This window comes from Botryllus schlosseri, chromosome 12, assembly GCF_051294905.1.
Source record: "Botryllus schlosseri isolate E-star chromosome 12, Bs_hap1, whole genome shotgun sequence".
Taxonomy (NCBI): domain Eukaryota; kingdom Metazoa; phylum Chordata; class Ascidiacea; order Stolidobranchia; family Styelidae; genus Botryllus; species Botryllus schlosseri.
Window position 1 is genome coordinate 15,630,717 of NC_137247.1, and position 514,705 is coordinate 16,145,421.

Sequence of the window (514,705 nt, forward strand, 5' to 3'; positions counted from 1 at the left end):
GTTGATCCGGAAATTCGTATCTGCATATCGAAAACTTGTGCACAAACATGAGCATAGAAGTTCACTTCCTATTCAGTCATTTTGATCTATTTCCTGATCATCTCTTTGATTAGTAAGGGAAGAGGTTCTATACTGAGACATCGGAACAACTAAAGAAAGATATCAGGACAGATGAGATGAGCAATTGAACATAATATGTCAGACCATTGCCACCATTGTTTCGAGAAACTGCACTAAATAGCTTACAGGCGAAAATCGTACAAAAAACAATTATGATATAAAATCTAACAATAATATTGTATTCCAACTGATTATTTCAAATTCACAATAGGTGGTTGACGTAAAACTGATTGAATTAATGCCACGTTATTCGAGTATCTAGGTAAATACTTATATACATGACTGAAGTTTATTTATGTACATGATATCCGTGAAAGTCTGTAACTAGGATAAATCTTATACCCTAAACATAGTGATGTTGCTGTATTTTGATTTAAAAGAGTCTTCTGTGTGTAAAAATAACAAGTAGATTGAATTTCTAAACTTTACAGTACGACTGAGCAGATTTTATATCTCGTCATTACCGCGAAAATAGGAGATTTTGGTCAAAATAGCCCCATGGGTTATCTCCACGACAAGAGCCCATTTTAAAAAACTAAGGTCATGTTCGGAATGAGTGCCCTTCAGAACCCCCAAAACCACCCTTAATTTGTCTGCCCAAAAATATGAGTTGACCAGTGTAATTTATCGGTTTGCCGATATTATCGAGTCGATATCTCGCTTTGAAATAAGTATCAGTATCGACAATTTTGTGATAGTATTAGGCAGGGCTATCGAGTCGAAGTCGGATTCGGAGTTTGGCCTAATGGAGTCGGAGTAATGAAAATTATAGTGGCTGGAGTCGGAGACGGAGTCGTGAAAATTATAGGGACTGGAGTCGGAGTCGAAGTTATGTATTATGAAAACTATTGCTTTCAAAGGTATCTTTAAATGACTAAAAATAACTAAAATAGGATTTGTATGTACCATCAATCACTGTTATTAGTAACGATATAGATAAAATTGGATATTATTTCAAAATTAGAATTCAGTTGCAGAGGAAGAAAATCTCAATATGCATCTTTGCGATGCAGGCACAAATTGATGCAATTTTTTTGAATTATGCCATGATACTGTGACAGAGTAAATACATCGTCTGGTTAAGTAAAAATGTAAAATTGATGTAAATATAGCCAGAGCCGTAACAGCACTTCGTCAGGCCCCCCAAAAAACTTTGGTCTTGGGCTCCCATAACGCGATAAACTGACCACTCCCCTCATCATTTTGTTCGCTTTTACCACGAAGTTCGATATAGGCTACTCTTTAGTGAGCACGCGTGAAGCGCAAAAATTTCAATGATTCATAATAAAATCGGTCAATAAGATCGGGAATTGCATATATATTGCTTTCAATTTCTTGTCCTCTCTGCTCGTGTAATAAGATTTAACGGTAGAGCTAAGTGAGGTGTCTTGGAAACTGTAGGGCCCGTAAATAGTAATTAAACATCTTCGGGCTGGCGGACCCGTTGGTATGACTTCGTTACATGATGTTATTTCGTGACCTCCAGTTTGCTATACAAAAAATATAGAATCGCATAAACCAGTGGTTCTTAATTTAAATTTGGTTTAAAATTGGTATTTTTTCACTGGCAAATAATTTTTTTCTTATGGATGCTATTTATCCTCTGGGGTGCAGACTGCGACGACATGATAATTCGGCACGAGCGGTTTAAGCATCTATGAACAATTGGACTTATCTACATCGAAGTTTACGGTCAACATAAGGGCAATCCTCTTCGGCTAAGGTTTTCACGCTGACTATCTTTTTGGCACACTTCTCGGAGTCCCATATTGGTCGGAACTCCATATGTCATCATCGTGCATCGTGTCGTAGTAATGGCCGACGCCGAAATGCCTATTTCTATTTTCTATATTTATGCGTATTTTTCGTGGGCGAGTCGTCAAAACATGTGTAATTTATGTTCATTCACGGAAATAATTTAGGGCACCCTTCGAGCTCATTCCCCTAATTTGGGGGCATGGGTTGTAGCAGTTTTGGTTCTGGTAAGAGGTCAAAGTCCAGTCGGTCTTTTCCGGACTTTCGTAGTGGAAATATTTCGCGCTTTAATCGCACTCGAGGACAACTCGACTATAATTAACCATATAATAATGGTATGTGGTATATTCAGGGTCAAATCAAGGTTGTTATAACAACAATCGGGTACGGTGTCATACCCTGTGGTTTGAACCATCCCGAATTCGCATCTGCGATTGGCAATACGGGGAAATTAATGGTTGAATTTTGTTTTAGTGCTTTGTGTGACTAAGTAAGTCAACTGAGAATAGGATGCATATATCTGCTCACATTGAATTTAGTATACTGTACCCAGGTAATAATCTTAACATGAATGTATCCCAAACAAAGCAACTCATATTATATGACGTTCATGTGAGGTTGTAGACCACAACACTAGATGGTATCATCCTTTATGATACGATGAAAAATATTCTGACGATTTAATTGTGTATCTCTCCAATACAAGTAGATTTAGTTATTCATTGCGTGCACATAGCTTCAAAACATATTTAATGTACAGGGGACTCTCACTTTCGAAAGTGATATACAGTGCTTCCCTCTTCGATTTCCACACGCTGTTCGCTGCTGGATACAATACCTAGTTCAAAGTACTTTGTTGACAATAACCCTAGGAAGCGTAACGGCAGTGATTTAATGGGAAATTGGCGATTTTAAAGTACGCCCAATTCACTTTACATGAATTATAATAACCCACTACGGTTATGAAAACATAAGTAGCAAACATCGTCGGGATTGGACATGTTTTCTGGACTGTTAATTTGCTCGGAATTCTCATTAAAGATATTTTCTACAACTACATCATCTACTGCGGAGCCATTTTTTTCAGCGCCCCCCATATCGCCCCCCTGAGCCCAACGCCCCTATATCGCCCCCTAATCGTTTCCGTCCCCTTCAAATTCGCCAGCGCCCCTTAGGGGGCGCTGGAAGCAAGGTTAAGAACCACTGGCATAAACCTATACTATACTAAAAGACGATGTGAAAAGGGATGGTGTGAACCTCTGCAAGGTTCAGGTTCGCGTCAACGCGAACCTTTTTGAAGGTTATGTATGAACTCGAACATGAATCTCATGGCATCACGTGACGTCATTTTCCTAATTCCAACCCTACAGTTCAGTGAAGTGATAGCCTTTCTTAATGTACATGATACCTAGCGACGGCTTTGGTCACATAATGCCACAATGCTGAAATACATAACGACGTCTTAAACGTCGCCAAATTTATCAACTGGCGCAATCAAATGATATAATAGTCCCATGAAATGAATATCTTCCGTCGCTTTGCCAACAATTCCGACGACTACTTGCAAGGGAATATAAGCTTACGCCTTAACGATCCACAGGCCAGACCAGAGAATGTATTCGGAGTCTGAGTATTACTACGATGATATTGAGCAGAGTGTGAAACGGGTTTCCATACTTGCTACCTATATTACCCCATTAACAAGTTATACAGCAGTAGCCAACACCCCAATCGCACGGATTTCGTTTATATGGCACAGATGCAATGAACATATGAAGTGAAGATTGGCCCCGTTAGCCTGCTAGATCTTTTACATCCGATAACGATATCAATTTCATTGATTGGGTGAATAAGCATCATTCGCTGACTATCTAGGACATGTAGTGTATTTCGCTCTTGATGTTGTGCGATTGGCGGTCAAGCTCACAGCAGAGAGTCACTAAATATTCACAAATGGAAAGCTGGATATTTCAAGCAAACTTTTGTAACAAAGCAAGTAATATTTTTGAGATTGTCAAGGTGCATGCTCGTTAAGTGTTGATTTTTTTATGCTGCCAGTGCCATGCATATAGCGGCCCGCAGTTGAAAGCAATAAATTTCAGTTAAAGACGTTATAATGAAGTGAACATTGTAATATATGAAAAAGGTTCACAGTGCATAATCTACCTGGGTTCGTTAGTGAACGTGAACCTCTAAATTTCTGAGGTTCACACACAGAACGCGAACGTGAATCTCACGTTCACCCTTCACACCATCCCTAATAAAAACGTCGTTAAAGTCGAGTCTTGCGTCAAGAGATAAATTAAAATAGGTTGAACAGTGGTAAGTCGGAACAACAACAGAGTAACAGGTAACAATAATAAAGAAGTAACAGCATAATTTAATACAATAAAAACAAAAGATAAATATTAGATGAATAAATGTACAGAGCTGTCAGTTCAAATTCTAAGAAAAAGCAATTTGGCCACGTAAGATTATCAAATCCAATAAAATGGCAATTGCAATGCAGAGCTAACTAACATAAATATGGCATGAGTAAATCAGATTTAAATTCGCGACCAACTGCTGAAAAAGATATTTCCTTCGGGGCTAATGGAATGGCATTCCATATTTTTGGCCCATGATATAGGATTGATCTGCGGCTCTTATTATTTGTGACGTGTGAGATGAATAATTTTTTGGAAGTCGAAGTCTTATTACGGTGTGAATGTAAGACACTGGATGGCGTGAACATTCCGCTAAACCAATGATATATATAAACGTTTACCAGGTATATTTTGAACAAATGGGAATTGGTAGAGGTTTTTGCACATCCCGGTGTAGAACATTGCCTCGCCATGCTGACACAACCAGCTAGCGAGAGGAATACGACATATCACGCCAGGTCGATGTGTACAATACCAACTATGGAGTGATTATCCTTAACGTAATTGTGGTGCATTGTTTTGCCGATGCAATATTGTTCGGAGCAATGGCGATTCTCATTATTGATGGCGATTCAACGTCCTGACTCAGAAAAATGTCGTATGTATTAGCATTTTAGCCACCAGTTCAATGATAGTTTTGGTTAGTTCCGATTTTATAGCGCCAGAAAATTTTCAAATCCTCTTTTAACAAACCTTTCAGGTTCTGCACATCTATGTTGACGCTTACCCACAGTCTCTATTAATTTTTTAGGCTGTGTCGTACATGCATGTGTGTTATCGATGCGAAAATGCTTAGCAGCTATAGTCTGTATTCTAATAAATGTGCATCGTCAAAAGTTATATTACATCCTAGTATGAAGCATTGCATCACTATGCTCACAAAACCAACTAAAACTTAACCAACTAGTAAAAATAAGTGAAATAGTACACCAGCAAGGTCAATTGCATCACTACACCACAGTTGACAAAACGCAATCGCGTACCTCCGCTCAAGCATATCCTGCGACGGACTGCTTTCGCCGAGAACCCATCTTATAGCGTTAAGGGGCGTCACAGTTCCCAATCATTGTATATGTATCATTTGCTAAACCAAACCCCGAACTACTGCTATCTCCGGCTAAGCAAATTTGCGTGATCACCATGGACAGATGCATTGTGGGTACAGTGCTAAGTGATTTAGTACAGGGGTTCATGGAAAAGCGGTCAAGGATTAGATATATTTGATTCGTATTGGGTCTGTACTATTTTATACGAATAGAGCTTTTAATAGATAATTATTCTAACATCCAGGATTTGCTTCAGCTCTATATCTCGTGTTCGTATATTGTTATTCTGTGTAGTTCGACGTGTTGGAGATAGTCCGTTCAGGTTGTCGTGGTGTCTTTGCTGTGTATTGGGTGCAGTAAAAGGCGGAGAAAGATCCACAGAATCGAATGTAAAAAGCAACAGCAACGGCAGTAGTGATGAAGAGCTGATAGTAGAACGTTGATATCCTAGAAGCAACAGAGAGCGTCGATATTACAAATTTTAGGCTCCCAACAAACGGCAAATGAGAGCTGCTGGCTGTTGCAACAGTTCCTGATGGGAAACGTCCAGAGGTGGTCAAAATGGTCAAGAAAGCTACTCAAGTAGAAGTAGAAGTAGCGATGAAAAAATCTACTCAAGTACGAGTAGAAGTACTTCTTTCATGAGCAATCTATAACTACTTGAAGTATAGAAGTAGAATTGGCCGACTCAAGTAAGTAAGTAGTGAAAACGACCGTAATTCGTTCGTATGGCCTGTCAAAAATTGCAAATTGAGCTATGCGAAAGGTGCAGAGCTTGATTCATATTGATGCATACCAGAAGGTATCCAATCGACAGCATAAGCATTCGTTTGCATCATGGGATGCAGATTATAGGATTGATATGGAAATGCGACACTAATCCTTTGTTTACTCGAACAACCCGTTTTAGAAAGTGTCATGGTATGGCGCCCACCTCCATATTATAATTCCCGTAGTTTTAGTCGAAGAGCAATACGGTGAAGTTTTATTGGATACGGTGTAGACCAGCGGTTCTCAACCTTTTTGCTCATGCGCCCCTCTTGGCGATGGTCAAAAAATTGCGCCCCCTCCCCCTGACACCCCACTGCACTTATCATCATGTCTAAGAGAGCATATCATCTAATACAGAGGTAGGCAACCTTTTTGCTAATCACAGCCGCATTTCGATTACTTATGTAGCCAAAGGCCGCATTCCAGGGCATAACCTTAATGAACTAACTAGACGAGAAATACCCATGTTAATCCGTTCATATCCATTCCCAGTGAATTCCGGACTATTCTACTTTTCAGAACGGCCTATTGTACGCACCGAAATAGCTAGTGGCAATGTTATGAATAGTTGCTGGGATTGCATATTGTCGCGTGAAGCACTAAAATTTTTCAGATTCACGAATGAATTTCGTAATTTATAGCAGCTAGCAGTATCACATATAACTATCAAATTTATCCTTTTCAGCGTATGTGATCAGATTCATTGGTAGAGTTTAGGGAGGAAATGCTTTCAAATATTAAGGGCAAGTTATAAATAAATGAGATGCCTCTTCGAGTGGGCCAATTGTTATTAGTCACTTTGTTGCATGCTGTTATTTCTTGGCCCCCCATCGAGATTGTCGATTGTATCGGTAGTGGAAATAGTGGAAATATATTGAAATCGCCCAAATGTACCATAAACAAATTTCTTTCGTGAAAAGCACACGATTCCGATTCCGGTTCAGATTGAGATAGGGAATTGCTATTAAAATCGAATAATGAAGTAATGTGGAATTGCGCGGAGCGCAAAAAAAAGTTAAAGATTAATTAAAATCTCTCAAAAATTCAGGAGTGAATTCTTAATTTCAATTTGCATGTCGACGGTCGCCAGCACATACTAATTGAATTAATTGTCTACGGCCGCACAAATTCCCTTATACGACCGCAGGTTGCCCATCCCTGATCTAATAGTATACATATGGTATATCGTCCGCCAAGTTTGAATGCGCATTCCACACTGTAAATCCGCAAGGTCGTATTGAACACTTCATAACACTTTCTTCTGCGTACAGACACACTTTTTGGGCATATAAACGCATTGGGCCATTATCGTCGCAACGCTTCTGCGTATTTCTCCGTTTACTTGTAACACTTCGCCACTGCGGCTTATTTTCAAGAAAATTTATACTTGATAATGTATCATCAATTTCGCATTGATAAACCATCGGTACGCTTGAAGATCACACTAAATTTTGTTATATGTAAAATAATATTACTCACTTGACCCAGCACTAAGTTTAAGGGTAATATTTCATTGAAATATACATATTCCCCCGTGACGCAGAGGGGTCACCACCTTCGTTACGGTAGAGCGCGCTCGATTTCAGTTTGGATTTGAATTAGTGGTTCGTCAGGCTTCAGGCAGAGAGTAGGGTACACGATAAAACTTGGCGAAATGGATATATTGGAGCAGTTTCCACTACCTGATGGCGTAAAGGATCGTAACATCCATGTACTGTAAGGTATGGAAATGCGGTAAATGTTATTGAATATATGTAACGTGAGAATAGTCATAAAATGAACTCGTTTTGACATTGCAGTAAGGTCGTTTATTTTAGATGTTTTAGTAGGCTACTGATATCGCTCATTCATATGAATGTTCTTTAGATGTTTTGTAGTATATGATTCGTCTGATCTTATTGCTGGATGATCGAGCTTCGAATATGATAATATATCATGCTGCGACCAGGTCCAGTACTACGGTACTGATGGGAAGCTGCTATAGAAGTAACTTTTTTGACATAAGGATAAAGGGATGTTCTCTTTATCCACACTGAAATATCCCTATGTAGGCGATATTGTGGTCCATTGTGGACAAGTACTGCAACGTCAGCAATTGAATGCCGGTATGACAGTCATGCAACGGTTTTCATTGTTTTTCAACTGCAACACATTATACACTGTCCTGTTTATTCTAAGTGGTAAGGTGTTAACTAAAGCGATTTTTTTGACATGTCAAAATGAGGTCAAAATTTTGTCAAAATTGTACCGTTAGGTCAAAAATTGCCAAAATTCTTTACAAAATGAAAATTTTGTTGGCAACTTGCATTTCTTTTGTATCATAGATGATTGCACTATAGAATGTAAACGTGGAATGGCAGCGACCGATTTTGCAGCTTCATTCCGCTTCACTGAAGCTTTACTCAGACTTATTTTACGGCAGCTACTGTAGGATTTATGACAATCCAAAAGTTGTCTTCCAGAGCTCAGAATTTACTGAATCTGGTCTTGATCGAAAGCTACTGTCGCACGGATTCCGAAAATATCAATCAAAATAGGGTCAGGCTCCGCACTTAGATGACAAATCACCCTCAACATCTAAAATTTGCATTGTTCAGAACAATCGGATGAACGCACAACAATGACCATAACAATGACCCATTGCGGCTCTTCGATTGTTCGGACAATGCCGATAATTCAGACTTGAAGGGCGAATTCTAAGCGGTTCAGTGCCTGATCATATTTTCATTTACATTTTCTGAGTCAGTGTGACAGTAGCTTTCGATCAATACCAGATTCAGGTAATTCTACGCTCTGGAAGACGACTTTTGGATTGCCATAAATCCTACAGTAGCTGCCGTAAAATAAGTCTGAGTAAAGCTTCAGCGAAGCGGAACGAGGCTGCAAAATCGGTCGCTGCCATTCCACGTTTACATTCTATAATTGCACTGTCGGTGAGCTTATCATTTTACAATTTACATCTTGTAGCCCACTTTATAGTCCCACCGTTGTAGACGGACCATCGTCTGGTCATTATGAATCATAAATTGTCAAATGAAACAAATACTCAACATAGCCTATTGCACTATCCTAACTGAAGCAAGACTGCGTGGGCATTGGTTTTTCTATTAGAAACCGTATGATGAAAAATTGCGATGTAGACAACTTTGTCATAATGAGAGAGAGAGTGCAGTGGACGCACAACTTCAGTGTAGCCGGCCAACAACTGCTGCTGGTGAACGTTCTTTCTTAATTCTTGCCACGCTACTTAGTTAGGACAGACACTTTCTACCCGAAAATGTAGGAAAGTATCTTTCGTTGTACTACAACAAATTTTTAATTATTTCTACCATAATACGAGATGTAACTAATACTAGAATTATTCATGAGTCGAGATTTCGATAAAATAAGTTCTTTTTCATGTAAAAATTTGTCAATTTTCATGCTAAAAGATTTTTTTCAGGTCAAATTACTTCGGAAGAACAGACAGCCCCAGTCAGAAATTAGGATAAGTTCCGGTAATACAATTCTAACACTATGTGAGAAACACCTAATTTAAGTACATGGGGTCAAAATTAAGTTTTTCATCATCAAAATATGTGTGAATTTGAATTTTTTACTCAAAATCTTACCTTTTTAGGTCCAAAAAATCGCCCCAATAATAGCACAGCCAAACAAACAATCTTTTCAACAAACCATGGATCACAAGGGGTAGTATTTGTTTTGCCCAATCCCCCATTTGACTTTTCTGAGTTTATTGAGATACGGTAACTGAACTAAACTCTATTTTGCAGGTAGTATGTATTGAACTTGGCACCTTTTTGATATGCATTTGCTGTATGGAATACTGGTAAGCATCACGGTGTTTTGTAAAGTGAACTGGTATATCCTTAGAGAATGAATTTGATTATGTTGCAATCGGTTATCTTTGTGATAAAGATTTTTATGAACGTTTGCTGATAAAATTTCACAGAAATTGTTAACAATTCAGGAAGTATACTAACTGTGCCAGAGTAAAATTGGTGGTAACGTCATGTGCAACTTTCTATTCCATTAAAGACACCCTTCTGTCACGTACAACTTATTGCAGAAAAAAATAACTGTATCCAGTATGATATCTGCGTGATTACTGAGCAGTTCATTTGTATTGCGAATTTTCACAACAAGTATTTTCTTTTCAACAGTCTTAGATTGATCCTCAAATTCATCCAACTGATGTCGACTCTTTTAAAAGAACCCTGGTTTCACCGTGCCTCTGCTAACAGACAATGTTGATAGTGACGTGAGCAGTCATCTGAACAGATTTTGTACCGGTGCAGTCATCTTTTGTGATACATACTTTTGCCTCAAGAACCCATGGAAATATGTGATTATGTAAGTCTATTTATTCATTTCATATATCACCATTGATTATGTAATGTGCCGGTTTTTGCAGTCCCAATTTTCTCAAAAAACTATCTATATATGCTACATTAGCTGAAGAGAGGCTTGATCTGTGTACATTGAACAGAGGTGTTGTTGAATGTGAAGAGCTGGTGTAACTTGTATTTAAACTACCGCTTACTGAACTATACTTGGAACATCAAATGGAGATCATTTCCCATGTCGTGCTAATTCCAATTAATTTTGTTAGTTAAATTTTATCAGGAATGAAGGATTTTGAAAGATTGAAAACAGTTACAATTACCGCAATGAAGGAAAAGTATTCAACACCTTCGATAAGATGTCTCAAAGTTTTCGTACTAAAGACAATCAATGTGTCCTTTGTCTGGTATATTTTCTCGTCTCAATTCGAAGCACCTATAAAATCTTGGAATCAAAGTTATATGTAAAGCCTACCGTATGTCAATTGTAATAATGGAAAACCGAACCCATAGGGATAACAATTCTACTACATTTATTGTCGGATCTTGTTTGCAATCAATTACATTTTCAGCGAAACGAGGTTGATGAAGTCAACTGCCATCTCAAAGCCAAATTGAGAGACAAACGAATATAATCCAAGACCCAAGCGCATGTCTTATTGAAACAGGTACCGTAATCTTTCTTTTTTGTGGACCATACAAATTTACATAGACCTGCGACGTTCTGCTATAACTGTCATTTTGAGTTACAGTTCTGCATTCTCACTGTTGCCTGTGCGTCTGAATGTCAATGTAAATGTCAAAATGGCCGAATTGAAAAAAAACGCAGACCTGATTCAAGATGTTTTTATTAGTCGTTATGCTAATTTTAGTCCTTCTTCCTGTCCAACTCTACAACAATTGATAGGCCTAGATTGTTCTTAAAGTGAATCAGTTACAGCAATTCAGCTATATAATTCATATATACCTCATAACTGTATGTTTTGTTGAAGATGATGATTTTCATATCACTTGAGACATTGTTAAACTGTTTTATATATTATACATATTGTACAAGCTGCTGTACTCATCTTTGGAATATTCTAGAACTTTGATAGTCAACCTCGAGTCTTCCAGTAAGATTGATGATGACTCATTTTGAAAGTGTTCCGGTTTCTGGTGTATCTTGGAGTTGATCATGTAATAACTCTTGTATATTGGTTTCAAAACTGACTCCACCATGCGCAGTGTCTTAGGCCGCTGGCTGTATGAACAGGTCACTGCAATACACTCTGCTATGTCTGTGAATTGAACTGTCATTGCCTAGTAAAAGTACAGATTCAGAATTTCATCATGTTCGACTTACAGCAGATTGTGGTTTATCATATGTACAAGTAATTGAAGTAATGTTAACAAAAAAAGATCCAAGACTGTTGTTGCTTGCAAGAAGTTGCACAGTGGTGAAACTTTTCTAGGTGGTGATGGTTTTCCTTCTGGTAGACAGATAAAGAGAGTTGTTTGATCACAACTAAAGTGATCAAAGTTGAGCATACCCTCAGTGACTTGTCTTTTAGTTGGGCGTATTCCAGAAGGAAAACCATCAACACCTTGAAAAGTTTCTCCAATATGCAACTTCTTGCAAGCAACAACAGTCGTGGATCTTTTTTTGTTAACATTACTTCAATAACTTGTACATATGATAAACCACAATCTGCAGTAAGTCGAGCATGATGAAATTCTGAATCTGTACTTTTACTAGACAATGACAGTTCAATTCACAGACATAGCAGAGTGTATTACCGTGACCTGTTCATACAGCCAGCGGCCTGAACCACTGCACATGGTGGAGTCAGTTTTGAAACCAATATACAAGAGTTATTATATGATCAACTCCAAGATACACCAGAAACCGGAACACTTTCAAAATGAGGTTATCATCACTCTTACTGGAAGACTCGAGGTTGACTATCAAAGTTCTAGAATATTCCAAAGATGAGTACAGCATCTTGTACAATATGTATAATATATAAAACAGTTTACCAATGTCTCAAGTGACATGAAAATCATCATCTTCAACAAAACATACAGTTATGAGGTATATGTGAATTATATAGCTGAATTGCTGTAACTGATTCACTTTTGAAACAATCCAGGCCTATCGTTTGTTGTAGTGTTGAACAGGAAGATACCCGTTCCACCAAGTTCATGACATAAAGGTTTGTGATGATGTACTATGATGAAAGTTCAATCATTCTCTCTTCCTCATCATAATTGTGCTACGTTCATATAGAAATTAATTGATAGATCCCGCCGACCATGATTTTGTTGTTAAAGCAGCAATGTAACAAATTGTAACATGCAAATTGGCATTGCAAACTGGGTAAAACTAACCAACATTTTTAATGGCGCTATAAAAATCAATAATTTGCTTATAACTTTTTTCTGTACATTTTCAAGACAAAGTTCTATGGGAGTGAGATAGAAACATGGTGCTTCCGCAGCTTTTAAGCCCAAAACTAGCTTTCTAGCATAAGCGGTTATTGAGATATGGCAAAATCAGCTATTTTCGGCTCGTTCGGTGAAATTGCACGGCCACTAGAGGGTGCAAAAACCTGAAATTATGATAGAAGTGATTCATTTGAGATTTGGGACCAAATATCAAAGGCACTTTTTGAAATACAAATTTTTCTTTTTTTCACTCCACCTTATTTTACATGTATCCGAACGCCTTTCCTAAGCTTGTGTAACCTGCGTGTGTGAAATCTTTATATTTATTTCTGCATAAAATTTAGAATTTTCATTGACATATTCAAAACTTTGGAATTTATTCACATTTTCAAGGAGCACAACTTGAAATCGACCAGTAGAAAAGAAACAAACGCCATGGCACGCCACGAATCAGAGATTGACCGAGCCTGGATTGCAGCTGATGGCAAGAATATAAAACTGCTTCAGTGAAAATGGAGTATTCAGAAGCATTCTTGACGTTTTGAGCTGCTACGCATTGGATTGTCATACCCTAAAGGAGTGGTTGTCAAACAGGAGAAAGCATTTGAAGCGACGTGAAGCCTCTGTAAACTAAAATCTTTTTCGCACATGCATGCATGGCAGCTTGTAGTTATTTCTCTGTGTATGGTCAGAATTTAATATTTGAATATTCTCTCATCAACAACCATTACCGTCACTGCCATCCAACTATCCGTTGGGATTTCTAGCGTTCTGGTTGCTTTTTTAAATTTTATTATACGACAACAAGGAGTGTGTGAAATGTTTTGCTATCATATGGGAGCGTGTCCAAAAATTTTTAAGAACCACTGCCCTAATGACTTCCATATTTCATATTTTGCAGCAGACTGGTAAATAACAACGAAATCTTTTCTGTAAATCTGCAAAATTTGTATGAACTCAAAGAAACGATTTCTTTGTTATTTAAACAAAAGTGATTGGCATTAAGCTGATATAAATACTACTAATGCAAGCCCTACGATATTTTTAGCAGGCCCAATTTCATTAAGAGTGAAAAAATACTTATGGTTGTTTATCGTGGTAGTGGTATTGATACTGATACATTCATTGTTTGTTTGTTTACAATAAAATTAGAAATTCACAAGCCGTAATTTGAACAGTTTTAAATAAGTTGTAATGATTTGTGTTGATCATGTTTTCCGCTAACGGGCGTAACCAATGAATTTGATTCCATGCCCCTGTTACGAAAGTTCAGGATACTAAATGATATTTTTTATCACTATCCCTAATTCCCTGTGCATTCATTTTCATCATTGAGCGATTTGCATGATATTTGTAGTAAGTTTGCTCTTAAGCATTTGTGATGTTCGTAATTTCATCGACTCTTCCGGGAACGGTTTCAACTGCTGATCTGAATTTATGAAACCCTGTCACAGCAGCTATTGGAAATTTCAATGTTTGCACGTATTTAATCACCCAGGTTGGGTATTATAAGCGTCATTTATTCATGAATCAATAAAATCTGATTTTACTTTCAGCCCTGCGTTCCGGTGACTAGTCAACCAGCCACTTTGAGACTGAACACTTTTTAGGTAAACACCTTAAATTTGAACACTTCGCAACACTTCTAGGCGTTCAATTTTTGGATCACGTTTCGTGTTCAATTTTCCGGGTTGAGCAACACTTCAGAATTTACAGTGCAGCTGTTGAGTCTTTAACATTTCTGACAAATTTCCCCAAACTCGTTTGAAAATAGCCAAAAACATGGAACAGGACATCAATTTATTTCAAGGTAGGTTGCACTTAGACTAATTCTGATGCTGGTAGTGACTACAGAGAGCACGACGTCGTTCTGTCCTGCCATGATAAATTTGATCAGTTTTGGAATTGAATTAAATTGTTTTCATTTAGGGTAGCCTAATTGAGGGTGAAACCGGGTAACGTATATGGCATTTAAGTCCGTCTTGGGCATTGCAGTTCGCCAGCTTAACAACTGCTACCAGGCGCACCGAGCTTTAGACCAGTGATTCCCAACCGCGGCCCCCAGCTAGCCTTCTTGCGGCCCCCAAACATATTAGGAAATCGAGTTATGACAAAAAAGAAAATTTATATTTATGAAATACACTTGCTTGGCTTGGAGTCTGGAGTTTTTAATTAGGATTGCAGGAAAATCGTGAGTAGACTGCTATGGTTACGTCAGTGTTGTTTCAATGCAATGTGTCATTACTTTCAAGTTGAACGAGCAGTAGCTATAGATATAGGGGGGTGGCGAGCTCGAACGAGAATTATTTAGAAAATTTATGCATCTTTTTCAATTTTTTTTTGCTCTAGACGTGATTTCATGCTGCCAAATATCTTGATTTTTTGGTACTCATCCCCAAGAATAATTGCGCTAGATTTATAGAAATGGGCACTGGGCATATCGGCGTTGGCCATTGCTGCGCCCCAACGCACCAAGACATACTAAGTTTTCGGCCATGTATGCGACTCCAAGAAGTGTGTCATAACGATCGGCAGCGAGAAAACCTTGGCCGAACAGGACTGCCCTTATGCTGACCGAAAACTTCGTTAGTTATACGAAATACTGTCTTGGCAATCTGAACCTCACGAGACAAATACCATTCCGCAGGGAAAAGATATATTCCAGTGAAGAAATACCAACTTGAAATCGTGTGCGTCTTCTAGTTTAGAAGCCTACGTTTGGGCATTCTATATTTTTTGATATAGCAGACAGGAGGTCACGAAATAACATGTTACAGAATCATACTAACGGGCCCTACAGTTTCCAAGACACCTCAGTCAGCTCTACCGGTAAATCTGATTACGTGAGCAGCCAGGACAAGAAACTGATAGCAATATATATGCAATTCCCGATCATATTGACCGATTTTATCATGAATTATCGAAAATTTTCGCGCCTCGCGCTGGCTCACTGAACGGTACACTTAGTTTCGTGGCAAAAGCGAACAAGGTCATAGGGGTATGTTTATCACCCTATCGGAGCCCAAGACCCAAGTTTATTTCTATTTTTATGTTTTTAGGGAGGGCTGACGAAGTGCTGTTTCGTTCCTGCATACGGGTATACGCCTGAAGATGTTTGATTATTATTGAGGGGCTCTAAAACTTTTCAAACACACCTCCCTCGGCTCGACTTGTAAAACTGATTACGTGAGCAGAGAGAAGATAGAAATTGATGACAATACATATGCAATTCCCGATCATATCGACAGATTCAATCATGAGTTACAGAAAATTTTCGCGCTTTGCGCGTCTATAGGCGATAGCAGCTGACTTACTGAATCGTCCCGAAAGCAGCATAATTGGTAGTCTTATACATCACGACCGAAGCTTCCGAATAATTTGATGGGTCCGGTCTTTATCGAAAGCTATAGTGTCACACTGTTTCCAAAAACTAATTGAAATCTCGCCAGGGCAATAAAACTACTCCGAAATAGTCTCCAAAGGTCGATTGTTCCGAACAATTGGAGCGCAGCAACACAATGACAATAACAATGGCGAATGGCTTCAACCGATTGATCGGAACAATGCCATTTTCATATTTTGATGACTATTTTGGTCATTGCCCTGGTATTCGTGCGGCCCCGATCGTACTCTGAAATTCTAAATTTGGCCCTGAGACCGAAAAAGGTTGGGAACCACTGCTTTAGACTATACAGCCAAAGCTTTGAAGTAATGAATGACTTAGACGTGGGAAGTTCTGTGGGAGGTTCTGAGAAACTCTTGGGTGATATCAAAATGAAGTACTTTTTCTCACTCTTAACCTATCTATTTAAACCAGTGGCTTTTAACCTTGCCTCCAGCCCCCCCCCCCCCCGCCCAAGGGACGCTGGTGGTTTTGAAGGTGGCCGAAACGCTTAGGGGGTGATATGGGGGCGCTGGGCTCAAGGGGGCGATATGGGGGCGCTGAAGAAAAATGTCGTTGCTGTAGATGATGTATAGTAGTAGGACAGATCCTTAATGAGTATTCAGAGCAAATTAACATTCCACAAAACATGTCAAATCCCAAAATTTTTGGTCTCGCTATGCGCCGATGTTTGCTTTCATAAATGTAGTGGGCTATTATAATTCATGTAAGACGAATTGCGTGTACTTTTAGATCGCCAATTTCCCGTTAAAACACTGCCGTCACGCTTGCTAGGGTTATTTTCAACAAAATGTTTCGGATTAGGTATTATGACCCGCGGCGCACAGCATGTGAAAATCGAAGAATGAGGCCCGGTAGATCAATTTTAAGAGTGAGAGCCCCTTGTACATAGAAGATGTTTTGAAGCTTTGTGCATGAAATGAATAACTAAATATACTTGTATTTGAGAGCTAAAAATTAAATCGTCACAATATTTCTTCATCTTATCATAAAGAATGATATATCTAGTGTTGTAATTCACAACCTCACATGAAAGTTAAATATTATGAGTTGCTTTGTTTGGAATACATTCCTGTTAAAATTAATAACTGCTGGGTACAGTACTAAATTCAATGTGAACAGATATATGCATCCCCATTCTTAGTTGACTTACTTATTCACACAAAGCACCAAGACAAAATCCAATACCATTAATTTCCCCGTATTACCAATCGCAGACGTTAATTCGGGATGGTTCGAACCACTAGGTATGAGAGCGTATCCGATTGTTGTTATATAACAACCTCGATTTGACCCTGAATATACCACACACAATTATTATATGGTTTATTATAGTCGAGTGGTCCTCGAGCCAGTCGAGCGTGATTAAAGCGCGAAATATTTCTAATACCCAAGTCCCGAAAAGACCGACTGGCCTTTGACCTCTTACCAGGACCGAAACTGTTGCAACCCAGACCCCCTATCGGTAAGCTCGAAGGGTGCCCTAAATTACTTCGGTGAATGAACATAAATTACACATCATGTTTTGACGACTCCTCCACGAAAAAATACACATTATAATTATGGAAAATAGAAACAGGCATTTCGGCGTCGGCCATTACCTCGCCACGATTCACGAAGACATATGAGGTTCCGGCCAATGTGGGACTCCGAGGAGTGTGTCAAAAAGATCTTCAGCGAGAAAACCTTATAGCCGAAGAGGATTGCCCTTATTTGCCAGTGAAGAAATACCAATTTTGAATCGTGTGCATACTTTAGTGTAATACGTTTATGCGTTTCAATATCTTTTGACTATGTAGCGGACAAGAGGTAACAAAATAACAACATATAACGAAGTAATTGTACCAACGGGCACGCCCGAATATGTTCAATTATTATTAATTACATGGCCTTCATTATGCAATACAACAGCTCATCCAGCGCTACCGGTAAATCTGGTTACGTGGGCTGAGAGGATGAAAAGTTTATAGCGACATATATATGCAATTACCACCTATTCATTCATGCATTATAGAAAATGTTGGCGCCTGGGGCGACCAGGCCACACAGTTTTTTTCTGACCATCGAAATCACGTGACGTGGTTCTTGGGGGAGAAGCCCCCAGAATATTGGTTTATCACGATATGGGCGAGCAAGACAATCGTTCTTTTAAGGGGTTAACAAAGTTTTGTTACGGCGTTACATTATGAGGTGGGGGGCGATAGAGCACGATAATTTTTGAAAGGGGGCGCTGGAGGAAAAAAGGGTCAGAACCACTGCACTACACAAACACACTGTCCTATTTCGCGCTCCAGGCCTCCAATTAAAGAGATTATCACGGAACAAACTCAAGAATTGTTTTCTAAACGAAAATGGGCGCAAATACAATTTAAGTAAGAGAAGGAGAACGTGAATTCGCTCGTCTTGTCGTGAGAGAATATGGTGTTTCTCAGCACAAGCGTGTCGAAATCGATGTCGTGAACGAGGTTGCTTTGATTGTCTGGTTACTAATCACGGATTACAATTTATTGGGGCGTTTTAAGCACTAGTTCGTTGTTGCCAACGAAGCTGCCTATTCAATTATTCGCGCGCGTATCGGTTAATGGCAAATAGTTGGCATTGACGCGCTAGCTCGGACTCGCTAATTGACAGCGCTGATGATTTGAAATCACAGACAGCGGGCGTTTAATGATATTGTATGGGGTGGCCGCCTATTTATAGATTGTTAACTGGTGAAGTTTCTTTGAACAAGTGATAAACTCCGTACCAATATTCCCAAACCCGGTATTCGCTTTGGTCTCCGAATGAAGGCGTGGGTTCGAATTCCACTTCTGACACCAATTGATATGTTCTTGATCTTGTTTGAACAATAACTCATACGACGAGGTTGCAAATATGAAATCAGTATATTATCAGCAGAATAACTTTAAGACAGCCGACACAATCCAGAGTGCATTTAAACGAAAGACCTTATTGAACAGAACACAAGGGTATAAGTACAAGCACGACACACAAGAAAATGATGATTGGGGGTAAGTCGTACAGAAATCAAGAGTTGAACGACACTAAACATCAATGCACGAACATGGCAGGAGCGTTTTAGATATGTCTCCCTAACCGATGCAGTCGTGACCAGCACAGAAATGTCATAGAATAGACAGATTCCAAAGATCGAGACTAAAATCGTAATTCAAATTTAGCGCACGGCGTCTCGACCAGGGCTTTGGAGCAGCCGTAAATTTGCATTACTCCAGCTCCGGATCCGGAGCTTTCTTCTATCATACACTAGCTCCGGCTCCAGCACCGGAGCTGCATTATTACCGATGCTCCGGCTCCAGCTCCGGCGCCGCTCTGAAAGCTATCGACGGTGTCTGTCTATATCAGGGGTGGGCAACTCGCGGCCTGCGGTCAATATGTGGCCCGCGAGAAGGTTTTGAGTAGCCCGCGAGCTAATTTCCCATTATATTATCGAAATCCTGTTATATTTTCGAAATTGAATTGCTCAGATTGTGAACTTGCAAGGCCAACCAGAAATATGATTAGTCCGGCCCCGACACTTGGGATATTGATGAATAAAATATCAGTTTCGACGCATTGGCATATCCAGGGTCCAGTCACATTTTTAGTAAATCGCCGTACATTACAATAAACTAAAAGAGCAGTAAATGTTTTCTTCACGCTTCGCGTCTTTAATTGTCACACGATTAAAAAAACGCCTGATTTAGCCGATTGAGTCCAACTATATTCGCAATTACGAGAGAAAGTCTTTTCGCGTTTGCGCTCGCAGAAAGATCGTCGACCATGAAATGTAGGCCCAAAATGATTGTCGTGTATTAGCTGAAATCTTTGATATCGATATGTCCAGATGCCGAATAATCCTGTCATTGCAAACTGACCCCAGCGGGTGGTATACAGTCGACCCGCAATATACCCAAGTAATAATAATATTAACTGGCTGGCCTGGCTTGTGAGCAGCGCACTCGTTCGTCAATTTCATGTGACCCTTTAGCCGAAAATGTTGGCCACCCCTGGTCTATATAGATTACTAGTTTACCCGTAGGTTAGTTATCTATAGCAGTGCTTTTCAACCTTTTTGAGCTCTATTCGCACTTTTTTGTAAAATAAATTTCATTCGCACTAACTAACCGAAAATTATTATAGAAAAGAAAGATGAAAATACTTAACAACATTTGTTTCAGGTGTTCGAGTGAAAAAGGCTTGCTGGCAGAAATCGATTTTTAAGAGCTGACACAAAGGTCCGGGAGGCTCCAGTTTTTGGAAAGGATGAAAAATCCACATGTTTGTGTTGAGGCCTTATGTCTTGGAAAATAAGGATCAAAACGATCAAGGAGTGTAGGCACATTAGAGCTCGCTATCACAATTCTACCCAACGCAGCTCCACAAAACATGTCTGACGCCGCTTATTGGCTACAGTACCCAACACAGTGACCTTGGATATGTAAAAACTATCGCAGGATTTTTGGAATAAATTCAACAGATATTACATACATAATAACAGATAGCCCGGGCACCGTCTTGACCCAAATTATACCTTTTGCTGTCCATACTTTAACAACCCCCGAATAGGTAAAAATTTGCGTTACGATAACTTGCAGATGTGAGTGTGTAATGATGGTATTTACTACTATCCTCCTGCCTCGCGCTAATCGAACAGTTGAAATATAATAATATATAGAGCGCCGTTTAGAGCAATATATCATTACTACACTAGGGCGCTGTACATAAAAGACAATAAAATATAAAAGTAAACGATATATATAAAAGACGGAGTGCATAGTTGTTGGGCGGAATGAACACTGCTGTAGTTCGAACGCTCGTGTGAATAAAATGGTCTTTATTTTGCGTTTTAAAACATATAGTGAGTCACATAGTCTGACAGAAAATGGAAGATTAGGTACTCTCGCCGTAGGTCGATGTTCTGAGTCTGACAAGACGAGTTTTTACGACTGAGAGCGTAGCGCTCTTCAAGGATTGTAGAATATCACTAGCTCACGAAGATACGCTGGTGCACTTCTCTCCATGCACTTGAAGACGTACAGAATATGATGATTGCTTAGCGGAAGAAAGCAGAAAGTCAATTCGACGTCATTTTTTCCGCTTTTCGCAGGCTCAGATGGACTGATATACCGTATGTGTGCCACTATGCACCAGCTTCCAAACCAGGCTTTTCGTTACATAAGAATTATAGTGCTGTGAGAGCTACGATTAGTGGTGCGTCGTAAGTTAAACAAGTTTTTATAATTGCGTCGCAACTACAAAAGTTACACTGCCCTTGAATTTCTTATTAGGTTATTTCAATTATTCCAAGTCAGAAAAATCAACAATTATTTACGACTTTCATTCGCACTCAACCGGATTTTTCATTCGCACCATTCGCACCAACTCCGTCATTCGCGCTGCAATTTTTTTCATTCGCACCAGTGCGAACCGTCACTCATGTTGAAAAGCACTGATCTATACTAATCTAGTCTCTCAGCCGTCAGTAACATTGGATGCACAACGAAGACATAGTGCACCGTCTCGGCTTGTGGCGTCATAATGAATACTTGTCAATTGTCGACAACATAGTGGAACTAGAACGCACTTTACTCCATGCCGTTTCTGTACAGTATGAAAATTCTGATGCGGCGTTTTAACACTGGCACCGTACTCGTTAACATTAAGCCATACAGCTCAATTCAATCTTTAAATAGGCGATTATTATTCAACTGTAATTGTAGTAAGAGCAATATGGTCGGACAGCACGACCTGATCAATGGAAATTCGATTTGTACCAAATGGTCAATGGTTTGACGTTCGATATTGGTAAACTCGTTACCAGTCCACCCGATGTCGATTAAGTTTATCGGACTATAATATTTTCCCGTTGAAACGAATCGAATTAAACACTGTGCCATGCACATTGCGCCATTCCCATAACGAATTAAACTATGCTTAATGCACATTGCACATTTACAAGTCACAGTGCGCGATGATCCGGGAATACTAAAGTATCAGGCAGACATCAAGAATGAATTTACGAAACAGATCATTACAAATTGGAAATCGCGTATCAAATCAGTAATTTGTCTCCATCATAAAATACCATGAGGTCCTAACATCGCATTGAGTAGCTCGCACCGCAAAAATTGTTCGCTCAGTGTTAACGGCGTTTTGGGCTACTCTTCTGCCATCCCCTATTCACGCTCGAAAATCCTTACTGGAGTGAATGACGATCATGCGCAGTAATGAATTCCAATTCGCATGCAAAATTGCATACTCAATAACACTGTCCAATTTCGCGGCCCGATCAAAGAACTATCACGAAAGAACGAGTATTTGCTCATCCGATTCATAGCAACGATGAGATGGAATTTCTCGGCTCGTGCTCGTCATATCGACATGTGCAACAAAATCACGTTTTTATCCTCTCTCCCATTTTGTGTAATACATAGTGGTCATTATTTTCGAACCGTACAATTGGCCAACAAGGTTGTGCTGATGATGAAATTGTGGGTAGGCTATGTCGAACACCCACAATATTCACAGGCATATCTGGCATAACGAGGTTCGGCACTCATGTATGAAAATTGATCGTTGAACATATGACTGCTCTGTTGTTAAATCCCCAGCAACATGGTTAGTCGGAAAATGTAGCGCCAAAGAGGAAAAGATTGTGAATTTCGCGAAGTCCTGCTGTTGAATTATGTTAACTCAGCAGATGTTGTTGTTCCATATATATTATATAATAGCATCTTATGAAATGCGTCGGAGCCGGAGCTACCCCTCAAATAACTAGCTCCAGCTCCGGCTCCGGCTTAATTTTATGTGGAGCTCCGGCTCCGGCTCCAAAGCCCTGGTCTCGACACTTTTCCAAACTACTCGAGTTACATTGTTTCAAATAATTCAACACCAGATCGTCGTTGCTGTCCTTCAACGCAACTTCAATGGCCGGGGCCGCGATACCTTGTTAACGATAAATACAAGTGCTTTCATGTACCAACTGCTGAAGCAGCTTACGTCGCAACCACATTTACATTACAAAGTATTTGTACTAGTGCGGAGCGGATCGGCTAATTCTCTGGTCCAGCTCCGATCCGGTTTTTCAGTTCCTCGGTTCGGCTCCGGCCGTATCAGGAAAAAGTACTGATCCGGCTCCGGCCGGAAATCCTGCCCAACACGGTACGGTGGTTCCGTGAATTTATAAATATGGCTCGTTTATTTTTGGACTGGCTCGGCGGGCACTTGCGTGTGGCAGGTCGGTAGTTATTTAGTTAGTTACAAACGTCATGATCCTCCGTAAAGGTTCTGTCATTATCAAAAAGTACTGATCCGGCTTCGGCCATATCAGAAAAAGTACTGATCCGGCTCCGATCCGGTCCGGCCAAAATTGAAAAAATTCGGCCGGATATCTAATCCGGCTCCGGTCCATGCTCCGCACTAATTTGTACACGAAGCGGGAGTTGGAAGTCAGGGTCTGTAGACCAAGCATGCAGCAGTGAAATGCGGTAAGGTTGGTGATGTTCTGACCCCTTTAGAATCCGATATACAGATATATAAATCAAAAAGGTTTGCTCATATAGTTCGAGACTTGATTCTTGTCACAATAGCGAAATAAACTATACAACATATCCACCACATGTTGACACTACATGTTGGCCACCAACTCTACGATTCAAACTATATACACCGGCTGTTTGCAAGCTCGATGGCGCATGTTTTCACTGCTCCTCGGTGATCTTAGCAGGGCTCTGATGGTGCCCTGGCATTGTTATAATTTAGATTTTCGAAATAAGTGCAACACTAATATTCGATTATATCAGTTATTATGTATTATGAGCACTTCGTGGTGAATTGCGATATCAGAGGCGTAGCATGGCCGGTCTGTGCCTCGCTTCTCGTTTTGACGCTATATTTTCGAACAATAAGTAGGAAAATAGCGTGAATTTGGGTGTAAAAATTTACTGATTCATGAACATCGATATGAAATACCACTATAATCATTGACAGTATATCCACAATTTACTTTTCAGACTTCAGAAGTATTTAAATTGACGGGCCGAATCGGGCAATCATTTTTCAAACTGTTTTGATAACTTGTTTAGTAGACCTATCGTGTTTGAATTCTGCCACTCAAAGGGGCGGATTAACATTTCTACGCTCGTATCTTCGTTGAAATTGATCGGCCTATAACTAAAGGGATCGTGCGAACGTGATTTTCACGTTCTCGTTCGGTGTGTGAACCTCAGAGATTCTGAGGTTCGCGTCCGCGAACACCGTTAATATGTTCTGCAATGCGAACCTTTTTTAATATATTACAAATTGTTACGGCATTATAATATATTTTCTTCAAATTCCTTGAATTCCTCTTCAGACCACTCTCTGTATGGCGATGGCAGGATGGAAGGAAATTCAACACTATAGGAGCATACATCTTGTCAATTTCAAAAATTACATTTGCTTTCATAGAAAAGTTTGCTCGAAATATTCAGCATTTTGTTAGTGACTTTCTGCCGTGAGCGTGGCCTGCAATCGCTCAGCAGTAGGAAAGAAATATACTACATGTATAGGCAGAGTTGCCATCGACGAAGATCCAAAATAAGGACTGTCGAAATGGTTTACCTTTACTCATGGCCGAAACAGCACTTCGTCAGCCACTCCCTCCCCCTAAAAAAACGCTGCTCTTGGGTCCCCCATAGGGTGATAAACCAAACTTCTTCACCTTGCTGTGATTAGAGGCGTCAACCAAGATGGAAAAAGACCGTACACCAACTTTGGACAAAATGATTTTTCGAGCGTATGAAGCAAGAACTCCAGTAACCATGCTTGTAGTCTTGGTCCTGGCCGAAGCAAACTTCTTTGCTATGCTGGAATCAGGGAGTATTGCTTTGAACAATTGCGATGTGCAATCGTTGGTGAGGAATGATTGCTGGTGTTTGACCGTATGGAATGCCCAGGTAACCTCTGCAGCATCTGCCTTGTAGTTTGTAGTCGTTGGTGCTGATCGACTTGCGGAAAAATTATTCATCGACTGACTCGAATTATTCATTATGACACACTTCTTCAGTTTTAGGGTATCAATATGAGTTGAAATAGCGGTTTTTCCTATGCCATCCAGGTTAATATCACAATTGCAGATATTGCAATGTGCGAAACATTCACATCTCCTTTGAATTCACCTTTGAATTCACTCTAATAATAGTCATGAAAAACGTTTATACGCCTGCTCATTTGAACTAATCAGACTTAACCTTATTAGGAGCCAACACTATAATTTAGATAAATTTATCAATGATTTATAGCGTTACTACTTATAACCCCAAATGTCGACTGCACTGAGCATCTTTTCACTACGCAATAAATGCTGCCTTCCCCACAGTTCTGTAGTGGTTAAAAAAAGATAAAATTAGGACGCAAGTCGAAAACAAAGACATATCGTAGAAATAAGGACAGTTGAGTTTTCTAAGACGTGTCCCTTCAAAATAAGGACAAATCTTATAAATAAGGACGTTATGGCAACCCTGTGTATATGGGTAATCAGCGTATTGTGCTTATCCAACCAATCAATTTTTGACGTCAATGAAATTTGTGTAAAGAATGCATCGTTGTCTAATGTAAAAAATCAGACAGGCGCACGGATCCATCTTGATTTGATATGTTTATGTATCATAAAAAGAATATGTCCGAATTGAGTGTTTGTTACCGTATGTCTTGTTTATGAGGTGATATCGGTAGCAAGTATAGCACTTTTCCACCAGCTTACCTCCCCTGATATGTTAATATACTGTTTATGAACCCATGGCACGCGAAACTAGAACCTACTAATAGGCGTATGCCGCGGTATAAATAGAGTACAACATTTTAATCGATGATTTATGACTCGCTTCTATTTCGATACCGTACCACTATAACAGCAACTAATACTAGCTTTGCGTGGTTTACCTATGGCGTGAATTCGAACTTTGAGCTCCCGCGGCCACACGATGGTCACGATATGTTTGTAACTAGAGCCCGACCGATTATTGGATCGCCGTGCATGGTAATATCGGTATCGGCCATTGGAGGTAAAAAAATATCGTCCATTTTCGTGACGTCACACACTTGCTGGCGGCAGTGCTAATCGGTATGGCGAGGACGCATACTTACATGCCCGTAACGTCCTACATGATAGCTTTGGCCGAGACTCCTACGTTATTGACGCTTTCATTGATGAACTGACGCATGGTGATGATGTTAACCCTAATGATAATCGTGAACTGGCTGCAGCATAAGATCACTGATCAGCTTCGGTCTGCAAACCACATCCTCTCGCAACTTGGCGCAATGGCCCAAGTAAATGCACCGGCAGTCTCTGACGCAATAATGAAGCGTTTTCCCCGCCACTTCATACAAAAATTCTCGAGTAAGTATGAAGAAAAGATGGAAAACGGGTACGAGCCGCAGTTTCCGGATTTTGTCGCCTTCGTTGGTAGACAAGCTGGTACGTCAACAACTCGACTTGGAAAATTCGTGTCGAGCATGCCGTTCGCCAGAGCTACCAAGTTTCCACCTCGAAAGACGCAAGTGAATGCAACGTCCGTCGATCGTCCCGTCGCTGTCTCCAACGAACCAAGACAACGCTCTTCACGTCCGAAGCCAACTCCTCGCTGTCACCTCTGCGACGACTCGCACCCGCTCTACCAATGCGACCTCTTCCACCAGAAGACTCCAGCCGAACGCAAGAAGTTTGCAGAAGAAAAGCCGGTCGGGCTACGGGCGCGAAGCCCGTACGTGCAAGTCAGATCGCAAGTGCTACGTCAGCGGCTGCGGAGCGTCGCATCACACCCTACTTCATGGGGGCTTTCAAAATAAAATAACCGCAGACGTCAATACGATATCGACTTGGCTAAACGGGAAAGTAAATTCCGTGCGGTTATCTGTTGTACCGGTTGTAATCACTTACCCCGATTCAAATGTTAGAGTGGTCACCAACGCACTCCTAGATCCAGGCTGTGGCCATGTTCCGTGCACACACCGGCTGCGTAAAAAATTAAATATCTAGGGTGACCGTATGGTTTGCGAAACGTCGACTATGTGGCGTTTTCGAAGGGGAGGTAGAAGTGATTTCTTTTACTGTGCAAGCCCTTGATCAAAGCACAGTTATCGATATAAAAAATGTGCTCGCGACTTCTCATTTTCCCGATGTGCAAAATCATACGCCAAATGTTGATACTATTTCTGAATGCGATCACCTCAGTCACATTAACATACCGGTCGCCGATACGAATGATGTCGACCTCGTCCTAGGAAAAGATTTCCAAATGCAATACCCAAATACAGAAATCATAAAGCCCCAGAATGGCCCGGTGCCGAGCTCTCGGTTTTCGGTTAGTCCCTTGCTGTCGCCGACCGCACCCTTGTCAAATCTGGCTTCAAGCCCAATAGTGTGGATTTTATCGATATGAATTTCGTGCATGCCGAGAATACCATTTTTAACCGACTTGATTCGCCAAAATTGCCAATTTGCTCTAGTTGTAACGCTGATTTTTCGGACGTTTGGGTTTATCCCTATGAATCGCAAAATTCTATCGAAGACGAACAAGCGCTGTCGACTACGAAAGAAACCGCGCACATATTGAACGGCCGTTTCCGAGTCGATCTTCCATGGAGAACGAAAGAAGTGAAGCTTCAATATAATCGTGGAGCTGCCGATAAATCACTCGAAAACCAACGCTCGAAATTCCAGAAAGATCCTGAGTTCTTCCGCAAGTATAAAGAAAAAATCGACGAATATTTATCTCGAGGCTATGCACAGGTAGTCCCGCGCCGACCTACTTCCTTCATCCGAAAGGACTTTCTATCTCATCCATTTCCATACCGGACAACAGAAAATGCGAATTATATTTGACGCTAGCCGCAAATTCTCGGGCATCAGTTTGAACAGCCAACTGCTCAGCGGGCCTGACGTAAACTCCTCTCTAATTGGAGTACTATGCCGTTTTCGTATGGGCAGGTACGCTTGGGTTGCCGTCCTCGCCCAGATGTTCTCGAGAATTCAGACCTATCCGGAAGACTCTGATAGCCTACGCTTCCTCTGGTTTGAAGACAGCAGACTAGATGGAAAAGCGATCGATTACCGGATGACGTCTCATGTCTTCGGAAGCACGTCTTCACCATGCATTGCTCAATCCTGTCTTCGTCAGATCGTTCTTTTGAACGGCACCAGTGCTGACAAGCCTACGCTTGACTGTATCTTACGCAACACACATGTCGACGACATACTTCATTCGTCAGACGACCTTAGAACTTCGATCAAAGTCATCGAAGACCTGCGAACGCTTTTCGCTCACTACGGTTTCAACCAGGGCTGTGGAGTCGGTAAATTTTACCACCGACTCCGGCTCCGACTCCGACTCCCGAGTCTTTAAACGTACCGACTCCGACTCCGACTCCGACTCCTGGGTCTTTAAACGTACCGACTCCGACTCCGACTCCCGACTCCGACTCCAGCATTATTACCAATTTACTTCCAAAATTATATGCCACATTGTCGGTTGAATGACTATCATACAACCATTAAACATATGCAAACATATGATTAACGGTGGCATGCTAAATTGTTTCATTGTGGCACAGCTCGAATTATCCACTATGCAATTAACATGAAAGAAAGATTTGCTAAATATCCTTATTTTTTCAAGTTTTTATAACATGGACTCTCTAATATCCTGAAATGTATGAATCGTTCAAATATGGCAGATATCCAATCCTGTATAATAAAAATGTAGATTAAAAATCCAAGTGTAGCTCTTGTGTATGAGTCAGCAACTAATAAAGAAATTGAACTAACTAATTTTGTCATTGCACACTATCCTGATTACAAACACAAACACACTTACTACTAATAGACATGGGTCACTCATCAATGGAATTCAGTTAAGTAGTCAAAGACCATAGCCTAGTCTAGTCCATGTCTAGTCTACATGTACTTTATCAAGTATTCAAGGATTTGGACTTGCAGTCTTTCTTAATCATTTGTTCGACCCAAGCAGCTAAGCTACACTACAAATATTTTTAATTCTGTCAAGTAGGAAGCATCGTTTGGTCATATTTACATAATTTTTACAATTTTACAAAACCAGCCGATGCATTTTCTCTGTCACAGTATCATGGTATTCCAAAAATTACATCAATTTTGACTGCATCGCGAAAACGCATCTTGCGATTTTCTTCCCCTATGCAACTGAGTTGTAATTTGCAAGTAATGTCTAATTTTATCTATATCAGGGGTGGGCAACTTTTTAGGCGAAAGGGACACCTGAGATTTACGAACCATTGCGCGGGCAACTGGAATGTTGATAACCTTTTTTTAGTCGTCGATAAGAGCGAACCGAATTAGGTAACAATAAAAACAAGACTTATATTAATAAGCTCTAAAATTGATAACAATATGTCATGCAACTGTGCAGTGCGCAATCAGGCCCTGGTCGCGCGAAGCGCGAATTTTTTTTTTGCAAGATAACGACTGAATTAGGCTATATCAATAAATATGTCACAAACATACATTGGGGGGCGCATTGTATACCACTGGGCTCATTTGGCAAGGACAGGATTATTCAACGTTTAGACATAGCAAAATCGACAGTATAAGTGAACATGCCTCTATCATTTTGTGCAGTTGTTTTGTCGATGATCTCGCTGCGAGTGCACAAGCTAAGCCGCATGTTGGACGACACGTTATCTCCTAATTGCAAATATAGTTAGACTCAATTTTGTGAATAATGTGTATTTATAATTTTCAGAAGGGGGCTTAAATACTGAATGCAAGAAATCTAGTGACAATGAATCATGCGAAGTACCGAGAAAAATTTCAAGTCAAATAAATCTGCTATGAAATATTCTACTCTATGGTCATATACGAAGATTTGGGATAAATATGGCTGGCCCCTGGATACGTCAATGCGTCAGAACTGTTGTTTTAGTCATCATCAAATTTCGCGGTCATGCTAATCAAATTTTGGTTGGCCTTGCAATTGTACCTGATGTCATAAATAATTTCGAGAATTACCTTGCAGGCCACACCTAACCTTCTCGTGTGCCAAATTTGGCCTGCGTGCCACGGGCTAGCCGCACCTGATCTGTATGGTTATTAATAACAGCGATTGGTGGTACATAAAAATTATATTTAAAATTCTTTGAAAGCAAATGTTTTCATGATAGAGAAGTTTGAGTCGGAGTCGGAGTCGAAGTCAGGGTCATTCTCACAAACTCCGACTCCGACTCCAGTCAGTATTTTTCCACCGACTCCGACTCCTGCTATTATAGTTTTCACGACTCCGACTCCGACTCCGACTCCATCAAGCGAAAATTACCCCGACTCCGACTCCGACTCCATCAAGCGAAAATTACCCCGACTCCGACTCCGACTTCATCAAGCGAAAATTACCCCGACTCCGACTCCGACTCCACCGACTCCGACTCCGACTCCACAGCACTGGTTTCAACCTTACAAAATTTGCAAGCGGAAGGACCGAGATCATGTCGCGGATTCCCGAAGACGCCCGTGCTGCCAACCTGGTGGATCTCGACTTCACGAATTCCGGTAACGAACGTACGTTGGGAGTTATCTGGAACATGAATGAGGACTCACTTTGCGCCCGTACTAACATCAAACCTAAGCCTTTTACTCGAAGATGCATCGCCAGCCAGATCGCTCAGATCTACACTCCTTTCGGATATCTAAGTCCGTTCCTGCTACCGACAAGACTGCTCCTACAGGAAATATCTCGTGACGACCTGGATTGGGACACACCGATTGACGATAGTTTCAAAGCAAAATGGAAAAAATGGGTCGACTCACTCCCAGAACTCGAAAAACTATCATTTCCCAGATGCTACAAGCCGCCTGGTTTCTCGCCAGTGGATATTCAGCTCCATGCATTTGCTGATGCCAGCACACATGGGTATTCTGCCTGTTGTTATACCTCCGTTTTGAGGATCCTGACGGACAGGTTCACGTCTCTTTCGTCAGAGGAATCTCCAGAGTCGTGCCAAAGAATGCTCCAAGCATTCCCAGACTGGAACTCACGGCTGCCGTAACCTGCACCAAACTTGCCAGAGACGTTATCAAAGACGTCGACTACAAGATCGACTCCGTCCACTACTGGACCGACAGTACCGCTGTACTCCAAAGCATTCGGAATACTTCTGCTCGTTTCAACACCTTCGTACGTCAAAGACTGCTTAAGATTCGCGCTCTGTCTCGTACCGACCAATGGTGCCACATCGACTCGGCAAATAATCCGGCTGATATTGGATCGCCTCAGCAGTGGCAACGCGCAAAAATGTGGTTCGAAGGTCCCGACTTCCTATGCCAGTCCTTCGAATCGAGGTCTGGACACGAAAATGCACACCAACCCGACACGCTAATGGAACCAGTGCTTTCGACTGACGTGTCGCCGACAGAAGTGTCGTTCAGCGACTACTTGCGCAGTTTCTCATCATTCACAAGTCTCGTTCGCTCGACCGCTTGGATTCTTCGGCTCCGTTCTATGCTGCGCTGGAAGATAAAAGGCTCTCCAACGGATCCGCTCCACAAACCACGCTCTGGTTTCCTCACCGTTTAGGAGCTTGAGAAAGCGACGAGGGAAGTTGTCAGAGTCGTCCAAGCCGAGTCGTTTCCCGGTGCTGTTGAATCGCTTCGTGGCAACGCGCGCGCCGACCATGCTCTCGTTAACAAAAACATGCTCCCAATTCATTGGCAAAGTTGATACCTTATGTATCTGATGACGTCATGCGTGTCGAGGGTCGTCTGAACCGCTCACAGCTACCCGATGACGCAAAAAATCCCATGATCTTGCCGTCTAGTCACCATGTTACTCAATCGATTATTCGTCAATATCATGTGGCTAATGGTCATTGTGGCACCCGATAAGTTCTGTCCCTACTCCGTGAATAATTCTGGATCATGAAAGGACAAACTTCCATTCGCAAAGTCCTAAATAAATGTGTGTTCTGCCAATGCCACCGGGCTAACCTAGGCTCCCAATACATGGCTGACCGCCCGCGTTACCGTCTTACACCACACAAGACTGTCTTCAATAATACAATGGTCGACTATTTTGGTCCTTTGACCTGCAAACGCAAACGTACTGAGCTTAAACGCTATGGTTGCGTATTTAACTGTTTATGTACTCGAGCCGTCCATTTGGAAGTAGTAGATTCACTTGAAACTTCAGCCTCTTTGATGGCATTTATTAAGTTCTGTGATATTCGGAATAGGCCCTCACACATGTTCAGTGATAATGGCACGACTTTCGTAGGTGCTCAAAAAGAGCTAGCAAAGGCGCTGGGAAATTTATACTCTAAACAGGTTACCTCCTCCCTAGCGGACAGGGGTATCCAATTGGCATTTCTCGCCCAGTCTTGCACCGCATTTCAATGGATGTGTTGAACACGTCGTCGCTTTGTGTAAACGTACTCTGTGCGCTCTCAATAATGGTGCTGCCTTTCAGGATAATACTTTATCTGCGTTGTTTTATGGAGTCGCTCGCATTTTGAACGAAGGCCCCTGACGCCCATTTCGGACGACCCAAATGACTTGCCGTGTCTGACTCCTAACTCTATCATTCTGGGGAGTCTTGACACTTCCGTCCCGACTCACAAGTTCTGTAAAGCTGACGATTATGCAAAAAATTGGCGCTATGTCCAGCGTAAACTCGAACTCTTTTGGGAGAGGTGGTTGAAAGAGTACCTACCCTTGTTGCAATCTCGTTCGAAGTGGCTCGATAAATCGCCCAACTTCAAAGTAGGGGATATCGTTCTCATGTCTGATTCCTCTGCACCCCGTGGTAAATGGCCGAAAGCCATAGTCGAACAAACATTTTCGGATGGCCACGGGTTGGTTCGAAAAGTTACTGTGCGTACTCCCACTGGTACTTATAGTCGCGACATTCGCAAGTTGTGTCGTCTTGAGCTTGAATGATTTTGATTTCTTTTATTGCATGCTCTTTGTATCTTGCCAATTTCGCACCCCACTTGCCAATGTTGTACATTTTCTTTTCGTACATTGACTTCGCTTACTGACACTGTATCAGCGTTCTGTACAATTGCTTTTGTTTTACATATTTCTTCACTCCCACATTGTCTTCATTAGCCGAAAACCACCATTCCTTTATTTTTTTGTCGCTCACCGATAACCGCCTTTTGCAATTACGTTTCGTCACGGGGGCGGCTATGTCACAGTGGTTTTCCGCCCGTATTTCTACGGTTCGTTACACATGACTACCTCACAGAACGAGGCCAGGCATCGAGGACACATGGTCATTCTTTTGTCTGAGAACGTCGCACAGTTAACAGGGTGTTCTTATTGCTCTTGCATTCTAATTGACATTATTGTAATTTGTCAGAGTATTGCCAGCGTATTTTTTAACGGTATGTTATTGGACCAGACTGATTGACCTTGATTCTACAATACATCGCAACGGGGATATTATTGTGTCTGTAGTCTGGACTTAGAGCAGTCAGTTGAAGATACTCGAAGTCCGTCATCACTCGCAACGGTACTCTAGTCCGGCTCAAGCTGAGCTGTTTCAATCCTGTGAACAATTGCTTTCGCAGTCCCACGGGACAATGGTGGTAGGGAGTCAGATAAGAGGTCTTCACTGCATGTCGGTAACTTATAAAAATAAATGGCGAAGTATCATACAGGGCGACAGGCCAGTAAGCCTATGAGAAAATATACTTTCAACGTTAGGCAACAGCAGTGACTTTAGTGGGAATCCCCTGCGGTGATCAAACACCAGAGATCAGGAGCAGAGATTAGCATGGATTAGGATTAGGATTTAGGAAAACCGGATTTGGGAAATTTTGGCGGATTTGGATTGGATTAGGATTTGAGATTTCTTATGAATGGATTAGGATTAGGAGTGGACTTACCGATTTTCGAATGATTGATGTCCTGCAGCGAATGTATTTTGGTACTCATTAAGCGTCTTATTTATATTAACAGAATTATAAACTAAGATATTTGCTTTCTGAATGGAATTCCAAGATAGAATCAGATTAGGATTAGGATTGGAATATACAAAATTTCTGGATTAAAATTGTTAAGGATTAAGATTTGAAGCTTCGGATTTGGATTGGATTAGGACATAGACATTTCAAATTCGCTCTTCTCTGACAGAGAGCAGACATCGAGTGAATGGATAGTTGTCTGTCGAAGATTTCTATCGATTAGAGATCTGAGAACTCCATTCAACCAGGACAGAGAAAAGCGTCGCGTGGAAACATTTTTCTGTAGATAGTGCTGGTGATATCTGTGTAAGAACTAAGAAGCTCGGTGTGTGGGAATTATGACCCGTCTGCAATCTTTGGTTTCCAGATCAATACTACGAACCATATATTTTTCTCTTTTCCACTCTCACCTGCAATATGGAATCGTAGTATGGGGAAGTGCAGGCAAAACATTTCTGCGCAGAATTCGAACCCTGCAAAACCGTGCGATACGGCTGATCTCATCTGTACCTTTACGTACCAATTTATCGCCTTACTACCGTAAGCATCGAATTTTGCGAGTTGATGAGCTATATCGCTTCGAAGTATCAAAAGTTGTTCACAAATATTTTTCCAATAGTCTGCCTCCTGTGTTTGATGACTTTTTCATACCTGCTAAAAATGTCCATTCCCATTACACGAGATCCTCGTCAAAGGGGAATATCTACTTACCCCCACCCAATAGCAACCTAACTAAGAGATCTATCGACTACTCGGGACCTATCATTTGGAATGCATTACCGCCACATATCCGTGAATTGCCTTATGATAGATTCAAAAAAGCCCTACTTGATCACCTCTTATCGTTACACTAACACTGTTGCCCTACCTCGCCCAGACATTGCTTCATTGATCATTTGCTACCATCGTTTAATTTTTCTTCTATTTTATTTTTTTAACTACTGTAACTTTTTTTTACAGCCAGACTGTTTAGAGTCAAGTGTACCTGTTTGATGCTGGTGTGATCAGACTAGATGACCCTCACGGTCTTATCGATCATTCCTATCTAATACCGAATACTGTGCATGCATATTTTCTGTACCACCACCACTGCCGTGTGTTATGTATTTTGGTTTGATGAAAAATAAAGACTCTCTCTCTCTCTCACAAGCCAAATGTGGCCGTTCTGTCTTTTGTTCCTCTAATAATCTATATACCTCACAGAAGATGATGCCACTGTCTTTCAGGTTCGAGACTGAAATGAGAGGTTCCACCGAATGCGAACTCACAGTATGTATTTCGCAAAAGCCAGCGCAGCAGAAAACGAATAATCCTAGTTCCTCATTTTCCCGCCGGCGTGCTCTCCTAACCGGAGATCACCCAGCTTCCGGATCCGAGCGGTTACACCTCCCCACTCCCTAATTGAGTGAGCTAGGAGGAAAAAGATCACTCACAAGCGGCAAGGCCGTGCAAAAATAAATAAAAATGGCAATACGTACAAAAAAAAACAATCACATGAAGTAGCAAGATCAATTGAAGTCAGTTACATAGTCGTTTAAATATGCAGGTCGAATACGATTACGCCTGGGCATGACATTTATTTCACAGTTTGAAGGTATGACAACAGTTTCAGAATTTAAGGACTCTGCGGGTGACTGACTGGGTAAGTCCTCTTCACCCTCAACAATATAAGGATGGAGATTATCAACATGGGTTATGCGAAATTTGCTGGTGTCAACATTTTGAATACGATACACAATATTTTCCAATTTCTCGACAACTCTCCAGGGACCATTCCAGCCAGAGGACAATTTCCTATGTTTAGGCGGGTAATAAAACCAAACGTAAGAGCCAACTTCAAATTCGTGCGATTCAACATAACGATTGAAATATGTTTTCTGTTTCACAGCAGATCTACGCAATTTCTCACGTGCAAATTTAAACGCATCAACACTGGCCGCAGAAAACCATTCAACATAGTCAGTGTAACATTTGCGCGGCGTACATTTCGGAGGTCCACCATAAACAATATCACTCGGCAAGGAAACTTCACGACCAAGGAATAACTTATTCGGAGTGTACCCAGTGGAATCATGAACACTTGAACGATAAGCTTGCAGTAAATATGGCAAATGAACATCCCAATCAGATCTACTCTCATTCACATAACTGGTCAACATCTGCAAAATGGACCTATTATTTCGCTCGGTTAACCCGTCAGATTGGGGTCGAAAAGTAGTAGTTCTAGTCTTGAAAATTTCATACAATTCACACATCTCTTGAAATAACGTGGATTCAAATTGCACTCCTTGATCAGTGTGTATAATAGTCGGTGCGCCAAACTTACGAAAAAATTCTGTTACAAGAATATCGGCTGCTGATGCAGCCTAAAGGTCCTTCATTGGGTACGCTTCTACCCACTTACTAAAATAATCAGTAACCACCATCAAGTATTTATTGCCCAGTTCAGTATATGGCATAGGACCCACAAAATCAAGAGAAATCCTATCCAAGGGTTCAGAGCAAAACATCTTTACCAATTTGGCGCGCTTTTTCCCATGTCCAGTTTTACTTGATGTGCAAGGTTTGCAAAATTTTACCCAATTACTGACATCTTGTTTCATGCCAGGCCAATAAAAGCGATCTCTCAATTTAGCGTAAGTTTTGTCCCGCCCCAAATGGCCACCTGTTCGCAAGGTATGATATTCGGTAAATAGTTTCCTACGCAACGACATGGGCATAACAATTTGAAAAGTTGAATCACAGCCGGGATTGACTTGCAAATATTCACGATACAAAACACCATTACGCAAAGATAAAAACTTCCAATGAGAGCACAAGACTCTGACCATGTGAGAATGCAATAGCAACTCTTCAGAAGAAGGTTTACCACTAGCGGATTCCTTTAACGATATTACCGCCCCAATATCCGAGTCGGACATCTGCAAATTCCGCAACTCTTCATTTGACAAAGTATGCAACCAGTTCGGCGCTGGACGATCAACCGAGTTTGTAACACAGGGGGCGCGGGGCAATCATGAGAGCAACAATTGCATGACAAACAGAATCAAGTTCATTACAGTTGAGGCATTCTGTACGGCTACACTTCCTTCTGTAACGCCGAGACAAGCCATCAGCATTCCCATGCTTCTTTCCTTCTCTATGCTCAACGTCATAATCAAAGCTGCTGAGGTACGTTATCCATCGAGCAACCACTCCGCTAGGATCTTTGAAATTTAGAAGCCAACGCAACGAGGAATGGTCAGTACGTAACACAAATTTCCTCCCCCATAGATAGTGGCGAAAATGTTCCATCGCCCACCGAACAGCGAATAGCTCTCTGTATGTAGCGCAATAGTTCTTCTGCTCCTTGTTTAACGCTTTACTGGCATATCCAATCACTTTCTCTTCACCATCTTGCAATTGAGACAACACGGCTCCGGCAGCAAACCCGCTACAATCAGTGTCCAAAATAAACGTACCACCATCCCGTTGAGGATATGATAAAATCGGAGTCGAGGTAAGGACTTTTGTCAACTCATCAAAAGCAGTCTGACATTTGTCCGTCCAGGTGAACTTCACACCTTTTCTCATCAGGTCCGTCAATGGACTGGCAATAGAAGCGAATGAAGGAACAAATTTACGATAATATGTTGCGGTCCCAAGGAAGCTTTGCAACTCCTTCAGTTTTGTAGGGACCGGCCAGTGTCGTACCACAGCGGTCTTATTTTCGTCGCACTTTACACCATCAGCTGATATAACATGTCCCAAGTATTCGACTTGGCGACGAAACAGTTTACATTTCTTCGGCTTGAACTTCATCCCAGCACGACGTATCCGTGAAAAGACGCCACGGAGATTTTCCAATTCACGATCAAAATCATTACTATAAACCATCACATCGTCCACAAAAACAAGTGTAGTTTTCCACAAAACGTCTCGGAGAATATTCTCCATCAAGCGTTCGAAAAGGGCCGGAGAATTAGACATACCCATAGGCAGAACTTTGAATTGATAGTGATTCCGACCTGGCAAGGAAAACGCGGTTTTATGGCGATCTGCTTCCTCTATTTCCACTTGAAAAAATCCACTATCCAAGTCTAAGCAACTGAACCAAGATGCTCCACCCAACGAATCCAGTATATCGTCAATCCTGGGAAGGCTGTAAGCATCCTTTACAGTAACAGAGTTCAATTGGCGGTAGTCCAAAACGAGACGATGTGAAACACCATCCTTCTTGGGTATCAAAATCAATGAGGCATTATAAGGAGAATTCGATTCTTCAATCACATCTTGTTCAAGCAATTTGTCAATTTCTTTGTTTGCGGCGTCCCACTTTGCCCAGCCAAGCCTACGAGGAGGTATTTTCACAGGTTCCAATTTAGTAGTCTGGATGCGGTGCTTAATGGCATCAGTTCGACCAAGCCTTCCACCTGGTACCGTAAATACATCTTGAAACTCACGTAACAGGTCTTCAACTTTTACCCTATGATCGACAGTTATATCCTCAATATCATCAAGCATGGCCTGCAATGACCCAGGTAACGGTGTAAGTACTCCACCAGAACTTTCCTCGAAAACCTCTGTAGGTATGGATTCTTCATTCACGTTTTTCATAATTTCCTCATCGCCAGTAATTGAATAGACAATTTGCACAGAACCACTATCATCTGGACGCATCAAGCCAATCAAGCAGGAGTCAGGAATAACAACATCCTCTTCCGATAAGTTCGCCAATAACAATGGCACTTTTGCGCAATCTGGGTTCACAATACCAGAATGAAGAAACACACCTCGAGCACCAAATTCAGAAACAAAAGAGCCAACTGGGTCAACCACAGCTGTCACATTACAGTCATTTTCAGTCCAAGGACAAGAAATGCTGCCCCAAATCAACTTCTCACTCCTTTTCGGTATCACGTATGATTGTTGGGTACTAATACGACAACATACAATCTTTCGATTGGGCTTAACGATGGGCACCATTTTGCCAGCAACACTTATACACTCGTCTCTCGCGTACAATACTACATCAAAATCACGAAGAGCATCAAGGCCCAAAATACCAACAGGAGTGCCAAGTTTAGCAACGTTAACAGCCATTTCTTTACACACATCATTAATACAAAGTTTTAAGCACAATCTACCAACAACGTCTAGCTTGTAGCCATTTGCCACAGTAAAGTCCCTCGTAATGGGCTCCAACATATTCCAAGAATAACCCAAAATATCAAAAAGTTCGACGCTAATAAACGTTTCGGGACTACCACTATCAATCAAAAACTGGAAAAAATAACCATCAACACCGATACTCGCATACCAGTTTACCTTTAAATCAAGCGCACAAATCAACTTCTCCAAGTCGGGGGCATACCAGTCAGGTGCCAATTGTTGGTCACCTATCGTCTCTCTAAAAAATCCTTCGAAGCAGTAAGTTGTTCGGTAGAGGTGTTCCTTTGACCAATCCCGTCATTCATATTATCGTTTGGAAGTAGTTCCCTGCATTCATCCTCCCAGTGTCCATTTTCCCTACATCGAGCACATACAGGCACACGGCAGAACTTTGCGGAGTGACCATACATTCCACAATGGTTACAATTCCCTTGGAACCGTCTTCTGTGACCATAGCTGTCTTGCCTACGCGCTGCAGAAAATTTCAATTCCTCCATCTCCTTTGAAAACATATTCTTCAGTTGCCTCATTTCATTTTCCAAGTCGGCTACCATCTTTGTAAACTCAGGTTTTCCACCAGAAGTACAACCGTCACTGCATGTCTTGCCTGTCGCAATCGGGGCAATCATGGGTTTACGTAGCACTGAGGACTTTGTAGTTTTAAGAACATCCAATACATCTGTTGCTCGGTCAACCAGGTCCCATAGCGAGGCTTCTTTGTTTTCAATCGACAAGGCCAAGGCAACGCTTGCATCTCCATAGCCCGTAGCAAATTGTCTTTTAGTCAAGCTCTCGACTTCCATTTGGTCACGCCCAGGAAACGCCTTCCTCGCCAACTTCTGTAGTGCGATAGCGAAATCAGCAGGAGACTCCTGAAGGTTTTTCTCCCGAGCATAAAATTCACGAACATAGTCCTTCTCATGGGTTGATTTACCCAATCGTTTCTTCAGATGCGACACCAACTTATCATAATCGCGACGATCTTCTTCTTGTAGTTCTAAAGCCAATTTTTGAGCATGGCCTTCGAGACATACTTCTAATTGCAATGCAGCGATGCCTCTATCCCAATCATGTAGTAATACCATGGCCTTGAAATGTTGCAAGTAATCGTCAAAAGGTTCTTTGCCATCACTACTGAAGTGTCTCGGTGAGGTCACACCGATCGAATGAACAGCCAAACCACTTCGATCAAGCCCTAAACGAACCTGAGGAGGGGTGCTTGCCCAAGCAGACTTCCCAATATTGCTTAACTCGGGTACCGTACCGGATGCTGCATACGCTTGCTGCTTTGATGATATCTTCTGTTCCACCCGCACATCATTTTCTGGTTTCGGAGCACACAAGGAAGTTGAATCGACCGACTCATGTTCAGTGTTCATCATAATTTCTTTCTTTCCAGTGATATGAGCATTCAACAAGTCCAAAATTTGCTGGCTCTGTCCATGTAGAGCAGTGGTTCTTAACCTTGCCACCAGCGCCCCCCAAGGGGCGCTGGCGATTTTGAAGGGGGCGAAAATGCTCAGGGGGCGATATGGGGGGCGCTGGGCTCAGGGGGCGATAAGGGGGCGCTGAAGAAAATTGGCTTCGTAGTAGATGATGTGGTAGTAGGGCATATCCTTAAGGAGTATTAAGAACAAATTACCATCATAGAAAACATGTAAAATACGACCAATTTGCTACATATGTTTTCATAAATGTTCTGGGTTATTATAATTTATAGTGACATATATATGCATTATGCAATTACAACCTATTTCCTTCATGCATTATAGAAAATTTTGGCTCCTAGGGCGACCAGGTCACATAAACTTTGCTGACCATCAAAATCACGCGACGGGGTTTTTGGGGGCGAAGCCCTCACGAGTTTGGTTTATCACACTATCGGTGACCAAGATAATCATTTGTTTAGAGGGACTGACGAAGTGCTGTTACGGCCCTCCCTCTGACCTATTGTCTTTATTACGGTCCTTACAATATGAGGCGGGGGCGCTGGAGCACGATAATTTTTGAAAGGGGGCGCTGGAGGGAAAAAGGTTAAGAACCACTGATGTAGAGCGTTCATTTCATCACGGAATTCCTCTTGATTTCTATGCATAATACGCAATTCCTGGCGCAATTCCTTGTTCTCTTCACGCAGAACATGCAATTCATGGCTCATGTGCTGGCTTTGACTGCACACCTGATTCTGATTTTCGAGCAAAGTGTTCATTTCCTGGCGCAGAATCTTCACCTCTTTCCCCGATTCAACTGCTACGATTCTTGAACTCTCTGCATCATTTTGGACCTTTGCAAAAGTTCTCAATAATATAGTACCGGTATCAATTTCTTTGTTCTCGCCGCCTACTGCAAACGGTTCATCTCTCTCATCTTCAGAGTCAAGTCCTGGCGTGCTCGCCATTGTGGCCGTTCTGTATTTTGTTCCTCTAATAATCTATATACCTCACAGAAGATGATGCCACTGTCTTTCAGGTTCGAGACTGAAATGAGAGGCTCCACCGAATGCGAACTCACAGTATGTATTTCGCAAAAGCCAGCGCAGCAGAAAACGAATAATCCTAGTTCCTCATTTTCCCGCCGGCGTGCTCTCCTAACCGGAGATCACCCAGCTTCCGGATCCGAGCGGTTACACAAAGCTCTGTAGTAACAAAGCGAAAAATACCATGGATAGAGTCAGACTGGGGGCCACCATGATAAGGAATATGCGGGCATAGAGTGCAAGAAAATGCGAATATTTTTGACTCCATGATGACATGGGCCAATTCTGACAAAAGAGCGTAAAAGATTGATCAATTTATTATTGAAATGCTGATCATGGTCAAGGGGATGGATGGGGTGGAACAGACGTGAACAATATGAGTTGTTTTGCACATTCTCTTCAGCTAGTTGGTAAAGATGTGCTGAAGGCTCCAGGTGCACTACCGGGAGAATATTAGTATTTGGTGGAACCATTGAAGGAAAGAAGAGAAGGATCTCCTGTAATGGTGAAACTATGAAGAAAGATTTCCAATTATTGCTGTGCCACCAACTACGGTACCAAATGTAAGACTGTTCACTGTGTTTAGTACTATATACATCATAAGACCACAGACAGTGAGAAAGTGACGAGAAATTATGCTTCGTGAGCTGTAATCTGCAACTGCTAGACTGGGGCTATTGATATTGATATATTTTTGTAGCCCTCAGATCATTTATTTTATGTTAAGGCATAGCAATGGCTGCAAAGTTGTTCAAATAAATACTCTGATGGAGGTGTTAAATTTGTGCCTTGAGCTAGATTACATATCTTTTGAATATCGGCCAAATACATCGGGGTTATCGGTGAAGGTACTGGATATCGGTTTTATCGGTATCGGCTCCAAAACCCAATATCGGTCGGACTCTATTTGTAACCGCTTCCTCAAGCCGAAGGAGCTCTTGTTCCCACAAAAATGCACAGCGTGCGCTTGGCCAATGGCCATTGAGGGGATGAGTATTTCTGTCTCTTACAACTGTTGTAGCATAATCCCTAAGCCCGATCGCGAGCTGAGCTGCAACGCGAATTGCCCATTCCCATGCAACACCGATCGCATTTAAACTTTGGCGTAAGCCGTCTTGTGAATTGTGATACTATTCCAAAATGACTCTGTCCTGTTAGCGGGCCTAATGTATCCACGACGTATAGATTACTAGCTAAAATTGCTGGCTTTTCCATACATTTCCGGTCATCTTCGTATCCATTCGTACGAGAATACTTATATAGATTTCCCGGATGAAATATTGAAGTATTGAAAGATATATCCTGTCTTGGAAAAGATATTTAAAGCGTGATATGAAATATGTTTTTAATTGATGATTTGTTACCGCATCATGATCACAACACGTCGTTGCAGCTTCCGATATACATACTCGATATCAGGTGGCGGTCCAGCATACGTAACAATACCCTTCGTATAATTTTCGAATCATAGGATGGGCTATATGTTTCGTCATTAAATAATTACGAGACTCGGAAAGATGAAGTAAGCTCACGACGGACAAGATCTGAAATTATGAAGTGGGCAATATTGCAATTTAGACGTTTCGAAAGCGGTCACGCCCTCACGCATAGGTCAGTCACTTACACTGCACAGTATCGATACGGAATATTTGTTTATCAGTATGATCCCAGGCTGTTTGTCGAAAGTTAATAAATTTAATTGGATTACAGTTCAACATAGAACACATTCGTTTCATAAACATTAATTATAGAATGAAGCATTCTAAAATCTAAATCATGACTCATCGTCGCGTGTCTTACTCAACGTTTCAGTGTTTCATTAGTCCGTAACCACAAGAAAAATTTCCAAGTAGATGTGGTAATAATCATGTTAGCAATATCACGATAAGCAAATATACGCTGTCATTATATCAACTTATGTTATCATTCTTTGCGGGCGCGCCTGTGATCTACATTACAGTTGGCCTATATGTAATTTTGTAAAATAATAAACTGCGCTATTGCGTTTGTGATACCGTTAACATGAATGTGACTTTTAGGCCTCCGTAATTCCTATATATCTACTCACAGAATGTAATCGTTTATTTTAATTTAGTAGTTTAGAGGACGAATTAAACTAATATCAATTGATCTTACCCATCTATTAAATTCTGTTCACTCGTGATATGTGAACTGTAGACAATGAATAATAATTTGTTGTATCGTTGAAGCCTAAATCATAAACCAGTGATACTTTATCAGAAGATTCTGAAGAGACGCGATAGTATAAAAATTGTTTATCAACCACGTTGATGAAAAAATGGACAGACATACTCATATAGTGATCCGTGGCCTCCTAGGAAATAACTTATGTATTTTCGCGTTAATTGAGAAAACTGTTCATAATGACATAGGCTTAATACTTTACCCGTGCCGTACGTATAGTATACGCCAGATGAGCATGGATTAGGATTAGGTTTTGAAAAAACAGGATTTGTGAAATTTTGTCGGATTTGGATTGGATTTGGATGAGACATTTTTTTCAGAACGGATTAGGATTTGGATTGGATTTACCTATTTTCAGGGAGATTGAAATGTTGTGTGGCGAATGGCGACAAACTTTATTCAGATCAGTACTTAATGTACTTATGGTTACTAGGTTATCTTGAATCAAGTGAATTGTTGGTTGTGAAAGAAAATTTTCGAATCCCTCCATTGCATAAATTATTTTTTTTAATGAATTTCCTGTTGGAATCGGATTAGGATTGGACATGGACTTGAATATGAAAAAGTTATGGATTAGGATTTGGATTTGAAGGTTCGGATTTGGATTGGATTAGGACATAGAAATTTCAAATCCGCTCATCTCTGGCTATACGCACGCAGCATAATTCGTCAATGACGTAATAATAATAGCTCGTGAGCGGAGTCGCAAGCAGTAGCAAGCACCCTCCAATCCGACGGATTTGAATTTTCTGATACAATAAACATATAAAATCGAGATGGACCCCGTATATACGCTTGCTAGCTTTTTTACATCAGACAACGATGTAAATTTCACTGATTGGTTGAATAAGTATCATTCGCAGACTATACACCTACAATGCATCGTATTTCGCTCTTGATGCTGTGTGATTGCGGATAAGCAACAGCAATGAGTCACTAAATATTCACAAACGGAAAGCTCGGTATTTCGAGCCAACTTTTGTAACAAAGCAAGTATATTTTTGGAGATTGTCAAAGTTCATGCTCGTTTAGTGTTGATTTTTTATGCTGACAACGCCATGCATAGAGTGCATGGCCCGCAGTTGAAATGCAGTAAATTTCAACCAAAGATGTCATATTGACGTGAAAATTGTAATATATGAAAAAAGTTCACAGTGCAGAACCTACCAAGGTTCGTTTGTGAACGTGAACCTCTAAATTTCTGAGGTTCACACAGATAATGCGAACGTGCACTGCGCGTTCACTTCGCACCATCCCTAATAAAAACACAAGCAATGAAAATGATGTGGCGTGTCTCGGAATGCGAAGTATATATATGTCGGTTGTTATTTATGGTATTCACCGTGATTTTCGACGTCAATGGTTACAGGCCGACATTCCTTTTCATGATTCCATATTTCGGTAACCTCACGCTCTGACCAATACGTTTTCAGTAGAAACTACTTACCATTGACATGCCAATCAAAAAATTCACTCCGATTCTATTCCGACTCCGGCTCCAGAATACGATGATACGGGGAATATAAATTATTAATATCTTACGTTAAATACAATGGAAATATCATATCATAAAGACATAAACCAATAAATGAAGTTTCCAACAACATCAATTAGTACAGGGGTGGGCAACCTGCGGCCGTAGACGGACATTTGTGCGGCCGTGACACGTAATTTAATTAGTATGTGTTGGCGGCCGTCGACAGGCCAATTGAATTTTTGATTAATTTAATTTTAAATAATCTTGAAATTTTCTTCGCGCTGCGTGCGATTTAATGCGGCCGCTCTTTGCAATCTGAGCCCCACAGCAGTACAGAGGTGAAGAGCAGATAAAAATGATGCGCCCCATATAGACATACCAACTTGGAATAGTGTGCGTGTCACGAAAGAAATTTGTTTCTAGTACGTTTAGGCCAGTGATTTAGTCCAACTGCGGCTCTCAGATCCACATGCGGCTCCAAGCAAGCCTTCTTGCGGCTCTGATTGGCCTCTAAATATGCCACAAAACTATAATAGATGACAGTTGCTGTTTGTTTCTATGAATATCTATACACGATTTCTGTATATGACCGCTAAAATGAAGGATATTAGTTACGTCTAAAGCCGCCCAAGGCCGCTTCTGAAAACTGGGAATGAGAATTCTTGCAGACTGGTGTCAAACGCATGGATGGATATACCCGTCGGACAACGATGTATCTTGAGTTTTGCGGGTCATAGACCTTTATATATCCTCTCTGTGAAGAGTAAAGTTCGACACAATTTTACTAACACCAAAATAAAGGCTTAAGTAGAACTTGCAATAACTCAAACATTGCTCAGCGCAAATGTGTGCATTACGTGCAAGAATTTGGGAAGAGCTATCACATCACGGCATAATAGTACTCGCCAATTTGCTTGTATCAATGCCATAATAACCGATATAGAATTTATAGGAGTCCATGTGCAATATGTGCATGGTTTTGAATTAGCTGGATGGCGAGAGCAGAGGTAGGCTAGCTACCTTTATGTTTTCGTTATAAGTAGCCTATACTCCAGTGTTTTCATGCGTCTCCATTCGTACTCAGAAGTTTAAAATGCGGTCCGGACATCCAAAAAGGTTTGGAACCACTGGGTTAGGCGATTCCAATGTATTTCCGCTGTAGCCTACCGACAATCCTGATGCTGGGATGTCAAAAAATAATAGCAGGCAACAAAGTAACTATAGTAACTATTATAGTAACTATAGTAAGTATTATAATAACATAGTGTGCAACTTGCCCTAAATTCCCGAAGATACTACCTCCATCAACTTCACCAGTGAATCTGATCACATGGGCTGATAAAGGATAAATATTTGATTGCAATATGTGAATATACTAACACTAATGACGAAATGCATTTGTGAATCTGAAAAAATTTTCGCGCTTTGCGCGACCACAATGTTTCCTAGTTATTGTTCAAAACATGGCCACTCGCGATTCCTATGTGTATATAGTAAGCCCTTACCAGAAAGTAGATTAGTCCAGAGTTCAGCGGAAATGGACATGTTGAGTTTAATATGGGTAGGCTATTTGACGCCCAGTTAGTTGATTACGGCTTATCCACAGGAATGCGGCCGTAGTCTACATAACTAATCGAAATGCGGCCGTGAATAGCATAAAGATTGCCCATCCCTGAATTAGTCGAAGGAAATACGTCGGAATCGCCATGACACAGGTCATGACAGACTCTCGAGTGTATGACTGTACGCAATTACACACTGTACACAATAATCCACCGAAACCACAAGTAATATATGAGTAACGCAATAATCACTATTAATCCGCATAACCACGCTCGATTAAGGTCTTGAAACATCTTGTTATCTCCCGTTTAAGATAATTATGTTATTTTCACTGGCCTACATCATTGTCGCCCGTTCGAGGCAATGGGTAATTTCGTCAAATTTGCTGCCTGACCAGCGATGTATGTCGAAACAGTAATGCGAACACTCCGCTTCACAGAGCGAATGCACGAAAGCTATATAAAGCTTCAGATTAAGCGGGTTGGTCTAGACTCCAGACAGATAAATACGAATTCAGGCAGGTAAGTTACTTAGCTAACGACTGTGATACTGTTATTAAGCACTAAGTAGGCCTGCTTAAGTTTCTCGAACCTTTCATTCAAATTTTTCACCAACGATTAAACAGTACCGGCTACCCAATATTGAGAGTGAAAACTGTTACTTGCAGACCTTTATTTACAAGCCATAGGCAACCATGTCGATAGCGGGGAGGAAGGAGTGGATTACATTTATCATGCTGATAATTACCGTTCTGTCAGAAGGATCAGGTATGCTGCTTTTTTCACGGCATTAGAGATATAGAGATAGTGTTGCGAACCGTCCTGATTTCTCAGATTTGTCCTGGTTTAGAAGGGCGATGTCTGATAAAACTACAATGTCCCGATTTCTCAGATTTGTTCTGATTTTGATTTGTGTCCTTATTTTAGTCTTCACTTTCGACAAGTGTGTCCTGATTTTTAGCAATGAGGCCATGATTATTTTGCTTTTGCCCCGTGATACTGAAGCATTATAAATGAATGCTACTGCCTTCGTACACGTCACGATGCGTTGTTGTTGTAGTTGATATGTTATGTTTTAGTTTACTCGGTTTACGTTGCGATGGTACAATAAACTCACCGAACCGTGAAGACAGGTATTTGTAGTATAAATGATTGATAAATTTATCTGAATTAGATTGCACATAAAGGTCCCTTTTGCTTCTGATAAGGATAAGTCAATTAAGTTGATATTAATATGTCGGCCACATAAACACATGAGTTGTGTCATACAAATGAATTGAAACAGAGTTGTTGGAGGTGGAGCATTTTGTTTCTGGCAACAATTATGTGTTGTGACAAAACACCACTGCTCATATAAATTGGAAGTATACGTCCAAAAAGTTATTTTGATGCAAATCTAATTTTTCAGCCATGTTGGCTACACCATTCAATGCGCATTGCGCAAAGCAGTTTCGAAACACAGCGTTTGTACACCGACGGTGATCATACGCCGTAAGTGCTTGATCTGGCGAGGATCATTAGGTGCGAATACAAAATTGCGAAATCCTCGATAGAGATTAGAAATGACAGCGTATTTTTGGAGTAGATCTGCGACAATCGCATTGGTTATATGTTTTAAGAATGTATCGTTTTTCGTGATCACGGCGCGTTCACCACCATAGACGCTTTCACCACCCTCCTGTGAATTATGCAATTCAAGCCTAGAACACGAAATGCATCCTTTAAATTCGGATGGGGGTAAATCGGGACGAAGCTGAATTTGGCTAGGGTTAAAATACCTACTTCATTGTGTCTCAAAACCACAATCGCTGTTTCTTGACATACATTTCGACAATCGTAAGTATAGCTATGATAAAATCGCAGTTTTGTGCTATTTACTGATCATTATTACAGGAAATCATCGTCGGCTGCTGTCTTACAACTTTCCTAGTTTCAATATTGGATTCAACGCTGATGGCCTTGTCAGCATTACAACCACGGAAGAGTCGTTCCGCATCGTGTCTCCGGGATTAATGGGCATTCCGTTAACAGTGTCGTTCGAGTCTGTCCGATACCCGGGCCGATATTTGAGACACAGGGGTTATATCTTGCATCTCGATACCTTTACCGAAGGAAATCATCTGTTGTTTAAAAAGGATGCAACATTTTATCCACGCCACGGGAGGTATTTTGGGGTAAGTTGGTTAATTTATACATACACACGACGTCTACGCTCAGTGAGCAATAATACTGGAAAGCGAATATGGAGTCACAGTCTTCCCTAATCGTATTCTGACATGTAACAGAATCAGTTGATCAATTATCTACGTAAAACAACGGTTTTTATACTTTGAAGATGCGATAAAGTCGATTATTGGGTAAAATGAAAGGGTAATGTCAAAATCTCTGACTTGATTTCCGTGCAATTTCTACCACTCTGCCGTTGTTGCCATTTTTTATAACGTATGACACTGGGTTCGGTAAATTTTCCGAGAAAACTCTGATCCCGCTTTTTAGAAACATACCTCTAATCCAGTGGTTTTCAAACTGTGGTACGCTCAGGACCTTGACTGCGCGATTTCATGTTGCCAAATATCTTGATTATAGGGTACTCTTCCCTCCTGGAAAACTACGCATGATTTATAATGATAGAAATGGATATTTCGGCGTCGGTGATTACCGCACCACGACTCACCAAGACATATGAAGTTTTAGGCCATGTCACATGCGTGTCTGAGAAGTGTGGCAGAACGATCGGCAGCGAGTAAACCTTGACCGAAAAGGACAGCCCTAATGCTGACCGAAAACTTCGATATATATACGTATACATTTATGTTCATTTGTCCATAGGCACATAAACGACTGGCGCCGAATGTTTTTGTCCTGGCAATCTGAACCCCATAAGACAAATGCAATGCCGCAGAGAAACATTATTTGAAAATTTACGAATCTGAAATCCGTATGCGTCTTTTAGTTTAGTACGTTTGACCGATTTCAATATCTTTTGACTTAGCAGACACGAGTTCATGAAATAACATCATGTAACGAAGTCAATATACCAACGGGCCCGCCCGAATATGTTTAATTATTGCGTGCCGTACATTTCCCAAGACACCTCACTCACCCGATATTATTGGGCGAAGATATCATGAATTATGGAAAATTTTCGCGCTTCCCGCTATTGAGGATAATAAACCACCCCCATAATTAGGGGGTAAATGTACATGCACATGCTTCGCCCCAGAAGTGCTGTTTCGTCCCTGGGCACGCGTAGTGTACGCAAGAGCTTTTTAGGTGGTACGCGACGAGTGCTGTGGGTAATGCCATACTCGAGATTGAGGACCTTCTGCATAAGAAACAGTTGCAATTATCTCATTAAATGAAGTTTTCTTGTTATCCATTGTTGTTGCAGTACAGTACTAACAGGAATAACCAACAAATACCGGCGCATTCAGATAACATAAGTACTTCAGGTGGTAGACCGAGGAGTGAAAAACAAATTAGTGGTAAGCAATGGGAAAAAGTTTTAGAAACAAAAGGCTAATCCGACTAAAAGATTCCAAATTCTATCGAGACGCACTCTAAGTTCGGATTTAAGGCCACACTATACCACTGCACGGGGTTTTCGAAAATTTCCATAGGTCGTTTTAGTCATTCTGAAATAACGAGCATGGTATGATGACCAGCAAAGTCTTTAACATGGCAGGGAAATCATAACAAGACGTTTCGGCCTTGATTGTAAACCATACCCAATCTTGATCAAGGATCGCAAAAGCGGATCAGAAAGACTGTTGGGCTAGTTCAGGGCTGGCCAACCTTTTCAGGCAAAAGGCCAAATTCGATCAACGAAATATTGCGCGGACCACTAGCCGCGTCAAGCGCGAAAATTTTTCGAAGTTCATAGCTCAATGATATTGTCACTTGACTATATTGCGAACCTGCAGTATATCGCTGGGCTCAGTATGCCAGGACTGGACTATTCAGCACCTGGTCATATCAATTTCGAAAGCTTCGACTAACATGCGTCAATCGTTTTGTGCCTACACTGTAAAAAATAAAAACCTCGATTTACCGCGAAATGTTTGGAAGCACGGTAGCCAGACATTTCGTGGTAATCTAACATTACCGTTGGTCAATGCAAATCCAACTTACACTCGTCCGGTAATCTCACTTTACACGACAGACTGTAATGTTACAGTCCCCTCCGGGTATATCCAATCTACATGTTCTCCTGTACATTTGAGAACGAGACCGCCTACCTACCTACCTACCTACTTACATGCTGTCCCTGCAAATCAGGATACATACCGGCTTGTAAATTCACGTACACCCATACCTATCGCAAAGCAACCCGATGCTAAAATATCGCAAAATTTTCTTCACACTCCCAAAACGACATTGGAACAAACTGTATATTCATTCTTGATATCACGATGAAGTGGTAATCGATGGAAAAGAATTGCTGCTGGAGGTCTAATTCTTCTTTAGGAGACATGCAGTAACACGAGCGGTCGCAAGAAAAGGTGAATTAATTCCACCACCGGCGAAACTTCCAATTGTTTCTTTTTATCTTCCTCATTCCTTCTGTGTAACTATAGTATCTTGCAGTTCCACTAAAAAGAATTCATGAGTAAGTCGCTATATAAAGCAAAGTTCCTAACCTAGACATGACAATATAAAGACTACCAAGACAAATAGGCAAACAAAAATACACGGTAACATGTTTTGAAGTACCGGTACTGGTACATTGTGTGATGAAGGCTCCGCCTTGTACATGATATAGCAGAGATTCATGACTTACTTTATCAATGTATTGAAGCAAAAGGTTCCTCATCCTCACCAATTCCACTCTGGATATGAGGTGGCATGTGTGCCAAACAAATCCAGCAGTGGATGAAAACATCTCTATGCTATGGCCCGAAAATGACATAAACAAGCCAACAGTTTCAACTCCTCCGCGGCGGAGTATGTGGTGTCACAGGTCACTATATAAGTCGACTAGTATCCCAAAATAGAACAGAGAATGCGGAGAATGAAATATTTCAATCATGAAATCAAAGTGGTGTGCACATTGCACAGTCGCAGACATTCACGGTAACAAGTACTATGTAGTACTGTACCTTTTACGATGCGTATCCCATTCAGCGTTCCTAGGAATCTTCCACGATCGTGTCCACTTTCTTCAAGCACAACAAGCTTCCCATCACCCTTTGCTCAAATCTCAATAATGGTCAGATAACGATACGACACTCGAACGATTTCGAAATAAGTCGTATTCATCCGCTGACATGCCACCAATAATATTTGCTGGCCACGTTATAATGTTTGACTTAGGTTATTTCTCTTTCATACAGAAACATTTATCAGTACATATAGTTCCTTTCTTTTCCGTCTAATTTCTTACAAATTGATATTTATCCCAAGTGTTGTTCACTACTTTCTGTAATTACTAAACGAGACGCTCCTTGTGATGTCACAGTTGTGCGTTGGCTGTTTACTACAAATCTCAGAAAACCAGTAACGCGTAACGGTAACCTATTGTAACCTATTACAGGTCGCCTTGTCCGCCATTAGCAAATGGTCAACTGAGCATGCGGTGCTGATATTTCTAGTTTCCCGAACAATATTATACATCCTAAACTGATTTTCTAACTTATCAGCCGTATCCGTAACAACGAATGTAACCAGCGAGAACGGCCGTATAGCCATATAGCCTTATAATATATTATAATGGCTATGGTGTAACTACATTAGCTACGATTGTCAGTTGTTTCTTGTACCCTACTTACTATGTACTATACTGAAATTGGTACTAGGGCCAACAATTTCCGTACGACAGACCCCAGTTTCGCGAACGAGGTTGAATCAAGTCAAATCACCACGAGAATGATATATCAGTAACATTCATTTCCACGTATATATTGGCTGCAGCGATTATGAAGCTAATCAATCTTCCCAATAGCCTTGTAAACTGCAGTTACGAGTAACTGTCAGTAATTTTGCGAGGAAATTCTGGCAACTTGACTTCACAGCTAAACTAAGGTAATATCACATATCAAAATGTAAAATTACAAGCTACGCACAGTTATTGGCTGCGATCGGTAATTCGTTGTAAAATTTACAGAGATTTCCCAGTAAATCTACCAGATTTTTTACAGTGTAGGTTTCATAGTCGACGGTCTTTCTGCGAGCGCAAACGCAAGGTCGCATATGTTGAACGACACTTGCCTCGTAATCGAGAATATAGTTAGATTCAATCTGATGCATTATAGGCGTTCTTTCATTATCACAAAGGGGTAACAATATTAAAAGCAAGAAATCGAGTGACAACATGTTGCGCGAAGTGTGTAGAAAATATTTACTTTTGATAAATTTATCGCAAATTATTCTGCTTTATTGTAGTGTACGAAAATCTACCAAAGTGTAACTGGCTCATGAAAATGCCAATGCGTCGTAACTGATATTTTAGTCATAACATCTCAAGTGCTGCTTCCAGACTAATAAAAGTTTTGGTTGGCTTTGCAAGTTCACGATCTGTGCAATTCATTTTTATAACATTACCAATTTCGGAAATTACCGCGCGGGCCACTCAAAACCTTCTCGCGGGCCACGGGTTGGCCGGCCCTGGGCTAGTTGAAAGCGACTATGCCGCACAACATTTCCAAAACTGTAGACTCATGTATTTCTAATTTTAACGTCTTCGTGCGGAGTACCCTATGCGGACCCAAGCTCTGCGCTTATGCACACTGCACACTTGCACTCTGCACTGATTAAATATATCACTCAATAATCTAACAAAATGACTGGCATAGTAACCAACCATATTGCGGTGGTTTAATATTGAGTTTGGCATTGATAACTGGGAATCTATTTATACAGGGCTATACCACGTACGAGTCTTACAACTTTCCCGGTTATTTCGTTCGACATCAAAATTATGTTTTGCGAATATCTGCATCAGGAAATAATCCCACTGAGCTGTTCAAAAAAGACGCTAGTTTCTTGGAATCCGAAGGTAAGAATGAAGCACGTAATATCACTTATTACTGGAATAGTTCGATGTACGATGAATAAATGAATGTACCAGAAATATATTCAGGTGTGTGTGGTCACTAATCTCTGAATCCGAATGTGATTTGTTCGATGATCTCGGCATCCAAATCTGACAAATCTCAGATGAAAATTTGAACATCAATCGGCTGTATATCAGCTGATCGAAGATTTTCCGAATTTTCTTGCATCCCTAATCACACACGTATATCCTAGAGCAGTGTTTCCCAAACGTTTTTACACAACGTCCCCATGGCCCCCAAATCGGGTATCGACGCCGCTAATCCCTTCCTACTCCTGAACAAAAAGCTTTTGTTTCATTGCACAGTCACTGCACTATTTGGTGTGCTGCATAACAATGAACATTGGCGGAGGGCTTTAGTAACGGTTTTCGATTGAATACACTTTGGCTATAGTGCTCACTTCGACAACCACTGTCCTAAAGCATGATCCTTTAACAAAGTGGTATAGTGAAACAGTTGTGTGGGATGAGATACGTAAATATACCAGGTGTAGATGGTACCGCGATATAACAATCAATAAAAATGTCGAATTGGGAATAAATGAGGAAGACGTCAACTGATGGACTCGCACGGTCGCTCAGCGGGCGAACGGTCGAAGCATGTCCTTCGAGGAATGTTTTTCCCTGACAACCATGCTTCACTGCACGGCATATTCATGGCACTTTTGTAGTTGACACATTTCCCAGCCGCCTTAAGTTAAACTGCTTAATAACGGGAGATGTTTTACGTTTTTGCGTTACTATAGTACCATTCTCTCATACTTAATTTACAGTTAATACGTTATCGCTACGCTCTGTATACGTCATTTGTCACTTCAACCCAGTGACGATTTTGAAAAACAAGCGGGCGAAAGTACCGAAGGGACGACTGGGGGGCGAAAATGTTGAAACGTCTTGTGAGATATATTTAATCAACATGGTCTAAACATTCACGTGAAGAAGGCTAATTCAGCATATGACGCGAAAAAATGGTCAACTCAACGGGAATTCTACGTACAAAGCGGTTTTCCAAGCACCTCCAGACCCAGACATAATAAGACATAAGTGAAGTCGAGACTTCGAAGATCGACAGTAACAGATACTGACGAGGACGCATGGAAGAGAGAGTGAACGATGATGAATGGAAGTCGTTTGGAAAAGCGGACTAAGAGTTAAAGGCATACGAACGATCAATATTCATGATCAGGGCTCAAATGACCGAGTAGTCGATAAGCGCCGAAAACTGTTCAATAAACACACACCTACCACATCGAATAAAATGGCATTTCCTAGTAAATTCATCAGCGATGAGAGTGACGTGCATAAATTTCCCGATTATATTTACTTTTTCTCGCATCCGTAAATATTGGGTGGGTGGGAGGGGGGAGCGAGAATTTGTGTCAAGTTTGATGAGGGGGAGATGAGCAGAAAAGGGTTGGGAATCATTGATCTTGATTGATTATGTCGATCATGCAAAACTGGTGATGATAGACATAAAATTATTACATGTAACTTCTGGATGCAAATAGATTTCGATTATGCTGTTATGACATGGCATTTTTCAGATAACACCGTGATTACGAGAACTTCTCCCGCGGAGTTCGTTAGTGCCAATTTTCCCACGATGGCCATCGGTTTCACTACATTGAATTTGCCTCAAATTGCATCTGAATCATTGACGGAGAGATTCCGAGTTGTATCTCCTGGTTTGAACAGTCAATGTGACACGGTGTCATTGGAGTCTGAGAAATTCCCTGGCTACTATTTACGGCACAGGGGATTTTTAATTCATCTGGATGCATTCGAAGAACAAAGCGTGTTTTTTAATGATGCTTCATTTTGGATGCGAGAAGGGATCCTAAAGCAGGTAAATGGACAGAATAATTTTACTTAGCACATGAAATTTTTCGTGGCCTGCTCAAAGCTTGCAAATGTCGGCAGTAAACTGACACTATATAGGAATATTCTTATAACGATATGTTATATTTTTGTGGTAACTGGATAGTCCTCAATTTGAAGATGTGGAATTATTTTTCAAGGATTCGAGTTACGCTTAAATACGTTTTAGTGGAAGGATTACTGTGTTAAACTTGCCTCTTCACGTAGCCCACCTTGGCGAGGACGACATATTTTTTACCTCATAATTTGATAAATTGTGCCTGTAAATAGGATGGTCGGAATCAAATGGTGTTTCAAATTGCAGCAACTAAACTTTTCGCTGTTTGTGCTGATTTGGACATCTTATTATGAAGAAGTTCAGACCTAAGTTATGAAGGATTTACACGTAACTGCGCATAGAGGACCAATCTACAATATACTCATGAATCGTGTTTTCCAAGTGCAGCATTAGAAGTTGGGTTTGCAATCTGAAGTCGCAATTGTGATCCGAACTAAGCCCTATACTCAAGCACATGAAGAAGTATAGATTACCAAGACTATAATTTAAGCTGAAATAGAAAACGGAGATATGAAAAAGTAAGTAGTTTTAGAAAGGTAACTATTATCGAAAGTCGTATACTTTGGCAGTTAATCGAAAGTCTCAACATCGTAGTTACCAGCAAAAAGGATTATTGACACAACAAATTATAGTTTGATTTTCGAACGTATATTAAGTTTCAGTGATACAGGGACTATCTGACTAGGTAAAGTCTACTTGACTACTATACAAAATAGAAGTGCTTCGTTACTGACCACTTCTGATTGCATGAATATGCCTACCTATGATGTAGAACTGGTAAATATGATTAGGAAATGTCGTGAGTATACGCCGGATATTTTGTTGATTTTACGGTCAATCGACATACTGTCTGTTCTCAGGGTTATGTGTCTTTCGAATCCTACAACTATCCCAACCGTTACATTCGTCACCAAGGGTACAGATTAAAACTGCATCCCTATGATGGTTCGACGCTCTTCAAGGCAGACGCCAGTTTCATGCAACATTCCGGTATGCTCCCGCTCTTCGAACGACTCGGCTGATGTTTACATTACCGCCGCAATTTCAGATTTAATCTCGATTAGAAGAGAAGGACCGTACCGATTTTCCTCCAAGAACTTCGCGCAACACACCATAGGGATGGACAATTCGGGATTACCGCACATCGTCGGCTCGGGAGACGACATGTTTTACATTGTTCGCCCCGGGTTAACCGGCAAGGAAGGGACCGTTTCATTGGCGTCGGCATCGTTTCCCGGTCACTATCTGCGCCACAAGAATCTCCTGATACATCTTGATCCGTTCGAAGAGACTGCTGTGTATAAGCCGGATGCCACATTCTATCTTCGGGAGGATCATTTCTTCAAGGTAAACGCATGGCAATTTTTATAACACAGTGTAAGTGGTGTCTTCTAAAAAGCCTAAAAGTAAACCGTGTTGCAAGTCGGCAGCTACGGAATGAAAATGAAAAAAATGGTCTGGTGTAAATAACCAGAGTAGTAGACAAACATCATGAATTCCATAAGAAAATAACGCAAGCTCAATCAAGACTACATGTAGAAACACATATAAATGCAGATGATTGTGGATTTTGCGAAATAGACCATCTAAATATACAGGCATCCAAATTGACAAGGTTAGTAGCAAGCTCTAAACAAGTGTTTCTTAAATCTGAGGTCCACGGGAGCATTATGAGGTGGACCACTGAACACTAAGTCGATAAAAACATTACCTTTGTGCTTGTATTACTTCTTTACACCTCCAATTAATTCAACCCCAAATGAGTATAGCATTGAAATAGAAACCTTCCATCCCACGTTACAGGCTCTTCAATGTATCAAAGATCTCCTGTATGGGGGGTCAAGGAATTCTTATAAAACGCAAACTGGGCCACGGCAATAATGTTAGAATCCACTGCTCTAAATATTCTGAGCTAATACTGAAGAGATTGTCAACCATGTACTCGCAGACAACATGTAGGGGTAATTCCCTCAGGGCGGGAAAACCCATAAGCCCATACCACCATTTTCTAGCATAAGTGTACGAAATTTTTACTAGATATTGTAAGTTCAGAACTGTTTTTTTTTCTGGTAGAAGTTTGGCCGCATACTTCGATACGGACATGTAGTCCACAACCAATCATGGCCCCATGGACAAGACAACGTATGATAATTTTACTGATACCAACCCACTGACAAAAATATATGTTTTATGCTACAGGGCTATTTCAGTCTGGAATCGACGAACTTGAGTAAACATTTCCTTCGACATCAAGGCTATCGTTTGAAATTACACGGCTACGATGACTCCGATTTATTCCGACTTGACGCAAGCTTCAAATTTGAACTTTAGCTCTTCTACAGCTGATGATTGCTATTGCTGCATCTCCACTAATTTTTGTCTGGTTGTAATGGTGAAATCGTAAACATTATAACACGCTGTATAATGATATATCAACTTAACTAAAGCATATAAATACACACAATTGAGTTTGAAATCTCGGTGTTGTTGTTGTTGTTGGTGTTGTTGCTATTCGAATCCACGTTGCATGGATATTAGAGATAGTGACGCATACAACGCCAAACGCGGGTTTGGTAGAATGATTGAAAAGTTATGTTCTACAAACAACTAAGGCTGATTCTGTCTGGACAGAGCCATTAGGACGTTCGGTAACAATGTTCTCCATTCGACCAAAAAACGATCACTCTGTTATATAGGCAGGGCTGCCATCGACATGGACCCAAAAATAAGGACAGTCGAAAAATTAGATAAGCATGAAAAAGCGTTTTTGTGCATACTTTGCATTTATACGAGCCGGGAATATCACAGTCCATACTTTTCGCCAGCACCAATCTACTTCAGCAACTCCTTGTTATTAGAAAGTGCTTCAAGGTTCTCACGACAGCGCAGGTCTAGGTTTACCTTTACTCAGGGCCGAAACAGCACTTCGTCAGCCCCCCCCCCCCACACACACACACACCAACTAAAAAACGTTAGTCGAGGGTCCCCCGTGGGGTGATAAACCACATTTCTTCACCTCGTTGTGATTAGAGGCGTCAACCAAGATGTAAAAGGCCGAACACCAAGTTTAGACAAAATCATTTTTTGAGCGTATGGAGCAAGAACTAACTCCAGTAACAATGCTTATAGTCTTGGTCATGGCCGAAAAAAAAACTTATTTGCGGTGTTGGAATCGGAGAGTATTGCTTTGAACAATTGCGATGTGCAATCGTTGGCGAGGAATGATTGCTGGTGTTTGACAGTGTGGAATGCCAGGTACCCTCTGCAGCAGCTGCCTTGTAGTCTGTGGTCGTAGGTGCTGATCGACTTGTGGAAGAATTATTCATCGACTGGCTCAAATTAATCATTATGACATACCTCTTGTGTTTGGGGTATCAGTGTGAGTTGAAATACCGGTCTTTTCTATGGCCTCCAGATTAATGTCACAATTGCAAATATTGCAATGTGCGAAAGACTCGCCCTTCAAGCTTTGTTAGATAGGCTACCTTTGAATTCTCTTTCATAATCGTCACGAAAAACGTTTTTACGCCTGCTCATTTCAACTAATCAGATTTAGCCTTATTAGTAACTAAAACTATATGCGCAAGTGCAATATAATTTAGATCAGTGGTTCTCAACCGGGGGTCCGCGAAGTATTTTCAGGGGGTCCGCGAAGCCTCAAAATAATTGATAACCTGATTTGTATTTTTTTTAAATCGGGAAATCACGTGGCACAGTTTCGCTTCATTGCTAGTAAAACTCCAGAGCTCACATCAACAGGCCGTCTGAGATGAGATATCCTACTGTGCGGGCTCATTTTAATCCCAAAATAGCCAATAGCCTTCTGATACAAACATTTAGCTTTTTAAAGATGTTTTGTGGACTTGGGCCGCGGGCAGGATTCAAGAGTTTTAGTCACTCGCGGGCCGGACCAGTCAAATAATTTCAATATGCTACGTCGACATCCATATCTTTGCTTTTCACTGGAATGCCTTATTGATATCACGGAATATGTGGGCCCACTCTATTCCAGCAACAACGTTATTCGCAAACAATGGAAAAGGCAAAAATAAGATAATTGGCCGATTGAATACATTTATTACCTACTATAAGAGTGGCTGTAACGAGGATATGGTTGAAATATTTCTATGCCCTTTTTAGTGGACAATGTCACTGGACAACGGATATATGCGTTGTTGGTCCGACCTATTCGTGGTGAAAAATGTGCTGGATTATTTGCGTCAAATTATTTAATAGTGAAATCTCAACTTCTGTTAAAAACCTGTCGGATAATGAGATTAATTTTTTACAATTTACTCAGAATGGCCTCGCAGGCCAAATGAAGTGGTCTGGCGGGCTGGATGCAGCCCGCGGGCCGTATGTTTGACACCCCTGTGCTAGGTAGAAATGACCAGGCTTGACGTTGTATGTACATTGAAAAAATTGCTTTTCAATTGTGGTGTTATGTTTCTTGCGATCATACCCAAATGTGTCGTCGGAAGCGTTACGCGTTATTGTTACATTCGCCATAACCTAAAATGGTGGGAATAAATTTTCGGCACTCGTTCATATCAAACCGAAGGCGCGTATTTTCAAGACACCACCACGTATTTCAGGATATCCAGTTGCAGAATTTGCTTTGAAATATTGAAAGTCATCCCAATTTCCACAGGTGAGGGTATGATCTTCTTTTCAAGAAAAGTCATTTTGTTGCTCTTTATCACTAAGCCTACAGCTATCATTTGCGCAAGTCAAATGGCGATTGCATAATTGAGCTAAATTCGATCTAAAACTTCGTGGGGGTCCGCGGGGTCCGTGACGGTCCGGAAGGGGTCCGCGAAGACAAAAAGGTTGAGAACCACTGATTTAGATAAATATATCAAAGATTCACAGCTTTACTACTGTTTAATCAACGTGTCGACTGCACTGCGCCTTTTTTCACTACGAAATAAACGCTGCCTTCCCCACAGCTTGAGCTTATTCTGCTGTAGACCAAACAGCAGGAACCTGGGACTGGTGTTTACTGCTAAAATGACGTCCGCTGCGGTAACTTGGTACAGACGAAACTGCTATACCACCACTCACTGCCCTAACTATCTCACAAATTAGAAGTCAAATCTTGTGGTGTGTAGGCTACGTCACGAGAGTTTCTTTCATTTCTGATGTCATGAAATCTCGACGCAAAAGCATAATTTTAGAATATTATGTAACACAGATACCAGAGGAAAACAATCGAAGTTCTGTAGTGGTTGAAAATAAGACAAAATAAGGACGCAAGTCAAAAATAAGGACATTTCTTAGAAATAAGGACAGTTGAATTTTCTAAGACGTGGCCCTTCAAAATAAGGACAAATCTTAGAAATAAGGACGGTATGGCAACCCTGTATATAGGGTTACCACACGTCCTCATTTAGAAGTATTTGTACTCCCTTTTCAGGAAATCTATTATGTACTCCGAGGACGCCGGAATGTCCGCCATTTTGTCATTTCGTTCTTTATAGCTTTGACATACAGGCAAATGTACAGTAGGGCTGTTCAAAAATAATTTTTTTTCCTGAATCTTGCGGGTTACGTGATTAAATCGTTAGGTTGCCTTAAAAAACGACGCACACCAAATTTGAATTCATTCCAACCAATATTCGCGGATTTCGTAGAGTTTGAAAATTTCGAATTTGCCTATGGATGCAAAAAAAAAATTTTTCAAAATTTTCTTCCAACCCCATAAAATTGTTGCGCTGTCTTCAATAACGATGCAAAACAAATTTGACTCAATTCCAAGCCGTAGAAGCGGAGTTATTTGAGTTTTTCGATGATAATTCTTGGATTATCCTTGATTGGGGGATAATCCCAGAATTGTCATCGAAAAACTCAAATAACTCCGCTTCTACGGCTTGGAATTGAGTCAAATTTGTTTTGCATCGTTATTGAAGACAGCGCAACAATTTTATGGGGTTGGAAGAAAATTTTGAAAAAAAATTTTTTTTTGCATCCATAGGCAAATTCGAAATTTTCAAACTCTACGAAATCCGCGAATATTGGTTGGAATGAATTCAAATTTGGTGTGCGTCGGTTTTTAAGGCAACCTAACGATTTAATCACGTAACCCGCAAGATTCAGGAAAAAAAGTTATTTTTGAACAGCCCTAATGTACAGGCACAACTAAAACGTCATGAATAACCCGAAATCTGCACTGTTTTCAGTGAATGAACATATTTTACACTGAATTCAGTTATACTACAGTGGTAATTACAGGGTACCGTCCACGTGAGAAGCATTATCAACAACTTAAATAAATAACCGTGGCACATAACACGTCTCATTCGTTTTTGAATGACTTGGGAACAATACAGCCTTAACAATTACGTGTGTGCATCTTACGTTCACTCATCGTTATGTTTAAATATTTGATGACTTGAAATTGACTCAAAATCATTAAATATGTTACGACTTCACTAGAGTTATCATGATAAAATGCATGACTTCACTCCTGACTTGAGTTGGAATTTTTTTTAATGACTTGAGTCGAAATTTGCATTGACACGAAGTGCCTTGCCAGTCGCATGTTCTGTGACTTCCCGTGACACCTACATTCATATGCTCATTTTATTCTATAAGTGGCAACGTTTTGAGGAAATAGTTTTATCTCATTGCAGCACTCGGATAACACTTAGAACAGAACTATTATATTTAATTGCGAAGATAACCAGCACACCAATTTATTTCAGAATTTATGCGAAATGTTAAATGAACAAATCAGCTCACTTGCAGCGGACGCTTTTCAATTTTTCCGTTGTGTCATAAATATTGTTTGATTGGCGGGATTCACGGCTGTATTTCACAAACACCTCCCAAAAGTTTGTAGGAAGATGGCCATTCATCGAAATATCCTTGCGTATCACTTTCGTTGTCAAGTTGGATATGCATCGCAATATATGGCGCTGGCGAGGACGAAGGTCGATTCGGAAGCCATCTGGTAAACGGGGCCCATTCTCCGTTTGACAGTTTTACTCTTTTGGTCTAAACATATAAAATATATTCGAAATATGTTGTGGTTGACAAGACCAGTCAAGCAAAATCATGCTTAGCCTTCGGCGAAGATCAAAATTGGTAATAACACTGACAAGTCAAGATACAGTTTTAGTTAGTTAATTATGTGCTTGTAACAATAATTGTATATTTGCACATGACAAAATCTTCCAGTTCTAGAATCCGTAACAGTAATTACTTCAGCCATCGCACTATTGACAACAGTGACACGGCAATCTTGTGGTTGTGCAAGCCACTATTGCGCACTAATTTAGAAATAGCGAATTTTTGTCTATACTGGTGGCTCGACACACCCTCCTTCAAAACCGTCATCTTTAATTTGTCATTGTCGTAAACAATCGCAGGGTAATGCGACTTAGGAGTTGAGGTGTATTCGCGGGACGCGGGGCGAAGCTTACATCACAACGCAGGAACGCCAGGAATTATCGAGTCGCCAATCATGGACCTCACCGCCACTTAATCCGAACTATTACCCCAACATATAAAATTTAAAGCTTAAACAAAAATCGATTGTCGTATTGCAATGCCTAAACATCTCTCATGGCAGCTTTGAGCATCGCAAATGGCACCCTAGAACAGGGATGTCAAACTCAAATTGCGTCGCGGGCCGGATTCAAGCCTTGAAATCGCTCGCGGGCTGGACCAGTCAACTGATTCCAAAATATTACCTCATGTCTTGCTTCTCACGTGAATACTTTAATTATTAATATATCAAGCATTTAAAGATACTAGCAAGTCACAACACCCTTATTCGCGAGCAATGCAATTGGCAAATATGATATAGTTACAAACCGCTAAAACAGTGGGGCTAACGACGACATAAGCTGGCATAATTCCATGCTCCTCTTGCTTTAGTGGTAATCCGGCGTTAGCCCTGCGTATGCGTTGTGATGAATACAAGATATTTAACTGTAAACGAGGACGTTGGAATTTTGCTTATTAATAACAAATCGCGAGTCGGGTCTCTCTAAGTCCTTGGACCTATTGGGTCAGAAGTGACACGGCGGTGCGACCGTAGATATTTGAATTAAATATATTCGCATAACTAATATATTCTCTATGTAAACTGCATATAACGGTTCCCCATTGGCGCTTTCGCTTCAGTGAATAACTACTTTTTGGTCCATTTTTATACATAACTCAGAACTCAGTGTGCTCTTTTTCCTTCTTGAAACAGTGTCACTGACTTGTTCCCGATGGTTACCAATGTGAAACCACAATGCCGCAGTCGGGTGGCTATGATGTGACCTATATGAATATGCTCGAAATTTGCTGTATTGAGGGATTATTTAATGGAAATATTCTCTTTGACAAATCTCCACATTCGTAACAAATGTGCTGAACATAAGCCTTTTTAGTCCATGCAACATAGCTTCGGTGGCCGGATGAAATCGCTTGGCAGGCCGTATGCGGCCCGCAGGCCGTTTGCATGACGCCCCTGCCCTAGAGTGTAGGGAGCCACTGTTATAGACTACGATCAATCTAGGCCAGTATTTCCCAAACATTTTTCAGCTACAGCCCCCTTGGACAACGAATAAAGTGCAGGAGCCCCCCGACCCCTCTCAACACGCCTAAATCATAAAGCGAAAATTGTTCTGCATTTATTACAGCTAATAATGAGACGTATGAAGCTGGTGTAATATTATCGTCAGCCTCGACATATTGGGTTTGAGTTTTGACAAGAACAATTCTAAAATCTCTAGTCCCCACGTCCCGTACTCTCAAGTCGGTTGCTGCTATGAGTCAGAAACTTGGAAACGGCACTGAAAACACGTTCTGTCAAATATGAGCGGGAAAGGGCAATGACGAAAAAGTCAACCCTACTGCAGTGAGAGTATTTCTATTGAATTTAATTGTGTATCCAGAACGAGGCTTTCGGTTGTTTTCACGTCTAACGTTTGAAAATCACTGCACCAGAGCTTCGATCAATTCCGAACAAAACTCAATACGTTTAATTTATTGTGTATGAGGCAACTGTTCGAAAACACTATTTCTTCACGTTGTTGCATCACTCCGATAAGATTTTCAAAGGCTACAAGCACATTGATAAATCCTAAATCGCATTTATTTCAAAAATTATATAGTGGGCGGCACGGTCTGTGAGGCAATATGCTGAATATGGCCCGAATAGATAGATTTGGACACCCTCTTTTAATTGGTATAAATATTTATGCGATATTCAGCACATTCTAATTTATGTGTTTCACAATTAATTAGGCTAGTTACAATCAGACATGGGGTAATCGCGATTAGTAATCGTAATCGATTACGACGATTACAGCATCTTCAAGCAATCGTAATCGCAATCGATTACATTCGAAAAAAAAACAATGTAATCGTAATCGTAATCGACTACTTCGCATATCTAATCGATTTCTTTGTGAGGGAACGATTACTTTTTATTTATACAATGAATATGACATAACCGAACATTCGTGAACTAGGAAGAGATAATATACCAGGTTGTTGATAGCGCAAACGGTTGATTTTCAAACACCACTGCTCATTATTACGTCAGAAGTATTAGCTTTGCTCGTCCTTGCGTAAGAGGTATCCACACGTAGTAAATATATATTCGATGTACATCGTTTTGTGATTGTTAGAACAGTGTAAGTCATGCTGTATATCAGGTTATCAATACACACCAGACGCCACTTCCTCGCCGCAAGATAATAATGTCATCACCACTCTGCCTATAGTTGCAAATAGTAACTTATGTATTGCTGTTTGGTTATGCTTAGTTAAACGCAGTTTGACCGTTGCTGCTTGGCAAGCAGTAGGCCTATCTATGTAGCATACGTATGTATTGTACGCACACCGGACAAACATTTGAAATTTTGTACTCGTCAAATAAAACATTACGATGGTTAAAATCAACAGCTGCTGATATATATCATAACCGAGACGTTCTTTGGAGTTTCTCGTAACGGCAGCTTGCAGCATCTGTATTAAGTGGAAGGTAGAATTTTAAGTTCACTATATTTTATTCTCATATGACTCTACTTGAAACGGGCGCCGATCGTTATTTCACAATTCTTCACTCGACATTTATACCTGTCGCCATAGCCATCTAGTTATAGACCACGTTAGCGTGGGTTGTAGGTACAATCAGGACCAAAACAGCAATTCGTCCTCCACTCCAAACGTTGGTATTGGTAGGGTTGTAACCTAGTCACAATGTCAATCACACTTTTATAGTTTTGACTCGAGTCAAGTCAAGTCATCTTCAATTCATCCCCGAGTCAAGTCCGAGTCCAAGTCAGCTAGCATAGGGTCGAGTCCGAGTCATAGTGTTTGACTCGAGTACGAGTCCAACTCGCTATGTTCACAGATCAGTTTTCAGGTCAATCGGGTTTAACCCACTTTTTCCAACTCTGCTCGAGTGATATAGAATGGCTCGTATTCATAATATAGTAATCTTCATCAGTTTTCACAGTTTACGGCCCTATTTCCAATTATCAGAACTGATAGACGAGATACAAATCATGTGGTAACTTTACTATTCTTCGAAGTTACATGGGATGTCTGTCTTGGCCGTTCTAGTCTCGAGTCATATGACTTGGTTCGATTCATGCAAAATGAATCGAGTACATGTCGAGTCAATACAAAATTTGGCTCGAAACGAGTTAATTTACGCATTTAAAAATATGACTTGAGTCAAGTCTAGTCACCGAAAAATCGCTACTCGAGTCGGACTCGAGTCGGACTCGAGTCGGACTCGAGTCATTACAACCCTGAGTATTGGGGCCTCGTAGGGTGTAAGTTTTCAAGTTGATGACTTAATTTCGTCAATAACATTGGTAATTGCATTATATTGCTATTCATTCAGATTTACCCGTAGAGCTGGGGCACCTAATTCATAACTATAGCATCTAGTATGTTGTTATAATTACTTTATTGTATGTTGTTAATTCGTGACCTCCCGTCTTTTATATAATCAAAAGATACTGTAGTCGCCCAAACGTAGCAGATCAGTAAAAAAAACTTTCATGAGACGCACACACAGATTCTTATGTAGGCCTATTTACTCCTCTGTGGGTGGCATTTGCATTGTTGGGGCTCAGATTGGAAGGACCGGACTATTCGTAACGCCCACAGAACGCGGCTACTGACACCGAAATGCCTATTCCTATAAATTATGCGTGCTTTTTTTCTTGAAGGGGAGGAAAGCATTTCAAAATCAAGCTATTTAGAGACATTAAATCCCGAAGCTCGAAGAAAATTTTCAAGTTGATAAACTCTCTTGAAAATACTCTATAATAATTTGTGTTGATTTACGAAATACTTTTGAGTCCCCTTGGAGCTATCTTCCGGTCCTATTGGGGAGTTTGGGGTTTTTGAGTTACGGACCTGGCAAGATTGCAAATCGTTGGGTACGACGAATAGTCCTGCATAGAGTTGGGCAATGGGTGCATTATGACGTAACAAGCAAATGACTTATGATATATAAAGAAAGTTGTTATCTCATTAGACCTTTTCATCGCAAGCCTTATATTGTCTTCCAATATGTCTTCTGAAATTAGTTCTTCAAGAAGGAAAACAAATGTAATCGTGAGTAATCGTGATTACATTTGAAATGTAATCGTAATCGTAATCGACTACTTCCTGATTTTGCTGTAATCGTAATCGTAATCGTAATCGCGGGATTCACAAGTAATCGTAATCGCAATCGATTACATTCATGAAGTAATCACCCCATGTCTGGTTACAATTAACGAAGACGGCAAGATTTTGATACAGGAGATTAAACTATCGCCAATGATATGGAAATAATGTGTGATACAAAAATCATTAAAATATATTCGTACCGGGCCATCAAGCAGCATTCCAAGCCATACGTGATTGTAAGCATATTTAATCGGCGTCCGTGAACGGACAAGAGCTCTTATTAGATGGAAATGTTCTTCGCTGTATATATTAGCCAATGTCCCCTTAGCGCCTCTACAAGCAGATTCAGCTTCAGATATACCCATTCGCGCCATTGGCATGATCAGTATGTAGCACTTTCCGCCATATAGAACTTCGCATCGTCCTGGCGAGAAAAAGGCCATCATCCGATTTCATTCAAAGAGCATGTGTTAGGGATTACGTACCCTCATTGCCGTGTGCAAATGTGTTGTGACCTAGGAAACCGACAGACGTTTCGTTGCGATTGGATATGTCGTTCTCTGAAAATTTAGACGTGAATAGATGTCAGTTGGAGAGTCAAAGTGAGGGGTAGTGAGACACAAATTTAACCTATAACGGGGAATTTGCTGACATCGCGTGTTTGTCCGAGTACATGATGCATCTCTCTGAACATCGTAAAAGGATTACTCAATTTGATATGACCTATCTTGCATCGATTTTGAATGAACTAACTTGTAATGATAAATTTAAGTATAATCCCATATAAAAAACTAACGTAACTGTTACGAATGGTAACACATAACAAAGCGCATAATTATTTATTCAGTTTAAATTAAGCTCATGCACTTCATTATTGTAACCGACCTTCATTCGTCGTTGCAGTTGATTCTATTCTTGCGATAACACTGGTCACCAGAAAAATAGCAACACTGAAATTGCTCATATCCATGTTATTTACAAGTATACCTATTATGCAGATGATGAATAATGAGTCTTCGAAGAAGTTGAACATAAAAGATTATCCCATATGATATGCGAACGATTGTTGTTATTACATAAAATGGAATCATCCCGGCATGAATACAACTGTTAAACTCGTTTGCGTAATACATTGCAAGCAGACCCTTATAATTTCGGGGAGTGAGGCATTTGCTTTGAGTGTGAATCGCAGTCCTTTTCAATAATGATCAAATGCAGGGAACATAAGGCCTGTGCCTAGATTTCATAGTATCATCGTGTTGACAACATGTCATGTCGAGAATATAAGCAATGAGCATGTGGGCAGGAGGCTGTTTGATGCAAGAGCCCATGGGGTAGGGAGCCTTTTTGACAAAAGAGCCATATTGAGTCTAAATTTTAATTTGCAATTCCCAAAGAGCCGTACATTGATGTCAACTGTTACGTCGCAATCGAACATCCGTGACGTCATTGAGACACGAAGTTAACGACATGGAGTTCGTCGTGTGTATATTTTCTGCGTAAACACTGATATGTTATACCGCACGCACTTATCAAGCTGTTTGCCGGCCACAATGAAAACGACAGTTGATTAGGGTTACCATACATCCTCTTTTAGGAGGATTTGTCCTGTTTTTTCAATGAATTGAAAGTGTGCTCGGAGAAAGCCTAAATGCCTAAATGTCCTCTTTTTGGGGGAATTTGTCCTCTGTTCCTCTAAAAAGGATGAAAATGCCAGGAAAAATACGACTCCGACGCAGCGAACGTCAAAGTTTCGTCATAAAATCGGGTAAATCGGGAGCCGAGTCAAACTGATGACCTATTTTGTTTGGTCAACAATCCGTCGAAAAATTGTCAAAATCACCACTTTTCTTGGTGATTTCAGAATTTACAAAAAGTGTCCTCTTTTTAGAATCTCAAAATATGCTAACCCTACAGTTGACCATGTGACATTGCAGGGTTCGGGTATCTTTCGCAAGCTACATATTTTTTATTTATTTTTCGTTAGAGCAATGTTAATGCGAATTTACTGCATATTCTTCAGTAACACGACTTAACAAGGAATCCGCGCAGCACGCGCTAGGATAGCCGTACGTCAGTTGTTCTACTGATAGTGCCAGTGACCCTCTTTTCAATGAGTCAATCAGTTGTTCCAAGCTTGGCAAAAGCTTCAGTGACGGAGACCATTGTTGAGCGATGTCATTTGGTTACCTTTACCACTCAATTCTCAAATTCTTCGTCGGTATCATAAACCCTACATTTTAACGGCGCTGCGAGCAAGCTACCTCTAACAGTGGGGATTTTGGATGACCATATTTGTAAGTTGAATTTTTAATTAGAAATGTCACTTCCTATGGAGTCCATTCCTCACCGGTGATTAGGAAGGCAATGTGAATTTAAATTCGTCATAAAGGCGTCGTTAAGTTTGCTTCTCTCTTTGATTAATCATCGTATTCTAAAGTCCAAGATTTCAAGGCGTGCGATGTTTTGTACAGCGAATTATGCTAACACATGATTGCCTACGCGATAGCAACTTCGTTTTTGCAACTATGTAAATTTTCTATCGGCCTCGACGGATTAGATTTGTCCGATGAATACCCCGAAAAAATTGAAAAAGGTTTCATAGAAAAAGAAACTATATTGTATGGGACAGGTAAATGAGCAATTGTCGCCCGGTGATATTTGTAAAAATTTTGTAGACATCGAAAAGAGGGGTTACGAGCGTTTACAACCCAGGAATCGTATGCCTTTGGTCACTTTTCTTCCCGTTTCCTTGTAGCATAAGTTGTTGTTCTTTCATAGCGGCAAAATCGATTCCTGGTATCTTTATATGTGTATTTGAAGATCACCCCGACGCCCGACCTGCAAATTGTATCGGAAGGTAGACTATATGACCCACGTATAAATATGCCGTTCGGATAAAAATAAATAAATAGTGCCGTTTGGATTTCAATCGAGATTTACTAAACGTCGATAGCTCCGTAACCACTATTACCTTTTACAGAGAAGCGGAAATAGGTAACCGATGAGGGGATGTTGTTGTAAGTTTTGAGAACTAGTCATTTAGTATGTGTGTTATACTATTTCGCCATAAGCGCCATAAGCGTATACTTATACATAATGTCCGTATTAATCATCCTGTCATGCCCCGCATATACGCCGATATTGACAATCGCCGACAACGTGCCCAAAACCATTCTTAGCGAGATTGAGAATGATTCTCATTAATTGAGGCGTAGCAGGTTGATGTTTGGGCGTGCATGAGGTTTCGGCTACTATGGTCATTTTACACCAAACCTACATTCTATATCATGATCCCTGATTTGGCGACTCGTAGCACGGCCAACTTTCTTTATACGCTTCCGTAAAACACCGCTTAAGCGGATCATCTACACCTAAATGCAGCAAGCTAGTTGTATCGGATATATAAAGCTGGCAACAGCGCGCGTCTTTTATTTTGCGATAAGAGAAAAGTGTCAATATTTTTCTCCATTATTTGGCCATTTCCCAATCTTTTGTGGTACGCCTCTCCGGTTGAAGTACTTTGTGTAAGCTTTCGCGGGGTGATGTTAGGGATTGACCCGTATGTAATTAGGATATATTTTTAAATTTGCATCAACATTTCAAGAATGGAATTCAGTCCTTTGCCACAATACCACAATGCTGCTGTCAAGTTATATTGTTGTCACAGCTATTTAAACCCGATCTGTTAGAAATTCGCCAATGATGATATGCGTTTTAGCAGGGTAGAGGGACATATCTTCCTAAAGGCTGTATTTGAAGATTTCTGGTATTTTTCCCGCCCTAGAAGCGCATTACCATAGATTGGTCTCTGATGAAATGACTCGTCGAGCAAGGGATAAGTCATGCCATGCCGCCACCACCACCACCAGCAACAACAATAATAATAAAAACAACAACAACAAATAACACTTATAAAATCCAGTCAGCCGCTTGTTCACTTACCGCTTGTTTACCCATGGTTTGTGTCATGGGATATCTCCTAGCGGTGTCGACAGCAGTCTGATATTCAGATATTTTGATTGACGCGTGATATTGAAAGGGGAATACAGCAGATAACACATTGGCGAAGGTAAAGTAAGATCTTTAGATGTCCACTTCATCTCAATCATGTCCAATCGCACACGAAGAGTGAAATCATGTTGAGACAAGTTTGAACGTGAAACAAGAGCTTTGCTCAGGGAGTCGCAATCTAAGAAAGTAAATATTTCTCAGCGAAATAATTCCACCGGGTATTTGCTTTATGAGCAGTTTGGTCCTGTTGCTAGGAATGGCACAAGGTTTCTGAAAAGTAACCGAATTAGCGCTCATTAGTATTTTTATGGACATGGCTAGCCTATTCGTATATGGTCAAGATATGGTGCTGATTGCTTCAAATCTTTACATAATAATCGATAGCAGAAGTCAGCGATTACCACCTGCTGTGGCAGTGGCCGGGAACCTATTCCACGAAAAGAGCCATATTGGCCCTATATTTTCAATTGTAATTCCCATGGACCCATTCACCGATGTCAACCAACTGTTACGCCACAATTGAAGATTGGTGACGTCATGATGGCACGAAATCCATGTTAACTATATGGGATTCACAGTATAAAAACTTAACAGTTTGCCCCGTTGCCCGGCATTTGAGCTGGCGACACAATGTAAAATGACAGTTGAGCGTACTAGTTTTTCGTACAACTATTACAGGGGTCGGGAATCTTTTTGCAAACGGTATAATTTCGATTGCGTTTCCGCGAGGCTCATATGATATTTTTCGAAACGTAAGGCAAATAACACGCGGGCCTACGTTTTCAAGAAAAACCAACAATCGTAGAGTGGACAACAGAAAACTGTTTATCTACTATTTAGTTTTCGATAACACGCTTTCTACAGTCAAGCCGAGCGCCTTTCTAGGGAATATGTATAACACGCACGGAGAGTATCCACACCTCAATTGTTCGACAGGCTATCAGTTACTATGAACTGGGATAAAAAGTTCAGCTACGGAGAATATTGTTAACTGCTATCATTTGATTAGCTTTGCTACTCAATTCCCACATTCTTTGGCAGTACGATATCGTTGCGTTGCAAGCCGGCACTTGACAGCAGTGTAAACAAGCTACCCAACAATCTGGAATGAGGATGCTATGTTTGTAATTGGAATCTGTAATTGGGAATGTCATTTCAAACGGAATTCATTACTCTCCGATGACCAGGAAGACAACATGGATTTGAAAACATGATTGTCATACCGGCGTGACCATATCTACTCTTCTTCCTAATCAATTAACGCATCTTGCAATGCAAGATTTCAAGTCGTGCGATGTAGGCCTACGGTGCAAGGAAATATAATATTTGTTGCCGACGCGATATCAACCTTATTTCACGCATTACACAAACTTCGTGTCGAACTCGACGTATCGACGTATTGTATTTGTCCTGTGTACCACTATGTACCTTAAAGTTAACGTATTTGCCAGATTATAGAAGGAAGACTATTTATTAATATACAGTATTACACATTATTTTATCATTATACTATATTATTAATGAGCTAATATCACAAGTCATAAGTTTTAGGATTACGATAATGGACCTGCCGAGTCCGCACAACCTCCCGTCGATATACCGCTGTGTTGACCTCAAATACTTTTCTCAGCAATCACGAGACAACGATTCCCGTCGTTATGAAAATTTACAAAAACAAATTGCAGCAGTATTGATAAACATGGTGTGAATCAAGTTCCAACTATCAGAGAGTCATACCTAATAGCGAGTCATAGGTTCCCGACCACAGTGCTATAGTATCACAGAACTGGGATGGACAACCTCTTGGACAAGCGGTCAAGATCTAAATAGCGCAGTGAAGCCGAACGCCTCACAAATACTTTTAGTAGTTGCCAACTCCGTGATCCCGTCAGAGACTTGGTAGCCGTGATGTTGAGACTTATCAGATGAAGTTCAATGTCGTATCACACCAGGGCTACTCTATCCGTGTTGTATGCGACTCCTTGCGCGACGATGATACAGTGCCCGGCGTCTTCGTCAGCAGGTTGTTAGTTAAATCTCCGGTCAGTCCAGGCCAAAGACTTGATCGTAAAACTGGTATCGATGCCTTCACAGGTAATACCTTGAAGGGGCAGACGAAACCTTATTTTCTACGTTCACCTTTTTACGTTAACGTATCGGTTTCTGATTTTCAACTCTTGCGTCACAGTGTAACCAGTTACATTCGCTATACCAATAGTGTCGTTAGCAACGCATACCCATTTGTCCTTGGTAGGCCTATATTGACGGATCTCATTCTGTACCAAATTCTCATATGCCATTTTGCGTAAATGCATTGTAATTAAAGGGCATTGTGCGCAATCCAGAGAATATTGCAAATTAGGCGCGGAGGTCGAATGAATGAAATATTATCGATGGAGAGTAAGGTGATACTATAGCAGTACCCTTACTCGGTGAAAATCATCTTAACAGGTCGAGTTCACTGGTTAATAGCTGTCTCGACACGACACGAAAATGCTGATGAGTGCTGATTTCTCAGGCGTCGAATTCTGCCTGTTCAGCTGTAACCCGATTTTGGACTATGCCGATGTTGCCTATCGGTATCGGTCTTAATTCATCTTAAGAAATCAAGCAATCCAAATCGAAGAATAATAGGATTGTATTCATTTTAATTAATACACAGATGCTTATGCGGGTTTCGCAGGGCTTCATGGTCCCATGCTCGTAGAATAGAGAGTGTGCAGAGATTGAAGTAGGCCTATACAATATGAAGCGCTTGCGAAGAGCCAAGTAAAACAGTCTATCATGTGCAAAATTTTTCATCGCCGACCATCTTTCGACCGACAAGGTAGCGTAATGGTTAAGCGTCCGGCTTCTTGGTCGGTAGGTCATGGGTTCGATTCCCGGCCGGGTCAGACCAAAGACCTGATTAGTAACACTGGTATCCATGGCTTCCCTGCTTGGCGCTCATGCATTACTGGGATAGCATGGAGGGGTGGTGCATGACTTAGAAAGTCGTGAAGGCTATATCTGCACTTACTTGTCCAGCGGCATATGCACATCATGCACTCATGATGTGCATATGCGCAGATCGTGTGTACTTCTATCATGAGTCGGTGTATATGCCGCAAAAACATCAAGGACAAAAATAAACTACGTCCTTTCCCTTCCTTCCTACGAGTCCACACGCGAAGTCGCATGTTGGACGACACGTTAAGTTCCAAGAAAAATATTAAGTCTAATAACTCTGCCGCGAAATATTCTACTTTATGGTCATATACGAATGTCTATACGAGAATGTGGCTGGCCCCTGGATACACTAATTCGTTGGAACTGATTTTTTAGCCATCAACATCCCAAATTCCACGGTCAGGATATTCAAAGTTTGGGTGACCTTGCAAGTTCACAATAAATTACCTGGATGATTGTTTTTTCGACTATAAAACTAATTTCAAAAATGACCTCGCGGTCCACCCAAAACCTCTACGCGGGCCACGGGTTGGCCACCCCTGGTTAAAATGGAAAGCTGATACCCTGAAAACTTGAGCTGTCACGCCACGATATCAAGTAAAGGTGAATAAACAACATGCGCTACCGTCAACGATAAATAGTCATCCGGTTTGACGCATTTCTACTCATCGGCGTACCATGAGTTTTTCAGTAATGAGCAACGTCGACTCTGTGCTAACATGTTTGTATTTACCATATTGCATGCTGCAGGTATTGGAAGGTCACGTTCAACTAAAAACATGAAGATAACCATAGAGCGATTTCAACTTTTATGTTGATCGCAATGGCTTTAGCTATCTAAAACCACTGGTGCTAGATTTGATTCCGAAGCGAGACCAAACACGCCGATAGATAATCAGTCATTTTTATTTTAGAATTAATGATCCAGGTAAATTAAAAATCAACCCTCTGGCAGCGTGATTCAGTGCGGTATTTCACATAGACCGCCCAAAACTCTGTGAGATGACCATTCATCGAAATACCCTTGCCGATCATTTTCGTTGTCAAGTTGTACATGCATTCCAATAAATGGCCTTGGCGACGAGTAAGGTCGATTCGGGACCCATCTGGTAAACGGAGCCCATTGTCCGTCTGAGAGCTTCACTCTCCTGGTCTGAACATAGAAAACAGATTCGTAATATAATGCAGTTGATGAGTCCATTTAACCAAAATTGCGCTCAGCATGAGCTGCAAATCCCAACTGACAATGCAAACGCATGGGAGTTTATCAAAGCCGAAGAATTTTCAGAACTTACAACTAAAAATGAACGGGACAGGGCCACTCGGTTGCTGAAATCCATTGGATACACAGGTTCAACATTTAGCTATGACATTGAGTAGAAATTGGATCGACGCAATCAACGAAATGATGCAAATCAGGATATTCGCCGCCGATTCGACGGATGTATAATTGTATATATACCAAATGGGAACGCAGCCTCGAAGGCAAGCAATCGAAAGTATTGTAGGGCATTTACCCTGTTTAGACCTATATGACGATATAGAAACTATAGGGCCAATCAGCGGTCGATTTGTAGGCTGCGACCCAATTGGATTTCGGAGAATTGCTTAGGAAACTATATGATTTTAGAACTTTGTACTATAGAAAGAACAGAAGCAAAAAAAACGCATAATGGCAATTATAAGCGAGGAGAGTCAGAGAGGTAAGTTATCTGATATGGACAGGGAGTGGAGGTAGATAGCGATTCCGCCCCACCCTACGATTTTTCACTTGGTGACTGTGATGTCATATGTACTTCCCAGGTCCCAACGGATCTGTGATGACATGGAAATATTGAACATTGGCACTCCGGTTAAAAATTTGAATTCTCGTTTCGCGTATGCTCAAGGATTGTTCGGTTCGAGCGAAGAGTGACGTGAAAACGGGCAAATGACGTCAAGTTATGTTACAATTTCTTCCTGTCGATGTCGGTTGCAAAATAATAGTATAAGCATAAATCGAATTACGCCAGGTGTCAGTGAAATGTCATCTTATATGATCCCATACCAACTTGTTGCAAAAATTCTAATATATCTCTATTGATAGTTTCTAACCGAAAAGGCCTCTGATTCCCACCTAGTATTGTTGGGTCGCTAGTAGAATCTTGGAAGTCATGAAACCATTGGCGGTTACACCGAACGTGGTTAGCTTGGCTATACTGCGCAGATAGATGTCGGCTTATGATTTCGCCCCAGCCCGATATCGTTAAAAAATAACAGTGGCGGAGGTGAGCCAAACATTTTTTATTCACAGTCGAATAAGTCCCGGGGATCCGTATGTATTTTGCGACGCTACATGCAAGATCTATCTCGGATTTCTGTTGAATTCCCTTTCTGGCTGCCATATCTGGCTGCTTCGTGGAAGTTGAAATCCAAGGTTTGTGATGCACCATGTTAGTATTTCTGTAAAATTGTGAAAGTTCGCAAGGACGGTCACACTATCGTACAGTGATTCTGAAATTGCATGCCGCTACAAATTCTCAGGTGTGCGACAATTCTTATTGGAATTTTAGTAAAATACCTAAATAAATATTTAAAATAAAGGATGCAAAAAATGCGATTTGAAAGTGGTCGAAGGGTCTCAACAACTGATTATTGAATAAATGTGACGAATAAACCAATTATGGCACATCGATAGAATAGGGTGAGTGTTACGTCATGATAGGGCAGTTCGACGTTGTGGAAAATCTGGGACCAAGGTCTTGACGAAAGGCTTTTACTCATTTCTCGCCCATCTCTCATGCTAATAAACTAGATTTGATTTGGCAATTCATGAGCACATTGACTGGACTTCGCGTGCACTGCATCATTACTTTCTGCGTAGCATAATAATTTCTTTGATATGCCACATGTCGAAAGAATTCGGAAAGTACTGCTGTAGAACCGACTGAACATCTTTTGAGAACGAGAACCGCTGACTTGTCGATGTTAGCACACGGAATAGGAACGTGAACATAGTGTCACGTACATCCCTATCGTATGCACACACACGTGCTATAGTAGGGTTACCATCTTCTGGAATCGGGAAAGGAGGCAAAAATGGTTAATATTTTCCACTTCGTGGTCGCTTGACTAAATTTAAAAAAGGTAAACTTTCACGCTCAGCGCCCAAAATACTGTTTTGTCCTTCACTTTATCAGGTGATTGACTAAAATAAAAGTAAACTTTCGCTCAGCTCCCGAAATACCCGACTGAGCGTTAGTTCAGTGCTATTTTATGGTATCTCGGTCGCATTTTGCCCTGTGTTTAACTGAAATTCACAAAAAAGAGGACAAAATCTCAAAAAGGAGGACATTTAGGCGTTCTCAGAGGACATTTTCAAAAACCTGAAGAAGGAGGACGTATGGTAACCCTAACTATAGTCAATGTGACAATGTGGCAGTTATATATATATAATGTGCGGCCAGGTGTTAATGCCATTTTCCATATTTAGCCCGACTCCAAAAGTTGGGATACACCTGTTTTAAAAGGTATACTAATACAATTATGAAACCTTTAGTATACTTCGTCATCTTTTTGTCGACTCATTAATCTAGTTTAAACTGACGTAGACGGTAAGATTGAAAATCGATATTCGCCACTGATACCAAGTTCGGTACCTCCGAGAAGCTCTGATATCAAATCATATTTGAAACAAATTAACGTTGGTACCTCGACATCAAGCTGTAGTCCGGTCCATACGTGATTGTATACAAATTTAATCGGCGTCCTTGAACGAATGAGGGCTCTTATCAGATGAAAATGTTCTTCGCTGTATATATTGGCCAATCTCCCCTTGGCCCCTTGGCAAGCAGTTTCAGCTTCCGATAGACCCATACGTGCTATTGACATGATAAGTACGTAGCACTTTCCGCCATATTGAACCTCGCATCGTCCTACACAGAAAAGTGACTATGACTTCTCTGCATTCATAGAGCACGAATAGCGAACGCGTACCTTTATTTCCGTGTGCGAAACTGCTGTGGCCGAAAGACGTTTCATTATGGTGAAATATGTCGTTTTCTGAAAATTTAGACTCGTATTAGGTCGGTTAGAGAGAGTAAAATTGATGCATGGTGCGGGCTATTACAGGTTTGTGTTCTTATTGGGAACAACAAAGTAATCTACGTCTTTGTAATGTTAATTTCAACACCACATATCCAAAAAATCGACACAGCAGGGTTGAAACCAAGTCACCATGTTTATCCACGGATCGTCGGCGTTCATTACCCTATCAAGTTAAAATTTCCTCAACATCGACTTGATCATCGCAGTGACGTCAAGCTGCGAATCCACAAAATAGTCAAATTACAACGCTGAAACGAACGTTAAACTCATGCTGGCACTATCTCAGTCTGCAGGCATGATTTGAATGACCAGACCAATTATCGACACCATATCCGGGCCCCACAAGTGCTAAATCTGTCACTAATTTTTCTAATGTCGTGTCGATACGTCACTCCAGATTTCGTAAACGGGTTACTCAAGTTTATATGCCGATCTTTCTCTCGCATCGATTTTGAATGAGAAAGATTTTAAAAATAAATTTATAAATATATAAGCTTGGATTCCTGTAACTTTTACAAAATGCAAAATAAATTGTCTTAATTTATTTCATTTCGTCATTATTACAGACCTTCATTCGCCGTTTCGGTTGATTCCATTCTTGTGATGATACTGGTTATGGTTATTAGAATAATAGAAACACTCCACTTGCTCATCGCCATGTTATTCACAAGTTTTAGCAGATGTTCAACATCGAGTCTTTAAACATATTGAACATAATAAATTATTACGAAACATGAAAACGATGCTCATAATAATAAATGGGGTTCGGATGAATACCATTGTTAGATCCGTTTGGGTGATGTATTGAAAGCAGTTATACGGCTATGATCTCATCATCTCAAATACTTTCGAGACGTGACGCATTTACTTTAGGTATGAATCACGATAGTACTTGTAATGAAAACATGATCAACTTCATATATCCTAATTCATATAATTCATAGCGTTACTTGGGTTGACAGCATTGTCCATCGCATATATCCGCAGAGAACTTATGAGAATAAAGTTGTTTGAAGCGAAAGCCGGTACTCTGGTCAATACAGCTGAATCCAACCAGGAACCTTATGATTTGTTTCAATGCCGTTTAGTTTCTTGTAGCGTTGATCGTTATTTTTCAAAGCGGCAAAATGCCTTGCTGGTATCTTCATCTATGTATTTCAATATGACATTTCTATTTTCATCTTGTATCGCGAAATAAGCCTATATTACGCACGTCTGACTCTACGCAGTAAAATAAGATGCCTCCATCGCATTGATAAGGCAATCACCACAAAATATTTTCTACAAATAATGCCATTGACATTTTCGATATCGTGTTGTTGTGTGATTGCTGGTCAAGGTCACAGCAGAGAGTCACCAAATATTCACAAAAGTTAAGCTGGGTATTTCGAGCAAACTTTTGTAACAAAGCAAGTAGCATTTTCGAAATTTTAAAGGTGCATGCTCGTTTACTGTTGATTTTTTTATGCTGCCAGCGCCATGCATAGAGTGGCACAGAGTTGAAATGCACTAAATTTCAACCAAAGATTTTATATAATGAAGTGAAAATTGTAATATATGAAAAGGGTTCACAGTGCAGTACCTACCAAAGTTCGTTTGTGAACGCGAACCTCTAAATTTCCGAGGTTCACACACAGAACGCGAACGTGAACCTTACGTTCACACCATCCCTAGTAGCGTTACTAAATGATGATATTTCAACTTGAATTGCAATCTATTTTAAGGCCGTATCAGACATAGCGGCGACGGCGTTGCGTTAGTGTTTGTTTTATAAAAGTTGGATACGCCGGAAACGCCAACGATTTCAATTGGCGGTGTCAATTAATTCAGCGTCACCGCCGGCGGTGACGGAAGATCCAAGGCATTGAGAGAAGCAGTCATCCATGTCCACATATAAACAAGATCACAAAATCAAGATTCATTTGGTATTTGTCCTTCTGGAATAACGTTCGCCCTGCTTGCCTTGAAAGTAGACTTATGCTACCACATTCCGTGTAGGCCTATTTCACGGTATCACATAAGCAGACTTGGACAACTAGATAATTCTAATTGTCTAATTTCACTAAATTAGAGCGAAATGTACGTAATATAGTTCTAATCTCGTTTTTGAAATGTGTCTACGGTCTAATTCTAATTCTAATCTAATTTGTGAAATGTTTCCATGCTCTAATTCTAATTCTAATCTAATTTGTGAAATAGTCCTATGCTTTAATTCTAATTCTAATCTAATTTATTGTTTTCCTGAGGATGCCTCGTTGTCCGCGGTATTTTGCAGCGAGTTTCAAGAATATCCCACTCGCGCAGGGAAATCGAGTGCCAACTGTCAAGCAGCCATCGCATTACTTACAGTACACCGTCCGTACGATCATATCATAGTATAGTAATTGTGACAAATATTAATGGTTTAGTTAACCATGCTTTAGTACAACGACGAAGCCGTTTCTGCTAGTGCGGGATAGTGTTGTTAGGCATAGGCGAATAGCTTATTTTGAAGAAAAAAACAATAATTTGAAACTGAAATCAAGCTCAGCATTTCGAAATGCTTTACTTCGCGTTCTTCCAAAAACACAAATCAGATCGCCTGCCGCATGTGGTCCGCGTCTTGGTGAGCCCTGGTGATTGCAAAACGAGCCAAGCTTGGTGCACATACGCTAACCATTCTCATGCTAATGGGAACGCACTGCGATTTGATATGAACTGAATTTGATTTTCGCTGTATTTATTTCCCATTCACAATTTCATTCAATTTCCACGTTTTTGCGAATTCACTAATTCTAATTCTAATCTAATTTGGAAAATGTTTGTTGCTCTATTTCTAATTCTAATCTAATTCGGAAAAACTGTGTAGCTCTAATTCTAATTCTAATCTAATTTGGAAAGAACTGTGTAGCTCTAATTCTAATTCTAACCTAATTTAAAAAAACTAAAAATTTTCTAGTTGTCCAAGTCTGCACATAAGTCAAAATCGTGTGGATTTTGGCACATATGCCCATGAGCTACAGGCCTATGCACTATGTGACATTCAGCGCAAAATATACATATACATCTCATGATACAATCTCATGATTTCAATACACGACAAGATGTCAAGACTGCGATACAATGAAAGATAGGAAGGTGTCGAAACAACTTGGAGTAGTCTTCGAAATCACACTTATAATTCTTATTATACCAACACCAACATGTAATGAGATCACTCATGACGGAATACTATCCTTGGTCTTCTTAGAAGGAGGGTTTCCGTTATGGTGGCTAGACGTCCGGGACAATGGCAAAGATGCAAGCAAAATTACTTTTCGTTAGCGGAAGCCGTAGCAAATTTTAAATCTATGTGGGCTTTGCCTAGATATTACGTATTTTTTAGCCGTACAGCATTACCTGATATCTTTTGATACAGACTCATGCACTACAGACAATATTAAGTTTAGTACCATGTTTCGGAGTTTTCTGTAATCATTGCTGCTATACAGTACAATGAAATCTATGCGCTAGCCAGGCTGGTTCGCTTCCTAACGGTGATGTCAATCAAATCCTTGTGAGACTCACTGTCTCTGGAACTTGACCGTACCAATGTCATTCTGACGCGACAATGCACCGATCTCATGAAGCCATGAAGTCGGCGCTCTGGAACCTGGCAACGCCGACAACGTTACGTCTGATACGGAAACATGGATACATGTTGCGATGAAAACACGGATATATGTTGCAGTAAGTATTGGCTACTAGTATCCATGATGTGCCCTTTCGAATCAGGAGTTCATCAAAAGCGTATGCTCCATTATCGTATTACCCGTCCGGTTATACCCCGCTGGCATAGACCGATACATCAAATCACCGATTACATGCACAAAGCCATCAACCACTATATAGCTGCCTTTTATTGAGGTCTGTATAGTGAGTGTTCAATATATATATAGCTGACACAATATTAATTTTTCTAAAGGAAAGATAGGCTACCTACATCACCTTCTCTGCATTTGAAGATTACAAGTGTACTGTACACTATACGTTATTGCGTGCTCGAGTATTATATGATAACAATGTCACAACAAAGAGATTTATTTGCAAAAATTATAGGTTTCATTTCGTTGTCCTTGTTGAATTCCAGGACATTGAGGGGTGGATGCGGAGCACCACACGTATGAGCATGTGACACCCGTGAACGCACAATATTATTGCTATATAGGGTTACCATATACGTGCTCCTTTTTGAGGAAATAGAAAATGTCCTCCGAGGACGCCGAACTGCTCATCAGGTCTCATCAGTGTACAATTACGTACCCTGCATTTTCAAACTCATCATATCCACCAGCTCTAACGCTCACTTTGATCACGTGGGCTTAGCGGGAATAAAAAAAATTATAGTGATATATGGAGGAACCAGTATTATTGACAGAAATAACTCACAAAATTTAACAGCCAGGTGCGCATAGACACCAGAAGTTATATCGATCATCCTATGGTGGACCACACACCAATGATTTTGGGGCTGGAGTTGACTTAAGAGTTTTGTTTCGGTCGGTTCGGGCTGTCAAAAACACGGCCGGTGGACCAAGAAATTTCATCCAGCCCGTGAAGAAGTGTGTTGCAGACCAAATGAGAATACCGACCCTAGCAATCACCAGAGCTCGAATTCGAGATGACTCATTAGTCTAGTTAATTCACGACCTACGTTAAAGAAAAGTCACACCTGGATACAATCGATGGGCAAGGCATTGTCATTGTGACGTCATAGGTGTTCCTACCTCATTTTAAAACCCGCTGATGAGTGTCCGGAATTAGGGCCACGAAAATATGGTAACCCTAACCTCGGTCGGACTAGAACCCGCAACCCATTGGTGTTGTAGCTGTGGATTATACCACTGCACACTATCTCGCCACTTCATTTTGGGTTAAGGATACGTTCTTGATCAATAGGTTTCACGACTTCCTCGCTAAAATTTTGGCATTCCGGTATTGCGTGTATAGAACAATGGTGCCGGTTGATTAGCATCTCTACCGTCTATATACCCCGATGTTGCAAACGAAGTTAACTGACTTTCTTCATCTACTAGGTTTTTAAACGGAATCACGATCTCGAGATGCGGCTTTGCGATAGAAAATATCATGCAGCGCAGGGCTCTTCAACCGGGTGTATCGTACACCCATAGGGTGTACCACTCGAATGGGGTGTACTGGGGTGTACCAGATCCGCATTACAATGGACCAAATTCATTGACAAACTAATAAAATAAATCGGCATGATTATGCTTCTAAACAGGTTGACCGGATTTGTAATATCGTACAATGTTCATATCAGCTGTATGCAGCTTGTAAATTACTTTCCTTTTGGGATGGATGTCATAAGCAAATTTCTCTCTACTTCATTTAACCGTTGATAATGGACTTATTGGTTTCGGAGTGAAACAGGTTATCTTGCGATATCTGCCTATATAATTGTTCTCGAGAAAACTGCTGAGATACCTTAGATCTGTTGAATTGGTACTTCCTCAGAGGGTACTTCCTGAGAGATGCTTATGAATAGCGCAATGTACAATTGTAGATATAATTGCAGGGGCGTAGCCAGCGGGTCTCAGGGGTCGAGTTTGAGAAACACTGTGTGGGATTGTGGTGCGGTTGCCACGAGCCGTGATTAGTAATTAGCATTTCCAATAGATTGCAGTCTTGCTCATCCTTATTTCGATTGAGCCAGGGCATCTTGCCGTAAAATAATAATTATGAGGCCGCATGCAGACGTAATAATCATAATTATGCGGCCGGCCGTCTTAATATAAATAAATTAGCGTGTGATGGGGACCGTCAACATGCCATTTAAATTTACGAATTGGCTCCCAAATCGTTGAGAGATTTTAATTCAGGGTTACTCGGATTTTTCGTTTCTAATATAATAGTGTCCGTGCAATTTGAGCACCACCGTACAAATGCGAACTGTAGAGGAAAATGATGGGCCCCATAAAGAAATACCAAGCTGGAATCCTGTGCGTCTCACGAAGGAAGGTTTCTGGGGTACGTTTGGGCAATTCCAATATATAATGTACCCTCAATCCTGATATATGATGGGAGGTCAACGAATACATGCAACAAATGATTAATAAAGCCAGAAGATGCATCATCAGTAATTTTGTGACCAAACTTTTCGAAGACCCCCCTTCATCAGCTCTACCTTTTAATTTGATCACGTGGGCGAAGAATTGATAAATATTGGACAGTAATATGTGAGACTACCAAGTACCAATATTATCGACAAAATTCATTCAAGATGTCGAAAAAATTCTCGCGCTATGCGCGACTGAAAACCAAATCCCAATAAATTACCTAACATTTTTACTCGGGATTTTGGGGCATACATAGTAGGCCTTCGGAGATGTTCTGCTTCTACGAATAAAAATTTTATACGCAAGGAAAATCTCAGGAAATCAGTGATAGCATATATAACGCCAAGAGGGCTATCAGCTGTGGAAAGTTCCCATATAGTCAATTTAACATGAGTATTTGTCGTGTAGAGATTAGGCTTTACCGCGAAATCGGTGTAATATTTGGTTAGGGGTGTACCAGTTTTGAGTAAACGTTAAAAGTGTGTGTCATGACGAAAAAGGTTGAAGAGCGCTAATGTAGTGGCATATAAAGTGTGCGAAATCAACATGCACGTCGTTTGTAAGTTCAGTGTTGTGCATTATGAGCAAAATAAATTTTGTAATTCCGTTTTAACATAGCGATATCTCGAAATTTGTAAAATGTTAAATTCATGGGGGCAAAACTCGTATATCTCTTTATATATTCGTAGACCAAGCGAGACGTCGACAATAGACATGTTGAGACTTGCGTATGTCGACGATTCCATATATGCATCGTTCCTATATGTGAAATGTGCATAGCGACGCCACAAATGTTGACTGATCACAAGCATAGCATTAGGTTATCCCAATATCACGATTGAAAAATAGAGGGTGGAGATTATTCTATGGATATCTGTATTTATCATCTCGATGGTCTTCTGAGAAAACATAATACACGAAAGGAAAACTAATTGAATGACGGCATGTTTGCTTGGGACATTTTCGATGGTCCGTCAATATATGAGACCATCCACAACGGATTGTTATGAACGAGCAATCTGGATTTAAAGTAGGTTCATTGATAACGACGGAAGGCGTTCGAACTGACTTGGTGGTGTTTGAGAGAGAGAGAAAGAAAGAAAGAAAGAGAGTAATTCGGGGTTTCTACAGTTTCGAAACATTTCTCGGTGATATGCATAATGATCTGACTGAAGTTTTACTCCCAATGCGTTCCCTCTTGCAACCCTGCCCGTTTGCCATGGCTTGGCATGAGCACTTGTATGGTAAGTAGCTGGGCTCTGGGGACAGCTACGGTAATTCCAAATCATATGAGAGGCCATGTGTATAGATCAAAACTAAAATCATACTTATGTTTTACGCGCAACCATAGGGCTGGGTTTGAGACAATGTGTATTGAACACGGTTCAGTATTGTAGACGACTTTTCAGCTTCTTCCCTTTGAAGGGAACTCTTATATGGTCGACATAAATCAACTTAGCAATATACAGACGACATAAGATGGTACGAAACCCTGAAATGCTCTGTTTGAGTGAGACGAATTTTCCGTAAGGTAATAGATGTCTGCGGGTACAGTAATTGATAGACAAGTTAGTTTTCCAAAACGTGATAACACTGGATTCCCATTGTGGCGTTCGGAAATATGATGGTGTCACACTGACTTGACTTCGTCTTAGCGAGTCTCGACTTCCTTAACTCCCTCAACTAAATTTGATTATGTACAAATGTGCGTTAATGACACTGTGTGCAGTTAGTCAGTTATATTGATGGATATTGCATGCTTGAACACGCTGGTCAAAATTAGCAAAGACTTTCAATTACTCTCTCATGTCTGGGTTGTGTTCGGACTATGTTGCCACCCGGACATCGTGTCCGGGGGATATGGTGGTGCTGCGACTGATGTTATTGTGAATACAACGACTGCTCTTATTGTGAACATGAGACTGCTCTTATTGTGAACATGACTGCTCTTATTGTGAACATGAGACTGCTCTTATTGTGAACAGAATTGCTCTTATTGTGAACATGAGACTGATGTTATTGTGAACATGACTGCTCTTATTGTGAACATGAGACTGCTCTCATTGTGAACAGAATTGCTCTTATTGTGAACATAATCGAACCAACCCTCCTCGCTTGCGACGCCTCTGACAATCCAGTTTTCGAATACACGATGTCATCATGATCACCGTCGATAATAGAACTCCTTTGGATGTGACAACCCAATCGCAAATTCAAATTACAAGTAGACCTAAAAGCTAACTACATTAATTATCATTACTAGGTATTAATAATATTGATTGACATTTTACAGTGGGGCTTCCCGCCTTTTCAGGCTATGTGCATCACACGAATTCTTTGTAATGTTCATATGTCTATGTATTTGGTAATCTTTGGTAATCATTATTAGGTATAGCTTGCTCGAAGTGCCGTTAAATTTTAAGTTTGCTACTCAACGTTATGTTACCGCCGAATAATTTGAGAAGTGAGTATCGTGAAGTTTACATAAAATGATATCAGCTAACAATATTCTCCGTCATCATATGGCCTGGACGGAAATACAATAAATATGTAGTTTGCAAAAGGTGCCCGATCCCTGTAGGTAAGCTAACGTGTCGCATGATCAACTGACGTTTTTCATCGTGCGGTATGCTCAAATGTCAGACATCCAGCTTAATTAGTCCGTATGTTATATTAACATCACATGAGTATAGTGATGAACTTCGCTTTCGGGCTACCGTAACGTCTCAATTATAACGTAACATTGAATATAGGTCGTTGTATGGTACTTGGGAAATGTCAATTGACAATCTATAGTGCCTATATCGATTTATTGACGAAATATCCTCTCGACCCCTGGCGTAGAGCCTCAGCCAATGTGCTGGAATATGGGCTCAGTCCTTACGCAATGGTTCCCAATCTTTTTTTCGCCCGCCCACCCTTTTAGTCCATATTTAAATAAAAATTTCCCCGTACAAATTCGGTTTCCGAAAACAACGTTTACATAAATATTTTGATGTGATTCTGCGTACAAAACGTAAACTCACACTAGTTATCAGCTATTTAGCCTTTAATACACCTTTTTGTCTTGAAATAGATATCGATGAACTTGACAATATGAAAGATGGGAGAAGTTCAAATATGCACCTTCTATGCTGCCACAAAGAAGATAATACATGATGCCTTTTCAAGCTAACATTCGATACTTATTACTTGCTTATTATTTCATTGCACTTTGTGACAATGCTGTGAGTTGATCACGACTTAAAATCACATAATATCATTTACACTCATGTGCATAACTTCGTACTACATATTCCGTATGCTGCGATACTTCCAATCGAAGTTTCAAGGCTTCCACAGTGGAAAACCCTATCGAAACATAATCTTCGCTGATCAATTACAAAATGCTCCTCAAGTAGATAATTTTCCCTTTATTGTTAGGAACAACTGCTTTAACGTCTAACTCATTTATTTGGCCAACCACCTGGAACTGAAGGAAACGAGTCACTTTATTACCCCAACACAGAAGAAACGGATATTGGAAGGGAAAGTCTCAAAGTTGGAGGGATATGATAAAGTAGTCGACCCAAGTACCAAGGACTTCCAATAATAATTATATGAATATTAAAATAAATAAATATATCTATAATCTTCGACGGTACATATCATTGTAGCTATAGCATACCTTTCTGTAAAATCGGTTTCACTTCGAATTATCAGTTTTTTTATTTTTGAAAATTACCAAATACATGCCTTGAACAATCCTGTTCAGGATGTCTCTAAAACAGCATTTGCAAAAGATAGTGCATACAGCCACAACGACCTTTAACGAAACATTATCCGTCATTTTAATGCTTCCAGGGAACTTTTGCTTCGCATACGGTCCCTATAAATCCATTAGATGACCACTGGTCCACATATCCTTGACGGTGATCATTCAATTGATGGCAATTCAAGCCGATGTATGGCCTCGGTTCTTCATACGGTCGGTCAGAATACCATTTGCTGTACGGAGCCCAATCCCCGCTTGACAGTTTCACTCTTCGAGTCTAAACACATCGTATGCAAAAATCTCAATATTTAACGAATTGTATTGTCTGAACTAAAGTCGATACGAGAGTTATTCACCATCATCGGAGGTGGCAAGTTAGTCAGGTAAGTTAAGATCGTGGATAATATCTCATTTTGTCACCGAGATCGTCAATATAAAGCAGATTAAGCATGCAGCGATAAGAAAAATTTGCATATTTCTGGTAAAGTCAGTTAAAGATCGGCGGATGTAACGATACGAGAATTCTTTTACTCGCATTCTTCACAGCGGGAGAGCATTAATATTTACGCTCAATTAGTGTTAGTTAATCAAAGTCTGGTTCGGAATCGGGTGTACTCTGCCCTAACAATGACCAAATATATACTATGTGTGCAAGTTTTAATATCCTGTTACCTGTAGTCGTCTTGCAACCCGTCCGCTGCGCTCATATCAGTGGACGGCAGCAAGATGACCAAGGGTGTCGTAAGAGCATCATCGAATACATTTTTTTGGTTTGAGATGTCACCGGGCCATTCACAACGACGCCTTTGTAAATATTTAAATATGACCGTCATCAACGCGAATAACAGTTTAAAAATCAGATTTAGGTTGCTTTCACACCATATTTAACGTCCACTTGCAAAGTAATGATTATATTTATTACACCAGCTTTCGGAGCGCCGCTTCTTCATCAGGTGTTAAAGTGAAAATAAAGCAAAAGACATCATAGACAAGAGTACTTTCAGATCCAAAAAAGTGTACATTTACGACGTCTTACATAGCATAAGATCGAAGTTCGCATTGTAAACGACTACAGCACGTTGTGGCACTGAAAATGAGATTTGATAGATAATAATTATTTGCAGTGATTAAATGTAGACCTGCCGAATTTATCAACTGCAGCTTCGCGTGGTGTAGTGTGACATACAGCCTCGGTCTATACTTAGCCTTTGATGGGGCTTAATAAATCGGTCGATGTATGTTTGTTCTGTGGCCTTGCACATGGTTGAGTTATCGATGTTCCCGGCTCTGAAAGCTTAAGTAACAAATATAATTATTCAGTTTAAATATTGGCAAACTAAACATGTCATCAGAAGAGTGCAAATGTCTTCCAGCAGTAGAATCTGGAAACAATGACCAATGAAAAGTTTTGCCGCAGTATTTCACTAACCGATAGGTCCAGGGTCATTCCGAGCCACGCAGTTATCCAATCATAATTCATTGGTATTCTTGAGCGAAGCAGTGCTCTTATGAGATTAAAGTGTTCTTCACTGTAGATGTTAGCCAGTGTTCCTTTAGCTGCATTGCAAACCGATTCAGCTACTCCAAGAGTCATTCCTGCCGTTGAAACGATCAAAATATAGCATTTGTCGCCGTATAAAACATCGCATCTTCCTGAAAAGGAATGATTACCTATGAATTATCCCTTCCTATAACTCGAGAAGGCTTACTTTCATTTCCATGCGCGAAGCTAAACGGGTCCGCCAGTGCTGCACTCTGGGAATTATTACTGGTTATGCCAGGCTCTGAAATTGCATCGTTATTAAGTTTATGGAATTGATGAGGGCGGAAGTTCTGATGTATTGGCGTTGGTAAAGACGAACATAATGTTGTAGAACAGTTACAGTCATTCGCTATAGTCAGCTACCAGGTGTACCCATCCAAAATATAGTAGCTGGTTATCATTGACTGAAAACTCAAATACAAGGTTGAATTGCGTAAATTTTCAGAGATTCTTGACTCGTTGGGAGGTTGGTACAAGTAGTGTCTACGTGACTTTTGTACGGTGAATTGTCGAAACGACGAAGTGACTCTATAGTTATAGACAAACCATGATAGCGGCAGTTCAAAGGTTTCACTGCACTGTCGTATTCGTGTTGCTACAGGTGTCTATACGAGTCGCCACTGCTAAATATATATAGCACAGTGATTCACAACTTGTGGGAATTCAAGGGTTTCTGGTGTGCGGCACACCCACTTGCAAAATATATACATACAACATATACTCATATATAAGAAGGCATCATACCACGATAACGGTTACCAGTTCCATGGTCTGAATTGTTTGTGTCGCTGTATGTTGTTCTCAAAAACTCATCTAGAATTCCAGATAACCAATATCAGGGTTAGAAACACGTTTATCACGATCGTATGCTGATCGCATCGCATGACGTAGGCTACAATAAAGCTATCGCAAACTTTTGCGTCACACCAGTACACAAGAAGTTTTATGTTGCAGCAATATGCGATTGTTTATGTCAGGGGCGGGTAACTTACGGCCCGCGACGGGATTTTGAGCGGCCCGCAGACACTCTATACCAGTGGTTCCCAACCTTTTTCGACCCATCGCCCCCTTTTCAAGGTCAACACCGATCATCGCCCCCCAAATTTTTTTGTACCGAAAATTGGGCATACAAACTGTAATCACCGGCGGGTTGACTATAAAAAAACGTCAAATTTTTTGCTCGATGTCTAATTTGACACACTTTTGTAACTAAATTTCCGTGGGTTGACTAAAAAAAAAAAGGTCAGCCGTTTTGACGCGTCATCGCCCCCTTCGCTATTTTCGCCCCCCATCGCCCCCTTTGTCCATTTTCGCCCCCCGTCGCCCCCTTCGTCATTTTCGCCCCCCTGGACCTCCAAATCGCCCTCTGGGGGCGATATCGCCCACGTTGGGAACCACTGCTCTATACCCTGAAAGAGAAATTCCAAAATCCTGAAACATGGACATTTTTTGCGTCACTGAATGAATCCAATTTTACAACCTATGAGAAAGATGCCGTTAAAACTACTTGTTCTGTCCGGGTCTACATACATTTGCGAGCAAATATTTTCGATAATGACCATCATCAAGACAAAGCTGCGTCCCAATCTAACTCATGTTTACGTGCAGTCTTTACTAATGGAGCCAGAGTTAAAAGAACTTGTTGACAACTTTGATCGACACAGGTGTCTCATTGACTTCAACCACTATTAAAATCAAATACTATTTTGGTCTACTCTATATGCTTTAAATTAGATATGATTTATGCCGTGTTTAGGTGGATAAATATGCGATTATTTTCCAATTCAAGAATCTGGCCCGCCAAGTACTTCATTTCCGCATATCCGGCCCGCCGACTGGAGAAGTTGCCCGCCCTTGGTTTATGTCTACTGTTGTTCGGCGCAGGGATAGTGGATGTACTCAAATAAACAAATCCGTAACACCCGACATATCACACTGATGAACTTAAAGTTTGATAAAACGTATAATGACTTAAGTTAAAACAAAACACAACCATAATTAACTCGACTTCTGATCCACGTTTGTTCAGAAAATGTGCACTGTTCAACACACATTTTTAGTCAGACAAAGTAACAATTGTTTTGGGGTTCTGGAGGGCACATATTGCCAGTATGATGACCCCATTTTTCAAATAGGCTCTGGTTTTGGAAATAATCCATCGGGCTATTTTGACTAAAATATCATGTTTTTGCTGTATGGGCTAGATAGAAAAACTGCTCAGTCGTGTTATAAAGCTCAGAAATTCAATCTACATGTTATTTTTACACGCGGAAGACTGTTTTAAATCCAAATACAGTAACATCATCATATCTAGGGGTATTAGACATATCAGAGTTTGAGACTTTCACGGATATCATGTAAATAAATAAACCCCAATCATAGATATAAGTATCTACCTTAATACTCAAATAACGTTGCATTAATTCAATCAGTTTTATGTCAACCACCAATTGTAAATTATCAATTGGCATATAATATTATAATCTGGTCATCTCATATGTCCTGATATGTTTCTTTTGCTGTTTTGATGTCTTGGTGGAACCTTTCCATTGTTCTTCACTCTAATCATCAAGATGACCGGGAAATATATGTTGATCACTGAACAGGAAGTGAACTACAATGCTCATGTTTCCTTCAAGTTTTCCGTATATGCTACTATGCAGATACCAATTTTCGGACCAACTGTTTGTAGTTGGTGGCTTTGTGATCTCCCAAAAAGTTTTTATTTGCCACATCCTAGAATGAATTCCATGTAGCGAGCTCCTTTCTTAATATGAAATTGAAATCTTTCACACGTATTCGAATCTGAGATCCATCGAAGATACCAACTTCTAGTTTCTCGTTTGATAGCGATACCATATTTATACCAACTTTGTTGGCTCAGCAGAAAATTTTCCATTTGCAAGTCGAAAGAGATGAGACGCATATGAGTATTGTAGTTACGCTTTACATGGACATATTTGATAGCTCTATACTTTTTTCATCATAGAATGATCATTCGTTACGGGGGAGGGGGGGGATATCTTTCCATTGTGTAAAAGTGCAATTTTTAGGCTTGCCAGTAAAGATCTCGCATCATATCATATTAATATTGATTGAATAACCGAGGATGACATGAGGGCTCTTCATAGCGAATTATGTAATATGAGAAGTACAAACGCAAAAAATCTTCGATTTTTTTCCTATCAAGTGAAATATTTAGGGGTAAATACAGTAATTTGGGCTCTTTTAGGGGTATACGTATCTTCCAAACTAGAGCCAATCTGAGAAAACTAATGTGATATTCGTAATCAGCAACACTGAAAACTGCTACAATGATTGGTTTTATTTGCTCGGGTAGTAACTATCAATCCTGGACCGTCTCAACTTACATCAATAAAACGTCTTTACGAAGCAAGGTTATTATTGGGGTGAGTGTTTTCAAGGGTTGGATTAGACCAGGGGTTCTCAACCTGGGGGGCGCGCACCCCTTGGGGGCGCGGGAAGCTCTCAGGGGGGAGCGAGAAATTTTTGTCAATTTTGTCAATGTATGTATAAATTGTGACTAAACATGTGTTTCACAACCATTCTGAAGAGACAATTATTGAGGATTAAACTTAATTCGTATTCTAGAAAGCTTGCCAAACTCAAACTCCAGCAGTCGCGCTCAACGGAGTATAGGCTGACTTCAACTTCATTTGAGCAAATTTTTGATATTCTTTGAAGATTTAGTGAAATTCCTACGTGAAAGTCATTCATTACTTTATAGTTTTGGCAGTAGCCTAAATCTTCGTGCGCTAGGTAGCTGTTGTTGATAGCTGGCGAACTGCACTGCCTAAGACAGACTTAGATGCAATATAGGTTGCCCGGTTTCGCCCTCAATTTGGCTATAAATCAACACAATTCAATTCATTTCCAAAACTGATCAAATTTAGCATGGCAGGACAGAACGACGCCGTGCTCTCTGTAGTCACTACCAGCATCAGGTATTAGTTTCAGTGCAACCTACCTTGAAATTAATTGATGTGCTTTCCAATGTTTTTTTTTAAATATTTTCAAACAAGTTTGGGGAAGTTTGTCAGCAATGTAAAAGACTAAGCAACTGGAATGCGGATTCAAAATTGGCATAAGATATACCTTATGTATACTATTAGATCATGGGTGGGCAGCCCGTACGGCCGCATGCGGCCGTAGAAGGGAATTTGTGCGGCCATCGACGCTTAATTCAATTGGTATGTGTTGGCAGCCGTAGACATGCAAATTGTGATTACGAATTCACTCCCGAATTTTCGAGAGATTTTATTTAATCTTGAAATTTTCTTCGCGCTCCGCGCAATTCAAGGAGACTTAATTTTTCAATTTTAATGCAGTAGCGCCCTTCTTAATTGGAGGAGAAATGGGAATCCTCAAGAAATAACAATTCATTCGCGGCTCTGAAAACTTTTCGCGCTCGGCGCGACAATATGCACTCCCAGCAACTATTCATAACATTGCCACTCGCGATTTCGGTGCGTACAATAGGCCGTTGTGAAAAGTAGAATAGTCCGGAGCTCACCGGGAATGGATATGGACAGTTCACCATAGGTATTTTGCGTCCAGATCGTTCATTGTGGTTATGCCCTGGAATGCGGCCTTAAGCTACATAAGTAATCAAAATGCGGCCATGATTAGCAGGAAGGTTTCCTACCTCTGTATTAGATGATGTGCTCTTTTTGACATGACGATAAATGTAACGGGATCAGGGGGGGGGGGGCGCGATTTTTTTTGACCATCACCAAGGGGGCGCGTGTCAAAAAGGTTGAGAACCGCTGGATTAGACGAATGTTAGGTATGGCGGAGAATGAAGGACCGACAAAAATCAGAATTGGGTAATGAAGGACAAAAGGTTGGGAACCACTGATATTGAAGAACTACTGAAAGTTAAAATATTCAAGAGTTATACTGACCTTGATTCCTTAGTGGGATTGACTCGATTCCTGATATCATATAAGCCAAAACGCACGCAGCACTCACTGCACGCATTGCCATATCGATTATTTTATTTCAAGCTGTTTTCGAAAACTTGGTAATTTGAGCAGGGTATGAACTGTAAATTCATGGGTGAAGAATAGATGTATTTATCCGATTTTCACCACAGGGCGTCGAGTGACATCAGAAAAACGGAACTTTCAGATATATGGACTGTGTTTTCATGCTCATTTCAATGTTTAAAAATGATTGATACCACTCATTATGGAAATGCATTCCAGGAGTGACAGCACTTACGCGAATCCCGTGGCGGGGGGGAGCCTAGATAAACCTCCAATGCCAAGGTACGAATTATAGAGCTGACCTCGGTCGGACTAGAACTCGCAGCCCATTGATGTTGCAGCTGTGGAACCTACCACTACGCTATCCGGCCACACAAAAATCGATGATTTTTCTCTAATTAATGGAAAAGCGCCGGACTTCCTGCATTTTGGATTTGAGATATCAAATTCGAATATATCTAGGAAACTTGCCATGGACCGGCGGTTGAGAACCGCTGGACTAGATCACAAAAGCATCTGGGTCCACGCTTAAAAATGTCAGAAATACCCAATATATTTGATAATTGTATGTACTTTCCCGTTATAGTCCTACTACATATACCTATATACACAATCACCAATCCCGCACAAAAATGCATGCAGCGACACTGCGAAATGAGGTATACTTCTACACAGTCTGCAGCTGGCTTTAATTAAGGACTGTGTATCTGATATTCAGCATATATAGCTTTGGCAAAAATAGGTTTCATAAAAGACACAGACAAAATGAACTACACCACCTGCTTTTGATTGAACTTTACAACTTTAGTGTACACGATAAGTTATAGCTTGCTGGAGTATGTTGACAGTATGTGTCTAAATAATAAATTTCTTTGTCAAAAAATTTATAATACATTTCGCTAAACCTAATAAAGTCCAGAGTATTAACAAATGGAATGACCCGCACACGCAAAACCATGTGGCGGCACGTGTTCACACACGACATATAGTCATATAAGTATCAATGCATTTGAACATCGCCAGATATGAGCATGTGGGCTCAATAAGAACTTTTCCGCATGGCGATACTTGAGAATGATTGGCAAGTACGAAACTAAAAATCTTCATGAAATAATCTAAACATAGGTACACTTGAATGGAGTGGAATAGTTGTTTTACGTGTGGCATATGAATTCATGGAATATATGAGCTTTCTGTGTAATCAATAAAGATAAATAATTGCTGTCACTGACTACTGATGTCAATAACGCAACAGCTGCACGAGGGTCAGGAGAATTTTCGACTAACGTCAAGAATAAAAAACATTCTGGACCTCTAGTGTCGCTGATCCATTCGAATTGAGACATATTGGCTGCTGTTCCTGCACAATACTGAAAATAATTAAGTCATTCTATCCGGCCTCTGAAACAAACGGTCCAACTATAGTTCTGGAACTACAACATCCGTGATGGTGGTGTTTGGTGTCAGATATGATTTCCTTTTGTACGCATGATCGTAATATCTATGTGGGGTCACACCATTTCAACTACATATAATTTGACCATCGCTTGCCTTACATTTGGTCACCATTCGCATTATGCAGTACAGCATACCAGCTCACGGTATAGACCAGTGGCTTCCACGCTGGCTGCCGCGAAGACTCGAGAGAGTTGTTGCGTATTTCCAAAGGTGGTCTAAGTAGACAGCATTGCTACTGAAGTAGAAGTACCACTGTCGATTTCTATGCTTCATCACAAGAAGAAGTAGCGATTTCCAAGATATATCAAAACTACCTCAAGTATATAGACGTAGGTAATAGGAGTAAGAATACGGCTATACCGCTGTACGGAGGCTACTTCGTGTACACTTTACAATTATTTCACTCATAAAAGTGATGCAACAAATGCTTTCTCACTTTTCAATAGCGAAAACTATAAGAAGTAAGTGCTGCTGCCAGAATAACTTATAAGTAGAAGTGGAAGCTGTCTAAATACCAAGTCACCTGACTAAGTACGGCGGCCAACTCAATAGTAGAACGCCTATACGTAAAAAGTATTAAATTTTTCCCACTTCGTGGTCGGTTGTCCAAAATAAGTTCAACTTTTCGGCTCAACTACCGAAATACAGTTTATCTTTCACATTGTCCGTTGGTTGACTAAAAAAAGGTCAACTTTCCGGCCCAGCTCTCGAAATAGTCGCTGTAGTGTTACTTCAGTGCTGATTTACTGTTTCCCGCTCCAATTTTAACCTACATATTTATGCAAAATTTAAAAAAAGCGGAAAAATCTCAAAATATAGCACATTTGGGCGTCCTGCGAGGACACTTTCAAAAAAGTCAAAAAAGACGACAAATCCTCTTAAAAGAGGACGTATGGTAACCATACCTTTAGTTGGTACTGACTTCATTTCCGGCTTTATTCATATTTGTATAGTAACATAGCGCGAAGTGCTTGTAATTAGTCGGTAAAGTAGGGCCGGTAAAATCGGTAAGTTATTCAATTTAGTTTTTGGGGTTAGGTTGTGTATTAATATTTGTATTTTTGTTTCAGTTTACCGTATTCGTGAGGCATCGTAATATTTGTTTGTTTGTTTTGGGGTATTCGCGGTGTTTGTCGACTACTCTGGTCATTTACATCAGGCCGATATTCTTCTTATTTTCCGTAACTGACGACTTATGGCACGGCCCACCTCTAGGCTTATTGTAAGAGACCGCTGACGCGGATGAGGTGGCGAGGAGGAGCCTATGTAAACTTCCAACACTTAGGTATCGGAATTCGGAAGTCGACCTGGATCGGACTCGAACCCGCACCCATTGATGTTGCAGCCGCGGATTATGCCACTGCGCTATCTCGCCACCCTAGCATTGTAATAACTTACTAAAGACTCAAGGGACCCAGACGGAGATGGTGCTTTTGTCTTTCATTGCGCGTTAAACACTGCCGGAAACTCTGTGTGACCTCTCAAAAAGAAAATTGCCTGGAAACGCAATAGCCTAAGCGAGGGATTTGGATTTTTATTCGAATTATCTGATGTGTCTTTAGAATGGTTGGATTTTCTAGGCAGATGATCAGACGACATCACTTCGCCGTTTCAGGCTTCATAACTTGCCCCGTGGCCATCAATAATGACTGGACGAGGCTCATTTAGGCTATAGTATCCGGAATATTCGACATTGTCTCTTTTCCGGTGGTAGGACAACGGAACAAATCGAAGCATGGGCGCGCAACCTGCGGGGGGAGGGGGTGTAAAAAATTCTGCGACCATAAATATACGCCTCTAATTAAATGCACAATAGTCACAAGTGAAGCTCTTCATTTCTGGAAAATTCTTAGCGTTCTGCGAGTGATATTACCATATTTTCTTTGGTATATTATTCAATGGAAGGCTACATAAGTAATCAAAATGCGGCCGCGAATAGCAAATAGGTTGGCCACCCCTGGCCTAGAGAGTGTACCGTAATTTTTAAATGGTTTACCACTCGGGTGAGGTGTAATGAGGTTCACCAGATCCGCATTACAATGGAACGATGATTAGCTATCGCAATAAATAGGCAAGTATATGCTGCAAAATAGATTGACTGAATGTGAAATTTTGAATTTATTCAATTAGCTCGAGCGAGAACCTTCCATATTCCAAGAAACTTCATTGCTGAACGGACTCTATCGGGTGCAACCACATCCGGTTCGAATTTCAAACCATCGGGATTTGTATTTCTATTGACAAGGATGCGACACGTGCCCATATTGCTCTTGTTGCAATAACACCTGGATAATTAAAATTTCATGATCAAATTCGACTGGTTGATCGGGACCTACGTAGGCTGTAGGCCCCGGGCTGAAATTAACCAGCGCGTTGTCCGTATTAGAACACAAAGTGCATAGCCAGTGAGTTTCCAATTTAAGACTAGAAATCCTGTCCTTTTGAAATGCTAATTCACTAATTCGTATTAACGATGCTGGGTACAGCAAATTAGAGAGAATCATTTGTATGCTAAATGGGACATAGACATCTGATTTGCGCTCTCGTCTTTTATTTGATGTAGCGCGTCTGTATGCAGGCCTGCACGCTATAATCGCTAGCATGAACTATCAGGTGCGCCAGGATAGGCCTGATATCGTTTCAAGCCTGAAGTATCGAGTCTACAGTAGGACTGGCGTATGTCATAACCAATGTTCCCTCTAAGCTGCGCACGTGCGCAAATGCGCAGTGCTCAAACGGTCTCTGCGCACAGAAAATCTAAGCTGCGCACAAAAATCCGAAGTGACGTTTTTTTAGTCGTTGCGCACCATGTTGTCCGATGGACTACGAATTTTTCAAGAATTTTTTTCGCGCTATGCGCGATTTAATATTGTCAGATATCTTGGTTATTGGGTACCCTTTCGCAACAAAAAATACGCAAGATTTATAGAAATAGACACTTGGGCGTCGGCCATTACCGCACCACGACGCGCCAAGACATGAAGTTAGAGGATATGTAGCATGCGACTCCGAGAAGTGCGCCAGAACGATCAGCAGCGAGAAAACTCTGGCCGAGAAGGACTGCCTTGTGCTGACCGAAAACTTCGATATATATACATATATGTTTAATTGTGCATAGGCACCTAAATGGCTGGCGCCGAATCTTCCTGTCCTCGCGATCCAAGTCCCACAGCAAGACAAATGCCATATCGAGGGAGCATTATTTTCTAGTCTTTTAGTTTTGTACGTTTGGGCGATTTCAATATCGTTTGACAAAGCAGATGGGAGGTCACGAAATAGCATCATGTAACGAAGTCATTATACCAACGGGTACGCCCCAGTGACGTGCGGTCCAATGAGGCAGGTGAGGCAGTGCCTCACCTGTCGTCTGGATGATTTGGTGAAAATTGTGAAACCCCTCCATGAGTCGATGATTATATTGATGTAACACATCCACGTTCATAAATAACAAAATTTGAACATTTTTTTCATCCAACATCATCAATTTACATCATTATAATCAAAAATACACCGCTATAAGAGAGATGAGGCACAGGTGAGGCACGACGGGTCGTGCCTCATCTGCAACAATGCAATTGATCATGAATAGCTCGGAATTCTTAATAACTGGTATCAATGAAACGCTATGGTCATACTGATTCCGGAAATCTAAATATTAACAGTATCAGGGCACCAGAACCCCAAAAAATCGCCAAGGAAGGTGACCTTCGCCTTTATTACAGACAATGCCATCGTAGAGAAACAATGGCTAGGTGAGTCACAAACGAATCTGCTTCATGCACTATTCGCTAACAATTGGACAATCGAAACATTTTGAAACGCGCTATCGATTTCGGAATCCAACAGTTTTGTTGGAATTATATAACAAGCGACGGCCAATGCGTAATGCAAAGCTAATACACTCCCTTACTTATGTAGCTGTTATGTATTTTGCATCCATAGCTACGTTAAATTGTGGTATGTGATCGCTACTTGCATAGGCTTCATTGTCGTTGTTCGTGTCCTCTATGCTGTGTTCGACTGTAATCCCTTCAACCCCTTATTGTGGTATTTGATTATAGATAACTAACCTACGGATAGATGGGCAGCACGAGAGTCACGGTCGAGTGATGCGACAACGGCAGATTTGTTGTCGCTTCATAGCATGAAACGGGAGCGTAATTGCTAATCCCATAGATGACGACCCGAGCGCTCAAATTAAATGAAGTTGATCTTATTTGAAAGCTACAGTCGCGCTGATTCTGATAATATACATTAAATTTTCATCAAGGCAATGGAACCACCCTGAAATAGCCTTCAAAATATGAAAATCGGCATTGTTCTAAACAATCGCAACCACGCACGGGCCGTTGTTATGGCCATTGTGCTGCGCCGTTGCAATTGTTTTAGAACAATGCCGATTTTCATATTTTGAAGGCTATTTCGGGGTGGTTCCATTGCCTTGATGAAAATTTAATGTATATTATCAGAATCAGCGCGACTGTAGCTTTCAAATAAGATCAACTTCATTTAATTTGAGCGCTCGGGTCGTCATCTATGGGATTAGCAATTACGCTCCCGTTTCATGCTATGAAGCGACAACAAATCTGCCGTTGTCGCATCACTCGACCGTGACTCTCGTGCTGCCCATCTATCCGTAGGTTAGTTATCTATAATGTGATAGCCATAGCCATAGGGTTGTCCAAAATTTAAAAAATCTCAAAAATGATGGGTATCAATATCTCATTCTATAGATTATTGATGAAAAACAACAATGAGCCTGAAATAAACTCACAGGAAAGTCGTTAAGATTTGTCGCAAAGCGTTTGAAAGTAGCTACCGACGAGTGGGCGTGCCAGCGACCATAGAACGGCAACAAGACTGGTAATCACGAAATCACGGCTCTCGATTGGCTAATCGGTTATGCTTCAATGATCACGACGGTAGTGGATTGCTGATCAGTTGTTAAAGGAGTCTGCTAACGGCGGTGATTCTGTAAGCGCATTGCAGGCTGGTTGGCAGATAATGATTTAAGATTAATTCAGGACATGTTGAGTTACTAAATACATGAAGATGAGCAAACAACAGCTGCCCGAAACAAACTTAAAGCCGACGTAGCCGACATGTCTGTTTTGACCAAAGGAAAGCACAGAACATGCGGAGACCGATTGCAAAGGCGCTTATGCAAGTGGCGAACGAATTCCTTGTTTCAGAAGGCGATGCAACATCATTGAATACAAATATAAAGCTTAACAATGACACTACTTCGTCTTATTAGATTCCAGTCGTGGTATATAATTGAAGTCTTGAATGCCCTAATCATTGGCTGATTCAGCCGTATATGCTGGGGACTTAGTAGACTCTTACAGCAAAATGAATTCACTCGTAAGTGCTGTTAAAGTCGTCAATGATGCCTGACAAAGAGTTGAAAAAATATAAGCACAGACTATGCTAGTATGACCATTAAAAAGACAGTTTTCTTGTATAGCTTATCCTTAGAAAATTGAAGGCATGACAGAGGTTAAACGGCGAATGATTGTGCAGGTGCACTTTTAGAACTAAAAATACCTAGTTATGGTTGCAATTACGTCATTGCTTCTACTTTTCTGGGCGTGAGTAAAGTAAATTAGTCATCGCAAACTGGTGCAGCAAACCATATGTGAGATGGATTCCGCACAAAATTTTATCTGTTCAGAAGATGCTGTATGGGCCGACAAGATAGCTTATATATTGGAACCCCGAAGAAATGTAACTATCGCACCGCTTCAATGCATTTTAAGCTCGTTTTATATCCATGTCTGGTTTGATTCCAGCATTTGTAGTGTTGCAGCCGGTAATGATTCAAGATTCATTCAGGACATACTAACATATACCAGCAAGCTGTCTTTCTGCTGTTCATACCAGCATAGTCTGTGCCTACCTTTACACCTCTTTCTACGGCATCATTGACGACTTTGACAGCACTTTCGAGTGAATTCATTGTGCTGTAAGAGTTTAATAAGTCCCTAGTATATACGGCTGATTCAGCCAATCCAATCCAATTTTTGAGATTTTCCAAATTTTGGACAACCCTAATAGCCATATACCTACAAAGCCTGCGTTGTTGTTTGTGGTCAGTGGTGCCACTCCTAAACACTGGATCTAGTGTATTTTGACTTGACCAAGTGCATTTTCTTTCGAAATTCGGCAAATCTAGTGTTTTTTCACTGAAAAAATGTAACTGAGGATGCTTTTTTGATGTTCTTCGAATAATTTATACCGGAAGGCCTACTTGAAGAGATAGTAATTATTATTTGTCTAAACTTGCCCATTTAGCACAATAGGACCAGTCCTACATGTATCATAGCATGTGGAATTGCAACGGCTATCAGTGTGCAAAGAAAATGCTCTCTATACCCGCTGCTGTTGTTATTCACATTTAGGTCTATTTATCAGGTGCTTTACGTGCTTGCGTGCGTGTTGTGTGTGTATGTGGAGGGGGGCGTGCCTCACCAGCCATGAACCTCACCGCACGTCACTGGTACGCCCGAATATGTTTTATTATTATTTAGTGGGCCTATCTATTCCAACACACTTCACTCTATCAGCTCTAACGATAAATCTGATTATGTGAGCAGAGAGAGGATAAAAATTGATAGCAATATATATGCAATTCCCGATGATATTGACTGATTTAATCTTGAATTATGTAATTTTTCGTGCTTCGCGCGTATAGGCCTCACGACCACTCAGCGGGTACCTGAGGTAGATGATAGGTACCTGAAAAAAACGCACAGCACGCGGGGGTCTGGGGGGCTTATCACCGCATGGGGGGGGGGGGCTGGTTGCGCACTGTTGTCCAAGGGCCTGCGCAGTGAGTTGACGTGTTTGCGCAGACTCTTGAAAAATTAGAGGGAACATTGGTCATAACTACGCTGGCCTAAACTATAGCGATTGCTAAAGGCCTCGCATGATTTGCCTGATATCTCTATACTTGTGCGATTGTTATGTCATACTGGCTTCAGACTGCAGACAGCGCGAAATTGAATAACTTTGAATCCGCGCAATTGGCCACGAACAGGTTCGTACGAACGTAATTGATTAGCGCTAATACTAAAACAACAGAAGATGTGTGTCAAGGCCGCGTTATCAAAAGATACGATAGGCCTGAATCCCGTGAAATCGGTGCCATCACAGAACAGATTTCACAGCAGACTACAATCGAATTAATTTGTGAAATTGTTCATCGTCACCGAGGTTGCGTAATTGTTCGCGGGCGTGTTGGTGGAGAAGTGAATTGTTGATATTGGAGCGAGATCGAGTAATCGCCAATTAACCGCAAGACTCGCTGGCAAGCTTATACGCGCTTATACGCGTAAATTCTTCATCACGATGAAGCTTGTCCTATCCATGTATGATGAGCATTTACGCATGTACTTGACCGTAATAAATTAATCCTGACCTCATCTGGCCACCCCATGTAAAAATAAAAGTAAGTGCCTATCATCAGAGGGGTCTAGTTTCCTGTATTCCCGAGCCGTGATTAGTATTTAGCATTTTATATATGTTGCAGGCTTGTGCATCCTTATTTCGATTTGACACGGGGTGGCCACCCTGCGAAGGTATCAACTTGAAATTGCGTGCGTCTCAGGAATGAAGGTTTCTCTGGTACGTTAAGGCGATTGTAATATATCTTGACTACACCGACAATCCTGATAGGAGGTCAAAAAGTAACATCATACAACAAAGTGTTTCGATATCAAAATATTGTGGTCACTAAAGTGGAAGGTTAACTCTTTACCCACTTTCAGTTGGAGACCCCTTCCTACTGCCATTGCAAGTCTATAGCCTACTGCTTTACCCCTACGTTGATTCGCTCTCCCCCACGCCTTAATCAGTGCATCAGGAAAGGCTAATCACGAGGCTTTTTGGGTGAGGTGTTGATTGAAGTATATTACACGTAATCGACCCCGATTAATACCATCGTCACAAACTATCGATTGGCCATTAGGTACTTAATGGACTTTAATGGATTTTTAGTTTCCACGAAATAAGAGCGGGTTCAGACAGATATTTAGACGTTATGTGGGTTCGATTCAGACGGTTCAGAGGATATTAGGTAAGGCTACTGTGCAACAAGCGTCACTGATCTGATCAAGATAGTAGCCATGTCTTCACCCACGCATAATATGACAACGGTAATATCAACCGCTGAAACACGAAAAGCGTCTGATATAATTCAAAGCCTGAGCGGATTGGAATTGGCAGTGATTTGGACCACATTTGGATCATTGACCACGGCAGGCGTGATCGCCAATTCTCTGATGATCTTGACTTTACGCCGCATGGACAAGAGCGTGTTTCATGTCATCGTTATGGGGCTATGCTTTTCCGACATCCTTTCTGCCTGCAACAGTCCACTTGTCATTCAGTCTGGAATGGAACTCTCATTCGGCATGCCCTCCATAGGGTGTTTTGTTCCCTCAGTTCTGAATATTGCAACAACCATAGTCACAGTGTATCAGGTACTGCTTCTTAGTGTTGTCAGATATCGTGGTGTAGTTTATGCATTGGAATCTCAAGGCGAAATGACTGCTGACAAATGCACATCGATTGTTCTTTTAATCTGGATTATGTCATTGGTGGTATCGCTCCCATTTGCGTTCGTGTTTGAGATTGGGGACATAAACGGATCCTTTAGTTGCAGCATTAAGGCAGATATCTATTACGCCCTAAAATACCTGTGCGCATTGTCAGCCACAACCGGAATTTTGGTACCAATGCTTCTGATTGTCGGATACAGCGTGGCCATCATGACCTTACTATCTTGTAGAAAGCGGGTCCCCACTACGCGCTCCGAAAATTCTCCTTCGAGAAGAAAACAGAAACAAGCCTTAAAGCAGCTTGGCACCATTGTCGGCAGCTTCTTGATAGCATACACCGCAGATTACGGCATGACAATCTATCTAATTTCCCGTGGCCTGAATGATCAGACCTTGCTGGTATTCGCAATGATAGCTCATGGAATAACGCTTCTCGGAAGTTCTGAATCCGGTTATCTACTACTTGGGATCTCACGAAATCCGGATGGAGTCAAGGCGAATGTTGAGAGATGCGAAAATGAAATTCGCATGCGCCGCTGGTGGCTCTAGCAATGACCACGCAGTTCATGCGGTGGCCGCATCACGGATCCCCAACGTGGGAGTCATAACCCGCTAGGTAATAAATAAAATAGTGAACTCTTGAAGCTGCAAGAAGAGACAGAAACCCGCTTGAGCCGTTAGCAGCGAATAATATACAGTGACACGCAACGGGATAGTTATTTACTGAGCATTTGTATAAATCTTACGTTTCCTACTTTTAATTCCAGTACATTTTTTTTTGGAAATTCTCTACTATATACTTACTTGAAAAAAATTAAAAATCGTTATATTATACTTTTCGTTTTACTTGAGTATCATTAATGACAATACTTTCATCATCTATAATTACAAACTGTGAATAAGGACTAAGTATACGCCTACTATGTCGCCGGGCTGTTAAATGTACTTTTGCACATTGTGCATTAGGGTTGTTCAAAATTAACTCTTTTCGAATTCCGGAGATGCACTGATTAAATTGTTAGGTTACCTAAAATGCTGCACACCAAATTTCGCTTCATTCCAGCAGTACAAACCGCCGCAGAGCGATGATTTTTGAATTTATTGCAAGAAATTATAATTTTTTTAATTTTACTGTCAACACCATGAAATTATTAAGTTGCCCAAAAGAACGATGCATAACAATTTTTGTTCGCTTCCGACCGTTAGAAGCAAAGTTATTGTATTTGAAAGTTTTGGTTTTGCAGAAATGTAGCATTGATCGTGGGTAATACCAGTGTTGGGATGACTCGAGTCAACTTTTTCGTATGACTTGACTTGACTCGAGTCACTTTGCAAAAATGAGTTGACTTGACTTGATTCGGCGCTTCAAAAATGCGGATTTACTCGTGACTCGGAGCAAATATTTACGAGTCAATTTCAAGTCATCAAGTAAACGGTATCAATTAAATCACTGTATTTTGTATATGTTCGTATTGTTCGGGATACGCCTGTGTCACTTGTGAGAGTAACCAGGCATTCACTGAATGTATATACGTTTGAATGATCCTCCATTATTGCATCACAAATACATTGACCACAAACGAAATGATCACAGGTTACGTTGTCGTAGTAGTAATAGTTGTAGTAGTAGAAGAAAAATATAATAGCAAAGTATCTATGTTTCTTAGACGGCCCAGTGATCACCTTTACCAACCCTCTTGTATGATTTAAATCTAGCGAATATACTTGATGCGTTTATTTTCTCACGGATATGTAGATGGTAGTGTACTGTACCATATCAATTTGTTACAACATCTCGAGGCTTCAAATTCGATCCTATTGGCTGATAATAACAGACTGTAGCTTAGCTAGTCAGTCGCGTGTTTTATTTGAGGTTCTACGTGTGCGTGATAGGCACAACGCCTTTTTGCATACATACTCAACTTTTCATTCGGTATTTGATGCAAGATAAATGGCAAATTATTCTGTCTTTCTCACAGCTAGCAAAATTTAATGACTTCAAATCGTCACTGATACTTCGAAAATACAATTTGACTTGAATTGTGACTTGAATCGTGACTCGACTTGACTTGACTTGACTTGACTCGAGTCACATCCAAAAAAAACGAATGACTTGACTTGACTCGAGTCAACATCGAAAATCGATTGACTTGACTTGACTCGAGTCAAAATGTGCAATGACTCGAGATTACTCGTGACTCGAAGGTAGTGACTTGATCCCAACACTGGGTAATACCAGAATTATTGATAAAAAACTCAAACTGCGCTTGTACTGATGGGAATTGCGATCAGTTTTTTTTTAATCGTAAACAACAGTAAAAGTTGAAGAAAATACTTTTTTCCAATAAATTCAAAAATTTCAAATGACTCTGCTGGTAGGAATTGAGCCAAATTTGGTGTGAAGCAATATTTTCAGGCAACCTAACAATTTAATCAATCTTCAGAATCCGGAAAAAAAGTTATTTTTGGACAATCCCATTGTGCATTTATCGGTGTTCAAATATCGTATTATGCTACAAGCCGATAACCAAGCATCGTAAAAACTTAAGTTATCCCTTAATATATTTGTGGAAATAATTGACTAAAGTAGGGTGACTATTATAGCAATATTTTCATAGCTTTCCTATACGATCAATATACGAACACGTCATAAGTCATTAGCTTACTCTAATATACAAGCTCCTAAGATTTAGTGCCGCTTGATAATGGGACACGACATTTTGCAATGATAATTGGCTTCTATGTACGTCATGCGGCTTCAATCGGTTGTTGATAAACCTTCACCTTCAAATAAAGCTCGATCCCTTCAGCTTTAACCCAGTTGTAAGTAATGGGCGTCTGTCTGTCTGCCGTTATTGAAAGACTTGTGCTGAATTTATCAGTTGTACTTCGAGTTGAGTGTATTATACCAGGAGTTATTGCGTTGAGACGTGAAATCGACAGTTAGGTTTTGTGGGGTTGGAGAGACATGGAAGGATGGGTCGCGGCCGTAAGGAGTACATGGGAGCGATCATGAACTTAATTATATATAGCCTACGTCGATTTCGCACGCAATGCTTCTTACTGTAAGTTCGAGATGTTCTGGATTCCTGCATTGCACCACGAATTCGAAGGGTAGGCTACTCTATAGCAAACTGATAGGCATTGCCGGCCGTATGATTAGAAAAATAGACGACCAGAGGTGGTAAAATCCGCCGTCGTCGGTACTCAAGTAGAGGTCCAAGTAACGTGAATAAATAGGCTAAGTGTGTATGCGTATTCTAGGCCCATAACATCAGTAAGTAGTGGTGCAGTTAGGCAAAACTTTCAGTACAAAATTTAAACTGTTGGTAGTTTTAGATAAAAATCATAAGAAGAAGTCGTCTAAATATGTTTGTTTGTTTATTTATTTTATCCAGGAGTGCCCGGAGTTTGATGCACGAAAATATGGTAACCCTAAGCTAGCGTTCCTTTCGAGGTCGCCGATTAGGCTGATATGACAACAAACTGGTGTTGAACACTTCCTCCAATTGGGTCACAAATGTACTATGTTTGGGCCGGAAGATATCCCATGATACAATGAAAATTAGCTTAAGTAGTTGTGTCAGCTTCCTTGCTGAAAGTTGTCAATAGTTCATTCAAAAGTCGAACTGCGCGTTACCAGTCCGTCCGACGGCAATCTATTTAGTGGCATATAATAGGTTCGTGTTTAAATGCATCGGATAAAATCGGAATTTATGTCACTGAGAATTTAGTATTGCATAGGCTTACCATACGTCCTCTTTTAAGAGGATTTGTCCTCTTTTTTGACTTTTTTGAAAGTGTCCTCGGAGGACGCCCTTTTGTCCTCTTTTTTGAAAATTTAGGTCAGATTTAGAGGAAATCGCGAGTGATATGCCGTAAATTAGCGCAGAAGTGAAGCTCCGGCGGGTATTTCGAAGGGAAAAGTGGTGATTTAAGCCCTGAGCGAAAAGAAGACCTATTTTTTTTTAGTCATCCACCTGGCAATGTAGAGAGAAAAACGTTATTTTGCGCTCTGAGCAGAAGTGATGACCTTTTTTTTTTTCTTTTTTTTTTTAGTCAACCGATCTCGAAGTGGGAAAAATTTACCGGTTTTTGAGGATTCTTCAGTTTTGCATGTCTGAAATTTCTGAAAAAGTGTCCTCTTTTTACATTTCCAAAATATGGTAAGCCTAGTATTGCATCAATGTAATTCACGCACAAAGCGCCGAGTCAGTAACGAAACATACTACGCACAGGCAATTTCGCAAATTATACGGGACATCTCTGGAATACGATGTTTCAAGCAGACATGAATGATGATTACAAACACGAAAGCGCGCAACCAATCAGTAATTGTTTCTTACGGCCAACACAATAGGTTTCTGACAACGCGTTGAGTTGCTCACATCATTTGAAGATTAAAACAGCAGCATTGTTGCAGTTCCGTATTTACGTTGGGAAAGCATTCTTGGAGTTGGCCTATATCGGTGTGTATATGCCGCAAAAAGATCAAGGAAAAAATATACAACGTCCTATTCCTATTTAATGTTGCAATTATGGGCTAGAGGTAATTCCGATTCCTGACGAATTTCGTGATCTTTTCAATAGAAATCCAATGTCTACCAAATGCCCAATAGTTTGGAATTCGATATTGTTTCTCTAGATAGGAATCCGTCCAGCAATCAAGTTTATTGGAATACAGTGGCGGCTCGTGACAATATCGGGTGGTGGGGCACGGGCTGCGAGCGACTTTTATCAACATGACGTCACAATGGCGTTTTCCAACGTAAAAAAGTAACTTTAATATGATGGTCACATGAATTTCCCGACAACAGTGATTTTAACGTAGGTGCCGCGAGAGGTTTGCCGGTGAGCCGTGACTTGAAGTGTGGTAACAAATGTTTTATTCATTTTTTTTTTAATCAAAGGATTATTTTACATAATGTACGTGAACTAAGAATCGTCCCTATGCCACGAATCAATTATCAGGTCATCCTTAGTAGCATGCGTTATGATTTCATGGTAGAGTTAGAGATTACGCAAATCGATAGGCCGTCCGAAAGTGTTTCGTACACGATCCTGGTGTGTTACGACCACTGAGCTGGTGGTTACGAGTTACGACCAGGTGATAGGCAACCAAAGCGGAGGTACCCGGCGTACGATTGGATCAATGGACTGGACAATTTCTATCATCATCATCATTGGTTTATTAGCAATTTTATCAGTTCAATACACCACAAAAATGCGATACAATGAAAAGACAGGAATATGTCGAAGCGACAAGGAGTAGTCTTCTAGACCTTTAATTTTCGCTCTAAAGGCAACTGCGTAAACTAGCCTACGTACGGAGCAAAGATTCAATACGATTCATGTTAGCACTTGACTTGACCAGACTAATTCCAATGACTAGAACTCGAGAGATTGCGTAAGCCTAACTGCAAAGGTCAACGACTTCGGACACATACGCAATTGTTATCTCATAGATTGGGCCTGTCATATTGAATCCAGAACATCAATTTGAATGGTCTTTGAAGAACTAAGGACAGCAGCCTCGGAACTTCGGTCTCGGAACAACATAGTACATTTTGGCCTTGAAACTGGAGATTGTGACGCAACACATACGGCTTACTGTCTGCTGCCAAATCGCCGTTGGAAAATATATTAATCAATAAATACATGAATGAAAGCCGTAAACTTAGCATACTGTTACATGAAATCATCGAGAAGTAGCATTCGCTATCTCATAACCCATTCCGGCATGGTACACTGTCAAAATCAATACAGACGAACACCGAACTTTGAGTAAAATAGATCGAGGAATAGGCTGATCGAATGATCAGCTGTTAGCCGACATCGAAAATGAAATAGCTATCGCATTTGACAGGGGATTGTAAGCAAATGGTTTGAAGGCCACAATTTCACAGTGAAATGCACATTGGCGAACATAAAATTATGTGAATATTTGAATGCAAACCGAGAATCTTAGTTAGCTGTTTCATGCGATCATCGAGATATACCATTGGAAATATCATCACCGATCTCGTTATGGAACGCAGACTAGATTAGCACAGACAGACACCGGCTTTTCCGTGAGATCCGCAATGATGTAGGTAGGCTAAGTATCAGATCAGCGCGCATCTCTACCATACTCGATCTCGAAAACGAAATAACTGCCTCAATCATTGAGCGTCAACTTTAAGACTTGGCACCGCGTTCGATACTAAAATCAAGACATACCGTGCAAAAGCTCATGACAGATCTAGGTATGGAACATCGTTAAAATCAATAGAGACCAATAACGGCTTTTGCGTAAATCTGTTAGCGATAAATGAAGAGTCAGCTCTCACTCGACTTTGGAAACGAAATTACCACCCACATAGTTCAGTGACGAACTTAAAACTTATTACAGCGGTCGATACTAACATTAAGACTTACTGTGCCAAATATCATGACCGATCTCGGTATGGAACATCGTCAAAATCAATGAAGACCAATACCGGCTTTTGAGTAAAATCTGTTTGCTGTACAATGTACATGATAGATCAGCACACACTGAACTTCGGAAACGAAATTACCACCCTTATCTTTGAGTAGCAAGCCTGAAACTTGGAGCAGTGCTAAATACTACCTTCACGACATATCGTACCAAGTTTCAAGAATTATCATGGTGCGAAACACCGTCAAAATCGACATATACCAGCAAAGGTCGAGTCAACGCATATCACGGTAACCGAGTTCAGATATAGATACGATTGTTACATCACACCTTAAGGGCGACAGGCATAGTTGCCCCACTTGCTCGGCCATTTTACGAATAGGAGAGAGTAAATCACCGTTTCTTTATTGTGCGCGGCTTTGAGAGAATAGATAGTGAAAGCTTGTTATGAGCGCTACCGGGGCAAGCCCCGGCTAGGCATTCACAAAGCGAAAACACATGTGAGAATTCGATTTTCGCAGAGACTTCGCTATGTATGGGCATTTGTTAGCGAAAGCACAAGAATAATGCGGGTTTCGCCGTGATCTCGGTATATGCTGATTGCTGTGCGTCTATAAATGGTTAAATTGTTATTGAACAGAATTTTAGGTGGGGCAATGCCCCAGTTGCCCTATAGGACGAGCCGCCACTGTTGGAATATAGAAGGTTGCCCGTTCAGACGCCTCGTGATGCATCAATATTTGAAAACGAAATTCAATGCTGTGCACAATGCACAGTGTTCATATCGAACGGAACACTCACATATGACATATTGTGCGATAACTCTGGAATGTGAGTTAACTTAGACTTTAGAAAAGGAGAACGTCATTTTGGTCGAGAAAGTAGATCGGGAATCAACGCCGTGTTCTAACGAGGTCGCGTTGATTCGCCTCATTACGAATTACTAGTTACACATTACTGTGGCGTTTGCGTATTTATTACGAAGTCGCCGCCACCTCGTCAACATAGGGACTGTGGCTGCGCAGTGCGCATCCTCGTAACCCGTAAGTTGGCGCCTTTGAATGCAAGCTCTTGCTCCCATTCTGTTTTAAAAGTTTATATTTCCATGAGTCGTCTGAAAATATAGATCAGTGGTTTTCAAACTTTTTCAGGTTCGCCCATTTGATGATAGTGAAATATTGCGCGCCTCCATATCGTCATATAAAAAATATTAAAAAGAGCAACCGGAATGTTTACAATCACAACGCCTAGTTTGATGGCATGGAAGGTATATTCCCATTTCGTGAAATCTACATCGGCGTGGCAAAAGACACTTCCACATAATTATTGACCATCATTTGCGACTCATATTTTCCTGTATTTTAGCTCACTTCATATCCTCTTCGCGGTTGCCACTTTCAGAGCCGCAAGAATTTTATTTGCGAAGTATATCATGATCATTCTAACAGGGCTGTTTGAATGAAATCGACAAATCTTAAACTATATATAGCCAGTGTCATCATTTTCCCAATAATTAACGGAGTTGATGTCGAAATGTATCAGACAATAGGTGCAAAATCATCACGTTCCCTTCAGGCATATACCTGTAACACGATGTTTTTCATGGGGAAGTGACGAAATTTCCAACCGTAGGCTATATCCTATTATCTAAAAAATGGCCGAAATTTCAATTGGGTGTCACTCTACTTTTACTGGTTGGAATTGAGCCAGATTTGATGGGCAGCGTGTTTAGGCAACCTAGCAATTATGTTAGAGAATCCAAGAAATCAGGAAATAATTTTTTTCAAACACACCTATATTGCACAATACCCCAGCTAGCACGCCCACTTGGTATCCAGGTGGAATTTAAGTGGTTAGGTGGGATGGATGATCGGAATGGGTTAGTAACATGTAACCCACATCGAAACCAAGCGGGATTTCCATCCATAAAGATGCGTGGTTATACCATACCAATCCCAGGTAGATTGCAATAAGTCTCTTCTAATTGTACCTATCAATTTGAACTCGGGGGAGTTTTACTTGTTGAGTTTTTGATATCAAACCATCTTGAAACATGAGAAATCCACTTATGGAGGAGCTCAGATTTCCCATATATCACCCACACAGGAACCAACCTTATTTTCCATCAATGTTATTTGGTTTATTTCATCGATTATTAAAGGTGGTTCCATATGTAGTAAAGTTTTCTAGCTATTATGCTATCCCTGTTGGTTGCTCGAACCTCGAACATTAAAACCCCTACCATGCTTTACTTCGTCAATGTGATTTGAACTATTTAAAATTGACCGTTTGTCACACTGAAGTGAACTTAAATTTCCGTTGCTAGAGTACTCAATTCCTCACAGCGTGCGGTATAATTTTCTTGCGTATATCCCATTACCTTGATTCCTTATCTGTATCTATTATTTTTAACTCAGGATTAATTTTACTCGTAAAATTTCTGTGATCAAATAATTGGAACTTGTTATTTTCGTCAATGAAGAATGGTCGACTTTTCATACGGCTCCCACATGTGAACGAGTAGTTTTCCGAAATAGATGATTCTATTATATTTTCCTACAGCAAGGTTTGTTCATCTATATAGTAAAGTCATATTATAATCGGTTTCCGATTTATTCATTTGCGATGCTGGTCGCTGGGATATTTCCAAATTGAATTCCACCACCATATGAATTGAATTCGGGTACTGGTGACGATAAGCGCCTAAGAATCGGGCGGCCTCGGTTTGACTCCCGTTGGAGGTTTGTCCGGGCTCCTCTTCCTGCGACATGAGACCCGAGAATGACTCGACGAAAGAATGCACTCACAAGTTATGGAAATCGCTAGCAAGGGCCGTGGCCTCGAAAATGATCAACATCGAGAGTAACTGTGACGGCGGGCACTCTAAGCCGAGGTAGATGTCAGGCATCCTCCTATCTGTTCATGACATCGCTTTGTATCTTATCGCATTGTACATTGTGTGTGTCTTGTTCAGTTGAAAATATAACTCAACGATTACACTTAAACAGTGATGATGGCCTCACTCACCCACCGTAATGGTTATTATATACTCAGATTACCGTATATATTGTTTGGTGTAAGTTAGTGTTGGTAGCAGGTATGTACTGTACAGTATACAATGTTAAAGTTAACTAACGTGTAGGGTTTACCTAACATCGCCTTAGCACATGTCTACTTACACTGTCACTGCTACTGCCACAAGGACCGGGGTCGTAATATTGTCTTCGCTATCAGCTTGGTGGGTTACCCACATGGTACCCCAGAAAATACCTCTGTAATATGGGGCCAAAAATGTACGGTTCCCGATTGGTTTCACCAGCTGGTTACCACAATTCATCTCACCTTGATACCTTGTGGTACCCAAGTAGGCGTGCTACCTGGGTACAGGCCCTTGTTATATGATACGACTATACACAGGTGGCAATTAATAGCGACACATAACTCGCTGTGGGCACTGCTATTGGTTAATGTATAGACATTTGAGGTCACATGCCCTGAAATATATTATCACATTAGTAGACTATCCATTTTCATAAACGTTACTAATGAGCCCTCATTCGGTTTGCTTTTCAGGAGACAAGTGCTACTTATATAGCAACGAGACCAAACTCCTCAAAACTCCAAACATATTCCCGGAATTGCTACGGGAATAGACTTCTGCTATCAGTTAGTTTATAAACATTTGACGTCACATGCCCGAAATATTATCACATCAGTAGACTACGCATGTTCAAAAAACTTCCTAATGAGCTTTTATTTGGCTTGCTGTTCAGGATGCACGTGCTGCTTCTATAGGAACATGACCAAACAGATCAGAATAGCAAAGATATCCGCGGAATTGCTATGGCATATACCTCCGCTATCGGTTAGTATGTAAACATTTGAGGCCACGCGCCCTGAAATATTACCACCTATAAGTAGACTGCCCAAGTGCCCATGTTCATAAAAAGTTACTAATGAGCACTCAAATTGGTTTGCTTTTCAGGACACAAGTGTTGATTCTAGGAATAAATCCAAACTGCTTTAAACATGAAATATATTGCTGGAGTTAATTTTGATTACTTTTCAAATTGTGATTACCTGAGCAAAACCGTTGATTTACGCCCCAACATTTTTTCACATGCTGTGTGTGGGGCACGGTGGCGAAGATTTATGACTACCTACGTGTCATAATACCTTTCTTTTCCTTTCATCACAGTTGTGAAAATTTTAGGGTGCGAGTGAATTTTGTTTTATTTTACTTCTTTGTTGCTATCGCGCTTCAAATAGAATATCTGAGCAGACTGTTTAACAGTGTTAGCCCACGTCTCATGAAACAAAAATGGGTAAGCGTCAGTAATATTGGAGGACTGCAATACAATCTCGAGCTACACTTTCTATAGATTACTAACCATACGTAGGTGACTAATCTATAGTTATTTTTTATCAATGGCTTAATATTTATTTTTACGCATAAATGTCTTTCCTTTCAAATCTGTAATTTCAACAGAAGTCGTCACAGTATTCAAGAAGGCTACTCAAGTAGAAGTAGAATTATCAATTCATAATTATACTCATGTACGAATGGAGGTATAGTGCTTTTCGAAGCGGCTCAACATTACTTCTAGGAGAAATAGTGTGTTCCGTACAGAGATCTGGGTTTGTGTTGCTACATTATTATATGCAGGATATATATATAAATATTCCAGAGCATATACGGATTCGACCACATAATGTGATGAAATCATAGCTTGTCCAGTCGATAGGATAGTGATTCTATACCTTTTTCACCCCAGCAGTACCCTCTTTCAGGCGACTATGAGGCCTGAAATTTAAACTACGCTGCCTCCACCTTAATTATATTGACCGAGACCTTCGTGGAAACAGATTGGTCACTTCATATACTATTTGTGTGAGCTTTGAAGAAAACTGCCCCCAAATTTGTCTGTTTTCGTCTGTCTCTCTCTGTTATTAGAAGAACATAGTATAGGGTAGGCCTACATCTACGTGACAAACTGTGAATAAGGAAAAGTAAGTAAGTCACAAAATTTTACGAAGTAGAAGTAACGAAAAATTAGACTCACTTGAGTAAGCACTACAAGTAAATGAACATTACTTAAGTATACTTCGCAAAAATATAAGTACTTTGTTACTGGCCACCTCTAAATATTAACAGCTTGTTTCTGTCGCTGCATACTCACATAAAGGTTTGAGCCTATATTAATTTATTTCATGGTTATATTGATGGAGCTTTGCAGAAAAAAATATTTCACCAACATCAGTAAAGTCGTTTATTGATGCATTGCCACACACCGATCAGAGCAATGAATTTAATAGAGGTCTATGACTATCTCAAGAGCAGACCCGGGCAAACTGCGGCCTGCGGAACGATTCTGAGCGGCCCGCGAAAAGTTGCTTGGAATTCAAAACATAAAACCTACTTTAAAATGTTGCTGTGTGGACTAAAACTGTAGTCTATATAAACTGAACCGGAAATCCGTTTAGTTTGAAGCAGTTTCATTGCGCACACTACGTACCTCGCATGCGTAATTCAGATTAAAAATAAAGTCAATATAGCAAAGTTTGCCATAACAATTAAAGTCGCAAGAAGTCACTCTTTCCATATTGTTAAGTTCTTTGTTGCCATTTTCGCATTACGAATGACTCGGTCTGTGCTTCAAATCCCTAATTCGTATAACAAGTCAATCAGTGCTCGCGATGCAAATGCGTGCATGTAAAAAAAGTCGAAGCTGAAATGCAAAGACGGTTTGAAGCATTATATATTTGTTTACTGGAGTAATGGGTAAGCCCGTCCTTTTAGTTTGTGCCGAGCAGGTCGCCGTGTTTAAGGTTTATAATATAAGTTATGACAAAAACACGAATACAGACTTCGGCCAAGGGCGGAAGAATTTCAGACGAACTGCAACCTTCGCTTTGTAACCAAACTGAACACAGCTCGGAAGGCAGCGACTAAGACATTAAGGTTAGTAGTCTCCCTAATTCATTTTAATGTCTTAATAGAAAAATGTGGATATGGGTTCAAAGATAGTTTCAATTGTATCATGTTTAATATTGTTTCGAAACATGACGGCAAATAAATATTATTTTTGTTGATTAACTGTCACTTTTTCATTACCTAGTATCAATACAGCCATTGAGAAGCATTTACTAGCAATGTAATTCACTGCTTTCAATTTAGAAATAAGATTAATACGCCACAGAATATGGTTGAAATTTTTGGAACGGCCCGCCAACATATTTTTGCTTCACATTCGGCCCGCGGAGAAAAATAATTACCCACCCCTGCTCAAGCGATTGTTTATTTGTTATCGCTGTGTTCAATGACACGCAAATGCAAGATGCGAACACTTGTGTGTATTGAGTCGACTCGAGCCATTGTACATGACTCGAACCGAGTCGTATGAATCGAGACAAGGACGGCCATTGCACCTTCGAAGAATTTTGTTTTGTGGTATTCATGGTGTTTGTCAGCTACTATGGTCATAGGTCATTTATAGCAGGCCGATTGACTTCCTTTTGCACTCCGTAACTGCCGACGGCACGGCCAACTCCTTGGATTTTTGTAAGACACCGCTTACGCGGATGAGGTGACGCCTAGATAAACCTAGAACACTTAGATATAGGAATTCGCAAGTCGGCCTCGGTCGGACTCGAACCCGCACCACTCCAATAGCAGTGGGGCATTTTTGGTCATAAGTTGGCAGTAGTGTTTGAGTAATATTCCATATTTTTGCTTCATCGCTAGGGACATATGCAGACAGGATTTAAATTGTTATAAAAGCAATATGATATCACAGAGGCGTTGAGAAATATATATCAAATAAAAACCCGCGATGGGGTGGGGTGGGGGGATAGATAGGGGTCTTAGGATGATAATCCGTCGAATTATGTACACATTGATATTGTAGTAAATTTCATTCTTCAGCCGTCAAGCTGCTCACTGGTTCCATTAAGATGGAACTTTCAAATTCCAAAATAGAACTTCAATTATACACCTGCCAATCTTTGACCCCGCATCACTAAAGCATCCTAAGAGAAAATCAGTTGAAGAGAGGTACCACAATAACACTCTGGCAAATGACCAAATAATTGAAACAAATATTGACGCTTTTTCTATGATCGCTGACAAACTAATTTGTTTCAATCTTTATAAATCAGATACAACTCACTTAATGCTCTTTGGTGTAGAATCTGTAGATGATCGTACTACGGATCTACATAACCTACTGAGATGAGAGATAATGTAGATATAACGAAGTGGTAGGCTATGATATGTTCCGTCGCTCAACGACAAGGGGATGCGAGTTCGAGTCCGACCGAGATCGATTCTAGAATCGCTAGAGTAATTGTTGCCATCGTTTTAGTAATAATGATTATATAATTAGTTTGATCATTCTACACCGGGTCCAGATTTTTCATGATGATTCCCGAGCTACCGACGTTTGGCACGGACCACATTCATCCAAGGCTTTTGTAAGACACCTTTGAGGCGGATCGCATGACAGGGAGGAGCCCACTACTCGACATCTTGTCACACTCACCTATATGTAGGGCTGGGCACAATGATTCGAGTACTCGAATCTGAATCGAGTATTAATTCTAATGATTCGAGTCGAGTAGTAAAAGAATATTTTTTCGAGTACTGAAATTATACTCTCCTCGTCACTGCAAGGTAATTTGACAAAGAGAATTATAGTTTCGATACTAATTTTCACTGTCGAAGCCTTGAAACCTTGATTGGCCGTATCGTAGCATACAAAACATATAGTACAAAGCTACGAACGACACTGGAAATAACTCATTTCCGAAGTCATGATCATCCCACAACATTGTCACCAAGTGCAATGAAATCGGCATGGTCGAAAAATACAAAAGTATCTTTCATGTGATGGATACCAGGAATAATAGTCTATGTCGTCGCCTAAAAGGGACATATTGGAACTTTGACATATTACATTCTGTTGTGACGTCATAATGAGTGATACTCGATTACGCGACTCGACTCGAAGCATTTTACGTGATTCAGAATCGAATCACTCAGGTACTCGATTTTGCCCAGCCCTGCCTATATGTAGGAGGTTTATCTAGGCTCCATCTCGCTATTCCATTTCGGGTTAGCCAGGGGTTTATTACATATACGCCATGGGGTACGAAGCAGTTTGAAATTATGCGTTGTTTAGGCTATTTGAGAAGAAGGCATAACAAGTAACTTTGTTATAAGTCTACAGAACAGGCTGCGGTTTTGTACCAAGGCGTCATAGCGCGGACTACAAATGGATGAACTAACAAATGCCATGCCGCGTTTCAACGTGGCCATTAACAAAAAAGTTTTAACGTCGAGTCGAGTGCTTGACGTATCCCTCATTATGACATCATCAGAGCATGTCTTATGTGGAAAGTTCAGATAGATATCTCGGAGCGGCAACAAAGAAAATAATACCAGATCGACTCGAATCAATACAATTGAAACTGGGTTCGGATTCGAATTTCTCTCTGTGTTTAACCCTATAATTGTAATGAATGAAGACATTTCCGAACCTGCAGCAAAAAGTACCAAAAATATAACATGGTTCTTTTACGAAAATATCGCAAAATAAGCTCTTACTGTGCTCTTCGCCGAAGTCTAATCGTACCGTACAGTGCCCTGCTTAAATCACGATATTTTTGATAACAGCTATCAATATATTCTAGAAATAATAGACATGGTAATGCGGACAGTAGTTATTGCGTGCGCTTTTGCTTATATGATATCGGGAAGCGAATCAATCCCACTGGGGAATCAAGGTTAGTATTGTGGGTGAATATGTTATCTGACGGTAGAATATCTATTCATGAGACAACGTCCGTACTAATCGTCTGTTTCATGTCATGTGCGTCATCATAATACGTGATCCCGTCTTCATCATTGGTTCTGCTCGACTTTTGTACATTTCCGCGACTTTTCCTGTCGCACTCTATCACTCTTAGGTATCTCTCGCTCTCATGCGTCCGACTCTGGTTATATGCTGTCGATTCGAAACTTGACACGAAATCTGTTATTATATCAATACAATGTGAATCCTATGAGTCCCGCGTTCAGTATAGTCCAGATAAGTCAGCGGTTCTCTGACTTGTTTTAACTACATACCCTTTGCAATGTATCTGCATTGTGGAGTACCCCTTAAAATATAGCGAAATGTACGCAATCGAGAAAAAAAACACATCAAACTCTGCATTACGCTTTCATACATGATTTCACACGTATGATGCATGAGCTTGACGCTACCAAGTAGCCTAAATTTATTCCAAGAATTGTTTGGAAAAGGTAGGCTTACACGCATAAACTGTGTCAAACCTGACACGAAATTTGTTCTTCATCATGCACATGCACATTGCACATACTTGTTCACAAGGTAAGGGAAGTGACACAATTTGACATTGCTGGTTACTATTACCTTACCATATATCCGACCGAATCTTCTGCCGGGAAAGTGACCCTGGTCTGGTTCAATGCAGAATCAGTTTCTCAGAAAACCAGCTTCACAATTATCGTCGGCGCCATTGCACACAAGCAAAACACTGAACATTGAAATGGCGCCAATCAACTGCCCTTCGTAATATTCAAAGTATAGAACTAGTGGTAGAACTTATCCAATATCTGCATTATCTGCCGCGACATTATATGGAAGTGTGCGAAGTAGTTCCTGACAGTGTTGGGATCTAGTCACTACCTTCGAGTCACGATTCATCTCGAGTCATTGCACATTTTAACTAGAGTTAAGTCAAGACACTGGAATTTCAAAGGTAACTCGAGTCAAGTCAAGTCCCCCTATTTTTGAAGGTGACTCGAGTCAAGTCAAGTCGAGTCAAGCCAAGTCAAGTCACGAGTCAAGTCACTAGTTGAGTCAAGTTGAATTTTCAAAGTAGGAGCATGATTCAAAGTCATTGCATTTTGCCAACTGTTTTGAATACAGACGGAGTCCCCATTTATTCCGAATCTAGGAACGAAAAAGAGTTGATTATACGCGAAAAAAGGTGTTGTATGGCTCACGCATACTTATAACTGCTAAACTACACAGTAACGGTATAGGCCCAGTCTACAATTATCAGCCAAAATACAGGATAACATACGAAACCTCAGAAAGTTCAAAAAGGATATGGTGCAATGCCCTACCCACCTACATATCCATGATATGCGATTATAGACGTATGGACGATATTCGTTCTATTTAAATCATACAAGAGGGTTGTTTATGGTGAGCACTTGGCACTGTGAGCAGTTTATAAAGCAGAGATGCAGTGCTAGTATATTACTTTACTACTAGCTTACGACAACGTAAGCTGTGAGCTCCGATCACTGCGTTTGCGATCAATTTATTTGTGATGTAACAATGGCGGCTCGGTAAAACGCACAATCGTTGAGTGATTGGTTGCTCTCACAGGCCACACTAGCGTATCGCTAAATCGTTAACTTATACAAGATACAGCGATTTAGTCGACATCGATTATACTTGATGACTCGAAATTGGCTCGTAAATTTGGCTTCGAGTCGCGAGTCAATCCGCATTTCTGAAACGTCAAGTCAAGTCAAGTCAAGTCATTTTTGCAAAGTGACTCGCGTCAAGTCAAGTCATACGAAAAAGTTGACTCGAGTTTGACTCTAGTCAAGCCATGACTCGAGTCATCCCAACACTGGTTCCCGGGCTATGAAATTTTTATGAGCAGCACTTATATTTGGTGCAAATGTAAGGCCTTGTGCGATCACATATTTCACATGGATTATTTTAATCAAATATGCTATCTTTTAAAAAGTTCATTAACTTCTATTTCATGTCCGTACAAAATGATGTTTACAATAAATACGACCGATTCCCGATTCGAGAGACTTGCTATCAATTGTCATCCAGCATGATGAATAAAGTTTCCTCACTCCTAGAATAAATGTAGGCTAAAAAGCCGATACACTATTTCCAGTCTATATGACCCACATATGGGCGGACAATTTGACATTTGACTCGATATCGTAACATTTTTAATTAATGTAGCGATGTAAAATTTCAATCTGAAATATATTGTAATAAGACAATATCATTGTTTTATGTAATTCTATCGATTGTATCTCAATATAACTGCTGACAGTGCGTTCCCGGATCAAGGATAATCCGAGAACTATCAACGAAAAACTCGAATAACTCCGCTTCTACTTGTTGGAATTGACTCAAATTTGTTTTGCATCGTCTTTGAAGCAAGCTCAACAATTTAATGGGATCGACAGAAATATTTGAATTTTTTTTTTCAAATTTTTCCTAATAAATTAAAAATTTTAATTGGATCTGCGGAGTCGTATAGGCTACTTGTGAGAATTGAACCAATTTTGTGGTGCAGCGATTTTTTGACAGTTTAATCAGTGAATGGCTGGAATCCGGTAGAAAAAGTTATTTTTGAACAGCCCTAGTGTACAGGTCAGCATAGCAGTGTACAGGTTGTTGCGTACTTGTAGTGTCTATAGCTCAGAGATTTTGTTTTGCCCTGTTTGTCTTCCTGTGCAATGAGTTTGCAGTGAATGTTATCGCTGTTGTGGATGTAATGAGACAAGCCGATGATTTTTGTTTTATTTTTTAATTCAATTTCTTGTAGTCCTCGACCACCTTTTGTCTGGGGATGTACAGTCTTTGTGTATCAGATTTTGGGTGATGCATGTGGTGCATTGTCATCGGTTTTCTCGTCTTCATGGGGTGGTGGCTACTGTATAACTTGTTTTTGAGACAATATCTGGCACAAACATAAAAACTGATGCTGTTACACTCTTAAAAATACATCTGTCCGGTCTAGCCGATCGTCGTGAGATTGTTGACAAAATGATGTTGTGAAATTACTATAGCATTTAATTGTTGCATTTAGTTGGTATATTAGGTGACGTTTAAAAAGTCAACATGTGGCCCTACTTCAGCATTGTGGCATTACATGGCCATAGTCGTCGCCATAGTTATCCTGTACATTAATATATTACTTTATGGAAATGGTATGGTTCGAGTAAGCCATATGAAGTCACGCGACGTCATAGGTTCATGTTCGCATTCACACGAATCAGAACTTTTCAGGGGTTCGCACCATCCCTTATACAAGTGCATGTCCGAGGTCACTGTTTTGGGTATACCATACTCGTCGTTCCCACGATATGGTTTGATCATGAATATGTTACGACCTTTATATTACATAATTTGGATTGGATTCATGATAAGATTTGTCCGACATTGTGTTGTCTGGAAAACACCGTCGGATACAGTCGGGATACTTCAGTGTAGCATTGTACAGCGAACAGACATGGGGTAATCGCGATTAGTAATCGTAACCGATTACGACGATTACAGCATTTTCAAGTAATCGTAATCGCAATCGATTACATTCGAAAAAATCCCGAAGTAATCATAATTGTAATCGACTACTTCCCATATCTAATCGATTTCTTTGTGAAAAAACGATTACTTTTTATTTGTACAAGGACTATGACATAAACTGAACATTCGTGAACAAGGAAGATGTATTATACCAGGTTCATGATAACACAAACGTCTGATTTTTAAATGCCATTGCTCTTTATTACGTCAGAAGTAGCCTATTAGCTTTGCTAGTCATTGCGTAAGAAGTATCCACAGTAAATAGATACTCGATGTACGTCACGTACATTCGCGTAATTGTAAGAACACCCGCCGTGCTGTATATCAGGTTATCAACCCGTTCCACACGCCGGTACCCCGGAGTAGGATAATTAATCACCACTCTACCAAGTAACTTGTGTATTGATGTTTGGTTATACAAACGCAGTTTGACCGTTGCTGCTTGGCGAGCAGTAGGCCTATGTAGTGCGTGCGTACACCTGACAGAGATTTGAAATTTTGTACCCGTCAAATATAACATTACGGTTTCCACAACGAAGCAATAAAAATCAACGGTTGCTGATATATACGACAACCGTGCCGTTTTTGCCGTTTCTCGTAGCGGCAGCTTGCCGTACATTATCTGTATTAGGATGAAGGCAGAATTTTATGTTCTCTTCATCTTATTCTCATATTACTCTACTTGAAACATGCGCTAATCGTCTTTACTCAACATTGGGACCTGCCGCCATAGCCCTGGGCTTATATATCATGTTAGCGTGGGTTGTAGCTATAGATTCAGGACCAAAACAGCTATTCGTCCCCCAGTCCAAACGTTAGTCTTTGGCCCCCATAGGGTGATAATTTCAAGTTGAAGACTGAATTTCGTCAATCAATAACATTGGTAATTGCATTACATTATTATTAATTTTTATTCCTCTCTCTCTCTGCCCCCGATGGTCAGATTTACCTGTAGAGCTGGGGGCACGTAATTCATAATTATAACGTCTGTTATCTTGTTATAATTACTTTAGTGAATGTAGTTAATTCGTGATTTCCGGTATGTTGTATAATCAAAAGATATTGTTGTATCCCTAACGTAGTAGACTATAAGAAAAACTTTCGTGAGACGCACACACAAATTGTCATGTCTTTAATGCTCTGTGGGTGTCCGGGTGGTATTTGCATTGTGGGCTCGGATTGGAAGGACTGGACTATTAGTCACGCCCACCCAGCGCGGCTATTGACAATGGACACATACCCTCAGTTTCGGCCAAGGTCTTTCTTTAGTAGCACACTTCGTGAAGTCGCGTGTTGGTCGAAATTGCATATGTCTTTTGGTGTGTCGTGACACGGTATTGACTGGAACCTAAATGCCTATTGCTATAAATTAGGGTTGCATTTAAAACAAAAATAATTTTAAAGAGAGCATGTTTACAACATGCCCTTGTTTAAAACATGATTTTTATTTTTTTTCATGTTTTTTAATTTTTTTTCAAGTCTTGACGTCACCAATGTGGATTGACATTGACAATTGAAAATATAGGGTAAATATTGCTCCTTTGACGAAATATCTGTACTATAACTGTTTAACCGAATATTTTGAGGGGTTCCAACCATCTCATATCGATGTACGTCGGCCGATTCGGGTGGTAATTGTGGAAAGCTTTTACACAATTATGGCATAATTTTACAAATGAAAAAAACACAATTTAGTTTTTTTGAAGCCTTTGTTTAAAACACTGTTTTAAAACACAAGTTTTAAACAATGTGTTTTAAACAACCATTTGTTTCAAATGCATGCCTACTATAAATTATATCTGCTTTTTTGTTGAGGGGGAGACGTATGCATTCCAAAATCAAGCTTATCTAGAGAGAATTTTCAAGTAAATTAAATCTTTCGAGAATACTCTATAATTTTTGTTGGTTTACGAAATACTATTGAGTCCCCCCCCCCCGAGCTCGCTCCCCACCCTATTGGGAAATTTGGGGTGCGGCAGTCATGGACCCGGTAAGAATGCAATTGGTTGGGTGCGATAAATCGTCCTCTATAAAAATGGGCGTAACAAGTAAATGACGCATCTTTTTTAAAGAGGGTTTATTATCTCATTAGACTTTTTCAGCGCAATCCATATATTGTCTTCCAATATAACTTCTAAAATGCAAAATAAATGTAATCGTGAGTAATCGTGATTACTTTTCCAATGTAATCGTAATCGTAATCGACTACTTCCTGATTTTGCTGTAATCGTAATCGTAATCGTAATCGCGTCATTCGGAAGTACTCGTAATCGCAATCGATTACATTCATGAAGTAATCACCCCATGTCTGACAGCGAGTAGCTGTCGGAACAAGGTACACAGATATTTCGAGGCTACAGTGCCTTCCACGCCAGGACACATGAAGACACGAAGGTTTGGATAAAATACGGCGGGTAAATTGGGTGATAAAAAGATCGACAGCGATAAAACCTTGGCCAAAATTGGCTGTCGCTAGTTGGCCAAGACCTTTAGCTCTTTCTTCATGATTTCGGATTTTCAGAATTTTTACGCCCTCTTACTTGAACGGCGTCTGCGCGACATCATTCAGCGTTGTCTTCTTTCTCGTGGATGTGGATATACGGCAACGAAATTTACATTGCAACGTCATAGATTCTATTGTTTTGCTTTCACAAGAAATCGAACCTTTCATTGTTCCCTTACCTTTCAATTTGTCTCTATAATCTATATTGTTCCCATTTATGGTGGCACAGCTACTGAATAGTAGTGACGCAAAAATCATTGTGTCGATAAGCGTCCCTCAACTTGTTTTTAGATACAATAATGATCAATAGTAAAAATTCGACTTGCACCATTCATCAATTCGAATATCCCCTGCCGATCTATATACAAGTCTAAATTTTCAGAGAACGACATTGCCAATCGTGACGAAACGTCTCTCATTTTTGAGGACAACAACAACTTTTCGGAAGGAATTGAGGATACGTAAAATATTCACTTTTCAAGCCTTATGAGTGAAAGGAGATTTGGACTTTTATCTATTACATTGCAAGGTTCTAAGTAGGAAATACACCCGTTCAACACAGAACCTTCCAGCGTCGTGAATTACCACAAAGTACTGAGAATCCTGCTCGACATATCACATTGTGATGGCTTCGAATAATAAAATGTCTCACTGCCAAGGGATCCATGTCCCGTGAAAACGGTAATGGTATTCGTAGTTGGGCCAGTGGTTCAATTTTATTCCTCGGACATGAAGTATTTCCGATCAGTTGAGGGACATTGGTTGCGAATTCAGGACTTAGTCCACCACAGATGTCCGATGAGCATCTATTCAAGTACGCTATCTTTTAACAAACTCATCAAAATCTGTTTATATGCTATAAGAATTGATTTTTACAATAAATACGACTGATTACTACACTTCGTGGAGAAGTGGTCGAGTGATAATGTAATGTTTTCGGAATCTTGCCCGCAAGACTCATTTATCATCATCCAGCAGGGCGACTGAAATACACAGAAATACACTATTTCTACTCTTAGCGAGCTTGTACTATATCTAGTCTCCATATTGATCTTCTGCGTTCTCATTGCCGATAGCGAGATATCTCATGCAAACCTAATCTGATATTGATCTCATACTACGTGTATAACATGTATTTCCTGCATATGATGTACGGCAACATAAGCCAGCTCTCGTCAACTTCCACATATGTCAGCTTCCAGCTTTTGACTGTCCCTGATGGCGTATTCATGAATGCTTTTCAAAACGACTTACTCACTTGAGTAGTTTTCAAAGAAAACAAATTCTGCTTTGGCTTGTAGCGGTTTTCTACTGCTTTAGAAAGTACTACTTCCACTCGCACTTGAGAGTAGAATTCTGCCTGGTTACTTCTATTTCTCATAGTAACCTCTTGACTACTTTGACCACCTCTGCTGGTTGGGAGCTTTAACGGCTTCCGAACTGTGGCAAACTTTCAATGGTTACAGCTTAGAAAAATGAATGACCGTAGTTTTATGTATGACATATGTTATGGCTAACAGCGGTTTTTACAATTTTCCTGATACTTCTGATTACAAAGTAATTTGGTTTGTCATTCCCGCTAACACAATAAGCGTCCCTCTATATCTGGTGGGTGTGGCGAGATAGCGCAGTGGTATAATCCGCGGCTGCAACACCAAAGGGTGCGGGTTCGAGTCCGACCGAGGTCGACTTCCGAATTCGATACCTAAGTGTTGGAGGTTTACCTAGGCTCCTCCTCGCCACATCATCCGCGTCAGCGGTGTCTTACAAAAAGCCTAGAGGTGGGCCGTGCTATAAGTCGGCAGTTGCGGAAAATAAGAAGAGAATCGGCCTGCTGTAAATGACCATGGTAGTCGACAAACGCCATGAATACCCAAAAACAAACAAACAAATACCTGGTGGGTCATGGTGTTTCCATTTAGCATATTCAATCAAGATTCTAGAAATGCAGAATTATAGGCTAAAGATCCCTGGGCGTCCTTCGAGCGTCAAGACATCAGAATTTTCAGCACGCAAACATTGTATAAACTTGTAAATAACGGACGCAATTTCAGGTATAAATAGCAGAGACGTTCAGAGCGCAGCACTCCTGGAGCCGCGGAGCGTCTACCATGGGAATGAAAGTAAGCCTTCTCTAGTAATATACGAATGAATGTTTTTTGAGTAATTATTCCATAACAGGAAGATGCGATGTTCTATACGGCGACAAATGCTACGTGTTGATCGTGGGAGACATGACACTTGGAGAAGCTGAATCTACTTGCAAAGCAGCGAAAGGAAAATTGGCTAACATCTACAGCGAAGAGCACTTTGACCTAATTCGAGCACTGCTTCGATCAAGAATACCGATGAACCACGACTACATAAATGCGTGGCTTGGAATGACCCTGGACTTATCGGTAAAGTCGTATGTTTGTCTATCATTACCCTCCGATCCATTTGGAGACATGCACGTTCCTATAATGACATGTTGAATGTGTCAACAAAGACTTTATTCAGAGACGCTATAAATTTGCTAATCAGTGGTTATCAACTGCCACTCCGCGGACCGGCGTTGGTCCGTGGCAAGTTTCCAGCCAGCCCGCCAGACATAACAGAATTTTATATCTCAATTCCGAAATGCAAGAAGTTGAAAGCTTGTCCAATGTCCATTGATTAGAGAAACAAAACATCAAATAGTAAATATACGTATTTTTCTGTAGGATGTCGTAGCAGAGAGTACTTTGGGCGTAGGCTACGTCACAATTGTGTAAATGCTGTACGAAATTGTGAAAAAGTAGCCTACAACTCGTTTGAACAAGTTATATGTGAAAGCTTATAAAAATTTTGAACAAACTTCGTCAATTTCAGAACGTGCAATCGACATTTTAAGGTATAATAGAGGCTATTTCATACAGCAAAGTCTCATATCTAAAATTACGACAAATGTATCCAATTCAAATGCAATATAACGGACACTTTAGTGATTCCATTGAAGTTTCTGCAACGCAAAGCTCGCAAAATTCCGTGAAAGACCACTAACTTGATTGCAAAATTCCGGTATCTCTTTAAACGTAGGGTTGAATTTGATTTTCGATGGTTTACCGGTCCGCAACATTCATTTCGAAGCTCTGCCGTTCCCGAGATCAAAATGGTTGAGAACCATTGCGCTAGATGAATTTAGCTCACACGGTGTCTCTGTGATATCAAGAGCGACAAGCTCTTCGTTGCAATTTGACGATATCGTGACGTTGACGTGCTGTGCATATTTTCTGAATTGCCCAGGCGTGTTTACTATCTATGGACGACTCGGTAACACCTCGAGCTTTGAAAAAGGATTTGAGCAGGCTCATCCAGTATCCAGGTATAGACGGGCCTATAGCCACGCACTCTCGGCCTGCTTGTCACCATCCACCGATATGAAGGCATCAAGTTAGCCATTATACAAGTATAAGTCACGCACAAATAAAAGGTGCACAACTGCACATATAGCATATTTCATGCCAGAGGAATATAGTCTTAAACTGCATTCGTTTTAGTTCTCTGGTTTGCTCGCAAGAAAGGTGCTGGTTTGAGGGTCTCCATCACAATAAACCCCTCCTCAAAGATTCCTCTATGGGAATTTGACCGAATGAATTCATTTACCCGAATATGTCGGGGCTAGGAAGCTTAATTGTTACCAAGTTATTGACGTCGATAAAGAAAGATGCGACATATAGCTTCTCGTGGTGGTATCTGCCGATCTTTTCGTAACCCTACCAGAGATATGCAATTTTTGATTGGCTTCATGTCGATGATGTCGATGACATATCATGTCGATAAGAATGACATATCATCCACGCCTTTAGCTTACCTAACTAACTTTTTTTTAAATCCAGCGAAACTTCTCATTCAGTGGATGCTGGCAGATATTTACTTCTGTTTTGTCAGCGCAACTTTCTAATGAATTCCGTCAAATGTTGGGGAATAATTGTGAGATCGAAAAAAGAAATTATACAGGCCTACGTCTCTAGAGAATTGGCAAGAGACGATGCAGATTCGCTAAAAATTGACATTTTTGCATGTGATTTGTTCAGACTCTAAGAGTGAAACTTTCAAACGGAGATTGGGCTCCTTACAGCAAATGGTATTATAATCGACCGCACACGACGCCGGGACCGTATGTCGGAATGAATTGCTATCACTTGAATGATCACCGTCAAGGATATGTTGACAATTGGGCAGCTACTCAATTTCGGGGTGCTGTGTGCGAAGCAAAAGTTCCTTGGATGCAATAAAATGAAGCAGAAAGTTCGATTAAATTTAGTTGTTGGAGTAGTATACCTTCTGGAAACGCTGATATAGATACATACTAAAATTGATTATTCTGGCCTAGTATTTGTTAATTTTTCAGAAATAAAGAAAAACTAACAATTCGAGGTCAAACTGCGATTTTGAATTAGCAAAGTATTCCAGGTTCAGCGACATATATATATAGTCTAATATTATTATTATTATTGAAAATTCTCTTTGACTAATTGCGTTGAAAGGACAATTTTACACTTTATCTTCTATTCCCGGTCGCATTCCGATTAGTATATGTGCAGCAATGCCTGATAACTAGGGCTGGGCAAAATCGAGTACCTGAGTGATTCGATTCTGAATTACGTATAATGCTTCGAGTCGAGTCGAGTATTCGAGTATCACTCATTATGACGTCACAGCAGCATATGCTATGTTGAAATTCAAATATGTATCTTTTATGCCACTACAAACAACATAACGCATGTTATCCATCACGTTAAAGATACTTTGGTATTTTTCCAACCATAATGATTTCATTGCACTTCTTGACAATGTTGTGGATTGATCATGACTTCGGAAATGTGTTATTTCCAGTAACGTTCGTAGCTTTGTACTATGACTCGTATGCTGCGACACGGCCAATCAAGGTTTCAAGACTTCCTCAGTGAAAATTAGTATCAAAACTATAATTCTCGTTAGTAAATGACCTTTCAGTTGCGAGGAGCGTATAATTTCAGTACTCGAAAAAATCGTGTTTTACTACTCGACTCGAATCTTCAAAATTAATACTCGATTCAGATTCGAGTACTCGAATCATTATGCCCAGCCCTACTAATAACTTCACGTTAGCATACGAAAAGCACTTCTACGATAGTGAATTGAAAATGAGTATCACTGCTGTGCTCACTCCACGCGCAATGCGAATCAGGTCATCAAACGAGAAACTGCACGTTTCTGTCGAGAACAAATTATCCGAGAGATGCGAGGATAATCAGGGATTTATTGCAGTACAAATAACTGGAAATCAATTCGTGAATATAGATTAGTGTTGTCAATCCCTTTGAGCTTGAGGAACCTTTAGCAAGTCAAATTAACCCAAAATGTAATTACGATAAATGTAGGCAACGCAAACGCAAATATTGAAAATGCACCGTTATTAGAGATGTTACACGTGGCTCTAATTCAGTGGTTCTCAAACTGCGGGGCGCGCCCCCATTGGGAGGGGGCGTGAAATTATCTGAAGGGGGACGCGAGAGTGCGGTTAACTGAAATTTCTTTGGCGCTTCGCGCGATTGACCTTCATTCATGGTTGTTGCTTTGTGTTTAGTCCGAATTTCATATTGCACAAATCTCTCATCAACAGGCATAGCCTTCCACGCCATCAAATTATCCATTAGAGATTGCCAGCATTCTGGTTGCATTTTGGGATATGACGATAAGAGGGGCGCGAAATTTTACATTATCGTAACGGTTGCGTGTCGAAAAAAGTTTGAGAATCACTGCACTGATTAAAGTTTCTGCAAGGCGAAGTTTCGTTGAAAAATACTAATTTCATTTTGATTGCTCGTTTTCTTTTTAGGGATATGCGACCTCAATGAATTCCGGCCTCTTTTATAATGCCAAATGTCGCTAAATCGTATCGTCGAAATTGAACGAATGTCGTGTAAACGTCTTTTTAGCTTTCATCTAGATCTGGTCTTTATGTAGATGTAGACTAATTTGAAACAGTTTCGTACAACACTTGGAGAGATGTGACGTGCGCAAAGTCCAAAGTACACCATGAAATCTATTACGACGCCACGCTGAAAAATCAATTTCAATTTTTTTAATAAAGTATTGATGTAGGCCACTTGATGTTCCATTTTTAACTTATGGACAAGCACCCAATTGTTTATCTCTCAGAATCTATCCTGTCGATTCGAAAGTCTTTAGTTTTATGAGTAGCTCTTTGACATACCTACTTCAAATCTTGATTGCATGTTCCAATATTAATCAGATGTCAGTGGCTGCAAATATTGACGCACTCTTGAAAATGTCAAAAGCGGAGATGCCGCCTTCCAATTATATTTACTTTCTTGTAAGTTTCGCAGAAGACCATTGAATGAATACTGCCGATACCTGAAAAGTAATCTTTACCATCCTTATCTAAAACTGGCTATGCTAGAACGATAATGCCGTTTCGTTCTTGTGAATAGTCAATATTTTATAGTGTCGCTATATGCACATGCACACACACACACACACACTCAAGTGCCATATATATTGAATCGTCCCCACGCGCAAGTCTCAGCATGTTCATCGTTCACGAGTGTGCATGGCCCAAGAGGGTGAGCGTTGTCACCGATTTAGTTTTCAAGAAAGATAAACAAACCTGTTGCACCACACTTGAATGCATTAAAAACTACTTGAAAGGGTCGTGTTTTTTTTATTCTTAGTGTTCGGACACCTATGGTCATATATACACCATGTCGATATTTCTCATTATCATTTCTGATGTGCTTGCCGACTTGAGGGGACGAACACCGTGTATCATTGCTGTAAATAGTGACACAATACCCTGCCTTGTGGTGCGTCATTTTGTAGCAGGGGTTCTTAACCTTTTTCCTGCAGCGCGCCTTTACGAAAATTACCTTGGTCTGGTGCCTCCTACGTTTTAAGGACTGCAATAAAAAGGGGTAAGAGTTCGGAGTTGAGTCGGTCTTTTTGGGCTGGGACTTTACTATTGGAAATAGCTTGAATCGCGCCCCCGAGGACCACTCGACTAATTAATTCTAAGATAGTTGTATGCGCTATATTCGGGATCAAATCAAGGTTAGCATAACAACAATCAGGTACGGGCTCATACCATAGTTCAGTGGTTCCCAACCTTTTTCTCATAATTCCCCACTTCCGATTTATTCTGAGCCTTCATTCCCCACCTAAAATCTCTATATCCATATCTACCCTTTAAAGTGCTACCTCCAATAAAATTTTGCAAGACTTTGCTTAGTAAATATTACGTGATATTGGTGATTGCTAAGATCCCCGGAATTGATCAGCATACAATACAATTAACACAGCAGTGAACTGGTAAGCGTAGACGCACCTCCGTAAATATATGTATCTACCCCGGCGCGCAGCCAACAGAAAAATAGGATGGGTTTGAAAAATTTTCAAATGTTGCGGGGTAGCATCACTTTACATACGGAAATGCCGAATAATACATGGGTCAGATAAACTTCCCGATGTTGACGAACTCATGAGTGCGATATATAAATAAGCCGCCGTAAACTACACTTTCGCACAATACTAAAAGAACTTGAAATAACGTAAATATGTAATTTCATTTGTAACGAGCCCGGATGTGCTATAAATTAGCGAGTCCACGATCTCCCTTGAATACATGTTCACTGTTCAGCAATATAAGCTCTTATTACAACGAATCAGAACTTTTCTATCACTATGTTTCGTGACCGATGATGGTGCACAAATGAATAAAAACATTTCTGGAGATCGCGTGTTGCTATCCAGGCGATTCTTGCTAATTGAAGGCACTGATAATATGAATCGCTGAATTGCAAATGAGCTATGAAATATTCGGTCGGCATTTCAAAACTACTTTTAATAAAGGAGAATATTACTGTACAGATTCTTTTTAAAGTTAGTCTATTCTCCACCAGAAATCCCGAAATTCCCCACCAGTTGGGAATTCCCCACCATTTGTGAACCACTGCCATAGTTCGATTAACTTTAAAATGAATGTATTCCAAATAACGCGTTCATGTAAGGTTGCGGATCACAACGCTTAACAGTATAATCCTTTATGATACGATGAGGACATATTCTGAAGGTTTAATTTTGCAGCTTAAAATACCAATATATTTAGCAAATCGTTTTGACCAAAAGGCTTCAAAGCACCTTTAATGTACAAAGGGGACTCACTGTCGTTCTTAGAAGTGGTACAGTGCCTCTTTATTCGACTGCGACACGCTGTTCGCTGCGAGATAAAATAGAATAAATTTTTTTTCAGCCCCCCTCCATGCCACTCCCTGAGCCCAGCGCCCCCCATATCGCCCCCTGGACGTTTCCGCCCCTTCGCTGGGGACAAGGCTAAGATACTGTTTTATAGGCTGCCCACACCAGATGATTTCTAATGCGAATTATATATAGTCTCTAGACGAGAAAACATTTGATTCACCCCAACATTTGGCCTTTGATACACAATTGCGATTGTTTGAACAGCCGGGGCATGTGGGGCAAACCTGAGTTATTTCGGAAATCAACGTAAAGTCAACTGCACTGGGCATATGCTCTTGGATTCATGATCAAACAGAAAAAAATCCAATGCAATTTAGCCTTATCGCCAATGGAAGTAGTACCATCCAGCTTTGTACATTGGGCTCGAAAACGAAGAAGATTATTATTGCGGCTTCATTTGATCCCGAAAAATATAACTCTTAATATTGATATCGATCCTTATTAGTCGCATGGTCATTGGCAGGCCGTGTTATTTTTGGCATTTCAGGAGCCAGATGCCAAAACTGTCAAAAATAAAAATTTGAAAATGCCAAAAATAAGCAATTTTTGGCATATGCCAAAAATAACACGGACTGCCAAATAGTGTATTTCGTTCATGGTGTTGTGTTAGCAGGACCTCGTTACAAGCGAGAAGAGCGTTTGTGAAAGGCAGGTTTCTTAATCTGGGTCCAGCCCAACCATTAGGGGTGAAAGCATGGTGTCCTAAATGGTGTTAGCACAGCGAGATTGAACGGCTGACTGCATTTGGTTTGCGTCATACTTTCTACTTGTCCAAAGGCAATTTTACAACCATTTTTGACCGGCTTGTCGAGCACTAAATTTGATAAAACGGGTATCAATGAGAAGCTGCCGCAGTACTGATCATTAAAATCTAAATTATATTCTGCACATTGAACTGGAACCCCCAAAATCAACCACAATTTTTGCATTGGGATAGAGTTGAACGTTGTGACGCAACAAACTATCTGGCTATTTCTGAGCTGCATAGTCTCGTTTTGCCAGACAGTCTTGTTGCGTCAATGTTCTTAAACAAGCTAACCTTCCCAGGACCCTTCCATGCGAGTTGGTAATATTAAAGCCACCTGAAGTGACAAAAGTCCTCCGAAAATATATCGGTAGACTGAAGGAGAAATGATAGTCGGGCTACTAAATAGAATGTGTTGAGAGACAACACAGGAAACTCCTGGAAAAGGATCGGGAAGAAAATTCTTTCCGCGATGAGATCGATGGCACTGGCGAAGTGATCTCTTTTTATGATGCATGGAAGCCAGTTCGGCCCTCCAAAGATTTTGAAGCTCTGAAAACCTTTTGTGGATGACTGGCAACATTCTTTCCTTCATTGGCTGCTGTTGAAGCCGATATTTCCCAGATTCGCTGTGCGAGAAAAGAATTTAGGAGAAACTTAGCTGACTCGAGTTTGGAAGCACTGTTACAGTGGAAACGATTTAAGTCTATTCAACAGCTGTAACAATCAGCTGTTGAGCGTGTTTGTTAGGCTTTTCTTTCTTTTTTTTTTGCTTATTGGCACCGATTCCGATGGATACTGCACATTTTGTAATTTTGTTTGATATTATTAACCTATGAAATCGTTAGTTTTTTTTCTTCTTCTTATTGTTTGTTGGCACTGATTATACGTGGATGCTGCACATTTCGTAGTGTCTTTTGACAAACTAGCCCAAATAAAGCGTTTTTGTGACTAATTCGAGGCTGAAACTATCTATTTAGAGCAGTGGTTCTTAACGTTGCCTCCAGCGCCCCCCAAGGGGCGCTGGCGATTTTGAAGGGGACGGAAACGCTCAGGGGGCGATATGGGGGGCGATGGCCTCAGGGGGGCGGTATGGGGGGCGCTGGAGAAAGATGGCTTCGCGGTAGATGATGTGGTGGTAGGACATATCCCTAATGAGTATTCAGAGCAAATTAACACCGAAAACTTCAACATATACAGGTTTAATTGTCCATGGGCGCCTAAATGACTGGCACCGAATGTTCCTGTCTTGGCAATCTGAACCCCAGAAGACGAATTCCATCTGGCAGGGACAAATTACATGCCAGTGAAGAAATCCCAATTTGAAATCGTGTGCGTCTTTTAGTTTAGTACGATTGGGCGACAGGGATATCTAAAGCTAGATACTCCTGTTGGGCGATATCCCTGTTGTGCGATTCTATATTTTTTGATATAGCACACAGGAGGTCACGAAATAACATCATGCAACGAAGTCATGCCAACGGGTTCGCCCGCCCGAATATGTTTAATTATTAGTTACGGACCCTACAGTTTCCAAGACACCTCACAATGTTCGCTCTACGCTTTGACGAGTCTACGCACACTCAACAACTCACTGCGCAGACCCTTGGACAACAGTGCGTAACGACTAAAAAAAGGTCATAACTTCGGATTTGTTGTGCGCAACGTAGATTTTCAGCACTGCGCACGTGCGCAGCTTAGAGAGAACATTGCACCTCACTCAGCTCTAACGGTAAATCTGGTAACGTGAGCAGAGAGAACAAGAAATTGATTGCAATATATATGCAATTTCCGATCTTACTGACCGATTTTATCATGAATTATCGAAAGTTTTCACGCTTCGCACTGGCTCGCTAAACAGTACAGCTGATTTCGTGGCTAAAGCGAACAACGTGATGGGGGGCGGTCGGTTTATCACCCTATGGGAGCCCAAGACCAAAGTTTTTTCGGGGGGCCTGACGAAGTGCCGTTTCGTTCCTGCCAACGGGTATACGCCCGAAGATGTATGATTATTATTGAGGGGTCCTACCTTTTCAATCACACATCACTCAGCTCTACCGGTAAATCTGTTTACGTGAGCAGAGAGAGGACAAAAATTGATATCAATATACATGCAATTCCCGATCATATTGACCAATTCAATCATTATTTATTGAAATTTTTCGCGCTTCGTTCTTCTAGGCGAGAATAGCTGGCTCAGTAAACGGACACCCAATGTAGATGACTAGTATCAGCAAATAGCGGATAGCCGAAGGAGGGTCTGGGGCGAAGCATCCCGGAAGTCTGGCTTATCACCCGATGGGGGGCCCAAGACCAACGTTTTTTTGGGGGGGGCTGACGAAGTGCTGTTACGGCCCTGGTAACGAATTAATTGTACCTACGGGCACGCCCGAATATGTTTAATTATTAATTACGTGCCCTTTATTTACCCATACAACAGCTCACTCAGCGCTACTGGTAAATCTGATTACGTGGGCTGAGAGGATAAAAAGTTCATAGCGACTTATATATGTAATTACCACCTATTCTTCCATGCATTATAGAAAATTTTGGTACCTACGGGCGACCAGGCCGCACAAACCTTGCCTACCATCGAAATCACACTACGGCGTTCTTGGGGGCGAAGCCCTCAGAAGTTTGGTTTATCACGCTATGGGTGCGCAAGGCAATCGTTTTTAGGGGGGTTGACGAAGTGCTGTTACGGCCCTCCCTCTTAGTCATTGTCTTTTTTACATTCCCTACAATATGAGGTTGGGCGGCGCTGGAGCACGATAATTTTTTAAAGGGGGCGCTGGAGGAAAAAAGGTTAAGAACCACTGATTTAGAGGATGATGCCAAAACTGCCAAAAATAAAAATCGAAAAATGCCAAAAATAAGTTATTTTTGGCAGTTTTGGCATATGCCAAAAATAACACGGTCTGGTCATTGGTCATTCGGTACGATTCAAATTGTCACGTCCGAATAAAAAATTCCGACTCGTCTTCAACCTCTCCCCGTCATCTTCGCAATGCACAGCCGTTAAAATCTGGTGGCACTAGTGGTCTAACAAATTTTTTCCAAGATGGCGGCAACGGAAAAAGGTTAAAATACTACTCGAGATAATAATAATCCATAAAAGTGGTTCCAGGAATTCTGGGTGACATTTGGGATGCTCAATGGCGCCACGAGAAATTTATTTCCAAGGACATGACGTTAATAATCTTGATTGGTGGATAAATGGTTCTTGACCCTCCGGCGTTACGACGTAAGGTTCGTTAAGCTTCACGGGAATATAACTGATCACTAGGGAGATTATTTTTTGACCTGATACGCAGAATATTTTGCCTGAAAAGTGAAAATTTTGACATTTTTTACATTAAAAAACTTAATTTTGCCCTCCAGTACTTTAATTAGTTATCGTTGGGTATAATGTTACAAATGTAGTTCTTTTCTGCAAATCTGGTTGGGGTTTTCTGTCTTATGCGAAGTAGTGTGGCAAAAATAAAGAAAGACGCTCAATGGCAGCAGTTGTTCGGTGGGCAAAATTGAAATTCAGTGTATTCAGCTGGAATGCTAGTAACACACAGAGGTGGTCAAAGTAGTCAAGAAATCTACTCAACTATAGAAGTAGAAGTAGCGGAGAAAAAATCTACACAAGTGCGTGTAGAAGTACCTCTTCCATAGGCCACCTTAGTAGAAGTAGAATTGACTGACTTTAAATCTACTCAAGTAAGTAAGTAGTTTTGAAGACAGTCTGAATTCGTTCGCATGGACTGTCCAAAGCTGCAAATTGAGCTATGCGAAAGGTGCAGACACCTTGATTCGTATCGATGCATCCCAGGAGGTATCAATTTTCGATAGACTAAGCATTCTTTCGCATTATGGCATGAAAATTATAGTATTGATATGAAAATGCGATACCAACACTTTGTTTACTAGAAGACCCCATTTTAGAGAATATCATAGCATTGTGCCGTACCACATATTATAGGGCCTCAAGTTTAGCCAAAGAGCAATACGGAGAAGTTGTATCGGATACGGTTTCGACACTTTGCGCGATTAGTATACCTTAATAACAAATATTGTGGATCGCAAAAGTTATATTTAGTGTAGCTTTATTTTCGGAAAATAGAGGCATTACTGCACTTGCTTTTATGCTTCAACATGTATCTTCTGCAGACAAAGAACTGAAACTACAGTTAGAACTCAAAGTATGATACTCGAAATTGAAAGTGAAATATAAGTACCACTTCTAAAATGCCGAAAATATATTTCATGCCGTTTGTCCATAATGCTTCAAAGGTGATCTGCTAAAATAAGTGTAACTTTCAAAAAAGCCGGATTTTCAAGATTATCAGGACACATCATGGGCTACTAGATTACGATATGATGGGTAATTGCTAGATTGCGATACGGTAGTTTCAAATCTTATGGTGGGTCATATTTACTGTGATGAAATATTTGATATAGGCGGCAATGCGGTGTGAGCGGAATCAAGCAACCTGGTACCTAAATAATAGTCACTGATACATTCGTGAAAATATATTTGTCGCTCCTAAACTACTGTGCGCGAAGTGCCACAAAATTTCTGGGTTTTACTTGATTTTTACGAATATTAAATGTTAGTAGTCCGTGATAACAGCCCCGAAATTCCTCAGGCCATCTTTCGTATTGGGGGATTACACTACTTCTACTTGACAAACTGAAAATAGCGAAAAGTAAGTAAATAAATCACAGAATACTACGAAGTAGAAGTAGGGAAAATCGGTTCTACTTGAGTAAGAACCAGAAGTGGAGGAAAACTACTTGACTACTTCCAAAAAGTAGAAGTACTTCGTTTCTGACCACCTCAGGTAACACAACCGTTACATCAATCGACAATGTTGCATACAATGCAAATTTTAAACCTCAATCCAAATCTGAGTTCTATTAACATCGCGTACCGCACCGCCCAAGCGTTGAGAACCATTGTGCTATAAGAACAATGTCCAACACGTATACTCAAGTTTCAGATTCAGATTTGATATATTGGCTCGAGTCTGTAAAATCTTTGGACCTACTAATAATTTCACCCGCTTTTATGTGTGTTGGTCATCACGCCATGTCAACTTATTTGTTTCATTCAATGGTTTATGATTCACAATGATTAGGCAATGGATCTTCTACAACAAGAGGCCTATAAAGTCGGCTAATGTGTCGAACGTCAAATGTTAAGTTCAACCTTTACGACACTAACGAAATGCACTGTACAAAATAATTATGACAATTTTTTGACCTAACACTACAATTTCGCTTTATTTTTTTCATGTCCAAAAATAATCGCTCCACCTATCACTAAAGTATCATTGCGCTACGATTGTTTGTAACAATAGCAAACGTCAGAGCATGATATAGGACAGTTTCGTTGGGAATGTAACGTCATGAACAGAAAAAGATTAGTAGCGGCTATATCAGGGGTTCTCGATACGAAGCCCGCGGGCCGCATGCTGCCCGCTGACACTTATTTTGCGGCCTACAATATCTTTCATTACGACAACAATTCCTAATGATATGGTGTTGTTACATATTAATTTAGTTACTTGGCTCTTTCATCGCACCATCTCTCTTTTGTTTATTGGTGACTCGTTCTTTGAATGTTACAATCAGGACTCACCATGACTGGCCTAAACAGATCACGAAAAGGAAGGGGAAAATCAACGACGAAAACTGCATTTTAAATTCTGCGTGGAACAATGGATTTCCTTTCGCAGGGATTTAAAGTTTAAGACGACACCACTGACAATTCCATCTCGAGTTTCAAAAATAAATATCCACCTGGTCCAACTTATTTCAAGAAAAACGTTGCTAGTGTCGTTATTTGCGTCTACTTCGATCAATCGACAGAATATATTTTTATTTGTCCAAATCACACACTCAATGTAGAATGCGATAGTCAAGACATACATTGCGATGTAATGATAATATGCTGTCATAGTTTTTCTTTCTTCGTCATTCCTTTCTAGAAACTATTTCTTGCTCTTTTGCTTTCTTGATCTTTTTTCTGGGCTTTTTTGTTATCACCGTAAGAACAACGACACGGAGAATGATATTGAGGAGCCTAGAATAAGCTCCGGCGGAAGGAATCGAGCGCGGGCCGCCTGCTTTGATGGTGCCGAAGCTGAACACTACCGCTAATCCACCATACGCTATCTCCCCATGCAATCCACATTTCGAGGCAATAGCGTTACAAAGGCATTGTTTCAAATTGCTTGAAAAATCACTAACGCCAGGAAGTCAGTTGGAGAAGATGGAATTTTAAGAAAGATAGTGTGAATTCGCTGTTTCCGGAAATGAATTTAGCAAAGAGGACAACATCACCTGGGAAATGTCGCAGTTATAGTTGTCTGATTTAACCGTGACCAGAAGAGTAATAGCATCGTCAGTCAATCTTTTATTGCAGTTTCTGAAACACGTTGCCACGCTGACTACTCTGACCTAGCATTGGATGAGTACACTGACTCGCACACATATTTTGCATATCTAATAGCCTGGCTCAATATTCTCAGAGTGGAGACATTTGCAAAAGAAAGTCAGGGCAAACGTGGTAGAGGACAGTTGTTCTGCAATGGGGAGCTTTTATCGAGGACCAACCTGAAACATCAACTTGATAAAGCTGACTTGAGATCACTAATTCACACAGAAAACAGTAACTGCAAACTTACGAACGCTGTTCACTAATGCTTTAGAATGCATAACAAAGTTTTGAACGTTCGTATAGGATTAGTAAATGCAGTGAATTTAATAAAGCCTACAAATACATGTTAATAATGTTATGCGGCGCGCAGCCTGTTCTGCTGATAAAATGCGGCCCGTGAAACTTGGGAAGTTGAGAACCCCCTGAATACATAGTAACTTTTTCTTGATACCAGATAAATTATCAGATCGCATCGTCGGCTTCCAAAAACATGTATTGTATACTTACGCCCTTCTATGGCTCGTTGCGACAAATTAGCCTCATCCTGCAGTGTATAGGTTTATCCTGAATCAGTAAAATGAATTAAGTGATTATCAACATTGGCAAGACGGTGGAGAATCTTCAGATTCCCGAGTCAAATATTTTTGTTTTATCGAAGTATCATTGAACATCAAATTTTGTGTGTCGCAGATATCACCGACAACATTATGCAGAATCGCTTAGCTCATGATGACGTCATAACAGTGTGAATGATGCAGAAAGTTCGTATATGTAACTTTCATGGGATTACAAAGAAAATATTTCCAGTTCTATACCAAATAAGGATAATTTAGTACTTTCTATAGATTTAGCACCGGGGCGGCCAACAGTGGCACGCGGGCCAAAGCTGACCCGCTCGAAGGTTTTGAGTGGCCTGCGAGGTAATTCTCGAAATTATCAGAATAATTAATTACCCAAGCAAGGAGAACAAAAGTTTGATAACCCTGACGGCTTAATTTAGGATGTTGATGCCAAAATACGAGTTCCGAAGAATTTGCGTAGCAAGGGGCCAGCCACATTTTCGTAAACCTTTGTATATGACCATAGGGTAGAATATTTCGTGGAAGATTTATTTGACTTGATATTTTTTTAAACACTTCGTGCGAATAATTGTCACTCGAATGTTTGCTTCTGGTATTGGTGCCCCTCCAGAAAATTAAAAATACCCTCAATTTACAGAATTGAGTCGAATTACGATAGAACGCATCGTCCAAAAAGCGACTTCGCTTCTATATGCACTCACAGAAAGATCGTGGGCGATGAAACCTTTGCACAAAATGATAGACGAAATCTTCGATATTATTATGTCCGAGCGCCGAATAATCCTGTCCTTGCCAAATGAGCCCAGCAGTATACAGAGGTGACCCGCAATATATATGCAAGTAACATTTGTTTTGAGCGAAATACATTCATAAACTTTTAAAAAATTTCGCGCTTGGCGTGCCTAGGGCATCATTGCACATGGAGTTTTCATTTGATGCGTAGTAGCCTAATATACATTTTGTTTTCAACGCTTCGCAATCCGGCTCGCTCCTATCGGACAACTAAAAAGTAGGGATGGTGTGAAATGAACCTCTGAAAGCTTCAGGTTCGTGTGAACGTGAACCTATTTGAAAGGTTCTGTGTGAACGCGAACGTGAACCTAATGGCGTCACGTGACGTAATATTGCTAATTCCAACCCTATATTTCAGTGAAGTGATAGCTTATTTTAGTGTACATTGTACCCAATACCTAGCGACGACTCGGGCCACATAATTCCACAAAGCCGAAGTATATATTAACGTTTTAAACGTCGCCGAATGTGTCAACTGGGGCAATCAAATGATTTAATAATCCCCTATAATCAATATCTTCCGTCGCTTTGCCAACAATTTCGACGGGGACTTGCAAGGGAATATAAGTTACGCCTTAATGGTCTAGACCAGACCGGATAATGCATTTGGCGTCTGAGTATTGCTACGTTGATATTTAGCAGACATTGATGAATTCTTTATATCAATATCATTGATTGCTTGAATAAGCATCATTCGCTGACTATCTACATGTAGTGTATTTCGCTCTTGATGTTGCGTGATTACGGGTGAAGCTCACAGGAGAGAGTCACTACATATTCGGTAAACTTTTGTAACACAGCAAGTAACATTTTTGAGATTGGCAAGGTGCGTGCTCGTTTAGTGTTGATATTTTTAATATTATATTTTTTTAATATTTTTAATATATTTTTGTTATAACGAAGTGAAAATTATAATATATGAAAAAGGTTCAGCATGCAGAACCTACCAAGGTTCATTTGCGAGCGTGCACCTCTAAATTTCTGAGGTTCACACACAGAACGCAAACGTGAACCTCACGTTCACCCCATCCCTGCTAGAAAGGTTATCAACATTCAAGTGGTCCATGCAAGGGTTCATGAATCTCGTATGACCGGTTGGTCAAAAAGTTTGGCCACTACTGTTGTAGCACAATGTGGCGGGTCGTCACAAAAATGTCATTTCCACAAACGTGCGTTGGGTGCATAGCTTTGTACTACATGCCTCGTGTGCTGCGATACAGCCGATCGAGGTTTCTCGGCTTCCACAGTTTAAAATAGTTTCGAAAGTATAAGTCTCTTTCATGAAGTAACGCTTAGTAGCAAGGAACGTGCGATTTCAGTACTCGAAAAAATCTTCTCTAACTATATACTCAACCCGAATCATTAGAATTTATGATCGATTCTGATTGGAGCAGTCGAACAATTGGGCCCAACCCTATTAATAAATAATTGGTCTCCGTACAGCCAGGTAAGCCCATAGAAGCGGTGTATAGATACAAAAGTGGGGCACAGATCGAAACCGGATTGGATATCGCGCCTAATTTGGCCGGAGCAGGATTGAAGTCGGATCAGCACATTTTCTGATGCGGCCGGAGTCGGGATGGGAGCACGATCGGTACTTTTTCACACAGAAAAAGCAGCCTTGTCCTCTTCCGCCTTGGCATCGATAATTACATTGAACAGCTCATGGGGATAAACCGCATGCATTTTACAGCGGAATAGGGTCGGGCTTGATTTTTGAGTATTCAATTTCCTGATTGTTTCGTTCTGTGAGTAGATGATTTAACGGAGTTTTTCGGACCGGATCACGGTCATTTCCAAAATCCGGCCGAGGAGTCGGACCAGAGAATTGAAAAACAGGATCGGAGTCGGATCGGCGAATTTGTGATTAATGAATAAATGAATTTCGTCATTGATATTAGTAGTTTATATATTACTATCAAACATTCATCCTTTCTTAACATATGCGATCAGATTAGATTCACTGGTAAAGTTGGTGGAGTGGGTGTTTTCTAAGGTTTAGGGCAAGTTATAAATGATGATGCGTCTTCGGTGGGCCAATTGTTATTAGTCATTTTGTTGCATGCCGTTATTTCTTGAGCTCCCATCAGGATTGTCGGTATAGTGAGGATTGCGACTTTGTATTTCCAAGTGGGGCGAATCTGTACTGTGGGCGCTGATTGGAAAGGGCTTTACCAGATATTAAAATCCAAAAATGATGTGTCAATGAATCGCGCGCAGCGCGAAGAAAATTTCAAGATCAGATAAAATCTCTCAAGAAATCGGTAGTCAATTCGTAAATTTAAATTGCATATCGACAGCTGCCAACACATACTAATTAAATTACGTGTCCACGGCCGCACAAATATTCTTCTACGGCCGCAGGTGCGTGTATTTTCCAGCACTTTTCTAAAAAAATGTTGAGATTTTTAGAAAAAATACTTCCACTTCAAGACAGAACACGTCGAGTACGTTTAGAGGCCACATTATAACAACCTGACTGCGGTGTAGTAGTTTCTATTCACCATTGGGAGCGGTTCACTGACATTGACACCCAATTCCGAGAGGGCAAGAAAGCGCTAATTGATTTCACTGATTAAAAGCTCATTATTCACAGCATAAGCCAGTGGTTCTTAACCTGGGGGTAATTACTCCCAAAGGGGTAATTTGCCATTTTGTAGGGGGTAATTCAAAGTGATGTTTTTTATGTACTTATAACGCTGCACTGAGAGTATTTTCAAGCTTAAATATGAATGTAGGCTGACATATATTTTCGCGAGATTATATATATTTCGTTTCACTTAACACACCATGCCCGCTGTGATATCATAGTAACTATTATTAGTGAATTAGTGCGGATCATATATTGTTGCGCATGCTGGCAAATTGAAACACAGCAAGGGGCGTCTAAGTTTAGCTTTACACTTATAATGAGGTAAAAGTAAAGTAGAAATATAGTTGTTAGTACTGAAAAGTGTAGTGGTCTAGTCTAGTCAGTAAAATTAAGTCTGAAATCATCAAAATGCCTTCGAAGAAACGAGGGGAGGATTTTGGAACCTTTGGGTTTGCTTTCAAAATGAATAACCAATCTTTGTTATTGTGGCATTGAACTTTCTGATTAAATTTCCTTCAACTTATTGCTGTAAAGTAGGATTTTCTGCAATGGTATCTATCAAAACGAAATATGTTTGCGATTGACGATTACGTGAGATGCTGTTTATTACCTCACCCTTTGTATAGATTTTACCACTGGATAACACGAAAACATTATCAGCCTTCCCAATGACTTGATATTTTCAACAGGCCTTTCAGGGTACATTATGACGTAATATTTGTGCTGTTTTACAATTAATTAAATGTAATCTGTAATTTGTTATTTTTTGAAAAGGGGCAATTGCGTCCCGTCATTTTCCTCCTGGGGGTAACGACATGAAAAAGGTTAAGAACCACTGGCATAGGCGAAAACGCCAATACGAAGCCCTTATATGCAGGTAACATGAAAAATGTAATTAAGTCCTCCACAGCCTTGAGATGAACCCAAATCGCGAAAAATATTATGAAGCAAATTCCAACGTCCGCGTTTACAGTTTAATCTTTTGAATTCCTCACAACGCATACGCAGGGTCGATGCCAATATACCACTAAAACAAAGGTAGCATAGAAATATGCGAAGTTATGTCATCGCTAGAGCCACTGTTTTATCGGTTTATAGCTGTATTCAGTCGACCAATCATCATATTATTGCCAATTCCACTGTCTGCAAATAAAGGTGCAGCTATAGAATAGAAGCTCTATGATCCGTGATATAGTGTAATATACTATTATGTATAGGCTGGTTAATGGCGCATTCAAAAGAAAAACAACAGCATGGATTTTGAAGTTTTTTGGGTTGAAGAATTTTGGTGCGACCCGCGAGCGATCTGAAGCGTTTATTCCTGCCCGCCACGTCAGTTGAGTCTGACACCCCTGCATTGTTACTTCGCCTTATGCAGTACAGCGTACACGCTCACAGGTCCAGACTCCCAATCTGGCAGCCGCGAAGACTGAAATTATTTTCGTATTGCCAGAGGTGGTTACAGTAGCCTATACTATAGACAGCGTTGCTACCGAAATAAAAAGAGAATCGGACGATTTCAACCCGAGTGCTCTGAGAAACACCATCTCCTCTCTCCTTCGGACGGGCAAGTTCACGATCCTCTTCTCTCAATTGTATTGTTTCTGCACCTAGAAGCGTCGCATTCCCGTGTTCGAAAAAATTCGTGAGTGATTTTCCTGTTAGTATTTCTGATTGGAGTTCGAAATTGTTGTCATTGTGTATGCCTGCGAATTGCAACTCATTACTGCGATTATTAGTTACTCAACAAGGCTTTGCACATGTTGATCGTGAAATGCTGCAACTGTGCAGTGTGTAGTGTGGGGTGTTGAATTACATCAGCTTCTCAGCAGAAAAACTCTGATTTGATTCGATTCGTTTGGAAATCTTCTATATATTCCATGTAACTTGATCGCCACATGCAGCACTATCAAATTTCAACTAAATGCGTATTTGACAGAAACCGGATTTCAATTGATAAGGTTATACGCTCATATTGTTCTTGCTTCAGTCGCACTTGAATCATCGCATTTTAAATCTGACTGCATGTCTTGATAGTATTGAGTGCATTTCCGGTATCAGGATGTCACAGTAGTGTTTTTACGCAGAAGGCCTACACCAGGGGTGGCCAATTTGCGGCCGTAGAAGGGAATTTGTGCGATCGTTGACACGTAATTCAATTAGCATGTGTTGGCGAATTAATCTCTGAAATTTGCCTTGCGCTATGTGCGAACGGTAACGAGATAGCGTAGTGGTAGGTTCGACAGCTGCAATACGAATGAGTTGCGGGCTCTAGTCCGACCGAGGTCGACTTCAGAATTCCTGCCTAAGTGGTGGAGGTTTATCCAAGCTTCTCCTCGTCATGTGATACGCGAAAGCCGTGCTCCAAGTCGCTAAATACGAAACCATAATGAAGAATGTCGGCATGGTGTAAAATGACCAATGTAGTCGAAACATCATGAATATGAAACACAACAAAAACAACAACAACAGATGCGAACAACAGAGGAAAATGAAGTGTCACATAAAGAAATACCTACTTGTAATCGTATGATCCTCTGGAAAGACCGACGATCCTGATGAGCAGCGGTTCTCAACCTTTTTGGACATACGCCCCCCTTGTTGAGGGTCACAAAAATTGCGCCCCCTGACCCCCTACACTTATCGTCATATCAAAATGAGCACATCATCCAATACAGAGGTATAGGCAACCTTTTTGCTAATCACGGCCGCATTTCGATTACTTATGTAGCTTAAGGCCACATTCCAGGACATAGTCGTAAGGAACTAACTGGACGCAAAATACCTATGTTAATCAGTCCACATCCATTCCCGAGGAACTCTGGACTATTCTACTTTTCACAACGGCCTATTGTACGCACCGAAATCGCGAGTGGCAATATTATAAATAGTTGCTGAGATTGCGTATTGCCGCGCCGAGCGCGACAATCTTTCAGATTCACGAATGTATTCCGCAATTAATAGAAGCAGTATCACATATTACTATCAAATATTTATCCTCTCTTCACCCATGTGATCAGATTCACCGGTAGGGTTCACTGAGGGAGTGCTTCAGAAAATTTAGGGCAAGTTATAAATGATAATGCATCTTCGGGTTGGCCAATTGCTATTAGTCACTTTGTTGCATGCTGTTATTTCTTCACCCCCATCAGGATTGCCGATTGCATGTATGAAAAAAATCTACTCAAGTACAAGTAGAAGTACTTCTTTCATAAGCAACCTAAAACTACTTGAAGTATAAGTATAATTGACTGACTTTAAATCTACTCGAGTAAGTAAGTAGTTTTGAAAACGATCGTAATTCGTTTGCACGGACTGTCAAAAGCTGCAAATTGACGTATGCGGAAGGTGTGGAGAGCTGATTCATATTGATGCATTCCAGGAGGTGTCAATTTTTGACAGAATAAACAGTCGTCCATATCATGGGATGTAAATGATAGAATAGATATGGAATGCGATACTATTTCTATGTTTACTCGAACACCCCGTTTTGGAGAATATCATGGCATGGCGCCCTCCCCCATATTATTATGTCCCTAGTTTAGTCGAAGAGCAATACGGAGAACTTGTGTCGGATACGGCTTTAACATTTTGCGCGATTATTATGCGGTAATTAAAAGTATGGCAAATCGTACAAATGCCATATAGTATATAGCTTTATTTTTGGAAAGCACAAGACTTGCTTTTATGCTTCAACATGTATGTTTTCCAAACAAAAGAGCTGAAACTATGATTGGAACTCAACGTATATTACTCCTAATTGAAAGAAAAATACAAATACTACTTTAAAAACCGGAAAATATATTTCATGTCTTTTATCCAGAAAGTTTCAACGGTCATCTGCTAAAACAGTTCTAACGCTAAAAAAAGTCAGTCCACTTTTCCAAATTTTAGGACAAGTTGTGGGATGCTGGGTAAAATAGGTTATTGCTAAAGTGCGAAACGATAGTTTCAAACGTTATAAGGGCCATACTTACTGTGATGAAATATTTTGTATAGGTGACAAAGCGGTGTGAACGGAACCACGCAACCCGGTTTTTAAATTATATTCAGCGATACTTTCGTTACAACACAATTCTCACATCATATCTAAAGTGCGCGAAGCGAAACGAAAATTCTGTGTAGTACATCATTTAAATGACTTTTATGAAAGTCAAATGTTTGGACTACGTGAAAACAGCCCCGAAATTCCTTAGGCTATCTTTCTTATGGGGGGATTAATCTACTTCTACTTGAAAAACTGAAAATAGCGAAAAGTAAGTAAGTAGTTCACAAAATATTACGAAGTAGAAGTAGCGAAAAAAAGATCTACTTGAGTAAGTACCAGAAGTAGAGGAAAACTACTTGAGTACTTCGAAAAAGTAGAAGTACTTCGTTACTGACCCCCTCTGCTCACGCCAAATTTAAATCCACATTCCAGTTGTTGAGTCTTTGCCATTTCTGACAAATTTCCCCAAACTTGTTTGAAAATAGCAAAAAACATTGAACATGACATCAATTTATTTCACGATAGGTTGCACTTAGACTAATCCTAATGCTGGTAATGACTACGGAGAGCACGGTGATGTTCTATACCAGAGGTCTCAAACTCAAATGTGCTCGCGGGCCAGTTTTCCAGTTTTGACGACGCCGCGGGCCGCAGCATTTATAGGGGTATTCTATGTCTTATTTTGCAGGAATGAATTCTTATTGAAAGTGAGCCGATCCAGCAGACTGACAGTAAACACACATCGTCAAAATTTAATTTGCTCTTGTACCAATTTAGGCCTGGCACAAATAGAATCATCACATTTATAACTATTTGAATAGAATTGTTGTTGTACTTGATATATATTAATTATAAGATATAGACACCATATGGCGGAAAAATGTATGATACCATCATAAAAGCTATCGGGTTATTATTTTTCAGCTACTATGAATATTTTGAATTTAACAAATTGATAAGAGAGTGATCTGATGTCAAAACATTTTTAAGTTGAGAATTGTAATTCCAATCCATGATTCGGGTATACTTCTGATAAGTAGGCTATTACTCTCATCGCCAAATATAAATATAAAAATATAAATATAATATAAATATATTAATGAATGTGTCCTAGTGATTGAAATGTCGGAACGCCGAACGGCCCATTGCTGTAACATCGTTGGAGCGGCCCACTACGGTTCTCGATATCTTTAAGTGGCCTTAATAACATGGTTTAGCGAACAAAGATGTAACTAACAGATCGGCAATGCTGGTTGCCATAACAACTTGCTTAGTTAGCGAAATACGAAGCTGCGACCTTCTGATCTATTACTATCCCCCTGATACTCGATTAGTTTGTTGCGTCCATGGTTCTAACAAATTCACGGCATTCCGAGTCACTCCAAGTCCACTCGAGTCATTTTCATTTTGCCATCGAGTTAGCCCGAGTCTGAGTAATTTAGGAAAGGTCACGTTTAAGTCCAACTCACAAATTGCAGTCTAAGGGTCAGGATTTGTCATCATGAATTGGAAATGTGGCGAAATAGTGAATCTTCCACTGCATGGTAGCGTTTGCAATTGATGTGATAGTGAAGTTTGATGAATAGTTTGAGGCTTTCGGAGCATTTTAAGAGGGAATTTTTACTTTATAACCCGAAAAGATATATGTGACACTTATAAATTGTCAAATTAATAAAAATCTAAAATGCCGTCGCGGGCCGCACAAAATTCTCTGGCGGGCCGCGTGTTTGAGACCTCTGTTCTATACCATGATAAATTTGATCAGTTTTGGAATTGAATTAAATTGTGTTGGTATGGGGTAGCCTAATTGAGGGCGAAACCGGGCAACCTATATTGCATCCAAGTCTGTCTTAAGCAGTGCAGTTCGCCAGCTATTAACAACAGATACCCATCACACCAAGCTTTAGGCTACTACCAAAGCTATGATTAATGAATGACTTACATATTTTAATTGTGGAAATCAGCTGGAACTTGAATTTGGCGAGCTTTCTTGAATACGAAATAAGTTTCATCTTCAACAATCGTATTCTCAGAATGGTTGCGAAGCACGCGTTTAGTCAGAATTCATACAGACAAGAAATAACATCATGCAACAAAGTAACACATTTTAGCAGCAGTCGTTTTCCTCAAGCATATTACGTGCAATATCCACGATTTCAAGGTGTATCATCACCGCGAGCCATTGCTTCTTAACCCTTTGAGACACCGAAGAGTCTCACGTGTGCTAGTGTGCATATTTTGAAAATCTTTTAGCTGCAGTTCGAATACGGTGGCTTCGGAAGTAAATGGCTTCATAGGTTTAACTTCAACTAGAGACCACATCATGTTTAGAGTGCAGTTCCACTTCTTCACCCATAATGTGATTATCTGCTTTTGTGTACTAAAAAGAAATTTAAATGCTGTAGTTTGATTATATAAATAAATCATGTCACTTGAATAGATACACGCAAGTCACTGTTGTACAAGGAACCGCGCAGTGACTTTGAGTGTTTGCGCAGACTTGTGAAAAACAAGACGGAAGATTGCCCAGGGCCCTTGACTTTTTATAGCACGACCCCTCAATTTTTCGGTAGTATCTTGGACCTCCTAACAACATAATTTGGGATGCCGCCGGTGACTAATAAATCGGTCTGATTACCACTTGGAGCGCACTTGTTAATGTCAGGATCGTCGGCGTGGCTATTGCGACCTGTCATGATTGCTGAACTTAAAACGAAATAAGGGCATACAAGTCAGAAATAAGGGCAGATCTTATGAATGATAATGTAGTTCTATTGATGTAGTCTCTGCGTAAGCCTTTCGTTCGTCCGCGGTCCATGGAGCCAAGGCTGAAAAATCCTGCACTAAACAAAGGGACTTTATACAATACCACGCAACCGACAGTAGAGATAAGAATAAAACGACTCGACAATGTGCGTACAGTCAGCACCGTAACTGCCGCACCCCAAACCCACCCCAATTGGGGGGGGCCCGAGCTCGAAGGGGGCCCCAAATTATTTCGTGAATTAGCATAAATTATAGAGTATTTTTTGAAAATTTATGCAATATTTTCCAAAAATTTTCGCGCTGGGCGCGATTTAAAGTTACCAAATATCTTGATTATTTGGTACTCTACCCCCAAGAAAAAACACGCAAGATTTATAGAAATGGACATATCGGCGTTGGCCATTAATACGCCACTACGCACCAATATATATAACGATTTAGGACTTATTACATGCGACTCCAAGAAGTGTGCCAGAACGATCGGCAGCACGAAAAGCTTGGCCGAAACAGACTGCCCTTACGCAGACCGAAAACTTCGTTATATGTACAAAATAATAGGTTTAATTGTCCATAGGCGCCTAAATGACTGGCGCCATATGTTGCTTCCTGTCTTGGCAATCTGAACCTCAGAAGACAAATACCATCCAGCAGGAAAAAAATATATGCCTGTGAAGAAATACCAATTTGAAATCGTGTGCGTCTTTTAGTTTAGTACGTTTGAGCGATTCTATATTTTTGATATAGCAGACAGGAGGTCACGAAATAAAATCATGTAACGAAGTCATACCAACGGGTCCGTCCGAAGATGTTTAATTATTATTTACGGGCCCTACAGTTTCAGGTAAATCTGATAACGTGAGCAGAGAAGACAAGATATTGATAGCAATATATTAGCAATTCCCGATCTTATTGACCGATTGTATCATGAATTATCGAAAATTTTCGCGCTTCGAGCTGGCTCACTAAACAGTGCAGCTAATTTCGTGGCAAAAGCGAACACTGTGATGAGGGGGTCGGTTTATCACCCTATGAGACCCCCAAACCCAAGTTTTTGTGGGGGGGGGCGAGGCTGACGAAGTGCTGTTTCGTTCCTGCCAATGGGTATACGCCCGAAGTTGTCTAATTATTATTGGGCGGTCCTACGTTTTAAAACATACCTCGCTCAGCTCTACCGGTAAATCTGATTACGTGAGCAGGGAGAGGATCAAAATTGATAACAATATATATGCAATTCCCGATCATACTGCCTGATTCAATCATGATTTACTGAAATTTTTCGCGCTTCGCGCGTCTAGGCGGGAAAAGCTGATTAACCAAACGGTCCCCCAATGCAGATGTGAAATAGCGTCAAAAAGCGGACAGCCAAAGGGGGGTGTGGGGGGCGAAGCCCCCCAGAAGTTAGGTTTATCACCCTATGGGGGGCCCACGGCCAACGTTTTGGGGGGGGCCTGACGAAGTGCTGTTACGGCCCTGCGTACAGTAAAGAATATCGCAAAAGTAGGTGTCGTAAACTCACTATAATCACTAACGGTTAGTGACAATATAATCAGTTTAAGACACCTGTCCTTGTGACATGTAAGACATAAATAATTATAGTGAATGTGGCGGACAGAACCATTGCGGTAAAATCGCTGAACAAATTATATGCAACAGTAACAACCGTTGCCCCGATGACGCGAGCGAAAATAAACTGAATCTTCCTTCCTCGCGGTTTTTGGAATAACAGACATGTGCTACGGCTCTTTAAGTGTTCACATGAATAAGTTAAATGTTGTTCATTTTCAGCAAACGGTATTTTATAATGCCGTTCTACAACATAAACATATATTGAAATTTCTAAAATTTTGAATTCATTTGGGGGCCGCGAGATATGGTGTTGATGCGTTTTTGAAGGTCGATTTTATTAAAAAAAAAAAAAACTTTGGGAAACGCCCGTCTGTAGATTCTTCGGACAATTAAATGACATGTGAGCAACAAGCATGTTTAGACTTGTGTGTGGCCATGTCTCAATATATGTGTCACTTCATTTGCTATGTACATAGCGACTCCACGAAATATTGACTGATCATAAGCACATCAAATACTGTCAATAAGTAAATGATGGCAATACAATACAGTACACAGTGCAATTTTGTTATTAAAAGCTCAACACTCGTGTGATGTTCATTAACAGACCGTTCGTACTTTATACTCGCAAAGATGTGCTTTCTGCTCTTCAAACAAGTAATATTATATATGAATTTCAATGCTATTGTGATAGTCGGTGTGTGGCACTCTCGTCTATGTGGTAGTGCGGACGGATGAAGCAGCATGTTACCAAATTAGTCGGGCTGTCAATCAGGCAATATCGCTTCGTTCGTCGACGTAGAGAAGTGACCAACTTTGATTCCTTACTGAGTCCGAGTATTTAATCCTGTAATTGATCAACGTCTTATTGAATGATCCATATTACCCATTCATCACAATCCCCCATGTTCACTGCATGTGATTTAAAACGGCGGATCAGCTTTTCATTTTTCTGTATTGAAGTCGAGAATTATTGAATTAAATAATCCTGATTTTTTGCCAAAGAAGGAGTTTCATAACAATCTTGAAATATTTCCTTCATGTCTGTAGAGTATAGACTAAGATATGAGTCCGTCAAAAGTTTTCCGTGCCTTGTTTACTTAATAGTAACTACCGCGTAGTTACCGGTGCAACTGGCGTTCATTTTTGCATTGAATTCTTACGGCATGATATGTGACGCTGGTTTTCATTTCAAAAGCGGCACATGAAAAGTCTTCGAGTCAGGTATATTATACTGCAAAGAAGGTATAGTGCAGATAGAAGCATTCTGATATAGGTTTTGTTGATATGAGTTAGTACTGATGTAATCCTATACGATGAAACATCCGTGCGGCATTTTCAGAGCATCCAATCTTAGGCTATTTCTACAACATGTCGCGAATCGGATGGAAGGCGTGGGTTACATTCACTATGCTGATAACCACGGCTATGTCAGACAAAACAGGTATTATGCATTGTTTCGTTGAATTTGTCAATGTTTTAAATTTTATACCAGATCATTAACCACAGTTCTACAACATCGAATAAGACATAATCTTGGTCTTGCTTTGGTATCAGAGGTGATTAACGTAGTCGATGTTACTTGAGGAGATGTAGTAGTAACCCCGAAAATTTCGTGTAAATAGCAATATACAAGACGTGACAAAACTAGGCTATACAGTGTCTGAAAATCTGAAACTTAGCGAAGTAGTTTGAAAACGAAGATTTGGTCGAAGAATCGGATACCTTTCTTATGAAATTGAAAGATGTGACTACTCGACTGACCCAAAATGGCTAAACACACTGCAAGAAGATGCAATATTCAAATATGTGTTCAGTTACCGTGATAAATGGGCTAAAAAACCTTACATCAATTTTACTTATAAAACTGATATACTTAACGCAAAACTACTTCGCAATTTTCAAAACTCAAAGTCCTAAAATTTTATATCTAAAAGGGCATGTAGGCAAAAACTATACCTAAGCATTTCGAAAAAGTAAAAGAACTTCGTTAATGACCACCTATGTTTGTATCCATAATCGATTACGACGTTTACAGCATTTTCAAGTAATTATTATCGTAATGTAATGTATTTGGTAGAAATGCCAATGTAATCGTCATCGATTATTTCGCATATATGATAGATTACTTTGTAAAAGGACAATGACTATCACGTAATCAAGAGATATCACGTAAAGTAAAGTAGCTCTATAGTGCGATCACAGATATTGGCAGTAGAGGCGTCGAGATAGTGGACTTGACTGCTCATCATTACATCCCAAGTATAAGCTATGCTCAGTGGTCATCGAAGCCGCTTTAGAGAATTTCATCTATACAACAATCCATGGCAGAGCTACTCTTCATAATGATGGCTCGCACTATACACTATCTATATTATGTGGATTGTAGGAATACAAGGCCTATCGCTACGAGAAGTATAACTCGTTATTGTATAATTTCGTGTTCATATTCTCTTATTCTTCCATTCTTCTAGTTGAAGGGGGCATAAATCAGCATTTCACCGCTCCTCGATTAATATTTGAATATGCCGTCCACCATTCGCCGATATCTTGTTAGCATGTGCCGTAGCTAGAAAACTTGTGCGGGTGACCAATCGTTACCGATCAAGGTTTTTAATGGAGGTTATAACACTGTGCTGCTTTAATTTTGAGGTTACTAATGTATTGACCGTTCATAGTGTACTTTAGATGCTGAATCCAAAACTGTTATCCGTTTTATTCAATCAGGTCTAGATTTTCGGCATATTGCACTTGAATTTTCGAAAACTACAGCTTTCAGCGTATTGCGAATAAGAGTTGTGACGTTATAAAAAAGGATTTAGCAATGATATTTTGATGAAAAGTTTAGAACATAATTCGAATAGGACGAAGACCATTCCCTACAGTAGTGTTTCTCGATGTGGGGGGGGGGGCGATAAAGCATCTGAAAGGGGGCGCGAAGCCGCTGTTAACTAAACAATTTTTCGCACTTGGCATTTTTATTGTGTATTGTCTATTGTCCGAATTTAATATTTGAGAATTATCTCATAACCTTCAATGCCATCAAGCTATCCGTTGGGATTGCTAGCAATCCGATTTCTATCTTTAATATTTCGTAATATTACGAGAAGGGGGCACGAAATTTTTCACTATCAAAAGGGTTGCGTGTCTAAAAAGTTTGAGAACCACTGCCCTATAGCATACAGTAGTGAAATTTCAGGATTAATATCAGCTTTGGGCATATAGGCCGCAGATCTGTGAACTGATCGAAGATGAAGATTTCACTGCACACTGGGTGCAGTAGACAAATGACCATTGGCAGCTTTTTGAGTAGTCATTCTAATCTTCCCCAGAAAGCATAGTAGCCCTGTTTACGAAGCACAGGCCAAAGATCTGCTTGAAATCAAATCGAAGAAAATGGCGATGAGACCACAATCACAATATCGTCACCAAAGGCAATCAGTGAGCTTGATGTCTCAATTACGAAACGAAAAATCTGCGTAATGCAACGCCAAATGAATACAGCATACCATCAGTGTCGCAACAAGCAATGTGCCGATAAATAATGTTTTTATAGATTATCCTTGACATATCTCAACATAGCTGCCATTCTTGGTTTGACAAAAGTGTCTGTTTCCAATGGAGATTCTCCATACTGTATAAATTTGAACTTTTGCAGACCGTCCTCGTCGACTGATGTCACACAACTTACCAAGTTTCAATATTGGGCTCAACGCTGATGGCCTTGTCACCATCACAACTACGCCAGAGTTGTTCCGTATCGTGTCTCCCGGATTAATGGGTATACGGTCAACTGTGTCATTCGAGTCTGTGCGATACCCAGGTCGCTATTTGAGACATAGGGGCTGGGTTTTGCATCTCGATACGTTTACAGAAGGAAATCATCTGTTGTTTCGAAAGGATGCGACATTTTATCCACGTCACGGAAAATATTTTGATGTGAGATGATTTATGATACAGGAGTTTTTTTAGCTAACGGGGATCAAATATATTATTATTTAATAATTAGTGCGGAATGGTGTAGAATATGGTTACCTCGACGCCGCTTACTCGAAACATTTACAGGGGTATACCGCGTACGAGTCATACAACGCTCCAAACCGTTTCATTCACCACCAGGATCTTCGCTTGCGAGTATCACCATTACCCAACCCCCTTACTGACGTATTCAAAAAAGAAGCGAGTTTTATGGAATCTGAAGGTAGAATTGATCCCCTTTCCGTCGAAATATTTGAAACAAGAACCTCACATATATAGATTAATAGTTCACAAAAATTAGTGTAGAACTTCATTAATAAACCATTCTTTACTTAGTCACTACAATGACCAGTTACTATAGTGCAGGTGTCTGAACCTTTTTCGTCAAAAGAGCCATAATGGCTCTATAATTTCAATTGTAATTCCCAAAAAGCCATACAATGATGTCAATCAACTCTTGCGTCACAATTAAAGATTTGTGACGTCATGGTGGCACGAAATCGATGTTCAATACGAGGGATTCATCATATGTTGTTATGACACCCGCCAGTTTAATGACATTTGAGAAATGGACAAAATAATAAAATAAAAAAAAGTGGAGCATGCCACTCCTTAGCTTAGCTTTACGGTTTGGTAACCTTTTGAAAGCTACGGCGAATTTGAAAGTGATATTGGTTTCCGTCGAGTCTGCAACTACAAATTTCGTGTTGATTGACGGATTACATTTGTCCCATCCCTAAATAATTTGAAGATATACCATATATTTGCCCTATTATTGAAAAGAAAAATTATATAAACCTAAAAATAGTTCGCTTATAAACCTAAAAATGGACAATGGTGATGCACAAATTATGCGGTATGGCTACATAGGAAATGAGTGGGAATGTTTATGACTCCAACTGATATTTTGCAGATACCTTGGCGATCACGAAAACAGCACCCACAGAGTTCATAAGTGCCAATTTCCCATTGATGTCCATCGGGTTTACCACTTCAAATTTACCGCAAATTGCAACTTCTCCATGGCTGGAAAGATTCCGAGTCGTATCTCCCGGTTTAAATGGCCAATGCGGGACGGTGTCATTGGAGTCTGAGAGATATCCGGGGCACTATTTAAGGCACAGGGGATTCCTAATTCACCTGGATGCCTTCCAAGAGAAAAACATCTTTTTTCATGATGCTTCATTTTGGATGAGGGAAGGGATACTAACGCAGGTATAAACTGACAAATAATAACTTATCACTTACAAATACTTTACATTGTACGGTACATACTGAACCCACAAAGGCATTTGCGACGACAAGCAGACATGCTGTATTGGTATATCTAAAGCACCTTGAACTGAAAATGTTTTATGCTTTTGGCGACTAGGGCTGGGCAAAATCAAGTACCTGAGTAGTTCGATTTTGAATCAAGTCGAGTGTTACTCATAATGATTAGAGGTCGACCGATTATCGGCTTGGCCGATTATCGGCGCCGATATTTGGAACTTTCTCGAATATCGGTATCGGCCAATCTAGGCCGATATCGCGACCGATATTTTATATCTAACTACAATCTACCTTTTCTGAACTGATCTGCAATTCTGTATCATGTTTTGATTTTCGGGTTATCCCAAATTTCAACGAATGTTCACAATTAAGCAATAAGTCTTTTCGATTTAAGTTTTCTCGTTTGTTGTTCACCTTTCTGTGGCATGAACAAGTGCCACCTTGCCTAATATATAATATTTTTGGCGAAATAGTTCTCTGCTCCTTCCATATTAATATCGGCCTATGATATCGGTTATCGGCCTTGTGAGCGTCGAAATATCGGTATCGGTATCGGCCTGTAAAAATCAATATCGGTCGACCTCTAATAATGATGTGGTAACAGTATGGTAATGCTCTGTCTGAGCGCGCGAACGTGAACCTATGACGCCGCGAGACGTCATATTGCTACTTCTAACCCTGTATTTCCGTAAAGTAATATAGTCGTGTACATACACGTACATACATTATAATTAGCGAAGACTCGGGTCACATTATGCCACAATGCTAAGTATGCTGACTTTTTAACCGTCACCTAATGTATCAACTGGAACAATCAAACGCTATATTAATTCCATAAAATCAATATCTTCCGTCGCTTTGGCTGTTTTTTTATGATACAACAAGGATATCAAATATAGATAAACCCCGCACGCCTGATCGAATTTTTACATTAGACATCGATGCTTGCTTTCTATTGATTTCGTTGATGTAAATAATTGATTGGTTCACTAAGCCCAATTCGCTTAATTCCCACATAGTGTATATCCCTCGTGATATTTTGTGATAGTGGGCACAGCTCACAGCATAGAGTCACTAATTATTCACAAACGGAAAGCTGAATACTCTGAACCAACTTTAACAAGGTCCAAGGTACAATCTCGATTAGTGCTGTTTAGTGCTGCCAGCGCCATGTGGAGAGTGGCCCGAACTTGGAAAGTGAAGAATTTCAACCAAAAACGTTATATTGCCGTGGAAAATTCCAATACATGAAAACGGTTCACAGTGAAGAGCATACCAAGGCTCGTTTGCGAACCTTCAAATTTCAGAGGTTCACACACAGAGCGTGAACGCGAACCTCACGTTCACACCATGCCTAGAAAATAGTAGTTCTAAATCAGTATTTATTGGCCAGGAACGTACAATTTAATTTTAAGTACTCGAAAGAATAAATTCTAATACCCGACTCGAATCATTAGAATTAATACTCGATTAAGATTGGAGTACTCGAATCACTGTGCTCAGTCCCAATGGAGACATCTGTGAAATTATTGTTTACAGTAGGCGGGGTTGGATTGACGGCATTGAAGTTTAGCTTAAAGGAGTGTACTCTCTGTTGCCAGGGTTACGTTTCCTTTGAATCATACAATTTCCCTAATCGATACATACGACATCAAGGATACAGATTAAAACTACATGTCTACGATGGCTCGTCGCTCTTCAAAGCGGATGCCAGTTTTATGCGGAATTCCGGTATGCGTGATTTCTGCGAATGGTACCTTCAGGAAGTACATTATGAATATCATCACGTTTTCAGATTCAATCACGATCAGAAGAGAAGGCCCCTACCATTTATTTTCCAAAAATGCCGCGCACAAGACAATAGGGTTGGATAACGCCGGTTTATCGTATCTTCTCGATTCGAGAGAAGATAAGTTTCATATCGTTCGTCCTGGGTTAACTGGAGAGCCAGGAACAATCTCACTGGCATCGGCATTGTATCCTGGTCACTATCTGCGCCACAGGAATCTCTTGATGCATCTCGATCCGTTCGAAGAGACTTCACTATACAAGCCTGATGCCACATTCTATCTTCGACCGAACCACTTCTTCCAGGTGCGCCTAGGTGCTAATATTTTCGAATGTGGAATGTGTCAATTCTGAAAGTTCCAAGCAACTCTACAGCTTGTCAGTGCAAATACATTGAGGCTCTCTTATTTGTGTACTCACTTCATGCTGGTGGAGTCATATTATGTGATACAATTATTGATATACATGCAATGTTATTTCAAGTTCTCCACTTGTTGCTGACAATTATCCTCGTCTAGTATATGCCGAATATAATATTTAATTCATGAATATACGTTTTAAAAGTAAAAAGTACTCCGTAGGCTGTAAAATACAACGGTTTATCCAGTAGGGGTATTCAAAAATGACTTTTTTTCTCAAATTGTACTGGATACTTAATTATATTGTTAGGTTACACACCAAATTTGGTTCAACATCAACGAGTAGCCGCATTGCTACAGTAGATGAAAGATCCAATTTATTATATAGAATAAATGAAAATAAAAAATTCAAAATTTTCTTTTTACCCCGTGGAAGTGTTGGGTTGTCTACAGAAACGATGTTCACCAAATTTGGCTCAATTCCAACCAGTGGAAGCGGAGGTATTGCTATCGAAAAATTTGGATTGAAATAAAATAGTATTCAAGGCAGGCACACCTATTATCACTGATAACAAATAATTAAAGAGTTGGCCACCGTAAATACTATTTTTTTGATAATCCGAATTCTGCGTCCAGTTATTTAGGATCAGACGAGAATTCCCGCGCAGACGAATCGCTGAAAACCGTATCATCCGACTCATTTTTGTCAAAAGCCGGTTCAGTCAGAAAGGCGTATGACGATATTGCCTTTATACTTCAGGGTTACTTCAGTTTGGAATCAACGAACTTGAAGAACTATTTCGTTCGACATCAGTACTGGCGTATGAAACTACACCGTTATGATGGAACCGAACTATTCCGTCAAGACTCAAGCTACAAGCTTGAAATCTAGCTACCACTGTAAATCAAAAATTCGTGTCGAATAATTTAAAGCAGATTATATTGATCAATGCATCCGCAGAACAATAAAAAAGGTATCCGTACGTAAACTTGAGTATACTGCGATGAAATGTGTTCGTAGGTGATTCCTGTGACAGGCCACACTGCAGCACGAATCTAGACAAGATACCGCTTGTACGGCCTTTTCTGGCTGTGCGGAAACGAACTATTCAATATTAGTGCTGGGCCCGATGATTCGGTACTTCAATCTGAATCGAGTACGCTTATAAATTCTAATTATTTTAGTCGGGTATAGTTAAAGGCAATTTTGGCGAGTACTGAAATCATGCGTTCATTGCGACAGAGTTACTCGATGGATTACAATTATAGTTTCGGTACTATTTTCCACTGTGTAAACCGTAGTGAAACCTCGATAGGTTGTATCGCCAGAGGAGTTCGGTAACGATGTACTTCTACTTTTTCGAAGTACTCAAGTAGTTTTCTTCTACTTCTGGCACTTACTCATGCAGATAGAGTTTTTGCTACTTCTACTTCGTAATATTTTGTGATCTACTCACTTACTTTACGTTATTTTCAGTTTGTCAAGTAGAAGTAGTGTAACCCCACATTGAAAGAGAAGCTAGGGAATTCCCGGGCTGTTTTCACGGAGTTGTAACTTTCGCAACGACGCAGCACAATGACCATAACAACGGTCATTGCGTGGTTGCGATTGTTCAGAACAATGCCGATTTTCAGACTTTGAGGGTTATTTCGAGGGGGTTCCATTGCCCTGATCAGATTTTAATGAATATTATCAGAATCAGCGCGACTGTAGCTTTCAAATAAGATCAACTTCATTTAATTTGAGCGTTCGGATCGTCATCTACGGGATTAGTAAATACGTTGCCGCTTCATGATATCAAGCGACAACAAATCTCCGACTGTCGCATCACTCGACCCTGAATCACGTGTTGCGTATCTATTCGTTGGTTACTTATCTATATTCCCACTGCGCCTTTAGTTATAAGTGGAGCGATGTTTTTTGGCATGTCAAAGAAGTCAAAATTAGGTCAAAACTGTAGCGTTAGGTCGAAAACAGTCCAATTATTTTACAAAGGTAATACTTTTTTGCAATCTGCATTTCTTTTGTACCGTAGATTTTGCACTGTCGGTGAACTTAGCATTTGACATTTTACAGCTTGTTAGCCTACTTTATTAGCCTACCGTTATAGACGGCCCACTGTCTGCTCATTGTGAATCATGAAGATTTAAATGGGTTCACGTGGTGTTATGGTCAACGTACCGCAATATCGCAACTGAAACAAGACTGCCTGGACCTTGCATGGTTTTTATATCAAAAAGCCCGTGATGAAAAATTGTGATGTAGGAATCATTGCTATAATGAAGCAACCCTGTTTGTCACGAGCAGTGTGCACAAAACTTCGGTGCTGTTAAACGTTCTTTCTCAATTCTCGGACGGACACTTTCAACTCCAGAATGAAAGATGGCATCTTTCGTTGTACTTCAAAAGAGATTATTACTTCTACCATAATGTGTAGGAACAGATTTCGCTAAACTAAAAATTTTTCATGCAAAGATTTGTCAGTTTTTGAGACAAAAAAAAAGATTTTTCAGGCCCAACTACTTCGTAAGGACAAATAGTTCCAATCACAAATGAAGATAAGTAGTACAATCCTAACATTATGTTGGGAAACACCTAATTTGCATACGCTAGGTCAAATTTTGTCAAAATTAAGACTTCTAAGGTAAAGAAATGTCAAATTTTTTATTTTGTAGGTCAACATCTTCTATTTTTAGGTAACAAAAATTCCTATAGTTATGAGCTATACATACCCGCAACGCCTAACGTGCCAGGCTAAGCAGTCATTGATCCACCAATCACCATCCTACCGTCATTTTGCTTGGAAATAAATTTATTTAAACATTTCTCACGGCACCATTGAACATCCTAAATGTCACCTAGAATTCTGGAAGCAATTCTATGAATTATCATTATCTCGAGTAGTGTTTTCACCTTTTTACGATTCCTTCTTCCTTTTTCGAAATTTTTTTTGGGCTGCTAGCGTCACCGTATTTTAACGGCTGTGTATAGCGAAATATGGCGCGGTAATGATTGAAGACGAATTGGAATTTTGGATTCTGACGTGACTATATTTAAATCGTACCAATGACCAGTGTTGGGATCAAGTCACTACCTTCGAGTCACGAGTCATTTCGAGTCATTCCACATTTTGACTCGAGTCAAGTCAAGTCGATCGATTTTCAAATGTGACTCGAGTCAAGTCAAGTTACTCGATTTTTGGAGGTGACTCGAGTCAAGTCGAGTCAAGTCAAGTCAAGTCACGAGTCAAGTCAAAATTCAAGTCAAGTTGTCTTTTCGAAGTATGAGGCATGGTAACGTCATGGCATTTTGCTAGCTCGCTGAAATACAGATTGAGTGGTCATTGATTTAGAACCGATGAACGAATATAGAGTTAAATATACACGCAAGAAGGTGCTGTATCGCTCACATATACATAGAACTGCTAAACCTCAGTTTATAGTTACCAGCTAAAAAAAGAATAGATGCGAATTGGTAAGATGCAATACATTACGCATTTACAAATCGATATGATACAATTCCAGCCTGCGCCAATGATTGAGAACTGTATAAACTATAATCGTATTCAGTTTCAATAAAACAAGAGGTTTGGCTAAGGTAAAAACACCGAACAAAAATTACTTTACTATACTAGTTTACGACAACGTAAGCTGTAAGCTTTGATCACTTAGTTTGCGTTCAATTTATTTGCGAAAGAACAATGGAGGCTCAGTAAAACGCACGATCATTAAATGATTGGTCGCTCTCATGGTTTAAAGGCGTTTCGCGAACAATCCGAACATATATGCAAGATACAATAATTTTGATCGACACGGATTACTTGATGACGTGAAATTGACTCGTGAATTTGGCTCCGAGTTTCAACATGTTGCTGTTGTTGTTTCAAAATAAGCTATTCTCTTGTGCCCAATATCACTATTCGTCACTAGCAAAAACGGCTGTGATGATGGCAACAACATTCATCGAAGGAGAATCAGCTGATATGAATGGCAATATTGTCTTGACTTGCAATGGCCCAAACACTGCCAAGACCGAGATGCTTAGAAAACGGCTTGGGGCAGTGGTTCCTAAAACTGGGGAGCGCGCGCCCTCGTGACGGCGCGGAAGCATCAGAAGGTGAGGCGTAGATGCGCTTAATTGAAAATTTTCCAGCCCACACGATGGGTGCGAGCTCCCCAGTTTTAGGAACCACTGCCCTACGCCGTTTCAGCCCATTCATATAAGCTGATTCTCCCTCTATGGAATGTTATTGCTCTGTGTATAGTCCGGAATTCATCTGAGAGAAGTCTCTTCTCAACAGTCATAACCTTCCATGCCATCAAACTAGACGTTGCTATTGCTAGCATTCTGGTGGCATTTTGTGATATGACGATTTTTGAGTATCATAAATGGAAGCGTGTCTTAAAAAGTTCGAGAACCACTGGCTTCCGGTTTCCCCACTAGATCAAGCTTTACGTGAAGATGGTCTTTCGGCTAGTCGCGTATCTCGCTAGTCCCAATATTGATCCCTTATAGCCGCTGAAATTCGTTGCCAGGTATCGTGCACAGCTCACAGTTCAAAATTAAATTAAATTGATGATAATGATCTTTTGATGTATTTGTAATCCTTTAATAAAATATTATTTCGTTTGTGGTCAATATGCCCATCGCTTATGTTAGGTAGCTCACCGTCGTACTGACGTAGAGTTTCAGAACGTTGTTGCCTATTTTTCATCGATAATGAATTCATGCCAGTGTTGGGATCAAGTCACTACCTTTGAGTCACAAGTCATCTCGAGTCATTGCACATTTTGACTCGAGTCAAGTCAAGCCAATCGATTTTTGAAAGTGACTCGAGTCAAGTCAAGTCATTCGATTTTTGGAGGTGATTCGAGTCAAGTCGAGTGAAGTCCAGTCAAGTCACGAGTCAAGACACAATTCAAGTCAAGTGGTCTTTTTGAAGTATGAGGCATGATTAGGCCTATTTCATTTCGTTTTGCTAGCTGTTTGCAATTCAGATTGAATCGCCGTTTATTTTAAATCGAGGGATGACTATAAAGTTAAATATACACGCGAAAAGACCTTGTATAGCTCACGAATGTGCAGGCTAGTACTGCTAAACTACGTAACTGTGGTATACCCACAGTCGTGTTTAATCATCTGCCAAGTAGAGAATAGAATACGAAACCACAGATAGGGGAAACGAATTCATATGATACACCACTCAACTACATATCCATGGGATAGAATTTAAGACTACGCCAATGCTTGACTAGTAATATACACTTACTTTACTACTGCGACAAGCAGTCCACGTATTTGTGATAGAACAATAGAGGTTCAGTAAAGAGATTTGCAGGGTTGTAACCAAGTCACATTGTTCCGAGTCACGAGTCAATCTTACTTTTGTTGTTTTAACTCGAGTCAAGTCGAATCATTTTCAATTCATCACCGAGTCGAGTCCGAGTCCAAGTCACCGTTTTAAGGGTCAAGTCCGAGTCATAGTGTTATGACTCGAGTCGAGTCCAAGTCACATATTTGAAGTCATGTTCAACTCATGTTTTCAATACTGAATTAGCTTATAGCTTATAGAGAATCAATGAATTCATTCTACATGCTATCTGATATAGAACCAACGATTTCACTTCTAGATACCAGCTGATAGAGAATCAACAGATGCATGTTTATGTAGATGTACAGTTTTTCTTTTACATTATCAGGTGGTTGACTAAGAAAAGGTCAGCTTTCCTGCTCAGTTCCAGAAATAGCCGCCGGGAAATTTTGTATTGACTACAAATAGAGATTTTCGAATTTTACCGGACGCCTCATGATATTGTTATATTGTGTAAAAATACGATTCATAGCAAATTTGGCTCAATTACAACTAGAAAAAGCGAATTTATTAGAGTGGAATATTTTGGATATGAAAAAATAGTCGGCTTACTACTTGCATTTAATTATAATATATGAAATAATTTCTCACCAAAAACACTCCCTTTATTTTCAAATATAAAATTTTCCCCTCTCATATCATTGATTCTACTTTTTAAAATTAAGCCAGATTCAGTATTCTCTTCATGCAACATTACAATTTTACCAAGTAGCCACCCAGTAAAATAAATCAGAAGTTATTTTTGAACAACCCTATTGTACAAACATCACACAACATTAGCCATTCATTATTATTCACGTGCACAATGCACATACCTAACAAAACGAATGGATGGAGTGCATTGTGTGTTTTCCCTGACAGCAGATCAAATCAATGATGAGTTACTATTCAAAAATGGAAAGGAGATCCTAATATATGTTATAGCGACATGGCCTTAGAATAAATCCACATCCACTGAAACACGTTCCATTGGTGCACTAGCTACTGGAATTTACAAGCATTTTTGAACCACAGTGAAGAGCATTGGATGCTCATTATTTCTGGTCGCCCAATAATGCAAAAAATCATTGCCTTCAAATCTACACATGAGCTTATCAGTCTCTTCCAAGTACTTGACCATCTGAGTCATTTCATTGGCATTTAATTGAACGTTGCTTCGATTGTTTGCTTGTGTAATTGAAAAGTCTAGAGTACTTTGATTGCGGAGGATCTATTACCTCTTCATCACAGGATGATTTTGAACAATATGCATTGCTACTATATGTGCCATTGTCTGTTGTTTTTACGGAGACATATCTGATATCAGACGAGTGCAACGAAAGCAGTAGCGACAAATAGCGATATCGGCAGAATTCGTCATATGCGTTGATCTAGCCAATACGATTCGGAAGTTTCTTCATCTTCAAGTCATATAAAATATGCCGAAACAATGACTTGGGTCGAGTCATGCGTAATGACTCGAGTACAAGTCGAGTCAATCCAAATATTGACTCGAGTCGAGTCGAGTCATTTTCCCTTTTCAAGAAAGTCACGACTCGAGTTATCCCAACACTGATTCATGCGGCCCGTGGCCTCTACGAAATTTGAAAAGTGGCCCGCGTCTGTGTGTCTGTAGGCGAGACCCATTGGTCTGATTGCTCGTAACAATGACCTATTTCGAATTTCAAGAACGATTTCTAGGGAGCTGCACTGCTCGGTCCAGACTATGATATGTCTTTTCTGAAAAACACGACAGCCGTTTCGTTTCAATACCAAGTAATTCCGAATCCGCAATGTAGCCAAATTTCATCTCTAATTTCTGTCCTATTTTTTAAATTTAGGTCATATTTAGAGCAAAATGCGAGTGATATGCCGTAAATTAGCACAGAAGTGACGGTCCGGCTGGGCGAAAAGTTGACCTTTTTTTAGTCAACCACTAGCAATGTGTAGATAAAAACTGTATTTTGAGATCTGAGCGTAAAAGTTGACCTTTTTTAGTCAGCCGATCACATAGTGGGAAAAATTCACCGATTTTTGCAAGTCTCAAATTTCTGAAAAAGTGTCCTCTTTTTAGATTTCCAAAATATGGCAAGCCTAGCTACATTGAATCTCAAAAGTCATTGCACATATCATGTAGCAAATATACAAAATATCATGGAACAAATATATATTAATATCAAACAACGGTTTTTATTTACTTTCGCTTGCTCGCGAATTTTTATTTCGATAGAATCGCGAGAGATGAGTTTGGAAATACTGACACTGCGATTACATATTTTCTAAACCACGATTTGATCCTAGATTAAAAACATCCTTAAATATTTAAAACAGTCTGCGTCTTCCAATCGAACGAGTTTCTGGAAAATATTGTGCGTAGAAGGTTTTGAGGGCTGTAACCAAGTCACAAGTTAATTTGAATTTTATAGTTTTGATTCGAGTCAAGTCGAGTAATTTCAACTTACCACCGAGTCGAGTTCGAGTCTAAGTCAGGGTGCATGGCATGTTGGGATGTGCCTTTCAAAATAGGGTAGGTTACCCTTTCATTTCAAACGCTTCTTGTTGCTATCTAATGAGGTACCGGTAGCACTGAAGCATACATGATGGGACGAGGTGTTGTAATCATTGTTCAGTACGAGTTACTTTTTTATTCTTTTGCGAAACTTCATCTCCGAGAAGCGCAGGAGGTTACGGGAACCACCAAGTTCCCCCCACCACCAGATTACCTTCCTGTCTGTTTTGTTGAAGTTTCCGTTCAGATTACTATTGGCGCATCTCTCATACCACCAGCCTCCTTCGTGGATAGAAGCGCAATTTGCCGACCATTCATCCTGATCCGAGTCTTTTGTTGAGAATTGAGAATAATCCAACCTGAGAGCATATCGTGGGTTGCGTTCTCGGAGTATCCAGATATGTGCAATCTGTACTTGTCGGATCCGGGGCCGACGCGAAAGTTGCTGGAAAATCACAATTGTTACGAAATTGGAGTCAAAGGTCAAAGTTCATGATCAAAGCGGCGTGACAAATTTTCGAAAGATTGAAAAAAGCATTGCGAATTTCAAATTAATTTGATCCAAAAAATGCACGATTTTCATTTTTGCTCACGAGCGACGCCATTATGGCCAAGGGATGGCGGTCGGTGAATCTTGCTTCGTGCGCGCAGATGACAGTTTTGGAGTTGGTTTCGCTATTTATCTTCGTGAGTTGTCGATATGATGCAGTTCAGGGTATCGATGCTAAATTAAGATAAATAGCATGTTTATTATTAGCATGGAATCATTTTTTAGCGAAAATAAGCCAAATTCACCAGTTTTACGAAGTTTTCGGTACTGGTTTGTGACAACTCACGAGAAGTCGAGAACATCATTGCATATCAGCTTGACTTATAAGATAATAGTGCATATACATTTGTAAAATGGCTGGCCATAACGGATATATTTATGTAATATAAATTAGTGAATTTATACCTGTAATACAGTTTTCTGTTTGATATGGACAGGTTGATTTCTTGCAAAGAACTTTTACGATAAACAATCTATATATTATTAAACTCTATTGCCTGATAACAGACGTGAATGCATAGATACGGGATCGTGGACTGTGACAGGAAGATCACACTATGATTGTTGTGTTCTGAAATGCAACGACTCAAGAAAGGCCATGAATCTATCCTTTCACATGAAGAAATGGATATAAAAAATTAGATCTGTAGTCGGGTTGAATTTTGACGTGAGTAAATTACCAGAAGTGTTTCAATCCGATCATACTCTCTCCTGTTCTATCGTGATAATGTTGCTATTGACTTTTTTCTAGATTACTGGAAATACACGTGTTTGTGGGGAGGATTATAGACTAAAGTCTTACGGACGTCACTATTTGAAAATTTGAGCAGTTCCTGGGATATTCAAGTGGATGAAGTCAACAACACCATCCAGAAGGGTGTTGCACAAGCATCAGAGGTGAGATCAATGTAAACTGACATGATATGAGGCTACATATTACTTTCAATTCTTAACAATGACAGGTACATGGTAGATAGGTCTCTTATGTGTGAGAGATTCCAATATTATTTAAAACTATTTCGCGAACTCGGCACATCAATTGGGTGGAAGGGAAAGTCCAATAACTACATGATACTGTCTTTCCAACAATATGTAGACAGTAGAGTGGATTGCAGCCAAAAATACTTGCACAACTCAGTATCAGGAAATATGTCCAAGGTGTGCTTGTCCATTCTAGAATCGCGTAAAAGTATTTCTGGTTATTATGATTAGTGCAGCTAAATACCGAGCTCAATCCCAAGGTGTTGTATCACCTGAACAGCGTTAAACAGTGTGACCGAACATTATTAGTAATATTCGTATGTGGCAAGCTGACAGACATTTTATCCAATTCGGCTCATTTGTAATTCAGGTGATTGTTTACTTTATATTTTTTCTGTACTTGGTTATGCCACCAGCACTAATTATTTAGTAAAAGGAACTCTATTACTTGAAAAACGTAGATGTACCTGATTAACTGCCATTGTTAGTTGATCGTAAATATACCGTAACCATAAATGTTTTCATTCCTGTTGGCATGTTATTAATGCATCTAACTGTATTTGTAGTGAACATCATACTCCAGACGAAATTCCTGCTCCAGCACTGATCAGATTCCACATCTACAACAGCCATTGTGAAGATAAATCATCTAAATCAGTGATTCCCAAGCGCGGCCCAGTGGGCCGCATGCAGCCCCCCAAATAGCCGCCGTAGCGTTCCTACAGTGCTGACTTAATGTATATCAGTCGAATTTGGCCCTATATGTAATCAAAATCCTCAAAAAAGAAGACAAAATTTTTAAAAAGAAGACATTTGGGCGTCCTCCGAGGACACTTTAAAAGAAAATCAAAAAAGAGGACAAATCATCTTAAAAGAGGACGTATAAACCCTATGATAACTAGATGTGCAACACGTAACTCACGGTTGAATTCGCCGAGATGCATACTACTTAGCCCGCTAAAAGCAGCATAATTGGTATTCCTATAGTCAGGGCCGTAACTGCCGCACCCCAAACCCCCCAATTGAGGAGGGCCGAGCTCGAAGGGGGCCCAAAATTATTTCGTGAATTAGCATAAATTGTAGAGTATATTTTGAAAATTTATGAAACTTTTTTGAAAATTTTTCGCGCTGTGCGCGATTTCAATTCGCCACGTGTCTCGATTATTGGGTATACTCTTCCCCAAGAAAAAATATGCAAGATTTATAGAAATGGGCATATCAGCGTTGGCCATGACCGCACCACAACGCACCAAGACATATAAAGTTTTAGGCCATGTAACATGTGACTCCAAGCAGTGTGTCAGTGATGAGCGGACTGTGATATTTTTCGGTCCAAGTCCTATCCTGAAAATTTTCAACTCAGTCCTACTCCATCCTGATCCAAAAATATTTTTGAAATTCACAGTCCAAGTCCGGTCCTGAAAATTTTCAACTCAGTCCTACTCCATCCTGATCCAAAAATATTTTCAAAATCTAAAGTCCCAATATATAACTGAAAAAACAGAAGAACATATTACAGAGAATAATTAGGCTCTCTGAAATATAACTCTGGTCTGTGACAAGATCTATATTTCCAATGTTTGCCTTCATTCTAAACTGCAGTGGGCCTACATGACACATCCACTTTCATTTTATATTTTAGCAACACGAATGTAAATAAATAGACTAGCAAGATGGCTATCAATACCTTAACCATCACATCATGAGCAATGCGCATGTACAATGACATCAGGGTTGATCATAATAGGTTTTTAATAAATTTGACTGGCTAGTTGATAAATTGTTAGGTCGGTTTGAACAAACGCTGCACATCAAATTCGATTCAATTCTCGTCTGTAGAAGCGAAGTTATTACAACTGGAGAATTTTCAATATACTAAAAAGTAGACACACTTTTTCGAATTATACTGGCTGCCCGTCCCTATGAAGTTTTGTAAGAAAATGGTGCATTACAAATTTGACTCAATTCCAACAAACATGGTATTTACTGTGGGATATTCTTTCATCAATAATTATAGAGCTGCAACACTATACTTTGAAGAGCTTCTTGGAGGTACAGAACTTGATTATAAAATTGAATAGTATATTCAAATTGAAACGAACCCGAATATTTTCGGCAGAAACTCGCCAGGGGTAATCGTCAGCAATAAGTAGAGAATTGAAAAGAACATTGTATATCAACAATCGTATCACAAAATATGACAGCCGAAAATTTGTCAGTCGTAAATATCCGGGTTAATTCCAATATGAACATACTATTCAACACTATTTTTCCAACCCAAAATTTTCCACTTCAATGAATTCACCTACACCAGTAGGAATTCCATCAGTAGCATCTTTAGCCAATTTAAAAAAAGAAGATATATCTATCCGACCCTAATGTACTTACTACCCATACCAGACAAACAACTAATATATTCACTTTCGGGGTCAATACAGAACAAACTTGCCATAGTATTTTGTTCTATGAGTACATAAAATATTTTAGACGAAAGAACCAGCCAAATCACAATATACAACTACTACTGTGCCGGACATTAACGGTCAACTTGAATCAACGTCAATTGGCAACACTGGGAACAATTCTTGGGTCAATTCTTCTCTCCATCCGCCCGCACTGAGCTATATAAACACTGAGCTATTTAAAAATAACCCCGCACTTCTGGTTGCGAAATCAGCGTGCCCGAGTCCGGATTTTGGCATGCTCAAAGTCCAAGTCCAACCTCATTATTCAAAATCACAATCCGGTCCGATCCAGGTCCAAACTTTATTTTCAAAATCACGATCCGGTCCGATCCGGACCTAACGAAAATAACCCATAATCCTGATCCTGTCCAATCCAAGTCCAATCCAATGGTCATCTCTGCAGTGTGTCAGAACGATTGGCAGCGAGAAATCCTTGGCCGTAAAGGACTGCTTTTATGCTGACCAAAAACTTCGTTATATATACAAAATACATGTAGGTTTAATTGTCCATATAGGCGCCTAAATGACTGGCGCCGAATGCTCATGGCAATCTGAACCTCACAAGACAAATACCATCCCGCAGGAAAGAAAATTATATGCCAGCGAAGAAATACAAATCTGAAATCGTGTAATCTTTCAGTTTAGTAGGGCTAGGCAATTCTACATTTTTTGATATAGCAGACAGGAGGTCGCGAAATAACATCATGTAAAGAAGTCATACCTAGGGGTCCGCCCGCCCGAAGATGTTTAATTTTACGGAGTCTGCAGTTTCAAAGACACCCCGCATTCAGCTCTACCGGTAAATCTGATTACGTGGGCAAAGAGGACAACCATGCAGTTCCCGATCTTATTCACCGATTTTATCATGAATTATCGCAATATTCGTGCGTCGCGTTGTCTCACTAAACAGTACAACTTTAATTTTGTGGCAAAAGCGAACAACGTGATGCGGGGTTATTTTATCGCCGTATGGGAGCCTGGGGTCCTGACGAAGTGCTGTTACGTACCTCAACGGGTATACTCCCGGAGATGTTTAATTACTATTTAGGGGACCTATACCTTTTCAAACACACCTAACTCAGTTCTACCGGTAAATCAGATTACGTGAACAGAGACAGGATGAAAATTGATAGCAATACATGCAATTCCCGATCATATTAACCGATTCAGTCATGAAACTAAAGAAAGTTCTCACGCTTCGCGCGTTTAGGCGAGAAAAGCTGATTCACTCAACGGACAGCCAATGCAGCATATAAGTAGCGGTAAACAGTGTACAGTTTTGAAGTCTCGCCACGGCAATAAAACTATACTCCGAAATAGCCATGATGACTGTTTGGGTGCGTTTCATAGCCGTAGTATTCGTGCGGCCCCGAACGTACTCTGAAATTCTTAATTTGGCCCTCACACCGAAAAAGTTTGGGAACCACAGATCTAAATCAAAGGGAATAATTCAGGATTTAAGTAACGAGCTAGACAAGCTGATTTTGTGCACGATTCAAGGCATCCGATGATATATGTTTATTATTTTGGATTTTCAAGTTAGGGATTGGTTTTGAAGTTTTTGATATAGTCTCATCAGCAGCTGCAAGTGTTCCACTTTTATCAGCTGTTAAAAATTATGTCAGAAGTGGTATATTGAAGAATTTCAAGCAAAGGCAAATTCAAAACTCTGCCGATGTTGCAAGACGAACTGTTTTCATTTGTTTGTCGAATACACAAAGGCTTTGGAGTGAAAGGCCTTGGTGTTCGATTCAACTTGTCTAGACTGAACTCTGCTCTGAACTTACTTCATTTAAGCAATTTAAGCCAACCAATTAAACTATACTTCTGTAAAGTACAAATAGAAGTGGAATAAGTTTGTATCTGGCCAAATTAACTGTTTCAGAGTACTTGAGTAGGCTACTTTCCATTCATTTACTATACTATGAGCTTCTCCTGAGCAATAAATTATGACATTAGGTTTTACCCAAGTTCCAATGCTGAAGAATGTGATCTTGTCTTTCCTTTGACCTCTTCAATCTTATTAGCATGCTAGGTCTGCTGATGGCCAAGTCGTGACACTTTTGTTATTGTTCCATATTGTGTTATACTGTGCTGACTGCTTATGGTGTTACTATGTACAGCTCTAGTGCAAGAATATAAAGTTCTGAGATCAAGCTTGGCAGATGAAGATCATTATCTTCCTGCATGGGTGGGTTTTGAAGCTTGAAGTATGGTAGTGCTACACTCTCTGAAATCCATAACATTTTAGCACCCTTGGAAAAAGAAACTCGATCACAAAATTTTTAACGAACGTCGGAAAGTAAAAAATCCAGACGATCCGGTTCTCGTCGCAAATAGAATAAAGTATGGAGGACTTGGTCCACGGAGACGGCTTCATACTGAAGAATCTGACGCGAGCAGCCCTCGATGCAAGAAACCCCGAAGTTCTGGTCTTCCTGCTAACGAAGTAGGAAATTACTATTTTCGTGGCTTGTCGGTCGGGAGCCGCTGATTCATATATTAATTAAAAATTTCTGGTCTTAGAATCTTCGAACAATGAGAAAAGCTTGGCCGAACATAAGTCAATCATATTATCGGAATCAAGTTCATCTAACCCAGCCAAGGCAAAGCTTATGGAAGCAATGAAAGCCACTTTCAAAAGGCGTCGGTTAGATATAGAAGACGGGAACATGCCAACTGCTGACATTCTTGTGGAGTATCCCCTTCTGAGAAATTCATATTGGGTAAGAAGCAATATCATTGGTTTGATTTCTGTTTAACGGTAACTGATAATGTTTCAGCTATTGGAGGAAATGAAGCTGATTAACAATGGTCTAGGTCTAGATATTCTGGACAAGATCAAAGAAAATAAATTCTCCAAGCATGCAAGAAGAATCAAGTGGGATCGCTTGCCAGCCAACATTGTAGATGTGATAGGTACAATGCTTTGAATACACAAATTATTGGACAACTCAAAATAGGAATTTGTGTTTTTTTCATATTCTGCAGAACTTACTTGGATGCTCGGTATACCTTCAATGTTCAACGAATCCTATGACAAATTCTTGGTTATAAACAAGGTTTGTACCAAGTACATGTCGACATTGCATTGCTATAAAATATACTTTAGTGTGCTGATAATAGGCTCACAGCTAGATATGTCAGTATAAGTCGGTGGCGGCTAACCCGTGGCTTGCGAGATGGTTGTGTATGGCCCTCGAGGTAATTCTCGAAACATCGGGTAAAATAGCAAGGCCTACCAAAATTTGATTGGTCTGACCGCGAAATTTGATGATGACTAAAAGATCAGTTCCGACGCATTGGCGTATTTAGGGGCCAGCCACATTTATCGCAGATTTTCGTATATGACCATTAAGTAGAATATCTCGCAGCAGATTTATTCGACTTGATATTTTTCTTGGCACTTCGCATGATTTATTGTCACTCGATTTTTTGCATTTAGTATTGGAGCCCTCCTGAAAATTATAAATACGCGTCACTTACAGAATTGAGTCCAACTATATATTTGCAATTACGAGATAACGTGGTGTCGTCCAACATCCGACTTCGCTTGTGTGCTCGCAGCGAGATCGTCGACGATGAAACTTTACACAATGGGACGGAGGGATGTTCACCGAAACCTTCGATATTGCTATATCTAAACGCCGAATAATCAATTCCTTGCAAAATGAACCCAGTGGTATACAAAGGCAACCCTCAATACTTGCAAGTAACATATTTATTTATCGAATTCATTCATTGTTTTTGAAAAAATTTCCCACCTAGCGCGATCACGACATGAATGCCCATTGACTTCTCATGACATAATGTAAAATGTAAGTCTTATTTTTAAAGTTACCTAATTCGGTTGGCTCCTATCGGACGACTTGAGAAATGTCATTAACATTCAAATGACCCACTCAATGGTTCCTAAATCTCTTGTGCCCCTTTAGCTGAAAAGGTACCCCTGGTATAAGTGCTCTCATAGTCATAATTTTGACCTAATACATCAGCCATTATTACTCTGATAGTATTATTGGCTATATAAGTTCATACCCTCTTTGCCTTTCAGTATACAGTTGTGTGCCCTCTTTTTTCAGGATAATCCAGAATCACCTCACCCAGTCATACATCTTGACACTCGAGATACCAAGTGGACGGTGCACTTTGACGGGCTAGTGATAAATGACGTAGTAGATTTCACACATGCTTCAGCTCTCACTCTGTCAATACATTGGGTATTCAATATCCAGTTCGCATGTGGTGTGGATAAGACTCTACATTTCTTGTCCATCTGCATTGCAAAAATCAAAGGGCTGCATATGCCGTCTGCGGTCACTTCAATGTGTGAAACAAATTGATGTGCAGTTTTTAAATTCATTTGATCATTGATATACATGTAAATAGTTTTGCTTTTTTGGGAGTGCTGAAGTAGATTTTGCCTCAAGTGATTATATTTTCAGCATACTTCATTACTTGACAATTCTGACGTTTTTCAGTAGAAAATAGGTTTGTACTGGACCTAATAATACTTAAGGAACTACATGAGTGCTTGTCAAGCCATTCAAGCTGCACTCCTGTGGAACATGCTTGGTCTGCTGCAGGCTAAGTCATGCAAATATTTTTACACAATTTCTTTTTATACTGCTGCTGTTGATTTTCATATACTGTGCTTGAGCCTGCTGTATATTTCCTGCTGATCTGCTGCTGTTAATCGGCTTTAAATAAATGAGCCTTTTCGCTATAGTTTTGTGAACAATCATGGCCGCCGAATGCATTGGGTCTTTCCAGGGTTGTAATGACTCGAGTCACGATTTTTTTGTGACTCGACTTGACTCGAGTCATTTTCTTGAAATGGGAAAATGACTCGACTCGACTCGAGTCAATATTTGGATTGACTCGACTTGTACTCGAGTCATTTCGCATGACTCGGCTTATTTTATATGACTTGAAGATGACGAAATTTGCGAATCGTAATGGCTAGATCAACGCATCTGTCGAATTCTGCCGACATCGCTATTTGTCGCCACTGCTTTCGTTGCACTCGACTGATATCAGATATGCCGCCGTAAAAACAGCAGACATTGGTACATAGTAGCAATGCATTGTACAAAATCATCCTGGGATGAAGAGGTAATAGATCCTCCGCAATCAAAGTACTCAAGACATTTCAATTATACAAGCAAACAATCGCAGCAAAATTCAATTAGAGCCGATGAGATGACGCAGATGGTCAAGTACTTGTAAGAGACTGATAAGCTCATGAGTAGACTTGAAGGCGATGATTCTTTGCATTTTTGGGCGACTAGAAAGAATGAGTACCCAATGCTCTCCAATGTGGTTCAAAAATGCTTGTCAATTCCTGTATCTAGTGCACCAGTGGAACGTGTATTCAGTAGATGTGGATTTATTCTAAGGCCATGCCGCTATAACATATATGAGGATCTCCTTTCCACTTTAGTATTTTTGAAGTGTAACTCATTGATTTGATCTGCTGTCTATGAAAACACACAATACCCTCCGCCAATTGGCGTTTTGTTAGGTATGTGCATTGTGCTCGTGACTAATAATGAATGGCTAATGCTGTGTGATGTTTGTACAATAGGGCTGTTCAAAAATAATTTCTTTTTTATTTTACTGGGTGGCTACTTGATAAAATTGTTATGTTGCATAAAAAGAACACTGAATCTGGCTTAATTTTAAAAAGTAGAATCAATGATATGAGAGGAGAAAATGTTATATTTGAAAATAAATACGTATAATATAATTACATAGGCTACTTGTAGCAAGCCAACTATTTTTTCGTATTCAAAATATTCCACTCTAATAGATTCGCTTTTGCTAGTTGGAATTGAGCTCAATTTGCTATGAATCATATTTTACACAATATAACAATTTCATGAGGTAGCCGATAAAATTCGAAAGTCTCTATTTGTAATTAATCCACAATTTTCTCTGATAGTAGTAACGCTTCGGCGGCTATTTCGGGAGCTGAGCAGAAAAGCTGACCTTTTTTTAGTCATACACCTGATAATGTGAAAGAAAAAGTGTACCTCTACGTAAACATGCATCTGTTGATTCTCTATCAGCTGGCATCTTGACGTGAATTCGTTGGTTCTATATCAGCTATAAGCTAATTCAGGATTGAAAACAAAAGTTGAACATGACTTCAATGCTGTGACTTGAACTCGGACTCGAGTCATAACACTATGACTCGGACTTGACCCTTTAAACGGTGACTTGGACTCGGACTCGACTCGGTGATGAATTGAAAATGACTCGACTTGACTCGAGTCAATACCACAAAAGTAAGATTGACTCGTGACCAGGGCAGTGGAGTCGGAATCGGAGTCGGTGGAGTCGGAGTCGGAGTTTGGCTAATTTTCACTTGATGGAGTCGGAGTCGGAGTCGGAGTCGTGGAAACTATAATGGCTGGAGTCGGAGTCGGAGTCGGAGTCGGGGGAAAAATACTGACTGGAGTCGGAGTCGGAGTTTGTGAAAATGACCCTGGCTTCGACTCCGACTCCGAATCCAACTTCTCTATCATAGAAATAATTGCTTTCAAAGGATATTTAATATATTTTCTCATGTAGGCTACCACCAATCACTGTTATTTATAACCATACAGATCAGGTGCGGCCAACCCGTGGCACGCAGGCCAAATTCTAGACTGCGAGAAGCTTTTGTGTGGCCTGCGAGGTAATTGTCGAAATTATTTATATCACCAGGTAAAGTTGCAAGGCCAACCAAAATTTGATTATCCTGACCGCGAAATTTGATGATGACTAAAACATCAGTTCTGACGCATTGGCGTTTCCAGTGGCCAACCACATTTATCGCAGATCTTCGTGTAGTAGGATATTCCGCAGCAGATTTATTTGGCATGAAATTTTTCTCGGCACTTAGCATGATTTATTGTCACTAGATTTCTTACATTCAGTATTGGAGCCCCCTTCTGAAAATTATAAATGCATGTTATTTACAGAATTGAGTCTAACTATATTCGCAATAAGGAGATAACGTGTCGTCCAACATGCGGCTTCGCTTGTGCACTCGCAGCGAGATCATCGACGACGAAACATTTGCACAAAATGATAGAGGCATGTTCACCGAAACATTCGTTATTGCTATTTCTAAACATCGAATAATTCTGTCATTACCAAATGAGCGCAGTGGTATACAGATGTGACCCCCAGTTAGTAACATATTTATTGATAGGATTCAGTCATCACCTTTGAAAAAATTTCGCGCCTGGCGCGACCAGGGTGTGACTGCGCACAGCACAGTTGCATGACATAATTGTTACCAATTTTAGTGCGTAGTAATATAAGTATTGTTTGCAATGTTACCTAATTCGGGTCGTTCCTATCGGGCGAATGAAAATGGTTATCAACATTCCAGTTGCCCGCGTAACGGTTCTTATATCTTATATTAGGATATTACAGAGTCCATGTTATAAAAACTTATGAAATATGAAAAAAGAAGGATATTAGAAAATCATTCTTTCATTTTAATTGCATAGTGGATAATTCGAGCTGTGCCACAATGAAACAATTTTGCATGCCACCGTTAATCATATGTTTGCGAATGTTTAATGGTTGTATGATAATAGTCCTTCAACAGTGTGGCATATAATTTTTGAAGTATATTGGTAATACTGTTGGAGTCGGAGTCGGAGTCGGGAGTCGGAGTCGGTACGTTTAAAGACTCTGGAGTCGGAGTCTGAGTCGGAGTCGGTACGTGTTAAGACTGAGGAGTCGGAGTCGGAGTCGGAGTCGGTATATTGAAAATGTGTGCAGTCGGAGTCGGAGCCGGAGTCGGTGGTAAATTTTACCGACTCCACAGCCCTGCTCGTGACTCGGAACCATGTGACTTGGTTACGACTCTGGGTCTTTCTGCCAGTACAGGTGCAAGATTTGGGTATAATAAGAGAGAGAAAAAGAGAGTTACAAGATACAGCTTGTACTGAGTTTACTAGATTTAGCTTGTCAGCTTGTAACGAATTACAAGAAAAATACTGTAAACTTGTAATCGAGTATACCATATTTTTTCTTGTTAATTTACAAGAATAATTTTTACAGTGTACTGTTCCTGCTGCATGTGTTGCTACTGCTTCATATTCATTTGCTGTATAAATAAATGCCCGTTCCTTCTATTGATTTGTGAACAATTATGACCACCGTGCATAATGTCAGTTGTACTGTCGAGTACTGTCAGTATCAGGTGCACCATTATAGGTATATGAGAAAGAGAGAGAGAGAGTTACAAGCTTATGGTTGTAGTGAGCTTACAGGGTTATGGCTGTAGTGAGCTTACAGGGTTATGGCTGTACTGAGCTTACAGGCTTATGGCTGTACTGAGCTTGCAGGCTTATGGCTGTACTGAGCTTACAGGCTTCTGGTGTTAGCTTGTAATGAGTTTGCAAGCTTATGGTTGTAAGCCTGTATTGGAAGTCACCAGGCTTTTTGTCGTAAATTTACAACAATAATTTTTACAGTGTAGGCTACTGCATCTGGGTTATCGATAACTTTTTATATTTTACTCTTGGGAAATTGACAATTTGGCTGAGTAGAGAGAAAATTAGAGAACATATGCCCCAATCCTTCAGATGAGAAAATTATGGTAGCACACATGTTAATAATACTTGATTGGTATCCACATGGCCATATAGTGACTACATAAACACAAGTCGAGTCTGCTTGATATCGCTAAGCCTTTCATTTATCTGCTCAATAAACAAAACAAGTAACATTCAACAGTTCTGTTGGGTAATGTATATTGACAAATTTATCCGCCATTTGCTAGGAGCTAGCCAGTTATGCACAAAGCTATCCTGTACACAACTGGGAGTGAGCGGCTTGGTGTCCACCGTGGAGAACGAAGTCTAAACCCAGGTAAAATGAAAGATCTCCGGGTCGCCATGATCCTTTCATATCCCGCAAATGGGAAAGGTGTCCTTGACAGTTCTAGTTTTATCATCAGATTTCCGAAATTATCCTTGTCGATCATCGATGGTCCGTGTTGGGCACATCTGCACCTGGAACATAAAATACTGCAGCAGTACATGGTGCACTTGACAATCATCGAACTGCGGCACTGCAACTGGGAACATTGCAACGACAGCAATTTTTAGTCATATTGTAAAGCTTCGTATTTGTTTATTACTAAACAATTTGTTGACTAGTTATTTGATTTTAGTTGCCAGCATAATTTTTTGTTTTGACAATATTCAATATCAAGCATTGACCCCAACAATACTGCTGATACTGACATGCTCAAACTCATCAGGATCACAGATGATACTTGTAAAGTCACGAAGTTTATTTCTCAAAGCCAGTTAGGAGCCTATAATTTGAGTGCTAGAATAAATCTATCAAGGACCTCTGCTAGTATAAATTACAACATGCCTCTAAAATCTCACATGTAAGATTCAGCGAATAATTTATAGCCTTTGCTATTTCCATTACCTCTCGATTCACTGGCAATCCTGTCTACGTCGGCAAAACCAAACTCTGGTAGATCCGTCGACTAGTAAGAAAACACAAGCTCCATACATTGTTGTGTAAATTGTTACTGTTACTATAGTGACATCAGAAGAGAAGTCAGCAGCAGTTCAGTTAAAGCAAAATTACAGTCCCACGCTAAGGCTTCTCAAACAGCTATAATAAAGAAGTAGGGTCTGGATTTCGTTAGCAATGACATGAAATCATGCATTAGTAGTTTTGCAATAACCGACAACTCGTGCATTCGCAGTAACGAGTCGCCATAAAGGGAAAAGAATTGCAATATTTCTGCACACAATGGTAGCCTTATGGAGGCAATATTACGACCCCCATCCCTTCATAGGGGGCGCTAGAGCGGTGGGAATCGTCCATTCATTCAATTATTCATGGTGTTTTGCGATGAATATTTTCTTCATTTCTTTCTTTGTTTCTGGAGTTAGATTTGAACCCACAACAGCGGCAGCTGGTATGTACACAATTCATATTTACCTTATTTAACAACCCAATCAATTCCATTTTTATCGTGATGATTTTGGTTCACATCTCCATGTTTCCTCTCCTTGTCATATCGTGGATTGTTTCCATAGACCTGAAATAAATGAGATTGTCACAAATGAGGACAGGGACATAATACTAACGTAATACAATGGTACATCTGACAATGGGAGATCAATGAAAGAAGGAAAGAACTCTGCTTTATGGTGTAACAGAAAAATGTCAGATCCTGTCGATATTGCCCCAAATCACAAAAACTTGTAAAATTATGTGATGATTTTAATTTCATAGTAATTATAATCCAGCGATTCCAGTGATTTCGAATTTGAGGGTAAAATATTTCACCCTTATGCCTGATTTCTAACTAGAAGACTAGAAGTATGTTTCAGTGTTATTTTAGATACTCCGTTTTCCGCTGCTCTTCGAAACTAGCTCATGATCATGATAAAAATGCGAAATTTTTAGACATGTGTTTAATTTTTGTATTTCATATTACGAATTTCGTATAAATAATTTGGTTGTTTTTGTCGCTGGGAAGGTGCATCGTCTAAAAACCGCACTTCATCCAAGAAGACACATATATTTGACTTACAACCGTATCGTAGACAGCTGACAGTACGAAGTGGTCGGGTACCGAAAATATAGGCTTCAAAATATGCAGTTACCATATTTGTGACATTGAGCCACTATGGCGCATAGAGATTCAAGTGCCGATAGCTCGATATATATTCGTTCGGATTAAGAATCGTAATAAAACAGACATGATTTGAGGCTTGGCGCAATTCATGAGATATAGCAACAACAAAAGTTGTATTTATAGAGTAACAAAAAATTCTAAAATCATCTTACCGTGCCAGAAATCTCCATCACGATTCCCGAATCCGTTCATGTAATCATCCCAACCTCGGTAGAAATCCGCGTTTCCGTGTTCTCTTCGCTGAAAAACCTGCAACAGGATTAGGCGAACAATCAAAGTATCACAAATCTCGCGAATTTTCTTCTCTGGATTCGAGGTTATCGTTTAAAAGTTTTTTGATCCTCAAACTTTTGTTCGCATTAAAACGAGCTTGCTCATACGACATTGCGAACACTCTATGTTCAAAAGTAAGATCTACTCACAATCCATTTCTTATCTGCAATCCGTTTCTTCTTCTCATCTTATGTTCTGGATTGTTACCTCTGTTTGGTGTAATCCACTGCATAAAACACAGTTTCTATAAGACACAGATTCTACTCGCAGTCCGTTTTTTCTCATATTCTGCTTCGAGTTGAAGTTCCTTCATGATCTGCGACATACTTTCCGCACCCTTCATGAAACGTGCACAGAATATAACATTCATTAGTCACGTAAAACCACTTGCATACCGACCCCTTAATCTCTCTCTGTGATCCATTTACCGCCGAAGTAATTTCTCGATCAAAATTTGGCTAAAAATGAGCAATTTCCAACTATGATTCAAATTCAAACGCTAATTCTTCGTACATGACAGAAACGAGTGGATCACGTATCCCAACAGCAATAGACTACAAATTTTCGGCAACATTTTCAAAAAGTATGAGATGTAGCTTCACGTGATCGTTTTGGGAATTCAATATCGACGCTAAAATGTAATAATGATCGATATTAATTAGTAAGGCGCCATTATTAACTTTGATCCATGTTCACGTTCACATCCAAACGTCAAATCGAAGTGTTCTCAGCTATTTGACTCGGTTACTCTAGTTATACTGTACAGTGTACCAGGGTTGTAGCCAAGTCACTAGGCTCCGGTTCACAAGTCAATTTCACTTTAATAGATTTTCAACACACCACCGAGTCAAGTCCGAGTCCAAGTCATCGATCAGAGGGTCGAGTCCAGACATGGGGTGATTACTTCATGGATGTAATCGATTGCGATTACGATTACTTCTGAATCACGCGATTACGATTACGATTACGATTACAGCAAAATCCGCAAGTAGTCGATTACGATTACGATTACTTTAGAAATATAATCACGATTACTCACGATTACATTTATTTTGCTTCTGAGAATTCATTATTGAAAGACAGCAATCCGATGAAAAGGCCTCATGAGAGAAGGTCTTTCTTTTTAAATGAGACATCATGACGTCATTTCCTGTATATGACATAATATACCATTGCATGATTTACGCTGAAATAGGCATTTCGGTGCCGGCCAATACCGCGCCGCAACACACCAAGACATGCTACATTGACCGAAACATTGTGTATTTGTCCATAGCCGCGCTGGATGGTCGTGAAGAATAGTCTTCTCAATCTCTGCCCCTCAATACAAATGCCACTGGGGGCACCCACTGAGGAAATTGATGAACCACGAGTATAAATGACAATTTTTGGGTGCGTCTCACGAAAGTTTTTCGTTTAGTTTTCTTTTCGTCTGCTACGTTTGAGCGACTCCAATATCTTTTGACTATATAGCAGACAGGAAGTCACGAATTACCAGCATAAAATACAGTTATAGTTGTAAATTACGGGCCCAAATATTCGCGCTTGGCGCGACTTGACAGTTAGTACACAGCGAATCCATATCGCATCGCATCAAATCGTGTTTCCAGTTCTTGTGAAAAGCCGGTCGTTACAGGGGGTCTGAGGGACTTGGCCCGCCACAAGCTTTATTGATCGTCTTATGGGGGGGGGGGGCAAGAAAACATTTGTGAGAAGAGGGTGGCGAAATGCTGTTTCGGAACTGATTCTAGCTGCAATCTACGCTAACATAGTTTGTAAGCGCATGGCTATAGTGGCAGATTCTAATGCTCAGTACAAAACTGCGAAATAGCAGTTGGAAGCCCGTTTCAAGTAGGGCCGTGTGAGAATATGATAAGGTGAACATAAACTTCTGCCTACGATCTACTTAATAAAGATATTCCGAGCTGCCGTTAAACGAGTAACGGAAAATAGCCGCTCGGTTATGATTTTTTATCAGCAGTCGTTGGTTTTTAATGCTTCGATGTTGAAATTGTCATGTTTGATTTGACGAGTACAAAATCTCAAATCTTTGTCCGGTGTAGCCTATACACGTAAACATCAAACATCAAAACTTCAATACATAGTACATACGTTACTATTCCAAACTAGGCAGAGTGGTGATTATTATCCTGCTGCGAGGTAGTGGCGTTTGCAGTGCATTGATAACCTGACATGATGCACGGCGGGTGTTCTTACAATCACAGTACTACATGTAGCCTACATCGAATATCTATTTACTACGTGCGGATAATTTCGTTACGCAATCAAGAACCAAGCCAATACTTGTGACGCAATAATGAGCAGAGGCGTTTGAAAATCAGACATTTCTGCTATCTAAAACCTGTTTTACATCACGCTCTTCGTTGTTCAGGTTCACAAATGTTCAGTTTATGTCATGGGCATTGCACAAATGAAAAGTAATCGTTCTTTCACAAAGAAATCGATTAGATATGTGAAGTAGTCGATTACGATTACGATTACTTCGGATTTTTTTCAAATGTAATCGATTGCGATTACGATTACTTGGAAATGCTGTAATCGTCGTAATCGATTACGATTACTAATCACGATTACCCCATGTCTGGTCGAGTCCGAGTCATGGTATTATGCCTCGAGTCCGAGTCCGAGTCAATGTGTTCACTGCTCAGTATCCAGCTAAAATCTTGCTGAACTCACTTTCTATAACTCTGTCTGGTGATATTGGATGGTTTGCATTTCTAATATAGTAGTTTTCCTCACTTTTAGCAGTTTCCGATAGTATTTTCAAGTACTAGTACCAATAGACGCAATCCCAATAGGGGGGTTATTTCAATATTCTTCGAAATTACGATGAAATATCGGTCTTGGCCGTCTGTGTGTCGAGTCATATGACTTGGTTCGAGTCATGCGTAATGACTCGAGTCGAAGTCGAGTCAATACACAGATAGACTCGAGACGAGTCGAGTCATTTCCGTATTTTGAGAAAATGACTCGAGTCAAGACGAGTCATCAGAAAATCGTGACTCCTCGAGTCTGACTCGAGTCGAGTCATGACTCGAGTCATTACAACCCTGCAGTGTACAATTGTACAGTGTACACTAGGGTTGTTCAAAACAAACTTTTTTTTCCAAATCTCACTCGTCTAATGACTAAATCGTCAGGTTGTCCAAGAAAACGATGCACACTAAATTTGACTCAATTCCAACCAGTCAAGGCCGTGCAATCTTGAATTAAAATTTTTAATTTATTGGGAAAAGTTTTTTTAAAATTCTCAAATTTTTCTGTCAACCCCATGAAATTGTTGAGCTGTCTTCAAAGACGATGCAAAACAAATTTGAGTCAATTCCGACTTGTAGAAGCGGAGTTATACGCGTTTTTCGTTGATATTTGTCGGATTATCCTTGATCCGGGGATTATCAACGAAAAACTCAGATAGTTCCGCTTCTACTAGTCGGAATTGACTCAAATTTGTTTTGCATCGTCTTCGAAGACAGCTCAACAATTTCATGGAGTTGACAGAAAAATTTGAGAATTTTTTTTTAATTTTTTTCAATAAATTAAAAATTTCAATTCAAGATTGCACGGCCTTGACTGGTTGGAATTGAGTCAAATTTGGTGTGCATCGTTTTCTTGGACAACCTGACGATTTAGTCAGTAGGCGAGTGAGATTTGGAAAAAAAGTTTTTTTTGAACAACCCTAGTGTACACTCATGACCTCATGCATTGGCAACCTCGAGCGCTCTGTGACATCGGAACCGGGCTTCAACATTTATGCCCTATATTCGAAATCACTTGGACAAAACGAATCACAGTTCATAAATGCATTTTCTCGGAAGGAATCCAGTCACTTCCTATATCGTGTTGAATAATGGAATGAACGAATCGGTCCCATTTGGTGCTGTGTATATAATTCTATAGAACAAATGGGAAATATTGCTGACTCTACAATTTAGCAAATCCGACGTGCAAGGCGATTGTATTTTGAAGTGGCTCATCTTTTGAACGAACCTAGTCACAGCAAGAAGCAATCAAATTTGTTTTGCTGACCGAAATGGACATTCAATTGAACAATACAAATAGAATCGGGAAGCGAGTGGCGCAGTTGGTTAAACACTGCAGTCGGAGGTTTATCTGGGCTCCTCATCGCCGATCCCGCTGTAAATACAGCGCCTCGAAAAGCCCTGAAGAAGAGAGAGCCGAACTCTGGAAAGAAGGCAGCTAAAGACCAGAACGCAACAACGCAAAAGACCTTGTATTGATGCAATTTATGTGCTGGGCGCAAATAACCATGTAGGCGATAAGCGCCAATGTTGTGAATAAAACAAACAAAACAAAACAAATAGAATCGATCAGGTAAACAATGCCATTGCTGCAGAGCACCATAATTCAATACAACAACAACAACAGCAATATCAACAACGACAACAACAACAACAATAACAAAATAACAAGAAGCATTCACTCGTTCGCAAATTTCCGTCATTCAATTGAGTTCTATACTGATGAAAAGAAAAAGCTATCTTGCGACTCTGAGCGAGCATGTGACTCGCATGATAGGCTTTTCATACGCTAGAACAGGGGTGGGCAACTTTTCCAGTCGGCGGGCCGGATATAGGAAATTTAAGTTCTTGGCGGGCCGGATTCCTAAATCGATACATTATTCGACCATTTGTCCACATATAGGCTACAAGGAATAAATCGTCCTTAATGAAGGTACACTGTAAAAAATAAACCGTGTATTTAACGTGTTTTTTGCATGTTTTTTCCAATAACACGTTAAACGACGGAAAACGCCGACGTGTTTTTGAAATAAACAAGTTTAAAACCGAAAACGCGACGTGTTTTCCAATTAATCAAGTTCAAAACTGAAACGTAACATGTTATGTAAAAAACATGTTGCGTTTCAGATTGGAATAACGTTGCTCTGATTTGAAAGCTACTGTCGCACTGATTCCGAAAATATGCATTAAAATCTAATCAGGGCAATGGAACGCCTTCGAAATACACCCAAAAGTATGAAATTCGGCATTGTTCCGAACCACGCGTTATAGGGCTGCGTCGCTGCGATTGTTTGGAACAATGCTGATTTTCAGATTTTGAAGGCTACTTCGGGGTAATTCCATTGCCCTATTGAAATTTTAATGTATATTTTCAGACGGACACGGAAATAGTGTCAGGGACAGGGATTCTGCGCAATGTTGCTACAGTGGGATCAGATTCGGATTTTATTGCACCAATTGGAACGCAACATAATTGCTAATCCTATCGCTGACGATCCGAGCAATCAAATTAAAATAAGTTGAGCTTATTTATAGGCTACTGTCGCATTGATTCCGAAACATACATTAAAATCTTATCGGGGCAATGGAACCCCCTCGAAATGCACCCCAAAAGTCTGCAAATCGGCATTGTTCTGAACGATCGCAACAACGCAAAGGCCGTTGTTATGGTGATTGTGCTGCATCGCTGCATGATGCCGATTTTCAGATTTTTAGGCTATTTCGGGTTAGTTCCATTGTCCTAATGAAATTTTAATGTATTATTTTCAGAATCAGCGTGACGGTAGCTTTCAAATAAGATTAACTTTATTTAATTTGAGGGTTCGGGTCTTCAGCTATTGATGACCGATCATGCTGCGTTCAGATTGCTGAGCACTTCAGTAGTCAATTCCTCACGACGAGCAAGGGTGATGATGGGTAGTGCGAATCTATGCGTAGGTTAGTTATCTATAAAAAAAAAGACATTTGAGTATTGGTCTTGATTGGTTGAAAAACTGAGGTATAATTTCAGTTTACAGCTCACACGATTTCCGAATCCGTGGTTGGGAAACAGGAAATTTTAGTTCACGGTCCTCGATTTCAGTCTCCGTCGTGATTGGTTGCAGAACGACGGTAAAATTTCAGTTCACCACTCACACTATTTCACGATCCGACGTGATTGGTTAAAAAAACGGAAGTTCTACTTCACTGCTCACGTGATTGCCGTATGCGTTACGATTGGTTTGAAAAACTTTCAGTGCCGGGAAGCCACTTCCATCGGCGGTCACTACGCGGCCAGCAAAGTTGGCGAAACTGAGTGTAGAGTTTATTACCGGCTGACGGTTATTGATCGTATTTGTCCAGTTAGTAGAGGATGCATTTCACATCAGTTTTCATCGGGGAAAGTGTTTCCGATTCATATGCGCGCATACGGGGTGTGCATAGTTGGTGTGCTGCATTTAACTGCAGTACGGTAACGTGTGGCGTGTGGAGGCAGCATATCGGTTAGCACTTACCATATATAGCTTCAGAGTGCATACGGTAACCAGTCGATTACAGTATATCATGTTGGGGAATGTCTTAGCTTAACTATGTAAATAATGAACCTAAGAAAGTTGAGCCAGTTGATATATTAGGAGGATGTGTATACCATGCCAATATGTTGCATTTTGTCGAATGCAAGATATGGAGGGACAAGTTTGCTCTGTAAAATTATGTGACAAATACGGCAAAAAAGAATTCATGTTGTCAATCAGGATCAAGATGGTAAAATATTTTTCTATGAAGATTTTGACGGGCACTGTCACATTTGTGGTATCCTCAAGTCAGGCTTTGGGCGATATTTACACTGTTATTCCTGTGAGGCTATGACAGAAACCGGTTTCCTTTGTGTTTTACAACCTGGTGAAATATTTTACCAGAGACTCCATAATTTACCGGTATACTGTATTGGTAAATTACAGTATGGTGAGCAATGTTCCCTCTAATTTTTGACGAGTCTGCGCACACTCACAAACTCACTGCGCAGACCCTTGGACAACAGTGTGTAAAGCCTTAAAAAAAGGTCATCATATCGGATTTTTTGTGCGCTGAGACCGTGTTAGCACTGCGCATTTGTGCATGTGCGCAGATTAGAGGGAACATTGATGGTGAGATCGCTACATTAGACTGCATCATAGAATATGTTTCGAAGTTTAATAGTGAACTATATGCCTATAGAGAAAAGTGCCGGTAATTAAAATTGTGTAATTTTGAACATGACGTTCTATTTTTCAGATTCATCAGACAGGTTAGCGATTTATTACTCTTGTGCTATTAAATATGAAAATGCTGATCATCCATGATAATATTAGAAAGGTGATCACAGTTGATCACCTATCTGAGATTTATGATGTTGTGAGATGTGCAGTTCGTAGTACCATCTAGGACAGAAAATTCACTACGGAATATTACGACAAGTCGCTTGAATTGAACGGCGATTTCTATGTATTGTCTGCCAAAGATATGGGACAATATGACTGGTTTGACGATGGAAGTGAGTAATTATATTCTATGCATGTCAACAGAATTATCGTCATAAAGCGATGATCATGGTAATCATACTGTACTAAAATTATCTTGTCTTGTTCGATATCTGTAATAGAAACGAATATAGATTTTTAGCCAAAATCACGCCGTGTTATGCAGGCCTTTAGAGCAGCCGCAAATTTAAACTGCTCCTGCTCTAGCTGCTACTCCGGCTCTGAAATGATCGCATTGGCCTGTCTATATCAGGGGTGACCAACCCGTGGGCCAAATATGGCCAGCGAGAGGGTTTTGCGTGACCCGTGAGCTAATTTCCTATTATATTATCGAAAATGAATTGCTCAGATTGTGAACTTGCAATGCCAACAAAAAATTACAATTCTTGCTGCGACACTTGGGATGTTGATGACTAAAATATCAGTTCCGACGCATTGGCAGATCCAGGGTCCAGTCACCTTTTCAGTAAGTTGTCGTACATTACAATAAAGTAAAATAGCAGCGAAATTTTTCTTCACGCTTTGCGTGTTTAATTTTCGCACAATTTCTTGCTTGGTAGCCTTCCCCCTACTGAAAACGAAAAAAACGCCTATTTTATCCGATTGAGTCTAACTGTATTCGCAATTACGGGAGAAAGTCTTTTCGCGTTTGCGCTCGCATTAAGATCGTCAATGGTGAAATGGCGATATCGATGTGGCCAGACGCCAAATAGTCGTGTCCTTGCAAACTGAGTCTAGCGGGCGGTATACAATAGACCCGCAATACTCGAGTAATAATATTATTGACCTTGTTTCTTTATAAATTTTGAAAATTTTATCTGCTTGGCGTGGCTAGTGGACCGCGAACTCGTTCGTCAATTGCATGTGGCTCTTCAGTCGAAAAGGTTGGCCATTCCTGGTCTATATAGATTACTAATCTACCATAGGTTAGTACTTTTTTGTTTCCCGAATAGAATATGTTGGAATATGTTGATATGAACTTCTTCAACGAATATGTGATGTTCTCCTAGGGTGATTTTATTTTTATCTAAAAACCGAAGATTTTGACCGATAAAATCTGACATTCTGTCAATTTTGACATTTTTAACCCTAAAAATCTTAATTTTGATGAAATTGTGATCTCGTATATGTAAATTGCCTGTTTTCCCCCATTACCTTAGAATTTTAGGCTACTGCTTATCTTCATATCTGGTCGGAACTGTCTGTTCTTACGAAATAGTTAGGCCTAAAAAAATTTTGCTCTTTCTACAATAAATTGACTCGCTATTACCGGCAAGCTGATAATTTGCTGGGCTTTAATGAAGATATTTATTACAGAGTCAACCTGCATCGGTATATTCTCCAGAAGACGAGCGCAGCATCGAGGTACAGCAAAAAGCAATAAGTGTCAAGTGGACGAAAAGACTGCGTGACAAGAAAAGATTCAGGTTAGGATGAAAAGAACATTTGAATCGTGTCATGAGGCCATTTTGTATGGGATATCAACACAAAGTCTGTTCGAGATTTAGCCGATGTTGATCGATGCGCATTGGGCAGGTATAAAGCAGTGTTGGGATCAAGTCAATGATAATGACATCCCCTTACCACGTTCATGCAATAGGCTAGTCCTACAACGTATGCAATGCATGCACCAATTATTGACGATTATTATCAATGTGTAATATCATACAGCAGGGGCGGCATTACATTCCAATTTTTCAATTTTGGTGACACACATCTCAGAAGTTTGTCCAAACTTAATCCAAACCTTTCTTCAACTATGCCACATTGCAGGGATCATGGAAAGACAAGCTCTGCAACAAGTTGAGGGAATGGAGAAGACACCATGAAAAAGAAGTTCTCGTCTTAAACTTTGAATAGCAGAAGCATGGACGCTGCGGCAAACGGAAATCTCAGCAGCTTGTGGAAAAATCTAGTCAACGCTGCAAGAATTCTCGAGTCACAACATCCAATGTGAGCATTTTAGTATCTTGCTTTCTTGATCTAGATATATTCAATATGAATATTTTGATATGATACTGATAACGCCAACAGACAATGTTACGTCTAATTTTTCTCGTGTCTGTGCGCATGCGAGCAGCTTAGAAGGAACATTGGCAAGAAGTAGCACCTTGCACCGATAACCGGTCATGTTTTGATTAGGATCTATTTTGTCCTACAGAGTCAACATGTATACTCTCCACAGACGACGAGCGCAGCATCGAGATACATCAAAACGCAATAAGAGGCAAGTGGAGAATACCTCACAAGGAAACGATTCTGGATAGGATGAAAAGAACATTCGAATCGCGTTGCGAGGCCATTCTGAATGGGATGTCAACACAGTCTGCTGGAGATTTACCCGATCTTGATCGATGCGCATTGGGTACCGTAGGTATAAAGCAGTGTTATGATCAAGTCACTGACGGCACAATCCCTCGGCATTTGTGGCATGCGCAATCATTTTTCATGACACAACAAATGACATATATATTATAACTAGGGCCATTTTTATATGACCTTAGAAAATCAATAATATGACTTTATTTTTTGGAAAATATGAATTTATGTGAAAATGGGTGTATTTTTACATGCAAATATCGGCACTGACGGAACTAAAGAGTAAAACCTATGCAACAACAGTTATACACGTCCATTTTTTATTCTAAATCACTGTTGCAGTACAGTAGTAGTGTGAAATGTTAAAGTCTTTGAAGTTACGATTCGGACGTAAAATGACTTTGGTAAGGAAAGTGAGAGCTCCACAGACGCTGATGTGGGTTGCCACTTCTGCAGGGGTGCATAATATCTTGTATCTTGTATTTGCAGCTCCATTATTTGTTAAACCTCGTTTTTGTCCAATCGCTTCTTAATGTAAATTTTGAGCTTTATGACCTAATCAGGAAAATGTGACTTCATAGCTTTAATATAGCTCAAAGGGATACGGTTTTGTGTTGAAATTGATTTCACGACTTGCTGATGCATAGAACAAAATATGGCTTTGATTGGCCCTAATTATTACCATGGGTTAGCAAAAAGTGAAGTCAGTTTTCAAAATGTATAAAACTCGTCGGTGACCTAAAGATACTTTTTAAATTAACATACATTGTTCTTTTTTGGCAGATTTTAGTTTTCTTGAATTTTTTAATCGCACATACTTCCAGACGTAGACATTTCTTCCTTAGATATAAGGGCGACCAACCCTCGGGCTGCAAGGCGATTCTAGAAATTGATTATAATATTTATTAGTACTCGCAGAAATATTGTCAGCGGTGAAACCGCCACAACGCGATGTACGCAGCCTCGCCGCAACCTTGATATTCATATGTCCAAGCTTGGAATAATCCTTGTCAAATGAGCCCAGAGGTATACAAAGGCAACCTGCAACTCCTTGCAGGACATGACTGCACACTTGGTTGTCGTAACATAATTGTCATCGAATTTGCTGCGTAGTAATATATGTCATGTTTTCACCCTTGCCCAACCGTGTTACCTCCTGTCGGATGACTGAAAATCTTTATCAACATTAGAGGGGCCCGCGCAAGGTTTCAAAGTCGCTGATTTACTTTACGGCGTCGCAGTCGCGTCAAAACATACATTGAGTTGATTTCTGACACTTCTCGTTCAGGTCGTCAAAAACTGGGGTGGATGGTCAGGATCCCAACGATCTTCAATTCTTCAATGACAACTATGGCAGCTTCCTGTTTGTTGACAAAGTAAGTTGTTTGGTGTATGTGTAAGCATTATGTCACTGTGTTGTGGACACAAGCAAATCGCATGGCTCACTGCCATCAGGCTACATCATTCACATCATACAAAAAAGGCAATTTATGGCACTATTAACACTGTTTTGCTGTATTAACACTGTATTTGATAAAAATTGGTATCTCGAAAGGTCACTGTAAATCGAAAGAATGATGTAATCCAATATCAGTGAGTAACGAGATTTTCCCGTGTCCATGCTACTGTAGGACACTATGGTGAAATTGTCACTAGTATATGGCGTCCAATTAAAGAAGATGATGTGAAACCAATATTGGCCCCTCCTATTTCACTTAGAAAGTTGCAGTGTTACGACTGATGCTAAAATCATTCCACTCTGGGTACCATTATGCTCGCTCGATATCCTTGAAAGCACCATCACGTACGATCGTTTTCTTACCTCTTTGCATGACCCCGACTCGTGCGGTAATGACTTATTAGGTAGGCTTACCATATTTTGGAAATCTAAAAAGAGGACACTTTTTCAGAAATTTGAGACTTGCAAAACCGGTGAAGAATTCTCAAAAATCGGTGAATTTTGCCCACTTTGTGACCGGTTGACTGGAAAATTTTTAAAAAAGGTCAACTTTTCGCTCAGAGCTCCAATCACCGTTTTTCACTCCGAAATACCCGCAATAGAGTCACTTCTGTGCTAATTTACGGCATATCACTCGCATTTCGCTCTAAATGTGACCTAAATTTTCAAAAAAGAGGACAAAATCTCAAAAAAGAGGACAAAAGGGCGTCCTCCGAGGACACTTTTAAAAAAGTCAAGAAAGAGGACAAATCCTATTGAAAGAGGACGCATGGTAACCCTATTATTAGGCCTCATACTCAACTCAATTCATAATCTCAGACCACATCGATAGTACTAAGCTAATATCATTTTTATTTATCAGGAGCCAAAGAATTATATCCGACGATCAAGTACAATACGATCCTGAATGAATGGAAAGTTCTCTTCTATGGCAAAGTTATCAAAGGGGTCCGAAGCTTCCATCATGCTATGGCCATAATACTGGCAATATACTGGCTGTTCAACATCAAGTTCGCTCCATCAGCCTCTAATTCATGGTCCGTCGTCACGAACTCTCCTTCGAAACTTCCGAACGTTAAGTACACTGCGGCTGTCTCGAAACTTTGTAACGTTAGGTAGACTTTGGCTGTTCGTAGTAAATTAATTTGAATAATTCACCAAGGACAGGTCAATATTTTTAGCCGTTATAATTCTTGTGTCATTGCATTAGGTACTCGGCGCCTTTCACTGTGACAATTTGTAATAACTTGATTAATCGAGGACCGGTCAATGTTTCAAGCCGGTATATTAATTCTTGTTTCATTACATACGTTTCGAAACTTTCTAATGTTAGGTGTGGCTGACTGTGGCTGTTCATTGTAATTTAATTTGATTAATTTATTGAGGACGGGTCAATGATTTTAGCCGTTATTATAATTCTGGTTTCATTACATATGTCCAAAACTTCAAAACATTAGGTACTAGGCCGCTTACACTGTGGCTTTTTGTAGTAAATTAATTCATTGATGACGGGTCAATATTTTTAGCTGTTGTTCTAACAATTCTTCTTTCATTGTATAAATTCCAAAACTTCTTAACGTTAGGCTCTCTGCGGCTTACACTGTGGCTTTTTGTAGTAAATTAATTAATTTATGAGGGGCCAATATTTTTAGCCGTTGTTGTAAGAATTTTTCTTTCATTGCATAAGTTCCAAAACTTCTTAACGGTAGGTACTCTGTGGCCTGCTCTGTGGCTTTTTGTAGTAAATTAATTCATTGATGAAGGGCCAATGTTTTTAGCCGTTGTTGTAATAATTCTTCATTCATTGCATAAGTTTCAAAACTTCTTAACGTTAGGCACTCTGCGTCTTACACTGTGGCTTTTTGTAGTAAATTAATTCATTGATGACGGGCATATATTTTTAGCCATTGTTGGAATAATTCTGGTTTCATTACATATGTCCAAAACTTCAAAGCATTAGGTACTATAGGCGGCTTTCACTGTGGCTTTTTGTAGTAAATTAATTCATTGATGACGGGTCAATGTTTTTAGCCGTTGTTGTAATAATTCTTCATTCATTGCATAAGTTCCAAAACTTCTTAACGTTAGGCACTCTGCGGCTCACACTGTGGCTTTTTGTAGTAAATTAATTCATTGATGACGGGCCAATATTTTTAGCCATTGTTGTATATAACTCTTCTTTCATTGCATAAGTTCCAAAACTTCTTAACGTTCGGTACTCTTCGACTTACACTGTGGCTGTTAGTAGTAAATTAATTGCGCCATGACATGTCAATATTTTTAGCCGTTATAGTAATTCTTATTTCATTACGTATTATCCGAAACTCTCGCCATTTCAGAATTTTTCTTGTTTTGATGCATTTGTTCTCAATATACCATCATTTGATCCAACACTGAATTGCTTGTTTTAATTCATATCCTGGCTACAGATTTTGTGCCAGTCGGTCCAAGGTGAAAGGTCAATTGAAGTCTCAGGTCAGACGTGTTTTCGAGATTACATGACGGGCAGAAACATGTTAGGCAACAGGTCGAACTGAACCTGTCGCATGGTTTTACATGACGGACATGTATTAAGAGGTACCAGGTGTAAACATGTCTATGGACACCTTTATTTTTTACAGTGTATTTTAAAGACAGCAATGTCAGTTTAAAGCCATTTCTCGCCGATAATGAGGAAGACGATGTGCATTTGAAAGTAGCATTGCCATACATGCGCCGCCATGTCTGCTTCTTTCTGATCAATCAACACGCGGTGCAATCCTCAATTAAGATTTCAAGGCGTTCGATAAGCCCGGTACCCCAAATTTTCCAAGATATCAATTCATTAGGGTTGAGTAGGTGATGAGATAGCGTCGTTGTTCAACTGTGTCGACTAATTGTAATCTCGATATTGAATTCATGCGCCCCGCGTCCTCTACCGAAATTTGAAAAGTGGCCCGCGACTCGTTTTGAGTTGGCGACCCCTTGCAAGAGCGGTGTCTTGCAAAAGCCTAGAAGTGTGCCGCGCTACAAGTCGGCGGTTACGGAATCAAAAATAAGAAATATCAGCTTGGTGTAAATGACCATTGCATTCGACAAACACCATGATTACCACAAACGACATTAGGGTTGAGTTATCGGAAATGCCGATAAAGCAAGTCTTCTTGCTTCGACGAAGTTATACGCATAAGTTCCACTCTCTCACGCTGCGCATACACGTACATAATAACATACAATCATTAAAATTTGACCTAGTAAGCAGGTAGTGGTGAATCTCGGCAGGCTGGGGCCGCGGGCCACATTATCATGTAAGACGGAAAACTGTCCGCGGGCCGGACAAAATACCTTCGCGGGCCGCTCCATTAGGTGATATTAAAATTTGAAAAAGTTCGATGAAGTTTCAAAAAATACTCAATAATTTATGTTCATTCTCGACATAATTTTGGGCTCGGCCCCGCTTCAATTGCGGGGTTGGGGTTAGGTAGCTGCGGTCTCGCACAAAATGATTTAATCGAAAACGAATGATCGGGCAAACTGCGCGGCTTAGTGAGTCAGCTTGCTTGTACTTGTCGCTCGCATGTCGTCACGGCTTGAACTTCAAGTCAAATCGAACATGTTTCAAGACCTAATATTACCTCGCAAAGTTCTGATTCAGTTTGAAATATGATGCTTTATTCATTTTATCAATTAGACAAGCCTCCAACGTATTGTATCTTGAAATTTAGCTATGAAATTGTAATATTCCTTGCGGACCGGCAGGAAAGTCGTCGCGGACCGGCAGTTTCTAGGTATCCCTGATTATTTTCATTGTTTAAATAAACTTTTGTAGACGGGAAACATGGCGTTGTGATGGAAGGAAAGACATTCAGTTCATTTTTGAGGTGCTTTGATAATGGAGAGTGCAGACCTTAGGTTGGGGTATCAAGGTTTACCAACCGTATAATCTAGGGCAGGTGTTCTCATCGCTTTTTCGGCCGTGGCCCATTTTGCGGTTTGAAAATGTTCTGTGGCCCACCTGGATTAATCCTGCTCTATGTTTGGTAATCACCGACATGCTATTGATATTAAAACAGGGGCGGCCAACCCGTGGCCCGCAAGGTAATTCTTTAAATTAGTCCTAACTAGTGCGTTTTTTTTTGATACATCAAAATTGTAGCACAAGGTAAAAAAATGTCAAAATTGTTTACAAAGTTAAAACTTTTTTGCAACCGTCATTTCGTTTGTATTGTAGATTTTGCACTGTCGTTTGACATTTTTCAACTTGTAGCTTACTTTATAGTCCAACACACACACAGCAGAGTATATTACAGCAGACCTGTTCATACAGCGAGCGAAATATCGTTCTACCACGAGGTAGGCCAGAATCAAACCAATTATACCCTAGTATCAAAACATTAACTCGAACGTATACGAGATACAAGAACAGTTTCAATATGAGTCATTCAGACTCATGTTTGGAGACCAGTGGTTAGCTATCAAAGTTCCAGAATATTCTAAACACTAGTACAGTTACAACGAATATACAATATGTACAATATATACAACAGTTTAACAATGTCTCATGTAACATGAAAATCATCATTTTCAACATATAGCGCCATATCTCTTATATTTTGGTAGTAAAGCAGCGTCACTAACTCGCTGAGTGTCAAAACAACTCACAATTATGTGATAATAAATCAACTATGGCAGACCTGGTCAAAGTACGGCCCGCGGAGCCATTTTGTGCGGCCCGCAAAAAGTTCCTTGGAATCCATAACACAAAACCTACTTTCTAATGTTGCTGCGTAAACTAAAACCATAGTCTGTATGCACTGAACTGAAAATTCGTTTATTTTTAAGACTGCGCCGCGATTACGAAGCCTACGTAACTCGCATTCGTAATCCAGATTTATAATAAAGTCAATGTGGCGAAATATAGCAACATGTACGTTTCAAATCTTCGTTGGTCAAAAGATTTGAACTCTGTGGTTTCTACAGTCACAGACCGCGATTCGTCCATCTGACAAAACGCAAACTCCTACAGGATACTTCATCTGTCCAAGTTCAGAACCCCAGCTCCCAAAACTAGACACGTATTTTCCGTCGCCCGTGTAAATCTGAACCCGGCCGCTGTGGTACTCAGCGAAGATAATGTTGCCGCGATCATCTGTGGTGATTCCTCGCGGTTTCTTGAAATGAGACCCGACGTGGAGAAAACGGCGGCCGTTCAAGTCGAAACCTTCAACTTTGCCTTGGCCAGTGACGACCACCTGAAAAACGTCAAAGGTAAAAGGTCACGAGAGTTCAAATGGAGCTGACGACTCACGTACTCTGCCGTTTGAAGTCACGGAAAGATATTGCGGATATTTCAAACTTCCCGTGCCGATCTGCCGAACGAACTTTCCCTCCTCCGTGAAGACTTGAACTCGGCGATTGCCCGAGTCGCAAACGTAGATCAAACCTTTGTCGTCTGTTGCGACTCCGAGGGGAGAGATCAGTCTTCCCCTTCCTGAGACAAAAACTGGCGTCACTTTCACCGATCACTGTCACGACACTCAGGGCCTTATGCACCATTGTCAACCCAGAGTTGACCGTGACCTGCGTTACCGTGATCACCCTCACACGACACCTGATCCATGGCCACCGAACTTCCGAACGAACTTTCCTCGTTCGTCGAATATTTGGATTCGGTGATTGCCAAAGTCCGAGGCGACAATCCATCCCCGTGACGTCACACACACGTCGGCCGCGCCATTGAATTGTCCTCCTGCTTTTCCTTTGCCCCCGAAGCATCCCTTGACTTGTCCGTTCACGTCGAAGATCTGGAAACGCGAATGATGCGAGCATAGAAAAGCCGCTGAAACAAACCACGAACCTGGATCCGATGGTTGTGGAAATCTGCGACCACGAGATCGCCAGAGGCCGTCGGGCAAATGCCATGTGGACCGTTCATCTTTCCTTCGGCATTGCCTACAGTCCCGAAATATCTGCGAACGAATTCAAACAATCTCATTTCGAGCTTTATGACGAAACTAATACCGATTACTTCATCACTCGTCCTTTGTTCCGATATCGCTGCAACACTTCTGCTGCAGATCGTGGTTCTGAACGGAATCGGTTTGAGAGAACTTGTCAAAGATCGATCAACACGTCGTGCATCGATCTTGATTTCATATGTTTACTGTATCATGAAAACCAAATCCGTGCGATTGGTGTGTTGGCTACTGCTGTATAACTTGTTAACGGGGTAATATCGGTGGCAAGTACAGAAACCCGTTTTACACTTTGCTAAATATTAATGTAGCAATTATACTCAGACGCCGAATTCATTGTCCGGTCTGGTCTAGACCGTTACGGCGTAATCTTATATTCCCTTGCAAGTCCTCGTCGAAATTGTTGGCAAAGCGACGGAAGATATTTATTTTATGGGATTATTGTATCATTTGATTGCCCCAGTTGATACATTTGGCGACGTTTAAAACCTCAATATGTACTTCAGCATTGTGACCCCAGTCGTCGCTAGGTATCCAGTACTTTAATATAGTAGGGTTACCATACGTCCTCTTTTAAGACGATTTGTCTTCTTTTTTGACTTTTTGGAAAGTGTCCTGGGAGGACGCACTTTTGTCCTATTTTTTGAGAATTTTGGTCATATTCAATGTCCCTCTAATTTTTGACGAGTCTGCGCACACTCGACAATTTACTGCGCAGACCCTTCGACAACAGTGCGTAACGACTAAAAAAAGGTCATCACTTCGGATTTTTGTGCGCAACTTAGATTTTCTGTGCCCAGAGACCGCGTCCGCTCTGCTAATTTGCGCACGTGCGCAGTTTAGATTGAACATTGCTCGCAAGATATTTAGAATGCTGTTTTAAGCTGTTTGAAGGAATCTTATCTATAGTGCAACTTTTAGCAACTTTTATCCATTTTTTCATGCATATTTTTGCAACAATGATTCAACTTTTTCGACTTTTCATGAAAGTATTTTCGATTTTGGTGAAATACACGGCCAAATTCGACTGAAACACCGTAAATCAGCACCGAAGTAACGCCTTTACGGGTATTTCGGGAGCTGAGCCGGAGAAATTGACATTTTTTTTATCAACCGAGCAAAATGCAACTTCAGCAACTTTTTAACTTTTTCAAAAATAAATGCAACTTTCCATGGATTTACCTGCAACGAAAACTTGCCCTACTCATTAGTTAATATGCTCAGCTCACACAAGCCCAGTCCCATTTTGTGAAATCCATACTGATCCATATTTTTCGAAACGCACAATTGACCGTAAGTGTTGTGCTAAAGACGAAATTGCGAGTACGTCCCACAATAGAGTAATTACGGAGTATGCATGCCATATCTCGCATACCCAGGTTTAGGGCATTATCCATGAATAACTTAAACACACAAAGTTAAGAAAGGTTGCATCAACTAGGCAAATCACAAACATTCCTAATAATAGTAGGATGGCATTTTATGAAATACATCAGAGCCAGAGCTACTTTTCAAACATCCGGCTCCAGCTCCGGGTCTGACTCCATTAGAATTTCCTTCAGAGATTCGGTTCCAGCTCCGGCTCCAGCTCCGGCTCCGTTGCAAATACACAACTCCTGGACCCCGGCTCCAAAGCCCTGGTTACAACAGTACCAATTTGAAAGCCGCTGTATCAGATTTCGTAAGGACGGTATATAGGCCTATGCGGTGTATTCATTTCATACCGCTTGATCCCAGATGGGGCTAATAGTAAATTTAATGTCAGATAAACTGGATCCTGTATTCATGCTGCAGGATGCAATATTTACTTTTGAAGTTTTGACCATTCTCCTCCTCGGATGACGCGCAAAGGTACCTCCAAAAATCCCAGAAGCGGCGATCTATAATAAAGGTACATTGTTCACTACATAGCATTTAAAATGGGCGTCTCAATTCAAGTCCAGTCAAGTCAAGGCACGAGTCAAGCCATAAAGTCACGCCGACATTTCGACATAAGAGGCATGATTCATTCAAGTCATTGTATTTTGCAAAATGATTGAAGTGCAGATTTGATGGTATCAAACCTGAATCGAGTAACGAATATGGAGTAAACTATACTTCCAACGGGCGTTGTAACGGGCGCACATATAGGCCCTATGAATACACATGTCGAACCAGTCTTAATGGGTTAACTACCTTATAACTATCAGCCAAATAGATCATAGAATATGAAATCTTGTAAATTTGAAACAAATTTATACGACGCAATTGGGCTCGAAAGTCACGTGACTTTTCATCATAGCAACCACCGTCTGGGGCCAAGCGCGTTTCTGGTATCATCTTCTCTGCGACAGTAATGCATTTGTATGTCGCAATTTCTGCCACTGCGCTGGTCTTTGCTGTCACATTATGCGTTTGTGTTACGAAAGTGGCTAAAACAGGATTGATTTTTTTCTTGCAGATAGATGACAATGTATGGTATTCAATTAACATGATGGAGTAGATCAGTTTAAGATAGCCTATGTCAAACAAGTAATTCCATGGTTTAGTACCTTCGACTGGACCTACTAACTATTCATCGTTTGGCTGCAGCATTATTATGCTTCAAGTGTATACTTATCGACACGGAGATAGTGATCAGTCAACAGCGGTGATTAGTAATATTGTAACATTACCGTACCGTGTTAAATTTGATTTCAGATGGATTTGGTTAAGCTACTTTTACGATTTGCGAGTTCTTCAAAATTAATCCGAATCTGGTCAGAAGAAGTCAAAATGATTTAGACAACGACCATCCAATATCAGCAATATATGGTGGTGATGGCAGAGAATTGGGAAATATTCAGTTCAGCCATGAGTAGAAAGAAAGTTTATGATGCAGAGGTTGGTAACTGCAAAATTAGCTGAAAGATTGGTGAAGCGTTGGAATTGAGTTCGAATCCCACTTGACGCAAGTGGGTCGGAGGCTTATCTGGACTCCCCACTGCATGCTTACCTAACTACATGAGCAGCGTCATGTAATCAAGCCCAGATGGCCATAACTAAAGCCGATGAGGCTCGAAAATCGGCACCACTGACGAGGACGTATGGAAGCGAGCAAGAGAAGAAAGATGGTGAACGAATGGGTAACAGGAACTCATCAGAAAAAAGCTTATCATGAAGCAAAGAGACCTTAAAACTTTAAAGCATTTATGCTGTGATGCAGACAGACGATCATCATCATGATCATTGGTTTATTAGCATTGGCCTAGGCGATGTAAAGAGGAGGCATGCACACTGAATGAAAGTAAAGAAGATGGTATTCCTACCTTTTCAGAGTATTATGTAATATTGCATACTTGCTAGAGCAGTGGTTCTCAACCTTTTTGTCTTCGCGGACCCCCTTCGGACCGCCAAGGACGCCCGCGGACCCCCATGAAGTTTTAGTTCAAATTTACCTCAAGTATCGTGCAATCGTTATCTGTCTCGTGCAAATAAATGCCCTTTCTTGAAAATAATACCATATTTATGTAAAAATTGGGTTGACTTCTATTATTTCAAAGCGAATTCTGCAACTGCATTTCTTGAAATACGTGTTCGTTTCTTGAAAATCCGCTTCTTCGATTCCATATGAACGAGTGCCAAAATCCATTTCCATAAATATAGGTGGTGGCGAGTGTAATAATACCGCGTTACGCTTCCGACGACACATTTGGGTATAATCGCAACAAATATGGCACCAAGATTGACAAACCAATTTATTTAATGAACACATAACGTCAAGCCTGTTCATTTCTATCCAGCAGCTTATCTTGAAGTTATTATGAAAAAAATGGTTATGTATGTCACCGGGGAAAATGGATTTTTGTAAACATTACGAAGTTACTGTGATTGACCCTACTCATTCACTTTTTTTTACCCACAATCCCAAACAAAACATCTCTAAACCGCAAAATGTTTGTATCAGTAGGCTATTGACAATTTAGCAATTAGAATGAGTCTGCACAGTAGGATATTTCATCTCAGATGGCCATTCTGTTGAAGTGAGCTCTGGAGTTTTACTGGTACTGAAGCGAAACTGCCTCGTGATTTTCCGAATTAGGTTATCAACTATTTTGAGGCTTCGCAGACCCCCTGAAATTGCTTCGCGGACCACCGGTTGAGAACCACTGTGCTAGAGTGTTATATTTTTTAAAGTAGTTTTAGAACATGTTTGCGGCACTTTTGTGATGTGTGTATTGATCGATATCAAGTGTCCCTATTCTACCAAATCAAGATCATTAATAGACTTGAGCGTTTAGAAGAAAGTCTTCATTTTGAAATGAGTCGGTGATACCATAGTACTTGCCCAGCATCACAAGTACTTTGACAAGTGCAGGGCAGCTTATGCCATTTATTCGTTTTGGACCCTATGATACCCTAAGATTCTGAATAGAAGAACTACCTAATTCTGATATAATAATATTTCCACAACAATACTTTCTTAATCTTGCATACTCTCGCTTGATTTCACAAAATTCTAAGAGTGCTGACGAAATCAATAACTCGCCAATAAATTCGACAAATTCAGAACTTGAGAATGTATTTCCTTTGTACCGAGAATGAAACAAGTAGAATGTAGGTATTGGTCACAGATTAAGTATCCCTGATTAATGTTGCCAACTTGCCATAAGCGAATGCAGTTTTGACTTAATCTATACACTGCTACTGTGGAGGTAGTCCTAAACTGACGACTCACTTAGACACACAGAGTTGGCTTGAAAATGGAAAGGCATAAGCAATACAATTGAGAGGACTGTGTTGGTAGCAGCAGCAGGTATATCGAAATTGACGTAAACGAGAATAACACAAAGCAGTGCAACTGTGAGTACTCCATGGCAATCTGTAGTTATTGCGTTGCTGCATCGCGTTGACGTCAGTATCTTCCATTGACAAGCCAAGATCCTGAATGGCGTCTGTGTAAATTTAGGGTGCTCTGGCCCTGGCACTGAGAACGACGGTAAGGGATACAAGTGTTGTTGGGTCCGTATGGTTACGAGCAATATTCTCTCTAATTTTTGACGAGACTGCGCACACTCACCAACTCACTGCGCAGACCATTGGACAACAGTGCGTAGAAACTAAGAAAAGGTCATCACTTCGGATTTTTGTGCGCACAGACCGTGTTAGCACTGCGCATTTGCGCACGTGCACGTGGTCATTTATATAGCAAAATTCGACTTAGATGCCGTAAATCAGCACCGGAGTGAAGCTCCGGCGGGTGTTTCGGGAGCTGAGTGGAAAGTGGGCCTTTTTTTCAGTCAACACCAGATAACGTGAAGGAAATTAGTGTATTTTGGGCGCTGGGCATGAAAGTTGACATTTTTTTTAGTCAACCGACAACAAAGTGGGAAAAATTTACCATTTTTTGAGAATTCTCCTCCGGTTTTACAAGCCTGAAAATTCTGCAAAAGTGTCCTCTTTTAAGATTTCCAAAATATTGTAACCCTATGCTATAATATAGGCTATCACTTGCAATTAGCAATATGACGTCACGTGACGTCATGAGGTTCACGTTCGCGTTCGCACAGAACCTTTTAAAGAGGTTCGCGTTCACACGAACCAGGACCTTTCAGAGATTCACACCCAGCACCGTAACTGCCGCACCCCAAACCCCCGAATTGGGGGGGACCCGAGCTCGAAGGGGGCCCAAAATTATTTCGTGAATTAGCATAAATCATAGAGTATATTTTGAAAATTTATGCAATTTTTTCAAAATTTTTTCGCGCTGCGCGCGAATTCAAGTAGCCATTTGTCTTTTTTATTGGGTATTGGGCCATTACCGCGCCATGAAACACCAAGAAATACAATCAAATTTTGGGCCATATAACATGCGACTCCAATAAGTGTGCCAGAACGATCGGCAGCGAGAAAACCTTGGCCGAAAAGGTCTATGCCCTTATGCTGACCGAAGACTTCGTTATGCAAAATACATATAGGTTTAATTGTCCATAGGCGTCCAATGACTGGCGCCGAATGTTGCTGTCTTTGCGATCTGAACCTCACAAGACAAATACCATCCCGCTGGGAAAAATGTTATGCCAGTGAAGAAATACCAATTTGAAATCGTATGCGTCTCTTAGTTTAGAAGCTCACGTTTGAGCGATTCTATATTTTTTGTTATAGCAGACTGGAAGTCATGAAATAACATCATGTAACGAAGTCATATCAACGGGTCCGCCCGCCGAAGATGTTTAATTATTATTTACGGGCCTCCGTTTCAAGGCACTTCACTCGGCTCAACCGGTGAATCTAATTACGTGAGTAGAGAGGACAATAAATTGATAGCATATTATATATGCAATCGCCGATCTGATTGAAAGATTTTATCATAAATTAACCATTCCCGTCTCACCGTCGTCGAGTACGGAGGTCTCTCGTGAAGAATAATTATTGCTAGTCTTCGTTTGCCTCATTAGGTATCGATACTCCGCGAGGTTAGGTCTTCACGTAGTGTATATGCAGACGTGTCCCTTGGGATCTTGGTCAGGTAGTTAGTAGAGTGTATACCCTTACCGCCTTAAAAAGGGTAGGTGATGGAGGGTATAACCTCTAATCTTAAACGTAGAATGGAAGATCCAGATAGCGACGAGGGAGCTGTTGGATTTTGCGGGAATACCAAGATTCCTGCCAGGAAATTCGCGATCGTAGATAATCCCAACGCTACGACGACTTCTCAGCCATCGTCTAGCCAAAACTTTGATAGCTCTTCACCGAGCATTATCCCGAGTGGATCATTGGCCACTCCGGTGTCAGGTGGGGGATCCGCATTCGTGACGGATCCCGTCAATAGTAATACCGTTATAATTTCGGGCAGAGATAGGGTGATGACACGATATCACCCTTGGAAAGTTAACAGTGCTCTATACGCTATCATCGACAGCTATGCTGGTATCAAGCCACTCCCTTCGGGAGATCTTCTCCTTACGTGTCATAACCACAAGCAAGTGACTAAAATGTTAGCTTGCGTTTCATTAAGTGACACGACCACAAATACTAAAATTGCTATCTCAGTTACACCTCACACCGCACAGAAGCCATACGCCATTCGCGCAGTCATCAAAGGGGTACCCTTAGAAATACCGGAGAGTGAGTTGTTAGAAGACCTGGCTACCAGTAGTGTGTCGCACCTGAAACGGAGGGCAGAGAAAGGGTTTGAGCCAAGCATGTCCGTCTTGCTATACTTTAGTTCGCATATTTTCTGTACCACCATCACTGCCGTTTGTTACCTATTTTGGTTCGATGAAAATAAAGACTCTCTCTCAGAGGTACCCAACTACGTCACGTTCGGTTACCTTCGCTTCCGCACGAACACTTACAACCCACCGCCAACTCGCTGCTTCAGATATAACAAATTCGGCCACACCTCTAAATCTTGCCGCGGAAAACCGAGCTGCACAAAATGTGGCGCCATGGACCATGCATACAATGAATGCCAAAAGAACAGAAAATGTATCAATTGCAATGAAAATCATAGTGCCGCTTATGGCGGGTGCCCCGTCTATAAAGAAGAAGCAAAAATCCAAATTGTCAAAGAGAGGGAAAACCTCTCCTTCCCTGAGGCGAGGCATCAGGTACGTACACAGGATCTCGTATCGGACTCTTCGACAACGCCGCAGGATTCCATTTCTGCTTCGTCGACAATGCCAAAAGAGTCCTACGCACATAAAGTCACCGCCAAAAACAAATCATGGAAAGTCAGAAATCCCCTTAACAGAAATATACCAACCGCGCCATCACCCAATGAAGGGGACTTTAGAGAACTACAGAGAAATCAATCAGAACAATCTGCGTTACGAAACCCCACCGCAACACAGACTGATAATACCGCAGGCAACACGACAGTTCACTTGAATCAATTAGAACCGATGCAACTGCTGGTGATGGTAGCAGAAATCGTCCAGGTTACGATTACAGCTTGCCAAACTGGCAACGGAAACATATTTAACATCGTCGCAGAAGCGTTTAGAAAGTACTTTGGACAGCATATCGATTCGACCTTGTTGCAGAAAATGTCAAAAACGCAAACAATCAAAATTCGGAGGTACGAAATGAAGCCACGGTCCCACAAAATTGCGATGGACAATAAACCGCTAACCATATTACAATGGAATTGCCGTAGTTTATATAAAAAATTGCCGGAGTTCAAGCATTTTCTTTCGACCCTAGATCACAAACCAGATGATATTCTTCTGCAAGAGACTCACCTAATCGACAAATATACGGGGTTATCGGCTTTTCCGACGCGACAAGACGGTTCACAAGGGTGATCTGGCAGCTTTTGTTGCAGAATCTCTGAGTTGTCGCGAGGACGTTTCCGTGGCGTCGAATTGCTTCGAGTTGATGTGCCTGAGACTTGCCGACATAACTATATGCAACGTCTACATACCTCTCGATTGCACTTTGAGCCATGACGACCTCTCTTTCTTGTCATCTTTAGAGTCGCGGTCACTCATTTGTGGTCTTTCTTGTCATCTTTAGAGTCGCGGTCACTCATTTGTGGTGACTTTAATGCTCGCCATTGGGCATGGAGCCATCGCTCAAACCAACGGGGTAACCGACTTTATGATTATATTGACAGGCATAACTTTGTTTTGCTCAACAATTCGCACCCGACGTTTTGCTCAACAATTCGCAACCGACGAGAATCAACCTATCCGCCGATGCCATACATCGCTCATCCCTGATTGATTTAACCCTTGCGTCACCAGACATTGCGGCTTGTTGTCACACCAGCGTGTCAGGCCACCTCATTGGCAGCGATCACTTTTTAATGTCCATGACATTTCACTGCAATGTGGCATGTTCGCAAAAAATACCAAGATGGTGTCTGAAAAAAGCCAGCTGGCTGGATTTCTCGCAGAACGTGGACCGTGCCCTCAGCAGCCCCATGCCGGAAAATGTACAGCAACTCAATACTGCTCTCACAGATACCATAATCAATTCCGCCAAAATCACAATTCCCCGGACGCGAAACACCAACAAGATCCCTGTGCCTTGGTGGAATAAGGACTGTGAAAGGGCCGTTCGACGCAAGAAAGCTGCATTCTTGAAAATGAAAAGATCTTTTAATTACCGTGACGTGATCTGCTTTAAGCGACTGCGGTCGGAATGCCGCAAAACCATTCTGACTGCAAAGAGGTCGTGCTGGGAAGAGTTTTGCGATTCTATTAACCGAAAAACGGACTTCCGCAAGGCGTGGAAAATTGTGGCATCGATGTCCGGGGCCTCCGCACCTCGCACAATACCGATACTCAATGTCAACAACACTACATTGAAGGCCGATCGATCCAAAGCCGAAGCCCTCTCGGTGGCCTTCTGTAGAGTCAGTAGTAACGCGAATTACCCAGTGACCTTCATGCAGTCTAGAAATGAATCCGAAAGAATTGAAATGCCCACCGCAAGTTCAAATCGTATTGGAGGTGAATTGAACATACCCTTCAGTATGTCAGAGTTGGAATGCGCAATACACTCCCGGAAAGACACGTCTCCAGGGGGCGATTCAATCTGTTATGCAATGTTGAAACACCTTTCCGGCAACTCGCTGCAGCATCTACTAGGGGAGATGTGGTACCGATGGATCAGAAATAGCAATATGATCTCTGGCCCTTAAATCTTCAGCCGAGAATGACAGATCTTTTGCTGTCTCAACACTAGTAGTAGAGAAATGGTGGATATAGCCGCATATCGTCTTGTAACTTAAAGAAACTAAAATCTCTAATAAAATAAAGAAACAAAGGATAACGGACTTACGCATTTTGCAGAATTGCAGTTCGTGACGGATTGCTGCAAGCGATCTGATCGATATGTGGCTGTTTGATTTCCGTTTGAAATGAGTTTGGTGTAATATTTGTGACGTAATTCTCGCGGTTGTGGCGTGACTCGTTATTTATGAGTGGATTGATCACTGGTTCTGCCTGTTGATTTCAAAACCCGGCTGACCTATCGTGTCGCGCTTTCTGGAATTGAGTAAGGTTGCTATCTGCGTGTCAAAACTCGTTTGCGGTGAATATAATTTTATTATCAAGGCGGCTGGCCTATCGTGTCGCGCTTTCTGGAATTGAGTATGGTTGCTATCTGGGTGTCGAAACTCGCTTGCGGTGAATATAATTTTATTATCAAGGGAGTAATATCAAGGTTATTAACTATCAGTCAAGCGTGGTGCGATCAGATTCAAAGAAATGTTTGATTCGGAGGCCTCCTTGCTCCGAGTCATATTTTAAAACTCGGGATGGTACATGGCTTCTCTTGTGTACCTCTCAATCGATGATCCTCGGTTCAATCGAGTGTAACCATAGGTTGTGTGGAGTATCCGTTATTGAATCAGAATCGTTTTGTATGATTTGAGTTCGCGTGTATCGTGACATATCTGACCTGATTCAAGGGAAGCGTGTGTGATAATTGTCGTTTGCGGGTATGTGATGAATGAGTTTTAATCACGTATGGTGATAGTAGCTCTGTATAAATATGGATTCGTGATTCGTGTTGGTCGATTGATACGACGATTCCAGAATAGCGTGAAGTATAATTTCCGTTGTGTGCAGATTGTACAATGGGTATCGTTCGAGTATCCACCAAGCTCGTAGATCAATAAAAACATCTCACGATGCTGCATATTTCCGTTACTCGCTGCTGAGTTTCAAAATTCAATTACAAAACAGATCCATCTGAATATACTTTTATTGCATATACCACGATAAAAACATATAATATTTCCACGATAATAAACCGGATATATATATATATATATATATATTTTTTACGATGAAAGTGTTCCATAAATATCGATGTGCATTCATTCCTTTGATATTCGTGTATAATCCTGGAGAAACAACTCCCGCTTACCATCTCGAATTTGGATTTTAAGATGGGTCACGTCATAGTATTGGTCAACCTCAAAAAGAGGCGCGACACTCCAGTGTTTCAAAGCAATCGCTACATCGTTGTTTAGCATACAGTATGTGTATAGATGTCTGTTGGATTTTATTGACGAGAAAGACTCGAAATCTACAGATATACAGACTCCTCGGAGATTTACGACTTTGTCGTCGAATACACCTTTCTCGATATCTTTACCAGAAGCATATTGAAACACCATCACTTCCGGTGCAGTCAAGCGTGTATCTGATTTCTCGACGCTGGAATAATGACCGATGATAAGCGACGGGGAATCCGTTCTGGAATCTTTTGAAACTTTGATGTTGCGGAATCTCAGAGTATGACCTTTCCTATACCCAGCTTCGATAGATTCAAACAATTTTCCGTTGAAGACAACCCCGGAAACAGATTTGGTGCCATCGGTGAGCATGACCTTCATATACATCATTTTCGGTCCGCGCCTTGTAGTCGAAGCAAGTTGTATTCTGCCATCAAAATTAACTGTCCCATCGCAGAGTAATTCCAAGCGATCGAAGTTCTTAATATCGGATGCGTTGGTTCGCTTCAAAAACGAATCCAATTTTCTTTTTGGTGCGGAAATTGCGTACGGATTGATACCGGCCATGTTCTCGTTATTCGTTTTTTATACTCGAAAGAAGACGGTTTATGATATCAGATAGGAAATCAGTCTAATATTTATATTCAAGGGAGAGAGAGGAGGCGGAAACACGGCGAGAGAAAAAGGTCTGTGCTCGGAGGATAAAAAGCACGCTCGTGGTCAGCTCGATGTGTATTGTAAATTATCATGATGACTGAAAATGGTACTATCCGCGCTCCGACGAACATCGCCGAGGATGCTAGCTCCGGCGAGGATGATAATATAGAGACGACAACGAAACCGCGGAAGCGAAAATACTGCAGGCAAACCATCGAGCATTTTAAAATGACTCTGATTGAGGCAATCAAAGTCAGCCCTACCGAGCCTATATTCTCAGCGCTAGGCGAAATCGACGATATCTTATCAAAACACCCTTTCCCCGACCCTGAGAGATTTATTGCCGATTTCGTACGAATCGAATCGCAAATCGACGATATACTTGCGAAAGATCCTTCTCAGAAGCTGCGCATGGCAATACCATTAAATCGTTCCAAACGAGCGAAGAAAATATGTCTACGGGAAATGTCCGCTGCGCGGCCGACCATGAAATTCTATACTCCTGTTGGAAATGTTGTTATGTCCGATCTATCGAATATTTTTGATGATATCAGTTCTATCGAGGAGGATATCACGGACAACACGGCAAAACCTCGACAACGAAAATACGGCAAGCAAGCCTTCGAGCATATTAAAATGACCGTAATTGACGCGATCACGATTAACCCTACCGAGAGTCTATTTTCGATACTCGGTGAAGTTGACGATGTGATGTCGAAATTCCCTTTCCCCGACCCCAATAGATTTAAACAGGATTTCGAACGAATTCAATCGGAAATCGAGGACATCATTGCGCGAGATTCTGATCAAAAAGTCCGCATGGCGATGCCGCTGGATCGTGTCAAGCGAGCAAAGATAACATACCTACGGGAAATGAGCGCCGTACGATCTACGATTCAATATTACACTCCTATACCCAACACGTCTGGCTAAATAGATGTATAGTATGATTCGGTCGAATAATATATATATATATATATCTGTCTGTTTATTGAACGTATGTTTTTTGTGTGTTTTCTCAGCAATGGCTAGGCGACGAAATCTCGTTAGATTAGTATCTGACATAGATCAACCAGATATCACAGGATTATCGGCGGATTTAGCAACGACGATACAGGATTACTGGGGGTCAATTCGCACGTCAACACTACATCCACATCAATCCCGAACGCTATACAATTTCCGAATATTCAATCGAAATCCGAATGATGTGATATCAGATGTGGAGAAAATCTTCGATACGCAGCATAGCGCATACAGAATTAATTATAGTTTTGGTTTTATATTACACAACGTCGAGACGGATCAAACCCGATATTTTCATCCGTCTGAGAATGTGGGGGCAGTATTGGACACGCCTCGGATGATATCAAATCGTGCCGATTTCGTGGGATTTATTCAAGACATGGATCTATCGTCTGGCTTTGAGAGTGCACGCTTTCAACGACAAGATACAAAAAGCGTCGTTCTTGCAGTCACTAATGTAACGGTATATGTATACAAATCCAACGTCCGATTAATCGGTTGTGCGTCAACAACAATATCACACACAGCGCTGAGGTCGCGACATATTTTAACTTTATTGAAAAACAGACGCGGTCAGCCGTACGACGATAATTTTTGTGCATTTCGCGCTATAGCGGTGGTGCTATGTGACATGAATTACACCGATAACGAACTGCAGACAAAAACACTATCATTGGTATCGCAATATTCTTTGATATATCCTAGACCTGACTTAGGTGTCGCCATGTCTGATCTAGAGAACATAGAATCAAGTTTTAATATTTCGATATCGGTCTATACTCTAAAGGAAGGTGTCGGATATTTGTTGCGATGCGGTGGTCGCGATACAGCGAAAAAGATTCATCTCCACCTCGAGAAAAATCACTTCAGCCTTATTGTAAATATATCATTGTACTGTAAAAATTATGCCTGTGGAAGCTGCGGGAATTTGTACAGCCAGAAACATTACCTAGATCGACACACCTGTTCGACGATGGCAATAAATCACTACACCGGCGGGATATTCAAACCTGCCTTGACGATCTTCGAAGAGTTAGATGACTTGGGTATTAATGTCCCACAAGATTTACGCATATATCCTTATAATTTAGTGTTTGATTTTGAGAGTATACTAGAAAAAGGTTCGACCCCTCAAGACACGGCGAGAGTCAAATATGTCGACCGACACATACCCGTCGCAGTCGCCTATGCAAGCAACTACCCAGGATTCGAAGAACCACGGGTAATAATCTCAGACGGCGATCCTGAAATAATGATCGCGAGTATGATAACGGAATTTGAGAATATTCAAAGTCTATGCTTCGATTCATTGTCTCGACAGTTTCAATATGCACTTGATCGACTAGATTACATCGAGTTTGAAATGGATAAAGCTGAGCCGGATTGTAAACGTGCGAATCCCGTCACCAGGATAAAACAACGTTTTTTGTCGTATTTAAAACAACTCCCCGTATTTGCTTACAACGGATCACGCTACGATTTACCTTTGATTATGCCTTATCTCGTAAAATACTTGGGCGACGAGATTAACGTCATAAAGAGAGACTCTGCGTATATGTGTATTAGCACTAATCGTTTCCGATTTCTGGACGTGATATTGTACCAACCGGCTGGCACAAGCTACGAATCGTACGTACGAAGCTATAACTGTACATCAGGAAATAAGGCTTATTTCCCATACAATTGGTTCAGTGAATTATCGCTTTTGGATGTGGATTATCTCCCTGAAAAGAAACATTTTTACAATAAGCTGAAGCGATCTAATATCACCGACGAACAGTATAGCTGGTGCGTTTCAATTTGGGATGAACATCACATGCGCAGCTTCAAGGACTGGTTAACATTCTATATAAAACTCGATGTAGGTCCTTTACTGGAGGCTTTGAATAAACAAAAACAGCTGTTCGCCTCGAAAGGAGTCGATATCTCTAAAGACGGTATCTCTCTCCCGTCTTTAGCCAATCGTATACTATTCAATAGTATACCGCCATTGTTTACACTCCTGAATAAGCAATATAGCCATATTCACACTTTGATTCGTGACAACCTGCGCGGAGGATTAGCGGTGGTCGGTCAGCGTTACGCCGAAGCTGGAGTGACGAAAATACGCGAGCATATATATCAGGACGACGCCCTATTGGTCGAATCTGTGATAGGTATCGATTGCAACGCACTCTACCCGTTCGTACTTTCAGGAAAACTTCCAAGTGGCCACGCCGTGTTATGGTCTCCGAACGCAGATTTCAGTCAATTTACGAAGACAAAAACAGGGCCGATTTACGGATATATGGCCCTCGAATGGTTAAACTATATGTCTCATTTACTGGGTGTGCATATAAAACACCAATTTAACGGACCGGAACATCGTATTGGGAAGATATCTATACCGATTGACGGATACTACAGGTCACCGGAAGGACCAGTTGCACTAGAATTTCTAGGATGCAGGGTACACGCGTGCATCTGTCCCGCTGGAGATAGTCCAGATCGCGATGCCAAGGCAGAGGCTACGCGTAAAAAATTGGCGTACATCAGGCAAGTAGGCTATCGTTTGATATACATAACGGAGTGTGATTGGCGGGTAAAGCGTCAGCGCTCGGATATTGCGGCTATGATCCGATCTGCAGACAAGAGCACAATGATTAAATCTCGAACTCTGTCGAGATCTAGTCTTATAGAAAAAGTCGTAAATGACGAATTCTATGGCGCTGTGGAAGTTGATATACACGTACCGCAACATTTGAAGGAGTATTTCAGCGAATATTGTCCTCTATTCAAGCACGCCTACGTATCACGCGATGATATCGGTTCTTATATGCGCGAGTTCGCCGAGCAAAATGGATTTCTAAAACGGCCGCAGAAATATTTGATAGCGACGTGTCAGGCTACGAAAACACTCATTGTATCAAGCCTTTTGAAATGGTACCTACAACACGGTTTAATCATTACGAAAGTCTATCAAGCATTAGAATTTCAACCTGTCGAATGCTTCAAGCCGTTTGTGGAGAGTGTCGCTGCTGCGAGGAGACGGGCAGATCAAGATCCTTCTCAGAAGCCTATCGGTGATTTCTATAAGAATCTAGCTAATTCCGCCATTGGATACACGATATCGAATCCTTCTCGATATTCTCAGATAAAAATCGTTGGCGAACAGAAAGCCAGGTCTTTGGTGGCTAATCCCAGGTTTAAATCGATGATCGGATTAACATCTGGTATATTTGAAGTCGCAATGAAGCCACGCAAACACGTCTGGAAACACCCTAATCATATTGGATACGTAATATACGGTCGGGCCAAGGAGGTTATGTTAGATTTTTGGTATACATACCTTGCCAAGTGTATTATTCCGCGATCTATAGGTTTTCATTATTCTGATACTGATTCGATTTATTTTTCTTGCTCATCTGATAGCCTAATGAAAGTTGTAAAACCAGAATTAGCAAAGCAATTTTTCGAAAATTTTCATAAATACTTCCCGGCTATCGCGTGCGACAATCATCGACAGGAATTTCTCTCGAATCCTCTCTCGTTTAACGAGACGCGGCCGTGTTGCGTCTCTCGAAATCGATTTGATCAGCGAACGCCTGGCTTATTCAAAATCGAAGCACAATCCAAGCTTTTCATCGGTCTGTCTGCAAAAACCTATTATTGTAGCGATCAAAAATCGTCTTCAAAAGGTTTATCCAAGGCAAATCGCTTGACAGCCGATGTCTATCGCAAAGTTCTGTTCGATAGAGCTTCTGCCGGGGGTGTTAATTCCGGCTTCATTAGAAAAAACACAGTTATATTCACCTATGAACAATTTCGAGATGCTTTAAGTTTTTTCTATTGTAAACGCAAGGTTATGGCCGGCGGTATCATCACACAACCACTGGACCTTTAATGTTTTTGTAATCGTGTCTTTGCTTGTGTCGCAATGCGTCCTATTTACCGTGCATTTAATCTCTCATTTGTGCTGATGCGATTATGTAACGCAATCGATTATCCTATTCGCAGCAGGGGGTGTGTAATCACGTCGCTTTATGTTTTATTTCAAAATTGTAAATCGTTTGATTTTTTCAGCGGTAATATTAGTTCATTAGATCGTGTCTAAACATCAGGTGAGGAAAAAAACGATTTGTATCTTCAAGTTGTAGAATACAACGGCTTTTTTGTTCTTTCAGATATTCTTAGTAGTGACTAGCGGAGAATCTATGGTGAGTTGACGATGGTTATGTTTATTTCAAATCGAATGAAACATAATTGCTTCAACTCTCAGAGATGGAACTATACATCAAGCAAGCTCAGTTTTTCCCGCTATCGGAATATATGTCTGGATTCACACATCTAAGCAGTAACGAGCGATGCGTTCAGTTGGAGTTAGGTGTGCTATTCGGTTTGGTGATTCAGCTCGAATGTGGCGAAGATCGTATTGCAATATCAAGTGAAATAGCTAAGGTTAAATCTCTCGGCTTGGACGTTCGACGGCTCACTAATATTTTAAAGGAGATGAGCGGTAGGTACACTTGATTTAATTTACTGACTGTTGTTCAGACTTGTAATTTACTTTAAAGATACCAGAATTTGTTGGATTACACCACGTCTGAGTCGTCTACAGGATTTAGATAGTTGTATGGAGTTTCTAAGACATGGTGAGGGTGTTACATTTTGAATTTGCGAATATTACAATTCAATCTATTTTTGTTCTATATATAGCCATTCGCCGGCACGTCGAAGACGAGATAAAGCAGAGACATCATTTTACCGGGGTTCACTCGTTATCGTTCGGGGGATATTGCGAAATTCTATTCCATGTAGAGAGATACTTTCATGAACGCGCTCCTTTAATTCCGAGTCATGCTCGGCGTCGATTAAGTTTATAAGAAAAATAAATAAATTTCGTGTTGTATATTTCCAGATGAATCATAAGTCTGCCACCGAGTTCATTACTGATGTCTGCAACCGGCTGTCATTAGATAAGCTGTGTAGAGACAGCCAGTCTCTGTGGCGTAAAGTAGGTATAATAAAAGATATTCTACTGGAGGATGCTTTAACTGAGCAACAAAGACAACTCTACAATAAAGAACTAGACGAATGCCTTGAATCGACTACTCTTATGCGGCCGGGTAATAAAAATGATAATATAATCCCCCGTTTTTTGTATGTAACTCTCACTTTTCTTGTAGATTGGGTCAGTTTCCGGGATTTTCTCCATCGCTGCGTATTAGAGCTAGAATTCCCGGCTATTTTCACAAATAAGGACGACGGTATAATCGATCAGCTTCTAACCGACGCGCGGATTATGACACGTTTGCAGCTCGGTGGAGGTGACTTGGCCTGCAAAGAGATATTTACTACGCACAGCAACGAGCAACGACTTATCATCGAAAGAATCGCCAATGCTAGATATCGCTATATGGAACGTGAATATCTCAAAAGCCGACCGACGACTCGAGCCGATACATCGAGGGAATCCCCCGAGAAAAACGCATCGATCCCCGGAGACGTCGGCGGATTACGTCAGCCACTCGTCAAAGTGATGCCGCGTCGATTGAATTGCGATCTGCATCAATCCCCGATACTAGCCACACCAAAAAACACAGTCTTGCGAAGATTACACGCACGCAGACAGCTGTCTCCGTATGCGACGCCTTGCACATCCCGCGATGTTGCTATCGCTACGACAAGCTCATGCGAAGTCGAAACTTCGTTGACAGATCATGCGGAACCAGATGACGTTTCGATGCTGGTGTAAAACACATTACGCTTCGATGCCCGCTTCTCGGTTGGTTGAAGCAAAAATTTCATAAGATCAATAGTAAAACATGTTGGTTGTACATGACCGCGAAAGAGAATATATTGTATTTCTATCTACCGCGATTGACTTCATATTCGGTGATTATAAATAGAAGCGTTTTGTGAATATAATTGTTATTGTGTGTTTTGACACCAGTGAAACCGCGAGTATGGATCTGTCGACACCCAAGAGTTGCCTCGTCGTAGGTCCGTCAGGCTCCGGTAAATCCAGTTTCATATTCAGAGTGATTCAGAATATTCATGTATTATCGAAAGGGGAAATTCGACGTATCGTTTACTGCTATACATCATTTCAAGATGAGTTCAATAATCTGGACGGTGTGGAATTTCATTCAGATCTTGAGGTTTTGAATGAGTTGTCGTCGAGCAATCATTGTCCTACGCTCCTCATCGTTGACGATAAAATGCAGGATATAGATCGAATAGCACCGTTTTTTACAATCCACTGTCATCATAATTCGGTGTCCTGTTATTTCGTGACACATAATCTATTTCAAAAGTCAAAAAGGGCGAGAGACCTTACTTTATCGAGTCAATATCTAATACTCATGAAATCACCGAGAGATAGATCACAAATACGAGTGTTGGCCCGACAGATGTATCCTACCAATTCTAGTTTTCTGGCGGATAGCTACGCCGACGCCACAAAAGCTTCATATTCGTATCTTTTTATTGATCTCACACAGACCACACCGGACGCGAGGCGTGTTCAAACGGGTGTGTTTCCGGATGATAAACGGATCATTTACAGCCCTATATAAATAGCAACGAAGACAGCGAATTCCGCTTCTTTCTATAATGGGGCGCTCGAAACCGACTCGAAAACGTCGTTGTTATATCAGTGAGCATGCAGAGACATTAAAATTTCTATCTAAAGCTTCGCCGATTGTACGAAAGGATATACTATCCGGAGCGAGCACCGGTGTTTTGAAGGCTATATGCGAGTGTTGTATCAACATCGTGAACGGGACAGTACCTTTATCAAAGAAGCATTTTCAAACCCTGCGCCCTCACAGAGACAAACTACGAAAATTGTGTCGCAAAAACGTTAGCCTCAAATCCAAACGAAGAATTTTACAAGCCAACACGCAGCGTGGTGGGTTTATCAGCGGGATACTCTCGATCTTGCCAATCGCCGCTTCGCTTCTCTCGTCCGTTTTCGGTAAAAAATAGTAGTTTCGCTTCTTGCCATTCGGGTTTACGATCGAATATGAGTTTCAAGAAAATAACGGTCTCACCCAACCCGTTGGCGACATCGAGTAATCTAAATTCCGAATTGGATCGAGCGATACGGGAAATTTTAAGTTTGGACGTCGGTTCCGATAAAAAACTAGCGTTATATCACTCTACGATATCGAAATACAAGAGTCAACGCGACAAGACCAAGGAAGCCAAAGGGGAGCTCGAAGATTCGGCCACGACCACCGATCAAAGACGCAAGCTTTACGCCGTCTCACTTAAAGATCAAGAAGAACGAACTTAAAAGCTCGCCCCCTCTTCAAGAATTGATTAGACGCAGTCAACGCTCAAATAGAAATCCACCGAAATTATATGGCTCCTGGGCGACATACGACGAGGAAGGATGATTATTTTAATATAAAAGCACCAGCGAGCTATAGAGGGCGATATCTACACCCTCATAAAAAAGACTTGAAAAGCGAAGAAAGTTACACGCTCTTTTATCCGTATATAGGGAAATTTCAACGACAGAAAACGATTATCGGCGGCCCGTTTATCCAGATTCAGAGCGATGTCATGGACTTGTCAAACATCTCCAGTAGTAATGACGGTTATCGATATATTCTGGTTTCTGTATGTATTTTCTCGAAATATATATTCTTGCATGCCACGAAACGAAAAAGGCCTACGGATATGATAGACGGTTTTCGTCGAGTCTTAGAGTTTAGGCGAATTCAAATCGTGCAGACGGACGCAGGGGGAGAATTCACCGCGGGGTCTATACAGAGGTTTTTCAAGGAGAACGGCATTCGCCATTTTTCGACGCACAGCAATACCAAAGCCAGTCTAGCAGAACGCAATATCAGATCGATCCGCGGTATACTTAATAGATACTTCGTTAAAAATCAGACTTATCGATATATCGACGTGTTGAGCGATATCGCAGACAGCTTCAATTCTACTTTTCATTCTGCCATTGGGATGGCCCCAAACCAGGTGAACAGTAGTAATACATCTCTGGTTTTTGATAGACTATATTCCGGAGGCGGCCCGCCGTCTGAACCCAAACTGCAGACCAATCAACCCGTTAGAATAACAACGCATCGCCCGACTTTCGCCAAGGGGACTAACGGTTCATGGTCTCGTGAGATATTTTACGTCCATAGTTCTAGATGGGGGAATCCCGTGACGTATAAGATCAAAGACTATACCGATCAGATGATTCGAGGCACATTTTATCCATCCGAGTTACAAGCCGTAGAAAAGAAAGATGATATTTATCGCGTCGAATCTATTCAAAAAGTGATCGGGCGCGGTCGCAAGCGGAGATATCTCGTTCGCTGGCTAGGATACCCGGCTTCGATGGATTCGTATGTAGCGGGATTTGTATAAATACAGAAGCTATTATCGTGGTGAATAGACAGCCATGGATAGATCGCCGCGGGGGACGTCTGGGACTATGATAAGCTCTCTGGTATACTTTATACAGCTAACCGTATTGCTGGGCGCAGTGGTTGTGTCTTTATACAATTTACTTACTCGAAACGAGGCAAGTATCTCCTCGTTGTCGACTCTATTTTCTCTGCAAACTTCAAACGAAAATGTCACTAATCGTTCTACCGTCTAACGGTTCAATGAGCATATTCGAATCCAACAGCCCCACGGATTACGAAATACAACTGTTTTCGGAATTGAAGTATGATATCGAGCGATATGAGGCTGGTCTTGTTGAAGCTATGCTTCCGGTTTCGTTCCAGCCTACGTTCACAATCGAGAGGAAACGGACTGGTGTCGAATTTACCGATAAAGGCACCAGATACGTATACTATATACCTTCCGGAGACTATCGCAGCGTTAAGGATATGCTTGAACAATTTCGGCTACGCTACGAGAAGGAAATCGTACTCAAATATTACACGGGCGGTGTAATCGGATTAAGCTTCGTTTATTTGAAGAGTAGATTAGCTCCATCCGACGATCCGTATGTCTGGGCGAAGAAGTTACCTGGTCCAGGTCCGCGTTTGCTGTCTATCCAAGACACTTTTCCGCGCTATTTCGCTATAGAACATCACGTTCTCAAGAAACAACGACCGATGGAATTCATGATTCGCCCCAATCCGATTGTGAAGGATGTAGACACAATATATATCTACACCGATCTGATTAGACCTCGTGTAGTCGGAGGTAAAATGCTACCGCTGCTGAGAAGTATACCTATTACCAGCGAAGAAGGTAAAACTCAAAGCTGTCTTTTTGAAAAGCCATACTTTTTCCCGATAGCCAGAAACAATATTAGAAATATTCGTGTGTATCTGCGGGATAGAGATAATAACCCGATCGCTTTCAGAACAGCCCCAGTGAGCATAACTCTCCAGATTCGACGCGTCGCCGTCAATGCTCTATGATGAGCTATATCACGGTCTCCGGATCCGGCCCCGATTTCGTAACCGAGCTACCGATTGAGATAGACTCCCAAAACAAGGAAATTGCTTTAGTCCAATTTCATTTCGTCCATGATTTTCAAGAAAGAATAGAGATAACGGAGCGTATTGAAGCACTTCGGTTTTATAACGTAATCCTCAAACGAGTCACTGAAGTCTACGAACTGCCTACCGGTAATTTCGAAAACGTCGACGATTTAATGGAACGTATCAGCCAAGAACTTGACGCATTTTACTGGTATTTCACGCCGAGTCAAAACAGATTGGTATGCGAGAGGTTCCCACCCGATTCACATTTTCAGATGAGATCGACATTCGGATCTTATGCGACTGTTACAAACCAACGTATGATTCGGGCACATCAGAGATTCGAAGTAGACGATATCATTGCAGACGGCGGGGAGATCCCCGTGGAATTACGCAGAGTTGAACAGATCGCGTTTGACACCACGCCCGTGGCCCCTATAGAAAAAACTCAATATATATTTGTGTATTGCGATGTCATACGTCATCTGCCTGTAGGCGACTATATGTCGCGATTGCTGCGAATCGTACCTGTCACGACTCCAGAGCTAACCAGACAGCACGTAACATTTCGAAAACCGCTTTATGTCCCAGCAGATGTACAAAGCTTTCGTGATATACGAATCAGCCTCAGAGATTCCCTGGGTAGAAGCCTAAAGTCAAGCGACATCGAGTTGACGCTCCATTTACGAGATGTCGTATCAGACTTTGAGGGGTAAGGGCCCTATATACGAATTACCTCGCGCTGTGGTTCAAAAAGGACTCGAAATTGCTATAACCGAGGTGAATTTTAATATCAAATCTAGCGCAGGTCTATACGCTTTTATATACTGCCCCGATATAGAATCCACCCACGTCGGCGATGTTTTGGTCCCGCTATTACGCGTCATGGCGTTGAGTGAAGGATCACGTCAAAATCACATCTTCAGAAAATACTATTACTTCAAAATGACGCTAGATCATTTCGAGTCTCTACAGCTCTATATAAGAAACGAGTTTGGAGAATTATTGGACTTCGAAGATTTAGATCTTACGCTACATATACGCCCCGCGTTATGAAAGTGGCTTACTGCTGCGATAGGGAAGCTGTATTTCATCACTATCAAACGGGGGGTGGAAATTTCGGGTATTACAGAGGCGGTCATCAAAGCGGATCCGGCCTCGCCTCAATTTTCAGGAGCATCGGCAGAGCAGTTCTACCGTTGGTGTCTCGAGGCTCGAAAATTTTCGGGAAACAGCTGCTTCGAACAGGTGCTAATATCGCGCGAGACGTCGTATCTGGTCGCTCGCTGAAAGAATCAGCCTTGAGTCGTAGCAAAGAAGGAGGTTTAGAGCTTCTTGATAGAGCGGTTGGAAGCCGGAAAAGAAAATCCACTAAAACGTTTAAAAAGGCTGCTCGCGGTCGAGGTTCGTCAAACGCGAAGCGTAGACGTAAAGATATCTTCGATGGCTAAGTTGCTTCATGAAAATTCCGCAGAATGTCTCAACAGTGGCTTGGATATTTTCAACGTACCTCCAACTCAAACAGCGATAGCGGATACAAATACATTAATTGCCACACCTGATAAATTGGGAGACGTCATTGAGATCAATGTGAAAGGGAGTGGGGTATATTTAGATCTCACCAATACGTTTATGAAAATACAACTTCAAGTCACAAAGACAGATGGAACCTCTATTGGCGAGGGCAATGTTACTGTGGTTTCGGATATATTCGACGCGTTATTCAAGCAAATCGATGTATACCTCGGTACGAAATTGGTTTCGACTTCAGACAACAACCATGCTTACAAGAGCTTTCTATTCCATCTACTAAATACCTCGAGTGCGGTCGGTGAAAGCTATTTACAGTGCTTGGGCTGGATTCCGGATACGATTGGTCATCACGATACCTTTGGAGCTGCTAATACGGGTTTCGTCGCACGAAAAGCTTTGACCAAGAATAGCGAGACAGTCGAGTTAATTGGCAAAATTCCAATCGGATTGTTCGATCAAGATCGTTATTTGCTAGACGGGGTTGATTTGTCGCTACGGTTAATTCGAAACGACGACGCTTTTTGTCTGGTTGGCGATCCCGATTCTACAATTGTGTTGAAGAAAGTAGAATTACACGTGAAACAGATCCAAATCTCGGATTCTGTTAGCTTGGCTCACAAATCGATGCTCCAGACGCATTCGGCTAAATATCCATGGGTAAAATTATCTATGAGTAATCACTCGTTCGGGGCAGGCGATACATCTATCGAGAAAACACTCGTTTCGGGTATAATGCCTCGGCGTATCGTCGTGGGGTTAGTACCGACAGCTGCATATAACGGGAGCAAAACGAGGAACCCGTTTAATTTTCGTCACTATAATATCGGATCGATGGCGTTGAATGTGGATGGCGTTCTGAGAAATGGTAGAGAATTTAGATTTGATTTCACCAAAAACACAAACCTGGAAGGGTTGTTTAGTGTCTATGAATCTATGGGAAAATGGCAATCAGAATCGGATCTAACTGTCACGAGAAATAGCTATAAATCAGGGTATACGCTGTTCGGGTTCGACTTGACGCCGGACAGAACACACCAAGGATGTTTTCAATTGGAACGCAACGGTTCTGTTAAACTACACATAACTCTCACCGAAGGTTTACCTGAAGGCGCAACTTTGATTTGTCTCAAAGAATACCAACAACTTTTGGAAATCTCAGAGAAGCGTGAAGTAATATCCGTATGAACACCGATCAGATCAACGACATTTTATTTAATCACCCTGACACGAAAGATGTCTTTGCCGGTACGTTTGCGATCGATCTTCTACCCTCGAAATTATCGAAGCCCTATGCTGTCGTGGTAAATTATGATCCAAACGCGAAAAAAGGCTCGCATTGGATCAGTATCTTCGCTGATCGAAACGATACACACTTTCATGATTCGTTTGGAGTACCCCCGTTGAAACCGGAGATATATAGGCTACTCGACAAGGACGATTATACTTTTACCAGTATACAATTACAATCAATCCGTGCGACCACATGCGGTCAGCATTCTGTGACATTCATCATAAAGAAATGTCAAGGTGTTGATACTCTAGATTATCTAGATGGCTTCGGACCTAGCAAACGGGCTAACGACAACTTGGTAGCCAATTTTGTACGCAAACAAAGAAATATACTATACTCTTGAATTTCTTGTGTATTTTTTTCTCTCGTATGTATATCATGTTATATCGTTATTCAATAAATCTTTATCCGATACTCGTATTCGTCGTGATTGATCGTGAAGCGAGGGCATCAATCCCACAGATAGCCGCTATAACACGGAGGTGAAAGGATATCGTTCCGGACCAGAGTATGGCAGCTCAAACACCAATCGTGAATTTACATCGTTTCGTTTGGCCGAACGCCTTAACCGTGCACTTGAGATATAACATAGATTCCCATATACGAATCAAGAGGAGTGTTCACTTCACAGATGTGATGTTTAATGGACAAATTTTTCCTCATCCCATTACATTCAAGAGAAATTGGATCAACCAACCCACCATCATACACCGAGTCATGCCGGGAGAACTTTTCCGTTTCGTCGGAGTACACACCATAGAGATCCAGAAAGATTCGATGATCATACGTGGAAAATTACAGCAAAGAATACAATAACCTTGATATTACTCGCCTGATAATAAAATTATATTCACCACAAACGAGTTTTGACACGCAGATAGCAACCGTACTCAATTCCAGAAAGCGCGACACGATAGGTCAGCCGAGTTTTGAAATCAACAGGCAGAACAAGTTACCAATCCACTCATAAATAGCGAGTCACGCCACAACCGCGAGAATTACGTCACAAATATTACACCAAACTCATTTCAAACGGAAATCAAACAGCCACATATCGATCAGATCGCTTGCAGCAATCCGTCACGAACTGCAATTCTGCAAAATGCGTAAGTCCGTTATCCTTTGTTTCTTTATTTTATTAGAGATTTTAGTTTCTTTAAGTTACAAGACGATATGCGGCTATATCCACCATTTCTCTACTACTACTAACACTTCGATACAAGCTCTACCTATCGCGGATATTTTCATGAATATCCATCTTTTCAAAAAATATTTATTAACGTTTAAAATTTGTAGCTCGAACGTGTCATCGGTCCCCACCCGGTGGGTCCAACGGCACACGACCATGGGACCTATGAGACATACGCTCAAAAACTCTAATTTGTTAACTTGTTTTGTTGAGTACTACAAGCCAAGCTACAGCAAGCCAACGAAGAATGTTTCGTCGCGACCTTCAAGAATTTAATAGATTATATCAACTGAAATATTGGCATAAAATCATGTTTTGATATACGCCTAAACTTACAAAATTAATGCCACATACATATTACCCGCAAATCGACATTTTGACTTTCAAATAACTCGTAATAGCGATAAAACACCACAGGTACCTATGATTTACAGCATATATATATGTAGGCGAGTTTCGGTTGTTAAGTGATTAGTTGGCCCATCTATTTTGCTTGATTTGGCTATGATACCATAGGTTCCCACCCCATAAATATTGTAATTGACTTGAAAATAGTTCACTCGAGGATGGTATTGATTAAAAAAATATGTTCCATTATATACCCTGATACAAACCCTATACTTCACATCAAAAATTATGACGGGTGTGTTAGTCTGGAAGGTGATATAGAAAAATGCAAATGTCGATCCAAATTTACTTTACACCCCCGAAAACGTAAATCATTCGTCACGGACCCCATAACTCACCCAGGTCGAATTTTTTTGCATGTGAGGAAAGACTCAGTCAGCATGTAACTGTAGCCAAATTCACGGAGTGTAATCATGGAATTATCATGGAGAATTTTTCAAGTATTTTCGGTCCCAGTGATCCATCGGTACCACATCTCCCCTACGCCTCTTCAATGCATCCTGGGTCCGCGGAGAAATTCCCTCCGACTGGAAGCATTCTATTCTAATCCCGATGCTCAAACAAGTGAAAGATGGCACCGATCCGAAGTCATATCGACCAATTTCTCTTACGAGTCATCTCTGCAAAGTGATGGAAGTTATGGTCGCAAATAGAATACGCTGGCACTTGGAGGCCCACAATTTGCTACATCCCTTTCAGTCAGGATTCCGAAAGGGGAGGTGTACTCTAGACCACGCCATACGACTCCATGACTCGATATACAAGTCTGTTATCCAACGCTCAACGATAGCCGTATTTCTCGATATAGAACGCGCTTACGACATGGTTTGGCGAAAAGGTTTACTATTGAAGCTATCTCGGCTTGGTATTGGTGAGAAAGCGCTCTGCTGGATCCAGAATTTCCTAACAAATCGAACCTACCAAGTGCGTGTCGGGAATATGCTGTCCGATGTAAACAGCCTCGATAACGGAATCCCCCCAGGAAGCGTTTTGAGTCCGTTGCTTTTCACCGTGATGTTGAACGATATGCCCCTAGATCAGTGGTTCTTAAAGTATGGGTCGCGACCCAAACATAGGTCGCGAAAGGTATAATTTTGGGTCGCGACGGTACCAGAGCGGTCCTTTAATATGTATGTAATATTATTTGAGGTCATTGCAACAACAAAATATGTTCGCTTTTCGCGCGATTTACTGTAGTTGGTTTGAGCATATCAGAGGTCACTGAGTTTGGTACCACGGCCAATAAGCGAGACACGCGGAGAAGTCGCCACCACAACATGACTTGATCATGAAAATGTGCCGACCTTTGTATTAAACAAACTGGTTTGAATTCATGATAAGATTTTTTCAACTTTGATTTCTCTGGAAAACACCGTCGGAGACCTGGGACGCTTTAGTGTAGAGTTGTACAACGAGCGGTTGCCGGTTTATGAGGCCAAAACCCGTCCATGCTTGGACACATGAATATATGGCGTTGGGCCAACATACGGCTGGGCAAAGTGCGGTGCCAAAAAGTTCGGTGGCTATAATTGACCGTCGCTGGGTGGCCAAACCCTTCGTTATTGATATAATTGGTCGGCACCCAAATGCATTCATTTTGGTGTGTGTTGCTTGGGTCGCGAGATACCACTAAAAGTCAGATTTGGGTCGCGGTCTAAAAAGTATAAGAACCACTGCCCTAGATGTTCGAAGCAGCGTTGGCATTTACGCGGATGACTGTGCCATATGGGAGAGCGGTCTTGGTATACCCACGATCGCTTCATCAATTCAGAGGTCTCTTGACTCGGTGCAGGAATGATGTAGTAAATGGGGATTCGTCCTCTCAAAAACGAAGTCTGTAGCAATGCTTTTCGCTAAGAAAAGAAAAATTCCCGATGTGTACTTGCACATTGACGGAAATCGAATCAACCTCGTTGACAACTTCAAATATCTTGGCATTACTTTTGATAAGTTGTTGACGTATAAAACACATATTGACAACGTCGCGAAAAAATGCTCCAGAAGAATGGGATTACTTCGTGTCGTCACAAACACCGCATGGGGTGCTAATAAACACGCACTCCTACAGTTATACAGATCTCTTATCAGATCCGTCTTCGACTATGGTATGCCAGCATACCTTTTCACATCGAAGTATAACACTCACAAATTAGGGCTCATACAGAACCAAGCGTTACGCTTGTGTTGCGGAGCAATGCGGAGAACACCCATATGTGCTTTGCAAGCCGCATGTAACAAGCCGCCTCTCCACATTCGACACAAATATTTGTGTATGAATTATCGGTGCCACTTGCTTGGTCAGGAATACAACCAACACCCATCAACTGAACTACTAACTGACACATGGCATGAAATTTACTCCTTGATGAGACCAAACTTCAAAACGTTCAATACCCTGTCAAAATCCCCTATTCTGGAACAGTTAACGGTGGAAAAAGAACGAATTCAGTACGTGGCACCCTGGACAGTTCCACCTCCCACGGTCGACAGATCATTAATTCGGCTTATACGAAAGGGGGACTCAGCGATCTCAGTAAACTCGTGTTTCAGAGATTACTTTTTCGAGTGCCACGACCAAGCCGTCGAGATCTACACAGACGGTTAAAAGACGGATACAGCAACGGCTTTTACTATTTACATACCATCACAGTCAGTCCGACTTAGCCAATTCTGCCCGAGTTTATTTTCCGTTTTCCAAGTGGAGATGCTAGCTATCGCTAATGCTCTATCGTGGATAATCAATCATCATGGCAGTCGAACCGATGAATATGTTATTCTGACAGATTGTCTTAGTGTTCTGAACACAATCGCCACCCCGAACCGCACACCGAGCAGAACGTTCAATAAGATTTTTCCTCTCTTCCTGCAGATTGTAGGGATGGGGATCGACGTTGCCTTCTCCTGGTTTCCAGGACATAGTGGCATTCCCGGCAATGAGGTTGCAGATGAACTTGCACGTTCCACCGCCTCTTTCGCATTTGACGGTCAGGGAATACCTCAAATTACCTATAGAGATGTCAAGAACGAAGTACGCAAATACGTCCGGACTGAGTGGCATACCGAGTATCGTTCAACAGAGACGGGAAACCACTACAAACGTTTCCACCAAACGGTACAAACAACGTTTCCCTCGATGCACAGATCGCGTTTGTATGAAACGATAATATTCCGTCTCCGGTCCGGCCATTGTCGCCTAAAAGGGCATTTATTTAAAATAGGCTGCATCGACACGCCTTTGTGTGACTTATGCCACGTACCCGAGAATGTGGATCACTTCCTCCTCGCATGCCCAAAATACGATTGGCACCGAGCATATTTGATTGATTTCTGCTTGAACTTGGAAAGTTGAGTTCACCACATATAACCTTCTCGTACGACCAGAACTTCTCTCGCCTCTCGTCGAGTTCGTCCTGGCCAGCAATGTTTTGATTTGAACAAATTTTCGTTAAGGTACACGATTTGCGACTGGTAATACAACATTTCTGTCGTGGCACACCCGACCGATAAGGTGAAAAGCGCCACAATGTCCCATTTTCAAAATTAATAATAATAATATTAATAATATTCATAAATTATCGAAAATTTTCGCGCTTCGCGCTGCCTCACAATACAGCACAGATGATTTCGTGACAAACGCGAACAACGTGGAGGGGGGTCGTTTTACACCCTATGGGAGCTCAAGACCCACGTTTTTGGGGGCCTGATGAGGTACTGTTTCGTTCCTGCCAATGGGTACGCCCGAAGATGTTTAATTATCATTGAGTCGTCCTACCTTTTCAAACATACCTCACTCAACTCTACCGGCAAATCTGATTACGTGAGCAGCAGAGAGAAGATAAAAATTGATAACAATATATATGCAATTCCCGATCATACTGACCGATTCAATCATAAATTCTAGAAATTTTCCGAGCCTCGCGCGCTTAGGCGACAAAAGCTGATTCACTAAACAAACTCCCAACAATATGATAAATAGTAGGGATGGTGTGTACCTCTGAAAGGTTCAGGTTCGTGTGAACGCGAACCTTTTTGAAAGGTTCTGTGTGAACCAGACATGGGGTGATTACTTCATGAATGTAATCGATTGCGATTACGATTACTTCCGAATGACGCGATTACGATTACGATTACGATTACAGCAAAATCAGCAAGTAGTCGATTACGATTACGATTACATTGGAAAAGTAATCACGATTACTCACGATTACATTTATTTTGCATCTTAGAGATTATATTGGAAGACAATATATGGATTGCGCTGAAAAGGCCTAATGAGATGACAAACCTCCTTGAAAAAGATGCGTCATTTGCTTGTTACGTCATAATGTACATATTGCCCATTTTTATAATGGACGATTAATCGCACCCAGCGATTTACATTCTTGCCAGGTCCATGACTGCCATACCCCAAATTTCCCAATAGGGTGGGGAGCGAGCTCGAAAGGGACTGAAAAGTATTTCGAAAACCAACATAAATTATAAAGTATTTTTGAGAGATTTAATTAACTTGAAAATTGTGTTTTTTCAAGTTGTAAAATTATGCCATATTTGTGTAATGCTTTCGAAAAACATGTTGTATGAGCCTACGGACAATTGCCGCTCGATTTAGCCGGTTGGAACCCCTCAAAATAGTCGGTTCAACAGTTATTTTAAAGATATTTCGTCAAAGAAGCTATATTTACCCTATATTTTCAATTGTCAATGTCAATTCACATTCGTGACGTCATTGCTTAAAAGAGAAACAATAAAAAACATGTTTTAAACAATGGCCATCTTTTAAACATGTTCGCTTTAAATTGATTTTTGTTTTAAAAGCAGCCCTAATTTATAGTAATGGGGATTTAGGTTCCAATCAATAACGTGCCACGACATACCAAAGACATATGCAGTTTCGACCAACACGCGACTTCACGAAGTGTGCTACTAAAGAAAGACCTTGGCCCAAACCTAGGGTATGTGCCGATTGTCAATCGCCGCGCTGGGTGGGCGTGACTTATAGTCTGGTCCTTCCAATCTGAGCCCACAATGCAAATGCCACTCCTGGGCACCCACAGAGTATTAAAGACATGAAAATTGGTGTGTGCGTCCAACGAAAGTCTGTTTTTAGTCTGCTACGTTTTGGATACAACAATATCTTTTGATTATATAGCATACCGAATGCCATGAATTAACAACATACACCAAATTAATTATAACAAGACACCAGACGTAAATCTGACCATCGGGGGCAGAGAGAGGATTAAAAATCAATAATAATATAATGCAATTACCAATGCTATTGACGGCATTCAGTCTTCAACTTGAAAATATCACTCTATGGGGGCCAAAGACCAACGTTAGGGTTGTTCAGAATTGACCGATTTTCAAAAAGTCCAGGTTTTCAGTCCGATTCCCATGCCTTATACCTTAAAAACATATTCTGGCTACTTTTTTTTGTAACTCGTCCCCTGCATCCGTGTGCACATTGAGCTGGAAGAATAGCAGCTGAAAATAGGGGATTCCCCTAAAATCTGAGTGTCACGATTTTACCTAGCCTAGTTAAAGTGACATATAACATGGATTTATGCAGCTGTTGCCGTTTGGAGTGCTACAAAACCCCACTATATAAGGCATTGCTAATTCAGGATATCATTTCCATGTCCCACACTGCCTTAGAACTGCTCAAAACTACCTAAAACTGATAGTCTTTTTGTTGGATCACACATCCTACACCCCTCAAACCTACCCGGCACTGTTCATCAATTTCCTGGATCCCCATGTGCAAGAATACAACTGTAAATGTAACATCCACTCACAGCCACATTATAAACATCACAGGAAACGAAAAAATAAGGCAAAGAAAGAGATCAACTTGGCAAAATATTACATAAATCAGGTGGATGAAATGGTTGCTTTCGAGAAATCTGCATATCTGTTCCGGTGATCTTTGACAGCTTGTAGGAGGCTCGCTCGCTGTTTTTTGTCATCCGTTATGAACGCAGCATAGTCGGTATTCAATTTTACCATACGCTCTGCTGCATCATTAACTAGGCTTCTTCAACAGTATTCACAAATTCTTGAGCAGTCACGAAATCCGGATCAGTATGCCATTCCGAAACTGGAAGACTCAACCAATCATGTTCCACATGTATAGCATCAAATAGAAACCACGATTCTGGCCCAATCAAATCGACCATAGGCCTACTCATTGACTCAGAGACAGAGTCAGAGATCAGACTGAGAGGCATACCTCTGCGAAATTTGTCAGGGATTGGCATTTTCAGCAATTTAGCAGCCATCGCTCCCTTCAGTTTATCAGGAATCTTTGGATTAGCCGAGAACATGGTAAATACCACCATTTCCTCAGTTAGATACCAATGATGTTTTCGCAATTTCTTGTATGCCACATCAGCAACAGTGAGATCGCATAATGAAAAGTTTTGCATGTCATGAAGGAATTTGAGATCATTCCAAGGTGTGTCACATGCAATACCAGTTTTCAACCAAGCTGGAACATAAAACAAAGCAATGAATGCATTGATTCGTTCCAACTTTTCAATGAACTCTTCAGAATAGTCCATTTGCTCACTCCACGTGAACATTTTTTGACAGTACAGGACTTGACTCATCCATCTAGCGCTATGAGTAGCACCAGGCTTGCGAAAACGATGATCAACATATTTGTCATCCAAAATCGCCAAGGTGCTTGTTGCACATTCTCTGTAGTCATCTCTTATCAAGACTTCTTTCTGCTTTCCATCATTGGGTTTCATCAGTGGAATTATTTCTTGCTTTGCTTCATCAGCTTTCATCGCCAACCAGCTGCCTTCAATAAACTTCAGCGTTTTATAGCTTCTTGATTTATCAATATGTTTCCACTTCTTCTTGAAGGTATTAAAATCCTGTTTTCAGGGCCTGTGGTTGGCGATCCAAACAAACACTTCCAAACCTCTCGAATGACCAGTTCATAAATATGATGGCGACAGGCATTTTAGAAAACTTTCTTGTTAATCAATTCTGCAAGTAACGGAACCGCACCTTTGTTTTTACCAGTGTTTGAGGATGTTGTGTCAAACACAAGAGCTCTAACAGATTTTGTTAAATTCCAAAGTTCCAGCAGTTCAAATGATGCATCAGCCTGTGCTTTTCCTGTAGCACTTTCCGACTATGCTGCGTTCATAATGGATGACAAAAAACAGCGAGCGAGCCTCCTACAAGCTGTGGAAGATCACCGGAACAGATATGCAGATTTCTCGAAAGCAACCATTTCATCCACCTGATTTATATAATATTTTGCCAAGTTGATCTCTTTCTTTGCCTTATTTTTTCGTTTCCTGTGATGTTTATTATGTGGCTGTGAGTGGATGTTACATTTACAGTTGTATTCTTGCACATGGGGATCCAGGAAATTGACGAACAGTGCCGGGTAGGTTTGAGGGGTGTAGGATATGTGATCCAACAAAATGACTATCAGTTTTAGGTAGTTTTGAGCAGTTCTAATGCAGTGGGGGACATGGAAATGATATCCTGAACTAGCAATGCCTTATATAGTGGGGTTTTGTAGCACTCCAAACCGAAACAGCTGCATAAATCCATGTTATATGTCACTTTAACTAGGCTAGGTAAAATCGTGACACTCAGATTTTAGGGGAATCCCCTATTTTCAGCTGCTATTCTTCCAGCTCAATGTGCTCACGGATGCAGGGGACGAGTTACAAAAAAAAGTAGCCAGAATATGTTTTTAAGGTATAAGGCATGGGAATCGGACTGAAAACCTGGACTTTTTGAAAGTCGGTCAATTCTGAACAACCCTAACCAACGTTTGGACTGGGAGACGAATTGCTGTTTTGGTTCTGATTCTAGCTATATCCCACGCTAACATGATATATAAGCCCATGGCTATGACGGCAGGTCCCTATGTTGAGTAAAGGATAGTGAAATAACGATTGGCGCCCGTTTCAAGTAGAGTCATATGAGAATAAGATGAAGAGAACATAAAACTCTGCCTTCAAGTTAATACAGATAATGTACTGCAAGCGGCCGTTACGAAAAACGGCTCGGTTATGATATTAAACTGCTGTTGATGTTTAATGCTTCGTTTTATTTGACAAGTACAAAATTTCAAATCTTTGTCCGGTGTACAATGTACACTGTACATACGTACTACATGGGCCTACTGCTCGCCAATCAGTAACGGTCAGACTGCGTCCAACTAAGCATAACCAAACATCAATACACAAGTTACTATTTTAAACTAGGCAAGTGGTGATCAATTATCCTGCTGCAATGTACTATATGGCGTGTGGAACGTGTTGATAAGCTGATAAACAGCACGGCGGGTGTTCTTACAATCACACTAATGTACGTACATCGAATATCTATTTACTGTGCATACTTGTTACGCAATCACTGGCAAAGCTAATAGGCTACCTCTGACGTAATAATGAGAAATGGCATTTGAAAATAAGACGTTTGTGCTATCACGTAACTGGTATAACATCTCTTCCTCGTTCACGAATATTCAGTTCATTTCATATAGTCCTTGTACAAATAAAAATTAATCGTTCTTTCACAAAAAAATCGATTAGATATGGGAAGTAGTCGATTACGATTACGATTACTTCGGAATTTTTTCGAATGTAATCGATTGCGATTACGATTACTTGAAAATGCTGTAATCGTCGTAATCGATTACGATTACTAATCGCGATTACCCCATGTCTGGTGTGAACACGAACGTGAACCACGTGACGTCACGTGACGTCATATTACCAATTCCAACCCTACCTTTCAGTGAAGTGATAACCTATATTAATGTACACGTGCCCTGCGACGACTCCGGCCACATCATACCATGCACATCATACCACATCATGCTGAAGTACAGATTGATGTTTTCATCGTTACCTGGGGCAATCAAATTATATAATATCCCCATAAAATCATTATTGACGTGGAATTGCAAGGGAATACAAGCTTACGCCTCAGCGGTCTAGGCCAGACCTGACAATGTATTCATCGTCTAAGTATTGCTACGCTGTTATTGAGCAGAGTGTAAAACGAGTTTAGGGTTTCTATACTTGCTACCAATATTACCCCATTAACTAGCTATACAGCAGTAGCAAACACCCCAATCGCACGGAATTGGTTTTTATGATACAATTAACATATGAATTCAAGATTGACCCTGTACGCCTGCTGCATTTTGTGCATCAGACAACGATATCAATTTCATGGATTGGTTGATTAAGTATCATTCCCCGATTACCTATACATGTGGTGTAGGTCTATTTCGTTCTTGATATTGTGTGATTGCGGGTCAAGCTCACAGCAGATAGTCACTAAATATTCTCAAACGGAGAGCTGAATATTTCGAACAAAGTTTGTAAAAAACCAAGTAACTTTTTGAGATTGGCAAGGTGCATGCCTGTTTAGTGTTGAGATTTTATGCCGCCAGCGCCATGCATAGAGTGGTCCTAAGTTGAAATGCAAAGAATTTCAACCAAGGATGCTACAATGCCATGAAAATTGTCATATGAAAAAGGTTCACAGTGCAGGATCTACCAAGGTTCGTTTGCGAACGTGAACCTTTAAATTTCCGAGGTTCACACACAGAACGCGAACGTGAACCTCGTGTTCACACAATCCCTAATAGAGACTCAAAATGTAACTAACCATATAGAACAGGGTGGCAACAGCATGCGAATGGTTGTCTCATAACGACCTGCTTAGACAGCGAAATTCGCAACGCTCGCTACGACCTTTTGATATAGGCTATTACCACAGGCGCCGACTTACGAGGTGGCTGCGCCACCTCGTGACTATATTTACGGGGTGGCGGCCACCTCGCACAAAATGCTGAAACGCCCAAGTGATTTGTAACCAGTAATTAGTAATAAGGCGAATCGATGCGACCTCGTTAAATACGTTTTAGATTTCGATACGCGCATCTGGCAGGCGCGTAGCGACGGGGGTTTCGGGGGTCGAACTTCCCTATTTGAAACGCGAAACCGCGTCATTTTGAAATGATCATTCTAACTCTAACAATCAGTTGCAATCCAATAATTGTGTAATCAGTGTTCCGCGCGGCGGATTTGCGAGAAACGTGTTGTCAATTAGCGAGAACAATCTGTGATGATCTCCCGCTGAGATGGTCGCCAAATTAGGTCATTCATTCCCGTGCGCGTGGCAATCGTCGCTAGCCTGATTTATCGCGTCTCGATCTAGCTGGCTCCGCAGGCTTCAACAATCGCATCTGCAATAGGCCCAGTTCACACTATATCATCGCTTAACTGCGCAATCGAATCTGCATTGGCGGCTTCGGTCTGGTGTGTACGATATCATTGCTGGCCTGCACAGTAGTGTCTGCAATAGGCCTGGAGTGAAAGATATCATTGCATGCCTAATTGCCTATTGCCTATGGCCTAACTATCGCGTCTCGGGCCTAGCATGCTTTCGCTCCTATCTCTCGCTGGTTTCGTGACAATGCGGTCGAGTTTACGCTAATTAGTCATTGTTTTATGTCATATTGATTAAAAAGCGACATCGCGAAACTGAATAACATCGAATCGCTGCAAACAGACTTTAACGTGCGAAATTGATTCCCGCTAATACTTGAACGTAACGATCAGAAGATGTGTATCATGTCTCGAGTTCTGAAATACGACAAAGGTTTGAAATCGGTGTAATCAAGTTCGGACATTTTGATTTGCGAAAACTGTAGCCGGGACTGCGTAATATGCGCGCATATTTAATTGTTCACCAGAGATCAGTGACTCGCTAATTGACAGCACTCCCGGACTCTTTGGCAAGCTTATCATACGCCTAATATTGTCGATGCGAAGAGATTATATGATCGCCATTTGCACATGCACATGTACTTGACCCGAATTGAATTGATGCTATATTGGTAAATTTGAAAAAAATAATCCAAATCCCCTAATTTCCGACTGGCTACGCGCCTAGCGTGTGCTGAGAAGCACCATTCTATATCTCCACTGCCGACCAGGCGCCCAAATATACGTTCTGCTTTTCTGAAATCTATATTATGTGCACCCATATTCGTTTACAAAACCATTCATGAGCTAGCTAGCTTCGGGATAGGTGATCGGAGCGCGAAATTGGAGGGTGTGTTTGTGTTGGTGCGTGCCTGCAAATTGGAATTCATTTCTGCGCAGATTCGTTTCTCTAACAAGGCTTTGCCAGTGGCATTAATCGGGAAATGCAGCAATACAGCTTAGACACCGATATAATGCGAGAACAATTGACGCGACGAAAGCTACTCAAGATTGTCGCACAAAGTCATTTTTCAGTGTTTCTTTAATTATTAATCTGATACATCACATTCACAAGATTATGGGTGGCGCAAATTCTGATTTTATTCGATTCGTTTGAACAGGGAACCTTCTACATTCCGATAAACTTGATTGCTGGATGTACTCGTATCGAGAACAACATTAACGAATATTAAACTATTAGGCATTAGATAGAAAGTGGATTTCTATTGGTAAGATCGCGGCATGCGTCCGGAAGTGGAATTAATTCTAGCCAAGGGGTGGCCAACCCGCGGCCGTAGAACGATTTCGTCTGTGCGGCCGTCAAACTGTAATTCAATTAGTATGCGTTGGCGGCCGTCGACATGCAGATTGAATGTACGAATTGACCGCTGTACTCCCGAAATCCTTCGCGAACTTAAATCGTTAAAGGCACCAATGTTTTAATCATCAAACAATTGCCGCGAAGCAAGAAACCGCAAGAGACAATCACTGATTGGCTGCGCGATTTTGCGTCTGTAATCATCATTATTGTCTGCTTGAAGTATTCGACAGTTGTCGTGTGTCACTTGCAAGGCCAGTGCGTAGTGTATTTCGTTAGTCACACTGGGCATTGCGCGTGAATAACATTGATGCAACTGCAGATTCCGTCGGACGGACCGGTAGCGCAGGCCGCAGTTACACTTCAAATGATCGTACCGTTTTGAGATTCCATTTAATAACTCGACTGCATGGCTTGACATTGATGAGTGCAGTGCCGATATTGAAACCCCACACGAACGACACACGTACACCAGAGGCATGCAGTAAAGTGCGTTTTCGTGCGACGATGACGTCATCTATATGGAACAATTATGACGTCACAAGACTTCACCACCTCGTAAAAAAATAAATGTCGGCGCCTATGGCTATTACTATTCCTCACGACAGTTTGATTGCGTTTGTTGCATCCAGGGATATACAAAGTTCTATATATCCCAATTTGCATCCATGGCTTTACGAACCAACGGCGTTCCAAGTCACAATTCCTTCTCTGACTCCACTGGAGTCATCTTGATTTTATCACCCAGTCAGTCCGAGTAATTCTGCGAACCAGTCAAAATCACACTTTTCAGTCACGAATCATCGACGGGTCATTTTGTATCATCATGAACAGGTAATGTGACGTAATAGCAGATCTTCCACCGCATGGTAATGCTGCGACATTAAAGTTTGATGAGTAGTTTGAGGTTTTTGGAGCAGTTTTGGAGTGAATTTCAAGTTCCCAAGTATCAACAAAGATATGTGACAGTTAACTATTGTCGAATACTTGGAAATCGAAAATGGTTGCGCGGGCCGCACGAAATGAATGATCTCGGGCCGCGTGTTTGAGACCTCTGGCCTAGGCAAAGTAAAGAAGAGGCATGCACACTGAATGAAAAGTAATGCAGAGAATATAAGACGCAAGCGACAAAATGAGGTGGCATGCCGCGGAGGGCGAGGTCGATGTTGGGTCGTGGTCCTGAAGGCTGGCTAGTAGGCCTATTCATTTAAAAGAAATTGCTTGTATTTCGACTTGAATGCGGACATGCTCGACGACTGTCGGAAAGCCGGCGAGATGCTGTTCCACAATTGAGGTCCGGCATACTTGATAGAGCAATGCGTTTTCTTGCATTCCGTCCTGATCATGATCATATGGTAGTTGTTCTTCGTTGACGCACGTGTGCTGTACTTGTACGCTTTTGACTCCGAGGTGAAGTGGTCGTTGAAATTTGAGGGACATTGACCGCAATGGAACTGGTACATAAACTTGGCAATTTCTATCTTCCTCAGATCTTCTATGTTCAGAACACCAAATCTTTTGAGAAGCGATTTGTCAATTGCACATCCAGACCCCCGTGGATCTTTGGCAATGATACGGATGATCCGATGTTGAAGTTTTTGCAGTAGGTCAATCGTATTCTTGCAGGCAGCACCCCAACAAAGAATCCGTTTTGTAACTTTGATAGGAATATAGTGTTGAAGACTATCAACAGCACACTGACTGGCAGAGTGTAGCTAAGACGGCGAAAAAGACCACATACCTTCGATAGTTGTGGTTTGAGTGATTGTATGTGACTCTTCCAGGACATGTCCGAATCCAGTAAAACACCAAGGTATTTGGCATTTTTAGTTGGAAATTGGTTGGCCAGCGATGTGACCGGTTAGGGTATCGCGGGAGATCAAGACCAATAATTGGGATTTCGCAGCGTTAATCCGAATGCTATTTTGGGACGTCCACTCATGCACTTTGGGCATTTGATTACGGGTGACGGCGTTCAAGCTCGCAGTAGTAGGTGCGTGAGATATAGGAGGTGAGTATCGTCAGCCAATAGTGTGGTATTCATTGACGAGGTTTCAAAGATATCATTAGCATATAAAGTAAGAAGGACCTGTCCAAGAACAGAGCCTTGCGGAACACCACAGGTAACGAGGTGGGGGGAGGACAAAGTGTTGGATATCGAAACCATTTGATATCTCCCAGTCAGGTAGCTTTTCATGAGCTCTAGCTGAGGACCCCGGATCCGGAACCCATGGCGCGCCAATTTCGAGAGAAGAATACTGTGATCGACGCAGTCAAACGCTTTTTTTAGATCAAGAAAAATGCTACACCCCACACTTCGTTTCTCCAAGATGTCATATAGTACTGTTCAGCCACTGTTAGCAGGGCATGCGATGTTTGATGCTTTTTGCGGAAGCCTAATTGTTGTGAAGAAAATATAGGCATCTTGGTGAGGTACGAAGATAGGCGGGAGAGGAGCAATTTTTCGAACACAATTCCAATACACGGTAGGACAGATATAGGTCGGTAGTTGGTGACACTAGTTTTATCTCCGGCTTTGTAAACCGGGACAACTCTGGCAGTTTTCAGATAATTTGGTTAGACACCATCTTCCGTCTTTAAGGAATGCCCTTAGTTACAAGCTTTTTACTTACACTTATTGATGCGTATTCTTTCTTCCTCTTGTTCCAGAATTTCGAGCATCTTACTTAGATTTGCAAATTCATCGGGGGGGTCAACAACTTCTCCCTGGGGCGAATGTGCTCTTTCATCACCTGAGTCATCAATCTCATCCACACATCCATAATCTAAATAAATTTACGTCCATATTTGGTTTCAATCTAATGATGAACAAGAGGAATATAGCCTCATCCCTCTATTTCATCCTATATGTTGGAATTGCCAAAAAGGGTCGACAACTACGACAAAACCAAACAGGCTCATCACAAAAATGTTGAGATAGCCAAGCCAAAATCACTGAAACGGGGATTACTACCGACAAGCCTGCAGGCGATACACAAGCGTGACGTAGCACACAGTTTGGAAACCACTGGACTATATAATGGAATGCCTAGAGCCTACTAAAAATGGGATGGACTCCAGACGTAACATGTTGCATATGTCGATGTCATTGTCATTAGTCCATGCGTATTCTGCAGACCATTGTGAATGTGGATAGGAACACTCATCAGTAAGATCACTACACATCACATGAGATGGCGCAATGCTAAATAGAATTTTAATTTATAAAACGTCGATAGAAGTACCCCTTTGCTTGCCAGTAAATTTTTTTTCACTTCAGCAATAATATTCACAGTGGGATGTTTACACATTCAGAAATGAAAAATAACTGAATACCACATCAAGTAGATATATTGGTTTAAGATAGAATCGGAGGAGTTTCAATTGTTGAATAGAATTATCACATATCGCTCTATAAGATTATAGCCAAGGTTTTATGCTCAAGGCTACCATAGTTAAAATGATGAATTTTCCCAGTAAATGAGCTAAGGGTTGTAATGACTTGTAATTTCTTGTCGACCCGACTTGCCGCGAGTCATTTTCTCGAGTCAATTTGTGTATTGACTTGACTTGTAGGCCTACTATTGTCGGACCAAGTCTTATGACCCAACAAAATATACATAAATTATTTACGTCTCGTACATCGGGACCGATAACTGCAAAATAGGCCCAGATAACGTCTTTTAACTGTTTTCTTTGTTTAGAGTGTGAAAATGAGTATATTATTATTCGAGGCTTTCATTCAAGTGTTTCACAAAAGTGAGTTGAACCTGACTTGAAATCGATACTGAACAGTAAACTATAACTTTGACTCGGAGTCGAGACTTAACACTATAAAACGGACTCTTCTCGTTTCTCCATGACTTGGACTCCGACTTGACCCGATGGTGAATTGAAAATGACTGGACAAATTCACCTGTGACTTGGCTACAACCCTGAATGAGATTGAGATTATAAAGCAAAGGTTAGGTGAACAAAATTCACCGGTTTTCTTCCTTATCATTATCTATTTAAATCAAGTGGCTGCTCTTGTGCACAACCAGACAATGAAATATGGCCAAACGTTGAGAATATAATGTGCAGCATTGTATGAAGACCAAATACAAAAAATAATCTGGGACATTTGCTGGTAACATCACAAAAATAAAATGAAAAAATACCTACTCGACTTGTATTAGGAGTTTTATCATGCAGACTACCGTAGTCGGAACGATGTCTTTTTCACTAAGTGTGATCTTCCAGAATTAAACAAGATTACAATAGCAGAGACCTAAAGAATCCAATTGCTCAATATTTATCTGTTGAATACTTTACCATCATTAAGTATTGCCAATACTAATCAAGATGTTGCTCTTATCCATGACCCCAGCACTGAAACACACTCAAATGTTGTAAAAAATCTGTGTACAACAGCGAAGGAAGACATAATACAAAAAAAAAACTCTTGAGTTTTTGTTGGTAACATAAGTACAATAAAATAAGAAAGCAACTTTATTTTCGTTGGAATCATAGCGTATGATGAAGGAATATGTTGTCTGGTATTTACCAAATTGACAATCATGTTCTTCTAATCTCCAACAGGGATGATCTTCAATCTGCCAGATAGTCGGGCGGTAGCGGCGCTCTTTGCTCATCATCAATTTGAATAAGTGTGAGAAGGTGTTAGGGTTCGGAACTAATAGGTGAGCAATACGGACATTCCCCTTAATTATATTGGAATCCATCAAATCTGGCTCAGGCCCGAATGAGGATTTTCCATAGCTCAAAATGTAGTGAAATAGAGCTCCCAAAGAGAAAGTGTCTGATTTCAATGATATGTAAGCATTTCCAAAACTTTCAGAAGGGCGGTATCCAACAGTACCAAACCTATATTCACAAAAAACCATTGAACGTTTCGACTTGATTTCATGGCTTATACCAAAATCGGCAATTTTTACACGTTGCAGGTCGAGTGTGAGCAAAATGTTTGCAGGTTTCAAGTCTTTGTGGATAATACATTTATCGTGAATGTATTTCATGCCTCCAATAATTTGAGTGCAGTATCTCAAACTCAGTTGCAAGTTGTAAGACGTGTTTGTTAAATATTGATTCAAATCATCTTTACAACATAACTCCAAGACTAGAAATCTCTCATTGAATTTGCTGTCGACGATGCCAGATTGGATGAGTGATACCACGTGCGCATGCGTTCCAAGTTTTTCGAGAATCTTCACTTCCTTGTTACTCTGATCAATTTCTTGCGGGAATTTAATTGCGCATTGGCGATTACTCAGTGCATGACTTAATATTTCTCCTTGGTACACATTTTTGCACTTGCTCAAGCATCTCTGTGGAAACATCACAATAGAATCGGAGATTTTCTTTATTTCTGCAAAATTTAAATTTACACAATCATAAATAAGCCAATCCTTTTTTTTTAGCTATTTTGATGAAACCAATAACTTCTATATTCATTTAGGTAGGCCTATTACTTCCTTGGCATATAAATACTTAGGAACCGTCTCACTGCAAGCTGTGACAAATGATGAAACGATATTTTTATAAGTCTTCCTGATCACGATGAAACAATGAACGCAGGCTTATTAATACCAAAAATAAATGAGCAACCAAATCAAAATACTACATAATTCTGAAACATACTTTGAAAGCATATTTTACAATTTCTTAAAAAATGTACCTGTTTCATCGGATCCATCGATAGAGTCACTGTCAGTGCTAGAGGATTCGTCGGTCTCCCATGATTGATCTGAAAGAGAACCTACAACTGTGTTCACACTGCGATCGTAAGTAGTAGGATGGGATTCGTTTGTTACCGTCCAATCAGAGAGCGCCACGTCATCCTAATTGCCACGCCCATTTTCATGCCCTAAGGGTACACTCATCTGCTACGTCATCTGTGCCACATCATCAAGCGCCACGCTTATAGTGCCACATCATCCATCCATTGCTATGTCATCGCTGCATTGATTGCCGCATCTTGATACTTTTCTCAGATATTGTATTATGTGTATTTAGGACTAATATCATCCGTCCATATTTTTTAAACTTTATTTTATGTGTACAAGTTACGGTTTCTGCAGTTTCCACATTTTACGACTTATGATTGCCGCGTCAAATCTTACCTTGGCTAGAATCGACAGATTTTCTATTATGTGTATTTAGGACTATGTATTTAAATTCCTATTCAGATTATACATAAATGCGAAAACTATGATGTCTATGCAAGGCTATATTCTCCGGATAATATTATTAATATCAAAATTCTACACATCATCACTAATTACTTAATATAAAATGCGATTTTGAGCGCTGCGACTTGATAATATGAATCCCTACTCTTCTGATGCATGATTTTTTGTGATAAGGACCTAGGTAACATTCAGAGTCTGCAACGATTGTTTGGATATACATTATAGCAATACCCCACTAAACTATAGGCGGTTATATTACTCTATTGGTCAGAGATAACTCATCCGTCCATATTTTTAAACTTGATTTTATGTATACAAGTTACGGTCTCTGCAGCCTCCACATTTTACGACTTATTTTCATTAGACGCAGGCAAGCGATTCTCCAGTTCGTAGCTACGGAAACAAATCACTCGCATGTGCGCGTTCCGAATAGTCTTGTAGAATTTTCTAAAGTCGTAACAGCTTAGCAGCATATACGCGAATCCCAAGGCGAAAATAATCGAACGAACTATAGCCGCAGGCGTGCGATTCGCAGGGCTTTAATTATATAAACACTTTCGATACCTGTACGCGAACCCCAGCGTTAAAACGATTAGGTCTAATTAGCACGTTCTGAAGCCGTAAATTTAGTCAACATCATTGAGATAGCCATGATTTAAAGATGGTAATCGAGTGTGACAATAGCACTCGTCAAGGTTAGACAAACATAACCTTAAACTACTCTCTACTTCACAAAATATAAAGTTATAAAAGTAAGCAGATTTCTATGAAAACCCGTTATCGTTACGTAAAAGTGGGGTTAGTCTACGAACGTAACCACTTACTTACTTTGAAATCTCTACTTGTATTCGAGCGGAATTGCGACCGATGCATTAATGACTTTAATACTCTATATTTTAAATTATCATCGCAAAGTGCACGAATTTCCATGTTGATCAAATACCACGAACTTTGCTTGCTTTCAGAGTAGAGCTTTGTAAAGTAGATCTTTTTGGTGTTGGACTCAAGTTCCAATGAACAAGTGTTCACGTAGCTTCGAGGTCTGAATGAGTCTTTTAAAGTAGATAAAAACGACAAAAAGTAACCGAAAGAATTTACGAAGTTTGGATGCGCCATATTTAGGTTTTTAAAAATTATTCATACCCATGATTCGAAATATTGTTAACTAACTTATGTTTTCGACATAAGATAAGCGTGAAGTGTACAAATTTCGATGTTGCGCAAATACCACAAACTTTGGTTGCTTTCAGAGCCGGCAACTAAATGCAAGACAGACTTTACGCAAAAAGTTGATATTCTGAACATTTTATCAAGTTAATAGTTTAAAAACTTATACTTGAGCACTACGAAATGTACAAGTACTTTACCTTTACACGACGTTTTTTGTAAAATGAATACTAATTTTATTAAGAAAACTATGGGAATGAGGTATTAGAAAATACCAATTCGAGAGGTTCTCTACTAGATAGTGCATAGCTTTCTCCATCGCCTATACCTGATGCTGTTGGATAAGTTTATGAAACTGACACCTCTCATCCAGAGCAATGAAAAAAGTACATTCCAACATTTTATTATCACTAAATTTCTACTAAAGTACAGGAAGTGCAGATCTCCAACAAGTGAAAAAGTACGTATTAAAGGTATAGTTTGCCAGATAACTGAAAATAATAAATAAAATTAAAAAATTAAAAAGCGCGAAATATTACATTTTATCCCGGAACGCAACAAGAAAAATCGTATGAGTTTTGTAAAGTAAATAGAAAACTATGCCTGATAACTGAAAATATTAAAAAATAAAATTAAAAAGCGTGAAAATTACATTTTATCCCGGAACGCAACACGAAAAATCGTATGACTTTTTTAAAGTAGAAAGAAAACTACACTATTCCGATGCACTAAAAACTTTTACACTCCGGATTTTGTATAGTATATAATAATTTTACATTGCGGGGTATTCAGTAAACTTTAATCCAGTGATCCTCCGTCTATTTTCAATCACGCTCCTCTTATTAGTATAGGTTTCGAACCACACATCCAGTACGTTTTATGGGGATTAATATTTTTAGACTCAAATACATTTCCAATGTACCAAAGTCTTACAGTACAGATTTTGTAGAGTAGTTAGAAAACTACCTTTTGAGTCGATAGCGAAGTACTTGTTCATTTTACAGAACTCAAGTATTGGTTTGGCCTTGGTAGCAATATACTCAATCAAGTGATTATCTATTTACAGCGCACTAAAAATTTACTGATACAAAAATGTTAAAATGTACTTTTTCAATGCCCTCGATGAGCAGCGCCAGTTTCAACTATATCCTATCATGCATTTTCGCGCTGCAGAATGACTTATCGCAACGAAAAATAGCAAAAATACATCGAGAATCTGCAAACTCTCACTGCGAAATATTTGACTTTTGCGAATTATCCTTCAAAGTGAGCTTACATATTGGATATTATCAAAACCCTCTCCATATCGAAATAATTGTACATTTGGAGTACTCAAGTATAGGTTTCGCCTGCTTGCGCTATATTTAATCAAGTGATTATCTATTTAGACTTCATCTACTTCTATTTATATTTCAGAGTTTTCAGTTCTCAGACAAATAATACATTCAATACTTACTTTTTTACTCGCTCGGAAATCAGCACTTCATGTACTTCAGAAGAAATTTACTGGTAATAGAATGTTGAACTGTACTTTTCCATTGGCCTTAATGAGCGGGCCCAGTTTCATCTATATTGTACAATGCATTTTCACACTTCAGAATGACTTATCGCAATGAAAAATAGCACAAATACATCGAGAATTCTCGAACCATCACTATACGATAATTGAGTTTTACAAATTACCCGTCAAAGTGAACCTACATGTTGGGTATTATCCAAAACCTCGTAGAATTTTGCTCCGAGCGACAAATCCTTTGAATTAAGGTGGAAGTACCTATTTCCGACTAAGTAAAACGTCAGTATTCTAGGTCTATTTCTGCTCAATTCTGAAACTATAACTGATTTGAAGCAGTACAATATCATAAACACTTGAGAGTATTTGTTGCATGTAGGCAAAAAACGTACTTGAGTACTCGGAAGAAGTCAATACTTACTTGTTTAGCCGCTCGGACGTCGTCACTTCTTGTACTTTAATAGAAATTTACTGCTGATAAATGAGTAATCGACTTTACTCGATATTCGCGTACTATGAAACTGAAGAATGAATAGACGCGTTTTCAAACTATAGAATGATATAGTCTCTACAAAATGTTTTTGATATCAAGATAACTTTTCACATGAATGGTCACGTATCCTAATATTCAAATAACCCAACACAGAGCTCGTACTTACAGGAATATCGTAGTTCTTGTAACAAAGTTGTATGTGCATAATATATGTTTAAGGTAAGTCCTACAATTCATGATTTCGTCCGATGAATAGACGCGTTTTCAAACTATAGAATGATATAGTCTCTACAAAATGTTTTTGATATCACGATAACTTTTTACATGAATGGTCACGTATCCTAATATTCAAATAACCCAACACAGAGCTCGTACTTACAGGAATATCGTAGTTCTTGTAGCAAAGTTGTATGTGCACAATATATGTTTAAGGTAAGTCCTACAATTCATGATTTCGTCCGAGTTTGTATTTTAGAAAATATTATACAACAATTTACTTTACTAACGAGAAGTGTCGAGTTATCGAATGTTTTTCTCTTCCGTCAAAACAAATAGAATGTGAAACTATATTGCTAACGTTTCTAACCCTTTGCACACCAGTGGTAAATCACACAAGCAACAAGTTTCGAGAATCGAGTTATTGAATAACGTGAAAGCGTTTTTCCAGTGTCAAGTCGTTATGTTGATTAAAGCGTATATTTTAATACCCCGAAGTGAGACTTCGAAACTATCGTCAGTTCTCCAAGAGCAAATATCGTGCTCTACAAGTGTTAAGTTGTTGTATTATGTAGCTGGTAATTGATGCACGTAAGCCAAGGATCGAACCAACTTGTGTTAACTTGCGTTATTATGTACCTAGTAATTGGTGCGAGTAATCCCGCAACTGCTGCTGTTCAATTGCTTTACCGCGTTCTTATCAAGTACCTTAATAAGGATAGACAGCCCCAAGCAGATAATGTAAGTATGTATGTATGAATGATGGGTCTTATGGTGCTTGATGATAGAAGCTGGTCTTCTATTCTATATTACGAAATAATCAAGCTGGTGGTTTTACCAGCACCGCGCCACATAGAAACTTTAGTAGAATCACTTATTATAACTCCTCACGTTCACTCAAGTAAATCTAATTTGATACTCGAGTACTGAACCTTAATTTTCCAGCAGTGTGATAAACGCCGTCAGATGGTACTCAACATCGCGCAATTCCGCTCGAATACAAGTAAAAGTACAGATTTCGAAGTAAGTAAGTAAGTGAGTAACTGGTTATGTTTGTAGACTATATCTCCACTTCTATCGTTCAGAGATGTTGAGCAGAGAAGTACATGTATTTCTTCAAAGTACTCAAGTGGTTTTTTTGCCTACATGCACCAACTACTCAAGTGTTTATGATATAGGCCTGTTTCAAATTCAAGACAGTTTCAGTATTAAACAAAAATGGACCTTGAATATTAACTTTTACAATGTGAAATTTTATATGCATAAACTAAGAAACGTCACTTTTACAATGGTTCGGTATGATTTCTATATTATTCCACTCTCGTTATTGGACCGCGGTGTGACGCCGAGCTATATCTCGATGCCTAGGCTTCCGCATTTATTGTTTTTTCGATTTATTCTGCCCTATGTAGATTTAACATAAGGAAGGTTATTTCACTCATAAAATTCGGAATACGTATTTGCTCGAGTTAAAGCCATAACGTTTGGAGTGAAATTTTACGTGGTTTTCGTTGATATCCAACTGGGCTAATTTCGAAATGTAAATTGAAAAACTCAAATATCGCATAGTAGGACTTCCCAAATTTTCGGTATATTTTTACTATTTTTTTCACGGTTATGATAAGTCATTCAGGACAGCGAAATGCATTGTAGGAAATAGATGAAACTGGTACAATTCATCGAGACCCCTGAAAAAAAGTACATTTCATTTCAACATTTTATTAGCAGGTAATCGAAATACCACAAACTGTGCTAACCTTTGGAGTTGTTAAGTAAAGAAGTACTCGTACTTTTTCAGAGTATACCAAGTAGGTTTTTTGCCTACATGCACCAAATACTCTCAAGTCCTTATGATATCGGAGTGCTTCAACTTCATGATAATTATAGTATTAAGCAGAAATATATCTGGAGTACTAACGTTTTACTTACTCGGAAATGACTACTTCTATCTTATTTTGAAGGATTCCTCGCTCGACGCGTAATTTTATGAGGTTTTGAATAATATCCAACATATAGGCTCACTTTGAAGGGTACTTCGTAAAACTCAAATATTGCACAGTGAGAGTTCGCAAACTCTCGATGTATTTTTGGTATTTTTATTGCGGTAAGTCATTCTGCGGCGCGATAATGCATCGTAGGATATAGATGAAACTGACACCGCTCACCAAGGCCACTGAAAAGAAGTATACATTTCAACATTTTAGTAGCAGTAAATTCCTAGTAAAGGACAAGAAGTGATGATTTCCGAGTGAGGTAAAAAGTAAGTATTGAAGGTATAGTTTGCTCGAAAAACCGACAACTCTGAAATAGAAGTAGATGCAGTGTAAATAGTTAATCACTTGATTAAGTATAGCGCAAGCAGGCCAAACCTATACTTGAGTACTCCAAAATGTGCAAGTACTTCGCTATCGACTCACTCCACGTAAAAGGTGACTTGGTTTTAGAGTACTTTATCAGTTCTTGACAGTTTCAGTTTTAGACAAAATTTGGAATAAAAAACTAGCTCATTCACCCATTCGGAAATCTTTTCTTTAACCTGTACTTGAGTGTAGCAAGTAAATCTCATTTATTATTAATTCTACATGTACTTGTACACTTGACCATGTGGTATGACTTACATAATTTCTTTTCGCTATATTTGAAGTCTGTCAAATAGCAGTATATGTTACGGTGAGCTTCTATTCGTTCTGTTTGATCATCTTGACTAACGATATTCATTCGACGAGCTCTTCAGTGATAGTCCTGGGACTTGGAACAGTGTTATATGACATCATAGCGATACGAAGTTACGACAGTTTAAAATTATCTACCAGGACACCAAATTTCGTTAGTTCATCTCCACCTTCAAATATCGTGTTATACAAATATTGTGTATACGGGATAAATACATACATGGCTATGTTTGTTGCAATCTTCAAAAAAGTACCTCCCTCAGTAAGCAATTGCTCGTAGGCTATGCATACAAATGAGGACAGTTACATCAACGAGTGGTAACTTGTTGTATTATGTAGCTAGTAATTAGTGCAAGTAAGTCCGCAACTACTGTTCAAGGCCTTTTCCTCGTTTTTACCAAGCATCCTCGTAAGGATAGACAGCCCCAATCAGCTAATGTAAGTGTGTACTGTGTATGTATGTATGAGGGGTCTTATGCCGCTTGACGAATGAAGTTGATCGTCTATTCTATTCCGAAATAATCAAGTTAGTGGTTTTTGACAGGACCTCACCTCGTAGAAACTCCAGTAGAATAACTTATAACTCCTCACGTTTACTCAAGTAAATCTAATTTGATAATCAAGTAGGCCTACTGAATCTTATTTTTCCAACGAGTTCAAATTTAGCTCTAACTTATGAGAATAAATATAATAACTTTTCACGTTGCAGTGTAATTTACAGCGTGAGCCAAGTGATTTCATAATTAACACAAGATAAATAAATGAATTACTAGAGTATTATAAGATAATCGTGTCATCCGCCTTCGTATATCATAAAAGAATACCTACTGCAGGCGATTTGTAATTATTTGCGCTGTGTTTGATTAATTCAATCATGTTGCAGTGTTTTTTAATAGCGAAACTCAGCATAATCCAAGTAATTTCATGATAAACACAAGCTAATTGAATGAATTAACATTAAAGTAGCTTGAACTTACGTTTGTATCACCTTGACAAGTGGCATTATCAGACATGAAAATGATATTATCACCTAATACCAGAAGTTAACACACGTCAATGTGGTTCGGAATTCACGAGAAATTGGTTACTAAGAGAAGTATATTCTTGTATACACAATAGCGGAGAGAATCTTTAAAATGTAGTAAGCAGACCGATGGGTATTTGAGTTGTACAAGCATAAAAAACATTCCCGCGCGCGTCTTAGGATTAGGTGGTAGGGTTAGAAAAAATTAGGTTTATGAGCGCGCGGGAATATTTTTAGACTCAAATACATTTCCAATGTACCAAAGTCTTACAGTACAGATTTTGTAGAGTCTAAAAATATTAATCCCCATAAAACGTACTGGATGTGTGGTTCGAAACCTATACTAATAAGAGGAGCGTGATTGAAAATAGACGGAGGATCACTGGATTAAAGTTTACTGAATACCCCGCAATGTAAAATTATTATATACTATACAAAATCCGGAGTGTAAAAGTTTTTAGTGCATCGGAATAGTGTAGTTTTCTTTCTACTTTAAAAAAGTCATACGATTTTTCGTGTTGCGTTCCGGGATAAAATGTAATTTTCACGCTTTTTAATTTTATTTTTTAATATTTTCAGTTATCAGGCATAGTTTTCTATTTACTTTACAAAACTCATACGATTTTTCTTGTTGCGTTCCGGGATAAAATGTAATATTTCGCGCTTTTTAATTTTTTAATTTTATTTATTATTTTCAGTTATCTGGCAAACTATACCTTTAATACGTACTTTTTCACTTGTTGGAGATCTGCACTTCCTGTACTTTAGTAGAAATTTAGTGATAATAAAATGTTGGAATGTACTTTTTTCATTGCTCTGGATGAGAGGTGTCAGTTTCATAAACTTATCCAACAGCATCAGGTATAGGCGATGGAGAAAGCTATGCACTATCTAGTAGAGAACCTCTCGAATTGGTATTTTCTAATACCTCATTCCCATAGTTTTCTTAATAAAATTAGTATTCATTTTACAAAAAACGTCGTGTAAAGGTAAAGTACTTGTACATTTCGTAGTGCTCAAGTATAAGTTTTTAAACTATTAACTTGATAAAATGTTCAGAATATCAACTTTTTGCGTAAAGTCTGTCTTGCATTTAGTTGCCGGCTCTGAAAGCAACCAAAGTTTGTGGTATTTGCGCAACATCGAAATTTGTACACTTCACGCTTATCTTATGTCGAAAACATAAGTTAGTTAACAATATTTCGAATCATGGGTATGAATAATTTTTAAAAACCTAAATATGGCGCATCCAAACTTCGTAAATTCTTTCGGTTACTTTTTGTCGTTTTTATCTACTTTAAAAGACTCATTCAGACCTCGAAGCTACGTGAACACTTGTTCATTGGAACTTGAGTCCAACACCAAAAAGATCTACTTTACAAAGCTCTACTCTGAAAGCAAGCAAAGTTCGTGGTATTTGATCAACATGGAAATTCGTGCACTTTGCGATGATAATTTAAAATATAGAGTACTAAAGTCATTAATGCATCGGTCGCAATTCCGCTCGAATACAAGTAGAGATTTCAAAGTAAGTAAGTGGTTACGTTCGTAGACTAACCCCACTTTTACGTAACGATAACGGGTTTTCATAGAAATCTGCTTACTTTTATAACTTTATATTTTGTGAAGTAGAGAGTAGTTTAAGGTTATGTTTGTCTAACCTTGACGAGTGCTATTGTCACACTCGATTACCATCTTTAAATCATGGCTATCTCAATGATGTTGACTAAATTTACGGCTTCAGAACGTGCTAATTAGACCTAATCGTTTTAACGCTGGGGTTCGCGTACAGGTATCGAAAGTGTTTATATAATTAAAGCCCTGCGAATCGCACGCCTGCGGCTATAGTTCGTTCGATTATTTTCGCCTTGGGATTCGCGTATATGCTGCTAAGCTGTTACGACTTTAGAAAATTCTACAAGACTATCCGGAACGCGCACATGCGAGTGATTTGTTTCCGTAGCTACGAACTGGAGAATCGCTTGCCTGCGTCTAATGAAAATAAGTCGTAAAATGTGGAGGCTGCAGAGACCGTAACTTGTATACATAAAATCAAGTTTAAAAATATGGACGGATGAGTTATCTCTGACCAATAGAGTAATATAACCGCCTATAGTTTAGTGGGGTATTGCTATAATGTATATCCAAACAATCGTTGCAGACTCTGAATGTTACCTAGGTCCTTATCACAAAAAATCATGCATCAGAAGAGTAGGGATTCATATTATCAAGTCGCAGCGCTCAAAATCGCATTTTATATTAAGTAATTAGTGATGATGTGTAGAATTTTGATATTAATAATATTATCCGGAGAATATAGCCTTGCATAGACATCATAGTTTTCGCATTTATGTATAATCTGAATAGGAATTTAAATACATAGTCCTAAATACACATAATAGAAAATCCGTCGATTCTAGCCAAGGTAAGATTTGACGCGGCAATCATAAGTCGTAAAATGTGGAAACTGCAGAAACCGTAACTTGTACACATAAAATAAAGTTTAAAAAATATGGACGGATGATATTAGTCCTAAATACACATAATACAATATCTGAGAAAAGTATCAAGATGCGGCAATCAATGCAGCAATGACATAGCAATGGATGGATGATGTGGCACTATAGGCGTGGCGCTTGATGATGTGGCACAGATGACGTAGCAGATGAGTGTACCCTTACGTCATGAAAATGGGCGTGGCAATTATGATGACGTGGCGCTCTCTGATTGGACGGTAACAAACGAATCCCATCCTACTACTATCGTATTCGTGATCACGATGAAACAATGAACGCAAGCTTATCAATACTAAAAATCTACTAGCAACCAAATAAAGATACTACATAATTCTGAAATTCTGAAAATATTGATACTGAAATTTATATTTTCACCTGACATTGTCATTCGACATAATATAACAAAGTGGTTTTCAACCTTTTTCGACTTTGCAGACTCCTGGTCCTTCAAGCCCCCTCCTTCCTTGCAAACCCTCAACTTTTATTTAAAATTTATATCAAATATCTAACCACCATCATGCATTAGGTACAAATATTAACTGCAGGCAAATGTAAATTATGTTTACCATATTTTCATGGCCAAAATCCGAACAATATTTTGCGCCTGTTGGCAGCTTTTGAAATAAAGGACGAGGACATTGTCTGTAAATATGATGCCACACTAGCAATTCTTTTGCAATCTATTGTATACAGAAATGGATTTTGGTACAAATGACACGGCTATTGAGCCATCTCTAACTTTGGCTCTGGTGATTGCTAGAGTTGGCATTTTGAGGTCATATGAATAACTGCTTAAGGGTCCGTCGAAATCCGAATTGGCAGTTATTCAGCAATTTTCTGCGGCATAGGAAATCATTTAGTCTTCGAAATAGTGGTTTTTTCGAAATTAATTCCAAACGGCGACAGGATAGATATTGACCGGTAGTTTGAGATAATCGGCCGCCCACGAGAACCTAATGAGTCGCTCGCTGTCGCAGAAAATATTCAAATGAGAGATTTGAAAGCCGAATCGGGGAAGGGTATCATATAAGCAGCAGTTGAACATAGGTCAGTAGACCCTAATGAACATACGACGCAGTTTTCGATCGGGGCGTTACTCATCTTTGCCCATGCGGAGGCTTAACGGAAATCTAGTTTATATTCCCTAGTCTCGACGCGGAGATTGACACTTCGGCGGGAAGTGTGGTAACCTGGCGGGCGGTGTGGTAACCTAACTGAGCCCGGGATGCTGGTTTGAATGAGTGAATGAGAGTTATCTGTTCTCGGTACGTGGTGAAACCCTGCTCGATGCTCTGTCTAAGTGAATAAATCAAACGGCGGGAGTAACTGTTTTATTATCATTATTATTGATGAAAAGATGAGTGACGCTTTTCGCCTGTAAGGCCAGGTGCGTCACGGACTAGAATGAGCGATTTACCAAAATATGGGCAATAACCGATTTACAAGTAAGTACCGCAAGATATAACAAATTCTGCAACATGGGATATCATTTCGGGGATGATCAGTAGATTTTCGAGTGTTGCAGTGATTTTGAGCTCGCGCGCCCTGTCGATTAAACAGTTCCGATGAAAATCATATCGATTGCAGTGCAGCAAAAAATGCTCGACTGTTTCAGGTACTGTACAATGGTCGCATAGGTCAGTGTCGCTACATCTAATTTTATATAAATGCGCTTTCAGGCGGCAATGGCCTGAACGAAGCCGAAATATTATTCGTTCGTAAAGCCTGTGTCGATGCAACGATGGAAAGTGGCCATCAGTCAATGATCTATGGAAATTTCGATAGTGACCTCCTCGCTCATTTCGTTGATCTTCGGCGTTCCAGGTCGCTCTACAGTATTGACGTACTTTGGCTTTCGCCTCAGCGTGGCTAATTTTGTCTGGAAGCGTCTGAGAATGGGTATTTTCGATACGGTCCTGGCAGCTTGCCAAGCCAATTTATCAGCTAATTCATTACCAACGATATCAGCATGTCCTGGTACCCAGGCCAGGACAACAATGGCGCCTTTCTGAACCACTTGATTCAGCAAGCGACCACATTCAAATATAACATTCTGCGTTTGCTGTGCCTGCAGGTTGGTCATAGCGGATAGCACGCTCAGACTGTCCGAGAAAATCAGATATGTTTGTTGGTATGAACCATTCTGACAGATCCATTTTAGAGCGAGGAGAATGGCTTGTGCTTCTATGGAGAAGATTGACTTAAGGGTGGAACACGAATGGGAAAAGTTTATCATCAGCGACGGGATGGTAAAGGCAAAACCGGCTCCCTCTGCTGATTTAGAGCCGTCAGTGTATATTTCAGTGGCATCCCTATATCGTTCGAATATGAAGTCCAGGACTATGGGTTTATGTGACAGAGGTGCGATATCTTTTTTATTGATTTTTGCAAGGTCTAAAATGGGAGTAACTGTTATTCAGTCGCATTAGTCAGTATTAAGAAGTAGCCTTGGTTTCAAAGAGGTTGGTGACCCCTGCTTTAAACCAACCAAATACCGCAGAAAAAATGTTTATTTGAAGACCATTGGGTTACTTCTGTTTGCTAGTTGTTCTTAAAGCGTTTTATACAATACCGTAATTGAAGAATTTTGTGGTGTTTTATGTGGTTTATGAGACCATGTGATAGGTGCCTATTGCCTACATCACTCAAAAAGTTGATGTGATGGAAAAAATGAGGGTATTTTTCAATTCAGCAACTAAATGTTATTCAAAAACAATTGTCTGATCTGAATCGACAAAACTTGTGTCCACCTCTGTTATTTTCAGAGGAAAAATTTTGGTTACCTAGTGTACCTAATTGCCAATAAACCAGTCACCAACACTTCACTCGCGTTCCTTACTACCGCTCACTAGCACGGTAGTGGAGCAAAGTATGAAAAGAAGTTGGCGCCACGAGGGAATATTATACGTGTGGTCTCCACTTTAAGCACGCGAGCGAAGAGCCAAAGACACAACACTGATGGATTACGCCGCGAGAATAGAGACGGTCCTTTTGTCGAATTTGTTGAATCGAGAATCGGTTTCTCAAGTTTTATGAGGATTTTGAGAATTTTTAGATGGAAAAGAAAATTTCCATGAGCAAAAATTGAAAATCAGGTATCATTGTAGGATTTTGCACACTCTGGATGCGTAAGAAGGTGCTGACCTATTGCGGAGTTGCATGCCAGAGTTTGGTCATACTCCCACAAGAAAGGGTTGTTTGCCTGTGATTTGAGTATATAAAACGCATTGGCGTCTGTTTTTTTTTTTTTTTTTTGAAATGCTAAAACGCTGTCATTGCGAATGAATTTATACACTTCATTGAGCATTAGAACTGTTCAAAAATAAATTTTCTTCTGTATTCCAGCAATTCACTGATTAAATTGCCAGGTTATCCTAAAAACGCTACACGCCAAATTTGATTCCGTTCTAACAAGTATAAGACTACGCAGATCCAATTAAAATTTTTGATTTATTAGAGAAAACCTGAAAAAAATTTAAAAATTTTCGCAGGGTTCACTTCTAGCAACTCAGTTTTTGGCAATCATCGGAATGAGCAAAAATACGATGATTCGCTATGAACCACCAAAACAATGGCTTTACAAACGATATAAGTTGGCATATTTCTATGCGCTCATTAGTCGTGCTTCAGCCTTGCGTTTTTAGGAATACAAGAGATTCAACTCAGCCGTAACGCAGATTTTGAAATTTGGTTCATCATCATGAAATCGTGACACCGGTAGGGGTTTCTCATGAGGCCAGGAACCTTCGGATCATATGTGATACAGCACTGAGATCACGGATGTTTGAATTATATTTTGATGTAACTATTCTATTCTTCATGTAACCTCCAACGGTCGAGAGTAACTCAATACACTCCAAATAATCATTTGCACTGCTTTATTTGATTGATTTAAACCAGGGTTGTAATGACTCGAGCCATGAATCGACTCGAGTACCGATTTTTTGATGACTCGACTTGGACTCGAGTTATTTTCCCAATTTAGGAAATGACTCGAGATTGACTCGACTTGGACTCGAGTCATTGCGCATGACCCGAACCAAGTTATATGGCTCGACACTTGGACGACCAAGACCAACATTTCATTGTAATTTCAAAGAATAGTAAAGTAACCACACTATTGGGATTTCGTCTATTGGTACTGATAGGCCTATTGGAAAATGCGACCAGAACCTGTGAAAACAGAGGAAAATTAGTATATTAATCAGCAAACCTTTCGATATCACCAAACAGAGTTATAAAAGTGGATGTAACAAGACTTCAACTGGAAACCGAGTAGTCAACACCAGAGTTGGATCAATTACATTATTTCAGTTCAATTACAATTACAATTACAATTACTTTCATGCATGTTTCAATTACATTACAATTACAATTACTCCATGCTAAAAATATCAAATTACAATTACAATTACAATTACTCCTTGCCTGCTTCAATAACATTACAATTACAATTACAATTGCTGCTGTTGAACATGTAATTGAATAATCATAAATTCAACCGTGCTCCTTGACAACCGTAGCGTCGTAATTAAGTTCAGATTGTATAGTAATGAATGCGTTTATGTGCGTACATAGTATGCTATGTAAGATGTCATTGTGACGTAATATAAGCGTGTTTTGTATGCTCGGTAATTATGGCTCACGTTATTGGAAATGTAAAATGTTATTTACCTAATTTTCATATGGGTTAGGATTAAGGATAAGGTGCAGTATGTCGTTGAAAAAAGTATTATAATATATGCACGTGTTGGATTTGCGTATATAGTATATAATTAAAGAAATAATATTATTTTTATCGAGGGACGTAGGAATTAGGATGAGGAGTAAAAACAAAACCGTGCTTTGTCAGATAAGACGTTATATAATATCCAGTGGTCTGGTTAGTTAGCCAGACGAAGTAACGACGCAGCATCGTGATCTGAAATCGTATTGTAGATTGCCAACCCACGGATAGATGCGCAAGATGTGAGTCACGGATGAATGCACCGACAAACGTACTGCAGAGCCGGCTAAAAGCAGCAAACTTTGTAGTCCTAGAGCTGGCGATCCAAGCATCCAAATTTGATGCATCTGGTCTCTATCGTAAGCTGTTGATGCACTAATTCCGAAAATACAAATTAAATTCTCGTCAGGGCAATGTAACTGCTCCAAAATAGCCGTTTAAGGCCGACTGTGAAAAATGAGAGCGCCGCAGCAGCATGACCACAACAATGACCAATTACGCCCAGCGATTGTTCAGAACAATGCCGATTCCCAGACTTTCACGACTATTTTGAGATGGTACCATTGCCTGGAAATATACTTTTATTGCGGAATCAGTGCGGCACTAGCTTTCGATTAGGACCATACATATCAAATTTCGACGCTTGGATCACCAGCTATGGGACTATCAATTCTGCTGCTTTTAGCCGGCTCAGCAGTTCGCTTCTCGGCGTATTCAATCGTGAGTCACGTGTTGCGAATCAATCCGTTGGTTAGTAATCTAAAAATTGTATACAAATGGCAGCCGAGGCCAGCATAGCGGTAAAAATAAAAAACTTCGCCCGCAAGGGCGCAGTCAAGGGCTTCCGCGAATGGATCCACCAAATTCCTTGTCGACATTTAAAGAGAATGCATTATAAGTCAATTATTTTATGATGTGCTTGTCAGGTCTCAATAGCAATTTAATGTAATTGAAATTGTAATTGATCAAAATTTTTGTCAAATTACAATTACAATTACAATTACACAAAATAAAAATGCTTCAATTACAATTACATTCCAATTACATTGAAAAATGTAATTATTACATTACATTACATTACAAATTACAATTGATCCAACTCTGGTCAACACAATGACGTGTACTCGACCCGAAGTTTCTGCTACCAATAACCTGATAAAAATAGCGCACTATTTCTTGTTCAGATTCTTCAGGCTGTGCAATATTTAGTCCGTGTAGAAATAAAAAGTAATCGTAATTTTACAAAGAAATCGATTACATATGTGAAATAATCGATTATGGTTACTTCGGAATTTTTTTCGAATGTAATCAATTACTAATAACTATTACCGTATGTCTACTTCCAAAATACATTCAAAATCTAAAATGATTTCAAAGAATGAAAATAACACAAAAACATATCGACATTTTTAGAGAAGGGCTGTTCTATGGTTGAGTAGTTCGGTATTGAACTGAACACCTTTGATGATGGTGGTGTCGTGCATGATACGCAATGAAGAATTATTTGCTAACTGCACAATGGTATTATACCTTATGCTACGAGGTCGGTTATAACGATAGCTAAACATTTTCTTACTACCATAAGGATTAGCTAATCGCGGTAGAATTTAATTAACAATTCCGGATATAACATAAGTGCTTCCCCAATGCTTGCCATTCTGAACACAATCCATTCAAGTATGCGAAAACGAAATTCGAGCAAACCTGATGTCGGCAGGCCGCCAGTGGTGCCAGTCGTGCCAGTCGGTACCCCTTCCTGGGACAAGTCATCTTCTGATTTGAACTGCGGATGTGGGGAAACGACACCGAAATTGCGTATTGCGGAAAGCACAAATTTTTTGTCGCCATTTGTGAACTGAAAAAGTTTTTGATTTTTGTGGCACCACCGATGGTTTTCTCGCGGATTCACTCACTTTTATAGTTAACTGATCTTTGTGTTTGTTGTAGCTTTCCATGGCCACTAACGCGTCTACTTCCTCGAACAGACATTTCTTTCGCGACTGCAGCTCCGAGATGAAGCATTCTATCAACTGCAGAAGATTTGTCGATGAAGTTGGAAAACAGGAAGATACATTCGTGAGATAACGGGCGGTCGGACCTGCGATATTTCGTTTTTCACTTTCCTGCGATTTTCTTCCATTTTCTCCATTCTCTCTCGTAAATCGGAATCCGATTCTGCCAGTTTGGAAAGGAGTCACGTGAACTAAAATTTGCGCAGACAAGGGCAAGGTCAAAAGATGCGCAACTTTGTTGATCCCACCAGAATGAGAATTATTTCAAATGGATTAACTTACCTATCCCAGCAATTAACCGGTCTTGAACGCGTTCTTCTATATTTACGCTCACGACTTTGCTGAGTTGTATCCTTTTGCTTCGCTGTCGAGGTACCGAAGTATCGAAATTCGCCACTGTAAATACTATAAATTCAAAAATGTTGGAAATTACAATTCCAGATTGCACGGTGTTTACTGGTCGGAATTGACTGAAATGTGGTGTGTGGCGTTTTTTCAGGAAACCTGACAATTTTATCAGTAAGCGAGTGAAATTCGGAAACAAAATTAATTTTGAACAAGCCTACTACACAGCTTTATCCAATTATATGTAGAGCTACCGTTTCTCAATTAGATTAGAATGACTGAATTTGCAAAAACTTAATTGAATGAAATTGTGATAAAGAAATGAATACAACAAGAATCAGTTCATATCAAATCACTGTGCATTCCCATAACTATGAGAAAGGTTAACGTCTGTACACCAAACTTGGCTCATTTTGCATGATATTAGGGGTCACCAATAGCGGCCGTCGATCTGATATGTGATTTTGGAAGAACTCGAGATGAAGCAATTTTAAATGCTGAAATTGATTCCAGTTTCGAAGTATTGTACCTGTTTCAAAATAAACTGTTCGCCTGTGCCCAACAACACTATTCCCCACTAGATGAAACCGCTTCGGCAATGGCAACAACATTTCATCGATGGAGGTTCAGCTGATATGAATAATTACCTCGATGTGCAATGGCCAACGGATACTGCCAAGACCGAGACGCGTCCTCACAAGATCAATCTTTGAGGTGAGATAGTCGTTCGCATCATGTCTGAATAGCCCCAATATGGATTGATAGTTTAAAATAAAATGAAGTTCATGATCATGATATTTCTTGTACTACTTTGATAAAATATTATTTGTTTGTGTTAACCATGACCACTAGGGCTGTTCAAAAATAACCTTTTTTCCGGAATCTTGGCGATTACTTGATTAAATCGTTAGTTTGCCTTAAAAAAACGACGCACACCAAATTTGAATTCATTCCAACCAATATTTGCGGATTTCGTAGAGTCTGAAAATTTTGAATTTGCCTAAAAATGCCAAAAAATTTTTTTTCCAAATTTTCCTTCCAACCTTATGAAATTGTTGCGCTGTCTTCAAAAACGATGCAAAACAAATTTGACTCAATTCGAAGCCGTAGAAGTGGAGTTATATCAGTTTTTCTTTGACAATTCTGGGATTATCCTTGATTGGTGGCAAACGATGGAAAACAAATTTGACTCAATTCCAAGCTGCAGAAGCGGAGTTATTCAAGTTTTTTGATGATAATTCTGGGATGATCCACCAATCAAGGATAATCCCAGAATTGTCAAAGGAAAACTGATATAACTCCACTTCTACGGCTTCGAATTGAGTCAAATTTGTTTTGCATCGATTTTGAAGACAGCGCAACAATTTCATGGGGTTGGCGGAAAAATTTGAAAAAAAAATTTTTGGCATTTTTAGGCAAATTCAAAATTTTCAGACTCTACGAAATCCGCAAATATTGGTTGGAATGAATTCAAATTTGGTGTGCGTCGTTTTTTAAGGCAACCTAACGATTTAATCAAGTAATCACCAAGATTCAGGAAAAAAGGTTATTTTTGAACAGCCCTAATGACCACCGACTATGTCAGCGAGCACGGCGATGTACCGACAAGGGATGTGGATCGAGTCGATAAATTTTACCACCAACTCAGACCCGAGACATTCTCAATATACCGACTCAAACACCGACGTCTTTAAACGCACCGACTCCGCCTCGGACTACTTTCCTCAAAGAACTACGACTCCTTCTCCAACAGTTTTACAGATTTACTTCGAAAATTCAATGCCATGGTGATGGTTTAATGACTTTCATATACCAATTGAACATATGTAAACATATTATTCACGATGGCATGTAAAATTATTTAATTGTGTTCACATCTCGAAGTACTCACTGCACAATTGAAATGGAAGTATTTATTTCGAAATGCCGTTCCTTTTTCCATATCTTATAAGTTTATACATCGTTGTTTCATTCACACATGATATACATCCCATTCTGTATATAAAATGTGGATGAAAACAATAAAAGTGTAGCTCTATACACACTATATACTGATGACAAGCACACACTCTTTCACTACTAAAACTAAATTTAAGGAGTTGTCAAAAAGTATATGTCCACATGCACTTAGTCAAGTATTTATGGACTAGGACTATACTTGCACTCTTTATTCAAAATTTGTCTGACCTGTCTGACCCAAGCGACTAATCTACTTATTTTTGATTTTGTGAAGTGGGAAGCAGCCTTTGGATATATTTGCATCGATTTTACAAGTGATATTGTCATTTAGAAAACCAAACGATTTATTTACACTTTCACAGTATCATGGAATGGAAAAATCTGTTATGCGGTAGGCTGAAGGTCAGATGATTGCATCTTACACTGAACCAATTTGAAGGATGTGACTTGATGATTACGATAGTAATTTTGTCGATTATATCAGGTTGAGCGCTGATCTGATCTGGCATCTATCCTACCGCTTGACAGATTTTTCATAAAAGCCATAGCTGCTATATGTAGGTTTTGAATGTGTTTTATTCCGCGGTGGATAACAAAACTTCGTATTATATATCTTGATGGAGACATCTAGCACTGTATCGAGTTTCAAGGCTGTGACTCAATGATTACGGTGGTAATTTCATTATCGAAGTCGAGTATGTCAGGGAGCGCGCTAATAAAAATTTCGTATTATATATGTTGATGAAGGACTCTAACACCAAGGCTGTGACTCAATAATAACAGTAGTAAGTACGTTATGAAAGTCGAATATCCAGGGTCTGCATGCTCTGATTTTGCATCGAGCCTATACCGCATAAACGCATTTTCGCCAAATTTGATATTGGTACATGTGAATTTTAAAAGTGTTCCATACCGAGATGGATGACGAAATTCGGTATGGTGTATCTGGATTGTGTTATTCAACTTTGCAGTAAGTTTCTGGATTGTCACTCAATGAATATTATAGTAATTCCTATTTCAAAGTCGGCAATATATCGGTGCGCGCTGATCTACCAGATACTCGACTTCGACAGCAAAATTACTACGCTAATAACCAAGTCACAGCCTTGAAACTTGGTACAGTGTTAGATGACAGCATCAAAACTAAATCCGGTCACCAAACTTGATATGGAGCATATTCAGAATCAACAAAGACCAATTGCGACTTTGCCTTTAATTACTGTTGCAGACGGATCGATAATAGCAAAGTTGTCCAAGGCATTTGGGCACAACAGTCACGGGACTCAAATTTGAGGGGAGTCCCCCATTTTCAACCGATTTTGTTCCAGCTCAACATGCATACAGATGCAAGAGTCAAGTTACAGAAAAAAGTAGCTAGAATATGTTTTTAAGGCATAAGTCATGGGAAACGGACTGAAAACCATGACTTTTTGAAAGTCGGTCAATTCTGAACAACCCAAGATGGTGTTGGGAGTATACGTTTGCGGTACCAATGTGAAAACTGTCGAAGAGTGGGTTGGTTGTAAACAGAGCTGTGGGGTCGGTAAATTTTACCACCGACTCCAACTCCGACTCCACACATTTTCAATATACCGACTCTGACTACCGAGTCTTTAAATGTACTGACCCCTGCTCCGACTCTGACTATTTCCTTAAGAGAACTCCGACTCCGACTCACTCAATATTACCAATTTACTTCGAAAATTATATGCCACAGCGACGGTTAAATAACTATCATATTACACACATGCAAACATACGATTAACGATGGCATGCTACATGTTTCATTGTGGCACAGCACGAATTATTCACTATGCAATTATCATGAAAGAATGCCTTTCTAAATCTATCTAATATCCTAATACAGGTGTGTCAAACATACGGCTAGTCAGATGATTTCATCCGGATCGCGAAGCAATTCCGAGTTGATTGAAAAAATCTTACATTATCCCAGCAGCACATTTGGTGCAAATTTAAGGAATTTTTGCAGGAAATACTTCCATTAAATATCCCATCAAGACGACAAATGTCCAGGATATTCATTCATATGCCACATTATAACCACCGGACTACGGCATTGTTGTTTCACTCTAGTTGCCACTCAAGTCGGTGACATTGACTCCCGATTCCGAGCAGGCAAAAAGTACACACTGAGTTCATAGTTTCATGGACAGATGGACCAAAAAATTGCTATTCACAGACACGAAAACGGCATTGCGGAGCCGCTATATGCCGTTTACATGGAAGATATATATATTACAGAAATATATATTAATAATAATAATTCAAACATCTATGGCCGCACTGCAGTGTCACTTCCGAACCAATAGGTACCAGGACTTGATACAGAAACCTAACTGGTGATTTATTAGTAATAAAATGAGCCAAATTCGCAGGTCTGCGTCCACAGTTTAATATCTTTTATTCCACACCACGCGGACGCTGGGCTAACGCTATAGATTAGGCCTGCGATTGAAGCAAAGAACGTACAGAAATATTCTAAACTTATATCGTCGCCACTCGCCAGCGCCACTGTTTTATCGGTTGTTAACTGGTATATTCAACCTCACAACCACCATAATTTTGCCTATTCCATTGTTCGCCAAAAAAAGTGTTGCGGCTTGCTAAAATTAATTCCCTATAATCCGCGTACCCTATATGTGCTTAATAATAAAGTATTCAAGTGGAAAGTAAGTGCACGTGCTAAAATTTTGGAATCAGTTGACTGTTCCGGCCCGCGAGCGATTTGAAGGCTGGAATGCGGCCCACGACGCAATCTGAGTTTGACATCCCTGTCTTAATATGTATGAATCTTTCAAACATATCATGTATCCAATTCTGTATAATTAGAATGTAGATAAAACTATCGAAGTGCAGCGCTTGTGTATGAGTCAGCAACTAATACAGGAATACTACTCACTAATTTTCTCATTACACTCCATACTGATTACAAGCACACACTCTCACTACTAATAGACATTGGTTATAAACAAAATTTAGGAAGTAGTCAAATAGCATATGTCTAGTCTACATCCACTCATTCAAGTATTCAAGGACTAGGACTTGCAGTCTTTCTTAATCATTCGTTCGACCCAGGCCAGTGTTGGGATCAAGGCATCACCTTCGAGTCATCTCGAGGCACATTTTGACTCGAGTCAAGTCAAGTTCAGTCAATCGATTCTTGAAGGTGACTCGAGTCAATTCAAGTCAAGTTGATTTTTAGAAGTGCGAAGCATAATTACGCCATTGCATTTAGATAGCTGTTTGAAAGTCACCATTTATTTTGAATCGAGGGAAGAATATAGAGTTAAATGAACATGTAAAAACGCATTGCATCGCTCACGCATACGTAGATCTGCTAAACTATGTATATGTAACTATAGCCTCAGGCTATAGTTATCAATAGGGCAAGTTTTTTCAACTTTTGCAACTTTTTTTACAGCTTCCGGCAGCTTCCTAAATACTCGTAAGATATGTAGAATGCTGTTGTAAGCTGTTTTGCAACTTATTCGATTTTTCATGAAAGTATTTTCGGTTTTGGTGAAATACACGGCCACATTTGACTGAAACACCGTAAATCAGCGCCGAAGTACTGGTATTTCGGGAGCTGAGCCGGTAAATTGACCTTTGTGTTAGTCAACCTTGCAAAATGTGGTCTTTTAGTGCAACTTTTGCAACTTTTGTCAAAAATAAATAAACAAATGCAACTTTCCGCGCATGCAACGGCAACAAAAACTTGCCCGAGATCAGTCAAAATAGAGAATAGAATATGCAACCTCAACAGCAAATTGATATGAGCCCTGCATCTATTCATCCACGAAATACAATTTAAAGCTGCACCGAGGTACATATTTGAACCTTGACATCTTACATACTATTATTACGTCATAATCAGTGATACTCGAATACTCGACTCGAAGCAAAATACGTGATTCACAATAGAATCACTCAGGTACTCGATTTTGCCCAGCCCTAGTCACCATTAGGAACCAATTCGCAGGCATTGACATCAATTCGACAAAGAAAATATGTACATACTCAGGTCAGAGGTTTGGCAAAAAATGGACCAAAAAGTAATTCTCCACAAAAGCGAAAAATCAATGCGAAACCATTATATACGCAGGTTACATGGAGAATTACATTGAAATTACATTACATCTCCAAATTACATTGAAATATTTGATGTCACACTCCTGCATCAGTTTTGGCCCAAAGGGTCCCTGGCCTGCCTTCATGGAAACCTGAACCGCGATTTACTCCTCATGAACCAAATTCCAACGTCCGCGTTTACAGTTGAATCTTTTGTATTTCTCACAGCGCTTATCCAGAACTAATACCATATTACGACTATAACAAAGGAAGCATAATAATAAGATCTTGGTTCCAACGTCCGCGTTTACAGTTAAATCTTTTGTATTCCTCACAACGCTTATCCAGAACTAATAGCATATTACGACTATAACAAAGGAAGCATAAATAATAAGATCTTGGTTGCTTTCACACCTTATTTAAGGTCCACTTGCATAGAAATACGCAAACTTCTGTCGTCGCTAGGGCTAGAGCCACTGTTTCAAAGGTGTATAACTGTATTCAACCGGCCAGTCATCCTAGTTTGTCCATTCCATTGTTCGCGAACAAAGGTGTTGCAAGAATGGAGCCCTTTGATAGTAATGTAATGAAATAGAATATTACGTGTATGAGGCTTGGTAATAAGGTATATTCAAGGGGGAAAACATGGGCATGGATTTTGAGGTAACATTTTAGAAGCATTTGACGAATCCGGCCCGCGACGCAAGTTGAGTTTGACACCGCTGGTGAGAGTTTTATGGAAAAATAAAAACAAAAAACGTAGTTATTCACAGAAGCGATAACGTCAATGCGAAACCATTATAAGAAGTGTACTGTAGGCCTACATGTAGAATGTATTGGTTGTACAGAAATATAATGCAAATATCCGTGGTTGCACCCAGTGGCGTAATAGCAGCCACTTGGCGGTTATGGCTCTGCGCCAGGGGGGCAGGCTCCTAGGGAGCGGCAAAATGAGGCTGCAAAGTGCACAGTGTACACAGCCGGCTAATAGCAGCGTGATTTCTAGTCCTTTTGGCTGGCAACCTGAGAGCTAAAATCAAATTAAACTTATCTCCATAAAAATCTAGTGTCGCACTGATTCCGGAAACACGAATTAGAATGTGAATTTAACTAAGTGCAAAATGTTTGTTGATGCTGTACTTGTGTAATCTGACTCAAGAAGGTTACTTACACCATTCGTTGCGTAAATATTCCCGTCGACAGACCGGCGTCCACCTCAGCCGATGGCTCGTTGGCTGACGTACCAAGAACTCATGAAGCCAGTCGTACTTGAAGATAACACGGACAACTCTTTTTGTTCTGTCTCCATGACTTGTAAATTTATTGAATCAACGTACGACGACGTAATAGCATTTTCGATCATGAATTGACTAGAATAAAATTCTGTATATGTTGTATTAAAGGCGTATATATATTATAGCCACGAGAGATTATATGCATGGAACATCGTGACATTTATTTCTTCTTGTCTCTATTTCACACGACACACAGATTACTAGGTATACACAAATGTCTTATCGGGTTTTTGCTTCATGGATTTAGGTAATGTTTCATAAGACTCCTCATTGATCAAATAATAAAATGGTGTTAACAAAATACTTCGTTATAGTGAGCATGGCAATTAAACCACTCCGAAATGGCCATCAAGGCCGATTGTTCCGAACAATTGGAGCGCTGCAACAGAATAACCAATTGACCATGGGAATGGAAATTGTATCTAGCGATTACTCGGAACAATGGCGATTTTCAGACTTTGATGTCTATTTCGGGGTGGTTCCGTTGCCCTGATCGGCTTTCAAATTGTACTTCCGGAATCAGGGCAACAATAGCTTACGATTAAGATCAGTATTGTTAAATTGGAGTTAGCGGGGGGATAGCATAGTGCTGACGATTAAGCGCCTACCGCCCAGGAGGCCCTGACCGATTCCTAGCCAGGGGATATTCTGGGCTCATCTTTCCCCGCGTAGCCGTTCTTATAGCGACAAAAAAGCCCAGAGAAAGATCCGATGAAAGAATGCACTCACCAGGGTTGTAATGACTCGAGTCATGACTCGACTCGAGTCAAACTCGAGTCACGATTTTTTGATGACTCGAGTCATTTTCTCAGGGGAAGGGGGTGGCGCAGTTGGTAAAACACTGCAGTCACGACACCAATGGTTGCTGGTTCGAGTCTCGGCTCTGCCATGTTTCTATGTGTCGTACCTGGGCTCTTCATCGCCGATCCCGCTGTAAATACAGCGACATCAAAAGCCTAGAAGAAGAGAGAGCCGAACTCTTGAAAGATAGCAGCAAATGATCACGTTGAAGAAGCAAAAGCAAAAAAGACATCTGAAATTAATGAAATTCAGGTACTGGGCGCATATGACTGTAACAGCGATAAGCGCCAATGATGCCTTAATAAAAACAAAAACAAAACAAAAATTTGGGTTTTGAGGCAATGTGGGGGTGCATAACCCAAAAACTTGACGGGATAGAGAAAAACGGAAGTCATTTTTGAATTGAGCGCCCAAAAGTTAGTCAAAATCAATTGCCTGATCAAAGTCAACAAAAACTGTGTTGACCAATGTTATTGATGTGAGGCTGGTGCAGAGCAATGGGACCATACGTTTGATCGGAATTCAACAGCGTTTGTGGCTAGTTAAATCACACCTGTACTTGATTCAACACCATATTTATGCTCGTGTCTGAAACTTTGTCTGACCATTGGTGTTTCAATTGCGAGCTGCAAGAGGAGCTTCTCAAAAGTCTTATTTACGTTTTATACCATGGAAGATGAACGGCTATCAGCTCTATCCATTCTTTCTGTAGAAATAGATTTGGATTTGAGGATATTGTCGCCGATATCGCTTCGGCGAAAGCCCGAAAAGTTCAGTTCTGGAGCAGCTATTGATTTTTTTGCCTAAAAATTCGTTCATCATTTCTTGTCTTTATTAGTTTTGGCCTAAAAACGCTGAGACGGTGAGTCTTCTTTCTCAAGCAATACAAAACTTCTGAGACGCAGCATATTATTTGTAATTATTTTTATTGAAAAAATTGCGTGAACATGAAACTATGCGAAGTTTGCTGCGCTCTACTTAGGGGGGGGGGGGGCGGCATTTTCAACGAAAGCCATGGGCGGCAGAACGTTCGCTCCGGTGTTATATCTGTATTCAACCGACCAATCATCGTATTTCTGCCAATTCCCTTGCTCGCCAATAAATGTGTTGCTACTTGTTAGAATAACACCCCTATGATCCGTGATACAATGTAATATATTATCGGTATGTACTTGATAATAAAGTATTCAAGTGAAAAGATAAGGCATGAGGTAACTGTGCGGAATTAGTTGACTGGCGCGGTCCACGAGCGATTTGAAAGTTTGAATACGGCCCGCGAAGCAATTTGAGTTTGACACCCATTATTTAAAGCATGCAAGAGGTTTGGTTAAAGTTAAAGTTATATAAAAAAAAAGGATAGTTATTTTGCAATTCTATTACTTTAACTACCAGTTTGTTTGTTTGATGTGGTATTCATAGTGTCTGTCGACTACTATGCAGTGTTGCGATCAAGTCACTACCTTCGAGTCACGAGTCATTTCGAGTCATTGCACATTCTGAATCGACTCGAGTCAAGTCAATCGAATTTTGAAGGTGACCCGAGTCAAGTCAAGTCATTCGATTTTTGGAGGTGACTCGAGTCCAGTCGAGTCGAGTCAAGTCACAATTCAAGTCAACTTGCCTTTTCGAAGTATGAGGCATGATTATGCCATTGCATTTCGCTAGCTGCCTGAAATAAAAATTCAGCGGTCATTGATTCCGATCCGATGAATGAATATAGAGGTAAATATACATGCAAGAACGCGCTGTATCGCTGAAATATACGCAAATCTGTTAAATTACGTAAGTAATTGCATAGCCTTAGTTTATAGTTACCAGCCAAAAAAAAAGAATAGAAAATAGAGAAAAGAATTGATAAGATGCAATACATTACCCATTTACAAATTGATATCACACAATTCGAGCCTACACCAATGGTTGAGGACTATTCGAATTCAATTACCATAAAACAAGAGGATTGTTTGTGTAAGGTAAGAACAGAAATAAACATTTTGCTATTTTATCACTTTACTACTAGTTTACGACAACGTACGCTGTAAGCTACGATCACTTCGTTTGCGATCAATTTATTTATGAGAAAACAATTGAGACTCAGTGAAATGCACGATCATTGAATGATTGGTCGCTCTCGCGGGTCACACCCGCGTTTCGTGAGCAATCCGAACATATGCCAGCTAAGGTGATTTTATCGGCACCTATTACCCCGCCATCACTAAGGTTGGAAACAGTTACACGAATGGCAAGTTGGGGTCAATTTGACCCCACTACTTAATATGCTTTTCCTTACTAATTTTGCTATACAGCTGTCTAATAACCTCCTGCAGGACGTTATAATGATGAATCTTCCTCTTTTGAACCCTAATGTCTACCCGTTTCAAGATTCCCCCCTAATACGTAACACCAAAACACGAATGGTGAGGTGGGGTCAAATTGACCACATCAGTTATTATTACCACAGGTATTACAATACAACAGGGGCGGGCAATTTCTCCATCCGGCGGGCCGGATAGTGGAACATGAACATTAGGCGGGCCGGATTCCTGAAATGTTTTTTTATAATTTTAGGGGAATTCCTCCCTCCGTGGGAAAGAGCCACAGAACCGTCCATCCCACGCGGCACTACCCTTTGTACGTACAATTCCGAGACGCACAGTCTCCTGCAATTTTGAACTATATCTGGATTGGTGGGCCCATCACGGGCCAGTCCAAATCGGTGATATGAATGTGATCAAAGTATCAGAGAGCATTCGGCTTCTAGTCGCGCGAAGCGCGAAATAATACCTACTGAAAATGTGTTCATTCTGAAAGTTCCAAGCAACTCTATAGGTTATTAATGCAAACACATTGAACAGTCTCTTATTTGAGATCTCGTCACGTCATATTTTGTGATACAATTGTTGATATACAATGTTCTATCCAATTCTCCATTAGTTACTGACAATTACCCCTGACTAGTATAAGCCGAAAATATTCGGTTCATTTCAATAGGAATATACTATTCAATTCTAATGCAAATTTAAATTCATTGAATTATTTCATTCATGAATTTACGTTTCCAAAGTAAAAATTCTCCGTAGGCTGTAAAATACAACGCTATATCCAGCCGCGTCTATTGCCCATGCGGCCATCAAAATGAAGCAAGGCCATTGTCCCGAGTATCAAAATCGAGTAATTGGGTGTCTCTCTCGTATAATCTACCTTTTATGAAATGCTAACCAAATCCCCCGAGATTTCGCGCCCACTTATTTAGGACAGACAATAATTCCCGCGCAGACGAATCACTGTAAAACCGTACCATCCGACATATTTTTGTCAAAAACCGTTTCAGTCATAAACGCGTATGACGAAATTTCCTTTATGCTTCAGGGTTACTTCACTTTGGAATCAACGAACACGAAAAACTATTTTGTTCGACATCAGTACCATCGTATGAAACTACACCGTTATGATGGAACCGAATTATTCCGTCTTGACTCAAGCTACAAGCTGGAAATCTAGCTACCGCCGTGGATCGGAAATTTGTGTCGAATAATTTAACTCAGATTATATTGATCAATTTATCCGTGGAATATTTCAATACAATTGGTATCTGTACTTAAACTTGAGTATACGGCGATGAAATGTTTTCGTTGGTGATTCCTGTGACAGGCCACACCGCAGCATGAATCTAGACAAGACACCGGCCTTTTACGGCCTTATCTGACTGTACGGAAACTAACTATTTATTATTAGGGCTTGGCCCAATGATTCGGTACTCCAATCTGAATCGAGTAGGCCAGTAAATTCTAATGATTATGCTTGAGTATAGTCGGAGACGATTTTTTCGAGTACTTAAATCATGCGTTCCTTGCTACTAAGGGCGGAGATAATATAGTTAGCTGATCCGGAAGAATGCTAATCGTGTGATGAAATACTGCTAATCGCGACGCATACAGTTGAAAAAGGTTACGCGCGATGCTTATTCGAGGTGCCCCGAGTTTTCAATCAAGTGGCGTTTTCTGTTGCATCATAATGAGAAAATGCGGTGTAGGCTGCCTGTTGTCAATTTGTTGAGTGAAACAGCAGCCTGCTGATAACGATACTGCAACTGTAACAGGTAGAACTATCATCATCGCGAAATGAAAGTCGTGTCCAATTGGTGCGGTACAGCTAAGAAACGGATTATAGAATATTGATATCCATTTTAATAATGGCAGAAATATATTTAAACCCGAAGCTTTTCGAGCTGACACTCTTCAAGGGCAATCGTCAGCAAATGGAGAATTTCAAAAACATGCATCTAGCTACATTACATACAACCAATTATGACGTCATAGAAACAAACAACATGAAATACAGGCAAACCGCGAGCGCAGCCAGTGGCCAATTCTTAGATTGACTAAAAATTCCTTCTGCTTAAAATTCCTTAAAATTAACATTTGAAAAAGAGCGTGCTAACTCGTTACCATTCTTAAACCTTGTAGTGGAAAAACGGGGTATTAGCATTGTCACTTCGGTTTACCGGAAGCCAACGTTTACAGGACAATAAATACGCTGGAATTCGTTTAGCCCGAATCGCCGTAAACTAACTTTGATCGGCACGTTAGTGCACAGAGCCTTGATGATATGTTCGGATGTAAAATTAAATGAGGAGCTAGAATATATCCGGAAAATTCTAATCGATAACGGGTACCCCAAACACATCATCAAGAATTCTGTTGAAAGAAAACTCAGTAATTTCGATCCCAGCAAATCACAAAACACGAACACACGGTATGAGGAGAATGTATCTATATACATTTACCGTGGCTGGGCCCCATCTCTTCCCGTTTTGAAAAGCAAATGATCTCTGCTGTAAATCGCTGTTACGATAACGTAAAAAACTAATGTTATGTTTACCACCAAACAATTGGTTCCTGCAAAGCGCAAACATGGTCTTCCTGCTTCTCAACAAAGCAATATAGTCTATGATTTCAAGTGCCACTGTGATTGTCGGTAAGTGGGAGGAACAACTCAGCGCTTGCAGGAACGTATCAAACAAATATTCCGAGCGTTATTAGATCGCACACATTGGACTCTCGCGAAGATGCAGCCGTAACTAATCTGCGATTACTAGAACGTAATCAAGCCATGGCTATGAACTCTGCCATCGGTAACCATTTGGCGGAGAATGCAACTAAAAACTGTCGCGATGAAAGATTCTCTATATTCGGTAGAGGCCGTACTCATTTCCATCTGTCTGCACTGAAATCGACTTCTATTAAAATCCACCGACCGCGCTTGTGTCAGCAGAAGGAATTTTTAGTCAATCTAAAAATTGGCCACTAGCTGCGCTCGCGGTTTGCCTGTATTTCATGTTGTTTGTTTCTATGACATCAAAATTGGTTGTATGCAATGTAGCTGGATGCATGTTTTTGAAATTCTCCATTTGCTGACGATTGCCCTTGAAGAGTGTTAGCTCGAAAAGCTTCGTGTTTTAATATATTTCTACCATGAATATATTATTAAAATGTATATTAAAGTTTTGTACCCCAAAGAGTCTCTTCAAAGATTGATATCGTTCTGCAATGGTGGGTGCATAATTCGTTGTTTAGTGGAGCTATTACCTATAGGGCAGTGATTCCCAACCTTTTTCACCTCGCGGACCGGTAAAATTTCGAAAAATACTTCGCGGACCGGTGGACCTTCAAACATTGAAATCAACCTAAAATGTAAAGTATGAAACCGTCATTTTGCACGTATGTTACTACAGAGTGACATTTTGAGGGTTTTGTTCATGATAGTGTTCATTTGATTCGACGTAAAATTTGACCCATATAAACGTGCTAGCGCCGAGAGTCGATTACGGTCTTTCGAGATGAAGGCCGTGGATTAACCGACTACACCAACTCGAATAATACAAAGCGTTTCGGAGTCGGACCAAGTCAGTGTTGGGATGACTCGAGTCAACTTTTTAAGATGACTTGGCTTGAGTCGAGGCACCTTGAAAAAATGACTTGACTTGACTTAACTTGAATTGGCGTCTTAAAAATGTAGCATGCTCGTGATTTCCGACTCAATTTCAAGTCATCAAATAATTGCTGTCGACTAAGTCGCTGTACTTGTACCCTACGTACATGCTCTCGACACGCTGATTATGATACGTGAGCAACCAGTCATTCAAAGATTGCACAACCTGGCAAGTCACAAATAAATTGACCGCAAAAATACTGATTAGAGCTTACGTTGTCGTAGAGTTGTAGAATTCTATCTGTAGCAGTGTCTGTCTGCTCAGTACGATAATCTTAAAGAACCTCTAGCATAATTAATTTAAATCGGACTGATATATTAGTTTATACATTTATATTACTCGTATACAATTGTTACAGGCTTCAATTCTATCGTATGGCTATATAAGCAGAGATGGTCAATGTAGTCAAGAAAGCTACTCAAGTAGAAGTAGATGTAGCGATGAAAAAATCTACTCAAGTACGAGTATAAGTGCTTCTTCAACTTGAAGTAGAAGTACAATTGACTGACTTTAAATCTAGTCAAGTAAGTAAGTAGTTTTGAAAACAGTCTTAATTCGTTTGCATGGACTGTCACAAGCTACGAATTGAGCTATGCAGAAGGTGCAAAGAGCTTGATTCGTATTGATGTGAATTATAGTATTGATATGAAAGTGCGATACTAACACTTTGTTTACTAGAAGACCCCGCTTTAGAGAACATCATGGCATGGCGCCCTACCCCATATTATAAGGCCCCAGTTTTGGACGAAGAGCAATACGTAGAAGTTGTATCGGATACGGGTTTCATCACTTTGTGCGACTAGTATACATTAATAACAAATACTGTGGATCGTAAAAGTTATATTAAGTTTAGCTTTATTTTCGGAAAATAGAGGAATTACTACACATGCTTTTATGCTTCAACGTGTATATTCTGAAGACAAAAGAACTGGAAGTAATTAGAGCTCAAACTATGATACTCGCAATTGAAAGTGAAATACAAATACCACTTCGAATACCACCGGAAAATATATTTCATGTTGTTGTTGTTGTTGATAATTATTTGATTGGCGATTATAACGCAAGTGGTGTTGTTCGCCATATCGAAAAATGTCATTTATCATCTAGGGGTGGGTATTGCATTACGAAATATAAACTCAAATATATGGGTTTGTTGCGAGAACGAATTTCATAACGTGTGGAAAAATATGCGTGTCAGTCAAAAAGTTTGTTACGGTGGGAGCGATATTCTTCCTCCGACACGCGTCCTCGAAAACTCTTCTCTGGTGTCTTCAATTTCGACACGTGAATAAATAATGGGAGACACTCTCTTCTTGGCGGCACGTTGAGCAATTGGCTGAATCTGCTATTCCCAATTTGAATAGATGTGCTTTTAGTCCACAATGTCCGGTTTGTAGTTGGAACATAATCGCTTGATACCTTTTCAGTAGTCCATTCACGTCTGCTCTGTGGTAGACGGTTGGAAAACATTCCTTATATTGTTATGACTTATCCGATTGTGAATAGCGGTTATTTCATAGTTCGATGCACGGCTTCCGACGCGAAGCAGCGATCTCTCGTACGGAAGGTTTGAATTCAGTCGTTTGCACACTGGCTTGATTCGCTCGTCTGGCCAATTCATCTGCCTTTTCATTCCCGGGAATTTGATAATGACCAGGTATCCAAACAATAGCGATCTTGTATCCTGCCTCCGATATCCGATGGATCGTCTGTAAAATTGGTGCGACGAGGTGATGAATATTGTCAATCGCGTGAATTGCGCTCAAGCAGTCCACGAGTATTAGTATATTGGTATTGCTGTTTTCCACAGCCCATTGTAGAGCTAAGCTTATTTCCACTAATTCTGCAGGGAAGGAACTCGATTCCTTTATATTAGTGGTTGCGCTGTTGATAGTTCGCGATACATAAAACGCCGCCGCAGTGCCCGTCGTAGTTTTTGATCCGTCAGTGAAAATCTGCACGTCTCCCGGGAATCGTCTACAGATATGTTCATTGATTAGGGGTAACAAAGAGGAACATTGTTTAAACTTCAGACTCGTCAATGTTAAATCTATACGTGCTCGACGCAACGTGCAAGGTGGATGAGTCATTTTACTCAACTGCAACAGACCATCTCCATTTTCGTCGCAATTCGGTCGATATGTAATTTGATTGAAGCAAACGAATTGCTTTCTTTTCGGCCATTGTTCCTCCCACGATAACTGGAGAAGCTGCTCTCGCCACGGGTGCTGAACATCAGCATTCACCTTGGATCTGAATTTCATACATAAATGCCTGTGTCGTAGGTCCAGTGGCATTTCCTCACACGCAGACAGTATGGAAATTGTTGGGGTGCTCCTCATCCCTCCGCAACAAAGCCGCAGCGCGTTGTTTTGTAGACGCTCGACTTTTTCTAGATATCGTCAGTGACCAAAATGAAATGCCTCAATTCCATATTCAATTATAGATCAAAAAAGTACATATATTTCATGTCTTTATATTTTATGTCTTTTGTCCATAAAGTTTCAAGGGTGATCTGCTAAAACAGGTGTAACGTTCAAAAAGGCTGGATTTTCCAGATTAGCAAGACACGTAATGGGCTGCTAGATTACGATATGATAGGTATTTGCTAGATCGCAAAACGGTAGTTTTAAACGTTATGGTGGGTCATATTGACTGTGATGCAATATTTGATATGGGCGACAATGCGGTGTGAGCGGAACCAAGCAATACGGTACCTAAATTATGTTCACTGATACTTTCGTGAAAACATATTTGTCACTCCATAACTACTGTGCACGAAGCGCAACAAAATTACTGGGCTTTACTTGACTTTTATGAATGTTGGTACTCCATGAAAACAGCCCCGAAATCCTCAGGCTATCTTTCGTACTGGGGGATTAAACTACTTCAACTTGACAAACTGAAAATAGCGAAGAGTAAGTAAGTAGATTACAAAATATTTCAAAGTAGAAGTAGAAATAGAGAAAACCAGATCTACTTGAGTAAGTATCAGAAGTAGATGAAAACTACCTGAGTACTTCCAAAAAGTTGAAGTTTCTTCGGTACTGACCACCTCTGGTGTTTCGTACTTATCTTTTCCAAAGTAGTCCAGCCCCGGATTCTTTTCCTCAGTAGCCCGGAGTACGGAGGAGTCATTTTAAACATAACTTCAGACTTGCGCAAAATACCGATCTCGTTAATTGACCGTCAACTAGCTACTGGTTTCTGGAGTAGTTCTAGTTGCAGATTTTGAAAAGTGCGTACTTCTTGTTCTAGTAGTGCATATAAACAATTTAGTTGTGAAACAACTAGAAAACAACTAGAAAACATTTTCAGACTTACAATACCGGAGTTAAATCCGGAAAAAGTGGTAAATTTTAACTGAGATTGTAGTTGGTTGACTAAGACGTCTTTTTTTCTAGCTCAACTCCCGAAATACCCGCCAGAACGTTACGTGAGTGCTGATTTTCTCCATCACAGACCAATTTTCTGATACATTTAGTCAGAATTGAAAAGAAGAAAGAGGAAAAGAGGGAAAATCTTTTTAAAGGGGCACTGCTATTTGAAATGAATTTTACTTGTTTTCAGTTCACGTTTCTGATCATAACTTCCATACAGTAGATGCATGCCCCATGATCGATGTATAGTTGGAAAGGGCAGGAAGTTTCCTTTCCAAATATGGCCTTTATGTTGAACTATAGGCATACACCCCGAGGGGACATAAAGTCAAAAATCCGTGAAAATTTTCACCACCTTTGCACAAAAATCCCAACAAGTCAAAACGCTATATTGAAAATTTGACTAGTATGTTTTTGATTTAATATGACCTTCGAAATATGGTAGATTTGACGTAGATGGAGTTGGACTATCGAAAAAGTAGGTACATATTCGTAATCAGCGTGAAAATCCCTTTCTAGATCGATAATGAAAAAATATCACAAACATTTCGTATCTAACTAGTAGCGTCCCCTAAAAAGAGAACGTATGGTTACCCTATTAGTACTATATACGTTCATTCCAGGAGAGATTCAGCAGGTTGGTTTTTATATCTCATCTAAGTCGGCGGCCATGCTATTCACCAGGAAAAGGAATAGCCACTTGGGTCAACACACACTAGTGAGCGATGAGCAAGAATCGACTCGCGTGTGGCTGTGCAGAGACGATTCAGTATATAATATGTCACTGAGTAGTTTGGTGAAAGTACTCTGGATATAGGATGCGCATAGCGACACCACAAAATGTTGACATGTCGTAGGGACGCCACGTTATTATCGCTGTAGTATAGCCAGTCTGGCCGAGGAGGTTAAATATTACTTTTTATGTATCGGCATTATTCACCTTATGGTCTTCTGCTAAACTTGCACGAAAGTAGGGTATATTTTATCGGATGGCGACAATTCTGCTTTCGAATTTTACGAGAGTCCGTCAATAATTGAGGTCACCAATATGTCAATAATATTGGCACGAAAAATCACGATTTGAAGTAGGTCTATTATGGGGCGACTCATGAAACTAAATAACAAGGATCGACGGCTTTCAAAGCGCCTAGATAGATTCTAAGAGAGAAACAGTTATGCGAATATTATCCATTAGTTAGACAAATTGAACATCAAATATCCGCCATCAATGCTTTGATAGAAATATGAAATTGATTCTTCTGTATGGTATCGTAATATAAATTTCGTGGTTCACTACTATGAACTTAACGCTTGTCATATTTCAAATGTGAGTAACGATTTCAGAGTAGTCTATACATTTCGTTCAATACGAAATATATATGAAAGCTAATACGACTTTTGAAAAATATTCGTTAAATTTCGACAGTACAAACAGCTACATCGCATACCTTAAAAGAACACGAACAATCATAATGAAATTAGTGTTTTTACCGAGACTTCGTAGTGAAGACCAAGTGTAACACGTCTAATAACGGCGCATTTTCAATATTTGCGTTTGAGTTGCGTACATTTATCATAATTATATTTTGTGTTAATTTGGGTTTTTGTAGGTTTACCGATCAGCAAAACTGTGAATTTTGCCAATCCTCCAGCTCAAAAGGGTTGCGAACACTGGTCTAAATGCACCACTCGATTTCAAGTAATTTGTACTGCAATAAGTCCCTGATCATCCACGTATCTCTCGGATAGTTCATTTTCGATAGAATGGGGCAGCATCTCGTTTGATGAACTGAGTCACATTGCGCGTGGGAGTCAGGACGGCAGTGATACTCATTTTGGATTCACTATCGTAGAAGTTATCAGGCATCGTTACAAGTACACTAATCGAAATGCTACCGGGAATAGAAGATAAATCATCAACTCTCTTCTTACATATCCTCTGGTTGCTTGAGAGATTTGAGTTGAAAAAATCTTCTCAGCGCAATTAGTAAACCCGGACAAAAGAATTTTCAATGATAATAATGTTAGACTATATATGTCAATGAGTCTGAAGTACTTTGCTAATTCAAAATCAGTTTCACTTCGAATTGTTAGTTTTCTTTCTTTCAGAAAAATTACAAAATACTACTCCCGAACAATCATGTATCTATAACAGCCTTTCCAGAAGGTAAACTACTCCAACAACTAAGTTTAATCGAACATTCTGATCCAGTTTATTGCATCCAAGGAACTTTTGCTTCACATACAGCTCCCAAAATTCAGCATGGGCCCAATTGTCAATACATCCTTGATGGTTATCATTCAAATGATAGCATCTCATTCCGATATACGGTCCCGGATCCGTGTACGGTCGACGAGGATACCATTTGGTATAAGGAACCCAATCTCCGTTTGAATGTTTCACTCTTCGAGTCTGAACACATTGCATGCAAAATATCAATATTTAGCAAATCAGCCTCGTCTCCGCTCAAAGCTATAGAGAAGTAGACCAGTATTTTTTTATGATCTCGCAATTAATCACCATCATTTGGTGGAATACGTTAGATAGTTGCGCTGACAAAACAAACGTGGATATCTGCCATCCGCTGAATGAGCAGTTTTGCAGGATGCAAAAAGTTTCATCAAGTTAGCCAGTTAGCCAGGTAAGTTGTACATAATATCTCATTTTTGTCATCGAGATCATAAACATGAAACTGATTAAAAACTGTATCTCTCTGCCGATATCGCCACTAGATGACTAGTTTCGTAACTCCAACATATTCGTCTAAATCAATTCATTCGGTCAAATTTTCATCCACGAATCTTTGATTATGGTTGTATTGTGGTGGTGACCCTCAAACGAGCACCTATTTTGCGAGCAAGGTGACACCATAGCAGTTTAGTACTATTACATTGGAATGAAATGTGCTACATGTCTATGAGCATGTATTATTAGAGTGTCACTTATAGGCTACTCGTATAACGGCTTACTTGATGATTTCATGACGGTGGATGGTGACAAGTAGGTCGGAGGCGCGAGGCTATACCTATACCCGGATACTGGATGAGTCTTTCAAATCCCTTTTCAGAGCTTCAGATTTTACCTCCCGGGAAATTTAGAAAAAATGCACCGTTCAACGTAACCATGTCGTCAAATCGCCTCGAAGAGATTGTCACTATCTCATCTCTCAGACCTGCCATGTAGGCTTTAACACGTTCTGATGATGATCGTAGACATGACACCACACATACATACTGTGAACTAAAGCTATCTAGCAAAGTTAGCATCTCGGAATAAAGTCCTTGTTGACTTGCAAATTGACCATCCAACATGCCATTAGGAACGTGCATGTGTTTAGGTGAATCTGGGATAAATGATAGACAAACATTCTACTTTACCCGTAAGTCAAGGGTCATTCCAAGCCATGCATTTATGAAGTCAGAGTTCATCGGTATTCTTGATCTAAGCAGGGCTCGTATCAGGTGGAAGTGTTCTTCGCTGTGGATATTAGCCAATTTTCCTTTCGCTGCTTTGCAAGTCGATTCAGCTTCTCCAAGAGTCATTCGTCCCACGATCAACACATAGCATTTGTCGCCGTATAAAACATCGCATCTTCCTGTTAGGGAATAATTACCAATAAACATTCCTTCGTATATTACTGGAGAACGCTTACTTTCATTCCCATGGTAGAAGCTACGCGGTTCCGCGAGTGATGCATTTTGGAAGTCCCTGCTATTTATACCTGAAATTGCAACGTTATTTACATGTTTATACAATGTTTGTGTGCTGAAAATTCTGATGTCTTGACGCTCCGAGGACGCCCAGGGATGTCTAGCCTAATTCTGCGTTTCTAGAATCTTGAATGTGCCAAATGGGAAACACTATAACCCAGCATGTTTAGAGGGACCAGAAACGCTTATTGTGTTACCGCGAATCACAAACCAAATTACTTTATAATAAAAACATATATAGAAAATTTAAAAAAAAACGATAAAACCGTAACATGTCATAAAACTACGGCCATCCAGTTTTCTAAGCTGTGAGAATTAAATATGCGCCACAGTTTCGATGCATTGAAAGCTCCTAACCAACAGAGAGGATCAAAGTAGTCAATAGGCTACTCTAGTAGTAGAAGTAGAAGTAGTTGCGCAGAACTCTACTCAAGTGTGAGTAGAAGTAGTGATTTCCAAAGTAGTACAAAACTGCTACAAGTAGAAGTAGACTTTGTTGTCTTTGAAAACTGCTCAAGTAAGTTGGTCGTTTTGAAAAGCAGTCATAAGTACGCTCTCATGGACCGTGAAAGGCTGGAAACTGACATATGAGGGTGGTGCAGAGAGCAGGATTATGTTGCTATATTATAATATGCAGATAAACATATATTAAGAAGTATTAGAACACGCTGAGATTACGTTTCCATGAGATATCTCGCCATCGATAATAAGAACTGTTGAAGACCGATATGGGGACTTCATATAGAACAAGCTCGCCCTCAGTAAAATTAGTTTGTTTGGTGTAGGAAACTTCTTTAGTCGGCTTGCTGGTTGATGATAAGATAGTAGTGCGGGTCGGATTGCGTAGGATTGCGTGCGGATTGTCGTAGGACTGGAGTTGTTAAAGTGTGTGTCGCAACCCAAACATAGGTTGCGAGGGCCTAAATTTGGGTCACGACTACGCCAGAGCGACCGTTTAATATGCATGTGATATTTGCTGAATTTCTTGTTACAAAAATTTCTCGGCGGTTCTCGCGATCTCCTGTGGGTATTTCATAAATGTCACAGTGCTTTGTGTTGGGTATTTATTTTGTATTTTATTGAACAACTTTTAGCGCTTATCGCCGATAAGGTAATTTGCGCCCGATCATGAATATTGTCCTTTTTGCTTGGTCTTTGCTTGTGGTACGATTTCTCAGGACGACTTCCAGTCACACACTCATTCACGTCTTCCACTCTCTCTGGCACGCGTCCTCGTCAGAGTCAGTTGCAGCCGATTTTCGTAAGCTCGACTTTACTTGCTTCATCTGGGCTTTTCGTGTTACAGTGCATATGCAGTGAGGTCAGTGATGAGGAGCCCAGATAAACCTCCGACACATAGAAACTCGAACTCGAACCAGCAACCATTGGTGTCGTGACTGCAGTGTTTTTTACCAACTGCGCCATTCGCTTCCCCTTTGTGTTGGATACTGCAGCACATAAGCTACACGCTCACAAGAGTGATCGGCTGATCCCGTATGAACATGACTCAATCAGGGCGTATAAGTACGTGCCGCAAAATTTCTGAAGACACCACATTTATCACATCCACTGGTAGCCTATATCTGATCACGTGTGCTTATGGTTTGTAGTTCGTCCTACTCCCTCCGGCTCGTTGGTGAATCGCGTGGTACCGAACTTCGTCCACTACAGAAAGACCACGCGCGCGCGCGTGTGTGTGTTTGTGAATCACATATAAGAATGTGAATCAGTGCTTGATTTTGTGAAAATTCTCTCATGTTTCAATGGCGCAAGGGGCCCTTAACTTACAAATTAATTCCCTGCAATGAGTTCGTGAATAGAAAAAAGGTGGAAACCATTGGCATATGCATAGAACCGAATGCAGCAAAGTCGTGCATAAATTTTGTGTGACACAGAACTGCGTTTAGTGTACAATAGGTTGTCTGCACCTTCTCTATTTTCTGCATGCCCGTAAAAACGTAGCATACTAACATTAAAAATACATTGATTGCAATGTGTGAGGCTTGGGTCGCGAGATGTCATTGAAACGCAGATATGGATCGCGCGTTGTTCGAATATATAGCGCGAAAGGCACGGTTGAGATCCAAATGGGCCAAGCTTCGCCTGTGATAGCGGAATTTATCGTAAATAGCTCAGAATTTATAACATACGATATTAGGTCAATGTAATTGTTTCACTCATTCCGAAAATGTAAATGTTGATCGACTACTCAATTGTCAAAGTATTCGGAGGCTCGGTCGAACTCGAGCCCGCAACCAATTGGTATTGCAGCTGTGGCACACCACGCTTTCTAGCCACACATAGTGCAGACAAGGATCAACACATGTCACACATGATTATTCACGAGGAAGCGCGTTTATACTTTACGTTGAACACAATTAGATTCTGAGCAACTTGTGTCATGGCAATTGATTACTTATTGTAACACCAAATCGGACTGAAATTCTGCATTCCCTATCAACGGTCACAAAGCCTTTGGAGGAACGAATTAATTCCAATTCTCAGTCACGCATAATAACACACTTTCCAATATCGCGCTCCAATCAAAATGACTGTCCCAAACGTCTGGTTCATTAATTATTACGAGCACGGATACGAGGCTGCGGCAATTATGGGCTCAAAAACAATTCAATTCATATGATGAGAACGTGTATTTGCTCGACTAATCGCGATAAGATAAGGTGCTTGGCATATTGAAGAGGAAACTGTGACACTTAGAAAATCTTCGCGACCCACCTGAAATAGCTCCGCGACACACTGGCTGGGAAGCACTGAAATAAAGCATAAGTCTATAAAGCGTTGATATAACTCTGATAAAATGCGTATTGTATTAATTTATTTAAAATAAATAATTGAAGTACATTCCATTAATGATACAGACCTTCATTCGCCGTCGCGGTGGATTCTATTCTTGCGATGATACTGCTGGTCATCAGAACAATGGCAACACTGACTTTGTTCATTCTCATTTTTTTTTTACAAATGCCTAACATCCAGATCATCAATACCGAGTCTAAAATGAGAACGATCTTCATTATGATAGTAGAATCACCATTTAATGAATAACAATGTCAAATCCGTTCGGATTAGGTTTTAAAATACCAGTTATGCTATTATTAACGCAAATGATTTCGGGAAGCCGGACATTTACTTTTGAGTCTGATCCACAATGATCGTTGAAACGAAATCATGATTTAGTTCAGGGGTTCTTTTCACGTGGCCCACAGACGCGGCACGCAGACAATTACTGGTAATACGGTATTGTGACATATTAGGTTTGTTACTTATAGTTCCTCCATCGGCCGTCTTTGTTTTGTTAATTGATGGTTTCTTGATATGCTCGAGTTATAATTGGTACTGGTATTCGTCTGGACCAGTGGTTCCCAACCTTTTTCGCCCCATCGCCCCCTTTTCAAGGTCAACACCGATCATCGCCCCCAAATTTTGTGTACCGAAAATTGGGCATACAATCTGTAATCACCGGCGGGTTGACTAAAAAAAAGGTCAAATTTTCGACACGACGTCTAATTTGACACACTTTTGTAACTAAATTTGCGTGTGGGTTGACTAAAAAAAAGGTCAGCCGTTTTGGCGCGTCATCGCCCCCTTCACTATTTTCGCCCCCCGTCGCCCCCTTTGTCCATTTTCGCCCCCCCTGTCGCCCCCATCGTCATTTTCGCCCCCCTAGACCGCCAAATCGCCCCTGGGGGGCGATATCACCCATGTTGGGAACCACTTGTCTGGACTATATTTTAAGAGAATTCCGCAGGGTGGTACACTTTTAAAGAGAGTTACACTCGCCACCGCAGACATGAACAGATCGCGACAAGGAGGGGAAAATTTAACCACCAAAACTGAGTTTTCAACACACTGTGGAACAATAAACTAGCTTTCGCAGAGATATGGAAAACCGATGTGTCTTATTTGTCGAAGAACAGATGTAACGAAGCGAGGACATATAAAACGACATCATTTACAGTTTCATCCGGAGTTCAAAGATGCACATCCACCTTTTCTTAGGAAAAAACGTTGCTGGGTAACTGCCAAGCCCGCAGCAATCTGTATTTCGAGACATTGTTGATTGCTCAAATGAGATCACGAAACCTCGGACTTATTCTCATATCGCTGTATTTTGCATGAGTGCTGAATGTGACAATGGCCTCTGTGACGAAAACAGTTACCGTAATTTGATACTTGCTAGCGCATTGAAACAGAGAGTTACGTGTTGGTATGGTAACCATTATTTACGGAAATAAGGGTAATTGTAATCGAAATTATAAGATAACGGTGGATTCCTAGAGTTGGTTAAGGCCGTTTGGATGCTTTAGTCTAAAACAGTTGTTCTAAATCTGGGGATCGTTTGCCTTTATTCTGGGGATCGCGAAGATGTTGGACGTCATCAGCTTCAAAAATAGGACGTGAGTAAATATCAGCAAATCATTTCTTGAGCTGGACCACGAAACATTTTCAAATTGGAAATGGTTCGATTACTCTATGATGGACCCAGGACTTGTGCTTTTTTGAGCAGAAGGTAGCTGAAAAAAATATGGTTTCGAACCGGGTTACAACACACAACAAGATAGCCGCACCGACCTAACAGTATAGCAAGGCTGTCAAACACAAAACTGGCGGACTGGATAAGGTCCACCAGAAGATCATCTGGCCCGTGAAGAAATCTGCTGCAGAGCCAAGCAATCAACAGAGCCCACATTAGAGATGCTTAATTTAAAACCTATGTTCCGCTACAGATAACTAACCCGTAGGTTAGTTATTTATTTCAACTCCAGTCCTGCATACAGTCGATAGGCGAAGCTTTGCTAGTGTGACGTCATATTGACTGACAATGTGTTCATTCCTCAATGTGAAATCCGCTAGTAGGCGCTAGAGAATGTCCGGAAATTGATCCACCAGAATATGGTAACCCTACCCTAATTTAGTTCGTGGATAGGCTAGAATAACGCATCATGTCCAGAATTCATCTAGGTAGACAACACTATTCGAGGATTGCCCGCAATGAGCACGTAGGGAATAAGGCTGAAGTCGGATCCTGATCTCACTGAAATGAGCCTAGAAATCTTATGCTCCGTTCCATTGCCTTTCTCCTTCCTGTAGCACAAGTTTTTTTTTCCAAAGTGGCAATATGTATTGCTGATATCTTTATCCGTGCATTTCGAGAAGTCATTCCGAAATTCAACTTCTATCGTGAAATATGTGGCCCGCGTTAGACGACTCACAGACCGAAAATAATTCATCATCCTCGACTGAATGACACATTCCTCCGACATTTATATCCTCTACTATAATATGTTCGCACGTCACGAATTGCAATCATTTATAGAGAGAATGGGATGGCTAATCAACAGGGATAAGCTGTATTAAATATGTTGATATGATAGATCAGGGTTGGGAAAACAACGGCCCGCGGACCGCATGTGACCCAGAACACCGTTTTGTGCGGTTCGGGAAAGCCTCACGAAAATATAATGCGTACTAAAATGTAATTTTTACAGCGACTTAGCAATACCATTTCTTACTATATTTCATTATGACAATGACAAGTTATAGTTTTACTATGGTTTTATTTTATTGCTGGCGTAGTGAGCTCAAGGCCCACACATTTGAAAAGGTTTCAATTGGTAAACCTCACAGAAATTCAAAATGGTAATAATAAAATTCGGATCATGAGAGAGATATAAAATCGGTAACCCCAGCAATTTTATTATCTTTGTTACCTTATATTTGCGACTCCTATTCGCGCGTGTGTTCGGTATAGATATGTCCTCGATATGCGTAGAATTAATTTATATTTATATCTATTGTAGAAGCGTATATTTAAGGTAACATGGTTATGATGCTGTCAGATATGCCTGTACTGCAGGTAAACCAAAAGTAGAATCAACAAATCGATGAACAGATCGATCATCACAGATTTAAATTTTTAATGATCTTCTATAAAAATTGACACAGCCGCCTTTCATCTCAAATTTCACCAAATTGCTTATTGAGGACGACCAGCTTAAAAAATATTGTCTATGTTTCTGACGCGTGTACATTATTATTTGATTATAGTTTTAAATATATACATAGATATCATCTCCATAATTCCTCGGTTCCTATATATTGACATAAACATATTGCGCATTAGCTAATAATCCAAATTTAACATAATGCGGCCCGCGAATGGATTCAGATGTTGAATGCGGCCCGCGAGCTGAAAAGTTTGCCACCCCTGAGATAGATAGTCACTTAATATCCATAATGTGCCTTTTCGTGGCAGGACCTCGTCATAAGCAATTAAGCATATACAATATGATAATCGTACTGCCTGTACTGTCATGCCCCGGTTAATTGCATAGTACGGTATATGCCCAATCCCCCATCACGTTCACAAAGTCCTGAGCGGCACTGAGAGAAAAACTTCTCTGTATACCTTTCTTCAATTGAGGACTGCGTAACAGGTATTCAGTTTTTATATCTACGACACAATTGGTGTTCTAGAAGGTTATTGCGTGTTGGATAATAGTGACAATGCTATAATAAACAAACTTGATTGTATAATATTATTAAAGGGGCAATGCGCTCTAAAAATGATGAGGTCTCAAATTGAAGGTAAAGTTTAGACCATTCCGGTATATATAGGGATTTTAAGCATTTATACACTGTGTTAAAAAATTACGACACAAAAAATGCTGACCACCATTGTGATGACTCGACAATTTAGGGCTGTTCAAAAATAACTTTTTTTCCCGGATTCCAGCCATTCACTGATTAAATTGTCAGATTACCTTAAAAAACGCTGCACACCAAATTTGGTTCGATTTTAACAAACATAGGACTCCGCAGATCCAATTAAATTTCTTAATTTATGAAAAACTGAAAAAAAAAAATTTTCCAAATTTTTCTGCCAACCCCATGAAATTGTTGAGCTGTCTGCAAAGACGTTGCAAAACAAATTTGAGTCAATTCCGACCAGTAGAAGCGGAGTTACGTAAGTTTTTCGTTGATAAATCGCGGATTATCCACCGATCAAGGATAATCCGAGGATTATCATCGAAAAACTCACATAACTCCGCTTCTACTGGTCGGAATTGACTCAAATTTGTTTTGCAACGTCTTTGAAGACAGCTCAACAATTTCATGGGGTTGGCAGAAAAATTTGAGGATAATCCGCGATTTATCAACGAAAAACTTACGTAACTCCGCTTCTACTGGTCGAAATTGACTCAAATTTGTTTTGCAACGTCTTTGAAGACAGCTCAACAATTTCATGGGGTTGGCAGAAAAATTAGGAATTTTTTTTTTTTCAATTTTCCATAATAAATTAAAAATTTTAATTGGATCTGCGGAGTCCCATACTCGTTAGAATCGAACCAAATTTGGTTTGCAGCGTTTTTTAGGGGAACCTGACAATTTAATCAGTGAATGGCTGGAATCCGGGAAAAAAAGTTATTTTTGAACAGCCCTACTCGACATAAGTTCTAGTTGCGTCCTTGGTAGACGCCGCGGTCGTACGATTTTATTGTCAACTCCTAATATTTGGGCCCTGATTAGCTCTTAGCAAAGGCGAAGAGGCACTATATCATTGTTACATGTTGTTGTTTAACACTCGTGATACATATTGTGAAAAAGAATCACTGCTTTACCTTAATACAACTCCATCAAATATATGTATTGGTTATAGCATGATAAATATTCTGTAGTATTTCCCGCACCCAATATATCGAGCTGATAGGTTGTTGATTTGCTTGTGTCAAGACCGCTTGAAGATGCTCTGTCAGTTGCGAGCGTAAGGCATATACCTTATGTCAGTTATTCTCAATCTTTTATGTCCTTGCGGACCCCCGTTGGACCGTAGCGAGCCTCCGTGGACCCCCGATTTTGATTTGTAATTTAGCTCAAATTATTGTTTCCGCTCAAGCCAGACAATGTACAGTGCGGTACAAAAGATGCATTGCGACATATTGAACAGAGAGGAGAATGCTGAAACTACGAAGCACGGTCTTTATTAAGGGTGCCAAAAATTATTTCGTGAATGAACATTAATTATACGCTTTCGATTAGAAAATTGCAACCTTTAAATTTTGCTCGCGCTATACGCGATTTCATGTAGATAAATGTTTTGATTATTAGGCACCCTTCCTCCACAAAAATACGCATCATTTATGAAAGTAGGCATCTAAGCGTTGGCCATTACCACGCCGCACTGAAAGAAGACGTGTGAAGTTTGGGCCATCATGGGTCTCAAAGAATGTGCCAAAAAGATCGTCAGCGAAAAAACATTACTCGAAAAGGATTGCCCTTATGTTGACCGTACACTTCGATATAAAAATGTATTTGTCCGGGCGCCTAAATTGCTAGCGCCAAATATTCATGTCGTGGCAATCTGGACCCCACAGGGCACATGACATCCCATACCGATTTATTATTTAACAGTGAAGAAATCGCAATTTTGAATCCTGTGCTTCTTTTAGTTTAGTAGCCTACGTATAGGCGATATCAATATCTTTTGATTATATATCGCACAGGAAGTCAAGAAATAACAACATGTAGATAAGTAATTACAACAACGGGCCCGCTCGAATATGTCCGATTATTAATTACGTGTCCTGAATATTCCTACACATTACCTCACTCAGCTCTACAGGTAAATCTGATTACGTGGACTGAGAGGATAAAAATTTTATAGCAATATATACGCAATTATCAATATTATTGACCGAATCAATCATTAACTATACAAAACAATTTACCAGGTCCACGTGGTCGAATCTGAGTGGAAACTGCATAGGTCAACAGTGCTACATTCGCTCAAAGTGGCGATCACCGAATAGATATAGGATTCTTAATTGTATCAATGTGAGGCGAGATGCTATGTAACAGTCCCTGGATTTATGGCTTTTACCTATACAAGAATAATGTATTGCTCGGAACGCAGTAGTCAAAGCAGATGAATATAAAATGTGACCAAATATAGCCTTGGGTGTAATCATCCCCTCTCCACATCCACATTAATTTCGTTGCTAGAGAGAGGAGAACAGCACCGACTAGCATAATAAACAATATATCTCGCCGTAATTTTCGAATTATGCGCAAGGTCCAACGGACCATGTGTCCTCAATCAGCTATGCATACCTTCGTAAGTTTGTAGCAATTCCTTAAATGATTGTAATCACCCTATCATGGTCACCAGAAACGCATATCTGAGTTGAAAACGCGTGATATCAATCAAGCGTACTTTTAACATTAAATTCAACTAAGTAGCTCATGTCATCCGCTCATACCATGCAGCAGTTTTGATTGAAAAATCGAACTCGTTTATTCGTCATCACATACGAGGATAAAATGACTCTGCAAAGCTAACATAAACAAATAATGATGATCCGGCTGAAATGTAGCGATATAGGATTGGAAAGCAGCCAACTGCAAATATCAAATTAGTTGACTTGTTTTGTCATTTCATAACGTCACAATGCTGCAGCAGGAGAGTGTCCACTGTCCAGTGTCCATTCAACACTTATCAGACATATTGTGGTATCAGCTATAAATACCCAGAGTGTCGGATTCGCACAATGCGCCGGTTACAACGTTCAGTATAGGCTTACATCCCATAACCCTACATTATATGCGTTGCACTAACTAAGACTTTACATGGGTACAGATATTTTAGTTTCCTTATATTAAAACACGGTAAGAAGCAGTCAGATTCGGGTATCAATTACGGCCCCGTCCGTCCAAGCCAAGGCAACATTACATATATTGACTGTCTGATCAGAGCGTAACGTCATTATCGTTGCTTGTACAGATATTTTAGTTTCCTTATATTAAAACACGTTAAGAAGCAGTCAGATTCGGGTATCAATTACGGCCCCGTCCGTTCAAGCCAAGGCAACATTACATATATTGACTGTCTGTAATAATAGAATCAAATTACAGCATTTATATATCGTTTTATTACACGACACGAGATAATCACAATATTACTTCAATCATGGTCGCACAAAAGATACTTATTGCAACTTTCCGCGCCATACGTAGTCTTATGTCGTCATAATGAGTGGTGCTCGAATACAGAACTCGACTCAAACCCTAATGCTGGATTCAGAATCAAATGTCTGTCGAGCCCAGATCATTAGTATGGAGTTGAGGATCTATATTTTATCAACACTGGCGGTCCGTTTGGGTAAGCACGGTGTAACTTTGACGACGATCGAAATGTGCAAGAAAATAACAAAGTTGAACACCTCTAGTCTTGCATAATGCAATTTAAGACATTTGAAAAGCAGTCTTCCAAACGCAATTATTCAGCTCGGTTACACAGGGTTTTCAGGTTGTTTATGTCGCTGTGCCTAGAACACGTGACTATTTCAGAATTACTTACGAAATGTTACCTAATTATTTTAACAATAATTACGAATTACAGAACTTGAACAATGGATAATAATTTTTATCTACAATAGCATTTCCAGAAGTTAATGTACGTCAGCAAATAAATTTATTATGACACATGACATAAGGCATATTTTTGATAATGTTAGTGAATCCAGGGAGTTTTTGCTTCGCACACCACCCCGAACAATCTATCAGAGGGCCAACACTCCACATATTCTTGACGCTCATCATTTACGTGATAGCAATCCATTCCGACGTATGGTCTCGCTTCCGCCAGCGGTCGATTAAGATGCCATTTGCTGTAAGGAGCCCAATCTCCGTTTGAAAGTTTCACTCTTCGAGTCTAAACATATCACATGCAAAAACGTCAATATTTACGTGCCATTTGTAAAGTGTCATGTGAATTTGGAGGAAAGATCACCAAACATTTGGTCGGGATATTTTACTTACCAAGAGAGAGAGAGAGAGATATGATATTCTTTCTCGCCTGCACCATCGAGATGCTTTGGCGACGGAGTTGCGATACGGCCCCATGAGGTCATCTAGTCTGCGCCCCCGTTTTTTTTTTCTCCTCCATGCTATCCGTGATTGCTGAGCGCCTAGCAGGATAGCTGCGGATACCATTTTTCGAGTCTTTGGTATGACCCGGCCGGGGATCGAACCCACAACCTACCGCTCGAGAAGCCGGACGCATAACCATTACACTATCTCGCTCGGCCGATAGGCCAAGGGTCATTCCAAACCACGCATTTATGTATCAATAGTTTGGTGGTATTCTTGAACGAAGCAGTGCTCGTATTAGGTGATAATGTTATTCACTATAGATATCGGTCATTCTTCCTTTCGCGCTCTGCAAGTCGATTCAGCTTCTCCAAGAATCATTTTTGCCATTGATACGATCAAGATATAGCATTTGTCGCCGTATAACACATCGCATCTTTCTGTAATGGAATGAATACCGGATGAGATATTCCTTCCCGTATACCACGAGACAGCCTTACTTTGATTCCCATGTGATAAACTGCTCGGCTCCGCTAGTGTAAAATTATTGCTGCTTATGCTGCTCTCTGAAATTGCATCGCTATTTGTAAGTTAATAAGATTTAGAACTGCTGAAATTCTTGGTGTCAGTAAACATGAACTAATTGCGAACGAACTGTTATATCTCACATATGCCTAATGGCCATGTCAACTTGATTGCATTTTCAGCACCTTTACAAGCCGTCTCAAATGATATCACTCCTATGATGACTTGGCTCCGCAGACGAATTCAGCATGTAAATGTATGTACTGTTACGTAAACGTATCTCGCTGATGTTGCGATGTTAGAAAACTAGTTGGTCTCATATGTATTACATGCATTTACAGAGAGCATGGAATTAGCGGATGTGACGTCACGTTGTCACAGGTTTGTGTTTACAGCGGTGTTCGCGTTCGTGTCCACGCGAACGAGAACCGTTTAGGGATGCGCACCATACATATGCCGTATTCATGTTGCTATAGAAGTATATGAGCATCATATTATATGACATGGCGTTGGCAACGTGATTTTTCGTCAAGCAGGGATATATGGGGATCAGCTGACGATCAGAGATTTGCAATTGAGAGATTTTAGGATTTTGAAGATTTCACTTGTGGAACACCATGGGCGACCAAGTCTCATGCGTGATGGGTCGGGCATAGTATGGTATATGAAACGGGAACTTTCCATAATACATGACCACCTTACTCGTTTCATACCATATTTACAATTCCCCTTGCCATAGCAACATTCTTCCGAGTTTCCACCACATATTTGATACATTGTCCATATTTTCCAAATATCTTATTCATACTATCAGTTTTAAATAGTGTAAATTCTTCAGTGTTTACAATTTAGTTATTTTGGATTACCTTATAGAATAAAACACCTCTAGAGCATTTTTTCAATTACCGATGACTTTGTGTCATCAGCGATGTAGGTTGCCTATGTCGTCGAAGGCACAACACAAAGTATATGCGGGATTATTTGGAAATCACAACAGAAGCGGAATATACTCATGATAGGAAAATGGATGGGAAAGCATTGTTAGCAGTAATATTGAGATACAAATGATAACATTACATAAAACAATTATTGTCTCATTACAATATATCTCGGAATACAATTTTACATCGCTACAATAATCAAAGATATTGCGATAGCGGATCAAATGTCGAATTGTTCGCCAATGCGTAGGTAATATAGACTATAGAAAGAGTTTGTTGACTTTTTAGCCTATATTAATTCTGGAAGTGGGAAACCTCAGTCATTTTTCAGGATGACAATATATGAAGTGTCTCTCGAATCGGGAATCGGCCGTATTTAATGTAAATATCAATTCGTACGGCACATGAAAGAGAAGTTGATGAACTTTTTAAAATATAGCACACTTGATTAAAATGATCAATGTTAAATATGTGGTCGCTCAAGACACATTCTCACACAATATTACAGCTGCTCATATAATTTTCGTAGCCCAGCAACCACTTCGCACATTTTTAAAAAATGTAGATGCCGGAGTAATTCTAACATTTTTTCCATACTTTCATTATTATAAAGGCTAATTGATTAGTGCATTTCAATGTTCAGTGTTTGCTTGTGTGCAATGGAACTACCGATAATAACTGTGACGCTGATTTTCTGACAAACTGATTCTGCATTGAACCAGACCAAGGTCACTTTCCCGGCAGAAGATTTGGTCTGGTATATGGAAAGGTATAGTAACCAGCAATGTCAAAATGTGTTGAGAGTCTTTTCCCTCTCCTTGTGAGCAAGTGAAAGTGATGAATAACGATTTTCGTGTCAAGTCTGACGCAGTTTACGCGGGTGCCTTTTCCAAACAGTTCCAACAATAAATTTACTTGGTAGCGTCAAGCTCATGCATCAAATGTAGTGTTGTATTTAAAACAAATGTGTTTTTAGGTTGTGTAAATATGCCCTAATTATGTAAATACTTTCTAAAAAGCATGTTGTATGAGCCTACGGACGATTCCCTCTTGATATAGTCGACGTATACGACATGGGGTGGTTGGAACCCGAAAAATATTCGGTTCAACTATTGTAGTACGTAGATATAGACAGAGGTGGTCAGTAACGTAGTACTTATACTTCTTCAAAGTACTCAATTAATTTTCCTCTACATCTGATACTGACTCGAATAGGTCTTATTTTCACTACTTCTACTTCTACTTCTACTTCTACTTCGTATTATTTTGTGAACTATACTTACTTACATTTCGCTATTTTCAGTTTGTCAAGTAAAAGTAGTTTAATCTCCCATAAGAAAGATAGCCCAAGGAATTTCGGGGCTGTTTTCACATAGCACCAACATTTAATTTTCATAAAAGTCATGAAATACCCAGAATTTTCGTTGCGCTACGCGCACAGTAGATATGGAGTGACAAATGTCTTGTAACGAATTGTCGCTGAATATAATTTAGATACCGGGTTGCGTGGTTTTGTTCACACGGCATTGTCGCCGATATCAAATCTTTCATCACAGTAAGTATGGCCCCCATAACGTTTGAAACTACCGTTTCGCAATCTAACAATTACCTATTATACCTAGCAGCCCATGACATGTCCTAATCTGGAAAAGTGGAATTCGACTTTTTTAACGTTAGACTTGTTTTAGCAGACCACCGTTGAAACTTTCTGGACAAAATACGTGAAATATATTTTCCGGTTTTTAGAAGTAGCATTTGTATTTTTCATTCAAATACTACGTTGAGTTCTAATTATAGTTACAGTTCTTTTGTCTGGATAACATAAATGTTGAAGTATAAAAACGAGTGTAGAAATGGCTTTATTTTCCGAAAATAAAGTTATTTACTATATTGCATTTTTAGAATCTGGTATATTTTTAATAACGTATACTAATCGCGCAAAGTGTTTCCACCGTATCCGACATAACTTATCCGTATAGCACTTCGACTGAACTACGGGCCCTATAATATTGGGGAGGGTGTCGTGCAATGGTATTCTCTAAAACGAGGTGTTAGAGTCAACAGAGGATTAGTATCGTATTTTCATGTCAATACTATCATTTACATCCCATGATATGGACAACTGTTAATTCAGTCAAAAATTGACACCTCCTGGGATGCATCAATATGAATCAAGCTCTCTACACCTTCCGCATAGCATCATTCGGAGCTTTTGACAGTCCATGCAAACGAATTACGATCGTTTTCACAACTACTTACTTACTTGAGTAGATTTGAAGTCAGTCAATTCTACTTTTACTTCAAGCAGTTTTAGGTTGCTTATGGAAGAAGTACTTCTACTCGTACTTGAGTATCTTTTTTCCGTCGCTACTTCTACTTCTACTTGAGTAACTACCTGGATTGGTACGAAATTAATGTTCTGATAATTATGACCGCCGACTGTAAAAACCCTGCATGACGATGTGGTCCATGTTAAACATATTTTGGTGTGTGTATGACAAAGGTTGGAAGCCTATTTCATCAAAGGAGCTTTATTTGCCCTATGTTTTCAATTGTCAATGTCAATCCACTGTGGCATCACAATTGAATATCCGTGACGTCATGGCTTCAAAAAAACATCTTTTCAATGAGTGCCTTGTTTCAAACATGTTTGTTTTAAATGCAACCTTCGCCATATGCGTGAAATGATGTATGAGAGTGTAAATGCATAGTTTGCTGTGTTTTGTCTGTTCAATTGCGTACATTTATGCTATATTTTTTTACGTGGTAACCGGTAGCAGCCCGGGTTCGATTCCCGCCGTCGGAGGTTATTCTAGGCTCCTCGCCCCGTGTCGTATCCTGACGGCGAAACAAAGCCCAAAAACCAAACCCGATAATAAATGAGCAGGAAATGGCTTCTAAAAAGGACCGACGAAGAAACAATAACATCGAAGAAGACTGTGGCATCGGGCACTATAGGTCGAGGTGGATGTGGATGAAATGTTGACCCTTTTTAAGCAAACATCTTAGCTAGCGTGAAAAAAAAACATACTAAATTGATCGAGTCAACTCCAAGCCATCGCAGGCTAACTTGGTGATTTATTTTTCGTCAGCAGCTACACGACCGGTAATGGAAAAGACAGGCCAGACTCAGCGCAATGTTTCCGCGAACGAAAGTGACGATCTAATTTCTTTTGATTTAGTTATGCACCTATATAGTGATAAATATTTCATACGGAATTATGGCCAGCGGTACTTTACCAAAGTGCATTGCGGACTGCACTCGACATGTTTGGGCATATATTGCTCAGTCAACAAATCGTTGTGGGTTGAAAAGCACCATTCTGTAATCGCCGGGCAACTTTTTTAGGGGGTAATTTTAGCTGGAATATTGGCCAAAGGGGTCCGCAAGACGAAAACGTTGGAAACCACTGATCTAGCAGAACCAATGAAAAACACTGGACCCCATATCATGATGCACAAGACATGAAACAAACGATTGGTAGAGACATTGTTACATAAATAGGGCTGCTACCGCAAGTTAATATATTTAATTCACCCATCAATACTAACCTTGATTCCGCAGTGGCATTGATTCGATTCCTGATATCATATAAGCAAAAGCACTCGCCATAGTTGCTGTATGCATTGCCATGTCGATTATTTCTAGAGTTTAAACTGTTATCGTAAATATCGTAAGCGGGGCTAACTTATTGTGCGATATTTTCATGAAAGAATCATATCATATTTTTGGTACTTCTTGCTGCATGTTTGGAAGTGTCTACCTTTATTATAGGGTTAGGCACGAAGAGGAAATCGAAACCGAATCCAGCTTTAGTAGCATGGATTAGAGTCAGGTATGAGAAACAATTTTTTCTCAGTACTAAAATCAGACACCGCTTTTCACTAAGAATTATATTAGAACAACGGGAATTACGTTTCGACACTTTTCTCCCAACGTGGAATCCTTGAAACCACCATTGTTTTTAGCATGGCAGCTACAACATGTAGTAAAAAGTTATACGCACATTGGCGGAACTAGAATTTGTGTAAAGTCATGATGAACCAGTACAGCAGAGTCAAAAAGTATGAACGAAAAATACGAAATTATATGTTGCTGGTGTGGAACTGACATTATTTTTTTCGTTGCCGCACCGAGGTATATATTTTAGGGTTACCATATGTCCTCTTTTAGGAGGATTTAACCTGTTTTTTCAATAAATTGAAAGTGCCCTCGGGCTCGGAAGACGCATAAATGTCTTTTTCTGGGGAATTTGTCCTCTTTGTCTGGTAAAAGTATTGAATTGCTACGCAGCGAACGCCAGAGTTGACAAGACAAGTAACGAAAAATACGACGTGACGGGTATTTTGGGAGGGGAAATCGTAAAGATGACCTTTTTTAGTCAACAAAGCACTATTGGTCAATTAAATCTCAAATACGCCAGCTTTCTTTTCCGGTACTACAGCTTTTAGAATTTTTGAAAAGTGTACTCTTTTTCGGATCTCAAAAGATGGTAAACCTAATATATTTGAACTTTCCAGCGCAGCGTATAATGTAGCACTACAGGTAGAACCCCTTGTTTCATTTCTTCATATCCCCATCGCGTACATCTAAGAGCCAATGACTCGGATGGAATGTCGGGAAGGAGCCCAGATAAACCTGCAGCACATAGGTATAAGTGTGACAAGATATAGAGTATAGTGGGCTGTGGAATCCTCCTAGTCATGCCATCCGCATCAATATGGTGTCTTACAAACCCCTTGGTAGAATGTACACCGTGCGAAAAGTTGGCAGCTCAGGAATGATAATGAAAAATTTGACCTGGTGTAGAATGATCAAAATAGTAGAAACGCCATTATTAATAAAACGACGACAACAACTGGTCTCGGGATTCTAGAGTCGATCCCGGTCGGAGTCGAACTCGCATCCCATGATGCGACGGAATCCCACTACGCTATATTTAAGGTTATGCATATCAGTCGTACGATTATCTACAGATCCCACACCAAAGTGCATTAGGTAAGCTTTATCTGATTTATAAAGCTCGAAACATAGTAGTTTTTCGCGATTAGAAAAAGTGCCAATATTTGTCTCAATTAGGCTATTTGCTCATTTTCCAGTGTGCTGCCGTACGTCTCTCCGCGTGATGTACTCCCGGGATGCTTTAGTGAGACGGCGTCAACGATTAGCAGCCCAACCCATATGATTAAATGTATATTTTGGAATTTGAAAGTTCCGTTTGAATGAAAGCAGTTGTCGGCACTGCGATATCAATCTGAATCCAACCCTCGTGGGATTTATTTGATATCTATCTCACAACGCCTACATTATATCACATTGTTGTTATAACAACTTAAAACCTGCCTGCATATGTCCCTAGCGATGAACCGATGGAATATAATATTATTCAAACACCGTGGTCAACTTAGGTACAAAATTATTTTGTCTTATGACATCGATATTTAAGTTTTAAAAAAAGTATTCGCCTATTGCATTTTCGTATCCCTGAACACAGCAACCACATATAGACCAGTGGTTCTTAACCGGAGGACCCCTGGGGGACCGCGAAGCATTTTCAGGGGGTCCACGAAGCCTCAAAATAGTTGATAGCCTAATTTATATTGTTTTACATGTTTTAACAACATGTTTACAAAAATCCATTTTCTCCTGTGACATAGCCTACAAAACAATTTTTCCATAATAACTTCAAGATAAACTGCTAGCTAGAAATAAACAGGCCTGACGCAATATGTTCATTGAAAAAATTGTTGGTCAATTTCGGTGCCATATTTGTTGTGATCATACCCAAATGTGTCGTCAGAAGCGTGACGCGTTATTATTACATTCGCCGCCACCTATCTTTGTGGAAATGGATTTTCAGCACTCGTTCATATCAAATCGAAGGCGCGGATGTTCAAGACACGACCGCGTATTTCAAGAAATACAGTTGCAGAATTCCATTTGAAATAAGAGAAGTCAACCCATTTTTTACATGAATAGTATGATCTTATTTTCCAGAAAACTCATTTTGCTGCTGTTTATCATTAAGCCTACAGTTATCATTTCCATGACACAGATGACGATTGGACGATAATTGAGAAAAATATATCTCCACTATGCCCAATGAAAAAATTGTGAGGCATGAATTCACGGTTTTACTCTGGTAACCACAATTTGATTAACTTTCAACTCCGCAAATATATTTTATGTTTTAAGCAGTTTGGATTTATTCCCAGAAGAAGCGAATGCGTTCAAAAAGCAAACCAAAGGAGTGCTCATTATAGTAACATGTGCCCTTGGGCAGCCTACTTGGGTGATAATATTTCAGGAAAAGCGGCCTCAAATGTTTACAAACTAACTGATAGGATAAGCATATGCACATGTCAATTTTGCAGATATATATGGCCACGGAGTTTTGTGTGGCTGGCCACAAATATTGCGTGGCCGGCCATGGAATAGCACTTTTCAGAATTTCAGAATGTTTAGTCGCCGTCCTATAAAATTAGAATAAATATTACCTCATACGTTGACAGAAAATGTCGTTTCGATTTATGCTCGAACCTACACATTGGAGGCTACATAGGCTACATATTGCCCGTTAATCGACATTCTGACTTCGAAATAGCTCATTACAACGATAAAATACCACAAGTCATTGCGCATTGCGCACTGCGCTGCGTGCGAGAGTGGAGCTCACTCATAAGTTCGTCGAAACGGGAAGAGTCGCATTATCGGCATTTACGATGTACTCATAACCCTAATATCGTTTGTGGTAATCATGGTGTTTGCCGACTACAATGGTCATTTACACCAGGCCGATATTCCTTATTTTTGATTCCGTAGCCGCCGACTTGTAGCACGGAACACTTCTAGGCTTTTGTAAGACACCGCTTATGCCAGAGGTCGCTAACTCAAAACAGGTCGCGGGCCACTTTTCAAATGTCGTAGAAGCCGCGCTCCGCATGAATTCAATATCAAGATAAAATGGGCCACACAATTGATCGACGGCGCTATCACTTCACCTATTCAGCCATAATGAATTGATATCTTGATAAATTTTGGGTACTGGGCTTATCGAACGCCTTGAAATCTTAATTAGTGATTGCTGCGTGTGTTGATTGATCAGAGAGAAGCAGACATGGCGGCGCCTGTATGACGATGCTTTTCTCAAATTCACATTGTCTTCGTCATTATCGGCGAGAAATGGCTTTGAAGTGACATTGCTGTCGTTAAATGCATTCATTAAGTTTGCTTGTTTTTGTATATCTGGGTAAATAGGCGAATAATGTATCGATTCAGCAATCCGGCCCGCCGAGTACATAATTTTCCTATATCCGGCCCGCCGACTAGAGAAGTGGCCCGCCCCTGCTTTAAATGGTACTCGATACCCAAAATGATATTTTCATACCAAGTAATGTGTGCATCTTTCGATTAACTGTCGCAGATTCCGACAATAGACTTTGCATTGGTTGTGGGATATGACATTGCGACCGATTCCTAAATATCCCCCCACCAGTTAAAATAGAAATCGAGCGTGCGTGTATTTTTGGATTGACAACTCTAGTGAGCTACTGTAGTGTACTTGGAAACATCGATTCGCAATTGTGTTAGGTAGCTTCACAAATCGAGATGATATTAACGCCGTTTCTGAACTGTTTGCTGTACAACTCTTCAGTAACTTCGTTACAATCCATTCGTGATGAATTGTCGAATGTCATTTAAAACCACAAGTCGAAGATGAACGAATTGTTTTATTCAAATAAAAAACTTTGTTCCGGTGTCGCAGAAATGTAATTTGTATGAATGATATAGGCAACAACGAATCTATTTTTACAATTTGAAATTATACTTTAAGTAAAAAGTCTGACGATTTGTGTTCTAATATTGACAAATGCGTTCGTTGATTAATATGATCAGTTTACAAAATCACGTCGATTTTTGGATATAAATCTGTTATCATCAAACAAATATGTGATTTGTTTCAAGTCTTACGATTAGACATTATCTTTCGCGGTTGGAATAAAACGAAAGTTCGTTGAAATAGAATACTTACAAGTTCAATAATATTCCCTGTCGATATATGCGAATGATCCTACAGCTACAAGCGAATTTTAAACTTGATGTAGTTTTGACTCAATTAGTGACCATGTTTGCGGTTATTTCAAGGATGATTATGACGTGTTGACCGGATAAATCAGTTAATGTGGTAATGTATACACCCGTAAAGAGTTGCTGACATTCCAATATCTTTTACGCTGTAATATACGGATTCACTTGTGATAACTTAATTACCAGTCTGTGATCGACCGGGTATTCAAATCTCGTATACTCGAAACATAATATGTTTATGTCGAGTCGTATATACACCGATTAGTAATTACTTTGTCTTACAGAATAGTAAAGACTTTTACAGTTGAATAAAAAGGCCGGTCATATGAATACGTCCAGGATGAATTATTCAAGTTGTAGTGATATATTAAAGTAAGTGAAAAGTGGATTTAAGACATGTCACAATGTTGTTTTGAATAACTCTTTTGAGCATAGTAAGATATTGAAATGTCGAGTTATACTAACGCTTTCATTTCGCTAAACTCTATTCTATTGCAACAAAAATACTTACAGACCATTGATAGAGTTGTAAGTTTCAACGTTTTGTTTCAAATCAATATGTGAATAATCCGACAAACACGCGAGCAACATTTTTAATATAATTGATTAAGACATTACCATGTTTACAAACTTTGAACAATATTATATTGATGTCAAGTGACAAATTAGCGCGCTTGGGTACAATTCAACTTGAATTGTGTAGAGAGTTTCATCTCGAGTTGGTAAATTAGCGCTTTGATCGAGTATTCCCGTGATTCTTATCACACAACTAAAGTCGACCACTATTCCAAGGGTGAAAACATATAGCGATCGCCGGAAAGTGTCAAATTGTTGGTATTCAAGTCGCCGTCTGCGACGGTACTGTTATTCGTTACTTCTTACTTAATAGTAAATACTATCAACATATTACATTGTGGCGATTGGAATGGGTGTAACGGCAAGTCACGAGAGATGGCTATGTCTTAGGTGTTATCTTGTGAGCGATCGTATGATTTTAGGTTTATTTCATACCTTTTTGAATAAGCGTTCACTTAGCAAAGGAATAGGGTTAGAGCATAAATAAATGACAATTTGTTGGTATGCAAGTTACTGGCGCTGGCGGTTCTGTTATTCGTTACTTATTAAATCTTACCAGTGAAATTCAGCTCTGTGACAAACTGATTACCAAAATCTCGCCGTGTGAGCAATCAGCTTACCTGTAACACCAAGTCACGAAAGATGGCTATGTCCGAGACATTATCTTGTCAGCGATCACGGGATTTGTAATCTATTTCACACCTACCTAAAGTGTTAGATTGTGGGCGCGGTTATTGTTGTTTTCCGAATCGCCTTCTACGCCGGCTCAGTGGCAAACTAATTCTATACCTGAATGTACGAATTGTCTATACGAGTTTCAGCACGACATGTCACCGCAGCCCCTATACTGAAAGTACGGCTTGTCACCACATCCTTAAGAACACATTACGACACTTTTGAGGGGGGTCTATACGACTTGCCACCGCGGGTTTTCCGTACGACATGCCGGCGCACTATAAGAACCCCAGGCACACCCAGACCGATCCATACTACTACTGACAGATCTTTATTTTGTACAATGCGAGTTGGAACAAATATTCAAAAAAGACGACTACGGCGATACGACCCCAGCAGTGTGGTATTCGAGGTATCTGTAGTTATGGCTAAAGGATGGTCCATCAATAATATCTTATTACTGTCGTTAACACAAAACAATATAAATAAAGAAAACGCAAGCACAGAACAGTGGAAGTGAAAGTCATTTCGTCTATAATAAACAAAACCAATAGCGTCGTAACTATATAAAAGACAACTGTAGGAAGTAGCTCATTCGCAATGTCGATAATGCTTCTGTACGCGTGATCGGCGAATATATATATGTGCGGCGCCGTAACTACCACAACTCTCCCCAATGGGTGCAGAGAACCGCAGCAAATCGTTTATATTATATTTATTTGGGAGGGGGTGCTGACGCCGTGTTATTACGACCTTGATTACATCGGCGTACACCATCGAGACATGGCACAACGGATAGATTACATGGATTTTGTGAACGGGAGGTCCACGTTCGCGTTCGGTGTGTGAACCTGTGAAATTTGGAGATGGTGAATTATTGTTCTAAGCGTCGTCCGACTGGGTCATATATATTGCGATACAAGTCGGAATGAAATCTCAAAATACACAGATGAAGAATAATTATGCCGCCTACAAACTATGTTAGAAGAAACGAAACTACCGAGAGCAGGCCGTGGTCGCTGGTGTACTGTACAGTGTACATGTACAGGCTTTAGCCTCCTACAGCCAGGGCCGTAACAGCACTTCGTCAGCCCCCCCCCAAAAAAAACGTTGGTCTTGGGCCCCCCATAGGGTGATAAACCGAACTTCTGGGGGGCTTCGCTCTCCAGACCACCCTCCGCCTATACGCTGGTTCTGTAGCTACTTGTCATCTGCATTGGGTGTCCGTTTAGTGAGTCAGCTTTTATCGCCTGAACGAGCGAAGCGCGAAATATTTCTGTAATTCATGATTGAAGCGGTCAATATGATCGGGAATTGCATATGTATTGCTATCAATTTTTATCCTCTCTCAGCTCAGGTAACCTGATTTACCGGTAGAGCTGAGTGAGGTGTGTTTGAGAAGGTAGCACCCCTCAATTATAATTAAACATATTCTGGCGTATAGTCGTTGGCAGGAACGAAACAGCACTTCGCCAGGCCCTCCGAAAAACTTGAGTCTTGGGCATTCCAAATTTCCGATAATTCTTGATCAAATCGGTCAATAAGATCGGAAATTGCATATGTATTTCTTGTCCTCTCTGCTTACGTAATCAGATTTACCGGTAGAGGTGAGTGAGATGTCTTGGAATGGAAACTTTAGGGCCCGTAAATAATAATTAAACATCTTTGGGCGGTCGCATTCGTTGGTATGACTTCGTTACATGATGTTATTTCGTGACCTCCTGTCTGCTATATCAAAAATATTGAATCGCCCAAACGTACTAAACTAAAAGATCACACGATTTCAAATTGCTATTTCTTCACTGGCATATAATTTTTCCCTGCGGGATGGTTTTTGTCTACTGAGGTTCAGATTGCCAAGACAGAAACATTCGGTGCCGGTCATTTAAGCACCTATATGGACAAATGCACCTATATATATTTTGTATATATAACGAAGTTTTCGGTCAGCATAAGGGCAGTCCTTTTCGGCTAAGGTTTTCTCGCTGCCGATAGTTCTGGCACATATCTTGGAGTCGCATGTTACATGACCTAAAACATTATAGGTCTTGGTGCGTCGTGGCACGGTATAATGGCAAAGGCCGATATGCTCATTTGTATAAATCTTGCGTATTTTTCCTTGGGAGAACAGTAGCCAACAACGAAGATATTTGGCAACTTGAAATCGAGCCCAGCGCGAAAATTTTTTTCAATAAATACTCTATAATTTATGCTAATTCACGAAATAATTTTGGGCCTCTTCGAGCTCGCCCCACCCCAGTTGGAGGGTTTGGGGTGCGACAGTTACGGCCCTGCCTACAACCTTGCCCACGTGTCAACTCCGTCGATTATCGACAAACAATTTTGTGTACCCGGATAATGCAATGAACGCTAGACATATTATGTCAATATTATTTCGATTCACACTTACATTGAACCGAAATGATTGAGGATAATATCAGTAGCCTACTTGGTTTCAATATCTGACCCGGGCGTATATAATGGGTGTTCTCAACCGAGTATGGTTGCATTTATTATAATGGAGATCGTTCTCATATATGATTATGCTATATTATATTCGACATATTCGAAGACGTGGTATTGATCATCTGCATAAGAAACTTGTAAATACAATGGTGATAAGGAAGCTGAGTGTTGCTATTGTTCTGATGACCAGTATTATCGCCAGGATCGAATCAACTGCAACGATGAATAAAGGTCGGTAATAATAAATATATGAACCGGAAATAAATATGATTTTTTTCATTATGCTGTCTGTATGGATTATAGGAATGCTTTTTAATCTTATTCTTTCACTTATCTTTACCAGTTAGTTTTTCTGTGGAAATGCATGGGAAGACTTGAAGCAAAAACTTGATCAATCCTTTTCTCATATCTGGAGAGATGTACTGCATTAATTGGGATGGATACACTTGCATGCAGAATTCGTAATATATATATAACTTATGAAGGTAGTCCTATAATAGCTGGCATCCCCTATATACAAACTCAGTGATGTATTTGTACATAGATGTAGCTATAGGGTGGGTGATAGAAATAGTATAGGTTCCTTTTCTTTCCCAGTTCAGGGCTTTCAGATTTATAACGTCATCCAGCCTGAACGGGGTGTGCGCTTGTGCGCGATGTCATTCTTCTTTGCCTGTCTCTGCGTGTAGATGTATTTTTAATGAATGGTATTGAAACTATCATTACGATATCGTAGATTATAATAGATCGGTCTTGTAAGACCTGAAACCTGTAATAGCTCGCACCATTCGGGATCCTCCAGGTAACATATACACAATTGTAATTCGTCAGAGAAAGATGCATTCAATCACAATAAAACGTCGTTCGGTATTGAGGATCACAACACCTTCGCACACGGAAACGAGGGTACATATTCACTATTTGTGCACAATGAGGGAAATTGGACTTGAGTAATTTTTACTCGCTAGGACGATGCGAGGTTGTATATGGCGGAAAGTGCTACATACTGATCATGACAATGGCACGGATGGGCCTATCGGAAGCTCAATCTGCTTGCAAAGGGGCAAATGGAAGATTGGCCAATATATACAGCGAAGAACATTTCCATCTGATCAGAGCCCTCATTCGCTCAAGGGCACCGATTCAACATACTCGCAATCACGTATGGCTTGGACTTCTGCTTGATCTGGAGGTATCAATGTTTTGTTGTTTTCATTACAGATACAATTTTCGTATCATTAACTGGTAACGATTATTCTCACATGTAATAGTCTTCACCTATGTGTCTTATTCATGGTGAATATTAAAGATGGTGTGAACATCTGAAAGGTTCAGGCTCGTGCAAACGCGAACCTTTTTGAAAGGTTCTGTGTGAACGCAAACGTGAACCTCGTGACGTCACGTGACGTCATATTGCTAATTCCAATGCTACATTTCAGTGAGGTGATATATTTATGAACACAATGCCTAGAGACAACTCGACTATTTCGAGGTTCCCAACCATCCCATATCGATATACGACGGCTATATTGGGTGGCAATTGTCCGTGGGCTCAAACAACATGTTTTTTGGAAAGTATTTCCACAATTATGGCATAATTCTACAACTAAAAAACACAATTTTTGTTAAAAGGCCTTCGTTTAAAACACTGTCTAAATCATGTTTTAAACAAAGTGTTTTAAAACACCGTTTGTTTTAAATGCAACTCTAGTCATGGCACTTTTATTGAAAACCCCTTATTTATTTACTATAAAACTATATATATTTGGTCATCAATGTCATTAGCAGTATTGATCCTCTCCTAGACTTAGGCATTGATTTTGCTTGATTGATCTTGTCAGCTTCAATATATCACTAATCTCACTAATCTGTTCCATATGTTTAGACAAGGAGAGTGAAACTCTCAAACGGACAATGGGCTCCGTTCACCAGATGGCTCCCAAATCGGCCTTTTGCTTCCCCCAGGCCATACATTGGAATGCATGTCGACGTTGACAACAAAAGTGACCGGCAAGGATATTTCGATGAATGGGCATCTTGTAGACTGCTAGGAGGTGTATGTGAAATACCCAAGTGAATCCCGCTGCGAGAGAGTCGTTTTATCAATTTAACGTGTAGGATATATTTTTAAATAAAAACGACCCTTAATTGATCGGTTTGTTTGGTCTCTTCGGAATTAAATCTAATATTTCTGTTGTACGTGTTCATCCGCATACTGAAATGCCGAAAATCGCTCTATTCCTCAAAAACTTCCTACATATAGACTTCACTAAGGTGAGCATATGAATTTCAATTCAGAGATGTTTGAAGCTCCAGCTGATATTAAGATACAGTAGCGGTTGGTGGCATTATGGGAAGTGATTCCTTTTTTGCTAACCGCACCCTGCAAACTTCCTGAATATTTGGTGGTACCTACAGTCATACAGAGTTGTCTCTGGCCAAGTATTGCCAACCTTTTTGGAGCCTACTCAAGAAGGTTTTGCCTGCTCGCACTGCGTACCCAAGCGGTTACGTTTTTTGATTACTTCCACTTCTATTGGAACAATGTTTTAGCCCAAACTACTCAATTTGAAAGATTCAGATTTTGAAGACTGTAATATAGTTTTCGGATGGATTTGATAACTTTTACTAGTGAAATTGTCATTATAAGAAACATGTGAAATAAACTCTTTATCACTGTAAATGAATATAATTTCGAAGATTTGGTCCATTTGTTAGTCATGTGCTAGTCACGAAAAGGCGCCCAGCAATTTCTAAAGAAACCACCTCAGATTTTCTTCCATAAGTGTTCGACCCCCCCCCCATCAAATCTTATTTTTGAAATTATCTACTTGAGTACATTTGAGACCTTTCATATTTTCTACTTCCACATGGGTAGCAACGCCAAATAATTGGACCATCACTGCATTCTAACTAAAATGTTACCGTATAAAATGGAACACAGTAGTCACAAAAACAAAAGAATATATTTAATTTCATGACAAAGTCAGGGTGAAATTTGCCCTTGAGATTCATTTTAATGTCTGGACGCACATTTAATAATACTACTCTCTCTCTCTCTCTCTACTTCTACAGCAAGAAACCTTTCGATTTTTGGGTTTTTATCTTGGTCAGAATGGAAATGGGAATGGGAATGGGTTTCTTCCCTATGTAGAGGTATCGCATCTCCGCCGTCAAAGCATCTCGGTGGTGCAGGCGCAAAAGAATATAACCTCTCTCTTTCTCTCTCTCACGTGGAAAGCGTTGACACGAGTTGACACAAATGTTTGAAGGCAAAATAAACAGTTGTTTTTCAATATTCAGTCGGGGCCTACGATAGTTACGGCCTAATATAGCACATTACACTTTCAGGATATCAGAGGCCGACGCTTATAAAACAGGCATCACGACTGACTTGAATGATTGATTGCGCTTTCACTTTTCGATGCCAGACTCCTCGCCATACAAGTCTAATGAAGTCCTATAACAGGCAAAATTAGTACTTTCTGATGAAACAACCCAATTAAGAGCCAATATGTGACAGCGTCGCAATGTATTTATCCACCAACGCAGAAAAAGACACTGTAACGAGAATCCCCAACTTGGGCATGTAAAAGTGTTTTATTGCGTGGTAAACTGAATTCAAGCACGTGAAAATGAAATTTCATCGATTTGGAACTACTCTGAAAAACGTGCACGAAGCTTAGCCATAAAAGTTCTGCAAGTGAAATGAATTACTGCAGTAAGCAAACTGCGTCTTGCTCAATTGCCGTTTTTCAAAGTCCTTCACAGCATCTTTTCTCACAGAGGCATTTACCAGCGTCTGCTTGTTATTATAATACATGTTCACAATGATTTTGCCAGCCTATTTTAAAGCTCGATCTCGATGATCACAACGTGCAAAACTTGAGGTCCCCCCGAAACGATGAAAACATATTGACCAGCTTCCCTCACTGCGACTTGGGGGTGAGAGCAGATGATTAAATCAGAATCATATAGGATTGAGAAACTGGATGCAACAAACTTGGCGAGTGGTTCTGATAGAGCAAGCAGTCCCCCACGATAGAGTAAGTCGACATCGTGCGCCATAGGACTCATCAGAAAAGGACTCATAACATAACTGACAAGACAATTTTTCGATACCTTTATATAAGTTACCTCTTACATCTGCTTTATAATATGTACCAGCACGATATTGAACACCTTTCTGTAAGTACATCTCGTCTACAATCAACACTATATCAATGGAGATCTCGTCCTTTTCTTTCAAAATTCCGAGGACTTTAACTGCGTCAATACATTCTTTGCTGTACCGACTCGAGGTTTAAATTGCCGGAAATGGAAAGCTTCTTGTAAGCATTCTGTAAGCTTGTGCAGATGTGTACCAAAGTAATAGAGCAAAACGAATCATTTGAGATGAATATGGAACATGAGCATGGCCATCTTGTAATATATTAGATTTTAAAGCTCTTCCAGTAAATTGTGAACGAATTTTTATCGCATATTTTTGAGAAAGTGTATTAATTTGAGTAAAGCACTGAACTTGGTCAGAGTAGCATTAGTGCCTTGTGTGAACCAAGGAGGCATAGAAACATTCTTTCCATCACACTGCAACTTGACATGCAACTTATCGTCAATCTTTATGCTCTTTGAATCCTTCGGAAATCATTGAATTACATATCGTAGCATATCACATATTCATTATCTCTTTTGTTCGTACTGTAGCCTTGTGGAGCGCGGGACTCCGTCAAATCTCATGAGCTGTATATTCTATCAGCCATTTTAAATGGTTTCAACTCATCTTTCTCAAATACCCTTTCTTTGATGGCTTTCTGCATGGAGTCGCGTTCGGGATGAGTGATGGCCGTTGCAACTCCTGCCTGGATCGAATCGTAGGGACTGGTTTTTCGTCCAAGCGTAGTCGTTTTCGCAAGCCAGAGACGTTGATGTAGACCTACTTTGATGCAAAGTGCAATTCACAGATTACGGAATTGATAGTTGGCTTCCATTCACAAAAGATTTCCCATTTTTTGTAACCACGCATCGTCAAATGGAGAGTGAAACGACGAAGATTTTTTTCAGTAGTTAAATATCCAGATTTACAACCATAAACACAACATTTGTTGACCATCATCGTTCAATTATACATTAAGCCGAACCTGAATCGTCAAGCATACATACAATATGTCAAAATTCACTGTCATGAATGCCGCATGATATACCACCATGAATTCTAGCCGATATTAGTGTTTAATACTGCAACACAAAGAATTATTTCCAGCTGCATAATTACCCTACCTCGATGCTACTGGATGGTCAAGACGGCTGCTAAACATATCTTCACTGCAATCGTACAAAGTTGTTACTATGGTATTAGGCAGACCTGGGAAAAGTGCGGCCCGCGGGCCAAATGCGAACCGCCAAGCTATTCTGTGCGGTCCGCGGAAGGTTGCTTGGAATTCAAAACATAAAACTTGCTTTTTGAATGACTAAAACCATAGGCTGTATCAAATGAACAGGAAATTCGTCTACTTTGAAGCCTGTTCATTAATATGCCACGATTACGCTGCCTACGTACCTAGTATGCGTAATTCAGATTCATAATAAAGGCAATGTGGCGAAGTATGAGTAGTAATTGAAGTAACAAGAAAACGCCATTTCCATATAGTTCAGTTTAAACCTGCCTTGTTGACATTGTCACATTACACATTAGATCAGACCTGGGCAAAGTGCGGCCCGCGGGCCAAATGTGGTGTCGCGAAGCCGACGTTATAGTTATCGCTCGGTGTATTGTCCGACTTTGAAATTTCACAATTCTCTCATCAACAACCATAATTTCCCATGCAATCAAAATATTTGTTGGGATTGCTAGCATTCTGGTTGCACTCTTTAATATTTTGTGATATCATAAGTGGGCGCGAAATTGTTCACTATCATAAAGGGAGGCATGCCTAAAAAAGTTTGAGAACCACTGTTTTAGACAGTCTTAATGGAAGAACGTGGATAGGGGTCTAAAGAGAGCTAAAATGTACCATGTACATCAATGCAAGAACATTATACATCAAAACACCGGCAACTTGTTTAAATGTACAAACAGAATTAGAAGTAGGCCTACTCACTTTTCAAAATCCGCAACTTGAAATACTCCAAAAACCAGTAGCTAGTTGACCGTCAACTAACTAGATAGGTATGTTGTGCAAGTCTGAAGTTTTGTTTAAAATGACTCCTCCATACTCCAGGCTGCTGAAGAAAATAATATGGGGCTGGACTGCGAATCCTCTTAAAAGGGCACTATACTATTCAAAAATGTACTTTACGGGTGTTCGCGTTTGTGGTCCGTACAGTAGGTGCAAATATCTTAAAAAGACAAAAAGCTATTTTCAAAATTAGACTGTAGGTTTTAGTATTTTAAATGGCCACTAAAATAAGGCAGAGTTGGCCAAGAAAGAGTTGGCCAATCAAAAAAGTACTTACATATTCGAAATTAGCGTGGAACTTTCGTTCCGAATCGATTATAAAAAATTATGGCAACCATATTAGTACTATACGTGCATTCCAGAAGTGATGCAACAGCTTGGTTTCTCTATCTCAATGTCCAAGTAGGTGACGATGCTCTTGACCAGGAAAAGAAATACACAATTGGTTCAAACACACTAGTGAGCGATGTGCATGTTTAGACTTGCATGTGGAGACGATTCAATATGTATGCCACTGAGTAGGTTGGTGTAAGAACACTGTATATGAGATGTGTACACCACAAAATGTTGACTTATCGCAGGCACGACACGGTATTATCACTGTAGCGTGGCCAGTCTTACAGAAGGAGGGTATCGATTACTTGTTATGTATCGGCATTAATCACTCAATTGTTTTCTGCTAAACTTACACGAAAGTAGCCCATATATATGCTTACCACACGTCCCGCTTTCGGCGGGATTGTCCCGCTTTTTAATGTCTTGTCCCGGCGTCCCGACCAGTCAGCCAAACGTCCCGCTTTTTAAGGCCGTAAGGTACAGCTGAACTAACAAAATTTTCCAAATTTTTTTTTTATTGCAGAATCCTTGAGTATGAAACTAGTTCTTTTCAAAAATGTATTGCTTTTGTCTGATTTCGAATTAGAAGTATGTTAAAATACGATTTGAAATCAACCATTTTCGTAAAAATTCACCCCCCATACAAGTTCATTTATTTAAACTCACTCAAAACTGTTATAATCCCTCTGCCGTGCTGATATTATACAATAAATAGAAGAGCCATATCTGTAATCTATAAGTAAGTATGTTAAGTAGTTAAGTATGAATTGGATGTATATCACGCAAAGCGCGACTAAAAATTTTCAGTTGAGTTCAGCTTCGCGCCCCCCTTCAGATGCTTTCACGCCCCAAGGGGGGCGCCCACCAGTTTGAGAACCATTGTGGAATATACTACGAAAAAGTTGATCAAGTCCCTTCATTATTTCGACTTTTAGTTCACATTCTATCAATATTTTTGCAAAGTTTCTCCAGACTCTTGCGGGCCGCATGCGGCCCGTAGTTTGCCCATCCCTGCGATAGTGCTAGTGTGACCTCATTCCAAAATGAGCTCATATCTAATTTTGAAATCCGCTAGTGGGCGCTAAAGAGCGCCCCGATTTTATGAAACAAAAATATGGTAACCCTACCCATATATAAAATTCTTATTGGATGGCGACATCTATGCTTTTGACTTTTACGAGAGTCCATCATCATTTGAGGGTGCCGACATGTCATTAATACTGGAACGAGCAATCGCGATTGGAAGTAGGTCTATAGAGTTACTCGTGGAACTAAATAATAAGGATCGACGACTTCCGAAGCGTCTATAGAAAGATTCTGAGAAAGACACAGTTATGCGCTTATCCATTAGTTAGAGACATGAAACATAAACTAGACGCAATCAATACTATGATAGAAATTTGAAACTGATTTTTCTGCATGGTGTCGTAATATAAATTACATGGTCTACTGACTATGAAGTTAGCTAACGTCACGTTTCTTCAAGTATTGTATATCAAACTATTTCAGAAAATACCATACATCTCGTTCAAGATCAGATATATATGAAAGCTAGAATGACTTTTTAAGAATATTCGTTAAACTTTTACAGTACAAGCAAACAGTGAGGTATCATTTCCCTTGACAGAAAACGAACAATCATAATGAAATCAATGTTTTTACACGCGACATCGCCGAGGAAAAGCTTCGATTAGAACCAGGTGCAACAGGTCCAATACCGATGCATTTTCAATATTTGCGCTTCAGTTGCATACATTTATCATAATTGTATTTTGGGTAAATTTGGAGTTTTGAAGGCTTATCGATCAGCAAAACTTATGGCCAAATTTTACCGACCCTTGGGCTCAAAAGGGTTAAAAACACTGGTCTATATGCTCCGCTTGATCTCCAGTTATTTATACTGTATTAAATCCCTGATCATCATCGTATTTCTCGGACAGTTCGTTCTCGACAGAATGTTGCAGCTTCTCGTTTGATGATCTGAGTGAGCAATGGTACTAATTTTGGATTCAATATCGTAGGTAGAAGCACTCTTTCATATGTTAAGGTGAAGTTATTATTATTATTATTAAAGGTTTTCAGTGGCACTTATCACCTGTTAAGGTCTTGTGTGCCACGGACGCAAATAAGATCAGGAAAAATTCAAGTAAAAGGCACTCAAGAAAATTCAAGAAAAAGGCACTCAGCTTGACAACGGCACTCAGATGTATCTACCACTTGATAAAACATATTCAGCCACAGCGGGCAATAAGGCTGGGTTAGACAACACTTGAAACAGAATAAAATGAAGATTGAGCCTAGTATACTCGTCGCGCAGAAATCTGCGATAAAATAGATATTCCGGACATACAATAACAAAATGGTACACCGTTTCAGGTACGTGACAACGTTCACAAAGGGGGGGGGGATGGATCACAACCGATTTGGAACAGATGACTCTTCAGCTTGCAGTGTCCTGTGCGGAGCCGGAACATGATGGAGTCGAATAGACGATTGGAGAGCATCGGCGCAGGTGCGAAGATTGATTCTCGGAATTGACGGTAGTGCGACCCAGTGTCCGAAGAACGGTATTGGTCTTGCCAGAGGTCAACACACAGTAATCTGATTGTGGCCTTGGACTCCGACTGGGGGTTATCGGGATATGTACTCATTATCGAAACTTTGGTTATTAGGAGGCACGAAGTAGCGTAGGTCTGTGTCGTTTGGGGCTGGTGTCGTAATGCGCGATGTATTCCTTCTACCGTGTCTAAGCAATTGCGAGTACGCGAGGTCTCGGCTTGGAACGATGTTACTAGTGATCTCTACATCTGGCGTATTCGGGCTAGGATTTTCGCGTAGTAGTAGGGTTTCTTTCGCCTCGGAGTAAGAAACCTGATTGCGTTCTTTAATTATTTGTATCTGCGCTTCTTCCTTGTATTTAGGGCAGCCTGCGTAAGCTGCACTATGCGGCTTGTTGCAATTGAGACATTGTACTAAATTTTTACAGTCGCTGGACTTATGATTTGATCCCCCACATTTGGTACAGCTATGTTTTCCACGGCATTTCGTCGCTGTATGGCCGAAACGGTTGCAGTTGTAGCATCTGGTCGGTGGTGGGTTGTACGGTCGGGTTTGGAATTGGAGATAGGCGAATGTCAGAAACCGGGGGACTGTAGTGCTAGCAAAATTCAAAAGAACTGATTGACACGGTTCAAAGCCTTCGTCTGTCTTCCTAAGAAATCGTTTGTCATATGAAACCTTGTACTTTTGGAACCCGTCCAGCAACTCGTCATCTGATATCTCTATGGGCACGCCTCAGATCACAGCCCTATATGTTAGGGGTTTAGGTAAGAAAACGGATGCCTTAATCGGGATGTTAGTGTTTGCGTGGGTAAGCGTATCGCATTCCAGGAGTTTCCTGACTTGCTTAGCGTTAACGCAGGATATAAGCAGATCACCAGAGGTAAGCATGCGAATACTTTCCGAACTACCAACAAGGTGAAATATTGCACTGTTTACAGCAGTGGGGTGATATTGCCTTAACGGCCTATTTGTACCGGTCACCAAAACCTTCAAATTATTTCCATCAGAGCACGGCGCACTACTAGCTACATTTTCAGCACTGTTGGACAATGAAGGTGGCGCAGAGTGTCCGGCAGGAATCTTAGCATCTGTACTGCAACTCTCATCGCTATCGCAAAAGTTCTCGTATTCCGGTCGGACCCGCTTCTTTAGGGAAGTGTGATCCGACACCTCCATTTTAACAACAAGGGAGCAATCTATCTGTCCCTTTACTTAATACACTTATCTGGATGCAACAAGCTATAAGAAATTCCACGTAACGACTTTCTCCGGTATTCGAACGCTTTCGGCGACCAATTATCTACCTGTAGCAGAGACAATTACGAGCTCCGCACGCGGCGACGATCACTCGACGAATGTTAAGCAGTGGCGTAGCAGCCACTTGGCGATTCTGGCTCTGCGCCAGGGGCGGGAGGCTCTAAGGGGGCGGCAAAATGAGACCAACACAGTGTGCAAACATTGATTGTAGGCTGGTAATAAACAGCCAGGAAATAAATTTTATTCAAAATAACATCACACTCTATGTCGAAACTGGGTAGACTTTTAATATTTCGAAATGAATTTTCCACCTGTATTTCTTATCTTGAAAATCCTCGTCTTTGATTGGATATGAACGAGTGCCGAAAATCCATTTCCACAAAGATATATTGGTGGCAAATGTAATATTAACGCCTAACGCTTCCGACGACAGCTTTTGGTGTGTGTTTGTAACGAACATATCATGTCCACGTAGCCTATAGTCATTTCTATCTAACATCTCATCTTGAAGGTATTTAGTGGTTATATCACAGGAGAAAATGGATTTCGTAGCGCGGTTACAATTCCTTCATTGGGACAGATCAGGAAAAAAGTTCAGGAATTTATATTTCAAACGACTGTTTACAAATTTGCTTAGACTGACAACTGCAAATCCAAATTGCTATCTCCAACATTTAATTTTTCAGAAACCTTAACAAAACATTTATAAACAGCAATATGTTTGCATCGGCATGCCATTGGTAAGTTGACAATAAAATGAGTTTGCACAGTCGGATATATTTCATCTCAGAAGACCATTTTAATGATGTGGGTTTAGTAATTATGAAGCGAAAACTGTCCCATGCTTATCCCAATTAAAAAAAATGTAAATTAGGTTACCAATGACTTTACAAATTTAGAGGCTTCGCGGACCCCCTGAAAATGCTTCGCGGACCCCCGGTTGAGAACCACTGGTCTATAGAAAGAGACTACGTTCAAAATCTTGCATTTGTGGATATTATCGCTGATTTTGCTTCGGCAAAGACCGAAAAGTTAAGTTTTGGGGCGGCTATTGATTTTCTATTTGCACAATACATTCGTTCGTTATTTCTTGTCTTTAATATTTTTGGCCTTATTAACGTTGAGACGGTGAGGCTGAGACGCGGCATATTATTTGTATTTATTTTTATTTACAAGATTGTTTGAACATGAATCTATGTCGAAATTAGCTGCGGTCTACTTAGAGGGGGGCGGCATTTTAAGCGAGAGCCAGGGGCGGCAGCACATGCTGCTATGCCAGTGATGTTAAGGTGAAGTTATAAGGCATCATCACACTTACACTAGACTCGTCGAAATGCGACCAGGAATAGAAAATAAATTGTCACCTCTGATCTTGCATAACGGTTGGCTGTTTGGAAGTTTTGAAAAAATAGTCTTATTAACGCAATTGGTCAACACAATCTTATTAATCTTGGACTATATGAGACTGAACCTGGAATACTTTGCTAATTCAAAATCAGTTTAAGTTCGAATTGTTAGTTTCTTTTATTTATGAAAAATTACAAAATACGAGGCTCGACTATCAAATATAATATGTATCTATAAATATCATATATGTATCATTTCCAGAAGGTAATAATCCAGCAACTAGCTTTAATGGAACATTCTGCTTCATTTTATTGCGTCCAGGGAACTTTTGCTTCGCATAGAGCCCCCATAAATGCAGTAGATGCCCAATTGTCCACATATCCTTGATGGCTATCATTCAAGTGATAGCATCTCATTCCGACATACGGTCTCGGCTCCTCGAACGGTCGTTTAGGATACCATCTGGTATAAGGAACCCAATCTCCGTTTGAAAGTTTCACTCTTCGAGTCTGAACACATCACATGCATAAATGTCCGTATTTAACGAGTCTGGCTCGTCTCCGATCAAGTCTACAACGAGGCAGGCCTGTAGGCGTGGCGAATTAGCGTAGTTGTCTGATCCACAACTCTAAATACTAATATATTGTGGGATCGAGTCCAACCGAGATAAACTCCAGAATCCCTTCCAGGCATTAGAGGTTTATCTAGGCTCCTCCTTGCCCCCCAAACCGCAAAAGAGTTTTCTTAAAAGGGCCTCGAAGAGCCACATGTCATGAAATATGGAATCAAAAGAAAGAATATCGGCCTGATGTAGCCTAAATGACCATAGTAGTAGAAAAACACCATGAATACCACAACCAACAAAAAAGTAGGTCTATATTTTTCTTTTCTTGTTATGATATCACAAATAATCAACATCATCGACACGAAGCCGATCAAAAATTGTATCTTCCTATTTAAATGGGAAAAATCGATTGATATCAGCACAAGCAGAGTTATACACTCGCAACTCCTTGTCGACCAGGTCTGGGGAGTCGGAGTAGCCAATACTGACTAACTGAGGCTGAGAAGAGGATAGTTAATAAACCCCAACTATAATGATTGATGAATTAAATGGAGGATCAATCTGACGTCACAGTTAGTCGGAAATTCGATATTTGAGCTGGAAAAACATGGGGCGGGAAGTTTAAAAAGCCTAAAAGGATAAATTCAAACGACACTTGTGACAAAAATGCCAGAAACATGTTATATCAAGCAATGTGGTGTAGGAAATATCAAAAATTCCACTCAACTAAATTTTTGTTACATGGTGATAATTTTCGAAGTAAATTTGTAGTATTGTTGAAGTCGGGGTCAGAGCTCTGCGAGGAAAAAAGTCGAAGTCGGAGTCGCTACGTTGAAAGACTCGCAAGTTGGAGTCGGCGCTAATATTTACCGATTGCGCAACCTGTTGCCGACGTCAATAACTTGATAACAAGTTTCATAACCCCGACATATTCCGGTGATTCAATTCATTCGGTAAAATTTTCGTCGAAGTCATCCCTGAGGAGGGCTCGCAATGTGGTGTGTACCCTCAAGCCATCACCTTTCTTGAGAGCAAGATGATACCGTAGAACTGAACCGAATGACTCTACGACTATTCCATCCGCATGGAATATGCTATAGGTAGGCTACTCGTTTTATTAATGTTTGACTTACACTCGTTTAACGGCTAACTTGATGCTTTCATATCGGTGGATATCTAGGATAAATGATAGAAAAAAATTCCACTTTACCGATAAGTCCAGGGTCATTCCAAGCCACACATTTATGTAGTCGGAGTTCATTGGAATTCTTGATCGAAGCAGTGCTCGTATTAGATGAAAGTGTTCTTCGCTGTAGATATTAGCCAATTTTCCTTTCGCTGCTTTGCAAGTCGATTCAGCTTTTCCAAGAGTCATTCCTCCCGTCACGATCAATATATAGCATTTGTCGCCGTATAAAACATCGCATCTTCCTGTTATGAAATAATTAACCGATAAAACATTCCTACGTATATTGCTAAAGAAGGCTTACTCTCATTCCCATGGTATAAGCTCCGCGGTTCCGCAAGTGCTGCACTCCTGGAGTCCTTGTCATTTATACCCGTATCTGAAATTGGGTCGTTTTTTACAAGCTAATAAAATGTATGCGTGCTGGAAATTCCGATGCCTGGGACGCTCATACGACGCCCAGAGATGTGTAATTCTGCATTTCTAGAATTTCGGATGAGTTAAATGGACAACACCAAGGCCCACCAGGTTTACAGGGACATAGAAACGCTTATTGTGTTACCAAGAATGAAAAACCAATTTACTTTGTATTAAAGAAAATATAAGGAAAGTTTTTATAACCGTTTATAAAACCGTAACATGTAATAGAACAGTGGTGCGCAGCCTGCGGCCGTAGAAGGAAATTTGTACGGCCGTCGACATGCAAATTGAAATTACGAATTCACTCCCGAATTTTTAAGAGATTTTCTTTAATCTTGAAATTTTCGTCGCGCTCTGCGCGATTTCATATCCTTTCATTTCTCGATTTTAATATAGTAGGGCCTTTGCAATATAGGCCCGAATCGGAATCGTGTGCTCCTCACGAAATAAATTTGTTTCTGGTACATTTGAGTGATTCCAATATATTTTCACCATCGGCAATCCTGATGGGGGGTCAAGAAATACCAGCATGACACAAAGTGGCTATATTAACAATTGGCCAACCCCAAGATGCAATATTACTCATAACTTGTCCTAAATTTTGGAAAGGATTCCCTCTATCAACTCTACCGGTGAATCTGATCACATGGACTGAGAAACGATAAATATATGATTGTAATATGTGATACTGCTAGTGATACTATTAATGACGAAATTCATTCGAGAATCTGAAAATTTTCCGCGCTGCGCGCGACCATAACTAGTCTCGATAACTAATCATTATATTACCACTCGCGATTTCGTTGCGTCTAATAGGCCAATATGAAAAGTAGAATAGTCCGAAGTTTACCAGAAATGGACATTGTCAGTTTAACATAGGTATTTTGCTTCCAGCAAGCTCATGGGATGCGGCCATAGGGTACATAAGTAATCGAAGTGCGAACGTGATAGGCAAAAAGGTTGATAACACTGTCATACAACTCCGTTCACTCAGTTTTCTCCGCTGTGAGCATTAAAAGTGGGCCACCGTTTAGATGCTTTTAAAGCTCCTAACCACCAAAGATGATCGAAGTAGTTAAGAGGCTACCCTAGTAGAAGTAGAAGTAGCCACGCAGAATTATACTCAACTGAGAGTAGAAGTACTGCTTTCTGAATCAGTCCGAAACTGCTTCAAGTAGGAGTAGAATTGTTGTCTTTTGAAACTACTGAAGTAAGTGAATAATTTTGAAAAATCGTCCTAAATACGCTCTGATGGACCGTTAAAAGCTGGAAACTGACATATGGGGACGGTACAGAGAGCTCGGTTTATGTTTCGATACATCATATGCAGGAATATATATATATTATATTCATAGTATTAGATCAATCTCAGATTTGGTTTGCATGAGATATCTCGCTATCGATAATAAGAACTGCAGAAGACCGATATGGAGACTTTGTATAGTACAAGCTCACGCAGCGTAAAAATAGTTTATTTGATGTATGAAGCGTCTTTAGTCAGCCTGCTGGATGATAATAAATGAGTCTTGCGGGTCATATTCTGACGACATTACATAACTAGATCATTTCTTTATTTAATGTGGGAATCCGTCGTATTTATTGTAAAAATCAATTGTTACTGTATAGAAACAGAATTAGACGAATTTGGTAAAGGATGGCGTACTTCAATAGATCCTCATCGCAAATCTGTGGCCGAGTAAGGCATTCGCACCAAGTGTCGTACAACTGGTCGGAAACTCGTCGTGTCCGATGAATACATTTTCACCACAGGCCCAAATATGATTACCATTTCCGTTACCATGGGATGTTATGTTCTTGATCTAGTTTGAAGAATAATTCATACGACGAGGTTGCAATATCAAATCAGTATAGCCTATTATCAGCAGAATAACTTTAAGGCTATGCGACACGATGCAGACTATACAGGTTAACGAAAGATCTGTAGACAACAGAACACAGGATATAAATACAAAGCACGACACACGAGGAAATAATGATTGGCGGTAAATTCCTAATCCTTGATATTAAAGAATCAAACTTAAAGATTCAAACGATATCAACGTAAAATGCACGAACATTACATGGGACATGGATCCGTCAGCAGTAAGTCATTTTAATATTCAAAACCACCACAGTGCAATATGTCAAAAGCAAGATTCTCAAAACTTTATCATGATTCACAACGCCGCAGGGTTCTTAGTTGAACGGATATATTCCCTATTGAACCTCGCACTGTCATAGATAAAAGCCCGAATCCCGTTTCACTCATTAGGCCTGAAGAGCGAATACGTACCCTCATTTCCTTGTGAGAAGGTGTTGTTGCCCTCAAAACCGAGAGACGGTTCGTCGTGATTGGCTATGTCGTTTTCTGAAAATTTAGACTTGTATATAGGCCGGCTGGAGGGCGTCGAATTTTATTATTAATAATATATTTAAAAACAGTCTGAGTGGCGCATATCGCAACCATGTGAGGCCATAAATGAGATAAGTATGGATTATAGATTATAGCGTCGAATTGGGTGATGTCGGAACAAGGAAAGTTTCGATATCTTATGAAAGCAAGATAAAAGAATCTATCGCGTTGCAATGTAAATTTTGATACCGCGCATATCCGAAATGCAAAACTGAATGTCGTCGCACAAACACTGTTTCTGTCAAATACATACACGCGCTATCTGTCTCTCTGCCCACGTACATCTAGAAATAGATCCCCCAAGTCAGTAGTTCTTAAACGGTACTACATGGGGTTCATTAGGGGCTCCGCGAGGCAGTCTCAGGGGTTTCCGCCGGAATTTAAGACACCACTCAACTCAATTCATTCATATGATTTGTGATAACGCGTTATTTTTGGTTGAAGACAATTAGCATCAGCTTCCAAATTGCGAATGCCGTGGTGTGAAGTCGTGTGCCGTGGCGTTCGCGGGGGAGGTTGGGTTTCTAAATCGACACCCCTCCTTATCTCATTCCACTTTTATCTCCAATATTTACAAGCTCATTAGTAATTAAGCAACTGCATGCTAACAAAATCTTTCGACCGAACAATATGATTACACTTTCCAACGGAGAAGCCTCGCGTTTCTGAACTGCTATGTGAATGGGAACAGCAGAAGCCACACTGATGGCAGTGAATGTTCACTTTAATTTTTGTTGTTTTTTTGTGAAAATGATGTTTTAATGGTTTCGTTTTTTACCACTCCGTTGATACGCTGGTGATTATGTGCATCATTATTATCTAGTAATATTTCAGGTGTGTAGTTAGATGTAAAATGTTGTAGATTTTCGTTGTTGTGATTCATCATAAATTTGAGGTTCCGCGAAGTGTTGTAGATCAGCGTAAGTCATGTTCCGCGAATTCGTTAAGATCAAGAACCATGTCCTGAGTTAGTGAAAGATATGGTATACCTTCCACGACTATACCTTGAGTTGAAATATATCAAAAAAATCTGGTTGCATGTCCGAATGGGTCACAGGGAAGACGATAGTCACAATGCTGGGATTCTTGTTTCGATGCGAAGCTTCGAAACAGCCCGATTCTCATGCCGTGCGCGAAATCACCAAGACACGTCTAATAATAACTTATCAACACCCTATTTTCATGATCAATATCGCAAAACCCACATTTAAAATTCAGTCTAGCATCCTTTTTGGATGAACGAAATTCTAAATCTGAATTAAGAGTATAAGTCTATAAAGAATTGCTATACTTGCATTGATATAATTAATTTAAGTACATTCCATTATTGATACCGACCTTCATTCGCCGTTGCGGTGGATTCGATTCTTGCGATAATACTGGTCATCAGAACAATAGCAACACTGAACTTGTTCATTTCCATTTTATTTACAAATGCCTACCATGAAGATCATCAATACCAAGTCTGATGTAAGAACAATCTTCATTATATTAGTATAACCCCATTGAATAAATTACAATGTCAAATCTGTTCGGTTCAGGTATTGAAAGCAACTGGCCTACTATTATTATCGTAAATCATTTCGGGGAGCGGGACATTTACTTTGAGTGTGATTTACAATAATAGTTATAGTGAAATCACGATCTAGGTAATGGATAATAAAACATTATGTCCGGAATTCATGTCCGTTGACAACACTGATCGACGATTGTGCGCAATGAGCATGCACGGGGAAAGGCAGAAGCCGGTATCCTAATCCCACTGAAACTAACCAGCAATCTTATTCTCTGTGCCAATGCCCTTCTGATTTCCGGTAGCGCGAGTTTATATTTGTCAAAGCGGCAAAATGTATTGCTGATATCTTCATCTGTGTATTTCGAGACGTTATTCCGAAATTCAATATCTATCGTGATGTGGCCCGCATTTGACGACTCACAGAACAATGGTACTTCATCACCCTCGACTGAATGAGTTATTCCCTGGTATTTATGTCTTATACTATAATATGATTTCTCCACACGAATTGCAATCATTTACAGAGAGATGGAGAGAGGTAATCAATAGCGATAAGTTGTAGTATGTTGACAGATAGTCACTTAGTGACCATACATTGCCTTTTCGAAACAGGACCTCGTCATAAGCAATAAAGCATACAATGATAATCGTATTGCCTGTACCGTCATGCCCCGGTTGCATAGTACGATACGTCCAATCCCCGATCACGTTTACAAAGCCCGAGCGGCACTGAGAGAACAGCTACTTTTATACCTGTCTTCAAATGAGGACTGCGTAACAGGTATTCAGTTTTTATAGCTACTACACAATTGGTTTTGTAGAAGGTAAGAGTATATTAGCTACATTCTCTCTTGGTATTTAAAGTTTAGAAGAGTCGTGCTCTACTAAGGATGCGTTGTTGTGTGTTGGATAATAGTGACAATGCCATAATAATGAAACTTGATTGCGTATTATTATAGTTCATTTCGGGCGACTTGTTAAAGTACAGGACATTATCAGATGAATGGAGCAGCATTCGCGTAGGCATGCGACGGTACAATAGAAAACTCCAAATGTGAACGTACAACATATCAGTATCAATGCAATTGAGCATCAATACAAATGGACATCGACATGTTAACGGTCTTCAGTATATTTCACATGACAAGTACATGTAAGGCCTACATTGCTACTCTATTCAACTCCTTTTGTAGTCAAGGCTGGGTTCTCGGTGACTAGGTTAACGTCTTCCCCGACAGGCGTGGAGAGAAAAGTGGTACTGGTGAGTCTGCCAACGCGATAACCTCTTGGTGTCTTAGCAGAGATGCAGACGCCGTAAAACACCGCGATGGCGCAGACCAAAATAGACTGACTTCATTAATGCCCGTGTCGTTTAATTGGCATCGTATAAGATGCATATTTACAACAGAAAACGTGCAACACTGTGTAATCAGCGGACAAAATTAGGAAACTCATTGTTCATATGGATAGAGTTCAGTGTTGTGCATTTTGAACGAACAGGAAATTATTTTCCGGATATATATATGCATTCCTCATATCTTGAAATTTGCAATTCTGAATTCAATAGGGTGCGGCGAACAATTAAGAAACTTTAGATATCGCTGGTTTGGATTCGATCGCCAAGCTACACGTAACCGATGATGATGTTGAGATTTGCGTATGGCGAGAATTTAATATATGTTTCGCTTCAGTATGTAAGTTTGAGTACACTTACATGAAATGTGAATAGCGATACTACAAAATATTGATTGATCACAAGAACAACACGGTGTTTTCGCTGTAGCATAAATATTTCAATCAAGTTCAACAGAAGGAGTAAAGATTACTCTTTAGATAATTGCGGAATACATGAAAGAAAATCTTATTGGATGGTGGCATCTCTGCTTGGGACATTTTCAAGAGTGCGTCAAGAACAATATAAGCGTATGACCTTATCAATTGAAATATAATTTCTGCCAAATGCGCAATTAGTTGAAATTTGATATTGGTGCATATGGTACCAGTTTGCCCAGCGGTTAATTGGAATATAGAAGATTCTCTTTCAAACGAATCGAATAAAATCAGTATTATGCTAATGTAAGTCTAAGGATGCCAAAACGTTACCACCAAAGCCATACCTCTGTTTCCAGTGGAGTTATTTAGTAAAGAAATTATACGCCGCTTTTCACTGTGAGTGAATTTATCACCGATAATTGTAGTTAGGATACTATTTTTCCGTCGTTGAAGCCTTGAGACCCTGCTGTATCGTACCACGACATACATAACTATACCCATGTTAGTGGTGATGACATTTATAAGACATGATCGACCCATGGCATTGCTACAAAATGAAATCGAAAATATAGATCAAAATATATTTATTTTGATGTAGAACTGGCATTATTTCAACCGCGGTCGCATAATAGATACATATTTCAACTTTCCACGCCATACGTAGTCCTATGTCGTCATCATGAGTGGTGCTCGAATACACGACTCGACTCAAACCCTAATGCTGGATTCAGAATCGAATCACTCGGGTAATCGATTTTGCCCAGCCCAGATCATTAGTATGGAGTTCGCGATCTATAGTTTATCAATACTGGCGGTCCGTTTGGGTAAGAACGATGTAACTTTGACGACGATCGAAATGTGCAAGAAAATAACAAAGTTGAACACCTCTAGTCTTGTATAATGCAATTTAAGACATTTGAAAAGCAGTCTTCCAAACGCAATTATTCAGCTCGGTTACACAGGGTTTTCAGGTGGTATATGTCGCTGTGCCTAGAACACGTGACTATTTCAGAATTACTTACGAAATATTACTTACTTAATTTAACAATAATTACGAATTACAGAACTTGAACAATGGATAATACTTTGTATCTACAATTGCATTTTCAGAAGTTAATGTACGTCAGCAAATAAATTTATTATGACACATGACATAAGGCATATTCTTCATAATGTTAGTGAATCCAGGAACTTTTGTTTCGCACACCACCCCGAACAATCTATCAGAGGGCCAATAGTCGACATATCCTTGATGCTCATCATTTACGTCAGAGGTCTCAAACTCAAATGTGCTCGCGGGCCAATTTCCTAATTTGTGATGACCCGCGGGCCGCAGCATCAATAAATAGGGGTATTCAAACTATAATATCCAACTAGGCCTTATTTAACGGCACCTTGTTGACAGGCATTCCACAATCATCGAGAAAATGTAATTTACTATTACACTACTCACGCTTGGCACGAACAAATCACATTTTCAAATATTTGAATAAAATAGTTTTTGTGCCGGGCATAATTTGTTAGAAATAATTAGTTTAGACATCATGCGAGAGGACGCATGATGATATCGTAAAAGCTGTCGGGTTGTAATATTGCAGCTATTGGACATTTGAAATGCCACAATTTTATGTAGAATATTTTAGAATTCACTAAAGATTGATTTGATATCAGAAAATGTGAGCGGTGTAGCCTAATCGGGGTTTCTGATATACTCGTGATAAGTATAGGCTATTGCTACTATCATTGCCAAAGTCAAATTAAACCAGTGTTAGGTTTTCTTCGATTAATATTGAAACAAATCAATAACAACTTAAATATAATCATTATTGTTCCATTGTAATAGCATTGTTTCTTAACCGTTTTAGCGATCGTACCCCTTGTACTTTCAATTAGATTTCCAGTGACCTCTGTCGACTTTCAACACAATTTCTGATGGGACCTATAAAAATCAGAAAGCCCATTCACATAAAACCGTGCGTAGCGCGAAGAATATTTTCCAGTTGAATAAATTAGCCCATAAAATATTCCACAGCACATAGGCCAATTTCCACAATGCATCTGGTACCCAGTATGGTGCTTTGTACCCCGAAGGGGATACGGACCCCTGGTTAAGAACCCCTGGAATAGAAATGACTAATCGCGGAAGAATCCATTGGTGTTACAGCTGTGGAGCGAACCACTACCTTACTCGCCACCGATATAGTAACATGGACAGAGAGAACAAACAACATCCAGGATGTAACCAAATATACGTCACGCGGGCCGCATAATGCCAATGGTTTCCATACATACCTGATTAGATTTCTATACACTACGCAACGCAAGCTACGGGCTTTTGATATATTACTATTCCCCACTACAGCTTCCTAGATTTTTGCGTCCGTAGGATTGCCAAGTCACTATTCCGAGAGGAAAGTCCTTCTCTGATTTTAACGCTCTACCCTACTCAACTCGAGTCATTTTTAGTTTATCACTCAGTCAATCCAAAATCGAGTAATTTGACGAAAGGTTGCAGCAAACAAAATCACAATTTTCAGTCACGAATCATCAACGGTTCATGTTTTGTCATCATGAACCTGAAATGTGACGTAATAGCGATCTTCCACTGCATGGTAGATTTTAGGAAGCGATGTGATAGTGAAGTTTGTTTAGATTTCAGGTTTTTGTAGTAGTTCTAAGTGAACTTTAAGTTCCTAAATCTAAAAAAGATATATGGCACTAGAATATATTGTCGAATACTTGAAATTGAAAAATGCCTTCGCGGGCCGCACAAAATGCTCTCGAGGGCCGCATGCGGCCCGCGGGCCGCGTGTTTGAGACCTCTGATTTACGTGATAGCAATCCATTCCGACGTATGGTCTCGCTTCCGCCAGCGGTCGATAAGATGCCATTTGCTGTAAGGAGCCTAATCTCCGTTTGAAAGTTTCACTCTTCGAGTCTAAACATATCGCATGCAAAAACGTCAATATTTACGTGCCATTTGTAAAGTGTCATGTGAATTTGGAGGAATGATCACCAAACATTTGGTCGGGATATTTTACTGACCGATAGGTCATGGGTCATTCCAAACCACGCATTTATGTATGAATAGTTTGGTGGTATTCTTGAACGAAGCAGTGCTCGTATTAGGTGATAATGTTCTTCACTATAGATATCGGCCATTCTTCCTTTCGCCGCTCTGCAAGTCGATTCAGCTTCTCCAAGAATCATTTTTGCCATTGATAGGATCAAGACATAGAGCATTTGTCGCCGTATAACACATCGCATCTTTCTGTAATAGAATGATTAGCGGATAAGATATTCCTTCCCATATACCACGACACATCCTTACTTTGATTCCCATGTGATAAGCTGCTCGGCTCCGCTAATGCTGAGCTTGTAAAACTACTGCTGCTTATGCTCCTCTCTGAAATTGCATCGCTATTTGTAAGTTAATACGATTTAGAACTGCTGAAATTCTTGGTGTCGGTAAACATGAACTAATTGCGAACGAACTGTTACATGTCACATATGCCCAATGGCCATGTTAACATGATTGCATTTTCAACACTTTGGCAAGCCGTCTCAAATGATATCACTCCTATGATGACTTGGCTCCGCAGACGAATTCCCCATCTAAATGTAAGTACTGTTACGTGATCGTATCTCACTGATGTTGCTATGTTAGAAAACTAGTTGGTCTCATAAGTATTACATGCATTTACAGAGTGCTTGGAATTAGCGGCTGTGACGTCACGTTGTCACAGGTTTGTTTTACAGCGGTGTTTGCGTTCGTGTCCACGCGAACGAGAGCCGTTTAGGGATGCGCACCATACATATGCCGTATTCATGTTGCTATAGAAGTATATGTGCATCATATTATATGACATGGCGTTGCCAACGAGATTTTTCGTCGAGCAGGGATATATGGGGATCAGCTGACGATCAGAGATTTGCAATTAAGAGATTTTAGGATTTTGAAGATTTCACTTGTGGAGCACCATGGGCGACCAAGTCTCATGCGTGATGGGTCTGGCATATAATGGTATATAAAACGGGACCTTTCCATATTCCATGACCACCTTACTCGTTTCATACCATACTTACAATTCCCCTTGCCATAGCAACATTGTTCCGAGTTTCCACCACATATTTTCCAAATATCTCATTCATACTATCAGTTTTAAATAGTGTAAATTCTTCAGTGTTTACAATTTAGTTATTTTGGATGCATTATAGATTAAAACACCCTTGGAGCATTTTTTCGATTACCGCAATGACTTTGTGGTTATCAGCGATGTAGGAGGTTGCCTATGTCGTCGAAGGCACAACACAAAGTATACGCGGGATTATTTGGAAATCACAACAGAAGCGAAATATACTCATGACATGAAAGTGGATGGGAAGCATTGTTAGCAGTATCATTAAGATACAATCGATTAATTACATAAAACAATGATTGTCTCATTACAATATATCTCAGAATACAATTTCACATCGCTACAATAATTAAAGATGTTGCGATAGCGGATCAAATGTCAAATTGTTCGCCAATGCGTAGGTCATATAGACTATAGAAATAGTCTGTTGGCTTTTTAGCCTATATTAATCCCGGGAGTGGGAAACCTCAGTCATCGTTCAGGATGAGAATATATGAAGTGTCTCTCGAATCGGGAATCGGTCGTATTTAATGTAAATATCAATTTGTACAGCACATGAAAGAGAAGTTGATGAACTTTTTGAAATACAGCACATTTAATTAAAATGATCAATGTGAAATATGTGGTCGCTCAAGACACATTCTCACCCAATATTAGTGCTGCTCATATAATTTTCGTAGCCCAGCAACCACTTCGCACACTTCGATAAAATGTAGATCCCGGAGTAATTCTAACATTATTTTTCCATACTTTGATTATTATGAAGGCTAGTTGGTTGGTGCATTTTCAATGTTCAGTGTTTGCTTGTGTGCAATGGAACCACCGATAATAACTGTGAAGCTGATTTTCTGACAAACTGATTGTGCATTGAACCAGACCAAGGTCACTTTCCCGGCAGAAGATTTGGTCTGGTATATGGTAAGGTATAGTAACCAGCAATGTCAAAATGTTTTGAGAGTGTTTTGCTTTTTCCCTCTCCTTGTGAGCAAGTGTGTTCATGACGAATAAAAATTTCGTGTCAGGTTTGACACAGTATACGCGTGTACCTTTCCCAAACAGTTCTAACAATAAACTTACAAGCTCAAGCTCACGCTCATGCATCACATGTAGTGTTGTATTTAAAACAAATGGTTGTTTAAAACACGTGTTTAAAAAATGTGTTGTTCAAGTTGTAAAATTATGCCATAATTGTGTAAATACTTTCCAAAAAACATGTTGTATGAGCCTACGGACGATTACGACATGAGGTGGTTGGAACACTTAAAATAGTAGGTTCAACAGTTATAGTACGTAGATATAGACAGAGGCGGTCAGTAACGAAGTACTTTTACTTCTTCTAAGTACTCAAGTAGTCTTCCTCTACTTCTGGTACTGATGCAAATAGGTCTTTTTCACTACTACTACTACTTCTACTTCTACATCGTAATATTTTGTGAACTACTTACTTACTTTTCGCCATTTTCAGTTTGTCGAGTAGAAGTAGTTTAATCCCCAATAAGAAAGATAGCCTAAGGAATTTCGGGGCTGTTTTCACATAGTAGCAACATTTAATTTTCATAAAAGCCATGAAATACCCAGAATTTTCGTTGCGCTACGCGCACAGTAGATATGGAGTGACAAATATGTTTTAACGAAATTATCGCTGACTATAATTTAGATACCGGGTTGCGTGGTTCTGTTCACACCGCATTTTTGCCAACATCAAATATTTCATCACAGTAAGTATGGACCCCATAACGTTTGAAACTACCGTTTCGCAATCGAGCAATCACCTATTGTACCTAGCAGCCCATGACATATCCTAATCTGGAAAAGTGGAATTTCACTTTATTAACGTTAGACTTGTTTTAGCAGACCACCGTTGAAACTTTCTGGACAAAATACATGAAATATATTTTCCGGTTTTTAGAAGTAGCATTTGTATTTTTCATTCAAATACGAGTATTATACGTTGAGTTCTAATTATAGTTTCAGTTATTTTGTCTGGAGAACATACATGTTGAAGTATAAAAGCAAGGGTAGAAATGGCTTTATTTTCCGAAAATAAAGCTATACACTATATGGCATTTTTACAATCTGCCATATTTTTAATTAAAGTATACTAATCGCGCAAAGTGTTACCACCGTATCCGACACAACTTTTCCGTATTGCTCTCCGACTGAACTACGGGCCTTATAATATTGGCGAGGGTGCCATGCCATGATATTCTCTAAAACGGGGTGCTTGAGTAAACAGAGGATTAGTATCGCATTTCCATATCAATACTATCATTTACATCCCATGATATGGACGACTGTTTATTCTGTCAAAAATGGACTCCTCCTGGGATGCATCAATATGAATCAAGCTCTCTACACCTTCCGCATAGCATCATTTGGAGCATTTGACAGTCCATGCGAACGAATTACGATCGTTTTCACAACTACTTACTTACTTGAGTAGATTTGAAGTTGCTTATGCAAGAAGTACTTCTACTCGTACTTGAGTAGATTTTTTTTCGTCGCTACTTCTACTTCTACTTGAGTAACTTTCTTGACTACTTTGGCCACCTGGATTTAGATAATTGGTACGGAATTATTGTTCTGATAATTATGATCGCCGACCGTAAAAATCCTGCATGACGATGTAGTTCATGTTATACATATTTTGGTGCGTGTATGACAGGGGTTGGAAGCCCATTTCATCCAAGGAGCTTTATTTGCCATATATTTTCAATTGTCAATGTCAATCCACTATGGCATCACAATTGAATATTCGTGACGTCATGACTTAAAAAAACATCTTTTACATGAGAGCCTCGTTTTAAACATGTTTGTTTTAAATGCAACCTTAATCATATTCGTGAAATGATGTATGAGAGTGTAAATGCATAGTTTGCTGTGTTTTGTCTGTTCGATTGCGAACATTTTTGCTATATTTTTTTACGAGGTAACCGGTAGCAGCCCGGGTTCGATTCCCGCCGTCGGAGGTTATTCTGGGGTCCTCGCCCCCGTGTCGTTGTCCTGACGGCGAAACAAAGCCTAGAAAACAAACCCGATAATAAATGAGCAGGAAATGGCTTCTAAAAAAGACCGACGAAGAAAGAATAACATCGAAGAAGACTGTGGCATCGGGCACTATAGGTCGAGGTGGATGTGGATGAAATGTTTACCCTTTTTAAGCCAACATCTTAGCTAGCGTAAAAAAACATGCGAAATTGATCGATTAAAGTCCAAGGCCATCGCAGGCTAACTTGGTGATTTATTTTTCGTCAGCAGCTACCCGACCGGTAAAGACAGGCCAAACTCAGCGCAATGTTTCCACAGCCGACAGTGACGACCTAATTTCTTTTGATTTAGGTATACACCTATATAGTGATAAATAATTCATAAGAAAGTATGGCCCGCGGTACTTTACCAAAGTATATTGCCGACTGCATTCGACATGTTTGATCATATATTGCTCAGTCAACAAATCGTTGTGGGTTAAAAAGCACCATTTTCTAATCGCCGGGCAGCTTTTGGGGGGGGGATTTTAGCTGAAATATTGGCCAAAGGGGTCCGCAAGACGAAAACGTTGGGAACCACTGGTCCAGCAGAACCAATGAAAAATACTGGATCCCATATCATGACGCATAAGACATGAAACAGACGATTGGTACAGACATTGTTACATAAATAGGTATGCTACCGCAAGTTAATGTATTCAATTCACTCATCAATACTAACCTTGATTCCACAGTGGGATTGATTCGATTCCTGATATCATATAAGCAAAAGCATGCCCACGCCATAGTTACTGTACGCATTGCCATGTCGATTGTTTCTAGAGTTTAAGCTGTTATCGAAAATATCGTAAGCTGGCTACGGTATACGGTGCGATAAGACGTTGACGAAAACACGGTACTAAATTATTGTGCGATATTTCCATGAAAGAACCATATCATATTTTTGGTACTTCTTGCTGCGTGTTTGGAAATGTCTACCTTTATTATAGGGTTAGGCACGAAGAGGAAATCGTATCCGAACCCAGCTTTAGTAGTATAGATTAGATTCAGGTAAGAGAGACAATTTTTCCCTGTACCAAAATCAGACACCCCTTTTCACTAAGAGTTATATTAGAACAACAGGAATTACGTTTCGATACTTTTCTCCTAACGTGGGATCCTTGAGACCGCAATTGTTTTTAGCATGGCAGCTACTACATGTAGTAAAAAGCTATACGCACATTGGCGGAAATAGAATTTGTGTAAAGTCATGATGAACCAGTACAGCAGAGTCAAAAGGTATGACCGAAAAATACGAAATTATATGTTGCTGGTGTGGCACTGGCATTATTTCTTTTGCTGCCGCACCGAGGTATATATTTTAGGGTTACCATATATCCTCTTTTAAGAGGATTGAAAGTGCTCTCGGAGGACGCATTTTTGTCTTTTTTTGGGGGGGGGGGATTTATCCTCTTTGTCTAGTAATAATATTAAATTGCTACGCAAAACTCGACTCCGACGCAGCGAACGCCAGAGTTGACAAGACAATTAACGGAAAATACGACGCGACAGGTATTTTGGGAGGAGAAATGGGAAAGATGACCTTTTTTAGTCAACAAAGTACCATTAGTCAATAAAATTTCAAATTCACCAGCTTTCTTTTCCTGTACTACAGCTTTCGGATTTTTTGAAAAGGGTCGTCTTTTTCGTATCTCAAAAGATGGTAAACCTAATATATTTGAACTTTCCACATAATCCAAACTCTTTTGGCGCCATAACGAGTAATACGCGCACACGTTTGTTAGCTCATCCATCTGTAGTCCGCGATATGGCGGCGGGTTTATAGACTTGTTGTAACGCATTCTTCACAAATACGCCAGAGCAGCGTATAATGTAACACTGCTTGTAGAACCCCTTGTTTCGGTTCTTCGTACCCCCACCGCGTACATGTAAAAGCCCCTGACTCGGATGACCTGGTGTAAAATGATCAAAATAGTAGAAACACCATTATTAATAAAACGACAGCAACAACTGGTCTCCGGATTCTAGAGTCGATCCCGGTCGGAGTCGAACTCGCATCCCATGATGCGACGGAATCCCACTACGCTATATTTTAGGTTATGCATATCAGTCGTACAATTATCTGCAGATCCCACACCAAAGTGCATTAGGTAAGCTGTATCTGATTTATAAAGCTTGAAACATAGTAGTTTTTCGCGATTAGAAAAAGTGTCAATATTTGTCTCAATTATTTGCTCATTTTCCAGTGCGCTGCGGTACGTCTCCTCACTTGATGTACTCCCGGGATGCTTTAGTGAGGCGGCGTCAAAGATTGACAGGTAAACCTATATAATTAAATGTATATTTTGGAATTTGAAAGTTCCGTTTGACTGGAAGCAGTTGTCAGCGCTGCGCAGAGGTAGTCAGTAACAAAGTACTTCTACTTTCTGGAAGTACTCAAGTAGTTTTCCTCTACTTCTGATACTTACTCAAGCAGATCTGATTTTCTCTACTTCTACTTCGTAATATTTTGTGATCTACTTACTTACTTTTCGCTATTTTCAGTTTGTCAAGTAGAAGTAGCTTATTCTCCCAATACGAAAGATAGCCTGAGGAATTTCGGAGCTGTTTTCGCCGAGTACCAACATTTAATATTCATAAAAGTCAAGTAAAGACCAGAAATTTTTGCGCCTCGCGCACAGTAGTTATGGAGTGACAAATATGTTTTCACGAAAGTATCAGTGAATAAAATTTAGGTGCCGGATTGCTTGGTTCCGCTCACACCGCATTGTTGCCCATATCAATTATTTCATTACCTCTCATATCGTAACCTATCAGCCCAGGATGTGTCCTGCTAATCTGAAAAATCCGGCTTTTTTAACGTTACACCTGTTTTAGGAGATCACCTTTGAAACTTTATGGACAAAAGACATGAACTATATTTTTCGCTTTTTAGAAGTGGTATTTGTATATCACTTTCAAGTCAGAGTATCATACATTGAGTTCTAATTACGTTTAGTTATTTTGTATACAGAACATACATACATAAAAGCAAGTGCAGTAATGTGTCTCTTTTCTGGAAATAAAGCTACACTAAATACAATTTTTATGATCCACACAATATTTGTTATTAACGTATACTAATCGCGCAAAGTGTTCTCTCTTCGCCTAAAGTTGGGGTCTTATAATATGGGGTAGGGCGCCATGCCATATTATTCTCTAAAACTGGGTCTTCTAGTAAACAAACGGTTAGTATCGAATTTTCATATCAATACTCTAATTTGTATCCCATGATGCGGACAAATGCTTATTCTGTCGAAAATTGATACCTCCTGGGATGCATCAATACGAATCAAGCTCTCTGCAACTTTCGCATAGCTCAATTTGCAGCTTTTGACAGTCAATGCGAACGAATTACGATCGTTTTCACAACTACTTACTTACTTGAGTAGATTTGAAGTCAGTCAATTCTACTTCTACTTCAAGTAGTTTTGGGTTACTTATTCAAGAAGTACTTCTACTCGTACTTGATTAGATTTTTTCGTCGCTACTTCTACTTCTACTTGAGTAGTTTTCTTGACTACTTTGACCATCTCTGGCACTGCGATATCAATGTGTATCCAACCCTCGTGGGTTTTATTTGATATCTATATCTATGTCACAACGCCTATATTATATCATATTGTTGTTACAACACTTTAAAACATGCCTGCACATGTCCCTAGCGATGAACCAATGGAATAGAATATTATTCAAACACCGCGGTCAACTTAGGTACAAAATTATTTTGTCTTATAACATCGACATTTAAGCCAAGCAAAAGTATTCGCATATTGCATTTTCGTATCCTTGAACACAGCAACAACATATAGACCAGTGGTTCTCGAAGGGGGTCCGCGAAGCATTTTCAGGGGGTCCGCGAAGCCTCAAAATAGTTGATAGCCTCATTTATATTGTTTTAACATGTTTTAACAACATGTTTACAAAAATCGATTTTCTCCTGTGACATGCATAACCATTTTCCCATAATAACTTCAAGATAAACTGCCAGATAAATGACCAGGCTTGACGCAATATGCTCAGTAAAAAAATTGTTGGTCAATTTTGGTGCCATATTTGTTGTGATCATACCCCAATGTGTCGTCGGAAGCGTTACGCGTTATTATTACATTCGCCGCCACCTATCTTTTTGGAAATGGCTTTTCAGCACTCGTTCATATCAAATCGAAGGCGCGGATTTTCAAGACAAGACCGCGTATTTCAAGAAATGCAACTGCAGAATTCGATTTGAAATAATAGAAGTCGACCCATTTTTACATGAATAGTATGAACTAATTTTCAAGAAAAGTCATTTTGTTGCTGTTTATCACTAAGCCTACAGTTATCATTTGCATTACACAGATGACGATTGAACGATTATTAAGCTAAATTTCAACTGAAACTTCGTTGGGGTCTGCGGGATCCGTGATGGTCCGAAATAGATCCGCGAAGACAAAAAGGTTGACAACCACTGACATAGACACTCACTTATGTATGCTCTTGAGATATTCATACACCTCCATTAAATCTTTAGCTCTGATCGGTGTGTGGCAATGCGTCGATAAACGATTTTGCTAATGTTAGTGGAATATCTCTTGCTGGAAAGCTCATCAGTAAAACCATGAAGGAATTGAATACAGGCTCAGACCTTTATGTGAGTATGCAGCGTCGGTGAAACAAGCGGTTGATATTCAGAGTTTGCAAGTAACGAAGTACTTACTCAGGTAAATCTAATTTTCTGTTACTTGTACTTCGTAATATTTTGTGACTTACTTACATTTCATTATTTAGAGTTTGTCACGTAGATGTACAGACAGACCAAAATGGATAAATTCGGGGCGGTTTTCGCGGGGAGTTGAGAATTTTCGTCAAACTTTACACAAAATACATATGGAGTGACAAATATGTTTCCACGAAGGTATCGGTCAATATATTTACGAAAAGGCTATGTAGTTCAATTTCCAGGCCTCATAGTCGCCTGAAACAGGGCAATGCTGGGGTGGAAAAGGTGTAGAATCACTATTCTATGACTTGGACAAACTATAAATTTTATCATATCTTGAATAGCCTATATATATCTCCAGCATATAATGTAGCAACAAAAACCTAGATATCTGTACCGTTCGCGCCGCATATATCAGATTCCATGTTTTTGATGGTCCATGAAAGCGTATTTATGATTATTCTACAAAACTCTTACTTACTTGTGTAGTTTTTAAATACACCTAATTCAATTTGTACTTAAAGTAGTGTTTGGTTCAATGTTCCCTCTAGGCTGCGCACGTGCGCAATTGCGCAGTGCTGGCACGGTCTCTGCGCACAGAAAATCTAGGCTGCGCACAAACAGTCCGAAGTGATGACCTTTTTTAGTCGTTACGCGCACTGTTGTCCAAAGGACCGCGCAGTAAGTTGGTGAGTGCGCGCAGACTCGTGAAAAAATAGAGGGAACATTGGTTGAGCCGTTCCGAAAAGCACTACCGCCACTCGTATACTTGAGCATAATTATGAGTCGATAATTTTACTTCCACATGAGTAGCCTTCTTGACTACTTTGACCACTTCTGTTGAAATTACAGAATTGAAAGGAAGGGCATTTGCGAGTGAAATTTAATATTAGGCCATTCATAAAAATAACTATAGATTACTCACCTACCTTCTCAGTAATCTATGGACAGAGCAACTCGAGATTGTACTGCAGTCAGCCGATCAATATTACCGACGCTTACCAATTTTTGTTTCATGAGACATGGGCTAACAGTGTTAAACAGTCTGTTCAGATATTCTATTTGACGCGCGATAGTGACAAGGAAATCAAATAAAACAAAACTCATCCGCACCGTATAATTTTCACAACTGTGATGAAAGGGAAAGTCAAATATTAAGATATGTGGGCATGAATCATCTCCACCGTGCCCCATACACCACGAGTGAGAGAAATGTGAGGCATGAATCAACGGATTTGCTCAGGTAACCACAATGTGAAAGGTAGTCAAATTACCTCCGCGAATGTATTTTATGTATGAAGCAGTTGTCTCTCGCAAATCAAACCACATGAGTGCTCATTAGTAACATGGGCCCTTGGGCAGTCTACTTAGGTGATAATATTTCAGGGCAAGTGGCCTCAAATGTTTACGTACTAACCGATAGCAGAAGTATATGCCCATATCAATTCCGCGGATATATTTGTTGTTTCAAAAAGGTTGGTCATGTTCCTATCGAAGCAGCACTTATATCATGAACAGTAAACCAAATGGGAGCTCATTAGTAGCTTTAATGAACATGCGTAGCCTAGTAACGTGATAATAATTTCAGTGCATGTGGCCTCAAATGTTTACATACTAACCGGTAGCAGACGTCTATTCCTATAGCAATTCCGCGAATCTATTTAGTGTTTTGAGCAGTTTGATGCCGTTGCTATAGACGTAGCACTTGTCTCCTGAAAAGCAAACGGAATGAGGGCTCATTAGTAACTTTATTACCATGGGTAGCCTACTAATGTGATTATATAGGTCACGGCATGTGACCTCTAAGGTTTACAACATATTAGAGACGGACTTCCAGCATTCCCATGGTCTCCAACTGGCCACGGAGTTTTGTGTGGCCGGTCACAAATATTGCATGGCCAGCCATGAAAAGTGCTATTCAATGCGCGGTCATAGCGAATTCCAGAATGTTTAGTCGCCACCTTGGAAAATTAGAGAGAGAGAGAGAGAGAGTCTTTATTTTCATCAAACCAAAATACATAACACACGGCAGTGGTGGTGGTACAGAAAATATGCATGCACAGTATTTGGTATTAGATAGGAATGATCGATAAGACCGTGAAGGTCACACCAGCATCAAACAGGTAAACTTGACTCTAAACAGTCTGGCTGTAAAAAATGTTACAGTAGTTAAAAAAATAAAATAGAATAAAATTAAACAATGGTAGCAAATGATCAATGAAGCAATGTCTGGGCGAGGTAGGGCAACAGTGTTAGTGTAAATTAGAATAAATATCAACTCATAGCTTGGCAGAAAATGACGTTTCGATTTATGCTCGAAATTACACATCATAGGGTACATACATATTGCCGTTAATCGACATTTTGACTTCCAAATAGCTCGTTATAACGAGGAAATACCACAAGTTATTATGAAATAAGGTATCTCTGTATGTAGGCGTGTTTCTGCTTGAGCATGAATAGTTAGTCCAACTATTTTGATTTGATTTGACTATGCTATCACCGGTCCCCAAGCTGTATATTTTGTATTCAAGTTGAAAAATGTCCACTCAAGGACGATATTGGATATAAAATATGTTTCGTTATATTACCTGATACATGCCCTACACTTCTGATTAAGAATTATTGCTGTTGTTCGTGTTGAAGATTACAAAGAAAATATATACGTGGATCGAAATTCATTTTATACCCTAAAAACAGAAAACATCTGTTACAGACCCTAAAAATCGCACAGGTCAAAGTTATGTGCATGTGTGGAAAGATTTTCCGCCAACATGCAGTAGTAAACAACGTCAAGGAGTGTAATCATAGGATTATCATAGATAATTTTTCGGTCCCAGTGTCTCATCGGTACCACATCTCCCCTACTCTGTTACACATCGGATTTTCGCCACCCTCAACCTCAACAGAGCTTGAACTTATATTGTTGAACTGGCCGGGAGCCAATATAAAAAGTCCTGTGAATTGTCTCGATGCAGTGTAGATTGGCTGCATATATGACAAAGGACAACGATGGTAATAATTAGGGATGGTGTGAACCTCTGAACGAATCAGGTTCGTGTGAACGCGAACTTTTTTGAAAGTTTTTGTGTGAACACGAACGTGAACCTCATGACGTCACGTGACTTCATATTGCTAATTCCACTATATGGACATAATAATGCCACTATGCTTGGGTTACCAATCCTCTGTTAAGAGGATTTGTCCTCTTTTTTGACTTTTTTGAAAGTGTCCTCGGAGGACGCCCTTTTGTCCTCTTTTTTGAGATTTTGTCCTGTTTTTTGAGAATGTAGGTCATATTTATAGTAAAATACGACTGATATGCCGTAAAACAGCACCGAAGTGACGTCCTGGCCAGTATTTTGGGAGCTGGGCGGATAGTTAGGTCGTCTGCGTGTGCGTTCCTTGCCGTGGCCGCCATTTAAAGAAGTTCGTATTATCCGGGAAGGCCGTTCGTAGTACGAAGTCAAGGATGACCACGAACAAGAATGGTGCCAGGGTGTCACCTTGAAGCACACCAGCCGAAGTGTTGAAATCTCCGCTTGGGCCGTCATCTGTTCGGACTCGCGCTCGTGTGTCAGTGTAGAGTACCATAATGGCGGACGTTATCACCTCAGGAATTCCATAGAATCTGAGGATCTCCTCCATGGCTGGACTGGACTTGCAAGGGGATATAAGCCCAAGCCTACGCCTTAAAGGTCTAGGCCAGACCGGACAATGTATTCGGCGTCTGAGTGTTGCTACGTTGACATGGAAAACGGGTTTCTATACTTGCTACCGATATTAGTATTACCCAATTAACAAGTTATAGAGCAGTAGCCACAATCGCACGGATTTGGTCTTTATGATACAATAAACATATGAAGTCAAGATTGACCCCGTACACCTGCTAGATTTTTTACATCAGACAACGATATTAATTTCATTGATTGGTTGAATAAGCATCATTCGCTGACTACATGTGGTGTAATTCGCTCTTGATGTTGTGTGATTGCGGGTCAAGCTCACAGCGGTGAGTCACTAAATATTCACAAACGGAAAGCTAGATATTTCGCACAAATTTTTGTAACAAAGCAAGTAAAATTTTTTAGAGTGTTAAGGTGCATACTAGTTTGGTGTTGATTTTTTTTTATGCTGCCAGCTCCATACATGGAGTGGTCCGCAGTTGAAATGCAATGAATTTCATACAAATATCTTATAAGGAAGTGAAAATTGTAAAATATGAAAAAAAGTTCACAGTGCAGAACCTACCAAGGTTCGTTTGTGAACGTGAACCTCTCAATTTTTGAGGTTCACACACAGAATGCAAACGTGAACCTCACGTTCACACCATCCCTAGTAAGAATGCAGTCGAGTAGTAGCCTACTGGTATCATTGCTAATGCGGAGATTGTTTCCAGAAATTCGGTTTTGATATTTTTGTCGTAACTTTTTTCCTGTCAGAGTCTATTGAATTGCATTATATTTTCAATTAGTAAATATGCAAATTCAAAGTACTGGCGGGCGTGATGTTGATTGATAAGTAGGTTAATCTGAGTATCTATGCCTTGTCCATCCAGGTGCAGTTCGTTAAGGTTGGAACAAATTAAGTACGAATAAAATGACTAAAAGTGGTAGTTGTAGTCACTACGAATAGCCTCTCGGCCAAAGGATGCTTGGCCGCAAGGATCGTTTTGTGTCGCATGGAACTGCGGCATGGCGTTGTGGGATAAAGCTGCTAAATAATGGGGTGGGTATACAGGTATAGGACCGAACTGCGACTGCCGTGTAATCAAATCACTATTAGAATATGTATAGACTCTTCCTTTTGAACCTAAATAATGTTAAAAAACTTGTACTCTGTGCAACAAGGTATCTTCAACTCCAGGTAACTTGCGTCATAATATGCAGCACCTACATTCGAGGAAAAAAGCCCTTGCCAAGCATCTGCAGATCATATAGCCCTGGTGTATTTGTGGTAGATGGAAGGAACAATGGAACGCTCCCTCCAATTAATCTTCAGGGACAAATTGTGACAAGACAGTATAGTTCCAATCGTGCAGTACAGTGTGAACATCTGAATGCAATTCAATAGGCCTACTCATCGCCTTGTAAAGTAGGCTACATCTGGTATCCCCGCCTCGCTGGGTGCGTTTTGTGAATAGCATGTATCTGACCATTTTAATTATCTACTTGCATAATTGAAGGATTGTAATCTTATCATCATTTATTTTACATGTATTGAAATCGGTAACGAACGAACAAACTTTCTGAAGCAAAATAGGTAGAAAGCAGGAAGAGGTCTGGGAAGCAGTTTATTTCTGTTTGCAACAATTGCTTGCGTGATGGAGATGCAAAGAAACTGCAAGGCTATCTAGTCTGCACCATCGTCCGATTTCTACACGAAATGCCAGTGCATGGTGCGCAGAGCAGGATAGTTTCAGCAGACCAGTTTTAATATTAAGTCGTTGGACTGACCGTGCAATCTGTGCGCTCTACCTCTGCTATGTCGAATGTTTCAGGAACTTGTGCTTCGGTGGTAGTTTGCAAAGGCACCTAGGCCTACTGTAAATTTAAAATGTTCAGAGAGAATTAAATTCGTCTCTATGACAAACACAGAATAAGGATAAACAGGTGTAGAACCGTTGTAATTTAAAATCAAGGAAACGATGGTCAAAATGAATGAGAAGACCTAATTTCGATCCAACTAGATGTGAGAAAAGAACGAAGAGGCAACGAGATGTTGGCCGGCCATGATGAATTCTTGTGGCTGGCCATGAGATATCTGTGGACGGCCACAGAAACATCTGTGGCCAGTAAGTGGCCACGGGAAAGCTGAGACCCTTACTGCCAGAGCCTCTGACGACACAATGCTAATTCCAAGCATTGATTTTCCGTAACCAAAGTGGTGGTCCTTCGATTGGGGGGACTGGGCGAGACTTCTATATGCCCTTCTGAAACTGGAAGACTCGTCCAATGGTGTTTTACCTCCATATCATCAGTGTGAAGGAAGAAGCAACAATTAAAAACCTGGCATAGATCTCCGTCGTTTATTTGGTTTACAGTGGCTTTCAGAGTAGTAAATTTAGATCGATGATCGGATAAATATTTGGCAACTTCAAAATCACAGCTATGGGGAGAATCTTCTGCTTGTGCAGATATAGAAAAGTTCTCTGTATGTTTACTTGGCCACTTGCTGCTCCGGTAAACCTGGAGCAGTTCAGTCCTTTTCTTGTTGCCTGAGTTTAACTAAGAATTTTTCATCTTTTGCTCCAACCGTTCCTAACTTGCGACCCCCGATCATGGTAAAATGCTATGTCTTCAAATTTTTTTATCATCAGCAAAAAGACTGTTTGCTTCAACAGTTCCAGACCAACAATTTGTGGCATAACATCACAAAGTGACTTTGTAGCTGTACTGCGTAAGCTGTGGGATATAGGAAAGGAACCCCTGAAGCTAATTCGAACATTGATGCAAAAATGCTCACTTGATACGATTAAAGAGTTATATGACATAACCCAGACAAGGAAAGATTGGGGGCAAAGATAAAGTGTTGAAATCTAAAATCAGTCGACAAGAACACAACTAAACATGAGTGCTTAGTAAGTCGGCATTAGTGGTCAAGAACTTAACGATACAGCAGCGCATACGATGAACGAAATATCGACCACGCTATATGTAGGCCTTCAAACCTGACGACAGAAAACACAAGGCAGTCTCTTACAAGCCGTGAAAGATCACTGGAAAAGACTTCAAAATTCCGTAAAATCAACCCATTCATCCACCAGGCCGATTTCCTGCATTTTTGATTCCGTGTGTGCCGACTTGTAGCACGGCCCACTTCCAGGCTTTTTGTAAAACACCGCTGGCGAGGAAGAGCCTAGATCATGGGTTCTCAGCCCATTCTTGGCTGTGGCCCATTTTCCGGTTTGAAAATGTGCCGTGGCCCACCTCTAATCTTAAAGTCATAATTCAATGCGTGGTAATCGACGGCGCCGATATGCCTATTTCTCTAAAATGTGCGCATTTTTCTCCTAATTTACTGACGAAACTGAAATATAAACATCTCGTAGTATGAAGTCGCGCGTAGCGCGACGAAAATTTTCAAGTTGAATGAATATCTTCCAACAAACGACCAACGAAATAATCTTGGGCCCCTTCTAGCTCCCCCAATTGGGGGTTTGGATGCGGCAGTTACGGCTCTGGTATATCATATGCTAAAACTTCTGAGTATTTTATGATCGTCCGCTGCTCCATTCGTTTCGCGAACGAATTCCCGCATACACTGTGTGATTGGGATTTTAGTTCCATTATTGAGGGGAATAGTAGAATCATTCTGGGCCAGCTTCAAACAATTCATTGGTGAATGGGGTACTACAGAGGAGTGAAGGAAGATTTTCTTATTATGCATGCAGTACAATGTTCTACATTGTATGTCACGTACTGAACCAACTGAAGTTGCGATGTCGGAATATTCAATCCAGTGACACTATCAATTCATGTGACTCTTACATTATGTACATTGATTTCAAGGCATGACATTTTAAACAGACTCAAAATATTAATGCGCTCCGCTGAATCCTCAATCCATTACTATTCGTTGCCGTGGTGCAGTATACCTTCACCAGAAGTTGCTAATAATTTGCAATTATGGCCATTTTTAACTTACAATAATAGGACCTGATGAAGTACAGTAAATGTATACATCAATTACACTTGATTCCGAGTTTATTGCACACCCCTTTCAACAGCATACGACATTATGACCCTGCCTGAACACTTGGTTACTTCAGCATTACCTTCCAGGTATCATATACGCGAAATTATTTTAGTTGCTGTTAGCCATAGGTAGTAATAGCCAGTGCGAAAAGCCACCGTTTCTGCATCCCATTATCGACTTGAAATGCTGACTCGATACGTACCACGACGTCTCATCAGAGATGGATGAAATGCTTTTTGTAGCCTACGTATAATAAACTAATATGAATTTATTTTTTAGCGATTAACACAACAAATATTACTAAACTTACATTATTTCTAAAATTTTCCAAATAGCTCTGTGACCCACCTCAAATGCTCTTGTGGCCCACCAGTGGGCCATGGCCACCCTTTGAGAACCCCTGCCTAGATAAACCTCCAACTCTTAGGTAGGAATTCCTGAATTGACCTCGGTCGGACTCGAACCAGCCCGCAACCCATTGGTGATGCAGCCGTGAATTATACCACTGTGCTATATCTCGCCACCGATATGTATATAGCTTGCTAATCTTGTTTTTTCCTGACACTAGATTCCCAGCGAAACCGCTCTATATTACGCTGCGACGTTTGTTATTGTTACAAACAATCGTAGCGCAATGCGCTTTTCGTGATGAGTAGGGTGATTATTTCGACGTATCAAAATAAGGCCAAATTGCAGTGTTACATCTAGAAATTGTCAAAATTATTTTGCACACTGCATTTCGTTGGTGTCGTAGAGGTAGAACTTCAGTTCTGCCCATAACAACTGCTGCTACTGGCCGTTTTTCTTTATTCTTGCCATACTACTTCGTATAAAACAGACAGCTCTAAACAGATATGTGGAAAAGTATTACAATTCAGACATTATATCCAAAGATGCCTAATTTAAATACTGAGGGGGAAATTATGTCAAAATTAAAGTTTTTTTAATGTCAAAAATGTCGAATTTTCAGCTTTCGGGCACAATCTTCTGTGTTTTAGGTCAATCATTAATCGCCCTAGTGATGAGCTAACAAACCTTACGTCGTAACGCCGGGAAGTCAGGAATCATTGATCCAACAATCACGATCCCTAACGTCATTTCCTTGGAAACAAATTTATTTAAACATTTCTCGCGGCACCTTTGAGCATCGTCAATGTCGCCCAGAATTCCTGGAACCACTTCCACGGATTACCATTATCTCGAGTAGTGTTTAACTTTTTTTCATTTACCGCAACTTTTAATAAATTTTGTTGGACAGTGCCATCATATTTTAACGGCTGTGTATTGCGAAGATGATAGGGAGGAGGTTGAAGACTAGTCGAATTTTAGGATTCGTACGGACTATTTGAATTGTATCGAATGACCAATGACCATGGGACTATAATTAAGATCGATATCAATATTATCAGTAATATTTTTCGGGTTCAAATAAAGCTGGAATATTAATCTTCTTCGTTTTCGAGCATAATGTACAAAGCTGGATTACACCACTGTCATTGGTGATAAGGCCAAATTCGAATTGATTTTGTTTTGTTCGATCAGTGACTTAATGTTGATTTATGAAATAATTTAGGTTCGCCCGACATGCCACGGCCTGCTGTTCAAACAATCGCAATTGGGTATCAAAAGTTGCGGTGCCTCAAATGTTTCTCGTCTAGAAACTATACATAATTTGCATTAGAAATCATCTGGTTTGGGGAGCCTATAAAATGACCCATCACAAGGCAGAGTATTGATGGCACTACTTTTATCGCAATGATACACGGTTTCCATTCCCTTACAAGAAGATTGTGAAGAATGTGCAAAATTGGTTAGCGATATTTCCATCACATCAAGAATAACACCCATTCACTCCAGAATTCCCAACCAAGTATTGGTGATTTATTTAGGCCCGTTCTCGCGATCTGGTCCGCGTGAGCGGAGTCGTATCGAAGCCTGGAAGTAGGACGTTTTACAAGTCGGCATGCAGATCAGATATGATAATGAGAAATAACTACATGGTGTAAATTACCATAGTTGTCCAATGTCCAAACATCATGAATTAAAAAAAAACGACCCATTCAATTGGTTTGATTGATTTGAAGTAGGTCTATTAAAGAGCTAGTCATAAAACTAAACGCTTTCGAAATGGCCTGATAGATTTTGAGAAGAAACAATTGAGTGCTTGTCCATCAGTTGGATAAATGAAACATCAAATAGCCTACCCTATACATCAACACTTTGATAAAAATTTGAAATTGATTTTTCTGCGTGGTGTCGTAATAAATTTCATGATCTACTTTAGACTTCGTGCACGTCACATCGCTCCTATAGTGTTGTACGAATCTGTTGCAACGTATTCTGCATCACGTTCAAGACCAGATATATATGAAAGCTAGAAAGACTTTCAAACAATATTCGGTAAATTTCGACGGTACGTTTAGCGACATTTGTCAGTATAAAAGAGGCCGGGAATCAGTGAGGTCACATTTCTCTAAAATGAGAACGAACAATAAAATGAAATTAGTGATTTTCAACAAAACTTCGCCGTGCAAAATATTTAATTAGAGACACGTGTAACGCGTCCAGTAACGACGCATTTTCAGTATTGGCGTTTGCGTTGCATACATTTCTCGTAATTGCATTTTGGGTTAATTTGAATTTCTGAAGGTTCCTCAAGCTCAAAAGGGTTAGGAACACTGGTCTATATTCTCCACTTGATTTCCAGTAATTTGTACTGCAATAAATCCATGATCATCCTCGTATCTCTCGCATATAGTTTGTTCCGACAGAATAGTGCAGCTTGTTGTTTGATGGACTGAGTCACATTGCGCGTGGGAGTGAGCAGTGAAGTGATACTCATTTTGGATTCACTGTCGTAGAAGTGCTTTTCATGTGTTAAGGTGAAGTTATTAGGCATCGGTGCACGTACACTCATCGTAATGCGACCGGGAATAGAAGATAAATTGTCAAACTGTCGTCTCAACGCAATTAGTTATCCCGGGCAAAGAGAATTTCCATAATATTAGACTATACATGTCGCTGAACCTGGAATACTTTGCTAATTCAAAATCGCAGTTTCGCTTCCAATTGTCAGTTTTCTTTATTTCTGAAAAATTACAATATATAGAATGCCCGAACAATCAATTTTAGTATGTATCTATAACAGCATTGACAGAAGATATACTACTCCAACAAATAGATTTAATCGAACATGCTGCTTCCTTTTATTGCATCCAAGGAACTTATGCTTCGCATACAGCCCCCCAAAATTGAGCAGAAGCCCAATTGTCAATATATCCTTGATGGTGATCATTCAAGTGATAGCATCTCATTCCGACATATGGTCTCGGCTCCTCGTGCGGTCGATAAGGATACCATTTGCTAAAAGGAGCCCAATCTCCGTTTGAAAGTTTCACTCTTCGAGTCTGAACACATCACATGCAAAAATGTCAATTTTTAGCGAATCTGCATCGTCTCCGCTCAATTCTACAGAAAAGCAGGCATGTACTTTACTTTTTTTCGGTCTCACAATTAATCACCGTCATGTAGTGGAATTCGTCAGAAAGTTGCGCTGACAAAACAAACGTGTAGATATCTGCCATCCACTGAATGAGCAGTTTCGCAGGATGCAAAAGGTTTCATCAAGTTAGCCAGTTAGTCAGGTAAGTTAAGGATGTACATAATATCTCATTTTGTTCATAGAGATCATAAACATGAAGCCGGTTAAAAATTGCATCTCTCCGCGGATATCACGACTAGATGTTTTATGCCGCATCTTTCGTTACCGACGTCAATAACTTGGTAACAATTTTCCAACATATTCGAGAAAATCAATTCATTCGCTCAAATTTTTATCGATGAATCTGTGAGGAGGGTTTTATTGTGGTGGGGACCCTCAAACGAGCATCTTTCTTGCGAGCAAAATGACAACATAGCAGTTTCGGACTATTCCATTGGATCGGTACATGCTATAGGCATATGTGCACATTTTATTAGTTTGTGACTAATACTCGTATAATGGCTAACTTGTTGCTGTCATATCGGTGGATGGTGGCACGTAGGTTGAGGTCGCGAGGCTATACCTATACCCGGATACTGGATGTGCCTGCTTAAATCCCTTTTCAGAGGATCAGATTTCACCGCCTGGACAATTTAGAAAACATGCACACTTCAACGTAACTGTGTCGTCGAATCGCCACGAAGTGATTGTCGCTCTCTCATGACTCGGACCTGCCCAGTAAACTTTAACACATGGGCAACCAACCGTGGCCCGCGGGCCGAATATGGCCCGCGAGATAATTCTCGAAGCCCAACCAAAATTTGATTAGCCTGACCGCAGAATTTGGGATGTTGATGACTTAAACATCAGTTCAGACGCATAGGCGTAGCCAGGGGCCAGCCACATTTTTCGTAGATTTTCGTATATGACCATGTACAATATTTCATAGCAAATTTATTTGACTTGAAATTTATCTTAGCACTTCGCGCGATTTATTATCACACGATTTCTTGATTTAGTATTTGAGCGTCTACTGAAAATGGAAAATATAGGTAATTTACAGAATTGAGTCTAACAGACTATATGCCAAGTTAAAAGAGAACGTGTCGTCCAACATGCGACTTCGCGTGTGCGCTCACAGTACGATCGTCGGCGATGAAACCTAGGCACAAAATGATTGACGCATGTTCACTGAAATCTTCGATATTGATATGCCTATAAGTGCCGAATGATCCTGTCCTTGCCAAATGATCCCAGTTGTATACAAAGGCAACCAGCAATATATGCAAGCAATAATATTATTGATCGAATTCATTCATTAACCTTGAAAATATTTCGCGCGTGGCGCAGCCATGTTATCAATTTTAATGCGTAGTAATATATGTATTGTTTTCAACGTTAGCTAATTCGGTTCGCTCCTATCGAACGACTAATAAAAGGTCATCAACATTCAAGTGACCCGCGCAGTTATTCATAAATCTCAAGTTGGCCATCCCTGCTTTGACATATGCTGGTCATGATCACAGACATAACATCACACGTATACATGCTGTGAGCTAAAGCTATCTAGCGAAGTTAGCGTCTCGGAATAAAGTGATTAAAGTCCTTGTTGACTACAAAAATCGACTCATTCAACATGACATGCATGTGTTTACGTAAATCTGGGATAAATGGAAGACAAACATTCTACTTTACCGATAAGTCTATTGTCATCCCAAGCCACGCATTAATGTAGTTTAAGTTCGTCGGTATTCTTGATCGAAGCAGTGCTCGAATTAGGTCAAAGTGCTCTTCGCTATAGATATTAGCTAATTTCCCTTTCGCTGCTTTGCAAGCCGATTTAGCTTCTCCAAGATTCATTCGTCCCACGATCAACACATAGCATTTATCGCCGTATAAAACATCGCATCTTCCTGTTGGGAAGAAATGGAAGAATTAACCCAATAAGACATTCCTTCGTATATTACTAGAGAAGGCGTTATACCTTCATTCCCATGGTAGAAGCTACGCGGTTCCGCGACTGCTGCACTCTGGAAGTCCCTGCTATTTTTACCTGAAATTGCGTCGTTATTTACAAGTTTGTACGATATTTGCGGGTTGAAAATTCTGATGTCTTGACGCTCAGAGGACGCTCGGGGATGTGTAGCCTAATTCAGCATTTCTAGAATTTTGAATATGTCAAATGGGAAGCACCATGACCCACCAGGTTTATAGGGACATAGAAACGCTTATTGTCGCGAATGAAGACCAAATTACTTTATAATAAAAAATATATAAAGAAAATTTTAAAAACCACTGATAAAACCGTAACATATGTCATGCATAAATTATAGTTATTTTACCTTATTCTTGCGACGACAGGGGTACCCATATTAAAATTTACATACGCGACACTAATTTGAAGTAGCACAAATCGTCCTCAAATATGGCATTGTTTATGTTGATTTATTAAAGAATTTTCACCCCTCCCCATTCAAGCCTTCAAAATTCCGGATATTTGCGCATATTTTAGCATTTCCTCTCGGACGCATTTTGAACGGTGAAACTCCGGACATGTCTGGAAGTGGCGAGATAGTGAAGTGGTATAATCCGCGGCTACAACACTAATGGGTGCGGGTTCGAGTCCGACTGAGGTCGACTTCCGAATTTCGATACCTAAGTGTTGGAGGTTTACCTAGGCTCCTCCTTGCCCCCTCATCCGTGTCAGCGGTGTCTTACAAAAGCCTGGAGGTGAGCCGTGCTATAAGTCGGCAGTTACGGAAATAAGAAGAATATCGGCCTGGTGTTAATGACCATAGTAGTCGCCAACCACCATGAATACCCCAAAACAAACAAACATATCTGGAAAGTCAGAACGTGTGGCAACCCTAGACTTGACGCTCAGAAGACACGCAAAGTTGTTTAATTCTGCAATTAAGGGACCATTGAAACGCTTATGTGTTACCGCGAATGAAAAACCAATTTACTATAAAAATCTATAAGGAAAGTTTTGAAAATCGCTGATAAAACTGTAACCTGTCAAAGTCACTCAGTTTTCTGAGCTGTTAGTATTGAAAGTGCGCCACCGTTCCGTTGCATTTAAAACGCCCAACTAGCAAAGAGAGTAAAAGTAGTCAAGAGGCGGCTCTAGTAGAAGTAGAAGCTGTCGCGTCGAACTCTACACAAGTGCAGGTAGAAGTAGTGCTTTCTAAAGCAGTATAAAATTGCTACAAGTAGAAGTAGAATTTGTTGTCTTTGAAAATTTTTGACTTGACTCGACCCTTCATAAATGGGGAATGGCTCGTGACTCGAAGCAAAATTTAGGAGTCAATTTCAAGTCATCAGGGGATCAGTTTCTACCAAACCGTATCTCGTATGAGTACTGATTGTTAACTAGGGTTGTCCATAATTTGGAAAATCTTACAAATCCTCGGTTGTAATGTCTTATTCGATAGATTATTGATAAAAAACGACACTGAGCCTGAAAGAAGCTCACAGAAAGGCCGTTAACATTTCGTGCAAAGCGTTTGAAAGTAGCTGCCGAAGAATGGGCGTGCCACCGACCATAGAACGGCGAGAAGACTAGTAATCAAGAAACCACGGCTCTTGATTGGATAATCGGCTATGCTTCAATGACCACGTCAGCAGCAGCTTGCTGATTAGGTGAACAAGGAGTCTGCTACTGGCGGAGATTCTAAAAGCGCATTGTATGTAGGTTGACAGATAATGATTTAGGATTGATTAAGGGTATGTTGAGGTACGAAATACATAATGAACAAACAACAGCTGCTTCACAAAAACGTCTAAAGCATGACTGCTTTATTGTGAAAGAAACCGCCGCAGCCTATATGCCTTGTTTTCAACGAGGGAAAGCATAGGCGCTTATGCAAGTGGCGACGGATTCCTAGTTTCAGAAATAATATATAATTATTGAATACAAAGATAAAGCTTAACAATGACACTATAGTTTGTGTGATCTCATTGGGCTCAGGTTGTAGTACATAGTTGAAGTTTTGAAAGCTCTAAGGGTCGGCTGAATCAGCGGGTCACGCTTGGCACTTGTCAGATGCTTGCATCAAACTGTATTCACTTGCAAGTGTTGTCAGAGTCCTTGATGATGACGCAGAAAAGAGACGTAAAAGTAAGCACATAATATGCTGGATATGATATGTCAAATTCCTTAATAATCGCGCAGAAAAGGGGTGTAAAGTTAACAAACACAGACAATGCTGCATAGTGCATAGTATCCAGCATAGTTTGCATATCATATCAAGCAGGGCCTGTGCTTGCATTTAAACCTCGTTTCTGCGACATCATTAGGGACTTTGAAAACATTTACAAGTGAATTCAATTTGCTGCAAACATCTGATGAGTGCTAAGCCAAACCGTCTGATTCAGCCGATCGCTAGAGCAATCAAAACTTTAACTATGTACTGGAACCTGAGCCCAATCAGATCACCTAACTTATAGTGTCATTGTTAAGCTTCATCTTTGTATTCAATAATGATATATTATTTCTGAAACTAGAAATCCGTCGCCACTTGCATAAGCGCCTATGCTTTCCCTCGTTGAAAACAAGGCATATAGGCTACAGCGGTTTCCTTCACAATGAAGCGGTCATGCTTTAGACGTTTTTGTGAAGCAGCTGTTGTTTGTACATCATGTATTTCGTACCTCAAGACACCTTGAATCAATCCTAAATCATTATCTGTCAACCTACATACAATGCGCTTTCAGAATCGCCGCCAGTAGCAGACTCCTTGTTCACCTTATCAGCAAGCTGCTGCTGACGTGGTCATTGAAGCATAGCCGATTATCCAATCAAGAGCTGTGGTTTCTTGATTACTAGTCTTCTCGCCGTTCTATGGTCGGTGGCACGCCCATTCTTCGGCAGCTACTTTCAAACGCTTTGCACGAAATCTTAACGGCCTTTCTGTGAGCTTCTTTCAGGCTCAGTGTCGTTTTTTATCAATAATCTATCGAATAAGACATTACAACCGAGGATTTGTAAGATTTTCCAAATTATGGACAACCCTATTGTTAACGATGCGTTGACGTGACCCTGTTAGCGCAACAAATCACTCAATAATTGCGCGTTTTATCGAGCCTCGATTGTTTTATACCGGATTTAACCGCAGACGCAGAGATCGGAGCAAACAGAATACGTTTTCGTAAACTATGGTAATAAAGCTATTTAATATCAATGTATCTCTCTTCGATAAACTTCTCATAGCCTATAACAAACCCTAGTATGATTTAATTCGGACGAATATCATTTATACGTCCATATTACGCATACCCAATTGGAGATGGCGTTTGGACTGTATAACATCTATGTGTAAGTGGGTAGTGTAGTGTAGTATATATACCATCCCAATTTTTCATCTTTCTGAGGTCCTGTATTTTGGTTGATAATTACAGATTGGGGCTATACCGTTACTTGCGTCGTTTAGCAATTATGTGAAAGCTATACACCGCCTCGTTGCGTGTATATATTCAACTCGATTCAGAAAAAATGGGGACACAATCTGTATTTCTAACAGCTAGCAAAATGGTGCATTGAATATTTAATATGTCTGGTACTTTGAAAACTCAACTTGACTTCAATAGTCACTTGATTCTTGACTTGACCTGACTTGACTTGACTTGACATAACTTGAATCGACCTGACTCGAGTCACAACGTGCAATGACTCGAGATGACTTGTGACTCGAAGTTAGTGACTTGATCCCAACACTGCTATACAATCTACCTACATGAACTCACAGTTGACGTGTTTGTATAATTGTTTGATTGGGGTATTAATGGTGCTTATCGACTACAACGGTCATTTACACCAGGCCGATTTTCTGCATTTTTGATTCCGCATCTGCCGACTTGTAGCACGGCCCACTTCTAGACTATTTGTAATTCACCGATTACGTGGGTGAGGTTTCGAGGATGAGCCTAGATAAACCTCCAACACTTAGGTAGAAATTCTGAAGTCGACCTCGGTCGGTCTCGAACCACAATTAACGTGTAATTATTACGGCTGTTCAAAACACACTATATTTTCACCTTAAATACATTTGCTCACACTGGACGTTCACGTCTGGGGGTAGTAAAGTATTGTACATTTGATAAAAGGAGGCGCTGAAGCTGAAATTCAGCGTATTTCGATGCTCCAAGTTGACGAACTTGTGCTTACCGACGCATTTTCGAGCAACAAAATCGAGGCCATTTTTACCTTCGCAACGTCCATCATCGCATTCCCCGTTAAATCCACAATCGCTGTCTCTGTGGCATCGCTCTGAAATATCAAATTTATGAATATCATGACTTTAAAATGGCGCGTTCTATGCAAAGCGCTGCATACCTGAAATGATAGTAACATTCGGTTTGCCTGAACACCGGCATAGATACCATGTCGCTACTGATAACATACTGAACAAACTAATATGGGCGTAATTGTGAATGTTTTCCATCGCATATAATATTTTTGCGCCTTCTCTACAATGCTATCATCTGGGAAAGTCACTTTATAAAAGTGTTAGTTAAATTTCGTTCAATAATAACATTATTTTCAAATTTATCTTACTGAATAATTAAATTGTCAAGTAACTAAAATAACGCTACATACCAACTTTGGGTTAATTCAGACCTAGTAGAAACCATCGTGATATAATTTACAATATAATACTTTCAAGACTGAAGGAGGGAACTATGAGGAGAAAATAAATTTTCTAGCAGTCAATATACCGGAAAATATATTTCCCAGGTTACAGTCGATATCTCCAAGCATCTTTGGCCGCGCCAATTTGGATTTCACAACTCATATCGACATTGTGGCTTGTTTCTTCGCAATACATTATGACTAGCGAAAGTGCGAGTCACTTAGTGCTAAATGTGCACCAAGTCAGAAGTGATACGTCAACACTTAGGGTTGTTCAAAAAATTTATATTTCAATGTCAGATACATCCGCTTTAGTGTTCATTCAGATTTGGAGGTCATGAAGTAATGCAGCTTTCATCAGGAGGCGATGATGATAAAAACGACTTGAGGGATTATTACAGGTTGACGTGAATTTACTTACCGGCGCATTTTCCAGTCAAGTCAAAGCCATTTTTACATTCGCAACGTCCATCATCGCATTCTCCATTGTCTCCACAATCGCTGTCTCTGTGGCATTGCACTGCAATATCACATGCATGAATGTTTTGCCGATATAAAATGCTGTTATGTTCATGGTGCTACACAACGCGTGGAATGACAGTGAAATTAGGTGCGGTTGATTGTTTTTATTATTCCATGCATGCAACAGTGCTACTTATCGCCTATTGAGGTCATATTCCCCACAACGATGGCTTCAGTAATGTTGATTATCGCTGATTCGCTTATTGTTCGCGTAACTTTCACATTCGCGCTCTTTCGACATCGTTCCCTCGCATTTTCATGCACCCATATATTCATCATTTCTGCTAACATTTTGGCTACGCAAACCTTCACTCCCGGCTTTTATACGCACTATGCATTCGCAATGATATCAGCGAGGAGGAGGCAAGATAACCCTCCGACACGTAGTTCTAAATAGTGATGATGTGAACGTGAGTTTCACGTTCGCGTTCTGTGAGTGAACCTCTGAAATTTGGAGGTTCGCGTTCACAATCGAGCCTTGGTAGGTTCTGCACTGTGAGCCTTTTTCATATATTACAATTTTCGCGTCATCATAACGTCTTTACTTGAAACTATTTGCATTGTAACTTCGGACCACCCTTCGCATTGTGGTGATAGCATGAAAAGGAATTCAGCACGAACATGCATTGGCCAATTTCAAAGGGAATTTGCTCGAAATATTCAGATTTCCGTTTGTGAATCTTTATTGACCCTCTTCTGTGGGATTTGCCCGCAATCACACAATAGCAAGAACGGAACACACATGTAGGAAGTCAGCGAATTGTCCTCAGTCAACCAATCAAATATCTTCATCAACGAAATTGATACGAAGAATGCATACAGTAGGGCCCACATGCAATGCACAAAATCTATCAGGAGAACAGGGTCTATCTGGATATGGTATCCCTATTGTATCATAAAAACCAATTCCCTCCGATTAGGGTGTTGGCTGCTGTGTACCTTGTTTCGAGACAATATCTGGCCGCAATTACAGAAACCGGTGTTTCACTCGTAAGAATACATATGTCCGTGTCCGATCTATAGCCGAATCCACATCGAAATTATTGGCAAGGCGAGGGAAGATATGAATTTTACGGAATTAATAGAGCACTTTACCGTTCCACTCGATACATAAAATCGCTGTTTAAAAAGTCAGCTTGTACTTCAGCATTATGGCATCATATCGCCTGAACCGTCGCTAGTTATGATGTACATTATTACATTACTTTACAGAAATGAAAGGTTTGAATAACCAATATGACGTCGCATGACGTCATAGGTTCGCGCTCGCGCTCACGCATAACTTTTCAGGGGTTCAGACCATCTCTAGTTCGAAGTCACCTCCATTGTTGTCAAGGCGGGGTGTCATAACAAACTACGTCACTCGCTTACCCTTATAGGTCGAGTTGAACACCGCTATATATACCAAGACACTATTGAATGAAAAATTGCGAAAGCGCGAGTCGGATTTTATAGACTGTGCATAAACTAAGAAGTGATATACAGACATTTTGGGCTGTTCAAAAACCGCCACAACTTCATTGTTCCGCGTCGGAAGAATTTACTTCAGTCATCATTCCTATTTGGGGTGTCGTGAAGTAATGCGCGTTCAATTCAGGCACACCAAAGTTAAAAGGCCGCGTTTGGCAATACCCGAGGTTAATGTAATTCTACCCACCGACGCAGTCTCCATTAACCGAGTCGATGCCAGATTTACATTTGCAACGTCCATCATCGCAATCCCTGTTGTGTCCACAATCGCTGTCTCTATGGCATCGTTCTGAAATATCACATTTAGAAACGCGTTGCTTCAAAAATGGCATACTCAATGCATAGTGCTACAAATATCGAATGATAGTAAAATTCACCTGAACAAAAGCATATATAGCATACCACTATCGAGCTAGAATCCCCGACACATTGGGCGAATAGCGATGAATGTGCGCGTGCAATTGTTATTATATTCCATGGGCTATTACATTTACGCATTCTCTATACGAGTGCTTCCAATATTATTAGTTCGCTATCCTCACTTATCATTCAAGCAATATTGCGCGATTCACAATGATATACTACCGAACGAATGCCAAACAAATTAATGAGAAAAGAAACCATGTAATCACATGTAATTTATCATCGATGCGAAAATTGAGTTCATTAATTAGGCCTGAAGAGCGAATGCGTACCCTGGTTTCCTTGTGAGAAGGTGCTGTCGCCCTCAAATCCGAAAGAGGCTTCGTTGCGATTGGCTATGTCGTTTACTGAAAATTTAGACTTGTAAATAGGCTGGCTGGAGAGACAGCTAGGTATATAACAGATTGAGTGACACATATCACAACAACGGATATTACGTCACTACTGTATGGGAGCTGTACTGCCATAAATGAGATAAATATAACATAAAGATCAGTGATTTTCAACCGAGACTCCAAGTTAGTCTCTAAATGCGGCTCTGATTGACCTATGAATATGCGATAAAAATATAGTAGACGACAGTTGTTGTTTGTTTCTATGAATAGTTATAGTCAATTTATACATGTGAATGCGAAAATGAGGGATGTTAGTTATGACTAACGCCGTCCGAGGGCGCATCTGAAAGCCGGGAAAGAGAATTCTTGAAGTTATCGACGCTCAGAGATATGTAATTCAGCATTTATATAATTTTGAATACATTAAATGGTCAACACCATAGCCCACCAGCTTTAGCGGTCCATAGAAACGATTATTGTGTTACCACGAATAAAAAACCTATTTACTTTATACTGATAAACATATATATTGAAAGTTTTGAAAACCGCTGATAAATTCGTACCAATGTCATAGAACTACGGTCACTCAGTATATATACGCTGGTGGGACCCTGTGAGCGCAACGAATCACTAAATAATTTTGCGTTTTATCGAGCCTCGATTGCTATATCACAAATTAAACCGCAAACGCCCTATTCGCAGCTTACAGCATACGTTTTCGTAAACTATTGCAGTGCAGGTATTTAGTATCGATGTATCTCTCTTCAATAGACTTCTCACAGTGTATAACAAACCCTATAGTATGATTTAAATCGGACGAATATCGTTTATACGTTAATATTGCGCATCGACAATTGGAGCAGACGTTTAACCTGTATAACATGTATGTGTAAGTGGGTTATGTAGTGTATTTTGGCTGATATTACAGATTGTGGCTATACCGTTACATGCGTCGTTTAGCAGTTCTGTGAAAGCGATGCAACGCCTTGTTGCGTGTATATATTCAACTCTATATTCGACTCGATTCAGAATAAATGGGACTCAATCTGTATTTCTAACACCTAGCAAATCATGCAATGAATATTCATTATGTCTGGTACTTTGAAATCTCAACTTGACTTGAATAGTCACTTGAATCTTGACTTGACATCACTTGACTTGACTCGACCCGACTCGAGTCACCTCCAAAAATTGATTGACTTGAATTGAATTGACTCGAGTCAGCATCGATAATCGATCGACTTGACTTGACTCCAGTCACAACGTGGAATGACTCGAATGACTTGTGACTCGACGGTAGTGACTTGATCCCATCACTGCTATACAATCTACCTACATGAACTCACAATTGATGTGTTTGTTTATTTGTTTGATTGGGGTATTAATGGTGCTTATCGACTACAACGGTAATTTACACGAGGCCGGTTTTCTGCATTTTTGCCGACTTGTAGTACGGCCCATTGCAAAGCTTTTTTGTAAGTCACCTCTTATGTGGGTGAGGTGTCGAGGACGAGCCTATATAAACCTCCAACACTTAGGTAGAATTCTGAAGTCGACCTCGGTCAGACGCGAATTACAATTAACGTGTGAGCATTATGGCTGCTCAAAACACACTGTATTTCCACCTCAAATACATTTGCTTACACTGTGACTTCGCCTCTGAGGGTGGCCAGTATTGTACGTTTGATAAAGGAGGCACCGAAGATAATATTAAGCGTAAGGCAAAGCTCCAAGTTGAAGAATTTGTGCTTACTGACGCAGTTTCGATCAACAAAATCGAAGCCATTTTTACAGTCGCATCGTCCATCATCGCATTCCCCGTTGGCGCCACAATCGCTGTCTATGTGGCATCGCTCTGAAATATCGAATTTATGAATATCTTGACTTTAAAATGGCGCGTTCTATGCAAAGCGCTGCCTACCTGAAATGATAGTAACATTCCGATTGCCTGAACAGCGGCATATTTAACATGACGCTACTTATAACTTACTGAACAAACTAATATGGAAGTAATTGTGAATGTTTTCCATCGCATATATTATTTTCACGCCTTATCGACAATAATATCATTTGGGAAAGTCACTTTGTAAAACTGTGAGTTGAATTTTGTTCAAAAATAACTTTATTTTCAAATTACTCTTGCCGCGTAATTAAATTGTCAAGTAGCTAAAATAACGCTTCATACCACATTTCGGTTAATTCTGACCTAGTGAAAACCATCGTGATATAATTTGCCTATATAATACTTTCAAGATTGAAGTCGGGGACCATGAAGAAAGAATTAATTTACTCGCAGGTATATACAGGAAAATCTATTTCCCAGGTTACAGTCGATATCTCCAAGCATCGATTGTCGCGCATTTCACAACTCATAACGACATTGTGGCTGTTTTCTTTGCAATGCGTCATGATTAGCGAAGGCGCGAGTCACCTTGTGCTAAATGCGCACCAACTCAGAAGTGATATGTGAACATTTAAGGTTGTTCAAATAATTACTATTTCCATGTCAGATACATTCGCTTTGGTCTTCATTCAGATTTGGCGATCACGATGTAATGCATCTTTAATCAGGAGGCGATGATGTTAAAAACGACAGGTGGGATTATCACAGGTTGACGAGAATTTACTTACCGGCGCATTTTCCAGTCAAGTCAAAGCCATTTTTACATTTGCAACGTCCATCATCGCACTCCCCATTGCCCCCACATTCGCTGTCTCTTTGGCATCGTGTTGCTTCTAAAATGACATATTCACTGCTTAGTGCTACACATATGGAATGATAGTAAAGTTCACATGAACAAAAGCATATATAGCATAACAGAATGGATTGAAAGTGTCTTACACATTGGGTTAGTAGCGATGAATTCACGCGTGCAATTGGTATTATATTTCATTGGTTATTATATTCACACATCCTCTATACGAGTGCTTCCCAGCATTTTTAGTTTGCTATATTCACTTATCATGCAAGCATTATTGCGCACTACATTCGCAGTGATGTCAGCGATGAGGAGGCAAGACAACCTACGACAAGTAGTTCTAAGTAGCGATGGTGTGAACGTGAGTGTCAAGTTCGCGTTCTGTGAGTGAACCTCTGAAATTTGGAGGTTCGCGTTCACAATCGAACCTTGGTAGGTTCTGCACTGTGAACATTTTACATGTATTACAATTTCCACGTCAATAAAACGTCTCGGGCTGAAATTCTTTGCATTTCAACTTCGGACCACACTTCGCATGGTGTTGATAGCATGAAAAGAATTTCAGCAAGATCATGCACCTCCAAACATGCATGCAATGTACAAAATCTGTCAGGAGTACGGGATCTATCTTAATATGATAGGATATCTCTGTTGTATCATAAAAACCAATTCCCTCCGATTGAGGTGTTGGATACTGAATACCTGTTTCGAAACAATATCTGTCGCAAGTATAGAAACCAGTGTTTCTCTATCGTAAGAATGCATCGTCCGGTCTAGCCGAGTCCTGGTCGAAATTATTGGCAAAGCAACGGAAGATATTGATTTTGCAGAATAAAAAGGGCATTTTATTGTCCCACATGATATATTGTATGGCCGTTTAAAAATTCAGCATGTACTTCAGCATTATGACAACATTTCGTTATAGCCGTCGCTAGTTATCATGAATATTAATGTATTACTTTACAGCAGGGTTCACCAACGTTTTTGCAACCGAGGGCTACTTTTGCGTAATGATTGAAGCGGCGGGCTACTATTTACTCCCGCCGTTTATCCGTGTCACACTGAATTTCCGCTTTGATATTCATAGCACTGGGCAGGACTGGACATCATGTTATCTGTTTCTATAGCAGTCAGTGGGAAGCCGGGCATTGTATGATATCAACTAGTGCGCTGTACTCTGGTATTCAACTTGACACTGCAATTCTTAGTGAGTGTTCCAGATGTGCATTAATTAGGCGTGTTGTGTGTTTGTTTTTGATGAAGCTCATGTCCGAAATGGCTGATTCACAACGATAAGTTGAACCATAGACGCTTGCAACCTTCATAGCTGCTGCGCATACACCACTGTACTTTTACGTATCAACAATGCACCAAACGTTTGCTGCAGACTGAGGTGGGGTTCATTTTGCAGTGTTACAATTTCAATCTCCAACTGTTCAGAATCCAGAAATGACCAAGATTTCATTATACCGGACACCAGCAACGAATACAGAAAGTTAGAAACATGGTATATTAAACTGCGTTGAGTGTAACAGAAACAAGCTGTGCCAAAAGATGCAATACGTAGGCCTATTCGGTATACAGATATTGAAAATCTGCTTGTACTTCACGGCTATCTGACTCCGAATAGTAATATTGTTTACTACTTTGGCATTGTCCTGGTCGTCGAGCTATCGTAACGGAACCCACCACCATTTCAAGATGACCGTGAACGGCATTCCGTCATGTCGCCTTTATAGGCAATGCGCCGTAACTTGAATTTCTGGTGATTCTATCACATACATCTATATATTACTAATTGTAATTGAAGATATTTTCAAGTGTTTATATATTTAAGTTACATGTTAGTGTGTTTTAAACAAGAATAGCTGAATCAATCAATGTATATATTTAGAAGCTCACTGCTGGTAATAATCTGACGAATATTGGTAAATGCTGCAATTTCACATATTTTTAGAATGGGCTAGCGGGCTACTCATCTAGTCCTCGCGGGCTACCTGGTGCCCGCGGGCACCGGGTTGGTGACCCCTGCTTTACAGAAATGTAGGGTTTGAATAAGCAATGTGACGTCACATGACGTCAGATGTACGCGTTTGCGTTCACACAGAACCTTTCAGGGGTTCAGACCATCCCTAGTTCGAAGTCACCTCCATTGGTGTCATGACGGAGGTGTATTAACAAACTTTGCCACTCGCTTACCCTTAAGTCGAGTTGAACACCACTATATATACCAAGACACTATTGAATGAAAATTTGCGAAATTGTGAGTCAGATCTTGTAAACTGCGCAGTGTGCATCAACTCAGAAGTGATATACAGACATTTTAGCCTGTTCAAAAAAACACCAAAATGCATTGTTCCGCATCGGACGCATTTGCTTCAGTCATCGTTCCAATTACGAGAGTCGTGAAGTATTGCGCGATCAATTCAGGCACACCAAAGTTAAAGTTAGGCAATACCCCACGTTAAAGTAATTCTACCCACCGACGCATTCTCCAGTAACCGAGTCGAAGCCAAATTTACATTTGCAACGTCCATCATCGCAATCCCTGTTGTTTCCACAATCGCTGTCTCTACGGCATCGCTCTGAAATATCACATTTAGAAACGTATTGCTTCTAAAATAACATATTCAATGGATTGTGCTACACATGCGGAATGAAAGCAAAATTCACCTGAACAAAAGCTTATATAGCATAACACTATCGAGTGAATAGCGATGGATGCGCGTGGAATTGTTAATATATTCCATTGGTTATTACTAGGGCGGTTTTTTTTGACATGTCAAAATTTGTCAAAATTTTGTCAAAATTGTGGCGTTAGGTCAAAATTTGTCAAAATTTTTCATAAAGTCAAAAGAATTTTGACGTCTGCATTTTGTTTGTATCGTAGATTTTGCACTGTCGGTGAACTTATAATTTGATATAATACCGCTTTTAGCCTATTTTATAGGCCTACCGTTGTAAACGGCTAATCGTCTGCTCATTGTGAATCATAAACGGTCAAATACAACAAATAATAAGTAGACAAAGACATGATGTTATGGTCTACGTACTGCAATATCCTAACTAAAGAAAGACTTCTTGTGCATTGCATCATTCTTATATTAAGTAGCGCATGATGAAAAATTGTGATGTAGACAACATTGTCAGAATGAAGCAACACGGTGTGTCACCAGCACCAGCCAACAACTGTTGCTGTTGAACGTCCTTGGCAAGCTTCTTAGTAAGGACGTGAACTTTCTACCCAAGAATGTAGGAAAGTATCTCCCGTTGTACTACAAAATATTTTAAATATTTCTAGCATAATGCATATTGTAACCACTGGAATTCTTCATATGGCAAGATTTCGTTAAAATATTGTTTTTTTTTCATGTAAAAAGTTGCCTGTTTCTAAGCCAAAAACGTTTTTTCAGGCCAAACTACTTCGTTAGGACAGTCAGTTCCAACCAGAAATGAAGATAAGTGGTGCAATTTTAACATTATGTGGGAAAACACCTAATTTGCATACGTTAGTTCAAAATTTGGTCAAAATTCAGTTTTTTTTGGTCAAAATTTTGATTTTTTAGGTCAAAATTTGCTTTTTTTAGGTAAAAAAAACCGCCCTAGTTATTACACTCACGCATCCTCTATACGAGTTCTTCCTGACATTTTAGTTTGCTATACTGACTTATCATGCAAGCATAACTGCGCGAAGCAGAATAAGATATTATCAAACGAATGAAAAACTAATTAATGAGAAAAGAAACCACGTATTCACATCAACGATGCGAAAGTTGAGTTCACTGATTAGGCCTGAAGAGTGAATACGCACCCTCGTTTCCTTGCGAGAAGGTGTTGTCGCCCTCAATTCCGAAGGAGGCTTCGTCGCGATTGGCTATGTCGTTTACTGAAAATTTAGACTGGTAAATAGGCTGGCTAGAGAGACAGGTTCAAATCAGGTTGAGTGACGCATATCGCAACAATGATTATTGCGTCACTACTGTATGGGAGCCGTGCTGCCATAAATGAGGTATATATACATTTTAGATCAGTGATTCCAAACCGCTGCGCCAAGGTAGTCTTTTTGCGGCTCTGATTGACCTCTGAATATGCCGTAAAAAAATAGTAGACGACAGGTGTTGCTTGTTTCTAAGAATAGTTATAGTCAATCTATGTTCTGCATATGAATGCTAAAATGAGAAATATTAGTTACGTTTAACGCCGTCCAAGGGCGCATCTGAAAAGCGGGAAAGAGAATTCTTGCAGTTGTTGACGCTCAGACGATGCTCAAAGATATGTAATTCTGCATTTATAGAATTTCGAATATATTAAATAGGCAACACCATGGTCCACCAGTTTCAGAGGGCCATAGAAACGCGTATTGTGTTACCACGAATGAAGATGCCGGATGCGGCCCGCGACAAGATTTTGTCCGGCCCGCGGACAGTTTCCCGTCTTACATGATAATGAGGCACGCTGCCCCAGTCTGCCGAGATTCCCCACTACTTGCCTAAACGTCAAATTTTAGTGACTGTATGTTTTTGTATAGGTGTTCGCACTGCGCAGCGTGCGAGATTGGAGCTTACGCGAAAGTTCGTTGAAGCGAGAAGGCTTGCATTCTCGGCATTTACGATGTACTCAACCCTAATGAATTGATATCTTGGTAAATTTTGCGTACCGGGCTTATCAAACGCTTTGAAATCTAAATTAAGTATTGTACCGTGAGTTCGTTGATCAGAGAGAAGCAGGCATGGCGGCGCCTGTATGACAATGCTGTTCTCAAATCCACATTTTATTGTCACTATCGGCGAGAAATGGCTTTGAAGTGACATTGCTGTCGATAAAACACATTCATTAAATACGATTTATTCCTTGTATAGATGGGCGAATAATGTATCCATTTAGCAATCCGGCGCGCCAAGTACTCAATTTTCCTATATCCGGCCCACCGACTGGAGAAGTTGCCCACTCCTGCTCCATATGAATATCATCGCATTTGCGATACATTGGCATGAGGCACATGCAAGTTTGAAGTAAATAATCGCAAAATAATATATAGCATAGGCGCACCCATAAAATATCCCAGCTACAGGCGATCAATACTGCAGCGATCTGCGTGATTATTAGTACAGTATTGGGTTGGGGTTAGCGTGGCGAGAATTTCAAACTATATCTACCCCTCTCCCTGATCTATAATCCTAATGCGAGAACGTTTGAAATATGACCAGGCCGTGTTATTTTTGGCATATGCCAAAAGTGCCAAAAATAACTTATTTTTGGCATTTTTCGATTTTTATTTTTGGCAGTTTTGGCATCGTCCTCTAAATAAATAGTTTCAGCCTCGAATTAGTCACAAAAACGCTTTATGTGGGCTAGTTTGTCAAAGGACACCACAAAATGTGCAGCATCCACGTATAATCAGTGCCAACAAACAATAAGAAGAAAAAACCTAACGATTTCATAGGTTAATAATATCAAACGAAACCACAAAATGTGCAGTATCCATCGGAATCGGTGCCAATAAGCAAAAAAAAGAAAGAAAAGCCTAACAAACACGCTCAACAGCTGATTGTTACAGCTGTTGAATAGACTTGAATCGTTTGCACTGTAACAGTGCTTCCAAACTCAGGTCAGCTCCTAAATTCATTTCTCGCCCAGCGAATCTGGGAAATATCGGCTTCAACAGTAGCCGTTGAGGGAAAGAATGTTGCCAGTCATCCACAAAAGGTTTTCAGAGCTTCAAAATCTTTGGAGGGCCGAACCGGCTTCCATGCATCATGAAAAGAGATCACTTCGCCAGAGCTATCGATCTCATCACGGAAAGAATTTTCTTCCCGATCCTTTTCCAGGAGTTTCCTGTGTTGTCTCTCAACACATTCTATTTAGTAGCCCGACTATCATTTCTCCTTCAGTCTACCGATATATTTTCGGAGGACTTTTGTCACTTCAGGTGGCTTTAATATTATACCAACTCGCATGGAAGAGTCCTGGGAAGTTTAGCTTGTTTAAGAAGATTGACGCAACAAGACTGTCTGACAAAACGAGACTATGCAGCTCAGAAATAGTCAGACAGTTTGTTGCGTCACAATGTTCAACTCGATCACGATGCAAAAATGGTGGTTGATTTTGGGGGTTCCAGCTCCATGAGCAGAATATTATTTATATTTTAATAATCAGTACTGCGGCAGCTTCTTATTGATACCCGTTTTATCAAATTTAGTGCTCGACAAGCCGGTCATAAATGGTCGTAAAATTGCCTGTGGACAAATGGAAAGTATGACGTAAACCAAATGCAGTCAGCCGTTCAATCACGCTGTGCCCATACCATTTAGGACACCATGCTTTCACCCCTAATGGGTGGGCTGGACCCAGATTAAGAAACCTGCCTTTCACAAACGCTCTTCTCGCTTGTAACGCGGTCCTGTTAACACAACACCATGAACGAAATACACTATTTGGCAGGCCGCGTTATTTTTGGCATATGCCAAAAATTGCTTATTTTTGACATTTTCAAATTTTTATTTTTGGCAGTTTTGGCATCTGGCTCCTGAAATGCCAAAAATAACACGGCCTGAATATGACATATAAGATATCTCGGTATGTAAATAGTATAAATGTGCGAACAATGTTTCAGAAGAAATGTAATTATCTATCACATTGAACAATTAGTACGTTGCATCATGATTGCTTGTAAGCTGTCGTCACTCAAGGAATGACGTAGTTGGAGTAGCCTACATTACCAATTATTGCGTCACATGATAGACTATGCTCGGAGATGTCGTGTCTAGACTCAATGGAATATCAGATCAACATCACTGTTGTCATTATTACATCACAGAATCATGTCCTTACAAGTGCTCCTAAAACCGTTGCACAAGCACAAGTTCCTACACATCGTTCAATAGTTCACGTTCTCACATAACAAAAGCGATCGTATTCCGTGAACAACGAACAACGTACGCTTCATGAAGCTTACACAGAAAGTATAAAACCTCAAACTATGGAAGTATGGAAATGTCGTTCCATACCATAGATTAAAATCTTCCATTCCATACCATACTTGCATTGTACCATATTCCATACCAAAATATCGATCGATACATACCATACCATACTTCCATACCATACCATACCATGCTCCGTTGTAGCACGGCCCAATTCTAGGCTTTTTGTAAGTCACCGCTTAGGTGAGTGAGGTGTCGAGGAGGAGCCTATAGATAAACCTCCAACACTTAGGTAGAATTCTGAAGTCGACCTCGGTCGGACTCGAACCACAATTAACGTGTGAGCATTATGGCTGCTCAAAACACACTATATTTTCACCTCAAATACATGTGCTTACTCTGTACCTTCGCATCTGGGGCTAGTGAAGTATTGTACATTTGATAATGGAGGCGCCGAAGATAATATTCAGCGTATAGCAAAGCTCCAAGTTGACGAATTTGTGCTTACCGACGCAGTTTCGATCAACAAAATCGAAGCCATTTTTACAATCGCAACGTCCATCATCGCATTCCCCGTTGGCTCCACAATCGATGTCTCTGTGGCATCGCTCTGAAATATCGAATTTATGAATATCTCGACTTTAAAATGGCGACAATGTGGCTGTTTTCTTCACAATGCATCATGATAAGCGAAGGCGCGAGACACCTTGTGCTAAATGCGCACCAACTCAGAGGTGATATGTGAACATTTGAGGTTGTTCAAAAAATTACTATTTCCATATCAGATACATTCGCTTTAGTGTTCATTTAAATTTGGCGGTCTTGATGTAATGCATATTTAATCAGGAGGCGATGATGGTAAAAACGACAGCAGATAATATTACAGGTTGACGTTAATTTACTTACCGGCGCATTTTCCAGTCAAGTCAAAGCCATTTTTACATTTGCAACGTCCATCATCGCACTCCCCATTGCCCCCACAATCGCTGTCTCTTTGGCATCGTGTTGCTTCTAAAATGACATATTCACTGCATAGTGCTACACATATGGAATGAAAGTAAAATTCACATGAACAAAAGCATATACAGCATAACAGAATCAAGTGATAGTCTCTTACACATTGGGTTAATAGCGATAAATGCACGCGTGCAATTGTAATTATATTTCATTGGTTATTATATTCACGCATCCTCTATACGAGTGCTTCCCAGCATTTTTAGTTTGCTATATTCACTTATCATGCAAGCATTACTGCGCGCTACGTTCGCAGTGATGTCAGCGATGAGGAGACAAGACAACCCTCCGACAAGTAGTTCTAAGCAGCAATGGTGTGTGAACGTGAGTGTCAGGTTCGCGTTCTGTGAGTGAACCTCTGAAATTCAGAGGTTCGCGTTCACAATTGAACACTTCGCATGGTGTAGATAGCATGAAAAGAAATTCAGCAAGAGCATGCTCTTCCAAACTTCAAAATATATTTGCTCGAAATATTCAGGTCTCCGTTTGTGAATATTTGGTGACTCTCTGCAGTGAGTTTTTCCCGCAATCCCACAATAGCAAGAACGAAACACTCATGTAGGAAGTCAGCGAATTGACCTTAACCAACTGATCAATTTATCTAGATCAACGAAATTGATATAAGGAGGGCATAGTACATGCAATTTACAAAATCTGTCAGGAGTATCTATCTTAATATGATATGATATCGCTATTGTATCATAAAAAAACAATTCCCTTCGATTAGGGTGTTCGCTACTCTATACCTTGTTTCGAAACAATATCTGTCGCAAATATAGAAACCGGTGTTTCACTCGTAAGAATACATCCGTCCGGTCTAGCCGAGTCCTCGTCGAAATTATCGGCAAAGCGACGGAAGATATTGATTTTACGGAATTAATAGAACATTTTATTGTTCCACATGATACATTAAATGGCCGTTTAAAAATTCGGCATGTACTTCAGCATTGTGACATCATATGGCCTTAGCCGTCGTTAGTTATTATGAACATTAATCTATTACTTTAGAGCAGTGGTTCTTAACCTTTTTTCTTCCAGCGCCCCCTTTCAAAAATTATCGTGCTCCAGCGCCCCCCTTCCCAACTTCATCTTGTAAGGAATGTAATAAAGACAATGAGTAAGAGGGAGGGCCGTAACAGCACTTCGTTAACCCCCCTAAAACGATTGCCTTGCGCACCCATAGCGTGATAAACCGAACTTCTGAGGGCTTCGCCCCCACGAACCCCATATCGTGATTTTGATGGTGAGCAAAGTTTGTGTGGCCTGGTCGCCCTAGGTACCAAAATTTTCCATAATGCATGAATGAATAGGTGGTAATTACATATATAAGTCGCTATATAAACTTTTTATCCTCTCAGCCCACGTAATCAGATTTACCAGTAGCACTGAGTGAGCTGTTGTATAGGAAAATAAAGGGCACGTAATTAATAATTAAACATATTCGGGCGTGCCCGCAGGTACAATTATTCGTTACCAGGGCCGTAACAGCACTTCGTCAGCCCCCCCCCCCCAAACAAAAAACGTTGGTCCTGGACCCCATCGGGTGATAAACCAAACATCCGGGGGACTTCACTCCCAGGCCCCCATTAGGCTGTCCGCAATTTGCTGATGGCCTATTAGGTATCTACATTGGGTGTCCATTTACTGAGGCAGCTATTCTCGCCTATTCGCGCGAAGTGCGAAAAATTTCACTAATTAATGATTGAATTGGTCAATATCATCGGGAATTGCATGTAAATTGAGATCAATTTTTATCCTCTGTCTGCTCACGTAAACACATATACCGGTAGAGCTGAGTGAGGTGCAATATTCCCTATAAGCTGCGCACGTGCGCAGTGCTGACACGGTCTCTGCACACAGAAAATCTACGTTCCGCACAAACAAATCCGGAGGTATTACGTTTTTTAGTCGTTACGCACTGTTGTCCGAGGGTCAGCGCAGTGAGTTGTTGAGTGTGCGCAGACTCGTCAAAACTTAAAGCGAACATTGTGAGGTTTCTTGGAACTGTAGGGCCCGTTACTAATAATTAAACATATTCGGGCGGGCGAAACCGTTGGTATGACTTCGTTGCGTGATGTTATTTCGTGACCCCCTGTCTGCAATATCAAAAAATATAGAATCGCTCAACGGGGATATCGCCCAACAGGAATATCCCTGTTGCCCAATCGTACTAAACTAAAAGACGCACACGATTTCAGATTGGTATTTCTTTACTGACATATAATTTTTCCCTGCCAGATGGAATTCGTCTTCTGGGGTTCTGATTGCCAAGACAGGAACATTCGGTGTCAGTCATTTAGGCGCCCATGGACAATTAAACCTATATGTATTTTGAAGGCTATATGTAACGACGTTTTCGGTGTTAATTTGCTCTGAATACTCATTAAGGATATGTCCTATCACCACATCATCTACTGCGAAGCCATTTTTCTCCAGCGCCCCCCATACCGCCCCCCTGAGCCCAGCGCCCCCCATATCGCCCCCTGAGCGTTTCCGCCCCCCTTCAAGATCGCCAGCGCCCCCTGGGGGGCGCTGGGGGCAAGGTTAAGAACCACTGCTTTAGAGAAATGTAGGGTTTGAATAAGCAATATGACGTCCTATGACGTCAGAGGTTCGCGTTCGCGTTCGCGTTCACACAGAACCTTTCAAGGCTTCAGACCATCCCTAGTCTGAAGACTACCCTTTGGTCGAGTTGAACACCACTATTTATACCAAGACACAATTGAACTGAAAATATGCGAAATTGTGAGTCAGATCTGTGCAGTGTGCATTAACTCAGAAGTGATATATAGACATTTTAGCCTGTTCAAAAATCACCAAAATACTTTGTTCCGCGTCGGACGCATTTGCTTAAGTCATCGTTCCGATTATTGGGGTCGTGAAGTATTGCACGCTCAATTCAGGCACACCAAAGTTAAAAGGCCGCGTTAGACAATACCCCACGTTAAAGTAATTTTACCCACCGACGCATTCTCCAGCAACCGAGTCGAAGCCAAATTTACATTTGCAACGTCCATCATCGCAATCCCTGTTGTTTCCGCAATCGCTGTCTCTGTGGCAACGCTCTGAAATATCACATTAAGAAGCGTGTTGCTTCTAAAATGACATATTCAATGCATAGTGCTACACGTATGGAATGAAAGTAAAATTCACGCGAACAAAAGCATATATAGCATAACACTATCGAGTGAAAATCACCGATGATGGGGAATTCAATGGTTTCTGGTGGGCAATAGACGCATTTGTTTAAAATTATATACAGGACAGTCTACATATTCACGGAGACACATTCGCAATTACCGTTACCAGTTAACTGCTCTGGAATGTATTTATCGAATATTATATTGCGTGTTGTTCACAAAACCTCATTTTTAACTCTGGGTGGCCAATGATGGCGTCACAAACGCATCCAGACTAGTTTGACGTGAAATAACGCTTTCCCCAAATTTTGACCGTTGCTGCTATCGGTTCACAATACCTTTTATGTTGCAATTATAGGCCATTGTCTTGCGTATTGGTGTACAATTGGGGCGGGGCGAGCTGGAAGGGCCCAATATTATATCGTGAATTAGCATAAATTATGGATTATTTATTTGGAAATTTATGCCACTTTTTCAAAAAAAAATTCGCGCTGCTTGCGCGATTTATTAGGGCCGAATATCTTGATCATTGGGTACCCTTCCCCCACGAAAACACTTAGATTATATAGAAATGGAGACTTCGGAGTCGGCGATTACTGCGCGTCGACGCACCAATACATATGAAGTTATAGACCATGTAACATGCGACTCCGAGAAGTGTGCCAGAACGATTAGCAGCGAGAAGAGCTTTGTCGAGAAGGAATGCCCTTGTTCTGACCGAAAACATCGATATATATACAATATACACATATGTTGAATTGTCCATAGGCGGCTAAATGGCTGGCGCTGAATGTTCCTGTCCTGGCGATCTGAACCCCTTAGGACAAATGACATCCCGCAGGGAAAAATTATTTGCCAGTAATGCAATACCAATTTGAAATCGTGAGTGCCTTTTTGTTTGGGCGATTTCCAAATCTTTTGACATAGCAGATATAGGAGGTCACGAAATAGCATAATGTAACGAGGTCAATATATCAACGGGACCGCCCGAAGATATTTGATACTTAGTTTGGGGTCTTACCGTTTCCAACGCACCTCACTCAGTTCTACCGGTAAAGCTGATTACGTGAGCAGAGAGGGGATAAAAAATTGATAGCAAAATATATGCAATTCCCGATCATATTAACCGATTCAAACATGAATTATACAAATTTTTCGCGCTTCGCGCGTTTAGTCGATATAAGGCGACGCACTAAACAGTAAACCCAATGTAATAGCAGATGATAAGTAACGGGGGAAGCGTACAGGCTCAGGGTGGCTGAGGGGGTTCTGGAGGGCTTTGTTTGGTTTATCACCCTGTGGGGGGCCCAAGGCCAACCTTTTTTTGAGAGGAGGGGCTGACGAAGTGCTGTTACGGTCTTGGTGGGGAATGAAGGCTCGGGATAAATCTTAAGTGGGGAATGAAGACAAAAAGGTTGGGAACCACTGCTCTATACGAGTGCTTCCCAACATTTTTAGTTTGCTATACTCACTTATCATGCAAGCATATAACTGCGCGACGCACAATGAGATATTATCAAACGAATGAAAAACAAATTAATGAGAAAAGAAACCACGCATTCGCATGCAATTTATCATTGATGCGAAAGTTGAGTTCACTGATAACGCCTGAGTGAATACGCACCCTGGTTTCCTTGGGAGAAGGCGTTGTCGCTCTCTAATCCGAAAGAGGCTTCGTCGCGATTCGCTATGTCGTTTACTGAAAATTTAGACTTGTAAATAGGCTGGCTGGAGAGACAGATTTAAATCAGGTTGAGTGACGCATATCACAACAATGATTATTGCGTCACTACTGTATGGGAGCTGTGCTGCCATAAATGAGATAAATATACATTTTAGATCAGTAAATCCCAACCGCTGCTCCAAGGTAGCCGTTTGGCGGCTCTGATTGACCTCTGAATATGCCGTAAAAATATAGTCCACAGTTGTTGTTTGTTTCTATGAATAGTTATAGTCAATCTATGTATATGAATGCTAAAATGAGGAATATTAGTTACGTTTAACGGCGTCCAAGGGCGCATCTGAAAAGCGGGAAAGAGAATTCTTGTAGTTCTTGACGCTCAGACGATGCTCAAAAATATGTAATTCTGCATTTATAGAATTTCGAATACATTAAATAGGCAACACCATTGTCCACCAGCTTCGTTTTATTTACTACATCTTAGGAGAAATTACATGCTGTGAACTCCTCCTAATGTGAAATTGGAATCTTTCATCGGTATTCGAATATACCAGATACCAGATTTAAGCTTCTCGTTTGATAGGGTTGCTAGGTATACCCACTTTGTTGATTCAGTGGAAAATTATCCATTTACCACTGAAAAGAAATGAGACACATATGAATATAGTAGTTAATCCTTTCAAGGACAAATTTTATAGTTTTATACTCCTCTATAATCTTGGTAGAATGACCAATTGATACATGAGAAGATGAATTTACGTTTTGCAAAAGTACAATTTTTTCGGGTTGACAAACTGGTTTTTTGACAAACAAATTTTTCGCATCACGCCATGTTAATATTGATAGAATGACTGAGAATGACATGGGGTTCTTCATAGTCAATTAGCCATTTATGCGCAGTATAAAATTAGAAAAAAACTACGATTTTCTTCCTACCAAGCGAAATACTTAAGGGTAAATACAGTAATTTTGGGCTTTTTAGGGGTATAAATATCTTCTGACAGAGAGCCAATCAGACAAAACCATTGTGATATTCGTAATCAGCAACCTCAAAAACCCCAGAAACGGCTCTCAGATGTTCTGCCTAAAAATAAAATTCATTTTGTTGGCCAGTGATTATAGATCAGCGATTCCCAACCGCTGCTCCAAGGTAGCCTTTTTACGGCTCTGATTGACCTCTGAATATGCCGTAAAAATATAGTAGTCGACAGTTGTTGTTTGTTTCTATGAATAGTTATAGTCAATTTATATATATGAATGCCAAAATAAGGAACATTAGTTATGTTTAACGCCGTCCAAGGGCGCATATGAAAACCGGGAAAGAGAATTCTTGCAGTTTTTGACGCTCAGACGACGCTCAGAGATATGTAATTCAGCATTTATAGAATTTCGAATACATTAAATGAGCAACACCATGGTCCACCAGCTTTAGAGGGCCATAGGAATACTTATTGTGTTACCACGAATGAAAAATCAATTTACTTTATACTAGAAAATGTATATAAGGAACGTTTTGAAAACCGCTAATAATACCGCAACATGTCATAGAACTACGGTCACTCAGTTTTCTAAGCTGTGAGCATTGAAAGTGCGCCACAGTTCCGACGCATTTAAAGCTCCCAACCAGCAGAGAGGGTCAAAGTAGTCAAGAGGCTGCTCTAATAGAAGTAGAAGTAGTCGCGCTGAACTCTACTCAAGTGCGAGTAGAAGTAGTGCTTTCTAAATCAGTACAAAACTGCTACAAGTAGAAGTAGAATTTGTTGCCTTTGAAAACTACTCGATTAAGTAAGTAGTTTTGAAAAGCAGTCATAAATACGCTATCAAAAGCTGGAACATGACATATGCGGACGGTGCGGGGAGCTGGGTTTATGCTACTATAATTCAGTAGTCTCAAACACGCGACCCGCGAGGACATTTCGGATTTTAGAGATTTGGCAATATTCAAGTGCCACATATCAGTTTCAAAATTGAAAAAAAATTACTCGGAAATCCTGAAACTACTCACCAAACTTCACTTTCAGATCATTATCAAACGCAAGCATGCGGTGAAACATCTGCATAATGTCACATTGCCTATTTATGTTAATAAAACATGACCAGTAGATGCTTTATGGTTAAAAATTATTACTTAGACACGACTTTTCGTAAAATTACTCTGACTGGAACTGTCTCGGTGGTAATACGAACATTGCGGTGTTGGGATGACTCTAATCATGACTTGACTCGAGTAAGCCTCGAGTAAACTTTTCCGTATGACTTGACTTGACTCGAGTCACTTTGCAAAAATAACTTGACTTGACTCGACGCTTCAGAAATGGGGAATGACTCTGACTCGAAGTTAAATTTGCGAGTCAATTCCTAGTCATGAGGGTATCAGTGTCAACCAAATCGCTGTATCTCGTTTATAAGTCCTGATTGTTAACGATACGCTGGTGTGACCCTGTGAGCGCAACAAATCACTCAATAATTGTGCGTTTTATCGAGCCCCGATTGTAATAAACGAATTAAACCGCAAACGCACTGATCGAAGCTTACAGCATACGTTTTCGGAAACTATTGTAGCGAAGGTATTTAACATCAATGTATCTCTCTTCCATAGACGACTTCTCATAGCCTATAACAAACCCTAGTATGATTTAAATTGGACGAATATCGTTTATACATTTATATTACGCATGGACAATTATGGAGCAGGCGCTTAAACTGTATAACATCTATGTGTAAGTGGGTAGTGTAGTATCATATTAATTCTTCATCTTTCTGAGGTCCTGTATTTTGGCTGATATTACAGATTGGGGCTATACCATTACTTGCGTCGTTTAGCAGTTCTGTGGAAGCGATACAATGCCTTGTTGGGTGTATGTACATATTCAACCCTATATCCGACTCGATTCAGAATAAATGGGGACTCAATCTGTATTTCTAACAGCTAGCAAAATGATGCAAGGAATATTTATTATGTCTGGTGCTTTGAAAACTCAACTTGACTTCAATAGTCACTTGACTCTTGACTTGACATCACTTGCCTTGACTTGACTCGACCCGACTCGAGTCACCTCCAAAAATTGAGTGACTTGAATTGATTCGAATCTCCTTCAGTAATCGATTGACTTGACTCCAGTCAAAACGTGGAATGACTTGAGATGACTTGTGACTCGACGGTAGTGACATTATTCCAACATTGCCATACAACCTACCTACATGAACTCACAATTGACGTGTTTGCTTGTTTGTTTGATTGGGGTATTAATGGTGTTTGTCGACTACAGCAGTCATTTACACCAGGCCGATTTTATGCATTTTTGATTCCGCATCTGCCGACTTGTAGCACGGCCCACTTCTAGTCTTATTGTAAGTCACCTCTTACGTGGGTGAGGAGTCGAGGAGGAGTCTAGATAAACCTCCAACACTTAGGTAGAATTCTGAAGTCGACCTCGGTCGAACTCGAACCACAATTAACGTGTGAGCATTATGGCTGCTCAAATCACACTATATTTTCACCTCAAATACACTTGCTTACACAGTACCTTCGCATCTGGTGGTAGCGAAGTATTGTACGTTTGATAAAGGAGGTGCCGAAGATATTATTCAGCGTATGGCAAAGCTCCAAGTTGACGAATTTGTGCTTACCGACGCAGTTTCGATCGACAAAATCGAAGCCATTTTCACAATCGCAACGTCCATCATCGCATTCCCCGTTGGCTCCACAATCGATGTCTCTGTGGCATCGCTCTGAAATATCGAATTTATGAATATCTTGACTTTAAAATGACGCGTTCTAAGCAAAGCGCTGCATACCTGAAATGATAGTAACATTCGGTTTGCCTGAACACCGGCATATCTAAGGTGACGCTACTGATGACTTACTGAACAATTTAATATGGGCGTAATTGTGAATGTTTTCCATCGCATATATTGTCTTCAAGCCTTCCCTACAATGCTATCATCAGGTAAAGTCACTTTGTAAAACTGTGAGTTAAATTTTTTCAAAAACAACTTTATTTTTAAATTACTCTTGCCGCGTAATTATATTGTCAAGTAGCTGAAATAACGCTACATGCCAAATTTGGGTTAATTCTGACCTATTGAAAACCATCGTGATATAATTTGCATATATAATACTTTCAACACCGAAGTCCGGAACCATGAAGAAAAAATTAATTTACTCGCAGGTAATATACAGGAAAATATATTGCCCAGCTTACAGTCGATATCTCCAATCATCTATTGTCGCGCCAATTCAGATTTAACAACTCATAACGACATTATTGTGACTGTTTTCTTCGCAATGCATCATGATTAACGAAGGCGCGAGTCACCATGTTTCTTCATTCTCATGTCATTGAGAGTTTGGTACCGTTTGTACTGTTTACTCAGTATTTTACCAACTGTTTAGTTACCTGTTCTTATATAGCTAGATTGACAGCAGTGATATGCCAAATCATTAATTATAGATATACATATATGAGTTATATGTAATTGGTATTGAATGTTGGTCTATATATGACTGTCTGTTTAATGTATGAGGTGACCAGCTGACTTGAAGACCTAATGGTCGTATCGCTGGCCACCATTTTACAGCATCACTTTCTTACACCTGAAAATAAACTTCTGTCTGTCTGTCTGTCCATGTGCTAAATGCGCACCAACTCAGAAGTGATATGTGAACATTTAAGGTTGTTCAAAAAATTACTATTTCCATGTCAGATACGTTCGCTTTAGTTTTCATTCAGATTTGGCGATCATGATGTAATGCATCTTTAATCAGGAGGCGATGATGTTAAAAACGACAGGTGGGATTATCACAGGTTGACGTGAATTTACTTACCGGCGCAATTTCCAGTCAAGTCAAAGCCATTTTTACATTTGCAACGTCCATCATCGCACTCCCCATTGCCCCCACAATCGCTATCTCTTTGGCATCGTGTTGCTTCTGAAATGACATATTCACTGCATAATGCTACACATATGGAATGGAAGTAAAATTCACATGAACAAAAGCGTATATAGCATAACAGAATCGATTAAAAGTCTCTTACACATTGAGTTAATAGCGATGAATGCACGCGTGCAATTGTTATTATATTTCATTGGTTATTATATTCACGCATCCTCTATACGAGTGCTTCCCAGCATTTTTAGTTTGCTATATTCACTTATCATGCAAGCCTTATTGCGCACTACACTCGCAGTGATATCAGCGATGAGGAGGCAAGACAACCCTCCAACAAGTAGTTCTAAGTAGCGATGGTGTGAACGTGAGTGTCACGTTCGCGTTCTGTGAGTGAACCTCTGAAACTTTGAGGTTCGCGTTCACAATCGAACATTGGTATAGGTTCTGCACTGTGAACATTTTACATGTGTTACAATCAGCCGTGCATTTTCACCGGAGCTGGAGCCGGAGCCGGAGCTCTACATAAAATTCAGCCGGAGCCGGAGCTGGAGCCCGGTATTTGAGGAGTAGCTCCGGCTCCGACGTAAGTCATAAGATGCTATTATATATGTAACAACTACATCTGCTGATTTATCATCATTGAACAGCAGGCCTGAATTTTAATGCTGTGCAGTGTACACAGCAATGGCAGGGGTTCTCAACCCGCGGCCCGCAGACGTATATTTTGTGGCCCGCGACATCTTTCATTATAAACGCAATTACTAATGACACGGTATTGTTACAAATTAATTTAGATACTTAGCTCTTTTATCGCACCGTCTCTGTTTCGTTTGATTACTCATTCTTGAAGACAGTGGTTCTCAAACTGGGGGCACGCGCCCTCGTTGGTGCGTGAAGCATCTGAAGGGGGCGCGAAGGTGCGGCCAACTGAAAAAAATTTCGCGCTGCGCGCAATTTATCCCTAATTCACTGTTATTTCTCTGTGTATAGTCCGAATTTAATATTTGAGAATTCTCTGATCAACGGCTATAACCTTCCATGCCATCAAACTAGCCGTTTGTATTGCTAGCATTCTGGTTGCATTTTGTTATATGACGATAAGGGGGCACGAAATTTTTCCCTATCAAAAAGGGGGGGCGTGACTAAAAATGTTTGAGAAACACTGCTTCAATGTGCTCTCGTTTCTTGATGTATGCTCGACTTCAGATTGTTATTGTTTTGAATCAATATTCGGCTGGACTCTGGTTCAAGAGAATCCCGCTACTTAGTAGGCCTACACTTTTACAGAGTGTTTGACTCTCTGCGAACGGTTGTTGAGATTGTCGACGACGTTACAGACGCATCGTTTAAAATTGCCTCGAATATCGCTAAACCCAAGAAATCTGATATAGAAGATGTGATTTCAATAAAATCGTAACATACTTTGCGAATATTTACTGTTTCCGGAACTTAGCAGCAACGACAACATCACCAGACAAATTTCGAAGATGCAATCGTCTGATTCAATCCTGACCAGACGAGTAACATCAATATCAGTCAATCTTTTATCGCCTGTTCTGAAACACGTTGCCGCGTAGATTACTTTTACGCAGCCTTGGATGAATCCACCGACATTGTATAACTAATTATCTGCTTGAATTTCATCAGAGTGGACATATATGCAGAGAAATACTGGCTGGGCAAACGTGGGGAGGGGACCAGCGAAAAATATCAACTTGACAAAGTTGACTTCTGTAACTATTGGTACAGTGCCTTAGGCATGAACGGAAAGGAGAAATGTTGATTGTTTTGCTCAGAAATGCCCCCAAACACCAGACTTCTTCTCATATCACTCAGAGCTCAATGTGATAATGGTCTCTGTAACGCAAAAGTTATAGTAATTTTATACTTGCTCGCCCACGGATTGGAACAAAGAGTTCGGCTCTCTGGTGGAAGGATTTGAAGTTGCATATACCGACTTGACAACGAATGTAATGCACGCTCCATGAAGGGATTTACATGGGCCGCTAGAAGATACATATTCTCACAAGCAGCAGCTGCAAACTTACGAACGCTGTTCATTATTACTTTATAATGCATAGAAATGTACTAAATGCCGGTATACGACTGGTAAATCGGCTACAATAGCCTAAATTTAATAGTAGCCCATGAATGCAAGGTAACATAGTTTTGCGGCCCGCAGCGTCTTTTGCTGTTAAAATGCGGCCCGTTATACAAGGGAAGTTGAGAACCCCTGGCATAGAGTAAGGTGCGTTATAGTGCAACCATGATGTTATAGATAATTGACAAGTATTTATTATGACGTCACAATCTGTCACGGCGGCACCTATGTCTTCGTTGCTACATCGGATGTTACTGACGGCTGACAGATTCTAGATTACTATAGATAACTAACCTATGGGTAGATTAGTAATCTATATAGACCAGGAATGTTCAACCTTTTCGGCTAAAGGAGCACATGCAATTGACGAACGAGTGCGCGGTCCACTAGCCGCGCCGAGCGGATCAAATTTTCAAAGTTTAGGTCAATAATATTATTACTTGAGTATATTGCGGGTCTATTGTATACTGCCCGCTAGGCACAGCTTGCAAGGACACGACTATTCGGCGTCTGGCCACATCGATATCGAAGGTCTCCGATAATATGCGACAATCATTTAGTGCCTACATTTCACCGTCGACGATCTTTATGAGAGCGCAAACGCGAAAAGACTTTCTCCCGTAATTGCGAATACAGTTAGACTCGATCGGGTAAATTAGGCGTTTTTTTGTTCATTTTCAGTAGGGGGTAGGCTACCAAGCAAGAAATCACGTGGCAATTAAACACGCAAAGCGTGAAGAAAAATTTCACAACTATTTCAGTTTATTGTAATGTACGACGATTTACTGAAAATGTGACTGGACCCTGAATCTGCCAATGCGTCGGAACTGATATTTTAGTCATCAAAATCCCAAGTGTCGCAGCCAGAATTGTAATTTTTGGTTGGCATTACAAGCTCACAATCTGAGCAATTCATTTTCGATAATATAATAGGAAATTACCTCGCGGGCCACATTTGACCCGCGGATTGGCCACCCCTGATATAAACAGGTCCATTCGATAATGCCGGAGCTGGAGCTGGAGCCGGAGCAGTGGTAATAATGTGGTTCCGGAGCTGGAGCCGGAGCTAATGTATGGCAGAAGAAAGCTCCGGAGCCGGAGCTGGAGCAGTTTAAATTTACGGCTGCTCCAAAGCACTGGTTACAATTTTCACGTCAATATAACGTCTTGGGCTGAAATTCTTTGCTTTTCAACTTCGGACCACACTTCGCATGGTGTTGATAGCATGAAAAGAATTTCAGCAAGAGCATGCACTTCCAAACTTCAAAAGATATTTGCTCGAAACATTCAGGTCTCCATTTGTGAATATTTAGTGACTCTCTGCTGTGAGATTTGCCCGCAATCCCACAATAGCAAGAACGAAACACACATGTAGGAAGTCAGCGAATTGACCTTAATCAACCGATCAATTTATCTACATCAACGAAATTGATATAAGGAATGCGTAGTACATGTAATGTACGAAATCTGTCAGGAGTACGGGATCTATCTTAATACGATATGATATCCCTATTGTATCATAAAAAAAAACAATTCCCTCCGATTAGGGTGTTGGCTACTGTATACCTTGTTTCGAAACAATATCTGTCGCAAGTATAGCAACAGGTGTTTCACTCGTAAGAATACATCCGTCCGGTCTAGCCGAGTCCTCGTCGAAATTATTATCAAAGCGACGGAAGATACTGATTTTGCGGAATTAATAGAGCATTTTATTGTTCCACATGATACATTATTAAATGGCCGTTTAAAAATTCAGCATGTACTTCAGCATTGTGACATCATATCGCCTTAGCCGTAGCTAGTTATCATGAACATTAAGATATTACTTTACAGAAATGTAGGGTTTGAATAAGCAATATGACGTCACATGACTTTAGAGGTTCGCCATCGCGTTCACAAAGAACCTTTCATAGGTTCAGACCATCCCTAGTTCGAAGCCACCTCCATTGGTGTCATGACGGAGGTGTATTAACAAACTATGCCTCTCGCTTACCCTTAGGTCCAGTTGAAAACCACTATTTAGGGATGGTGTGAACCTCTGAAAGGTTCAGGTTCGTGTGAACGCGAACCTTTTTGAAAGGTTCTGTGTGAACACGAACGTGAACTTCATGACGTCACGTGACGTCATATTGCTAATTCCAACCCTATTTTCCAATGAAGTGAAAGCCTATATTAATGTACACGATACCTAGCGAAGACTCGGTCCACATAATGCCACAATGCTGAAGTACATATCGGCGTTTTAAACGTCGCTAAATGTATCAACAGCGGTAATCAAAGGATATAATAATGGCGTAAATCAATACATTCCATCGCTTTGCCAACAATTTCGACGAGGACTTACCAAGGAATATAAGCTTACGCCTTAACGGTCTTAGCCATACCGTACAATGTGTTCGGAATCTGAGCATTGCTACATGGATATTGAGCAGAGTGTACTACGGGTTTCTATACTCGCTACCGATACCACCACCAACAACAAGTTATGCAGCAGTAGCAAGCACCTTAATCGCACGGATTTGGTTATAATGATACAATAAACATATGAAGTCAAGATTGACCCCGTACGCCCGTTAGATTTTTACATCAGAAGACGATATCAATGTCATTGATTGGTTGAATAAGCACCATTCGCTGACTACGTATATCGCTCGTGATGTTGTGTGATTGCGGGTCAAGCTCACAGCAGAGAGTCACTAAATATTCACAAACGGAAAGCTGGTTATTCCGAGAAAATATTTGTAACAAAGCAACTAAAACTTTTATGGTTGTCGAGGTGCATGGTGCATGCTCGTTAAGCGTTGATTTTTTATGCTGCCGGCACCATGCATGGAGTGGCCCGTAGTTGAAATGCAATAAATTTGAGCCAAAGATCTTATAATGGAGTGAAAATTACAATTTACCAAAAGGTTCACAGTGCAGAACCTACCAAGGTTCTGTTGTGAACGCGAACCTCTAAATTTCCGAGGTTCACACACAGAACGCGAACGTGAACCTCACGTTCACACCATCCCTACTATATATACTAAGACACTATTGAACTAAAAATCTGCGAGATTGTAGTCGGATTTTGTAAACTGTGCAGTGTGCATAAACTCAGAAAAGATATATAGACATTTTAGCTTGTTCAAAAAACACCAAAATACTTTGTTCCGCGTCAGACGAATTTGCTTCAGTCATCGTTCCGATTATGGGGGTCGTGAAGTAATGCGCGCACAATTCAGGCACACCAAAGTTATAAGGCCGCGTTAGGCAATACCCCACGTAAAAGTAATTCTACCCACCGACGCATTCTCCAGTAACCGAGTCGAAGCCAAATTTACATTTGCAACGACCATCATCGCAATCCCTGTTGTTTCCACAGTCGCTGTCTCTGTGGCATCGCTCTGAAATATCACATTTAGAAACGTGTTGCTTCGAAAATGACATATTCAATGCATACTGCTACACATATGGAATGAAAGTAAAATTCACCTGAACAAAAGCATATATGGCAGAACACTATCGAGTGAAAATCCCCGACACATTGGGTGAATAGCGATGGAGGCGTGTGCAATTGGTAATATATTCCATTGGCTATTACATTCACACATCCTATACGAGTGCGTCCCGACATTTTTAGTTTGCTATACTCACTTATCATGCAAGCATAACTGCGTGACGTACAATGAGATATTATCAAACGAATGAAACACAAATTAATGAGAAAAAAACAAGTATTCAGAGGCAATTTATCATCGATGCGAAAGTTGAGTTCACTGATTACGCCTGAAGAGTGAATACACACCTTCGTTTCCTTGTGAGAAGGTGTTGTCGCCCTCAAATCCGAAAGAGGCTTCGTCGCGATTGGCGATGTTGTTTACTGAATATTTAGACTGGTAAATAGGTTGGCTGGAGAGATAGGTTTAAAACAGGTTCAGTGACGCATATCACAACAATGATTATTGCGTCACTACTGTATGGGAGCTGTGCTGCGATAAATGAAATAAATATACATTATAGATCAGTGATTCCCAACCGCTGCTCCAAGGTAGCCTTTTTGCGGCTCTGATTGACTCCTGAATATGCCGTAAAAGTATAGTAGTCCACAGTTGTTGTTGTTGTTTGTTTCTATGAATAACTATAGTCAATTTATATATATGAATGCTAAATTGAGGAATACTAATATTAGTTATGTTTAACGCCGTCCAAAGGCGCATCTGAGAACCGGGAAAGAGAATTCTTGCAGTTCATGACGCTCAGACGACGCTCAAAGATATGTAATTCTGCATTTATAGAATTTCGAATATATTAAATGGGCAACACCATGGTCCACAAGCTTTGGAGGGCCATAGAAACGGTTATTGTGGTACCACGAATGATAAATCAATTTACTTTATAATAAAAATATATATAAAAGACACGTTTTGAAAACCGCTGATAAAACCGCAACATGTCATACAAGTACGGTCACTCAGTTTTCTAAGCTGTGAGCATTGAAAGTGCGCCTCGGTTCCGATGCATTTAAAGCTCACAACCATCAGAGAGGGTCAAAGTAGTTAAGAGGCTGCTCTAGTAGAAGTAGAAGTAGTCGCGCTGAACTCTACTCAAGTGCGAGTAGAAGTAGTGATTTCTAAAGCAGTATAAAATTGCTACAAGTAGATATAGAATTTGTTATCTTTGTAAACTACTCGATTAAGTAAGTAGTTTTGAAAAGCAGTCATAAATAATATAACATGACCAGTAGATGCTTTATGGTTAAAAATTGTTACTTAGACACGACTTTTCGTAAAATTACTCTGACTTGAACTGTCTCGGTGGCAATACGAACAATGCGGTGTTGGGATGGCTCGAATCATGACTTGACTCTAGTAAGCTTCGAGTCAACTTTTCCGTATTACTTGACTTGACTCGAGTCACTTTGCAAAAGTAACTTGACTTTCACTCGAGTCACCTCCAAAAATTGAGTGACTTGAATTGAATTGACTCGAGTCTCCTTCGATAATCGATTGACTTGACTTGACTCCAGTCACAACGTGGAATGACTCGAGATGACTTGTGACACGACGGTAGTGTCTTGATCCCATCACTGCAATACCATCTACCTACATGAACTCACAAGTGAAGTGTTTGTTTATTTGTTTGATTGGGGTATTCATGGTGTCTGTCGACTACAACGGTCATTTACACCAGGCCGATTTTCTGCATTTTTGATTCCGCATCTGCCGACTTGTAGCACGGCCCACTTCCAGGCTTTTTGTAAGTCACCGCTTAGGTGGGTGAGGTGTCGAGGACGAGCCTAGATAAACCTCCAACACTTAGGTAGAATTCTGAAGTCGACCTCGGTCAGATTCGAACCACAATTAACGTGTTAGCATTATGGCTGCTCAAAACACACTATATTTTCACCTCAAATACATTCGCTTACACTGTACTTTCGCCTATGCGGGTGTTGAAGTATTGTACGTTTCATAAATGAGGCACCAAAGATAAAATTCAGTGTATGGCAAGGCTCCAAGTTGACGAATTTGTGCTTACCGACGCAGTTTCGATCAACAAAATCGAAACCAGTTTTACAATCGCAACGTCCATCATCGCATTCCCCGTTGGCTCCACAATCGATGTCTCTGTGGCATCGCTCTGAAATATCGAATATATGAATATCTTGACTTTAAAATGGCGCGTTCTATATACAGCGCTGCATACCTGAAATAGTAGTAACATTCTGTTTGCCTGAACACCGGCATATATAACATGACGATACTGATAACCTACTGAACAAACTAATATGGGCGTAATTGTGAATGTTTTCCATCGCATATATTATTTTCACACATTCTCTACAATGCTATCATCTGGGAAAGTCACTGTGAGTTAAATTTTGTTCAAAAATAACTTTATTTTCAAATTACTGATGCCGCGTAATTAAGTTGCCAAGTAGCTAAAATAACGCTACATGCAATATTTGGGTTAATTCTGACTTAGTGAAAACCATCGTGATATAATTTGCATATATAATACTTTCAAGACTGAAGTCGGGAACCATGAAGAAAAAAATTAATTCACTCGCAGGTAATATACAGGAAAATATATTGCGCAGGTTACAGTCGATATCTCCAAGCATCTATTGTCGCGCCAATTTAGATTTCACAACTCATAGCGACATTGTGACTGTTTTCTTTGCAATGCGTCATGATTAGCGAAGGGGCGAGACACCTTGTGCTAAATGCGCACCAACTCAGAAGTGATATGTGAACATTTAAGGTTGTTCAAAAAATTACTATTTCCATGTCAGATACATTCGCTTTAGTTTTCATTCAGATTTGGCGATCATGATGTAATGCATCTTTAATCAGGAGGCGATGATGTTAAAAACGACAGGTGGGATTATCACAGGTTGACGTGAATTTACTTACCGGCGCAATTTCCAGTCAAGTCAAAGCCATTTTTACATTTGCAACGTCCATCATCGCACTCCCCATTGCCCCCACAATCGCTGTCTCTTTGGCATCGTGTTGCTTCTGAAATGACATATTCACTGCATATTGCTACACATATGGAATGAAAGTAAAATTCACTTGAAAAAATCATATTAGCATAACAGAATCGAGTGAAAGTCTCTTACACATTGGGTTAACAGCGATGAATGCACGCATACAATCGTTATTATATTCCATTGGTTATTATATTCACGCATCCTCTATACGAGTGCTTCCCAGCATTTTTATTTTGCTATATTCACTTATCATGCAAGCCTTATTGCGCACTACACTCGCAGGGAAGTCAGCGATGAGGAGGTAAGACAACCCTCCAACAAGTAGTTCTAAGTAGCGATGGTGTGAACGTGAGTGTCACGTTCGCGTTCTATGAGTGAACCTCTGAAACTTGGAGGTTCGCGTTCACAATCGAACCTTGGTAGGTTCTGCACTGTGAACATTTTACATGTGTTACAATTTTCATATCAATATAACCTCTTGGGCTGAAATTTTTTGCATTTCAACTTCGGACCACACTTCGCATGGTGTTGATAGCATGAAAAGAAATTCAGCAAGAGCATGCTCTTCCAAACTTCAAAAGATATTTCCTCGAAACATCCAGGTCTCTATTTGCGACTATTTAGTGACTCTCTGCTGTGAGATGTGCCCGCAATCCCACAATAGCAAGAACGAACACACATGTAGGAAGTCAGCGAATTGACCTTAGTCAACCGATCAATTTATCTACATCAACGAAATTGATATAAGGAATGCATAGTACATGCAATATACAAAATCTGTCAGGAGTACGGGATCTATCTTAATACCATATGATATCGCTATTGTATCATAAAACACAATTCCCTCCGATTAGGGTGTTGGCTACTGTATACCTTGTTTCGAAACAATATCTGTCGCAAGTATAGAAACAGGTGTTTCACTCGTAACAATACATCCGTCCGGTCTAGCCGAGTCCTCGTCGAAATTATTGGCAAAGGGAAGGAAGATATTGATTTTCCGGAATTAATAGAGCATTTTATTGTTCCACATGATACATAAAAATGGCCGTTCATAAATTCAGCATGTACTTCAGCATTGTGACATCATATCGCCTTAGCCGTCGTTAGTTATCATGAACATTAATATATAACTTTCCAGAAATGTAGGGTTTGAATGAGCAATATAACGTCGCATGACGTCATAGGTGCGCTTTCGCGTTCACACAGAACCTTACCGGGTTTCAGACCATCCCTCGTTCGAAGCCACCTCCATTGGTGTCATGACGGGGGTGTATTAGCAAACTATGTCACTCGCTTACCCTTAGGTCGAGTTGGACACCACTATATATACCAAGACACTATTGAACTGAAAATTTGCGAAATTTTGAGTCAGATCTTGTAAACTGTGCAGTGTGCATCAACTCAGAAGTGATAGGTAGACATTTTAGCCTGCTCAAAAAACGCCAAAATACGTTTTTCCGCGTCGGACGCATTTGCTTCAGTCATTGTTCCGATTTAGGGGTCGTGAAGTAATGCGCGTTCAATTCCAGCACACCAAAGTTAAAAGGCTCCGTTAGGCAATACCCGAGGTTTAAGTAATTCTACCAACCGACGCATTCTCCAGTATCCGGTTCGAAGCCAAATTTACATTTGCAACGTCCATCATCGCAATCCCTGTTGTTTCCGCAGTCGCTGTCTCTGTGGCATCGCTCTGAAATATAACATTTAGAAACGTGTTAACCCTCCGTGATAATCCGCCGACACGTAGTTCTAAGTAGCGATGGTATGAACGTGAGTTTCACGTTTGCGTTCTGTGAATGAACCTCTGAAATTTGGAGGTTCGCGTTCACAAACGATAAACGAACCTCGGTAGGTTTTGCAATGTGAACCTTTTTCATTTATTACAATTGTCACGTCTTTGGTTGGTTGAAATTCTTTGCATTTCAACTTCAGACCACCCTTAATTCGCATGGCGGTGGTATAGCATGAAAAGAAATTCAGCACGAGCATGCACTTGCCATTAAAAAGTTATTTGCTCGAAATATTCAGGTCTCCGTTCTTGAATCTTTGGTGACTCTCTGCTGTGAGATTCGCCCGCAATCACACAATAGCAAGAACGAAACACATATGCAGGAAGTCAGCGAATTGTCCTGTGTCAATCTATCAATTATCTACGTCTGCGAAATTGATATAAAGAATGCATAGTACATGTAATGTACAAAATCTATCAGGAGTACGGGATCGATCTTGATATGGTATCCCCATTGTATCATAAAAACCAATTCTCTCAGGGTGTTGGCTACTGCAGTGGTTCTCGACCTTTTTCGCCTCGCGGACCGGTAAAATTTCAAAAAATGTCTGGCGGACCGGTGAACTGTCAATATTGAAATGAAGCCAAAATGTAAAGCATGCAACCGTTTTTTGCAATTATGTGATGCTAGCGAGTGACATTTAGAGGGTTTTCATCGTATTTAATTATATTCAAGATGGAATCCATGCGATTTTATGGTATAGTGCATGAGTATGCTGAGTCGAGGTAAAATTGCCTTGTCCAGATAAACGTGCTACCGCCGAGAGTCGTTTACAGTCTTTCGCGCCGAAGGCCGTGGGTTTAAACGGCCACGCCAACTCAAATAATATTCTTCTCTTTGACTATATCAAGAGAAGAAGCGTATCGGAGTCGAACCAAGCACCTTGTCGTGCTACCTTGTTGATTGCCCACTGCCACCAGACGCAGGCTACTCTGGCAACTACGAATACCATGCGTGCTGCAAGAAAACACATTACAGCAGCTATACCGGCTATCCGCAAATCCGGGCCGAAAAAGCACTTCATCAGCCCACCCCAAAAAACGTTGGTCATGGGGCCCCCACATGGCGATAAGCCAAACTTCCGGGGGCTTCGTCCCCAGACCCTATACTTGGATGGATGTTTTTACCTGTACTTGTGATCACATCCATTCTACTCAGCGTAAGTAGAGAGTTTACGTAGCTTATCGCGACAATAGCAAAAATTTTCGATCATTCACGACTGAAGCGGTTTTCTCGCGGCCAAATTTTTGGCCCAAATTTCGGAGTCTCATATGGTAACCTAAACTTCATTATGTGTGGATACGTCGTGGTGTGGTAATGGCTGACGCCGAAAGGCATATAAATCATGCGTATTTCTCGGAGAAGGGCACCTAATAAGCAAGACATTTAGGGACACCAAATCGTGCAAAGCCCCAAAAGAAATTGAAAAATGTTGGAAAAAGTTTCAAATAAAACACTATGATTTATGTTCATTAGGGCTGTTCAAAAATAACTTTTTTTTCCGGATTCCAGCCATTCAGTGATTAAATCGTCAGGTTACCTTAAAAAACGCTGCACACCAAATTTGGTTCAATTCTAACAAGTATAGGGCTCCGCGGATCCAATTCAAATTTTTAATTTATACAGGAAAATTGAAAAAAAAAATTTTTCAAATTTTTCTGTCAACCCCATGAAATTGTTGAGCTGTCTTCAGAGACGATGCAAATAAAATTTGACTCAATTCGGACTAGTAGAAGTGGAGTTATTGGAGTTTTTCGTTGATAATTCTCCAATTATCCTTGATTGGTGGATAATCTGAGAATTATCAACGAAAAACTCAAATAACTCCGTTTCTACTGGTCGGAATTGACTCAAATTTCATTTGCATGGTCTTTGAAGACATCTCAACATTTTCATGGGGTTGAGAGAAAAATTTGAAATTTTTTTTTTTTAATTTAACGTATTAAATTAAAAATTTTAATTGGCTCTGCAGACGCTTAGACATGTTCGAATTGAACCAAATTTGGTGTGCAGCCTTTGTTGTGGCAACCTGACAATTTAATCAGTGAATGGCTGGAATCAGGAAAAAAAAGTTATTTTTGAACAGCCCTAATGTTCATTTTCGAAATAATTTTGGGTCCTTTTCAAGCTCGGCCCCGCTCCAATAGGGCGGTTTGGGGTGCCCCTGTTACGGTCCTGCACAAAATAAACGAATCGAAAACCAATGATCAAACTGCGCTGTTTATCGATGAGTGAGCTCGTATCTGTTCAGTATTTGTCGCTCGCATGTCGTCAAATGAAACGTCTTGAACTTTAAGTCAAATCGAACATGTTTCAAGCCCTAATGTTACCTCACGAAATTTTGAATCAGTTTAAAATTAGATGTTATATTTATTTTATCAAAGGACAAGCCTTCAACATTGCATCTTGAAATTAAAGTATAAAATTGTAATATACCTCGCGTACCGGCAGGAATGTCGTCGCGGACCGGCACCGGTCCGCGGACCGGCGGTTGAGAACCGCTGGGCTACTGTATACTTTGTTTTGAAATCATATTTTGCGCAAGTATAGAAAGAGGTGTTTCACTCGTAAGAATACATCCGTCCGGTCTATAGACGAGTCCTCGTCGAAATTATTGGCAAAACGACGGAAGATATTAATTTGGCCAGATTATTATAGCGTTTTATTGTTCCCCTTGTTACATTAAATGGCCGTTTAAAAAGTCAGCTTGTAGTTCAGCATTGTGGCATCATATTATCTGAGCCCCTGTTGTAGCACGTAGCTATACAGCAGTTACTCACGTAGGTACTTTATTAGTAGTTCTACGAGTGTCTGAGTGATAGAACTAGGGTTGAATATAAAACAAACGGTGTTTTAAAACACTTAGTTAAAAACATGTTTTAACAGTGTTTCAAAAAAAATGCCTTTTAAAAAACACAATTTTTTTTTCAAAGTTGTAAAATTATGCAATAATTGTGTAAATAATCTATAATAAACATGTTGTATGAGCCTACTGACAATAACCACCCGATGTTGCCGACGTATATCGATATGGGATGGTTGGAACTCTCAAAATAGTCGGTCCAACAGCAATAGTACATACAGTTCGTCAAAAAAGCTAATTTTACCCTATATTTTCAATTGTCAATGCCAATCCCCTATGACGTCAGAATTGAATATTCGTGACGTCATGGCCTTTAAAAAAAGTTTTAAATTCGGGCTTATTTTAAACATGTTTGTTTTAAATTGATTTTTGTTTTAAATGCAACCCTATAGATACAACGCTTTATTATATCTGTATTTAACGTTATATTCGTTATTTAATTCTGGGATTATCCCCCAATCAAGGAAAATCCAAGAATTATCATCGAAAAACTCAAATAACTCCGCTTCTACGGCTTGGAATTGAGTCAAATTTGCTTTGCATCGTTTTTGAAGACAGCGCAACAATTTTATATGGGGTTGGAAGAAAAATTTGAAAATATTTTTTTTTTTGCATTCATAGGCAAATTTGAAATTTTCAAACTCTACGAAATCCGCGAATATTGGTTGGAATGAATTCAAATTTAGTGTGCGTCGTTTTTTAAGGCAACCTAACGATTTAATCACGTAACCCGCAAGATTCAGGAAAAAAAGTTATTTTTGAACAGCCCTAATCATCACTCATACTTCGAAAATTCAATTTGACTTGAATCGTGACTTCACTCGTGACTTGACTTGACTTGACTCGAGTCACCTCCAAAAAACGAGTGACTTGACTTGACTTGAGTCACGGTCGACAATCGATTGACTTGACTTGACTTTGGTCAAAATTTGCAATGACTCGAGATGACTCGTGACTCGAAGGTAGTGACTTGATCCCAACACTGGAACATGGCTGGAGTTGACTGGGGTCAAACGTTAATATCAAAGATGGGCTTGTGACACGGAGCTTGACTTGGTTGCACTTACAACCAAATGTTCGTGTGTAATGTGGAATAGTAATAGCTGATAATGTCGTAGCCGGGTATTTCGATATCTAAGCAGATCGTTATGACAATCACTGGCATTCTGTGCCCGACTTCTTGCCGTATAGTTATATTCATTTATTTGTCGTACCATTGAAAGTCCAATGCGGACCAGGATGACGACGAGTGGCCGCAAGGCCTTAGTACACAGTCGCCGCATGTAGGAGTACACTTTACAATCAATGGCGCATTACAATGAAAATAAATAAACAAAACTACTAGTAATGCAGATTAAAAATTCAATCAGGATACAGTAACGAGATACATTTAAAACAAAGATTTGGAGCTGCAATGCAGGACTGAGTGTATAGAGTGCGGTACACACATATTGGGACTTTACAACATAAGACAGCAACTGCAATACCGGCATCTAATCAATGTTTATCTAAATTAAATTTTGGATTACGTTTTTTAAATAGATGTTCCGGAACCCGGATTATGTGCACTGCTCAAAGGCTTTGATATCACATCAATCTTTGTCAAATTCTAAACTATTCTACACATTGTAGTAGCAATCAAATGTTCGCTAGCTACACAATCATAACCCTAAAGCTTGTATGGTGACATGATGCATCTGTCCTCCCGCGTAATGCCCATATCTCATAATTTTTTACAAATTATGCTTTTTCCCTACGAAGTAGCCGAAAACAAAAATTTTCTCTCTCTCTCACTCATATTCACGATATGCGTGGGATGTCAATCTGCAAGGCTGACTTGGAAATACATTTAATACCTTAATACTTTATTACCTTGGTTGATACTGCGGCCCGCGACGTTATCGAAATCTAGGAATTTAGCCTGCGAGTGTATTTGAGTTTGACACCCCTATACTATGCATCATATGCAGGAAATACGTTTTAATATAAGATCACTCTCAGTTTAGGTTTGCATGAGATATCTCGCTATCGACAATAAGAACTGCAAAAGGCCGATATGGAGACTTTTTGTTACAAGCTCGTATAGAGTAAATAGTTTATGGGGTTTGGGAACCTTCTTCAATCGGCCCATGCTGGATGACGATAAATGATTCTTGCGGTTCGGGTTCCAAAAACATTACATAACCCGACCATTTATCCACGCAGTTTGGACATCAGTCGTATTTATTGTAAATAATCAATTCTTATAGCATAGAAACAGAATTTGATTAATTTGTTGTAACTTGTTACTTGTTGTTACTTGAGTAGATATTCATCGGATATCTGTGGTCAAGTAAGACCCGCATTCGCATCCGATGACGTAGCGCTAATCAGTAAATGGTCTTGTCCCAGGAATACATTTTCACCACTGGCCCAAATATGAATACCATTTCCGTTGTCATAGGACATGGATCTCTCGGCAGTGAAGCATTTTCTTATTCAAAATCGTCACAATGTGATATGTCAAGCTGGATTCTCAGAACTTTATCATGATTCACAACGCCGCAAGTTCTGTGTTGAACGGATATACACCCTCGCAATGTCATAGATAAAAGCCCAAATCTCCTTTCACTGATTAGGCGTTACGAGCGAATACGTACCGTCATTTCCTTGTGAGAAGGTGTTGTCTTCCTCGAAACCGAGAGACGATTCGTCACGATTCGCTATGTCGTTTTCTGAAAAGTTTGACTTGAATATAGGCTGGCTGGAGAGAGTCGATTTATTATATTATTAATATATTTAAAAACAGGTAGAGTGAAAACAATGATTTTTGCGTCACTACTGTACATAGGGCTTTTCAAAAATAACTTTTTTTCCCGGATTCCAGTCATTCACTGATTAAATTGTCAGGTTACCCTAAAAAACGCTGCACACCAAATTTGGTTCAATTCTAACAAATATAGGACTCCGCAGATCCAATTAAAAATTTTAATTTATGATGGAGAATTAAAAAAAAAATTCAAAATTTTCTGCCAACCCCATGAAATTGTTGAGCTGTCTTCCAAGACGTTGCAAAACAAATTTGAGTCAATTCCGACCAGTAGAAGCGGAGTTATGTGAGTTTTTCGATGATAATCCTCAATTATCCTTGATCGGTGGATAATCCGAGATTTATCAACGAAAAACTCACATAACTCCGCTTCTACTGGTCGGAATTGACTCAAATTTGTTTTGCAACGTCTTTGAAGACAGCTCAACAATTTCATGGGGTTGGCAGAAAAATTTGAAAATTTTTTTTTTAATCTTCCATAATAAATTAAAATTTTTAATTGGATCTGCGGAGTCCTATACATGTTAGAATTGAACTAAATTTGGTGTGCAGCGTTTTTTAGGGTAACCTGACAATTTAATCAGTGAATGGCTGGAATCCGGGGAAAAAAAGTTATTTTTGAACAGCCCTACCAGCAGTGCGGTCATAAATGAGATAATTATAAAGACTCTAGATCAGTGATTCCAAACCTTTTTCAAGACATCGCCCTCTTATCAAGCTCGACGATTACTCATTGTAACACCATATCGGACTGGAATGCTGCAATCCCTATCAACGGTCACAAAGCCTTTGGAAGAAGGAATTAATTCCAATTCTCAGGCATATACATAATAATACACTTTTCAATGTCGCGCTCCAATCAAAATGACTACGGCCCAAAAGTCTGGTTCATTAATTATTGTGAGCGCGGATACGTGGCTGCGGCGATAATGGGCTCAAAAGCAATTCAATTTATATGATGAGAACGTGTATTTGCTCGGCTAATCGCGAGAAGATAAGGTGGTTGGCATTGGCATATTGAATAGGAATTTGTAACATTTAGACCAGTGGTTCCCAACGTGGGCGATATCGCCCCCCAGGGGGCGATTTGTCGGTCCAGGGGGGCGAAAATAGCAAAGGGGGCGATAGGGGGGCGAAAACGGACGAAGGGGGCGATAGGGGGGCGATGGCGCGTTAAAACACCTGTATTGGCGTCCATGACAGTAACTGCCGCACTCAAACCCCCAATTGGGATGGGGGCCCGAGCTCGAAGGGGGCCCACAATTTTTTTCGTGAATTATCACTAATTATAGAGTATTATTTTGGAAATTTAGGCAACTTTTTCACAAGATTTTTGCGCTGCGCGCTATTTCGTGGTGTCATGTTTCTTGCTTATTGGATACCCTTCCTCCAAGAAATAACGCTCATGAGTAGTAGAAATGGGCATCTCGGCGTCAGCCATTATCACACTATGACGCACCAAGACATATGAAGTTTCAGGCCATGTAACATGCGACTCCGAGAAGTGTGCCAGAACGAGAAAACCTAGGCCAGCGGTTCTCAACCGGGGGTCCGCGGACCCCTAGGGGTCCGCGAAGCAATTTCAGGGGGTCCGCGAGACCTCTAAATTTTTAGTATGGTTGATATTCTAACGGTTTTTATATTTTATTTGGGTAAGCCTGAGGCAGTTTTGCACAACAACTGCTAAAACCTGATGACTCATATCATCGTATTAATCGTCTGACATGAACTATCGTAGTGTGGAAATTAATTTTCATTGCCAATTTTGCATTAACCTGTTCATACAAACATATTGCTGTTAAGAGACGTTTTGTGGTGGTTTGTGGAAAAAATAAAAATATGGAGATAGTTACGTCAATCAGGATGACTTCCTAATGTCTGCGAAACCTTCTCGATTTGAAGTTGTCGTTTGAAATAAAAATTTCCGGATTATTTCCCTAATTTGTCCCAATGCAGGGATTGAAACCTCGCCACGAAATCCATTTTATCCTGTGATATACATAACGACAATTTGAACAGCTTCTTGGAGGTACAGAACATCAATATACAATTGAATAGTATATTCATATTGAAATGAACCCGAATACTTTTGGCTGACACCCGTCATAAATCTGACAATGATATACCTGCTCCTAAAGCTCGGCTATCAGATCTGGCGCATTCTTATTGCGGATGCCCTATCGACAAGGCTGTTTTTTTATGAACAAGGAGTGTTTCGTTGCTATCAAAGTATTACGCTCCAACCCTGAAATTGATATCACCAGTTATATTGGTATGCAGCCTTGGTGTGCAGCCTTGTCTTGTTAATGTTCAATTGTTCATGGTCGAAAATGTTTGCTCGTAAATATATATGTAAATCCGAACAGAATAAGTAGTTTCATGACAGTATTTCTTAGGTTGGCAAACTTGGATCCATTCTTGGACGCATAAAATTTGTCTATCCTTTTAGATTAGGATTTTACCTTGACGGCAGAAACTCTCTGCGGGCCGATCAAAATGCCATCGGGGCCCGTGGTCTGTAGCCCGTCCCTGCGCTAGATGCTGGACGTGATATGTTCATAAAATATATGTTTCTTCATTTTGGTGTCATACATGTTGCGATCACATCAAAAGTATCGTCGGAAGCGTTATGCATTAATATTGCATTAGCCCCCATCTATCTTTGCGAAAATGGTTTTCGGCACTCCTCGTCCATATGAAAACGAAAACCCGGATTTTCAAGACACGACCACATACTTCAAGAAATACAGCAGCAAAATCAGCTTTGAAATAATAAAAGTCTACCAATTTATTCATAAATAGTATGATGTTATCTGCATGAAAAAGCATTATTTTGCTATTCATCACAAGCCTACAGTTCATCTTTGCACAATACAGATATATAGGTTGCACCATAATAAAGCTAAAATTGAACTAAAATTTGAGGGGGTCCGCGAGAGTACTTGACGGCCAAAAGGGGTCCGCGAAGTCAAAAAGGTTGAGAACCACTGACCTAGGCGGAAAAGGACTGTCTTTACGCTGACCGACTTCGATATATCTACGATATAGCCTACATATATATTTAACTGTCCATAGGAGCCTAAATGACTGGCGCCAAATGTTCCTGTCCTGGCAATCAGAACCCCACAAAACAAAAACCATCTCGCGAGAAAAATTAATTTCCAGTGCAGAAATACCAATTTGAAATCGTGTGCGTCTTTTAGTTTAGTACATATGGACGATTTTAATATCTTTTGACATAGCAGACAGGCCACGAAATGCCATTACGTAACGAAGTCATTATACCCACGGGTCCGCCCGAATATGTTCAATTATTATATTTACGGGCCCTAAATTTTCCAAGACACCTCACTCAGCTTTACCGGTAAATCTGAATACATGAGCAGAGAGAGGATAAAAAATTGACAGCAATATATGTGCAATTCTTTAATCATGAATGATAAAAATTTTCCGCGCTTCGCGCCAATTACCTAAAGCGGCCAACAATTTTTGCTGAGAAGTAGCGGTAAAGAGGTATCGGGGGAGTTTGGTCTGAGGGGTGCAGAAGTTTGCATTATCGCCCTATGGGGGGGACAAGACCAACGTATTGGGGGGAGGCTGACGAAGTGCTGTTACGGTCCTATTGGAATCAAGTCGGAGAAATCACCTTTTTTGTGAGTCAACTCTCCAAAATTTAGCTGTAAAAGTGTAAATTCGCCGATGATTTCAGTCTGTATGCCCATTTTTCGGTTCCCAATATTTGGGGGGCGATGATCTTTGTGGAGTTTGAAAAGGGGGCGATGAGTCGAAAAAGGTTGGGAACCTCTGATTTAGACAATCTTCGCGACCCACCTGAAATAGCTCCGCGACCCACTGGTTGGGAAGTACTGAATTAGAGCATTAGTCTATAAAGCGTTGATATACCTCTGATTAAATGCGTTTTGTAATAATTTAATTTAAAATAAATATTTTAAGTACACTCCATTAATGATACCGACCTTCATTCGCCGTTGCGGTGGATTCTATTCTTGCAATAATACTGGTAATCAGAATAATGGCAACACTGACTTTGTTCATTTTCATTTTTTTTTTTACAAATGCCTAACATGCAGATCATCAATACCGAGTCTAAAATGAGAACGATCTTCATTATGACAGTAGAACCACCATTAAATGAATAACAATGTCAAATCCGTTTGGATAAGGTTTTAAAAAATCAGTTATATTATTATTATCGCAAATGATTTCGGGAAGCGGGCATTTACTCTGAATGTGATTCTCAGTGATATTTTAAACGAAAACAAGATCTAGTTCAGGGGTTCTCAACACGCGGCCCGCAGACGCGGCCCGCAGACAATTACTGGTGATACGGTATTGTTACATATTATTTTAGTTACTTAGCTCTTCCATCGGACCGTCTTTGCTTTGTTAATTGATGGTTTCTTGATATGCCCGAGTTGAAATTGGTACTGAATGATAATCGGTGTTCGTCTGGACTATGTTTTAAGAGAATTCCGCGGGGTAGTACACTTTTAAAGAGTGTTACACTCGCCACCACAGACATGAACAGATCGCGACAAGGAAAGGGAAATTAAACCACCAAAACTGAGTTTTCAGCATACTGTGGAACAATTAATCAGCTTTCGCAGAGATGGAAAACTGATGTGTCTTATTTGTCGAAGAACAGATGTAACGAAGCGAAGAAGTTTGAGACGACATCATTGATAATTTCATCCGGAGTTCAACGATGCATATCCACCTTTTCTTAGAAAAAAAGCGTTGCTTGGTAACTTTCAAGCCCAGCGATCCATATTTCGAGACATTGTTGATTGGTTTGTACAAAAGAGATCCCGAAACCACAGACTTCTTCTCATACCACCTCATTTTGCATGAGTGCTCAATGTGACAATGGCTTCTGTGCCGCAGTTTGATGCTTGCTAACGCATTGAAGCAGAGAGTTACGTGGTGGGAGGCGCATATACCTTCCTTTGGCTGCCAACAGTCAGCATATTTTTTTAATCGCCGTGATTTACTTACGCCACGGGAAGATAACATAATCACACAAATAACAGCAACTGCAAACTTGCGAACGCTTTCCATCAATGCTTTAGAATGTATAAACACGTATCAAATATTCGTTTACGGCTGGTAAATACAGTAAACTTAATAGTAGCCTACGATTACATGATAATAATGATCTGATTTATAACTTCTACTATAATATGTTTGCTCCTCACGAATTGCAATCATTTATAGAGAGATGGTGATTGTTAATCAAAAGGGTTAAGCTGTATTGAATATGTTGATATGATAGATAGTCACTTAATATCCATAATGTGCCTTTTCGAAGCAGGACCTCGTCATAAGCAAGTAAGCATATACAATATGATCATCGTATTGCGTGTACCGTCATGCCCCGATTGCATAGTACGGTATGCCCAATCCCCAATCACGTTCACAAAGTCCAGAGCGGCACTGAGAGAAGAACTACTCTCTACACCTGTCTTCAATTGAGGACTGCGTAACAAATACTCCGTTTTTATAGCTACGACACAATTGGTTTTGTAGAAGTTGAGAAAATATTAGCCACACCCCTCGTGGTATTTGCACTGTCTGCACGGTGACAGACTTGTACAAACTAAACATTTGGATAGTTGATGGTCAACTAACTAACGGTTTTTTGAGTAGTTTCAGTTCTAGTTGTTGATTTTGAAAATTGAGTAGTTGTAGTTCTAGTTCTATAGTTGCACATTTTGAAAATTGACTAGTTCTAGTTTTAGTTATATAGCTGCGGATTTTGAAAATAGGGTAGTTGTAGTTATAGTTATAGTTGCGAGTTTTAAAAGCTGAGTAGTTCTAGTGCCAGTGGCGCTTTTTGAAAATCCAGTAGTTTGTACAAGTCTGGATGGTGTGAACCTCTGAAAGGTTCAGGTTCGTGTGAACGCCAACCTTTATGAAAGGTTCTGTGTGAACGCGAACGTGAACTTCATGACGTCACGTGACGTAAGATAGCTAATTTTAGCCCTACATTTCACTGAAGTGATAGCCTATTTTAATGTACATTGTCCAATGTATACATGTAGCCTACTGTACACGATACCTAGCGAAAACTCGAGCCACATAATGCCACAATGCTGAAGTACAAATTGACGTTTAAAACGTCGCTAAATGTATCAACTGAGGCAATAAAATGATATCATAATGCCATAAAATCAATATCTTCCTTCGCTTTGCCAACAATTTCGACGAGAACTTGCAAGGGAGTATAAGCTTACGCCTTAACGATCTATGCCAGACCGTACAATGTAGGCTTATTCGGCGTCTGATTATTGCCATACGGTGATATTGAGCAGAGAGTAAAACGTGAAACGGGTTTATACTTGCTACCGATATTACCCCATACACAAGTTACACAGCAGTAGCCCACACCCTATAATCGCACGGATTTGGTTTTTATGATACAATAAACATATGAAATCAAGATTAACCCCGTACGCCTGTTAGAGGTTTTGCATCAGACAAGGATACCAATGAGTCTGCCAACTCGACAACCTCGTGGTGGCTTAGCAGAGATGCAGGCATGGCAAAACACCGCGACGGTGCAGACAAAAATTAACTGACTTCCTACATGTCCGTGTCTTTTAATTGGCATCGAACGTTGCGTATTTGCAAAGAAAACATGTACCACTATTTAATACATTAGTCAAAATTTAAAAAGTCATTGTTCATATGAATTGAGTTTAGTGTTGTGCATTTTGAACGAACGGGAATTTCTTTTGTCGGATATATAGCCTATATATGCATGCCGCATATCTTGAAATTTGCAATTTGGAATTCAATGGGGCTAGCCTAACAATTAGGAAACTTATTTTAGATATCGCTTGTTTGGATTCGAGGGCCGAGCGTACCGTGAGCGATGATGATGTTGAAATTTGCGTACGTAGAGGATTTAATATGTGTGTCGCTTGAGTAGATATATAGTCGTGTAAACTTACATTGGATGTGCATGGCGATTGCGACACTACAAAATGTTGACTGATCACAAGCACAACGCGAAGTTATCGCTATAGCATAATCGTTTGAACAATGTTTGCCAGAATGAGGGTAAAGGATACTCTACTCTTTAGATAACTGCGTTAATCAGTCAATGGTCCTCTGCGAAATAAAATGCATGAAAGAAAATCTAATTGGATGGCGGCATCTCTGCTGAGGACATTATCGAGAGTGCGTCAATAATTGTACCCACACACATCGGATATCATGGTTTGAAGTAAGTCTATTTATAAGAAGGGCTGAGCAATATCGTGTACCTGGGTAATTCGACTCTGGATTTTGTATTGGGCTTCGAGTCGATCCGAGTATTCTGGTATCACTCATTATGTCCTTATTACAACAGTATGAACGATCTGTAAAGTTCGAATATCTACCTTTTTGCGACCTCAAAGCATATAACGCCGGGTCTACATCACAACGATTATTTAGTATTTCATTTCATTGCACTTAGTGATAATCATGTGCGTTGATCACTAGGTTACTTAACAGAAATGAAATGACCTGTATCACCTGGGTGGTTTGAAGTTTACAAGTGCGTAATTCAAACGACACAATATTGTTTGCTGGGTGAGTGAGAGTATCATGGTATATTAAGTTAGTTGTCGATATATAATTCATTCATTTCGTACAGTTCAGAGCATTGAAAGATGGATGTATCGCAGGGATGTCAAACTCAATGCTTGTAGCTGGCCGGATTCACTGCGGCCGTTCCGTGCAGTCAAAGGATGCCAAAACTTTACCTCCAAAGCCATACCTTTGTTTTTAGCGGAGGTATTGACTAATGAAATTATACGGCGCTTGAGTGAGTTTTCAGCGAGAATTGTAGTTAGGATAGTATTTGCCTACAGTGGAAGCATTGAAACCTTGCCGCATCGTATCGCATCATTCAAAACACGTAATACAAAACTATACCCCTGTTAGCGGTAATGACATTTATAAGAAGACATGATCGACCAACTGCATTGTCACAAAATGAAATCGAAAATAGAGATCAAAATATATTTATTTTGATGTAAAACTGGAATTATTTCAATTGCGGTCGCAAAAAAGATACATATTTCCATATTCCACGCTATAAGTAGTCATATGTCGTCATAATGAGTGGTGCTCTTATGACTCGACTTGAACCCTAATGCTGGATTTAGAATCAAATCATTCAGGCTCTCGATTCTGCCTAGCACAGATCATTAGTGTGGAGTTGACGATCTATATTTTATCAACACCGGTGGTCCATTTCGTTATTTACGATGTAACTTCGACGACGATCGAAATGCGACAGGAAGTAAAAAAGTTGGACACCTTTAATCTTGTATAATGATATTTAAGGTATTTTAAAAAGTAGTCTTCCAAACTCAATTATGTTCACCTCGAATACACAGGGTTTTCAGACGGTCTATGTCGCTGTGCCTAGAACACATTACTATTTAAAAATTAGTTTCTCATCGAAATATTACTTTTCTTAATTTAACAAGAATTACGAATTACAAAGCTTGAGCAATGGAAAATAATTTGTAGCTACAACAGCCATTTCCAGAAGTTAATGTACTTCAGCAAATAAATTTTATATCACACATGACAGATTCTTCGTAATGTTACTGCATCCGGGAAGCTTTTGATTCGCATACGACCCCGAACAATCTATCAGAGGGCAAGTAGTCCACATATCCTTGACGGTCATCATTTACGTGCTAGCAATCCAAAATTCCACCCTCCTTCCCTGATAAAGTGAGGCTCGCGAAACGATTTTGTTGGGCCAGTGACAGCATCTCGGTCAAATTGCTGCTAAGCAGGGAAAAGTCATGCCGAATTCAGCACCTGGCCGCCTATAGTATCCACAGCAAACGCTAACATATTGATTGACTATCGCTCTTTGCTCTTTTCCCCTTTGTCCGTCAAATAGCTGAACTATACCGGTGCCGGTGACGAGATGCTATCTCCGGTTTATATAAAATGCACATGATTTTCCGATAATAAACCACATTCACGTATCTCGTCCGAAAATTTGAAAAAAAATAATAAATAAAATCAACGAAAAAAAAACGATATAAACAAGAAACCTATTTTCGAGGTTGCTGATAACTAGGGCAATTTTTTTTTGACCTAAAAAACGGAAGATTTTGACCTAAAAAATCTAAATTTTGACTTTTTTTGACCTAAAAAAACTGAAATTTGACCAAATTTTGACCTCACGTATGCAAATTAGGTGTTTTCGCATATAATGTTAAAATTGTACTACTTATCTTCATTTCTGGTTGGAACTGTCTGTCCTTACAAAGTAGATTGGCCTGAAAAAACGTTTTTGGCTCAAAAACTGACTGATTTTTAAATGAAAAACTAGTATTTTAACGAAATCTGGCCCTATGAAGAATTCCAGTAGTTACATTACGTATTCTGGTGGAAATAATTAAAATTTGTTGTAGTGCAACGAAAGATCCTTTCCTACATTCTCGGGTAGAAAGTGTCTGTCCTTACTACGTAGCTTGCCAAGAACGGAGAAAGAACGTTCAACAGCAGCATTTGTTGGCTGACAACACTCAACTTGTGTGCACACTGCTGGTGACAAACCGTGTTGCTTCATTCTGACAATGTTGTCTATATCACAATTTTTCAGCTTGCGCTTCTTGATATAAGAACCATGCAATGGCCAAGCAGTCTTGCTTCAGCTAGGATATTGCGGTACGTTGACCATAAAACCATGTCACTATTTGTTTCATTTGACCATTTATGATTCACAATGAGCAGACGATGGTCCGTTTACAACGGTAGGCCTATAAAGTAGGCTACAAGCTGTAAAATATCAAATGATAAGTTCACCGACAGCGCAAAATCTACGATACGAACGAAATGCAGAGGTCAAAAAATGTTTGAATTTGTAAACAATTTTGACAAATTTTGACCTAACTCTACAATTTTGACCTAATTTTGGCTTTTTTTGACATGTCAAAAAAAAATTGCCCTACTGATAACGAATGTCACATTAATAGTTTTGCCAGATTGGCTCTAGAAAAGAAGATATTTATACCACTCAAAAAGCTTAAAATCACTGTATTGGTAGGAAGTAAACCTTCGATTTTTCTACTTTTGTACTACGCTTAAATAGATAATAATTGACTATGATGAACAGTGATATTGAACACTCATGTCGTTCTCAGTTATTCCATCAATATGTACGTGACCTGATGCGAGTACTTTGTTTGTTAAAAAAGCAGTTTGTTAAGCTTAAAAATTGTACTTTTGCACAATGGAAATATATTTTCTCTTTTCGAATTGGTCATTCTACCAAAATGAAAGAGGAGTATAAAACTATCAAGTTTGTCCCTGGAAAGCTTAGCTAAAATACTTATATGCGTCTCATCTGTTTTCACTTGTAAATGGATAATTTTCCGTAAAGCAAACAAAGTGGCTATACTTAGTATCCATATCAAACGGCAAGCTTAAATCTGGAATCTCAGATTCGAATATAGACTAAGGATTACAATTTCATATTAAGAAAGTTGCTCACTGCATGGCATCCCCTAGGATGTAGTAAGGAAAACTTTTTGGAAGATCACAGAGCACCCAGCTACAGACATAGTTGGTCCGAGAATAGCATCTGCATATGGAAGACTTGGAGCAAACATGAGCATTAAATCTCACTTCCCGTTTAGTCATCTTGATATATTTTCTGATGATATTGTTGTTTAGAGGGAATAGAAAGGGGAAAAGCTCCACCAATACATCAAAACAAAAAAAAAGATATCACTGCAGATGCGACGAACATATTATGGCAGACTATTGCTGAAACCTTCCAAAAAAATGCACTAAATTGCTTACAACCGAAAATAGTACAAGAACCAATTTTGCTCTAAGATAAGGTATTAATATTATATTCCAACTGATTATTCTGAATTTGAAATAGGGGGTTTACATAAACCGTTATTCCACGCTTGTATAGACTTGTTGTAACGCATTCTTAACAAATACGCCAGAGCAGCGTATAATGTAACACTGAATGTCGCACCCCTTGTTTCGGTGCTTCGTACTCCCATGACATACATGTATGTGAGAGCCCCTGACTCGGATGGGGTAGCGAGAAAGAGCCCACATAAACCTCCAAAATTGGTAGGAGTGTGGCGAGACATAGGTTAGTGGCCTGTGGGCTCCTCCTCGTCATGCTATCCGCATCAATGATGTCTTATAAAAGCCTTGGGCCAAAAGTCGGTAGCTTTGGACCTGGTTTAAAATGATCAAAATAATCGAATTATTATAATTACTACAACTGCAGCAGCAAACGGCACAACAATGTGAAACTTGTCTGCATATGTACCCGGCGATGAACCAATGGAACAGAAAATTATTCAAACCCCACGGTCAACTTAGGTACAAATATACTTTGTCTTAGCCAAAAAAAAAATTTATTCGCATCTTGCATTTTCGTGTCCTTGAACACAGCAATAACCTATAGACACTCGCATATGAATGTTCTTGAGATCTTCATAGCAGTGTTGGGATCACGTCACTACCTTCGAGTCACGAGTCATCTCGAGGTATTGCAAATTTTGACCCGAGTCAAGTCAAGTCAATCGATTCTCGAAGGTGACTCGAGTCAAGTCAAGTCACACGATTTTTGGAGGTGACTCGAGTCAAGTCGAGTCAAGCCAAGTCACGAGTCAAGTCACAATTCAAGTCAAATTGAATTTTCGAAGTATGAGAGATGATTTAATTGAAGACATAACATTTTGCCAGCTGTATGAATGATCGCTTAATTAGCCATTTATCTTGAATCTAAAAAAGAATATAAAGGTAAATATACATGGAAAAAGGCGTTGCATCGCACACGCACACGTATAACTGCTTATGAAATACTTGAGCAACTGTACAGTTACATGCTACAGTTTGTTATTATCAGCCAAAATAAAGGATCGAATACAAAGCCTCGTGAAATTTCAGCAAATGGTACACAATACACTCCCCCTCTACACATCTGTGAGAACATAAACGCAGAAACTATATTTATTCGATTTAAGTCATATATGAGCGTTGGTAAAGGTGAGCACTTCGCAATGTAAGCACTGAGCCGATGAAAAAAAACGATACGTTGCTATTAATCTACTACTACTACTGAAACGTAAGCTGTGATCATTACGTTTGCGGCCAATTTATTTGTAATCTGACAATGGAGGACCAGTAAAACATACAATAAGTGAATGGCCGGTTGCTCTCACGAGTGACACCGACATATCGCGAATAGTCCGAATATAAATATGATACTTAGTGATTTAGTCGACACCATTTACTTATCGATGACTTGAAAATGACTCGTAAATTTTGCTTCGAGTCACGAGTCAATCCGCATTTTTGAAGCGTCGAGTCAAGTCAAGTCAAGTCAATTTTGCAAAGTGACTCAAGTCAAGTCATACGAAAAAGTTGACTCCCAACACTGCTTCATAGACCTGCATTAAATCTTTAGCTCTGATCGATGTGTGGTAATGCGTCGATAAACGATTTGTTAATGTTAGTGGAATAACTCTTGCTGCATAAATGAATATATAGGCTCACACCTTTATGTGAGTATGCAGCGTCAGTGAAACAGCGGTTGATATTAGGAGTTGCCCATGCAGTAACGAAGTACTTCTATTTTGCGAAGTACTCTAGTAATATTCCCTTACTTCTAGTAGGCTACTTACTCAATTAAATCTAATTTTCCGCTACTTCTACTTCGTAGTAGTTTGTGACTTGCTTACCTTTAATTAATCATAGTGTGTCACTTTGATTTACAATGTTCTTCCAATAACAGAGAGAGACAGACCAAAACGGATAAATCCGGTGGCAGTTTTTGCGGGGAGTCCAGAATTGTCGCCAAACTTCAAACAAAATATATATGGAGTGACCAATCTGTTTCCACGAAAGTATTGGTCAATATACTTTACGTAGCGGCTGCATAGTTCCAATTTCAAACCTCATAGTCGCCTGAAAGAGGGCACTGCTAGAGTGAAAAAGGTATAGAATCACTATTCTATAGATTGGACTAGCTATAACTTTTATCATATTATGTGCTCTAATCCGTACGCTCTTGAATAGCCTATATATCCTGCATATAATGTAGCAACACAAAACTAGATATCTGTACCGTCCGCACCGCATATATCGGACTCCATGTTTTTTATGGTCCATGAAAACGTATTTATGATCATTCTACAAAATTACTTGCTGACTTGTGTAGTTTTTAAATACAGTAAATTCTATATGCACCGTTTTACCTTCGTGGTTAGTAATCTATAGACAGAGTAACTCGAGATTGTACTGCAGTCAGCCGATCAATATTACAGACGGTTACCCATTTTTGTTGTTGTTTCATGAGACATGGGCTCACACTGTTAAACAGTCTGCTCAGATATTTTATTTGTGATAAAACTGTGATGAAAGGGAAAGTAACATATTAAGATGTGTAGGCCTAAATCATTGCAATCGTTCCCCACACACAGCGAAAGAAAAAATGTCGAGGTTTGGGCGTGAATTAACGGTTTTGCTCGGGTAATCACAATTTCAAGAAGTAATCAAATTAACTCCGCGAATATATTTTATGTACAAAGCAGTTTGGATTTATTCCTGGAATCAACACTTGTGTCATGAAAAGCAAACCAAATGAGTGCTCATTAGTAACTTTTTATGAACATGGGCACTTGGACAGCCTACTTAGGTGATACTATGTCTGGGCATGCGGCCTTGAATGTTTACACACTAACCGACAGCAGAAGTATGCTCATATCAATTCCACGAATATATTTGCTGTTCTGAGCAGGTAGGTCATGTTCCTATAGAAGCAGCACTTGTATCCTGTACAACAAACCAAATTGAAACTCATTAGTCACTTGTATGAACATGCGTAGTCTACCAATATGATAATATATCAGTACATATGGCGTCAAATGTTTATATAGCCTACTAACCGAAAGCAGAAGTCTATTCCCATAGGAATTCCGCGAATATATTTTCTGTTTTGAGCAGTTAGGTCCCGTTGCTATACAGAAGTAGCACTTTTCCCCTGAAAACCAAACCGAATGAGGGCTCATTAGTAACTTTTATGAACATGGGTATAGCCTACTAATGTGATTATATATTTCAGAGCATGTGACTTCAATGTTTATATATTAACAGGTAGCAGTGCCCATGGCGAGTTATATGTCGCTATTATTTACCACCTGTAAATAGCAGTATCATATAACAAGTATTGCCTGTATTGCGTATGGCCTGTATTGTGTGTTCAAAAAACTTTTTCCCAGATTTCTTGGATTCGCTAATAAAATTGTTAGGTTACCTAAAACACGCTAGCCGCGAAATATGGCTCAATTCCAACCAGTAAAAGTAGAGTGAGGCCCAATTGAAGCTAATAGAATATAATAACCTCCAGGTTACGGTTGGCAATTTCGGCACTTCGCCATTAGGGATGAGCAAAATCGAGTATCTGAGTGATTGGATTCTGAATCACGTATTATGCTTCGAGTCGAGTATTTGAGTATCACTGATTATGACGTAATAACAGAATTTAAGATGTCAAGGTTTAAATGTGTACCTATTATGCCACTACAAAGAATATAATGCCTCTTGTTCGTCACATTAATCAGTCTTTGGTATCATTTCGACTCAACAGATTTCATTTCACTTTGTGACAATGTTGTGGGAGGATCATGACTTCGGAAATGTGTTATTTCCAATAACTTTCGTAGCTTTGTACTATGTTTCGTATGCTGCGATACGGCCAATCAAGGTTCCAAGGCTTCCACATTGGGAAATAGTATCGATACCATAATTCTCGTGGATAAAATAACGTTGAGTGGCGCGGAGCGTATCATTTCAGTACTCCAAAAATCGTCTTTTGCTGCTCGACTCGAATCATTAAAATAATTACTCGATTCAGATTAGAGTACTCGAATCATTTTGCCCAGCCCTATTCGCCATGACCAATCAGCGTGTTCCAGGTATATGCCGGAAGGGAGAGTGATACCTTCGCACGCATTTGCATGTCGACACGGGCCTGATAAAGGATATGTATATTGTATATCAACCAAAATTATGACATTGACTATATAGCTTTAAATTTGTCGACCTCACTTAAATAGCCTTGTTGGAACGATCATGATATAGCCTACTTCGCAAATGGAATTCTTGCGACTCTGAAAGTGGCAATCACGAAGAGGATATACTGATAAGCAGCTAAAATACAGGAAAATATGAGTCGCAAGTGATAGTCAATACACGGAAGTGTCGTTTGCCTTGTCAATGTAGATTTCATTCACGAAATGGGAACAAACCTTCCATGCCATCAATCTAGGCCAGTGGTTCTCAACCTTTTGTCTTCGTGGACCCCTTTTGAGCCGCCACGGACCCCCACGCACCCCTCAAGTTTTACTTCGAATTTAGCTCAATTATTGTGCAACCGTCCTCTCTCTTGTACAACTAGTAAATGTATAGGCTCGTGATAAACACCAGCATAATGACATTTCTTGAAATAACACCACATTATAGTAGAAATTTGGCAGACTTTTATTATTTCAAAACGAATTCGGCAGATGCTTTTCTTGAAATGCGTGGTAGTGCCTTAAAGGGGCACTGCACTCTAAATATGATGTGGTCTCAAATTAAAAGGTAAAACGAAAAAAATTGGCCGCAGCCGTATTCTTCAGAACGCCACCGTAATGGAGCTGCAATTTATTGAAATTTCCAGAAAAACTTCACACTCCAGCAGTCACGCAGAGAACGAACTTTATATGGTTGTCAGCCGATGTTATGAAGGAAATATATCGTACACGGTAAGGTGGTTTAGATACCTCGTTCAACGGAAGATGTCCAGTCAGGAGATTTATGTCAAAATCGAACCTAGTGTATTCTATTTCTTTAGGGCAGAAATAGATCATGTCTAACAAAATTTTATACATAAACAATGTTTTATACATAAGAATAGGACATAATTGGCGGATTTGATAGTAACGAGTGCCGAAAATCCATCTCCTCAAAGACTTTCTTTTATTATTATTAATTGTGAAAATGGGACATTGTGGCGTTTATCATCTTGTCGGTCTGGTGCGCCACGGCAAAAATTTCGTATTACGTGTCGCAAATCATCAACCTAAAAAAATGCCTAAATCAACACATTGCTTGCCAGGACGAACTCCACGAGAGGCTCTGGCCGTACGAGAAGGTTTTCTGTGGTGAACTCAACTTTCAGATTCACGCAGAAATCAATCAAATATGCTCGGTGCCAATCGTATTTTGGGCGAGGAGGAAGTGATCCACATTCTCGGGTACGAGGCATAAGTCACACAATGGCGTGTCGATGAAGCCTATTTTAAAGAAATGCCCTTTTAGGCGACAATGGCCGAATCGGAGACGGACTATTATCGTTTCATATAAACGCGATCTGTGTATTGAGGGAAATGTCGTTTGTACCGTTTGGTGGAAATGTGGTTTCCCGTCTTTGTGGAACGGTATTGGTCTGCCGCACACGCATCTCTATTCCCAATAGGTAATTTGAGGTACTTCCTGACTGTCAAATGCGAAAGCGGCGGTGGAACGTGAAAGTTCATCTGCAACCTCATTGCTGAGAATGCCACTATGTTCTGGAACCCAGGAGAAGGCAACGTCGATGCCCATTCCTACCAACTGCAGGAACACAGGGAAAATCTTATTGAACGTTCTGCTCGGTGTGCGGTTCGGGGTCAAAATAACATAATTATCTGTTCGACTGCCATGATTGATTATCCACGATAGGGCATTAACGATAGCTAGCTTCTCCACTTGGAAAACGGAACATAAACTCGGGCAGATCTGGCTAAAACGGACTGTATGACTGTGATGGAATGTAAATTGCGAAAGCCGATTATACAGCCGTCTTAGAACCCTCTGTATAAATCTCGACGGCTTGGTCGTGGCACTCAAAAAGGTAATCTCTGAAACACGCGTTCACAGAGAGCGGGGGGGTCCCCCTATCGTATCAACCGATGTAATGTCCTATCCACTGTGGGGGGGGGGTGGAACCGTACAGGGTGCTACGAACTGAATTCGTTCTTTTTCTACAATCAAATGTTACAGAATATGGGATTAAATAGTATATTCATATTGAAATGAACCCGAATATTTTCGGCTGACACTCGTCAGGGGTAATCGTCAGCAACTAGTAAAGAATGCGATGTGAAAAGCTCACCCTTAACTCATCCACTTAAGATTGATGCTGATCGATCAAAGGCCATTAATTCTGCCATCGGCAAACATCTGTTGGATAATCCGATTTGTGCGAATAATTATCGAGACGACCGATTTCGAATCGTAGGGCGAGGCCGTTCACAATTCCATTTGTGTGCCTTGGAATCAACTTTTATCAAAATACACCAACCAAAACTCTGTCAACAAAAGGAGTTCGTGTACCACCTAAAAATAGTACATTGAACGCTCTCTCATTCGAAATTTCATGCTGGTGACGTCATATTTTGTGATACGATTGTTGATATACAATGTTCTTTCCAATTCTCTACTAGTTGCTGACGATTACCCCTGACGAGTGTCAGCCGAAAATATTCGGGTTCATTTCAATATGAATATACTATTTAATTGTATATTGAAGTTCTGTACCTCCAAGAAGCTCTTAGAATATGGGATGTTGAAAGGGTATTTAATGTCTTGAAGTTTGGTCTTATCAAGGAGTAAATTTCATGCCATGTATCAGTTAGTAGTTCAGTTCCGATGAATAAGCACAGGGATATTTTGGATCACGTCGAATCGAACGTTTACCGGAATGTGTTGGATATGTCTCATGAGATTTGCGCTTACGACCCCTGTACCGCCCATAACTATCTGTTAGAGATGTACAGCATCAGGATGTTGGATTCCAATCGGACAGGATTCTAAATTTCTAGTGCATGAAAGTAACTTTCTGTTTGTTCGACGCTGTTTTGTATGAACGTCTTCGCAACAGGCTTCAGCAATACATCACTATTTTGAAAACTCTCTAAAAGCAAACTTCAATGCATTGCCGAGGAGCAATTAGAAAAATATCGACGGCAGGCCAACTAAAGATGCTCCTCCTTGTGCAGGATATTTTGGATCTGGATTTTAACATTTGAGATGGAAACAGGATTCGGATTGGATCAGAATTCCATTGATCGCAAAGGATTGGATCCAAATCCCGAAAAACCATGTCCCGTACATCCCAACTGTCGGTACAGTGTTTATTTTACATCGCCACATATTTTCACATTCTATTGTTTTCTGCTTTCTGTTGTGGTATGTTTTGATCAGCTGGAACCTGACCTGCTGGGACAGCAAGTTCAACGAATAAGCATTCTCTTTTCTTTCATAGATTGAATATTATCGTGTCCGGGCGGTTGCTCCTGATTTCGCGGTCAGGAATAACTGGTACATCCCCTATAACTTTCCCTTGGTATTTTTCTGTCACTGGTTCTGGTGTATAATCATACCATTTTTGTCGAGTTGGTGATTTAGAAGTGTTTGCACAATTCCAGATGAATATAGTGACCGAACCTATTGTGTCTCCATGTGAATTTGGTGACTGGAAGTGCGCCACAGCTGGACACGAGTTGTGATACAGTTTCATTTTTATTGTTAAGCCTACTCTTTGGTCACAGTAAAACTGGTAAATACACAGATAATCCTGGGAACTACCTGTACATCAAGGAAAATGGCGAAATTGGAGTAATTTTTTTAAATTTCAGTAATACAGTCAAATTCTTATTCCTATGGAATACATGAAGAGGTCAAATTACACAATTGCAGAATTTCAGAAGTTAATATATTCTTTATTCGCAGTAAAACTGGTAAATACAGACATAACCCGGGGAGCAACCTGCCCTCTAAGGAAAATGGCGAGATTGGAGTAAATTTTTAAAATTTCAGTAATACAGTCAAATTGTTATTCCTATAAAATACATGAATAAGTCAGATTACAGAATTGCAGTAGATGAAGAATTGGCGAGGGCTACAGAGCAGAAGTAGAGATGATTGAAAACTAAGAATTCAAATTACAGATATTATGCTGTGTGATTCACGCGCACAAGTGTAATTTTAGTCCAGTGGTGCCTTCCGAAGAATATTATATTATCGGAATTGCGCTATGCAGCACCACATTACCGACTTCTTCAGGATCTGTATGCAAGTGCCGTTGCAGTGAGGGTTTCATCTTTGCCTTGGCCATTCACATGCAGCCACATATATTGTGTGGTCGGCCACAAATATCTCATGACTGGTCACGGCTTATTTCATGGCCTCCCATACGAATTCATCATGGCCGGCCAACAGGTCGTGATTTTCGCACATATATTTGGATTAAAATACGGCATTTTCATCCACTTCAACTACTCGAATACATTTTCTTCATTCGCAATACGTACATAACGTCTAGGTTCGTAGACAACTTTCACCAATATCGCATGACTAAACATTATTGAATAGTTTTGGACTGGGTATAAGATTGCAACAGCTCCACACATATTTACCTTAATGCTGTGTACGTTGTAGAAATGAACCTGCCACCAAAACAGGATTTCTTAAATCTTCGAGATAGCGTAATGGTATATAGCGTCCAGCTTATTGCTCAGTCAGACAAACGAATATAGTTGTATGATGGCAATCCTATTTTTCCGCAGAAACTTCACCAAATGCAAAACACGTAAATATACGATTACCATCATACAACTACAGTAGGCAAATTAAATGGGTCGAATATGCTTTTTACAAAAGCATCAACTGAGGCATGAGAGATCAGATGCACTATTTTCATCGAATGAAGCAGCTGCGTGTGACGGCGCAAGGTATCCGGAGTTAAAATACATTGTTTCACTGAGTACACGTTGGTAAAACATGTTCTATGAGCCTAAACGGACGATTTGAACCCGATATGGTCGACGTAGTAGAAATATGGAATGGTTGTAACCCTCGAAATCGTCGTCGGTTTAACAGTTATAGCAAGTAGATATTGATCATTTGTGCGGAATGGATGTTCTGATGATGATGATGAACAACGATCGTATGGGAAGCGAGTGGCGCAGTGTGCTATTGTAATAAGTGACAGAGTTACGACACCAATGGTTGCTGAATGCTGGTTTGAGCCCAGGCCCGGCCTAGTTTCTACGCGTCGAAGGTTTATCTGGGCTCCTCATCGCCGACCTCACTGCTATGCGGTGTCGTTCGAAAAACAATAAAAATACAAAACAATAGGAAACACGTTTTAAACACGTTTGTTTTAAATGCAACCCTAATTACGACTAATTATCGAGGTGGATTATCGAGTGCGGCCAGTAATCGTAATCGAGTACCTGACTGATTCGATGCGGAATCGAGTACGATTCATTATGACGCCACAACAGTATGAACGATGCGGCAAGTTGAAATGAGGAACTTTTATGCGACAGAGAATACAATGCCGGTCCTACATCACATCAAAAGAATATTTGGTATTTTGTCGACCAAACCTATTTATTGCAAGCTGTGATATTGGTATGCCTTCATCATAGATGTGTCACTTCCACTAACGTGCGTAGCTCTGTACTAAGTGTTTCGTGTGCCGCGATAGGGCCAAACGAGGTTTACATCTCTCCACAGTGGAAAATAGCATCGCCACTATAATTTCCGATGTATATTAACTGTAAGAGAGCGTATAATTTGGGTGCCTTTAAAACATCTCTCACTAGTAGAATGACTCTAAACATTGGGCCGCAGTCCTACTTATAATCCATCTGTCGAGTCTGACACGGCTCTACAACGAACAAGCTGTCGGGTTGATGGGTCTGAAATTACCGGATTCACCAGGCATTCACTCTTGGCAGTTGTAACGCATTCTAGTTCAGACATTACTATATTTATTTTATCCCACGAAGCTCGCATGGCCTGCAGCTCAGCAGATGCAATCAGATGATCCGCAAATCGTGACATAATACATTTTGCTGACGAGGACCACGTCCGGCCACCAGAATATACATATGTTGATGTAATATTATAATATTGATTCACAGTTTTATCCAATTAGAATTGGACTTGTCCTGGTTCATGTCTGGACATTATCCGCCACAGCGGATGCAGAAATAACGTTCGTAATCGTGAAATTTTCATAGTTACTCGTGTTCTGATGACAACGCTGTCATCCCCTGTCAATATAACGCCTGAAAATACTCACGCGTCGACAGTACAGCACTGCATTTGATGGCTTTGACGTAATCACCCATTAATGGCTCGATATCAGTACCATGTATCAGTATCAGTCACGATATCGCAGAGTGGGAATTTTGGTTGTACTTGCACCGCTCTATAACTCGATCATATCCTGTGTCTATGACTGCATAGTGTATACACGTACTTTTTGGTGATGATAGCAGATAAAATGTCGATTAATCATCGATATCGTGGTTACTTGAGTTTCCATAAATTACTTTTGAGGGTAAAATGAATATAGGCCTATCAGTGAGTTTCCCAGATATGACTTGCGGCTCCTTATGATGAGAAAATTGGATTGCATCACGAGAATAGAGCTCCGCTCCTAGCCGGCAGACTACATTTACAGATGTAATAAATAGTGACGTTAACTTTGTTAGGCAATCAAGCAATTTTCAATCAGTATCAGATTGATCATGCAATTGCGCAACATACAGATTATGCAGAAACAATGTTGTGATTATAGAAATGCAAGATCTGTTATCTTTTTTGTTGCGAAAACCATTGTAGACAGAAGGCTATTTCCAAAGACAGAAAGTTAAGATACCTCCTATCTATAGACGGTCAGTAACGAAGTACATTTTTGGAACCTGATGACGAAAAGGGTCATTATTTTCGACGAATCACGGCGTTATGTCTTACCATCTCGTCAACCGGATACCTAAAAGCTATATCTGCAAAAAAGGTCACCATTTTCGCCCAGCCCGCGTCGCGGCCTTATTAGCAATTACCAGCGCTTGCATCGTACGCGTTGATATTGTAACGATGGTAAATAGCCTATCAGAGATTAGCGGACAAGTACAACACACGCGGGTCCACGTCGTCCAAATATCATATGATCGACCGAAAAGATCATCGCTCTATCATATATGCCGGACCTGACGTGTGGAAGAGTATCCCACCGGCCATTCGACAGTCGACGAGGATGTCTACATTCAAGTCGAAATACAAGCAATTACTACTAAATAAATACGAAGTCCATCCTCAAGATTACCGGACCACGACCTGACCTTTTTATATCGTTGGGTTGGGTTATATTTTTTCATCTGAACAAGTCACAAACAATATAGGGGAGACCGGGGACAAATGTAACTAGGGTCAAATGTAACAATCGACCTCACCGCTAGTAGGGTGGAGATATCGCCTTGATATTTTCAGTGAGCATGTGGTAGTTATCTTTCCTAATATAACGGGAGTTACGTTGAGCTACGACGCGAAACCCCGGAATAATTTGAAAGAAACCAAATTCTGGACCCTTGAGTAAATATTTTCTGGTCTGGAATAATTTGTTCAGACGGATAGTACCTCAAGTGGTTACAGCGTAATATATGTAGCTGGAATAATGTTACCATAGTCTACCTTGACGATAGGAAAACTAGGACTTGCACCGCCGGGAAGGTACCATACTAAGACGCTAATAATGGTCGAGCGTGCCAGGGGCAATCACAACACTCTGTTACTTTTTCCCCGTTAAAATATCTTTGTTCACATTTTGGTATACCCATTTATCTACTGAAGACCAATCTTGCAACATCCATACGTTTAATACCAGAACAGATACTACCTTGCCACACCAATTCTAACATGATCATTTGTCTGAAAGGCCATACAAAAGTAGTGATGTGGATCTTAGGGTTCGGTTATTTCCGTGATTCTACCACCCTTTCTCATGTTGATCGACTTTGGGTGTGTCGATTTTCAATGGCCACTTAAGAACTTGCCCATGACTGAGTCCTCATCCCCTGACTTGAAGCATGGCCCACTTACATTTTGCCATTTGGTGAGAACAATTTACTTTAATTTTGTACAGAACCGAAGAATGCCATTAGCTTTGACGCCACACAATGTTGTATCCTCGTTTTTCTACACTATCATCGGCCCATTCAACCAAGAAATTCTAGCCAGGTCGGATTCGCACCTTTGCAGGTGACTGAATGCCCAGCCCGTTATGCAGGCTGATCAACAGCACCTTGGTAGAAGAGGCTGGATGATAACGTGAGCTTTTGTATAAGCTTCGATCACTGCCTTTGCGATCAATTTATTTGTGATATAACCAGAGGTGGTCAAAGTATTCAAGAAAGCTACTCAAGTAGAAGTAGTGATGAAAAAATATACTCAAGTACGAGTCGAAGTACTTCTTCCATGAGCAACCTAAAACTACTTGAAGTAGAAATAGAATTGACTGACTTTAAAAGTACTCAAGTAAGTAAGTAGTTGTGAAAATGATCGAAATTCGTTCACATGGATGGTAAAAAGGTGCGAATTGAGCTATGCGAAAGGTGACGAGCTTGATTCCTATTGATGCATACAAGCAGGTTTCCAATTTTCGATAAGCATTCGTCCACATCATGGGATGAAAATGATAGTATTGATATGGAAATGTGATACTATCCTCTGTTTACTCAAACAGCACGTTTTAGAAAATATTATGGTACTGCGCACTCCCCCATATTATAAGGCCTGTAGTTTAGTCGAAGAGCAATACGAGGATGTTGTGTTGGATACGGTGTAAACAACTTTGTGCCATTGGTAAACTTTAATAAAAAATATGGTGGACCGTAAAATGCTATATTGTGTACTCAACTTTATTTCTGGAAATTGAAGACATTACTACACCTGTTTTTATACTTCAACATGTAGGCCGTTATCCAGACAAGAGAAATGAAATTAGAAATCAAAAAATATGGTACTGGGAAACGGAACATGTATTTAATGTCTTTAGTTTCGATGGTTGGTATGCTAAAACAGCTCTAAAACTAAAAAAAGTCGGAGTCCACTTTTCCAGATTAGGACATGCCATGGACAGTAGGGTTGTTCAAAATTTGGAAAATGTTTGGAATTCTGCGTGTCCATCGCTTATTCTGTAGATTATTGTTAAAAAACAATAATGGGCTTGAAAGAAGCTCGCAGGAAAGCCGCTAACATTTGTCTAAATGCGTTTGAAAGTAGCCGCCGGCGAGTGGGCGGGCAAAGAGAAGCCATTAATCCTGATTGGTTGAAGCCGGTAATAATAAGCTAATGATTGGCTGAAAGACCGAATTTGTGAACACTGCTGGTAACGATTTTTGCGTGCTGTTGTGCAGTCGTTTCTGTTGGTGGCATTACAGACATGATATATTGCCTTTGTTAATGTTGTCACCAAGAGTCCATAGTACAACATCGCAACCGCCTAAGTTGATATCTACCCGCAGTAAGTGCTATGTATTGCACAGGTGCTCTCGCTAGTTGAGATACGAATAAACTAGATGCATGCATATTTCTACCTTTCCAAAAGTTACTGACAGTGAGTGAAACTCAAAAATTTACCACCAGGAGTCAACGTCTCAGTAGTACTTGTTATGACTGGTCGACGTCTCACCCATGAACAAACGCATATTACACTTTTTATTCACAATTGAATGAAGGCGAAAAGCACTATTTACAAAAGACATTAAAAAAGTACTTTGCAGATCAGTGTTGCATTGTTAGGCACAAGTTGCAGATTACAGGCTTTTGATTAGAGTTGACTTCCTGCTGTCTCCAACTGTCTTCCTATACTGTTCCACAGCTTGAAGCAGACTGTCTCTTTGTTGTTCATTGTCAGTCAAGATTGCAGCATAGTCTGTGCTTAGCTTTACACCTCGTTCTGCGGCATCATTAACGACTTTGACAGAACTGATGTAGGAGCTCATTCTGGTGTAGGAATCTGATAAGTGCCAAACATCAACCAGTTGAGCTAGCCACGCCCCAGAGCATTCAAAAACATCAAATATGTACCACGACTGTGGCCCAATAAAATCAGACAAAGTAGTGTCCTTGTTGATGCGTACAGTTGCATTCAACGAGGGCGGGCCTCTCCTGAAACTTGAAGTTCGCTCTACCTGTAGGAGCGTCTTTGCCATATTTTCTCGGGTTTCATTGCTTTCACTCGGCGAAAACAAGGCATATACACTTATACAGCGGTTTCCTCCACGATATACCAGTCATGCTTTAAAAGCTTTTATGAAGCAGCTTTGGAAACTTGTTCATCATGTTCCTTGTAACTCAACATGTCCTGGTTGAATCTCAAGTCATTACCGGCTGCATCACGACCGATGCTGGAAGCAACCCAGGCAGGGATATAGAAGAGAACTAAAAATAAATTGAAGCGATGCAGCAGTTCCACTTCATCAGATTTGTAATGTAACTGATCAGCCCATATGAACATCTTCTGAGCATACAGAATTGTGCCCATCCACCTTGCATGGTGTGTTGCACCAGGTTTGTGATGATGTATATCTCCATCCGCACCAAGAAGAGCAAGAGCATTAGTCACACATTGTTTGTAGTCATCCCGCGTGAAGAAATCTTTTCTGGCGAGTAGTAGCTTGAAGTTCTCAACTGTCATTGCTGCTCGTTCTTTAAAGCATATAGGAATAGTCAGAGTCTTGAATTGCTGTTTTCTGTCAAGACTGCTCCGGCTCTTCTTAAGGTGGGCAAACCATGTGTTCTCTGGTCCGGTTGTTGCTTTTCCAAATAAACATTTCCAGACGTCTTTGACTACTAGCTCATACACATGGTGCCGACACGCATGGTAAAAAACCTTCTTTCCTAGAAGGTCCTCAAGGATCTTCGCTGCACCCTTCTTCCAGCCGCTGTTGCTTGCTGTGGTGTCAAAAACCAAAGCTGTTACAGCATCTTGTATATCCCACTTTTTAATTATGTCGAAAGAAGTTTCAGCTTGTGTCTGACCTGCCGCATTTTGTATCTTCTGAATTCCAAGTAGTTTTCCTTCCGAGTATTGAGGTTGAAAAGATAGAACAATTGACAAAGCTTCATATCGATTTCCTAATCTATCCTCTGTGAGCTTTCCATCCCAATGAATGGCAACATGCTGTGGTCTATTTTCGGCAAATTTTTCCAAAATGTCCAGAGATATTTCCAGGCGATTTGTTTCCCTGGCTCTCTTCGTTGAATATCTTGACAGGGAGAACATGGCTATATCTCCTCCACAAGCCTTAATAAATGCTCCCATCAGCATCGTTGCATCGTTGTCAGTTACTTGCAATCGATCCAGAGCTTGGGAAACATGCGTATTTTTCATAATATTTTAGGTGCCATCAGTTTAATGGATTGGGTCGAGGTGCCAAGTCCAACATCAGCATCATAGTCAGAACTTGAACTCAAACTGTCACCCTCTTTTGAAGATGACGATGATGCTAAAACAACATAGTCACAACTTGAGTCGTGTGAAACGTTTTCAACAGTTTGATCTGCAATGGCTGCTGTTTTCTTTTTGAGGTCTTTAGCCAGAATTTTGTCTCTTCCCAACATTATTGACTGGCGAGATAGCCGTTGATCTTCATAAAATGCAATGTCTTCAAGCTTTCTTTCATGTGATAGATAAATGTCATTTTTTATTGTTGTTATGGCATCTGTACTTCAATATCCCACAGCTTGTCCAAATCATCAGTGAATTTTCTCCTCTTACCCTTGGGATCACTTTCCTGTTTCGGATTCTTCTTCAGATCACGCCATCTTTCGTGCAGGTTTTGAAGTGATCGCACCACATGTGATTTCTGCATTGTCGCAATTCTCGCCATTTTACACATTGTCATTACATCATCCACCACCACAGTACATAGTTCATGAGTAGGGGTTGACTGAGGACAATGCTCTTTCAGATGCAGCAAGTAACTCATTACTTCTCGTATAGTAGGTAATCTCGAGCCACAGATGTAATCGCAAGTATATCCGACCAAGTACGGCTCAGATTTGGATCTTGTTCTTCGCTGCGGCATGTGTGCAATCTTTCGCCGTTTTGCATCTGCCATGACTGCACTATTGTTGCTCCAAAGCATAAACTACTGCTATCGACTGTGAAGCATTCAAAGAACACGTGTTACAGTACTACTAATGACTCATCAACACACAACGCGCTTGTACAGAACCACAACCGCTACTAACAGACTCTACCTCAGCAAAACAGACTTTCAATTTAGTAAAGCGAAGCTCCCGAATCCGAGTCAGCTGTTGCAGTAATCAGTGAAGCTTAGCCGATTACCCAATCAAGAACCGTGGTTTCGTGATTGCCCGCCTCTGCTGTCGGTTGCCCGCCCACTCTTCAACAACGACTTTCAAACGCATTTAGACAAATGTTAGCGGCTTTCCTGGGAGCTTCTTTCAAGCCCATTATTGTTTTTTAACAATAATCTAAAGAATAAGCGATGGACACGCAGAATTCCAAACATTTTCCAAATTTTGAACAACCCTAATGGACAGCTTGATTACAATATGATAAGTAAATGCTAGATTGCGAGACATCAGTTTCAAACGTTATGATAAGCCCTATATACTGCGATGAAATAATTGATATGGCGAAGGGCGACATGCGGTGTGAACAGAACCACGCCAACCCGCTACCTAAAATATATTCACCAATACTTTCGTGAAATCATACTGGTAACACCATCTTCACTGCGCGCGAGGCGCGACGAAAATTCTGGGCTTAACTCAACTTTTATGAAAATTAAATGTCGAAACTCCGTGAAAACAGCCCCGAAATTTCTCAGGCTATCTTCCTGATTGGAGGATTAAACTACTTCTACTTGACAAACTTAAAATAGCGAAAAGTAAGTAAGTAGATCACAAAATATTATGAAGTAGAAGTAGAAGTAGATCTACTTGAGATCTACTTGAGTAAGTACCAGAAGTAGGGGAAAACTACTTGAGTACTTCAAAAAAGTAGAAGTACTTCGTTACTGACCACCTCTGGATATAACAATGAAGGTTCGGTAAAACGTACAATCATTGATTCATTGGTTGGCAATCCGAACTTATACAAGATACAGCGATTTAGTCGACATCGATTACTTGATGACTTGAAATTGAGTGGTAAATTTTGCTTCGGGTCACAAATCAATCTGCATTTCTGAAGCGTCGAGTCAATTCAAGTCAAGTCAAGTCATTTTTCCAAGGTGACTCGAGTCAAGTCATACGAAAAAGGTGACTCGAGTCATCCCAACACTGGTTCGTGGTCGAAAATGTATGTAGACGCGAACAGAGCAAGTAGTATAATGTCCATCTTTCTAAGATTGGCAAACTTGGATTCAGTCTGTGACGCACAAAATTTGTCAATACTTTCAGAATAAAATTTCACTTTCAGAGTAAAAACTTTCGGCGAGCCGGTCAAAATCCCTTCGCGGGCCGGATCCGGCCCGCGGGCCGTATGTTTCCCGCCCCTGGTCTATACCAAGGTGGGTGTCTGATTCCATAGACTACTCCAAGTCGCTTCGACACCTTCCTATCTTTTCATTTCATCGCATTTTTGTGGTGTATGGAACTGATAAAATTGCTAATAAACCAATGATGACCAAATTTCTATGTCCTAATCCAGTCCAGCAAATCCAAAGCTTCAAATCCTAATCCTAGCCATAAGCCAAAACTTTTGTATATTCCAATCCTAATCCTCATCCGATATAAACTTGAAATTCCTCTTAGAAAGCCTACATCTCATGCCTATATATTCTACAAAAAAATTAACACGCATAATCATTGCCAAAGTACATGAAGGAACCTTGGTACGACGAAAAACTTTGTCGTCATTCGCCACAGGACATTAATTTCCCTGAAATAGATAAATCAAATCCTAATAAAAATCTGAAATCCTAATCCAATCCCAATCCGACAAAATTTCACTAATCCGGTTTTCCCAAATCCTAATCCTAATCCACGCTTATCTCTGGTAAATATGAATGGTCATGTGTCAAAAATGAGCACAGATAATAGCAATAAGAACAATCAAGTTTTATAGTTTGTAGTAGTAGTTTCAACATTGGCATTTCATAGACCCCATGAAACTTCGCTGCGGTTTCCCAAGGATTCCACGGACCCCAGATTAAGAACCCCTGTAATAAATGGAGTCTGTTGTGTAAGGATAACTTTCAATTGTAACCTACCTCAAAAGTTTTAATCGAAAGAGAACGTTTCAAATGTTGTGAAAGTAGTGTTTGGACATATATGCATAATTCGTTCTGAGGCATTAGTTTTCTGCCGGGGGTCCGCGAAGCATTTTCAGGGGGTTCACGAAACCTCCAAATTTGCAAAATGGTTGATAACCAGCTAATTTGTATTTTTTTAATGAGAGAAATCACGATGCAGTTTCGTTTCAAAACTGCTAAAACTTCCGGACTCACATAAACAGAGTGGGGTCGGAGATGAGACATTCTCCTGTGTAAACTCATTTTAATTGCCCAATTGCCAATAGCCTACTGATACAAATACATTGCTGTTTGGAGATGTTGGGGTTTTGGAAAAAAATTAATGTGATGGTGATACATAACCGCTTCTCCGGAATAACTTGAAGATGAGCTTCTAGATAGAAATGACTAGGCTGGATGTTATATTGGTGCCACATATGTTCGATCATACTCAAAGGTGTTGCCGCACGCGTTACGCGTTATTATTACATTCGCTACCACCTATCTTTATGGAAATGGATTTTCGGCACTTGTTCATATCAAATCGGCGGCGCAGATTTTCAAGACACGGCACGGCTGCGTATCTCAAGAAATGCAGCTGCAGAATTCGCTTTGAAATAATAAAATCCTTCACAGTTTTTACATAAAGAGTAGATGTTATTTTCAAAAAATGCCATTTTGTTACGGTTTAAGCTATCACTATAGCCTACAGTTAATATTTTCACAAGATAGGTGACGGTTGCACGATAATAGAGCTATAAATTTGAAGTAAAACAGGAGGGAGGATCCGCGGGGTCCGTGACGGTCTAAACGGGGTCCGAGGAGACAAAAGGGTTGAGAACCCTGTTCGACCACGACGAAAACGAAATGTGTATAATTTAGCCCATCGTACCAAGAAGCAACTTATTTTTCAGTAATTAAATAATGCGGTCAATACGACGGCAGAACATGACAGAAGCATCGAAGGATCTTTTGGTCGCGATAATGATATTCGCAGTGGTTGGGACCGCAGCAGTCGCAAGTTCAAATCGTGAGTTCGCATCATGTTATAGAGTTGCATTGCGGGTAAAACTATTAGCAAGTAAATATAGTGAGTGAAAGGCATGTTTATAAATTTGTGATGATAGCCTTTTATTATATCCCCAAAAACTATACTCACTTTGAATACAAGAAAAAGTGATCTTTTATCAAAATACACACGACAAATAGGCTACGTGTCTCTAATATTTCAGCACAATTCTGTGTAAGGCGCTATGTAAATGGACGTTGGATATCTAAAGGAAATTGCCAGGTAAATTCATGATAAATGTTGCTTGTTGTATTGCTAATTGCTATATTGCTGTGATGCCCATCACTATTTTGCCTTACCTAGGGTTGCAATTAAAACAAAAATCAATTTAAAACAAACATGTTTAAAATAAAGCCCTTAATTAAAACATGTTTTTTTGAAGAAATGACCCGACGAATGTTCAATTATGACGTCATAGGGAATTGGCATTGACAATTGAAAATATGGGGTGAAAATAGCTCCTTTGACGAAATAGGCTTCCAAAACCTCTCATATACGGACCAAAAATATCTTTAACCAGGACTACATCGTCATGCAGCATTTTTACGGTTGGCCGAATCATCATCATAACATTCATTCCGTGCCAATGATATATATCTACGTAGCCTACGATAGCTGTTGCCCCGACTATTTCGCGGGTTCCAACCATTCCATATATCGTCTACGTCGGCGACTCGTTTCGGAAAAGTCATAAGTGAAAGCATAGCGTAATACTTTTAAACAATCGTCGTTAAACTCCGACATTGCAATTAAGCACTACTAGCAGTGGAAAATCTTTAAAAATGGTAAATTTTTCTCACTTCGTGGTCGGGTGACTAAAAAAAAGTCAACTTTCCGGCTCAGCGACCGAAATAGCCGCCGGAGCAGTTGATTTACTGTATATCAGTCGAATTTGCCCTACATTTCTCAAAAAAGAGGACAAAATCTTAACCCTATTATAATAGGGTCTGCATGGTAATCAGTATCTCATTCATTTCAAGGGATACCGAACAATCACGATCAGGTGACTGGTCTTTAGCAGGACTTCGCGAGCTTCGTCTGCGTAAACTTTAGAATCACACTTACCAAAAAGCACCAATAAATGAAGTGTACAATATTACATCTGACTTGAATGCATTTGTCGTAGGCCTAATTAAATTTAGGGTTATTTTTGATTTTTGAAGGTTCGAGCCGGCCGAGAGGTCAAAAAGGTTGGGAACCGCTGTTTTAAACATCTTTATTTGTTTTAAATGCAACCCTATACCTATACCCATGCGACGTGTGTGTGTACTCAAGCATGTTTTAGTAGGCCATGAGTCAGGTCGTTTTCTCTATACTTATATGATTCATTCTAGTGCCATTGTATCAGATTTCCTCCACACCTTTTAATTTACCCATGTAAGAATTTTCAATTAAAAAAATGAGGATGAATTTAGAATCTTGTATCAGTGCTATTAAGCCCATTTACATGGTCAAGCCGTCTTGAAGCCAAGTCGTCTTGGAGTGACGTCATGAGACGGCTTGCCAAAGTGATCGAGTTTACATGGTCATGTTTATCGCAGCTCGAGTGATACACAGCACTTTGTGATTCAGCTCGGGAATATGCTACGGCAGTTGAGATATCCAGAAATACTTTAACACAATTCTAGAATGATCAAATACACCGTGTATAAATTCTTTCTGATAGTGAGTTGGGCAAGTTATATTGTTGGCTGTACCCGCTTCATAAGTTGTGACGCTAAACAAATAAGACCACGCGCATATTATAAAAGCAGTATCATGTACTGATAGAGCTTTCACATTCACCTAGTTGAAATACGTGCCGGTTTCGTGAAATATGAACATGAAATGTTGGTATGTTGCTGTAGTCTGGATTCGTTTTGAAGTACCGGTACCGTTCAAGCCGTCTCCAAGCGACTCTGCGGAACGGATCGAGCTCAAGACGGATTGAAGCCGTCTGCCTTTTTCTCTTTTTCAAAAACGAGAGAGTCAGATTGGCGAGTCAGCTTCGAAGCTGACCCAAACGACCATGTAAATGGGCTTATTGACATAGCAACCAAGCGATATATAGGCGACATTACGGTGATAGAATGTAACTGCAAACATTGCACCTATTCTAAACGCAATTAGTCATTTCGCCTCTGTGTTGGCGATGACCGATGGTGAAGCCTGCAAATTGAGCGTTTCAAAGGTTTGATTGACAAAAGAAAGTCTGCATCATTTCGTGCCAACCTAATTCTTCCAGCCTGAGTAAATTTGGGACCTTCCTTTGCATTCGATTTCTACTCAAAATTAGCATGTAAAAATCTAGACTTTTACTGATACTTGAGTGTCACGTCCATTGACTACTTTAGCCATATTTGGTACTATCCCCTTTATTGTTCCAAGAGTATAACGTACGAACCTTCGGGTACACCTACCAGGTAGTACCAGTGTAAGCTCAGACTGTCGTATATAGGGTATGGTTACCATATTCTTGTGGCCTAAATTCTGGATACACTTTAGCGTCTCCTAGCGGACTCCTGAACACCTATGACGTTACACTGACAATGCTTTGCCTATCGATTGAATACAGGAGTGATTCTTTTACCAAAGGTAGTGAATAAACTATAGACTATTTGGCAGAGGTGGTCAGTAACGAAGTACTTCTACTTTTTTTAAGTACTCAAGTAGTTTTCCTCTACTTCTGGTACTTACTCAAGTAGATCTGATTTTCGCGACTTCTACTTCGTGATATTTTGTGATATAAAAGCAAGTGTAGTAATGCCTTTAATTTCCGGAAATAATGCTACACAATATGGCATCTTTACGATCCACCATATTTTTCATCAACGTTTACTAATCACGCAAAGTGTTTACACCAGAGGTCTCAAACTCAAATGTGCTCGCGGGCCAGTTTTCCAGTTTTGACGACGCCGCGCGCCGCAGCATTTATAGGGGCATTCTATGTCTTTCCAAGTAGGCCTTATTTGGCAGAAATGAATTGTCCTATTGAAAGTGAGCCGATTCAACAGACTGATAGTAAACACACATCGTCAAAATGTGATTTACTCTAGTATCGATTTAGGCCTGGCACGAAAAGAATCATCACATTTATAACTATTTGAATAGAATTGTTGTTGTGCTTGATGTATATTAATTATATTATACAGACATTATATGGGCGGACAAATGTATGATGCCATCATAAACAGAGGTGGTCAAAGTAGTCACCGTCGCTACTCAAGTAGAAGTAACACCGGAATTTCTACTCAAGTAGAAGTAGGAGTGGTGGTTCAAAAGTAAGTAGGTAGGTAAGTATTATACGCATATTTTGCCTACAAAACTAAAAACTGTCAAGTAGAAGTAGAAGTAGTCTAAAATCATAACTACTTAAGAAGCAGTGTGAGTAGGAAAAATCTACTTCAAGTACTTCAAAAAGTACGCGATTAGTTTGTTGCGTCCATGGTTCTAAAAAATTCACTGCATTCCGAGTCCACTCGGGTCATTTTCATTTTGCCATCGAGTTAGCCCGAGTCTGAGTAATTCTTAGAAAGGAACTGTCCAAGCCCAACTCACAAATTTCAGTCACGAATCGTCTGAAAGGGTCGGGTTTTGTCATCATGAATTAGAAATGTGGCGAAATAGTGAATCTTCCACTGCATGGTAGCGTTTGCGATTGATGTGATAGTGAAGTTTGATGAATAGTTTCAGGCTTTCGGAGCAATTCAAGAGGGAATTTTCACTTTATAACCTGAAAAGATATATGTGAAACTTACATAATGTCAAATTAATAAAAATCTAAAATGTCATCGCAGGCCGCGTGTTTGAGACCTCTGGTTTACACCGTATCCTGTACAACTTGTCCGTATTGCTCTTCGGCTAAACTGCGGGCCTTATAATATAAGGGAGTATGCCATACCATGATATTTTCTAGAACGTGCTGTTCGATTACACAAAGGATTAGTATCGCATTTCCATATCAATACTATCATTATCATCCCCTGATGTGGACGAATGCTTATGCCGTCGAAAATTGAACACCTCCAGGTATGCATCAATATGAATCAAGCTCGGCACCTTTCGCCTAGCTCAATTTGCATCTTTTGACAATCCATGAGAACAAATTACGATCGTTTTCACAACTACTTACTTACCTCGGTGCAGATATGTCGTTGTGTGTTGCAGCCAGGACCGAAACGACACTCTTAAGCCAACTCCCGCCACCAAAAAACTTGTATGGGGCCCACCACAGGGTGATCGATGCAACTTCTGATGGGCTTACTATATACGCATCTGGCTTCTATGTACGTACGTCTAGTTGTTAAATTTTGTGAATGAATTCTGTAAATAGTGTTGGTTCTTCCATATATAGATATATCATTATAAATATTTTATCCTCTCTCAGCCCACGTGATCAGAGTTAGCGGTATATAGCATGGTGGAGATTAGGACTTCGAAAATGCAGGGAACATATAATTGTACGTACATGTAGGCTACATCACTCTCTAAGTCATGTTCTTGTCACACGGATAAGACTATTTATTAGCCGAAATGCCAGTTCGCACCAGGTTACACATCAGGTGGCTTCGAACCTTTAATGGTCGCGAATCCATTCGCAATTTCAAAAAGTTCCGTTGCCCACCGGGAAATTCTGGACGTATGGCAACCCTAATATAGGGTTGCGTTGCATCTAAAACAGACGGTGTTTTAAAACACTTTGTTCAAAACATGTTTAAAACAAGTGCCTTTTTTCAAAACAAAATGTTTTTTTTTAACGTTGTATAATTACGGCAGAGACGTGTAAATAGCGTTGAAAAAATAAGTAGTATGCAGGGCCGTAACTGCCGCACCCCAAACGCCCCAATTGGGGGGGGGGGCGAGCTCGAAGGGGGCCCAAAATTATTTCGTGAATTAGCATAAATTATAGAGTATTTTTTGAAAATTTATACAACTTAATCAAAAAATTTTCGCGCGATTTCAAGTTGCCAAGTATCTTAATTATTGGGTACTCTTACCCTAAGAAAAAATACGAAAGATTCATAGAAATGGGCAAATCGGCGTTGGTCATTACCTCGCCACGACGCACCAAGACATATAAAGTTTTAGGCCATGTAACATGCGACTGCAAGAAGTGTGCCAGAACGTTCGGCAGCTAGAAAACCTTGGCCGAAAACGACTGCCCTTATGCTGACCGAAAACTTTGTTATATATACAAAATACATGTAGGTTTAATAGTTCTTAGGCGCCTAAATGTTCCTGTATTGGCAATCAGAAACTCACAAGACTAATACCACCCCGCAGGGAAAAATTATATGCCAGTGAAAAAATACCAATGTGAAATCGTGTGATCTTTTAGTTTAGTACAGGGGCGGGCAACATACGGCCCGCGGCCCAGTCTGCTGGGATTCCCCACTACTTGCTTACTACGTCAAATTTTAGTGACTGAATGTTATTATATACGTGTACGCGCATTGCGCAGTGTTGCGCGAGTGGAGCTTACGCATAAGTTCGTCGAAGCGAGAAGACTTGGATTATCGGCATTTACGATGTAGGCTACTCAATCCTTATGTCGTCTGTGGTATTCATGATTTTTGTCGACTACAATGTTCATTTACACCAGGCTGATATTTCTTATTTTTGATTCCAACCACCGACTTGTAGCACGGCACACTTCTAGGCTTTTGCAAGGCACCGCTTATGCCAATGGTCGTCAACTCAAAACGGGTCGCAGGCCACTTTTCAAATTTCGTAGAGGATGCGGGCCGCATGAATTCAATATCGAGATTAATTAGGCCACACAGTTGAACAACGACGCTATCTCGTCACCTACTCAACCCTTATGGATTGATATCTTGGTAAATTATGGTTACCGGGCTTATCTAACGCCTTGAAATCTTAATTAGGGATTGCACCGTGTGTTGTTTGATCAGAGAGAAGCAGACATGGCGGCGCCTGTATGACAATGTTATTATAGAAATTAAACATGGAACGGCAACGACCGATTTTGCAGCTTCGTTCCGCTTCGCCGAGACTGGAGTGGAGAATTGTTTTGCGTAAGCGACTGTAGGATTTCTGGCAATCCAAAAGCTATCTTCCCGAGCCCAGAAATTATTGAATCTGGTCTTGATCGAAAGCTATTATTGCATCGATTCCGAAAATATAAATTAAAATAATGATCAGGGACTGATCCACCTAGAATCCGTCCTCAAAGTCTGAAATATCGGCATTGTTCGAACAATCGGAGAGTCGCAACGGGTCATTGTTATGGCCATTGTGTTGCGGTTACCCGATTGTTCTGAACAATGCCGATATTTCAGACTTGGAGGACAGATTCCAGGTGGATCAGTGCCTGATCAATATTTTAATTTATATTTTCGGAATCGGTGCTACAGTAGCTTTCGATCAAGACCAGATTTAGTAATTTCTGCGCTCGGGAAGATAGCTTTTGGATTGCCAGAAATCCTACAGTCGCTTACGCAAAACAATTCTCCACTTCAGCCTCGGCGAAGCGGAACGAAGCTGCAAAATCGGTCGTTGCCGTTCCATGTTTAATTTCTATGTTATTCTCAAATTCACATTGTCTTCGCCATTATCGGCGAGAAATGGCTTTGAATTGACATTGCTGTCGTTAAAATACATTCATTAAATACGATTTATTCCTTGTATATGTAAATAAATGGGCGAATAATGTTTCGATTCAACAATCCGGCCCGCCAAGTACTTAATTTTCCTATATCCGGCCCGCCGACTGGACAAGTTGCCCGCCCCTGGTTTAGTACGTTTGGGCGATTCTATATTTTTGATATAGCAGACAGGAGGTCACGAAATAACATCATTTAACGAAGTCATACCAACGGGTCCACCCGCCCGAAGATGTTTAATTATTATTTACGGGCTCTACATTTTCCAAGACAACACCTATTTCAGTTTTAGCGGTAAATCTGATTACGTGAGCAAGTGAGCATGGAGGACAAGAAATTGATAGCAATAGATATGCAATTCCCGATCTTATTGACCGATTTTATCATGAATTATCGAAAATTTTCGCGCTTCGCGCTGGCTTACTGAGCAGTACGTCTATAATTTCGTGGCAAAAGTGAACAACGTGATGGCGGGTCGGTTGGGAGCCCTATGTTGGGAGCCCAAGACTCCAGTTTTTGGGGGGCCTGACGAAGTGCTGTTTCGTTCCTGCCAACTGGTATACAATACACCCGGAGATGTTTAATTATTATTGAGGGGTCCTACCCTTTCAAACACACCTCACTCAGCTCTACCGGTAAATCTGATTACTTGAGTGGAGAAAGGATAAAAATTGATAGCAATATATATGCAATTCCTGATGAGTGATCATATTGCCCGATTCAGTCATGAATTACAGAAATTTCTCGCGCTTCGCGCGTTTTTAGGGGATAAAAGCTAACTCACTAAACGGACACTCAATATAGGTGATAAGCAGCGGTAAACAGCGTATAGCCTGAGGGGATCTGGGGGGCGAAGTCCCCCAGAAGTTCGGTTTATCACCCTATGGGGGGCCCAGGACCAACGTTTTTTGGGGGGGCTGACGAAGTGCTGTTACGGCCCTGGTAGTATGAGCCTACGGACGGTCGAAGTATATGGTGTGGAATGGCTGCAACCCTCGAAATCGTCGTCGGTTAAACAGTTATAGCAAGTGGATAGCTTTTGTACGGAATTGGTATTCTGGTGATGAGCGCTGACCGTAAAATTGAGGCATAACGATATAGTTTCGGTTAAAGATATTTTTGGTCTGTCCATGACAATGGTCGGAATACCCTTTTGTCGAAGGAACCATATTTACCCTATATTTTCAATTGTCTATGCCAATCCGATGTGACGTCATTATGAAATATTCGTGACGTCATGGCTAGAAAAAAAATGTATAAAACATGTTTTAAACAAGTGCCTTGTTTTGAAGATGTTTGTTTTAAATATATTTTTGTTTTAAATGCAACCCTAGTCGTATATCACATTATTTGGAATACAAATTTACATTACTTTATATATTCATAAACGAACTTTTCCAGAGCTACACTACAATCAATGATGCCATAGCCAAGAAAATGCGAGCAGAAAAAGCGGAGATTGTGAAACCAACAGGTTATCACTCAGTCATGCCTTCATATGTCATCATATGCTGAAATAGATTTTTGATAACTATCTCGTAAATATCATGTGTCAGATGCGTGTGATGTAAAATGTTGTGAAGAAAGTGGAGTTTTGTTGCGTTCGCATCACGTTTATAAGTGGAGATTAACAGATCGACTTAACACCTGCATCTCGGTAATAGGTCTAATGTCGAAAGACTCAGTCAATTGTAGCGCCATAGTCAGCATTCTTTTGAGGTGAAGTGAAGAGGTATGTTGCAATTCTAAAATCTACAGCTGATGTTGCTGACTGATTTGCTAAAGCTAAAGTATATAGAATTCCTCGTCCCAATTCACATCTTCAAACTTTGCTTGAATATTTTTCAGACATCTTGTTTTCTCCATGGAATATCCATGTTTTGAAAATAGCTACTTCTACTCGCAATCGATCGAAATTTACGACAATACTATTGCATGTATAAATATCAATAAATAATAACAACTTTGGCTACCTCTGCACCTAAACTGTTTTTAGATTCGACACCAATCAGAAATGAAGGGCCGTATCACGTTGTAAGTAAGAACTATCCCAATCACACAATAGGGATACACAGTTCCGGTTTACCCTACATCATCGAACGTGGAAGCGACACGTTTTACATTGTTCGTCCTGGGTTAACTGGAGAGGCCGGAACAGTTTCATTGGAATCGTCTTCACTTCGTGGTCGCAATCTCCGTCATAAGAGTGGTCTGATGTATCTCGAACCCCCTGATGGGAGTGGGTCATACAGGTCCGACGCCACATTCTATCTTCGTGAAGATCACTTTTTCAAGGTAGGACATAACCCAGCCATAACGGCTACAACATCAGCGTGTTGTGATCAGGGCTTCGGAGCAGCCGTAAATTTGCATTGCTCCAGCTCCGGAGCTTTCTTCTATCATACATCAGCTCCGGAGCAGCATTATTACCGCTGCTCCGGCTCTGAAAACTATCGAAGGTGTCTGTCTATATCAGGGGTGAGCAACCCGCGGCCCATATGTGGCCCGCGAGAAGGCTTTGTGTAGTCCGCGAGCTAATTTCCCATTATATTATCGAAATTATGATATATTGTCGAAATTGAATTGCTCAGATTGTGAACTCGCTAGGCCAACCAAAAATATGATTAGTCTGGCCGCGGCACTTGGGATGTTGATGACTGGACTAAGATATCAGTTTCGACGCATTGGCAGATCCAGGGTCCAGTCACATTTTTAGTAAATCGTCGTCTATTACAATAAACTAAAAAAGCACTTTACTCCGTGCCACAGCATTAAAATTCTGATGCGACGTTTTAACACTGGCACTGTACTCATTGCCATTAGGCCATACAGCTCAATTCAATCTTCAAATGTGCGATTATTATTGAACTGTAAATGTAGTAAGGGCAAAATGGGCGGATATAACGACGTGATAAATGGAAATTCGATTTGTACCAAATGGCCTAAGGTTTGACGTTCGATATTGGTGCACTCGTTACCAGTCCATCCGGTGTCGATCAAGATTATCGGAATAATATTTTCCCGTTGAAATGAATCGAATGATCGAAATAAACACTGTTTGTACATTTACAAGTTTACGAAACAGATGATTACAAATTGGAAATCGCGTATCAAATCAGTAGTTTGTCTCCAACATAGAATACCATGGGGTTTTGGCCTACTCTTCTGTCATTGTCATCCCCTATTTAAGCTCGAAAATCCTTACTGGAGTGAATAACAATGATGCGCAGTAATGAATTGCAATTAGCATGCATGATTGCATACTCGCAATAACACTGTCCACTTTCGCGGCCTGACTAAAGAACTATCACGAAAAAACGAGTATTTGCTTATCCGATTTACAATAGCAACGATGAGATGGAATTTCTCGGCTCGTGCTCGTCATATCGAAATGTGCAACGAAATCACGTTTTTAAATCTCTCCCTTTTCGCGTGATACATAGTGATCATTATTTTCGAACCGTATACAATTGGCCAAAAGGTTGTGCTGCGATGAAATTGCGGGTATGCCGAATACCCACAATATTGACAGGCATATGTCGCATACCGAGGTTCGGCTCTCATGTATGAAAATTGAACATTGAACATACGACTGCTCTACTATGAAATCCCCAGGAACATGGTTAGCGCAAAAGAGGAAAAGATTCTTGATTTGGCGAAGGTTTGCTGTTGAATTCGGTGAACTCGGCAGATATGGTTGTTGCATATATAATAGCATCTTATGAAATACGTCGGAGCCGGAGCTACCGCTCAAATAACTGGCTCCAGCTCCGGCTGAATTTGATATAGAGCTCCGGCAAAAATGCACGGCTCCGGGGCTCCGGCTCCAAAGCCCTGGTTGTGATGACAGATTCCCATAAAACTGTGATTCGCAGTTTCTAAAGTGGGGTCAGCGACCCCAAAGGATTTGTATTATACCTCATTTGCTCGATAATATAACATCAAAACCGTATAGAGAGAGAGAGAGAGAGAGAGATATGATATTCTTTTTCGCCTGCACCATCGAGATGCTTTGACGACGGAGTTGCGATACGGCCCCATGAGGTCATCTAGTCTGCGCCCCCGTTTTTTTTTCTCCTCCATGCTATCCGTGATTGCTGAGCGCCTAGCAGGATAGCTGCGGATACCAATTTTCGAGTCTTTGGTATGATCCGGCCGGGGATCGAACCCACGACCTTCCGCTCGAGAAGCCGGACGCATAACCATTACACTATCTCGCTCGGTATAGTAGGGCTTCTAGTATTCATAAACGTGATCTTGGCTCTCGATGTATCGGACCGTAGGCTCCTGCATAAGAATCATAGCCTTCTCACCTCAATCATTGGCGCTTTACCTTTCACCCGCAATATAAGTAGTTCTAAATATGTAAAAGAAGTGTTTCCGCACTTTCCAGGGCTACTTTGTTTTGGAATCGACCAATCAGAAGGAACATTTTATTCGACATCAATATGGCCGTATCAAACTATCCCGAGGCGATGGCTCCGATCTATTCCGAAATGACTCAAGTTACATGTTGAAAAACTAGTTGCTACACAATATCCATGGAAAGTCGACGTCGGGATGTTGGATAAAACAGTTGTATATTGCCAGGTGTTCTTGTAGCGTGTGTTGTGTGTGTAATTAACATAAATTAAGTATATCAATATCGCAGGTGAACTTCTCACACTATTATGTATATTGTTCAAGGTAAATGACGCCACTTATTGACCTGCCAGCTAAAGCCTGTGTCTTTGGTCGCTACAGCCCGCCTATCAATACCAGCCATGTCACATCTCGGTATACGAATAAGAGATCATTTTAAACCGCTTTATAATATTCTACAACAAACTTGAACCTTGAGAATTATCAAATAAATCAATCTTGTCACTCGTATCTAAAATCCAATCTTTGAACTTGTGGATCTCGGTATACAGGCGGTAGGTACCCCTTGCGCCCACATGAGTATAACTGCGAACGCCCGCAACGTACCAGTTGCCGTCAAAGTGACACATCAGAGGATCGGATTCATCCTAAAAATTTCGAAGTTTAGAGTCAACTTATTAACAACCGTGAACTAACGATACTGAAACTAGGTCGATTAAACTGAAGTAGTTGGGACCAATGGGTTGTCAGGTATTGTTAGGTATCTCTAGATAGAGAAAAAATATTGGCAACATAGACAAATAAGCAGAGAGAGTAAACGGCCACCTGAAACGTTTCCCCTGTACAGGAAAGGAAAGGACGTAGTTTATTTTCGTCCTTGATGTTTTTGCGGCATATACACCGACTCATGATACACATACACACGATCTGCGCATATGCATACCATGAGTGCATGATGTGCATATCCGCTGGACAAGGCAGTGCAGATATAGCCTTTACGGCTTTCTATGTCATGCACCACCCCTCCATGCTATCCCAGTAATGCATAAGCGCCAAGCAGGGAAGCCATGGATACCAGTGTTACTAATCAGGTCTTTGGTCTGACCCGACTGGGAATCGAACCCACGACCTACCGATTAAGAAGCCGGACGCTTAACCATTACGCTATCTTGTCGGTATGAGAATGTATTTGGCCATAACATTGTCAGAATGAATACTGGTATTGGTATGTACATCAACAACGTTTGCCTTCATCATACCTTTTTTCAGCGATGATGACTAAACGGATGTATCATTGTACAATGTACTATGGTGCATACTGCATACATGTCTCAAGCAACTATACATAAATAGTTAGCAACAAAGCTGTTTAATATGACATTTCAATTTATTGCTGACAAGTTCATCGACTTGGAATAGTCTTCGAAATCAGACACACATCTGACCTAGGCGATGTAAAAAAGGAGTCGTGCACACTGAATTAAAATCAATAGAAGATGATATTAAACGACAAGCGAGATCGATAGGTCAAGTCGTGGTCCCATAAACTAGAGGGTTAACTAGTATTGATGAAGTAGACTGTCAGATAGCTGGCGAGATCCTTTTCCACACGGCAGGTCTGGCGTATTTGATAGAGCGATGATATTTTAGTCGACCATGTGGTGGCTGGACTACATGCTTAATGCACTTTTGATACCGAGGTAAAGAAGTCATTGAAGCTTTCGGGGCAGTGACCAGAGTGGAACTGCTACATAAACTTGGCAATTAGGATACTAGTTTCCGCATATATTTTATGTTTAGGACACCGAATCTTTTGAGCAGTGATTTGTTGGACACACATCCTGGCCCCGGGCTATGATACGTAGGATCTGATGTTGTAGTTTTTGCAGTAGCTTCAAATAGTTGGATTCAATTATTTTGGAAAAAAAGAACAGTAGTATGAAGTATGTACTAACAGTTACAGTGATGGCTAACGACTGGAGCACACCTGCTTACTCGAGTACTTTCGAAACCTTGGCTTTCTATTTATATTCGAAGTAATTTTGACATGCCTTGGAAAATGCTACATACAATAGTAAGTGAATAGAAATTGACCGCAGTACTTCTACTCGAGTAGCAATGCTGATTACGGAACCTAACCTAAATTTACATACCTTTTCATTTTTCCCACTTCCATCAACATACACATTCTCGACGCACGCAAAGGACACATCGTCGTTCAGTCCCAGCCTTTCTTTACACCAAGAGCTCGAATGGAGGTCGACTTTGTAATCCATGATATGATTGAGCCGAGTGCCTAAATGAATTTGTAATGCGATGATGGCCAACCAGCATCAATATGCGTCAATTTACCAGTGGCTGGTGAACTCCATCCTGCACTGTAGCATTGTGAGGTCGGTAGGTGGACTTTGTAACCGAGCGATGGCATGCATATTGGAAACACACTGTCACTCATTGCAACTGGCTCGCGGAGATTGAACAACGCTATGTCGCCGTATCGAGTTAACGAGTCATAACCGTAGTAGATGTGATACCTGTGATTGCACGGTGAGTCAGACTAACGATCAAGACAATCGATCAACACTGAGATTGAGTGGTCACAAAAATTTTGGTGACACCCTCGCTCGATTTCATATTGCAACTACACTGTTTTCGAATTGCAACAGCAACTCAGCTCAGACCCTCCAAATTTTACATCGGCGACTTTCAATCACGATTCATTCGGTTTCGAAGTAGGGACTCCCAGCTCAAGCTTGGAGCTGAATTGTTAACTCAGGCTTTTACTCAAAATCCATGGTGGCTAGTAACAAAGTACTACTTTTTCTGAGTAGTCTAGTAAGTTTTCCCTAATTGCTCAACTTACGCAGGTTTATAATCTACTTCTAGTTTGGATTACTTTCGTGGGTGAACTTGTCATGAACACCATGTGGGATAGCCGTATGTATAGCAGTAACTGAACCTATTTTCAATAATTGTACATTTTTGTACATAATTGCACATACTCATCGTGTCAATAGGCACTTTGCTTAAATTAAACAGGCGGTCAACCGAGCAAGAATACGCAGCATCGGCCACAAGCAATCCTCTGGAGTCAGATGACAAAAGAATATAATCATTCAACCTTACTTCTGCATTATATGATACAATATTAACACAGCTTTCAATACAATATCCATTGTAAAATAGTATTTATTGAACTCGAAGACTTTTCGGGTGCCTCTTTTCAAAAGTTAACGGCACACTCAAGGGATTTAAACAGATTTAAAAGCAAAACCAAAAAGGCAAAGTATGACGCAACAATCAAAATCACAGACCATGAAATTCGCATTGTACCAATGGCAACAATAACAAACTATGAAGTATACGGACATACGGTACTATAGTAGCAACGCAATTCGTAAATAAACAGTTACACGCACGAAACACATGCACTAATGACAAATTTGTAGGTTATAGAGGAAATCTTTTTGTCTACATAAAATAGTTTTGTTCAACTGAATAATAGTAGACTCCAGCACTTTTAGAAAAAACAAAGACCTACCACGCACACCACTTTAGTGTGCCGTTAACTCTTGAAAAGAGGCACCCGAAAAGTCTTCGAATTCAATAAATATTATTTTACAATGGATATTTTATTGAAAGCTATATTCAAGTTCTGTACCACGAACCAGCTATTTAAATATTAACACAATACATGCTATGTGTTATTATATATATTCTGGGTTTGCTTGCACTGCTTAAAGGGGCGTTGCACTCTAAAATTGATGTTGTCTCAAATTGAAGGGCAAAACGAAAAAAATTTTTGGCCGCGGCCGTTTTCTTCAGAACGCCACCGTAATGGAGCTGCAATTTATTGAAATTTCCACAGCAACTTCACGCTCCAGCAGTCATGCAGAGATCGAACTTTATATAGTTGTCAGCCGATGTTATGAAGAAAAAATGTCGTACACGCCATATGTTCTAAAGAAATAAAATACACTAGGCCCGATTTTGACATAAATCTCCTGTCTGAACCTCTTCCGTTGAACGCGGTATCTAAACCACCTTGGCGTGTACGACGTATTTCCTTCATAACATCGGCTGACAACTATAAAAAGTTCGATCTTTGCATGACTGCTGGAGCGTGAAGTTGCTGTGTAAATTTCAACAAATTCCAGCTCCATTACGGTGGCATTCTAAAGAGAATGGCTGCGGCCAAAAAAATTTTTTCGTTTTGCCCTTCAATTTGAGACAACATCATGTTTAGAGTGAAGTGCCCCTTTAATAAAGTGGTAATGATTTTAGACAATTCCACTTCTACTTGAATAGTTTTAGGTCAGGAATACTCCCTCTTTTACATACTTAGAAATCAGTACTAGTTCTACTGGAGTAACAACGTTGGTAACTTTGACCACCTCTGCCTGCATTGACGCAGCCTTCAAGCTCTGTACCAAAAATCGACCTTTTAGTTCCTTGTGAGATACATTGAATCGAAAGAGTTCTTTTCGTTAAAAGATACAAAACCAGTCGCAAATAACAATCTTTCTCAACTCACATCGGATGCGAAGCTGCGTGTGTTCTCATTTCGTGGTCCATTTCATTCTGCAGCACAAAGCCGACTCCCACATGGATTTGACTGGTCGACGACGCTAAAGCAAATCGCACGCAATGCGCCGCCGACAACACAACCTGCGCTCCGATCAAGACACCGGTACACCGATGATGTGCCTGAACACGTCTAAACTTAATACGTTCCTAATCTTAACTGGCAATGGCTAGTATACAAACCCTCAAGCTTCCCCTTTCTATTTCACGCACTGACACGAGCCATGGCCATTTCGTGGCAACCGCCGACTGGCCTCGATATTCGGCTACTTCGTCAACTACACTAGACGAGGAGTTACTGGCTATTGCGTCGTACTGCTGTCTAGTGCCACAATCTGTCGAGGTCACTGGAAGATCTTCAAACTGAAATTAAAGCTTCGCTTGTAGCCACGGTCATTGTGAAGAAGTATCGCCTGCCTCTATTATTCACGTTAGCATAAAAACTGTATACAAAACTGCAGCTGTATGTCAAATGAGCGAAAAGAAGGGCTAATAGAATCGTGGTTTCGAGTAAAAACTCAATTTTTAAGATATACCTACACTCAGGATGTAAGGGCAAGCAGTGTTCTGCTACACAACAAATATTTTTAGGACATTTGTTGAGAGAGAGAAGGAAAGGTGATATTCGTTTTCGCCTGCACCATCGAGAGGCGATACGACCGTAAGCTCACCTAGTCTGCATCCCCATTTTTTTCTCCTCCATGCGTTCTGTGTATGCTAAGTCGCACCTAGCAGGATAGACGAGGATACCAGTTTTCGAGTCTATGTTCTGACTCGGCCGGGGTTCGAACCCACGACCTACCGATCAAGATCGCATCACCATTACACTATCTCGCTCGCTATATGACTCAAGCTTGGGTGCCAAGAGAAGTTCATGCTTGAGCAACGTTAAAGCAGCATAATCGATTCCAGATTCCAGAAATATCCAAATCTGATCAGGGCAATGAAACCACTCTGAAATAGCCTTCGATATCTGAAAATCGGCATTGTTCTCAATAATAGGAGCGACGCAAAGGTCATTGTTATGGTCATTGTACTGCGTCACTGCGATTGTTCAGAACAATGCCGATTTTCAAATTTTGAGGGCTATTTCGGGATGGTTATATACCATACCAGTATCAGATTTAAATGTATATTTTCATATCAGCACAACAGTAGCTTTCGAATAAGATCAACTATATTTAATTTGATATCTTGGGTCGCCAGCTATAGGACTACGAATTATGGTTCTTTTACATCCGTAGGTTAACATCCGTTAGTAGTCTATTGTACATTGCTGATGTCTTCAAATTTTCTGGGGAGCAATCCGGTTTCACAGAATTATTGCATTTTTGAGATTTACGGAGACTGAATTTCACTGTGATATCACTCAGTATATTGTAACCAATGGAATAGTATATTCATATTGAAATGAACCCGAATATTGTAGGCTGACACTCGTCAGCAACTAGTAGAGAATTGGAGAGACCATTGTATATCAACAATCGTATCACAAAATAGGACATTCAGTCTACAAAACTCGACAATCAAAGTGATTTTGTTGTGGAATTTCTGACTGACAATGGACCAGTTAAAATTTTCAATTTTGTTCAACAGAATGGTGAAACTAAAGTGAAATGATGTATCAAATTAACTACTTTGTCAAAAACGGGCAATACACATGCACACAACCTTTACGGAAAGGACAAAACTTACATGATACAGCATCGAGAAGCCCCTGCCAGGACCGCCGCTGATTCCTGTGAACGTGACCGTAACCGACGGCGACACGGACTTGACTTCGAGACTGCCTTGCTTGTAAATATCACTGCCAGAGTAAGTGGTCAAATGTTCAGACACCACACCGCCTTCGGCATTCCCCTCGAAAATCTGCGGAGAAGCATACCGTTGCTGGGAAGTTACCGCCTCATCCTAGGATAACTCACTTGAACGCAATCGGGCGAACATTCCTTCTCGACCGATGAGTTGATATCGATTTCTTGCAGACGCAACACCAATAATTTTCCCAGGCCTACACCAAACAAAGCGTGTTGCAAAATTACAGCGGCGAGGGAATATCACTGTGATAATACTGCAGCGTGATCGATAGATATTACAATTTCGGAGCAATTCTGATGGCCGATTGTCGGATGTATGAATGGATTTGAGGATCGCACTGGTCATACATTATAGATACTCTGCTTAACAAGATATATCATGACATTAGACAAAAATTGAGGCAATCCTGTCTTGAGTTTAAATGATAAAATCAATGTTGAAGACGACTGCTAGTTAACCTGCATACACTCGAATTTCTGAAGAAACATATTTCAATATATTAGCATAACACACTGAGATCAAATGAGTCTATAATAACTAGTTACATAGAGAGAAGAGAATTACATTCATAAAATAACAATAACGTCACCAGAATATACTGTATAAAACAAATGAAAAGTACACTCATTGACACTGGGATGTCTAAACTTAATTTAATATATCAACATTGGGCACATAGCGATTAAATTGGTCTATAATACCAAGGTATTTAGAGGGAAAAAATCACATTCTTCATGATGAATCTCCATAATATACAGCACTTTTCAAGCCATTGTGTAAATTGTGTAAATTGTGTAAACCATTGTGTAAATTGATATCCAAAACATCGCCATAATATACATTATACCAAATTGAACCTCAAAGAAAAAACGCTCACTGTTGAAAGTCCATTCGCAGTAGCTATTGACGAGATACCCCTCGTCTTCCACAAATCCAGGGGTCATGATAGCGCGGGTCGTTGAATCCTGTCCGGGGCTAATCACACCCCCGCACATGTACGAGCACACGGTACGGTCTGTGGTACGTGGATTATCGGCGTTCGCTAAAAAGGCACCGACAATAATCGTGTGGCTATTAACTGAATAACAGCATTAGGATAGCGGTAGGTCTTCCCCGTGTCCAAAATAGTGCTTGAGCATGATCATGATCACAGACGCCCGCAAAGCTGTCTATGATAACTATCATTTATCTAATAAATATTTAGCAAAACTATGAACTGAAGAGTCAGAGTTGCAAGTCGGAGCACAACATTTCAAGGAACGGGTCAGGTGGAAAATGGCCCTAGAGCTATAGTTTCAATTTGGGTCAAGGCCAGAGTAAGAATTAGGAGTACTGCGACAGTAGGTAGTTCCATACAATTTTGGCAACTTGATAGCACAAGCCAAACCGTATTTACAGCATCAGAAACAAGGCTGCGATTACGCATTTTTATATTTTAACCCAATGGTTCTTAACCACTGTTGCAGCGCCCCGCAGTGGGTGATTCGGATTTTTGAGGTGCTGAACACTGAGAGGCGATGTGGGGAGCGCTGAAGAAAAATGCCGTCGTAGCAGATGGTGTAGTAGTTCTGATGGAGTAGAACAATGGTTCTATAAAACTCTGACTTCCATCACATTACGGTTATTTTCAATAAAATGCGTCAAATTATGTGTTGTATCTTACAGCTCACAGTGTCGAAATCGGAGAAAGAGGCACAGTACCACTTTTGAGAGTTAAAGCCCTTTGTTCACGACAGAAACTTTAAAGCTTCTGATTAACTAAATATATAGTGAAATGTAGCAAACTGAAATCAATGTGAGCAAAGGTCTCTACCGCATTTTCAGCTGATTAACTGGTTTCACAAGCAATGACACAAAACCCAATCGAATAATCTTCCCAAATCTCTAATCCAGGGGTCCTCAGCCCTTTTTTGGCCGTGGCCCATTTTCCGGTTTGAAAATGTGCTGTGGCCCACCTCTTATCTTAGATTCTTAATCCTGTTCAATGCGTGGTAGTCGATGGCGATCATATGCCTGTTTCTCTCTTAATTTACTGATTATATTTAAATCTACACCTCTAGGGACATGAAATCCTCAACAGACGACCAACCAAATAATCTTGGGCCCCTTCGAGCTTCCCCAATTGGGGGTTTGGGTGCGGCAGTTACTGCCCTCGAAGATCATAGGCTAAAACTCCTGTGTATATTATGATCGTCCGCTGCTCCATTCGCGTCGCGAAAGACAATGATCAAATTCCCGCATCCACTTTGTGATTAGGGTTTTAGTTCCATTATTGTGGGAAAAAATATATATTCATTCTGGACTAGCTTCAAACAATTCATTATTTAATGGGGTGCTACTACTACTGCGGTGGTGCCGTATACCTTCACCAGAAGTTGCTAATAATTTTCAATTATGGCTATGTTTGTCTTACAATAATACGACCTGCCGAAGTACAGTAAATCTATCCAGTAAACCCCATCGATTACACTTCATTCCGATTTTATTGCACCCCCTTCCCACAGCATACGACATATGACCCTGCCGGAATACTTGGCTACTTCAGCATTACCTTCCAGTTGTCATATACTCGAAATTACTTCAGTTGCTGTTACCTGTAGATTGTCATAGTCAGTGAAAAAAGTCGCCGTTTGTTCCTCCCGTTTTCGACTGGTACATGCTGACTCCATGCGTGCCATTACGTCTCATCAAAGTCGGATGAAAAGTTTATGAATATATTTCTAGCGTTTCACATAACTAATAAAACTAAACTTGCATTAATTCTAAAATTTTCTAAATAACCTCGTGGCCTACCTCAAAATGCTTTGTGGCCCACCCTTTGAGAACCCCTGCTCTAATCGATGAGGTGGATTCTGGGATCTGTACATTGGGCTCAAACCCGATAGGTATCAGCCTGTACCCGATGGTTGTTACACCAAAAAACCGTGATTTGATCCGAATATAGTCCATGCAGTTGTTAGATCGCTAAATAGTCGAGTCCCAGCCCGACCGACTGATTTTCTTACTGTTAGCAAACACTTCAATTCCTTCCAGAGAATCAGGGTCTACATCGCTGTCTGTAAATTCAGTCTTTACCATCGTCACCGACATAGAAGATGCTGCAGAGAAGATAGTTGATGTTAATCTGAGGCTTACCTTTCTCACCATGTTTTCAAGCATATCAAACCTGCCGTGGGAATGGAATAGCTCATCCTCCATTTCGGATTGGAAAACGCGTAAAGAAAGTACCTGAAAAACATTAAAAGCGGGCTGATCACTGGCGGTGGAAAATATAATTGGTTTGGATTTGGCTCAAATGTGAGCATTTTAGTGGATTCGGCCGGACTTTATATGCAGACTGAGATTTAGATTTAATCAACTAGTAGAGCGATTCTGGATTTGCATTCAGCTTGCATTCATCAGGAACTAAGTGTGCCCAACCCGAAAGTATGTCAGAAACAGTATATAGTATATAATTATTATATTTATAGCATGTGAAGAGCAGAAAACACAAAATACTGACTTGCGATAAGCACTTTCCGGGCTTCCGCAGCCAACTCTGAAACCGGTCACGCAATTCCCAACTCCCAGCGAAGTAGTCTGCTTACTGTCGTCGACAGGCTGTAAAAATATCGTCGCAGTTACGCGGAATGGCATCGCGGTAAAATTTTAGTTTGTTATAACAGAAGAAGTTTGTGTACCATCTAAAAATAGTACATCGAGCTTAAGCGATCTCTTCGCCCCGATCATTCGAATTTCATGCCAGTGACATCAAATTTAGTGATAGGATTGTTGATATACAATGTTCTTCCCAATTCTCTACAAGTTGCTGAAGACAACCCCTGATGAGTGGCAGTCGAAAATATTCGGGATAATTCCGATATTAATATACTTTGCAATTGTACAGCCTATTGAAGTTCTGTACCTAAGAGAAGCTATAAAAATTCTAAACGTTACCTGCAAGCACAAATTTTCACGAGCAGTCGAGATTCGATGACCTTCCACCCATTTCCACCTAGAAAATGCGCAAAAAGTTGAAGAATACCAACGCAGAGCATGATCGCTTAAAACGAGAAACTTTAATTCTCAAATATGCCAATATTTTAGTGCATATTTACCGAAAATAGTCGTAGGCTACAACTAACGACCTATTTACACATGATATGACAATTGGTACAGTGGCATTCAGAGAATCCTAGCTTTCTCAGTGATACACAGAAAACAAGCCGGGCACGGCATGTGGATTAGTTTTCAAGCTTTTTGGCTAGCGGCAGTGTCATATGAAGCACCAGATCCCGCATATTTTAATGTCTGACAGGTCTCTTCGGTTCAGGAATAGAAATGTGAGGCATTACCTGGGTTGAACTGTAATAGAATTGATTATTAAACAATTCTAATAATTACAATCGAGCATAAACGGAACAACTATTGTTGTGAGCGCTGAGCAGGTTCATTATAAGTAAAGCCACCTATCATTTCGCATACACCAGATAACAGGTAGGCATACACCTACACAGTACACAGCATGTACTGTATGTATTTTGAAAAAACAATAACAGCGGTAAAGCGAGGCATGTGATTGAACAGTGAAGACCTACTTGTTAGCCAATTGCGATGGATCGCACGCGTCCTTCCCGCGCCAGAAGACAGTATCAGTATCATCGACAAACAGGCATCCGTCCGGGTTATGTGTGATCAGCATAAATTCATCAGCGTTGTCGGTCACTAATCAAAGTGTTAGTTTTCATCACAAACCGCTTATATCTAGGGCTAGGCAGAATGATTACCGTACCACAATTTGAATTCAGTATTAATAGCAATAATTCGAGTAGAGTAATAATAATCGCAAGCATTTATATCTTCATCTGCTCAAGACACAGTGCGGTATAATGAACAGATAGGAAGATGTTGATATTTGTAGCCTACATATTTGAACTTTTCGTATCACCCATAAGTCATGAGGTATTCTCGAACAATCGATTTGGTAGCCCTCAGGATCTCAATTTTGTCCAGTCATACATATATTGACACTGGATAGGAGAATTTTACCTTCATACTGCTCTTGAGTATCATAGCACCGTTTGGTCAATTCCCCCCAGGCACCGTTCAAGCAGGCGACATTTTCAGAGAATTCATCGTTCTCGTCGGGGCAGGTGTATTCGCATGTCGTACCGTGCGAGGCAGTTCTAAAAATATTAATTAGTACCGACGCTGGAGAAGATGCATCGAACCGCAGTTTACAGTAAAGCTTTAATCCAAAAAATTCATAGTCAAGGTACATCAGGGCTGTTTAATAACACATTTTCTTAATTTCACAGGCATTATAATGATGAAATTGTCAGGTTTCGTAAAAAAAAACACTGCACACCAAATTTGGCTCAATTCCGAAAAGTGGCGACCATGCAATCCCAAATTTAAATTTCGAGCAATTTTGGAAACAATGGCATTTCCGGTGGCATCGGGCTCCATGCATGTTCAAAGAGAGAGCGATGCTTTTACGCGCGCTTCCATCTTGAGAAATTACAATTCACAAAACACAAATTACAACACAGTGTATGTTTTCGCAGTTGAAAATTTCTTTCAGAGTACATTGAAACAAATGTTTGAAACGACACGATACCCCAAACCTATTTTCCACCGGCGGTTACCTATTCAGTAATCATACTGCATCAGAGGAGTATGGCGAATCAAATATACAAGACAGAGCATCCTCTAGACCAGTGGTTCCCAACCTTTTTCGGTGTCGGGGCCAAATTTAGAATTTCAGAGTACGGTCGGGGCCGCACGAATACCTGGGCAATGAAACGGACCCAAAATAGTCATCAAAATATGAAAATTGGCATTGTTCCAATCAATCGCTCGAAGCCATTGACCATTGTTATAGGCTTTGTGTTGCTGCGCTCCCATTGTTCAGAACAATCGACCTTAGGTGGTTATTTCGGAGCAGTTTTATTGCCCTGGCGAGATTTCAATTTTTTTTTAGAATCAGTACGACAATAGTTTTCAAATTATTCGGACGCTTCGGTCGTGAGCTGTAGGACTACCAATTATGCTGCTTTCGGGGCAGTTTAGTGAGTCAGCTTTTATTGGCCAAACGCGCGAAGCGCGAATATTTTCTGTAATTCATAATTGAATCGGTCAACATGATCGGGAATCGCATATATATTGCTATCAATTTTTATCCTCTCTCTGTCCACGCAATCAGTTTTACAGGTAGAGCCGAGAGAGGTGTGTTTGAAAAGGTAGGAACCCTCAATAATAATTAAACATTTCCGGGCGTATATCCGTTGGCAGGAACGAAAGAGCACTTCGTGAGCCCCCTCCCCAAAAAAACTTTGATCTTGGGCTCCCATTAGGGTGAAAAACCTACCCCTGTCACCTTGTTCGCTTTTACCACGAAATTAGCTGTACCGTTAAGTGAGCCAGCGCGAGGCGCGAATCTTTCGATAATTTATGATAAAATCGGTCAATAATATTGGGAATTGCATATATAATGCTATCAATTTCTTGTCCTAGATGCTCACGTAATCATATTTACCGGTAGAGCTAAGTGAGGTGTCTTGGACACTGTAGAACCCGTTGGTATGACCCCGTAACATGATGTTATTTCGTAACCTCCTGTCTGTTATATCAAAAAATATAGAATAGCCCAAACGTATGCTACTAAACTAAGAGGCGCACACTATTTCAAATTGGTATTTCTTCACTCAAATATAATTTGTCCCTGCGGGATGATATGTATCTTGTGAGGTTCAGATTGCCAAGACAGTATTGTGTATATATAACGAAGCTTCGGTCAGCATAAGGGCAGTCCTTTTCGCCCAAGGTTTTCTCGATGCCAATCGTTCTGACACACTTCTTGGAGTCGCATGTTACATGGCGTAAAACTTAATATGTCTTGGTGCATCGTGGCACGGTAATGGCAAACGCCGATCCGACCATTTCGATAATTAGATTTTTCTGGGGGGATAAGTACCCAAAAGTCAAGATATTTCGCAGCATGAAATCACGCCTAGAGTAAAAAGATGCACAAATTTTCAAAAACTACTCTATAATTTATGCTTATTCACGAAATAATTTTGAGCCCCCTTCGAGATCGCCCCCCCCCCCCCCCTCAATTGGAGGGTGTGTCATGCCGCAGTTATGGTCCTGTCTATACCTATATCTATAGCTACTGTTCGTTCAACTGAAAAGTTAGGGCACATTGCAGTGAAAAAGCAGCGACGTAACGACTATCCTGCAATCCTAATTAAAAACTCCAGACTCCAAGCCAAGTACGTGCATTTTATAAATGTAAAATTTTATTTTTGTCAATACTCGATTTCTTAATATTTTGTGGGGGCCGCAAGAAGGCTATCTGCGGGCCGCATGCGGCCCTCAGGGCCGCGGTTGGGAATCACTGCTCTAGACATTGTCTATTTCATGATAAGGATGGAATTAGGATTGAGAAACTCTTTCGGTTAACCCCGAGTTTGGGGTTGCCACAATGCCACAGCTGATCAAAATGCGACCGTGAACATAAGACATTATACTTTATAAAATCTAGCAGCACAACAGTAACACACATATTCGCTCGACAGTACACATCACAAACGGATCACTGTCAAGTCAATCCGCACGAAATCCTGGCTTTCTTCTACTGTTGTAAACACTAAAATATCTTACTGTGTGGTGCACTGCGGTGGCTGAACCGTGTAACCGTACAGGGCTTCTAAATGAGGACATTCTAGAGCACAGTCCGAGTCTACATCGCCACTCCAAGTACCGTCTGATCGGCATTTCCTGACACTGTCACCCTTCAGCACTCTCCCTAAAATAATTAAAATTACACCAAGTTTTAGTAACATAATAAAATAATTAATTTCAAGTAAGAGGGCCAAGAAACACCTCAATACAACCCTTCTCACCAGATTGACACGACAATTTAGCCACGGTGTCAAGCGGCACGGATACGTCCTCGTCTTTAGGCTCGGGGGAATATTTCGCATCCAGAAACGATGCCGAAAGCTTTGGACAATGCGGGACGCTTTCGCACCTGTGAATGTTACGCGGTATAACAAAAAGACAGCACTCTGATCATGGAAAATCGCATTGATGTTATCACCTCCGCTGACGAAAATATTTGGCGACATGACATTAATTAGTGAATTACATATCACGACGCTTGTCGCTAAATATTTATACCCGTCTAAGACACACAGAGATGTAATTACCACAAAACATGACCTCTTCCATACTGTTCGGGTTGAAGGACACTTGGCGGAAATTCAGAATCAGGCAACACATTCTGCTTACTTCGGTGGTGATTCGGTCCATTGGCCATCGCTCTCACATCGAATCGCGCTAGGGCCTTGTAGTACATAGTCTCCTACCGGGCAGGTAAACTCGCACGTCGTTGTCGATAAACTTACAGAGTCCGCACATTGGGAAGAAGTGACGGAGCTGCGATGCAGGGAAGCAGTCGCAATTTGTCTTTCATCACTCGTGGCGTTGTAAGGACTGGAGGATAACTTTGGACAGGTTGCTGCATAACAGGGGTTAGGAAAAATTTAGGACACGGCGAAAGGTTCGCTAGGTTAGCAAATGCTTAAGAACCACTGTTCCAACGTAAGATATTTATCACCAGCGAAGGATTTAGTAAGAATTCAATTCATTCGATGCATTCATATTCGGAATGCCTCCACTCAACTTTGAAAGTTTTTAGGGCAAAGTTTTTCGTGCGCGCAAGATAACTTCTGATTGGTTTGCCTTCATTTGGAACAGGGCTGTGAAGACGGAGTTTTATTACATTCTACCTTGATGGACTCGGTGTAGGCGATAACATACTGACTACTTTCAAATGAACCTAAATTTTCTAAATTTTACTAAAAACACGAACTCTGACTCAAAATGAATGTTGAAAGACTCTTTTCAGCACCGAAAATAATTGAACCTGATCTCCATTCATTGCCGCAAGAAGATCTCACAGAGGTTTCTTACAATTCAGCATGGAGTAAACACCATCAATAAACCAATAAATAAAACAGTCACTCACCGACACAAAAGTAATCCTGCCCACTCCAAGTTCCGTCACTGCCACACTTTTTCGACCAAGCTGAGGGTGCCCCATCGGCCGGGACATAGCCGTCGTCACATTCCAGCACACAAGCCTCTCCGGACAGAACGGCTATTGAGCTGCACGCCGGGTCGACAACCTTCACCCCGCTGGTGTATGTTAAACCGGGACAATACTCTGTAAAATGACACCTTTAAGAACACCGACAACCTACAAAATTTAGAGTTTTGCAAGCAAACCCAAGCACTGATGAGGCGTGCCAGACATGGTCCTGGTGTCCTCGCACAGCATTTCCGTGGTGCCGTTTAATATGTAGCCTGGTTCGCACGTGAACGAACAAACAGTTCCTCTGTATATAATTCCGCCGTTGTTTTCATCACATTGGGCCGGAGTGACGATGCCATGTCTTGGAATTGTGACCGGGTCGCAACTCATGAAGGTTTCCTGCAAACAAGGTCTGGGGATTGTGACCAGTGCTGTGACCTGGTGATCAGGGTAGGATCGCTCCTGTCGCACGTAATTGTGCCATTATAAGTAGAACCAGACCGGATTTTCCTACTGCTTCTATAGGTATGTGTCCTGATGCTGATACCTACAATATCGTTATATCGTAACCCAAAACTACTTGATTGATATTCCGCATCTGGTTCTAGTTCGTCGAAACGACTTTGACTAGCCTTTCAACCAGACGCACACCTTGACCAGAGAATGTTAATAAGAGGACACACACTCAATGAAGAGTAACAAGAGATAACAAAAAAGGAGAATGAAGATGTCAGATCAAGGTCAGGTAATATTGAGTGCTGTCACATTAGTGTGATGTCGAGGCAACGTCTGTAGAGGTAAATTTATTTCTTCTTTACAACCACATAAAACATTGCTAGGAATTCAGCATAGTAGCCTATATCTGAAGGGTTTGTGCGCTTTTTCTATTCTACTCCCAAATTCCAATCAAATCCGAGATTTGAATTGGAGATTTGGATTCGGCTCCAAAGAAGTTTCAAACAAGATTTTTACAGGATCTGAGTTTAGAATTTGTACCATCAATAATAAATCTCCCTCTAAAACACGTAATCTATACAATATACATGATTAAATGGTCAGAATACCTTCAGTCATGCAATATAGACTTACGGTAGCAATACACCGCGCAGTGTGGTCCCATGTACCACCCTTACACTCAATCTCGTGTTTCGTTTCGCCATCAGGAAAAGCATAAGAGCTGTTGTAGCACAGAAGATCACATTTGGTACCCGGCGGCGCGGCCTTATGGAGATTACAAATGTCAAAGTGGGAGGCAGTTGTAGTACCAAGTGTAGGATGCGGGCACGAACCTGTATTGACAATTAAGTTGAGGGTATCATTTGCACAGTGCGGGCTTATAATATGCAAGAAAATTATGACAAGTTTCTTAGTTGCAAGCCAAAACATGTATTCCAGGAGTGACAAACCGGCTAAAGCCTAATAGCTGCATTTTAACCATGTTATTGCCAGGAGCCGCGCCATGCAACTCTTCAATCCTGGTAAAGAATGATGTACGTTCATCATCATATCTTAGTGTATATTTTCTCTGTGACATGTTGAGAGCGAAAACTCCAAAGATTTCGCTATACTGGCAAAGTCGCAGTATTTTCACCTATTGCCTTGCTTTTTAGCCAATCTGAGACAACATGCCTGAGTGCGATCAGGAGTGCATGTAAAGTCGGGACAGACAGAAGACGGCTGGGATCATTCGTCACCAACCTGTGCAAATACGGGTCGGGCATGGATTTGAAAAATAAAAATAGATTTAAAGATTTTGGTCAATATTTAAATTAAAATTTAGTTGTGAAATGTCAAATATTTTGAATACAGTGGTACTTTTGAATGAGTCAACACCAGATATGGAATCCGACCGGCTTTCATACAATCCAAAATAAATCCAGAATTTCGACATTCTATTACAAGCTCCAAACCAGCTAAGGATTCAAGTTCAGTTTATTAACAATTTTGTCAGATCAATACAACACAAGATTGTGATACAATGAAAAGATGGGAAGGTGTAGAAACGACTTGGAGTAAAAAGGATGTATGCAAACTGAAAGAAAAGTAAAAGAGGATAATATAAAAGGACGAGCGACAAAATGAGGTGACGCGGAAGGCCAGATCAAAAAGTCATGTAGTGGTCCGGTAATCTTGAAGGCTGATCAACGACTGTCGGATATTCGGCGAGATACTATTCCACACTTGACGTCCCGCATATTTGATATAGCGATTCAGATGCAACGATACTAAATCGCCTCATCTCCGACACAAAATACTAACCCGAGTCTCTCGATGCGCAAACGAAGCCCAAATTTCCGTAAAAGTCATGAGCGACCCACTTGGCCGAGTCCATATGAAGGTCGTCTTCGCGTAACAAGAGAGGCGTGCCAGGGTGTGTGCTCCCGACATCAACGTAAGTTCTACAATGTAACCGCTCGCATCACGCCGTTGAAAATTGCACACTCATAAAAATTAGCGCACCTTGGTTTCGACACCAAACCAAACTTTCCGGGATTGAGATAATCATGGCACGCCCACTGTTGTAGGTCGTCCTGGCGGTGGCATTTATTCAACACAAGTATCGAACTGTTAGAGACCGCGGAGAGGCATTCCCCTAAACGAAAGATTTGAACACGTGACGAAATCATACCCATTTCATTTCATACGCATATTATTCAATTGTATACTTTATACACAGTCGTAATCCCGAATATTTTCGGCTGACACTCGTCAGGACTAACCGTCACTAATTGAAAAAGAACTGAAAAGAACACTGTATCGTATCAGCAAATGCAAGTAATGGTATCACCAAATATAACGTCATAATGCGGATGTATATTGAACTTCTGTACCTCGAAGAGTTGCTACACACTAACTGGAATGGTTTGCCTTCATTTTGACGATGTCTTGATATCGGAACTAGTAGGAAAATGCATTTTACCAATACCGACATAGAGACGTATTAACGTTTTGTTTAGTGCATTATCTACTGTATAATTGAATAAGCCTTGGTGGTGTTTGTGTTGTAGGCACTGTAGACTGAGATATTGTATTGTACTGCACAAACTCGACAGTTGACCTAACCTTTGGAGCGTGATGTGATGCCCATTGATTTGGAACGATAAGTTTTTAGGCATACTTTCTTGCATTTGATCAGAAAGCAGAATAAGATGGTGCTAGACACTTGCAGTTATTTTAGTCTGATTAACCATTGAACCACCAGTGTGCAAAGCTGAGACCATAAAATATTCAAAACACGGTAATTGGGTCGACCATAACACAATTGAAGTATATTCAACATCTAGATGCAATTTTGAGATCTTCAAGCTTAAAAAGAGTAGTTCAATGCAGGTATTTACTGATTCAATGAACTATTCCATGAGTGCTAGGCTAGTTAGATATCTGTTTGCAATTTAAACATAGTAAGAGGCAAACCTTTCAAATCAGAATCATTCTCGATCAGAAAGAATTTTTCATAGCGAATTTGTGTTTTAAGCAAAGCCAAAGTAGAACATGACACACCTGTTCCGATATTTTGTAGCTTCGAGTACATGGTTCCTTCTCTGCTGTCTTCCCATCTCCAGAATTGATTCAGGTCCGATGAAACGCAATGGGTCTTCACCGCGTAGGTAGTGCCGTCCTTGAGCATTGCGGTTATGCAGTGCGGAATCATCGCAGAATAAACGGCGCTTTCCGATTTGATTTGGAACTGAAATTCCTCTGAACAGATAAAGAATTGATGGACCTCTGCCACAGAAACAAGGGTTAATCCTTGATAACATAGGCCGACACAGGATATATAGAAGTATATATACTGCTATCATATATAGAAGTAGTTATCCTAGGGTTGGCAATAACAATAACAATAACTTCCCATCTTCATAAGAGAAATAAGAAAGTTCAATAATCCGATTGATAAGGTTATGGTCATTGGCATAAAGTAATTCAATAAAAATTGATATTGTCATGAACGAATATGAATAATGAGAGTAGTACCATGAGTGATGGTGTCTGCGAAACACAACATTTTTATGATGTTAATGTGTCAAAGATGGAATGATTTTGGTTGAATGGATTTTCATAACATAAAGCCTCATTCCCAGATGTCGTACAGCATTGTGCAGCAGTATCAAGTTGGACCACAACACCTCACAATAGGTGCAATAAATTCCTAGCATCCCGATGGCAAAACATCTTACCACAAAATAACTCATTGAATGACCAGTTTCACTGATACATGCAGAAGTGCTGAACTATATACATCGAATATGTAAGATTCAGAGGTTTACTGCACACTAGTCCCCCAAGCCATTATTACCTTCACACACAATGCCGCGGTCCTCGACGTAATCCACCCCTTCTGTACACTGGAACGTTGCACTTCCACCACTGAGCTTGTATCCCAAGTTACACTCAACGGTGCAACTCTGGCAGAAAAAAACACAGATTTCGTCTTCCAAGAGTTAGAACTGGAGCAAGCAGTTGCACACGAGCAGAGGTTTTCTTCTACATTTCATAATACTAAAGTACGTTTGGCATACTTGCACTACTAACTCAAATGGTCGTTTTTAGACTACTTCTACTTTTAGGAAAAACAACTTACTTTTCAATATGTGGATCTTGAGAAATAGAAAGAAGTTTTTGAATAAGTTTGTGTCTTTTTTATGAGTGAAATTGTCATGACTGCTTGAAATAGCCCCTGTATCGTGGTGGATCAGGGGCGGGCAAGATACGGCCCGAGATGAACGTACAGATTTAGGAATCTGGCCCGCCTCGTACTTCATTTTCCCATATCAGGCCCGCCGACTGGAGAAGCTGCCCGTCACAGTAGTAAGCAAGTAACGGTAGTAGCAACACGCAGTTCATTATATTTTTTGTAAGAAAACCAACCGACCTTGGCGACGCACGTTACTTTTCCATTTTCCGGAGCTTTCGGCACGACCACGCATCTATCTTGGCACGAGACGTCCATATCGCCATTCCACAGACCGTCGGTACACAAATAACCTTGATACGCCAAGTTATTGGACAAGACGTAACCGTCGTCGCAAATCAACTTGCACTCGGACTGGTGCTTTTTACTTTCCGTGGTACACCTTCACATGAATGTAAAAAATGTAATGAACAGTCCTAGCAAATTTACCTGATATAAGTACCCGGTCTTGTCATAGCTGCCATTTGGTATAACGGGCAACGCGGGGCAATGGTCCCGGCAGAATAGTAGATCCAAACTTTTCCATTCACCAGTGGGTTGGCATTCGACCGTACTAGTCGCTCCTGCGTTATAGAATTGTGGAAAGGTTATAGACATTGGCTAACACCATAGCCACTGTCAGTAAGGAAAATTTACCATAATACATAGAACCTTGACAAGATAAGATTGATGTTACTGTTAACAGCAAATAAAAAACTATTTTAAAACAGAAATATTTCAGTCTATATAGCTTACCACTTCAATATATATCTAAAATCTAAACGACGACCTAAAAGTGGAAGTGTCAAATGTCACGCCACAGCAACTTCATCAGTTTTAACATGCTAAATATTGTGTTAATATATTGGACAATCTGTTTAGGCCAATAACATGTTACTAAGGTAATGAGAATGCTTTGTGCTAGCAACTGGCAAAATTTCAAGGCAATGCAATTGGTATAGCATTACATGTATGATATTTGTAGTATAGGCACAAATTTTAGTGTGTGGGGTTATTTACAGGTGATGACTTCATTGTTGATATCAATTTACTCCGACCGAGATCATAGCTTGAGAGAATTTTGGACAGGCCAATCTGCTTTAACACCCAACAAAAGTCTAAAATCTAAGCGTGATACCGTCAAAGTCTGCGTTGGCTTCACACGAAACGGCGCATTGTTGCCAGATCTCCACTTCATCGCCCATGCAAACAGCCGGTGTAGCCTTCATTGATTTCTTGTTAATCGGTGGGCAAGCGCCAAGCTGTTACACATCCAGGACACAAATTTGTACATTATAAAATTATCACGAAATTCAATTGGACTACAACAGATGATAACAACCATGAGGTAAATTCGATATTAACTGCCGACAGGCTTAATGGCATTTGGATGTAGTGATTGCACGCACACAATTAAAAATTATTTTCACACAACATAAATACATTATTCCTGGAGAAAATCTCATTCAAAATGTGTCATTCATTGAGAAAAATCTAGCATCATCAGGGTGAATAGGGAATAGAAACGTAAACCTGGAATATGTGAGATTCAAATACAAGTTCAAATTAATTTAATATTATCCCCAAATGCAATAGCTGAAATTTGTCAAGAAGTCTCTTTGTAATTGCAGAGTGTTGAAAATTTCATGTCCACTCTCTTTTCTGGTGAGGACCCACAAAAAGTACAGTTTGAAAAAATCTGCCAGTGTTCCCAACAGATGTACGAAAATATGCGTCAGTACTGACCACTTTATAGGAGCATATGGTGCCGACCGCCTCAAGCAAAGAGTTGTAGGTGATCCAGTAAGTTTGCGAATGCGTCCCGGACTGCAACAGCGGCCCAAAATCCCAATAAAGGGTATCGATGCTGAGCACAGTGTCCTATAAAGTATATCATAACATCACGCTAAGATTAGCTCAAATATGCTACACGCAAACCTTAAGTATGAATCTATACGAGTGTCCGGCGTCGCAAGTCCACATTTGCAGGGGATTGGAAATATCGCAGTATTGCATGTAAATCAACGAATCGGCCATTGCGGCTTCTGCAGTCAAGCATAATCCTGTTTGCGCGTGCTTGATGTGATCTTTGCCGTACCAGAACCACCTGCGGAAATAAAACCTCTGAGCATGTTGCATGCAACATATCGATTGTTCCACACCATAAATATTGACTGTATAGTAGGGGTGTTCAAAAATGACTTTTTTTCTCAAATTGGACTGGATACTTGATAAAATTGTTAGGTTACCTAATTGAAGCCTGCACACCAAATTTGGTTCGATTCCAATCTGTAGCCGCATTGCTACAGGAGAAGAAAGTTTTTTATTTATGATATAAAAATAAATAAAAAATATTTCAGAATTTTCTTCTCACCCCATGAAATTGTTAGGATGTCTATAGATACGATGTTCAATAAATTTGGCTCCATTCCAACCAGTGGAAGCGGAGTTATTACCGTCAAAAATTTTGGATTTGAGTAAAATAGTATTTACGGTGGCCAATTCTTTTTTATTTGTTATTAGTGTGCCCACCGTAAATGCTATTTTATTCAAATCCAAATTTTTCGATGGCTATAACTCCGCTTCCGCTGGTTGGAATTGTGTGGAATTTGGTGAACACCGTTTCCATAGACAACCCAACAATTTCATGGGGTGAACAGAAAACTTTGAAATTTTTTTTTATTCATTTTTAAATAATAAATAAAAGACTTTCTTCTCCTGTAGCAATTCGGCTATTGGTTGGAATTGAGGCAGATTCGGTGTGCAGGCTTCATTCAGGTAACCTAACAATTTTATCAAGTAGCCAGTACAATTCGACAAAAAAAAAGTCATTTTTGAACACCCCTAATGTGTAGCAATGAAAAATAAACAAATTGTTCAATTGCGGGTTGGACTGGACTTTGAAAGCTAGATCGAATAGCGCCGCCACACCATTTACCACTATTCACTGAAATGTTTTCCAATTTGAATCAGGCCATTGCAGGTCAACTTCCCCAAATTGCACACTCTACAGCTGTATTTTAGTAACTTTTTTTAGGACTAAACTAAAATTTGAAACAGGGTTGGGATTTTATAATATTATCTACGGAGATCTCTGATAAACACCAACTGAAAGCTGAATCCTATCCCAATTTACGACTGACATTGCATTGTTTCCCGCGTCCTGACACCCTGTCGTCGAATTCTCCGTAGTTGTCAAATGCCAGTCGGATCCGTCCATGGTACCGTCGTTGCCTGTAGCTGACACCGTCAAGCAAACCATTTCTCCCTCGATCTTCTGTATGATGGGGAACGCATCTGAGATTGGCGAGCAGAACGGCTCGGGCAGCCAGATGCCGCCATTGCCGCACGTCACTTGATTGTTCTGGTTAGCCGCAAAGCCTGAAAGGTTGAGGTTCGCATAAGTAATAGTGTAATGAGGAAATTCACTTCATTATTCCCAAAATCATGAGTGTGATGAGATCTATTACGTTGAGTATCTAAGGCCATAGTTCCTAAACATTTTAGACCGCGACTTAAGCCTCACACTTTGGGTGCATCATTTGCCTCTGCGGGTTGCATTTGTACAGTAGGGCTTAGATTTCAAGGACATAACTACTCGGTGTCGTCCATCAATATCAATATCGAAGGTTTTGGCCAACCAACGATGATCATTATGGGGCCAATGTTGTTGCCAAGTTGAGGTCTATCTGGGCTCCACTTCCGCCTGTTCCCGCTCCCCCGGATGTGTTACGGCGACAAAAAAGCCCAGAAACAGATCTGATGAAGATCGTACTCAAAAAGATGCGAATGGAAAGAGCAAAAATGAGTGTCCAAAGGACTGCCGAATATAGATTAACGTCAAAAACTGTAAATTTGGGTACTGGGCCAGGGTGGATGCCAGATTAGGAGACCGCAACTTGTCAATTCGGCATCCTCCTGTCCTATCTGTCCATTACATGGTGTCTGGTGCCTCACATTGTACATTGTGTGTGTCTTGATCGGATGAAAATATAGAATCTGACGATGATGCATCAATTAATATATGTTCGAATTGAGTAGCCTGCTTACCTGTTTCACAGAAATAGTTGCATTTTGCTCCGGGCTTGTAAACGTATCCCAATCCGTCGGCAACCAATCCGTATGAGTCATCACAAACGATTTCGCCGTTCGGAACCTAATATTGAAATAGGATGATAATCGAAATCTATTAACAATTGAACCACGCTGACCAGGCTACCGAACATTGTTCGCAAATTATCTATTTCAGTGGTTTCAATCGGTGTGCCTAGGAATTGAATCCCGCGTGACAGTTACCGACGTAGCTTAGCGGTTCTGTCTATATGTCAGCCATGCAACTCCCCGTTAACGGCATAATCAAATCGATATACTTCACCAGATTCTGAATTAATAGTGCCTCGCAAAATGTGATGGCTTGAATCATGCCTTGAACTTGGAAAATTCAACATGATTTGTGACATGACTCATGACTTGACTCGACTCGAGTGACTTGACTTGACTCGTGTCAAAATGTGGGATGACTCAATATCACTTGTGACTCAAAGGCAGTGACTTGATCACAACACTGGTTCTAAACAGTTTCTAAGGCAAAACTACATACTTTATGGACTTTGCACTATTTACATAGTCATTAGTCATTTTGCATTAGTCGCAAAAATGCATCTTGCGATTTTGACAGTAGCCACCTTTGATTAACTGAATTGCCAGTATGCAACCTCTCAGTCAAATCCGCTTTTGTGAAATTGCCTCCTCAAGTACTTTTCATAACTTCATTTTCTACGTATACTCATAGTCGCTTTGAAATGTCTCAAAAATCGGTACTTCTAATTGTAATTGAGTAGAAATTAAAGCGTTACTTCTACGAATTCATCAGTAGGCACGATGACAACTTTGATCGCGTCAACAAGTAAGGCATTTCTTCAACAGCAACCGTACGGGTCAACTCACGGTAATCACTTGACAAGGCATGAAGCAGCTAGGCTCCATGTCGCTGTATTTCCCAGACTCCAAACAACGCAATTCCGGGCTTCCGTCCAGCAAATACCCGGGATCGCATTCGAAAGAGCAAGTGTCGCCCGCGACTTTCGAACTGCAAATTTGAATTTTGTCAGTTTGGAATTTTTGAAGACGCTCTTGGAGATACAGAATTCAATATACGATTGATAGGTATCTTCATATTGAAATGAACCCGAATATTTTCGGCCGACACTCGTCAGGGGTAATCGTCATCAACTACCGTAATTTTCCATGCATGATGCGCAAAATTTTCACGATTTTTTGCCCTAAAATAGGGGGGTGCGTATTATACATGGGTACAAGCCTTGAAAAAAATCTCCCTCGATAAAAAACTTGAAATCACGCCTATCTTCATGTTTGTTTCCAATCGCGCATCACTTTCAGTCATCGCGCGTAGTAATTAGTGGGAAGCGTGTTGCCAATTAACGAGAGTCGTGTGCACAAGCACGCGATCTCCTGCTGAGTTGGTTTGCCGTTTGTACGCGAGCGAAATTAGGTCACCAATAGACGCAGTAATTCTCGCCAATGTATCGCGTCAACGACAGGCCCGAACAATCGCATAGCAATTTATACATATACAAGAGGCCATGTGCGCAAGATATAATCGCTTGCGTAATCAGTCGCATCTCCAACAGACCTGTTGCGCACGACATAACCGTTAGCCTAGGCGCAATCGCATCTGTAATAGCCATCGTGCGCAAGACGTCGGTTCGATGGCCTAAACTAACTCGCCGCCGGCCTCGCAGGCTTTGGCTGCTATCTACTATCGTTTAGAGACAATACCGTTAATTGTATAATGATTAGCAATCGCATCTGTAAAAGGTCTCCTCGTGCTCAAGATGTCGTGTCGTTAGCCTGAACTATCGCGCCGCCCATGTCGCAGGCTTTGGCTGCTCTCTACGATCGTTTAAAGACAATCCCGCTAATTGTATAATGATTAGCGATCGTTGTGTAATGATTGTTCAAGAGTGACATCGCAAAACAGATTGACATCGTGTACAAAATCGGAACTATTCATGTACTGAAATGCAGGGTGCGTACTATACATGGGTACAGGCTTTTTCTCAGAATTTACATGCTATTTTAGGGGTGCGTATTATACATGGGGGCGTACTATACTTGGAAAATTACGGTGGTAGGAAATTGAAAAGAACAAAGATACAGTCAAGTTTGCTTGATTAGGACACTGGATAACCCAGACAATCGATCAGGAACGCAACAAAAGTAAAAATCACTGCACGCAAAAAACTCCTGCTAATTCGGACAATTCTCTGTCCAATTTGGACGCAGGTTCGCAAATCCTATTGTTAAGTTAGGACACCATATGCAGTACTTGGTCCATTTGTCACTATGTCAGAGGCGTGAAAGTTCGAAGATCGAGACGAACAGATGGCTAAAGCTACTATTTTTTGATTATATACTAACTAATTTTGTTGGCACAAACTAGGTCGGCGGACATTGATTAAAGTCAACTCCAAGGCCATCCATCCATAGCCTACATTATTAATCAATTGTATTTTGAGTTCTTAGTACCAATCACACGGCGGACTTACTCCAATTGACAATTTGTCGGGAAAATCAGGCTGTATGGTAACGGCACTAGTGGCTTGCATCGAGCCATACATTTGGTAGGCTCGGTCGTTCCTGTCCAGCGAGAACCTCTGGCGGTGGTCTCGTCTTCTACGCATTTTCGCAAAGCCGATCCGACCCTTTCCATGTTGGAATGGCAAGATATTATACATTCCGTGTCTGAAAAGGTATGAATTCATGTGTAGGCCTAGTAACGGATGTTACTTGAGTAACAGAAACGTAGTACCTGTTTTGACAAAGCCTTCCGTGCATATCTTGGGTGTGATCACGCCGTATGGTACATCTGGTAGAGCCTCGCATACACGTGAGCAACTTCCAAAACTGCCGCCGTGGCTCCAGGCACCGTCTTCGCCGCATGTCAGCGTTTCGGGTCCATCATGAATATCAAAACCGCCGGGGCACTTCAGCGAACACTGTGAATGAGGTCTTTGAAGCAGCGATTGGCATTCCGGACGGTCGAAATATGCACCGTGCATTTCTAAATAAGATATTTCAAGTAGAAATTACAGCAGGGGTTCTTGATCTTGGGGGTCATAGAACAGTTTCAAGGGATATATGAAAGGCCAATCTTTAAACTACAACTATAACATCGACAGTATAATGACAAATCTGAGGAATGCTGATGGTATGGGAATGCTGTCTATAGAACTAGCCAACATTGTCCAAATTCACAAGATCTGTCCTTAGTTTCAACTTATGTCCTTATATTTTCCTATTGTCAGTGTTCACGACAGGTCAAAATAGCCACACGGTCGATATGCACACTAATAATTGCACTCCCACTAGTAATCAGGCTGCAAAAAGGGGCTGGGGTAAAGTGATGACACTTTTTTTTGCTTATTTATCAGGTAGCTTTTAGATTTTGGGGCATCGATTAGACCAGATTGCAATAACCCTTTTTAGATCATCCCAAATTTCACAGGAGGCCCACAAAAGTACACAAAAAAATTTAAGCGCCAGTGATAAAAAGGTTGAGAACCCTGGATGATAGTCTCATGAGATAGATTGGTTCACATTGAATGGAATGAATTATTTTGACCTGGTTCAGCAAACGCCGGGCATCGTCTGGAACAAGTGGCGATTGCGCCAGTCCATGACCCATCAGCTTGGCAAGTTCTAGTCAACGACGTCATGTACGTCGTCATGTGTGTATTGAGACCGTAGCCGTCTTCACAGGTGAAGGTACATTGGGTACCAGCAGCTACGAGATGACTTCGGCAGTCGTTACTCACCTGAATTTGAAAATCACATTTTGACTCTTTGATAGCTTATAACTGAACAGAGGAATCCATGTAGGCTGCACATTGCCCACCACTAAATTAAATACAATGTTGATTACAGTGATTCAAAAAGAAACAACTCAAGAATAACATAAAAATGTTCAATCACAGTTTAATTGCTAGCATTCTTTTCAATAGAGGGTGATAACATCCTTTTTTCTGATATTGTACAGGATTTCTCGCAGCTACAATAAGATGGTAGCAACTTACTGTGCACTTCATTTTCATAAGCTATGCTTATATATACCAGTCGGCAGGGTTGTAATGACCCGAGTCAAGTCTTGAGTCACAATTTTCGAATAACTTGACTTGACTCGAGTCATTTTCTCAAAATACAGAAATGACTCGACTCGATTCAATCTGTGTATTGACTCGACTTCGAGTTATAAAAAGTGGGTTTAACAAGACTACAACTGGAAACTGAGCAGTCAACTCTATGACTGGACTCGGACTCCAGTCATAATACCATGACTCGGACTCGACTAGGTGGTGAATTGAAAATGACTCGACTTGACTCGAGTCAAAATTATTAAAGTGAAATTGACTTGTGACTCGGTGCCTTGTGGCTTGGTTACATTCCTGCCAGTCGGCCTACTGTTCAAGTTACATCTATTTGTATCTAGGACATCATATCGCCATTGAAATTTATCCATACTATGATTTTTTGAATGCAATATGCAGCTAATGCATACTGTAGCGTACCCCAATAACTTGGCCGATTCATGCATTCTGCCTCCTAAGTGTACCAATTCAGATAATTTACCTCATGTATTACAGAAGATACAGCTCTACTTACCAATCAAGGCCTTGTGATATATTTCTTATGCGATATTCATGCAACACTCTCCCTCTCTCTCCCTCAATCTAGTGTGCTAATGTATGAATTCGCTAAATAACGGTGTATAGGGCGAATCTGTGGATTGAGATTTCACCAAAGATAAGAAGTCTCAGTTAAAATTACTACTGTTCAATCCTCATCTTTAGATACCTTTCTATACAAAGGCACAGACTTGGCATCTGTCATTTACTATATAGAAACATAAGGTTTGCTGTATTTGCTTTCACTTTTCGATTGCTACATTCAGTGCAAATGTTAAAATGTAGTGTCCTGTTCGTATAAGCCTATTCAGTTTTCATATATGTGGCTGTAGAATGCATGTCCATGTGCTTGTGCAATGTGCATTTATAAGAATATGAATTTTTAGAGGTCTTGGAGTATGATGGACACGATGGTAGGCCTACCAGAATGCTTTTCTCAATGCAGAATCAATTCCTAAACTGTACTCGATTTTGGTCAGCCATAGCTAATAGCAATTCAACAACCTACCCAAGTGTGAGGCTGAGCAGCAAATCCTTGACACACCGGAACGCACGTAAGTGACCCCACTGATTCCATATTCCATGCTCCTCCACGGCACGATATAGTAGTGATGGATACATCTGGCATATACCCCGGCTCGCATGTAAACACACACTTGGTGTTTTCAGTATATTTGCCCATGTGCATTGGCGCTGAACAATTTCCGATATTTCCGTGATCGATATTTTCCAGTGGATCGCATCTGGTAAGAATACAGGTATCATTACATCTGAGCTTGAGATCGTTATTTACAACACAAAAACTCGGGCTGCAAAAAAGTATAGACACTGGTTATGGAGTCATAGAATTATGGCAGTACATTTAATATGGTACATAATGATATGCTTTGTAGTTTTATTAATTTAACTCAACGGCTTTTGGTGTGCTCCCTATCAACAGCACAATAACAAGCATATAAACAGCGATTCCAATGAAAACCTATTTGGCAAAGCATGATGTATGAAGGATATTTAAAAAGGAACACTAAACGACGTCAGTTGCTCAAGAACTAAGCGGTAGTCATAACAAAGGAAACGTCTGCGAATCGAATTATACAATACCCAGAAAAACATCGGACAGACATCTCAGTAGCCTATATATTAATGAAATATGTTAGGATCGTAATGGAACTTCTATTGGCATTAAATCTAGAATATTCAACTGACTCATATACAGATGAATGAAATGCCAATCTGACTTTTTAAATCACAGTGAACATGGCGCCAATGCAATTACGGGAACATAGCGATATGAGATGAGCAAAGAAATTAGGTTCAGGGCAATCCGAAAATATTCAATGGACAGAACGGGAGTAAAGAGCAGTGGCGTATACAAGGGGTGGGGGGGTTAAGGGGTCGGATGACCTCTTTATCAAAATCCTAAAAATTTATGACAAATGTAGCCTCTGATATTTGCTCATTTATCAGTTTATCATGGTCGTTTTTTCGTATGATAGGGCAAATATGGCGCCTTAGTGCTATTTAGGGGGTCGAAAACCCCTACAAAATAATGGAATTATACGCCGAATTAGCCGAAAGGATAACAAAAGTCATTATATTTGGCAGTGGCGTATCCAGGCGGGTTTTAGGGGGTCGGACCCCCACCCCTTTTCAAAATTATTAAAATTGATGTCAAATATAGCCTCTAATATTTGCCAATTTATCAGTTCAACATATTCGTTTTTTCGTATAAGGCGAATATGCCGTCTTAATGTTATTTAGGGGGTCTAAAACCCCTACACAATATTGGAATTAGTCGAAAGGATAAAAAGTCATTTTATTTCGCTAATTCCGTACGCATTCTGCGCTTGTTCAGCCACATTTCAGCTGTGGCAGTTGCTGACGTTCTCAACTTTCTTCCCTCGATTTCTCTCTCGCCTTGCTAAAACGAGAGACGCGTTTTAGGAAAATCTAATCTAATTGGTCGACGCGTTACGTAATTGCAAAGAGGATGTTGTCGGCAATCAACATCGCCCTCGAATTCGCTGCACCTGCTCGCCTTGAAATCCTAATTAGGAATTGCACGGCGTGTTGATTGATCAGCGAGACGTAGACGCGGCGCCATCAGTACGACAATGCTGTTCTCAAATCCGCGTTGTCTTCTTGGTTATCGGCGAGCAATGGCCTACGATTGACATTCACATTCCAAAATACAAGTCTAGCAATCCACGTTCCCTATTGTTAGGTGGCTTGCTGTCGTTGATATACAGGCCTATGTCGCCGCTGAACGGGAAAATTGCGTAGGCCTAGTAGTAAAGTTAACATAATCATATCGGCTGGCAAGCTTCTCTGCCGCTCAAGTTATTAGCCCAGTGTGTACTCTGTATTAATTGAGTGACTTGCGTGCTTGCAATTAAGGTTTAATTATCTTCGCGCGTACGGCTAGTAAAGCCGTCGAAAAGCACATATTCGCGTACACTGTTCACACCTAACCTCTCTGTGGTGATCGCGATCACCCTCGTTTATGCTATTGCCCTATTCCGCGCTTGTTCGTCCGCTGCGATACTACCGGCCGTGCGCATATTATCGTCAAAACATAACAAAATCGCACATCTCTGGCCGGAACTAGGCGCTTGGAGACGGGCGGCGTTTGCCGGCTCATGACTAAATGTGAGCATTTACGAATTTCTTTCAATCATACCATAATAAAATGCAATTTTCAGGCATTGTCTGTATCATTTGTACACCTCCCACCCACCGCAAATCTCTTTTAATTATTTAACTATAATATATCGTTAATGTTACCTACAGCGTGTAGACGAGTGATCGTAATGATGACGTCATAATAGCCAATTTCGGAGCGCAAATGACATTCAAATGACATTCACATTTAAAAAAGCAAGCCTAGTGATCCATATTCTCGATTGTTAGGTGGCTTGCTATCGTTGAAATACAGGCCTATGTTGCCGCTGAATGGGAGAATTGAGTAGGCCTAGTAGTAAAGTTAACCTGATGATATCAGCTGACAAGTTTCTCTGTCGCTCAAGTTATTATCCCAGTTTGTACTCTGTGACTGACATGCGTGCTAGCAATTAAGGTCTGATTATCTTTATGCATACTGCACGCTCAGCCGTACGACCCGTGAAGCCATTAAAAAGCACACATTCTTGCAGATCTCTGAGACGATTGCAACCGCCCGCTTTTATGCCATCGATAATTACACCTCAATGTGTTAATGTATACTATGTAATTATGAAACAAACCATACGAAATAGTTGTAACGCACACCACGAAATCTCTTGTAAGACAAAATTTGTACTCAGGTACAAGAAATGTAATTAGGCAACACTTACTTCAGTACTTTGTAAAAGTAGGAGTACTCCGTTACTAAGCATCAGTATAGTCTTCAGGAAAAATTATTATCAACCATGTCATACTTACAATTGAACACATTTGGGTGCAGGAGCACTCCATTCGCCGTCCGCCATGCAAGTCAGTATCGACTGGCCGATAGCAGAAAATCCATCGTGACATCCATAAGCGCACACACTTCCCGTGGTCGGCAGTCCGCCGTTGGCGGTGCATCCGTTCGAGTCTCCCGATATCAAATAGCTGTTGTCGGGCAGCGGCAAAAGACTTTGACATCTTTTGCGACAAGCCGGCATCTCCCGCGGAGACCATCTGTAACGTCAGAGACCATTTACTAAACTTGCTTTCAGAGCGGCTCAGGTGTTGCTACCCATATCAAACTGATGGTGTCATCAGGTCATTACCCCCTTCAAGGATTTTAGCAATGGATATAAAGAAGCCTTCCTGAATTTGTTTTTAAGAGGCTTGGTGTTACTTGGATATAAATACAAATCACAAATCTTAATTTACGTTTTTTTTAATTCACAGATTTATAGGTTTAAAGAGCTTCTTGAAGGTGCAGAACTTCAATATACATTAGAATAGAATATTCATGTTGAAATTATCCCAAATATTTTCGGCCGACACTGGACAGGGGTAATCGTCAGCAACTAGTAAAGAATTGGAAAGAACATTGTATATCAACAATCGTACCAGCCGAGTGTCAGCCGAAAATATTCGGGTTCATTTCAATTTGAATATACTGTTCAATCGTAGATTTATAGGTACGCAGTTCGGGAATCACAAATGTTGATACCCATGGTCATGGGATCATCAATCACAGTACTGCAACAGCAACATTTAAAGATGATACACAGGTATGGCTTACCAATTTGATTACAACTTGCATTGAAAGCACATCTAGTTCTATGTGAAAACCAATTTCCATTTCCGTAAGTCACACACACAGAGTACACAAAAACACATTAGCCTTAACAAAACAATGTGAGGTGTATTATGACTTGACATGCGCAATATCAATCACAAATTCACAATCAATTCGAATCTGGGCCTTATCAGTCGTCAAATCATGTGATATGAAGCAAATCAACATGACTGCTCTCATTGCAATTATTTACTTTGTATTTTCTCATTGGGCAAGCAGTTTCGATTGACAACATTCAATAAAATTGTGAACTATTAGGCTAGTGACTAGCATACCGTAAACTTGAAACGATAACACATGCAACTGTGTGAGCATTGCGTGTCTTCATTAAAGGCATCGGAATTGCGAAGTATCGCTGGTATTATATGTCCGTTATCGAAAGATATTTAAAGGGCGGTTTGATTTCGCCCATCTAAATACCATAATATCCCAGAGGTAGCAAAAAGAATTATTCAGGTACCTTCCACTATCCAAGCACCGCAGAGTCGCGGGTCCATCGAGATTATACAACGTCGGATCGGTACATTGCATTTCGCAAGTAGCACCGGCATTCGACATTGAACCACATGATGCCGGAGTGACAGTTACTCCGTTGCCGAGAGACAAAGCGCTGCATCTTTCAGTAGAGGCAGGAACGCAGTAAACATCCAAATCAACGAGCCATTCGCCATCACGGCATTCCACATCAGCTTGGGCGGAGGATCGATCGCTCAAGGTAGATCCAGAACATTCGATAGCACACAGAGTACCGTTGTTCTAGAAACAGTTTCAAAGTCAAGCAATCATAAATTTGATGTCGAAATAACGAACATCCGAGTGTTACAATAGGTTTCAAAAAGATTGCCCTGGAAATTCACCCTAGGTCTTCACCCTACGTGTTTCATCATTTTCTGAACATCATGAAACCATTACCTACCGTAATTTTCCATGTATATTCAGCAAAATTTTCACGATTTTTTGGCCCTAAAATCGGGGGTGCGTATTATACATGGGAACAACACGCTTGAAAAAATCTCCCTCGATAAAAAACTTGAAATCACACCTTTCTTCATGTTTGTTTCCAATCGCGCATCACTTTCAGCCATCGTGCCCAGTAATTCGTATTATCAGTGTAACGCGCTACCAATTAGCAAAAAGCGTGTTGCCAATTAACTAGTGTTATCTGCACAGCACGCAATCTACTGCTTAGTTGGTTTGCCGTTTGCACGCGAGTGAAATTAGTCCATTCATTGATTGCTGAACGCACGCGCGGCAATCCTCGCTAATTCATCGACAGGCCATGTGCGCAAAATATAATCGCTTGTGTAATCAGTCGCACCTCCAACAGACGTGGTGGTGTGCACGACATAACCGTTGACCTGAGCAATCGCATCTGACCTCGTGCGCAAGATGTCGCGTCGCCAGCCTCGCAGGCTTTGGCTACTATCGTATGGAGGCAATACCGTTACTTGTATAATGATTAGCAATCGCATTTGTGATAGGCCTCGTGCGCAAGACGTCGTGTCGCTGGCCCAAACTATCGCGTCGCCAGCCTCGCAGGCTTTGGCTGCTCTCTACTATCGTTTAGAGACAATACCGTTAATCGCATAATGATTAGCGATGGTTATGTCATGATTGTTCGACAGTGACATCGCAAAACAGAACACCATGGTGCACTAAAACACAGCTATTCATGTACTGCGAATGTAAGGTGCGTACTATACATGGGTACAGGCTTTTCCCAGAATTTGCATGCCATTTTAAGGGTGCGTATTATAGATGGGGGCGTACTATACTTGGAAAATTACAGTAAATAATAACTTGAGTCAGTAATGCTTGACCCTTTTCATTGTCACCATTAGAAATTCATAATCGCTACTTTGCATTTAGAACAGCTGAAAGAACAGTTTTCATATACAGGATAAGATAAAATGAGATATATATATAGATATGGTTTTAACTCGACACAACAATAAACAAGGAAAAAAAGATACGTGACAAAATTGTAGTGTAGACTAGGATATAACAAGAGGATCTGAAGAATATTTCGGGTTGTTTAAACCTGATGAAGTTTGCTACTATTGTCTACTAGGCACAGGATAAGGAGATATAAATTTTTGCAGCACCTTAAGCTTGCAGCTATATCAATTATCCAACAATACATCTACAATCCATTTTAAGATAAAAAAATGTTAGTACTGTAGTAACTTTTGGATCGCAGCCAACAATTTATCTGTATTGTGAAATTTAATCGACTGCAAGCATTTCAATTGACTCATCGTAAGCGACTAGCAGTGAACACAGAAATTAAATTCAAAATACGAAAATAATTTCAAATCCAAGATGTAATAAACAGAACTAAATCATTAACAAAATCCTTTCCGCAAGCGATTTCAGGTTGGTCCGTTAAACCAATGTTTTGTGAGATTTTAGAATCAATGTAACAAGCACGGTAAGCCAATAAATATACAACAACAAAAGTAACTAACCTGTGCCATGTTACCGCAAGCGGCATTCGTGATTGTAACCGATGAATCCAACACCAGATGCGGACATTGGCTCATCTCGCTAAGTCCATACAAGTTCATACCCACACCAGATGCTGTGTTTCGGAACCTGTGAATAGGAGCTGATGTTTAACACCGCCCGGCAACGCTAAATCAATGCAAACCTCCATTGAAGCTTCTCCTCCATAAAAGACTGGATGTCAGACGCCTGTTGGGGTTGCAATACTGTTCTATACCCGGAAGTCATATACATGTTTTCGTCTTTTACTTTCACAGTGTTGCCCAAATCGCCAGTGAACTTTTGCATGCTATCAGAGGGCTCGCAAGTTGCCAGCTGAAATGAAATACGATGTGCAGTGTGATCAATGCCAACGCATTTGCGCAGCAATTTAATTTCGACAAAAAATGACTTGAAATAACACAATAATCAGCTGTTCTTCTCCTGATTTCAATCTAGAGCAGGATTTCTTAACCTTTAACAACCTGGGGAACGAGCAACGAAACCACGGTAATGTCAGCAGAGGTGTTCAAAGTAGTCAGCGCTAGTACTCAAGTAGAAGGATGGTAATTTCCAGGGTTGTAATGACTCGACTAGTGATTTTTTGGTGACTCGAGTCATGTTGTCAAATGCGTAAAATGACTCGACTCGACACGAGTCAATTTTTGTATTGACTCGACTTGTACCCGAGTTACTATGTATGACTCAAACCAAGTCATACGACTCGAGACTAAGACAGCCAAGACATACATTTCATTGTAACTACAAAGGATAGTAAAGTCACCACATTATTGGTATTTCGTCCATCAGTCCTGATACTTGACTTGAACCTGGATTTGACTTGGTGGAGGATTGAAAATGACTCAACCTGACTCGAGTCAAAACTATAAAAATGAGATTGATTTGTGACTCGGAACCTTGTGACTTGGTTACAACCCTGACCTGTCAAAACTACTTCAAAGTATTCAAGTAAGTATTCAAGTAAGAAATATCAAGACGTATATTTGGCTGATGGGCCTATTTGTGGCATTTAATAGGAGGAGAGCACCTTATAAATTGCACAATGCCTACCAGCAGTGATACGATTGCTAAAAACGTTTTGAACACACATAAAACCACACCATATTCCCCACGGTCTAAAAATTGGCCTCACGTGGAATAACAACGAGCCGGAATCCGCCACCAAACACGTGCGATGAACGGCGTGCACAATATTATCGTTCTGCCAAGTCCAACTCGCATAATTGCTAACACATCGATCTTCATCTCCCACAACCTCCTCGACTTTCCGCAGCGAACCGTCTTTCTCCGCTAACAGGCACGTGACTTTACCGCCGACTTCTTGAACAATATGGAACTGCTCCTCGGCTACAAGACAACATAAGGCTTCGGACAAATCGTATGATCATTTTACAATGCAGGAAATCTTAAACTTCTTGGGCGGTCACGTGGACCCACTAATACAGGGGTTCTCAAAGGGTGGGCCACAGGAGCATTTGAGGTGGGCCACAAAGCTATTTAGAAAATTTTAAAATATATGTAAGTTTAGTTATATTTGTTTTATTAATCACTAAAAATATATTCCTATTATCTAATTATACGTAGGCTACGTAAAGCTTTTCATCCGACTCATGATGAGACGTAGTGGCACGTATGGAGTCAACATGTTCTTGTCGAAAACGGGAGGGAGAAACGGCAGCTTTTTCCACCGGCTATGACAACCTACGGCTAAGAGCAATTAAAATAATTTCGAGTATATAATAACTGGAAGGTAATACTGAAGTAACCAAGTATTCCGGCAGCGTCGTATGTCATATGCCGTTAAAAGGGGTGTCCAATAAACTCGGAATGAAGTGTAATTGAGGTATAGATATACTGTACTTAGGCAAGTCGTATTATTGTAAGATAAAAATAGCCATAACTGGAAATTATTAGCAACTTCTGGTGGAGGTTGCACCACCGCAACGAAGCGTAATGGATTGAGGATTTAGCGGAAAGCATCAATCTTTGGAAACGGTTTGAAATGTCCGCCCTGGAAATCATTGTACATAATGTAAGAGTCACATGAATTGATTGTATCATTGGATTGAATATTCTGACATCGCAACTTCATTTGGTTTGTTACAAGACATACAATGTGCATTGTGCAGCATGCATATTAAATAAATCTTTCTCCACTTCTCTGTAGTAGGCTACCCCATTCACCAATGAATTGTTTGAAGCTGACCCAGTATGATTATATTATTTCCCACAACAGTGGAACTAAAATCCCAATCACACAGTGGATGCATGGATTTGATGATTGTGTTTCTCGACGCGAATGGAGCAGCGGACGATCATAATATACACAGAGTTTTAGCCTGTGGTCTACCAGGGCCGTAACTGCTGCATCAAAAACCCCAATTGCGGGAGCTCGAAGGGGCCCAAGATAATTTCGTTGGTCGTTTGTTGGAAGATATTTATTAGACATGAAAATTTCATGGGCCGAAAGGTCTACAGTAAATTAACAGAAAAATGCGCATATTTTAGAGAAATAGGCATATCGACGCCGTCGATTACCACGCATTGCACAGGATTACGACTCCAAGATAAGAGGTGGGCCACAGCACATTTTCAAACCGGAAAATGGGCCACAGCCAAGAAAGGGCTGAGAACCCCTGCACTAATATAATATATTGAACTTACACAAAATTCTGAGTAAAAATTTGGGCAGTTGAAGACCGAAATAATGTCATCACTAGGGTGTTATTTTTTAACATGTCCAGTTTTGTCAAAATTTTAGCGTTAAATAGTCAAAAATATCTTAAAGAGTCAAAGTTTTTTTGCAACCTGCATTTCGTTTGTATCGTGGATGTTTGCACTGTCGGTGAACTAACCATTTGACAGTTTACATCTTGCAGCATACTTTATAGGTCTAATGTTGTCTACCCATTGTGAATCATAAACGGTCAAATGAAACAAATAGGTTGACATGGTGTTACGTTCAACGTACCGCAATATCCTAACTGACAGTGTACGGATGACCAGTTGGTGTTACCAGTCGGTTTTACCAGCCAACAACTGCCGCAGTTGTACGTTCTTTCTCCATTTTTAGAAAGCTACTTAGCAAGGACAGACACTTTCTATCATAATGTGTGATGTAACTACTGGAATTCAGACTTGGACAACTAGATAATTCTAGTTGTCTAATTTCACTAAATTAGAGCGAAATGCCAGTAATCTAATTCTAATCTAATTTGTGAAATGCTTCCATGCTCTAATTCTAATTCTAATCTAATTTGTGAAATGTTCTTATGCTATAATTCTAATTCTAATCTAATTTGTGAAATGTCCGTATTCTCTAATTCTAGTTCTAATCTAATTATTGTTTTCCTGAAAAGGCCTCTTTGTCCGAGGCATATTGCACTATTGCAGTGAGTTAAAAAGAATATTCCTCTTGCGCAGGGAAATCCAGTGCCAAGCCGCCATCGCCTTACTTACACCGTGCAGTCATAGTAGATATTATGACGAATAGAGCCTGCTAGAGTAGCTTGTAGTCTGCGAACAACATTCTAGTTTCTAAAACTTTACGTTAGTACATCGCCATTCTGACTAACATGGGCGATGCCCACGGTTACCATAAAAGAAGTAATATTTTATTAAAGTATAGTAAAAATCGAGCCAAGCTTGGTGTGCAGAAGTTAACCATTCTCATGTTTATGGAAATGCACTGTTGTTGTTGTTTATTAAACAAAAATATGTGGCGCTTATCGCCTCACGGCCTTTTGCACCACGCACTGTGATTTGATGTGAACTGCATTTTGCTGTATTCATTTCCCATATATAATTTCATTCAATTTCCAAGTTTTTGTGAACTAAGTAGCTCTAATTCTAATTCTAATCTAATCTGGAAAAAGCTTAGTAGCTCTAATTATAATTCTAATCTAATTTGACAAAAGCTATGTAGCTCTAATTCTAATTCTAATCTAATTTGGAAAAACTGTGCAGCTCTAATTCTAATTCTAATCTAGTTTGAAAAAAACTGTGGAGCTCTAATTCTAATTCTAATCTAATTCAGAAAATCTGAAAATTTTCTAGTTGTCCAAGTCTGCTGGAATTCTTCATAGGTCCAGATTTCGTTAAAATAAAGTTTTTTCATGTAAAAATTGGTCAGTTTTTAAGTGAGGACAGATAGTTCCAACCAGAAATGAAGATAAGTAGTACAATTCTAACATTATGTGCGAACAAACCTAATTTACATACATGAGGTCAAATTTTGGTCAACATTAAGCTTTTCAAGGTCAAAAATGTCAAAATTTTCATTTTTAGGTCAAAATCTTTCGTTTTCAGGTCAACAAAATCACCCTAGTCATCATCTGATGACTAAAAAAGGGAACTACCTGATGATTGAATAAAAGGTCACCACTAAGGCTGGGCACAATTATTCGAGTTTACCCAAATCTGGATCGAGTATAAATTCTACTGATTTGAGTCGAGTAAAGAGAGATTATTTTTTTAGGTACTGAAATTATACGCTTCTTGCCTCTAAGAGCTAATTCACCAACGTGAATAATAGTTCCGATATGCTCTTCCACTGTGGATAGCTGTAAAACTCGATTGGTCGTATCGCAACGTAGAAAACACGTAGTGATATTTCTGTGAAGTCGTGATTAAACCACGTCCCACAACATTGTCACAAAGTGCAATGAAATGCGTATGGTTGAGAAAATACCAAATAATCTTAAATGTGATGTAGAAATGGCATTATGTTCTTTGTTGTCACACGAAATGTACATATTTGGACTTTCTACATCATTCATACTGTTGTGATGTCATGATAAGTGATAATCAAATACTTGACAAGACGCCTCCTAAAGGGCATCAATGTCGCCAATGACGCCTCATTGACACATTGGTAGTTCAAGAGCTATTTCATGACTAAAATAAAAAGAGAGATCAACACTTCTGCTCACCTCTCACCACAGTCAATGGCGTCATAAATAAAAACAGATATTATAAATCCGTTATACTTTATATTTGCAGTTAAACTTTGGCCGTTCACGGACCCCAGTCGAAAAAAACCTGTGACTTACGGGTACAAGTCGGCGCTAATGCAGACCAGCCAGCCTCGCACGTCAAAACCCGATCTCCGTTGATGCGAAATGACGGCTTGCAGCTGAATTCGCAAGTGCTGCCGACGACCGTGCTACCGTCAATGCATGAATCTCTTTCGAGATAGCCGTTAGTAGGAGCCGTCAGACCCGAACAGTTTGCTGGAAGAGACGAGCTGATTTAATATATTTGAATTTTAATCCTTCTTCGTATATTTGACTCAAATTCAAGTCCAAATTCATAATTGATTCGATATAATGTGTAAATCCAAGTGCAAATCTCGTAACGAACGAAACTTGTTCAAAAGTCGCATGAAAATAGAAAATGATTAGCAGTTTAGCGAGAAAGTGTAATGGTTATGCGTCCGGCTTCTCGATCGGTAGGTCGTGGGTTCGATTCCCGGCCGCGTCATACCGAAGACTCGAAAATTGGTATCCGCAGCTATCCTGCTAGGCGCTCAGCAATCACAGATAGCATGGAGGAGAAAAAAAAACGGGGGCGCAGTCTAGACGACCTCACGGCCGTATCCGCAACTCCGCCGTCAAAGCATCTCGGTGGTGCAGGCGAAAAAGAATATCATATCTCTCTCTCTCAGTCTAAATGTAATTGAATAAATATTTATATTGTAATAAACGGTATATTTTAACCGTTTGGCGCCGGCGTGAGTATTTTTACCCATGCCGGTACAAGGGAAGCGTAAGGTAATAGAACCACAAAATATCCCGTTCTAGTCGTGCTAGGTCGTTGCATCTTCATTTCTGCGATTAGATATTGTTTGTGCAAGTTCATTGATACCATTTTATTAGATATACATTATATCTAAGACGTCGAAATCAGATAGCAAACACCGTAGATAAATATGTTGCAAAATACACTGTCTCGGCAACGCGCGCGTCCTTGACCACTCTCACATAACGTACTCTATGTTTTGTTATAGCCTACCTGAGGCATAGTTGTTTCTTTCTGTGAAAAGCTAGTGTCCATACAAGTCCACACATATATTCTTATTTTATATAAGTTACATGTAAGGTGTTCGAAATACATGTGATAGGCCGCGTGACAAAAATATCTGCCGACCGCATCATTTCGCGGACACGCGCGTTCTCGATACTCGTCATATACTCTGTTGTATATTTGTTTTTATTCGTCATAGCCAGTTGTAGTTTGTTTCTGTGAATAGTGCTTGTTAGCTTCTGTTTTTCTTGCTGAAACAACGATATTAGTTATGTCTGCATCGCTCAAGGTTGAATTTGAAAATCGGGAAGAGAAATCTCGCAGCCTACCGTACCAGCTTCAAGCAGATGGATACTCGTCACATAACGGGATATATATCGAGTTCTAATAGTGATATATCTTCATAGATTGTGTCTGTGAATAGTTGTTGCCTATACGATTCTAAATAATGGCTAATAGTCAAGTATAATTCGGAATAAATACAACGTTACTCAGCGCATATACCTACCGGAAAGAGCGCGTCTGCATATACAAGGATCAGTCGTATAACGATATATATCTCACGTTGTTGTAGTAATGATGTGTGTTTGTGGTTTGTCCTTATAGTTAGGCCTCAACAATCTCCGTTTATCAATACTAAAGTGACCCATTTACGTGCTCTATAGGCTTTGTAAATGCCCTGGAACTAACGCTAGCGTGTCACTCGCCGTTGACTCACTCACTCTGCGGTCTGGTGCGTGTTTATTCTGCAAACCAGCCGTACAGTATCTATTGAATAATCACGACATTATGGCGTATGAGATCGACTGAGGCATCTCTGTGATCATGATTTCCTCGCCGATATGATTCACAAGATGCCAATGTCACCAGATATCTACATTAAGGCTTATAAAGAGTACAGTAAAGCTAATTCGTTTCTCATCAACGTTTTCTCGGCTTGCTCTTGATATAAGTGGTCAGACACAGAGCTCGAAATGATTTGAGTGGCGCAATCGGATCCGCGTTAAAGTTCTGAATCGAACAGTACCTAGGTTACTGTGTTCGGATCCCATTAAGGTACAGTTTTTCGATTTTGAAAATTGAAGTAAATTTTTTCGAAAATTGCAGCCGGTGCCAATCGGTTAAGCTGACCCCCGTCAGGGGTATTCGTCAGCAACTAGTAGAGCTTTCAGAAGAACTTTTAGATCAACAATCACATCACCAAACATATGACGTCCCTGGCACGAAAATTCAAGCAATCGAGGCAAACAGAAGGCTTAAGCTTAATGTACTTTTTTTCTATTATACACAAACTCGTTCTTTTGGCACACACTAGCTTGGCGGATTTTGACTCCAAGGTACATAAATGGAAGAATAATATGGACATATTTTACAATTGTATACCGAAGTTAAGAAACTCCAAGAATAGCTTCAAAATAATCATAAATCCATATCGAATCCAAATCCAGCCAAAATCATAAAATCAACGAAACCCAAACTGGTAAGCATACTATTTCCCAGGGATATCTAGAACTTCTAGATATTATATAGGTAGTTTCTAGATATCCCTGCTATTTCCGTATTCGGTAAAACTCACAAAGCAGAAAAAGGGTCTGAAAATCGTAAAAACCTTTGCATAGTCCCTGTACGGTGTCCCAAGTGCCGTCGCCAGCGCAAGTAACTGTCCCAGGACCAGTAAGTTGGAAACCAAGCGAGCACGACAGACTACAGGCCCCGGGCTCAGCAAAGTGCGATCCCGTACACGTGGCCGGCGTCCAATTGCCATATCTGTCAGGCACTAGAGGCCGGCACATCTCTGCAAATATGATATTGTGGGTCATTCTTGCATAAAGTCAAACTGTTCGGTAATAACACGTTTAAAATTACTAAATTTGAAGATCCAATTGCTATTCTAATGGTTATCTATTTTTGTCGGACACTCACCAACTACAAAAAGGATTCACTTGCAAATATGTAGCAGTTATGACCATTTCTCTCAGCAGCAAAGGTTGGATTTCAACAAAGACAAGCGACTTGATTGTAACCTGACACTGACAAATCAAGACTTACTTTCACAAGTTATGTTCTCTCTACTCCATTGTCCCGATGGAAGACACACGGTACTATTCTCAACAGCTCTACTTCCAGTGTCACAGTGTATTATGCATTCTGTACCTTCCAGTAAGGTTACATCGCTACAGGGCCCTGTAAAATTTCTTTCATTGAAACAAATCAGTCAATTTTTAAAATCAATGGTCTTGTGCTCACCTGCCGTGCTCATGAATACTCCATTCTCTGGATTTGGCAGTGCTTCACACAATTGCACACATGTAGGTTCCTCAGCGTCCCACGATCCACCATGGCATGTTCTATCGAGAGAAGTTGTGGTATTATGAAGCAGATAATGAACAGCAACAGGTGTAAATAAGTTGTCACTCACGCAGTACCAGGCAGTACCTAGCCTGATTAAAACGTACAATGCAAATGATTTATAAACGTACCTTTTGCTGGCTCCTACAAGAGAGTTACCAGCATCACAAGAATACTTGCAGCTCAAACCTTCATAAGTGCTGGACATGCATATCAGGGGAGACACAGTCACTGAATTATTTGCTGAATGCATGGGACACGACTCTGCAATAACTCAAGCAGATAAATCATCATAGCTTAAGCACAAGAGATTAAGAACACTACCGTGGCAAGGTGATATTTCCCCAGTCCATGTACCAGACACTTCACAAGTCAGCACTTTGTAATCAGCTCCGTCTGCCATAGCAAATCCGGGGTTGCATGACACACTACATTCATCTCCTTCCAATGGATTGCTGACACAAGTTGATGGTTCAACAACACCATTTTCAGGCGGCACCAATGTTGCACATTTCGCTGAAGCATTTTCATAGTATAGAGTAGAGATACTGTAGGCAATTTCATTGTGACACACCTAAAGAGCCTCATATCCCAGTAACTATGTTACATATGCTGGTATGGGTAGCAAACTGAATTACGACATGGTGAATTACCAACAGTGCTTTAACCTTGATCACTTGTGAGTGATATTGGCTCACCTTCATAATTACGCTACCCTTCAACAATACTTCTCAGGATTAGCTGTAAACAAGTATAAGTGGGTAGTTGGGTAGGCGGACATTTTTTTTTTCGTTTTGACTGAAATTAAAAGCTGTAACCGAGAGACAGTTCTTGGAAAACGATTTATGCGGGTATGTTTGTCAACAAGTAAACACCGTTTCAGTCGAATATATATTCATATAAACAAGTATAGCCATTACCGTAATTTTCCATGTATAATGCGCAAAATTTTCACGATTTTTTGCCCTAAAATAGGGGGTGCGTATTATGCATGGGTACAACAAGCCATGAAAAAAATTTCCCTCGATAAAAAACTTGAAATAACGCCTTTCTTCATGTTTGTTTTCAATCGCGCATCACTTATTATAGAGTGTAACGCGCTGCCAATTACCGAAAAGCGTGTTGCCAATTAACGAGAGTCGTGTGCACAAGCACGCGATCTCCTGCTGAGTTGGCTTGCCGTTTGAACGCGAGCGAAATCAGGTCACTGAAAGGTACTAGAAATTGCCAACTTTATGTATCAGTTCCATTGCGGTCAATGTCCCTCAAATTTCAACGACTACTTCACCTCGGAGACAAAAGCGCACAAGTACAGCACACGCGCGTCATCAAAGAACAACTACCATATGATCAGGACTGAATACAAGAAAACGCATTGCTCTATCAAGTATGCCGTCCCCAATTGTGGAACAGCATCTCGCCGGCTATCCAACAGTCGTCGAGCATGTCCGCATTCAAATCGAAATACAAGCAATTTCTTCTAAATCAATACTAGCCAGTCTTCAGGATTACCGGACCACGACCTAACATCGACCTCGCCCTCCGCCACATGCCACCTCATTTTGTTGCTTGCGTCTTATATTCTCTGCATTACTTTTCATGCAGTGTGCATTAGGGCTCTTCAAAATGACTTTTTTTCTCAAATCGTACTGGCTACTTGATAAAATTGTTAGGTTACTTAAATTAAGCCTACACACAAAATTTGGTTCAATTCCAGCCAATAACCGCTTTGCTACAGGAGAAGAAAGTTTCTATTTATTATATAAAAATAAATAATAAAAAATTTGAAAATTTTCTGTTCACCCCATGAAAGTGTTAGGCTGTCTATAGAAACAATGTTCACCAAATTTGGTTCAATTACAACCAGTGGAAGCGGAGTTATTGCCGTCGAAAAATTTTGATTTGAATAAAATAGTATTTACGGTGACCGAATCTTCGTTTATTTATTATAGTTGTGCTCACCGTAAATACTATTTTATTCAAATCAAAATTTTTCGACGGCAATAACTCCGCTTCCACTGGTTGGCTCAGTAATTAAGTAAGTCTGCCATTTTGGAGTAGCCTACTTAACTAGGTCAAGACCTACAACAACAAAGATTTACAACTTGCACTAACTTAAGTGTTTGTGTTCTTCGACCACTTCCAGTACTACATCAATAATTTCTAAATTAAAATTACTGTCTAAATTTTAGATTCTGTCAAGTAGAAAGCAACTTTTATTTATGAAAGCATTATAAGTATCAGATGTAATAATAGAATATAACAATGAAAATTAGCAATCATCATCATCATTTTATTGAAATTTTCATCAAATCAATACACCACAAGTTTGTGATACAATGAACAGATAGCAGGGTGCCGAAACGATTTGGAGTAGTCTTTAATCAGACACCCACCAATTTACCAATCTATAACACCATTATTCACAAGATGTTAGCGGCGAACGTAGATCCTGTAATTTCGAAAGCTATCACAAACAAGTATCTGTGAAGCCGCTCCAAATCTACTTCTTCCAACTGCTTGTGCGCATTTCAAATCATTCATTTTCAACTTTTACTCATAGCAGCTTGAACCCGTCTTAAAAATCACTATTTCTACTTCCAATGCATTAGAAATTTACGGCATTACTTCCGCAGGTACTCTATTATCGTCAATAACTGACTTGGCCACCTCGGCAGACAACACTTACTTTTGCAGGTCCCAACAATTCCATTCCATTCCCCGTCGCTTCCACATCGCTGAAGATACGTTCTGACGTCATCCAACGGATCAACAGCGTCCTCTTTCAAAGCATAATTGTTAAAGTCAAACAGGTCCGCCCCAGGCATGTCGAGCTTCTTCTCGACAGTGGTAGGAGATGGGAATATCATTTGATAGTTTTCCGACGGACATTCGGTAAAGCACAGTTGACCGGACGAGGAGTTGGCGTGCGAACAGCTTTGCGGCGTTATACTTCCGACGGTTGTATGTTCCAAAGGAGGGCATTTTTCTAAATCAAGGTGCAGACTTGTTCAACCTATCAACCTAGTTAGCTGATGGTCAACTAACTACTGTTTTAGTAGCTCTAGCTCTAGTCGCTGTCTTTGAAATGTGAGTAGTTAGAGTTCTAGTTGCAAATTCGAAAAAATAGCTGTCGAACTAGGAAACATGTGTCTTTGTTTGGTGCGAATGTGATACCGGTGTTCTGTTGTGTGATGTTCTTCCAACCATTGCTAGAGTCATCATTACTGACGGTGGCGTAGCCAGGGGGTTGGTTTTGGGGGTTGAAACACACGGTTGTAACCAAGTCACAAGGTTCCAAGTCAAAAGTAAATCTGTTTTATAGTTTTGACTCGAGTCAAGTCGAGACAGTCATAATTCACCACCGATTCAAGTCCAAGTCCAAGTCAGCTAGTAGAGCGTCGAGTCCGAGTCATAGTGGTTTGACTCCTCTCCGAGTCCAAGTCATTATATTCACTGTCCAGTTTTCAGTTCAGTTCGATTCAACATATTCACATAAACACATTCATAATATAGTAATTTTTCTCAGATTTAACAACTTCTGGCCTTATTTTCCAAGTATCAAGACTGATAAACAACAAATCATGTGTTAACTTTACTATTCTTCGAGGTTATAATGAAATGTCTGTCTTGGCCGTCCTAGTCTCGAGTCATATGACTTAGTTTGAGTCACGCACAATGACTTGAGTACAAGTCGAGTCAATACATAAATGGACTCGAGTCGAGTCATTTTTCGCATTTGAAAAAATGAATCAAGTCCAGATAAGTCACCAAAAACTCACGACTCAAGTCCGACTTGAGTCAAGTCATATTACAAACCTGTTGAAACCCTTCCATTCCAAACTCGTAATGATTTTCATGTGGAAAACCGATCCAATTCCGATAAAAGAAAAATCAATGATTTGCTTTGGTGTTGAATTAAGTTAGTTGTGTTGGTTAGATCTAGCTCTAGTTACTTATTTCAAATATCCAGCAGTCTGTCAGGGTGACAACACATCGACTGTAAAATCACATGAAGAAATGACCCTGCTCACTGTGGCATTGGACAGGTTCGCCGCTCCAAAGACCCGAACCCATACATATACGATTCGGAGATCCCTCGAGATCGAAGCCAGGATCGCAGGTGAAGGAGCATGCCATTTTTGCGTAAGTGCTGATCGAAGTGGTGCAAGCTTGCGGGTAAACTTTTCCGTTGGAGGGATGACTCAACGAGCGGCAGAGGCCTTCTTCATCATCGTCATCGGTTTGAATGTCTATCGCAGAAATTTAGCCCTGAATGCTACGTATTTTGGTAGGACAGGCAATAAAAACAACACTTACCAATAATCGGGTTCAATCCAAAAATATCCAACAATTCTTGATCGAGTTGCCCGTATTTTTTACTGAAAAATCCAGCTTGAGCCAAAGCAACAATCGCTTGTGCCTTGGTCATGTTTTCCAATGATTCCAGTTTGATTGACGTCTCATCCACTACGATCCCAGGAACTTTACTAAGGGCGGCGACAAAATCCGTCTGAAGATCCTCTGTTGACTTGGTTATGTTCTTTTTCAAGTAAAGCTATAGCACAACAAATGCAACTCTGTAAACACGCACAATGGTGATGCATTAAAGCAAAATACCCAATGTTTTGCAACAACGGAATGTTCATTCCCATCATTTCCTGATCTTCCGGAAACAGACCGACGTGCTCGAGATGCAAGGGTATTGGACGCACCATATTTGAAAGCAATAACCACAACATTTTCTACAGGCAGACTCGCATTCCCATAAATATACTCTAGCTATAATGAATATGGTGCATGTTCAAAATAATGTTATTAGTATCAGGTGAATTTACCTGAGGTTCGAGTTTGTATCGCGTCGCCCTAGAAGCGGGACTTCCAATCTGCCGTAACTCACTGATATATCTCAGATCTTGACCACCCACGGACTTGACTCGTACAGAGCCAAGGTAATCGGGGATATTAAACTCCTCCGTCGTGTAAGGGAATCTGAATGTCTGTTCCTTTCTAGTAGCCATCACAATCACTAACATTTCAAAGGAAGAACAAAGATAATAGCAATTAACGAGGAGCAAAATCTTTAAATTGAACAAACATACCAGCAGCAATTAGCAATATAACCCCAATGCCTGCTGTAACGATCCAAGGCAACAAATCCTTCATAATATTCGGTGGTTCTTCTGCAATTAATTGAAGACCAGATATTACTGATGGGAAATGTATAATTTTAACCTGATGATATATTTGCATTGAAATTGCCACATAAATTCTGCTAGTAGTAAACTAAAAATCAAAATCAGAATTTCTTAAAGTAGTACAACTCAGTGACCAAGTACTTTTGATTTTTTGACTAATCAAGTAGGTTTCAATTAGTCACTTGAATGCTTTCTCAGGTAAATGCTTTAGACTTCTTCCACTGTCACAGCCACAAGTGTAACTACTCCTGCCTACAATTTACCTTTAGGATTTCCTTTTTATTGATGAGATTGTCCTAACAGTAGGCGAGATATCCCCTGTATCTCGGTAACAGAACGTAATCTTGAAAACTTCACCTATTTGTGGAATCTTTAGTCATAATATATTAGGTGATAAATTGCTTTCGTAAATTCTGAAAGCTCAAGCAGCAGACAAGAAAACTTGCGATTTTGAAAAATTTCCGACCGATAGTACTGTGTTGACTGAAAAAAAAGGTCATCACTTTGCCTCGACTCTCGAATTACCCACATTTTTACGAAAGTGTGTGGTGTTGACTGAAAAAAGGTCATCACTTTGACTCGACTTCCGATCCACCCGATTTTTTACAAAACTCTGACGTTCGCTGTGTCGGAGTCACATTTTTCATGGCATTATGATCTTTTTCAGAGAAAGAGAGGACGAATTCCCAAAAAAGAGGAGATTTAGGCGTCTTCCCAGGACACTTTAAATGTAATGAAAAAAAAGGGCAAATCCTCTTAAAATAGGACGTATGGTAACCCTAATTTATAGCAGCAGTAGTCAATCTGTGTTTGACAAAAATATCTATCTTTAAATTTTGAAGGATGCTAGAATAACAAGCTTCTGTATTAAATCCACTACACAATGCATCGACGTGAAGTTTTGTTATCACAATCTACTTCTTCAAACTACTTACTTCGCTACTTTTCAAATGTTGCATTTTCTATACTGACAGGAGTCAGTAAAGAGGAAGTATAGGCCTACACTATGTTTTGTAGTAGAATTAATTAATAACTGATCACCAGTAGCAATCCTATCATTGACGAGACCTGCTGAATCACTCTTGCTACAAAATATAGACAAAATGAATGAAAAGAGGAAGGAAAGGAAAGGACGTAGTTTATTTTTGTCCTTGATGTTTTTGCGGCATATACACCGACTCATGATATACATACACACGATCAGCGCATATGCATACCATGAGTGCATATGCCGCTGGACAAGGAAGTGCAGATATAGCCGTTACGACTTTCTAAGTCATGCACCACCCCTCCATGCTATCCCAGTAATGCATGAGCGCCAAGCAGGGAAGCCATGGATACCAGTGTTACTAATCAGGTCTTTGGTCTGACCCGGCCGGGAATCGAACCCACGGCCTACCGATCAAGAAGCCAGACGCTCAACCATTACGCTATCTTGATGGTGAATGAAGTTTTTTAGCCATTGTTTAAACAAACACGATCATTCAACGCGCTATATTCACCATCGTCCTCATCTTGATCTATAGGTTTCTCATTTTCGACTTCCTTCACATGACCACTGGCTTCCTTCAAAGGGACTTCATTTTCCTTCACAGAAGCACTGGGTTCCTTGATAGGAGCTTCACTTTCCTCTACAGGATCTTCTACATCAATCTTAACATCGTTGGGTGCTACAACCTGCATAATAAAAAAACTGGGTAACACGAGTAACCAACCTCGATATTACTACGTTTGTGTTATGAGTTATAAAAAGTAATTCTATGCCTCAAAAATCCAAATTTTCTGAAGAAAAAAAATTGACAGAATTTGTCCTATAAATGCAATACCATACAGTACGCAAGTACAAGAAAGAGCCTGTACCAACATGCTAAGCTGCTAAGGATGGCAGATGAAGAATGGTCCACTTTCGCTATTATTTTCGCTCAATTTTCAAACCGAGCAGGTTGTCCAGTTATTTATGTGTATTAAGTAACAATGAGTAGCAGCTATCTCGTGAATCGACTACAGTTTGCTGGCATGGAAGTATTAGCAGGTAGCACTTTCGTACCATGATACACTTTCTGTCTGATAATTGATATCAATAAATCAATAACCGTCAGATTATATTTTCATGCTACTAACTGAAGTCTTGCTACGATGTCATCCAATTAGAATATCTGACTTGATGCATGATGGACCATTGCTAGTAGTGATAGGTACAGAATAATTTAACGTACACCCAGCATAAAAAATCCCTGATTAAGTTAGTTGAAGTCCACACTTACAGTACATGAGTGGAATTCCATGAGAAATAGCCTGAAATGAACCAACAATTTGTCAAATGTAAATATGGAGTAGACGGCCAAGCATAAGAGAAGTCGAAGAAATGATCAGAAACCGTTGATTGGCAATTTTCGAAGGGACACTGTAAAACCCACAAAAACCTGTAAAACCCGCAAACCTGCAGGGTGTATAACAGGGTTTTGCGGATAACCAGCAGGGTTTTGCGGGTGATAAAGCGGGTTTTGCGGGTGAATAGCTGGGTTTTGCAGGTGATAAAACTGATTTCGCGGTTGACTAGCAGGGTTTTGTGGGTGACAAAGCGGGTTTTGCAGTTAACTAGCAGGGTTTTGCGGGTGAATATCAGGGTTTTGCAGGTGAATAGCAGGGTCTTGAGGGTGGCCATACGGATTTTGCGGTTAACATAGCAGGGTAATGTGTGTATCTTTATACACAATATCATCACTTCATGGCAAAATTGTTTTGGTCATCTCATTATACCTTGATACATTGTTTAGTCACCAGTTGGAAAATTCGAGTGCCAAAATGTCTGACTTGATGTACCAAGACCATAAACACACTAGCAAACAATCTCAATTCCCAATGATTGGCTGGTTTTGCGTATGGATATTTGGGTTTCCTTTCATCAATAATTATCCATTCCATGATATCTTGGCGCCATGAAGTGATAATATAGTAAAATAAAAGATATACACATTACCTGAATATGCCTTGCTTTTGTGGGTATCGTATTGCCATGTGTGCCACCCAGGTTTTACAGTGTCCCAGTTTCAAAGTCTTACAAGTACCAACACAGTACTATTACCAGCACCAAGTCAGTTCGAAATCAAGTCCATACTTCAAAGGTGGCATACGCAGTCTAACGTTTGAATATTAGTATTTCTCACCGGGGAAGACGTTTCTTCGTTACTCGCACTCATCGCATCAGGCCCGCACTGTCGTTTTTACCACCTTCAGCAAATGACCTACGGTTACGGTACCGGTACTACCTGCGGGTCTTCTGGTCTTGAATTTAGGATGACGCAGCTGAAGTGTTACGAAACAGTTCGAAAACTCCACTTATTGTGACGTTCAATTATTGTGACGTAATAACTTTATATATTAGCGGGAATACTTGCAGAGAAAATTACTGACAAAATACATAAATTTATGATCGATGATGATTAGAGATATATTAATTTCAAAATAGGGGTAGGGATTGTGCTCAGAAGTTTGACTTAATAACAGATCCATCTAATAAATTTACCAGAGCAAATGAATTGCTTTTGACCAAAGTGATTAATTGAAAATTATGATTGCTTCTTTCTCATGTGCATGAACTTCAAGAATCATTTTCCACCATGTTCGAATAGTCTCACCGAATGATATATGGTCTCACCCGAAGATTACGATACACTGGACTGAATTGAATTCAAATTTTTCTCGTGCACGTCACGGCACTTTCGATGTACCTTCTTTTCAGAACTCTGCTAGAGCTAGTTGCCGCAATATTTTGCAGACGTCCGGCGAATGCTTCAGCAGCAAGTTAATCAAGTTCGCATTTTCATTTCTGCTTTGTCAACTACAATAATGATTGCTACGACTTGTGAAAGTATGGCGGGTACCAATAATGACGAAAAAGCAAAGCTAAGAATCATCAAAAGAAACGATCAAGTACGAAGACTTCAGACGATCATCCGCGACAAGTAATGGCAGTTTAACGAATTTTCAAACTTACGGTCTTGGGTTTTCAATATGAATAATTGTTATAGTAATACTGAACCGAACAGATGCTCAGTGGACTTCATTCTTACCCCGCCTTTTGCAGAAATTCATCCCGTGGTGACTTTGTATTCAATGCCGATCGTCTCATACGTCTGGTCGTCGAGGAAGGTCTTAATTTGTTGCCATATTCACCATGCGAGGTGACGACTCACTCTAAAACTGTGTGCCAAGGAATACTTTTTGATAAAGGAAACTGTGGAGTCAGCATAATACGGAGTGGTATGAATTAATTTTAATAAGGTTCACTACAAAAAAAAATTAGACAATTTGGTCTCAAAATTAGACAAATTTGGTCTCAAATTTAAGAAATGAGGTTGATTTGGTCTCATTTTACCACCCACTCACCATAAATGCTATTTTCGACTCAGACAACCATATATATATTGATCTGAATGGTATACGTGAGTAGTAAGTGGCATGTACCTTGATAACTATATCTAGTGAATACCTTGTAAACTTAGTACAGGATCATCTCAACACTGCAATTTCTGGTCTCTCTCATCCTTCCCCTCCTCCGCTCAGACCCCTAACATTGAAAAGGATGCCCCCAAGGCACTGCTACCATTTTCGATCAATTTCTGGCTTACTTTTGAGACATAAAGTACTTGGTAAGACTAATTTGTCTTTAAGACTTTTTCTGCTAAAAAATCGATTTGAGACATTGAGACCAAACTTGTCTAATTTTTTTTTGTAGTGTATAGCTCGAAGCTAAAACCCGTCCACGAACTCCGGACCGTCAAAAATCCAGTTTCTATATGCGCAAATGAATTTATTGAATTCACGGGACTGTGATGGAAATATACATATTGAAACTGATATTATACGAGAAAAACAAATTGTTTTTAACATAAATACCCGCTTGAACCTTTCTCTATAGGAAATGATCATGAATTCTAGGAAAAAGGTAATGCAGAGGCGTCCAGGTCCGCTAATCTAATTGACGAACCTACGGGGCTCGTTCACTTTCGGACCAAAAATCAATTTTCTCCATAAGGATGTAGTAGAATTGGTCCTCAAGTGAACGAGCCCCGTCCCGGTCCGTATTGGGGCGCGTGTAGTCGCGTTTGTCGCGGGCGGACAGGGGTATCGGCGGTTGTTTTTGTTGTATTTCTGCGTATTCGGGTCGGATTCCGTCGCATATTTTGTTTGTGATTTTTTGCCGAGAACATATTAAAAAATTAATAAAAATGTTCGTGGTATCAGAGGATTTACTCAGATATCTACACCATCGAATGTTTACATTCGATATAGAAGCACTGTTGGAGCTCAAAAACTACCCATGCTTTCCAAATGAAAACCTGATTTTCAGTGCTGACATAAATGTATCACCGGCCCATCTGCATCCAGAGGCCTGCCCTTCTCTTTTCAAAGCCTGAATCTGATCCTTGTTGAAAAAACCTTCCTATCCTCCTCCATCTGTTCCTTGTTATCCGAGCTTACATCCAAGTTCCAAAACGATCATAAATTGTGCAATTCCGCTATTAATCACATTCGGGTATCTTGTATGGTTTTCATTGTGTATTTGTATCGTCAAAATGCTACAATTAATTTCACAATGATTTCGCATTACCAGCGATTTCAACCGCGCGCGCAATTTCTTCGTCTTTCTCCCTGAATTTCTTTGCACTGTATTCCGTGGCACACAAGACCTAAACAGGTGATAAGGGCCACTCTATAAACTTTTAATCATAATAATAACGCGCAATTTCTTCATCTTTCTCCTGACACCGGCCTTGTAGCTGCAAATTGTAAGATGGGTGACTTTATATCGTATTGGGTGGTCTATCCTGTTACAGTATGTATGCGGCAAGTTTCTATTGGCCATATTGAATCTTACTAGCTCCATCTCCTGCTTCAACAGGATACAATTCTCACAAGAAGCCTTTAGGTTGAGATTCTAAATATATCGCCATATGTAGGCCTACAATTCGTTGATGCAGCCCAGAAATGCATTTTGCTGTGGTAGTCCGGGGTGATCTGAAATAAAAACGACCAGCAGACAACGAAAATACATAAATTCACCTTGGTTTCTATGTCCAATATACCAGTTGCGGGCGTAATCCCATAAATATCACTGCCAATATGAACGAAAACTACAGCCTCACACATAGGTTCAGGCTGTTTTTGTGGTCTTTTGAGACCAAAATGGATGCCGCAACGTAACAGTGGCATGACGCAACAATGACCTCGCACTTCTTGCCCTTCTACATTCTTTGGGCGCAACCATTCCGTATACTTTTTCGCTCTTCATTTTCGCCTTTGGTGGGAGGGATTCGAGCCCCGGCGCGGCGTGGCGGCGAGGCAAGCACAGTGCTTATACCCATTAGGCCACGACGCCCTCGAGAGCGGGAGACGATACGCGGCAATTCGAGTTCGCACGCTCGCGTCATCCGCTGGAGGTCTCTCGCATAATCCCGCGGTTCCCGCCGTCCGCGAGCGGGCTCGTAGTTTGGGGCCGGGCGAACACAATGGCACGGGCACTCAAAAATGAACAGAGTAACAATTTTAAAGATTCTAATCGTGTAGTGATACATGATTTCTTAGCGTACTGAAATTAGACGATCCTGTCGAAGTTACATTATGGCATCCACTGTTGGGGGGCTGCCAGTAAAACTGCACTCAAGCCACTGCAGAAACTACAGCATAAAGTGCTCCGAATCATAGCTAGGGCCCCAAAGGGGCCTGGCTGCTCATCCAATAAGTCGCTGCTGAAGAGATTCGGCGTCCTAAACATAGAAGATATGCGGAAACTAGAAATCGCCAAGTTTATGTATCAGTTTCACTGCGGTCGTTGCCCCGAATATCTCAGTGACTTCTTTACCTCTGAATCAAAAGCGCACAAGTACAACACACGCGCGTCCACGTCGTCCAAATATCATATGATCGACCGAAAAGATCATCGCTCCATCAAATATGCCGGACCTGATGTGTGGAACAGTATCCCGCCGGCCATCCGACAGTCGACGAGCATGTCCACATTCAAGTCGAAATACAAGCAATTACTACTAAATAAATACAGTCCATCCTCAAGATTACCGGACCACGACTGACCTATCGATCTCGCTTCCCATGACATGCCGCCCTATTTCTTGTCGCTTTCTTTTTCTATACTGTATTCTTTACTTTCATTCAGTGTGCATGCCTCCTCTTTACTACGCCTAGGCCAAGGTGGGTGTCCGATTCCATTGACAAATCCAAGTCGCTTCGACATCTTCCTGTCTATTCATTGTATCGCATTTTTTGTGGTGTATTGAACTGATAAAATTGCTAATAAACCAATGATGATGTCGCTAAGAGTTAATTTATAGTTTCGAAGTAATTTCCCAACGCGTTGCGGCATACGAAGCGGGGTGCGTCATTGTATATGAGATATCTGTGAAGTCGTGGTCGAGCCGCGGCAACAGTGACAATGGATGCGCAATAGGACTGTTGAAAAATAACCTTTATTTCTGAATCTTGCTGGTTACGTGATTAAATCGATAAAACGACGTACACCAGATTCGAATTCATTCTAACCAATATTCGCGGATTTAGTACAGCATGAAAATTTTGAATTCCAAGCATTTTGAATTCCAAGCCGTAGAAGTGGAGTGATTTCAATTTTTCTTTGATAAATCTTTGATAATTCCGGGATTATCCTTGATCGGTGGATCACCCCAGAATTATCATCAAAAATGCGCAATTAAACGGGTACGCTCGAAAAATATACCTGTCCTGTCGCAATTACATTTAATCCGATGCGAAACTGACATTTTATTCGCTGTGGCCACTCTACATGTGTAATTTGTATACATTTCAACTTTCCACGCCGTTCTCATTGATAATCGAACACTCGACACGACTCGAAGCCCAATACACATTGTCGTCTACTTATGACCCGTCGTTTCTAAAAGCTTATCGCTCTTTCAATTTAGAGTCCCAATTTCCAGCGCGGCGCTCGACGCTCAGGCTATCGCTCTCCCCCGTGGCGAGCGAGGGCCGATCAAAATGGGCTTTTGCCGCGTTGTAGTACTGGTTGGCGACGTGGCAGAACCGGGCTGCGGTCATCGCCTGAACAGGTCTGAACTGCCCCTCAGACGATCGCGGGTCAGATGGGGCTGCGGGTCTTGCTAGCTCCGCGAAACGCGGCTTTAGGAAGTAGAAGTGTTAATTTTGCACAGCTCGATCGAGCCGCCCCGCCGTCGAAAACCGGTCGTTTACGCAGCCGTCTCGCGCGGATCCGGAACTTGCGCGCCGGTCAACGCGCGAACACGTTCCGCCCCGCGAACCGATTCGGATCGGTCGGCCACTTCCGGGGTCGGCGCCACGGCCCGGGTCACGACGAACACTAGCACAGAAAGCCGTGCCCCGACCGGCGTCGGCCGTCGCCGAGAGCTTCATCGTTTCGTTCGCGTCTGCTCGTTCGGCAGTCGTTGGTTATATACGTTTCACTACAAAAAAAAATTAGACAATTTGGTCTCAAAATTAGACAAATTTGGTCTCAAATTTAAGAAATGAGGTTGATTTGGTCTCATTTTACCACCCACTCACCATAAATGCTATTTTCGACTCAGACAACCATATATATATTGATCTGAATGGTATACGTGAGTAGTAAGTGGCATGTACCTTGATAACTATATCTAGTGAATACCTTGTAAACTTAGTACAGGATCATCTCAACACTGCAATTTCTGGTCTCTCTCATCCTTCCCCTCCTCCGCTCAGACCCCTAACATTGAAAAGGATGCCCCCAAGGCACTGCTACCATTTTCGATCAATTTCTGGCTTACTTTTGAGACATAAAGTACTTGGTAAGACTAATTTGTCTTTAAGACTTTTTCTGCTAAAAAATCGATTTGAGACATTGAGACCAAACTTGTCTAATTTTTTTTTGTAGTGTTGCTGATATTGCCCATGCCATATAATTACTTATCTTTGATGGCTTTACATGAATTAGGAGAGTAATTAGGTTCCACTCCTTTCTTTATGCTGAAATTGTGAAACACAAATAGCTTTGTATATTATTACAACAAAAATATGGTTCGTAGTAACGTATAGAATATTTGACGTATCAGTTGTTCCCAGACATTTTTTGCTTTTAGAGTTTGGTTGATGTTAGATTAAGTTATTCTGGTTTGGTTTGGGTTGACAGCATAGCTGAGTGCTGACTAATGCGCAATTTTAGCCAAAATTAGTGTGCAACATTTTTTATTAGGCAACCTAACAATTTTATCATGTAGCCAGTAAAATTTGAAAAATAAATTATTTTTGAACAGCCCTAATTGCTCATAGATACCGAGTTCGATCTGCCTAACCCTAACCAGAGCTAACCCAAGCTATCCTGACCATAACCTTTGATCAGGAAATAATATCTTGAAACCGAAAAATGACCAAATATTCGAGTAGATTATTGTCACACCAATCTTCTTACAATTGTGTTTCATGTGGGTGATGGAAAACAACTATGTGGTCTCATTACAAAGCCGACCTCTTCTATTGCACATGGGTCCGGTCTTTCTTACCGATTTGATGTTTATTTCATCTTTCTATGAGCCTAACTATAGACATGGATAACCAGGATAGAAATTGCAGATGACATGAACATTTCAACACTAAGTGATATGTTGTGGTGTAATAAAAAAATCAAGTCACTATTCCGTAACCCATGTGAAGTTGTGTTGCTATGGGCTGGCATCTCCGCTTCCGTTTCCCTTAACCCTTTGCATGAATATTATAATCTAAACTTGTATATAATTATTGTGCATGTCTTTCTCATGTTGATGAACATTTTATGTCTCCTTAGTGTTGTCGATCAACTAGAAAACTACTGCAAATACCGTTGTAGCAGTTTCAATGCCGGTAATCAATTTATGATATCAAAATTGGAATACGTATTTCTTTCTGTGACTTGCTCGAGACCTAACATTTTCTTGCTCAGGTGAAGCAATGGAACAAGGACTCCGAGATTGTTGCCGTTCGATACGGATTGGAAAGATTTTAATTCAATCCGACGAAGAGACCAACGAGGCCAAAGTTTTCTATGCAAAGCTTCCGCCGGACATCCACAAGAGAAAAGTTTTGCTCATGTATCCTATCCTGTGTACGTGCGTCGCTCAAGGTCACATGTATTTATTTTCACAAATCCAAAATTTTTGTTACAGCTTCAGGAAATACTGTTTTGAAAGCGATCCAAGTTCTTAAGGAAAATAGCGTTCGAGAGAGCAACATTATTTTGCTCACATTGTTTTGTGCTCCAGCAGGTAGCTATCTACAACGAATTATCGCAATAGTGCTTGTTTGTTTATCTCTCGTCTTGCCATTTAACACTATAAGTGTGTAGTCTATGGAATGCACCCTCATGGATTTACTTACTGAATCTTATTTGAGAATTGATATTTCCCGTCGAGCTGCTTTAGTCTGTAGCCTAATCTCACGGATGCCTTGAAATAGTAAATTTATAACCAGAGGTAGTCATTGTTGGACCGTTGGTATCAAGTAGAAGTAGCTATATCCAATGCGTGTCAAAGCTACTTGAAGGGGAAGTGGAAATGAAGATCTGCAAAGTACTCAAGGAAGTATTTTCAAAGAGTAGATTTGGTCGAGACGTCATATACAGGGGCGTAGACAGGGGGGTAGAATTGAAGAACGTTCTACCCCCTTCCAGGCTTGATTCTATCCCGAAAATCCCAAGTCAACGCTACTGCTATAACAACATTTCTTCACCTTATCGCCTAATTTCAATTTGCTGCGCGCGACGCCGATCGCTGACGCTGATAACATGCCTTTTTCTCGTCGATCTCTCGTCTATGGAAGCGCGTCTATGCAAGCGGGAAAGGGGCATTGTTACATTTTTCTCTCGGCGAGGGTTAGCGATCAGCTTAATCCCTTTATTCTGAATGCAGTCGTCGCGCAATAATAACATTTGTCGCGTCGTTCACGCGTTGTTTTCTCATCAACAGTTCATTGTAAACGATAACGAATATTAATAACATGAAAATAACAACTTATACTGAATGAAATCATGTTTTAAAGCAATCGCATCTGATTCGTGCTTTGCAGAACTCAAGCCTGTTCCTCAAAACAGCGTGAAGACACAATACATTCGATTCACATTTTATTTTTGATGCCATTGTTGTGCATTGTCTTGACCTCAATGACCATGTATGTATACATCATACTAGATTATGCCTTTCGTGATCGGTATCCCACCGGGACGCATTCAGCCTTCAATAGCAGTGCCGAAACTTGTTTGAGATTCCCTCGCTTTGCGAATAAGTCATTATTCACACGCCGGTACAATTAGTATATGCGCCATGTTCAAAATGAATGGAATTAAAACGCCGAGAAGACGTTACTCTTACACGCGAATTGAATCATGTCAAAATTTATGAAGATATAACAGATTCTGCGTTGCATAGATTGTTCGTCGTGAAATGTTGTTCTGGTATTGTGTCAAGGTCGATTACCGTACTTATTTGAATACAAATAAGATCTCCTGCACTGTCACGGGATGAGCGCGTGCGCATCGTAACATGATCCCGTGCAAGCTGTTGATTGCTAACTTGCTTTCAGTAATTAGATCCGCCAATTAGTTACGCTTTCAAAAGCGTACGAATACAGAAGTCGCTATCGCTAAAGGTATGACGCATAGAGGCTCATTCTGCCCCCTTTATTCAGTTCTATCCCCTTTTTAACTCGGCTGGCTACGCCCCTGGTCATATACTTCATTACTAGTCGATCAAAGCTGGCTACTTTCGAATGATTAATGACGCTAAAAATTCATGCAACATTTGAACTTTTGTTTAGTTACCATTTTACGGGGGCTAATGTGCCCTGTCGTTATGATAATTTTAGTAGCTTGGCCAAAATATTGGGAAGTAGAGCTGGAAGTAGTCAAGAAACATACCTGTTGGAGTAAGTTGTTGAATTTGGAAAACCTAATCGAGTAGGCCTACTCCGAAAAAGTAGAAGAACTTCGTTGGTCACCATAGTGTTAGCAATGTCTAATGTAAAGTAAAGCAATGTATCTTGTTTGACGGCAATTTCTATGTATTTAGATTCGTTGAAAAGGTAAAATGCCACATATGACTGCACTACGCGAAACACCGTAGTCCAGTGGTTCTCAACCTTTTGTATTTGCTGACCCCCACAAGGGACCATCACGAACCCCCATAAGTTTTAGTTCAAGTTTAGCTTAACTATCGTGCAGCCGTCATCTATCCTGTGCCGAAATTAGCTGTAGGCTAGTGACAGACGCCAGCAAAAAGAGGTCTTGAAAACAACATCATACTATATGTGAACATTGGGTGGAGTTTTATTGTTTCAAAGCGAACTTCACAGCTGTATTTCTTACAATACATGAGCTTGTCTTGAAAATGTGCGCCTTCGATTTGATATGAACGACGAGTGTCGAAAATCCATTTTCACTAAGATAACTGGTGGTCAATCTTAATGCGTAATGCTTCCGACGACACCTTTGGGTATCGGAGGACCGCAACATATATGGCAAAATAATTGAACATATTTTTAATTAACATATAACATCTAAACCAGGATTTCTATATCTAGCAACTGAATTTATATATATAACACAGTAGAAAATGGCTTCACTGACGAGGTTTCAATCCCTTTTTGGGGACACACTACGAAAAAAAAACATTTTTCCACAAACCTCAACAAAACAGCTCTAAACAGCAATGTTGTATCAGTACTTTATTGGCAATTTGTTAATTAAAATGAGTTAGCACAGTAGGCTATTTCGTTTGTTCTGATGACGTGGGTCCTGAGGTTTAGCAGTTATGAAACGAACATGCCTTGTGATTTCCCTAATTTAAATAGCTAGAAACTGGGTTATCAATTATTTTGCAAATGTGGAGTGTTCGCGGACCCCCCGGAAATGCTTCGGTACCCCTGGTTGAGAACGACTGCCGTAGTCAATATGTTACTTTTACAGGTGTCGAAGCTATCGCAAAGCGTCACGGTCAGATCCGAATACTTACGTCCGAACTCCATGAAGATGCACCGCTTCACTTTGGTCAAAAATATTTCGGCACCGACTGACGGGCCCAATATTACCCCCCTAGGGCCCGGGATATCGTTGCAATATTTATCCTTGACTAATTGAGTCTATGCAACGCCCGGTTTGTTTTCCAATTTGTACGATGTTCCACAGTTAGTAGGCGTACCACCACGTAATGGTAAGCCTTCTTGTACATTAACGAGATAATGGAGAGAGATACTGTGAGAAGTTTCAATCATGTGTTTTACTATTACGTTTTTTAATGACTAGACGCCACGCTGAAGTACCTTTGATGACACAGCTTTATACGTTTCAATAATGTAACCGAAATAGTGTGGTTCGGATGGATGAATTTTTTTCGAAGGAGGGTTGGATTATTTTAAATCAAAACGCTACTGCACGAATGCACATTGTAACACTGAAAACGAATGACGTAATAATTCCCAAGTCGAAAGGGGAATTCAGGCCTTTTTCACAGACACCTCCCAACGGCCAAGTCAGTTATCATCGGGTATTTTACGTAATCTCTGCATTTACCTGTAGTGGTGGAAATGGTTACTGCCGAAATTGCTTTTGTATATTCGAATTTGATGTTACGAGACTTTTGGTCGGGATAATAATAATACAGCGCACTGCATTTCTTTTTTTCAGAAAATATTTGTTGAAGTTTATGAACAAAATCAATAAACTTTGTTGTCGTTGGCGACTTTACTCCATTTAGTTTAGATTTCATTAGACATTCATTCAGTGGTGGTCAGTAACGAAGTACTTCTACTTCATGATAGTCAAGGTTTACCTACTTTTAGTCAAAACTGCTTATTTATTAGACTTGGGCTTCTGTAAGTAGAACGTGCTGTATGGGATTGATATAACGACTGACGAATTAGTCCAGGTATCAATGTAACTGAATATATTTCCGAAATGGCACCTATAGGCCCTGTTCATGGTGTCGTCAGTGATTTTGCATAAATCGCGAATACGCATCTTGCAGTTCCGGAAATAGCCACTTATAATAACTGCAGGGTTACCATATATCCTCTTGATAGGATTTTCCACTTTTTTCAACATATTGAAAGTGTCTTCGGAATTTGTCCTCTTTCTAAAAAAAAGTATTAGAATGCGATCAAAATGTCGATTGGGACTCAGCTAACGCGAGAGTTGGCAAGACAGTCAACGAAAAATACGGCGTGGCGGGTATTTCGGGAGTAGGCCTAGAGATAGGAAAGATGACCAATGTCTATAGTCAACACAGTACTATTAGCCGAAAAGTTTTCAAAATCACCATTTTCTTTTCCGGTACTAGAGCTTTCAGAATTCTTGAAGGATGTCGTCTTTTCCTGATCTCAAAATATGGTAACCCTAAATAACTGCTGCGACACCACCAACAAATGTAGAGTTTGTAATTACTTGACTACTTTTATACCTTCATTTTCTAGTTCCACTTGGAGTAGTCCTGGCATGTCTTGGTACTTCTGCTTGTAACTGAGTTGAAATATACGACGGTATTTCTATATTTGAGAACTAACACTGAATACTTCGACCAGTGTCATCCTCTGCTGGTAAATTTGGGTAAGATAGCCTATTTTTCACTGCAAAAATCTGCTCTTTACACCGAAATCCACACAGGGCCAGCAGACGAGCTAGGTTGTCCGTCCGAAACTTCATTCTAGTTTGATTATTGCGCAATCACGTCCTACAAGTCAAATCCGTAGCCAATATAAATTTTCCATGTATAGGCGCGCGTCCGTGACGAATGCGAATACATCCATATATTTTTACAAGTATTTGTCAGACGTTTGATGAGAGTAAACATGGGATGTGTAGAGCTCATTTTGTTTCAACTTACCCGCCCGATTTCGTATTTATTCAACTCCACAAAGGCGCGAAGCCTCTGCACTAATAGGGAGAACAAAGCGTAATCGTGTTTGATTCAGTTGTTTCTGTATGCGGAGAGTATACGGCGTATACGCTCAAATTAACTCGCAACAGGCGAAGTAGTTTTTTTTTTTGTGCATGACCGTTAGGTATGCTATAAATGGGTCGAATTGCGATGAGATCAAACAGTATCAGCAGTCACCAGCTATCCTGACAATGTGGACTGTGGATTTACCAGGACGAAGCAGGAATCATCTGAATCCAGAAAGATGTCGGCCATTTGGAAGTCACGCTACAGGCCAAGGATAGGTGTAGGCCTAGTCCAGGACAGTGGCAAGATATATCTATGAGGTGCAGCTTTAGAAGAATTAAACCCTCAATTTATCGATGTGATAGCTCTACAGTACAGTCTACATAAGCGAAAAGCCTATTCGAAAATGCTGGCCAGAATCCAAAAATTTGTGCCATAGAAGCTAAAATCCTCTGTCAATGTACTATCCCTCACTGATAAGCAGAAACTTGACGGTGCTTTTGCGGTAAATTCACACTCTTTTGTTTGTGACATTGCACGGCAGTGCGGAATTCCCGCCGTTGTATTTCCAGCCCGTAATAAAATGTTATTGTACCCGATCGTAGCGTGAGCGTGACTACAAAAGGCCTAAGAACGCGTATCGTATGTGTGAGGTATGTATTCCACTCGACGCAAACAGGCTGTGTAGATGGCAGGAGAACCGTTAAAATGGGTAGGAACCAAGTACGACAGCTTAAATTCTATCAAGCGTGGACGATATGGATAATGTTACCAATCCTGATTCGTCAGTTTGCCGGTAAATATGTCTAATTGATATCGATTCTGGCGTCAGCAGCATGTGTTTGCAGTACTGATGAAAGTTATTCGCAGATGTGGACGGTGAAATTTGTGAAATATACGATTCTATCAACCGAACGGCCTACGTTAGCTGGCCCTTTCTTCTGGACTGCAGTCACCTCGAAGATGTATGGCGTCATGAGCACAGTGATACTGGGACGGAGCGTGCGGTTAATAGCAGCGTAAAATAGTGCATTTAAATGTGCAATCGTCCTGTTAAAACTAGTTGCTCTTCGCGATGCAGTGTTCTATTACTGGGGATACCGAGAGCTTTACCGATCCCAAACTGATGGAGTTTGAAAAACCCGAGAACAAAGTATATAACTTATCTTTGGTGAGAGAGCTTGGCAACTTATTTATGAAAAGCCTTTACATTCAATGGTTGCTTTTGGTTTATCTAGGTGGTTGATGGAAATCAATGTCTCACAAGCCTGCTGACCCTCCAGATCATGCCATTTCCAAATGCAACTTGCCGAGAATTCTTGGATGCATCCAAGCAGAACGGGGATATTATTCATGTCGAGGCGTTTAATGGTCAAGCAAATTTTCGGCTCTATTGCTGTCGTAAGTGGGCCGGTCAATTGATTCTTGCACTATTGGCCCCATGTTGCTGTTGTGTATTAAACAAAGAATCACGTGCTTATCACATGTTGGTCTTTTGCATTAGCCCCTATGTGTTTATTAGCTACAGTAAGGGCGAAAGGCGGCAATAGGCTAGATGTGTCGAATCTTAAACTATCAAGACAAATAAATTATCACAAATCTAACGACATCCGACACTAGTATATGTGCATATTTGAAAAATAGGTTCGATAATAACTAAACCATGGGAAAATCATAGTTAAACAATTTTCTGTCATTTTCCGAATGTGTCTATTCTTTGACTGTTACCCAAACGTATGTTTACATACCATATATCAAAGTCGCATGATCTTGTTATTTTATTATTGAGTAGGCTATATTAGTGACGTTTATCGTCATTGTTAGCCTTTTACATCACATACTATAATTTGTTACTAGTTACTTTAAAGGGGCATTGAGATCTTACTATGTGGTTTGTAGTGTGGTCCCAAATTCGCGTTGGGAGTGTGAAAAAACATTTCGGCAACAGCCATGTCCTCAGAAACACCCGGTATTCGATATGCTGCTAAAAGATTTCCACTAGCTGCATGGAGATCATGCATCACCGCTTATTAACCCTTTGCTAAATTTGTGGGATGAATTACTTCAATTTCTGTTGCACTTTCACGTCGAGATCAAGACAGGGGAGTAATTTTAGATTTTGAAGAATTTTTAAGCTTGCTCCATGGAAATTAGAATGCTGCGCAATCCATACACTGCGCGCCAAACATGGGGTAACAGTGTTATATAATCATTAATAAATATCAGAAGGACAAGCTATCCTCATCAATTTAGGATACAAAAAAGTGACGCATTGCGATTTTCAATTATTTTTAAACTTTATGATATACTATCATCTCAATCGTTCCTCGAATATCTGTTAAGCTCAAGTGCAAGGAATCAAAATGAATATAATCGTGTCTAAATCGTTATTAGTGTGTCCATGCAATCGCTTGTGTAATCGACTACTGCGATATTTTGCTACTAATCGTAGGCCTAATAGTGCGTTCCATCGTAAATCATTTGACTGATGCAGTATCTGGCCCATGTATGCTGCGCGCACGTCGTAGGTGGGTACTGTAAGCCTGTTGTACAAAGTAAAATGTGTACGCTACATCTAGGCTACTGCAGTGTCGTAACAAAAGTGTATAACAACTCCCAAGGGGAAATTCTAGTGTAGCTTCACCATAAACGGTGACATTAATTTCCGTCGTATACAGTGACAATGGGGTGTTTTAATTTTTGTCTTTCAGCGCCCAGTAGTCTGGCGGACGTATCATCGTGCGTGAAGACCGGAGAGGATTTTAGCACCACATGGCTCAGATACTGTGACCCAGATAAAGATCAAACTTACCGACCGATTCGTGTAATACGCAATGAAAATAATGGGAGCGAATGCCCAGACAACTTTTTAGTGAGTTGAGTAGCCCACACATATTAGCGGACGTGAGAAATGGATTGTTAGCCTGACATGCGTCCGTACGCTAAGTAATCAAAACGCGTCCGTGGGTAGCAAAAAGGTTGGTCATCCCTGGTCTAATCCTATCAAAGTTGTTGCGACTATTAACTGTTAGAATCTAGTGTTGGACATAGAACATCATGCGGCCAGTTTTATTGTTTATTCTCATCCTTTTATCTGGTGAGCTAGAATCATTCACCCCACTGCAAAAGCTCAATTACGATTCTTGTTGCCATCAGATCAGCTAAGAATGGTATTATAGTATATCGCAAGCATCAATTAATGGTGATTAATTTACAGGTTGGCAGCATGGAATTTTTTGACGCAGGGGAATTCGTGTGCTCTGTTAGTTACAAGGAGAAAACCTTGTACGTGTCCAGTCGATCAGTTTGCGTGAAAAGTAAGAGAAAGAACATATATGTATGTAAGTCAGGGGTCGACACTCTCAGACCGTCACCTGGCCTCAATGGAAATGATTTTACCAGTCTCAGATTTTCTTCCTGTCTACGCCACGTTTCTCAGCGTAGTGTAAACGGCCCACCATACAAAATAGTTACCGACCCCTGATATTTAGATCAAGTGATCCATGTGTCCAGTTGCACCGGAGAGCACTTGCATTACCAACTCAAGTAGTTATGTATTCGGACTACTTTACCTTCCAATTGAACAGATTTTAGGCAAAAGCACTTAATTTTCGCAATTTCTATTTGAAAAGTAGAAAGTAGTTGTAACATTCATCATTTTTACGAGTGAGATTGTCATAAGAATCACGTGAAATAGCCTCTGTATCATGGAAACTGAACATTTTTTTTAACGATTTACCTATTTGCAGTGTCATTAGTCATATTGCATAAGTCACGAAGATATATTGTGCAATTTGTAAAGTAGCCGTCTCCGATCACTTACTAATAGTACTTCACCTCTCCACTAAATCTAGTTTTTAACTTTACTTTCGCGACTTGTTTTCATCTTCTGTTTTCACTTTGAGGAGATTGGACATGTCTTCGAAATGGCAATGCACTTGTAAATGAGTAAGAATTTTCGCCGTCATTTCTACTTTTAGCAATCTTGCACTAGCTGGCTATAGATGATTGATAAACATCAGTATTTTAGGCATATCTCAACACGGGTATGCATCACAGGAGAAGTCACAGACACCCCGCCGTCTGTAATTTGCCGAACCGACGAAAGGAAACCGGCGGGAGAAACGGGAGTGATCATCTGCGACGCCACCGTACCGATCGGTCCGACGTTGGCAGGCGAATTGAAAGTCGATTGGCTAAAGGTTAGTTCTCAAATGTTGATTTGCGTTCTCAAGTAGTATCCTTTACATCGGCGGTTCTCAACTTGTTTGACCTCGCGCGGACCGGTGTAACTTCAAAACAAATGTTGCGAACGGGCGACGAGCCTTCAAAAACCAGAATTCATCTTAAATTAAATTACGACAAATGCATTCAACTTAAATGGAAAATTAGAAACTACATTTAATGATGTCTTTTTGATAATAGATATTTATAGGTGGTTCTAATGAAATTCCTGGAAGGTGAAACTCGCGAGGTCCTGTTTACAGCCATTACCCTGATTGTGATTGTTCGGTATCCTTTGGATGAAATGCGACTTGATTATTTGCTACTGGCTCTATTAGATTGCCAAATGTCGCTTAACTACACTGTCCTATTACCTTTTTTCAACTCTCCGTAGCTTTTGCCTCTAACTCGTCCGAAACGAGTTGTAAGCAATGTTCCCTCTAATTTTTGACGAGTCCTCGTGCACTCAATCAGTCATTCAGGTTTATTATTATTTTCATCGTTTCAAAACATCACAAGACTGCGATACAATGAAAAGATAGCAAGGTATCGAAACAACTTGGAGTAGCCTTCATGATCAGACACCTACCTTAGCCTAGGCGAAGTAAATAAGAGGCATGCAAACTCACCAACTCACTGCGCGGTCCCTTGGAAAATATTGCGCAACGACTTAAAAAAGGGTCATCATTTCGTATTTTTTGTGCGGAGCGTAGATTTTCTGTGCGCAGAGACATTGCGCAGCTTAGACGGAACATTGGTTGTAAGCCGCTTTTAAACAATTTATAACAGCGCTTAAACCATTGTGACGCACGCCTAAATGATACTGTGAACTCTCTATTGCGATACCATACGAAAAATACCTTCCATACTTATAAATAAATGAAAAATATTGATGTTTTATGTCTCTAATTCAAACCTGGGCAAAGTGCGGCCCGCGGGCCAAATGCGGCCCGCGAAGCTATTCTGTGCGGCCCGCGAAAGGTTGCTTGGTATTCAAACATAAAACTTGCATTTTGAATGACTAAAACGATAGGCTGTATCAAATGAACAGGAAATTCGTTTACTTTGAAGACCGTTCAATAATATACCACGAATACGTTACCTACGTACCCGGCATGCGTAATCCAGATTCATAATGAAGGCAATGTGGCAAAGTATTTGTAACAATTGAAGTCACAAAAAATCGTTCTTTCCATATAGTTTAGTTCAAACCGTCCTTGTTGACAATTGTCACAATACGCATTATACGGGATGTGTTTCAATATTTATAAAGTGATATGTTTCCAAATCCTTAAGTCGTAAAGCAAGTCAATCAGTGCTCGCGATTACTATGTATGACTCATCATATCTATCATTCCTAAAGGATTACCTGGCATGCCAAAATAAAAATAAAACTGAAAACTGAAATTCAAAGAAGGTTTAGGTTTGGAATTTAGAGCACTAAATATTCGCATACTGGAGTCAGGGGTTAACCAGGGCTGTGGAGTCGGTAAATTTTACCACCGACTCCGGCTCCGACTCCGACTCCACACATTTTCAATATACCGACTCCGACTCCGACTCCTGAGTCTTTAAACGTACCGACTCCGACTCCGACTCCGACTCCTGGGTCTTTAAACGCACCGACTCCGACTCCGACTCCCGACTCCGACTCCAGCATTATTACCAATTTACTTCGAAAATTATATGCCACATTGTCGGTTGAATGACTATCATACAACCATTAAACATATACAAACATATGATTAACGGTGGCATGCTAAATTGTTTCATTGTGGCACAGCTCGAATTATCCACTATGCAATTAACATGAAAGAAAGCTTTGCTAAATATCCATCCTTTTTCAAGTTTTTATAACAAGGACTCTCTAGTATCCTGAAATGTATGAATCATTCAAATATGGCAGATATCCAATCCCGCATAATAAAAATGTAGATAAAAAATCCAAGAATAGCTCTTGTGTATGAGTCAGCAACTAATAAAGAGATTGGGCTTACTAATTTTGTCATTGCACACTATCCTGATTACAAGCACACACACGGTTACTACTAATAGACATTGGTCATAAATGGAATTTAGTTAAGTAGTCAAAGACCATAGCCTATGTCTAGTCCACATGTAGTTAATAAAGTGTTCAGAGATTGGGACTTGCAGTCTTTCTTAATCATTTGTTCGACCCGAACAGCTAAGCTACACTACAAATATTTTTAATTCTGTCAAGTGGGAAGCATCGTTTGGTCATTTTACATCATTTTTGCAATTTTACAAAACCAGCCGATGCATTTGCTCCGTCACACTATCATGGTATAATTCCAAAAATTGCAACAATTTTGACTGCATCGCGAAAACTCATCTTGCGATTTTCTTCCCCTCTGCAACTGAGTTGTAATTTGCAAGTAATGTCAAATTTTATCAATATCAGGGGTGGGCACCTGAGATTTACGGACCATTGCGCGGGCAACTGGAATGTTGATAACTTTTTTTGTCGTCGATAGGATCGAACCGAATTAGGTTACATTGCAAACAGGACTTATAATAATACGCTCTAAATTGATAACAATATGTCATGCAACTGTGCAGTGCGCAATCAGGCCATGGTCGCGCGAAGCGCGAAATTTTTTTTGCAAGATAACGACTGAATTAGGCTATATCAATAAATATGTCGCTAACATACATTGGGGGTCGCATCTGTATACTACTGGGCTCATTCGGCAAGGACAGGATTATTTGACGTTTAGACATAGCAAAATCGACGCTATCAGTGAACATGCCTCTATCATTTTGTGCAAATGTTTTGTCGACGATCTCGCTGCGAGTGCACAAGCGAAGCCGCATGTTGGACGACACGTTATCTCCTAATTGCGAATAGTTAGACTCAATTCTGTGAATAATATGTATTCATAATTTTCCGAAGGGGGCTCAAATACTGAATGCAAGAAATCTAGAAAATGAATCATGCGAAGTACCGAGAAAAATTTCAAGTCAAATAAATGTGCTATGAAATATTCTACTTTATGGACATATACGAAGATCTGGGATAAATGTCGCTGGCCCCTGGATACGTCAATGCGTCAGAACTGTTGTTTTAGTCATCATCAAATTTCGTGGTCATGCTAATCAAATTTTGGTTGGCTTTGCAATTGTACCTGATGTCATAAATAATTTCGAGAATTACCTCGCAGGCCACACCTAACCTTCTCCTGTGCCAAATTTGGCCTGCGTGCCACGGGCTGGCCGCCCCTGATCTGTATGGGTATTAATAACAGTGATTGGTGGTACATAAAAATTATATTGAAAATTCTTTGAAAGCAAATGTTTTCATGATAGAGAAGTTGGAGTCGGAGTCGAAGTCAGGGTCATTCTCACAAACTCTGACTCCGACTCCGGTCAGTATTTTCCCACCGACTCCGACTCCGACTCCAGCTATTATAGTTTTCACTACTCCGACTCCGACTCCGACTCCATCAAGCGAAAATTACCCCGACTCCGACTCCGACTCCACCGACTCCGACTCCGGCTCCACAGCCCTGGGGTTAACCCATCCTTTCAGTTTTAGCCGATCATGTCGCCGAGATTAAGGATTTTAATTAAAGTCGGTCTTATGACAAAAGCACGAAACACTCGGTCAAGGGTGGGCAAAGTTCAGAAAAACATTAAGCTTCGCTCAACATCAAAGCTATTTAACCTGCTCACTGCTCGGAAAGCAGCGACCAACAAAATAAGCTTTGTACTATTGCATATACATTTCAGTGCAGTGGTTCTCGAACTGGGAGACGTGAAAGCATCAGAAGGGGGGCGCGAAGCCAAAGTTTATTGAAAATAATTTCCATATAGTTGCTGCTCTGTGTATTGTCCGATTTGGATATTACACAATTCTCTCAGTAACAGCCATAACCTTTCATGCCCTCAAACTATCCGTTCGGATTGCTTGCATTCTGGTTGCACTTTTTAATATTTTGTGATATCATGAAATTGTTCAGTATCATAAAGGGAGGCGTGCCTCAAAAAGTCTGAGAACCACTGTTTTAGAGTCTTATTAGAAGAACGTGGATAGGGGTTTAAAGGGAGCTAAATGTATCATCTTTAACATTGTTTCCAATCATGACAGCTAATAGATATTTTTTTAATTGACAGTCACTTTCTCATTACCTAATATCAACACATTCACTGAGCAGCATTTATTATAACAATGTCATTTAGAAATAAAATTAAAATACGCTGGAGAATGAAGCTAATCTTTTTCACTCGGCCCGCCAACGTATATATTTTTTCTCATTTGGCCCGCGGAGGAAAATAATTGCCCACCCCTGCTCTAATTAATGGAAAAGCGCCCAATTTCTTGCTTTTTGGAATTGAGATATAAAGTTGATACGTCTAAAATGCAGGGAGATACATCGATTTGCTCCAATTCAAACATCAACGAACCTCATGAAAACGGCAAGCATTCGTGCTCAGCGTAAGTCTACCTGAGAAACCTACGTTAAGTGCGTTGGATATAAAATTTGCATCTCCCTCCATAGGACGGGATCAAACGACCCTCTGAAATGCGTTTATTCTTACGACGAGAGGGAGCCCTACACGAAGACACTGTCGCTTCAACTGAACATACGGTATTAACGATGAGAATTAGCGCACACGACAAATCTGTTTTATGACATCCCTTCATTTCAGAGATCTCGAAAAGGACGATTTTGGATTATACGAAGTAAAAGTTACGTACAGAAATAAAGAGGCTCAATATGACTCTACTTTGACGGAGGACTTGGCACCGTACTATGCCAGGCTCGCGGTCATATTAGGGTTGCTATTTATAGTCATTGCAGCTATTGTCGGCATGGTAATATATTACAAACGCAACACCCTGGAAGCCAAACTTCGGCTTATTAAACTCTTGGGATATCAGAAGAAAGGTGCGTGTTTTATGTAAATTTTGCATTGTAAATATACTGTAAGCACCAAGTACGGTCGAATAATTTAACACATTCCTTCTTTTTCTTTCAAAAAGGTCAAAAAGTATATCTGTCATACCACTACGACAGAACTACTGGAGAGAGTGAGCAGGAGACAATGAATTTGATCGTTCAAACAATATTGGGAGGCACCGACTGCTACGACATCAACAGAGATAGCGTACCAGGAATTGGTATTATATCGGATTTTTTTGTCGACAAAACGACCAGTTCTATTCTCTCCGTGTAGTTCATTAGTGTTGCGTCTCTGGCTGTATATTATATAGTCAATTTGTATTGGTCTAATACCTAATTGCATGAGTGCTTGACGCTCTTGTTTTGTGAATTATCTCTTTTTTGTTTTCATACCATTTTTATGTCATACCATCTATTTCATCTTTAAATTTCGAAATGCAATATCCGTATTTACTGGCGGTCAATCCCTTAGAGTGTCAGTTGAAAAGCTTGGAGTGAATGAATGTGTTGTTCGTTGCAATAAAAGTATAGTCATGATTTGTTGGCATTTTCGAGAACTTTGTTTTCCCGTATTTACACAGCCGTTGCAGAATACGTTCCCAAAGAAATGCTCAACTGTCACACGACGCTTTTGGTTATAACGCAAGGATTTGTCGATTGTGCAGAAAGACAATTCGATGCCGAACAGGTAAAATGGTGTGTTGCTGGTAATTTCATAGAGGAAACCATACGTAGTGTATGATAATTCTAATTTCACACAAGTTTTGACTTCACCTTACGCGACTTCAATTAGTAGCATAATGTATCGTGAGTTGATATAAAACGTTACAACGAGGGTAAAGATTTTAAAGTGGAGAACGTATATGCAGCAGCGCACGCTGCAAACTGACGTATCCACTCCTAAACATGCCGGGGAGTTGCCGTCGTGGGTAAATCCACCGCCATGGGTGCCAAAGAACTCGTCCATATAACTTTCGAAGCGTCTGAGGTTTATGTGAGATCTATCTCCCTGTGTCCCATGTTCTTAAAGCGTCTTTACAATACACGACAGATGCCAGATGAAGTATGTTGTGAAAGAGAAAGGGCTTGGAAATTGTCATCGTATTCTTCTGTTTGTTGGTTTGTTTTGGGGTATTCATGGTGTTTTGTCGACTACTATGGTCATTTACACCAGGCCGATATTCTTCTTATTCTCCGTAACTGCCGACTTATAGCACGGCCCACCTCTAGGCTTTTTGTAAGATTCCGCTGACGCGGATGAGGTGGCGAGGAGGAGCCGTATTCTTCGGTCTAAACGCAACAGCATGGTACCAATTGCTTAATTGGAAATAACCTTGTAAATATTGGCGATAGAATTGGCATTTCAGAAGGACGTGGTTACAATTTCTAGCCCCAATCAGTGAACGCCACCGCACACGGCGTAGGCTAAGTCACATATCGACCTGAGAGCCAGAGCATTGTGGTCCTAATAATTATGTTTTGCTTCAATTCCAGGCTCTTGGTCAACTGCTATCATCAAGAAAGCGAATGATGTTCGTGATCACTCCAGACGGTTACAAAGCGTTGAACAGAACAAATTTGGACGAAATCTGGTCAAAAATATCGATCGCGATTAAGGTATATGCCTATCAGAGTACCAGTAGGTCTATCAATACCAAAGCATGTTGCAAATCATCGGCTCGGTATCGCACTTAAACGATTCGTTCTAGATTGCAGACGTATTCTCGTGGCGCAACGGCTCGCCGCAAGAAGTTCAGAAATTGAGACGTTTTCTTTCGAAGAGAATGCCAACGGCGCCCGCCGGCATCAGATACCACGCAGCACCTGATGAAATCAGTTATGTGAACATAATTCACGAAGATATTTAAGGGGAAGTTGCTACATCACGGAGCTTCATATCTTAGCTACACCTCGGTGTGTATATCCCCCTTACGGCATGACTACAACGCTACATTCAAAAAAGAATCTCTCCGTATGATGTCAGATACATAGTGAAGAGGTATTCAAATCCATGTGCTGTGCTCAATGAAAATTTTGAAACGAGTCAAATCGAATCGTTTCGACATTTTCAGTCAAGTCACGCTTCAAGTCACCTCAAATTCCCCGATTTCGTGTCAATATTAAGGCAACAAATAGTTTCAGCTCAAGCCATTTGAATTAAAGTACGGATCTATATGCAAATGCAATTGACTAGCTTTAGATCGCGTAATACTTCGTGTCATGCAGTATAGCTTGCCGTTTCAAAGCTACCAAGACGATGCAAACAGCCACTTGGCGGTTCTGGCTCTGCGTCGGGGGCGGCAGGCTGGAAGGATAGGCGGCAAAATGAAATTGACAGATTTAAGAGGCTGGTGCGAAGCGATGAAACCACGTTTGATCGTAATGCAACAGCGTTTGATGTTTTAGAGTGGTTAGCTAAATCACACCTACTTGATTCGACACCATATTTAGGCTATGCTTGTGCCTGAAACTTTATCCTACCACTGGTGTTTCAATTGCGAGCTGTGAAAGGATTTTCTCAACGCTCAAATGCTGAAGTCGTATTTACGTTCTATCCTATCATGAATGAATAGTGATCGGCTATCAGCTTTATCGATTCTTTCTATAGAAAGAAAATACGTTAAGTTCATTTCAGGTGTTATCGCCGATTTTTCTTCGGCGACAGCTCGCAAAGTTCAATTTGAGGCGGCTATTGATCTTTTTATTAGCCTAATAATGCATTTGTTCTCTACTTTTTGTCTTTTATATTTGGCCTTAGCGCTGAGACAGTGAGCAATATATAGGTCTTCTGAGACGCGGTACATTATTTGTAATTATTTTTATTGAAAGGATTGCTTGAACAATGAACATGAAACCATTTTAAAATTTGCTGCAGTCTACTTAGGGCTGAATTTTCAACGAAAGCCACGGGCGGCAGTAGAGGGACTTGGCGGCATTCCTGTAGAAACAAAGTAGCTGACCGATATGCATTAGGTTAGCTTTGCTGGCTACAAGGCTACTAGGCAAGGCTACAAGGCTGACATAATCCGGTTGTAACAAAATGATGGCGGAAAAGAATGACGACGACTGGCGATTATGCAAGTGCCGGGCCACAACTGAACAAAGAAAGCTGTATTTCGAAGTTACACTTTCATTTCTAAAAGCGTTACGAAACTTTCAAGAATCCATTGGATTTTGCAACACGTGGTGATATAGCGTGTGTCCGAAACTGCATTTATCGAAAGGTGAAAGTCACAAACGCGTTCGGTGATGAGGTATATCTGTTCTCGCATTAAAAAAACGATATCCATATTTAAAATAATTTCGTAATATTTATGGGCCGTAATCTATGAATCTAAAACCAATGTACGCCGTTAAGTGAGCATAAAACTGAGCAAGATATGACATATTTCTACCGAATTTACAATAGGTCCGATTGTGCTTACTAAAGAATTCAACGTAAAGCGTGTGTCCCAAAACGCTGCCTTAGTATCGAAAAGTGGCTATAAGATATCAATTTATCTGACTTGAATTCTACAAATGGCCAAGCGGGTTACATGCCGTACCGCCTGGAAACCCATGCTTTATGAACGAAAACCTGCGCGTAAAACGCAGTTTTGGCAATGGAAGTATTCCGTCGCTCACACCATTTGGCGGGCTATGAGAGAGGTGTGAAGCGTGGACACATTGCTAAGTGATAAATAGTATCGTAGCAAGTGTGGGTTAAAAGTACTGATGCACTGCTAAGGGATAAATAGTATCGTAGCAAGTGTGGGTTAAAAGTACTGATGCACTGCTAAGGGATAAATAGTATCGTGGCAAGTGTGGGTTAAAAGTACTGATGCACTGCTAAGTGATAAACAGGATCGTAGCAAGTGTACGTTAAAAAGTACTGATTTGCATGACATGTTGGGGCTATATGGCGCTATGTCTACCATCGAGGGGTAAGTAATTCTAATCGATGTGGAGACTGTGAGAATGAACACAGTTGTTTGTGGCTGAGAAACAAATCCATTACACTTGGTCGCGAATTATGAAGTGTAAAAGTGAACGTTTT

General features: G+C 40.3%; 15 protein-coding genes and 5 long non-coding RNA genes across 62 annotated transcripts; 10 read left to right on the top strand and 10 right to left on the bottom strand.

Annotated features, from left to right (window-relative positions):
- Positions 1 to 10,513: 10,513 nt before the first annotated feature.
- On the top strand, positions 10,514 to 14,441 carry LOC145452515 (uncharacterized). Its single transcript, XR_013919408.1, has 2 exons — positions 10,514 to 11,129; positions 13,282 to 14,441. It is a non-coding gene; the product is annotated as an uncharacterized LOC145452515 (long non-coding RNA).
- A 20,980-nt stretch (positions 14,442 to 35,421) lies between these two features.
- On the bottom strand, positions 35,422 to 40,218 carry LOC145452734 (uncharacterized). The gene is made up of 3 exons (XM_080330890.1): positions 39,790 to 40,218; positions 38,249 to 39,526; positions 35,422 to 36,630 (listed from the first exon to the last, which is right to left on the bottom strand). Exons 1-3 carry the CDS (start codon positions 40,216 to 40,218, stop codon positions 35,773 to 35,775), a joined length of 2,565 nt encoding a protein of 854 aa, XP_080187016.1. The 3' UTR covers positions 35,422 to 35,772.
- Positions 40,219 to 47,768: 7,550 nt separating this feature from the next.
- On the top strand, positions 47,769 to 58,598 carry LOC145451722 (uncharacterized). Its single transcript, XM_080329968.1, has 7 exons — positions 47,769 to 47,903; positions 49,029 to 49,309; positions 53,994 to 54,129; positions 55,731 to 56,032; positions 56,983 to 57,112; positions 57,171 to 57,469; positions 58,322 to 58,598. The coding sequence occupies exons 1-7, from the start codon at positions 47,831 to 47,833 to the stop codon at positions 58,451 to 58,453; spliced, it is 1,353 nt and encodes a 450-aa protein (XP_080186094.1). The 5' UTR covers positions 47,769 to 47,830; the 3' UTR covers positions 58,454 to 58,598.
- Positions 51,509 to 53,277, bottom strand: LOC145451736 (uncharacterized). The gene is made up of 2 exons (XR_013919015.1): positions 52,235 to 53,277; positions 51,509 to 51,727 (listed from the first exon to the last, which is right to left on the bottom strand). It is a non-coding gene; the product is annotated as an uncharacterized LOC145451736 (long non-coding RNA).
- A 4,387-nt stretch (positions 58,599 to 62,985) lies between the features above and the next one.
- LOC145451738 (uncharacterized) lies at positions 62,986 to 68,367 on the bottom strand. Its single transcript, XR_013919018.1, has 3 exons — positions 68,242 to 68,367; positions 67,957 to 68,180; positions 62,986 to 63,118 (listed from the first exon to the last, which is right to left on the bottom strand). It is a non-coding gene; the product is annotated as an uncharacterized LOC145451738 (long non-coding RNA).
- A 7,240-nt stretch (positions 68,368 to 75,607) lies between these two features.
- On the bottom strand, positions 75,608 to 79,535 carry LOC145452549 (uncharacterized). Its single transcript, XM_080330716.1, has 4 exons — positions 79,374 to 79,535; positions 78,695 to 78,760; positions 78,410 to 78,633; positions 75,608 to 75,872 (listed from the first exon to the last, which is right to left on the bottom strand). Exons 1-4 carry the CDS (start codon positions 79,462 to 79,464, stop codon positions 75,681 to 75,683), a joined length of 573 nt encoding a protein of 190 aa, XP_080186842.1. The 5' UTR covers positions 79,465 to 79,535; the 3' UTR covers positions 75,608 to 75,680.
- Positions 79,536 to 88,373: 8,838 nt separating this feature from the next.
- Positions 88,374 to 400,565, bottom strand: LOC145451713 (uncharacterized). 34 transcript variants are annotated; one of them, XM_080329930.1, is made up of 25 exons: positions 400,142 to 400,546; positions 395,995 to 396,069; positions 390,291 to 390,392; positions 388,623 to 388,727; positions 387,745 to 387,846; positions 386,015 to 386,089; positions 385,512 to 385,613; positions 380,061 to 380,165; positions 378,863 to 378,964; positions 375,176 to 375,250; positions 373,375 to 373,476; positions 370,304 to 370,408; positions 369,906 to 370,007; positions 366,286 to 366,360; positions 364,958 to 365,059; positions 362,407 to 362,511; positions 361,529 to 361,630; positions 359,713 to 359,787; positions 359,205 to 359,306; positions 357,447 to 357,545; positions 356,600 to 356,662; positions 323,940 to 324,014; positions 321,531 to 321,605; positions 321,251 to 321,471; positions 88,374 to 88,931 (listed from the first exon to the last, which is right to left on the bottom strand). In XM_080329930.1, exons 1-25 carry the CDS (start codon positions 400,224 to 400,226, stop codon positions 88,731 to 88,733), a joined length of 2,532 nt encoding a protein of 843 aa, XP_080186056.1. In that variant the 5' UTR covers positions 400,227 to 400,546; the 3' UTR covers positions 88,374 to 88,730. The 34 variants fall into 34 exon arrangements, with proteins under 34 accessions (XP_080186056.1, XP_080186062.1, XP_080186057.1 ...); XM_080329931.1 differs by lacking the exon at positions 88,374 to 88,931 and adding an exon at positions 294,152 to 294,367 and having other exon boundaries at positions 400,142 to 400,547; XM_080329933.1 differs by lacking the exon at positions 88,374 to 88,931 and adding an exon at positions 319,634 to 319,984 and having other exon boundaries at positions 369,945 to 370,007; positions 400,142 to 400,555.
- Positions 120,278 to 130,920, top strand: LOC145452512 (uncharacterized). Of its 2 annotated transcripts, XM_080330690.1 has the most exons (5): positions 120,278 to 120,427; positions 126,906 to 126,979; positions 128,577 to 128,646; positions 128,705 to 128,922; positions 130,579 to 130,920. In XM_080330690.1, exons 1-5 carry the CDS (start codon positions 120,346 to 120,348, stop codon positions 130,777 to 130,779), a joined length of 645 nt encoding a protein of 214 aa, XP_080186816.1. In that variant the 5' UTR covers positions 120,278 to 120,345; the 3' UTR covers positions 130,780 to 130,920. The 2 variants fall into 2 exon arrangements, with proteins under 2 accessions (XP_080186816.1, XP_080186817.1); XM_080330691.1 differs by lacking the exon at positions 126,906 to 126,979 and having other exon boundaries at positions 120,281 to 120,427; positions 128,578 to 128,646.
- Positions 155,584 to 274,155, top strand: LOC145451721 (uncharacterized). Of its 2 annotated transcripts, none has more exons than XM_080329967.1 (7): positions 155,584 to 155,711; positions 157,926 to 158,206; positions 158,333 to 158,468; positions 159,159 to 159,460; positions 161,119 to 161,248; positions 161,313 to 161,611; positions 273,922 to 274,155. In XM_080329967.1, exons 1-7 carry the CDS (start codon positions 155,639 to 155,641, stop codon positions 274,051 to 274,053), a joined length of 1,353 nt encoding a protein of 450 aa, XP_080186093.1. In that variant the 5' UTR covers positions 155,584 to 155,638; the 3' UTR covers positions 274,054 to 274,155. The 2 variants fall into 2 exon arrangements, with proteins under 2 accessions (XP_080186093.1, XP_080186092.1); XM_080329966.1 differs by lacking the exon at positions 273,922 to 274,155 and adding an exon at positions 162,425 to 162,653.
- On the top strand, positions 176,051 to 177,022 carry LOC145451508 (uncharacterized). Its single transcript, XR_013918935.1, has 2 exons — positions 176,051 to 176,246; positions 176,304 to 177,022. It is a non-coding gene; the product is annotated as an uncharacterized LOC145451508 (long non-coding RNA).
- On the top strand, positions 191,507 to 197,926 carry LOC145452295 (uncharacterized). 4 transcript variants are annotated; one of them, XR_013919285.1, is made up of 6 exons: positions 191,507 to 191,764; positions 193,068 to 193,177; positions 193,524 to 193,703; positions 193,936 to 194,124; positions 195,358 to 195,445; positions 196,391 to 197,926. It is a non-coding gene; the product is annotated as an uncharacterized LOC145452295 (long non-coding RNA). The 4 variants fall into 4 exon arrangements; XR_013919283.1 differs by having other exon boundaries at positions 191,514 to 191,764; positions 193,912 to 194,124; XR_013919284.1 differs by having other exon boundaries at positions 191,509 to 193,177; positions 193,912 to 194,124.
- On the bottom strand, positions 200,320 to 201,525 carry LOC145451724 (uncharacterized). The gene is made up of 4 exons (XM_080329970.1): positions 201,365 to 201,525; positions 201,119 to 201,311; positions 200,820 to 200,998; positions 200,320 to 200,759 (listed from the first exon to the last, which is right to left on the bottom strand). The coding sequence occupies exons 1-4, from the start codon at positions 201,500 to 201,502 to the stop codon at positions 200,457 to 200,459; spliced, it is 813 nt and encodes a 270-aa protein (XP_080186096.1). The 5' UTR covers positions 201,503 to 201,525; the 3' UTR covers positions 200,320 to 200,456.
- On the bottom strand, positions 201,533 to 245,316 carry LOC145451723 (sperm motility kinase Y-like). Its single transcript, XM_080329969.1, has 4 exons — positions 245,214 to 245,316; positions 244,083 to 244,904; positions 242,170 to 242,322; positions 201,533 to 201,593 (listed from the first exon to the last, which is right to left on the bottom strand). Coding segments are annotated over exons 2-4 (948 nt in total). The 5' UTR covers positions 244,876 to 244,904; positions 245,214 to 245,316; the 3' UTR covers positions 201,533 to 201,591.
- On the top strand, positions 214,606 to 220,005 carry LOC145452379 (uncharacterized). Of its 3 annotated transcripts, none has more exons than XR_013919331.1 (6): positions 214,606 to 218,198; positions 218,262 to 218,294; positions 218,357 to 218,593; positions 218,652 to 218,729; positions 218,794 to 219,203; positions 219,264 to 220,005. XR_013919331.1 is itself a non-coding variant. In XM_080330574.1 (6 exons), exons 5-6 carry the CDS (start codon positions 218,996 to 218,998, stop codon positions 219,830 to 219,832), a joined length of 777 nt encoding a protein of 258 aa, XP_080186700.1. In that variant the 5' UTR covers positions 218,017 to 218,198; positions 218,262 to 218,294; positions 218,357 to 218,593; positions 218,652 to 218,729; positions 218,794 to 218,995; the 3' UTR covers positions 219,833 to 220,005. The 3 variants fall into 3 exon arrangements, 2 of the variants coding, with proteins under 2 accessions (XP_080186700.1, XP_080186701.1); XM_080330574.1 differs by having other exon boundaries at positions 218,017 to 218,198; XM_080330575.1 differs by lacking the exons at positions 214,606 to 218,198; positions 218,262 to 218,294 and having other exon boundaries at positions 218,355 to 218,593.
- Positions 261,646 to 262,263, bottom strand: LOC145452679 (uncharacterized). Its single transcript, XM_080330849.1, has 3 exons — positions 262,153 to 262,263; positions 261,968 to 262,084; positions 261,646 to 261,909 (listed from the first exon to the last, which is right to left on the bottom strand). Exons 1-3 carry the CDS (start codon positions 262,201 to 262,203, stop codon positions 261,646 to 261,648), a joined length of 432 nt encoding a protein of 143 aa, XP_080186975.1. The 5' UTR covers positions 262,204 to 262,263.
- Positions 282,060 to 325,867, bottom strand: LOC145451729 (uncharacterized). Its single transcript, XM_080329974.1, has 4 exons — positions 325,398 to 325,867; positions 283,578 to 283,646; positions 283,303 to 283,520; positions 282,060 to 282,337 (listed from the first exon to the last, which is right to left on the bottom strand). The coding sequence occupies exons 1-4, from the start codon at positions 325,480 to 325,482 to the stop codon at positions 282,071 to 282,073; spliced, it is 639 nt and encodes a 212-aa protein (XP_080186100.1). The 5' UTR covers positions 325,483 to 325,867; the 3' UTR covers positions 282,060 to 282,070.
- Positions 400,566 to 426,005: 25,440 nt separating the features above from the next.
- On the top strand, positions 426,006 to 437,650 carry LOC145451728 (uncharacterized). Its single transcript, XM_080329973.1, has 5 exons — positions 426,006 to 426,359; positions 426,562 to 426,620; positions 434,402 to 434,474; positions 434,997 to 435,295; positions 437,394 to 437,650. Exons 1-5 carry the CDS (start codon positions 426,254 to 426,256, stop codon positions 437,523 to 437,525), a joined length of 669 nt encoding a protein of 222 aa, XP_080186099.1. The 5' UTR covers positions 426,006 to 426,253; the 3' UTR covers positions 437,526 to 437,650.
- Positions 437,651 to 437,773: 123 nt separating this feature from the next.
- LOC145451711 (sushi, von Willebrand factor type A, EGF and pentraxin domain-containing protein 1-like) lies at positions 437,774 to 489,891 on the bottom strand. 3 transcript variants are annotated; one of them, XM_080329927.1, is made up of 55 exons: positions 489,737 to 489,891; positions 488,072 to 488,246; positions 486,474 to 486,554; positions 486,210 to 486,400; positions 485,992 to 486,153; positions 485,692 to 485,929; positions 485,406 to 485,624; positions 484,061 to 484,360; positions 481,696 to 481,887; positions 481,503 to 481,635; positions 481,270 to 481,370; positions 481,072 to 481,206; positions 480,632 to 480,817; positions 478,050 to 478,229; positions 474,131 to 474,345; positions 473,144 to 473,313; positions 472,962 to 473,088; positions 470,954 to 471,249; positions 469,641 to 469,880; positions 466,729 to 466,963; positions 465,161 to 465,353; positions 464,348 to 464,599; positions 464,085 to 464,280; positions 462,463 to 462,604; positions 461,566 to 461,671; positions 460,659 to 460,896; positions 459,454 to 459,622; positions 459,262 to 459,396; positions 458,654 to 458,777; positions 457,979 to 458,099; positions 457,717 to 457,918; positions 457,141 to 457,249; positions 456,345 to 456,542; positions 455,304 to 455,436; positions 455,103 to 455,242; positions 453,933 to 454,132; positions 453,038 to 453,242; positions 452,778 to 452,975; positions 452,039 to 452,267; positions 451,651 to 451,778; positions 451,409 to 451,553; positions 448,793 to 448,929; positions 448,342 to 448,468; positions 447,701 to 447,758; positions 447,267 to 447,364; positions 446,936 to 446,992; positions 446,770 to 446,864; positions 444,642 to 444,806; positions 443,872 to 443,957; positions 443,642 to 443,815; positions 442,130 to 442,309; positions 441,897 to 442,069; positions 439,715 to 439,896; positions 439,516 to 439,658; positions 437,774 to 438,009 (listed from the first exon to the last, which is right to left on the bottom strand). In XM_080329927.1, exons 1-55 carry the CDS (start codon positions 489,767 to 489,769, stop codon positions 437,818 to 437,820), a joined length of 9,039 nt encoding a protein of 3,012 aa, XP_080186053.1. In that variant the 5' UTR covers positions 489,770 to 489,891; the 3' UTR covers positions 437,774 to 437,817. The 3 variants fall into 3 exon arrangements, with proteins under 3 accessions (XP_080186053.1, XP_080186052.1, XP_080186054.1); XM_080329926.1 differs by having other exon boundaries at positions 446,770 to 446,862; positions 446,931 to 446,992; XM_080329928.1 differs by lacking the exons at positions 437,774 to 438,009; positions 439,516 to 439,658; positions 441,897 to 442,069; positions 442,130 to 442,309 and having other exon boundaries at positions 439,724 to 439,896; positions 446,770 to 446,862; positions 446,931 to 446,992.
- A 420-nt stretch (positions 489,892 to 490,311) lies between these two features.
- LOC145451725 (uracil phosphoribosyltransferase homolog) lies at positions 490,312 to 500,330 on the top strand. The gene is made up of 5 exons (XM_080329971.1): positions 490,312 to 490,534; positions 490,657 to 490,832; positions 496,534 to 496,695; positions 496,757 to 496,855; positions 499,549 to 500,330. Exons 1-5 carry the CDS (start codon positions 490,359 to 490,361, stop codon positions 499,653 to 499,655), a joined length of 720 nt encoding a protein of 239 aa, XP_080186097.1. The 5' UTR covers positions 490,312 to 490,358; the 3' UTR covers positions 499,656 to 500,330.
- A 1,078-nt stretch (positions 500,331 to 501,408) lies between these two features.
- Positions 501,409 to 513,534, top strand: LOC145451718 (uncharacterized). Its single transcript, XM_080329963.1, has 14 exons — positions 501,409 to 502,316; positions 502,391 to 502,539; positions 502,602 to 502,691; positions 502,759 to 502,921; positions 504,232 to 504,392; positions 504,738 to 504,837; positions 505,580 to 505,722; positions 510,130 to 510,200; positions 510,265 to 510,354; positions 510,416 to 510,654; positions 510,750 to 510,887; positions 511,251 to 511,357; positions 512,164 to 512,286; positions 512,379 to 513,534. Exons 1-14 carry the CDS (start codon positions 502,229 to 502,231, stop codon positions 512,535 to 512,537), a joined length of 1,821 nt encoding a protein of 606 aa, XP_080186089.1. The 5' UTR covers positions 501,409 to 502,228; the 3' UTR covers positions 512,538 to 513,534.
- The last annotated feature ends 1,171 nt before the right edge of the window (positions 513,535 to 514,705 follow it).

What these genes read in the sequence shown, in the direction of transcription:
- LOC145451722 (XM_080329968.1), top strand. Translation starts at nt 47,831, where the DNA reads ATGTCGATAGCGGGGAGGAAGGAGTGGATTACATTTATCATGCTGATA. An exon ending in TAGTTTCTTGGAATCCGAAG is followed by an intron (nt 54,130 to 55,730) that starts GTAAGAATGAAG and finishes GGCATTTTTCAG; the next exon opens with ATAACACCGTGATTACGAGA. An exon ending in CAGTTTCATGCAACATTCCG is followed by an intron (nt 57,113 to 57,170) that starts GTATGCTCCCGC and finishes CCGCAATTTCAG; the next exon opens with ATTTAATCTCGATTAGAAGA.
- LOC145452379 (XM_080330574.1), top strand. Translation starts at nt 218,996, where the DNA reads ATGAATCATAAGTCTGCCACCGAGTTCATTACTGATGTCTGCAACCGG. An exon ending in GACTACTCTTATGCGGCCGG is followed by an intron (nt 219,204 to 219,263) that starts GTAATAAAAATG and finishes CTTTTCTTGTAG; the next exon opens with ATTGGGTCAGTTTCCGGGAT.
- LOC145452734 (XM_080330890.1), bottom strand. Translation starts at nt 40,218, where the DNA reads ATGGAAGTCGAGAGCTTGACTAAAAGACAATTTGCTACGGGCTATGGA. An exon ending in CAAAGTTCTGCCGTGTGCCT is followed by an intron (nt 39,527 to 39,789) that starts GTATGTGCTCGA and finishes TATTTTTTCCAG; the next exon opens with TTTTTGATTGATAGTGGTAG. An exon ending in GGAATCACTATCAATTCAAA is followed by an intron (nt 36,631 to 38,248) that starts GTTCTGCCTATG and finishes AAGGACCTTTAG; the next exon opens with GCTGCATCAGCAGCCGATAT.
- LOC145451711 (XM_080329926.1), bottom strand. Translation starts at nt 489,769, where the DNA reads ATGAGTGCGAGTAACGAAGAAACGTCTTCCCCG. An exon ending in TATATTGCTAATTGCTGCTG is followed by an intron (nt 486,401 to 486,473) that starts GTATGTTTGTTC and finishes TTGAAATGTTAG; the next exon opens with TGATTGTGATGGCTACTAGA. An exon ending in GGCAGCTATGACAAGACCGG is followed by an intron (nt 457,919 to 457,978) that starts GTACTTATATCA and finishes ATTCATGTGAAG; the next exon opens with GTGTACCACGGAAAGTAAAA.
- LOC145451725 (XM_080329971.1), top strand. Translation starts at nt 490,359, where the DNA reads ATGCTTCAGCAGCAAGTTAATCAAGTTCGCATTTTCATTTCTGCTTTG. An exon ending in CAGACGATCATCCGCGACAA is followed by an intron (nt 490,535 to 490,656) that starts GTAATGGCAGTT and finishes CGCCTTTTGCAG; the next exon opens with AAATTCATCCCGTGGTGACT. An exon ending in AGTCAGCATAATACGGAGTG is followed by an intron (nt 490,833 to 496,533) that starts GTATGAATTAAT and finishes TTTCTTGCTCAG; the next exon opens with GTGAAGCAATGGAACAAGGA.
- LOC145451723 (XM_080329969.1), bottom strand. Translation starts at nt 244,875, where the DNA reads ATGTTTCCACAGAGATGCTTGAGCAAGTGCAAAAATGTGTACCAAGGA. An exon ending in AGAACATGATTGTCAATTTG is followed by an intron (nt 242,323 to 244,082) that starts GTAAATACCAGA and finishes AAATTTATTTAG; the next exon opens with ATTATGGATGTGTGGATGAG.
- LOC145452512 (XM_080330690.1), top strand. Translation starts at nt 120,346, where the DNA reads ATGGTAATGCGGACAGTAGTTATTGCGTGCGCTTTTGCTTATATGATA. An exon ending in ACTTTTCGGAAGGAATTGAG is followed by an intron (nt 126,980 to 128,576) that starts GATACGTAAAAT and finishes GACGCAATTTCA; the next exon opens with GGTATAAATAGCAGAGACGT. An exon ending in CGTCTACCATGGGAATGAAA is followed by an intron (nt 128,647 to 128,704) that starts GTAAGCCTTCTC and finishes ATTCCATAACAG; the next exon opens with GAAGATGCGATGTTCTATAC.
- LOC145451718 (XM_080329963.1), top strand. Translation starts at nt 502,229, where the DNA reads ATGGGTAGGAACCAAGTACGACAGCTTAAATTCTATCAAGCGTGGACG. An exon ending in CCTGATTCGTCAGTTTGCCG is followed by an intron (nt 502,317 to 502,390) that starts GTAAATATGTCT and finishes AGTTATTCGCAG; the next exon opens with ATGTGGACGGTGAAATTTGT. An exon ending in TTTTCGGCTCTATTGCTGTC is followed by an intron (nt 502,922 to 504,231) that starts GTAAGTGGGCCG and finishes TTTGTCTTTCAG; the next exon opens with CGCCCAGTAGTCTGGCGGAC.
- LOC145451729 (XM_080329974.1), bottom strand. Translation starts at nt 325,482, where the DNA reads ATGGAAATGAACAAGTTCAGTGTTGCTATTGTTCTGATGACCAGTATT. An exon ending in CACCGCAACGGCGAATGAAG is followed by an intron (nt 283,647 to 325,397) that starts GTCGGTATCAAT and finishes TTGCAATTTCAG; the next exon opens with GTATAAATAGCAGGGACTTC. An exon ending in CTTCTACCATGGGAATGAAA is followed by an intron (nt 283,521 to 283,577) that starts GTAAGCGTTCTC and finishes ATTCCCTAACAG; the next exon opens with GAAGATGCGATGTTTTATAC.
- LOC145451728 (XM_080329973.1), top strand. Translation starts at nt 426,254, where the DNA reads ATGCGGTCAATACGACGGCAGAACATGACAGAAGCATCGAAGGATCTT. An exon ending in AGCAGTCGCAAGTTCAAATC is followed by an intron (nt 426,360 to 426,561) that starts GTGAGTTCGCAT and finishes CTAATATTTCAG; the next exon opens with CACAATTCTGTGTAAGGCGC. An exon ending in GGAGATTGTGAAACCAACAG is followed by an intron (nt 434,475 to 434,996) that starts GTTATCACTCAG and finishes AACTGTTTTTAG; the next exon opens with ATTCGACACCAATCAGAAAT.
- LOC145451724 (XM_080329970.1), bottom strand. Translation starts at nt 201,502, where the DNA reads ATGAGATTGTTTGAATTCGTTCGCAGATATTTCGGGACTGTAGGCAAT. An exon ending in GTTCGGTGGCCATGGATCAG is followed by an intron (nt 200,999 to 201,118) that starts GTGTCGTGTGAG and finishes TTTTTGTCTCAG; the next exon opens with GAAGGGGAAGACTGATCTCT. An exon ending in CCGTGACTTCAAACGGCAGA is followed by an intron (nt 200,760 to 200,819) that starts GTACGTGAGTCG and finishes GACGTTTTTCAG; the next exon opens with GTGGTCGTCACTGGCCAAGG.
- LOC145452679 (XM_080330849.1), bottom strand. Translation starts at nt 262,203, where the DNA reads ATGGAGAAAATGGAAGAAAATCGCAGGAAAGTGAAAAACGAAATATCG. An exon ending in TGAAAAACGAAATATCGCAG is followed by an intron (nt 262,085 to 262,152) that starts GTCCGACCGCCC and finishes AATCTTCTGCAG; the next exon opens with TTGATAGAATGCTTCATCTC. An exon ending in AAGATCAGTTAACTATAAAA is followed by an intron (nt 261,910 to 261,967) that starts GTGAGTGAATCC and finishes AAACTTTTTCAG; the next exon opens with TTCACAAATGGCGACAAAAA.
- LOC145451721 (XM_080329967.1), top strand. Translation starts at nt 155,639, where the DNA reads ATGTCGCGAATCGGATGGAAGGCGTGGGTTACATTCACTATGCTGATA. An exon ending in GGCTATGTCAGACAAAACAG is followed by an intron (nt 155,712 to 157,925) that starts GTATTATGCATT and finishes GAACTTTTGCAG; the next exon opens with ACCGTCCTCGTCGACTGATG. An exon ending in GAGTTTTATGGAATCTGAAG is followed by an intron (nt 158,469 to 159,158) that starts GTAGAATTGATC and finishes GATATTTTGCAG; the next exon opens with ATACCTTGGCGATCACGAAA.
- LOC145452549 (XM_080330716.1), bottom strand. Translation starts at nt 79,464, where the DNA reads ATGGCGATGAGCAAGTGGAGTGTTTCTATTATTCTAATAACCATAACC. An exon ending in AACCGAAACGGCGAATGAAG is followed by an intron (nt 78,761 to 79,373) that starts GTCTGTAATAAT and finishes CTAAATTTTCAG; the next exon opens with AAAACGACATATTTCACCAT. An exon ending in TTTCGCACACGGAAATAAAG is followed by an intron (nt 78,634 to 78,694) that starts GTACGCGTTCGC and finishes TTTTCTGTGTAG; the next exon opens with GACGATGCGAGGTTCAATAT.
- LOC145451713 (XM_080329930.1), bottom strand. Translation starts at nt 400,226, where the DNA reads ATGAAAATGAACAAAGTCAGTGTTGCCATTATTCTGATTACCAGTATT. An exon ending in GGTTGCTGGAGAATGCGTCG is followed by an intron (nt 370,409 to 373,374) that starts GTGGGTAAAATT and finishes ATGTCATTTTAG; the next exon opens with AAGCAACACGATGCCAAAGA. An exon ending in CTTATACCATGGGAATGAGA is followed by an intron (nt 321,472 to 321,530) that starts GTAAGCCTTCTT and finishes ATTTCATAACAG; the next exon opens with GAAGATGCGATGTTTTATAC.